At 37.2% G+C, this 562,016-nt stretch overlaps 20 protein-coding genes and 4 long non-coding RNA genes across 37 annotated transcripts; 7 read left to right on the forward strand and 17 right to left on the reverse strand.

Annotated features, from left to right (window-relative positions):
• Window positions 1–31,292: 31,292 nt before the first annotated feature.
• LOC139118293 (uncharacterized) lies at window positions 31,293–35,152 on the forward strand. Its single transcript, XM_070681561.1, has 3 exons — window positions 31,293–31,356; window positions 32,122–32,577; window positions 33,209–35,152. Exons 2-3 carry the CDS (start codon window positions 32,127–32,129, stop codon window positions 35,014–35,016), a joined length of 2,259 nt encoding a protein of 752 aa, XP_070537662.1. The 5' UTR covers window positions 31,293–31,356; window positions 32,122–32,126; the 3' UTR covers window positions 35,017–35,152.
• A 9,319-nt stretch (window positions 35,153–44,471) lies between these two features.
• On the forward strand, window positions 44,472–46,969 carry LOC139118294 (uncharacterized). Its single transcript, XR_011548666.1, has 2 exons — window positions 44,472–44,582; window positions 45,722–46,969. It is a non-coding gene; the product is annotated as an uncharacterized lncRNA (long non-coding RNA).
• Window positions 46,970–50,258: 3,289 nt separating this feature from the next.
• LOC139118166 (uncharacterized) lies at window positions 50,259–50,786 on the forward strand. The gene has a single exon (XM_070681460.1). It carries the CDS (start codon window positions 50,259–50,261, stop codon window positions 50,784–50,786), a length of 528 nt encoding a protein of 175 aa, XP_070537561.1.
• Window positions 50,787–66,488: 15,702 nt separating this feature from the next.
• On the forward strand, window positions 66,489–79,846 carry LOC139119318 (uncharacterized). The gene is made up of 2 exons (XR_011548903.1): window positions 66,489–66,609; window positions 73,364–79,846. It is a non-coding gene; the product is annotated as an uncharacterized lncRNA (long non-coding RNA).
• LOC139119313 (long-chain-fatty-acid--CoA ligase 4-like) lies at window positions 78,714–105,984 on the reverse strand. 2 transcript variants are annotated; one of them, XM_070683065.1, is made up of 14 exons: window positions 105,711–105,984; window positions 91,966–92,358; window positions 89,580–89,757; window positions 88,655–88,761; window positions 88,200–88,341; window positions 87,538–87,682; window positions 86,827–87,022; window positions 86,455–86,594; window positions 85,812–85,984; window positions 83,665–83,739; window positions 82,981–83,172; window positions 81,821–81,987; window positions 81,018–81,132; window positions 78,714–80,442 (listed from the first exon to the last, which is right to left on the reverse strand). In XM_070683065.1, the coding sequence occupies exons 2-14, from the start codon at window positions 92,314–92,316 to the stop codon at window positions 80,291–80,293; spliced, it is 2,133 nt and encodes a 710-aa protein (XP_070539166.1). In that variant the 5' UTR covers window positions 92,317–92,358; window positions 105,711–105,984; the 3' UTR covers window positions 78,714–80,290. The 2 variants fall into 2 exon arrangements, with proteins under 2 accessions (XP_070539166.1, XP_070539167.1); XM_070683066.1 differs by lacking the exon at window positions 105,711–105,984 and adding an exon at window positions 97,134–97,371.
• A 140-nt stretch (window positions 105,985–106,124) lies between these two features.
• LOC139119314 (WD repeat-containing protein 73-like) lies at window positions 106,125–137,107 on the forward strand. Its single transcript, XM_070683067.1, has 7 exons — window positions 106,125–106,473; window positions 131,543–131,610; window positions 132,280–132,460; window positions 133,134–133,363; window positions 134,221–134,747; window positions 135,284–135,320; window positions 136,758–137,107. The coding sequence occupies exons 1-7, from the start codon at window positions 106,376–106,378 to the stop codon at window positions 136,982–136,984; spliced, it is 1,368 nt and encodes a 455-aa protein (XP_070539168.1). The 5' UTR covers window positions 106,125–106,375; the 3' UTR covers window positions 136,985–137,107.
• On the reverse strand, window positions 109,517–116,906 carry LOC139119312 (sodium/potassium-transporting ATPase subunit beta-1-like). Its single transcript, XM_070683064.1, has 5 exons — window positions 114,108–116,906; window positions 112,649–112,756; window positions 111,287–111,465; window positions 110,392–110,493; window positions 109,517–110,006 (listed from the first exon to the last, which is right to left on the reverse strand). Exons 1-5 carry the CDS (start codon window positions 114,613–114,615, stop codon window positions 109,731–109,733), a joined length of 1,173 nt encoding a protein of 390 aa, XP_070539165.1. The 5' UTR covers window positions 114,616–116,906; the 3' UTR covers window positions 109,517–109,730.
• Window positions 116,899–122,285, reverse strand: LOC139119311 (sodium/potassium-transporting ATPase subunit beta-1-like). The gene is made up of 5 exons (XM_070683063.1): window positions 121,600–122,285; window positions 120,844–120,942; window positions 119,368–119,534; window positions 118,556–118,657; window positions 116,899–118,002 (listed from the first exon to the last, which is right to left on the reverse strand). The coding sequence occupies exons 1-5, from the start codon at window positions 122,159–122,161 to the stop codon at window positions 117,748–117,750; spliced, it is 1,185 nt and encodes a 394-aa protein (XP_070539164.1). The 5' UTR covers window positions 122,162–122,285; the 3' UTR covers window positions 116,899–117,747.
• LOC139119315 (sodium/potassium-transporting ATPase subunit beta-1-like) lies at window positions 124,999–130,779 on the reverse strand. The gene is made up of 5 exons (XM_070683068.1): window positions 129,975–130,779; window positions 127,946–128,044; window positions 127,142–127,308; window positions 126,048–126,149; window positions 124,999–125,817 (listed from the first exon to the last, which is right to left on the reverse strand). The coding sequence occupies exons 1-5, from the start codon at window positions 130,549–130,551 to the stop codon at window positions 125,563–125,565; spliced, it is 1,200 nt and encodes a 399-aa protein (XP_070539169.1). The 5' UTR covers window positions 130,552–130,779; the 3' UTR covers window positions 124,999–125,562.
• On the reverse strand, window positions 136,179–145,445 carry LOC139119317 (testis-specific serine/threonine-protein kinase 3-like). 3 transcript variants are annotated; one of them, XM_070683071.1, is made up of 2 exons: window positions 144,985–145,445; window positions 136,179–140,423 (listed from the first exon to the last, which is right to left on the reverse strand). In XM_070683071.1, the coding sequence occupies exon 2, from the start codon at window positions 139,652–139,654 to the stop codon at window positions 138,707–138,709; it is 948 nt and encodes a 315-aa protein (XP_070539172.1). In that variant the 5' UTR covers window positions 139,655–140,423; window positions 144,985–145,445; the 3' UTR covers window positions 136,179–138,706. The 3 variants fall into 3 exon arrangements, with proteins under 3 accessions (XP_070539172.1, XP_070539171.1, XP_070539170.1); XM_070683070.1 differs by lacking the exon at window positions 144,985–145,445 and adding an exon at window positions 140,575–140,837; XM_070683069.1 differs by lacking the exon at window positions 144,985–145,445 and adding an exon at window positions 140,535–140,837.
• A 477-nt stretch (window positions 145,446–145,922) lies between these two features.
• LOC139119319 (protein unc-80 homolog) lies at window positions 145,923–328,129 on the reverse strand. 8 transcript variants are annotated; one of them, XM_070683075.1, is made up of 57 exons: window positions 327,731–328,129; window positions 327,385–327,433; window positions 245,455–248,002; window positions 244,641–244,667; window positions 241,341–241,520; window positions 239,059–239,237; window positions 234,862–235,025; window positions 233,650–233,939; window positions 229,075–229,199; window positions 223,033–223,168; window positions 222,231–222,415; window positions 220,914–221,132; window positions 219,022–219,157; window positions 214,536–214,868; window positions 210,384–210,491; window positions 208,979–209,101; window positions 207,973–208,163; window positions 206,938–207,135; window positions 205,930–206,139; window positions 204,992–205,130; window positions 203,605–203,786; window positions 202,654–202,788; window positions 200,455–200,635; window positions 198,790–198,918; window positions 197,970–198,125; window positions 197,121–197,221; window positions 196,759–196,845; window positions 195,804–195,956; window positions 195,070–195,108; window positions 194,457–194,516; window positions 194,107–194,203; window positions 193,346–193,467; window positions 192,679–192,756; window positions 191,946–192,056; window positions 191,452–191,496; window positions 190,945–191,129; window positions 190,133–190,211; window positions 189,451–189,501; window positions 188,880–188,957; window positions 188,395–188,502; window positions 187,652–187,765; window positions 186,596–186,753; window positions 185,854–186,045; window positions 184,988–185,192; window positions 184,597–184,676; window positions 170,796–170,919; window positions 169,912–170,007; window positions 168,878–169,054; window positions 167,958–167,978; window positions 162,520–162,703; window positions 158,157–158,369; window positions 157,488–157,583; window positions 156,876–156,964; window positions 156,090–156,255; window positions 155,493–155,642; window positions 154,708–155,130; window positions 145,923–153,461 (listed from the first exon to the last, which is right to left on the reverse strand). In XM_070683075.1, exons 1-57 carry the CDS (start codon window positions 327,823–327,825, stop codon window positions 153,136–153,138), a joined length of 10,626 nt encoding a protein of 3,541 aa, XP_070539176.1. In that variant the 5' UTR covers window positions 327,826–328,129; the 3' UTR covers window positions 145,923–153,135. The 8 variants fall into 8 exon arrangements, with proteins under 8 accessions (XP_070539176.1, XP_070539177.1, XP_070539181.1 ...); XM_070683076.1 differs by having other exon boundaries at window positions 210,384–210,482; window positions 229,075–229,208; XM_070683080.1 differs by having other exon boundaries at window positions 162,580–162,703; window positions 229,075–229,208.
• A 27,276-nt stretch (window positions 328,130–355,405) lies between these two features.
• On the reverse strand, window positions 355,406–369,632 carry LOC139119324 (uncharacterized). The gene is made up of 2 exons (XR_011548904.1): window positions 369,183–369,632; window positions 355,406–358,897 (listed from the first exon to the last, which is right to left on the reverse strand). It is a non-coding gene; the product is annotated as an uncharacterized lncRNA (long non-coding RNA).
• Window positions 369,633–380,361: 10,729 nt separating this feature from the next.
• Window positions 380,362–386,870, reverse strand: LOC139119325 (uncharacterized). Its single transcript, XM_070683087.1, has 4 exons — window positions 386,574–386,870; window positions 385,448–385,649; window positions 384,329–384,385; window positions 380,362–382,183 (listed from the first exon to the last, which is right to left on the reverse strand). Exons 1-3 carry the CDS (start codon window positions 386,796–386,798, stop codon window positions 384,369–384,371), a joined length of 444 nt encoding a protein of 147 aa, XP_070539188.1. The 5' UTR covers window positions 386,799–386,870; the 3' UTR covers window positions 380,362–382,183; window positions 384,329–384,368.
• A 5,151-nt stretch (window positions 386,871–392,021) lies between these two features.
• On the reverse strand, window positions 392,022–399,788 carry LOC139119326 (uncharacterized). Its single transcript, XM_070683088.1, has 4 exons — window positions 399,594–399,788; window positions 396,087–396,304; window positions 394,832–395,023; window positions 392,022–394,148 (listed from the first exon to the last, which is right to left on the reverse strand). The coding sequence occupies exons 1-4, from the start codon at window positions 399,607–399,609 to the stop codon at window positions 394,011–394,013; spliced, it is 564 nt and encodes a 187-aa protein (XP_070539189.1). The 5' UTR covers window positions 399,610–399,788; the 3' UTR covers window positions 392,022–394,010.
• Window positions 399,789–405,987: 6,199 nt separating this feature from the next.
• Window positions 405,988–422,912, reverse strand: LOC139119328 (uncharacterized). Of its 2 annotated transcripts, XM_070683090.1 has the most exons (12): window positions 422,826–422,912; window positions 419,609–419,713; window positions 418,638–418,756; window positions 417,090–417,282; window positions 416,371–416,499; window positions 414,773–414,974; window positions 413,892–414,004; window positions 411,631–411,762; window positions 411,076–411,318; window positions 409,251–409,331; window positions 408,632–408,766; window positions 405,988–408,459 (listed from the first exon to the last, which is right to left on the reverse strand). In XM_070683090.1, exons 1-12 carry the CDS (start codon window positions 422,848–422,850, stop codon window positions 408,056–408,058), a joined length of 1,881 nt encoding a protein of 626 aa, XP_070539191.1. In that variant the 5' UTR covers window positions 422,851–422,912; the 3' UTR covers window positions 405,988–408,055. The 2 variants fall into 2 exon arrangements, with proteins under 2 accessions (XP_070539191.1, XP_070539192.1); XM_070683091.1 differs by lacking the exon at window positions 409,251–409,331.
• Window positions 422,913–429,988: 7,076 nt separating this feature from the next.
• On the reverse strand, window positions 429,989–453,470 carry LOC139119327 (uncharacterized). Its single transcript, XM_070683089.1, has 16 exons — window positions 453,390–453,470; window positions 452,957–453,085; window positions 451,616–451,717; window positions 451,165–451,275; window positions 450,826–450,927; window positions 445,110–445,215; window positions 444,030–444,148; window positions 442,566–442,758; window positions 441,832–441,960; window positions 437,323–437,524; window positions 437,112–437,224; window positions 436,530–436,661; window positions 434,622–434,864; window positions 431,486–431,632; window positions 430,966–431,100; window positions 429,989–430,778 (listed from the first exon to the last, which is right to left on the reverse strand). The coding sequence occupies exons 1-16, from the start codon at window positions 453,444–453,446 to the stop codon at window positions 430,375–430,377; spliced, it is 2,424 nt and encodes an 807-aa protein (XP_070539190.1). The 5' UTR covers window positions 453,447–453,470; the 3' UTR covers window positions 429,989–430,374.
• A 13,457-nt stretch (window positions 453,471–466,927) lies between these two features.
• LOC139118295 (uncharacterized) lies at window positions 466,928–469,206 on the reverse strand. Its single transcript, XR_011548667.1, has 3 exons — window positions 469,168–469,206; window positions 468,168–468,535; window positions 466,928–467,269 (listed from the first exon to the last, which is right to left on the reverse strand). It is a non-coding gene; the product is annotated as an uncharacterized lncRNA (long non-coding RNA).
• Window positions 469,207–474,704: 5,498 nt separating this feature from the next.
• On the reverse strand, window positions 474,705–478,821 carry LOC139119329 (toll-like receptor Tollo). The gene is made up of 5 exons (XM_070683092.1): window positions 478,758–478,821; window positions 477,487–477,729; window positions 476,264–476,410; window positions 475,694–475,828; window positions 474,705–475,516 (listed from the first exon to the last, which is right to left on the reverse strand). The coding sequence occupies exons 4-5, from the start codon at window positions 475,806–475,808 to the stop codon at window positions 475,113–475,115; spliced, it is 519 nt and encodes a 172-aa protein (XP_070539193.1). The 5' UTR covers window positions 475,809–475,828; window positions 476,264–476,410; window positions 477,487–477,729; window positions 478,758–478,821; the 3' UTR covers window positions 474,705–475,112.
• A 14,431-nt stretch (window positions 478,822–493,252) lies between these two features.
• Window positions 493,253–498,105, reverse strand: LOC139118167 (uncharacterized). Its single transcript, XM_070681461.1, has 7 exons — window positions 497,968–498,105; window positions 497,141–497,226; window positions 495,732–495,869; window positions 494,476–494,577; window positions 494,032–494,142; window positions 493,675–493,788; window positions 493,253–493,429 (listed from the first exon to the last, which is right to left on the reverse strand). Exons 1-7 carry the CDS (start codon window positions 498,020–498,022, stop codon window positions 493,253–493,255), a joined length of 783 nt encoding a protein of 260 aa, XP_070537562.1. The 5' UTR covers window positions 498,023–498,105.
• A 1,335-nt stretch (window positions 498,106–499,440) lies between these two features.
• Window positions 499,441–521,267, reverse strand: LOC139119330 (Golgi-associated plant pathogenesis-related protein 1-like). Of its 3 annotated transcripts, none has more exons than XM_070683095.1 (6): window positions 521,002–521,267; window positions 503,301–503,485; window positions 502,553–502,696; window positions 501,329–501,556; window positions 500,729–500,806; window positions 499,441–500,242 (listed from the first exon to the last, which is right to left on the reverse strand). In XM_070683095.1, the coding sequence occupies exons 2-6, from the start codon at window positions 503,461–503,463 to the stop codon at window positions 500,085–500,087; spliced, it is 771 nt and encodes a 256-aa protein (XP_070539196.1). In that variant the 5' UTR covers window positions 503,464–503,485; window positions 521,002–521,267; the 3' UTR covers window positions 499,441–500,084. The 3 variants fall into 3 exon arrangements, with proteins under 3 accessions (XP_070539196.1, XP_070539194.1, XP_070539197.1); XM_070683093.1 differs by lacking the exon at window positions 521,002–521,267 and adding an exon at window positions 512,269–512,494; XM_070683096.1 differs by lacking the exon at window positions 521,002–521,267 and adding an exon at window positions 512,141–512,448.
• A 149-nt stretch (window positions 521,268–521,416) lies between these two features.
• On the reverse strand, window positions 521,417–526,470 carry LOC139119331 (single-strand DNA endonuclease ASTE1-like). The gene is made up of 2 exons (XM_070683097.1): window positions 526,289–526,470; window positions 521,417–524,563 (listed from the first exon to the last, which is right to left on the reverse strand). The coding sequence occupies exon 2, from the start codon at window positions 524,517–524,519 to the stop codon at window positions 522,621–522,623; it is 1,899 nt and encodes a 632-aa protein (XP_070539198.1). The 5' UTR covers window positions 524,520–524,563; window positions 526,289–526,470; the 3' UTR covers window positions 521,417–522,620.
• A 5,234-nt stretch (window positions 526,471–531,704) lies between these two features.
• LOC139119332 (peroxynitrite isomerase THAP4-like) lies at window positions 531,705–542,611 on the reverse strand. The gene is made up of 5 exons (XM_070683098.1): window positions 542,455–542,611; window positions 541,888–542,081; window positions 536,432–536,535; window positions 535,310–535,413; window positions 531,705–532,168 (listed from the first exon to the last, which is right to left on the reverse strand). Exons 1-5 carry the CDS (start codon window positions 542,512–542,514, stop codon window positions 531,986–531,988), a joined length of 645 nt encoding a protein of 214 aa, XP_070539199.1. The 5' UTR covers window positions 542,515–542,611; the 3' UTR covers window positions 531,705–531,985.
• Window positions 542,612–546,687: 4,076 nt separating this feature from the next.
• LOC139119333 (DNA-directed RNA polymerase III subunit RPC6-like) lies at window positions 546,688–548,158 on the forward strand. The gene has a single exon (XM_070683099.1). It carries the CDS (start codon window positions 546,898–546,900, stop codon window positions 547,852–547,854), a length of 957 nt encoding a protein of 318 aa, XP_070539200.1. The 5' UTR covers window positions 546,688–546,897; the 3' UTR covers window positions 547,855–548,158.
• A 4,877-nt stretch (window positions 548,159–553,035) lies between these two features.
• Window positions 553,036–557,352, forward strand: LOC139119356 (low affinity immunoglobulin epsilon Fc receptor-like). Its single transcript, XM_070683136.1, has 6 exons — window positions 553,036–553,084; window positions 554,923–555,014; window positions 555,424–555,588; window positions 555,796–555,881; window positions 556,285–556,439; window positions 557,111–557,352. Exons 2-6 carry the CDS (start codon window positions 554,957–554,959, stop codon window positions 557,121–557,123), a joined length of 477 nt encoding a protein of 158 aa, XP_070539237.1. The 5' UTR covers window positions 553,036–553,084; window positions 554,923–554,956; the 3' UTR covers window positions 557,124–557,352.
• Window positions 557,353–562,016: the final 4,664 nt, after the last annotated feature.

A 562,016-nucleotide genomic window follows, 5' to 3' on the forward strand; every position in this document is an offset into this window, starting at 1 on the left:
GGACAGGCAAGTTTTGAAAGTTACCAGTCCTGATGTCTGGCAAATATTTTGGCCAGTTTCCAACACTGCGATCACCACACATTTCCCGGTACGATTGACCCTTCGCTCAGAAAAACGCGCGCAGAATCAATCGCAGAGAAGTTACCCAGAATCTGGTAAAGAGTACGAAAAACGTCCGATAACTCTTTGTCGAACATGGTCTAGGGTAAAGAAACTCAGAAAACTATTCCTGAAGAAATCCTTACAATTTTTAACACTGTAGAACGTCGCAAATTGACTCGACACCTCTGGGTAGCCAGCATTCTCACTCGATCGGTCACAGTGGATCTGTCAGGTCAGATCGCGGTCTCAGCATAATATTTCAAAGTGAACTCACTCAACCTTTAACCGTCATTACATATACAGTATGTGATTGGTTATTTCCTTAACCTCATTACATATACGGTACGCCATTGGCTTTTCCAACTATCCTCTATATGGACATAACCCGGACTGATAAATTGAGCCCCAAGGGTTATCGTGAGTTTCTTGTTCTAATGTTTTGATGTTTTAGCGTCGACAGCGGTCAACTCTCTTCGAAGTGTCAACCATTTATGCGGAGGGTGGGAAAGTAAACTGTCATAGAACACGTGCATACTGAGGTTGTCAACGTCTTCAAATCATCAAGAAACTAATTACTTTAATTGAATAAATGACAAACAATATCAAATTATTGTAAAATATCTTCATATGATAACAAACATTAATTGTTATTTATACCTTAGCGATTGAACCCACCCATTAAAGAAAATGGTTTCTTACATTATTTCACACATGCCAATCACCCTACAATACCCAATCAAATCGCTGGTACAGGCTACACCTCAAAAGCTGGGTTATCGTACATCGTGCAGACTGATCATGAGAACAGTAAACTTTTGCAACAAACATTGGTGTTAGATTGCATACGGCGGACGTTTCTCAGACATTGTCTGGTCTGGTCTACAATAACGACATTCGTTTCAGCATGCCTCTCTCACAACAAGCTTGACACTGCACTACACATCATCAAAGTTAGGAAATACAGCTCCGACGATACACTTGCATTTTTTCGAGTGTCGAATCTATATCTCGAAGAAAGTCCTCAATATCAACCGGACTTGGTCTAGGCGTTTAGTTGAACATTGCTTCTGCAAGGTGAAGAAAATTTTGAAGGTAAAGATCTGATATCGTCTTCTCCTCCATTCTAACTTACTCGTTGCCGTGTATGATGCCGTTCGGGAAGTTACGTGCCATAATACAGTGAATTATTTAATGGCACAAATGTACTGTGTGATTGCCCCTGTATGTGTAAAATCAACACTTTTCTTCTTGTCTATTTTGTAGCTGTGCCATGTATTGAGAGAAGTGTCAATGAAGAAAGTTTCATTTGACTGAGACAAAAGAGAAAACAGGAAAAAGTTTTATGCAGGAATGTTAAGAATTTTCTGGTTGATAACATGATCGTCGTATTATCAAACTCGTTGATAGAGTACACTTCACTTGACATACTACAGATTGCTGAAGGGACTGTTGTCGACGTCGTGATTGCTGACATCGAGAGGAGAAGAATTTATAGCAAGACGGAGTAAGCTTGGACTCTCTGTTGTGCTGCACAACAAAGTAAACGCATTCACTGACGTTTTATCAGACAGAACATCCAAACTAAACGCTATCAAACAATCGCACAAATCAAACAAAAGATTCAATTTGTATCCTTTTTGTAACACATAATACGTGTGCAGAATTTCTCTACAGACGGATGAATATTGTAATTGGAAACACACTGAAAACATTCATCATTCCAGCGAGATATACATGTATACTGCAGACTGTAAAATGAAATGACAGAATAACCACAACCGTCTTGTAGCATTACCTGGTTCGTTCTCAGGAAAAGGACCTATTTCCCGTTTGGCCGTACTTGTTTCTTCATAAAGTTCCCAAATTAAAATAAACGTGCCGCCCAACAAAATAAACGCAGCCACTGACGTTTATTACAGACAAAACACACAGACAATGTAGCAAATATCATGAAATCTTTTTTATTGAAAAAGCGTGCTGGCGTTACCAGGACAGTTTTGAACGTGCTGATTTCATCATGGATGTTAGATAAATATATCTATGTCTAGAACAAAAACTAATGAAAAAAGTTAAATTTCAATATTTCAACGATTTTATGCAACTCAGAAACTGATATGAGGGCTTTCCGTCATTGGGGAAAACATTGACCCTAAGCATGGATAGGGTCTATGGAAACACTAAAATTTTAAAACAAGAACATGCAAGAAAATGTCAACAAGTTCGTAAGCCTGGCAATACTAGTCGTGTTCCTTGCCATTCAAGGTGTTTGTGGATACGATGGTGGAGGTTCTTTGGGAATGGTACGGATACTAGTCGCTGATGTGTTTAGCGGGAGAGGGGTCGAGGAGACAGTCGCTGACGGTGTGCTCGCTGTTGTCGGAATTTCACCTGGACGTTGATAATAGACGTACGGTGATGAAGGTGGCATCGCATAATACGGATAAGGTGTGTAGTACTGGCAATACGAAGGCAGCAATCTAAATTGAGCTGCGTGCTGCGGAGTTTGCTCGGTTGACGCTATCCCACTTTCGCTGAAGCTACCACCACCTCCTCGATCGGGCGTTTGTGTAGATTCGGCGCGCAGGAAACGTGATACCGCGCCGTTCAAGCTCTTCGTGTACAGGATTTACCGTACTTTTGTTTTATTCTCAAACCCATCGTATTTTTCACCATCGATTCAATAATTGAATGCCATCTCTCACTTTCTCTCAGAGGGTCGTTGGGAACTTTCCCGCCGTAATGACGTCGAAGGAGAGCGGTATCAACGTTGACAATGACTTGGCGAACTCTGCCATTCTTAATATATTTTTTCGGGTTACTATTCACCAGATATGAACATATTTTGGTCTCAAATGTATTCATCATGGAATCAGATACTTTCTGTTTAACTTCAAGTGCAGTTTTCAACTTCTTCAATTCGTTTTCCGCCGCCAATTTCATGTTAGCGACCCCCGTCAGTTCTTTTTTGCTATCGGGGTGGAGATTCATTTCACCACAGACAAGTACGCTGTCGCATTCTTCGCCGATACACTTTGCTTTCGTGTGTCCACTTCTCATGTGACATTTTCAACATAGTTTTTAGTCATGTCTTTGTACACCTTAGGATTGAATAAATCATCCATATATACGTATTTCTTCGTCAATACTTGTACTTCTGCTATCTTTCTGGCGACTTCACAACGTTTCTGCTCCAGATCTAGTTCCATGGGGCTCTTGTATAGGAAACGTCCAGTATCAGTATTTTTCGACAAATTTTTCGGCATGATCATCATGGCTCAAAATTCGTTTGGATGCACTTCCTACGTTGTCCGATGCCCGTGTTTTACCTGTGTTCTGTACTGCCGAGAAAAGAACTCTGTCGTAGGAACCTTGAGTAACTCCGCGGAGTCAAATCAACAAACGTTCCTTCAATGTCCCTGTAGGTAACACGAATCACGCTGAGACGTTCGATGTAAGGTATTTCAGTGTACAACATCTCGCAAAATGCTTCATAATCCATGAGACAATAGTCCCTGTAGTTTGACTCAATGACTGAGCAACATTCACGATAGTAAACGTAGTGAACCTTCACGTCGATGAGTTCAGACGGCGACATCTTACCTTGCTTAGACAGCGCCATTTTACACGTGCGGAATTGCCGGTGTTTATTTGTTGCAATGATGAACGGCAAATTCGTCCGCCGAAGTTTACATGTACAAAGTTTCTATTCACTACGCCCTTGCGAAATTGGAAAATATGCGATTTAACCATATTTACACAATACTTTTGAATACAAAGAAGTATTTTTGTCAAATATATCCTTGAAATATGTCCAGAAAATTCATATTCATTATAGAACTAATTTATTACGTGTCCAATGGTACAATCCCGCACTGCATTATGTTACGTGCAGAGGATACGAACAAAGGGTGAACTCAGCAGTTTACGTTAAACAAAATTTATTACAAAAATAAAACTAATTGCTAAGTCAGGGATAAAATACAAGCTTTAAAAGTGTACAGACTACTTATCTCAGCTGGGACGGCCAAAGCTCCAGTCTCAGAGTTGTAACAGTCAGTCGGATGAATGAACAGTCCTTTGGCTTGCAGGCTTGAAGCTGCACAAAGTCCACAGTATAAATCCAGCGTTGACAGTGAAGGTCTTGAAAAGTCTTGAGAATGACTACTGCTGGAGTTTAGTAACACACAAGAGACACGATCCCAAAAGTCTGACTGCAAGCCTGCTGTCCCCAGCATTTATACTCATGTGTTTACATAAGCATATAAGAACAATCTAGAACTTTTATTGACATGCTAATTACTGTTCTAAAATTATCTCCCTTACACAACTAATCAACTTTCCAGAACATTCCAAACATGACTAATTGAATTCAAGGTTGTGAGGTCATCAAGGGCAGTGACCTTGAGAATGTTCTAGACTAATTGAACTCAGGTCATGATGAGTGTGGGGAAATGACCTACATAACACACCCCCTCTTCAAAAAAAAGAAATTTTTCAAAGAAAAATCTTTCTTTGCAAATGTAATCTTGAAAAAGATTCAAGTACTCAATTTTTTTTCTTACTCTAAAGTAAAACTTCTTGAAAGTGAACAACAATAAACTCTAAATACGAGAGAGACAGTCTGCAATTAAATTGTCTCTGCCTTTGATATGTCTAATGTCAAGATTAAACTCCTGTAACATTAAACTCCATCTTAGCAATCTCTGATTTTTGCCTTTAAATTTCTGCAGAAAAACAAGAGGGTTGTGATCAATATAAACCACTATTGGCTGATTTGAAGAAGTAACATAAACTTCAAAATGCTGTAAAGCTAATATCAAAGATAAACACTCTTTTTCAATTGTAGAGTAGTTTCTCTGGGATTTGTTAAATTTGCGTGAAAATAGCAAACAGGATGATCTATACCATGACTATCTTCTTGCAATAAAACAGCACCAGCAGCCGTATCACTAGCATCTACAGCTAATTTGAATGGCAAAGTGAAATCTGGTGCAGACAACACTGGGGCACTTTGCAGTATGGCTTTAAGTAAGCTGTTAAGTGTATCAAATGCCTGTTGGCATTGCTCTGACCAAACAAACTTTACTTTCTTTTTAAGTAAGTTAGTCAAAGGCTCAGTAATTGTGGAGAAATTTGGACAGAATTTTCTGTAGTAACCAGCCATACCGAGAAAGCGCATCAGTTGTCGTTTGCAGTTTGGTATGGGAAAACTTGAAATGGCACTGATTTTAGCATCAACAGTTTTACCTCACCCTGTCCTACAGTATGTCCGAGGTAAGTTACCCTTGCCCAACCAAACTCAGATTTGGCAAGGTGACAGTCAACATTGCTTTGCTCAGTCTCTCAAAGAACTTCCGCATGAGCTTGATGTGTTCCTCCCAGGTGTCACTATACAGGACGACGTCGTCAACGTAGGCTGCACACCCGTCTAGCCCGGATATGACGTCGTTGATCATCCGTTGGAACGTTGCCGGAGAGTTCTTCATTCCGAATGGCATCACCTTGTACTGGAACAATCCGTCTGGTGTAACAAAGGCGGATATTTCACGAGCACGAGCCGTCAGAGGGACTTGCCAAAATCCCTTCAGTAGGTCAAATTTCGTCACATACTTGGCTTTTCCCACTCGGTCGATGCAGTCATCAATCCTCGGGATTGGGAAAGTGTCTGTCTTTGTTAAAGTGTTGACCTTCCTAAAGTCCGTGCACATACGATAACTGTGGTCTGATTTGGGAACAAGTATGCACGGCGAACTCCAGTTACTTTTACTGGGTTCAATAAAGTCATTGTCCAGCAGGTATTTGACTTCTTCCTGGAGATATTTTGCTTTTGTTGGATTCAGTCTGTATGGATGTTGTTTTACAGGCTTACTGTCCCCAACATCAACGTTGTGATAGATGACGTTTGTCCTCGTTGGAACATCTTGAAACAGGTGTTTATATTCGTGGAGCAGTTCTTTCACCTGTTGTTGTTGTTCTGGCTGGAGGTGTGCCAACTTTGTAGACTCCAGCTTCTCCAGGATTTCTGAGTTCTGAAGCTTGACCGAGCCCAGCTTTGAGTTTAGAGTATTTTCACTCAAGTCAGTTTCAGTATCACTATCTTCATAATGGTTTGAACTGACTGCACTGACAGGCTGAGTTATAGTAGGATTATCCCTATCCAAATATGGTTAAGCATATTTATGTGACATAGCTGTTTTTGTTTTCGCCTGTCAGGTGTTATTATGATGTAATTTAAATCACTCAATTTCTTATCAATTAGATATGGCCCAAAGTAACGAGCATGGAGTGGTTTGCCAGGAATCGGAAGTAGAACAAGAACCTTTTGACCCGGTTCAAACTTCCGTTTTGAGGTGCTTTTATCAATTTGGTTTTCATTGACTGCTGAGATGACTCAAGATTTTCTCTGGCTAATTCACATGCTTTAGAGAGTTTTGTACGAAAATCTGAGACATATTGCAAAATATTCAGACAATCATCATCGTCTGATAGGAATTTCTCTTTAACGAGCTTGAGTGGGCCACGGACTGTATGTCCAAATACAAGCTCAAATGGGCTAAAACCAAGAGACTCCTGAATTGACTCTCTAACAGCAAAGAGCAAAAAATGAATTCCTTCATCCCACTGCTTCTCTGTGTCAAAACAGTAGGTCCTAATCATGTTTTTCAAAGTTTGATGAAATCGCTCAAGAGCACCTGACTTTCTGGATGATAGGCGGATGACCTATACTGTTTAATGCCTAGCTGATCCATTACTTGTTGAAAAATTCCAGACATAAAGTTGGAGCCTTGATCGGACTGGACACATTTAGGGAGGCCAAATAAAGTGAAGAATTTGACTAAAGCTTTCACTATAGTCTTTGTCTTTATATTTCTCAGTGGTATGGCTTCTGGGAACCGAGTTGATGTACACATTATTGTCAGCATGTACTCATTTCCTGATCTTGTTTTTGGTAGGGGCCCAACACAGTCTATTAGTATCCTACTAAATGGTTCTTGAAATGCAGGAATTGGCTGTGTAAAGGGGCCTTTGGAATGGTCTGATTTGGCTTTCTACCATTTGACATGTGTGACAGTTTTACAGAAATGTGCTACATCCTGCCTGAGATTAGGCCAATAAAAGTGACTGAGAATTTTATGATAAGTTTTCCTGACTCCTAAGTGACCAGCCCAGGGGTTTCATGGGCCAGGCGCAATATTTCAGCATGGTAGGGCTTTGGAACCACAATTTGATGTTTTATAGCCCAATCGTCATCAACCAAAACATCTGGAGGTCTCCATTTACGCATGAGAATACCAGATTTTGTATAATAGGAAACAGAGCTATCTGAAGTTTTACCTTCATCATCTACCCTGTCAAACAAAGACAAACATCTGGGTCTTTGTGTTGTTCTGCAATGAGATTTGATCTAGAAAATGTCTGACTTTGGTCAGCAGAAGTTTTATTGGAAGTTTCAAATCCACGAGGGATAACGGAATGATCCGTGTCAAACACCTGACTGAGAAAGGTGTCATTTAAGTCAACATCTGTGACATTATTTTTGAGAGTATTTGATTCTCGGAAGTTTTCTTTGACATGGCTCGAGTAATAGCACATGAAGGAAATAAATCGGGTATCTCTTGTTCAATTGGCTCTGGATCCTGATCTAAACTAGGATTATCAGTCACAAGTGGATTAGTAATGACCTTGTCCCCAGCAAGGTCGTTTCCAAGAAGAAGGTGAATCCCTTCAAAAGGCAAAAAAGGCCTAATACCTAAAGTCACAGGTCCAGAAACAAAGTCCGAAGACAAATAGACATTATGGAGAGGAACAGGAATGTAGTCATTACAATCTACCCCCTTAATAAGAACTTTAGAACCTGAAAATGACTTTTCAGAAAACGGCAGGGTATCTGCCAACAAAAGAGACTGGGAAGCCCGGTATCTCTTAAAATTTTGACAGGGGTAGCGGAAGAAAAATCACTAGAAAGTGATATAAAACCATCATGAATAAATGGTTCGAAAATACCCATAATGCTATCTTGAGAAGAATTGACCTTGACCTCATTAATTGGGGATAAGAGGGGTTTAACCTCAGAAAATGTGTTGCACACATTATTAGACTCTAATCGAGTTGATGAAGAAATAAAGCCGGTGGGCTTAGATCCACTTTGACCACTTTGACCTTCACGTTTTCTTTTCAACTTGAAACACTCTGACATTAAATGGCCGTCTTTCTTGCAATAATTACAAGAAAGTGTACCGAACTGTCTGTCAGAAGGAGATTGAGACTTGGGATCTGATGATGTGGGAGTGTTACTTGAATTTTGTGAACTGTTGTCATTTGATTTCCTACTCTCCTTTGAAAATTCTTGGATGAAAAGGAGGAGTAAATTTACTGCATTGTTTCTGTAGGAAAAGGACTGGGATGGTTTGCTGAGAAATGAAGATTGTGAGTCAATGAGTAATCATCGGCCAAACGTGCAGCAACCTCCAATGTATCTGCCTTTTGTTCATTGATAAACGTCTTGATGTCACTCCGGATGCACCTTTTAAATTCCTCAATCAAAACAAGTTGTCGTAATTTGTCATAATTCTGACTGACCTTTTCAGAAGAACACCAACGATCAAACAGTTGTTCTTTTGTTCGAGCAAATTCAACATAAGTTTGATCCTTCACCTTCTCACAATCCCTAAATTTCTGACGGTAAGCTTCAGGCACCAACTCATAGCCCTTGAGAATTAATTCCTTCACAGAATCATAATTTGAAGCCTGCTCTACTGACAATTGAATGTAAATTCTCTGGCTTTACCCACCAAAGCACTCTGCAAAAGCATAGACCAGGACTCCTTAGGCCAATTCAGACTCTGAGCAATTTTCTCAAAATGAAGGAAATATTTATCAACATCCTTTTCTTGGAAAGGGGGGACTAACCTGAAATGCTTAGTGATGTCAAAACCGTGTGAAGGGAAGGATTTTCCTGACTGTCCAAGCTCTAAACGTTTCATTTCTAATCTTTCCTGCCTATCTTTCTCTCTCTGTCTTTCTTCCATTTCTAACTGCATTTGTATTTTTTCTTTTTCTATTTGTAATTCTAGTTTCTTGATCTCCAAATTTGTCTGCATTTCTAATTCTAATTTTCTGAGTTCAGAGGTAGACTCGGGCTCATAATCTTTCAGGGTGGATTCCTCAAATTGGCCTAAATCAACTAGATGTTTGGCAATACGGTACTGTATTTCCCTCTTGCGCATAGATCTTTTGACTTCTACTTTAAGGAAATTGGCCAGTGTTATGAGGTCGTCTTTTCTGAGGGAATCAAATGTGTCCTGATCAAGGTCATCCATTTCCTCTGGTTTAAATTCCGCCATGATTAAATTTCGCTGAGTTCACAGTATACAGTAGTTTTAAAAAGGCTGGCAAAATGTTGTCAAACGGCTCAAAATGTTCGTATCCCGGACAAGCCCCAATTTGTTACGTGCAGAGGATACGAACAAAGGGTGAACTCAGCAGTTTACGTTTAAACAAAATTTATTACAAAAATAAAACTAATTGCTAAGTCAGGGATAAAATACAAGCTTTAAAAGTGTACAGACTACTTATCTCAGCTGGGACGGCAAAGCTCCAGTCTCAGAGTTGTAACAGTCAGTCGGATGAATGAACAGTCCTTTGGCTTGCAGGCTTGAAGCTGCACAAAGTCCACAGTATAAATCCAGCGTTGACAGTGAAGGTCTTGAAAAGTCTTGAGAATGACTACTGCTGGAGTTTAGTAACACACAAGAGACACGATCCCAAAAGTCTGACTGCAAGCCTGCTGTCCCAGCATTTATACTCATGTGTTTACATAAGCATATAAGAACAATCTAGAACTTTTATTGACATGCTAATTACTGTTCTAAAATTATCTCCCTTACACAACTAATCAACTTTCCAGAACATTCCAAACATGACTAATTGAATTCAAGGTTGTGAGGTCATCAAGGGCAGTGACCTTGAGAATGTTCTAGACTAATTGAACTCAGGTCATGATGAGTGTGGGGGAAATGACCTACATAACAATTATGCATGGTGATAAAGTCAGGTCGCTTTTCGAACGTACGTCTGTGAATGTTTACAAACAAATCTTTTATTGTATAGTACAGCAAACTTTGACACTATTCGACTTTTTCTTTCATTCAACGTAGTAATAAAAACTTACAAAATCAGCTCGGTTTTTTACCTTCGCAAGGCTAGATATTTCGATCCCGCGCGACTGGGCGAATAAGCGCGCGCAATGTCGCTTTCTTTTTGTCATGCCAGTATCGGAACACTTTTTTTTGTTCCGATCGCCAGTTTGATTTCGATGTTCAGAATGGAAGGTCGTTCCATGCTGAACAATAAAGGGCGGGAATATGAATGCGGAAAGGCGATGAGTGGGGAATTACGAACGCTAATTGTTCGTGAACTGGAGCAGAATGGTGCAAAGTCGAGAACACAATACCACGGTCCCTCCATTTGGGTTGCTTGCTAGTACGTCAAGAAAATTTAGCATATCGAAAAGTACAGTCACCAATATTTGGCGAAGATTCTGCGACACTGGTAATGTAGCACATAGGAAAAAAGCCACTGGCCCACCTAAAAAACTCAGTGACGACGAAGTCAGGTACATTCAGTTTTTGAAATCAGAGACTCCGTCCATTTCTTACGAGGAAATCCAACAGAAATTGGTTGAGTTCAGTAACATCGACGTCTCAGTCGTAACTGATCAAATGATCAAATGATCAAAATTTACTGGCAAGTGGAAAATCTATTGATGATGTTATTGAAAAAATGAATAATTCAGTTTTGCCAATTTCCAATTGGATAACGGCAAATTCAATGCGCATTAATGTCAACAAAACAAAGTATCTTCTGGTAACGACTTCTCACAAGTTGAATTGTTTAAAAGAGTCAAACCAATCGTTGTCTATTTGTATTAATGAAACTGAAATTTCTCGTAGCAATCACGGAAAAATATTAAGAGTAATGGAACGACCATATAGAATTTCTTTGTAAGACTCTTAGTAAGAGAATAAGTCTTTTGTTAAGATTACGTCCTTTTATTCCGATGAACCATCGTCTTGTTTTGTATAATGGATTAATTCAGAGCACATTGACTATTGTTGTGTTGTATGGGGAAATACCATAGCAAAAATCTTGACAAAATTTTCATATTACAAAAGAGTGCGTTACGTATTCTGTTTGCATTGCCTAATGATTACCCTTCAGTCAGTTTGTTTTTCTTCGTTAAATGTCATGTCTGTTAGACAAAGAATTGTATACTTTATGGCAATGTTAACTTTCGGGTGTATGACTGGCAGAGCTCCACATTATCTGTCGAATTTATTTGTATTTCAGAGTAATGTCCATTATTATCAAACGCGCTCGGTTTCTCGACAGGATTGTTATATTCCGAAATCTGCTTTGAATATTGGACAATGGAGTTTTCATTATCGTGCAACTAAATTATGGAATTCACTGCCAAATGATATTAGATTAGCTTCGACTATTGAAATTTCAAGGTGCTTCCGAAAGAATATATAACAAAGAACATCTTATTCATTTATTTTTGCCAGTTTTGTGACTTGTTATTTGTCGAGCCCCGGTGAAAATTACTCATTTGAGTAACTCGGACGCTCATTAAAAGTGTAAATAAATATAAATAAAAATAAATAAAATAAATAAAACTATGGGTAAAACTGTACGTGGTAGACTACCTCAGCAGTATACCTGGAAGAAAATGATACGACCAGCTGCGGAAAGATTTTCCGAAGGCAATTTAATCTACACAGAAGCTTATCTTGAAGCACTTCGTCACATTGATCCGTACAGAATAAATTTTTTTGACGAATCAGGATTTAGTTATCCGGGAGTTTGTAATAGGCTGTACGGACATTCGGCTATCGGGACTCGCTGTGTTGAAGTACAGCGATACGCTAAACAACTAAACGTAACGCTGAATCTACTTGTCAGCGCCCATGGCATTAGTCATGCAAACGTAGTGGATGGGGCGTCCGACACTGATTCATTTCTAGCATTCTTTAACGTGGCAGCAAATTCGGCAATGGACGATGGTACTCTGTCGCTAATGTTGGCGACGTCGTCATTGTTGACAATTGCCCTAATCATCACACTCGTGGACGTGAACTTTTGGCACAATTCTTAGATCACATGGAATACAGTACATTTTCACGCCACCTCACTCTCCTGATTTCAACGTGGCTGAGTATTTTTTCGGACACTTAAAGACACTATGTAAAAGACCGATATTCAGGCATTTGTTTAAGGACAATAAACAATATGCTGTCCTTCGGGCAGTAATGGAAATTACGCCTGGTGATTGCCTTTGCTTTTATCGGAAAGTTGGCTATTTGATCATAGTTTTTCCTGGGATATAGGTCCTTTTCCTGACAACGAACCAGGTAACGCTAGAAAGACGGTTGTGGTTATTCTGTCATTTCATTTCACAGTCTGCAGTAGATATCTCGCTGGAATGATGAATGTTTTCATTGTGTTTCCAATTAAAATATTAATCCGTCTGTAGAGAAATTCTGCACACGTAATTATTTGTTACGAAAAGGATACAAATTGAATCTTTTGTTTGATTTGTGCGATTGTTTGATAGCGTTTAGTTTGGGTGTTCTGTCTGAAAAAACGTCAGTGAATGCGTTTACTTTGTTGCGCGGCACAACAGAGAGTCCAAGCTGACTCCTTCATGGCTATAAAAAAGCTTGCTCCTGACCCTGTACATTTATTGCCCTGCAACTCCCTGGCTGGTTGTGTTGGGGAGTAGGGCCCACTCCCCCAACACAACCAGCCGAAGAGTGGCAGGGCCATGGAACCGAAGCAATGAATAGCAAGCATGCCACTTGTGTTTGACTCACATGACGTCACTGACCACAGAACTGGAAGTAAAGACGTTTGCGGGCATTTCAAATTGCGTTTCGTGGGCGGGACTGACACCCAACTACATTTTCGAGAAATGCTGTTAATTTTGTTCGCATCGCCGACAATTTTTTTTATCATGAGCATATGTGAGATAGGATGAACAAAATGCTATAGTTTTTGCAAATTTGCAAATTAATCTTTCGTTTCACCTTTAAGAGGAAATTGTTTTGACAGTGCTTCAATTTATCTTGTGCTTTAATTGCGTTCGGTACTCGGTCCCCTCCTTTCCTACAGACTAGATCCAACCGTCCATGACTCCTCCAGTCTAAATGATTATTTCTCCATTGCATGAATCCGAGAGATATTTGAATATTTACAACCCTTTTCAGAATTAGAGCGCGAAGCCACTGCAGTGAACTGCAATAAAACTGCTTACACTAATTAGTTTCAGCTGTAGCCGTGGCCACTTCGGTGTTGAACAAGGCTACTTGATAAAGACCAAAAAGTCTGCGTGTACAAAGGCGAAACTAGCTCTGTCTGAGGCTCGAGTTGTAAATGAGAGTTTACGATTGGCACCCTGTGTTCAAGATTAAGATACAATGTAACATTACCATGCACTGGTCCATGTACAAATCTTTTTTATTTCAACTTCCCCAGACAAACTGTCTGCATGGGACATACAATGTTGTCGACTTTGCCAGCTGGCTACAGCTGAAACTAATTAGTGTGAGCAGTTTTATTGCAGTTCACTGCAGTGGCTTCGCGCTCTAATTCTGAAAAGGGTAGTAACAGGCAATAACACAATATGGGATAGAGGTTGTTATAATCGCACCCCCTTTGCAAATCTTGACCTGTGACCGCATCCAACCCTCCATGACTTGTTGTCGCCAGAAACTGAATCAGTAACGTATTTCCAGTATAAAGCTAAAACATTAAAACTTGGTAGATTTATACCAATCGGTAACAATTGAAATGATATCATGTTTTCTCCCTTGCATTTCTACAACAGGAAAATGGTTAGAATGAAAATCCTACGTCTAATAGTTGGGGTAACATTCATGGTCAGCTGGATAAACAACACAAAACTGACTCTTGCATTTGATCTCACTGAGGAAGACCTGTCTCTGAACAAGTGCCCTTCTGGACATACCGGCTCATGCTTCGACAGTGACGGGACACCAGTGTGCAATTCAGAATCCGTCACCTGGCACTGGGAAGATGAATGGGGTTGTAACTGTGATTCAGAATGTCTAGAATACGGAGACTGTTGCTTTGATTATCTTGAGGCTTGTTACAATCCTTCAGAGATCGACGAGACACTCGAGACAGCGTTTGCGAAGGGCACAGATCCGAGATATAAATGTGTTCCAGTTGACGATTCGCATGATGTCAGCGTATGGATGATCCATCAATGTGCTCCAAACTGGAAAGATGACGTCATCAGAGAGAAATGCGAAACACCAACTCCCCTAGGTTCGACAAACTTAAAAGCATTCATTCTCTTGGTCGTATATGTATGTATGTATGGATGGATGGATGGATGGATGGATGGATGGATGGATGGATGGATGTATGCATGCATGCATGTATGTATGTATCTTTTTGTATATCTTTGTATATAGAGGTTATAGATGTATAGAGGTATGATTCATGCATTTATACATGTTTGTCAGTATATATGGATGTCTGTATAAATATATGTAGAGATATATCATATTGTATTTATTTATTCATTCATGCATGCATGCATGCATTCATTCATTCATACATTCATTTATTCATTCATTAATTTATTCATTCAATCATTCATTTATTAATTAATTAATTTATTTATTTATTTACTTATCCTTTAATTCATTTATTCATACATTTACTTCGTTATTTGATTCGGGTAAAAGATTTTCAATTTTACAAACTTAAATGGGAGAAAATGAAATGAGATTGAAACCTAAAATTGATACAATGTATAAATCATGAACATGAAGCTGAGAAGTATTAACTGTAATTGAAGTCAGACATTTCAATAGTTAATGATTAATTACACTGGAGCTCAAACACAGAAATGAGCAAAACACGAAAATAAACTATCTTTCCAAATTACATTTGGTATGTTCAATAACACTGGAAATTATTCAGGTTGTTCACCATCGTAGAAAGTGAATTCCCAGCTGTCTGTACAAGTAAAAGCTGTACTGTCTGTATAAGAAAAGAAAAGACTCTGGCAAAGTTTTCACATCTGGAACCATCTGAGATTCACTGAGGTAGAGCACTTCACAACATTCAGAAAAGAAAGTTACAACGGGTATACGTACGGTAAAGGCATTTGTACTTTGATATCATCATTTTGTCATTTTGAAGGGACTCATCAATGCGAGAAACTGAAATTCCTGATATACGGAAGGCTGATAGTCAGCATACATATCAAGCAAATAGTTATGCAACGCAAGTAATTTATTTTTGATAAAGGTAGAAAACCCTGATGATCCTAGTAATCCTGGACCATATATACAATCGCTTTTTGAATATTCAATTTTATCAATTGGACGAACTTATTAAAAAGAACGTGATAGAAACAATTTATACCGGAGTAACTCTTTCCTTCTTTCCTCTGGTCAAGGATTCAATGCTCAATAAGATCAAATGCCGTTGACAAATCCAAAACTAGAACACTACCAGAGGCGACAATTGTCAATACTTTCTAACAATTTATTTGGGTGTCGATAGCCTCTTGTGCCAATGTGGTCTATCTATCTATCTATCTATCTATCTATCTATCTATCTATCTATCTATCTATCTATCTATCTATCTATCAGAGATATATATCTATCTTTATGAATTCATACATCCTGCATTGCTGGTTAATTCAATGATTGTTCATAAAACTCGTGTTAAAATGTGTTTTACAAAATGATCTTCGAATAATCATTATCCTGCCTTGATATTAAGAATTTCCTCCCTATTTTAGAGTAGTTGGTACAGATCTCATTCCAATCGACATATTTTCAGGTTGACACTAATATTTGTATTCTCATTTTATAGGATTCGCTGTGGAGAATATTCCTGTCACTGGATCTGGAGGAATAGATACGTATCGGAACTTGTACTGTGCATTGTGCAATGGCATTGACGAATCGTCAGTGGTGAGCTGGCAAGTCAAGGCTACTTTCGCCGATGACATCCCGATCGCCGGCGTTTGGAATCTTTTCGAGAATAGCGATGCACAATCCATCCACGATGCAGTAACCTTGATACGGAATGGTCAACTTACAGCCAACATTTCAGTCCATGATAGTACCAAGAGGCAACCGCGAAACTGTGTTCCTTTTATTGAGACTTGCAACTCTCCATTCGAGGGGACGACGACAGACTCCGAAGAGACGAAGAACGCTTGTCAGTCGTACATTTCAGTGGTATCGGGTTTCTCATTGGGCATGGGACCTACAGACTTATCTGATGACTTCGATTGTGATTTGTGTGATAGTAGTGTTGACAATGAAACACATTTTAAATACTTCAAAAACCCTCACTGTGCTATGTGTAATAGTTACACAGTATGTAACTGCGTCAGAATGCCAGACAACTTGGCATATTTCTCATTTGCACTAAAAATTCTCTTTGATATCACAAGTAGTGGGGTTGCCAAAATGACAGCCATGAATGACAAACTAACTTCTAAGGCAGAAGCTAACTTTGCCTGTTCAAGCGGAGAGGTTTTCGATCTAAACACTCAGTCGTGCCATCCTCTTCATGCTCCATCAGCTGGTTTGAGTGAGAAAGAGACAGGCTCAAACGATACAAATGGTCAGTATGTATCTAGACACCAAAACCTGACCTGTCCTTATCCAGAGTTTATCACTTTGTATAATCCAAGCTATCGCTTAGACGGTGACACACTTTTCTATCAAGTCGGTGCTGATTGGCTGCAAACAAAGGTCTTAAAATTCCAACCAATGGATCAACCATATGTGTTCAGCAATATCTACCTCTGGATTCCTTTGATGCATTTCAGTCTTATCTAAGCATCGTCTGTTCATCTCTATCAGTTCTTTGTCTAATGACCCAGGTCATCATTTACTGCGTGAATCCGCGTATGCATACTTTCCCCGGCAAGCTTCTTCTTAATTTGGTTATTGCAATATTGTTAGCTCAAGTCTTGTACCTGTCGAGTATGGGCCTAAACGAAATACCACTCATTTTGCTTTCCGTTGGCAGTTGCCCTACATTATTCTTGGTTGGCAAATTTCTCTTGGATGGCAGTTGTCAGCTATGATATTTGTCGCACATTTCGATCGGTAAATAAAACGTTGCATGTTCCTCAATCTGTCCGTCGATTGGTGGTGTACTGTTTACTTGGATGGTTGTTACCCGGATGTATCGTTTGTCCTGCCGTCTTTTTACAAATCAACAAAGCAACAGAATTCAATGCTGGTTATGGGGAGAACAGCATTTGTTGGATTCGCAATCCTATTGCCCTTCTAATTTTTTTCATCACTCCCTTGGGGATAATAGTCCTTTTTAACACCGTCTGTTTCATTTTGACATTCCTGAGTCTGCACAGTGCAAGTGCAAAATCAGCCGGAAAAACCGGTTGGAAAGCTCTCTTGATTCCCTGTGTCAAGGCATTTCTCATCATGGGCGTGACATGGAACTTAGCGTTGTTAGAGGCATTCATTGACAATTATGTCCTAAGCGTTATATTCATAACTGTCAATTCACTTCAGGGTACGTTGATATTTTTATGTCTTACGGTGAATATTGGAAGCATCAGAGAGAAATTTAAAAGAAGGAGCCGCCCTGAATGCATAGAAATGTCCTCTTAGCCGGACAACCTTGAAGGGAATGCAGTGTATTCAGATAAGTCGTAAAATGGCACCGACTCACGAAGACACACACATGGACATGCAGATACACACCAACACATACACACACATGTAAAAGGAAGATAGTAACAATACAGCCTTACGATAGTAAGTAATATTTTTGCAATTCCTTGAAAAAAGGCGTATAGCCATTTTTAGACATAAACTTCTCCAGTGAGCGTGTTCATGCACAGTCGCTGAAAGTTTGTTCTGATGTCAAGAAAGACCAATAATGCACTCAAATTGAGTTGTACGCCATGATGAGTGTTTATAGCCAAATTAGTTAACTCATTAACATATTCTCCTAGATTGCAAAACATTTCACCATCACTTTGCTATATGCCTTTTCTTTCCTTAAGAAAGACATGTAGTTTGCCGACTACTATTGCGGAATGCTTCGAGATACCTAACACACTTACTGCACCTTCATACTGTGAACAAATACATGTGACAGATCAAAATGTCAGAGTACATCGGCTTTAAGCCTTAAAAGTGTTCCATGGCCTGTGTAAAAGCTTTTCATAACTTTCTGGGAGGTGGGATTGCAATCAGTACATTGACTATTAATATATATATATTATATATATATATATATATATATATATATATATATATATATATATATATATATAATGTATCGGAAAATATATACGTTTTACAATTGTTGTAATATAATACAATACAAAACAAGACGGCAATGCAGTCAAAATGGACAGCGTTGGAGTCAGAATAAACATCTATAGGTCATCGAGTCTATGGCTTAATCTCCTCGCTTTACAAACATGATCCAGCAAAGATGGCTTAATTAAGAAAGTAGCGAATGTTTTTTACGACTACAATGCTAAATGACAATAATTCACTTAAAATATGTTTAGACAACATGTATTTAAATAAATGTCTTTATGTTCTGGTTTTTACTGCATGTTAAATTCACTCCACATTTTAGCACCTGTATAACGATAAAAATTGCAAAGTAATCTGCAGTTTTTCGCACCTAAGAGAAAGATATAGTTTGATCTTGTTTAAATAGAGTACCTTGGCAGTGAACAATTAAAGAATGGAGCAGATCAGTTACTGAACCACAAAGCTTATAGAAAAATTTTTGTCATTTATCTAGAGCACCAAATATTAAGAATAATGATGATGTAGTGCCTGGGAATTTTGGTTGACATCTGTATGATATAAGTCTACCCTCTCTTCAAATACTCACACCATATCACATATTAGGTTCAATGAAAAGCTTGTAACACGAAACTCGAGTGTGCTGTCTCATCATACATTCTTCAAACACAAACATTCGTTTCATTGATGTTGTATTTTCACACGAGCTGTTCAGCAAAATTACTTCCAGACATGATGTATGTTAAGCTTCATTAACGGGATTATTTCCTGGACATAAACTCATTAGTGTGCACAATAGGCAGATTATTTTGAAAATGACATTTGTGTTGACTGTAATTATAATCACTAGCGTGTCGTGAACAATTTGCATTGTGGTTCAATTGTAATTAAACAGACGTCACCATTTGTGCTATATCTGTTATGGTATACCCTAATTTCGTGATTGGTACCCAAGAAGAGGCGGTTATTTTCGCGACCTTAGGAAGGCACTATCTTCTTCCGAGGGCCGGCAAACTTATGTCGTATTCGCGGAAAATATGTCATACACTATCTACAACGAAGTTATTGTTACGTACTCTAGACAGCAAAAGTTACCTGATAAGTAGGGGAATGTATTCTTCGACTATTTTGTCGCATTTTAAGAGCATTTTAAACGAAAGGAGTATCGTGTACGATAAGTACAGTAGCTTTGTTATGAAATCATGGACGGTGATAAAACAATTCTTCGTTCTTCGACAAATAGAAAATATTTGTATTAAATTCTGTTATTGGAAACAACTTTTTAAAAATATTTTTCTTAATAAATTATCACACACTGTATCAGGTTCTCGCTGACTTAAGTTGACAACTTCATTTAAAGTACTGTAAAATGAATATTGTTGCTCACTTAAAAATGAACACGATTGGTACTAATTTGGGATAATTAGATGGTGAAGTAATGTCGGTTTGATCTGAAATGTAAGTTCATCTGCTTTTCTTTTTAAGTTATACACTTTTTTATTAGTAATTTGTAATATTGCAACATTCAGCTATAGAACATCTAACACTTTTGAGAAATTTGAAAAATGTGAAGACCCAATTATCCAAAATTAGTTCAAATCAAGTCAATGATGGAAATGCCATCTTTGGACATATTGTGGTCAATTTTCCATTCATTGAGAGATAACCTTTATTGTTAATAATATCGAAACCTAAAAATAAATCTACTGATAATAAGAATAAAAAAGAAGCACACTTCAACAAGTCCATGATTTCAACACAAAGCTACTGTACTTATCGAACACGATACTCCTTTTCGTTTAAAGGGAGTATCGTGTACCATGAGTACAGTAGCTTTGTGTTGAAATCATGGACGGTGATAAAACAATTCTTCGTTCTTTCGACAATGGTATTATCAGAATAATAGAACATATTTGTATTAAATTCTGTTATTGGAAGCAAATTTTATAAAATATTTTTTTTCTCAATAAATTATCGCACACTTTATCAGGTTCTCGCTGACTTAAGTTAACAACTTCATTTAAAGTACTGTAAAATGTATATTGTTGCTCACTTAAAATGAACACGATTGGGACTAATTTGGGATAATTTGATGTGAAGTTATGTTGGTTTGATCTGCAAATGTAAGTTCATCTGTTTTTCTTTTCTAAGTAATATACTTTTTATTAGTACTTTGTAATATTGCAACATTCAGCTATAGAGCATCTAACACTTTTGAGAAATTTGAAAAATGTGAAGATCCAATTATCCCAAATTAGTTTCAATCGAGTTAATGATGGAAATTCCATTTTTGGACTTTTTGTGGTCAATTTTCCATTCATTGAGAGATAACCTTTATTGTTAAGAATATTGTTAATAATATCGAAACCTAAAAATAAATCTACTGATAATAAGAATAAAAAGAAGCACATTTCAACAAGTCCATGATTTCAACACAAAGCTACTCACGATACTCCTTCTCGTTTAAAAGGAGTATCGTGTACTATAAGTACAGTAGCTTTGTGTTGAAATCATGGATGGTGATAAAACAATTCTTCGTTCTTTGACAATGGTATTATCAGAATAATAGAATATATTTGTATCAATTCTGTTATTGGAAACAAATTTTATAAAAATATTTTTTCTCAATAAATTATCGCACACTGTATCAGGTTCTGGCTGACTTAAAGCTCCAATAGCTGCTAATTTTATGCATTATTTTCATGATTTTATTTTCAAACCAAAGTTGGTTCATGTAAATGTGCTAACTGAAGGACGTGTATTGAAGGACCACTGCTCGCTGATTTGGGACCATGCCTACACGTTTTTAATAGGCTTCATAATAAACCGGTGCCGCACCCGTAAAATGGTGCCCTCACGGGAAAATACAAAAAACAGTGTTTCCTGCACATACACATCGTGATCATACCAGAAACAAGCATGATGCCATTTACTTGAATGCACAACACAGGATGGCCAACATTTTGTTGTTGTAATCTTTCTTTTCTATGTCACATTATTAGTTTTTGAAAATGGCGGGAAATCTAAAATGATGTTAAAACCTTTTAATTTACATGCCACTTTTGACACTCATGTCAGCGTTATACACTTTTTCAGTCTCTAATGGGTCTTATTCAAAGAAAACTCTTGGAAAAATAAGGATATTTTGAGATCGGTTTATTAAACATTTGCAGCTATTGGGGATTTAAGTTAACAACTTCGTTTAAAGTACTGTAAAATGAATATTCTTGCTCACTTAAACTGAACACGACTGTAACTAATTTGGGATAATTTGATGGTGAAGTAATGTCGGTTTGATCTGCAAATGTAAGTTCATATGCTTTTCTTTTTAAGTAATACACGTGTTTTTATGAGTAATTTGTAATATTGCAACATTCAGTTATAGAGCATCTAACACTTTTGAGAAATTTGAAAAATATGAAGATCCAATTATCCCAAATTAGTTCAATCGTGTTACTGATGGAAATGCCATTTTCGGACATTTTGTGGTCAATTGTCCATTCATTGAGAGATCACCTTTATTGTTAAGAATACCGAAACCTAAAAATAAATCTACTGATAATAAGAATAAAAAGAAGCACACTTCAACAAGTCCATGATTTCAACACAAAGCTACTGTACTTATCGAACACGATACTCCTTTTCGTTTAAAGGGAGTATCGTGTACCATGAGTACAGTAGCTTTGTGTTGAAATCATGGACGGTGATAAAACAATTCTTCGTTCTTCGACAATGGTATTATCAGAATAATAGAAAATATTTGTATTAAATTCTGTTATTGGAAGCAAATTTTATAAAAATATTTTTTTTCTCAATAATTATCGCACACTTTATCAGGTTCTCGCTGACTTAAATTAACAACTTCATTTAAAGTACTGTAAAATGTATATTGTTGCTCACTTAAAATGAACACGATTGGAACTAATTTGGGATAATTTGATGGTGAAGTAATGTCGGTTTGATCTGCAAATGTAAGTTCATCTGCTTTTCTTTTCTAAGTAATACACTTTTTTATTGGTAATTTGTAATATTGCAACATTCAGCTATAGAGCATCTAACACTTTTGAGAAATTTGAAAAATGTGAAGTTCCAATTATCCCAATTAGTTTCAATCGTGTTACTGATGGAAATTCCATTTTTGGACATTTTGTGGTCAATTTTCTATTCATTGAGAGATAACCTTTATTGTTAAGAATACCGAAACCTAAAAATAAATCTACTGATAATAAGAATAAAAAGAAGCACATTTCAACAAGTCTGAGTTTCATTTCCGCTTAAGAAGACAGAAGCTTTTCTCGGGTATTCACCAATGGTACGCTGGCAGAGTGCTAGATGTGTAGGTCCGAAGCATATTATGAAATATTCCTTCCATAGGCATAAGCTGCACCCATTGCCTATAGGGGCGTAAGGTTCAGCCTGTTTGGAATTTTACGTTGTGATCATATATACTGTTTCTTCTTCCTTTAACATCAAATATATTTACTTATTTCTGTGTGGCACTTTTTGACTGGATTCTTGATAGAGGCTCTATAGAACCTGGTTTGAAGGTGCTAGCAGTAAGTCCAACATAAGTTTGCTCCGTCGTATTGTCTACGGTTAAAACAGTGGCCAGGTAGATGAATGATTTGGTCAGGTAGTGACTAGACATGGCAGGTGTTTGACAATTACATTTTGTTCATGTGATTTTGGGAAGCACTGCTTTGTTATGGCTCTGGATTATTTGCGCTGTATTGCACATTGTGCTGTATACGGTTTAATATCTGATAGAGCGCGTCGTTTGGAGGAAATTTTTATGATTATTTTCAAAAATTCTCTTCCGATGTTCAAGGCTACGTTTTACAGTATATAGTGAAGTGCACCAAATTAAATTCCTGTTGCGGTTTCTCTTATTAGCTAGGGGTTGTGTTGCTACAGACAGCAAAACCTTTAGTTGGTTGTTGTAACCACTTTTCTTAAAGACTTCTTGGTATAGCGGACCAGACTTCGTCGTACGAGATTTCTAAGAGGCGTTTGCTGATGTACTCTTGTCTATTTTTGGGAATTCCAGACGGATGATTGGATTTTTCTGTGAATGTATTATGGTATACTGTTGGGTTTAGTGTAGTGCATATATATTTTCCGCTGGTTGAGTTAAGGTGAGTCGAGAAACTCTTTAATTTTCTTGTTGTCGTTAACACGATTGGAACTAATTTGGGATAATTGGATGGTGAAGTAATGTCGATTTAATCTACAAATGTTATCTCATCTGCTTTTCTTTTTATATTATACACTTGTTTTTATGAGTAATTTGCAATATTGAAACATTCAGCTACATGGCATCCAACCCCTTTGAGAAATTCGCCAAATATGAAAATCCAATTATCCCAAATTCGTTCCAATCGCGATCGTAGTGAATTTCGGCCATTTTTGTACGAGATGGCGCAGAGACGACTCTCTATGGATTCAACTTGCCGGGTTGACGCCTGATAACTCCAAGGCCGTCATCCCTGGAAAGGCCAAAGTGTTTTCTGTTTTTCTTGGTGATCTGATGTAGAAGTATGAAAAGTACAGGCCAGCTCACATGACTTAGCACCATCGTAGCTGCCCATTGTGATGTCAAATACATTAGTGGACGTATTTTGCAGTATTTTTCGTCTGAGTTGAAGGATTTTGCAGTATGGTTCGTCAGAGTTAAAGAGACATGAACTTTTGGCGAGTACAATAGTTTCTCTTTCGTCGCTTGTGATGTTATCAAAATTGATACAAAACTGAACGCGGCGTTAAGCAGGTCGATAAAGATAAATGGGTAAATGGGACCTTTTTTCGGTCGCGGATACCACAAAACGCCCTCACACGGCCGAGTACTCAACTGCTTCTGTCAGGGGATAGCATTTTCTGAAGCTAACTCCTCACCTTTTTTGCACGTCACTATGAGTAAAAAGCCTGTTTTCATCACTTAATTTTCACATCTTCATCTAAATTTAAACATGCAGGCTTCATCACAGGTCCAGTAGGCATAATTTGTGATGATTTTTTCCTATTATTATCATAAAAAATAATTATGAATATTAATAAATTATTAATATGAATGTTACAGAGTATTAAAACTTTTTTACACACAATGTCGTCTACTTTGTGTAAATGCCATCTGGAAACTCCATTATTTTGTTAATTATGATTATGAATAAATTATGATTATGATTAATAAAGTCATATTTTACACATTGTAATGTGCTTATGTGAACAACCCTCTGGAAACCCTCATACAGTTTCACAATCTATGCCAAAATATACAAGTGACACCATTGCCAAGGTTCAGTCTACGGCGAGAGTTACCATTGCCCAGGTTCAGTCTACGGCGAGAGTTACTACACAGTGTATATAATGAGAAGGTAGCCAGCTCCACTCGACAGTAAACTGACATACCCATGAATTACCTCCGTTTTCTTCACTTCTGCATGTTGATTCTCAAAATTTCTCCCGGTGTTGGCAAGTCCATAAATCAGCCATCAAATCTACCCAGTTTTGGCCACTTAGACGGAAAATTTGTGAAGTTTGGGGCTGCGAGAAGGTATATATCGCCAATGAAATGATGCTGCCTTAGCGGAATCGACAGCATCCGGGAACTTTTAGGGCCGTTTGCGAAATTTGAATGTAGCCGCCAAGCGGGGCCGAGGGCGGAGCCATGGTTTAACGTTATTAGATATGCTGACATAATTGATCGTACGGCCAATGAACGCTCGTGACCTTTGATTACATGTGTCTGATCAACATCAAAACGTGGAATGAGTTTCATTTCTCTAGTTGGACGATGTATTTTTCGAACTTTATAGCAGTTTTAAGGTTGCTCCAAAGCAGCTTACTGGGTATGCGATCAATGGAGGTGGTAGCTTCAGCGAAACGGGGACAGCATCAACTGAACAAACACCGCGCAGGCAGCTCAATATAGATTGCTGCGATCGTGTTTGCCAGCATTATATACACCATATCCATTTTATTTGATGACACCGTCATCACGTACGTCCAAACGTCCAGATGAACTTCCGACGACAGTGAGCACACTGTCATCAACTGTGACCGACTCCTCTGCCCCTCCTCCGCGAAACGCATCAGCGACTAATCCGTAACAATTAGAAATGTTTCCACTAGCTGTAATATTTGACCGTGGCGGTGACCTTTGATTTGAACGCGTTCGCCGCAGCGATATCACAGCTAGGTTTCCACGGTATCCATCTATTCCCGAAGAACCTCCGCCATGTGCACACCGTACCCACAAATACCTTGGATAGCAAGGAACACGACTAACACTTCCAGGCTTACAAACGTGCTGACATTTTCTTGCCCGTTCTCGTTTCAAAATTTAGTGTTTTTTCCATAGACCCGTGCTGCATCCGTGTGTAGCGTCAATTGTTTTTCCCGAAGACAGAAAGTCCTCGCTTCAGTTTCTGAGTGTGATAAAACTGCAGAGCTTCGGTTAGGATTTCCAAATCTGCGTAAGGCTGTTCGCAAATTGTTTTTGTATTTGCGTAAAATGTACCAAAAATGCGTACAACATGACTACATGTCAGTACCTATATATAACAGCTGTCTACGCGATATCTAAAACCGGTTCAAAAGTCAATGAATAAAGTGTACAATAAACAACATCAGTGACAATGTTTTTTCCTTGATATTAGTTTCACAATTTGTTCTGTTCTATTTTCTGTCGACGATTTTCATTTCTTACTAATTACAGTATTTAGACTACAACTTCCCACTATTGGCTTCGCTGCTTGATCTATCATCGCTGCTCTGAAGTCAAATTCACTTAGTCTCGGGCCTTCCATGGTTATCACCGTCAGATCATTTAGATCAGGCAAAGTCACTTAGACAGTTACTTTTCGATTTTGTAATCCTGTTTTGGGGTACTGAACCCACGCGCTCACACTGGACAGATGAGACTGGAATCACGGCTGCAATTATGGCCAATTTTGCAATAATCTGGAATAAGTTTGCAGACCGGCATAAAACTATTATTTTTAAGTTTGCGTAGCATTAACTTAAACTTGATATTCGACTAGGAGATCTTCAGGGTTTACAAGTATGCATTGGGCGCAGCGGAAAAAAAAAACTTTTTTTTTTGCAATAACGACGAACTCTATTGAACTTGTTACATTTTTATTGGTACGGACTTGAAGGAAAACGTGATTGACAGGATGTAGGACAAAATATTGCTAAATTATGAACATTTTTATCAGCAAACAATTTATTTTTAGTCCTGGATAAACTTCACATTGAAGGGAAACTACGTCTTTGTTACAGAGACTGTGCTTTTTAATGCGTATCGGATTACGCAGACGTCATTTTACTTTGCGTACTTCAAAGTAATAACATGCTTGAAATACGCAGGATTTTGCGTTAACGGAAGCTCTGATAATATTATTAAAATTTTACTTTTTCTCAGTATTTTTTGCAAGACATGGATATTCATAAAAAGTAACAGGTCCTCGTAACGCCAGCACGCATACGCCTTTTCAATAAAAAAGATATCGATTTCAAGGTACATTGTCTGTGCTTTGTCTGTAAAACACGTCCGTGACTGTGTTTTTAATATTTTGCTGAGCAGCAAAATAGACGACAGTCAACGCTGCCTGTATTTTCATTGTAAATCTCTGAAAATCACAAGTTCAATTGGAAGGTGACTGCGTGTTTGTACGTACGTACGCTGTTTTGAGGTCTCCTCGCCAAGTCGCTGAACTTGACATATTTTCACAATGTCAACCGGGTATCTATCATAAACAAACGCATCTGCAACCCGTCATCCGTTTGTAATCACACATACATAGCTTGGACCGTTGACTTGAGGCACCTCCATCCTTGGACAGACCATGAAGTAATCGTACAGTGTAAGTGTAACTTTCATGTGTAAAAAAGGTCACGAGCGTTCATTGGCCGTACGATCAATTATGTCAGCATATCTAATAACGTTAAACCATGGCTCCGCCCTCGGCCCCGCTTGGCGGCTACATTCAAATTTCGCAAACGGCCCTAAAAGTTCCCGGATGCTGTCGATTCCGCTAAGGCAGCATCATTTCATTGGCGATATATACCTTCTCGCAGCCCCAAACTTCACAAATTTTCCGTCTAAGTGGCCAAAACTGGGTAGATTTGATGGCTGATTTATGGACTTGCCAACACCGGGAGAAATTTTGAGAATCAACATGCAGAAGTGAAGAAAACGGAGGTAATTCATGGGTATGTCAGTTTACTGTCGAGTGGAGCTGGCTACCTTCTCATTATATACACTGTGTAGTAACTCTCGCCGTAGACTGAACCTGGGCAATGGTAACTCTCGCCGTAGACTGAACCTTGGCAATGGTGTCACTTGTATATTTTGGCATAGATTGTGAAACTGTATGAGGGTTTCCAGAGGGTTGTTCACATAAGCACATTACAATGTGTAAAATATGACTTTATTAATCATAATCATAATTTATTCATAATCATAATTAACAAAACAATGGAGTTTCCAGATGGCATTTACACTAAGTAGACGACATTGTGTGTAAAAAAGTTTTAATACTCTGTAACATTCATATTAATAATTTATTAATATTCATGATTATTTTTTATGATAATAATAGGAAAATCATCACAAATTATGCCTACTTGACCTGTGCCTCTACTATCTATGTTTAGACATTGCAAAAAAAAACAGGGGAAAAAACTAAACGAATCGCAGCAATCAACTAACAAACAATTGTCTGCACTTGGAATTGACATGGGGTCACTCACAGTCCGCGGAGTGTGGGTCACCTTTGGTCATTGGGACTCTCCGGCGACACTTTTTTGTTTGGTTTGGGGGGAGTGCCCATAGCCAACAAAAGCTTGCATAGACAACAGTTTTTAGCTCATGTGCTCACACACGTGAGCTAATGTCGCAGCGATGTCTGTCTGTCTGTCCGTCTGTGTGTCTGTCAATGGACAGTAGAGGGGGGAACTCTAATGTCTATGATCTGTTCGTCTGTCTGTGGGCCTGATATCTCAAGAACAGCTTATCAGATCAGAATCAAATTTGGTAAATAGATTTCGTTAGGGAATAGCAAGAACTGATTAGTTTTTTTGTAGGTGGGGCTTGCATATTTCATGCTCATTTGCATAATTAATGATTTTAGAAAAAACAGACATACAATGAGAACGGCTGCAATGAATTGGATGAGATTTGCTACATATAATGATCACACAAGTATTTATCCGTTATGAAAGATGTAAAGGAGTGACATGAAAGTCAATTGCTAAGCATATTTGATTAACTTTCGTAATTAGGGATATATATCTGAATTGACTGAATCAAAATTGACGAAACTTAGTGTGCATATTGAAGGTACAATGATTTAACTTTGCTGAAAGTCATTTAGCATTTTTACTTCAACCAACTCATAATTTGCATATTTAAATAACCTTTAAAATTAGAGATTTAAGACAGGAAGGACCCTAAAAAGTGAATGAAACTTACTATGTATATGTATGAGATAATTATCTTGTATAAGTGAAGGATATTTTGCATTTTCATGTCAGTTAATTCATCATTTGCATACCTAGTAACCTGTTATAGTTTGGCATATATACTTTGAAGGACTTGACCAAAGGCAATTACACTTGCTATATATAAAGTGGGAATATAATGACAACAGTGAGAGAAGTTTAGTTTTTTCATTTCAGCTAATTACATATGTATATACTTAATAACCTTGGAATTAATCTATGGTGAATATTGTTCATGATTTTGATCATAACACATTCAATGAAGTTTCAATCATATGGCAAACGTTAAATTCATAGACAACTGCAATTTAATACTGAAAGACGTGAGCATTTTCAGTTCATGTCTGCTTAGTCTCTTAGTTTTCTTTCACGTCATTAGTATATTGAGTGATGTTGACCGAATCCCACTGACCGAGCACATCAGTGTTTAGTCAATTGATCAGTGTCACAATCAGCGTATTTTGTACAGGGAGAGGTGACCGTTGATGGAAACACATGAACGGATTGTGATACAAAATTGAAGATTATCACCTTCCAATATGCGTGTCTCCATAATTATATATGTCTTTATTGAAATCTCTTGCTAATCATCTTACCGAAGTGACATTTTATGTAGGTTATGATTTGGATTGAGATATGAATTTCTGGCACCAGTAGCAGGAGACTTATCATTTCTATACTCACAAATTAGTAATTTTCGTTGAAAGACGCCTGACAAGTCAATTACCCTCAAACAATAGAAATTGTTGATGACAAAGATTTTGTGAGATACTAGTCATTTTCAGGCTTCTTTGAAACAAAAGATCCAATAAAGATGTAAATGTAGTGGTACTCTCAGACAGTCTGGCAAATAATATCACAGCATTTTGGAAATGGAAGGGAATCCTTTCCTTGTCTATAAAAGTATAATTCTCATGCATACGATTTCAAAATTGGGAAAAGATGCCTTGTTGTTTGTGATTTATTAGTACTGCGCAGCTACGTGGTTAATGTCTGTAAAATAGATACAGACTTTGTCTAGATAAAAGGGCAGACAGTCCATGTAGCTGACAATGACATGCTAATAAGATGAAGAATGTAAAGGTTTCAGGCCTCGTTGGTCAACTTTCAGCCCCTGATGAATGATTCATTAGTAATGTCAAGCAACGTAGTTGAGGCGTGCAAAACAGATACAGCCTCTGTCTGGATAAAAGCTAGCTTAAGGTAGAACGCACCTCGGGGACAGACATTCGGACTCTCAAACTTTTACAATTCTGTTCTGATATACCACATGTGGGGGTTCATTTTAAAGCTCTTGGTGAAAGAAACGTTTTACCGTCTTAGTTTTTTGAAATTCGAAAAATTTTATTTTTCGCCATAGAGTTAACACAGGGATAGCGGCCATTTTGAATTTCTAATATCGGTAAATCTTGGATTATTTGTTTCTCTAGTACCAAAATTTGCATTCAATATTCAAAATTCAATATTACCTTAACTGATACGCTCATGATGCCGATGTGCAAGGAAGAACACGGCCTGTATCATTGATTCAGAAAGTGTAAAAAGTCATCAAGAATCAATGTAAAGATGCGAATGGCCGGATAAATCAGCCTATTCGCTCATGAAACGAGAGTGTTAATCAAGAGGATCGTTTCATTTATAATGAGGCCAAAGTCTGAACAGTTAACAAAACGTAGGGCATTCTATTTGTAATATGAGAATAGCACCGAATAGCACCGAATTTTCAAATAAAGAGAAATTTTAATGATTCGACCAAGCCATAAATATTTGACACCCCTGATACAGTTTGGCCGTCTATCTGAAGATTGTGCTGTCGCAACAAATTATATTTTATTTGTTTGTATGCATGTATGTATGTATGTATGTATGTATGTATGTATGTATTTTTGTATGTATTTTTGTATGTATGTTAATTATAGTCCACCTTGTATCTGCGTGTGTACACATGTTTTCAAATGTGATACGAGCGTTGCTTCACCAATTATCATATCTATCTTTGTTTAATATGTTATCGAGTGCCATTACTAGCATAATTGCGTTTCAAGGCCCCTGAACAATGTCACTTAATACTCACAGTTAATGCTCCAACCAATTATATGCAGCAGATGTAAATAACATCAGAATACTATTCTTAACGTCTCTAGGGAGTACAGTTTTGAAATGAATCGTCATTGACAATACGTTCACATTTCCCCTTCTTCACTCGCGGATTTCCGTAATATTTAAAGTCTGTCTTACCGCGGTTGATGTCGCCAACTTACCTGCACCCTACGAGATTCTCATTCAGTGCTTTTTTCGAGAGGTGAGAGGTTATTATTACAAAAATCACGATTTCGGCGGTATATCACTCTGGTGGGCTAATTGAAGTCAGGATAAGCTGCCCATTACAAGGTGAGTTTACCCATAGTTATGATCTCTTTGGGAATACAGTCGTGGTTGGTAATTGAATGCAGCGTTTACTGTTTCTAGAACTACAAATCTGCACAATCACTTTTTCAAAATTAACTTTTGTTTTTTCGGAAATCCGAGAGATGACAGACAATTCTACAGTATTGAAATAGTAGTCATGTCTTTCGGGAAAACCGGTGCGTAAGTCTCGGTTCTACTGCCATAGGAAATGTATGCATATATATGTATCATGGCTTTTACTGCATTTTTCACCTTATCAAGTCTTTTGACAATGGAAATGAAGACACAATGTAGACTACGGACCTCTGTCTTTGACTCCACCACCATATTTACCCCCAAATAAGCTCTTTTGACCTACTATTTTGAAGAAAATATTGACTATTGAAAATCTTCACACTTAACGGAAAAATGTAAAGTTTGTGCTTTGTACCAAGAACTGTCTGTAGGTCAAACAATCCATGATGTGTTCCTAACAATAATAACCTCTTCATAGCGAGAGACCCACAGGTAGTTGATATACTTCAGCAGGCAAAACCGCGATATAGAGTTATAACACACCGGTCGCACACAGAGCCGGACACAGAGCAATTATATGGTGACTGTGTCAAACCTTCTATGACTTATTGTCGCCTACAGAGAATGAATCGATACCTCAGATCCAGTATCTTAAAACACTTAAAAGTTAGACTCAAAGAATGGGTATCATTTAGATTATGTCAGTTTTTTTCTCTGTCACTTGAACAACAGGAAAGATGGTTGGAATAGCATTCTTTTTCCCATTGGTTTGGTTAACATTCATGGCCAGCTCGATGAACAACATAAAACTATCCCATGCATTTGATCTCACCGAGGAAGAACTGTCTCTAAACAATTGCACTTCTCGCAATATCGGTTCATGTTTCGATATCGATGGGAGACCCGTCTGTAATTCCGCATCCGTCACCTGGGGATATGGATTTCGCTGGGGTTGCAACTGTGACTCCGAATGTCGAGAATACGGAGACTGTTGCTTTGATTACTTGGAGGCTTGTCACAATGCTTCAGAGATCGACGAGTCGCTTACAACTATGGACACGAACCCGATATATGGATGCATTCAAGTGGACCAGTCCAGTGATTTCGGCGTTTGGATGATTAATCGATGCGCTCAAAAATGGAATGATGAAGTTATAAGGCGGAAATGCGAAACAACAACTCCCTTAGGTACGACAATAAAATGTATGTATGTATGTATGTATGTATGTATGTATGTATGTATGTATGTATGTATGTATGTATGTATGTATTATGTACGTATTTTAAATCACTGGTTAGAAAAACACGAAATTCTCTCTTGTCTTAGGAAAGACATATACCCAATTTGTAAGAAAAACATACAAATTTGTCGTTATGGTCTTCGCAGAGACGGATCACTATCGCCAGAACACAGGGTGTCAGTTAATGGCCTCTTTTAAGTAAACAGAAGGCAATTAGAGATATGTTTTCCTAAGACCAGAGAGACATTAGTGTTTTTCTAACCAATGATTAAATGAGACGGCAACTTTAATGGAGATCTTACGAACATAATCTGTGTGTGATGAACATGCAATTGTTCACGGTCAGGCTGAAGGAGCTGTAATGCGTTTCTGTACGATTCAACCGTCAACTGCCAGTATCAATTGTTGCAATCATGGATACCTTGTTCCTTTCATTTGAAATGTTGATATTGCATAATGCTGCATAAACATAACAAAACCGATTGAAAGGTAAAGTTAGGTTAATACGAACTCAGTTTATCATCGGCCACACATTCCGTTTAGCACTTATAATTAAATTTTGTATTCCTACCGCATAGGATTCGCTGTGGAGAATATTCCGGTGACTGGATCTGGAAGAACAGAGACCTATCGGAATGTGTACTGTGCATTGTGCAATGGCATTGACGAATCGTCAGTGGTGAGCTGGCAAGTGAGGGCTACTTTTGCCGATGAATATTCGTTCGTTTGGAATCTTTTCGAGCATAGCGATGCACGGTCTATCCACAAAGCAGTAACCTTGATACGGAATGGCAAACTTACAGCCAACATTTCAGTCCATGATATTACCCAGAAGCAACCGCGAAACTGTGTACCTTTTATTGAGACTTGCAACCCCTCATTCGAGGGGACAACTGCAGATTACATAAAAAAGGCTTGTCGGTCGTATATTTCCGTGGTGTCCGGCTTCTCGTTTGCGTCTGTGAACACCTCTGACGACTTTCTTTGCGATTTATGTGAAGGGAGCGTCGACTCAGGGAAACACTATAATTACTTCAAAAACCCTCATTGTGCTATGTGTAATGGTTACACGGTATCAAGCTGCATAAAAGTAGATCTACCTGAAGGAGCCTCATATACTCCATTTCCAATAAGACTGTTGTTTGATATCACACGTAGTGGGGGTGTCACAATGCTGGGCGAGACACTAGCACAAATGTTTGAGTCAGAAACTAATTTTGCATGTTCAAGCGAAGAAATCTTCGATCTAAATACGCTGTCATGCCTTCCTCTGCGCACTCAATTTCAGAGTATGATTCACAAATCAGAGACCAGTAATGAAACAGTCCAAGCTCCGCACAACATGTCAAAGGAGTTTCTACACACTTCCGAACACCAAAACTTGACCTGTTCTTCTCCAACTTTCATCAGTCTGTATGATTCTGCCTATCGCTTAGACAATGACACGCTATTTTATAAAGTCGGTAATGATTGGCTGCAAACGAGGGTCTTTGAAATTTCATCCAATCGGTCTTTGGCAAAAATCTGTGCTCAGCACTATCTACTTTTCAATCCCTTCGATGGATTTCAAGCTTGGCTGAGCATTTTTTGTTCATCTCTGTCGGTTCTCTGTTTAGTAACCCGGATCATCATTTACTGCGTTAATCCGCAGATGCATACCTTCCCCGGCAAGCTTCTTCTTAATTTGGTAATTGCAATATTGTTGGCTCAAGTCCTATACCTGTCGAGTATGGGCCTAAACGAAATACCACTCATTTGTTTTGCGTTGGCAGTTGCCCTACATTATTCTTGGTTGGCAAATTTCTCTTGGATGGCAGTTGTCAGCTTTGATCTTTGTCGCACATTTCGATCGGTAAATAAAACGTTAAATGTTTCTCAATCTGTCCGTCGATTGGCAGTGTATTGTTTACTAGGATGGTTGTTACCCGGATGTCTCGTTTGTACTGCCGTCTTCTTACAAATCAGCAAAACAACAGAATTCAATGCTGGTTATGGGGAGAACAGCATTTGTTGGATTCGCAATCCTCTTGCCCTTCTAATTTTCTTCATCACTCCCGTGGGAATAATAGTCCTTTTTAACACTGTCTGTTTCATTTTGACCTTCATGAGTCTGTACCGTGGAAGTGCAAAAGCTGCCGGAAACGGCGGACAATCTGGTTGGAAAGCTCTCTTGATTCCCTGTGTCAAGGCATTTGTCATCATGGGCGTGACATGGAACTTAGCATTGTTAGAGGCTTTCATTGACAATTATGTCCTAAGCGTTATATTCATAACTGTCAATTCACTTCAGGGTACGTTGATATTTTTGTTTCTAACGGTGAATATTGGAAGCATCAGAGAGAAATTTAAAAGAAGAATCAGCCCTGAACAAAAAGCAGAAATTTAATTGTCATCTTAGCCCTACTATCTTGCACAGAGTGCAGTATATGACGATATAAAAATGGCACTGATATATAAAGAGAGGGCACGCACGCGCGCACAAACAACACATTAATTAACAATACAAGTAGAACTTTGTGATATAAATGACCATCCCTAAGACTCTTTAGCACAAAATTTACGCGTATTCAAAAGTTAAGACATAGGTATTTGTTTGTGCTTATGTTCAGTAGCTAGTAGTTGGGAATGGTGATTTGTTTGTCAAGAAAGACTATGTAGGAGCTAAAATCAAGTAGATATTTGACACACATATTGTGTTATGTATATCTTCACTTTTTTGCGTCCTGGAAACTAAATGTCAACTTGAGTTTGTCAAAGTTAGTCAGCTTCATTAGCATATCCTAGTAGACTTCAAAACACAAGACATTACTCTGCTTTCATACCTGTTCTTCCCATAAGAAAGAACTATGAACTGTTTTGTAGACCACATTGCGGCCTGTTCCGAGATACCTATCATACTAACTACATCTTCTTACTGTGAATAAATAGCATAGGCAAATGTCACAAGACGGCGACCTTCTGTCTTACAGATGTTCCACGGTCTCTGTAGAAGCTTTTCTAACATTTTGAAAAATTGTATACAGAATATTGACAAATAATAAAAATAAACATCGGAAAGTACTGAAGAATATGTTGGTACAATTGATATAATTAGATATTATTCCCTAATATTTTCCTTCTTTCAGCGAAGGAAAATAAGAGTGACGTAATGGCCTTGTCACCACGAGTCAAAGACAAGTGGTGACACGGTCATTACGTCAGGAGTATTTTCCGAGCTGAACGAAGACAAATATTAGGGAGTAATATACTTATCACATGCACGAGCCACGAATTCATTATTTTTTGCAAAATGAAGGCACTTTCCTAAACAATTCCGCGTTTAAACTTCTGAAATGCTTTTGGAATTATATCATTACGCCTTGGACGAGTTGTCAATCATTTCCAGTCGTCGGTCGCGTGATTGAGGAACACGGTGCTTACATTTGTGTACGGACTAAATACCAGATGACCTCACTCAACAGTACCTTCAGTTATACACAATTTTAAAGATAGCATAGGCTTAGGAATTGAACTCAGACAAAGTTACGTTATTTTTCGAGAACAAATATCGACTGAATCTCAACGGCGGGAACACTGTGCAACGTCACGTCCGACCATACCCTAGTTAAATGCTTACGGAACCCATGGTAATGCGAGCAGCCTCGAGTTCTTTGTTTCGGAAAATTATTCACGCAATTCCTTAGGAATATACAAGCGTTACACTTTTATGTTTTCATCGTTCAAATCATTGTTGTCGTTGTCTATGGCAATTTTGATTTCAAAACATGAAATTTTGAAGCTCAGCGTGCAGCATGGATGAGCACTTGACTCCCCTTGTTGCATTACTCTGTGCGTCGAAAGTTCAAGCGGCATTGGGGTCTATACGGATACGAACCCTATATTGGCAACAAAGCAAAAACAGTAGGACTCAAAATTGCTAAATTGATGTATTTTGTCAAAGTCGAAAAATCATAACTGATTTTTACAAATTTTCAGGTCAGACAAATTTTTATCACGGGAGAAATACGCTTTGAGAAAAACAGGCCGCCATGTTGTTTGTTTCATTGACGAGCACATCGGAGATCGACGCAACATAGTTCAGACACACCAAAATTGATGACAAAGACGCGCGTTTTCGTGACGTAGAACGACCAGTATTTTCTGTTAAGAGACAACATACTTGGTTTGTGCATGCGAAAAACAGCTTTAAAAATCGTGTCTGGCTCAATCTCTTCGCCTTACGTAACATGATTCAGACTGCATTAATTTTTGCTGCACTGTAATTAAGAAGCAAATGAAAAATGTATATACATGATAACAATAATTTGTGTTTGCAGTATTTTGCATAATTCATTTCAAAGATATTTACTCAACATTTATATCTTTATGCACTGGCGGTAAATTAATCACCGTTTGTGCAACCATATTATACAAGAAAGTGTAATTATTCGCAGTTTTTGCATGCCCGGGTAAAATCAAGGTTACACTAGACAAAGGCTTGTCTCTACATTCAAACGTTCTTTGGAAGCTGCCATGCGCTCGCTGATAAGTGTGACACGTCTCTGAGACACATAATCACTGTTGCATCAGTGACATTTATCTTGGGACTACTTCCAATGTTGGCTAAGAGACTTATATATGGTGGGCACCACATGTGGGACAGGATGCGCTTATCCTATCGAAACACCTGACATCACCTCTTGGTTGTTTTACTTGAAGTCTATATGTCTTTCTTTCATGAATTTGACTGTGTTATGTGTACCTGTACTTAGTTCGTTTTCTGTGATGTACTGTATTGCGCTGTGTTTTTCTGTGCTGTATTTGTCGTATATAATAAATATGACTTTTGACTTATCATCCGTGGAATAGGCTCAGCAGATGACTTAAAAGAAGACAGGTTTATCGAAAACGCATTCGAGTTGGCAATACTGTGATTTTGCGGTACCCTTCAAAATATGTTCGGTAGAGCTATAGCATCCAAATATTTTTTTTATGTCAAAAGTCTATTTCACATGATTAACATGTCCCTGTAGCAAATAAAACAGATATCATACAAAGCATTGCCTTTTGTATTATGCCAAGGTAAAACATTAGTTGAATTTGAGATTCGCTATCATTTGCATAGCAAACTCTGGGGTATCGGGTAAGTTTTGGTCCTATTTAATAAAACAATATATGGAAGATAATGCATATTACATATGTCATTTTAAAGAGGAATAAATTTCCATTCTTATGATACCCAACAAGTCAGGTTATGTTAAAAAAAGCTTAGCAGATGACTTACAAGTACTACCAGAAAAATGCACGTGAGTATGCGCAAAATATTTATTTTGCAGTACTCTTCAAAACACGACTGGAACAGTTATTGCATCCCTTTAGTTTTTCTGTTAAAATTTTATTTCGCATTCTAGGGATCCCAAGCTTCTATAAATACAGCTTTGTTATCCTAGAGGTGCATGTAGACCCCTCTAGCCTACGGAATAATATTTCTTGACTGCTGACATAGTGTCATCCTTTGATAGGATCTAATACCGTGCAGTTTATGCACAAGAATTGTGTTTTTGTCTGTATTTACCCGTTTAACAAGTCAGGCGATGAAAAGAAGTTGAAAAAAGTTGCAAATCACTCTTCCCATAGTTTCTAATTGAAAATATGCAACCAAAATTACTCAAAATTATTCAAAATTATTCTGCACTTGGCGTTTACTAGGTGAAAAATACCTTGTCTTGCGGCCATTTGAAAAATGGCTGCCATGGCAATGCTTCAACAGATTTTCAGTGGCTCGGTATCTGAATTTGTTTAACATGTATTAAGACACATCTGAGCCAAGTTTGGTGCTTTTATCACAAAATGCACAATGGATTTGCCATGCCGCACCACTTTTACAGATGGGTCTGATTACTATCAATTAGGTCTTATTTTCGCCCAGAAGTATGACAATGTGAAGAATGATGCATGTTTTTATGAGTTAGTCGAACGTAGACTGTACCGAAAGTACTTAATCAATTATGGCACTTAGAATCCAGTGGAAAAAATTTTAAAATGTTAATGAGGCAGTGCCTTGGGATCTAAACACAGTGATGATAAGTACAGGCATTTTGGGGTTTAGTATTGATAACCATGTACTCGCACAAACTTCCAGATTTTTTGTAATGTTCAGTTTAATGTAAAATGAAACTCGAATAGGCTTTCAAAAAAAATTCCTAAGCATCTTGCTTGTGAAACTTTATTTAAGTGATTCATTCCATAATAATAATTTGTACAACAGATGTAAATGGCATTTATATGTCGTCTGGGTTAGTCTTCAACAGCGTTCACGATGTTTAAATGGTGATTAAACATATGTCATCGTTTTCAGTACTGGAACTATGTACTAAACTCTAAACATATGATTTTGTACCAAAGAGAAAGTCATTTGCGCGACATGAGGAGGGTAAACATATTTTTACGAGTGCCCAAAACCTATGTATTTAAGCAAAATAGTGTCATATGGGTTCAGCAATGGCGTTCTCGTTAAATGCTATTTAGTACGACCACAAAAGGTATGTGATGTTAAGAGGAATTGTGAATGCGTTGTCATACCATCTTGTCATTTTTATCATTCTGGGAGGAAAATCATTTACTGTGATGAAAGCAACTTTTGTTCAAAGACAATAAAAGTTATTTACAGGAAGGGTCGTCAGAACTGCGCATGTTCATTCACAAACATATTTCTTGCACGATATCTAGGCGCATCACGTCAATACAGCGGCAACATGTAAATGTTATGAAGAATATTATGACAAACATGATATAACTTTCATCAATCGCCAACGTACCCTGCTGTAGTGTTTGCATCGGTCGCCTGGACCCTAGACGACCTTTGAGCGCAGTTCCGACGACCCTTATTCCCTTTAGCTTATTTCTCGATTCTTGGGCGAATGTGTTATGTGTTATCTAACAAATATAGGAAGGGTTGTTTGAAAACTCTGTGATAGGTTGCCGATTGAATGAAATAAATTTCTGTCGAGAAATTATGATACTGTATGTGCCGTGTTTACTTTCTTGTTTATACTATATATATATATATATATATATATATATATATATATATATATATATATATATATATATATATATATATATATATATATATATATATATATATATATATATATATATATATATATATATATTTAACCGTACTCTCTGTGCCCAAGTTCAGAGATTGCCATAAAGCCATTATGGTGATAACCGGGAGGGCACATTGTATACATTTTGTATATATATATTATATATATATATATATATATATATATATATATATATATATATATATATATATATATATATATATATATATATATATATATATATATATATATGTATGTCACTATCACGTTTTGTCCTGCCTGTCTGTTTGGCTATCTCCAGAAACAATTTCCGTGAAAAGCTGTTCTTTCACGTGATTTTAAAAAACGCATTCTTCTCTGTATCGCGAAACATGTCCGATTGTACCGAGTATAGGTTTACAGTGTAGACTTAATTTCATGATAAATATTTTAGAACAAAGTGGTGGACCATCTTTCAGGAGTGGCGCGGGATTTGAATTGAATTTACTGGCGGCATTCTGTTCATAAATATTAATGTCCGCCACATAACAGGACACGGACACTGCCAATTCAATTGCAATTGTGACTCACCACAAGGGAGCCTCATCCTATAACATTCCACTGATGGCCTCGAACCAAACCTCATTTTAACAAGAGAAAAACAAATATTATAGTAATTATATCAGTGTATCAAAAAGATAGTGCAAGGTTCTGATTGGACAAGAGCTCACGTCGGCTGTGGTACAATAGGAAGGAATACACCGGTGATGAAGTGGGCAGCTCAAACAGTAAAGAAGATTAATGTGGAGACAGAAAACGTCCGGACAGCAGGACAAATCGGCACTGTGACTCATTAAATTATAAATTGGGAGAGTAGTGTAAATGTTTAGATTATCAACCATGTCGACATCTTGGTTGGTCGCCTGATTGTTGTCACTACCATAGCTGAGTACACATCCCCTGTGCATTCCATGGGTGCATTTTTCTTGTCATGACGCTCGGTCAGGGTCGACTCCTATAAATGTTGATGACCAATTCTACAATACCTGCAAATCGTCTCTATCCGATGTCTAGTCTCATAGATGTTATGCAGTATCCCCGTCTGCATGGAGTGAGGAAGAATTGCAGTGCTTTCATTTCGCACATGTAACAATGAGGATGCCTGGTTTGATCTCCGCGACTCCTCCAAAGTCACTTGTCACAGATGTTGCTTATTGTATGGCACCGGGTGTTGTTCTGTCCGTATGACTGCATGACACTTAAAGGTGTGTCCCGTCAATTGTTTAAACTGAAAGAAGTGGGTACAGTATTAAAATAATGTAAGCCTTCGTGTAACAAAACGTAAACACAATCATTGTGCCTTTCTTGTGAATTGGTGATGGGTTAAACCATGTGCGGATATCAAAATATTCGGAAGCGGGATGAAAGCTAAAGCATATTTTCTTCTCGTCGTTGACTTATATTAATATATATTGACCGATAGTAAGATTATTATGAACAGACGCAACTCCCTGTTATTTACTAAGCTTGTTTACACACTCTTCAAACCTTGAAGCATCCATCTATCTTGTGCTGAGTGATGCAATGTTTAAGGTAGTATGCGCCTGGAAAGTGAAGGACTTAAACGCTTGCTCAACCATTATCTTTCAAAATCAAGAATAAAGATCGGGGGTCACAGTGCAAATATCGGTACTAGAGAAATATATAATCCAAGATTTACCGATATTTGAAATTAAAAATGGCCGCCATTCCAGTGTAAATTCTATGGAAAAAAATAAATTTTTCCGAAAATTTCAAAAAACTAAGCCGGTAAAAAGTTTTCTTTCACCAAGAGCTTTAAAATGAATCCTACAAATGGTAGCTCAGAAAAGAACTGTAAAAGTTTGAGAGTCAGAATATATGTCCCCGAGGCGCTTTCTACCTTAACTGATGCTAAAGTTATTAGAAATGACCGGAGGTTGACGCTGACTCCAGCTTGAGGTTAAAAAATATAGTCTCATTCTGTTTTTACAGTATTTCCCGTCACGTACTATCCTACTTGCCAGTATATGATTGAAGCTGTATGCTAAGTCACTCAATCTCCGTAGCTGTTTTGTAATAAAGAACGAAAGTGATTCGGAGTTCTGAGCAAACACATCATTATTTACAACGCAAAGCAACACTAAGATATTGCACCGATTTTATCCACAAGCATGAGAATTAAATGTCCTCTATATGAAGGCTAATATTCCGAAAAGTAAAGTGTGAATATGTTTCATGCTTACATGCATTAGTGCTATCTGATGTTAATTTGTTTACAGGTATGAAACCATGGTAAAGGAAACAAATTAGTATTCCATACAGCATTTTGTTTAATCGAATGAATCGGTAGATTATAAAATAAACGGGGAAGAGTCTATTAAGTCTGCTCCAGAGTTATGATTTGAAAGTTGAATGATTTGAATAGGCCATTAAAGTGCTTTTTGACAGACAGGGGACAGATATTCGGACTCTTTTTTAATTTTTTCAATTAATCTAAATGTAAAATAACAGTTACAGGTCCAATAATATACTCTCATAAACGTAACTAAAGATACAAAGTAAAATCACCAACTTATCTTATCATATCTTCGAAATGCACGGAACCTCTAAATTATACTTCACGAAACATATCCCCTTCTTATCCAATAAATATTAGACAAATTGTCATGAAGTATTGTATTATTCATAGCATCCATAAAATGATGAGCGAATGTTCAGAACTGGTAGGTGGGTGGCTTATAGATAAGCGTTACTTAATCGTGACCATGGAATAGTGTATAGGCATCACTACACTGCCGCAGAAACAACATCTGTGGCAAAAATGCGACGGTCTTACTCAAAAAATCTCAGTCAAAACAAAACAAAACAACAACAGCAAATCATCAACACCGAAAATATCAAACAAGCAACTTCAAAATGAACACCAACAATAAACGCGATAAACCTCAATGTCGCTAATTTACAAAAATATCGAGTCACTTCCTCAAGATCATTGTATCCAAACGGATCATTAGCTCTTGCATAACTAGCCAGCAGAGGAGAGGAACAAACAACGATAACTTCTGAACACGTACCTCCATCATTAAGACGGAAAACACAAGGAAACAAAAACAGTTCAGCCATCAAGGAACTTAATTCAAAGAGTGATGTTTCATTTGTATACAAGTGCAAATCTTTGGAATGGGGAATTTCTGAAGTACCAGAAAATAAATCCACTTAAACAGAAAAGTCATCGATCATCATTTTTCGTTTCTGTCAGATTTTGTGCGTTGCCATTGGCGAACTTATGATTGTTACTGGATTTGTCACCAAGCTTTGCAAACCTGTGACTTTGGCTGATCGTACTTGTCCCAGGCTTACATAATTTTCAAATCTCTTAAGCCATTTCTGCGGGACAAAATCTCTCCTGTCCAGTGTATCTAGTAGGCATGAATTAGAACATTGTCAAACTGTCAACCTAGAGCGCCCATATCGTTCTCGTCTCTCTCGGTCATGCTTGCCCTCCATTGTTGAACCCAATCGTCGATGTGGTGCTGAATGTGGTCATAGAATTAGTCTTGCTGTTGGTTCAGTGGTACTTCTGATGGCTCTGCTATCTCTTGTTCTTGTCTTTATTCAGCCTGATCCGAGACTCATATAGCGTGCTGCTACAGTTTACCCGCATTCTCCAACAAACTGTTATGTTTCTTCCTTTACGGTCTGTGAGTTGAGTTAATGGGCTTGGATCGTAATGCTTTCTGTAACAGAAGCTGACAAACCAAGTTGTCAGTTGTAAGCACCAGTATAGGTCCTTATTACAAAACAGCAACGGTGAAGACTCAGCTTCCAACTCTCTAGCCAACTTTCAGTGCTACTTCTCTCCAGAAACACTTATGATTACTTTAATGGTTGGAGTGCAAACATACTTAGAGTATCACGGAAAGCTACGTATGTTGGCAATTGCTATCAATCAAGTTGATTACTATAGGTTAATCAGTTTTCAAATTCACATATATAATTTTGAACCTTATTTTTTCATTTCATCGACAGATTTCTTTAAAATTTGGTTTGTTATTGCCTTTACTTTATTTTTTGACGCATGTGCACGTGTAAACTTTTAGTTTCATTATCTATATTTTTGGTGTAACAATATTTTCTCCATAAACGTTCGACACATCCACTTTTGAATTTCAGTTTTAGTTTTCTTCGAATGATACAGCTTTAATATAGGTATAGAAATGCCTGTGAAATTTGCATTTGTACAATTTCAGGGATAAATTTCTTTATTTCTCAACAAGAGTTTTCAATGTATGACACTTCTCCTCTGATACCTTTCATATTTTCTAAATCCCCATTTGGAACAAGAGGGAACAAGAGGGCTTCAAATCTGAAATGTATTGTCTGATACATTTCATATGTTGTATGCCAATCTTCATTCGAGTGTGATGATGATGATGTAATACAGACACATTGTTATTGACGCTTGATTCAGCAGAGCCTGGAGTAAGATGGTAATCAGAGCTGAAGCCCGGACTTACCACATCGTGGCTCCAGTGGGATATCTGTTCCTTGCAAACGAAATATAGTATTGATTTTTTTTATTGAAATGATAACGTTGTTTCTAAGTATCAATGACATGATCGTTTTCACATAAGTCATTGTGAATTGCAATTGTATTTGTGCATGAAGCAACTCTCCAGGTCACAGTACATTGCCCTCCATAGTGAAGTCACGTGACAGACCTGGTAGGGGCCATCATTCGCATTGCCAGATGTACGTCACGGGTTCTAACCTATCTTAATTACTTGTTGTAGTGCATCTACATTTAAGTAATTCCAACATAGCTCCTCTCGTACGGTTACTTCAGCGTGTCACAGATTCGGTAAGTGAGTCGCAGAGGTAGTGAAGGAAGGAACACTGATAAATTTATTCACTTACCATAAATCTGGGCCTGTGTGTGGATACAGCGAATAAGTGCCACACTCCACAGTGGCTATGCTGACAGATGGTGGGGGTTTGGATATTTGTAGGAACGGATGTAGTAGTCACAACCTCATTGGTTGTTTGTATATGTTTTTCGATGACAACAAAGTTAGTATAATCTACCGATCATGCTATTCATTGGCAGCAAGCAAAATCAGCAATTAGGTCACACCATCCGTGCAGGTCACTCCACGGTTAATGAATATACTGACCCTTTGTAGCCCCGGGGTTTGAAAGGGGTTTACACAGGTTTGCCAACCCATATTCAGGTGTACCATAGACCATAAAATAGGTTATAGTTGTAGATATGCTGGTCTTATTTTGCGTTAATCTTGCGCACTCACGATGTAGCGGGCCTAGAAGTTTGAGGCCGAAGGCTGAGAATTGAGCAGTTAAAAAGACATTTTAAGGACCTTAACCTAAGCCATGCAGCAACTTGACGGGCGCCAATGGCACTCCTATGTGACTGTGTGACTTTCTAAGGAATCAGACACTGTGCGACCTAAATCAATTCAGATCTCCTTTCATATAGCATAATATGTAATGTGATGCGATTGTTGTTATGCATTACCAAATTGAGTCTCGCATGACCATTAGAAGTGTACAATTTTTGTCCCAAATTACTTATCTGTTTCACACATTCAGAACAGGGACAGGAAGAACATTGCTCGCCATTCAACATTCGCTTGCAACATTTGGGAAAATCTTGACACTTCGAATTAAAAGGACTTTTCCACTCTAAACAATCTGAAAGGAAACTCCTCAGACATACCTAACAAAGAGAAAAGATACTCTGCACCCATGATTAACAATGATTTACATGAAATATGCTGAAATATCCAACATTAACTCAGACTCACCAAGCTGAGACTCTTATACTCAAACGCTACTTTTCAGCCCCTTCTCCTTTTCAGCATTTTGGGAGCACCCTGAATCATTTCATAACCTCAAATAATTTCCGAGTGATTCCATCTCCTTGCCACACATGTTATCTAACTCATGTAGTTAACGACTGCTATCCCAACTTTCATCTTCTAGAAAGTACAATGAATACGTCCAATGGATCGATTGCCAGGGGCATCTTGTGGTCTACATTCAGGTGTGGTACAACAGCATTTGAACGATCAATGCGGACTCTAGAGGATGTCAAGGTGTTTCATGAGCATTTCGCCAACGCAGCATGTCTGGGTGAAGAGCGTTCATTTTTCGTGCGTTACCATGTAGATGACCCTGTTCCAGGATTTAGGTTCAGTGAGGTCAAAAGCTTACTCGAGAGCGACTTTCCAGGATATCGAGGTGTCTTCCTGAAGGACATGGCAATTCATTTAGTTGCGACTGGAAAAATTGATTTTGTCCCAGATGGATTCGTCCATACTTGTCTGATACGTAATCCAATTAAATCTGTCACATCCCTTTATAGAAGTCTCTCCAAACAAAATGTGGACAGATTGTCTGAAATTATACCTGCTGAGGCCGGTTTCCGTGAACTGTGGGAATTGTACCAATATATCAGAGATGTCAAGGGTCGAACACCAATGGTTATCGATGCCGATGACGATCTGTTGCGAGACCCTGCGACAACGATGAAGAAGTTCTGTGATTTTGCAGGGTTTGAATTCAAGGAGAGTATGCTTCAGTGGCCACCAGACCGCCCACAGGAATGGTCTAATTGGCACGATGCCTGGTACAGCACAGTGGTCAATAGCACTGGCTTCGTCAAAAATACTGCAGCGCGAAGTTCTTCCCAGGTTGATGTCTCGTCGTATCCAAATTACGTTCGAGATGCTATACAAGATTCTCAACCTTTTTATGAGAAACTGTACAATTTGAGATCAAATCTTGAGACGTAATATAAACCTTTCCGTCATCTCAATCAATTTTTGCGGTACTAGAACTATAGTAACGAGATTGTTTTATTGGACGGAGGAGATAAACAGTTAAAGTTTCTGGAGGGCAAAATTAATCGCAGAAATTCGCTGACATTTTTAAAATTGAAAATGGAACTCACAATATGAATATAGTTTTTAAAAAAAGAAATAGGTAAATTCCACCAATTTAACGTCATTTGCATACACTTTCTATTATGCTTGCCACGGATGATAAAGTCGTTTACAGATAAATGTTCAATTTCTTTATTGATTTGATGAGCTTTGCCAGGGCGCGTTCAAAAAAGACTGACATTAAATGTTGTTTACATGAACTCTGCTTACTTTGTATTCGTATATCTTTTCGCGTTCAAATATTTGACATATTTTTGCAATAAAAAGAGCATGCATTTATCTTTTATTCTGAATTCTGCACTTTGTTTTGCTTCAAATCATTGGCATATCTTTTACAAAATTACAAATCTGCGTTTTGTAAGGTATTTACAGAAATCTTTCCAACGTTTTACGACCCCTCCTTAGGTGTGAGTATGTATCCCCCAAAAGGCCAAAGAGAAGGACCTTGACTATGGGAAGCCATGACTGACATAAGTGGTCTAATATCATGTTGTGCTGGGTATTCAATATGTTGTGCTGGGCATTTGATATGTTATGCTGGGCATTCAATATGTTGTGCTGGGCATTCAATATATTGTGCTGGGCATTCAATATGTTGCGCTGTGCTGGGCATTCAATATGTTGTGCTGTGCATTCAATATGGTGTGCTGTGCATTCAATATGTTGTGCTGTGCATTCAATATGTTGTGCTGGGCATTCAATATGTTGTGCTGGGCATTCAATATGTTGTGCTGTGCATTCAATATGTTGTGCTGTGCATTCAATATGTTGTGCTGTGCATTCAATATGTTGTGCTGGGCATTCAATATGTTGTGCTGTGCATTCAATATGTTGTGCTGGGCATTTAATATGTTGTGCTGGGCAATTGTGCTGTGCATTAAAAAGCTGTGTAAGATTGTGACATATACTGGCACAGTAGAAGTGAGAAACAGACACTTGGGTTCCACAGATTTTACAATATTCGCTACCCTACAATTTCCTATAGCAACAAGGACAGATAATTGCGGTATTTTCAATATCAAATATCGTAAATTTGAAGTAAATTCTTTCTTTAGTCCAAAATTTACACTTTCATTTATTTCACCAAATAAAATCAAAAACTCATCACGATAAAAGAAACCCCTCAGTAACGCTCTACTACCTAATGGGACTACCAATTTTATTCATAAATCATATTTCAAATAAATAGCAGAACATAAAATGTAGGCTTTGGACTGATTTTCACAATGGAATTAGTATTTGGAAATAGCAGCCAATTGGAATTTCAAGTAGCAGTAAATTTTAGATGGTCCTTTTCGCCCATTTATTCCAAAATATACAAGGTTAGTCAGCTCATACAGCGAAATGAATAACAAATAGGTGTATGAAGTTAGTTCCCAAGTTTCTTATTCGATCGAACGTGAATAAGAAACTGCGAACTTGCTCCTAAGGAACTAGGAGCCAGTTCCTAACTCCTAGGAAGCTAAGAGCCAGTTCCCAGTTCCTTATTCGATCTAACGCGAATAAGGAAGTAGGAGCCAGTTCCTCGTTCCCAGATCCTTATTCGATTGAATGCGAATAAGGAACTCAGTTGCCAGTTCCTTATTCGATCAAACGTGAATAAGGAACTAGGACGTGAAACTGCATTTTCCCAGTTCCTTATTCCATCCAATGTGAATTACAAGTAGGATGTGAAGCAAGTTTCCAGTTCCTAATGGTTTTTACATAAACTTAATTCCATTGATGGGGAAGTAGTTTTTCCCAGCTACCCTAACTATAATTGAATTATTGCAGCACATGTTTTGTGGGACCACAGTAGTTAGTGCCATATCTCTAATGTGTCCCAATGCATACAGACAGAGTTTTCCAGCCATAAACATGACGCTTTCAGGGAAATCATCTGTAGATTTTAATATCCCACAAGGACATTGTGATAAGGAGATAAATAGAAACGATATAAAATTTACTTCCGCAAGACTGTAAAGTACAGTCACGTATTTTTATTTTGTGAAATACACGTCATATGTGTACATAGGAATTACTGCTTTGTGATAGACGTGGCAAGCATACTTAATGGTAATTTGCATAGCTGTCTGTTTAGAAATCAACTTTTTCAGATTCACAGTATCATACCTTATGAATCATGCCACTGATGTTTGTCAAATTTCAATATCATTTACCAGTTTCACGATAATGACCCGAATTATTTGCATACCCAATGAACTGCTGCAATTACTATTATATATTTGGATCAACTCGATCAAGTTTGATGAAACTTATTACGTAAATTAAAAATACAATGATATCACAAAAATGAAAGTCACTTAATGTTTTCAACAAAACCACTTACGAATTTGCATATGAAATACTTTAACTATTTGGGGTATAAAACCGGAAGAACGCGACTTGCTGAGAATTGATGAATTTCCTTTGGGTCAATGATGAAACGTACCCTGTGCGTTGATGCTACAATGATGTAAACTTTGTAATTAGTAAACTATGTCATTTTCTCGTCAAATAATTGATAACTTAGGTAACCTTCTTATTAACATTGTTTCATCGAAAGAACTTGATGGTGATCAAAGTTGGTATGTATTTTGATGATACAATGATATAATAGCAGGGAAATACATTCAACTATTTCCACGTCAGCTGATTGATAGTTTGTATAATAATAAATGAACTCTAACAATAAGGGATATAAAACTTGAAGTACTTGACAGAAGACACTTAACTGGCCACATATTGTAATGATACAAAGATATGAAGGTAGCGAATCAATTTTAGAAGCTTCATTTCAGTTAACTGCTAATTTACAAGTGTTATGATATTTTTATTTGACCCTATGTACCAAAGATTATTGCACCCAATTTGATGAAACAGTATATATTGTTCATAACAACATATGGGTGAACTGAAAGGCATACTACAGTTTACTAATGAAGACCTTGCCTTTATTTCTGAAATGACTTCACGAATTTCGATGAATTTTGCTAGTGACGTCGATCATGAGAAAACAAGAGCATACTGATGAAAGACCTTTTGTAGATTCATATCAGCTTGTAAGGACATTGTAAACTTGTCCAAGGAATGTCAGAGAATGATGTAAATTTCCAGACAACTGTAACACACTGAAACCAGGGAGCATTTCAATTCACATCTGGTTTTAATAATTAACTCACTTCCTATACTTACAATTCTTGAATTCCTGGTCATGTTTAGCATGACAAGATACTTAAATGCAAACAAACAAATTTCAGTATGACAGCTGGGATGTGAACGGGCATTAATTAATATTTTGTGTTTGATTTTTTAGAATACGCAATGAATAATTCCGAATCTTTTTCTCGAGCAATTCTCTATTCAACATGCAGAAGTGGATCAACAGCGTTTGAACGATCGATTCGGGAGCTTGGGGATGTGAAGGTTTTCATGAATTGTCTACCAAAGCCGCTTGCTTCGGCGAAGAACACACTTCTAAACGCTGGCATGTTGGCAAGTCTCTACCGGGCTTCAAGTTTGGTGACGTTAAAAGCATATTAGAGGGCGCCTTTCCTGGGTATCGAGGTGTTTTCATGAAGGAGATATCGGCATTAATGGTTCTCTCTGGGAAGATTGATTTCATACCCGATGGATTCAGTCACGCAATTCTGATACGTAACCCCGTAAAGGTTGTCACTTCGCGTTATAGGAGTCTTGTCGGTGAACAGCTAGGCGGAGACTTGTCGGAAGTTTTGTCCCGAGAAATCGGTTTCCGTGAAATGTTGGAGTTGTATGCATACATCAGGGATGTTAAAGGTCAAACACCAATGGTTCTCGACGCTGATCATGATCTGCTTCGTGACCCGGCGACCACCATGAAGAAGTTTTGTGATTTCGTAGGGTTTGAGTTCAGGGAAAGCATGCTTCGCTGGCAACCCGGACGATTAGAAGACTGGTCCTGGGACGATGCCTGGTACGGCACAGTGATGAATAGCAGCGGATTTATTAAAAGTGAAAAATATCCTGAGGAGATTGTCTCTGAGATAAATGTCTCTTCTTACCCAGAATATGTCCAAGATGTCTTTCGAGATTCCCAACCTTATTATGAGAAACTGTACAGCATGAGAACAAAGCCCGCTTAGAGAAAACATTAAAAAAAACAATCACACGCTGACAATACTGATCTTTTCGTATTATGACCCTGTAGAACTGGCTTAGCCAGTATTGTTTATGGATCTCTGTAGTCTATGTCGAAGCATCTGACAATGTATACATTAAAGCCGTTGTCATATTTTACCTTCACATTCTCTATTCACAGTTGCTAACTTCTCAACAGTTGACGACTATATTAAAAGAGACTAGCGTTGGAAGATTCAGTTTAAGTTTCCTCACAGGAATAGTTTAACTGTAGGACAGGCTACCACTGTTTACTGTATGAGCAAACCATTATAAACTGTCTATGCACTACGTGTGTCAGCAGTTGTCCTACATGTAATCACAGGGCATTGCTAGCATTATTCGTCTAGAAGTTATGAATATGATCAATAAATGTCATGTATTAAAATTATACAAGCCTTACCTGTGCCGAGTGTGTGCCTATTACTTTACCCAAGCTATTTCTGTATAGTATTTCAAAGAAAACAGTCTATATCTGTTAATTGCCCTCCCTAATCCCCTTCATTAATTTGTTCTGCCGATCACCAACGAGGGGGCTTATCGCCCTGACCAAATACCTCGTTAGCAGCTCATAAGATAGTACCTTATGAGCTGCTAACGAGTTATTTGGTCAGGGCGATAAGCCCCCAACGTTGGTGACCGGCAAAAAATGGTAAAGGCAATAGTAAAGTTTGGTGTTTAAATGGGATTTGACCGACTGGGGATTACGTAATCAAAACACTTAGACTGGCCATCAACTTTAAAGGCGCCCTTCTCAATCCCTGGTTCTCGCATTAGCGAATGTGTCAACAGCCCATTAACAGTTTTCCATTGAATATTTTATCAAGGCAATAATATTTATGTTAGATAAATCTGATAATTGAGTGGGGCTTTAACTTATGCCATTTACATCTTGATCAGCATTGTTTTTCCAACGAAAATCAGCCATTTGTGACTATTTTTGAGAATTAATTCACGCCAAACACACTGCTGATGCTAGTTCACCTGTATTCCTAATTTTTCAAATCGTCCGGTCCGCTTGGCTTTGTCACTGGCAAATTCATGACAGGAACATATGTCTCAACAATGCAACGATGCAATTCACCATTTATCTTTGAACGACAATTTGCACTTGACAAACACAGTAGAACAATTATCCAGTCTGAGTACATGTACATTCAATTGTCAATTGCAAGAACATGTCAACGCAAACGTGACTTTGCGATTTAGTTTATGTTTGTGTATGCAATCTGTCTTTCTGTCTTATGTATTTATGAGTCCGTATGGAAATTACTTAAGCGGCCACTGTATAAAAGTGTAAATAAATAATAAATAAATTGAATGCACATTAGATCATCCCAAAAACTTAGAAACCGAATTTTAAATTAATTTTGATGAGAAATTGATGTTTTCACCAAGAAAACTAAATGCATAATTTGAATTAATATGTACGTTTGTCATCAGTTATACACATCTGAGTGAAGCGATTCCTATTAGGCGAGCGGCGAATCCTCAAAAAGGGCCTTATTTTAGGAGTTTAATGTACCAACCTTACATACGGCCACATCATACGTCATTTGAAAGCTTATTATCTCTACTTTAAGAATATTGATGATGTGGAGCTTCTAATTAGGGCCATACCCCCCTAATTTGCATAATTCACATGGGTACCCAATTTGCATAAGTGCGATATAAAATTAGAAAATTCACTGTTAACTACTGTAGACCTACTTTTAAACTATGGAGTGATATATCAAATGAAAGGTATTTGCATGTACAATACAACTTTGATATCAAAAGACATATTTAAATTGATTTCACTGAAATATTTTCATATTTATATTGAAAATAATATTTTAAATATTTTAACATACAGCTAAATCATACATCATTTGAAAGCTTATTATCTCTACTACAAGAAAATTGACAAGTTGAACTGTCAAGTACGACCATAGCCCCTAATTTGCATAATTTACAAGGGTATCCAATTTGCGTAAATGCGATATAAAATTACAAATTCATTGTTCACTACTCTAAACATACTTTTAAACTATCGAGTGATATATCAAATGAAAGTTATTTCCATGTAGAATACGAAATAGATATCGAAAGAGATATTTACATTGGTTGCACTGAAATATTTTCATGTTTATATTGAAAAAATATTTTCCCCTTTTGAATAACAATATCATAAATATTTCATCACATACAGCCACATCATACGTCATTTTAAAGCTTATTATCTCTAATTCAAGAAAATTGACAATGTTGAACTATCAAGTATGGCAGTACCCCAAAATTTGCATAATTTACACAGGTAAATAATTTGCATAAATGCAATAAAAAAGAAGAAAATTCATTAACTATTCTACACATACTTCTACACTATCGAGTGATATATCAAATGAAAAATATTTGCATGTAAAAAACAAATTGACATCAAAAGAGATATACAAAGTGGTTTTACTGAAATATTTTCATATTTGTTGTGAAAAAAGTTATTTTCCCCTTTTGAATAACGGTATTTTAAAAATTTTAACAGCAGTATCAATGCAACCACATGCATTATAATGTGCAAAAAGTGCAAAGAACACAGAGAACAAGCAGCTGAAATGAGGTCTGGAATTGAATATTTTGTTAAATTGTTTAATGTATGTTTCAAAACATATGAATAGCTCTTCTTGTCTGCATTATTATCGGATACCGATGTCTAGATTTTATAGGTCAGAGAGTGTTTCTCCAAACATACCCTTTGCATGGAGTATAATATACCCATTCACAGAATACGAAAACCTTTTCATGTTATTCAAGTATACCAACATTTTTAGTAATGTTGTAACCAAGGCAACAGCACTAAAAATATATATATATATATATATATATATATATATATATATATATATATATATATATATATATATATATATATATATATATATATATATGGTTAATGGTTTGAACGCCGACATTTTTTCGTAAAGATGCGTTTGGAAAATATCACCAATTACTATAAGTCCAAACATAAAGAAATATCCCCATGAACGACACTATTGTAGTTGTTGAAAAGTAACTAGGTAGCCGAAACATTGTGTGAGAGTAAGCTGTAGTCAAAGTTATGGCATGATTCATGATCCAAGTCATTCATAGCGATACAGTGTCATGCATTTCCAGTACATCTAGTAATTCTACAAATTCATCATCCTCTTCTTAAACAGTTTTGTCACGATTAAAAGGGTTGCCACAGTTATAGCTGCCTTGTGCATGGAAGATTAATGTAATAAGAGAAAGCAAACTCATCACATCGTTCATATCTAACGTTGTTTGAATTTTGTGTAAGTGATGTTTGGCTGTTTTGTGTAAAGTTTTGATTTGCCATGGCGAGACGTACCCCTAATCTACGTATCCTGCCCTGAACCCGCACTGGAGTGGAAAGACTACTGTGACACTGCGATCCTTTGATGCTACCTTTCGAGAATAGAGTTGTCTTCATCAGTCGCTTAAAATTCATTTTCGGTTGGTGAAACGTGCGCACTACTTGTCCACGTTGTTTCACTGAAGTTAAGTTTGTTCAAGTAAGGAAGCTAAAATGTCTACCATTTCGGTCTGGTTGTGTTTGTGTATGCTCATGTCAATCGGAGATCGAGCTGTTGTAGGTTTTGTTTGGCATAGGTGTAACGCTTATATTTCTGTTTCATATGTATGTGATAAGGCTACGTTCGCAAATAATGGTGGTGAGGGGCGGAGGAATTCGGGGTGGAATCGAAATTTTGAGGGGTAGTAGAGGAGCACTTGAAAGTTTTGATCTGCCTATAGGGGACCTGAAAATGTTTTGGTTCCCTTTTACTTTTTGCGATTCCGAGGTTTCGAAGGCAATTCAATGAAAATCGAATAACAATTAATGTCATCCGATTGTTCTAAAGTTAGTAATAATCAAACAAGATCTAGAATTACTTTTACTTTTTATTTTTACTTCATTACTTTTATCTCGAAAAAATCTTGTATTTTGTATCGCATTGTTGTGGCATAATGTATCGTTATGTTTCGCCTCTAACAAATCCTTGAATGTTGCCGTTTGATTGCAAGAAGTGGAATCTGGTATCTGTTGGTTTTGTGTGTATGTTCTTAAATCGAGAATGTTAATTTGTTGCATCGATGACCTTTACAGATAACGAGGTCTAAAGATGTGATTTTTTGAGAAGAGTTTATCGAAAATTTCAGAGTAGGATGCATTTTTTAATGTTTGATATGAATTTATAAAGCTCGTGTTGGGTTCCAATGAAAATCATACATTGTCTCTGAATCTTTCTGATTGTCTAAAACTGCAAAGTGATATCAACAATTTAGTATCATGGAGTGAGAAATGGAGCATGCTTTTCAATGCTGAAAAATGCAAGCTCCTTACCATTAGTAGAAAACGCAACCCCATTACCTATACTTATTCAATGCGTGGTGTTTCCCTAGAAAAAGTTGACAGCATCCGTGATCTTGGAGTCGAAGTTTCTTCAAATATGTCTTGGGATAAGCATATCAATATATCTGTTACAAAAGCAAACCGCATGCTGGGACTGATTAAACGTACATGTGGCCACACCTGTTCCACTAAAATGAAACTCCAACTGTATTTATCCCCTGTCCGTAGTATTCTTGATTATTCATCCCAGTCATGGGCTGTCACGACTAAGCAATCAATGCTTCACCTTGAAAGTGTCCTAAGGAGAGCCACAAAATACATTCTTGGATATCCCCAGGAGATGGATACAAAGAGCGTATGATTAAATTGAATTTGCTCCCATTGAGCTACAGGAGAGAATTAAATGACTGTGTCTTTTTAGCTAAATGTTTTACTGGTATGTATGACTTAATTTAAGCCAGTTTGTCACATTAAATCTCCTGATGACACTTCCATGAAGATGCCATTTTTTAAAACTGAATGTTTTCGTTACTCTCGTTTTTTAACAGAGCTTTTTACTCGAGTAGTGTTATGCCCTTTCATGGCAAATCTTCAACAAGTGTTAGGTCATACAAGTCTATTTTATTAAAACATTACACGGGTTTGTTAAACAATAATTTTTATCCTGATAACACTTGTACTTGGGTGGGAAAGTGCCACTGTAAAAATTGCCGTCTCTGTTAATTTCTCTGATTTGTTTTGTTCTGTTTTGAAATTTCTTGGTTTTTTTTATGACTGTTTTATTCTGTGTTTGTCTTTTCTGTTTTTAATTTTGTATGTGTAACTTGTTTCATGTGTGTTTTTGTGGAGGGTTGCTTTTGTATAGGTGTTAGTCACCTGTGCGACTCATCCTGACTTTATGTCAAAGCTGAATAAATAAAATAAATAAATAGAATCTCAGTCAGAGTGATAGTTGTTCTGTGAATTGCTGAATTATTCTTATTTTGTATATATTTTATTCTTATTTTGCATAATGTGGGTATTATTCGTATTTACTGCACAATTTTATGAATATTAAAAATAAGTCAAGATATTCGCGATTTCAATAAAAATATTCAATAATAATATTTTAGATACGTGTTTGAAATTCATAGCTTTATTTTACATGCCAATACCTTTCATTTGATATATCACTCGATAGTTTAAAAGCAAGTGAAGAGTACATAACAATGGATTTTTATAATTTTATATCGGACTCATGCAAATTACGTACCCGTGTGTATTATGCTAATTAAAGAATTTCGGCTCTATTTGGCAGCTGCATATCGTCAATTTTCGTGAAACAGAGGTAATAGGCTTTCAAATGACGTATTATGTGGCTATATGATGTGGCTGTATGTGTTAAAAGTATTAAAATATCGTTATTCAAAAGGAGAAAATATATTTTTCGATATGATTATGAAAAAATTCAATAAAATCATTTTAATATCTCTTTGGGTATCTATTTTGTATTCTACATGCAAATACCTTTCATTTAATATATCACTCGATAGTTTAATGTATGCTTAGAGTAGTTAATAAATTCCTAATTTTATATCACATTTCTGTAATTTGCGTACCCATGTGAATTATGCAAATTAGGAGCAACGGCCGAACTTGACAGCTCAACATTGTAAATTTTCTTGGAGTACAGATAATAAGCTTACAAATGAAGTATGATGTGGCTGTATGTATTGAAATTTTTAAAATATTGTTATTCAAAAGGTGCAAGTATTTTTTCAATATAAATATGAAAATATTTCAGTGAAATCAATTTCAATATCTCTTTAGATATCAAAGTTGTATTCTACATGCAAATACCTTTCATTTGATATATCACTCCATAGTTTAAAAGTATGTTTAGAGTACTTAGTAGTAAATTTCTGATTTTACATCGCATATTGTAAATTGGGTACCCTTGTAAGTTATGCAAATTACGGGCTATGGCCCTACTTGACAACTCAACATTGTCCATTTTCATAAAGTAGGGATAATAAGCTTTCAAATGACGTAAGATGTGGCTGTATGATGTGGCTGCACGTGTTAAAATTTTTAAAATATTTTTATCAAAAGGTGAACATAAGTTTTTCACAATAAATATGGAAATATTTCAGTGAAATCAATTTAAATATCTTTTTGGATATCCATGTTGTATTCTACATGCAAATACCTTTCATTTGATATATCACTCGATAGTTTAAAAGTATTTTTAGAGTAGTTAATAATGAAATTTCTATTTTTATATCGCATTTATGCAAATTGGATACCCGTGTGGATTATGCAAATGAGGGGGTATGGCCCTACTTGGCAGCTCCACATCGTCAATTTTCTTGAAGTAGAGATAATAAGCTTTCAAATGACGTATGATGTGGCTGTATGTAAGGTGGGTACATTAAGTCTGCCGCTCGCCTATATAACCATTTTTTTGGAATAACTACAGTATGTCAAAACAACACCACCCATCAACACACACCGTAGCGGCGTCTGACCTCCTGCTACACAATGTTTCAATTTTAGCAGACGGACTCGATTCCTTTATCACCGCCTAACTGATAATCAGTGATTTGCATATTGAACGAACTTTCCCAATAGGGGATATATATCAGGATTGGCATGATCAAAGTTGACGAAAAAATCTTGCTATGTATATTTGATATACACTGATATAATACTCATGAAAATTGTTTTAGCAGTTTTAGATAAACTTGCTACTAATTTGCATATTTAAATAACTTTTCTAATGAGGGATATGTATCTTACTTGACTCGATCACAGTTGAACCAATTTAAAGGCCAATAAGCTGCAACTCTCCGAAATTTGTCCGACCTAAAGGTACCTCCAATTTCCTCAGAAACTCATTGCAATCTGCAAATTGAAAAATATAGTCATTAATTATGCCTCGACAACATTTGCTTGTGGCAGAATAGGCAAGAAATCGAACAGAGCTTTGTTTGTTTTAAATTTCCCACCATTTTCAAATTCTTGCCATATTAGGTGAAAGACGCAGAATTTTTTGTAAAAATGGAGTGAATCCATTTCCTGTCCTTTCGGTCGGTTGCACCATGTTGTATTTGTAAAGAGTCAAATGTGTACATGCGCCATGTACGCTGCTAATCATGTAGTTGCATGCAGGCTGCCATATTTGGGTGCGGCACCTGTTTATTATTTATCTTATTGAAAACCTCCCCTTGCAGTCCCACTCAGTGGATAATTATACTTGAGTAAACATCTCTGAGTAAGAACATTTCTATGGACTTAATTTAATCTAAATATAAAATCATGAAAATAATGTCAAAAGTTACAGCTCATGTGCCTTCAATAAGGAAAAATTGAGAGAATTTCCTCAACAAGGTGATGCCACAAGTATTCACAAAGGTAACATGTTGGCACTGTGCTCTAATTTACATCGTGGTTCTTGAAAGATCCAGATTTTCGGGAGCATACGTTGACGTTGCTTTCATGTGTCACTCATGTTGGATTATGAATGCCCAGGGAGATAGGGGCTATTTTTAGGCTGCCCCTGCCTTTAAAAACGGTCCAAAATATTCAGTGCACGTACATGTATGCAAAACTTTATTTAATGACTGTTTATGCAGCAGTCAATACGAGTAGGATTTTCCACCACGTCACGACTGTAAACCCGCATCAATAGTCCATACGAACATTTCGTGCTGAATCGAGGGAGATTACAATTACTACGGTAGGAAAGGTATGTCCATTTTCCGTCAACGTTGTTGTTACGTAAATTTCATTGGGACTGATATGTACATCCAGACAGGAAAACAGATTGCATCACACAAAATTAGTAAATCGACGGTGTGTGTTGTGAGGAATTACCTGATAGAGTTCATACCAGTATTTTTCTGACTACTAGGCGACCCCTCAGTTTTGACTATATCTTTCCGTCTAAGGAGTCCCTCCACCTTGAACTTGTTCATTCCTACCCTCCGCTTCGGTTGGTATAGTTCTACTCGCCACATCCAGGTCAGTTTCTTTCCATTTTGTCTTTGTTTCCATTCAGCGGCATCTCTTGTTTCGAAGAGTTTGTTTTTATTTTTTTTCAACGACTTCAGTTTTTGTTAATTAGCTCACAGTGACTGTAGTTCCAGGTTTCATTAGTGTTGAAATTTTCATTTTATTTCAATTTAATCCTCAGTTTATCTTTTACCTTTTTTATTTTGTACGCCATTCATCAACCCGACTTTTACTTTTGTATGTGCTCACTTTTGTTTGTCAGCCTTTATCGTGAAGAAGGCATCTTTTGTGTTGCCGAAACGTCGGTATATTTTAAATAATATTCGTAAAGGTAGACCTTATATACATTGAGTGTCTGTTTCCATACAGTGAAGGTAAAATCATGCGTAATCAGATTGTCTCAAAATACTACCTCAATATTATTTTTTATCATTTTGCGGCTTTATTTAAAATATCTGATCTGTCGATATATGGTAACGTGAGCGACCTTATGATGCGCTACGTAAGAATAGAAAAGTTCAAAGTTCGCATATTTGTCACACACTAAAGTAAACAACAAACCCATATATGGTAATGTAACTGCGAATTTTATGCATTATTTTCATGATTTTATTTTCAAACAAAAGTTGGTTCGTTTAAATGTGCTATTTCTGGACATGCATAGAAGTATCACTGCTCGCTGATTTGGACCATGCGTGTTTTAACAGGTGAAATAATAAACAGGTGCCGCACTCATAAAATGGTGTCCTAATGGAAAAATACAAAAAACAGTATTTCCTGCACATATTCATCGTGGTCATAAAGGAAACAAGTATGACGCCATTTACAGAATGCATGTACTTGAATAACACACAGTGGACAACTGTCACATGATTAGTTTTTGAAAATGGCGGGAAATCTAAAAAGATGTTAAAACGTTTGAATATACGTGCCACTTTCGACACTTATGACAGTGTTATACACTTTTCAGTCTTTAATGGGTCTTATTCAAAGTAAACTCTTGGAAAACTGAGGATATTTTGAGATCAATTGAATACACATTCGCAGCTATTGAAGCTTAAACTGTGTAACAAAAGATAATTTGTGATCATCGCCCGTTGCATTCATCCGAAACTTAAATAAGCGATGAACCAGCAAAACCAACATTACGTAAGACTTCAAAAACAACGTATCTTTGTATCATCTTCGGAGCAAATGTGACACGATTGATGGCGTGATATCAACTATGGCGATATTATGGCAGATTACCCATAAAACTGTGACAGTGGTTGAACAGTCGAACTTGGATTCGAATCAAAATATTTAATCTGTTAACAAAACCAGGCTGTTACGTTACAATTTATATCCTTTCTGGTTTATGATATTCTGAAATAGTGAAATAAAGCGCAATTCGAGCGTAATAGTTTTCAATGTTAGGACAAAAATGCAAATCACTTGGAATCGTTTCTCGCATTTCCTCGACCGAGTCAAAGTTGGGAAACAAGTAAGAGACAGAAATTTCTGACCTACTGACACTTTTGGATACTAGTGGATATATTACACCAGTGGATATATTACAGGAACACACGTATTTTATATTTTTGGTCATACTTTCTTGCATGGGATCTCCACTGTTATTCATGCATTTCTTGTACTTGCTCACTGTAAGCCGTGTGACCACAATATTGTCAGTTGAACTGGGGAATTTCGTCTAAAAAGAAACTATTATATATATATATATATATATATATATATATATATATATATATATATATATATATATATATATATATATATATATATATATATATATATACTTTATTCAGTACTTTAGGCCACCAGCCTTTATGTACAACAAAACATTAACAGAAAGAAACAGTATCAAGTCGCCTTATGTGACGATGAAAGCACATTTTCTTCTCTGTCAACATTCTATTTTGTTACAAGACTTTCACGCTTTTGAAATGAGTAAAAGATATATTTTCCAAGATTCTCCAGTACATTTTGGTTTTTTGATTGCATAAGTAGCAAAAATTTCCATTCACTTACAGGTGTATAATAAAATCTATTAATAAATCTTCTCCTAATAGCTTCATATTTTGGACATACTATTGCAAAATGATATTTGTTCTCTATGCAATTACAACCAAAAGGACATAATCTTGTTTCTCGAGGGATTCCACTCTCTCTACCCTTTTCAATAAGAAGACAATGTGATGATACTCTAAAACGAGAAAGGGCATTTCTATATATTCTATTTGAAATACGAGAAAGATAAAATTCCCTGGTAAAGTTATTTTTGAACTTACTGTATGTCATTAATTTCGAGTTATTACTCATATGTGAACACCATTCTTGTATGGAAATGTCATAACATCTCTGTTTAAATTGGTGAAGAAAAATATTGCTGTTAACACTGTGAGGACTTAACCAAACTTCTGCAAAGCCATTTCTGCACAGCAAATTTTTAATATACAATGCAAAGCAGTTGAAACCCTTTTCAGCGCGGTCATATTGATATTCATAGCAATCTCTAACAATGAGTGGGCAATCAACACTGATACAACGAAACCAAAATCTCAATATTTGCATGTCGATACATATTCTTATAGGGTGTCTCCCTAGCTACCCCTCACGGCAGTGTTTGTGGTGTTCATACCAACTCCCAAAATAAATTTACAAAATTTATGATGAATTTTTTCAACATCAGTACAATTATGAGATCCCCAAATAGCACTTCCATACATGAGAATAAGAAGAAGAATAAAAGTCAAAGATCCTAAATGCAATGTCTGGTTTTAATCCATCTAATTTATAAAGAATATTTTGCAGACTGTACAATGCTTTCCTTGCCTGATCGGCTATGTATTTTTGTGCTTGGAACCAAGTACCAGAACTAGAGAAAACTATACCCAAATAATTATACTTTGAAACAACTTCAATTCTCTGATTTCCCCAAAACCATTTTTCACTTTTCTTCAGCCCCCCTGCTTTACGAAAAAACAATAATTTTTGTTTTGCTAAAATTTACTTTAAGTCTCCATTTTTTACAATAATCAGCAAGTCGGTTAAGCAAACGCTGTAAACCAATTGAAAGGAACTGAATAACAGGAGATCATCGGCATAAAATAAATAAAACAGTTTTAACAAATTACAATATACCACAGTTTCAGTACCCTGCGCAAGTGGCTCCCCAAGATCATTTATGTAGAAACAAAAAAGTATAGGTGAAATAACTGAACCCTGCTGTACACCAACATTAATATGAAAAAAGTCTGTTATACCATGTGATGTTTTAACAGTTGCTTTATCATGACAATACATAGAATACAGTGCAGACAGAAGATTGCCTCTCATACCCGTCTTAATTTATAAAATAATGAGTAATGGTGTATTCTGTCAACGCTTTCTCAAAATCTATGAAAGCGCAATATAAACGACTTTTTAGATGAAATACATATTTTTCAATAAGCGTGCGTAATATGAAAACATTATCTAAAGTGCTTCTGTGTTTTCTAAAACCACTTTGAGGTTCAACCATCTCACTATAAGTGCTGAACCAACCAGATAGTCTATCGGTCAGGATATTTGTGTAAATTTTGCCAATAACATTTAGAAGCATAATACTTCGATAGTTTTCCGGTGAATCCTTGCTTCCCTTTTTGTATACATGGCTAATTAGTCCCACTGCCCATTGTTTGGGGAAGATACCACGAGACAAAATTTCATTATACAGTACATGTAACATATCCAATATCTCCTGGGGAGCACACTTCCAAAATTCTGATGTAATACCATCCCATGCGGGTGCTTTATTATTTTTTAATTTAGCAATACTATTTTTTATTTCAAGCATGGAGATAGCACAGTTTAATTCTGTACAGTCAACGTCTATATTTTCATCATCATCAAGCTCCAAATTATGTAACAAATCCTGAATAGATGAATAAATATTTTCTCTATCCTCCCAGTTTAAAGCTTCTGGATTGAACAGTGTACTGAAATACATTAACTAGTCATCTCTATTTATTTTATCAGATACACCCGAAAAACCAACTTTCAACCTTTGCCAAACAACTTAGAATTCAGTTCTCTAGCAAGCTCTTCGAGTTCTTCACGTTTCTGTTTTTGATACTGTAGTTTCTTACTCCTTAGAAGTTTTTGGTAATCTTTTTTAACTGCAATGTAGTTGTCCAAACTTTTTTGACTTCTAGAGTATCTAAAATAACTTACCAATCTATAAACTTCTTTCTTAGTTCTTGAGCATTCCTGATCAAACCAGGGTTAGATTTGCGTACCTTGTTCTGGTTTGTCTTTACTCTCATGTTACTACAACATTCATATACAATATTGATAATTCCATCCGTTTCCTCCTGTAAGTTATTATTTGCAATATTTTCATAAAATGTACGGCACAATTGTCTAACAGAGTCTGAATTTAAATTCTTGTGATATTGATCTTTTTTTCTCGGAGTTCCATTTCAAGCTTAGTAATGGATCAGAGTTTTGAGATTGTGCGTGTTTGAGGCGATGAGCCCACTCAAATTCTAATTGGTCGTCAATTTGTAGTTTATCATGGATGAATTCCTTTATCAGTTCCTCTGTTTCAGACCAGGTTTCTTCTCCATTTTGTTCTAATTCATAGAAGATCAGATTATTTCGTTTTGATTGCGCTTGTGTTTTGTCTCAAGTTTTTCAGCTCGGATACGCAGCTGTTTATTCTTCTCTGCAAGATTGGCCGTTGCTTCAACGTTTTCGCTGGTTTTATTCTGCAACTCTTCAACCTTGTCGGTTAATTTCTGCACTCTATTTTCCACAGCTTTTATTTGGCCAGTTATATCTTTACATAAACCGCGTATCTCAGACATGAAATCATTCAAGGTGAACACTGTGTGTCGTCATCCGATATGTCTGAAGCAATATGCATGACAATAGTAGCTAATATGCTGGCTGCATCAAAATTATGGTACCTGGCATCATTTGATCACGTACCTAAGGAAATTATTAATGAAGCAAATAGTAAATTATGGAAATTTATTTGGAGAGGTAAACAAGAAGTTATAAAAAGGGGTATTTTCATTCAAAGATATGATGACTGTGGCAAAAAAGTTGTCGACATTGAAGAAAAAGTTAATGCACTCCAATTAAAGTGGCTTATGAAACTATTTGAGAAAAATCCAGATAAGGGGATCCCTAAATGGGCCAGCTTATCAAATATTTCATAGCGAGTTACTTAATAGTGATTATCACTACCTTCATTTCAATTTCAAAGTCGACAACAAACGAACCCCAATGGTGTATGGGGATATGTTAAATACCTGGAAGTCACTTAGACTTACAAGAATGAATCTGCCAACATCAAAACAGAATCTTCTTAGAGAAGTTCTGTGGTATAATGACAATATTAAGAATGAAGGAAGTGTCCTCTTTTATGAAAAATGGTCAAAGAGTGGAATTTTAAGGCTTAGGGACATCTGGAATGATGACAGAAATGACTGGCTTCAACAATGGGAAATAATTGCAAAAATTAGAGGAGGTACAAATAGACATGTGCAAGAGGAAATCAAAACAGAGTATGAAACACTCCTCAATGCTATTCAAGATTCCTGGAAACAAATCATCACTTCAAACATCCAAAATGAAGAAAACTATGATATTTTAGACTTAGAGAATTATGGTCTGACAAAAAGTGAGGTCAAAACCAAGTCACTTTATTGGAAATTAGTTGATAAGAAATGGCATGCAGTCAAAGGTCAGATTGGTCAAAAATGGGCTGAGAATCTAAGTCTCACTGACAGTTACAAAGCTACTCTATTCAGCCGTCTTAATTCAACAGAAATTGTTAGCAATTCAGTAAATGATTTAAATTGGAAGATTTTCCATCGAGGCCTAGTCACGGGAAGCTTGGCCAAAACTTTCAATTAAGTGATGGGAAATGCCATATTTGTGGCCAAGAAGAAACACTGGAACACATCTTATTTGAGTGTAAATATGTTAAAGAAATCTGGCAGAAATGTATTTCTTTCTTTGTCAGAAACCACAACTTTGATAATATAATCAATATCAAAAGATTAGCAATTGCAGGAATCGAAAATGATAATAATGCAACATCTGACATTATTTACTGTATTACTTCCTTTGTAAAATATACAGTTTGGAATATTCGAAATTCGGTTACTCTTGATGGGATTAAAGTTTCCCTTCAATCCTATGTCATGCAATTGAAATGTCATCTCTCTTCATGGATGAATACATTGTATTTCATTTATAAGATGATGAACAAAACTGAGGATTTATCACAAAGTTTTCAAGCCTTGTAAGACTGGAGGAGAAGAATGCATCCTGAATGCATTCATATGATGATCTTTGTAATCAAACAGCTAATTATTTGTTTTTTCACACAAGACGCATGTAATTTAACGCATTCACAGTTATGTAGATTTGTTTTATTTGTGACTATGTTGAAATAAATTTATCTTTTTCAAAAAAATATGCATGGCTGCTATCCTTTCTCTGAGCTTCAGGATTGGTCAACACAACAGGTGTGGTTGCAGCACTTCTAAGATTCATATCGGTAATTTTTCTTGTTTGGCCATCTTTTGATTCTTTCGCTTTTTTCTGCGGTCCAGGATTTTGTTCAATATCACCCGCCATAATCAATATCAAGAACAGACAAAATAGAACATCATTTTGGAGAAGTTGCTACTTGTCTGTGGCAGACTCAGGTGCAGGTGTCTGTTTGTAGACCGCTGTCGCTGCCAGCCATGTTGAACACGAACTTGCTGGCTGTTCATGCCACGTATCATTTTCAGCCCGGATCCGTTTTCTGCCGTTTTTACATGCAGTATTCCCAGGTTTCGCCCGTGCTGTCCAGATAAATTGGAGATTTTGACAGAGCTCGTGTGCTACGAGGCTCACTCTACGAACGCCCTCTGGCGACCAAAAGAAATTATTAGAAAAAATCAACTTCGCAAGCCATGAGTGTTCACTCGGGCAGGACAACACCCCCTCCCCCAATCCCAACTCACAACATACGGCGCTATACTGCGCGAACCCGTCCGTGACCAATCCATTCAGACCGGACAATGTGAAAAATTAGGAATACAGGTAAACAAGCATCAGCAGTGTCCGGCATGGATTAATTCTCAAAAATAGTCACAAATGGCTCACTTTCGTCGGGAAAACAATGCTCCTTAAAATTTAAATGAGATAAGTCAAAGTTGATGGCCAAAAGTTGATGGCCAGTCAAGTGTTTTGATTACGTAATCCCTAGTCGGACAAATCCTATACAAACAGTATTATTTGTCCGAGACTGAACACTAGGGTCTCAAAGGCAAGGCACAGCTTGTGCTAGCTTGTGGTGCAAAGTCATCTTTCGTCCATAGCAATTCGTCGATTGCTGTTATCAGAGCAAGGTGCAACAATACGTATGTACTCAGTTCATTTGATATATAAGCATTTAACGTCTTGATTCGCTGATTCGATGATTTCGTACACCCAGCGGTAAACCTTGTTACTGATCACTTGCAGTAACGCTCGTCATGAACAAGGATATTTTCCCTTAGGGGTCGGTCATTTTTAACCAACTAGGGAGGCGGTGTTTTTGGCGGGACCATCGAGGGAAACTGCAAGTTAATAGGGAGACTTTGATAATGCCATTCAAGACATATATCCCTAATGAGGAAAGTTCGATTAATATACAAATTAATAATTCAGTGATGTGAAAATGCTTATCGACTTCACTTATATGAATATCATAGTATCTTCAATATACATATCAAATAACGTCACCTTGGTCAAGTCAATCAAGACATATATCCCGAATTATCAAAGGTCCTTAAATTTGTGAATTAAGAAATGAAAAACAACATTTACTACTGTTATTTCATTGTAATTATGAAGTTCTGTCAGACTTCAGTGGTCAAGATATTCCAAATACATAATACCCCAAATAAAGGTTCATTAAATATACAAATGAGGAGTTATTGTCATAGAACTTCTACATGTTTTTGAAATCTGCCACATTGTTCATAACAACATATGTGTAAACTGAAAGGCATACTAAATAGATTACTAATGAAGACCTTGCCTTTATTTCTAAAATGACGGCACAAATCTCGATGAATTTTGCAAGTGACGTCGATTATGACGAAACAAGGGCATACTGAAAGAACGTTTGCAGTTTCATGTCATCTTGTAAGGACATTGCAAACTTGTCGAAGGAATGTCAGAGAATGATGTAAAATTTAATTTACAGACAACTATAACACACTGGAATCTGGGAGCATTTCAATTCACATCTGGTTTTTATAATTGACTCCCCTATACTAACAATTTTTCAATTCCTGTTCATGTTTTTGCATGTTCAGATACTTATCTGCAAACAAACAAACTTACACTTTAGTGTTGATCAAGCCTGTCTGGTGCAAGCAGAAATTCTGTCTGCAGAAGGGTGATAAAACGGTTACTTTACCCTGTACTAGTGGTGATAATGATTCTACTATCGGTACCCCATGGACACGCCGATTAGCCTGAAATTACGGAGTGATTATAAAATACACTGTATACAAATGATGTTGACCACAGAATTTGCCCTGTCAGTATTTAGTTTCTGCTAAAACTCATGTGTTTCTAATGCAGTCAGTGTTACAGAACATCACACATTTTGTGCCGATTTCAACATTGCAGTGAATGAATACCAACGATACTATAGCGTGTATCGTAAGTGTCGTGTTCAGAATTTGTTCAGACGCGGGAATTGAGAAAATGCCACTTTGAAAATGTTAGCAATTAAATTACAGACATCGCCCATCTTGACTGCAAAACTTTCGAAATAAACATTCACTTGCACTAAGCCATGTTTCTTTCCTACAAACCGTGAATAAACTTACTCCGATTTCACTTGGTACGGAAAGGTAAGAGTAAAGTACAGTCGGGGTAGCGTTTTACATGTACATGTAACACGATTGGAACTAATTTGGGATAATTCGATTTTCATATTTTTAAAATTTCTCAAAAGTGTTAGGTGCTAGATAGTTGAATGTTGCAATAATAAAATTACTCATAAACACAAGTGTGTAAAGTAAAAAGAAAAGCAGGTGCGCTTACATTTGCAGATTTTAAAGACATTAGTTCACCATCCAATTATCTCAAATTAGTTCCAATCGTGTTATGTATTCACATGTGTGTAACCATGAACGACACTTTTCTCATCCCGGTTGAAGGGAACCTGTCCTGATATATGTATCTCTTCCAAACTTTTTTTGGCTCCCTCCACGCTTAAAACGGTCGCTTGCTTGTCTTTTGTAGCTCCTCGTGGTACAGTGGAATTTGATCGAGTGTCCGGTTTGCCTTGCAGAGCTCGACGAGTCTACATGTTGCTTATCATTAGAAAAGTAAACATTTGCAACAAATTGAGTCTTCGTCTTTGGTTGGTGTTAGATTACAGCGCGCGGCAAACGTTTCCCACACTGTCTCGTCACGATCACTGCAGTCGTTTCGGCACACAGTCCATGTAGCCGACAATGAGATGCAAATGATATGTAGTTAAGGTCTCCTCAACTAACTTTCAGCTGGTTGTTCACTTTCTACTATTGTTATAGTAATTTATACAAAGGCACAGACTTATTCTACCTGCGACTTAAAACTGATAGTGATTTTGTAGCTCATTGTTTACTATTTTTCCTAGTTTTCGGTAGCCGGTAACAGACACTTCGTGTTCGTGTCGGCTACATGGACGATCTGCCGTCGTTTCAGCATGTCACTCACAACAAGCATAACACTGCACTACATGCACATCACCAGTTTTCTTTTAGGTGTTTACTTTTAAATTGGGAACTTTATGAAGAAACAAGTAAATTCTTTTTTAAAAAAAACTTTTCTTCTCCTCTCGATGTCAGCAATCACGACAACAGTTCCTTCAGCATGCAGTCTGTAGCATTGCCAGTGCAGTCTACTCTATCAAGTTTGACACGATACAACACTGAATATTGTCAACCAGAAAATGCTAAACACTCCTGCATGAAACTTTAATCCCGCTTTCTCTTTTGTCTCAGCTAAATGAAACTCTCTCACTTCTCTGAGCTACAAAATAGACTTGAAGAAAAGTGTTGATTTTGCACATGCAAGTGCAATTCAATCAGCACGGTACATTTTGTGCCATTGAATAACACACCCAGTGTTTCTGAAATAATTCACTGTATTTTGGCACTTAATTTCCCGGACGGCATCATACACGGCAACGGGTTAGCATGGAAGGGACGGTGATATCTCTCTGCCTTCAAAATATTCTTTAGGGATGGACCATTAGACCTTGGGAGGGGGGGTGGTCACAATGAAATTGTGAAAAATTTTTTTTTACAATTGTAAATTTCTGAAATTTTTTTTTTCCAATTGAGATTAGCTGTGCAAATTTTTTTTTTCAGAGTAAATTTTCAGATATATAATTTTTTTTAGTTCGTTGCTGTCTGAAGATAAAGAGGGCAAAGATGTGGTGCCAAGCACCAGAAGCGGCAACGCAAGCGGTCACAGGGGGGGGGGAGGTCAGGAGAGGGGTGTCCCCCTGCTGCTGTTGGAGCTTTTGAAAAATAGAGATTACAATGGTGTTATTTGGTGGCACTTGGGGAGTATTTTTGTGGGGGGAGGTCAGGAGGGGGTGTCCCCCTCCTGCCGTTGGAGCTTTTGTTAAATAGAGATTAAAATGGTGTTATTTGGTGGCACTTGGGGAGTATTTTTGCGGGGGGTGGTCAGGAGGGGGTGTCCCCCTCCTGCTGTTGGAGCTTTTGAAAAATAGAGATTACGATGGTGTTATTTGGTGGCACTTGGGGAGTATTTTTGCGGGGGGAGGTCAGGAGGGGTGTCCCCCTCCTGCCGTTGGAGCTTTTGAAAAATAGAGATTAAAATGGTGTTATTTGGTGGCACTTGGGGAGTATTTTTGCGGGGGGTGGTCAGGAGGGGGTGTCCCCCTCCTGCCGTTGGAGCTTTTGAAAAATAGAGATAAAATGGTGTTATTTGGTGGCACTTGGGGAGTATTTTTGCGGGGGGAGGTCAGGAGGGGGTGTCCCCCTCCTGCCGTTGGAGCTTTTGAAAAATAGAGATAAAAATGGTGTTATTTGGTGGCACTTGGGAGTATTTTTGCGGGGGGAGGTCAGGAGGGGGGGTGTCCCCCCTCCTGCTGTTGGAGCTTTTGAAAAATAGAGATAAAAATGGTGTTATTTGGTGGCACTTTGGGAGCATTTTTTTCGGATTACACATCTTCCTCTGAAACATGGTCTTCTTGCTCCTCAGTAGCTCCTATAGCTTTGAAAATTGACTATTTGGTTTCCTAGCTTCCCTTTTACTGCGTGGTGAAATGGCTACATTAACCTTCCCAAACATCATGCATATCTCATGATTTACAATTGATTTTGACAAGCTGAGAAGCTAAAATAAGCTAAATAATATAGTTAAATTTGCATATTTGTGTTTTTAGAGCAATTGTTGCCCTTTTTTGATCAAAACATCTATTTCTCTGTAGCAGCATGTCCAAATTGATTGGATGTGTATAGATGTGTTGAAATTTCAATATTTGTCTTTTTAGGGCAATTTATGCCATTCATGGTCAAAAAATCTGTATTCTCTGAAAGGGCTTGTCCAATTTCTTTGAAATTTGCTACACTAAAACGATTATTCATGCAGATTTATTCAGTATTTGCTATCGAGAAACGTTCAAAGTTCAACCCCTTTGTGTGTTTTTTGTGTTGGGATTTGTTGGATAGATGGCATTCTACGTAGTGTATTGTTGAATGTTAAAACATGTGTTGCTGTTGTTTTTTGAGGCTGTTTTTGAGAAAAAAGAATTGAAAATGCCTTTTTAAAAGCAAAATAATACATAATGACTTGATATGTTGTTTTATCATTATTGACGTGTTTCTACTTGTTCACCCATTCTTGCATTCATCATTGCAATAAAATGCTGTGAAAAAAATGAAACTGATGTGGCCTGCATCTGTTTACCTTGATCTTAAAAGACAAATACAACTTTCTGTCTTGACAACCATACCATAGTTTCAATGTTTTACCTAGTGTACCTGCTTGGTTTGTACGCAGGAAACAAGTAGAAAACAGGTTCTATAATTTCATAATTTTCAAGTGATCAGAATACAAAAGTCCTGAAAAGATAAGATAATCACAACTTCCTGTATAAGGGATACAGTCACTCTAAATGTATAAATTAAAATTAAAAATGTGCCGGGTGGATGTACATGTACTAAAAATACAGAAAGTTGCTTTATGTCGGTAAAATCTAAAAAAAATTCAAAATTTTAAAGACTTTTGCAGATTTTTTTTTACGCCTTTGTCTTCTTATTTATTTTTTTTTTATTTTGCAAACTAGTTTGAAGATTTTTTTTTTCCTAACTTTCTGCTCTGAAAATTTTTTTTTTCTGTTTTTGACCACCCCCCTCCCAAGATCTAATGGTCCGTCCCTTACCTTGCTGAAGAAATACAATGTTCTACTATAATAAACGCCCAGAGTCAGTCCGGTTGATGTTGGGGACTTTCCTCGAGATATAGATCCGACACTCGAAAAATATGCCAGTTAGTTTTGTCCGAGTTGTATTTCCCAAATCAAAGTACACAAATGGCTGAAAGAAAACTTTGATGATGTGCTATAGCTATAGAGCGGTGTCAAGCTTGCTGTGCATGAGTGGCATGCTGAAACGACTGTAATAATTGTAGACTAGACAGTGTATGGGAAACGTTCGCCGCGCGCGCTGTATAATCTAACATCAAAGACTCACTTTGTTGCAAATGTTTACTTTTCTAATGATAAGAAACATGTAGACTTGTCGAGCTCTGCAAGGCAAAACGGACACTCGATCAAATTCCACTGTACCTCGCTTGATGCCAAATTGCCACCACAATGTCTTATATTTTGAACAATCAAGCTGCCCATGTCCTTACTGAAGGATTTTCCCGTATGATATTCGCGACCGTTGTTATTGATGTTCATTGTCGGAGTGCAGACTTACCAGTCCGGGTCAGCTCCAAAATTGGAGACTCATTATGATAATGTATTCCGGCATTCAGCCAATCATCGACCAGATTACATCATTAATAAAGTACAGGTCACGCTGGGTCACAAATTACCCACCAAGTGTGATCGGCAGTTTTGGGCCGCTTATTAAGCCCCTGTCTTGTGAATTTCGACGAATTTCGACAGTCAACATAATCCACGGTGTTCTGCAGAAGGTCATGTCCAACAAGGAGTCCGATTAGTGAACAAATATTCGAAATATTGACGATTCATTTCTACCCCCAGTTTATCGATTTCGCTCACGTACCGAGAATCATTTTGTGGATGTTCGTCATCTCTATTAGAAATACTGTTATAAAGGTTATTTGTGTAGGTACGCGTATAACATTTTGCAAGAAAGAAGAGCAATGTCAGAGCTTTAAAACGATACCTGTTTTGTAGTTGTCAAACGCAGACTAAAAATGGTACGCGATTTTGAATATGTGTTGACAGAGTGGCCACACAACTGTTCCCCATACGGTAGAATTTGTATCGCTGCCATCTCCGATACAAATGGGGTATTCTGAACGATCTGTGTAGGTACACGATTTATATTTCGCAGGACTTCAAGCCAGAGTCTAGGAATCACAGCGATATACGGGGTTTGGTTGTCTTAGCCAGAATAAAACTGGTACGCGATTTTGAAATTGTGTTTTGACAGAGTGGCCACACAACTGTTCGACATTATGACAGAATACGGCGCGGGAGTTCGACACAGTATGGCGTACGTAACGAAGGACGCATGTGGAGGTTGCCAGGAAATACAATTTTTACTGATGGCGCGCGCTGGCCGCTGATTGGCTAATGAGAGGGGGAAAATATTATGGTATAGCGTCTCCAATTTTGGAGCTGACCCGGACTGCTTACAGCGTGTCTACAGTGCAGTGTTGTGATCGATTTGAATTGGGCAGGCGAGACATTTTAGTAGAACGTTATCTCAATCCTAACAGTGGGGTGCCGATAGTGAACCTTGCATTTATTACACCGATCACCACTTTGTTTCGTTTATACAAACAGAATTTCTGCTTGCACCAGACAGGCTTAATCAACACTAAAGTGGCCACGGGTGTACACAAGACAGCTTCGATGTGAACGAGCATTAATTGATATTTTGTGTTTATTTGTAGGAGACGAGATGAATAATTCCGAATCATTTTCTAGGGCCATCCTCTGGTCAACATGCAGAAGTGGATCAACAGCATTTGAACGATCGATTCGGGAGCTTGGGGATGTCAAGGTGTTGCATGAATTGTTTGTCAAAGCCGCTTGCTTTGGCGAAGAACACACTATTAAACGTTGGTATGCTGACAAGCCTGTACCGGGCTTAAAGTTCGGTGACATTAAAAACATGTTAGAGGGCGCCTTTCCTGGGTATCGAGGTGTTTTCATGAAGGAGATACCATCATTTCTGGTTCTGTCGGGGAAGATTGATTTCATACCCGATGGATTCAGTCACGCAATCCTGATACGTAACCCCGTAAAGGTTGTCACTTCGCGTTATAGGAGTCTTGTCGGTGAACATCTAGGCGGAGACTTGTCCGAGGCTTTGCCTCGTGAAATCGGTTTCCGTGAAATGTTGGAGTTGTACCGATACATCAGCGATGTCAAAGGTCAAACACCAATGGTTATCGACGCCGATGATGATCTGCTTCGTGACCCGGCAACCACGATGAGGAAGTTCTGTGATTTTGCAGGGTTCGAGTTCAAAGAAAGTATGCTTCACTGGCAACCTGTTCGTTTAGAAGACTGGGCCTGGGACGATGCCTGGTACGGCACAGTGATGAATAGCAGCGGATTTATTAAAAATGAGGAGAGTGTCTCTGAGATAGATGTCTCTTCATACCCAGAATACGTCCAAGATGTCATTCGAGACTGCCAGCCATATTATGAGAAACTGTACAACTTGAGAACAGAGCCCGTGTAGAGAAAATATGAAACAAGAACATTCATACATTGACAATCAGGGTATTAACCTTTTCGTATAAGTAACTCGTACGACTGAAGTAGCGACTCCATACGATGATCTACGAATTAGTGTAACAAAACGATGAACCATTTTGCCCTTTTTCTTCCAAATATCGATTCAGTCATGTTAGCTACACACTTATGAAAAGAGCTTGATGATTATACATGTTAAGCTTTGGAAAGCATGGTAGGCCTGTATGAGCGCTTTTGCTGTGTCAGCAAGTTTTGTTTACTGATAAATGATCGATCAATACGACATGGCAGACAGACACTGATGATCAACGAAACTCACCAGCGCAGCCGGTAATATTGCCATTTTAGCCCCTTTCACGAACTGAGATCAAACTATAACCACGGTGCCAAATAAAGGCACCGTGCTATATCTATTCCACCATTCGAAGATAATGAGACTGGCCCCTGAGCAGCTGCAGTTCCCCCCGCGGGAAGTAGATACTCTTGATATTTTCATATGGGTGTGTGACGCCCCTGTTGACTACATCTACACATGTACATTCCAAAAATATGACCCATTGTTAGGGATTTGCTTGACAAATTTGTTGAATTTTCACCTTTATTCTGTTGCATGTGAAGGTTTTTGTAAGACATGCGGTATTTGATTTTTTTCGTGAAAACGTGACCCATTCGGGCGGCATATACCCGTCCACCTTTTCTATGGGGGTACCCCCGGGATGGCTGTAGTACAGTGGCAAGTGGCAAAATACCCAGGCAAAATCTCGAGCTAATACACTTCAGCACAGTCACTCGTGAGCTATTCAGCTCTGGGACTATTCGCCCCACAGAAGAGTATACATAAGCGAGGGTTTTTTCTCGCTTATGTACACTCGTCTATGGGGCGAATAGTCCCTCAGCTGAATAGCTCACGAGTGACTGTGAATTCAGTTAGCCCCGGAGGAGACTTGGTTTACGGAAAAAAATAATTCCAATGTTTGATGTGTCAAGAAATCGTATCAAACACATTCGTCCATACTTTTCTGATACGCAATCCAATCAAGGTATCACCTCCCTTTATAAAAGTCTCAAAAATCAAAATGTTGGTAGATTTTCTAAAGTTACACCGCTGAGGCTGGTTTCCTTGAACTATTGCTGCTATTGGAGTTGTACCGATAAATAAAACATGTCAAAGGTCAATCACCGATGGTTATCGATTCCATCGATGATCTGATGAGTGACCTTGTGACCACGATAAAGTTCTGTGACTTCGTTAGGTTTGAGATCACAAAAAGTTTGCACTGGAACTCAGTCCGTCCATTCGCCTGGGAAGAGAACGCAACGATGCTCGGTTCAGTAAAATACTCGATACCACTGGCTTCGTCAAACACACAGAAAAACAAAGTCCTTCCCAGATAGATCTGTTATCAAATCCAACTTATGTTCAACATGTATTGTTACAAACTTCACAATATCTAATCAAGCCCTGAGATTTGACGGTAAACTTTCTGTATTGGCATTCAAAACATGGCAGCTACAGTACAAAATAACCTACCGCAATTACATTATTTCTTTGAACTAGAGGATTAACTTGAAATTTTCGTTGAGTCATATTGATGGTGGAAATTTTCCGAGCTTGCTACACTTTTTTCGTACATCGTCGATAGTTAGACCGAAAGATCCATCGCACGAGGGCGCTCTCTACGCCCCGCTCCCCTCCTCTAGAAGGGGCATTTTCATTCAAAGATATGATGACTGTGGCAAAAAAGTTGTCAAAATTGAAGAAAAAATTAATGCACTCCAATTAAAGTGGCTTATGAAATTATTTGAGAAAAAATCCAGATAAAGAGACCCCTAAATGGGCCAGCTTATCAAAGTATTTCATAGCGAATTTTGACAATAAACTGAATAGTGATTATCACTATCTCCATCTAAATTTCAAAGTCAACAACAACTGAACCCCACTGGTGTATGGGAATATGTTAAATACCTGGAAGTCCCTTAGACTTACAAGAGTGAATTTACCAACATCAAAACAGAATCTTCTCAGTGAAATTCTGTGGTATAATGACAATATTAAGAATGAAGGATGTGTCCTCTTGTATGAGAAATGGTCAAAAAGTAGAATTTTAAGAACACGTTTGGATCTAATTTGGGATAATTGGATGGTTAAGTAATTCCGATTTAATCCACAAATATAATCTCATCTTTTTTTTACAGTGAACACTTGTATTTATGAGTAATTTGCAATATTGCAACATTCAGCTATACGGTACCTAACACTTTTGAGAAATTTGAAAAATATGAAAATCCAATTATCCGAAATTAGTTCCAATCGTTTTTAAGGCTTAAGGACATCTGGAACGATAACAGAAATGACTGACTTGAACAATGGGAAATAATTGCAAAAATTAGAGGATGTACAAATAGACATGTGCAAGCGGAAATGAAGACTGAGTATGAAACATTCCTCAATGCTATTCCGAATTCCTGGAAACAAATCATCACTTCAAACATCCAAAACGAAGAAAACTGTGATATTTTAGACTTAGAGAATTATGGTCTGATAAAAAGTGATGTCAAAACCAAGTCACTTTATTGGAAATTAGTTGATAAGAAATGGCATGCAGTCAAAGGTCAAATTGGTCAAAAATGGGCTGAGAATCTAAATCTCACTGACAGTTACAAAGCTACTTTATTCAGTCCCCTTAATTCAACAGAAATTGTTAGCAATTCAGTAAATGATTTAAATTGGAAGATTTTCCATAGAGGCCTAGTCACAGGAAGCAAGAAACACTGGAACACATCTTATTTGAACGTAAATATGTAAAAGAAATCTGGCAGAAATGTATTTCTTTCTTTGTCAGAAAACACAACTTTGATAACAATATCAATATCAAAAGATTAGCAATACGCAACATCCGACATTATTTATTGTATTACTTCCTTTGTAAAATACACAGTTTGGAATATTTGAAATTCAGTTACTCTTGATGGGATTAAAGTTTCCCTTCAATCCTATGTTATGAAATTAAAATGTTATCTTTATATTTCACTTATAAGATGATAAACAAAATTGAGGATTTTATCACAAAGATTTCAAGCCTTGTAAGACTTGAAGGAGAAGAATGTATCCTGAATGCATTTATATGATGATCTTTATAGTTAAATGACTGATCTTTTTTGTTTTGTTTTTTTTCAGACAAATTGCTTTTTTTAAGGGGGGTGTCCGATTAATTGGGGGAAACTATGTAGCCGATGCACGATGGTTTCATTTCAAAAATGTCCTAAGAATGCAAGAAAGAATGTATATAGTCTTAGTTTTTTGAATGAAGTGAAGGCTTTTCATCCAAAAATTGACCTACTATTAGCTGTATGTTAAAGAAGGTCATTTATATGCTAAAATATGAGAATCTACAATGCAAGTTTATTCATTTGAGGCTGAAGGGGAGAAATAGGAGAATTTGGCGAATTTGGGAACTGTGCACTCCGGCGGAATTTTTTATTGAGGGCCCAAGAATGCCCTCATACGGCCGAGTACTCGACTTAGGTTCTTTGAGAGGTAACTGCTCGACGTGGATAGTCTAAAATATGATATTATCTTCGTAATTATTAAAAACATTAAATCGTAATTATGAAATATTGACATCACTAAAACCAAGTTAGTACTTCATCCGGGTTGAGCTTCCTTTCTGCGGAGCAACACCCGATAAAATTGCTGTACACGTATGAGTTTAAGTTATGTGTGATATAGGGGGCTGACCGAGGCGTCCAATATACTAGAAGAAAATGCACTCCATAAAATCGCTGTACGTCCATGAGTTATGTGTGACATAGACGGCCGGCTGTGGAGTCATATACTAGAAGTCTATACCTATTTTATATACTTCTAGTATATTGGACGCCCTAGCTGGCCGCCTATATCACACATAACTCATATACATACAGTGATTGTATCTTAAGATTTAAGTACAATGCAAGTTTATTCAATTGAGTTTCATGGGAAAAAAACAGGAAAATACAACAAATTTTGAAACGTCGTGCGGCCTGGCGGAATTGTTTTAAAATTTAGGTTACCAAAAACGCCCTCACACGGCCGAGTACTCGCCTCAGCTTCTTTGACAAGGACGACCTTTTCTGGCGCTAAACTCCTCAACTATCCATTGCGGAAAACTCTGAGGCAAGGCGGTCTCTCTATTCAGACTCAGATAATATTGATGCAAGCAGGCCATGGTTTTTCCAACTTGTAAATGTTCCATTTTTGCACAAACACACTAGTTATATACTAGTTATGTCACTACACAAACAGGTCAGCTGTACGTGTCTGACAGAATTACTTATCTTTTGTACTATCTTCCTGAATGCCTATTTCTTTTCAGCATACAGTGGTTATAAATGTGAATAATTAATTAATTATAACATTGTCTTCACACCACCAACAATGTTGATACCTTTGTTTATGGATTCTAAGTAAAATTCCCCTACTATTATAACTTGGAAACTACCCATCTTGTAATTATTGAAACTACATAAATATATGAACTTTAACGCAACAGAGACAGGTTCAGGGAACATTTTCTTTATTTCCACCACAACTTCATAAAATGATTGCAATTGATGTCACAACAAGTGGTACCATAACACATGCAAATATTGAATTACACGCATTAGTACACCCACAAATCAAAAATGTGCACTGGGTAAATGGATCAGATTGGATTTAAAATTAATCAACAGAATAAACACAACACTTTCATAAAGCACTTTTTTCATGTGAACTCTCACATTCAATGAACCATTAAAGTATTCTTAATACTACTGAAATTTAACTGCAAACTGCTGTGAATCACCATGAAAGAAGAAATCACTTTTGTTTTTTCTCTTAAAACTATGCATACACTGTACACTCCTGGCGTTTCTTCAGAATTTACATGCAGTGACAGCCGTCAGAGCTGGAACTCAAACTTTTGCTATTTTTAGAGTTAAGCGGATAGATGGGATGACTTGTTCATGCTTAAAAGTTTTTGAATCCTGACATGACAGGCAGGCTTTTTCAGTTTCTCTAGTCACTAGTGATATTAATAATATTATACTAGTTATTTGTTAAGTACATTTGCAATTTGCATGTTTTGTCGCAATATGCAGTATTGTGGCTTATAAAGATACTAACGCCCTCTATGTCCATACTATACACTACTTTTGTAGCTACCATTTTGAACAACAGCTGAAACAAGCTCATTATGTTCACTTAATGGTACAAGTTTTCATGTTCTTTAACAATCTTTGACCAACAATTAGCATCAGTTGCTGTTTTTTTAAGTTGATACAACAATATATTAAAACTCTGGGTATCAAACTCTTTCCTTGAAAATTCCACAAACATTAAAAGTTTTGCGATTATTACCCAATAGCAACTCATAAGATAAGCTCTTGAAAATGTAAACTCGATCATTTACTGAAATAAAGCTCAGTTTAATTTTTAGAACAGGGAATTTTTACAATTCAGATAAAACTTGCAGGGAAACTTCAAAAAACTTCTCTAAAGGAAGATTGTTCAACAAATATTATACAAATTCACACCTGAAAACTCTCTTAAGATCTAAAAGATACTACCGGTATCCTCTGAAATGTTTTTTTGTTAATGTGATAATTAATGTGTTCTCCATGAATAAAAGGGTATTTTCTGAAAAAAAAAATTACAGGGCAAGTTTTTAGGGATGTATCAAAACAGATTCCAAGAACAAATCAGGATAAATAAGTTTTTTTTTTGCATTCAATATTCACAAAATATACTGGCCAACTGTAAAATACACATGACATACATCAATATAAGGTAGCTAGGTGGAGAAAAAACCAAAACAAGCTACAAGTCAGTCAAATGCCCTACAGAAATATGTAGATCGTATAGATCATATTCACAAGTTCATTTAACAATCTCACAATCATGAACATTGAGCCTCTCATATTAGGAAAACACTTTTGCAAAAATAAATTGACCACTTTGAGCATGAAATTTTGCTATACTAAATAATTTTGAAGACGGACAGAGCTAGCTTACCAAATCTAACACTTAAAAAGATGAAAAAGAGGTGTTCTACTTCTATGTTAAGTGTCTTGGGAGAGAGTTTGATGGTTTTTCCCTAGCCATACAGCCTGTCAATGTCCGCTTGGTAGAATTTCTTCAATTCCTTGCGCTTCAGCTTGAAGGCTTCCGTGACAAGGCCAGCATCTGGAGTCCATACTTCAGGACACAGCATTATCTTGGCTGGAACTTCAAATCTCTCAAGTTTAGCTGTAGAAAAAGTATAGACCATACTAAGCATTTGTGCAAGTGAAAGACATCTATATTTTTGACTCATTTTGTAAAGTACACATTCATCTGACATGCAGTGGGGTCTGACTTTCCAGCTAGATTATCTGTGACATACTTTTGAATCTCATGTATTTTCAAATATTTTTGAATTATGAATAGTCTATTGTTAAACGTTGAAAATGTTTTGAAATTGTTGTGTTCCACTTTTCAACCCAGCCTGGATGTGTGTGATGTCCAGTATCACTAGTGACAAGCTAAATTTCATTCAAGATCAGAAATCAACGGTAAATCACAAACATTGCGCATTGAACACAATGCATTGTCAATGTGTTGTTTGCATAGCTAATAAATATATCTTAACACACTTTCAGAAAAAGTTACTTGTTTTACAAGGTTTTGATGAATGTTTTACAGAACAAATACTGATGAAAATATGAAATACTACAGCTATTGTCTAATTTTAAAACCTAGAGATAGAGCGCCCTCAACTGCCATACAAAAATGCTGTTGTTTTTATAATGCAATCCGAGTTCGGTAAAGATTTCAATGCTCACCTTTTGCAGCCGTCTCCTGTATGCTCTTCATTACTTCTCTCTCCATGTCTTTGTTCTTACAGAGCAATTCCCAGTCAGCGTCCTCACTGAAACCATAGTGCTTACAAGCTAATGCCTATGGGATAAACACACGGAATAGAATGCGTGAGCTGACATGGGCAATCGGGGAAATATATTTCTGAGAGTAGACATGCCCACTCACAATTACAAATAAACATTTACATCCACATGTACATGCACATATGCACATACATGAACAAATTTTTGCATCTGGATATCTGGATAGAGATATAATGCAAACATGACTGTACATGCTCTATCAGCCAATTTGACGCGCAGCTTGACTCAACAAGATTACATTCCACTCACACAAACCATTACACATTGCAGATATTGGTGAATGGCTGACTCAAAAAACTTTAAAAAAAATTTCCAAACTTGCCTCAGAGAATTCAGAAACCTTGGAAGTTAGAAGGTACAAATCATTATGTGCATTCTGTACAGAATATATGTGCACATAGGTGATGTCATGTGTACACTTCAGATTCCTGATGTGATGAGGGTTGACATCAGGTAGAAAGTGGTCAAAATATTTGTGTATCAAATGTAAAATCATTGGTCAACCCTTTCACCGTCACAGTGTGGTACAATCCTGTTGCTTTATATAGGATGGGTGGATCTATATACAGGAAACAGGGGTTGAAAAGGTTCAGCTTCATCAACCAACACACACACTATCCCCTAAATCTAAGCATGCTTCTCCCCTCTGAAGTGACTCTTATCCTAAAAACATTAAAACTTACAGTTAGATGTTTTTTGTTAGGCACAACAAAGGCAATAGCATAGGTCTGGTCACTGTTAGCATATGCACAGACGTTATCAATCATCTGGTTGGTCTTCAGAGCTGCTTCAACTTTACCAAGTGAGACGTACTCGCCAGCTTGTAACTTAACAAGGTCCTTCTTACGATCTACGGAGTAAAAAACACAAATGTAAGTATGAAATTCAAATTTCTTGTTTTCCTACACCAAGTAAACACCAAGGATATGAATTAATCAAACAAACAAAGTTGCTATCTCTTTCTGGCTCTCTAATAATGGAGGAGTATGCTATTCAACTTGCCACATTTCCAAACTTTTTGACTTAATTGAGGAATTTCTCAAACCTATTTTTGAGTCAGTTATACACATAGATGTAAAACATAATTTCTCAAGTCAAAGAGAACTACCTTGAGCCAATGGGTCATGTTTGTCTTATGTTAGAATGTGCCTCAAGGACAGATGTTTGGACTCTCAAATTTTGCAGGGGCCGGGGACTAATTTTGAAGCTCTTTGAGTTAGTAAAGCTTTCACTGTCTTAGTTTTGTGAATATCGAAAATTTAATTTTTCACCATAGAGTTAACACAGGGATGGCAACCATTTTGAATATCAAACATCAAATGTAAGGTAATTGTTTCTGTAGTACAAAAATTTGTAAGGTGACCCCTGATTTTTATTCTTGCTTTGTTACGAGAATGGTTTAACATTTCATTTATGAAAATTTGAGCAAAAGCACAAGTCTTTCAATTTTGAGAGGTAGTACCTTGATGGTCACAATGTGGATGAGAGAGTTGAACTTTATGGTTAGGGAGAGGCACATACAGCATATTCAAACTCACAACACACATGTATCTGGCATTTCATACAGTTTTCTGGTAGTCATCTTTTGTGGAGAGGCACTTTTAAAAAAATGTCTTTTCACAAAATATTTACAATCATGTGATGTTACTTGTATGGGTCCTCTAGCAAAGGATGCGTCTCTCTATGTATTCAATTGGCTCTTGTGTGGTAAAAGTAGAAAGGTGGGTAACATTTCATGATAGAATGAGTCTTTTTAGAAATGTTGTTTTTAAACAATGTTGTACCTTCCTGGTTTTTACATTCAAATACATCTGTGTTCACATTTTAGGAGAATTCCATTTACCGATAATTTGCAATGATCCATCTGCAAGGTACTTTCCAACATCACCGGTGAAGAACCATCGTTTTCCATACTTATCAACAATGTATTCTTCAGCTGTCTTACTAGGATTCTTGTAGTAACCCTTGGTAACATTGCCCCCACCAATAACTATCTCCCCGCGTGGGAATGGTTTGTCCTTAACAGTATAGCCACCTAAGTACAGGAAAAAAATTGATTTATAAATATTCAGTGACAAATAAATAAGAACACAGAGCTCCATTTTCTGCCATCACTTTGCAAGAGGGGCATGTTTCAGCTCGTGTCAAAACATTGAAATTTTTCAAAACTGCTGGTGACAACATAAATTTTTAATTCTGTTTAAAATGACATTTGACATAGTGAATGTTTTCCCTAACCCTTCCATCAGTATGTCCAATAGACAGAACAAGGTACTGCCTTCCTTGCAAAGACATTGATTAAACCATAATGTATAGAAGTAAAGTTTTCTGTACTTGACACGATTTCACTGCAGCTATAAATAAGATGCCATCAACACCCATTTTTCTACTGCCATGAACTGAGTAACACTGAAGCTACAATTCAAACTGTACGCTTTGAAGAGACATCAAATATGGGTAAAGCTTCCACGACTCTATGAGGGAGAAATACTTTGAATATTTTTAAACACGTTATCATGGTCATTACCTTCTGCCCAGTCAACCAGTTTGATGTCATTACACCACAGTGGTGGTCCAACAGTTCCAGTGACTACATCATCAGCTGTAAAATCAAAGACAAACACATTTTCAATCTTTCATCTAGTCATGGCTCAACATAAAAGTCTGTGGTTGTAGAGTCCTTGTAAAAGTGGCTGTGTTTTACTAACTTTTCCGTACTCGTCCGAGTATAAGCCCCCGGTTCGGCAACACTAAACAGCGGTAAACTAGGGGAGGGGCTTATACTCGAGCAACCCCATGTTATCTGGCATGGACGCTTAATTTATGCTAATTTTATGCACAATTTTATTCAACACCACTCGATCTTTCTATCGCTTTCAAAATCGACTTACACATCCAAAGAAATTGATTGTACAATCTCTGAATACAGAAGTGACATTTTGGTGAAATTTCAGCGTCGAAAAAAAACCCAAACTTGAAACAAAGACGTCATGTATGCTGCTGATCAACAGTAATGTGAACAGTCGGGGCCCAGACACTTCGCACCAAAACCACTTCGCCCCACACAACTTCGTTCCAAAACCATTTCGCACCAAAACCACCTCGTCCCAAGTATTACCTCGTCCAATGCCACTTCGCCCCAAGTACCACCTCGTACTGAAATTACTTCACTTAAGTATAGTTCCGTCAACTCGTCCTAAAACATCGATGCCACGATGTATCATAACGATGTTTTTACCTGCAACTTGGCTACCACGAACCATTTATTCTTCCATGAAACCATACGGTATATTAGAAAAAAGAAACACGCAAACTACTAAATGGTACATTTCAGGTGCCGTGCGTGGTATTGCACGATGCGATGTCATTTTCTCGAAATATGTACAATTTCAAGATTTCAGTCCTGGGATGGTAGAAAGGTGTTAGCAGTGGTTGGTTATTTTCAGCTTTTAACGGTTAGCGATAAATTGAGGAGTGAAGTGGCAATGTTTTTGGGGCGCAATGGTTTTGGGCGACGTGATTTTTGGGGCGAAGAGGTTTTGGTACGAGGTTGTTTTGGTGCGAAGTGGTTTTGGTGCGAAATGGTATGGGACGAGATGGTATGGTGCGAAGTGGTTTTGGTGCGAAGTGTCTGGGAACCTGAACAGGCATGCATTGCCCACACGGAAAGGCAACTCAATATTCCAATATCAAACTGTCTACATCTTGTGAAAACAACAACATAGCAGTGAAAATTGTAATAGTCACCAGGAAAAGTCTTCACAAATGAAAGGATAATTGCTTCAAACAAAAGAAACTGCATGTTTCAAGCATGAAAACATCGTGGCCGTGAATGAAAATAAACAATGGCGGACGTGAGTGAGACTATTCTATTTAGGCGACGGGGGTGAGTAGGGTCAAAGAATCAAGATAGTACTGGAAAAACGTGTCATTTTCCTTACGATATTGTCAAGGGAACTCCAGATTCCCATTGTTTTAACATCTTTTAATGGTTTCTTTATTATCTAAAATTAATTTTACCAAGTTAAATGACCAAATACCTTTCTGTATTTGAGTTACACTAGGGTAGGGGCTTATACACGGATGTAATGCATTTTCTAAAATCCTCTAAAATCAGTAGGGGGGCTTATACACGAGCAGGGGCTTATACTCGGACGAGTACGGTAACTTTTTCTTATTCCTTAAAGCATGATTTTTCTTTCATTTCATTGTAATCAGATTGAGATTTGATAAGCACAAAGATGAATTTTGAAGTCCACTGCTACTATGACTTAAAGAGTCCTTTACAACAGACCAATTGGACAACTTCTACGCTGGTATTTGTATACAAGGGCAATCAACATAGTGATTTCCATATTTCACTAGTTGAGCAGAAAATTGCAAATTTTGCCATTAGATGAGATGACCCAAGAATACCTATGTAGTAACACTAATCAGTAACTTCAAAGTTTATAAGGATGAACTTGATTTACAAATCTACAAGTATGAAACTGCAATGTGTACCCACTCAAGATCATGGAAATGAAGATTTTATTCATTTGACATCTGATTCATTACATTATTTTATTTGTCAAAATATCTTATGATAGTGTTTAGCTGAGCAATTATAAAAGTATATCAAAGCAACAGTTTCTTGGCTTCAAAAATCAGTTAAAAAATAGAATGTATATTTACCCTCTACAATGGTGCCTGCTCCACAAGTTTCTGTGAGTCCGTAACCTTGTAACATTGGACAACAGAAACATACATGAAGAAATCTCTGTGTTGCCGGTGACAATGGTGCTCCTCCACACAGCATCATACGAACTCTACCACCTAGGAGACGACGAATCTTGTGAAATACAAGTCTGGAAAATAAATTGACAGTTATCATTAATATTAACTAGGAATAAAATACATATCGGTTTGCATTTTTTGTTGTTTTTGAGAGGAACATACAACAAGGGTCAAAGTATCAAAGTTCAAGTGAATTACTCAGGTTCAAACAAATTTCCTGAAAATCAGCAGAGTTTGGTTTAGTCCCCTTCCTTACCATTTTGTGGTTTGATCAAATTACTGTGACTACTGTGACAACAGTGTGTGAAATGGTGTGTGCTCTAACTGCTGACATTTTAGAACATTTCTGGAATTTTCATTGTCTTAATTCAATATAGTACATTCCGGCATTAGAAAGAACTTTATTGAGTCAGTGGACACATCAATTTAGCCTAGAATGTACACTGATGTGAAATGTGTTCTGCTCTGCATAATAACTCTTTCAACAGAGAGCATCAAACTAATCTAATCATCTACTGAATCATAAACAAGTGGTCTATACCTGTTGATGATTGGAGTGTCAAAGTGCCTCTCAACGTTCTTCAGCTTGTAGTTGTATGCCCAGTGGAAGAGAGCTTTCTGGAATGTGCTGCCTTCATTGACTTTTTCCATCACTCCCTTGTAAACTCTGTCCAGGATTAACTGCAAGATGTCACAATAATGGCTAAATTACAAAAAAGCCTCTATCCAGTTATATAAATTGACTGATAGCAGTTGCAAGACTAAGAATGTTTAAATCAATACTTGCAATTGCACACATGTCTGACAAAAAAACAAGTATCAAAGACTTCAACAAAATCAACATGAAATTGAAGAAATACTTTCAAATTGTGCATGCAGATTGCCATTTGGGAAGGTTGTGTTGTTTGCTCACTGGCACAGTTGTCATCAGAGTTGGTCTGAGTACAGTCACGTCTCCCTTGCAGCCCCGTTTGAGTTTGCTAGAGTTGTCAGTCAGGGTCAAAGGTGAGGAGTAGCCAATAGAAGCGCCGTGCGTCAGAACGGCAATTTCCGCTGCCAACTCAAGTACATGCGCCATTGGAAGGTACCCGATGAAACTATCTTTGGGCCTGAAAAGACAAAATTAAGTAGGAATATTTCACCATATCTTTAAACTGATAAATTCCCATAATCACTTCAAAGCACACACAAAATGTTAAGTAAGCAAAATACAGAATGTAAAAGGCAACAGAGGATGATGGATGATAAAAAATGAATTCTGACATTTTTGCTGATTTTTCAATGTTCTTGAACAGTTTTAACAACATTATCAACACTAAGAAATGATTCTGTATGCCAGAGGAGACGAACCCTAGAAGAGCGCCCTCTATGGCATATTTACACAACTGTAATGGGAACAATCAAACTGCAACATGCTTTGACATACCTTGCCAAGAAATGCAGGAAATGGGTACTTTTTGAACATTTCAAATAAGATGTTTGGAAAAACACCAACAAGAACCTCTTCACTGAAAAAGTATTTTGTTGACTTATTTTCCAGTTTATTCTCCTCTCCAACTACAGTACCAAGAATAAAGACATCACAAAAAACATTTGACAAAGACATTACAGGCAGGCCACATACCCTAAATTTTGAACTTTCTGACACTGTCCTGAGAGGCCAGACATCAAGTTACCATGGCTGATCATAACTCCCTTAGGTGTTCCTGTAGATCCACTTGTATACATAATCACTGCCAGGTCATCTCTGCTAGGTTTACTTTTTGAATCTGAAACGGTACAAAAAAGAGATGTTCTCACTCTGTCAGTTCGTGAAATGTTAACGTTCTAGATACAGCGATAGCCTTTTAAGTATTGAGGCTGAGCAAACAGATCATGCAGTGTTGCAAAGGAAATCTTTATGATACAAGAAGTTTTGATATTGTATCAGTATAGGGCTGAGTGCAACTTTCAGCCACTCTTCATGGAGTAAGAAAGTCCTAAATATTATTTCGTACTGAGCATAGTGAGCTTGATGACTTGAGAACTTCTTTCCTGTTGAGGACATGAGCAAATGAGGAGCACTTCTATGAAGTAACACACGCTCCTATGTGAAGGCTGCTCACTTGACATTCATAATGGATTTCTGGAAAACATCACCCTCAAACCTTCACTTAGCCTTATCACCCCCTTTTAGCCAGCAAATGGTTCAAACCACAGCATTGATAACCATTAGGTTGCACTGACACTTTGTGAATGAAAGGTACAGTTGACATGCTACTGGTGGAGAAACCACAAAAAGCTTACAGTTGCTGTGTTGTCCTATTCTTTCTACTTTGGTGAAGGAGTGAAGCTGTATTGTTGAAGGGAAACCCGATGTGTTAGCTCTTGACAGTTGATCTTCCATGTAGATAATGTGACGGACTTTTGGAATTCTATCAGTAATGTTCTGAAAACAGAATGAGGGGTAGAAAAGAGGGGAAAATCAAGGAATATTATAATTAATGAATAGTAATCTGGAATCCTTGATACACAAATTTAGTAAATTCTGTGCCTGATATTCATCAATTCATGGTCCTCGATAAGAGACAAGTACGTTGTTTCAGTAAACCACACAGAATACAGCTAATGCCATATTGTTGAATTCTTCAGTATTGGCAGAAAAGTAATTAATAGCGAAAGTCTTTTCACAATCACAGTGAAGCAAGCACAGTCTGGTTCTTAAATCACCTCTTGAAACATTTTCATTACCCAACACTCACTTTTAATTTGGATAATTGACTGGCGCTGGTGATGACGTGTGTTACTTCGGTTTCGTTGATACCATGGCAAACACCATCCTCTCCCAGTGTGGCATAGATTGTGACAACTGAAAGGTGAAAGATGAAAAAACAGTTACTTAATCAGCATCACTCCTCTCATTCAATTACAGACTGAAATGGCAACACTGAAGAATACTGAGTCCAGGCCCTGCTGTTATACAATTCAACATTATCCTAGGGGGTACATTTGTATTAATTCACTATGAAAGGCACCTTTAGACTACCACTGATTCCTATCATGAGGTGGCACGGCTCAGCATTCTTCGACTGTGTGCTGAAATTACTGATGAAAGGATGTGAAAGATTACTAATTTTGTTTATGGATACAATAGGTGGGTATAAAGGGGTTGATATACTTAAAGCCCCTGAATATTCCAGGATTTTCTGAAGTATTACACATACAGGTTTCAGTGGACAGACAGGTTGGTTGATGGTTGAGCAGATGAGTTAACTGACAATTATAAAGTGTTGTCAGACACATAAACTGGGGTATGATAGAGATTGAGGACTCTATTAAAAGAATGGCTGTTTAAAGAACTTGTGATACATGTCTGTGTATGGTATCTATGCATCTGTTTACTAGCATATACCTATATGTGATCAAAGACACTTGGTTAACAAATTACAGTATTGCTTTCCTAAAGAAAAGGGCGCACTCTTTTCCCCTATTAGACTTGAGTGACAGAATAATCCACTTTGGCATTGTGCCAAAGTGTAGTCAAACTAATTATCCTGGTATCTAATTACATGAAGTACAAGAAGCAGCCAATTTACCTAGGCAACTGAGTGTGGAAATTGATCCTACACTCGGGTAAACATTTCACTGTAGGCAAACATTTGATATTTCTAGAATTTCTTCAATTACCTGGGAAGTTGTGTCGGAAACATGCCTGCATGGCGATCATGAATTCAGCTCTGGTCTCAGCAAATATGACCACATTGCGTCTAGGTTTAAGCCCTAATGAACTCAAGCCTTGGCCAAAGTTTTCAGCTCGTTTGTCGATTTCTTGAAAAGTTTCCCATTGGTAATCACCAAGAATTAGCTGAAAGGAAAGAAAATAAGGTGATGGAATTATTGTGCCGTACCTTCTGTTTGAATTAATTTTATTTTTCTCTGGTTGGCTACTTGTATGCTTGAAAAATAATTTGACATATATAAATTAAAGCAATTGACATTTTATGATTAAATATAAAAAATGTAAGAATTTGGTTCCTTTTACAATGTCAGGACCCAACCCTCACATGGCTGAAGAAATGAAGCTTCTGATATTTAAAGGTATTTTAAGGAGCCAAAACTGTTTGAACAGGTTTTTTTTGGAAATTAACTGCACTTTCTATTAAATGGAGAAATTTGAACTTCTTTGTATTTTCAGTAAACATTATACTTGATAATATCTTGGCAAAATATTTTGATATGGTTATGGCATGAAAACTATCTGAATTTGCTAATTGTGAATTGCCTTGAAGACTGTAGTCTGGTCTTGGCCTCTCAAATACCGTACTGAGACATTTGACCTTTACATTTTAGCTCCCACTAATTCACTTACAACCTTGACATGCAAGTCATGTGTCAAAATTTCTTTGAGATTAACCGACAAACACAAAACCCCAGACACACAGCAAATAAATCAGGAGACTATGTTCACACAGGTGTGATTATAATCTAGGAGAGATGATTCTTTAATATCTTTAGGGTTGCAAAATGCTTTGCAGAAGGCCAGTCAGGGATTTATTTCATCCTATCCTTTGTCAATAAATAATAGCATTCAAAAGCTGATGTACGGAACATGAATGTAAAAATGCCAGTATTTGGGCAAGCAGGAGAGTATCATACATTGTAGTTATGATATCTGGTTGACAAAATGTAATCACTTACATAGACTATCTAGATTTATAACAGATACATGTACATTTAATGTATTTCTGACAAAATAAAAGAGAAACTGCATCATTCTGTGTTGACTGAGAAGTACATCATAAATTGGAATGCTCTGTATGCTTAAGTGTAAAAGTCTGTGAAGAAATCATTTCGTTCTTTCTCCCCCCCCCCCCCCTCTCTCTCTCATATGTCTTTCACTGAGTTTATCAACTAACCTCTTTCACATTTACCCTTTAATTTAATTTATAACTTTATTTCAGACTTAACAACGTCCACAAGAAAGAAAAACAAATCCTAGATAAAAAGAAAATGACAAACATCATGTTGTACAATACCAGAATACTTAATGTAAAATGTTTGTCCAGTGGGCTTGAAGTCAGTTAAAACGAATGTCACTTTCAACAACGCGATTTATCAAGACATTGTTACTGCTTTGCATGGTATTACAAATTATCTGAAACCTTATCATTACGTCCCCTTCCAATCCCCAAGTACGGTAATACAAATCTATACCGAGAGACCCTTTGCTTCTCATAACCATTCTCACTTACATACCTGTATGTTTTTCAGAGTTATGTGTGCACCTGTACTGCTGAGCAAAAATACACTCACAGTGCTGGGGGGTCTTGGAGCAGTCACACAATCAGAATTTGATATCCTCAGTAGTGTTACGGATGTCTAAGGCACAGAGTATTCATTACAAGTGACCCCAAGACAAAACAAGTGAAATTTACACTTCACTGTAACAATGACACTCAGGTACAAAAACACTGAAGGATGGATAATACCAGTACTGGTAGAGCAAATTGCATTTGATGAGGTTATTCCTAGTACTAAAATAATTTGCCCCTTTACACTGTAAAAGGAAGAGTCCATGTTCTGTGCAAACAATTACAGAAGGTTTTACAAAGTGACAGTGATGAAACAAGTGATGGTTGCTCTATAAGCACATCAGATGATTATAATAATTTACTGGTCAGTTATTTTGAGCAGAGAAAATATTCCTTTATTAGGCTTGTATCTACCGGTAAATGAATTTCCCCCTGTCAACACAATACATGTAACTGATTAGTCTTGGATGATGAATTTTTTATGAACACTTACAATTCATCTTTTCGAGGCCATCAGTTTTTAAATTTTCTAAGTTGACACATTTTCAGGTAGGAAACAAATCACTTGTTACAGTGTTTTTCAAATGCACAGACAATGAAAATCACATTATCCCTTTAAAATTACCTGATCTTTACCTTTTTATGGTACGCAAATATTTTTTGACCTTTCTGAATTCTTTATGAGAGACCTGTTCAATGGATGGAATGATATGATGGTGTCGTAAATTTGCAGTGGTATAATTTATGCGTGCATGCATTACCTTTTTAAAGACTCTGCCATTTGGTTGGACCTCATCCTCTTCGCTTAAAACCTCCCTTGTACCAAGACATCTTTTATTTCCATATTTACCAACAGCCCTGGTGAACATATCATCAAGTGTTGAGCAGTCCTTAAACACGCTGGTTGTCAGTGTTTCCTGATTATCTGACGCTCGATAGGTACATGAATCACGTGTATCAAATTGGATGAATTGGGTCGCTTTGACGCGATTGCCTCGTCGCCGCTTGAAGAACGTTAAAATGTACCATGGTATGTACGTCGCTATAAAGTATGTCCATGCAACTACAGACAGCACAAAGAGAATAATCTTCACATGTATGGGCTCCCCCATCTTGGTGATCCCTCACAGTCACGTTGATGAAAAGATGTTGTCCTATAAGAAGAAAATTATAAAACAAATATTCAGTATCAAAGTCATTCGTATACTTGTTCACACACCTGGGTAACAAAGCTGCAAGTACAAATTTTCATGATACAGTATGATATCTTGTTCTGATTGTTACTATTCCTGGAGCCCACAAGAACAACAGTACACACCGTGATACTGTGCTAGTACAATGTATCACCATACCGGTACATTGACTTACTTATTAGAGTGTGTCTGTATTCCCCAGTTCAGATTTAAATACAAGAGTGTGTCTGTATTCCCCAGTTCTGATTTAAATACATTAATGTGTCTGTATTCCCTAGTTCAGATTTAAATACAAGTGTGCCAGAGATGAATGCTCAGTCTTAGGAATATTTTGCAGACCATCAAAATTTAAACGTCTCTGAAAAAGCCACCAGTTCTTCATTGAATTCCGGGCATTTGCAAGGTCAACGATAACTGCAGCTTTTCAAAGTTGTAAATCAAAGTGCCACTTTATATATAAATAAATGTATCTATTCCTGACAAGAAAGTACTGCAAGAAAGTACCTATCAAATAACAAAAAGTATAAGTTCAATCTTTTCTCTTGGCAACAAATGAGAAAGATTTTCCCTGTTTTTTTGTAATTTTTTAGGACGCAATGGCACAATTCACCCATTGAACATACTACTTCAATAGCAATGCACTTCGAAATTATCCTGCTGGTACATACATGTAAAACAAGCCCATCACAACAAAGCAATGATGCAGATTGTACCTACAGGCACGGAAGCGCATACATATAATGTAGGCAGGGTATCATACTCAATTCTAATGAATCATAGATGAGTTTACAGAATACATGGCTTACCACTGTATGCGAAACAAGTGAAGTAGATTATTTTTGAACATTTTAAGACCCTGGAAATCATGCCACTCACTTCAAGGATATTTTTATGTGTGGTATATATAAATTTTAATATTTGAACATGATACATTTTAGGGGGAACATCAAAAGTTCAACATAATAAATCTAACTTAATTGCTTAAGTTTGGCCTCAGACCCCCCCCCCCCCAACCCCCTTTAACTTAACTGACCTAAAATTGAAAAACATTGCGGACTCATACCCTGTACTAATTCTTTCAAACGACGTACCAATGTACAAATTGAAAACCATTATAAAGTAACAAAAATACGGTGACTGGATCGGTTGTAGCGTACAAAAAACAGCCTTGAAATCGTAAAATTTGCCAAAAGACGTTAAATCGTTTTTGACTGCACAGAAATTAATTTGGCCAAAAACCCCCCCACCCCAAACTTAAGCAATTAAGTTTTTTTTCAAACATCGATCTTTTGACGTTGCTACTTACAGCTTTGTGGTAAAACAGAACTTCCTTATATACACTTTGTAGGAAGTATGCGAATATCAAATTTTCCACAGATTACTGGCCAAATACATATTTTTAGTCTTCTCCTTCTCCTTAAAGGAAAAAATTTGTCAAATTTTCACCTGGCCCAAGATGATGATGCATGTACATGTAGATGGAAAGTGTTGAACACTTTCATAAACTATTTCACTGTAACTGTTCGGAGATGCTATGACTCGCCTGTTAGAAAATGCCTTCCTTATGAGCCAGTAAAACATTTAGTTCTGGCACAAATTTATTATACATAAATTCACAAATTCTTATACAAATCTGAGGAAAGCTGCATTGGAAATTTATTTGGAATTTCTGATTTAAAGTCCAGTCGGTGAGTCCAGTCCCTGGCTGCAGTCTAGGTTTTACAGTACACCACCTCTTCATTTCGCCCACAACAAATCATTTGATCTAGTTTCAGTTTCATTTGTAATTCCAATGTCTGACATGAAATATAAAAATAGACAGTCACATTGTGGACAAGTTTCACAATGTACCAGTATTGCAGTTGTTGTCGGTAACAATACTGTATCAGAACACTGATAAGCCAGAAATCACTGATATGTTCTACCGGTATACTACTGTACTAGTCTGAGTAGTCATGTTTTTACCTCACTTATCAGTCAATTCGACCTTTATAACAACAGAAAGAGACGTGGGATTTCCACAACAGACAACACAAAAAAGTAAAAATAGTTCATTTCCTTCCTCTTTGATAATACCGGACTTTCTAAAAATAAGCGGTTTAATGTGGTTTGCCAACCGGCAAATGTTCAGGTTGGTATGTCTTACATGTACTGGTAGGTTTGGCTAAAGTGTCTGGTTGATGGTTTGCTGACTCCCACTTTGATCGAAATACTAAGGAAAAAACACGGACTGCAGTAACATACTTTGATGACAAAAGGAGTGAAATATGGAGGGATGTCCCAAAACACAGAATCAAAAAAATTTTTTCCATGGTTTAGCAACATACTGTACGTTGTATATACACTTTCAGAAAACCAGCACTATTTCTTCTACCATTAATATAATTGCACAGAACAGGGAATTCTGGAACCATGTTCAAATATACAAATTAAGTTACCCGCCCTTAAAAGAAACACTGATCATTAGTATTTCAACAAACAACATCAGACGTAGCACTTGCAAGAAAACAAACACTCAGATGAAGTTGTTTAATAGAACTACGTAATTCGATTTGTAATTACGGGTACAACACATTCATAGTTCATTAGATTACTCAGCCATAGTTCAAAAATTGCTAGGCATAGTGGAGACTTTCTATGGAACATGAAATAGCAGATATAAAGGGTCTAATTTGACATACAAGTACAAATTGGAATTTTGCCTTCATATGAATGAAAGTGGAAGACAAGTAATTAAGTACAACATTGAACTTTGAGGTAATCAAGGTAGTGCTTACACCTGCATATTCCTAATGCTAATAAGGGTTCAACTAACATTTGGTTAAGGAAGTGGTTAATCCTTGACCCTAAGATATGAATAAGGATATACCAGTAGGTAGGTACACATTGTCACATTGTCATATCTTCTGTTGACATTTGATTTTGACAAAAATAAATTTTTCAATGAACCTTGGTTGAATATTAACATCCCTTTGGCATCTTGACTAACAACAGCAAGATCCCTCCCAGGTTTATACGGGACAAATGGTAAAGTTGACAAAATCATTAAAAATATACAATATCTTCACAGGAATTTTACACAGTGAGGCCCAATTATACTGGCACACACTATACTATACTGTTATCAAATAATTAGTCATCGTTGATGACACAGTCCCCACTTGTTAATGGGTACTTTGATTACAGGTCCTCAGAGAGGATAGAGTACTCTTCATAAGGTCTGTGATAAAAATACTTTTGAATGTCTGAGCTGTAGTTCAGGACATGAAAAAATCATAATAAAATGGCCACATGGCGGCCTTATTGGATCGTATCACAGAACAAATCTATGTGCATATGTATGACAGACATCCAGCTCTATGGGTTTGCTCAGAATTAGATATATGCATAATTAATGAGGTATAGTATGAAGCATCATAAGGTCTCCCATCATACCATACATGAAGGTAGTAGCACTTGTGGTTCCTGAGTTATGGACAAATATGTATATTTGAGGTCAAAGGTCACCGAGGTCACATGACATTTTGTCAAAAAAATTGTATTGCTAAGTTATCCCTATATACCAAAAATCAGACCTCTAGCTCTATTGGCTCGCTCAAAATCAGATATGCGCATAATTGATGAGGTACAATATGTGGTGTCACAAGCTGTCCCATCATACCATATATGAAGGGTGTAGCACTTGTGGTTACTGAGTTATGGACAAATATGTATATTTGAGGTCAAAGGTAATTGAGGTCACATGACATTTTGTCAAAAAAATTTTATTGCTAAGTTATCCCTATATACCAAAAATCAGACCTCTAGCTCTATTGGCTCGCTCAAAATAAGATATGCACATAATTAATGAGGTACAATATGTGGCATCATAAAGTATCCCATCATACCATACATGAAGGTAGTAGCACTTGTGGTTCCTGAGTTATGGACAAATATGTATTTGAGGTCAAAGGTCACCGAGGTCACGTGACATTTTGTCAAAAAAATTTTATTGCTAAGTTATCCCTATATACCAAAAATCAGACCTCTAGCTCTATTGGCTTGCTCAATATTAGATATGCGCATAATTAATGAGGCACAATATATGGCGTCATAAGCTGTCCCATCATACCATATATGAAGGGTGTAGCACTTGTGGTTACCGAGTTATGGACATATATATATATTTGAGGTCACCAAGGTCACCAAGGTCACGTGACATTTTGTCAAAATATCTGAGATATCTGTGTGAAAGGATGGACTCACAGATGGACTCATGGGCGGACACGACCCAATCTATAAGCCCCCTGGACTTCATCTGTTGGGACTAAAAACTGTGTCACTGCATCCTTTTTGCAATATGAATACGATGAGAAACTAAATTTTATTTTTCTCGGCCTTATACATGGGAGTCTATGGACTGCCTTATACATGGGAGTCTATGGACTGCCTTATACATGGGAGTCTATGGAGATGGCCTTATACATGGGAGTCTATGGAGGTGAAAACTAAAAAGTCCTCTAACACGGCCAAATTTGATCGCATTGTGAAACAAATCGACGTGCATCTGTATGGGGTAGGGTACTATCCTTGTGCAAAGTTTGAAAGAAATTGACCTGGGCATCTCTGAGATATCTGCGTGAACGGACGGACGGACGCACACACGGACGCACGCACGCACGCACGGACATGACCAAACCTATAAGTCCCCCCGGACGGTGTCCGTGGGGACTAATAATTACTCAACATTTGCCTACCTTGTAAGTGTTGGCCAACAGTATATAAGTATACTTGAAACAGAACGTTCAACCTCTGCTTACTTGCTGAAAACCAACTTGCTCATAAATAATTTCCTTGTATACACTTCTGCCTTTGATACAGGAAAACCAGGATGTGAGATTGGATTTCCACGAAAAAAAAAGAGAAGACTGACTACTATGGATTGTATCACTGTAAAAGCTGACCCGCCCCCTAAACTACCGGTACTACTTCACTTATGTAAATTACCGGTAATCCACGAGACTGCTTGTAATGATATGACTCAGGGTGGAACTGCAGGTCAAGGTTGAGGTTGGTTCTTCCTCAGAAATACATCATGTACAGGCTGAGATCAGTGCACTCATACTGTATAGTACTACATGTATATGATCCTGATTAAAAAGGACAACCGTCTTCCTACCGTTAACAGTAATGTGAGTAGATCTTCAATGATGATCAGTATTACTTGAAAGATGAACAAGAAAATAATGTATTCCAATTGCAATATGACAGTAGAGCTTACATGTCAAAAGTAACTTAGTAAGGTACAAAAATTTATTGGAATTTTCCTTGCAAGGAGAAATGTTACAAATGCTATATGGCGTGGGAAATAATTGTTCCAATCAGTGCTGAGGTTGAGGTACATAATACGATACATGTACGGTATCTGCTGATTTATTATTGTCTGTGCATACTATACATCCATTTTAATCATTCATATCCATATGGTTGATATAAGTCCAAAACATGAATCACTTGAGTGTATCAGTTTATGTCACATGATCACACCTGCAGTTTTTAAAATTCTAAATTTATCATAAACTTTGACCCGATGACTCCAGGGTATTCATTCAAAAATAATTCTGCTCAAAATTTTAAAATGTTCCAGCATTTCACCAAATTTCTTTAATCAGATATCTATCTTAGAAGCAATAGCAACAGCATTCCAAAATGTTGTACTAAGGGGTTAAAAACATTTCACACATCAGAAATGTGCTGTTAGTGGAAAATCGATATCATTGGTTTTTACATAACTAGTGCAATAGCACTGTGAGTTGTCACATGTTGATACATTGTCACAACTTCAAAACAGTAAATCTTAATGGAGCATTAAACTGAAGGTTTGATATCATTTATTTGTACGTTCAAACAATAGAAACTATCAGTTTTTTATCAGTCAGTGTGAAAGCTGTGCTGGTATAGAATACCATTCACTGGATCATGTCACGAGATGGAGAGGAGGACTTCTTCATTCAAGCCTATCTGAGCATTTCAGCAGTTTTTCTATGTTGTCGTTTCTTGCAATACTTATGCTTTAATCCCTTATTCCCCAAAGAGGATTAAACCTTTTAACATGGAACCTATGAGATAAATTTGTCTTACTAGTAAGTTGGTTGACATACACCCTTTACCTCGCCTCAGATAAAGAACTTTATGATAAACCATAGAACGATTATTTCACTGACTGTCCTATGAGGCTGTAAATAAACATGCACTGACGTATGGTAGCATACTCAAGAAATTCCTTTGATAACCTTATGCTCTGAAGATGCGTCATCATAACTCTGAATTAAATGTCACGTCAAGCAGTCTTCTATGTTTACATTTTATGAGCTCAATATGTACAGGTTTCTTTTCTCATAAAACTTTCTGTTCATATGGTTGTCCTGTGAATTTGAACATTTTCAGCAGCAGTATAAAATGGTAAAAGTCATGCACATTGCATTATGTAAATCTACCATACGGTACATGTAGAGAAATTCTCTACATGTACCGTATGGTAATGATATTCAAAAGTCATACTAAAATTTGAGAACAGCCGAGTCAGCAATATTACTGAAAGTTTTTTTCAAATACTTTTCAACCGTTTCATTGAAATTGAGTATTTCATGAATACATGTATGTCTATGAAAACAAACATCATTTTTATCTTTTCATGTAATTACAAAGAACAAGCAACGGTCTATGGTAAACCCAGGTGTGACAGTTTTTGGCACTTCGCAACAAACATCTTGAACAAGTTAAAATGGATACTGGGCACAGTTTTGAATTCCTGAAGTTGAGCTTTGACAGATGACACCTGAAGTGATACTTCGAACTGAGATGTCTAACAGTTCACGAGGATTTCAAAGCCTTTCAATTTCATGACTGACCTTACACTTATTGACGTCAACGAAATCAAATCCACTTGCAATGAATACACAGCAACTGGGTATTGATTTTATCATAAGGTTGAAGCTTGTTGAAGGCTACTGGAGGACAATACAATGATTTTCTAAGTTTTAATCAATTAATATTAAATGTCAAAATTACAAAAGACCATGAGCATGTTTTACTGCTCACTGTCCACCAAAAGAACTGAAATGCTGGATTATGGATAAAACTATCTGATAAACACCTTGCATATTCCATGTTTCTTTTTTAAGTAGCATCTCAATTTTGACAATATGTTCACCTCCTCTCCCCCCTCCGAAAGAAATAATAACAAAAGACGGTTCAAAGCACGGGTGATAATTTCTTATTTAACTTCATAAAGTTAATCATGTTTATTTGAATATCTCTTCAGAAGAGGATTTTTTATGAAAGTGCCAAAAATTTTTTACTCATATTTTAAATAAGGAGATACTGAATATTTGATTTTTCAAGGTAATAGCAACCTGCATTGTCTCAGTATAAAATTCAAAGAATTGTATTCAATATTTTGAAAGCTACTACATAAAAGACGGCATTTCTTTTCTAATACGTTATCAGCTGTCAGATTGTCAGATCACAAGACACAAACCAGATTATACAAGTATATTGTAGGTCAATGATATTATATTTACACTATTGTAATTGCAATCACTTGTCCCCAGATTGGATTATTATGCAACAGTCTGGTCGGTCAACAAAGGGCTTCAAACACTGACTTATCATCAGCAAAATATTATGGCATAAGAAATTGCACTGGGGAAGATTACAAAATACACTGCTTTATAACATGGTATGACTGCTACTGTTATTACTGGTAATGCTCAGTGCACGTTACAGTAAGCATGTTGAAGTTTATCTATGATTCAGTTATTTTTGTTTATTGTGTTTTATCCTAAACTATGCCAGCACACAGCATTTCAGATTAAAAAGATGCATCCTGACACTGCCAAGTTGACAAGTTTTAATTGATGCTAACTCTCCTTCCACTTTCACTGTTAACCTTTAACTGAAAATTAAAATATAAATACAGAAAGACTTGGATGGGAATTTGACTACATGCATGGCAGTACATAGATAAGAATGCCATGGTATGCAATTTCAAAACACAACCAGGAATTCACCAAATAAATTTAGTATTCTAAAATATCATGAGCTACACACTGCACATCAGACTCCAAAACACTGGGCTGCAATTTTGATGAATATTTATTATTAAATTGCAACCATGACTGCATATTGATTGAATGAAGATAATTAATTCATGACACCACTGCAGAAATATTCTTGGACAAGAAACTACCCATTACAGGCCCTCCCTTATTTGCATTGACCTTTGGCCCTTTCCTTGATTTGTACATTTCAGTGGCGTGTTTGGAGTACATGTATGTTGTATTTCTATCCTCTGAGTAATACAGATGTTTGTTCATTGACATCAAAATAATTTTATTTATCATATGTTCACAACAACTATAAAATTTTAAGTAGTAGGAATATAAATAAATATTGAAAATGACACCATGAGTGGATGTGTTGCAATTGCATATCAAATATTCACGAGTGCCATGTACATATTTCTACATTGTCACATCACCAAGATATCATAATTGTAGCCCAAGCTATCCTGTATCAATCTTGTATTACTCTATAAATTTTATCAATTGTTTTACAGTTTTCTGTATCTGATTTTTGTTTCAATAAATTTATATATGACTTTGGTTGGTTGATTGATATTTCTGACACGCACATTTTAAATCAGATACATTCTGCAATTGAGCAAAACACTATTGATGACTCCATGGATTCTAGCTATCAAACACAAGCATATGGAATTGACAATTTTTAAAATATCTGATATCCATGAAACGTTTACTGTGAGCAAGAACAGTGCACTGTGCAAATGAACAGGTTTAAAACCTGAAGATGAGTCTATTATCAGCTGACTGTAATGGATTGTGCTTAAGGTTGTTTTATAACCTGCATCAAAACACAACCATGCTGAATTAATTTGACTGCGCATGTTCCTGTTGCCTGACCTTTTTTAATATGCGATTTGCATGATAATGTAAATCGTGATACATTTATGGGTCACATGATGGACATCGTACGATTGTGCAGCAGACAGCTTGTAAACATATCCATGTTTTGTTGGCACAAAGCTCTCACATGGTTCTCATGTTTTTTTATTTTTCACATGAAAAAGGATCTTTAGGTTTGCATATTATTATCATTAAATTACAGTAAAGTTGACCATCGTGTATAAGCGAAAGGTTTAGTTTATACTGAAGTACATAAAAAAAATTTCTTAATGTTTCTAAATTCTATTTTTTACACAATTTATATGTTTTAAACTTGGCAATGAATTTGTTGTGGATTAAACTAAAATCTTATATTAATGCTTAAAACCTCTCTATTTCAGTCCTCCAATCTGCTAAGGCTATATTCTCTGGAAAATAATTTTGGTCACTGCTTATAACGGTCACGCACCAAAAAAAGCTGGGTAATTATACAGAATACATGTCACTTGTCAGACAATGCGGTGAGCAAGAACATACACTACATACTCTGTAATGCATGAAAAACTTTTTTGTCACAGAAGAAAGATGAGATCAATATACAAAGTCTACATAAACCCGAAGGTGCTATCATCCATTGCTTGGCAAATATTGTTACCAACACAATATGTACCAATGGTATGTTATTCAATTTATACTGCACAGATACTGCCCATACCTGGTTAAGCCATGCATACCGTACTCATATATAAATAATTGACAGTTTGTAATTATCTTGTCATTGCAATGTGTTAATATGTTTGGAAGAAGTATGTTCAACTGCAGGTGTCACAGGTATTGGGTAGTACAGTCAGCATAGTAACCACTTCAGCATATCATTGATAGATTATTGGAATCTCAATGGCCATCAGTTGACCTTTGTTCACTTTTATGATAGCAACATGTATTGTGTGACTGTATGTATGAGCAATTGTAAGGTTGTACCCACTTTATCAAAGAAGTGTACTGTGATCAACCCAAACAAAACAAAGTGGGTGGCTATTTCTTAGCTTTTTGAACAATGGGTGATCTTTGGCTGCTTATTGTTCCAACTCACTCTGAACAATGCATAATTCCTGCCAAGATTAACAAGGGGGAAATAATTACTGTAAAGAGTACAAGGGGCAAATAATTTATCTACTGTGTTTATTTCAGGCAAAACATTTCAATGTCTAATCAAAGTTGCATTTGTTCCAATTTTTTAGGCAAATAAACAACGCACAATAGGCACATAACACAACTTATACTCAGTGGAATGGATTCGACTCTCCTAATGAATTATGGGAGTACACTGGAGGCTATAGCTTTATTTGAGCAGAGGTGAGATTTTAACTATAATTCAATAAATAAATAATATATAAACGATGGTAAACAAAGAGAATAAGAAAATTGAAGCTAGATCATTAGAAACAAGTGGTGCCATACTATAATTTCTATAAATTGAAAGGTCTAAAATCTAATCAAAAAACGAATCCTGAGCAATGACTTTCATAACCATGTTACCACATGCACATAATGTGTCTGAATACCAGTATACAATAATATACCGGTATTCAGTTAACAATGTCTGCATCATCTAAATATGTGATTTGTCCTTGTGTAAAGGATATTTACATAGTAGGTTACTGACTGGGAGACCTGGCTGAAAAGTATGTAATATGATAATTTTATAAAATGCTTACTCAACAAAACTTGACTTTGAGTATTCCATGATTGATGCCTTTGCACTTGTATGTTCTCTGAAGCCTGCCACACAGAGAATTTTGCTGAGAAAAATTTCATTGGTGGTCTTTTGCATAGCCATTTTACTCTCATATGTAGCTGATTTTTTCCTAATTTTCTTTTCCTTCTGTGCCTTTTAGCAAAATATTCAACAAGTTTGATATTTTTTCCCCGGCGAGGAAATTCCTCACAGTGTGCGCAGGAGAACATCTAAATTTTTCATTTTCATAACACTGAAAACTGAAATTTTCTTCAACTTCAAAATAATCCCCCAGATCCATACAAGCTGTACCCCATTAACGCACCAGAAAAGTTTGAGTTTGTATATCTGTCCATGAGGTGCATTCTAGCATAACATTGAGTAGTAAAAATATTTTGATTATTTTGATTATCTTTATTTTCAAATGAAAATTGTGTCTTGCTCTTGTTTTCACTGAGAGATGTGTTCATTCTATTTATTGCTGTTATTAGTCCTAAATAAATAACTGCAAGGAATGTACAGAAAGCTTGCATTGGTTGAAAAGTTTGGTGAGATTCCACACAAAAGTTTGATGGCCAATACAAAGCTTTACAGAAACTTAGACATCACATACATTGGGAAAAACAAAAAAAGAAAGAAAGAATGACCAATGACTGCAATGCACTAAGGAAAGGTGCAGTAAACACGTTTTATGGCAAATTCATGAAAGTAAAGATCGGACACAGCTTTCATTTTTTTATGGCAAAACTTGGTTTAAACAGCTCAGTAATACTTTAAAGAACGTGGGCTTAAAATTGGATAAAGTTTTGTAAAACAGTATAAAATTTGCTCGTAATAGTTCCTGTGGCTGTTCAGTATAAAGCTTATTGCTTATTAATAATACTGTGCACAGTAGAAACTTGTGAAGTTCAGATGGCAGCATGTGGTTGCTCTTGTAAATAATGAAGAACTTCTTTATTCTAGCATCCTTGTGGCAGCTTTGTTTAGCAAAATGAAAGCAGTGTCCTCACAACAATGCCCTTGAGAAGCTCTTCAACAGCAACCTTTCACTATTGTATTTAAATGCAAATTTAGAACTTCACTTCTCTTTGGCTGATAACTTCTTCAATGCAACTATGTAGCCAATAAGAATCATTCCTTTTGAGCTGTAAAGTTGAAAACAAGTTTGTATATGGCTGTTTTGCATACAATTGCCATCTAAAAAGTCAAGCCATCTCTTCTTATTCAATGTATACAAGAATTTTTTTGTAGATCAAAAGAATATGTGGTGTATTCAAACTCTAGTATCTGTGGGTCAAAATGAAGACATAAACAGGCATTCCGTCATCCAAAACATTCCACTTAAAAAACCTTACCCATCCATGTGCTCAGCACATTTCTGTAAACAGTAATTTGTTGTGTGTGATGCTTTGAAGATTCAATGCCACCTATGGTACTCTTAATCACATGGATTATAGTCACTGATATGTCACTCAAATTCAGCTTGCTAGAGTGGACTTGGTCGCCATCTCTTTCAGTTTCACGACGAAATTAAAATAAAGCAACCAAATGTAAAAATGACAAAGTACGCTTTCCAAAACTGAAACATGGCAAAAACTCGTAAGTCGTGTCAATACTCCCCCATGGTGACGCACGCACGCGCACTTGAGGTTGAGAGTGATCGGAGATAGAAATCAAAAATTCAAATGTTATCTTGATCACAAGGTAGGGTAACTTCAAGTATAGTACATGTATATCAGAAACACATATGTCGGACTCCTCGCAACTGAAAATATGTTTTTTGAGACAAACAAATTCTATGATTCATTCCAGTGTGGTGATTTCTTACTACACACCCTAGTATGACAGGTTTTTGTTACCTTCACAATAAATTAAGAAAAAACGATATCCTGCGGAAAAAAGGATTGCAAATTTCGGTTGATGTAAAAGCAATATACCATAAAATTCATTATCTGAGAACAATCACCCGATCGTTATTTTGCACGTTTTTCGTACGATTCGTTGACAGATATGTCTTGCAGACTATTCACAGGTGCACGTACTGGGGTAATTAACCTTGAAGTTGATCCACTGAAGTGAATCGGGGCTCCGAAAGGGGTCAACACAACTCTTGCTTTAGCAATCAGTAATATACTGCGGAGGGCCATTCCAGTAATTTTTGCCTTTCATATTGGATTATCTCGAAAAAGCCACGTATATATAATGGGGACGTGTCACTTGATGCGAATACTGACGTGGTGCAGTTGTTTTGAATAGAACTGAGGACATGCACGACCAGGTGACGATGACGACAACACGTCCGCCGCGTATGCCAAAAGAAAGTGTACGATGTGATCCAAGGACATGTACTTCAGGCAGAACCATATGCGTCGATAAGTGGACAAAGAAATTTTGAAATTCCGAGAAAAATTGCATGAAATTGACAATTTTCTTGTATCATGAGGCTATTTTATATTGATTATACACTCGCTGGCGGCATAAAGGTTCGCCGGTCATGCCTCTCTGATGTACACGTGTGGCCACTCTGGGCGTGCGATAAGTAAGAGTGGCAGCGAATACAATAATAACATGGATGATCAAAATTTATTAAAATTTTTAAAAAAATTGCAAAAACGGTTTGATAACCTTACCTTGTCCGATTTGGTAGTGCAGTCTTATCGTGTAAATATGTTTACATCTAATTTTACGCTAAATCACCGGTTGTTCAGCTTCGATGTTGGGTGATTCGGTGCAACAGGGTTTTTAAACGATAATGTGATTCACTGACTTTTTCCAAAGAGGGGCGGATTTGAACAGTAATTTAAATATTACTCCGCGCGACAAAAAAAAAGTCCTTCGACTCTCTCCATAACCATTTCTAACAAAGTTTTTCCTACTGCTATCCCCAGAAAATATTTATCGCGTATGATATTTGTTAATTTACACATTTTGCTTTATCTCTTATGAGATACATAGATGTGAGCGGACTAATACATATACGTGATACATACAGATATTCCCGCCAATGACGTCTCTGTGTATGATTCGCCGATAAAGGTTGTTGACCCGATAAGGGCCTCCCTGTGACCTACGTTTACCGCGTCGCCGCGCTGCAGCTGGGCTGACTAGCGATAGATACTGTTTTCACCCACAACAGATAGAGTGAATTGGAATGCGTAACGTTTGCAACGCGTTATGACGCATGTGTTTCTTTGCCTGAATGCAGAAATTTGCATCAACACAGGCAAAGGCGAGATCCCTCTGATTAAACGTAAAACACTTTTCAACTCATATGAGATGAGTGTACAATCAACACATGTCACTCATTGACAAGTTGAAAATGGCGGAACATTTAAAAGTTGGTGTTGATTCTGACGAAGAGTTCGATGATTGGATGATCCAGTCGATAAACAGGTGAGTATAGCAAATATCTGCATTAATATTCACGCTTGGAACCTATTTGCAAGAAATAATGTGGTCAGCGGGAATGCTGTTGCCAATCTTGTAATTTTACGGCTCCCTGCAAAGTTGTCGTGTACAACTTCCGGTTTTTCATCCATTACGAAGCCGTCAATATGGGGTGTCGGACGAATTTCCTCAGACATTCAGAAATGTTTATTATCCTCCCCCAGTTCACATGCCAATTTAATCAAGCAGTTGGAAGAAATGGGGAGGCAAGGACAGGGAGTCTCTCTCCTGATGTTGAATTTGTGAAAATACGTTGAAATACACACATCTAGAACATCAAATCACCTCTTTCTTGCTCGGAGATCCACTAACCCTGTCACTGTTATTGTTTTTGAAAACTGCAATGTCTTTTTCCACTGCAGAAAGCATGTTGGGATACAAAGTGTTGGAGCTTGTCAACTGAGCGTGTGTATAAACTGCATTGTTATTGTTTACAAGTGAATTCTAATCCAGAATTCAAATATAAACAATAACAGAGCATTTCACATATACCCGGTATGTATATATATATATATATATATATATATATATATATATATATATATATATATATATATATATATATATATATATATATATATATATATATATATATATATATATATATATATATATATATATATATAACTAGAAACGTGAAATTGAAATATGACAGGTTCCCAAGTGTTGTGTAGAGTGGAAATTTAAAGTAGAAACCTCAACTGAGCGTGTGTATAAACTGTATTGTTATTGTTGACAAGTGAATTCTAACCAGAATTCAAATATAAACAATAACAGAGCATTTCACATATACCCGGTATGTGTATATATAATATATATATATATATATATATATATATATATATATATATATATATATATATATATATATATATATATATATATATATATATATATATATAACTAGAAACGTGAAATTGAAATATGACAGGTTCCCCAGTGTTGTGTAGCGTGGAAATTTAAAGTAGAAACTAAATTGAAAAACACAACTATATCTGTGTGTCTCTGCACAGCAAATTTTTGGGGCTTGAAAAAATGACCCATGTAGGACTTGAACCCACGTCCCCCATTCGGATGCTCTACCAACTGATCTAACGGATCAGTTCAAGTTGGTTTGACGTGCGCCGTCCTGTTGGCCTTTTTTTCTTTTAACGAGTGTAAATCCGAGGTCTCATTCGGAGAAAAAAGGCCAACAGGATGGCGCACGTCAAACTCACTTGAACTGATCCATGAGCTCAGTTGGTAGAGCATCTGAACTGAATTCGGGGGACGTAGGTTCAAGTCCTGCATGGGTCATTTTTTTCAAGCCCCCAAAATTTGCTGTGCAGAGACCCTCAGATGTAGTTGTGTGTTTTTCAATTTAGTTTCTACTATATAACTATATAACTATATATATATATATATATATATATATATATATATATATATATATATATAATATAGTTATATATATATATATAAAATATACTGTGTTCAGACAGGACAAAATTGGAAACGTTTCTGTGACACTATTTGTGATTTGCAAAGATAGGGGATTGATAGTCTGAGTCCACTTGTGTCCACACACACACTTTGTTTTGATGTTTAAAAGGAACTTCCCCTGTAAATGCCGGATTATGACTGTTTTGTGGTGAACAAAAAAATACTGAGGCTTCTGGCTTTCTTACTGCAGCCATTTTACATCAGATACCCTTACTGTACTGAAAATAACTGCAAATGGAATGATTCTGAGATAGACATTGATACATTGTAGCAGTTTTTGTCTAGCATTCTTGGACCATATTTGGTCAAACTATTTGTTTCTCAAAAGTTACTCATCTGATAGCTTTGATATTTGGTATACAGGTTTCCAGGCTTTATCTTAATGTAACATATCGAAATTTTGATGAATTCTTCAATTTTGTATTTTTGCAGCTAATTTTGTCATTTTTGGTCAGGCCATCCTGAAATGAGCTATCAAGGATATCCACCTTCTTCATCAATGCATGTGTCACAAAAAGTTATTATCTACATAACGCAGCAGAGCTCTGTCAACTGTTGGGTCGCTTGTTTTTTCAAAACTGCTGGTCAGACAGCTTAAATATTTGGTTTACAGGTCTCCAGGATGACCTTAGTGAGATAATTTTTCATACAGTCAGGAAACACTTAATTTTGTATCCATGTCTATAGTAGCTTCAGGGACTTTGGCCCTATGTTTTTATGTATCCAGTTTCTGTGTTTGGCCCACAGACTTTATATTGTCAGTAAATTAGTTTTAAAGAAAATATGAACATTTTGCCAGTCAAAATAAGCAAAAGCTGGATGATTTAGTGATATTGCAAAACTTGCTTATTATTTTCAACATGTACATTCATTCATTGGTCCGATAATTTACCTGTGCCCAGGTAACAATTGTCTGGAACTGCATTGTAGAAATGGTAAAATTGGAAAGTTTGTATGGTTCTGAATGGTAACATGGATATAAATTGTGCAGCATGCACCTATGCATTTCCAGCATCGTATTCCTGGATTTTAAACATAATAGTTGTAGTCTGAAGGTCACTTTAATGCTCATTTTAGCAGGAAATTTGAATTTGAAGGTTTATTAACTCTAAAGTGCCATTGAAATATGAAACAATTTGTTTAAACAGGTTTTGTACTACGAAATGTTTTATATGCTCAAGAAAACGGTAGAAGGCTCTAATATTTAGGATGGAGGGGGAGGGTGGGGAGCCTTTGGCTTTTGTTCTCAAATGTGTGAAAAAAATGTGTACACATTGTGCCAGATCGACTCTTTTTCACAGCCACTCACTGGCCACTCACAGCCTGCACAAGCCAGCTCAGGGCCTTGGAGCAGGCTTCACCAGTTCACTGAGTTAGGCTACGCCGGCCACAGTGTGCAACCTTAGAGGGACTTTGCGAGAGTCTCGCTGTTATATGTGGTATTGTGGCACTTTTTAGTGCCTTGTTTTAGATAAATACCAGAAAGATAATATATTCAGACAGTAGGTGAAAATAATTTCATCTTTATTCAAATTCAATGGTCTTGTGTGCATATACCCCCGGTACAATGCATCTTCATGAAAATGGTAAAAAATAAACATAAAATATGCATTTAGATAGAATAACATGTGGAGCCATTCAATGGGACAATGATTGAGTAACTTGACTAAAACAAATTTTATAAAAATTCCATCCCTGCACAAGACAATGATTCTATGAGTTTACAGATCAGACATGCTCCATTCACCGTCGTGTATGTGCAGCGTAAACTGCACTTTTCCTTCACCCTTCTTGGGATTGATGTTTGCGGCCCACGCCTTGCACATAATCTTGATCGGCACATTCTCACTCAATGTTGGGAACTGCAAGGCTACCAGTGGTGCCTGGAATGGAGTGTCTATGTCCTGTATGTCTTCCGTGTATGGGAAATATTCCACACCGAGGCCTTGGGGAGGGTGATAGACCACTTTGCCCATGTCTATCTCCTCTTCATTTGTCTGCGAGGAACAAAATTGGATTTTTGGACGGGAGGTCTTTTTAACGCAATGGAAATTTGTTATATAACCAGATTGCTCATGTGATTGCAAGGTGTACACAGAGCTTGTATGGCTTCTATAGTATGTAACCGAAAAAAACTGAAAGTAGAGTTTATTATGGCAAGCACATATATTGCGTGAATCACATATCGCCGACAGTCAAATCTCTTTCCTTCTGCTGGATTACCGGTATACGGGGGAGACCCCACTTTTTTGAGGAAAAAAATTCAAAAATGGTAATTTTTGACCAAGACTTGTCAATAAGATAAGATGCTTTGATGAGAAAATTTGACAGGAATTTTACATCTTTGTTGTCTATTTTTGATGTTTGAGTTTTTACACTTACCTTAGCATGGCAGGTTATTGGAACAAAGTTTGGATTATAAATATCCTTGATTTCATCGGGAATATTCTCAGGAGTGAAAGTTTCTGGCTTCCATCCATCAATCTACAGTGAAAGAGTTAACCAGGGAATATTGAACAAAGTTTAGAAATTGTATTCTCAGATAAAACTCAATTCAATCTACAGTAGGAGTTAACCAGGGAAAAGTGAAAAAAGTTCAGAAATTCTGTCCTCAGTGTAAACTCAATCCTCACTAATATAGCAAGACAAAAACCATGATTTTTCTTGACAAATCTTGGTGAAATTGAGAAATTCATTGTAATTATCTTGTTTCCTTTGAGGAGGTAAAAAATCAAATTTTTGTCATTTGCTGTTTTCTTGTTGTATTGCTGTTTTGATCACACTTTTTTCACTGAGCAATATCTTTCACAATGATATACACTTTAAGAGTGTTGCATTTTAGCTAGTCAAAATTTATTTTCAAGTTTTACACAACATTATGAGTTCAACTTCAGTGGGGAGAAATCGACTTGATTTACCACATTATCAATGATGTTTTCTAGACTGCTGTGCCACATGTGAAGGCAATGGCTCAATGTTCAGAATGCTTGCAAAGCAGTGTTTTCTACAGCTTTAAAAGACAAAGGGGAGTCTAATTTACTTAACACTACCTAATTTGTATCTTCTTATATTATGCAAATGAATCTTATTGTGTATTTATTTTCAATGGGTTAGCCAAACACAGGCTGGCCCGCCCTCTAAAATTCCCTATTGGGGGTCTCTGCATGGATATGTGTGCTGAGTGGGGAAAGTGACATAGTGTTTATAGAATTAGATATGCAGATACAAAATTGCTCAAATATGACAAATTTTCAGAGAAGCATTGCACTATCTTTACCTTGTCCAGTGCAACATAGATACATGGCTTGCCTTCTTGGTAACCATAACCAGGTGTTGAGCAATGTTCTCCTAGTTTGTTGATTGGATAGCGACAGAGCCTGCCTTCTTCTTCATCTGGGCACGGACCAGGTGGGCAGATGTCATAGGGAGAGATTTCATTGCCATCCTCCAGGTATGCTGGATTCAAAAAAGTTATATAAAGGGAACGTGTTTAAGGTCGGAATTCACAAAGTATGAGAAATATAATACAGATACAATGTGGTTACTATTTGTTTCTTGTTTCCTCCAACTCCTACCCAAACTGCAGCCCTTCACAATATTCACAATAACGTCTATATCAAAATGACATTGTAGTAGACTTAATAGAAGTGTAAACTTTTCATATTCAGGGATGTAGAAAATGGCTGGCAGCCAGCAAAAACAACCGGCTGTCAGCGAAAATTTGCCAGCTGTGAAAATGTAGTTTTTTTAGTAAAAAATCAGGACATTTCACACAAACTTAATGTGCACAGACACTACTTGTAACCACCTGTACTTTCATTTTTGCCATCTGTAACCAAAATTTTCTACATCTCTATATTTCTTAGGTCAGGGGTATTAATTGTCTCAGTTTTTGACTGTCTTTTTGAGAATTTTCCCTTTCATTCATATAGGAAAACCATAGCACTAAATGCAGTTTCCTGTGTATCTGTTTGAACATCTGTTTAGTAAGTAGAGGCCTGGATAATTTTATAGACTGCAGCAGTTGTTTGTCAAATAATATGAGACACTTTTGAATCATTATTTTGGAATTTTGATCGCTCTATAAATACTGTGACTTGTGCATATAAGGTATTAGCGTTGGCGGTATGAAAGAGAAACTGAAAGAGGAGTGGTTTTTAGTGTGCCACATGGGCGGAGGATGAGTGATTTTATACAGGTGTGATGGTGGCTGCATGCCGCGGTTTCCTCAATGCTTTGGTGTAGAGGTGAAAAATGGGTATTCTCAGTTGCATCAAGGAAACCCATGCACTACAGCACTTGGGCAAGTATCACAGAAAGGAAACGGACATAAAAAATATCTGAAAAGACAATGATAAAGGCTTGTCAAACTTCATGACATTGTGATTAACAGCTTACGGTATACTGGTACAGCATGACCTTATGAGCGTGGGCCTTCATTTTATTATCATCCATTGATCGCCTTCAGAAACAAACACAAGTCCACCCATGCACATCTTGCAAAAGTTTGTTGACTCCTAGCCTTCAAGTCTGCAGTGCAAATCTAGGTCAAATTCTAAGGATGGTGAGTCACGACAACGTGAGCATGCTAATGGTGGTTATATTTGGCTGCATAATTTATTCACTATTCAAGACTTACTGTTGAGGAGGTTGTCAATATGATGAATGTATTCGGTGTGGCTTTCTTCATGCTTCGGATTGAAATGGATATAGCCCTCAGCATTTGGTGTGGGATGGACAGTTAGACCTGCAAAACAAATTACAATCATTGAAAATGATAATAACTATAAACTGTGTAGTTTTACTGTGTGCATGTTTCCCGAGTACATGTTTATCATAGATAGGAATTTTCTAAGCCAGTCTCTAAAAATTATTATGTAAAGAGAATATTAGTTGAGAGGATTCAATCCGACTTGTAAACGCCATAAATGTATTTTGAGTTTGTGAAGATGAAAGAATATGAGATAATCATTTTCAATATCAATCAGAGGTGCGCCCTCTATGGTGATGTCAGGTGCCTCTTGAACACAGCTAAGTCTTTACAGTTTATAATGTAGGAAAGCAATGAAAAGGTTGAAAATTTCTGAAATGCCTCAAAATGTAATGTCTTAATTTCTAAGTTAAAACTCGCTCGAAGTGGGCGCTATGAACAGAAAACTACTGGTAATGAGCTGCAGCTTTCTTTACCAATGACGTGTGTCTTACACTTCCCCCTCTGACAAGTCAAATAGTTTTCCCCTACACCTTCCTTGATATATTGGCATGCAGCCACAAGTTGACAGGAATCCATAACATACACCAAGTGGATCAACAGGTCAAACCATTGAGAAATAAACTGATTTACATTTTGATGTCTTGTTTTCTCACTATTGTGGACAATGCTAGCATGCAAATTAGCTGACACAGCACTGCTGAAAGGCAAAAACAAGTAACTAAGGAAGTATTAATGAAGTTCCAACCTTGTATTAAAGTTTTGAAAAAGTAGTTCGGCAGGGCATTGTTTTTGATAGCTGCTTGTTTTGAACATGTTTGGGTCATAATCATTTTTTCCTTCTCAACCTGTGTTTGTAACAGCCTCTAATTACAACGCAGTCAAAGTTGTGTAGGTCCTTGAGTAGTGTCATACAATGTAAGAGTGTAGCAGATCATGATAGCTTTCTGATAAATACTGTTCTTATTGTGTAGCATGGACAAATTAGCTGTTGTTATCAGTCAAAGAATTCCTAGAAGGAAAGAAAATGAAGAAAGTGAAATTGAAGAAAGACTTTCTGTCTACTGGTCTTATGTGATGTGAAAGCAAGAATTTGTGAACTTTCATTTCTTATTGTTAAGGTAACTTAAAGTACTGCATCCATGGTTGGTCTGACCACAGTCCCTCCTATTACCATGGTCTGACACAGTATTGGAACCATGGGCTGCCATGATAGAACCTGATTTTGGTGTATATGATTTTCAACAGGAATAATATCAGAAATGAGTTCCAATACATCATTTCCAGTTCCTATAGACTTTTTCAGATGGACCATGGAAGTGGCAAAAAGGAAAAGACATCAATCTCTTCTGATGACAGGATTTGATGCATCAATGTATGTACTCACCAATTGGCTGTTTAGGTTCTATTGGCAGGGTGATGTTGAGAACTTTCTTCACTCGCTCAAGTTCGTCCTTTCCCTTTTTGATTTTCTTGGCCTGCCATCTGTGCTTTCTGTGCAACTTCTTGATGTTCTGCAAGGTCTCCTCCCGTCCCCGCCTCATCTGCCGCCTGAAACGCCCGCCACGTGCCTCGAACCTTTCCTCCAGCTCTTCCAATCGCTCCAGGAGTCGGGTGTTGGTGTCCAGAAGTTGCTCGATGCGTTCCTCAAGGACTGCTTGTGAGTCAGACATCACCTGCATGTGTGTTACTGCCTGGCCGATTTCCGGACAAGAGTTCTGTTTGTTAGGGAACAGAAAAGTATAAGCACATTCATTCCTAACGGTGCAGTAGTCTTTAAATTCTTCGCAGACGTCTTCACCTTGTCGCTCTTCCTTCTTCAGCCAGAATTTTTCACTCCCGGAGACCGCCCCAAAGATGACTACGGGCATCAAGAAAACCAAGGCAGACTTCATGGTTTTCAGATCTTTGTGGTGTCACTGCAGCCAACTCCAAACCTCAACTGAGTTGTCCCCAGTTTGTGTATCACCCCTTTTACATCATCCACACACTTGCTCAGGGAAAAAAATCTACATACAATTGTAGCCAGATTTCAAATCTACCAGTTACATAATGCGTCATTGCAAACAACCAATCAGAGACTTTATTTTGAATCAATCACTGTGCTATGGTATAATCAGATACTGACAAAAAGTTAATGCAACTATTTAGAAGTCAGTGTATTGTTGTTACAATTTACACCCCATGATTTGCAAGGTCACTACAATGTAACATTGTTTGTCAGTGTGTGAAAACTGACAAGAAAGGACAGGAAACGCACCAATGCTGCAAGTTGCAACACAATCATTGCAGCAAGGTTGTTTCTGATTTGTTTTTGTGGTGCATGTGTAGACAGGATACTGTATCCCACATTTATATTGTGTAAGCTAGTAGCTACTTTTCCAATGTCTGTATATTTTTGCTGTTCCTTTAGCTACCACAAAGACTGACTTGATCTACATTACCCTACTATTCATTGGAATTTCTTTGGCATACCCAGTGTTTACCAGCATATGCCTACCACTGAGGTGATAGTCTGTGGATGTATAATTTGTGGCTTTGTGATCATCTTACCATAAACACAACAGTGTGCTGAAGTTTATCGTAATCTTCAATTTACTCTGCTATGGAATTAACTAGCCCACAGATTCAGGGCAAGCCCAAACTTGCCAATATTTTCAGTCTCAAAATGCAGACAAATATTTCAACAATAATCTTGTCTGCATGTATGTAATCCCAAGCTGCATAACATTACTGTTTTGAAATATTTTGAGATGGCTGTTTCACGTAAACACTTTGACACTACTGAGGAGGCAATCACAAGGCTGTATACCTTTACACTGTAATATTTCTTCCGCGAAAATAGACATCAACAGCTTGTGTTGTCCTGTCTGTTCCACTTTGCATGAATTTACAAATGCTGTGTATCAAGTAAGTGTAAAGATCTGAAAATTTTGTGCAAACTGAAACAGTGAAATCGGTGCATTTGACTACTTTTATGAATAATTTTTGTGCAAAAAATGATGTTCCAGTAGTATCAGGTAAAATGATAAAGCCGCTTGTACCGGTATGTGACAAACTGGTAGTTGTCTTCCCTGAAATCATAGTCAAACCTTTTTTTTAGAATCAGTGCTGAAATGGATCCAAAATAGTCGCAAAATGCCGAATACAGAATTTTATTAAATCTGTGACTTGGTTACTTAAGCACACCTTGTTTTAGGGAGGAAAATTTAATCAATGTTTTTTTCAAGTAGTTGTTTACAACTCTAGCAAAGAAGCTGCAGGGTATTTGCTTTTCTCTTGTCTAAAGTTCATCGACCTTTATGCCAGCATGTTATGATGTGCAGTGTTGTTGTTGTTATCATTGGTATGACCTCTGACCCAGTGATGCTTGTGAGAAACTAGGAAGATGGCAAGGAATCCTGTTTAGATTCAGTGAGGATAATAACTGAAAAACGTTGATGAATTTATCACCAGAGTTCATAGGAATGTGTCACTGATATTTGCTGCAGTTGCAAAATGTTCACATAATGTACAATGGTTTTGGTGCATTTTGATGGTTCATGGGTAATGTGACTGGATTGCCAATGCCAATATCTAAAAATAAATATCTTATCTGGGGAAGTTACATGATAACGATAATGGCACTTTGTTATCATCAATATTTGATAAAAAAACAGAACAAAGCCTCTGCAGGGAGCAGACTGCAAGCTGCAGTGATGAACAAAGGCTAAAAATAATAATTTTTCAAAAAATTTGTACTTGCAGCAGCAGTTGTTGCATATGCCATTTATACTTTAGTTGTAAAAACCCTAGACTTCTGTCTTCCACTGAAATTGTGATGTTGTGAACAAAATCAAAACCTGTTCACCAGTAGCATGTTTGATATCTCGCTCAATCTTAAGAGCAAATAAAACAAGGTCCAGCCAATGCTTACATCATTGCTGCTCTGTGTATGTGATCATTATCAAATGATGAAAACTAAATCCAAGCTATATACTGCCCTCAGTGGTGGAAGTGACCAACTGATCAATGCTTGTGCATAATAACCTGGGACAACAATCTGAAATGTCATATCATTATCACATCAATTGCTGTGTGATAACCTTTTGGAATGTGAAATCATCAGTTTTGTTTCTTAATGTTTCCAAGGCAATTCTTTCAATCTTGTTAAAAAATAAGAGGATTACAACACTATATGCTTGCAGTAAGATTTTATTAGATTATACAGCATGTCTACATACAAGTTCTAGTAGGTATGGTTTAATAATAAAGGGAGTTGTTATGTTAGCACACTTTGGCGGATGATATTCATTTCAAAGTCAGTGTTCATCTACAGTAACGCTTAAGGTCAAAAAACTCAAGCCTGTGCATTCTGCATAGATTTTCAAAACATGTTGACTTTTCGTTTATTTTCTTTATTTTTCAGCTTTGATCGTGACCACATGTTTCTCTTAATAAATCTAATGGTGAACATAGGATTATTTTGTTTAATATTTAAATGACATAATCATGGACATATTCATGGAATGGCATCAAGCAAGATTTTTACTATTCTTTAATGTTCTCTTTTCAGAATGAAACATTATATCTTTGGAGACAGTGTTCAAGAATGAAAAATCTGCATAGTAGAAATTTATTGTCAAAGAAAAAATTTTAGGCTCATTGCCTTTGAAAAAAAAGTTAACATTTGATGTCATTAAAAATGTCTGGATTTTTGCAAAAAAATTTACTTCAGTGCCTGCTCCTAAAAAGTGAAAAAATTTGCATATTCTCATTGTTACCTCTTGTTCTGAGATATAATTTATTATCCCCCATGAACTTCACAGATTGCTACTGTACAATTACAAGAAGGCTTTCAGTTAGTTTTAAAAAGTAAATTATCAGTGGAGGTTTTAAAGTGTGTAAAAAAAAACATTTTTCCATCATGATACAGTATATTAACAAACAGTCTTACATTAACAGTATATAGATATATTGAGTAAGACAATAACTTGAAAGAGAGTAATATAGGTAATATTCTGTAGTGGTGACCTCTGACCCTTAACCTATGGTTCCTGGCCGGTAACTTTCACAGACAGGTAGAAAACACCTTCTCCATCGTCATGGTTGATATTTCTGGCCCAGGCCTTGCATTCAAACTGGAAGAGAGAGCCTGTCGCAACGTCTCGTAGACGCACTGCGATGATTGGCGATAGGTACGGCACTCCCCGGTTATCGTTTGGTGCAGGAAAGTATTTGATATCGATGTTGTCTTGATGGTAGTATTTTATTGATCCATCATTAGCCCTGCTTTCAGAACCCTACAAAGTGTGACAAACAATATTGATAAAACTGCAATTCAAAAAAATTCATTTTTGAGTACCTATGTGTCTAAAAACAGCCAAATTTATCTATAAGGCCAAAGTAATTAAATTCTTTGTTTTGCGTCCACTCTAAATGGGAAAAGGTACGCGTCTAAGCGGCTGAAAAACACACACAAGAAAATTAACATAATGTAATTTGATTGCAGCAAATAAAAAATTGTAACAAAATTTTAGTTCAGAAAAGCTAAGCGGTCATGTCCTAAAATTTCCTATTCAAATACACTGTGTGTGTTTTTCATGAAAACCTTAAAAACCTAAGCGGGTGGGGACGCAAAACAAAGAATTTAATTACTTTGGCCTAATTTTACATTGCAAGTTGACGTCTGACTACTCCAGGGAAAATTCAATGTATTTGTTTTTCATTCAGTTAAATATTTCCTTCTTTGAAGTCATCTCCTGAATATTTTGACTATTTTTAAGAGTACAAGCTCTATGTGACCTCGGTAAAACACAACAATTTAAAAGGGAAAGAAGATAGAGGACGCCTTACCCTTGGTTTGCATGTTACTGGTACTGATGTTTGAGTGGCGTAGTATTCTATATCTGCTGGTACACTATCAGTACCATACAATTCTGGAGTCCAGCCTGGAACCTGAAAATAATGAGGCATATCCTCATTTTGATAAATTCTTTCAAACCCATGAAGTGCATAATTTTCTTCACACCAAGCACCAGTATTGTACAATCTCATATATTCCTTTAATTCAACCCAGTAAAAGAAATAGCTTGTCAATGTGTTAACATTAATTTGTGACATAATTTGCATATTTTTCATTTCATTCAAAATTTCGTGCTGTTTTCAATACTGGTCATGTTATAAAGAAAACACAGTTCATCATCAAAGTGGATATGACTTTCTGAGTAAATATCACAGTACATTTACATGAATAAAAATTCTAAGTTTGAAAGAAAAGTCATTAAAAATAACATAAAAAGTTGTAGCTTAATGGGCCTTTTGAAGAATAATTGAACCAAATATAGCTGTTTGACCTCAAATTTCAAGTACAACAATATTACTCCTTTGATTCCCAGTTAAAATAACGTGTACTGTCCTTGTGATCTTCTGATGCTCACTTTCACCTGTTCACCCCCATTTCCCAGTAAACAGGTCCACAATCACCACTGATAATAGTGGTTGTGGGCCAAACCATGATGGTGAAAGGGTAAAGCATCTTTTGGGCCATATTGATCATTATATATTCCATACATTAAACATGTCTCAGTTTGCATATACATCTTGTGGCCTACATAACATGATTGAAATGTCATGGCAAGATTTTGAAGTCTGAAGGAAATAATTACCTGGCTTAGACGAAAGTATAAACAGGGCTTGCCAGTATTGTAGCCGTAGTTTCCATTGATACAGAACTCAGTGAGTTCATTTAGGGAGACGTAACACCTCCTCTCATGCGTGCCAGGTATGCCAGATTGGCAGTCCTCATACTGAATGGGATCGGCATCTATGTAACCTGTCATTGAAAATTCACTTTGATGTACTTACATGTGTGTATACCGGTACTTGTGCATTATAAACATGAAGTTCATGTTTGTAATGCATAAGTATACACCTGTGCAATATAAACATAACTAGCTTAACCCTTTGAGAGCTAAAGTCAATTTTTGTCGCCTTTATAAATTATACCAAAGTAATTTTTTTCAAATTTTTGACAAAATTTTGATAAAAAACTGCAGTCAATGAAATTTAATATTATTTTGGTCTAAAATATTATATTATTATAAAAAAATCACAGAAAAATTCATAAAAATTGGTAAAATGTTGCGCTAAAATTTTGGTGGGAAAAATTATAGCACTCAAAGGGTTAAAGTGTAAAGTAACAATGTCTGTAACTTCATTTCCATCCATTACAATAATCTGTAATGATCATGCATTTTGTAATCTATCCTGGCATACTTGTACCAAGAAAACTTGTCAAAACTCTGTATGTGTGTTTGTGTATGTGAGCCTATTTATTCATGCAAGGCCATTTGAAGAAAATCTTTGTTTGTCGTCCTGGGATTTTTGAAAAATCTACCAGCCAGCAAGGGAAAAAAACAAACACACACAAAAGTACATTAACTTAAGCTCAATTTTGTTCTGGTTTCTTTTGGAAAACAAATATTTTTATTTGTAATAGTGTTAACATTGTGTTTGTTTTCTTAATTTTCTCTGAAAACCTACCAGCACGCGGACGGCAAACAAAGAATTTTATTTTAAGCGCCCAAATATGATAACAGATTTCTTTAATTTTGTGTGAAATCTACTGATAGTTATTGATTTTATATACTATATATATATATATATATATATATATATATATATATATATATATATATATATATATATATATATATATATATATATATATTTACCGTATATATATACACATATATATATATATATATTATGATATATATATATATTTATATACTCTATATATATATATATATATATATATATATATATATATATATATATATATATATATATATATATATATATATATATATATATATATATATATATATTTACCGTATAAATACACACACACATATATATATATATATATTATGCTATATATATGTGTGTGTGTGTGTGTGTGTGCAAATATGATAACATAATTTTTATTTAACTTTGTGTGAATACTGGTAGCTATTGATTTTACACACTGTAAGATTATTCTATCCAAAACACTGGCTATACAATGTGTCCTATTGATATTGTCCATGCATAACATTGATTCCTTAAAATTATTTGTTCCTATAAAAGGGACCAAATACCTTGCAAAAACTCATCAATTTCTTGCACATAGGCAGCATAGGAATCTTCATTATCTGGGCTGAATTGGAGGAAATCTGTGTTTGGTACAGCCAACAAATCTACAAGTTGAACAAAGACAAAGTACACATTGATAACAATTTTCAGCATTTCAAAACAGTGTGAATAATGCAAACCTTTTTATTAGAACACACAATAACAGGAAAGATTTTTGAACTACCATCTCGTATTTGAGTCATCAGCTAATCAAGGGGATTGCAATATTCAATTTGCAATTGATGGATTTACAAGAACTGTGTTTTCTACTTTTAAACATTGGAGATGATACCTTTTTTCAATTTTGAGTAAAACCATAGGCTAAGGATTGAAAGAGGTAATATCACTAGAACACAGCCCAGTATTGGTAAAGCATCCTTTACAAAATGCAATACAGGTAGTTCTACACAGAATAATTTTCCTTCAGAAGTAATTGATTTTACTTCAACAGTCGATAATTTTTAAATACAAATGTTTCAATGTTTATCTGGCAAATAAACTGCCTTTTGGTTAGATATGGTAGGCTCTTAAAATTGTTTTTTTTTTCCAACATAACATTGCCCAAAAAGGAGTTTCAACCAATGCCAGCCTATAGAATATACAAAGAACATCATTGAACAAAGGAAGAGTATTATGACCCCGACCTCTGCTTGTGACATACATCTAAGCTGAAAGGGAAGAGCAGATATTCAGAAACTTGTTTGCTGAATATTTGTACGTACCTACTCCCCGAGGTTTTTCTGTTGGGATTTCAGTCGTTGGTTTAGCAGCACAACATTCTTCAAGTGCAGCCTCCAAATCATTGATGCGCCGTCCCTGAAATCTGTGCTTGTTGTACAGGTCTTCAATTTTCTCATCATAGAATTCATGAGCATCCTCAAGCTGGCTTTCAAGACTGTGAAGACGCTCTTCATGCCTGTCAAGATTTTCTTCCAGGAGCACAACTTTTTCCATCAGGCGGGAAGTTACCGACTGCAGTTCATGGATTTCTTCATCCTGTTGTGCGTTTCTGTCAATCAGTTCCTGTACGTCAGCAATGGTCTCACGGATTTCTTGACACTCGTCATCGCTTCCAGTGACTAGGAAAGTGTACGCACAAGTGTCTTCATTTTCACAGTAGCTGTTAAGGTCGCATCTTCCCTCCTCTCTTGATCTTGATCTTGATCTTGACCTAGTGTCTGATCTGGTATCATGTCTACTCTCTGTGCTCCTTCGTTTCTTAGCTAATCCTCCAGTCAGAAGACAGCCAACCAACACAAGCAAAATGAGAAACTTTCCTGTCATTTTGCTGTGTGTTCAAACACACCTACTCAACCACAATTGATGTGAAGCATAAACTTTCTGCTTTCAGGAGTCTTTTCCCAGGGTCCTGATCGTTTTTCAAAGTGTGTGTTTCCCTTGTGGTCAATCATTCTTGAGAATGGAAAAACTGGATGCCAGTACAGGTCAAGGGTCTCTTTCCCAGTGTACAAGGTTGCTCATTTAATCTGGGATAGCCGGCCTGGTGTTTGTTTAATAGCCTGATGTGTGTACTCTTAGTACTACAACATGAGACTTGCACCATAAACCAGTACATGTAGGTTACATTCAAACTGTATGACACAAATAGTGAAAAACCACATGAACAGGATTGACTTTGTGAAAAAATATCTGGATATCAATCAGGTCATCGTGTGAAGCAGTTAAGGTAGAACGCGCCTCTGGGACAGATATTCGGGCTTTCAAATTTTATCAATTCTGTTATGATCCACCACATGTGAGGGCTCATTTTAAAGCTATTGGTGTAAGAAAATTTTTCACATTCTTAGTTTTTCAAAAATCGAAAATTTCATTTTTCTCCATAGAGTTAACACAGTGATGGCAGCTATTTTGAATTTCAAATATCAGTAAATCTTAGGTAATTTGTTTTTCAGGTACCAAACTTTGCATGTTGACCCCACATTTTTATTCTTGATTTGGAAAGAGTATGGTTGAATGATTCGATTCCTTGAGCAAAAATTGAGTAAAAGGTTCATGGCATGGCAGGTTAATGCTGGGTAACTTTCTGTGATCCTTGAAATGATTGCTTGCATGGATACATCCCCTGGAAACCATAGTAACATGACCAGGGAAGCACGATGAAATTTACTGGCTCAGCTTTCCTCATCCAACAAAGAGTGCATTTATTTACCATGGCAGCGCTGGGGGAAGAATCAATGACCCAACTATAAATCTTCTTTGAGAGTATAAAATTGCACCAGTTTGAATTGCCATCAAAACAAAGTAGGGGGCTACAGATAACAACAAACCACCGAACGACACCACATTTGTTATTAAACAGCAGTCAATTGCAAAAGACATACTGTAAATTGCTTGGGTGCCTGGAACATACCGGTGCAGTAATTATAGAAACAAAGTTCAAACTTTATTATTTTAGAAGTTGGTTACACTTTTATTATCATTCTACTTTGCAGGCAACAGGGCCAACAATGTGATACAGTAGACAGTGGCCGAGCAAGACAAATCATCTTTTTCATAACATGCACCATCAGCGCAGTTGACAGGAAAAAGATAGAAATGATAGATTTACCAGTCTGTATGAGAAATATCTGCTTCTGAGTTTTACTGTGATAGCTGTTTCTAGTAGGACACTCTTACGAGGCAGCGAATACTATGCAATGAGGCTGACACAGAGACATACGGCAGCCAATCACAGTGCTGTGAAGTGAACATTACATTGTAATGAGATGGTCCAGCCAATGAGTGTACTGTAAGTGGACCTTATTGAACCACAAACACCAATCACAGTGGCCAGTACATATGTCTTTGACCTTACTTATGAAGCAGAACAACTAAAACACATCACACCATACATTGACACAATTAAAATCAACAGTTACATCTCAAGGGGATTTCATAATATTCTTTTATGGAAATCCCATACAAAAGGAATAGCAATACCATTTACACGGACTGGTATGTGTTCACTATCCAGTGTATCTGGTAATCTAGTTATCGTATTTTAGTTCATGTATTGAATATTCCATTTGCTCGCATGCTCACACTTGCTCACTAATGCATAACTTCCACATGTATAACTTTTGCACTCCACCCTTGTTCAATCAATGGGAAGACAAAAGCTTGTGTGTAATTCGTTTTATAACACTCTCACTTTTTTTCTCTGATAATTGGGTCAGTTTGACACTGACCTGCTTTACATGGACAAATATTTATAAAGATCTTACATGTGTATGTTAGTGTTATTGTGATCTCTGACCTTTCCCATCATGCAGTGCCTTGGTGTCATTACCAATGACAGTTTCCCTCGTTTGTACCGTATATCTTACACTTCTTTTCAAAGAGATATGTCTACAAATCTCAAAACAGAGCTTACATATCTGTGGTGCACCTTTAATATGTCTGAGTATGTATGGTATGTACATGTATATTATATGTATGTATGTAATTATGGTAAATATATCTGTGAATCCATCCACTGAAAAAATGAGAGACCTACTTCATGTATCACCCGAGTGTTTGGGTTAAGCTTCATCCTTCATCAAACTAACCTGGATTTTGTTGAAGTGAACACACAAAGTTAAGAAAATATGGAAATTACTTTAGAAAATGCCAAAATGGTGAAAATTAAACCACTCAAGAACTGCTCTTCTGATCAGTTGATTTTCTTTGTATCTTCCTAGGGATACCCCAACGTAGGTTTTATCAAAATTTACATAGTTTGAATTTTTTATTTTTTTGTTTACATTTTGTCTTTTGAAAATGTAAATGTCTTCTTGTCCTATTCTGCAAGTCCAGTAGCTTAAAACTGTAATTTTTAGCTTCCTGGAGATGACCTTATTCATGTTTGTTCAGTTGATGATGAAATTTACGTATATATGTATACATTTATATATATTACATTTAAATGTTTTCAGCCAAGTCTGTCATAATATGTCAGATCTACGTCAATAGTGACCAAATTGTAACTCAGTGTCATTGATACTGAATGCTATGAAGGAGATACATGTAGTTTGCTGCTTTGGGTAACTGGGGAACAGAATTCCAACTCTTAAACATTTACCTATATTTCTTTGGCCTACCACTTGTTGGGGCTAATTTTGAAGCTTATAGAATAAATGACCTTTTCAGAACCTTTTTTTGTTGAAATCAAAGTTTATTTTTTCCTCGTAGAGTTAACACAGAGATGTCAAAAATAAAGAAAGTCATCTGAGCAAAAGTTGTTGAATTTTTCTCGTTAGTCTTGTGGTGTTTTGCAAAATTTTGTACACATGACTTGAAACTTAAAAAGGATTTAAAATTTGCGAAAACATACATGCATATTTTACCAACTCTGTAATGATATTACAAGTATGTTACAAGTATCTTGGAAGGCAAAAAAATTTGCATACTGTTATTCTCGCCTCATTTTCCAAATGTCAAATGTTTCATTCCTTGTGAACTTTGTGTGACATTCCTTAATATTCAGTGCGGGAAACGTTTTTATCAATTTTAAAGTTGAAATTTTGAATGAAGAAAATTCAAGTATACACAGTAAATTATGCACCCTTCTTATTCACTAATCATTCGTTGAGCAAGTATATTTAGCAATAGTCTAATTTATATTCAGCTTTGTAGGTCTATGCATTAATGTAACATAGTGAGTATCTTTAAGGCGACATGCATGGCAATGACCTCTGACCCTTAACCTATGGTTCCTGGCTGGTAACTCTCACAGACAGGTAGAAAACACCTTCTCCATTGTCATGGTTGATATTTCTGGCCCACGCCTTGCATTCAAACTGGAAGAGAGAGCCTGTCGCAACGTCTCGTAGACGCACTGCGATGAGTGGCGATAGGTACGGCACTTCTTGGTCATTGTTTGGGACAGGAAAGTACTTGATATCGATGTTGTCTTGATGGTAGTATTTTATTAATCCGTCATTAGCCCTGCTTTCACGACCCTAAAAAATGCAAAAAATAATGTTATTACTTAATCAAGATGATGCCAATGTTGAAATGTCAGGATTGTCATTTAATGATCAAAATCCAAATTTGTGTCTCTAGCTTCTTGATATTTTGGGTGCTAAAAAGTATATCATAGCCACTCGAAGTGAAGTCATTCAAAAGTATAGTAAATCAATGCTTGGTAAAACAAAAGATTTAACAAAAGAAGTGATAGAGGGCATCTTACCCTCGGTTTGCATGTCACAGGCACTGATGTTTCAGTGAAAATGTCTTTTATTTCTACAGGTACATCATTTATGGTGTATGGTTCAGGAATCCAACCTGGAACCTGAAAATAACAAAATACACTTGTTTAATGTAATAGTCAGATTATCTATGGAAACATTGCTTATGTTTAGATAAAAATTGAGTGAATATCACATTTTTATATAAATTTTCAATGAATGTTTGCTTTCTAGATTTTTGTACTTTTCACTCTAAATAGTATAATGCTTAGAAATGTTTTCAAATTTGTTCATAAAATATGAAAATATCAGCAAATATGTGTTATTTTAAGTCCAAATAAGTAAACTATAATGGTTCAAATTGTAAATTTTCTTTTGAAAATTACGGTACAGTATTACCTTGTGTGTTACAGTCATTTTACATGATAAATGGGTACCAGTACTCCTGAAGAGCACTTGGTCCATCTTCTTTATTGTATCAGTCAATGCTTGTCTGAGGGTGCCTTAGTGATGAATAAATCAAACATACCCCCTAGGATAGTGTTGAATTATAATGTAGCTCAGCCTGGGCCCAGCGTTTTTAGTCTCACCAGTGAATGAACAGCTTTATATTGTATGCATGATGATGGCAGCGTACAGATGTGTAATCACCAGTGCAATGTACTGAAAGATTCCGCTTGGATTGTTGAAAGGGAATTTTATTAATATGTGTAAGAGTGTCATGGAAATTTATCCATTTACCAATGAGAAGGAAAGTTCATTTTCAAAATGAATCTTTCACCTGTGGTCTTCTAAAGAGGTCAACTTTGGCATTTACAACAAAAGGATTAAATCAAACTGAATCAGTAATTAAGTCACAGAAACGTTTCATTTTTCTCTTCATCATGCAACCATATCATACTGTCCAATTTATCCCTCAAAACATTTAAAATTTGTTCAAACTTCATTAGATAAGTTTACTTTAAAATGGAAAACACCCCTGCTCACAATTTGTTGAAACTTACAAGTCTGCTTGTCCCTGCTTTTGTATCATCTTATAGTATTGGTATGTTAGAAAGAACTAACAATAAGACTTCATACTGGGAAACACTGTTACCTGGCTAAGGTGGAAGTATAGACAAGGTTTTCCAGCACTGTAACCATAGCTTCCACCGGTACAGAACTCCGTGAGTTGATTCAGGGAGAAATAGCAGCTCCTTTCATCTGATCCGGGTGTTCCAGATGCACAGTCATCATAATTGATGGGATCGCTGCTGGAATAACCTGCCATGGAAAATGCAATTATTGTATGGCACAGTAACTTTGGCTGCAGCATGAGGACTTATTAACCATCCCACCATTAGAGAAATACAATTATTCCATACTCTGCCTTGTCTGCAGAGCGCCCTCTATGCACTCTACCAAAATGAAATTTGGGAGTCCAGGTATTCTGTTGTTCCCCTCATATCATCTCATATCACTATGATAAGTTCAATACATTATTATGTATGTTCTTATTCATATACAAAGCCTTTATTCCAAATCCAAGTTGCCATGTACTTTTCAGTCAAATTAATTTCCATAATTATCATTTTACAAACTTCTTCAAAGTTTTGCCACTGTACATTTTTTTTCATAAACATGTATAGGAAATGGCACGAGTTGGAGAGGGTTTACAATGCAAATCTCTCACTTTTGGTCAGAGAATTGTAAACATCATGAGATCATAGACCAAGCAATGGTTACAAGCTTAACAAGACCATTGACCCTTCCCCACCTTTAGGGTGATGATTGATGCCGAGAACAGTTAAACGCGCATCAGTAGATGTACACCACTGTGCATTTTACGTATGATCATATTAGTACTCTTGTAGTGTATTTTTGTTTGGTAAATCTTAATGTAGAGACAATATTTCTATACCTTGCAACAACTCTTCAATTTCCTGCGTGTAAGCAGAGTAAGATTCTTTGTCATCCGAGCTGAATTGGAGGAAATCTGTGTTTGGTACAACTAACAGATCTGTAAATTGAACAATAAAATTACTCATAAATGATAGATTCAGCGTATCGAGTAGGGTGGATTATGTAAAGCAACAATTGGCTTACCAGAATATAATTCATAACCTGTTACCCTGATTATCCAATGCCCTGTAAACAGACCGGTTAACAATCAATGCAATGGAATTTTTGACCTATGATGTCATAGGTCAATAGAGGGTCAGAGTTCGAAGCATAAAAAGCTGAAATTGTTGCTTTCTGAAGAGTTCATTGAATCTCAACTTATGATATTTTCATTCATAACAATACGCAATTCATGATGAAAAAATTGAAGAAAACAAGGGTTATGGAACTAATTAAAGTGCACTTATTAAATTATTAAATACAAAACAATGGTTCAGCAATATATATAAAGATATGATACCTATAACTTTGGTAATATTTTGAATATTTTTGTTCTGTAAAGAATATGAGTTTTTCTCATTGTAAAGTATGGTAAAATACAAACTACATGTATAAGCCTTGTCAAGACAATGCAGTGATAGACTCTCTCACAGCCCCTTCGTTCGCTACACAGTTATGCGCCCTCAACGATATTTCTAACAAGCGCGCTCACTGAGCCAGCCGTGTATAGCGTAGCCTCGCCGGCTCGCTGAGCCGAGCTTTGCTCGGCTCATCTGAGGGCGGTATTATGGTCAGAGGTGAAGCAGGCGAGGGGCTGTGAGAGAGTCTAATGCAGTGAGTACTGTTTGCAGTTTGTTGTTTGGGATGAATGAGTGATAGTCCAAAGTCAAATTAAGTTGTCAATTATATGAGACATTTCACATGTACAGGTTATGTTGACAACTAGCAATATGTGGATGTCATTAACTTACAGATATGCTGACACCGACCAGTGCATTACTTTGATCAATGCCCCTGGTATCCTGACTACTTATCGAACATTGTGTGGTAGGCCAGAGAAAAATTATTGTTCCTCGGAATTTTTTTTGGCAGACCTACATGGTTGATGAGCAAAATTTTGTATATTTTTTGTTATGAACCAGCAAACTATCCCACAAGTTACATTGTTAGTGATGACTTGGAGTCGAGATTTTGCAAACTGTCCACAATGACCGAGGCATTACATGCACAGGCAGTGTTGACAGAACAAAGTCTGAGTACTTCCACATACCCTCAGAAGAAAACAAAAAACTGTAAAAATATACTGAAACAAATGCCCTATATTTATAGCAATTTAAAAAAAAAATTTCAAGTTGGCCAAAGTAAATGCGGCAGTTCCGAGGAACAATTTAATAATTCTTCCTGGCCTTAACATTATTATCAAAGGAATTAAATTAATTACCGGTAGTTGTATTACAAATTCATGATCGTTATGGATTTCTGCAATTTCAGTTTACTAATATATCTAAAGGTTTGCATTCAGCTGTATGTAAAAGTCATTTAACAGATATAAACTGTACAAGTAAAGTGCAGGGATAGGTTTTACGGACACATTCTTATTTCAATACCGGTATACATGTCTTGAATGATTTCATTCACTGTGTGAAAAGGAAAATACTGCTATGTTTGTAATGTACCATACAAGTTATTGATACGACGGACATAATTATGATAAAATTGTGAAGCTGCCATGTGTGGGGGTGTTTTGCTGTTGACAACGCTTGCCTTGATTTGTTAACAAGTATTGTGATGCTCAGTTCATGCATGACAGAGAAGTTGCGCGATTGGAGAAAACCTCTTAACTTTACAATATATGGTTGTTCAGACAAAATTCTCCATTTCAAGATGTTTATATCATTGTTGTTACTATGTATATTTCAAGATACGCAGCAATTTAATGAGGTAAGATGCACCCTCCTTCCTGGCCCAACTCTGACACCCCCCCTAAAAAAGACAGAAAATAGATGTATATGCTGAAACTTTTTGATGTTAAATACATTTGTACGTACCTACTCCCTGAGGTTTTTCTGTTGGGATTTCAGTTGTTGGTTTAGCCGCACAACATTCTTCAAGTGCAGCCTCCAACTTATTGATACGCCGTCCCTGAAAGCGGTGCCTGTTGTACAGGTCTTCAATTTTCTCATTGTAAAATTCGTATGCCTCTTCAAGCTTGCATTCAAGAGTGTAAAGACGCTCTTCATGGCTCTGAAGATTTTCTTCAAGGGGCACAACGGTGTCTGTCAGGCGGGAAGTTATCGACTGCAGTTCATGGATTTCTTCATCCTGTTGTGCGTTTCTGTCAATCAGTTCCTGTACGTCAGCAATGGTCTCGCGTATTTCCTGACACTCGTCATCGCTTCCAGTGACTAGGAGAGTGTACGCACAAGTGTCTTCATTTTCACAGTAGCTGTTGAGGTCGCATCTTCCCTCCTCTTGTGACGTTTTCTCCTTTGATTTTTTGCCATGATCATGGTCATGATCATGCTTGTGATCTCTCTCTTGTTTTGGTTTTTTCTTCTTGCCTGCAGACGCTCCATCAAGGACGATGCAAGCCACCAGGAGCAAGATCAGAAACTTCCCCTTCATTTTGTCCTGTATGGTCTGTGAGACAAATTGCCAGAGACAGCTACAAGTGTCAAATCCTGAAGCGAATGGCACACATAAGCTTTCTGTTTTTCCCAAGTCTTTTCTTCCCAGGGTCCTAATTTCTTGTTACGCAAGGAGTTTGCTTTATGTTGTCAGATTGGAATGTTGAACATAAGTGATATTGTTACACCTCAATTAAAAGGTCTCTTAAAAAGTCCAACTGTGCCAGGCCTTGGCAAACGTAATACTGGTACGATCTGATGTTTGTACCCCATTGGATAACACCAAGCTGTAGTACAGCTTGCATAGAAGATGAATTACTCAACAGGAAGCAAAGGCTCATGGGTACAAGTACAGCAATATGCAGCCAGAGTCATTGGACATCTTTATCTCTGAATATTGACTGAATATATAATATAATCACCTTGTATGTCAATAATAGTTATATCATACCAGTATTTTGACAGTGCAAATACAGCAATCTGATTGGTCCAGACGTAAAAATAACCATGCTGCCGGGGTATATCACTATATAGCAGGGTCAAAACGTGTGAGTTCTCTGCCAGAAATTCATATTTCGATATGCTGATATGATGTAATAGCAATAAACCACCTCAGCAATGGGCAGATCACTTGATTTTGACCAGTTCAGTCACTAGGACACTATTGCTTGCACATATATGCAGTTCGAGACCTGGTAGGTCGCCAGAGTAACAGACTCACTGACACAGGATGGTGAGTTTGAGACTCCAGCACGGTGTTGTGCCCCTGAGCAGTGCTCTTTACTCCTCATGGCTCCATTGGGGTAGTGGGTTATGGGTACCTCATCCTGTAATTAGGTTCGCCTGTTGGATAAGTTGTTAAAAAAAAAAATTTTCTATGTATCTATGTACCGGTATGTGTGTATGCATTTATGTGTGCGTACCGGTATGTGTGTGTACACTATTCTCCTCTGTGGTTCTGACTGCTATTATATCTTTTTTCCCAACAGTTACAAGAATCTTCACATGTTTGAACTGCAGCAAGCAACCAGGGTGATTGAATGGATTTCTGATAAAGGTGAAAAAAGTCTTCAGTTTGAAGGATCACTTGTAAATTCATTCGAGACCTCGTGTACAACAACATTCCACACACTGAAATAAAGATGTTGATCCATTTTATTGTGCAGAGTCCCGTACACTCCTGGAAAGTCCTTGAAAGTCATTGAATTTTAAGTGACTTTGATTGTATTGATCCTGGTTGTGACAAACACCCAACCCACATGAGGAAGGTCTCTATATCACTTTTGTAATTGTTATTGAAGTTCTTTGAGTATCTTTACTTTTGAAATATTTTAAAAAATATTTGTCTCACCAATGGCACACAAGATAAATCTGTTCCAAACTAGATTTTACACACATGTTTAGCTATGTTACATTGTAGTATTGCTGTATTTGGTCTGATGGAATCATGTTCATATTTCACAACAAAAAATTCACTGAATAAATAAAAGAATGCCATGATAATTGACTTCAATCAATCTCTGACCCTTGACCTTTGACCTTTACCTTTCATTCAAATTACTCCATTGGTGTAGGGACTCCATCAGTACATCAGTATGCCATCAGTAGGGATTTGTACCCAAGTAAACTTCAATATTATCTGTATTTTTGCAGAAGTACTAAATCAACAACATTTTTAAAAACTGGCAATGCCTGTAAAAGATGAATAATCTTCTTCCTTTTTCAGCCATATATGTTGCTGGATGTGAAGACGGTGTCAGAAATGAAATCCTGGAGTTGACCGCACCGGAGAAACTCCTGGCGACTTCAGAAAATGAAGGACTGAGCAAAGAAAGAGATTTCAAACTGAGAAGTGGTGGCTTTTCTGACCGTCCCGTTTACAGTTTGAAGTATCTCCCACAAACAAGGTACGGAGTTTTGACATGCTGGCAATGTGATAATGCAGAATGCCTTTGTGGAGTTTGTTTGAATACATATTAAGAGTGAACGGAAAGATTTCTCTGTCAGGGATTAAGGTGATATTTGAAGTCTTCATTTTCCAGTGCCTCTTTTGTTGTTGTTCTGACTTAATTTCCTTGTAACTCTGCACTGTGTTTATGTTCAGAACTTGTACACAATGGAATCAGCACTTGCCATTAGCATGATAGCCTTAATTCAGTCTCAACCCATAAATTTTGCATGAGTGCATGTCAAAAAGATGATGATGATTATCTTAAGTCGGCAAGTTGCACTGGAGTTTTTTCTCAAAGATTAGCAAAGGAAAGCTCAAAACAACGCAAGTAAGTGCTGGGAGTCAAAATCTTATGACATCCAATCATGGCCTTATAATGAAAATGACAATTTTCCCGTTGAAAGATTCTGTAAGCCCAATATTAGAAAATCATATTTACGGTATATTACATTTACTTTTAATGTTCATATTTCATGAATATAATAAAATTTGTATTACATGTAAGATTATAATAGTGTTTATGTCACATGTAAGGTGACATTTAGAATGATAATAATTTAATTATTATATATCACATGTAAGGTATTACATTACTTGCCATGTGATAATGACATGTATATTACATGTAGGTTGATAATCACATCAGGTCCCCCAGACAGCTCTGCTCAGATATGGACTCTCAGCAGAGATGACAGTGATGTCATCAAAGTGATGAAGACTGTTTGCCCTGACAACGGTTCTCCTCACTTCTGTTACCTTGACACCCATCGTGATCTCACGGATACCTTCCTTATGGGTTCCACCTTCCATGATATCCAGGTCGTCGATGTCAGTACCGGCAAACCCAAATTCTGTTCAAGTAGGTCATGATTGATGATATCCACTTCAGGGAAACTTCTATTGTGCAAACATCCAGTAAACACGATGAAAGTTAAAATTTAAATATTGTTATGTTGTAGTCCATCACTGTTATGTGTTAAAAGCTACAATGTATATTACGTTTTGTTCAGTGCATGCATTTCTACAATTCTGTTCATAATATGAATGTGAAGCTACAGATACTGTAAGTTGATAGAATCAGATGTTTTTACATATTGTTCCAAGAATGAGTGGCTGAAAAGTCAACAGCTCAGAAACACACATTGCAGTGACATCTTCCTGACTGAAACACACAGCTTGAAAACTGAAGAAGGAGATTATTTCTTCTGTAATATCTACTGGTAATTATGTTAACATTTCAAGCCAAGGCTCCCAAACAAGCATTGTTTTTGTATATAGCTTCTTTCAAAATATTTGGTTACAAAATGCATGGTTTGAATTTGGTCTTTCAGTAGCTCTGGCTTCGTGCAAACTGTTGTAAGGTTTGTCTTTGCACCAACATGTCAGTTGTATGAGCCTATAACAAAAGAATTATCAAAGGTACATGGTATGCTATCAAACACAAGGTGGGGACATGATTGAGAATACTGGTACAGATAATTTGTGATCCTGTTTGGGGAATGTTCTGTAAGACAAGTTGATAAATTCACTTGGTAAATGTACCTTCTCATATTTCCTTTCATGAAAGTAAACAGGGAACAATATAAATGAAATAGATATTGTCTTATAACAATTCAGCAGCATTTATATTTAGCAGCATTTATAAAGTCGAACATCATTACTTGCTGTCATTTTACACAAAACACATAAGCTTTTTTTTTATTATTTTCTCTCAAGATAATGACTCTAGGGAAAGAATATGTGGACTTAAATTTGTGGATTCCAATGTGTGCATCACATGCTCAGGTGAATCTGAGGAAATTTGCACCATTGACTTCAGAATGTGTCCTAGCAGCCAATCACAAAGCAGCTTTAGCCAAGCTGACCAATCACACGGCAGGAAGGAGTGCCAGTCCGAGGTCAAAGGTGCTGACCAATCACAAAACAGCTGTGAGCATGACAGGAAATCACAAAGCAGTGGGCAGAAATTACTGCATGATTTAACTGAACCACCACATCAAATATTGCCTTCAGATGAAAGGAAAGTAAAATGTCTCAGCTTTGATATATGTAACAAAATGAACTCAAACAGGGAAGAGGACACTGCCAAGAGAATGAAACTAGAAAGTGACAATATGCAGATATACAGACTGACTTCCAACAAAGAGATTCTCATCAATGATCTCAGAAATATCAATGAACCAGTGACAAAAATGAAATTAGAAATTCCTGGACCAACAGATGAAACTAACACCCATCTCAAGGTATATGTACAGAAGTGTACTTTATAGCACCTATTACTTTCAAGCTCTTTTGATGAAATTGTCAAAATTTGGAAGTTTATTCACAGAAGTCTTGCCAAAGTGTTTTTTAATTTTTTTCCAAAATGGTATGGATATTTTGTATGGCAACAAGTCTGCGTTCCCCTCATGTGACTGCCTTGAGACACCAATCATAAAAACCTATTTTTGTATTACGGTAGTGCTCAGCATCAAAGAAAAGTCTGATCGTTTTTCTATTTAGATAGCCTGAAATGAAAACATATCTCACCTCAAGGAGGAATGCTTTGCATCATTGGTGTGTCACACTGGTTCAAAGGGCACATGGAAGCAGTCTTCATTGGTAACTGGCACTGTGATGTTCAATCTTTGACATTATTGAATGGCGCCCTCATAGTTCAATTATTGCACGGATCACCAATGCTCTTGATGGTGACATAGATGTTACATAACTCTAAATCTTAAACTGCTATAAGTGATTTTGTGTCAATAATTTGATTCTTTGTTTTTCCTCATCACAGATCTGTCCTTCACATCCCAACATCATTTCTGTTTCTGGTGAGTTTCATTATCTTAGGCTGATCCAAGCATTCAACAATACGGACTAAATTTACAACTGTCAATGTCAGATGCTTGTTAAGGCAGTGTGATAGTTTGTGGAATTTTTCTGAATTTTAAATTGTTCTAGTCTAGTGCTTTTGTTGGAGTCATTTTGAAATCTGTAGAGAAAATAAGCTTTGCATTTACTTGTTTTTGTGAAAATTGAAAATCACACTTTTTCCTGCAGTGTTGACATGGAGAATATGTCAGCCATTTTGAATTTCAAACGGCTGTAAATTTCAATCCTTAGCTTCCGTAAGAAATGTGCGAGTACCAAGTCCTCTTATTTTATTTTGCAATTTTCGAGATGATGAGAGTGAGTAGTTAAGAAGCTAAAAGGTGAAACTGCAGACATTATTTTGTAACTTATGTCAGTTTGAAAGTGCAAGCTTTTTTACAATGAAATGAGTGAGCTTCCCTTCAGAGCGCAACAGTCTGGCAAGCATTCAACACTGACTAGACAAGGCTGAGATAATTGAACACAATATAAAATCTTTGATCATGGTGTATAAATTTGTCTCAGGAGGGGTCCTATTCCTTCAATGATTATTGGAGTGACTACCGTCTGAAACGGACAAAGCACTATATATAACACAAATGAAATTGATTTTTACATAAAATCTTTGATCATTGTGTATCAATTTGTCTCAGGAGGGGTCATATTTCTTCAACGATTTTGGGCATGACAACAACAGCCTGACATGGACAAAACACTGTACATAACACATACCAATGAAATTGATTTTTACTGAGCTTGTGGGCAAGTTAGTTGCTGTATCGTCTCACAAACATATGACACATTATAGTGCTACAGGATTCAGCTGCAAGCCTTTCATTGATCTTTATGAGTGACAATTCACATTCAAGAGATTAGATTTGTTCTCTTGGGCACGCCGTTGGCTCAGTTAAAAAGAATTTGACAATAACAGTAAATTTATTGATTCTAATAAAATTGCGCACAAGGTTCCGAGTTGATAGTAACATTTAACAAAATTTTTGTTAGATCCATGTAGTAATCAGTTTTCATTTCAACATTCACCATGAACAGTGCTTGCTGTACAACTACAGGCTGTTACCAACAGTCAAAAACATGTATCTTCAGTACGCTGTAGTGTAGTGAATTGAAAAAAAAAGATACCAGTATAGGTGATATGTGACGTAAAAATACTGAAGAAAAGGTAAAAATGTTACTGTCACTGGGACTTGTGAATTATTCACCATGAATTATAACCAACCATTGGCTTTATGTAACCATGTAGTCTTTCTTTACAATGTGAGTTACCGTAGTGGCACAGATTGTGAGTCTGATAGAAGTATCACTTAATTTTGAACTCATGCTAGTTCCAAGCCGATATTTATGTATTCCTTTCATTGCCGTTTTCTGTTTTCTCCCAGGATTTGATAATAAAGTATACATCTATGACATCAAGAAAATACACCAGGAAGCCAGTGATCAAGCCAAATCTTTGCAGCCACTCTTTATCCATGAGGGTCACATGAGTGGTGGTTCGACCAATCAGAACACGGTAGTCCTTGAGCACACCTGGCATCCTTGGAAAGAACATCTGTTGATGTCATCGGGTAGTGACGGCTCACTCCATGCCTGGGAATTTGTCGTGTAGAGAACATTCCGTGACAGAAGATGTCATTTGAAAGATCTCAACAAAGTTTTCAAGTGTCTCGAAGAGCCTGTATTCCTGAGAAAAGTATAATAAATAAAGATCTCATGTACCATCTGTCCAAAATCATGGCTGCAAAACACTTGTATATGCTCCCCCTCCCACCATGACTACAACTTCTGTCATTTCAGAAATATGATTAGTCGATAAACCAAGTTGTCAAGAAAGAATAATACAAAAAGCTGAAATCGGAAGTATTAGATACATTTTTAATCAAATCAATAATGTGATAAGGCTATTTGCTATGGTTTTTGTGCTGTGCACATTTTTTGTTGTCATGGATACAGAAAAAAAACAAACTGGTGGCATCTGTGAATAGCACATGAATTTATAATTTGCACATAAAAATTGCTGTGATACAGTTTGCTTCAATTATGCTTGAGAACCTTGTTGTCAATAAAGATCTCATCTACCATCTCTCCAAAATCATGGATGCAACACTCTTGTAAATGCTCCCCCATCCCCACCATGACCAAAACTTCTTACATTTAAGAAATGTGCATGTGACTAGTTGATAAACCAAGTCATGAAAAAATAATACAAAAAACTACATTGGATGTATTAGATACATTTTTAATCAAATCAATACAGTGATAAGGCTATTTGCTATGGTTTTTGTGCTGTGCACAGTTTTGTTGTCATGGATACAGACAAAAACAAACTGGTGGCATCTGTGGATTGCACACAAATTTATAATTTGCACATAAAAACTTCATGTGATACAGCTTTCTTCAATTATTAAAAAACTTCCAAATTTTTACTTCTGAAGAAACTGTCATGAGTCAAATCTCATTTTATGTCTAATTCAAGCAGAACAAAAGTGTACAAAGAATTTGAATAAGATCTTTGACCACCAGAATTGTAACAATGTGTAACAGAAATCTTCGCTTGATGACCAGAAGAAAGAAATCTTCTGTCGCAAAAAAGACAGGTGTTTAACACTGAAGAGGCAATATTTTATATTTTTTTTGTGCGACTTGGTGCACATGAAATGTTTTAAAATGTGCTTTGTGACACAATGTTAGGCAGTGGGCCCTCAAAGGCAATTTTAAACTCCATTGACCAACAATTTTTCTATATGACCACAAGTAGAATTTTTGTTTTATGTTCTGGTATAGGGGTTGACTCAAGGAATATTCAGGGAACTCATAACGTTGATGGCACATTGGTTCAACGGAAAGTGGAAGCTACATTTTATGCAGTTTGTTTCTGTCTGATGTAAAGGATATGAATCAGTTTATCACTATTCTGTAACCCTGTCACCCATCCCACCCCATAGAAAACGATAGGCTTATACCAAAATATGGGGTGAAAGGGTTCAGGAAAAAGTGATCATCTGCAAAATAATCTCCCTGAGGGTTGCCCCCACGTTGAGAATACAAAAACTTTAGTTTACCGGTACATATTACTCTTGGAGTATGAATATAACCTATGGAAAATATATTGCAGTGAAAAATCCATGACTTTCATCACTCAGGCAGTGTCTAAAATATGCTTATTAGGACTCGTATTACCCATGTACGGTACATTGCGCGTCAGATGATAAGAGCCAGGCATTTGTCAATGCGTCAATAAAGAGACTGGCCCGGGAGACTGGTCCATAACATTTACTTTAGCTACTCTACGGTCACTCAGGAGTTTCTTTTGTTTTTGTACGCTCTTCGGTCACTCTGGAGTTTCTCTTGTTTTTGTACGCTCTTGCTCAACTTTCAGCCAATCACTGTTCCATATGTCTCCCAAACGCGCCCGTTCTTCGGTATTGACGTTCAACATTGATTTTATCAAATCACGGCATTCTTTGGAGACGCGATTTAATGGTCTCGGCCACCTTGGCGTTCTGTCCATCGCACTGCGCATCGCTTCAACACCTTCGCTGACGCTGAACGGGTAAGACCCTGTAACCATGTAGAACAAGACTACACCAAGCGACCAAATGTCAGCCAATCTCGGGTCGTGCGGTCGGCCGTCTAAAATTTCTGGGGCAGCATAACCGAACGTCCCACTGTGACTTGTGTGTAATTTCCCGCCGGATTTTTTAAGCTCGACCGACATTCCGAAATCGGCAAGTTTCACATCGCCGTGTCTACAGAGTAAAATGTTCGAGCAAGAAATATCGCCGTGCGCAATTTTCGCTCGGTTGTGGCAGTACGAGACGGCTTGCAAAATCTGCCGGAACAATTTTCTTGCTTCAGGCTCTTGAAGTTTCATCTTTCTTCTAATGTAGGTGTCAAGGTTCCCGCCCTCAGCCAAATTCAGAATTGTGTAAAATTTATCGTCGTGCTGAAAATGATCGTAAATATCGATCACGTACTCGTGGCTTAGACGCTCGAGAAACATGATCTCTTTACGGACGTTGTTGTCGACAAAGTCGTACGGCGCGAGGAGTTCGTCTGTTATTTTCACCGCAACATCGCAGCAGAATTTCTCCGAGTACGCTCTCTCCACCCGCGAGTAGGCGCCGACTCCGAGCTTTTCTCCCACAAAAAGGTAGCCCTTGAGGACCTTGTTACTCGTATTGTTCCGCCACACACCGGATTTTGCTTGTATTGGCAAGTAGCCCGTTTGTGCTATTCCCGGAGAGGTAGTCATACGACCGGCCGTTTCAAATTGCATTGCAGTGGCCCGCTTCGCGACAACAAGCGTCGTGCCGTGAAACTCGCTCCAGGCGTGTATTGTGAAAAATCAGCTTAGGGTCTGTAACACAATAAATCAAATAATCTTGAATTCAATTGTCTCTCTGAAAGAAAGGAAACGAGTGAGGTGTGAACGACCTGTTGCTCGGAACTGCTCACACAAACTAACGATTTTTCAATAAAACTGTCGGTCGATGACGACGCGGTGTGATGAAGATTACGTCCGTCGGAGAAAATTGAAGAACGAAATTGCTAGTCTTGAGTTGTCTTTGTGTCGCTGATTCGCACTGCACTGATCGTTCTCTCTGTGTTGTCCGAATGAATCCCCTTTCTCACAGTCTCCCTTCGTTACGTTGACGGTATAATCTTCTTTCTTTCCAGCAGGCTTTTGCTTCCAGAAAGTTGAATGACGAGCGTAATCTAAGCTTTTGTACCCTATGACGAAGTGGGTCAGAGTAATCTATTCTGAGCACGAAACAAAAGCCAGCGCTTTCCCCGCGGAGTAGGATTTTCGTGGCAGGACTTTTCGACCCACACCGTCTGATCCGCTTGTGGCTGTGGCAAAGCTGCTTTTCGAGTGAAGGAATTTGGCGTTCGTGTCGTCGTCCTCTCTTTAACTGCTCGGTGGGGCCTGTCTGGTACGATTTACGACTGACGATCTACGTTATATTAGCGCCCATAAACTTGAAGGTAGGTCCAAAACACTGTGCGGTCGTTGCCTCGGACAATCGTGTGAATCACTGCAACCTCTGTCAAAAACAGAAAAAGCCAAATTTGTACATGTAAAAGCCCCAATCAACATACGTAAGAAGTACAAAATAAATTCAAGGCGGTATGGTAAACTTGCGAATAGCTTTTACCTTACATGTATGATCGGTAACAAAGATGTATATATCACACCTTTGAATTCTGTCCCAGTTGGCGAGGTAGGGAAGTCGAAGCTCCACGCTGTGTTCGGAGTAACGGTTAACGTGACAGTGTCCGTGAATCCAAGAAGTTATTGTGCAGGTTGTTTACCACAGATAATTACTAAGCTTAGTACTCTAATCCACCTCACGCCACGCCACCACAATCGTGATTGATTTTCCAAAAGGAATAGACGATTACGATCGAGATGGGTCGAGTGTCTGCATAGGTTAATTTTCCAAACATCTTGAAGGAAGGAAGGAAAGACATCTTTGAAAGACGTACGGGAAGAAAGAATTAGATTTTCATTGCTATGTACTTTCATTTTTTGCGATTTAAACGTATTTAAAGGGATACAGTCGTCGGAACTATATGCTCAGAGGTCGTATGGGACCCATACAACCAATGTAAACACTGCATCCAAGGTACGATGGTGATTGATGAAAGTTAAAACATGTCTGTCATAATCTACATCATATAATTTAAATGTTGCAGCTATGATGATGAGGTGCATATATCCTGAACGACATACATTGTTTGTAAACAAGAAACTAGCGCACAGACGCAGTTCCGACGACTGTTTCCCTTTAAATATTTCCATCAGAAACACCGATGACATAGAAGAGGGTCACGCATTACAGAAGACCAGCACACATGCAATGTTCTGCATGTGCAGCTAGAAAGAAAATTCATGAATTTCGTTGAGAGGAAAATAAATTTGCAATATGTAATGCCAAACCAAACCAAAACTCATTGCCAGTCTAGCCATTACTGGCCTTGAACCGTTGTCACATTCCTCTTGAAAAAACTGACACGCTAAAAAAGGTAAAATTTGACCGATGAGCTCTTGCTCATCAAGAAACTAGTGAACATATCTGCAGGTTGTTAGTTCACTTTTGGATTGGATGTTCAGTGAATAGAGATACGCGAATATAAGGAGAAAAGGTTCTATAGCGAACATTCAAGACATAATAATGTACATTATAAATTTATAATAATGACAAATTTATGGAAATCCCAGGACAGGTGCAGGCATCGGACATTGCGAACGGCACGCTCGCTAGTACGGCCCAGTCATCAAAATCAATGGGCCGTGTATCACTCTTCCTTCCCGTAAGTTGTTGACATCCCCGATCGTAATTAATCCCGTAGGTCGTTCGGAACATCACTGGTTCCCGGATATAGAATGATTCTTAGATAGTTGATAGTGTTCAAATAAATGATTGAGAAAATGTAGACAATCAAACCCGCAACTATTGAATTATCGTGTGGTTTTCGGGAAACAATATTTGGGATATATGATTAAAGCGGCTTAACGGGAAGTTTGCACAATATTCATATATGATACGAAGCATCACAAACATACGTATTTATTGAGTGTTATATTCTATTAAATATATACACAGTGTAATCGAATTCCTTCCCAGAGTCTAGGGCGTATTACACTACACACAGACGCCGACGCCAAATGAATAGAGGATTAAGTGTTCGAGTCATAGGGATTATTCAGGTACCAGACAGCGACCATGGTTGATGCGCATGCAGTGCATTTTAAAGTTTTTGGATGGTGCGGGCAGGGTCAAAATGACATGCCTAATGCTATGTCATATTTCTACCAATTAACATTCGTGTTTTATAGACATTTGTCAAAATGACATGCCTAATGCTATGTCATATTTCTACCAATTAACATTCGTGTTTTATAGACATTTGTCAAAATGACATGCCTAATGCTATGTCATATTTCTACCACTTAAAGCGCAGTGGTCGTCGCGCTGCGCATCCTCCTGAGGGGGTCCCCCTCCGTTGTAAACAAATCCAAGAACGCCGCACATGTTACGGTTGATTGTAATGTTTGCGATATTGCGGCTTGTTAAAATGGCGGCTGATCTGTCACATGTATACCAACTAACCAAATGTAACACGCGATATAAGGTCAATTAATCTCAGTTAAATATCTGCTGAATATTGAACAATAATTGCACGCTGGATTGAGATCACATTTGCTCATGATTTTCTTGAATCAGTTGAATTGGGCTCGGCTACTGTTATCGCTCGAGCCATAGAGCTAGACGTACGCATGTACGCATGTATACGCCAACAGACTATCAACGACCGGGCTCTAGTTTTCGACATCGCTAGCAAGGACGAGAGCTTTCATTTCAAGAGGCCCGACAGGAGTACAAAGACAACAACCCAAACTACAGAAATCTACAGCTCGCAGAGCAATGCCCGCTGCAGCAAGAAGCATCTCTGCATCTGTTCCGTTCCGTGATCTGTATGAACGTCCGTGTCAGACCGGGTTTATGGCGCGCTTCACTCGGCTGTGGAGAATCCAACGCAACTTGGGGTGCAAACGAGAATTCCGAGTACAGGTATCAAGTCAAGCGAAGGACCTTTCATAGGTCTTCTTGTTATGTGGGGGTTATCTCACTTGAAAAAGGATTCAGACCTACCCGGCAATCAGGAGGTACAACAACGACGTGTGCCCATCACCAGTAGGCCTACACCAGCTAGCGGTTGGGTCACTGCCATGACCGTGCTCAGGGCCGGGGCACAGGATCTCTCGATACGTCTATGCACGGTGTAGCCGTGCAATTTTCCTGCCAAATGCCGCGAAAACCCGCTCGTTTTGTCTATTGTTTCCTGTCATTTTACTATTTCTTACCACGTAATACTAGGAGAAGTAAGACATGGTGATTCATGGTTGTGGGCCAATTCGTCGCGGGCCGGTACGTTGTGGGACCGGATTCTCTATATCCGTGTACGTCAACGCGGTGACCGTCTCCCAACAACATCTCTCGTGTCCTGCTCTGGCTTGCCGATCATGGTCTTGAGTGTAATTTTTGTGTTAGGCATTGTGCTTGTTGATGGTCTACATATATAGGCAACGTTGATCATTTTAGTTATGTATTTTCACTGTACTGTACATAGCATTGTGTACAACCAACGTGATCGCGCGCGATCAAACCTTTTTGTTCACTGTGTCTGCGTGCAGTAAACTCAGCGACATGTGCTGAGTGTAGTGTCCCGATGTTCGTAGCTCTAGCCTACACGAGTTTATAGATAGAAATACACCACTGAAGTTCGTTTTCGATCTTAATATTTTACTATTGCATGATGTTTAGTCTTACAAAGGCCTTAACAGAGTGGGGGACTGCTCGCATCTCACTCCTATTGAAGTTGAGAAGACTTATGTTTACAAAAATTTATGTTTATCACAAAAAAATCACGCACGCGCAGCGCGACGACCACTGCGCTTTAACATTAGTGTTTTATAGACATTTGATTATGTTCTTCCAAAATTAGGCCTACCTCTGAACGATCACTGACGACAAAATGTTTAAATAGTCGTTTTCAAATTAGGTTAATGTTATAGCAGCCTTTACTTGAGCAAATAGCACAAAGAGCATTAGCGGACAACACGACACCATAAAATGGTAAAATTTCAACGGTTGAACAGGACCGTGTTGATTTTGTCCCTGTTGGCCTAGCAATGAACCACCGGGAGATGGAAAAATTTAGGCAGGATAATAATGAAAACTTAAATAATTTCATAATTCTTTTTTGGCCGATCTTCATGTGATTTATTTTTAGAAAGCAAGTGCAGCAAAGCAGTCTTTTAGTATATGTCCTCCCAAGTTTGGCCTCTCTCTCAAAATTTAATGGTCCACCCCTGAGTTTGGTTTCACATGTAACAAGGTCGATGTCTCTTTGCTTTGCTTTAGAAATGCAACTCGTCTGTGAAACCCACTGAATCCACAAAGTTGACCCAAAGCAGTTGCCAGGAATAGTGACTTTGAACATGGGCAGGGAACGCGTGGAGTCGGGGTAAATGTGACGCCAGCGCATTGTACGTGTCGGTGAACTTCGTAACTTTTTACAAAATACGTCTTTCAACACGGAGCGAATGCTAAAATTTCAAGGGAATACCACAAGTTCACGAGACAGCGGATCTACTGTACTATTGTTAAAGAAAATAATCTAATGTGAGAAACTATTTTGCAAGTGAGTCTTCAAACGCTCTGCAATGCCATAAATGAATGTGGAAATCAAGGGCGGAAAAATCATGGTTGACAAACAATTATAAATAATCAAAAATTTGTAACCCGGTACCCCTGGATGAAGGATATACATATTTCATTGTCACAGATTTGTACAGTATGGTTAGTATATACCGGCAGTTTGATTTGTACTGCGAACAATACATGGCAAACCTGGGGACAAAGTTCGATGTTTCCAGTAGGAGAAAAGAATTAGAATGAATACCTCCCTGCTGGAGGAATTAATACGGCTGGATTTGCAGTGGTTGTGAGTAATAATCCTATGCAGTGACCCATGGGGAAATTCGAACACAAATAAGGGGGCAACATTATATCGAAAATGAAGGAAAATAGAACTTACCAGGACACGCCTGTATGGCTGCTGAAATGTTTTAACAGTCGTTCGTACATGGGATAAACGTGAACTTGAAGATGAGAATCGTGAACTTGCAAAGATCAGTAACCCAGTTCTTGAGACGAATCCAGCGTGCTTTCGTATGAGCGTCTGAAACAGCTGCTAAATAATGAATTTGCCGACACTCACAACCGTTGATTAAAATCAGTCCGGTATTGGTAATTATGGAAAAATGGTTTCATGTCTCCGAATATTTGGACAATTGTGCACAGGTAAACAAGCCAGGCAAACTGAACGAAGGAATGAAGTGAATATCAAAACTCGCAGGTGTTGAGACCGCTTATAAATGAAACACCTGCGTCGCTAATGACAACCTTCGTCAAGGAACTGTAGGTGGGCTGATTTCAATGTGCTCGAGAATTCTTTGGTTTTGGCGCCTGTTCACAGTTTCTCTCTGCTGTTTGTTGCGATAACGCCAATGCATTGGTGTCTTTTCTGTTAAATTTCTATGGAGAGCCCGAAGGTTACCTTGGGTACATGATGCACAAAATGAATTTAGCTTTTGGCAAATATTTGAACAGCGCGGCTATTGAAGCGCTCATTCAAGCATTGTAACCGAGTACCACGTTCTAACGATGTCAAATATCCGCCGTACTAAGGCCGTGCACAATTCCTATACACGAACCAATTCATTTGATATTAAATGAGCCGAGCTTGCGTTTTAATTACAGAGTTTAAAGTACCGACTGTAAATCTGAAGTAGTTATGCATCGAACTGTCTTGCGTGCGCGACTTTTTGTACGCCGCCGAGTAATAGCAAGGCAGATTGGTCGAGCACCTTTTAATAGAGGGCGCTGCTTTCTTTCAACTGAGTGGCACTTGAACCCAGTCGCACCTCGGACTCGCCAGTTAAGCGGGTACAGAGAGAGATTCTAGACACCATGTACGGTAAATAGGTATTTATTTTGACATCATTTTGATTAAATTACATAAATTATGATCACGAAACCCCGGTTTTCTTCGTAAGGTTGATATCAAAACAATGCATGGTCACCCAGGATATTTTCAAGAGTTGTACTGTAAAATGTTCTGCTTCATTTCAGCGGCAAAGAGATTCACCCAACTTCTGGACGGCAACTTTACCGAATATTTTTTTGCAATTTGGAATATAAATGGTGACGTACTCGTCCCATTTTCAAGGCAATCTCTGAAATTGCTATAGCTTCGCTTTAAATTGGAAATCATGGTCATTTGTATTGAGAAATTTGTGCAGACGATAATTTGTTGAACCACTTTGAAGAAAAATTAAGGAGGTAAAACCATAAGGCGGTTTGACAATTTTTTAATGATTGTCCTTAATATTCTTCCTGAAGGATGTAGATTCTAAGATCACAGCCTATTATCTTGTTATTTCATCAGAAAACATCTTTATTTAAAATTCTGGCACCACAATTTTTTAGTTTTTTCTTGGGGGGGGGGGCTGCCTGATTTTACAAAGATTTCTCTAGCATTAACATGAGAAAATATGATGGGTACACCATTGTATTGCAAGTATGTCATTGTCACCAATATGCATATTGCAACATCTTTCAAAATTGGAGAAAACTGGAGGGGGGTGTTCAATTTTCTTGTAAATTTCTTCTGCCGGTATGAATTTGTAGTTATCTCGATATTTATGTTTGTTCTGATCCAAAATCCATGTCCATAGCACTGAAAAATACACAAAATGTGATAGTTTTTGTTCCCAATTTTGGCGGGAAATTATCGACAGCAGAAGACTTACTGTCAAGACAGACTTACTCAATTAATCAACTCTGACTAATCACAAGAACATATGTAATTTGTTTCTATACGCACATTTGTTCTGATCCTGAAGATATATATTAACAACTTTAGCAAAAATAGTACAACAATTTACTGTAACAGCACTGTATTCTGGCTCTACAAGATATTAAATTTCGTATTTTGACTTTTTTACAATTCCAACTTAGTACCAAAGGAAAATGTGCACCAAAAGTTGTGTGATGTCAATATTTCATCAAATATAAAATTTTCATAGCTCTAGGAAGCCATGTTCTCTTGAACTGTACATTAGGTGAACTACAGTACTTTTGGCAAACTCTAAAAAGTTGCCATCGTCTGCTAAAAATTACTTTCTTCTGTCACTGTGAAATGCTGGATCATGAAGGCATCAAAGTCTACTGCTACCACAACTTTTTACTTTTGAGCAGTTGAACGGTATCACTTACTAGATTTTACTAAATTTCTTGTAATCTACCAAAGCCATCAAAAACAATACAGCTATTCCATGAATCACACAAAGAAGGGTGGTCAAGTGAAAACAAAGATAAATTTGTACAGGGTACACACAATACAAGGCCCTAAAACTCTGAAGAGACACAAATCCCATCATGCTCTGCGACAGGAGACATGATGGTTTTACACACTAGATTTGGCTTTAATCTACCATTGGGTGCTTTATACTTTTCGTCTAACAAAAATGATCTGTCATCCTTTGTTCCTAGTTCTATGAAGAAAGACACATCCTGGGTTTGTCGTGTCATTTCACAGCTACTTTTTGGATAAACAAGGTAATGTCAACTATCACATCACAAAATCTGGAAGACATTTAGTTTCTTTTTGTTTCCATAAAAACTCTCAAAAGTTGGCAATGAAATTGTTCAGAGTATTCCCCCCATTGATAATCTAATTAACATATCACATCAATGTAACACAACTTGTGATTGTGTATGAAGTCACATGACATGAAAACTTACATCTTTCATATGCAAATACAAAGTACAAAATTGGATTTGATCATGGTAGTCTAGAATGAAACACAATAGTGAAGTGCCTGATCTAATCTACCACCTTTCACTACATTTTTACATCTTTTTTCAATTTGTAAATAGATATATTTATGAAATGTGTGTGATGGGGTACAATATCATCTATCGTAATTCTAACCTGATTGAGAACATGATATTGTAGACGAATAAGTGACAAATTAAATTTGAACATTTCATCTCATTCAGCTAAGTCAAGCCTCATTCTACTAATGGCTGCCATGTGCTTATGAAATGGGCACAATGAAAGTTGCAGAATGGGGGCCAGCCTTAGACAAGCTTCATGATTGTTTTGTATAGACTGCCCTCTAGAGGTGGACTACATCTGAGATTCATAGGTCATGTATCAAAAGCTTGGCCTCATTGTCAAATCTTTGTTGACACTAATTTCCAAAACCACAGCGTATCTATAAACAAATACTGGTATCTCTTCTGTTATCATTTCAGTAATACATTTTCGACAGAAGTATTGCGAAGCTAACTTAGCTTAGAGAAAACATGGCAGAAATGTTTCAAACTTCAGCGAAACTTGAAGAAATATAAGATGATGCGAAACTGCGAATTACAATACAAAATGGAAGGATACTAAATATTTGTACAGAAAGTCTGCTTGTAGAAATGTAACAGATTTCCTGAAAAGTGGTGAAAAAGGGCAGGAAAATGACAACTTTGTGAGACATTCGTGGCATTTGCAAAGAGATACACATGGATGGAGTCAATGGCAGCCACAATGAAATGACTTTTTTCCAAAATCTGGATGAATAAATGTAATAAATAGAAGTAAGATACCCAAAAGTTGGCACAAAATATGGTACATCATTTGGCAAACAGACCTTGGAAGAGAGTAGTTACTTCTTTATCAGTCAAAGTTTTTGACTCTGGAAGAATGTATATACAACGTCCAGCCAACTAGTTTTCACCTTCCTATCACATAATAATGGCATGACCCTATTGTAACCTGTGTCAAAGTTGGACTTCCTTACATGAAACAGGGGTGATATCATTGAGGTGTTAAATTGTGATCTCACCTCTGTTGGTTTGATGGCTAAGTGCTTGGTGACTGACTTATTTCACTGAATGCTAGCACCACTATGCAGTATAAAATACCTATATAACTATGATGGTGGAACATTTTAATGTGTTTGCTCTCAAAGGGATGTCAATCATCTGGTTTTAGACACAGTATGTGACAAAGTCCTCGGCCCTTTCTGAAAGTAGGGTGTTTCAAGCCCAGGGTCACAAAAGTTCAGCTAGATACATGTGGAGGACAATGGCATATTAAAGTGGTAGGTCAATAGTACTTGATAAGTAAACCAGCAGAGTACATACCGAGGACAATAGTTTAAGTGGTAGGTCAAAAGTACTTGATAGGTAAACAAGTGAAGTATGGATGACAATAGCATAAGTGGTAGGTCAATAATACTTGATAGGTAAACCAAAACAGTACATATTGAGGACAATAGTATAGCCCAGTGGTAGGTCAATACTACTTGATAGGTAAACAAACAGAGTACATATGGAGGTCAATAGCATGAGTGGCGGGGCAATAGTACTTGATAAGTAAACAAGTGAAGTACTGAAGTTTCTGAATTTCAGTTACAAGGAAATAGTAAATTTTTCAAAAATACTAAATTTTACAAGCAGTTACAAGACAGTATCAAAAGTCAATTACAATTAAGGCAATATTATTGTCAAACTGACAGCAAATAGTACCTATATCAACTTAGAACAGACAATAATACTTGAGTCAACATAACAGTTGGTGGCAGCTAATGCTCTGTACAAAGATTGACCTATCAGGGCAATAGTACCTATATTAACTTTGAACAGACAATAATACTGTAGCCAACATAAAAAGTTTTAGTATTTTTGAATGGTACAGAGTGCAAAAGTCAACTTATCAGGGCAATAATACCTATATAAACTCGAAACAGAAGAGCAATGCTAAAGAGTAAATATACCAAGTCAACAAAAGTGACAAGACAATATTATTTCATTCAGCCTGATTACCAGGACAACATTACCTCGGTCAATCTGAGTGACAAGGATTTCCAGCTCTGCTGTCAGCAATGGGGGCTTATAAGATTGTTTAAAGTTTCTCTTTTCCCCCAAGAATTGTTTTTGAATGGGGTAAACCCAGCCTCTTGATCAAAAAAGCACTTTATAAACAATGTGTATTAAAAGCTTAATTCTTTTAGAAAACATGTCAGAAATATGGCTGTTTCAACAAAGAGATAGGATTGCAAAATGAAAAGAACAGTGAAGTGCCTAAATTTTGAAATGTCTAACTGTATTGATTTTTCAATAATTCACTTGTAAAATTGGTCCCATCCACATTTTCAAAACCTTTTAGTTTCCCTATTATAAATAATGTAATCAACAACTTCTGTTTAGTCAGCTTCTGGGAGTCTCCTGACTTGAGAAGGAGCATGCAGTATTATGGCTTTTGAAACTGACTGTCATAAATGCAATAACTGCCAGGTTTCAAGCCCCAATTTGATTTCAATGTTTGGCTGTCAAAATATTTTCAATTCTTACGTTTACAATATACTGTTTCACAGTCCACAGTATATTTACAGGTTTTTATATCAGCTGAAGAGACAGGATGCAAAAGGGACAAATTTAAAGTCTTCAGAATCTGCAGATAACCTGCAAAGCTAATTAGAAAAGCTCTATTTAGAAGCAAACCATTGGAATTTCTGCCTAGAATGTCTTCAAATGGGCTTGGATGTTTAACAGGGGTGAGGATTTGTGGATAATATTTTTGGGAATGATACGGTTTCACTTGTATGCACAGAATAGATCACAAACAAAGATTTTTTTTTTTTGCAAATGTTCTGTCCCTCTCATCCCCATTTCCCTGTACACAGCTCCACACTCACCATTGAAAATAATGGGGTTGGACTATACCATTATGAAGGAGAGGGTTAAATAGTGACCTGACCACATGCTGAGTGAGATATTGTCAGTGTATGTTGACTACATCGAAAAATCTTGCACTTGTCGGTGACAACTTTGACAATATTCCCTGAACTCAGCAAATTTCTTTTGCAGTTGTTTTCATCAACTTAAAAGTAACTTTCAAAATTTGGCAAAATTGCACTATAATACTGATACTATATTATAATAAGTTTTCCAGGTCCTTCACAAGAAGCCAATATTATGAGGATTTCCCTCCCTGACTGATGAAAGACTCTCTAAAACTGCAAATTTGGGTGATCTGAGATGACCATGTAGCTAGAACAATTAAAGTAGTACTTTGGATAGGAATATATTTGAGCGGTGTCATTTCTATCCGTATGGACATGTTGTAAGCTGCAACTGACAATTTGAAAATCAAGGAATTACAGATCTAAGCCATAGGGTGGATATAATTACTGTAATGTAGATGCACCTCAAAAGGGAATGACATAAACTTTTGCTCAAACTTTCCTCAATGGAACTTTCGACAACTCTCTAACCAAATCAACAATAAAAGTCAGGGGTCACCATGTGAAGTTTGGCACTAGAGAAACATAACATTTACTGATGTTTGAAATTCAAAATGACTGCCATTCCTGTGTTAACTCTATGGGAAGAAAATAAATTATTTCGATTTTCAAAGAACTAAGATGCGCCCCAACAAATGGTAGAACTGAAAAGAATTGTAAAAATTGGAGAGTTTGAATATCTGTCCTAAACGCACATTCTACCTTAATCAAATCTTTTCTAACATGAACATTTCCCGTGGGCGATATTATTCTTTCATTTTAGTTCAGTGCATATATGAAGTCTGGAAATAACCATTAACCTTTTCTGAAGATCTGCATCAATAGTAATTCAAAACTGCTACTGATGATATGTTCAGAGCACGTTTGTTCAACTTCTGCAGTAATGGACTCTAGGGTTACTGACCAGATTGTTTTAGTTAGCTGGCAAACAGACAAAACCATGTGATTCCGAAATTCATGTTTCGACAGACTATCGGTACACTGCACTATTCACAATTTAGGTCACTTTCATGACCTTATGTCCTCGTAGTTTGTGTAGTATGTAGGTACTTTTCAACATTTTATTTTGTAAAAGTACATATTTTTGCTTGAAAATTACTTGCAGTGTCTACTCATTGATTAAGTCACTGACTATAGTTAGCTTAGACAGTTTTCAAACAAGCTGGTCGAGTCATTCTTACGAAAGAAGCCAGGAAGTGAGGTCTTGTAAAGGGTCTTTAATACAGTTTATAGCTAGCGGGACCTTTTTGTTCTTTCGTTTCGGTATCTTCAAAAATTTGTTCCTTAAGATGACGTCATACTTTTGTCAGTCATGAATTCAATATGATAAAATTTTGAAAAGAAAAGGTATTCTAAAAATGTTCAAGTTTTACCGACAACTTGGTGTAATTTTAAAAACCAGTATGTATCGATATTTACAACAGTGTTGCAATCGCCGGGTTTTCTAGCATCTAGCTGAGATGTGCAAGTTTGGGGTCGTAACCCTGGCAATGCCATGGTTGTAGGGTCAAGAAGCTATGGCCATTATACTGGTACACAAGTGCTTAGTCTAAGTCCAAAGAGACTTGGCAAAATATGTTTCATGACTTTAGCAGCAACAAGAAGAAATCTTTGACGTCTTATAGACAACCCATTACATACCTGTTTCACACATTAACGCAGCAAGCCCGCTTTGCTTTATACTATATATCATATACAAAGTTTCATTAGTATAAATAAGTAATTGATCAGCTTTTAGTGTAAAATGTTTTGTAAATTAATCTCAAAATGACTGTATCAACAGAACGTTTGTTAACCATCTCCAATTTTGATGAGAGTATTATACACTGCATCATCTCAGCTCTTCCAACAATAAACATTACCCCTCCATCAACCAAGGAAACCACTTCCTTCAAGATCACCGCCAGTGTGTTAAAAATATCTTCTTAAATTAATTATAAATTAACTTTAAATGCAATTTGTTGTAAATAACTCTATCAATAAATATTTACAATAAATATAGAATGTGTGAAATAAATACTCAATATCTTAATTAATAAACTCATTAATTCTGTCTTCGGTGTAACCACTACTCCTGATTTGATACTTATTCACTCATTAAACAATCTCCTCACTTGACATTTTCTCAATAAAAAAATCTTGGGGATGTTCTCCTCAAGCTTCATCCAAGTCCAGTAAAAAAATATTCACATGTGTTCTGAAGTTCCATTCTCGTCCTGTAAAAATATTCACACCCCTTGACATGACATGGAACAACCCAAAATGGTAGCGGACTTGACTGGGGATATGATGACGTCATGGTGAGGTGAAAACGGTGGATATCAAACGACTGTATCTTTCATTTCATCCCGGAGATCAGACATTCTGATACGCAATGTTCTGGGGTCAACATCACCAGAACCAAGCAGTCGCATGGTCTCTTTGGATTCAAAGAGGTCATCGAGCCCATCAGCATCCCTGCGCGAGGTTCTCTCACGGTCCGTGCTTGGCCCCAGCAACCGACTCTGTTCATTAGCGCCCTCTACAGACTCGTTATCTGACTTGTCAGCGGCATCTTCTGATGGCATCTTAATCTGACTCAGAGCTGCTGCCATTCGACTGCTCTGTAAACTGATAGCGTCACCATCAGCATCATCTCCATCTGCCTCTGTCGGCAAAAATCAGATAATAATCGGATAATAGTCACAAAATTTTTGAATTACAATTTCGGTAAATAGTTATAATTTTTGAAGTACAACTTTGAGAAATAGTTAAACAAACACAAAACAAATTGTAGAACTTGCTCCATATTGAATTTAAAAAAAAGTGAGGCATTACTTTTCTCATGAATATTCACATTGTCCAAGAAGAACAGAGTTGTAAAACCTTATTGTTAAATTTTTAAGCAAGCACAATACTACATATACAAATGAAATGTTCTTTTTTTATAGGTATATTTCAAATTCCAAGACAAATTTTTTTGAAATTGCTCTTATGACTACTGACTATCACTTTAAACTAATAAAATTGTACAGTTTGGATTACAAGACAATTTATAAATATTTTAATGACGCTGACTTTTCAGACGAAATTTGCACAAAATACATACAAGTATACTTTCACTTATTTTGTAGTATTTGAACCTCATTTCGATGAAAATGGCTTCATTTATGATCCTACTGCCATGTTATCACTGACTTTGTAACTCATGATTTTTTACAAAAACGGTAAAATAGTACAGGAAGTTGCCCATGTAATTTGCATCATGGGAAAAAAGCTCCAGGCTTGGAACTTGCAGGGCGATCATGACATGGAAGCTTTACTAGTTTCCTTTGGTTGCCTCATGAAAGATGCTTCTTACTAGTCACATGATGTCTGGGTATCTTGTCGTGCCTTTTTTCTACATGCGTACAACAGTTTGATTGTCGCAATGAAACAGCCCGCGACGGCCATGCCAGCAATGCCCCAAATTGAACAAGCGAGGGAGAAAAATTATTGTCAAAAAGCATAAAAGTTCCAAAGAATATGTTGTGCAGACTGACATACATTCAGGATTAATTGTTTCTATGTTTAAGGTAGTATGCACCTTGAAACTGAAACGCTGTTCAGACCATTCCCTTTTGAAATAAACAAGAATACAAATCAGGGATCACCATGCAAAATTTAGTGCTGGATATACGAATGACCTAATATTTACCGACTCTTGAAATTTAAAATTGGCTGCCATCTGTGTTAACTCTACGAGGAAAACATATTTTAGATTTTCAGTAGAGTAAGCTGGTGAAAACTTAATTTTCTCCAAGCGCTTCAAAATGAGCTCATACAAGTGGTAGGCCAAAAGAGTATTGTCAAAGTTTGCTCAAATATCTTTGCCTAAGGCTCGTTCTACCTTAATTTAATAATTTATTATGTACCTGCAATAGTTTCTTCCACGGCACTTTTCTGACTTGGTTGTCGGCTCAAAGTCAACTTTAGTGCATGACTAGCTTCAGGTGAGTGTGGCGACTGTGGTTGCACAGACTGGTGTTGCTGTTCTGGGCTGTGGTGCTTCTCCTGCGTCTGGCTCTGTTGCTGCTGCTGGTGTTGTTCAGTTTTAGTGACGACTCGCCGGCTCATCCTCTTGGTCACGTTGTGTTTTCTTGTCAACCTCCTTGCCTGGAAGGCTGAGGCCTCTCCATCGGTGGGTTGGTCCGTTCTACGAATGATGCTGCGTCGGCCAAAGCTGTTCACCCGGTGCAAGTCGGCGGTGGGAATGGACTGGGGTGTTGGAACAAGCGGCTGGGGATTCTCATCTCCATCATGGCTGTGGCCAGAACTTCTCCGAGATGTGATGGTTGCTGAAATAACACATAATCAGAGGGGAATCATCATATAATAAAATACTACTGTCCAGTAATGTTACCGTATCGGTAAAATGAAAACAATTACTTTAAGGCTGGCTGTCTCAGAACAGTACATGTACATGTACATCACTGACAAATGATATTCTCAAATCCTTAAATAACAAATGCCATCACCTCTCTAAACCTGTAAATGAATTTTCATTGTATATTATTGAACTTACATATGATAATAGTACCGGTAGATGATGAATTGTGCCAGGGTAACTAAATAATACACTTCTGGCTTGAGCCATCGAAAAAAATTTTGCTCAGTTCAGATAAAGCACTTTTGACATTACATGAATATATATACCCACCTTTTCTAGTAAGTCGACTGACAAATGATCCTGTACGGCTGTGTTTAGGAGACCCCACTATGCCAACATCGGAACTGCCATCACCAGTAAAGTGTGTGGCACGAATTCCGCTTGTTTCGTTGGCAAATCTAACGTGATCTGAAATAAACGCTGAGATATTTGTAGACATCATTTACATGTATAACTTTTTGTTGCTGTTCTAGCTACCATGATGTTTATGTGCAATATGATAACATATTGTTATCAAAGAGATTGTCAATAAAAAAATTTAATTTTTGGTCTTTGGTTGTCACTGACTGTCAATCAGAGAATCACAATATCACAGAATCATAATACCAAGGACATCCATAGCCACACTGGTGAATAAAAATTATCAATGAAGCTGTCATGGTGTTTGAATTTGCTATTAACTATCATACAGTTACCCATTATGAAGTATTAATGTGTACAACATTTTCTCAGACACACAAACACTGGGCCTTAACCTTTATGAAAACAATCGGGCTCCCTTCAGGGGCCCTTCCATAGCTTTGCAAACCAACTGGACCCCCTAGGATTATGTTAATTAGTGACATTTCATTGCAATGACTGGCTTACCTCTTGGCATAAAAGCATTATCTTTGAGGTCCTTGAGTTCATAGCAAAGCTCAGTAAGCAGTGTTCCTTTACACTTAGGCACCGGTCTGAAATGTCCTTGTAGCTTCTCTGCTATGCGGCTCTGAATTATGGCTTCTGCATCAGTTTCACATATCATTCTCAGCATCTATTGGATACATAAAAAGATAAAAAAGAAGTTGCTATTAACATCAAAGAATGGCTTGAGTTCACTTTTGAAAACTATTTGGTGATCAAAAGATTTTGAACATGACTGGTGTATTATACTTATTCACAAGATTTAAAGGGACAAAGTCACTATTTTTTCAAATTATTTTGGTTATTTTTTTCATGTGAAGCATGATGAATATTAAACATCAAAGCCCTACTCACACCTTAACAGGGATAACATGTAAATATGCTGATGACATAATGTCTGGTATGTACCATAAATTACATCTGAAATATGTAGTAAGCATGCCAATATGAGCAGAACAACACAAATACAATGCTGACATGAAATAAAAATTATGGAAATAAATTGAAAAGACAGCAACTTTGTCTTTTTGATATTGCATCAAGGCTATACTGGCCACGATAACTTTCTACAGTGACTTACAGATTGATATACAAACTAGTGTTAAACACAAATTGGGATGTGCTTACGCCATCCTTGGCACCTGACATCACTTATCTGTTTTACACACAAAGTCTGTCTGACCCCAATCATTAGCTTACAGTTCAATAATTAATAACATGGGTAAAATGAATGGGGCATGAAGTATGTACCTTGTTACGTATAAATGGCTCCAGACCAACATAAAGCGGTGGTCTGTAGGTCACTAGGAAATCCATGAAACTCCACAATGCTGGTCCACCTGTTAGGGAAAAAAATTGCATAGGATTCTTTGATTTGTGAGAGTTGGCTTGGAAAATACTCTCATTGACTGTCCTGGGAATTAATGAGAACTCATAAAACCTGGGGTACGCATGTAGGACATGCAAAGAATTTAACTGGCCTGACACTGTGACAGCAAAATGCTGAGATTTCACGATTGTCTAGAGTTTGGTACACATCTGTAATACATCATTTTTCCAAGCGAGGGAACACTTTTATAGCAGTTGAATGATCTTGGGTTATGTTCATTTTGGAGACACTTAATGTCGGTTTTTTTTGTATTAAACTGAGCTCTTTGATAAATACTAAATTACATACAGTTCCAAACTCCTGTTTTATCTTTTTTAACTTTGAGTCAGGAGAATTATTTTGATAGCCACCCGGCAGGCTGGATCTAAGGAAACAGAAGGGGGTGTGAAGGGTGTCCTAACCTATACCCTCCCCAACTTCTCCGTCAGTCCTTAAAAAGATGTACTGTAAGCAGATGGTTTTCATGTTCATACCTAGGAGTCTGGTACCAAGGTCCTTGACAGCGTTGGTAATTCTGAACCAATCATTGATCAATTGTCTTTCAAAGCACACAATCATGATCTTCAAACCTGAGAAAGAGACACATTTTAGTGTAAGCCTTTGTGCCCAAAAATTGAAGGCTTGCAAAATTATGTCATTATCTGAATGAAATGGAAGAACCACCATTCATGGAGATAATCAAGTTGTTCATGCTCAATTGTCTTTTGAAATCAAGGAAAACTATGCTGTTGACTGCCACTTTTTATTTTGAATGAGAGATCCTTCAAAACTTAGAAATATTTACAATTCAAAGTTGATGCAAATGAGTTTTAAATCTAATAAACAATGACCACAATAATTTTTTGAGACTGTGAAAACTTTGTCAGTTTTAAGTGAGGAAATCCATGTTTTCAATGTTACTAATTTGTTTGGTTTTCTCAATCTGTTGCAAGAAATCTAGACACTTCTGCTTGATTATACATGCATAGTTGCCGTAGTTCTCTGATAATGCACAAGCCTTATGCTTGGCTAAGTGGGCATCATTCAACCAAAGTCATAACATTTGCATGCTGTGAGTTGGTACCATACACTTGATCTGACCACTGAGGGCGCATAACCTGTTTAGTGAACATTTGCAGTCGAAGATTTTGAGGCATTCTTACCCAGGAAAGCTGCTTCGTAGAGTGAATCTTGCAGGACAACTGATGTTTCATGATACGACAAACTGGTGTGGCTTGGCAGATCGGTGATAGACGGATACGTATGTTTGGAAGTCACATGAATGGCCTGTCTTGGCGGTGGCTTTGGCGGCAGCAAAGCGTACAGTATAACAGTCAAAGCAAAGGAGATGTCTTGCTGACGGATCTGTGGTACATCTGTAGGTAACATGGAAATCAAAATATCCAGGGAAGAAGTAAAGAGAAAAAGACACATTTCAGTGAAAAAATTTAAGACCAATCCATTGAAAACAATAAGCTAATACCACATTACTCTGTGTGCAGGGGTTAAGTGCTGTAACAAGACTACCAATCTAGTCGTTGCTGACTGAAAATTCTTTTCTCTATGGTCTTTACTCCATCATTTGTTTATATTTGCCAAAAAAACAAGCATGTTGATATCATCATTCGCTTGATGTCACAACAGGTCACATTTCGAAGAAAACTGACCAGTTTGCAAACCATAGTAAAGTTGTGTGCAAGCTATACATGTAGGTACAATGGTTCACCATGACAGTTCCACTGTTTGTGATTGGTTAATTTAAACTCTGAGAGACTTGTGATTGTCTATTTAGACTGTTTGTGATTGGTCAATTTAAACTCTGAAAGACTTGTGAATGTCTATAAAGAAGACTGTTTGTGATTGGTTAATTTAAACTCTGAAAGACTTGTGAATGTCTATAAAGACTGTTTGTGATTGGTTAATTTAAACTCTGAAAGACTTGTGAATGTTTATAAAGACTGTTTGTGATTGGTTAATTTAAACTCTGAAAGACTTGTGAATGTTTATAAAGACTGTTTGTGATTGGTTAATTTAAACTCTGAAAGACTTGTGAATGTTTATAAAGACTGTTTGTGATTGGTTAATTTAAACTCTGAAAGACTTGTGAATGTTTATAAAGACTGTTTGTGATTGGTTAATTTAAACTCTGAAAGACTTGTGAATGTCTATAAAGACTGTTTGTGATTGGTTAATTTAAACTCTGAAAGACTTGTGATTGTCTTTTATGGATGTCTCACTCTGCTATATTTATCAAGCTAGCATCTGACTAGCCTTTCCTTGTAATATTGGTTGTCATATTGTGGACTTCAAAGTGTCAATCATGTCATTATTTTGCAGTCGCAACAGCAACAGAAAATCTAGACTTAAAAATCTATTGACAGAAAAGTGTTCAAAAGACAAAGTACAAAATTGCCTACTGAATTGTCACAATCTTTCCGATATGAATATGAGGTGAAAAATAAATTAACAAGCGCAACACCCGGCCCATTAATTTTTGGCTTCCCTCTCACTCTTCCCACACAATATACCTTAATAGTCAGTGCATCAACCTTTATACAATGGAACATGACAGAAATGGTTATGAATGTGAACGTGAATGGTTAAAAAATTCAGGTGCCTGCTTTCATACAATGTCATAATTTCAAATTCTCAACAGTCAAAACAGTACCATAGTCCATAATAATGGAATTCATTTTGTAGAATGCATGTTTGGGGTACTGTTTATGACTACCTCAACCTAAAGTCTTCACAGGACCACCTTCCTATTTGATGGCAATTTTCATCAACAGATTTTCTGCTGTTTTACCAAAACATCTATGACTATATTAAAGACAATGTTTTTAGAATTTGGGATTTTGGCTGTCATTTTGGGATAAAAGTATAACGCTTTTACTCAATGACAACTCATAAATTTAGCAGGTTCTGGACATGTTTACAAACATAGGGCCAAAGTCCCTGAAGCTACTATAGACATGGATACAAAATTAAGTATTTCCTTACTGTATGAAATTATCTCACTAAGGTCATCCTACGGACAAGTAAACTAAATATTAAAGCTGTCTGACCAGCGGTTTTGAAAGAATAAGCAACTCAACAGTTGACAGAGCTCTGTTGAGTTATGTAGAGAATAACCTTTTGTGACACATGTATTGATGAAGAAGGTGGATATCTTTGATTAACATCGTGAGTTCTGTTTAATAAGTTGAGACTGTACATACTCAGAGAAAGGACACTGAAGAGACAAAGGTTTGAAACTTAAGAAGTTCAAGGTCATCAAAAGCATTATAAGGAATCATGTTACACTTTCATTGCACTGTTTACACAGATTGCATAATTGCTATAAATAGCACATGAGGAATCTTTATACAGCCCAGCTTTACCATAAAAACCCTATCACTTTGACCACTCTTTTAATTGACCACTCTATTTTTTTCCTCAAAAAGTAATTTTATTTTATCCTTACCAAGTCAACCATAAATGGAAATTAGAACTTTCTCTATCTCTATCTCTATCTCTATTGACTATTTTGAGCAATTTCTTTTAGATAACATACAGGGCACAATAAATGACGGTTCAGAATATGTCAAAGTTGGGATTCAGGAAAGTTGCCTTTACATGTTTTAATCCTCCAAGATGGTAAGCATTTCACTATGAACTGTCAAAAAAGTTGAACTTTCTGATAATTCTACACTAAAATTATTTTGGCTTTGATGATTTCCTAATTAATTCAATTATTTAAAATCATATTAATTATTTTTTTCTGGGTGAATTGATAGGGTTTATACAGTACAAGAATTACATACAATGTAAGTCAAATTTTGACCAAAAATGACAAAAAATTCCTTAAAAATACAGATTTGCATATTTCATCACAATTTGAACAAGTCTAAGTTGGGTTACCCCTAGGGACCTGTATACCAAATAACAAAGCTGTCTGACCAGCGGTTATGAAGAAGAAGATTTTTTACCAAAAACACCTTTTTTGGCATTAATTTGCCTATTTTCAACAATATCAAAAAATTAAAAAAACAGTTTCTCAAAATCATATTTTTCATCTACACAACAAATATCAAATCAGTAAGTACTGCGGTTCTCAAGATATTTGAGTAGACGGACGCCTCACAAACGGACATACATACATACATACATACATACAGACTGACGACGGACGCCGGACGGATACCCATCCCAATAGCTTCTATAGACTATAGTCTATAGTAGCTAAAAATGAAATCAAATGGGAGGCTCTTAAATAACTTTTTTCAAAGATACATATTTGGACTTTAAACAGAACACACAGTGTGGCTCAGAAAATGTAGTCTGCGCGAAACATGATGTGATCATGACGAATGTTGCATTTTTCAGAAATGATAAAAAAAATTCATTTATTTTCAATTTTGGTTTTTCAAACTCACTTCTCTCTCCTTACCAGAAGCATCGTCCTTGAAAGATAACAGCAAAGTTTCTTATACTTCTGGTGGTCTAGATGGTGCATTTGCATTTTGTTAACAGGTGTGTGTCTCATATGAAAATTAGTAAATTTGCATGAAGTTTTGCAAGCTGCTAACACTGTGTGAAAATGTCGTGGAATGAAATATTATTGTGTCCTTCTTGACAAGTTTCATTTTCATAGTCATTTGTACAGGCATGAAAATACTTTGTGCATCCGTATGGTATTTATAGTTTCAGAATTCCCCTAAAAGAAGCCGACTGTTTTCATATTATCTGCTTTGTTAACATGTTACCTACTATTGGGAAAGCTGACTCCTTCATTCACATAAATTTAAGAAAAAGGGAATTTATGTAAAGACAACACAAATCCAAACAAAACTGCAATTTCTTTTAAAGATCATGATAATTGAAGAGAATTTTATTTAAGTGATAGTCTTCAAAAAATTTGCTAAAAGATGCTATGAACTCTTGTTTACCAACCACTCGAAATGGTATTGTTTCATCAAGATTGCTCACATTGTTTTATGATCACTTTAAAGTGATAAGAAAGATTGACAATGAAAGTAATATTGTGTGTCAATATGTATGACTGATGGTGATTGATTATACTGAAAGGTAAGTGGAAAATTATTGATTTGTGTACAGAAACAAATGAGGTAAAAGAATGAGGTAAAACATGAAGACGTTATCTCACGAGCTGGGATCTTCAAATCCACAGACTTACACTGGTATGTACACCATTTGGCAATCTGGCAGAAAAAAAGACTACAAAATGAAGTAAAAAAGTACATCAAATACAATGTAAGATCAGGCAAACTAGGCAGACATGCATGTCACAGACACAAGGTTAGGGGGCATGACAAGCATAGTTCTCTGGATCATGATTGGACAATATCCATGCAAGTGCATGCCATTTATGGTAAGAACAGGTTTCCTGTTTTGCATAAAACAGGCCACCTATCTCAGTGGCAATTTGTAAGACACCCTAAACTCACAGTTCAACAGCAAACAGTGGGTTATAAAAAAGACACTGTCAAATTGAAAGGTCAGTTTAGGGTTGATGGTGAACTCTACCTTCCTCTGTGTCCATGTCTGCCATTGAAGGATTATTGGTGTGGTGGAGATCTGACCCACCTGGTCGGCCACATCCAACCCTGATGCACAATGGTAACAAAACGTGCAGCAAGACATTCTCTGTTTTCTCTTGACTGTTGAAGACAGGCATCCCACCAAACACTTGCTCAAGCGTGTACTGGTCCTACAGCCGAACATTAAAAAAAATTGATGTCAAAATTGACAATAGATAATTACTCTCCACTATCTCTGAAAGATGGTTTCTATTACATACTATGGATTTTCCATTCAAATGACTTCACAAAATCATGATACTAGTACCTGATTATAGGCAAAAACTGCAGATCTGTTATAACAAACAGCAGAATGTAGAAGCGGTCAAAATTTGATTAGCTATTGAATGTTTTTGTCAAGCGTGCTTGGTGCAAGAATTTTTAAACAAGATGGTTAGAAGTACTTGTCCAGTAAAATACAAGCTTCATCTTTCTTTCTACTAAAATTTATGACAAAAATTTCTGGACAACTCTGTATCAATATTAATCAGAAACTCTGGCAGTGTTTTTCTATTGATGATTTTTGAGGAATCTTATCTTGAGACCAAGACCGATAAAATTGGATACAAATTCTGGAAGAGATGGCAATCTAATAGATGCAACAAACTCTTGATGACTACAACGGTGAACAATAGTTACACATTACAACATCTACATAATATTTAATATCTTTTCTTTTTTTAAGTATACAGGTATATTGAGTGACTAATTGTTGCATTTAAGGCATACAAACTTTGTGTTCTACACAGTCTGAATGTGCAAGGATTGTTCAAAATTTGAACTGCTTCCCTGACAGACAATGTCTGTTTCACATATTATCAGCTCGCTCCATATGATACATTTCAGATGTACTTTATCAATGAACAGTTGCCATGGAAATTGCCATGGGAACATCAAAATCAACAATTGAAATTTATAATAGCTCAAAATTTGTACCAGTTCTCTGATTAAAATTTGAATAATTTACACCTCAAGGAAAACTTAAAGCTATGATGTCCCCATGCCTGTCAATGGTCCAGTAAGAGAACAACTTTATATAATCCTGTAGGACAATATGTTTCCACTAGTGCAGTCCACCAGAGAGAAAATCTATTGACTGTGGTTTGCAGCAATGAATCCTACCATTACGTTTTGATAAATTGTCTCCCCTGAAGATAACAAATGAATGTGTCAATTGCTCCATGGGTCTGAAATTATTTACAAGACTCTCTGGACATTACACAGATCATCTGAACATCTGGAGACATTACAGCTTTAATTAAGGTTTAAGTACTCTGATTCACAGCAAATTTAGCATAAATTTGATTATAAAATGTGTGAAAACCTTACATAATGCCTTATCAAAGTTGTTCTCACTTTTGTTCACGAATACATGAAAACTTTCAACTATTGCTGTAATGAGGTGAGGATTAAAGGTATACTGTCACCTGCTCTAATTTTGCCACAGTTATCATGGAAAGAGAAATCTAACCAATCACAGATTTTAAGCGGGTGGCCACTTTTTCAAAACAGCGCCCTCACATGGGCATTTTGAATACCAAGGAATGCCTCTTTGACCATATATGGGCATATTAAGATTACAGGTGACTGTATACCTTTAACAACAAATTTAAATACTACATATAAATAGTTGCCATGAATATATGGCGTTTATGAAGACCACCATTGGAGCAGGATATATTGAAGCAAGTTCGGTTGGATTACGAGGCCATGTAAGCCAAGATTGTTCATTAGGTAAGGTGTTTACGTTCCTCATTATCACATTTATGCAGAAATTAGCTGTCATGGAGTTGAACATGGTGCAACCATTGTGACTAATATGACATCATTTGAAAATGTACGATATTGATAAAAAAGGTTCTCAGAGGCATGGACAGGAGTAAAGCAGAAAGAGACTGCAATATAATAATTCAAGTTTGCAGAATTTTCATTGTATAATATATCAATATTAGAAATTTAATTTTTGTTTTCAGGTCTACAAATTTGTGATACCAGTAATCCAAGGGCTATGAGAAATTGCACAATGGCCCGTGTTAAGTGTTTCCATTTAGAAAATCATATATCTAATGACACATTTTTGTAACAAATATTAAAATGTTACAAATATGTGACAGGTTACTTCTGAAAGGCTAGTACTAGAACCTGTGAATTGTGCATCCAATAACACAGTTATATCACCAAGCTGCTCAAGAGCCATGCAATCCTCACTTAGCTACAAGCAAGAATTCTATGCACATGTTTCTGACAGTCTGGGCAATCATCAAAAAATGCATTCTATATTGCATTCTTTATTAAAAGGGACAGTAGTTGTAACCTTTGATGAGATTTTTCACTATAATTGCTTTGCATGTCAGTCCATATCGCATCTTGAAATACCCAACATTCAGCTTATTAAGACAAAGTGTATTTGTCTAAAGTGCCCTGCTGTTCTTCACAATTGAATTGTTGTCCGGACTGAAATTCACTTGTCAACAAACACAATGCAGTTTATGCAATGTACAGACTGAGTTGACACGCTGAATACCGTGTGTATCTCAACATGCTTTGACAAGAACAACAAGTAACTTTTGTTCACATAAAAAATCGTGAAATCGTGAAAAATATCATCAAAAGTTGCAGCCATGTGGCACTGTCAAGAAGAATGAAGTGTGCAGGTCTCTGAGCGCAAAACAGGATTTGTGCACTGGAGAAAGAAGACATGTATTTGTAGTGATGATAGAGTAGGCATAACACTGCTGTATGCAAATAGAATGTACACATCTGCAAAGACTGTGAGTTACTGCAGAAGCTATCCACATTCAAACATGCCTATATGGACAATCATAGCCAGCATACACTGGGCTCTGTGGATACTTAGAACATGTACAGTGACCTAAAGATGATATTGATCACAGGGTCAGGTGACAGATCTGAGCAGGAGTCCTAAGCCATCTATAAAGCCAATGTTTTTGTTTGATTTTTTTACTGGCGTAGCAAAAGCAAATGTGCAGATGGCATAAATTCTAACAATTTAGGATATTTTCCCTCAGATAGACTTACTTTTTTTGACCTGGCTGATTTGCATCTAAATGTTTAAAAATTTGGAAAAGCTAAAAAAAAATCTAGAATGATTGGCCCATGAAAGCTTCCAGGCAAATAGAATTTTCAGCATTGATCACCGTTAACATATTTTCACTTTTGTAAATAATTTCAAAATGCTATTCCCAAGAACATTTCTAAAGATTAATTTGATGAAGGATTGCAAAAGTCAAATTAAACAATTTCTTTATGACATAGTATCGGTCTTCATGTACATATTTTAATTATCCACAATGCCTCACTAAAGAAATGCAAGATTTTCTCTCTCCTCAGATTCAAACATACTTATAAAGAACCTCTGTCTTTCGATGTTGAGGCTGTTCAACCAAACTACAACAGAAAAACCTTGTTCATAGGACATTTGAAATTCTTGGCTAGGGAATCAATTTGAAAATATGACACACTATGTTATAGCTCTGATAAAGCATCACTCTCTTTTCTCATTCAAATGTCTATGGTACTTTGTCAATCTCACGTTATCCTCTCATTAGATTGGACATCACAAGGAAGATCCACCTCAAAGCTTAAATGCACCTTGGGGAAAGATATTCAGATTCTCAAATTTTTACAATAAGTTTAAGTCTACTACTTATGAGGGCTCATTTTAATGCTCATAGAGTAAATAAAGTTTTCATTGTCTTATTTATGTGAATATCGAAATTGTAATTTTCCCCATAGAGGTAACACACAGTTGGCAGCCATTTTGAATTTCAAGTCTTGGTGACTATCAGGTAAGTTCTTTCTCTACTGCCAAATTTTGCTCGTTGCCCCCTGATTTTTTATTCTTGATTTTGAAAGAGAATGGTTAATGGTTTAAAGTTTCCTTACGGTAAGTTTGAGCAAAAGTTTAAGTCTTCCAGTTTTGAGGTGCGTACTACCTTAAATGAGGCAATGTTGAGAGTGACAAAAAATCAATCTCTGCCAAAGTCATTTTCACACCAAAAATTCTTTCTGATATTTCAATAAATGGAACACTAAGACGAAGATAAGTATTTTGGTTGACACAGCTCAATATCGAAGGAGCAATTCCACACAGGTTCACCTCATGTATCCATATAAATGTTATCAAACCGCACTGCAGCAAAAGCATGGATTTTCCACCATCAGCATGGGTAACAAGAAAGCTTATTCAAATGATGGCAAATGAAACCATGGAGATATGAAAATTACACCAATAATAAGATCAACAAAAAAGTAAACATTCTTCAAACATAACGTTTAACAAAAACTAATGTCATTGCTTGCTATGCATTTGTTTTTTTTGAGAAAAAAAGTTATGATGAAATCAAAGACTTGAAGATGCCTTATGTAGATTTTACAGAAAAAGTGGACTAACAGAATGATGTGCTTTTGATATTTACATTTATTTTTTCTTTTTCTTTAGCATTATCAAATAATTTATATGACTGTTAGCAGAAATTACTGGCAAGAAATTTATCGAATGTCTGAGCAGTATGAAAAATAAAACTTGAACGATTGTCTGTTAGTAATATGGTTTAAATGTATGTTAATATATGCAAATATGTAAATTTATGCATAGGATGTTTTATGCTAATGTCAGGATGCAAAAAAGCATCAGTTGATTGGATAAGATGAGAGTGAGATGGTGGTGCTTGTAAAGTTATGGTGAACTGTAGTGGTACGATGTAGTTTGTCAGTGCTGGTTGTCGTTACTTCAAAAGTTTGCCAAACTGATTCAACCAATCATGAACTGATGTGGCTTTTCAATTATGCAAATAGTATGCATAAAATGAGCCAATTGAATGGGTGATTATTTACTTGGTTAAGGGCAATCTGACACTACACTGAATGTGATTGGCTGAGATGAAGACATGGAAAGAAACAGAAGGTACTTCTTTCTCAGATGCAAATCAAAGAATACTAAAACCTATAAAACAAGAAAATGGAATAGACCACTTACATATTCATCAATTTGATTGGTCAAAGTCAAAAGAAACATTGATGCATTGGGGTCAAAGTGCAAATAAAATGACAACATTTGATTGACATGTTGTCCAGCATTTTGGATTTTGGGAATGAAACTCACATATTTTTTTGTTGCGTTCAGGAAAATTTGTGGCGTCTCATTTTGAAGTATCCACAAACCATACAGCATGACAACACGGAGAAAAATGATCAAACTTTTGTCATGGTGGAGTAAGGAAAGGGCAAGGATGTATTATCATTAATAATAATTAAATGTAATAATGAAGAGACAGTCAATTTAAAATGACAAATTTTTGGAGAGTTTGAGATTTGAAAATCTGACATGCAATGTGTTGTGTTTGTACAGACACGGAAACTTGCCTTCGGCCGTATCCAATCTTGCTGCCATAAGTAAAGGGAGTGTTCAGAAATCAGTCATGAAAGGTGGGTTTTTTTTGAAGGGGGAAAAACTGAATGAACGAAATAGGAAAACAACACCTTATAAAAGTCATTGTTAACATGCCAGGTACAGAAAAAAAACTGATGCTTCGGGATAAGAGGGATTGGAAATGAAAAATTAAAAAAGAAGAAGATACGTTTTCAAAAGGAGACTTAGAAGAATATGTTTGTTAGAAAGTGGATAATTTCTTGTTAGTGTGTGTGAGTAAATGCAGGATAGGTTTGTTGTGAGTGTGTAGGCAGATTTTTGTTTCCTTGAAACGACAAACACTAAGATTTTACTTCAGGAGGACATAAAAAGAGGTAAAATTTCTTCTTTAAACAGATATTTTATAACAGCAAAGAAAGAATAAACCTACAAAAAAAAATTGCAAGCATTTGAATCATATCAAAGCAACTTCACTCAAATTTATCAAACAGAAAAACTGAAATAAAAAACTGATGGAAAAATTCTGATAACCCACTGCACGGCATGCAGTTTAGTTTTTATTTTATGAGAAGCAAATAAGCTTTCCAGAGAAAAGAATTCAGAGTTTACTCGCGCTTACGTCTTTTCTGGCATTCACTTTTTCTTTAAAAAGCAAGGTAAAAAAAAAAACAGAAATAAAAACTTGCAAGAGAGTTGTAAATTACCTGAAATATTTACATACACATACATCAGCAACCAAAATATTCATTAGCCAACAGATTATCGGAAAGTATAAAATTTAATGGAATATTATATCTATATAGAAAGAGATATCTTACCCACTTATCACCATGCATTAAGTTTTAATACTTACTGCAAACTAAGAGTAGTTAATTAACTTTTCATTACCAAATGTTACCGGAAAAGCTCATACCTTTAAGCAATGCATCTGCATGGCCATGATCCGGACAACAGTAGAACAGAACACTGGAGGTGGGGTAAATTGGACTCCCCCTGTGGGGGACGACAGATGGATGAGGGGCATGCCGTCACTACCCCCAGGCTGCGATCCATCGGCTAGCACCAACGCTATACACACATTTATTAAACTCTGCCAGGATGTAACAGAGAGAACGAGAAACATGTTTGGAATTTTATTACTGATATAAAATGTCACTTTCTTCAAACCATTTGATACCTGAGTGTGAGAAATAACTTCATTCAATTGGTACTCTACAATCATAATGTAGATTTCTGTGAACAGTGAACGGTAAGAAGTGAAACAACTACTCCAGTCCCACTTACACCTATTGCTAAACAGTGCTGATTAAAAATGTTGTCAGTGGTTTATCATTTGTATGCATCCATAAACTTTGTTCAAACTTTCCACAAGACTGTCAGTAGTTCTGAGGACCAGAATAACAGTGGCACTTGCATTAGAACGGATATTTCATGAAATGAATAGCCTTGTTGCTATCCATTACCTCTGATATATGTACATGTACCTTTTGCAATTTGCACTGTTTTTCATATTTTACTGTAACATAATTCCAAAAGGCCAGTCACTGTAACTTTTGGTGACTTTTTCAACAGTCTTGGTTTGTAGCTCCAGTTCTCCTTCAACAGTCAAAAGCATTTTGAGAAACAAATCATTTAGCTTGTCAACAACTATACTTGTAAAATGCACTGTTGTTGTTTACATTTGAATTCTAGTCTGGACCAGAAATCACTTGTCAACAATAACAATGCAGTCCAAACAGTAAAAGCTGAGTTGACAAGAGTTGAATATTGTGTATCTCACCATAAATTGCAAAGTAGAATAAGAATTTACTGCCGTTGACATTGAAAAGAAAAAATAGTGAAAAAATTATCAAACGTTACAGCTACTGGTACATGAGTGGGCAGAATTAAAGAGCTTGAAGATAAGGCATTTTCCATCAGTAATTGACCGATGGATAAGTACTGTACCTTGAGATGCGGCAGATGTGCTATGATGTTCTGTTTACTCATGGTGAGGTAGACTCCCTTCAAGAAATTGGCAGCAGATTCCCAATCCAGATGGCGCTGTATTCAGAATGCAATATACATCAGAATTAATTCAGTCACTTTCTACAATGTACATGTGCTGAACAGATGTACTTTATTTAACACATAATACGCACAGACAATGCCAGATTGAATATGCTGAGTGAAATATATTATCCTATGTCTATGGTACAGCTGTAAGTTATATATTTGCGTAACTGTTACTGCCTTATTCTTGAGAAGAGTGACCATGTTCATTTGCATATAGGTGAAAGGTTAGCATCCAGACTGAGGATGCTGATTTGCATAATAGTAACAAACTAGTCAGGCAGTATATCATAAATTGATCAATGGTCTTTCAATGATTTCTCATATAAGAAATTCATGAAAGAATATTAAAATATTAAAATTCTGTGCATGTACAATATCCCAATGATGGCATTTCACTCCTACCATGGCCTATATCTTGGCACCTCCATCTACCCTTGAAAGATCAAACTGTTGCTATAACTTTTAATGAGTTTTTTTTTACTATTTTGATTTTGATGCCAACCATATTTTCTTATTCTACTCCCAAAAGAATGCTGAGATACACAGCTTCATGTCAACTCAGCTTGTACATGCATTGTTACTGTTGATAAGTGAATTCTGGTCTGGACTAGAATTCAACTGTAAACAACAACAAGCTAAATAGTAGGAGTTTTAACATGCTTTGGGGAGTAGTACAAGAATTTGCAATTGACGCAAAACAAAAATTGTGAAAAAAGCCATCAAAAGTAACAACTATTAACCCTTTAAAGAATGAAAATGAACCAACAGAACCTTACTCTGAGAATAGGTTTTTTGAAAATCTTGTTGAAGAGTTTATCCAGTCTTTTCAAGATGAGATTCAAAGCTGGTCTCAGCGCTTCATTCGTCCAGTCTATCAGAGGTAGCATCTCTGTCATGTATCTGCAAGATAAAATATTCTTAGATGATCCAATTTGCTCAGTAATAAATGAAATCAATGCACTTTCACCCTATTTGTCTCTATACAGTGGTCAAATCTAGCCCACAGAAGGCCATGAAGGTGTACCACATTTTGTTAGATAAGGTAGTTCACAACTCAAAATTGAAAGATGTTAACTTTTGGCCCAGAAACTTTAAGCCATTCTCATCAGAAATCAAGACAAGCGACCTAGCGGCCGATATAGCTCCGCTGTGTTTATGTACAGAATAACTATTTTTGACACATGTTGATGAAGAAGGTGGAAATCTTTGATAACTCAATGCAGTGGCCAGAAAAAAGTGGCTAAAATAAGCTGCAAAAATACAAAATTGAAGATTTCATCATACTTTGAATATATCACATCCGATCATTCCTAAGAACATGTCAACCAAAGCTATCTGATGAGTAGTTTTTTGAGAATAAAATATTCTGACCAAAAATGGCAACAATTGCCCCCAAAAATAAAAATTGCAGATTTCATCATAATTTCAAAATATCACACTTAGTTCATATATAGAAAACCTATATACCAAATTTCAAAGATGTTAGACCAGTACTTTTTGAGAAACGCATTTTTTGACCAAAAATGGGAAAAATTGCCCCCAAAATTCAAAATTGCAGATGTCATCATTATTTCAATAAATATCATTTAGTTCATCTATGGAAACCTGTATACCAAATTTCAAAGCTATCAGATAAGTAGTTTTGGAAATACACATTTTTTGACCAAAAATGGCAAAAATTGCCCAAAAAATACAAAATTACAGATTTCATCAGAAATTCAATATATATTACTAAGCTTATCTGTAGAAACCTGTAAACCAAATTTCAAAGCTATCAGACCAGTACTTTATGAGAAACACATTTTTTGACCAAAAATGGCAAAAATTGCCCCAAAATTACAAAATTGCAGATTTCATCATTATTTCAATAAATATCATTTAGTTCATCTGTAGAAACCTCTATACCAAATTTCAAAGCTATCAGATGAGTAGTTTTGGAAATACACATTTTTTGACCAAAAATGGCAAAAATTGCCCCAAAAATACAAAATTACAGATTTCATCAGAAATTCAATATATATTACTAAGTCATCTGTAGAAACCAGTATACCAAATTTCAAAACTATCAGACCAGTACTTTTTGAGAAATACATTTTTTGACCAAAAATGGCAAAAATTGCCCCAAAATTACAAAATTGCAGATTTCATCATAATTTCCAAAAATATCATTAAGGTGATCTGTAGGAACCTGTATACCAAATTGCAAAGCTATCAGATGAGTACTTTCGGAAATACAGATTTTTTGACCAAAAATGGGAAAATTGCCCCAAAAATACAAAATTGCAGATTTCATCATAATTTCAATAAATATCATTTAGTTTATCTGTAGGAACCTGTATACCAAGTTTCAAAGTTATCAGATGAGTACTTTTGGAAATACACATTTTTTGACCAAAAATGGCAAAAATTGCCCCAAAAATACAAAAATACAGATTTCATCAGAAATTCAATATAAATTACTTAGTTCCTCTGTAGAAACCTGTATACCAAATTTCAAAACTATCAGACCAGTACTTTTAGAGAAATACATTTTTTGACCAAAAATGGCAAAAATTGCCTTAAAAATGCAAATTTGCATATTTCTGCACAATTTGAAGAAATCTGAAATAGATCATCCCTAGGGACATATGTACCAAATATCAAAGCTATCTGACTTGTAGTTTTGAAGAAGAAGATTTTTAAAGATTTTTTTACCAAAAATGACAAAAATTGCCTTAAAAATACAAATATGCAAATTTCACCACGATTTGAACAAATCTGACTGAAGTCACCCTAAGTAAACTGCATATCAAATTTCAAAGCAATCGGACAAGCGGTTCCAGAGAAGAAGATTTTTTTACCAAAAACACCAAAAAATGCCCCAAAAATACAAATATGCAAATTTCACCACGATTTGAACAAACTTAGGTGAGGTCACCCCAAGTGAGCTGCATATAAAATTTCAAAGCAATTGGACTTGCGGTTTCAGAGGAGAAGGCAATTGTTGACGGACGACGGACGACGACGGACGACGGACGACGGACGACGGACGACGGACGACAACGGAAAATCAACCTATTTGATAAGCTCCGCGTCGCTGACAGCGGAGCTAAAAAAAACCACCATGCCAAATTTGGTATTAGAGACACAAATTACCAGTTTAACAGTGTTGTCCTTATCTTTAAAAGTAGCCGGGTAATTTAAGAAAGTAGACGGGTGGACTGCGAGGGAGCGAAGCGACTGAGCGGCGAGTGAGCGTTGCGTATGAGGGGGGGGGGGGGAGCGAGCGCGAGAGGGGGTTACCCCCCTCTGGAAAGTCGAAAAATGAAATTTTGGAGTGGAAATGGTGTTCTCTGGTGGCATCTGAGGTGACATTTAGCTGAGACTGAAACAGTACTTTTGTTGTGTGTCTTACACATGGCTCACATACAAACAAAGAAACAAACATGATTTTGTTTTGTTTGTATTATTTATGACACACTTATGGTTAATATTTGCAGTGAAGATGTAACATTTAATCTTAAATCACCCGCTGTCTGCTCATTTCATTGCTCATTTCCCATTCTTCATTACCACATAGTAGTTTCCCAGAAACCATCAAGCTCATTCTATTCTAATCAAGACACATTCGCTTTTGTTAAGAAAAAAATCGTTAAGATAATTCACTGTAACAGTGTTCGCATTTACGTAAAACAAGTCATCGTTGATGACACAGTCCCCACTTGTTAATAATGGGTACTTTGATTACAAGTCCTCAGAGAGGACAGAGTCCTCTTCATTAATTAGGTCTGTGATAAAAATACTTTGATACAGATGGCGCTCAATGGCCAAGAATGAGTTCTATGGTGATGAAAACATAAAACCAATGTAGGCCACCATCCTAAAGTTCATAAAATGAGTCAACTAGGAATTAATCAACAGGATGTTGCAAAACATTTTTGCATACAATTCTAACACTTAACAGATTATCACTGGTACCATATTTCATAAAGTTTGATGCAGTATTTACAACACTAGGAGATCAACATCTGTATCAAGTTTCATCACATTTGACGTTGTATTAATTTGTGGCTATATCACCCTAATTAGGAAAGTTCATTACTTATGCAATTACAAATTAATTAAAATGACACTGATAAATGTCTTTTTCAATGTTAAAGCAATGTGAGCTTAACATCGGTTAACATCTGTATAAAGTTTCATGAATTTGATGCAGTACATATTTCTTGACATATCAGCCTACTTACGAAACTTCAATAATTGACATGTTACTGCTACATGACGTGAAACAAATTGACGAGCATATGTATGAAATAGGTCAATGTCAACTTTGGATGATACTGGTGGAAATATGTCTGAGTTATGGCTCTGTACATGAAAACATAGTAATAAAATGGCTGCCTAGCAACCATATTGGATCGTATCACATAAAAAATCGATGTACATATGTATGACATAGGTCAATGTCCTTGTACCAACTTTGAATAAAATCAGTTGAGATATGCCTGAGTTATGCCTCTGTATATGAAAAAATCGTAACAAAATGACCGCACAGCAGCCATATTGGATCGTATCACAAAACAAATTGACATGCGTATCTATGACATTGGTCAATGTCCTTGTACCAATTTGAATAAAATCGGTTGAGATATGCCTGAGTTATGCCTCTGTATATGAAAAAATTGTAATAAAATGGCCGCCTAGCGGCCATATTGGATTGTATCACAAAACAAATCGACGTGCATATCTATGAAATTGGTCAATGTCCTTGTAGCAATGTTGAATAAAATCGGTTGAAACATGTCTGAGTTGTGGCTCTGTACATGAAAAAATCATAATAAAATGGCCCCCTGGCGGCCATATTGGATCGTATCACAAAAAAAATTGACGTGCATATCTGTGACATTGGTCAATGTCTTTGTACCAACTTTGAATAAAATCACTTGAAACATGTCTGAGTTATGGCTCTGTACATGAAAAAATCGTAACAAAATGGCCACCTGGCGGCCATATTGGATCGTATCACAAAGAAAATTGACGTGCATATCTATGACATTAGTCAATGTCCTTGCACCAACTTTGAATAAAATTGGTAGAAACATGTCTGAGTTATGGCTCTGTACATGAAAAAATCGTAATAAAATGGCCGCCTGGCGGCCATATTGGATCGTATCCCAAAACAAATCGACGTGCATCTGTATGACATATGAAGTAATCCTTGTACCAAGTTTGAATGAAATCGCTTCTTGCATCTCTGAGATATCTGCGTGAACGGACGGACGCACGCACGGACGGACGCACGCACGCACGCACGGACGCACGCACGGACATGACCAAACCTATAAGTCCCCCCGGACGGTGTCCGTGGGGACTAAAAATGCGTATATAGAAAACTCATAACAATGAAAAAATGCGTAAAGCGTCGATCCAATGCATAATAATATTACGCATTGGATTGAGTCTCTACGCATTTTTTCATTGTTATGAGTTTTCTATACGCAAACGATAATAGCAAAATGTTTGCGAAAGCACTCTCCGCGACTGAGCTTAGGCAACAACCAGACGAGATGAGTGCCCGCTTAACATTAAATTTGTTGCAACATTTCTGTCAATCACTCATTTTGTGTGGAAAGTTTCGGATTCTCTGAGTGTAGTCTGAAAAATCGGCATCGTCGAGTCAGAGGCACGTTACCATGTCATCTGTGCCTATGAACTTACTACGTTGCTAATTTTCAGGCGAGCGATAGTTTCTGAAACTTATGACACAAAGTGAGTGATTGACAGAAATGTTGCAACAAATTAAATGCAAACCGCGCACGATCATCGCGTCTCGCTGTCCCCAAATTTTATCAAAGCAGATATGCAGCATGGCGTCGGAAGGAAACAACTCTATTTTCTTTCAAATTTGCTCCACGAGTCCGTGAAAAACAAGTCATCGTTGATGACACAGTCCCCACTTGTTAATGGGTACTTTGATTACAAGTCCTCAGAGAGGATAGAGTCCTCTTCATTAGGTCTGTGATAAAAATACTTTTGAATAAATTCGCTTGATACATGTCTGAGCAGTAGTTCAGGACATGAAACATAGGGCCAAAGTCCCTGAAGCTACTATAGACATGGATGCAAAATTAAGTATTTCCTGACTCTATGAAATTATCTCACTAAGGTCATCCTAGGGACATGTAAACCAAACATTAAAGCTGTCTGACCAGCCGTTTTGAAAAAACAAGCGACTCAACAGTTGACAGAGCTCTGCTGTGTTATGTAGAGAATAACCTTTTGTGACACATGTATTGATGAAGAAGGTGGATATCTTTGATAGCTCATTTCAGGATGGCCTTACCAAAAATGGTAAAAAATTCCATAAAAATACAGATTTGCATATTTCATCAGACTATTATAGCAAATAAACGAGAGTTAATTACATTCTAATTAAAGTAAACAAGACTTGCTTAAATCAAGATTTACGTCATAATAACAGCAATTCTGTCAGGTTATAAAGAATCTTCAGCTGGTTATCTATATCTGTATTTTCATCCTATTAACCAAGCACATTTTAACTTTCAAATTAACATTGTAAGTAAGTTCTGTTGAATAAGTTGAGACTGTACCGTGTACGTACTCAGAGAAAGCACACTGAAGAGACAAATGTTTGTAACTTAAGAAGTTCAAGGTCATCAAAAGCATTATAAGGAATCATGTTACACTTTCATTGCACTGTTTACACAGATTGCATAATTGCTATAAATAGCACATGAGGAATCTTACAGCCCAGCTTTACCATAAAAACCCTATCACTTTGACCACTCTTTTAATTGACCACTCTATTTTTCTCCTCAAAAAGTAATCTTATTTTATAAGCGGAAATTAGAACTTTCTCTATCTCTATTTATTTGACCACCCTATCATGACAAACTATTATGAGCAATTTCTTTTAGATAACATAAATGGTGGTTCAGAATATATCAAAGTTGGGATTCAGGAAAGTTGCCTTTACATGTTTTAATCCTCCAAGATGGTAAGCACTTCACTATGAACTGTCAAAAAAAGTTGAACGTTCTGATAATTTCACACTAAAATTATTTTGGCTTTGATGATTTCCTAATTAATTCAATTATTTAAAATCATATTAATTATTTTTTCTGGGTGAATTGATAGGGTTTATACAGTACAAGAATTACATTCAATGTAAGTCAAATTTTGACCAAAAATGACAAAAAATTTCCTTAAAAATACACATTTGCATATTTCATCACAATTTGAACAAATCTAAGTTGGGTTATCCCTAGGGACCTGTATACCAAATAACAAAGCTGTCTGACCAGCGGTTATGAAGAAGAATTTTTACCAAAAACACCTTTTTTGGCATTAATTTGCCTATTTTCAACAATATCAAAAATTAAAAAAACTAGTTTCTCAAAATCATATTTTTCATCTACACAACAAATATCAAATCAGTAAGTACTGCGGTTCTCAAGATATTTGAGTGGACGGACGCCTCACAAACGGACATACATACATACATACATACAGACCGACGACGGACGCCGGACGGATACCCATCCCAATAGCTTCTATAGACTATAGTCTATAGTAGCTAAAAATCGTAATAAAATGGCCACATGCAGGGCTTATTTTTTGAAAATGGCAGGAGAGCTAAAATTCACTCTCCTGAAGCTATCCGGGCGAGTGGTAGGCGAGTGATTTAGCAGCTCCCCTGAAAATAGTCAGGCGAGTGAAAAAAAATGTGTCATCTCTTGTGATTTGAATATGGCACTGCTTAAATTAGGAGAGTGACTGAACAGGTCCCCTGGAAACAGTATGGAGAGTGCATGAATAAAATTTATTTTGAAAACAATATGCACTAGCTGTCATTCTTATTGTTATGTAATAGAGAAGGGAGAAAATATGGCACAGTACAATAAATTACCCACAATCGTGTTTGCTTTGTACCAACGACGTCAATTTTCTTATAACTTTTTCAGTTCTGCATAAAAGCAATAATATGCAGACTCAAGATAATTGATTAATTATATTTATTAAAAGTACGTTGAAATATTGTAGTATAAATTTAAAAGAAACTGTTAAATAACCATAAAAGTCACATTCTGCTGGTACTACAAATGCCACAGTTTTGGGAAGGAAGTTATGACCAACTGAAGGGGTCATTCTCTGAAAAAAGTTAGCATGTAAATTTCTTTTGTCTTTTCTATTTGGAAAAAAATCAATATCCTTTTGTTTCATAAAACTGGTGCAACTAGTCTCCCTACTTTCCATCACTTTATTCTGTATGGCTGAGGACACAATCAGTGGAAAATTTGCAAAAATGCTATCTCCTCTCTCAATCAAGCACAATTTTCTTATTCCTTTGTGTCTTTAAAAGTACTCAGAATTTTTACAACTAGTCCAAGAATTTATCTACACATGGGAGACATGGTAGACTTCACAGGGGAATCTACGTTGGTACAAATCATGATGTATTATGGGCAATCTCATATCTGTAGTACTGTGTATGGGTATGTATTTTGATAGATGGAACAGGATAAGCAGTGTTCTCCCACCCAAATATTCATAGCATATTGGCTAACTTTCAACATTTTTCGAACAATAAATATGTAGAAATGTGGCCTCTGTTGTATTCATGGACAAATAGATGAAGTTATACTTTTTAAAAGTACGTGTAACTTTTTCATGATTTTTTTCATACAAGCCTTTTAAAATACCATATGGTATGCACATTAGATACATTGGCATTAAGACAAAAACCTACCAAAACAACAGTGCTGTCATCAAACATGTTTGGTTTTGAACATGGAGGTATTTTTTATTTGAGCTCCGCCGAGTACGCGAACAGAACTAGATTTTACACTGAATCGTGCTACCAGCAGTCCACAGTCAAGTTATGTTTCATTTGTTTGCGTTTGCGGCCCGCTGAAACATTCTGCATGCTCGTTGGTCTTCAACCAAAGTTAACTTGGCCGATTGTTACCGCGATATATCGAAGTGATCACAAGTTTACATTTCACAAAACAAAACGAATTTATCATAACAGCCACGTCGAGGTACACGATCCGCGGTGTATACACTCGAAGGCTTACAGGGCGAGGACCGAGGGCAAGAGGTACCATTTTACGACAGTCACAGAAAACTCCTATGCTGTACGCCAAAATGTCGCAAAAATTTACGTCTTTTAAAGTTTTACGGTAGAATGAACTCATGATCGTTTCGTGATCTTTTTTTAGAAGTATCGGCATCTCTCCTACTTTTCAGAGTCAATTTAATTATTTTAAGCTTTCAAAGGACCAAGAGACCTAGCAGTCGCTCAGGCTAAACTGTTTAAATAGAGATTATGCATTTGTTTCCGCGAGTTGCGACGTGTAGTCCCAGTCATCATGTCGTAGACATTTTCTCCACGTTCGATCTCGATAGCGTAAGCAATATGATCCTCGTTTGTCACGCATATTTTTCCTATGAAATCTTGCTGCGGCAGGATAACCGTTTGTTTTTGAACACTTCGAAAGAATATGGCAGCCAAGAAAACGGAGTTGGTTTGAGAATGTGAGAATGAAGGGCTGTACTTTGTACATTTGTGTACATGTAAATTCCGAACCGTAGTGGTGCTATATTGAAGTGCTATAGGCCCGCCGCCGATACGCTATCACTAGACGAGTACTATTGTAATACTGTATTACATTGTTGCACCTAAATCGATCCATTCCATTGCTAGAATGTGCTTGCCGAGAACGTAATTCATACTGAAGTGAAGTGAACTGAATATTGAAAGCATAATTTTAATATTCGCTACACTGTGCTTCGCGTGTCGATCGGAGGAGATTAGAGTATGGTACATTTTGGATACAACGTGTGCCTTTGGTCTCCAAAACTTGAGTCCCAGCCGTGGCGCGAGCGGCTAATCGCTCTCGCGGAATTTGATTTGCGCGAGCGGTAGGCGAGCGGAGCGATCGCTCGCCTCAAAAGATAAGGTCTGCACATGGCGGCCTTATTGGATCGTATCACAAAACAAATCAATGTGCATATGTATGACATAGGTCAATGTCCTTGTACCAACTTGAATAAAATCTGTTGAAACATGCCTGAGTAATGGCTCCGTACATGAAAAAATTGTAATAAAATGGCCGCCTAGCAGCCATATTGGATTGTATCACAAAACAAATTGACATGCATATGTATGACATAGGTCAATGTCCTTGTACCAGCTTTGAATAAAATCGGTTGAGATATGCCCGAGTTATGGCTCTGTACATGAAAAAAATTGAAAAAAAAATGGCCACAAGGCAGCCATATTGGATTGCATCACAAACAAATTGGTGTGCATATTTATGTCATCGGTATATGTCCTTGTACCAACTTTGAATAAAATCGGTTGAAACATGCCTGAGTAATGGCTCTATACATGAAAAAATCGTAATAAAATGGCCACACGACAGCCATATTGGATCGTACCACAAACAAATTGACATGCATCTGTATGACATATGAAGTAATCCTTGTGACAAGTTTGAATGAAATCGCTCCAGGCATCTCTGAGATGTCTGCGTGAACAGACGCACGCACGCACGGACATGACCTATAAGTCCCCCCGGATGGTGTCTGTGGGGACTAAAACCATCTGCACAAAGTTTCATCAAATTTGGTACAGTTGTACCAGAAACAGCGCTCTAATCTTGAATTATGCAAATTAGACCTAATTATGCATGCCATACCAATATAAATAGACCTGCATGTGAATGCCATAGTGTAGTATCCTTGTACCAAGTTTAAAAAGAATTGGCACAGGAATATCTCAGATATCTGCATTCATGAGCCCCTATGCATAGACACAGCATTAGTATTAATTTCATCCTGGAACCCCTGTGGATCATACCTGGGACCCCTGTGGATGGATATCAAATACAGGAAAGAAAACGGCCGTCACACAGCCATTTATGATCGAATCATTACAAAAATCGGCGTGCATATATATGTGATAAGGATTAATATAGGTACTAACTTTCAATGCAATCGCGCCCGGCATCTCTGAGAAATTTACGTGAACAAACGTACAGTCGTAAAATATAGGAAACAAAATGGCCGCCACGCAGCCATTTTAGACCAGATCAAACTAAAAATCAATGTGCATATGTATAACATATAGAGTAATCTATGTACCAAGTTTGAATGGAATCGCTCTTAGAATCACTGAGAAATTTGCGTGAACATACGCACCGTCATCAAATACAGGAAACAAAATGGCTGCCAGACGGCCATTTTGAATCGGATCGTAAAACAAATCGACGTGCATATGTATGGCATAGATGATAATCCTTGTACCAAGTTTGAATCAAATCGCTACAGGCGTCTCTGAGATATCTGCGTGAACGGACGGACGGACGGACGCACGCACAGACGCACGCACGCACAGACGCACGCACGGACATGACCAAACCTATAAGTCCCCCGACGGTGTCCATGGGGACTAAAAAATGATTCAGAGGGTCCATCAAAATACACTATCGGGCAACCCAACATAGAGAACATGGAGAGGCGCAGTGAAATTGAACCCATGCCGGAATCCACGACGTATTGTCCTGTTGTCTTAAGCAACAGGGGATCAGCGCCATGGTGAAGCCGTGAGCCGTGACGATGATGCGCCGGTCGGCAACGGTCGGCAACACACATGCCTTTGACCGTGGATTCTAGTACGTAAAAATAATCAATGAAAAAAATACCCATTCAAATAAACAGTTGCTTCTAAAAAAATCAGTTCTTGCTCATTTTTTTTAAATCTAGAAAATGCGTCGGTATTGCTCTGAGAATAACTTGATTTGTTGAGAAGATCATACTCGTAGTGACCGTGATGTTGGCAGCCAGCGCGGCGGCGGAAAGCTAGCTGCAGTCTCATGAACTTCGAATCGTCGATCAAAATCACATCTTTTCGGCGCTTTTTTCTCACAAATTCAGCGAAATTGAAGTTTTTCATACATAAACTAAATATATTTTTGGAATCAAGTATACCTTTCGAATGGAATTTCTTCGGGAAAAATATTCCATCGACAAGGTGCCAGTTGCCGACGCCGCATTTCTTTTTGACACCATCGTTAATAATCATGACCTAAAGATGACCTTCCTACTAATGAAACCAATTACACTGCTCGTAACACAGACAACACCCTGGCGCGTCCATCAGCCAATCACACTATTTAACAAGTCATCGTTGATGACACAGTCCCCACTTGTAAATGGGTAGTACTTGATTACAGGTCCTCAGAGAGGATAGAGTCCTCTTTATTAGGTCTGTGATAAAAATACTTTTGAATAAATTTGCTTGATACATGTCTGAGGTGTAGTTCAAGACATGAAAAAATTGTAATAAAATGGCCACATGGCGGCCTTATTGGATCGTATCACAGAACAAATCTATGTTCATATGTATGACACACATCCAGCTCTACAGGTTTGCTCAGAATTAGATATACGCATAATTAATGAGGTACAGTATGAAGAATCATAAGGTCTCCCATCATACCATATATGAAGGGTGTACCACTTGTGGTTACTGAGTTATGGACAAATATGTATATTTGAGGTCAAAGGTCATGTGACATTTTGTCAAAATAATTGTATTGCTAAGTTATCCCTACATACCAAAAATCAGACCTCTAGCTCTATTGACTCGCTCAAAATTAGATATGCACATAATTAATGAGGTACAATATGTGGCGTCATAAGGTGTCCCATCATACCATATATGAAGGGTGTAACACTTGTGGTTACTGAGTTATGGACAAATATGTATATTTGAGGTCAAAGGTCACCGAGGTCACATGACATTTTGTCAAAAAAATTGTATTGCTAAGTTATCCCTATATACCAAAAATCAGACCTCTAGCTCTATTGGCTCGCTCAAAATTAGATATGCGCATAATTAATGAGGTACAATATGTGGCGTCATAAGCTGTCCCATCATACCATACATGAAGGGTGTAGCACTTGTGGTTACTGAGTTATGGACAAATATGTATATTTGAGGTCAAAGGTCACCGATGTCACGTGACATTTTGAAAAAAAAATAGTATTGCTAAGTTATCCCTGTATACCAAAAATCAGACCTCTAGCTCTATTGGCTCGCTCAAAATTAGATATGCACATAATTAATGAGGTACAATATGTGGCGTCATAAGCTGTCCCATCATACCATATATGAAGGGTGTAGCACTTGTGGTTACCGAGTTATGGACATATATATATATTTGAGGTCAAAGGTCACCAAGGTCACGTGACATTTTGTCAAAATATCTGAGATATCTGCGTGAACGGATGGACTCACGGATGGACTCATGGACGGACATGACCCAATCTATAAGCCCCCTGGACTTCATCCGTGGGGACTAAAAACTGTGTCACTGCATCCTTTTTGCAATATGAATACGATGAGAAACTAAATTTTTATTTTTCTTGGCCTTATACATGGGAGTCTATGGACTGCCTTATACATGGGAGTCTATGGAGACTGTCTTATACATGGGAGTCTATGGACTGCCTTATACATGGGAGTCTATGGACTGCCTTATACATGGGAGTCTATGGACTGCCTTATACATGGGAGTCTATGGACTGCCTTATACATGGGAGTCTATGGACTGCCTTATACATGGGAGTCTATGGACTGCCTTATACATGGGAGTCTATGGAGACTGCCTTATACATGGGAGTCTATGGAGGTGAAAACTAAAAAGTCCTCTAACACGGCCAAATTTGATCGCATTGTGAAACAAATCGACGTGCATCTGTATGGGGTAGGGTACTATCCTTGTGCAAAGTTTGAATGAAATCGCTCCAGGCATCTCTGAGATATCTGCGTGAACGGACGGACGCACGGACGCACGCACGCACGCACGCACGCACGGACATGACCAAACCTATAAGTCCCCCCGGACGGTGTCCGTGGGGACTAACAAACAAAGATCGGGCTCAAAAAGCCACAAACGGGTATTTAGAAACTGTTTTATGTTTGTGCAGTTGCAGTTCCATGCGGGGAATTCTAAGGGGTCGCGAAACTGCTAATATCGTACGTGTGCCGTCTAACAGCTGGCAGTGCAATCCCGAAATTACAGGTCTATAAAAATAATCTAATGACGTTAAAAGTAGCCGGGAAAAAATGCAAAGCAGCCGGGTTATTTACCCGGCACCCAGCTTCTAAGGACAACACTGGTTTAAACGACACCTTAAATTCAAAATGGCCGCCATACTATGGGAAAAATTAAAGTTTTGATATTCACAGAAACAAGCCAATGAAAACTTTATTTACTTCATGAGCTTCACATTGAGCCATCACAAGTGGCATACCAAAACGGTATAATTGTAAAAGTTTGAGAGTAGAAATATCTGTCCCCAAATAACATTCTACCTAAAAAGATTAGTATTACTATGTCTATGTCAGCATATGACCAGTTGCCAACAAATGAACATGACAGTGGCACTAATTTTTAATTCAGTGGCAAAATTTACCTTTCCAGCGAAATCATTAGAAATGCTAAATTTCTCTGACTTTTTCACTAATATTTTGTCAAATTTTTAATCAATGTTGGCTTGTTTTACCTTTGTATTCCTTTGCAACCCATGGTGATGGGGTCATACGGTGCAACTTTCAGTAAACTATGGGCAATGTCTGCCAATTTCTGAAACAAAAAAGAAAGAGTGACATGAATAAAACTTATAAATTTTCAAAAAGACTGGCACCCATAAATGATTTGATGTAGCTAAAGATGTTATTTGTAAATATGTCACAACAGTAGAGCTCTTCTACGCACATTTGGCGATCTTGAAAAAATTGGTGAGGCTGAATGTCCTTCTTGGAAAAGTCAGTTTCTTCTTGAAAACAATTTCAACCAACCTATCAAAATAATTTAGTAAATCACAAAATGTTCCATTTTCCCACTGTTTTTGCCATAACTGACTCCCTGTCCCTGAAAGATGTTTATGATCTCACCAGTTCACATTTATGATCCAACAGATCAGGAATCTGTACGCGAGTTTCAATCATCTTACGGAGCTGCTTGAGTCTGGGCGTGCACCAGCAGAAGAACTCCGCTGCAATGTTCAGGATTGTGTCTCTCGGCTTACGGAATTCTGTTCGCATTTCAACGTCATCTAAGTCTTCCTCATATCTCTTCCTTGTCTTCTCATCCATAAATCTGAAGAAGATGGAGAGAGAGAGAGAGAGAGAGAGAGAGAGAGAGAGAGAGAGAGAGAGAGAGAGAGAGAGAGACATTTGGTGTTAATGTAAAATCCTTGATTTTCACATACAAAGTCACTTTAAAATTTATGATCTCATGATATGATGGCATCATTTTGGCACACTGCATACTAAAGAAGAACTATTTTATATTTATATCTACAGATTTGTAATAGAACTTGGAAAATAAGTTTTGTCAATGTTTTCCTAGCTTTTGAATGCACGGAATATCTCTAACCTTGTATTTTCAATTCAATTGAAAATTCTAAAATTCATTACAAGACCGATTTATTCATTATAGTCAGCATTCTTTCCTGGCCAGCATTTTTACTGAATGAATGAAACATAAAAATCTGAAAGAAAATTAACGCTTTGAGCACTAAAGTCAATTTTTGTCACCTCTTATAATATATACCCAAGTCAATTTTTTTCAGATTTTTGCCAAAACTTTGATAAAAAACTGTAGCCAATGAAAAGTAATATCCTTTTGGTCCAAAATTATCCAAAAATTACAGAAAAATTCATAAACATTATTAAAATGTTGTACCAACATTTTGGAGGGAAAAAATTACAGCACTCAAAGGGTTAAAACTGTAGTATCAAGAGAAAAGGTCACCAACCTTATCTTGAGATCATCACCCCTCATGATATCAACTGTGTAATTATCCTCATCAAGGTGTGGTGATCGAGGCCCGGTGGATCTCTTTGACTGTTTCTTCAATGAACTTGGTCTTGAGCTGGCGTTCAGGGAACTCTTGAAACTGGACGCTGCGTTCACTGTTTCTACCTTACGGATCGGACCACTCATATTTCTGAAACGGTACAATGGTAAATGCATTTTAGTAATGCTGTCATCCCCAGTAACTTTATGTGGTTTCTTCCACACCACTGACAATAATGGAATGGCCCATTCATAAGGTGGTGATGGGGACTCAGGTTGTTAGGTTCCAATTGCTTTAACTTTCTCTACTGTGGCCCTGAAACAGTAAACTGTCTGAAGCTAACAACCAAGTAGTACTCATACTTAAACATGTTTATGTATTCATTAAAACAAAATATAGCTGATATGAGGTATATAAAGAAACAAATTTACTTCAACAGAGGTTATTGGCATCTATATTTGAGGCATTTTGCATCTTTATGAAGATTGACATTCACAATTTTCTTTCAACAACATATATGTGCAATATGGACTTGAGCTGCCATTTTGACAACTAAATTTGATATCAGTAAAAAAAACATTTTTTGTATAGCATAGTTTGAGAAATTGTAGCAAACTACCGCAAAGACATGATGATAATTTGTAAAGATCATTTTGGCGTGAAAAGATCATGGTGTTGGTACACTTTTCTACAATCTCACCTGCTAAATACTTCACAGCTGCTGATGAGAGCTTTCATTGATATGTTAAGATCTGCTATAGTGGATACTTCTGACTTTGCTGCCGACGGATTGTCTCGTTTCTGTGTCTGCTGTTTGATATGTCGGAGATAGTGAGGTAATATGGCTTCCAGGACAGTCTGTAAAAAAGGAGTAAGAGAGAGTTGTTGCAGTGATGTGAAGGAATTGTGTTTCAATCTATCTCTTCAACAGTATTTTTTTCAAAATTTTGGTGTGATATGTGGACAACAGATTCATGTGAATTAGAACTGAAAGCTAATATGTATTTTGGAATAGTCTTCGATCAGTATTAAAGGGACAAGGTGGGTCTTTCTTTGAGCTTTTTCCATGAATTTTGTTTTGATATGAAAAGTACTTTGTCTTGCTTGTTGACTTCTTGAAATGTGCTGAAATACTGATCAAATGTGAACAACCTCAACTCTACTTGTAGCCAGACAAGATTTAACATTCAGTAAGACATTTTAGGTGTACACAACTTTCACCATGGATTGCTGAACAGACACTGTTAAACAAAGGTTTGACCTCAAGCAAACTTTTGTAATGGGATTTTAATTGGCCGTGTCTTTCATATTGATGATGGCAGCTTTCTCTTTGTGGCAATGTTAATTTGTCACAGCAATTAAAGCAAGTTGGAATAGGAAAAACCCATTTTGTCTAGAGATCACAAAGGAAATCATCTGTTTGTATTCAGCCAAGGAGTAATTTTTATCACTTTTGCAGTGATGTACTGTAGTCATTTTGACCTAAAGCAAGTCATCCATGTTTTCTTGAGATCACAATAACAATAAAAAAGAAGCAACTATGTCCATTTAACAAAATCAGTGCATTTTCCACTGTCAAATCATACATTATGGTGTATTCTTTAATTCTGCAAATAAAAATATCAATCCAAACTTATCCTAGTAGAAGAAAATGTGAACTGATTGTTATTTTACTATCAAGCTACTAAATGGATGATAGACGTTACAAATCGCCAACTCAAAAGACTCTTTTGTCTAATCAGATGAGAGAACTCACCATCATCTGTACACTTCTATTGGCCTCTGGAGCATAAGCTACTACTGTCACACACATCCTGATTGCATCAGTCACTGAGAAGGTCACCACTGGGTCGTTGCCATAGCAGAAATCCTGTACGAGAGTCATTTCACACTTATTCTTTTCAGTCAAATATTTGTTCTGAAAATTCAGCTCTTGAAAATTGATTTCAAATGCCAAATAGTAATCATTCATATATTTCAATGCAGAGATAGAATACCTGCTATTGAGATTACAAATAAACGGACAGTCATGGTTTATTCACAGTTGTTTGTTTCTAATGTCAACCACAGTTTCAAGTTCTACTCCTCAAAGGATGTTGAGATAAACAGTATTCAGCTTGTCAACTCAGCCTGTACATGAGTAGATTGCATTGTTACTGTTGATAAGTGAATACTGGTCCAGACTAGAATTCAAATAAACAATAACATTGCTTTTTATACATATAGACGCTTTGTTGACAAGCTACACAGTGGGTGTTCAACGTGCTTTGGGAATAGAACAAGACCTCGCAAACAACATGCAAACAAAATACTGATAAAATCATCAAAAGATATAGCCACTATTCCATTAAATTGGAGATAAAGTGAATCATGAATCTTGCTGTACATGTTCATTAGCACAGGTGTGCACTCCACTGATATTGAATATTCATTCAATTTTGGTCACATTACAGTGCCACAAGTAGTTTACAGGGGGAGTGACACATTGGTCATACTCACCAAAGTTTTGAGGGGCTTTTCACCGATGACAAGGTCAAGTATATCCAGAACATCTTTGCTGTCTTTTTCCAAGGACAGTAGTAAATTGAAAAGTGATCTTGCTGGCACCTGATAATGTATGGACCAAAAAGGGTGAAAATTTAGAAAATTTAAAATTATATGCTTAGTTCTTTATGATTCAACAGTTTGCTAATGGTTCTTAATGGTAAGTGTCAAGCCCAAACACAAAATTTGTGATGCTGCCAACTTTATCAAAAAAGTGATGGCCATTTTCTTTAAGAATCAAATCTCTTTCGCTTCATATTGGGAGTTATTCATGATATCTTTACTCAAAATATTCTACATGTACAACCTTGAGATGCATGCAGTCTTGAGATATTTTAGTGAAGTTTACTTGGAATCAGAAGAATTGGGTATCAATAAACAAAATATTACAAATAAATAAATAAATAAACAAACAAATAATAATATTAATGAAGACTTACTTTTCCTGCAAAGATTGGTACCTCTGCAGGATGATAATCTGCGTCATATTGAAGAAGTGTAGCAATTCCGCCAAACATCTGAACAATAACAAAAACATGTCTTTATTGCAATTTTGTCCATACAAAACCAGTGAGTTACCGGCAAATTATCTTTAATCAGTGATAAATTGTATAGGGTTACACCATTCCATACATGAATATAGTTGAGAATGGGAATGAAAGCCTTCCTCTCATATCTATCGCCATACATACAAAAGCGTGAATTACCTGCTCATAGCTACCTTATTACAAATTGGTATTCCACGCGTGAAAGTACATGAATGTTGATATTAGTATTAATGGTTGAAATTTTGGGAGCTCTTTTGATATTTGCAAGCTTGTCACTCTCATGAATTTACAAGACTTTCTATAAATTAGCGTTTGACTTGGACATCGCATTTTTTCATAGAAATTGTTTGAAAAAGCAGTAAAAATTGATTTTGACAAACTCCATTTTCTGCCACAGTATCTTGATGATTTACAGGAAACTATGGTCTGGTCAGCTGAGTGGAAATAAGTTTGCAATGCATACCTGGAGTATGAATGGTTTTCTGTGTAGGATGTAAAACTGTCGGCAGGCAAACTGCAAAAGAAAACAACATTTTCGTATTCTTAAAATTCTAACAATTGGCTTCATCACTATTAGCAGTAACTTTATTTGACACATTTCTTTTATTCATGTCAACCAATTTAAGCATCATTGACAAGTCAAATCAATGATCTTGACATACTGATGCAGACTATTTATATCACATCACAATTGCTTCTCAAACATGATCACTTGCTCAGGCATCAAAGCCTCATGTATATGGAAAACACTTTATCTGTTAAAACAGTCAAACTGAACAACATTTTATGGTATTTAAGCAAAATATCTTCGTCTAGCACCTTTAATAATAACTAGCTAGTAGTTTGTAAAACCTTTATTGTATTCATATGCAAATTGTAATATTGGTTTTGACCAATCAGACTGCATGTTACATGAATGTAGATGAAGTACATTTGTATGTAAATTGCGTTCAAAACTTTCGACCAATGAGAGTGCGGAGCTTAGTAAACACAAAAAATATGACAAGGTTAGGTTTGAATCGATGTATATGTACAAGGTATCAAAATTCTTCACATTTTAACTCTTACATATCCCTATCAAGACCAAGTCTTGCCAAGGAAAAATGTTGTTGCACTACTATGGTAAACTAAATATATTGTCTTACCTCTATTGTACTGGTGATCAGTGGGTTTGTGTGCTGGCTAGCATAGACTTGAAGCATGTTGGGAATTATGTAAGTATATCTGAAACGATAGTAAAAACCATTTAATCACAGACCTGACAAAAATTCTGGCAAATGTATCATGCAATAAGATATCAGAATTGCACTGATTGTAAACTTCGTTCATACAATGCTTGATTTTGGGTTACTTAACATTCTCCATTTATGATGAGTCTGTATTATTTCATTTGCATATACAGTCAAACCTGTGTATAATAGTCACACAAGAGACCAAGTAAAAGTGATCACTATCCGGTATATGGAGGTGCCCTTTGTATAAAGGGGTGTGTGTGGCATTACTTCCAGTGTAGGTGGTGTGCTGACTGGTGAATTTAGGAACAGATAGTAGCACTAATAAAGTTCAATATCATAGATCTCTCGAAAATCATGATACGTGCATTTAATTTCTGAAACAATTCAGTGATGCACAGATAAAATCAGTCAAAATAGACTCATTTCTTGCTTTCAGTCTAAGTATTTTTTGACAGAGGTCATTCAGAGTCACTTGTACTCTTGACTATTCACAGGTCTAGTAACAACTTGCAGCAATTATGTGTGGCCACTGGCTACATAAGAGAGGTGGCTGTTCTGCAGAGGGACTTTAACATTTAATATGTTACAGGACTGTCACAAAGTGACGACTACTGGGGAGGAGACCACTATATAAAGATGAACACTTTAAGACAGGTTTGATTGTATAGGTCAATGAACACATATATTTAGGAAATCACACATTAGATAAATCTGTTACATACCCCTTTGTAGAAAATATATGTTTGAGATGTCTGGCAATGTTGATGTAGGAAGCTATACAGTATCTCAGTAGATGAGACTCCTCACAGTGTAGTAATAAGGCACCATTGATAACGTTGAGGAACAGTTGGATGTCAACGCCCCATGTGAAATCTGTAGACATCTTACATACCATGTTTGTCATTAGCTGTTGATAAATGATGTATATAACATTGCTGACTCATCGGGTTTTTAGGCATCAAATCATTACTGATGACATAGTCCCCACTGGATAAATTGTTCTGAGGAGCTCTTTATATCTGTTGCTGATAAACTTTCTCCTGGAGACTCTCTCTCAAGTCAACTATAAATATAACTTACAATTCAGTGTTAAACACCAAATGTATATAAACAACAGCAATTGTTAACATATAAAGGCATTTATGTATGATATAAAAAGAATAATTTTCTTGGAGTAGACGGTTTAGATGAGTTGAATCAGTGTCTCTCCTGATCAAATCCACACTTACCTTTGACCAAACATATTTATGCAGTACATCCAAACCATAGAGTTCCTGAAGGACAATGGGAAAAGACATTAATCATATCAATTCAAACCGTAGATCATCTGGCTGTTTGCCGACAGATATCAGTAACACAAGTCTGACTGTTCCAAAATCAGCAAAAATTTAATTCATCTGGCATCTTTCCAAGTGCAAAAGCAATTTGACCAGAAGTGTGTGAAAAGACATCATACTCTCAAAGATAACGGGTGAAAATTGAGGACAACATACAGAAGAAGAATAGACACAGATGAACAACTTGCTATTTGATAAGCTGTACACTATCGACAGCAGAGTTGATACACTCCACAGACTCTATGATAACATGGTAGTAAGGAAAGCTGAAAACAGCATTTAAAAAGTTGAAAAACATGTTTCCTTACATGAGTAAAGACAGCATAAATGTTATAAGTCTGAGACTGTAACTGTTTTAATCAGTCTACAATTCATTGTTATCCTACCTTTCCCATTTTTTCCATGGCATACAGGGAAAACTCAGCATCCAGCGCTTTCCTTGGGAATGACGGAAGCCTCATCATTTCAGAATGAAGGAAGTTCATGTGCGTATTCAACTGGAAGTGAAGAAAGCAAAATATTCTCTTTCACTGAAGAAACTTCCTCTGCACATTGTTTCATGAACTTGTGCACTGTAGTGTTTCACATTTCCACTATTTTACCCTTTTATTGTAACAAATGGTTGAATACCCCTTGTGTTATAAAGGTGGCTGGATAAAATGAAACTGGTGTGATAAGGTTAGTTGCTGCACTGTTACAAACAAAATCCAATTCCATCAAGTCAGGTGTTATCAAGGCAGTAAAACACTGACAGTTTAACATAATCATGTTTTGTCTACTATGGTTGTGAGTGTGGTGTTTGGATGGAGTCTAGAACACATCTGATTCAGTAAATTATGGTTCAAGGGCAGTTAGGGCTGAATTTGAATTTACAATTCATATGGTGAGGATGTCTGATTTGTGTAAAGGAATTCTGCAGCTGAAGTCTGGAAGATAATGTTTTCCACTTTAATTCTATTTAGCTGGTATACATCCTGAATGCTAATTTTGTCATAGTTTTTGGATGCTAAGTTTCAAAAGAGCAATTTTCAGATGCACAGCATACCAGCAGATATTTAATCTGCTTTCAATCACTACTCTCTCATCTCTGGAATTCAAAATTTCTCCTTCAACACTTACATGATTTTGTGGAGTACTCAGCAGTATAAACAAAGTCAGATACACTTTTCCAATCTCTGCTAGTTTGGATGTAAAAGCCTGAAAGAGAGAAACATGTAATGGAGTCTATTAATTTTATGATTAATTTTTCACCTTGACCGTGAAGTTGCAATAATTATACCAATATAGATTTAAATTTGTTATATTTACTTCTGGAATACATGAGTGTCCACAGGATTTTCAAATGGCCCATACTCCATATCACACTCTTACGGTTCAATGTGCCACTGTATTGGGCAGATATTTGGACTCTCGGACTTATTTGGACTAATCATTTTTGAAAATTTTGCACAGTTACCCGATTTTATTCTTGATTTCGAAGGGGAATGGCTGAAACTTTGGATAAACATTGACTAAATAATGTACCAGGGTATACTGAGGGTCCATCACTGTGCATACGGTATATGAACACATGACGGTGATGACCATAATATATACCTCTTTCTCTAAACCAAACCATCATGGCAAAACACGTCTCATGATTTTTTATATTATTCTTTTTCATGTTTTGATATAAAGATAAGCAATCAAGTTCTGACCCCCTTCCTCCTATATGAAGGAACCTAACCTTTGACATGCCTTAGTATTCATGATCAAAAACCCCTTTGAGGTTATGATGCCTTTTTACCTGTTTTTGTAGTTGAGCGTAGCCGGCATCTTTATCCATCTTTTTCAGTATCAACTGAGGACAGTGGGTTCTTCTGTAGGCATATTCATCTCTTACATATGTCTTTAAATCAAGCAGCTGATCTGCAATTCATAATTGTGAAAACGTAAACGTCATTTAAATGATTCATCCCTTTCATGTCAATCCGTGAAGCTTACATTGTATTGTATGGACAATTCTATATTAATTATGTGTCTCAAAATTTGGCAATTTAAATGGCATGTATGAACAAAAGACATGTGTGTCTGACTTAGCTGGAAATATTGCATTACTGTCTACAGTCCAACAGTGGCTACAATACTCACTTCTTGATGCCTTTATTTGCAATTTATGAAGTTATACAGTACTAAATTTTCAGGAACATACACAAGTATGGCAAAAAGCTTGTGCTGAACAAGAGTGATGTCCAATGAAACCAATACTATTAGAACACTAAAAGAAATGACTGTGCCTCTGAAATTGTAATTTGATATTTTCAAAAGGAGAAAACTGACTTGAATCTAGTAGCATGGAAAAACATCGTTGCAAATTGGTAACTTTCAGTCGTGATTTGTAGTTCTCTCACTATTGACAATTCTCACGTCAAATTTATCAACTGACAGTGCTTATGTCATGGCCATGATCTGTGATCTACCGGTATTTGTGATGGCTATGACCCAAAATCTATGATGTCATGGCCATGACCCATGAACTACGTGTCTTGGATATGACCCTTGACCTACTTGTTTTCTTGTCCACCAGGAAGTGTGATGTGTATTCTGTTTCTTCAATGTTGAAGAACTCAAGGCAGTCTTGGTAGATCTGCTCAAACTGCATATCCTACAAAGAGTCATGAATAAGTTCAGGAACATTTTTCACCTTACAACAAATATATGTCACCAATAATAGCATTTCCATTTGAAATTCATTAAAGGCTTTGGATGTCAAGCTATTCACTTCTTCAATTGAGTGTAATGTGGAACTGTTACTAGCAACAGTGATTAAGCGCTTGAACATACCACCAGACTTTGTACCATGATGGTATCCACATGACATTTTTTCTACATTGATATAAAAGAGAACAAAAACTTACATCCATGACAGGCAGCTGGGTTGGAATGTCAGATTCTTCAGGACCATGAACAATCAATTTCTACAGGAGAAGAAAAAGTCAAGACTTTAGCATGAAAGTTCATTTCTGTGTCAGTAACAACATAGTGACAAGTTTTTGAGTCAGTAACAATGTAGTGACAAGTCAAATCTTTTTTATGTTGATACAGACAGATTTAGTTCATGAAATTTTCAGTTGTCATACGGCAGCTCATCAGCAGACTGAATGGATTTCAAGTTCATGACCTTTTGGGCCGCTAGGCATCATCTGTTTGTAGTACTACAACTGAATTAATATTCCAGAAACTGAATCTGCTGTGACTTTGTGTTCTATTGGTGTCAGTAGCATTGGAATACATCAAAGTCTTTGTCTCCATTAAGAATATTCTAATTTTTACGTCAAAAATGTCTCTTCATATGATGAAATTAAGTGCAGCACATAGAGGTTACGAAATGCAATGTTTAGTCACAGGGCACAAAAATCCCACTCGGACACATTCACTAAATAATTTATTTCACATTGTAATCGCAAAGTACGGCAACAAGAACAACAACTACAACAACCATACAACAAATATATATCTTCATTCACTTACTTTGGCACTGGGAACAAAGGCTGTCACCATTATGGAAGCCTAGATAGAGAAAAACAGGACATCTCTCAACTTACATCTGATTTCAAATGTTCTGTGTTGATCATTCTTCCTAAATATTAAACATCCAAGTTTAGTGGCCGTAGTTAATGTAAGTCCTATGTGACTATGTATAGCTATCTAGGATCAAATCGACAATGGAGAGGATCGGAGTGACCAGAAAATAGTATTTCATGTTGTCAACTACAATATTTAAATTCCCTGAGTAAATTTGACTTACTTCAACCTGTTGCTGTCGAATAAATTCAATTTATTTGTATACAAAAATGGTTTAAATGGCAGACTGATAACCACAGCTCCTTAATATATCCTTACCCTACAAGGCTTGTCATTTCTTCCATCTGCCAAGTCAGTAAAAAGCGGTATTGAGCCAAAACCTGTAGAGCGTGTTTCACCCCCTTGCCATATGTTATAGCAAGTTTACTTCATACAAATAATTTTCACTGTATCTATGTTATCAGGGGCCTTCAAAATTCAAGTCTTTGTTAAAATGCAACATATTGGATATGTTCTATCTCATGGTTTTAACTTGACCTGATAAAGGACAGATGAACTTTGCAGGATATGGATTAAACTTGAACCTGTTTTTATATAAGATGAGAATCATTGGCACACTCAAATTACAAAATATCACCAGGATTTCACGACAGGCAAACATCTGAAAACAAAATATTTACATCACATTGTTCTTTCTTGAGTGATTGTTTGAGGTCCTTGAAGAATACGCCCTGCACATAGGGCACCACTCTCCAAATCAAAGTCAAGGTGTTGGCAATAGCTTCACTGGCGCCCTCTTGTGGTGACCTGCAGTAATACATCAGCAGGCCAAGCTGCAACATTTTGGAAGAGCAAGAAGAAAATGAAACATTAGTTATCAAATTTGACAATCAATAGTATTCTGTCATCTGTAGTACAGAAATTTTGGCTTTGATACATTCATGAAAAGAAAAATACTATAGTGTTGAAAAAATGAAAATCCCAGCCGCACATTTTTGTAACTGTTAATGAATTAAACTTGATTATTACATGCCTCGTATATCGAACGTCGCGCGCTCCATAGGATTCAATGGTAACTCGTCGATGACGTCGCGGGCCGCATAGTCATCATTGGACTGAAAGTGAACCGGAACTATTTTCAACTTGACAACTTTTTTATGTAAAAATGTCGAAATTTCATGTTTTGCACAGGAAATCCAGTTTTGGAAAATTTTGCAGAAAAAAAATTGATAAACCGCATAACAGTAGTTTAAATGTATCATTGCGCCATTCGATGATGAAAATCGTTCCATTGTTAACAGATTTTCGTCTAAGATGGAAATAAATCATTGGATTATCATTTGCCAATAAATCTAAAGATTTTGAGTGAAAACTGTGTAAGAGAGGCATGTAATAAAAACATTATAGCCCAAACATGGGACTATGTACCCTCGGACTAGGAGACCATTTGCCCTCCTTACGTCAGGCAAATGGTCACCTGCCCTCGGGCACATAGTCCCATGTTTGGGCTATAATATATAATATTGTATCAGTTAGTAAAATTTATTCCAATAGTGAAAATTTAAATAGGTTATCCCAAAAACTTTTTTAATAATAGAGGGCATTATGATAAAGATTTAAGATGTAATAACTTACCAGATAATTGAAAAGGCTGTGGGCTGTCTGGGGAGGCAAAATGTCAATATGGGAGAGCAACTTTTTCAGCAGCACCAATAATTCTTCCTGAATAAAAAAATGAAAAAAAAATGATAAAAACTATCAAACGGACAAACTTGTATTGAAACTAGATGATTAATATTTTTTCAATGTAATTTTTTCACACAAAAGAATGTTTGCTTTTCAAAATTTAGTTTCTCAATTGCATTTCAAAGTGAAGAATTTTGTGACATGATTATAAACTTCTTAATTATGAAAATTTTGGGACTTCGTGTGTATTGTGTAATTTTGGCTTTTGGCGTATGTTGACATGGACTGTTATATTCAGAAGTATGACTCACCTGTTTGTTTCTCTTGGTCAGTTTCTCAAGAAAATATCTCAAGAACAAGGCCGGTTCCTCAACAAGACAGTTCCAGATGACTTTGTACGCCACCTCACTCACTGCAAATGAACAGAAGTACATTAGATATATCACGTGTACAAAGTTGAAATGGTAGACATTGACTTAGTTAGGTGGGAATCTTGTTTGATTAAAAATAGAAATTGCCTTCAATGGTTGCATGAAGTTCTACCATACATGGAGTCCAAACACTATTGACTTTTCACAGTGTATGCAATATATGATTTGGAACAGCTAGAGGAAATCCTTTATATAGTACTGTTCTCTGCTGACCTGTGTTTTAAAAAGAACAGTAATTGTTCCTTTTGATTTTTTGTACTGTTTTTGTTTGGATGTCAAGTTCTTCTTCTACTCCCCAGAGCATGTTGAAAGACCCACTATTTAGCTTGTCAACACAGGCCTGTATGTGTAAAATGACCCCTGATTGTTATTCTTGATTTGGTAAGAGTATTGTTGAAAGATTTTAAGTTGGAGTTAAAGTTCAAGTCTTTCAATTTTGAGGCATGTACTACCTTATATCAAAGACTGATCTTTAAATCTTAACCTTTTTTCAATTAAACTAAAAAATTGAACTAAAAACCTGTCATTCATTTCATCTGTCATGTAGGATCTAGAAACCTGAAATGATACTTTTTCTTCAGGATTTAAAGCGTTATCACACCAGGTGTGAAAGAGTCAGACTATGAGGAGTTTAAAGAGACAGTTCAAAATGTTTCCGTGTTACGCTTTCAGAATAAGGAATAAATAGACATCAGCTTCACGGCATACAAGTGTTAAGCGAAATCTGACCTGCGACCCCTTCCTCATTGACCTCCCCATCATCCAAGAGTCGTATAAGATGAACGACGGTGGAACAGATGCATGATGGGAAAAACACCTGCGTCATGTGCGAGTGGCCATGAGCTTGTCTCTCTGACCTCTCACTAGATGGATTCTCTTCATCACCTGGACGCAACAACGAACAGAATATAACGTATTAGACGGGAAAAATCTGCGCAAAATAGATGTAGCGAGGAGAAAGCAAGAGACACAGGTGTACAAACAGGCAGAATACGAAGAGTTGGAAGGCATTTGTGACAGAGAGAGAGGTGTAGAAGAGTGCATTGAACTCTGACATGGAGGTTAAAGTTCATAAAATGAAGAACAGGTAATTCTGGGCAGAAAGCAGATTTTACGGGAATTATCCGTAGTTACTCATTTTTTTTAGGAATTTTCCCTCTATTCCATCACCTACTATGAGAAAAAAAAAGAAAAGAAAATCATAAACGAGATAAACATTTGGAAAAAGGAAACTAAAAGAACATGCAAAAATCAAAATATAGATTTAGGTTTTCACCAAAAAGACTATGATTCATACTTGACTGAAATTCTATTACAGAGATCTACATTCTACGGGAATCCATAAAATTAAACATTACACTACACAAGCATCTGTGCATTAAAATTAAAAGAAAAATGTAAGTTTCAATGGAAAATATGTGAAACCTATATTTCAATTGTTGAAAATTCCATTCCAATTTTTACACAACTTTTCGGCTTCGGAAAAAATATGTCCAAAATAGAAATTTTGAATGATTGACAATAAATATTAAAGAGCAATGGTCTCTACCTGGGCTTGTTAGTGCGGAGCCTGACCAGAGGGATGCCCGTCGCAAGGACACATTTCTATTGCGTGACAAATGGCTTGCACTTGGCGGTGGTTGGGCGGTTGAGTGGCGTCGGGTAGGTAAGGGATCATCTAGAAGCACAGCAGATGTGAAGATATTGCAGGGTATACACATGAAAAGGGTACTTTATATTACAGTTTACTTGATTTTTTTTAACTTTGTCAAAAAAAGGGGGAAATTTCCATGCATAGCAAATGACGGCATGTTACAAACATAGAGCATCGCCAGTGAATATTTTTTTACGCTGAAGCGGTGGTAGGAGACAGAATGTGCATACAAAAATGAGAATGCCGCAAACATAATGGGATTATTTAAAAAATGGCTTCTACTTAGCGACAGCCAATCACATGCATTAAAAAGAGTTGTCTCAAAAGCATGTATGGTGACAGTAATAGATTCAAGTGAGAAAGTTGAATGAGCTAGAGTAGTGACTTTTAACGTGCACTTAGGGGGCTCTCCCACTGTGTCTGCCTAGCTTTCTGTATTTCAATTTTTTGCATGCAGGAAGACTTTCTGTTCAGAAAACTGGCCTTGTTTTTCTGCCTTTTTTTTCTGCTGTCAAAACTAAGGGAAAATGTATGGACTAGCAAGAGAGATTTCTAACCAAAAGTAAAATGATCTAAGTCACCGCAACCAGATGGAATGAACACCAGCCCGATTCTAACCCTACACACAGCAGGACGCAGTACACGAGGGGTAGAAACACGCATTTTGGTACCAAAAAAAAGGAGGAAAATGTATTTAAAAAGTAAAAAAAAACTGTCAAATTAGAGCTGAGAGAGAGGGAACACCCTGAAACAAAAGAAGAGCTTATACAGAAGAGTTAATGGAGTAGAAAAACACGCACGATAAAATTCACTGAAAAAAATAACAAAAATTAAAATTGGCAGATAGTATCCAGCACTTGAACATCTGCAAAAACCTAAATAGATTGGACAAACAGACAATACAACATCTAAAAAATTTGTTGGAAACAATGATTCTGTCATCATTTACATTTGCATTTTATGAAAATTTACAGATTTTACATAACTTATCTTTGACGCCACTTTTTTCAGATTTATCATTGTAAAAGTCAATGCAGAGCTTTCAAATGTCTGAGTGTTATAGCACGATTCAAAGTTATTTTGATTGTTGGTACCATTTTTTATTTTACAAGGAAAGTGGTTAAAAAATGAGGCATGAAAGCACACAGAGAAAATATCACAGCCATTTGGAATTCTAAAAACTTCAATTTTCAACTCTATTCACTAATATTGAACATTACTCCATGATTGTGATCGTGCTTGTATCCCAGCATGCAATATGTACTTTCAGACACTAAGACTGGTGTGGTACAACAGTCCGTCCATGCTTTTACTGTAATCTTACTAACAATCTTACTAACAATCTTGATTTCTAATGGCATTCATTAAAGTGCTGATGAAGTGTTTATTTTTGAATGAACAACTTATACCACTTCACTTTTTTAATTTCAATTCAAATTTAAGAATTGCAGACAGAGAATCCACATGTATATAAATCATCACTTTGGAAAACAGAACTTGTATAAATAGCTCCCGAGACAAAAGTAATGATGAATTTTGCATCAACTGTGACGGTGTTACCTTCTTCATCAGACATAACATTATGGGATGGCTCGTGCGAAGCCTGGGTTGTCACGGGAACAGTACTGATATGATAGGCGTCCCTGGCTTTGCGTTTCTTCTCGACTTCGGCCAGCTGCATCTTGTGGATCTGTTCTAGTTTCTGATTGGTCCGTGTCACCGCAGCCGCCGCAAATGACCTCTGCAGAATGGAAGTACAAACTAGGTGATCAAATGCTTTCTCATAGAAGTCAAATTCTCTGTGCTTATAGGTTTTCCACAAAGGATGATACTGGATACAGTGGAACACATAATGTACTAGGATATGACTGATTCAAAAAATGTTCTACTGAAAACCTTTTATCATCAAATCTCGTCTTTTCCCTTTCAACAGTTTTATCGATTTGATATACTGATGTCTGACTTTCCTACACAAAATTTGGAGACTCACAAAATCGACCCTGTTCATCAGATTTCCTCTACAGAAGTAAACTTCACCGTAGAAGTATAATGATTAAACACAATGTTTACTTGCATGATTACGAAACCATTACAGAAACTTTGTTAAGGTGGCTGGAAAGGCTATTTTTGCACCAATTCTTTTCTCAGAGTTAATGTCAAGTTTCAAGTGTTAGAATCAAGATATTTAGTTCAAATTTTCAGGATAACTCTCTTAGTTAATACTTTCTCCAAAGAATATGAAAATTGTATATTTGCAGCCATGATTTTGAAATATGACACCAGTAAATATTAAATTTAGTTTTTCATATTTTTTTTACATATTTGAATTTAATAATAATGGATAGTATTAATATTACAAATAAGTTATAAATATGTTGACACCATTTATGTAAGATTTGTACGGCAGGATTTGTAAATAAAATTTGTTTTATGATTTTACATGGGTTTACATATCAAAAAATTATTAAAAATTTTTCAGATTTCAAAATGTGATTTTTCAAAAAGTGCTTTAAATACAGGAAAATTGTGCCATACAAATCTTATCTGTAACCTTGTTAATAGGCTGTAAAAATTCCATGTCCATATCTCATTTCAAAGTTGGATTAAATTGGTATACAATTATGTAGGAAAACTGTTATTCTGTCAAAAATGTTGAAAACAAGCCATATTTGCACCCCTCTTTTGAAGTCACAGAGCAGGTTTTTGGTTAATCTCACTTTTGACACCTCTTTGACACTCAAAGAATCTAAAATGCATTTACAATAGCAGTCACTCACTCTGAATGCCAGCACCGCCTGTCAAACTTTCCTGAAAAACAGCAAATAATGACTTTCCCTTTTCAAACATTTTATTAAAAGCTAGAGGACCTCTACCATAGTTAATACACTAAGGACTCCCCAACTTCTTCTTATTTGGTCAGTTTTTCAGAAGATTCAACAGGCTATAACTCTGCAATGCCTTTGTGCCCAAATGTCTAGTTTTTTTTATTCCACAGAGAACGTTGACTACTTTTATATTTTAATAGTTTTATTGAAGTTTATAACTAACGCTCTAGCCTTTCCAACCACCTTAAGCGGATGGCTTAAACTGCATGCTTCCCAACTCTATATACCTTATTCTCTTTTTATGAGACTACAAAAGTAAAATTTGCACAAAAATATAAAGGGGTCCAACAATATTGTGTCCTGTTTTCAAAAATCTTCACAAACATTTATATTTTATATGACTGATTTCCATTTATCTACCCTGAATAACGGTCACAAGTATACACATATAGACTGGCCATGAGGGTAACAGCATATGTTTTCTGCCCAAGGGTCTGAGAAATGCATCAAAACAGCCTGTTTGACAAGGCTGGAAGCTGAGGGAAACAAACAGTTTTTGGGTGACTTTCAGGCCCAAGGGAAAACAAATATATTATACATTGCCAGTCAATACATATTTTGTATGTAACACATGTCATCCAATTTCCTCACTGAAAAATCACAATGTTGCACCTGCTATCACTTGTTTTGGCTGACGACACCACAATCTTCTTGATGTGTTCGGAAATATGCACATGTGTAGACACCATTTTCAGAAACCCTATCAACAGCTGTTCAGAAATATGAACCATCCAACAGTGTTGGAATCTGCTAACGCGGTAGCTGGCTATACCGGTATTTGCACATATCAGTGCTAAAATGATTGATACTATGAGACCATAAATTGGACAAGGCGTGTTACAAAATGATCTGTTACATCATTAGAGATTCTTACCCTTTCGTCTTGCGTGCTGACAGTTTCCTCAATAGTCTTGTTGACCACAGGCATCCATGGTGGGTCAACGACCGGCATTCCTGAGATGCCAATGGTAGGTGAGGGAAGGGTGAAGTCAATATTTGGAGGTGGAAGCTGAAATGAAACCAAATCAGGCAGAAATAACTAAAACAACATCAACATTAACAACAGAGATAATTATGTTTTTGCGATAAAAACTTGCTGAAATCATGTCCAAATGGAAGTTTGCTCATCAAGAACAATATCAATCCAGACTTTGGTACTTGCTGCATGATCCTGTGTTAACAATCACACAATGCCTGATGTAGTGTACTCACTACATTAGCTACCTTTGACATCATCCTACCAAAAGATTTAACGATTACAAGCCCTTATTGTTAACTTGTCAGAAATTCAAATCAACATCCTTCCACTTGCAGTTAAACAATATCAAGCTGGAACACTTTAAAAGTTCTTAGGCATGAATGTGTATCTATGTTTGTGGTTGGATACATCAAGATACCAGTAAACAGTATGCTGTACGGTTCAGAAACAAGCTTTCACTGAGTATAATGACCTGCCTTGCTACAGGAGGCAAAGTGGAGAAATAATGGCCCTGACATGTAGGCTAATGAATGTAATAGAATTTGTGAGCGTTAAAGGGACAGTAGCTGAAACTTTTCATGATTTTTTCTTTGTTTTTGCTTTGTCTATCGACTGCAAGTTCTTGTTCTACTCCCCTAAGCATGTTGAAACACCCACTGATCAGCTTGTCAAATGCGCACTGTTATTGTTCAAATTTGAATTCTAGTCCTGACCAGAATTCACTTCTCAACAATAAGAATGCAGTTTACAGGCTGAATACTGAGTATCTCAACATTCCTTAGGAAGTAGAACAAGAAACTGTGGTTCACATAAAAAATAGTTTAGAAAATCATCAAAAGTCTAGACCTTAAAAACAGTGCTAGCAGATTCTTCCATACGACACCAGACTTGATGGCGTGTCTTCCACAGAACGTAGAATCTGAGAACAGCGTCCACTCTCTGCCCAGCTTCTCTATGGTGCATTTCACTGCTGATGATTTCAGTCACCAGCTCTGGCATCTTCACAGCTGTGATTAACACAACTGCCGCTGGAAAAAAAAAACCATGAAAATGCAAAATATTGTATGAATTCTAGTATTTAATCTAAAGTGTTATTATATCTGGTGTATGTGACACATCATCAGAGTAATGGACACATTCTGGTACTTCGCAAGTTGTGGTCACATGAAGATTGGTAGGTTTATGATTATGTGGACACTTGACCTAGATCAATACAGGTAACTGAGGCCTATCAATGCCAGCAGCTCCAAATTTGTTATAAATAAATGCAACATGTAGAAACTCAGAAAGATGCCAGAAATATGATTTATTTGTTTGAGAACATTCACATATATTGCCAAAATCTTGACAAACTATGACATGACAAAGAGCATTTTAATACTGACATTGACTCTGTTTTGTAAATACATAACTAAGCTATGACAGCAGTTGGGAGTTGTAAGATTTTCCCTGACATTTCACTGTAAAATAAGCAGCAGGGTTAAAGCCAAAACAGGTTATGAAAGGATTTCAGACGATTTTCAAAATAGCACTATGGTAAACTAAATTATAATGTCTTAAAGCTGAGCATTGGTAGTTTTCAGTAGTGAGATCACAGCTGTAAACAAATATGGTCCTGCTCAATACAAGCAGCTAATGTTCATAGGGAGTAAGGGGGTTTTGAGGCAAAACCTGAGAAATTAAAGTTTTTATCCTCAAACTTCACAATCTTCATACAACAATGATAGTTAACATGACACCAATAGGGCTGATCGCAAATGACGTCACATTCTCTCTCATTAATATGCATAAAATTAATATTTGACCGCATTTTCAGCATAAACAACGAAAGGATAACCTGCTAGTGTTACAATGGGTACAAAAAGTGAAACTGATTTGTATGACTTTATGGTTTTGACAAGAAGCTACAACAACAGCAGCGCATACTACAACAACATTTGTCCGAAAGTCGCGCGCGTGCAGCTATATTTAGTAACAAACTTGAAATCGCGATCAACGCTATTGATAATATATAGCATAATGATACTCTCCTGCCAAAAAAATGAGCATGTCAATTATTTCACTCATAACCATGGTTTTCAAACAATGATAATTTATAATAAATATCATCTGTATCTAGGTACTAGGAATTTCACACTACATTCAACTTCTATACCTGGAAACAATAACATTTATCAACAATGTCATCTGTATCTTGGTGTTAGGAATTTCACACTACAGTCAACTTCCATACCTGAAGAGGCCGCTAGCTGCTGGCTGGTATCCAATAGCAACTCCCAAGCAACAGGTAAGATATCTGTGAAAATGTCTTCAGTCAACACAGGGGCTGCCTTGGCAATGATGGCAAATGGACAGTGTACAAGGGACATCACCTAGGCAACCAAAATAGACAGCAGAAGAAAGACATTTATCACTGAGACACGGCGTACGTATGGTGATTTGCATTGCACTGTTGGCTATACTGGAGCTAGACACTGTCTAAATTGAGGTATTGCCAAACTTTTTAGGTGCAATTATCGTCCAGGCAATAAGATCAGTCAATAACAAAGAAATCAACTCTGTGAAAGTTGAAACATTGTCAAGGAGGTCATGTGTAGTCATAACAACACCAGATATCCACATGCACGCACTGCTACTGTCCAGAACCCATCATTTGCAAGTGTTTTTTTGTGCTGATCTGATCAGGAGTTGTTTTGACTACATCTGACCGAACAATGGTTTAACTTTTGCAGGGCAATTCTTTGATCCTGGAGATCCAACAACTGGATGCTTAATCAATGTTATACTTTAATTTAAGCTGAGAAAAAGTAGCTCCAAAAAGTACATGTATCTCATCAGAATACTACAACAAGCTAAAATCTTGTCCATGGAACACTGTGGGGTTTCTGCAAGCCAATTGGACATGCATAGATATAGTGCACGATTTCAGGCCAATGACTTTTCTCCACTGATGACTCATCAATGATCACTTGATTTGCATATTCACACAATGCTAATTGAAATTAGGATAAGGTAATACATTCATTAGGAAAATATAGCATTGAATGTACACATGTGAGACTACATTCAGAATCCCTGAAGCATCCCAGAGGAGTCAAATTGGATCCCAGTGGGACTTTGTCCCATAGGATTGCATTGCTTCCCTTAAAGAAGGGCAGAGAAGTCTGTCACCTGTGTCTTCATGTATTTCTGGAGTGGTGTGTCTTCAGGACGGGGTTTGCTGTCTTCAAGTGGCATTGCTGCAATGGCAGCAGCAGCCTCAGCTGCCTTCAGCTGATTGGAACCCCTTACCATGCTGGCCTGCCGCTCAAACGTTGATGAACCACTCTCTCGACGGAATTCACGGAAGCTCTTCATTGGAGAAAATGGCTGTGCTGACTCCTGTGAAAGAGATCAATAGCCAGCTTATCTACTTGTTAAATTTGAGTCACTTTCTCCATAAGTAGAAGTCTGACAAAAATCATACAACAGACTGTTGGCAAAATTACATGAATCCAGGTTCTATAAATCAGGGCGTTAGCCATTTTGACGTGTACGTTTAGTAACGGTATATGAATCTAAAAATTGAATGCCTGTCCCCTTTGAAATCAAAAACAAAAATCAGAGAGCACCGTGCAAGATTTTGGTACTACAGCAGCAACTTACACAATATTTACTGACATTTCAATTCAAAATGGCCATCATCCTTGTTGTTCACTCTATGAGCCAGTAAGTATAACAGTGAAAATTCCAAGAGCTTCAAAATGAGCCCCACAAGTGACAGAACAAAACAGTATAAAAGTTCCAGAGTCACAGTATCCGTCTCCGAGGTGCATTCTACCGGAAGTACTTAATAGTTAACTCTATTCCTAACCCCAGCCTCAACTAGTACATGGGAATCATCCAGGTGAATAAATGTCCTGAAACTCATGTAACAGTCACATGGCCATTAGGGTGCACACAGAGAAGTGATGTTAGGTTGTCTGAAAGGGATGAGTGCAATTTCTTCCATATATCAATCCTTTAGTCATGATCATGGCATTTTTCTCTTTCTTTTGTAGTGATCTGTTATAATGAATTATAAATCACAACTTTCACATGATTTTCTTCTAAGGTACAGATGGCACAAAACCCATCAAACAAAGGTCATACAAGAAACTATGCTAGTCAGTCAGAACAAGACCACAATTCCATTCTTACCTTGCGTTTCAGCTTTGTTTCTGTCTTCTTGGGATCTACTTCCTCAGGGCTCTTCAAGCCAAACTCCTCTCCATAGACCTGACGGACAGATTTCATCAGCCGGAAACAGTTCCTCTTCTGTCGTTCATAACAGTTTGGATGACAGAAGTGTTTGTGGTCACAGATGAAGTTACATTTGCTGGCAATATCCACCACAACCTGTAAGTATAGGCATTTGTCAAAATACTGTGCAATGCTATCATAGTTTATTCCTTTGCTTCCCTTCATTTATCATCAATACTGGGTTTACTGTTTCCTGACATCAGCTTCCTAGATTATTGAAAAGGGCAGTAGCTGTAGATGATTTTTTCACTATTTTTGTGTTTATAAAAGTCAACTGCAGTACTCCAAAAAGCATGTTGAGATACACAGTATTCAGCTTGTCAACTCAGCCTGTAGATGTGTGGAAATCATTGATATTGTTGAAAAGTAAATTTAGTCCAGATTAAAATTAAATGTAAACAATAACAATGCTCTGAACACGATGCATTGACAAGCTGCATGGTGGCAGTTTAAGAAATTTCCTAATGAGGTTTAGAATTTCATGAATAATGTAATTTAATTCAGTCTTAATTGCTACTCATACAAATACATCTTTACACGAAAATTCACGTCCATCTGAAGTGATATGTTAATGCCACACTGTTACAGCAGATTAATCTAGTTGTGTTAAAGAACTTCATCTTTCAAAGACAAATGCAGGTATTTAGCATTCTTTATTAGGGCTAAAAACATCAAACCACAGTAAGAAAAACATTTCTCTATTAAGAAATATCATCTACATACTCCTAAATGGACTAAAAACTGGCCTGTTGCTACCTGTACCAACAATTATAATTTGATACATCAATACATGGGGTCAAGGTGGATTACCCTGGAAGCCAAGTCTACAAAACATTAACTGCATATACTAGTTATATTCCTTGTTGTTTCTTTCACCTGACTGAAATGTCTTTGATTCCGAGGAAAACAAGGTATCCCTCTTATTTTCCTTACTTTAATCCACGGCATCTCCTTTGACAAGTCGGTATCTAACAATCCGTCAGGGGTAGCCAAAGCATCTGGAGTGTCTGGATCCTGAGGACTTGGCATCTCACTGATGACGCTGCTTGTCTCCGCTGTTCCATCGTCTTCTTCCGATGCAAGACTTACTTTTCTACCTTTGTAACTTCCACTTCTGCCGAGACCTTTGACAACAATTGGAAAAATAACCAAGTCATCAGTGAACATTTATGTTTAGTCTGTAAGCTAGCATGGAAATATTTTACCTGGTGGACAGGATGTACAAAAGATTTGATGAATTCAGAATATTGTAAAGAAATCATCCAAAAGAAAAAATCTAAAAGTCTTCTCCTCGTGAAACACAGGCTTTGTCAAGGCAAAATTTCATGCCTTGATAATGGGTTACACACAGAATTCGAACAGACCATGGTACAACAACATGTGCAAATACACATAGAATTATTGTACTTCCATATGTGTTTACAAACATTGACTTGTTTGTACTGCCAGCATGTGATTCACTTGATCTCCTGGGTGTACTGAGTCAGAGGAACACTGTAAGTTTTCATTCTGGAGTAGAACCATTGTACATCCTCACTACTTATCAGGAAATATGCAGCATAATGCAGTTTACTGAACAATAACCTACAGACCTACAGCTGATAATGACATACCAGTAATGGTTGATTCAAACTATCTTTTCCTTATAGAGAAAGTAGTTTCTACCATAATTTATTGATATTACATTGATACTTTATAGATATGCCTTGAAAAAAATTATCACGAAAAACAATAGCACAGTTATTATCCCTCATACACAATCTTCTGTAATAAAGTACGGTACATGTAAGTAGTGAAATCTATGCTCCATCGTTCTTTTTTTACATCTTTTTTTTTATCCATTGAGTTGAAAATTCAAGAATAAACATGAGCATTTCAGAAGCCAAATGTCAAACTTGATCTGCTTGTGTCACCTTGAAATATGAATCTTGAATCATACCTGATAAGTTATCTGGTCGTTTGTTTGATCGGAAACTTCCTTTCAGGTTTGATCCAGCACTGCGGCCTTTACCAGGATGATGGCGTAATATTCGACCGGCACGAACTTGTTTCCCACGGAAACCTTGAACAGAGCAAACAAGTTTTCAGGTTAAATGAGGAGCAGATACTTTAATACAGTTGAAATATTTGTGACATATGGTCAAAGGAAATAAACATACAGGTCTTGCTTTATTTAATTGATAAAAACCTGTAATTTGCTCAATATTTTCTGTAACAGATAACATATTCATGGACACATGCTGAGTTTTGTTTTTGACAACAGAAACCAAGACAATAATCTTAGGATACAAATCTTATGCTGCAGTCTATTCAAGAGTTATATTCTATCTGAGATTCATAGACCAGGTTTCCTCTTTGTGAATTCTATCATTTGGATTCATACTTAGGGACACGTTGTCTAAGAATCCCACTCTCCATATTCTAAATCATGAATCCTAACACAGATTTTTCAGATGCAGTCTCATACCAGCAGTGATGCACAATTTTGAATCTTGGACTGAAAATAATATCACTCAGTTTCCTTCAATTTGAATTCATAGATCAGGAATATGGGTAAGACTAGTTTGGCAGTCTCTCATTAATTTCATTTCTCAAATTAGCCAATATTAGAAGAAGAATGCATGCAGGCACTAGCATACAAAGACATGCACAGATTAATGCAAGAGGGACTAAATTTTACAAAACCACAAAATCAAGTCATGAGGTCATAAAAGTTGTCTGAGCCAACTAAAATTCTTTTATTAATTCAGAGATGGCTCTCTGTGGACACTTTTCCTTGAACATTGAAATTTGTCAGAATTCAAAACATTCAGAGATTGTATTACTTTAGGTAGAATACAACTTGAAGACAGATATTCAGACTTTCAAACTTTTGCAAAACATGTTCGGTCTCAAGTACTGATTTTGTAGCTCAAGGAGTAAAGAAAGTGTTCACCTGCTTATTTTTGTTGAAATAGAAAAATTTTATTTTTCCCCATAAAGTTAACACAGAGATGGCAGCCATTTTTAATTTCAAGCGTCACCAACTATTGGACAATTTGTTTCTCTGGCACAAAATCTTGCTCAGTAACCTTTTTGTTCCTGATTTCAAAAGGGAAGTTTTGGGGAAAAGTTTAAGCTTTTCAATTTGAGGTGCATACTACCAAACACTTTGGTAAAACTTCAATAACATCTAGACTTCTTTGCCCCGACAACTATTGAATATGCATCTGCAATGCTCTATGGCGGCAAAAATAATGACTTCTTTTGAAATTGCATCTGCAACCCCCTCTGTGAACACATGAACAGAAAGTGAAAGCAACCAAGAGTGGATGATACCATTTACTCGTAGGGTATGCAGATACCTTTCTTGTCATCAGGCCCCTCATTGGTTAGTGTTGTGTTACTACTATGTGGTGAATCAGGCTCTTCGCTCACAGCAGCAAAACTGATCTTACGGTCACCTAACAGAGCTGTTGGCGGGTAAGTTGTAGAAAACAAAATCAACATGATTAAAAAAAACAAAATTCGACACAGAACATCCAGCAACCTCCCAAGGCAGTCAAAACTTGTGAAATATGAATGAATGTGTGAGTAGATGTGACGATTTGCATGATGTTGCTGCCAATATTAGGAGTCTGAGATGCAATTGAGGTTAGTGATGTTGCAGAGTACACAAGCTTGGCATGGGTTTATGGCAAGGATAGGCCCAAGCTATGAAGGGATTTCAGCAAGGCAAAGCGCGAATCCCACCTTTGACAGGGTTTCCAGCATATACAGCGATATGTAAGTCAGCACGGCATAGCTTTAGAATAAACATTGCTGTTACACATGTGTCAGACTTTGAATGGATTTACACTGTAGATATGGTTTCAGCCCTGTGAGGCTTATGTTATCATTTTTTTCATGTAAGCATTTCTGAGCAATGAGTGTAAGTCGAGCACCCAGATGCAGTTGCAGCATAGTTATTCGCTCCCTGCTATCTTTTAACATATTTTGGCATGTGATAGATTCATGATATGAAATGTAAATGTTTCGAAAAGCAAACAAAAAGTACCACAATGCTGATGCCGCTGTGTTTTCATCAGCTTTGCAAAGAATTGTTGTGTATTGCAATGTTGTTGTCAAAGCTTGGGTCGAGGGTATATGTCAAGTGCAAGGTCACTAAAAGCTTGTGATGGTCAAGTTAGTACATGTTAATGTTAGTATGGCTTCAGTGAAGATGCTTCAGGACAGTAGGAGATCCTACTCTTTAAAACATCAATTGCAACATTAAAGATCGATTCAATCTACTAGAAGGTGTCTCGTAATGTGTTTGGTTCTAGGTTTTGAATGGGCCTATGGGCTGATAATCATGGCCCGCCAGACAGCTCAGCCAAAAGCCATATGAATATGTTAGTAGTAGGTGTATGCATTGCAGCCAAGCTTGAAAACGAATTGCATTTCCTGATGAAAACTTCCTGTTTAAGCACAGTTATACTATGTGTTATGGGGCAGAAATACATTTTAAGATTTCTGTCTTTCTTTCTCTCAGGCTTTTTTCAAGAAATCATGAGGAAAAATCATCTCCAATATCAGAGTCTATTTTAGGGAAGCATAGCACCTGATGATCTCAAAACAATCATTTTTGATCAATATTCTTTGTCAATGGTGTACCCTTGCAGAATTTTTGTGAACAAAATAACAACAGTTTTTTCTCTTATGTCAAAGAAAGTTATTGGGTCTGCATGTTTGGTTAAACAAATGCAAGACATTGGGTGTTATGTATCCTCTAATGGTTACAAGATATGCTGTTAAATCTTCAGAAGTAATTCAAAGGTAATGACAAGAGTGTGTAAGGCTATCTCACACTAAAACCAGACTTAGCAAATTTTCTTGCATAATTAATACTTTGATGTAGCATTTTGTTCCATAATGCAATTTGCAGACATTGCTATAGTGAGTTTCCAGAATATGTAACACTGAAACATTACAGAATTTTTCTTAATCATCAATGATCGATTTATAATACCTGTGCTGAAGTATTCAGTCAATAAATCAGTTTTTCTGAACTAAGATTTGTCCATGGCCTGGTATAAAGTATAATTTATTTTCAACACAAATTCTGCAAGGGAACTTTTTTAAAATTTTATTTCTTGGAAATTGAGAAAGAAATGTGGTGCACACCATAAAATATATACACTACATAGCAAAGCAATCAGCACAGAAGTTACTGCAATAATCGATATCATCGTCCTGATGGTACAAATTACCCACAACAGTTTCAACTGTGCATGCAGTCTGTGAGATTGTTACATAGCCTAGCTAAGCTCTGCCAAGTGTTACTGAAGCCGCTTTTCAGATGTGAGTGAAGTCTTTCCCAGTGCTGGTAAAACTGCCAGTTAATTTATGCATAATGAAATTCAAAAAAGGCAAATATATTATAAACTTAAATACAGACAAACCTACATGTAGGATTGAATTTGCATAAACATGATGTAAGCTTTGAAATCACAGAGACATTAGAAAATTCTTGAAAAGGAAAGTTTGATAAGCCCCTTAGCTTTATAGTTTTGAAATTTAAGCCATTCAGCATCATTCTAAACTCCAAGCATGCAATAGAATCTGTCTTTCAAGGTGCCCTTTATTCTTATCAACTTATTCACAGATGTTATTTTAAGTCTTTTGTAATCATGAAGTCATCAACATTCTATCGTTAATAAATGCATTATGTATCACATAGCATGCATATACTTTTCAGAGAAATATGGAATTTATTTGCATAATTCTGAAAGATTATTCTACCCTAATATCCAGGGGTTTTATGCTGTAATGATGGTCATGTGATAGTCATGTGATAGCCATGTGAGAGAATTTGAATATGGTAGATCTTGATGAGTTGTAGGGACTGCTTATATTGTAAGGTGATGCTTGATGCGTTTCCGATATACATGTATTTCTTTGCAGTAGAGCTACCAACATATGTGAAACTCAAGTTAATATTCGGTATGTGAAAGTCAGTAATGTGTAACATCATTTGTAACCATAGCAACATGTTTGGTTACTCACCAGCAAATTTCATGCAAATGAACACAATCCAAGGCAAAAGAAACATATCAAATTAGCATGAGATTCACTTATCAAAACAATTTCTCACGAATAAGGGGACGATACCGTATATAATTAACAACAGAAATCTGCCATTATGATCTTACTGGTTTTTTTTAACATAAAATTTCTATGCTTATCACGGGCAACACTTATCGGTACACAACAAAATATTTGTAGGCAAAAATGTAATAATAAGCTGACAGCTTTTGGGACAGACTGCCTTGGACATTTGAGAGAGTAAAGAGCGCCCCCTACAGGGCATTTTACAAAATTCTGCACAGAATGTTGTACACTCATAAGTACATTAACGTTGCTCAGGCTATGAGCCTGGTTCATCTCTCTTGCAATGAAAGTGTATATCTCTTACAACAGGCTGCATGGATGATGTTTGTTTTTATAACTGTCGGTCTTTTTTTATAGTTTATTTCTATTTTACAAGAGAATGCCAAGCCCATCCTGTCCCAAAGGTGTCACATAATCAAAACCATTTTTTTGGTCATTACTTTTGTTTTTCACATTTTCAAAAAGAGAGAGACTTTTCTCTCAAGTCATTGTGAATTTTGTGAGCAAAATATTTTGTTGAGGACCCTCGGCATACACTTTTCCATAATACTGGCTAAAAGAAATTACAAAGGACAAGACTGGTAACAGCTATTTTGGTCCACAATGACGAAGAATAGAACTCTGCAGGGAAACTTTACAGCTGACAATGAAAAGCTTAAAACAACAGCACATAGTGCGAACTGTGATAAAAACCGGCCACAAGATAACAAAAAAAAATCAAGAATAAAAGATGACAAAAAATTTGATGACATATTTTAGCTGATTTCAAGGTGTGCACAAACAATTTAGGTATAAAAAAACGAGTGGTGAACAGGGGTCGATTCAAAAAACCTACAGCTGTGGGGATTCGTATTTACGACCAAAGTTAAAAACTTGACAAATCGGGTTGAGGCTTCCATTTTGTAATTCAAAGGCTGGCAGAAGGTTGAAGGATTTCCAATGCATTATTGCTGAACCTCAAACTGCTCTCTTACAAAGTTATCTGTGATTGGTCAATGTCTTCATTGCCAGAATAATCATGAAGTTTTGGTTAAACAGGTGTGTACATTCTACAACCAATCATATTACTATCTTTTAGTGAGCTGACAGTCATTTTTTTATGTGTATGCACAGGGATTATAATATAGGACTTTTGTAATATTTTTGTGAGGAAAATTTTCAAATCTGATAGAAGAATGGAGAATGAAAAGCACCAATTTGTTAAATTTATTCACTTTGATCGTAAATCCATAAAAATAGTTCCTGTGTTAAAAAGTTTGTGCAACTACAATATAGACAAAAAAACAGGGTTTCTTGGAATTATAATAAACCATAACAAAGTGATATGTGGATCATACCTAATTTGCATGTTAAACATCGCTCACCTGCTGGGATATCCACTAGCAATGTAGCTAGACTATGTCTTGCAGCTGAAGGGCTAGGGGATGATATACTTGTACTTTCTGGGCCAGATTTACCAGATGATGTCACACTGAAGTGCCTGCCCCCAAGTCCAGCAAACCCAACAGCTGCACCCCCTCCCCTTTCCACCCCTGAGGAGCTGCTTTCCACTTTTTCGGAGAAGCCGCGGTCAAAGCGCCGCGGCTTTGGAAGGAATTGATAGGTCTCTCTCATGAAGGTGGTCACTTCAAGAAGCAGCTGGCAAGCGATCATCTTCAAGGAGTGTGGGCAACTGCTGCCACTCTCATTCACAGTGGCTGAAAAAAAGTGAAAAAAGTGTAACCTACTAATACAAATGATAATGTCAATTTTTTCATCAGAAAATAAAGTTTAGTTTCTGAAATACCTAAGTTGCTCATTGTTACTTGTCATATAACTCACTTTCTTGACTCGCATTTTAATATGTCACTATTACAGATCTTCTCACTTAATATTATAAACTAATTAATAGTCGCGCCAGCGGCTTACTGACTACGCATGCGCTTATTCATAATATACTATGCGAGTAACCGGAAGTGTACCCTTCTTTCGTGGCGCCGCCATGTTTATTTTTTGAGTACTCGTAAATAAACAAATACGAAACAAATTACAATTATATAACATGACTTTTATAAAATATACCTCTTTTATTAGCCAGTAAATGTTATTATGCACCTTGTCGCTGATACAAAATATCGTTAATATAGATAAAGGGAGAAAACTGTCGTGCATATGAACGGGGGCATTCACAAAGAATGCTGGGATTGAATTATAGAAGAGCGCCCCTGTGTCAATAATTAGATTCAAAAATTGCCAGTTTTTAGACGGAACACTATAGTTTTAAGCTTGCAAGTGGAAGGTGGGCAGTGCAGTTACCATTGTAATGATAATGATTGCATAATACGTCCCTTGTTTAACGCAATAGGCTGTTATCATTGTAAAAATTGCCAATTTTGTCCAAAATTTCTCACACACTACAGAAAATCTATACCTGCCCTGCTGCAGGGTTTGACGTCGTGTACGTACGTGAACTGCTTTCATCAGAGGGAAACTGGGCATAGTTGACATATAAACGTTTATGAAGTAACAAATACAGTTTATCATGAATCAAATATAAATAACATTGCCAATCTTCACCCCTGGCGCGACACCAAGGGCTGAGCCCTATATAATATTAGTAACTTATTTGGCTAAACAATTTTTTTACGACCAGGGAGAATTGTGTACATCTCGAGGGTCGAGAGGCAAAACAACACTGCCTATTAAGAAGAAGACCATGATTAGGGCACTGTACACTTAATAAATACTTTCACCACACACAAATACCATATGGACCAATACATCCTGGGAGGGGTGGTTAAAAAACAGACGTTAAAAACAACTGCAAAGCAACAGTTGCCAATATAACTTTTTGTAATCACGCTGATAAATGAAATAAATGTAAATTTTTGGGGAAAAAATAATATGCATGTGATGCAAAATCCATAAACATAAATTTATCTAATGTTGGGCAGGAAACAAATGACAATGACAGAATCCTGATCACCCCTGTCAAAAATGTAATAGTCCATCACATGGCATTTAATGCTACCTTAAATTAAAATCATAATTTGGGGGATCACCACTTCATTGCAACTCATCATTTTTCAACCAGAAAAAGACATGATAATGATGGTTTATTGGAACCAGTTAATAGACTGGTTTGATCACATGACCATGGGGGAAATTAATTGCTGGCACCTTAACTAATTAAGGCTTTTAACAGTCCTTAAGCTGTCGTCATCAATAATTTTTCCACTTCAGGTGAAATGGACCTTAGTGATATTTGAGGCGTGTCCTTGTCCAATGGGAAAATCTCCAGACCTAAGGCAGTCTTACTGTTTTTACACAACATTTCAATGCAAATTGATATTGACAGGAAATCTACCAGTATGCCCTGATGTCTCCGAAGCCATTATAGCCTGAAGACCTATGTTCTCAGAAACATGAAGAATTTGATATTGAATGGATTAAAACTCATCCAGGGACTAAATTCTATTAACTCCGAGGAAGGACAGATTGCACAGGAAGAAAAAATAGAAGCTACCTGTATTTGGCCAAAATATATTCAATTACTACACATGTATACATTCTGTGTGAAAATTCCTTACATTGATATTTCATTACGGGCAGATATTTTACAAACAATGCAGAAAAAAATTTGTGAACTTGTTTTAACCCTTAGAGTGCTGTAATTTTTCCCACCCAAATTTTAGTGCAACATTTTAACAATTTTTATGAATTTTTCTGTAATTTTTGTGATTATTTTGGACCAAACGGACATCTCATTTCATTGACTACAGGTTTTCACCAAAATTTTGGCAAAAATCTAAAAAAAATTTGACTTGGGTACATTTTATAGGGGACAAAAGTTGACTTTGGCACTCAAAGGGTTAAGACAATACAGGAGAAAAACAAGCATTTTGTTGGATTAAATCACAAAATTCTAGGATATTCAAGTGAATTGTATCTTTTACATTATGTATGTAGTATTGCATCTCAAGCAGTGGAAATTGTAATTTTTCATCAATTTTGTTTTCTCCATCTCTTAATATTGCAATTTCCTTTGTAACAGCTGTTAGTTTATTAGTTATGACAGCACAGTGAAAAAATATTGAGCTGATATGTGTTTTCATCTTCGCCTGAACATGACATGATTATTGGATTTTAATGTTGTCCGGCATCAACTGACAGCGACACGATGACCCCTTAATGTGTCTGCCAATGCTATTATTTTGTTGGGCCATCTCTTCTACTTGAAAATATTATCATCTGGGAAATTGCATTCAAATCAATTATGAAATTCTGATCAAACACTCTCATAGCAAGTGTCCATCACTGTCAATTTCAACAAGCAAATTCAATTGGGAAATGTACGTAGCTTTCTCTATTAAAGGAACAAGTCACAACCTTTTGCCATTATTTCAGATTACACTCTGCTTCATCTGCAGAATGACTGAGTTTATTTTGGTGACCAACAAATATTTAATCATTTACCAATAAAAGGTTTGGTTCTACCCGACTTTTGGATGTACAGCATCAATGCATTGTACTACCACATGACATGTACATGTAGTCTTGGGTGAGTACAAGCAATTAGCAGCTTGGTAATGGCTCAATAGGTTAACCTGTGTGCGCAAATCGCATAGAAATACATCTATTTCCATACAAGCTTGTACACGCAGGTTTGCTTGTACCGCCATCACATGATCTTTTTGGGTAATGAATCTGTTGAACACAGCTCATCGTTTTTATTTTGGAGACAGAGCGTCACTTTTGGACCAGGACTATTAAGGTAGTATGGGCCTTGAAATTGAAAGACATAATGTTTACTCAAACTTCCTAAAGAAACTTTTAACCATTATTTTTCCTATTCAAGAATAAAAATAACAAATTCATATAAACTTTTTTACTATGGAAACAAATTATCTTAAATTTACCGATATTTGAAATTCAAAATGGTCACAACTATCCCTGTATTAACTCTATTAAGAAAATTTAATTTTCAATTTTCACAAAAATAAAAGACAGTGAAAACTTTTGCTCTAATAGCTTCAAAATGAGCCCCAACATGCAGTAGATCTGGAAAGCATTAAAAAATTTAGTCCGAATTTTATGTCCCTGAGGCACAAATAAATGAACCTTAATTTGAATTTTTCACGTTGCAAAATTAGCTACTACTAATTCCACAAGTTTCAGTGTTGAATGCCATATATGGCAAAATGACAGAACAAAGTATATCTACAGAATGTTATATTTACCTCTTCATATGATTACATAATCTCATTAATTTGAACTTTTAAAAATTTGCGTCACACTGTTGCTCACATGTATCTGAATCTGAATAAATATGTTGAAGACACCAATACTGGTATATGATCAACGGGGAAGAGGCAGGTGCTTAATCGCACTGGACAGCTGCCTTAAAGATGTTTACTGATGCTGATGTTACAACCGAGTCACTTAAATTGTTCCAGTCTATGATTGTTCGTGGAAAGAATGAGTTCCTGTAAATGTCCGTGTTTGATCGTGGTATTTGGAATGGTTTTGAATTATTACATGCATATTTAGTTACTGGGTTGCTGTGATGATAATCTGTGAATTTCCGAGGTTTAACTGCGCGTTTTGGTTTTTGTGGAATGAGGTATGTATCCTGATGAATGGCTAGTATGAGATCTTGAGTGATTTTAAACAGAAATGTCAAGCTTAGTTTACAACACAAGCTTAAAAAATCATTAAAGAGCTGTAATGAAAACCTTGTGTAAAAGAATTGAGAACAATGAAAAACAGGAAATAATGAATGCTCCCCCTCAGTGTAATCCATCCTAAATGTCAGAGAACTGACGATGTTTCCAATGGCTACATCTTGTTGCCTTGACAACGCCACCTCACCTTCATCCAAGAAGTCTTCATCATCATCTTCTTGCCTGAGTTGTTTTCTGACGGAGTGATCACGTATCAGTGAAACCACAGAAACCGCCTCCTTGGCTTCCTGTTTTTCGATTTCTTCGAGTCGGGCTGCGATTGCCTGACGTATGAAGACATCAAACACTGGGGTTAGAGACAGTTATACTGAAGAAAGAATTGTCATTCTGAAAAGGCAAACAACTTTAAACTCCTTGACCGGTCAAACATCAGCTCAGAAAAAGGAACTGCTGCCGGGGTTGTATGATTATCACACAGGTATTGTACTTGTGATAGCAGGTAGAATGCATGGCATTGAACAACTACAGCATAAGTATTGTATCATGTGAAACACAAAGTAGTACATATTCTTCAAGAGAACGATAAACCCTAATAAAGATAGCCATATTCTGAATTATATTCTGTAATGTCAATTCAAAAAAGACGCTTGTGAGTCCTGTAATTCAATCATTGATATACGTTGGTAATTTGTAATTTTGACAGAGTCGACTATGTCTAACTGTGAAAGGCAATTTCTGCTGTTCATTGCGATAATATTACTGATCTGTAATTGATCAGAAAAGACAATGTAAAAGGAGATCTTGTGGACATTGTGATCAAAAAGACTCATCATTAACTGATTTGCATATTTATCAAGTGCCATTTGAAAATGCCAAGGCCATTGCAGAGTGTGGCCAACAGAGAATAACAGGTTTCTTGTTAAATTTGGATATTAAAGCAAAACAGATGTGTGGAAAGCAGACTTGGCGGTTTGACATTTAAGGAGGATGACATTTCCTGGTTCTATCAGAATTCATCCATAATCTAGACAGCCAATACCACCTGAGGCATCACATTTTAACCCTGTGATGTGTGAACATGCATCTATTCAGTGCCTGCTACCAGAGACAGCATTTTACTTGTTGCTAAGAGGATGAAATACGAGCAGCTCGAAGGTACACTGCATTGTGGGTAAGTTGATAGGAGCAAACGTACGTTGAAAATAGAAATCAAACTCACAATTTTCAGATAAAGAGCAAGTATTTTATGCTCAGTACTTGTCTTAATATGTCAACTCAATGCAACATCAATATAGCTATTGCTTCTTATTGATAATTATTAGAGGAAACAAGAATTTTTAGACACGAAAATATTGTCAATTCAAGGCTTCCTGTATAAGTCATAATCTTCAACCCTCAGAAACGTTGAAAGTTTGAAGTTTAAATTTTGAAATCTGGTTTACAAGGTACCCTGGTGGGATCATGGTTTGAACACAGTTAAATATGGTTAAAAAATGGTTAATCATGGTCAATCAACATGGTTAACCATGGTTAATTAGCATGGTTACACAAAGTTCAACTTCAAGACCATGATCAACCCAATTGACCATGCTTTGGAAATAACCCCACAGTTGACTATGGTCAAACATTTTTTACCCTAATGCAATTTGGACCGTGACTGACCATGATTAAAGAAATTACATTCTATACAGTAATCAAAGTATTGACAGTCTCATATTATAGTTTTGATTTCATGCACCCTAAAACACAAACTATAGTATATGATGCCCTCTACATAACATTTACAGTTTCACACAGATAAAAACTAACCAACTACTCAAGCTATTGACTTCAGTGACATTATATGTATGGTGCAGAATAAACATCAACTTTGTTTCCTCATAAACATCTTCCAGAGTTCTTTATGGGATAACATATATAAATGTAAATAAATTTCACTGCTGGTTGGTATATAAAATAAATGGGTTTTTAATTGATCTATGCATGATAACAAAAGCAGCTCTTCAAGACTCTTTGTTTGACAGTTGACGTTATAAAGAGAGAAGGGTGACAATTAATTTGCAAGAAAAAACACTTCACCTCTCCCCAAAGATAGAACATCCTTGCAGCATTTCTTTGAAGAGTGATGTGGCGACGGTGTCCAGAGTATGACCGACTGTGACTTCCCGCCCTCTGTCGGAAATCTACAACTTTGCCACCTGGCATACGCATCCACTCCGGCCAATCACCTTTGTTGCAACGGTGAACAAAGAACGAACATTCAGTGAAGAGTGCTGCCCTGGCAACAACAGGTGCTTCCTGAAAGAGAGACAAGTTCATACAGGTGGAAAAATGTGATCAATTGATAAATATTTGATGGCTTCCCTTTATCATTGCTTTCATCACTACAATGAAGTTTAATCTTATTCTCTATTGAGTACGTACATCTTTACTCTGAAAAGGTGAGAGAGAATAAGCCAGCATGCCATTTGTTCATCATTATAAGCTTCAAATGATTTTCACACGTTACACATAACGTGTTATTTAAACTTATTGGTTGTGAGTTTGTATCATTGTTCCATTAGATGAGCAAGGCTAATTATAACCTGTCTGGGCTCTGCATTCAATAAAACTAGTCAAGCAGCAAAGCAAATACACCATCTCTTCAATGACAGCAATAAATAGTAAACTGTTCATTTATCTGAGATCCGTGTACACATACACTATAGCAATGTAAATATTAATTGTGACGTACATGTATCATAGCGGGCAGGATGGCAACACTATTAGTGTAATGGTCTGATGGTGATGATGAAATTTGAGATTATGATTGTATCCCAATTAGTATCTCTTCATTTATATCTCTTTAATTTGCTGAGTTATATTGATATCATGTACATCTGGAATGCATCCGAGGAACAGATACTAAAACTCTCAGACTTTTACGTTACATTTTTGGTTTACCACTTATGGAGGCTCATTTTGAAGCTCATGGCGTAAATAAAGTATTGCATTGGCTTATTTTTGTAAAAATTGAAGCTTCAATTTTCCCCACAGCGTTAGCACATGTATGGTGGCCATTTTGACTTCCAAGTGTCAGTAAATATTTGGTATTTTGTTTCTCTAGTACCAAACTTGCACGGTGAACCCTGATATTTATTCTTGATTTGAAAGGGCATTGTTTACTCTTGACAAAAGTATGAACAAAATTTACACCTTTCAGTTTTCACGCTTGAACTACATTTGTACCTTAAAATCTTACTGGAATGACACATGATGATGTACTAGTAATGGCATATGTACATGATACCGAGATGTTAAGTTATTATCACATGATATAATGATGCCCTGTGTAACTTTCATTCATGGGTGACAGTATCACAGACTTTTCCATGGTGAGAATATGAAGGAACTCACCAAATCCAGGGCAGCGGCCAGTAATTCCGGGTCTGGAATTGTGCCGGGATTACAACAGTCAAGAAGAAAGGCAAATCTGACCATTCCACTGCAGATTGCTGCCTTGTTGACAAGTTTTTTCTCACGTATTCTGATTGGTTCAGCCATGTCCTGTAGATCATCAATGGAACTTCTACGACTAGAATCTAATTAAACGAACATGTAGTTGAGAATATGTGTCATTTATTTTTATTTTTCAGCTTGTTTAAATCAATTTGTATCAATTATCAATGTTGGTTTACAAAAAACAAATGGAATGAAATGGAATATGCATATTCATCATATCATTTTAGAATTTTTTTTTGTTTTGTCCTTTTTGTCATTTTTTTGGAAATTTTACTGTCATCTCAACCAGGCTTGTAATTCTTTCAGTTCACTTTGCACATGAAAGATGCAATAAATTATTCAAGAAACAAACAATTGGATTGGACCAATTGGGTTCAATTGGCATGTTACATCTTGTGATGGGTAAATAATAATCGGTGTTTTTGTTGAAAGGGCACTACCTCAGTCAATTAAAGTACAGAATTTTTGCATTTTGCAAATAGTTTGTAAGATGTACATTTTTACCTGATTTTCTGGAGACATGGCTATCACACCTGGTTTTCCAAATCACATTATTTTATCACTTAGCATTGTAGTCTACACCCACCATCTTTTTCTTCTGCAGCACTTTTGTGTAATTTTGTCAACAGAAAAGAGCAATTCTCTAGTTTTCATGATCACTTTTTTTAAACACACATGAGAAAGTACAATAACTCACCATCTTTTTCCTCATAGTTGTCTTTTCGACTCCATTTCCTGAACTTCTGAAACAGCGGATGTTCATCCATTCTTTTACTCTTTCTGCCGTGACTAAACGGACCACCCAGTGTGGAGTCAATGGACTGAATCCGTACCTTTGTGTACAAAACAAAAAACAGAAAATATCAAGAAATTAAAAGAGAAAAATTCAAAACCTCAGGGACATCTGATGTTATTGGGCACATCTCATTTACAATGAAAAATACTCCTGAACATCTTCAGATATAAGTATTGTACTGGTACATACACCTGGGTATGTACATGTATGCTGTAAACAAACCGCATAATAATGGCTTGGTATTAAGTATATACTACTAATAAACTGTTTAATATATTGTAAACCAAATATCTTTTCACAAGATATAATTCCCCCCTTCAGAATTGAGTGAATTCAGTGGGTTTCACATTCTCATATCTGGCAGCGAGACAAAAATCTACTCATGACTCTGCATTTCATTGTCAGTAAATTATGTGGATGTAACTTTCATCAGAATCTAGAACTGAAACCATGAAACTAATTTTCTGACCAACTTGCAATGGAAAAAAAAGAATTGCATTGCATGAATCTTTGGTTGAACAGTGATATTTTTCTACGGTGCATCTCTATGACAAAAGAGAATTTTGCATGGTTGGTGATGAAATAAATTTATGCTTCATGTAACCATGACAACCAAACAGTATACAGTCTGTTCAAAGGGGACAAGAAACGATTCTGACACCTGCAAGTAGTGTGAAGACTATGAAGGAGCTGTCACATAAAATACATCACTTTACGATGCAAACAGAGACATGTACTCATTGATGGACCGTTATAGGACGACATATTGAGTCAATATGGGACTTTGCAAGCGTACTTGTCTGTAACATCTGATGGCCATCTTGTTTCTCTTTCTGCTCTAGAAAGTACAGATGGAGTTCAAATTGCTCCCCAAATGGTTGATAGATCAATGCTCGGAGTAAACTGTGCAGTAAAGTTAATACAGCCTTGTCTCAGGGCGATGCCATCCTTCACATCATATACCCTGTACATACTTAGATGGCTGGCACAATATAACATGGTTCATTATTATTTTGTTATTGCTGTTTTATTATGAAATGCAATGCATTTACAACAATTTGCTTTTCCACATAAATGACAAGTCCTGGAGTACTTTAAAAATTTATATTTTTTCAGCTCTAAGGTAGTTCAGTCCTCAAATTAGAAGGAGTTAAACTTTTGCCCAAACTTTCCTCAAGGTAACTTCAGACAAGTCCCTTTTGAAATCAAGAATAGAAATCTATGGTCACCCTAAAAATGTTGCCACTTGAGAAATAAATGAACCATTATTCACTGAAACTTCATTTCCAAAATGGCCGCCATCCCAATCTTAACTCGATGGGAAAATGCAAAATTTTGATTTGCACTAAACTAAAACTGTGAAAATTAAATTCACACCATGAGCTTCAAAATGAGCCGCCACAAATGTTAGACCAATTTACTTTAAAAATAAAATAAAATACCGTCAATGACGCTGTACCTTCTCTAATGTGTGGCCAGGTCAGGTAATTGGTTGTTGGCATGGAGTTGTTGGTAATAGTTGATGATGTAGGGGCATGAGGTGGGATATGGACCCAAAGAACCCAAAAGATGATTAAATACATCAATCAAAAAAATTCTAAGCTACAGTATAAACTGCCTAAAGATAGTTCAATGTGGAAAAAAGTTAAACAATTCAGAAATAAGAATTAACAGTCCAAAATAGTAATGACGCACTTCCCTACTGACCTGAGTGCATGTGAAATACACAACCTGGCATCTGTAAATTAAATGTATACCAAGTGATCATTTCCAGTCACTTTTAACTGTTTTTAATGGATTTTCCAAGAGTCCTGTGGAAATGATGAAAAACGCTTATCTGGTCTTGTGTTTGTATAACCTCATGGCTGATAATTGTCATAGTATTGAAAAAAATTGAAAGTGAAGAAATTACAGTTTTTAATAGGCATATTTTCCTTGAAATACATGACCGGTGTAAAGAATATATGCTAAAAGTGTTTAAGAGTAAATTTCTTTTCAAAAAATAATTTAATTTGTGACCAAAGGATTTTTATTCTTTGAGTTTACAAATTCAAACATTGCAATTTGTTCAATCATCTTGTGCAGTGCAAATTTATAAAATGACTGAAAAAAAAAAAAAATTGGCAGAATTACAGTCTTTGTGATGTAAAATTATGGGGTGACATCACGATAACTGTTAATCTGTTTGAAGTACTAATATACTATAATTTAAAAAAGAAAAATTCATGCAGAAACGTAAAATATATTGTCAGCAATGTAGTGTTAATTTTGACTTGACATCAAAATATACCTTTGCTGGATACCAAATATATATCGAAATATCAGCCATGTTCAGCAAAATCCACACAACAGCATTGATCTTTTCTAATTTGATTTGATTTGCTTATGTTATCCTTGTATGACAGTCAGTACAATATGGAACTTGAACACAACACAGTGAATAAGTATGCTGTAAATGAAATGGTGTGGCTGCATCCACATGCAGCAATAGGAGTGCCTTTGTCTCTCACCCCTCATTTCAACCTGTCCCATCCCTGAAAAATAGTTTGGTCTTATATTATAATGTTAATAATTTCTGTATTTGTTAAAATGTGCGCATCTCAAAAACTTTTGATCATAAACATTTTCATTGTTTTTTATACTGACCAATCAGTTAACCTGTTTATTTTGAATATTTGCGCATTTTTCCTCAGTATTTGACATTTTCTGAATACCTTCTTATTCAGTTTGTCATTTTCTAAAAGTTTAAATGCTCCATTGTGTGGTCAAGCTTTCCACAAGCATCAAATGTGGTACTTCATATGCAGGGTCTGCCTCTAGAGGGCGGGCATCATGAACACTCCTGTGTTTGTTGGTTAATTCCTCCACGTAACTTCTGATTGTACTGTAAACATTGAACATGGCCGACGTCCGATTTTCCTGTCTAAAACTTTCACTCATTTTCGTTCATATGACTCTGAAACTCCAGGAAACGATTGGGAAGAAAGGGTTATCTTGAAATATTGAAGTACTCGCCGATATTTTGCAAATTAAATGAGAAAAAATGCAAGGAAAATGCCGACAGGCTTACACAATGACAGTTTTCAGACTCGGAGGCATATGATCATCTCTGCAGATTATGCAACAGGCCCAGATCACGTGAGGCCATGAGGGGATATCCACGCAACTCAGTACCAAACACTAGCGCTCACAGAGTGAGCAAACACAAAGTGAGTACCCCTAACGTAAGCTCAGTAGTCTGTAATAGATTGTAGTCAACTAAGAAACCTTGGAGAAAGGCTTAACACTGTGGCTATGCCGCTAAGTCCCTTTGATTTTTGTCACAGCTCAAAATCGTTCTCCCACACCTCAACCTGAGCCACGAACACCCCCACCAGTTTATGATATGACCCATCACAATGGCATGAGGTCAACGGATCTTGACAGACGGAAGTCTTGACAGACGGAAGTTCTTGACAGCAGCATATTGGTTTTCAACTCTAATACCTTCTCTGTCTATAAATAGACACGAGAAGGTAATAAAAAATTGGGAGTCCAAATAGTTGTATCCGAGGCGCATTCTACCTTAATGTAATTCAATGTATCTCTTGTCAAAACTGAACATGGAGGTTCAGAGTGCAAAAACGGATTGGACTTTGAGTCGCATAGATAGATTATCTCCCACACTTGCATTACAGTGCTGCGTAATTTGGCAACATCATGCAAACACACAGGTCTACACCCAACATGCAAATTTCTTCCGGTGAAACCCTATTTACCTTTCACAGCACACGCTGAACCTCAATAAAGGGATATATGGGTATGAAAGGGGAATTATGTAAGAATATAGAAGATGCCTTGAATTTTTAATACTCTGAAAAGATTTCCTGACAATGTTTTTTTTAAAAATTGAAAGGGAAAATATCCAATCTGGTTCAAAGTACTTCATGGACTGCAGCTTTGGGAGCCGAGGTATCTCATATGATTTCCCTTGTGTCCTTAAGAGATAAGGTAAGAGAACAGTACATGTTACTTGTGTCATTCTAGACAAACACATTACTGACATGCTGTATTATGCCTTTTTATCTGACGTGTGTTCCAGGTCATTTAGTGTACAAACACAGGCTTCTAAAAAAAGTACTTAAAAGGCCAGAATTAAGCTGTAACTTTTGCTGATTTTTACTTTTTTGTGGTTTACAGTCAGCACTGAATAACCTGAGTCAGAACTTTAACACTGTCATTATATTGGCTCAAAATTAAAATGAAATTTGACATACATGTAATACTGGCTAACATCTTGAAAGATCAGTCTACTCTGACCCATATTTCAACTAGCTTGGTCTATTTTTGTCTGTGTACAATTAGAGTGAGTGTGTCTCTATCTTGATGTATGCACAGAATAAATATTTTGATTACAGAAAAATAGTGTTAATGACACTGTGCTCCCATTTTACTGTAATAGTCAGTACCAGTACACACATAACATTGCATTCCTACAGAATGATTACTAAGAAAATTCCACTGGAAATCAATCTTATACCCCAGAATGAAATGCTTCACCTCACATCCAATTTGAAAGTCATGGTATAAAGAGTTTCTAAGAAGATTTTTTGACCAAAAGTGGCAAAAATTGCCCCAAAAACACAAATATGCAAATTTCACCATCATTTCAATGAATCCTATTTTTATCATCAGTAGGAACCTGTAGACCAAATATTAAAGCAATTACACCATTAGTTTCAGAGATGAAGATTTTTTGACAGAATGGCAATAATACAGAAAAAATTCATTAAAAATAGAAAAAAGCCAATATTAGCATCAAATCAATGCAGCTAAATTAGTGTGGACTTAAAGGTACTTAAAAGCCAAGTTTGACAATGATCAGATGAGTAGTTCCTGAGTTCTTGAATTTTTGACCATTTTCACCTTTTTCTACCTCATTTGCATATTTATGAGACTGACAGGTTCATTTGAACAACAACATATCTACACACCATATGGCATCACTACAACAAAAATCAGCTTAACACGTGCAGTGGTTTGCAAGTTTTTGATCTGGATGGACAGACAGACATACAGACAGACATATATACAGACAGACAGACATATACATAATATAATAATAATTACATACATACATACATAAAAGAAATGACACCTAGCGTCCATCTTTAATAAAGGTTCAACTGTTCCAATGCATGTGGTTGTCAAGATCAAAACCACTACTAGGTCAATTAAATACTAAGGTCAGGTTTGGCAGTATGCTTGGTAACAGATGATGTTTTGAAATCTACCTCATGCTAACTGCCGATCATTTCCTTGGTAACAGATTTAAACTTGAAATTTACTAGTCATAATTTCACTTCACACATTGCTCTAAAGTCTCACAACCATTAAAACATCTTCTATATGTAAATTCCTGCTGTTTGATAAAAACAAAAATATAAGTTTCCACCTAAGAGCATGTACGACATACTCTAAATATAAATGATCCTTAGACTGGAAGTTTTCAGATTTGTGATACATTTTTAGCATTTTTCCTTAGATGTGTTACACTACATTTTATTAAAAACATGCAATATGTCACAAATAAAACTAATTGCATGTAGGAGGAGATTTCCTCTATTTGTTTACCTTGGGCAAATTCATACTAACAATATGCCATGGTTACGTTACATGGAACCTGCACAATGACCTAGTCAGAGTTCATTTCAAAATGTTTGTTGTTAAAAACCTGTCAGATGTTTAAACTTCCTATAACTAATTTTTAAGTAATCTATAATGTTTTGAGGAATTTTTGATCATGCTTTTATCTTCTCAGTTCATACTTTCAAATATTTATTCAGGAAGGGTATGATATTTGCCATAAAACACAGCAATTTCGTGTGCCATACACATTTCTTAATTATACAAGACCCCTAAATTACTTTTATGATTTAATGATAAGTTTTATTGTTGGCATACCTTCCGACTGCAGCCTCGGTGGGAATCTCGGCGATCTCCGGACGGATGTTGATCATCGCTCAGTTCACTACCCTCTCGCAGGGAATCATCATCGGCACGCAGGGCTCTGTGTCTCCATGTCGTGACTGCGTGAGCTTACGAGAAACGCAGAAAAAGCATTGCAGCTCTAGCCATCAATAACATCATGCACATGCTTTGGGGGAAATGAGGAAGGGTGTTACGAATGCATCAATGAATGGGCATTACCTTACCAACTGGAGAGATTAAGGGCAGGGCATACCGGTGTATCCATGGCAACCTATTACCTTGACAACAGATGCAGGAAGATGATACATCCATGATTTAAAAGGATGAAAATATTACATTTACACTAAGAGTGGTGTCCATGGTAACATACATGTAACCATAGCAACTGATGTAGCATGAAATGATATGTCCATGACGACCTTTGTCCATGACAACTTATTTGTACATATGCAGGATGAAATAATCATGGTCATAGCAACATAATATAAACATGAATTGGCATGAAAACTACAGTTATATAGTGTTCATGGCAGCAATGAGATCCTTGCGAATCATGGATCAATGATATTTCTTAGTGACAGTATCCATGGCTACAAGGGACTGAAATGACGCATCCTTGGAAGATGGTGACATGATAGCATGGAATAAGGATGGAAATTACAACGGAAATGGGCGGAAAGACATTATTTGATCCATGCCAACATACAATGATCCGCTATAGAAATTAACAAAGGAAGATTTTTTTCCGTGGTTATGAAAGATGCTATCTTCCTGACGACTATGGAAAATATCCAACATGCATCCCAAGATGCAATGCAATGCACCTGACACCAACTGTAAGTCAATGAATCAGATCATATCACATACATGCATTATTATTATTATAATAACTCTATATTCCAATATCATCTTTGACATTTACTGTCAAAATCATGCATGCTGTCAATGTAATACTGTCAATTAATTCTTAAGATCACAGGCTCGATTTGCAGTTGCAATTGTCCAGATAACAATTTATGTCATGTGATTGTAATTTACACAACCATCGTCAGTTGTACACTGTCACTTTCACTGTCAGTTGGAACTGTCAGTATACCCCTGTCAGATGGTGCTGTCACTGTTTGTGTAGTATAACTAGCCAGTACCAGTATGCAACCTGTCATTATATCGCTGTTGGTTGGCACTACATGGCATTACCACACTCTAGGATTGTGACTAGCACTGTCAGTTGCAACTGACACTAACACTATTGGCACTTTTAGTATCATTGTCAATTGGTACAGTCACTCCTATTGTTTGATAACATAGGCACTGTCAATTTGTGTGATTACACTTCGGCCATGCCAGCTGATGTATATAAAAGTGGATATATGCCATGAAAACAGTCATTTGTCACTGTCAAATGTCATCTTGTCCATAATGTGAAGATGTTACATGTCTAAGGGTGATGAGTTAGCAATCAACAAACCTGTTATCATCAATAATAATTGCGATCATTATGAACAACTATTTTTGTTCCATTTCCACTTTGACATCAGCATGCAACAGACTCTTCACAAACAATGCATGATTTAAGGATGATAAATACCAAATTGTTCATTTTTCTGTCAATTTTCAAAATTCTCTGAGAATACGCCTTAAAGTAAGACCCAGAATTGAGATGTGTCGCCAGTTCAAGATAAGGAATGGTTTCCGTGTAATTCACGATTTTTAAAATCAAAACAAATGCACGTGGCTATCCCGGTTAAATCGGGAGCTTTTGTAAACATTGTGGACACATTTGCATTGCTATTTCCATAATCCATCGTGAGTGACACAACGTTGCGTTGCACTAGCCAATTTACATAATGACGTGCTGTGACTTCTCCAAACACCAGGATTACTTCCGTCTGTAAACAATAAACCGTAATTAAATGTTTGTCGAAGCCTAGTCCAATAAACAAGTATTCGTACAGTTCCAGACATAGTCTACACCAGAGAGCAAGTAATTTTCTTAGTGTGGTCAAGACATCGTGTCAACGACGATTTCTCAGCAGTGCGACGTTTTATCTCTCTTTGCTCAGGGTTGGTCGGAGCCAGCACACGCCGCTTTACGGTGGTTGACGTCTTTTTCGCAATGTTAGATAAACAATTACACAGTGTTCATTCTAGGATTCAAAAACAACGGGCCACTGTTGGCCTCAACTCCTGTCCCAAGGGGGCCATTTTAGAAAATCGGGGGCCATCATCATCACACATGTAAAAACCTTGAATTTTCTGCATAAAAACCTTGAATTTTCTGCAGAAAATACAATAGTCTATCAGGTCAAGAAAGGAGAATACTGGAGATCGGGCGCCCCGTAACCAACCAAGCCTACTGCAAAGTTGTCCCTTGTACGTACGCAACAGGCCCAATAATGGCAACAGCAAACCGTTTGGTTTGATTCAATTGTTTACGTAACTTATGTGATGAATTATTGATATGTCGGACTTGGACAACTGTACAAATTGCTAAGGACTGTGATTTTGACTGTGGAAACGATCATGATCAAAGCTTAGCCCACCGGTAGGATTTCTCCGAGAGTGTGGTAGGATTTCTCCGAGAGTGGCCCTCGATTTGCACGCATCGACAATTAGGCTACTCATACACTGATATAGCACGAGACTGTAACCCGTACGACCTAAATAAAGTGATCGATACATCAACTTTTAAACATAACTCGTATGTATTAGCAAATTTAAGATCATTGGTTCTGGCCAAAGGGTTTTACACAGCGGTGTTGTTCTATGCAAAGACCTGGCTACTCTGGAAAACGAGATGTGTTCGACCTAAAATATGTGTTGCTCTTCAAAACGATCATGGACGTTTTCCTTGCAGTGTTCAACGTTTCGTTTGTATGGACGGTAGACGTTGCAAACGCTTCAATTTAAGGGACTGTCCGATCATCCTGGGTTCATCAACTATACCGGCGTTAAACATCCGAGTGTCGACTAGCTTTCCACCGCCATTGCCGTTGTTTTATATTCAGCGGCCATGCCACATGCGTACGGCTCAAAAACACCGTTGCCCCTACATCAGTCCTTTCTACCCAGCTTCCTATGTACCACCATATATGCTGTAGAGGGTATTTAATTGCAAAGGTTGATAGGTAACTGAATCGTTTTACATGTCACACTATGACTGAGGTAATGACCTTCGATTAGCTACGCGAATGTATGAACTACGTGAACTCTGCCTGATCGACCCATTCATATAATGTTGCGCTCTTAGTGGCGCGTCAAACGTAGAAATGAGGGCCATTCGAGATTTTATTGCGCAATGGCGCGTCCTAGAATTAACTTTGCAATTAGTGCGATAGTACGCTATCAAGTCTACGGTCCTGCAATGTCTATATAGCGTGTGAGGGGAGTGTGATCTGGGGAACGCAAACAAGCTTATCTGCATATGAATTTAGGACACGCCCGCTATCAATAATGACTGCTGACGTCATTGTTTTTTCCCACTGAAGCCATTCGCTGTGGCGATGTGTCGACACGCAAGGCTCCAAAACTTGGTAGTTTTCCGTGATTTATTTAATTTTCCTGGGACTTTTTCTCTGAACAACTGTCATTCCCGGCCGACATCATCACTCGGTAACAAAGTATGTCCGTGTTGAGGCTCGTGCACGTCTAATTATCAAATGCCGTAGCGTAGAAGTTTCAAACATGTTTTTTGCGTTTTCCTCGAATTCAATGTGTGAATGACATACCCTTCTTTGGCACCTCGTCAATTCGCGCTCACAAACACTAGCTGCTTGAAATTCACACCTTCCATTGAAACATAATGAACTCAAAATCCGTGTCTGGGATTTCCTTTATATGCCTTTGTTATTTTTTAATGCGCTCTTAAAGGTGTTGGACGAAGGTGCTTTTCAAGGAATTTTAATTATCACGCCATATAATTTGAATGGAGCCTCCGAGAAAAAATCGCAGACACGGTTTTGAAGGATATTGTCAAGGCTTGTCAATGAAGAAATTCCAACCGGAAATCTTGCAGCGTGTTTGCATAAGGCCGGGAAAACGGTTTTTGGAAGGTTCAGCAAAATGCTTGTCACGTGACTCTTATGCAAATAATGACCGTGCACTGTGCTTGGTCGGATAGCTCTATATCAGGGCTTTCAGAAAATGTATACTTTATTGGGGTTTGGGACATGTTCAATTGAGAAAAAATAAAAATCTGAAAGTGTCTAAAAGGTATTTATCATCCTTAATTGAACAAATGGTCATTGTGCATTACCTATAAATGTACACAAGGCAGGAATAGTCATCACATCCACATGTAGCATGCATAAACACTGTAATGTTAGTATACTAACATTTCAATCATGTACTTTTCTGACTGTCTTAATTTACGCTTTCACCATGATTACAATTGACCATGCATTACACATGAGACAATTTCTGGGATTGTGATTCTTTCCTTTCAGAATGATCTCTGCATTCATTACCGACTTCAGTTGACTTACAGAACATGCGATGGTTGAGGTGATTGAGATTCAAAGGTTGACAAGTGAAACATCCTCCTTTTACCTATTCCAAATACACTGAATTTCCTTTTTCCGGAGTCAGATTTTTCTTCCTCGCTAACGCATCCCAAATCTGACTTGACAGTACGTAGTTTTCCACTGGTCTCGTACGAGTCTTCTGAACTACTGCTGGCAGTATGCTTTCGGATCTTGCGGCGGAAGATACTGCGCCTGGCCCTGGTGTTGGGACTTGCGTCCTCTGTGTTGCTACTGATGGAGGGAGAACGCCGAATTCTGTTGGACTTCTGGGTCTTGTCTTCTTCCCCACTATCACTGCTTGCAGAAACTCTACGACTGAGATAACAGATCATGCATTATTATCACAAGTAGTCACTACTGATGAAACAACGTCTGCAGATACAGCAACTTTAATTGACAGGATACAATCACCACATTTGAGAACAAAATATTCAAGATGACAAATATTCACTTGAGGATATAACCAAGTTTGCTATAAAGTCTCTCAAAGTGTAATAATTCAAACTCTATTTAAAATAAAAAATTATTGCAAATCTAGGTTTGTCTTATTCGGAATAAAATCTTTTATGCTCTAGGATATATTTAAGCAATAAACCACACCCAGTGACAGTATACTACAAGACTGTGACCAGTTCACAACATATGTGCACAAGTGATAACGAGTGCATATACGTGTACATGTATGGAGTGAACTGGTCAAAATCGAGTGGTATACCAATTGCGTAGACGGTTTATATATAATACTTAAATTGAAATTCTGGTATGAAACGTTAAAAAGTGAATTTTTCTCTAGCTGAGAGCTCATGCCTGTTCCAACCATGTTATATTACCAGTATGGCACTGGTATTTTCATGTCTCAACCAATCAGATTGCAGTATTTGCGCCATCAAGATATTACCAACAAACAAACAAAACTCATACATGTATTAGCACTTTAGCTGCATGTACTGGGTATTAATTCTGAAAGTGTGCAGTGATTTGCTGTTGTAAAACAGCAGTTGTAAAACAACAAATCACTGAATGTTTTGTGAAATATGCTGTAAAATGTCCTTGTGGAGAAAGATATCACCTAAGACAACTACCAGTAAATATTAACACTCATGGTTAAAAAAAGACCAAAACAGGTCATAAGACCATTTTCCAGATTCAAGAGCAGTTTTGCCGTTGGTGTGTATATATTTAGAAACACAGTCACACACACTCATTATCAAGACAATTACTGAAATTACTAACACACCTGATGGTTGGTTTCTTAGCTTTCTTCTTCATTTCCTTTTCTTTGACTTCTTTTTCTCCTTTATCAGCAGAGTCTAGCATTCCACTGAGAGCCACTCGTCTGAACACCCCTCCATGCGCCTCCTTTGTATACTGAAGTAACTGTCGAATTTCACCATACAAACTCTGTATGCAAGGAAAACAAAAACAATTTAGTTTAGCCACTTTAGCATGCATAGATGCATATATTTTGCATAATTGATGTAAAATTTGCATAATACATTTTCAATATCAAATAAGGTGACATAACACTGGAATCTAATGTTGAGGTCCCTTCCACAGCTGCACAAACACCAAAAATATCAAGATACATGCCCAGTACACAAAGCTGGAAATAGAATGTATTCAAACTTCAATTTGTGAAGCAAATTCCTGCCTGTCTCAACTGCAATCATGCAATACTGTTATGTTAACACTCTTGTCATATGATTAAGCTTTTGAATTTGTGTGGCTGTTGAATGAAAGACTTGCTGGTGCAAGAACAATATTGTTTGTATATAGAATGCGGCCATTTCTCTCAAATTGTTTCACTTGCCTCAAAGGGAAAAGTAATTATACATAAAGGCACCCCTGGAAGATTCAAACACACCAGAAAATATATATAATAACCAGTTACTCTTGACATTTAAGTGTTGGAATATGAAGGTTAATCAACAGGGCTACAAGCACTTTTCTAGGAAGTAATATGCCTTCCTTATATCTAACAATATATTCATTCCTTCCAGCAGACATTTACTCTATAACATGATTCTTTTGTGTGTTTTGTCTACCTGACAGTACAGAAGGAGTAGATTCAATCCCAGAATGCAAGACAAGTACGTGTTCCATTGGCTGTGTTCTCAGAATTTGTGAGCTGAATATCATGCTTCAACACCATGTAACTCTCCGAGGAATGCTTTCACGCGCACATGTTTACCTGCAGGGTGTTGGTACTTAAAGAAGAGCCGAAGACAGCGAAAACATCGGCTACGCTTACAGAGCATGAAATAAAAGAAAGTACATTACAATGCAAAGCACTGCCTGCCGACTGAAGCAGATCACATTCAAAATAAGCAATGAAGTAGATTGGAATGTTACAGATTTGAAAACCCTATACCCACATGGGGCTACATGTTAACTTTATATATTTTTAGAGGGGGGTGATGCAGTTGAGTGGTTTTGATCGTGGACTTCTTTCTAGGTGAGTATTAACCCTATGAGTGCCTAAGTCGATTTTGTTGCCTTTATACAATATAACACCAACAATTTCTTTCAGATGTAGACTATTTTTTTCTGATTTTTCCCAAAATTTTGGTCAAAAAGTGTATCCTATGAAAATTAATGTCCATTTAGTCCAAAATCATGGAAAAAATTACAGAAAAATTTGTAAAAGTTGGTAAATTGTTGCCCTGATATTTGGGGGAGAAAAATTACATGTGCTCAAAGGGTTAAGGTACTTAAGGTTGTGAGGTCAAATCCAATCAAGAATTGAAATTCACTATCACACTTTGGTCTAGCCCTTATTTTTATTTCAGCAAAGTTAGACCTGTGTGTGAGAAAATGTTGGGTTAAAGGTCGTAGAATGTGACCATATACTAACATCATGGTAGTCCTCATTCTGGAGAATGTGGTGACTTTTCATGAGAAATCAATGCTTATGATTTGCATGATGTGAACAGGACTGTTGTTCTATCACCTAAATCATTTGATGCCACTGCAGCATATACTTTGTCACCTGTGCAGAAACTTGATAAAATTTTATGTTTTAGAAAGTGAAGATGATGTATTGACCCATTGATGTTTCCTGTATGAAAAAAACTTATCACCTGCCTCCTCCGACTGAAACCTTGAGGTGTCATTGGTCTATTGTTCTACATACAGTACATCAAATGCTGTAAAGGTATTGTTTACCTTATCAGTTGCTGTTCTGTAGATCATACCGTTGAAACAAAGATATGGAGTTAATATGCCAAATTGAACTGCTGGGGATTTCTGCTGAGAATCCAGTTTGCAATTTATTGTCAGGTACAATACTACTTGTGTTGAGTTATTGTAGGTTAAATCACAAAGTGATTGAGGGATCACGTTCTGCGTCATTGCTTGTGGATGAGGGGGTCGGGCCAAGTCAGCTAGTCAGGTCATTGGGAATACCAAAAGCTCTTGACAATTAAAATTTAAGCCTCTCAGCCTAAACCTACATGTCTACCTGTAATTGTAGCTTTTTATTGAAAAATAATCGCAATCATACCAATCCATAATCCAATAACACTAGGTCAAAATTTGTAAGACAATAGTTGTAAACATAGACACAAAACAGCACAGAACAGACAGTAAATAGACGGTACAAACAAAGTCAGAAAGTCAGAATTAAGTATCATAAATTTAATGGTTTATTGTTGTTGTAAATTTTTACAATAATTACTAAGTGCCTGATTGGTTCGATTGTGTAATTTTGATCATGATATTTTGTCATGTTCAATGAAGAAAAAAGCTCAAGCTGATGTAAACAGGGGTAATATTAATAATTTTTATCGGAACTGGCCAGTTCACATGATAAAAGTAGATACCCACTCTATCTGGGCAGGAAGAGGTCAGGACTTGTGTCAGGTGGGAATATCATAATTGAAAATTCTTATTCATATTGTTACACATGGCTAGAACTGAATCTTTAAATTTGTCAAATAAATGCAGCAATTGAAAGTCATTTCTTTGAAAACTAGAGAATTGTTTTCAGTTGGATCAGGACAACAGATGACTGAACATTCATTTAATGCATGGGATATGTACATGTAATAGATTGGCCAGTGAAGGAGACAAAGGTATCATGTAGAAATGGGAGGTGACGGTAAGATTTGAAAATAAGTACAGGATAAGAACTGATTTCTTTTGTAAATGGTGAGGAGTCCATTTGGCGTCACTCTCAAAACACAGAATGGATACTCCCTGGATCTAGATCTTATAGAGAAAATTTGACAAACAATGTTAACTATTACGTTACATATGACAGGCATCCTTAGATGGTACCTCGCAGCAATGAACATGAATTGTACACAAAGGAGATAGCCCATCAAAATGAAAAGCAAACTGTACACTCATAAGATACTAATGAAAGAAACATCAAACTGGGATAAAGATATCAAATATTTGGGGATCAAATTACAGTTTTCTAACTGGATTACTAGCAGAGGTAAAGACACAATGTCATGGGACATGATCAAGATATGGAAAGAATCGGATTTTGTAAACTGCAGATACGATACAAACTGACAGGACACAACAGATGATTTACATCTGAACTGAAATCAAACACCTAGACATGATTATACTGGTATGTTTATCAAACCATTTTCTTAAATTCCGACACAAAATTACAGATAATCTGACAGACATGAAAGAGGGTTATGACTCCTGGTAATTACAAGTGCAATGTGATCTGACAAAATATTTGGCCCCCATCTGAGTTTGTTGTAAGTGTGGTCTAATGTTCAGTGCATATCACATGTTGATATCTATGCCACTCATCAGTATACATCATATATTATCAATGTTTATCATGTATTGGTGTGTCGGAAATATTTGTGATACATAAAATATTTCATGTGTGACCTTTAAACCCTTATTGCCATGGTTTGGTCCGAATCAATTGTTATCAATGATGCAGGTGGACAGCTTAAAGAACGAAACTTTTTGCTGTGTTTCCGAGTTTGCAAAATTTACACCTTAAGCTGCAAGAAATGTATCACAAAAGAAGAGTCCAGACCTATTTCCCATTTGTGCTGCAATTTTGCCAACCTAATGAATGCAAAAACAGACCTGGTCAAACCTGTACGTAGTGATCTAAACTGATGTCTTTTCTGACGATGTTCAACTTTGGGAATGACAAGAACTACAAAGAAAGAACAAATTGTTTTCATGTTTCAAAAGACTTTTAACCATTTATGTGGAAGATTAAAAACATTTTTTCCTTTTGTTCTTCTTGTTCAGCAATGTTTTGGAAAATATTATTGATGTTCTTGTAGCTTCCTCTAAAAAACTAATGAAGCTGTATCTTCATTATCTGATGATGTTTAACTTTCTCATTCAAACTTTGATATCAAGTAGGTACATGCCCCAGGTAACAAGACAAGCATGTCAATACCAGAATACAATTAAATTGTGTGAGATATATTGGGCTACATACCAGATTTTCAGGACTGTAAATTTCTTGTCGACTGTCCACAAATCTTGAAACAAGACCTTTGAATATACAGCCAACGATGGTTCCCTCGATCCCCTTCACGCCGGAACCACGTACTCCGCTGCCAAAGTTAGTTGCAAAGTTACCACGGATAATCCCCTCATTTGGTCCTCCTGTTACAGCTGGGATGGAATAAAAATATTGGGAACAGTTATTTTGTAATAAAACATAACATGTTTAATCTCTGAGAACTACCTGCAGAGCACTTGGAAAACAGAAAGTCGCATATAAATAAAATGAAAATATTTTCCTTGAAATATTGATATTTACTCTTTTAAATTTCAGATTTTTGTGTATATGCTTTCTAAGGAATGCTGTTAAAACTTCTGAGGTATAAAATAATGTCTAACTCTTCAAATGCCATATAGGGTATTGACTTTGCAAATATGTTCTGTGCCTGAGAATTATGGCTAGACCATCTTGTATCCTGTTCAGGCAAGATATTTCAAATGCTATGTAAAAATAGCCTAATAAGAATGCATTTTTGATGTATCCCTACAACTCCACGGAAAAAAATCAAAACCATAAACAACATTGAAAAATTTTTATAAGAAAGAATCGCACAATAACTTGCAATATTTTCTTATTTTCATGAAGCATTGGCGATTTGCTTTCTCCCTTATAGTAAAAATCATGCAGATTTATTTCGGCCTTTAAAAATTCGTTGACTTTGTTATGAAATATAAATGTGTATCCTTACACAGCCATCTCTTTCAATTAAAAACAACAGTTCCAGCATCCCAAATAGTGAATGTAAAATCTTACTTCCCTTCCTCTGTCAGATACTTTATTTTTCATACACATAATCTTCCATAATCTATAGAATTTTCACCTTTGACCTAATACTGGTGCATTTTATGCAAATGAAGTGTTATTGGACCAATGAAAAATAAACTTTTTATGTTAGAGGTGAATATTGTGGAAAAAGTGTCTTATTCTGCAATTGGTATTGAGCCAATACATTTCCTGGATTTCCATAATTATTCTGCATGGAAAATAACAATTCTTATCAGTGATAGATATTATTCCAGCATATTTTCAACAAGGCATTAAGAACCATTGCAAAGGCATGTCAAAGCATAAAAATTTTGCATCTTTGGTGACTAGAGAAATGTTTTGATGTGATGTTTCCCTGACAACTCCATGCACGAAATTTAAATATTAATCACATCAATGTGGGGGTCTTCAGATTCCTTGATACAGATCTGTCATATTTGACACTTACGGAGCTGTAATCAAAGCAAGACAGGCAGAAGGCAGAAAGGTTAATGACCCATGCGGGAATCAAATCACTCGAGCATGAAATTGCCTTCCAGTGATTATCCAATCACAGTAAAGTGAAGAACAAAGGCAGAGAATTAACCCATCAATTATTTATGATGTGAGTGTTGTCAGTTTTGCCCTGAGTTACAGTGCTTTATGCTCTCCTGAAGTACAATGGAGTCAGGATAGCTGAGTCTGCTGATAGTGTGGCACCTTAGAGGTTCAACAATATATGTACAGCAATATGCCAAGACGGTACCACTTTCCTACACATGTATCATGTCAGATAGCTAAACGCTGCCACCAACACAGTCAGTGCATGAGATGACAGAACTGTTGCTAGACATGAAGTCTGCAGGGAGTAATGAAGTATATCACTTGTTTTGTCAGTTTATTTGATGTATACCACCTGCCTGTACAACTATGTACATTCAGTGTTCCTATCATTGCTAACATTTGGTTTCAGAATAACCATGTTGTCTTGCTTTTCATTGGTTTGTAAAATCAAGCTTTTCTCAAGTGATTTCTTTCATCTGATTTCTTACCATAGTTCTATAATTAATTAACTTTGCAACAACTTGGTGTACTTGGTGTATTTTGATTATTGATTGAATAGATATTGTTTTAAATGTTACGTTTTGTTTTGTGTAGTTATTTTTGTAGTTTTACTTTGTTGATTTATCTATTGACTTATTTATTTATTTATTTTGTTTATTTATTTATTTATTTATTTATTTGTGCTGAAAGGTTCCGTTTTGTTGAGTATTTAGCATTTCTGTGTTTTACGTCATCCACATATCTCTTTGTTTATGTACTTGGAAAGTTTGTGGTTTAACTTGTCCATTTATTTATTTATTTACTATTTATTTATTTATTTATTTATTTATTTATTTATTTATTTATTTATTTATCTATAAACTTTTTTATTTATTTTAAAATCATCCATTTAGTTATTGTTTTACCTTGTCCATATGGCTGAGGGGACGGATCTTCACAGAAGCCAAGCAAAGCGTGGAGGAAGTCGACCACGTTCTGCAGTGGATGATTTGCAACCACATACCGTAGATACTTGCGGAACTGAGACGGATCGATCTTGAACATCTTGTTCAGACAGTTGTTGCCTTGTTGTCGCAGCCTATCTCCTGAGAAATCGCCCGGAGACGAGAGAAAAATTTTAACCGTGCATGTTAAGACCCATGTAACATTCAGTGACTGAGACACAGAGGTCAACACCCTAAGGAAAACCTTGGCAAAGCGCGTTTCTAAGTTTTTAATGGCATTCAGGTCTCTCTAATGCTTTCTATGCTATAACAGTCACAACTCCACAGAAGCAACCATCACCAAAACGGAGGGTTAATCTACAACTCAGGCGATTTAAAACATACTGAACAGGGAGAAAATTACAAGTCCCTAAATAAGCTACTCCTGTTTAATAGGTGTTGTAGTCTTTCTGGAGCGCCAGACAGCCTATTAGCCAGTTGTAAAAAACATTCACAACCATCCACACACTGACTATGCATGCCCTTTTGATAAGTATAAATGCATGCAATCTATTGCCTACCATACGCGTACTACACGGAGTCTTCAATTCTGAAATCACTGATAGCAAGCTAGACTACCATCTGGCTAAGCAGATTTGGAGAAATTTGATGTGCCTGTATCTACTATTTGTTTTGGAAATTGAGAAGCCTCTAGCTCGCTTTACTCATACAGTACCAGTGGGTAAATATCATCTTTGGCTCTCTCCCATTCAGTAATCGATACCACATCAAAATCAGTCGAGTGAAAAATTCTACTTGTAAGAGCTTTTTTCAATTATTCAAACTACATCCATCAGAGAATGTTTATTTCCATATTTACAGATGTGTTACTGATACTAAATATCAGAACATATGGCACGCACGAGAAATTTTTGCTTTCAACGATATTATTGAAAGAATAGAAAATCTGTGAGTCCGTATCGGACATACGGATAATTGACATATAGTTTTGGAAGCACGTATCTCATTTACATATGGAAAACATGTTGACCAGTCATGTGTTTCAAATGCACATACTAATAATAGGTACGATTCTGTCTGTCTGGTAATCCTTAGCTCTATAGAGAATACAGTGTTGGGTGAGTGAGGTTGAAATGTTTAATGAAATCTTCAGGGAATCGACATTGCAAAGAGTGCATTTTATAAGCTGATGCCTTCCTAATCCTGCCAAATTCCTGACATTTGCTGGACAGCTGATCACCCATGGTTGTCAAATCAAACCTTCAATGTATCTGACATATTTTCCAGAATCAGGCAAAGGGGGACAGATCTGGCTGTGAGTGTAACTTGTTAGCAAATTCCAACAATGACTGATTTTAACAAGGTTTAATGTAGCATTTCTATGACAGAAAAATACCAGTAAGCATGAAAGTAATCCTGGATTCAAAATTATTTGATAAACACAATTTTCAACTTCCAGTATCTCCACATATCTACTGTCATGTATCAAACTTTCACATAATATAGGTATAAACTTTACATTGGTACATAGTACATCTAAAGGGGAACTGAAAATGTTATAAAACTTTTTACAGTAAATAATGCTTTTTGGAAAAGCAAGAAAAGCAGTGTGTATATTTGTTCTATTTCTTTTTTCTTTATTTTCCATTTATTGTTGTTAGATTTTGTTATTCATTTTCCCCTTTCATTTCAAAAAACTTAACAGAGTGAGATTTTAAAAACTAATTGTACCAATCTGTAGTTATTTGGTTGCCTCTGAATACAAAAACTCTACCTTAATATTGACTTCACCTAACCTTCAGATCAGTTCAGCCATTTTGTGCTACCCTTGTTTGTGAGAAACAAAGAAACAAAAAGTTGGCTATTGTTCATTGACATCATGTCCATAAAGTCCAAATTGTTCAATTCATAAAAAGTGGCTAAAAACCTCTTAAGTGGAGAATTTTGGGGATTCTACTGCAGCATGTTCATCTATTAAGAGAGCTTTTGATTGGATTAAACCTTTGAATATCTGATGGCCTGGAATATTTCAATGTTGAATCTTTGATTCCATCCTAAGCAATAAAACTTTCAACAAAAATGGTTTTCCATCGTCACTTTTATCCACCTGCATGCAAATATTACCAGAGGCAGAAAGGCTAACTAAGCAACATCTAAATTGCTTTGACTAAGAACGTAAATTAACAAGCTTCATCCCTCTCACCACAATGGTTTGGCCCAAACCCATTGTTATCAATTGTGATTGTGTACCAGTTAACAAGGAAATTGGGGGTGAACAGGTTAAGTTCTTGGGAAAATAAATTAAAAATCGGTGGTTGTAACAGACAGGAGAAGCATTCAACGGCAGAAGATTCCATTTGGAAACACAGACTGTAAAAGAAATCATTTCACTGCAGTAAGAATTCATACTAAAAAAGCTTCAAGGTTTCTAAATACAACACCTCTATTTTCATGATGCAAGATTTTCTAGTTGACACACAAAGTTCAAATCAATTCACTGAGTTATTGCGGATTACTGAACCACACAAAATCCAACAGGTTACTATTTTCTGGGAGGTTGGTGTTAGTACAGAGTAACGTTACGAGCACACAGAACACAACATACAGGTTTACAACTAATGCTGTGCAACTGGCAACACAGTGTCATTTAGTCATACTAGGAGAATAGCACACTGTACAGGGTGCAGCCCATCAGAAAATCTAGTGCCAATGTATTTCTTGCAATTTCTTTCTAAATTATCAGTCAGAACTTCACTGATGCCAAAGAAGTCAAGTTGTGCAACCAATAGATTTTTTTTTATCAAACCTGATGCAATATAAATGTTTCTTCTAGAAAGAAGCACTCATTTGAATTGAGTATCGTGTTATTGCCAGTTGCTTGATTAAAGTTGTAGCCAAACAGGTTTGATAATTTGCAAGATGAAGACATACACATGACAGGTAGACACACTGAGACAGACACTTGAACCTTAGGACAAGTTCACCTTTTTGTCTTTCATTTTGAAGGCTACTGCATGCATTGGATTTCAACTTAACTAAAATATAACCATTTTCAAAAAAAACCCCGAGGTGTTTTGTTGTTTATGTTTGGAATGAAACAAGGTAAAAAGTATCAATCAAAACTAAGAGCAAAGCCCTGAGGTGAACTACAGTGAAAATTTGGTTCAAAACTACAGGAGTAAGCAAAAGACAAACTATCACACCAATGACACAGCAGTGAAAGGTGAATTTCGACACAGAACAGTACAGAATGGTAAATACCAGTGATGGTTTTATCTTTACGGTTGCCTGGAGACAAAAAGTTATGAGAAACAATGACATGAAAAATATATACAGAATGTTATTCTATGACATGGTTGCTGAAACACACGGTATGATCATATTATGGAGAATGTCCAAAAAAGATTAATTTTTGAAAAATTAAGCTCCAAGATTGATATTAAAGTAATATAGAAACAAAAATAATGTCAATAAACGTCAGAATTCTAAATTTATCATCAAGAGTTTATGAAAATGTGTTTCCATTAAAAAAGGTATTTTTGATGTGATATCATACATTGTATGTCATATTGAGATATGGAATGGAGGTTGAGCATACAGATTGTGAATCTGACTTGCCCATAGCAAAATACAATCAAAATGAAGTGACATACACATATTTGTAACAGTACAAAAGTTAACAATCTGGAAATTCGGAATGCATAAAAAATAAAGCTTTTGGGAGACTTCTTCTATTCAATTAAATGCTTGTACAATATAAAATATTCAATATGAAAACTAATTACCGGATATGGCCAAGGTACGCACACTATTTTGACTCATTAACATTGTGAATATTCATGCGTCATGACTTATCTCAGCTACCTGCTAGTTTTGGGTTTCATGAGATACAATTCTTGACAGAAACTAGCGTGAAACAACAAGGTACCTGTATGTCTCTTCGTAGCACAGAAGATTTTCAAACAAAATTTGAAATTCCATTTTGAGGGATGAATGCACAGCTTCATTTCCTGCTGTTGCATTTCATAGTATGCAAATTATTCTCATAAGTATTCATAAAGGTATTCCTACTCACCTTGGATACCTCTGAGCCCCTCCCCACATCCATGTTGGCAACCAAGAACTTTGAAAATCCTCATTAACGTATCCATCACCAAGTTATGCATGGTCATAGGTTCGTTTTTCATTTCCTCCAACCGTTGCTTGGCTCTCACTGCCTTATCGATGGGTTTTTCCTCCTCTTTCTTCTGTTCTCCATTTCCTTCCTCTTCTTTCTTGTCCTCCTTTTTCTCTTTCTTCACTTCTTTCTTCTCAACAACACTCATATCCAACAAATGTTCGATGATTCCAAGTGCAACATCACATATGCGCCCACTAGGCTCGCGTGATATCACGCAATTAAGCGCCTTGATTAGGACGCCATGATTGATTTGGCCATTGGGATTGATGTAGTGTGCAGCACCAGGGGCTTCTGGGATATCCTCCTCTATGACAGTAGTGTAGTTGACCATTGTATCAGACGCACTCCTTGATATTGGTTGTGGAGGAGGTGGAACAGTAAGAGTTATCATTCCATCATCTTTGCTGGGATCATTCCCACTATCCTCATCACTGGAAGATTCTCGTTTTCTGGAGACTGATTCAGTAGGTGGCGTGGACGGTTCATCTCTTGGAACTGTGATGGTTTCAATTTCGGGGGCAACAGTCACAAACAAAGGTTTGTGTGAGGTCATTTGTTGAGGACGCTGTGCCTCAGCTATATTCAAGGTGGCAGCACTTGCAGTTAATCCAATGCTGGTGGTCTCGGAACTGTGGTCAATTGCCTTCTCAAAGCCTGGCGATTCCCTAAAAGTTTCTTTTGGAATTAGAAATCTGTCATCAACTTCCATCAGAGATGGCAAATTTTTCAACTTCACCACATCAATTGTAAATTTGAAAGGTTCTACTTTTGGAGGACTGAAGTTACTTGCTCCTTCAATCAGTCTGCCGAGGGTTGAGAGAGGACTGCTTGACCTTCGGTTACTCTGCTGTTCTGGCTTCTCTTTCAAGAGTTCTTCAGTGCTGGCACTCATAGATGTTGAGCTTTCCTCTGATTCTTCATTGATTGACTGAGGAACTGCCGCTGCTGTCGCATGTGTCAAGCTGGACTGCCGCCGTACAGGGGGGCGTCTCTTCCCACTTCCTCGTCTCTCAAGACTGCCTCTTCTCTCCAGGCTACCCTTGCGTCTCAGGCACCCTGACGCATCTGAATGGTCTGTCTTTATCTTCTTGGGAGAGTTGCTTCCTTCATCGTGTCCATCACTCAACCTGTCCTTCCCGTTTCCAGGGAACATGCCTGCTGTAGGCGGTGCTGATAACTGCTTTGAAGCTGGAGTTTTGAAGAAGGAGACTTCAATTCTTGGAATTGGAGATGAGTTACTTCGCTGTCGGAAGCGTTCAAGCTTCAGTGCTTCCATAACAATTTGCTTGAGTCTATTTTGAATATAGCTTAATGCCCAATATATACCATCTTCTGACCAGTGAGGATTAAATAAACATCTCAACACAGCAACATCAAAGAAAGTTGCCAGATAAACATCGCTCTTCCTTGAGATAACTTTTTGTGATCGGTCATGCTGAGGCATTGAGGGAGAGGGACTCCTGGATTCATATTCTACTCTGGAATCAGGTGATTGGCTACCCTGAACAGATGGACACCGACTATCATCCATTGAGTTTCTCTGCAATCGGCCACACTGACATGACTTTGTCTCACCTGAGTTGCACGAGACGGTGGTGTTGCAGACCTCGCAAAGAAACTCCACGGTCACCGACGGGGGATCTGATGACACCTCACTGCTAAAATGTTCACAAACATCCGAGAGAGTCACCAGAGGGGCAACTTGGTCACTGCTAAGTTCACTGCTGATCTCCGGCGCCTGGACTTGGCTGCTGCAACGACTGGAGGAGGACTTGGAAGAATGCATGGAATGAACTGAGGTGGCAGCCTGTACTGTGTTGTCAATGCCAAGACTACTGCAGTCCTGTCCAGAAGGTTGTTCCATCTGCTGCTGTAGCTGCTGGGTTTGTTCAATATGCTCCCCATCATCTTGATTTGACCTGTCTGGAACTTCTGTCTTCTTTGGAACGTTGTTAGGCACTGGTCTGACAATGTGGAGTGTCCGATGCTTCGGCTTGACCAGCGCTGAGAAGAAAGCATTGTCCGGACATTTGAAGTCCCACAGAGCCTTCCAGAGTGGTAAGCCATTTTCCAGTCGAAAGGTCAAGTCCGACTCTCGTACACTAAATGCCAGGGGGGCAAACAGGTAAACAAAGAGCTGTATGGTGGTAAGTGGGGCCTCATACCAGGCGTTGTTTAGCTCCCCTTGTGTGGCATTTTGAAGACACTCCTGAGGGGCATTCAATAGTACCCAGTGTAGCGTGTATAGAAGCTTGGTCTCTCCGACTCCCAGTTTGTCTATATGACCCAGGTTGACTCGATTGGAAAGCAGGGCTGCACAGCAGTGCATGAGATGTGGCAGAGCCGTCTGAATGAGCTTGTAGCGGGGAATGCTAGCAACAGCATCACAAAGACTTGGTGACAGGCCGTGCAGTTTATTCTCCACCAAGACTCTCTCGAACGTCTGTAAGAGAAAAATTTAAATTTAATATTTCATTGTAGTCATACAATCTCAAAAATTTCTGAGATAAAATATGTGTCTAGGCACTTCAGCTTTCCCTTACAAGACAACCAATATTGTATCAAGTATTTAACCAGCTTTAACTTGTGTACATGTAGATTTGATCTGCTGCATTTATGTATGGGACACAAATAGACCAAAGAGCTTTACTCTACCGTTTCGAGAGGTTAACACTTTTAATTGCTGGAAAACCAACATCTACAATTAATTTTTAATGAAATGTGGCTCATGGTGATTGCTCAGTTAAATGCTAATGCTATACACCTTTTCCCAGTTATCCCACAATGCATTGTGGTGGCTATATCAAACACCGTATATACGCTCAAAACAACGAAAACATACTGATTTGTGTTGTACAACGGATTGTTATTGCAGAACGGCACAAATTTGCAATGCCAGATAATGCCCCATGTATATTCTATCTATCAATGACGAAAATTTAGGTCAGGGTGTAATCTGCCATAGAGTTCTATGAGCAACATACCCTGCGAGTACCCTACAGCTAAAAAGTTCTATGCATAACGTACGCTAGGCGACTGATGCCGTATGTTGTGGGTTCGAATCCGATTGAAAACTATCCGTATTGTATACCCTGGCGCACACTGCATCATGGAACAGGTAATAGAATTACTATGCTTCATTGTTGTCCAGAGAAATTCAATTACACCCTTGTTCCCATAGGATAGTGTTGATGGAGCAACAACCTTGCATTATTTTACCTTCTGCCCTAAATGCAACCTCCGATATTCTCAGCTAAAAAAAAGGTATTGCTTGCCCGTCAATTTCACAGATCAAAATATTATTTTCCCTGTCAGAGAAGTATCTGTCATCAAATTTATATTTAGAATGATCTGGCTTTTATGATGCTGTACTTCTGATAGGACGACCTAACTGTATGAAATTTGACCTTGACAGAGGAGAAAGTGTCAGATACAATCCCAAATCTAATGAACAGTAACTTTAGCAGGTTACAAGTAAAACTTTTATGATGAATCACAATATTTCATTCTTTTAAGCAATAGTAACGAGTTTTATTGTGTACTGGTTGAAAAAATGTTTGTTATTTTCGTGAATGCTCAGAAACCATTGACTGTAACTTTAACATTACTCAGTGAATGATGAAATGTTCAATAGAGTAATTGACGGTCGGCCATCCGCTATCTCAATGTCAATCACTCAACTTAGCCGATCACGCCCTCTCTTCAACAGATCATATGATTGTGGTTTCATGTTGAAATGAAGGCACACTTCAGCAAAGGACAAGAGACACGACACCTGGATGCTTCTCAGACCAGATGGTCAATTTAGAAAATATGGGAATTGGGGAAACAAAATCCTGTTTAATGCTTTGAGGTAGATATGAAAAATAGCCGTAATGACCTGTGTGGGAATTACTTTATTTTGAAAATATCTTTCAGTGACCTGAACACAAACCTTGTTTCAAAGATTTCAATGGGTTTTTCTCATCTGTAGAATTTAATACATGCATTCAATGCATCTGGAAATTTCACAATAGCATTCAGCATCTGTTCCTTTTGTCTGGGCTTATACAGTGGAACACGGAACATCTGATAACGTGCAATCATCTCGTCTATCGCACAAAGACGTCTACTTTATTTGTCACAGTGAATGAACGGACAAGCTAATTTGTGGACCGCTGGTATGACCGGGCATTCCGGGAACCATTAAGAGATCTGAAACAGTGCTTTTATTTCACCCTATCTGACAACAAAAATCAATAGAACTATTCCAACGTATAGAAGTTAATGGCTCACTATGCCACTTGTGAAACATCACTTTATCAATGTCCAAGACATAATGGGTACATTGCAGTACATGGATGATAAGGATGACATATCAAAAGCCTACAGCTATCAGTAACCTGTTTCCTGAGGTCAGCACATGACAAATGGCATGCCTTATGGATCACTGTGAATGATATTTTGGTTGACAGTTGACTTCAAATGAACATGTATTCAAGATTTACTAGCTTTGCATTGGTGGAAAACTGTTCTCTGTTCACCTGTAAATGCATGATGATTTTTTGAAACAATTAGTTGTTAATATTCATGTCACAGGACATGAATGCGCTTTGAGCCACTCACATCTCTAGGTCGACTTTTTCGGCTAATTGTAAAATTTCACGGTTGATATTTTATATAGCTACAAGATTATATAGTAGAGCAGATAAGTGTGGTATTTTGGCAAAATAATTCATTTTATGATACAAGCATGAAACTTTGCACAACCATCAATGGTGTATCACTTAGACGCTAGCCACAAGAAAATCCAAGATGGCGGCCGTATGGCAGCCATTTTCCAATATGGCTGCCATGCAAATATTTTAATTAAGGTATAAAAAGCAGAATTTATGAACAATTTAAGTGGTTTCTGTGTCAAACTGTATGTTTATGTTCCTGAGGCTGGTTTTGCAGGTCTTAAGGCATATTTTGTAATTATGTCGATCCAAGATGGCGGCCGTAATGGCGGCCATTTTCCAATATGGCGTCCATGCAAATCCATATACTAGTTTTTAAGGCATAAAATGTACAATTTATTATCCGTTTAAATGTGTTTTTCGTAAAATTGCATGTTTCCTTAACAAGCTGGAATAAAAAAAATACCAGCAATCTCTATTTTTATAATATTAGACGTCACGATTGCATCAATGCACACAAACACGCCACCAAAGAACGCCATAAGCGCAGTGATCATGGTGAAGGACTCTAAAATAGCACCACCCAACACAAACGATGTCAAAAACCACAAAAACTACACTAAATCCCTACTCTGCATTATTCTCAAACACAATATATTTGAATTCAATGGAGAATACTATAAACAAATATATGGAGGCAGAACGGCTCCATCTTAAAACCCACACAAAACCGACTGACACATTCCAATATTTGTTGAGAAGTTCCTGCCACCCAAACAACATTTCAAGGGATTGTTAAAGATGAATTCTTTAGATATGCTCACACATGCAGCGTGGACTTCAAAGGGGTCAATTTCTTCACATGATAACTTCAACAATGAGATTACAGAAAAACAGAAATATTTTGTATCAGAAAAGAAGTTAAGAAAACGTCAGCTATACCTCATTGACAAAGATAAGAATAATGTCGTAACAACAAAACTGCACACAACGACCAATAGTCCATTCATCAAAACCATCTAATCAAACAATATTTAATAGGAAACTGAAAATAATTATCGCGATCAAACACTGGCCACAGTTTTTCTGAAAAAAATATCATAGTATAGAAAAAAAGACATTCATTTCCAAGAAAAACAAAACGCGAGCACAATTGAAACGAATGGTCTGAGCAACAAACAACGCAACAGCCAGACCAAAACACAAAGATTCTAGCAAATCGTTTTGATAAACAATGGCTAATGTCAAACTAAACAAGTGGGAATACAAAACCATTCGAGTGACTGATGAAGGGACCCCAATTTGGTCCTACAACACCATTAAAACGAATCACACAAATATAAAACTGTTTTTCTTGGGGTCCAGATCACATGACCAGGGTCAAAGCAATATCGATTCATAGAAACAACATTGATCCACTCACTATATCGTATCATTGATAAAGGTAGCCTTTTAATCATTTGTTCAGCTCTCCCAGGCTGGCTCTGATCCTGTCAATTGAAATGCGACCAACTAACGGATAATAGGGCTGGTTAATTAGCATTTTACATTTGTCCCCATTGCTTGATGTGAGCTAAATACAGTTACAGACATACAGAATGCTGGTATGTCGTAAAAACATCAAAAATAGCAAAAAAGTGGTTGGGAAGTGAAGATCTTTTATTACAAACAATTTTAGTTTTAGTTTTTAATACAATCAATGTATTTTTTGTACTGTTTACTCGTAGAGCAATTTTCTGACTCGAGAGTGGACAATATCATAAAATAAACATCAGAAATAGACTCAACACAGTTGAAAACATGGGTATAGCCACCAAAATTGTTAAATTCAGATGATTATGTCCCAAATCATCAATGATTTCATTTTTCAAGAAGTCGATTTGGCGGCCATCTTGAAAAATGGCCGCCATATTGGATTTTTTCGTGGCTAGTGTTTTTTCTTAAAAGGTGACCTAAAATGTGCCTACATGCCAATTTTCATGCTTGTATCACAATTTGAAATATTTTCTCACTTATCCGCTCTACTTACATTATAGTGATAAAGAGACAAACAAAAGTGTCATATTAAAGTGACCTTGGGGTTGATATCAGACCCTGGCCTAAAAACAACTTGCACACAATTTTTTTATGAAACTTGTGCTAATGATGGTGATAATGAATCCTTGAATGTGATCTACAATAATATCAAATACTACTTTTGAAGGAAATTATTCTTTTAGATAGCATACTTGCAGTTGCTGAAAATAGAGTTAAAATTATAGGAAAAGTGATAGTTGTAATGCTTTTTCAGCTCTTCTCAAATTCTTGTACGAATATTCAAATGCACGTACATGTACTTCACTTTTTATGTTGATCACAATTTTGTTTTTAAAGTCTTGATATTTTTCTAGTTTTGCTCCCTTTTTTAAGTGTGACATTTACTGGTCCATAGAAGAACATAGCAACTATTGTGAAGTTTCATCCATGATTTTTAGTTTAAAAACCTCAGTTTAATTCTACTAAATGAGCCAGAGAGATGAAAATGCATAGGGTATAAACTATCCTCTTTGCTTGATTATACTTGATAAAGAGCAGGATGTGTCCTTAATTATTTTCTAGTATTTCCTGTTCAGCATTGAACCTCTTCAAAGTCATTATCCTTGCTTCCGTTTCAAGAAATTTCATCCAATGTTAACAGTGCACTCAGTTGTGTCTGTCAAGCTTTATACACAGCTCGTTATCTCCTTCCTTTTACTATACATGTACATCGCGTTAAAAGCTGTGATTCATCCAAAGACAAATGGTTATACAACTTCTGTAAATTGTGTCTGTAATCTTTGAAGAGGCTATGAAAGTTAAAGCATCATTAATTTCAATGATTTCAAACACTACAAAACTCAAATAAGCACTTCTAGTGGATTGTTAAAAAAGAATGAAACTATATAGGCTTCTTTCTGAAGCATTTAGAGATACACATTATTCAGCTTGTCAACTCAACCTGTACTTGTATTGCTGTGTTATTGTTGAAGAGTGTTCAGATTAGTATACAAATGTAGACAATAACAGCTAGTGCATTTTACACTTATTGCTATGTTGACAAGCTAAATAATTGGTGTTTAAACATGCTAAGAAGAGTGGAACAAGAGCATTCACTTGACCTACAAAACAAAAATGGTGCAAATAAATCATCAAAATTAAGCTACAGCAACTGGCCCTGTAACCATCAAAGTCAACCTAATATTGTAATAAATGTATTTTCAGTAATTTAGCTTTTCTGCTTGTATGCAAAATTGCTAGACAGCACATATTTCCCTGGCCAACAACAGAAAAATTGTTAGGATGTCAAATCTATTCTGCTATTCATAATCAGTTTTGGAACTTGAAATCTGCATGCTTGTTGTACAAGCAAGGCTATATACTTTAAGACATCTTGCAGGTTTTCAGAATTAGTGAATACATGTATCTGAATTACTGTGAAATTAATTTTAATGCGTACTGCAAACAATCACCAAAGAAAGCTCAAAACGTAACATGACAATTTAATTCTTTAAGGGACGAAGTAGCTTTTCTTTGACCTTCTTGTGATGTCAAGAAAACATGGAATACTTGCTGGTACCAGGTACATACACTATACCGGTACTATAGCACTCTCAAAAAAATCACCCCATTTCTGAATGCAAAACAATGATTTCCTTTTTGATCTCTCGACAAAATTGATTTTTCCTATTCTGATTTGCTTTCCTATGACAAATAAACATTGCTACAAAATAAGGAAAAGATTCTCTCCTTAAGTAGATGAAAGGAACTGCCTATTAAAATTTAATTACAAAAGCTTGCATGAGGTCCAAACTTCATGTAGCCCGGTATGTTCAGCCATGCATGGTGACATTTGTGCACGGAATTTGAGTTTTTGGTACACACCGTAAAATATTTCACTGAATTTCTGAATTTATTTCACAGTAGTACAGCATGTTTAAAGAAGTCAAACAAAACTAACTACTTTTCATTTAAATCAAAATTCATGAAAAAAGTTCAAAAAAGAACCACTTTGCCCCTTTAAAGAGAATATCAATTTCAAATTTAAAACCAAAAGTGATGTCAAGATGTTTCAAAAGGAATGAGAACACCAAGCTACTCATGCAGTTCTTGACATGTATCAAACTTTAAATCACAGTCGGAAGAGGTACCACATATTGTTTAGAAATTATACATATTAGTGATATCTGAAAATTCATATGTCGATGTCCGCGAGTACATTCCACTTGTATTCCATGTACAAACTACAGATACGATATACCTATTATGAAACCCACCCTTCTTCACCGCAGGACTGCTCGTGTGGTGCGTTTTTATCCCTGGCACTTGCATCAAGTATTTTGTAAATTTGCATATTCTTTTGGTGTTCTGTACAGCGCACTGTGACGTATGCGTAGTGCGTTTTTAAAGAAATTTTAATAATAATAAACATTAATAATACAGTCACTTGATTCAAATTGTAAAACGCTTTCACTTTCATCAACAGCCTTCTCACTGAAACAACTTTGTACCGTTAAACAAAAACCTTGAAAGCATCTGTTTTCACAAAAAACTGATGTCGGCCAGCCAATTGATCTGAACAGATGTTTTACACTCACTTTTTTATCAAGAAGAGAAAAGCAACCCGGTTTTCTTGCACTTGAAATAAGTGAACCATATGTTTTTCGCAGACTGTGCGGTTAAGTGGTCTGCGTTAGATCAACGTGTCATGAGTGTATAATTACCAATGGTTTCCTGCTTAACATTAGGCTGGACAGCATCCAAGACACTGAGATATGGCGTCAGCTCTCTGCCCTGTATTGTTAGTACAAAATATTGAGCATTATGACAATATCACTCACTGTGTGTCAGATTACATCAGCCTACGTGTTTTAACAACGTCATGTACACTGCATCTTGTAGTATCACTTCCAACATGCATACCATATGGCTGAGCCATGCGTACTGTACATCTCAGGTCAATCCTAGCTGTCTGTAATTGTGACTTTGAAACTCAATGCATTGAACTATGAATATGTTATTGAAAGATTAATTTACAGCATATTTTCATGATTTTGCAACCAGCAAAATGATCTTCTGACAAAATTACATCAGTTCATCACTTAATCTGATTAAAACAATAGTGCAGTACCCAGACTCAAAAGAAATGAAGACTTACAAAAAAGAAGAGCAAATTGTCACATTATTCTGACTCAACACATTAAATCGAAAGCTATATATATTTACTAAGTGGAAATTCCATTGACATTAAATTTTTTTCCACTGCTTTTGAGTACTATCACGCGTTCAAAAATCTTACATTTCTGAAACAGCACTCACAGAATTGTACTGTTGTCGAAAAGCTGAAAGAATGTACTAAATTCATTTCTGATGAGTATTTGAAAACACGTCTCTCCCATGGAAATCAAGGGATTCACTGTTTATCAGATTCAGAAATCTGTCCTTGCTGGAGGCACTCTCCATAATGAAGCCTTTTCATTCACATGTGAACTTGCAGTCTGAGAAGGTCAAAATCTACACTCATTCATATTGCAGTTTGACGAGGTCACTTATCTAAGGTCATCGCAGAAATGCATGTACATCGACACTTACTCTATTGCTCTCTAGATACCTCATCAGCATTAGCATCTGTTTCTTCAATCAAATCAAATTCCACTCACTCACCTTTGGCATCGTCATGTATGTCAGGCATGATGCTACTGATGCACACAGCTGTACTGTGGCAATTTGTGATATGTTGCTTTTTCTTTAGAAGCAGGGTATTCTCTAAGCCGTGACATGCCAATGACTTGAGAACATGCATCCTCCTTGACATAGAATACATGTACTTTCCTTACTATATATTACAAAACAGCCGACTTAAGAAAATTTCGAGAAATTCTTATCATGATTGAAATCCATATAAAGTACACTTGAACACAGCAGTTTAGTACGTGCATGTTTGTTTTCAGGCCTCGGATCCTCATGCTATCATCATATACAATCATGTATCATCCAGGAAAACACAAAATTTAGTTGAAGACAAGGTAAATGCCTGTCACTGATTGAATCACATTGCTGTTCGGAATTGCAAAAAGCTTTACAAATACTGTATAAACTGTTATATGTATGACAATCTTTTAAAATGTAAAATGATCAGTAAATGGTTGATCATAAAAAATATTCCCATAAAGCTGGAGGGTATTCAATAATTTTTCAAGTAGGTAGCAAATTATCATCTGCATTCACAGTGTCATGAATAAAGGAGTTGTGTTTGCACGCATGTCTACATTCATGTGTAAGAGAATTTTATTAAGAAAAAAATGGTGGCCAAAATAAATGAATGATTAGTCAAATTAAGGGTCTACAATTCAACTAAGAACAACCACACTTCATCACTCTGTAGTTGGTATGCCATATCTAGATTAACATTTCTGACATATACAACTTTCCTAAATATAAACAGTTCGGCTCAATTTTATCAATATAAACATGTAGCTATGAAGTGAATCTTAGATATGCGCCAATGTCAGATTGTATTTTGCTTTTGTCATCCTTCAATAAAGCTACTATTTTCCATTGCAATTGAAAATTTAGTTCTAAACTTCCACTGCTTTATGGCTGTCGGAACTGAAAGTATTTGTTGAATTCAAGATACTTATAAAAAATCTCAGCAGATAATTAAAGATATTCAAAAAATGTATATGTGCCAAAGAAACTAACCCTATCTCTGGCAAACTTTGACTTTGCTTTCCATATGGCAAGCTAATAAATGAGGTGTTGAAAAATATTTTGGTTGTGAATAGCAATGTATAAATTCTGAATCACTGAATTCTCTTGAAAACTATCATTTTTTAGATTTATTTGTCAAATTGTATTTGTAAATATACAGTTCAAAATATATCATGCTTACTGGCTTCACTGCCTATCGGTATCTTGTCAGTAAATTTATGTTAAAACTACATTTATGTATAGATTTCCTTCTTATTATGGATTCTTTAAGATCTCTAACATCATAAGGTCAACGCCCTCTTGGTTGTTGTATCCACTGAGCATGTCATAAAGGTTGTAACCATGGATTTGAAAAAAATATTTTATGATTAGTCTTCGCCCTTGGCTTCTAACTGCCTCAGGTCAGTGCAATGATCGGGCAAATATGCTTAATCTTTTCACTTTTCGAATGTGCCTCTGGGGAACGGATTTTCAGACACTCACATTTTTAAAATGATTTTCCAGTCTGCTTCATTTGTTTTGACAGTCTGGAATTTGGAAAGTGAATAAAAGTCTTCACATCTTGTTTTAGTAAAAATCAAAAACTAAATTATTCCCCATCGTGTTAATTCCACATGGGAAAATGACACGTTCAAGGGGCCACATTCAATTTTCCAATATCAGCAATTCTAGGTTATTAGTTTCATAATCCAACAATTTGAACAGAGACCCTGATTTTGATGGGAAAAATATGATGGCTAAATTTTTGGCTAGCAGAATGTTTGAGCAATATATTTGAAGTGTCATAATTCTCAATATGTCCAAAAAGCATACAGAAATGAACTAACTGTCACCACTCATTAAAAACAAAAATTTCAGCAAAATGTGGAACAATGTTTTATTTTAGACAAAAATCATGACTTGTTTTTAGATCACAGCTCATTTGATGATGTATTTCATGACTGTGAGAAATTCCAAAAATCAACTACTCTCTTTATTGTTAAAAATAAAATACATGTAGTTTTAATAGTATGTACATTTCTATATATAGTATTAAATGTTTTTCAAGTTGTTTAATTCAGCAAAAAGAAGAAAAATAAAAGACACAGCAAGGAAAAATCATAGGACAAGAGCCAAAAACTACAAAATCTTGCATCATTGCTATTGAATTTCTTTTCCCCTCAGAATTTATGAAAATTCACACCATACCAATATGTATGCCACAGCGATATACAAAGTAAAGAAGATATGTGATAATATTTAAAGTCAGCTACAAGTTATTCAGAAAACTATAAATATCATAGAGGAGATCACATGGCAGGGATATCTGAGACTTAAAAGGTAACTCTGCAAATCTTTACTACCTTAGACATTATGGAAGTGACAGGATAAGCTAAATATTTAATTCAACAGGGTTTCCCTGTAGAATCAAGCCAAATTTTAAATACCTGTACCACAGGCCCTGCTGGGATTCAGTGAGTAGATTTGAAATGCAATATCTTTGTCATATCAGTTTCAATGCTTGAATACTAGACTAATAATTAAATTGGCCCAGAATTTTACTTTTCCAATGAATATTTAAATATACACACTTTAATTTTCAATTCCTTTCTATCTAGTACACCCTCCCCTTTCTCATACAAATCTAAATGCCACCTTGATTCTCTCTCATCCCTCTTGCAATCTCGATCTCTCTCTCTCTCTGTCTCTGTCTCTCTCTCTCTCTCTCTCTCTCATACAGACAGATAATAAGACAACTCTCAGTCATTACAGTACACTTGAGTTAAACTGCCCTGATGTATCAACTATGAAACCATTCATCTGAATGAAAGAACAACAATTACTTTAATTGACTTAATTGAGGTAATATTAGACTAGACAAGTATATTGCTTTGAATCTTTCAAGTCACTTCCAGGTCACTTGTAATGATACGTATAATTAGCCTAGATAGGATTATTCATCGAAAATGATTGAAAATAACTTTATTGATTTAGGGACCATCTCAGATGTCGCAGAAGTTCAAAAAGTGAAATTCATTCATTTACGGGGGGGGGGGGGGGGGGGGGAGTTTGACCTCCATATAGTGAACTTCACTTTCGCACTTTTATTTCGTGATTACACATTCTCTTACATTGTGTGTAAAAAGAAACAAAAACTGCACACTCGTACCGACACATTTTGCTGTAAACTATATCCAACTCGTTCGTGTCATGCTGATGGTGATTAGTAGCTAAGCACTACTCAAATTTGATCGATTACTTGATGATGAAATGTGGTCAGGGAAAACATATAGTCTTCAGTTGCTATAGCAAAATGCTACATTGTATTCTCAGGCAGTCATCCACATTTCACACTTTTGAACTTTCGCTTAGGTGACGGGGTAGAGGGTTTTCATCTAAAGGAAGGAATAATTTCTTGAACTTTTGCGACAATCTGAGACGGTCCCTTAATTGAGTTAAAATAGACTTCAGGTTTGCTGTTTTGAAACGTCAAGGTCACTGCATGCATATAGCCCTATTATGGCATATTGTCTTTGAACATTACCCTTTATATATATATATATATATATATATATATATTTGCTACAAAATGAGATTATTAGGCACCTTGCAAACTTTGGTACTAGAGAACCAAGTCATCCAATATTACTACATGTAGGACATTAGATTTTAAATGGCCAACATGAGCAAAAATGCAATTTCTGATTTTCACAACAATAGCTGGAAGAAATTTTATTTACTTCATGAGCTTCGAAAAATGAGCCTCAAAAATAGCGGAGCAAAAACATTTTGAACAAGTGAGAGTCAGAATACCTGTCCCTGAGATGCACTCTAGCTTAAAGTATCGGTCATGATAGAGTGATCAAATTATTGTAATCAATACTATTAATTTAGAAGTATCATTTCCTATTGTTGTTGTTCTTGTTTTTGTTGAATTTGCAGAAAAAATGACAAGAACAATATAAAGCACCATTGATGAAGCAGAACAGATGAATTAATAAATTTAGAAAAGATCTCGACATCTGCTCTTTCAGTATTCTAAAAATTTTAAAACAATCAACTTGAGCAGCAACCAAATGGTAAATTTTTCCAAATACTCTCACGTATAATATACTGGCAGTGGAATCTTAATTTTGGCACTGCTAAAAGTCGATGACAACACAAAACTCCTTAACATGACATTAGAAAATATCAATAGGCAAGCATTCCATTTGCAGATGGAATATTTACATTAGTCTCTACGCTTGAAAATGTTGAGTGTATCTACTTCACTAAAAGGGGCTGGTTTTAATTTACATTGTTAATGATACTCCTGGTTTTAACAAATGGTGTTGATTTTCAAAAACCTCAGGAAATTGCTCCTTCAACAGGCATGAACAAAGGCTCCATTCCATTTCTAAAGAAATTCAGTCATACATATAATCAAAGAAACAGTTGTGGCTGGAAAAGTGTTTTCCAATTTTTCTTCTGTCAATGGAAGCATGTTTTTCAAACCCATGCATTTAAAGTTAGTACCAGAATGCTTCGATATTAAATGTAGCTAAAATTAAAAAAATAAAAATTGATTGAAATTCCGAACAGGAAATAAGTTCATTTTCTCTGAAAATATGCTTCAAGTGGTTTTAAAATCTTGTATTTGATTTTCGATCTCATAACAATTTTTTTTTCCAATCGAAAGCCTGGCTACCTTGTCAACTAACCACCAAAAGGTGCATAATATTAGCCACTTTTTCAGACAATTTTAGACACTGTTTACTCTAACCCTGCAGCAACGTTTTTGAGAATTGCAATTTTATTTTTACTATCTTGATGTCACATAAAATCAGACTCACAAAAATAGCTGTCAAACGTCATGTGTTTAATCAAAATGAATTCATGATTGAATGGTTTGTGAGAGTTCTAAGTACACCTATAGAAAACTAAAATGTGTTTATATGAATCCTAGTAATGCCATTTACTAGGCTCTGATGTACTGAAATTTTACTGCTATTTAATAATAACATGTTACTTCATGTCCTGGAAAAACCTGTTTCTCCATGCACTGCATGAAATGTTCAAAAAGGGAGAAATTTTCAATTCAGAATCAGTTATTCAAAACAAATTATTTTCAAAATGGTGATACATAGCAAACATGTTCACAACTTCAACTTTGAAGTTACAATGCTACCCTGCAAATCCTGGAAATAGGAAAATTACTATTAATTAAACTACAATTCCTAATTGGTTGAATTTCTAAAACAACTTGAAAAAAACAAATAAAAATGTAGATTACAATGAAATGCAAATTTAAAAAATAAACAAATTTTTTAAAATGAAAATCGGCATCTTCTATAACCTTGAGTGCAAAGACGAGGATTAAACCCTTATCATGCCAAGTTCATCTGCCACAATCAGGTCAAGTTGGTTAAAACCGGTGAGGCATAACACCTTTTAAGGACTTGAACATTTGCAGACCTTGATGAAGATACTATAAACATAATTTTTTACGACTTAATCCATCGTAATGTATCATGCCAAGTAGGTGAAAATACATGTACGGTACTGTACGTTTGGTTCAATACAGTGCATTTTATAGACTTGGCAGATGGGGAAGTGACAGGTTTGGCAGAAAAAAAGGTTTCATGTCCGATGATGTTATATACTGGTACAAATTCTTCCTCTAAAAATCTTTTACTTGCAGCACTTTTGTTTCCCCTAAATAAGCATCTTTGCAGCAATTTTGAAAAAAAATTTGAAAAGAAATTGAGTCGTATTCTTTGTACCCAGCTAAATTGAAGAAATCACTTTTTGTTAAATGTTTTAATATAAAGATCGACAGTCTTTACAGTTTTGTAATGTTACTATCAAAAATATTTTTATGGCAATTTCTTTCAGCTATGGGCTGAACAATGACTGCATTACTTCACATTATATTTTCCTTTTCTAGTAGCTATATTTAACAAGATGCATCAAGTTTGACTTGTCACACATTTATATATCACTATTATTTTAATGTTTAGGATGACAAAATGACTGTCCATCATTTCAAAAAATTAATTGAGGTACTTGTAAGCCAGCATTGACTCAGTACTCAACTCACTCAGTACTAGTTTAATGACAAAAATAATCCTATAATTGATAACCTTTCACACAAAAAGTGAGTTCACAATTTCCTTCAAAACTAATAACTACATCGAAGGAATATTATTATAGTTGGTTCATATAGTTAAAGCTTGAAAAATAACGAGATTTAAAGATGCATGATTGCCATACAAACAGGCCTTCTCACAAAAAGTAGTTTCAAAATAAGAAAGTATTTTATATTGCCCAATAAGTATTGAACAAGCCAATCAAAATCCTTGTTTCATATTTCCTTCAAGTCTACATATTTGCATATTCTCTTTGTAGATCAGATGTAAGAGCTAATGTGTATGTAAATTGGTGCGCTTGGGTCATACACGTCTTCTCCATTTTAGGTCATTAAAATTTTATAGGGCCCTGAAGTTCTTTTATGAGGTAAACAAATCAATATAAAATTTTAATTAAACTCAGTGAAACGTGTTCAAGTACAAACTTGTAGTGGTTGCTATTTTGCTGTCGGCGGCAGGAAGAAAAATCATCGTATCGTAACAGGTTATTGCACGTCTGAAATATGATGCGGCACTAGGTTATCCTGACTACATCTTTCTCAGCTGTCAAATGCAGCTGTTTGGCTGTAGACGGAGAGATTATGCATTGCTTACTTGCAGTTATACAGAGACATTCCTGCTGGCGCAATCACTTGCTTACAAATATGGACGTTAACACCGACTAAATAGCTTTGCTTTTGAGTGGTTGTAATACTTGAAGTCTGTAAATTTATGCCGCAGTTATCATTTCTCAACCTGAATGTAAAAAAGTTACATCAGCAGTGCTCTAACATAAATGACATTGAAGTTGAACAATACCAGTAATTTTCTGAACATGTAGTGCTGCATATTGTGAAAAGAAAGTAATTTCCCACACACTTTAGGCCTCAGAGGTATTCATATCATTTAAAAATTTATATGTGCACCATTTCTTATTCACTGAGATGCAATTCATGGTTGCTTTCAGCAAAACTGTTCACACAAGCCTTTTTGAATATTTTCTATAGGCTCCTTGTATCAATTGATTCAGATATCTTGCATGTTTTGCCTATAAATACAATATATTTTTACTGAAACCTGGAATCTCGTTAGAGAGGGGATTTGAAAAAAATATATGATATAATACTTCAAATCTACAGATTTGACTGCAGTTATATTTTGAAGCTTAAATGTGTTGAAAAGCATTAAAATTTGAAGCGATGAAGATTTCTAGATGAATTCTTAATTTATCATTGTCTAGAACCTACCTATCTTGTTTGAAGTTAAGGTGTTACTTTGGGGTTCAGAAATCTTGCAAAATATCGCTCAGTTCTGTACGCTCATTAAGGGTTTCTTTTTTATCTTTCTACCTTTATATCTCACTCTCCACAGAAATATCCTTTTTAATTTTAGTATATTTTGGGAATAATATTATAGTTTATCATACTTGGGGAATGATATTTAAATGTCTACATCAATGACTGGATAGGAATTTCACAATGTAAAGAATGTGATTTTCCATCGTCGTAAACCACGCGCCTCTTTACGGCAACAGCTTAGCGCTACCTGTTAGGTCAGCGGAGCGGAAATTATTGCTATGGCTCGCGAGAATGGTGATTTTCACATTTTCACCAAGTTAGACAGAATAGGCTACACAAATGAATCACTGGATTAAATTCAGTGTGACATTTACTCATACTGAAATTCCCATATTAATGAGAACTATACATTCAACAGATTATGGCCAGATATGCAGCTGAGAAATTATGGTAAGCTTATAGGTAGAGTGCTAAATGAGATTACAGAAATCTGCAAAATAAATCTATGGAATTGACTGGTTCGTGTGCCTGTCAAGTAGCTTTTGGGATAACTCGATAAATGTTTGGTTCGTAGGTGTAATTTGCTTTTGGGGTTAGTTTGTTTGTTTTGTTTTATTTACTTGGTTGTCTGTTCATCAGACATTGACAAATATTTATCATGATTATGTTTTGTTATTCCTATAAATTTTGCTGGCGCCAGACTTTGAAAACAATGAGAACGGTATACCTGTACAAGTGCCTCAATACATTGAAATACATCTTTGAAGCTAGCATCCTTTTTTAGCAAATTTAGCTAAGTCTGCCTATTCGTAATTTAAGATGTGTCGGCCACAAACTTAAACTTTTCCCTGATATTTACCATTTAGGATGTCATTTTACAACTGTAGCTTAAGCCGGCTTTGAAGTGCTGTAATTTTCCCCATCAAAATTTTACTGCCACATTTTGCCAATTTTTGTGAGTTTTTCTGAAATTTTTTGATAATTTTGGACCAAATGGACATCACATTACATTGGCTATAGTTTGTTATCAAAATTTTGACAAAAATCTGAAAAAAAAATTGACTGGAGTATATTTTCTAAAGGTGACAAAAATTGACCGTGGCGCTTAAAGCAGGGGTTTCATTAAGAGCTGGCAGCCAGCGAAATTGACCGGTTACTCTCACGATTTCGCCGGCTACTTTTCGGAAAATTTGAACTCTTTCATAGCTAAAATATGTGTTACCTTCTGAAATGATACGGAAAAGTTTCACAAGCTGTGTAATCAAACTTTTCAACGGCTTTTGTGTGAAACAAAATTTAGAAGACGAGCGACTATTACGATCGCCTTGTACTACGATGCAGCACGGTGTTGAGTATACTGCCTCAATACAAATCTGAATTGCAACGGACGATTCTATTGGCTTCCTGAATTGCTGATTCCTATGTGGTGACCTTTTTACACGGCAATGAAAACGTGCATATACATATTACACCTGTCGGCTGTCGTTAGCTCAACTCAAAATGGTCGATAAACAAATGAAGACGGAAGCGATCGCAAGGTCAAGCTTCGCTATACGATCTTTGATTTTGAAGTGGACCAAGAAACAAAAGAAGGATAATTACGTGGATTTAAACTGTTTTCGAAGGCAATGACCTGATTTTTTTCTCAAGAAAAAACTTCCCGATTACAGTTCGAATTTTAGTAAGCCGACGTGCGTTGCACTGCGGTAGGCGTAAATGTGAAGGTATATAACCAGCTGGACGTACGATATGTACTGCTTTTCGGTCTATCGACGCCAATAAGAATGTCGCCCGTAGTGGTTTAAAATACGATCAGACCTCTAAATTCACTTCAAAAACGGTCGTCAGGTTAAATCCAAATGTGAGCTTCTGAACGTACAAATTTTCATATCCTATATCAAGGTTCTTACTTTGCATACCCATATAGTCAGATAACTTTGAGGGTCTTTGATTCTATTTGCGAAATATGGTAATGATTGTCATTTTTTATCATTATTGTGATACAAATTATCCTTTTTACCTCCCCACTAGTGGTATAAAAGTCCTTCATCTACAGATTTCAATACCAAACATCAGGGTTCTTAATTTTAAGCATAACATATTATACATTAATGAAAAGTTTCTCATTTACTGTGATTAAAATATGAGTGTTTCATCCAGGATGGCATCAACAAGGGGGATTTTCCCCTTTACCAGAAATTTCGGGGACATTTCATCAGTTCATGTGTTCTACTTGTACCTCTAAGGTGTGACTGGCACCATTTCATTGGGGGCGGAGTGGTCACCCTCAAGTGACAAATTTGGGGGTGCCAACATTTCAACAGAGGGGGAATGCCCTACCCCCCTGTCTAGATGTAACACTGAATAATATCATCTACATATCATATCAAATTCATATCATTAATAATAGTGAATTATTATAGTTTACCTCCTAAAAGCATAGAGGCTCTAAAGATTTCAGTTTTCTTTGTTCAAAATATCGTCAACATTACCACATTTTATCATTTTTAATTATTTAGGCCTAATCTCCCAGAAAAATGGCTGTTATGATATGAACACATATTGCCCTTGACAATTCTCTAAAAATACTAGAAATTCAAGTGACTGTGAGCTGTAAAAAGTGAATTTTAGCTCATTTATCAGGGTTTCCGGCCTTCGGCCGGGAGGGGGAATACCCCCTCCCGGACCCTCCCCCGACGACGACCGCTTTGTGGTCATGGCAGCTGCAAGCCGCCTACTTTTCCATTCTGGCCCCCTACTTCAAAACTTAATGAAACCCCTGTTAAAGGGTTAAATCAAAATCCTGCTGATTGCAATGAAAATTCCACAACAATAAAAAGAGAGCACACTATGGGCAAAAAGGGCCCTAAATTGTTCAGTACAGCGCCCCCGCGGGACAACGCTTTTGGCTGGTTGCTAGTGACGACAGCGAACATTGTATCAATTTCATTTCAATAAAATATCGATCGAAATCTGCTCGCCTGTCGCTCGTATTTTCAGGTTACGTCATGAATTTTTCCATGGCAGCCCGTATATATTGACTTATGTACCACAAAATCAACGTATCTGTTGTTTTCTTCAACTCACATTGAATCGAAGACAATTTGTGTAGTTTTGGTGATACTTTTATGTCTCAGCATATTTTGGCGCTCTTTGGACAAGTTTGGCGCCATGCGATCCGCGGGTATGCAACACAACATTGTATCAATTCGCAACAAAAGAATATCGATCGATAACGTTCACTACACGTTCACAGTGGAGACTCTACACCAGCTCGCTTCCGTTTCGCGTTATTTTTACCAATTTAATGTGATGTTCATGGTTCATATTCACCCAAATTTTGTATAAAAGACAACAACTGACAGGTATTTGATCTGTACAATTTAGGAGACACTTGCTGATTGATTTACGTCAATTTCAGACCCTTGTTCTGCACATGTAAACGCCGTCAGATCGCCATATTGTTGACGGCAACAGTATATTTTAGTGATCAGAATGAATAGAATGGCAATAAAACAAATTTTACGAAGAAATTCAAAAATCTAAAACGATACGATTTTTGCTTATAAGTCAAAGGATCACCGTGCCAATTTTCATTATCATTGGTTCAGAATTGAAAAATTTGAACCGGCGAGAAGTTTGCAATGTGTTCGGTCGATCGGAACGCGCATAAACGACATTGTTTTCTATGGGAATCGAAATTATTCGGCACATCGTAAAATGAAAAAAGACATCTGAAAAAACCCGCCGGACCAAATTTTTCATTTCGCTGTTATTTCTCACAATATTTGAGATTAAGCATCTCATGAAGGTTAACTAAAACTCTATGGTTTTAGTTTTTTAAATTTCCCTCTTGTTTTTATGAAATGACGAGTTTACGATCGTTTGTGCTGTTGGCCGTGTTTTCGCCTATTTTTGCATAGAGTATTTTCGCTTCGGTATTTTAAGAATTCCTTCATGAAATTACTGCCGAAATATCATAATGGACAGAGGAACATATGAGGAAATGGAATCTGCATCTCTTTCCTGAATATTTAGCTGTGCGGCTAGGAAATTCGGCGAAGTTTTCAACATCACACGGAAGCTTGATTTGGCTCTCTTTACGCTCATTCAGCGTATGTGCGGCAAAAAATTGTCACACTTTGAGTGAACAATATAGAGGCCATTTTGCCCACAGTGGCAGCTTACAATTCAAAGTGTTTTTACAATACACATGAATTCTTTTATCTGCATTCCCATAACAGACAAGACATGTACTTTTCAATCAGCATTTTATTGAAACAATGCTGTTGTGATATTCACGGATTGAAACAACTCTGAATTTTATTTGTTCTACGCAGGCGAAAAAATTTATCAAAACTATGAAATATTGACAAAGTAGGTATTATAGCAATAAGGTTATTAGTTGCTAACATTTACGAATTTTGAATCATTGACAGATAAGCCTAAATCAGAATGACACACATTGATAAGACAGGTGTATAAATCCTTACAAATGTGACTGCAATTCAGGATTAAGGGGTTAAGGAAAGGACAGATGGAATTGAAACTTTGACGGAATTTCCAGATTTCCAGATTTTGATTTGTGAACATTCCTCAGATTTGGAATTTTCGAAATTAGAAAATTAGTAACAAAACATAGTTTGAGATGACTAACATTACATAGCTGTTCATTATAATCAATTTGTTCTTGAATTATACAGATTATTTATCTGTGTTCTAGACTTATCAGCTGTTCTACAATTATCAATCTGTTTGTACAATTTTCTATCTGTTCCTTTTATCAATATCCTTGAGAAATACCCATCTGTGCTGCAATTATCATTCTGTTCTAGAATATTGATCTATTTTAGATTTAAATTATCCATCCTTCTACAATTATCAATCTCTTCAAGAGTTATCGATCTGTTCTCAGAGCAATGTGTTGTACAATTATCAATCAGCAAATCTGTTGTAAAATTATCAATCTCTATGACTTAACGATACACCATAGATTGATGGAAAAGATAAAGAGCTTTATTTATGAGCACAGAGCTGGCATTGCAATATAGAGTACATTGTCAAAACCACTGTAATGATTTTGTCAAGACAAACTTGAATACATTTTTGACAAAATTTAACAAAACAGAAATGCTTGTAGCATATGCCTTTAAAGAAGGCCAATTACCGGTAGTTGTATCTACGTCAATGGAAGTATTTTTAGACTTTCGGAAACTAGTAAATTTGGTAACCTTCTGTGCATAGCCATTTTCAATTAAAGTGAAATGAGTGGCCATCAACTTTGCAACTAATCGCCAGACACTCACGATTCTGGATCATTGATGCCTAATAAGTTATTTTTAAATCTAAATGGTCAGTGTCTTACATTAGCCTGACATTAAAACCACAGAAATTTGTAGCTGCCAGCAAATATGTGGTCATCCTTACAATACTGAGCCTGTTTTTTCCCATCTACAATGCTGAGTTGCCAAAATTATGTGGTATAATGCCCCTATACACCTCTTCAATGTCACTTGAAGAAGTCTACAAGACCTTGATGTGGAAAGCTAAACAAACACTCATTTATCAACAGATGATTACAATTTAGAAACAAACCATCTGGCAGTCTGGATCATGAGGACATTGACCTTTGACCCTCTTGTCCTGGTGAGTTTATCTTGTTCCATATGTGTTCATGTACAACTCCACAGCAAATCAAACTCAGTCGGTCAGTTTTATATACTCTGGCATACTAGCCTAAAGTGTATTACTGTTACATTCTCATTACTTTTGCACTACTTTTCAATAAAAAAATTAAAAAAACTGATGGTGACAATTGGAATCAGTACAATAATTTAACAACTGTGGTGTTTATGTCTAGAATCAATCGAAACATTGTTGAGGTTTTACTTCAAAATGTTGGAAGTAAATTTTCATGCCTAGTGCTGTTTCCAATAGGCCATATTTTGCTATGATGTGTATAGTGTAACCATAACATGATTCAGAAATGCTAAAGGCTAATACTTGGATTGCAAATCCTAAGCACTGTGGTGTTGAATTATCTTGCAGAAAGATCATGGTTTTTCGCCGCCTTTTCCATCTTATTGTACATTCTCAAACTGCGTTTGTAAAAATAGCAGAAAGTACTATCTGCATGTGAACAGAAGATGTCAGTTTTCCATTGGAAAGTCAAAAGCGTCCTTCCATAAATTTTGGTGGCAGAATGATAGAGAGTATTCATAACTGACAAACAAACATGCATTTATGGATATTTGCTATTTCCTTTGTTTTTGCAATGACATTGAAGAGCACTGTATCAGTATAATATTAGTTTCAAAAGTAATTGTTCTGTCTTCAGAAAAACAAATAACTCCTCTGTCTTCAGAAAAACTGTACTGTCGTTTAATGATATGTACACTTTCTCATTTTTTGGAAAATATTTTTTCTGTTTCCGTGTCAATCACTTCCAAGTTCAAGAATTTTTTGAGCAAAAGTCGATTGATGCACCTGAGAGATATCAGCTTGTTGGGTGGAAACCCATGAACTAGGGTTGACTTCCAATGTAGACTTAAAACCCATTTGATTTCCAGGGGTGGAGGAAACAGGTATGGCAGCAATTTTTTTTTCTGTCACTATGACAGTAATTTTTTCTTCTGTCAGTCCTGGCATCAAAGTATTTTTCTGTATGCTGAACCGATGCAAATCTGCTGGAACAATTTTTTCTTACGTGACTACAGGTTTATATTACTTTTTTTGTCTTCACCTGCCAACAATTTCTTTTTCACGAAATGAAATAGTTCTCCCTTTGTGTGTATCAAACCAGACTTTGGTATAAATCAATTGCTTTCAGTGATGTGGGTGAACCTATCAACCCGGAAATGGGGTTGAAAAGGGCAAAACGTCATTTATCCCAAAAAGCAAACAACAACCTAAGTCCTACCAGCATATGCAACAGAAAACCTGATGCGAATATTGAGGATTTTTACAACTTATCTCAGAATAAGTCAATCAAAACAAACAATCATTAATTCATATATATATACTGTCAGTTCTCATTGATACTGCAAACATTTAAGCAGCTTCACCTTTGTTCTGAATAACTTTTAAACACAAAGGTAAGCCAGCGGTCAGATAAAGTTTGCTTAACCACAACTGTATCAGGAATGTACTCTTGCGTGACAGTTATGTAACCATAATCAGGCAAGTGGCAATTCAACCATTATTAACAGCAGCATATTACGTACATATACTCTTCTAACAGGCAAGCAATCTGATGTAAAATTGCCATCATGCACGCACCAATTCACTATGTGGGGGGGTGTGGGGTGTGTGGGGTGTGCAATATATGACTTTTTCTATCCAATAGAATCATACCCCATTCAAATGCCAATAGTGTACAAACAGTGTACAAAAGCATCTGAATTTTAATGTGGAGCATTTTATGGAGACAGAAGGGATTTGATGACTTAAATTTGTAAGCTTATTTGACTCCTTTCTGTCTTTTCAGATTATACATACCGTACACAGTACAGATGTTTCTTTCATACACTTGATTATCTGATACAGTAGTAAAAGAATACTTGCAAAGATAGCATAAGCTATGTTGAAACATGTCACTATACTGGGATAATTTCTATCTACTGTAATTAAAGATCCATTTAGCTAAAATTTTACTTTTCTTTTCTCTTTTTAGTGTTTGTAGGAGAAAATTCTTCTCCTACTTCTAGATCACGTATGTTCAACTGTTCGAATTACCGGTATTAATGTGCAACTTCAGATGGAAACTCTAAATTTAGCCCTGACAGGGTTACATTCATCAATAATAGTATTGCATCATATACAGAATTTTTGCTGAACTAACTGTACTTATGGCAAGGCTGATAATTTGTATTGATCAAGATACTTTTCGAATAATTATATGAAAACATACTCCTTGGAAGAAACAAAAATTAACAACTCTTTTTTTTTCAAATATTGCTCTTGTAAAATGACAAGACACATTTAACCCTTCATGCATATTATGGTTTTTGCAAATATAATTTAATCCATGATTTTGCATACAAGGTTTAAATTATCACAATGATGAATTCTACGACTCACAGCTGACAATTCAGAGCATAAATTTTCATCAATCCAAGGGGACTGCCAAATTATTTTTGTTCCGGGGCAATTTTTATCCTCCCTGGGTGGTCCACAATATTTATTTCCAATACATGTAAGACTTGCAACCAGCTTCCGGCAAGACGTTCTTCACACACTAAAGGAAAACACTATCACTGATCTCTCACGACACTTCATTAATCATTCCATCAGCATTAACTCTTGACATAGAATATGGATTTCTTTGCGATTCACTCGGAAAAAAGAAAGTCTCCACAATTACCATGGAGAATACACCATATGGCAAACTAACTCTATTAATAGGTTGGCTGCAGGCTGACGTATCACGAACTGCTATTAACACACAGATTTACGGTCAGTAATGAGTTCTTGCAAAAATTGTGTATGCCCTAGGTTATCATATGACCTATATTTCATGAATCCCTAATGGGACATTTCAGTGAATTAGCATATGCTGGTGAAGGTCTAGTGGTTTTGTCCCCGTAATCAGAATCCCTATTATGGTAACCTTAACCCTTTGAGTGCCAAAGTCAATTTTTGTCGCCCTTATAAAATATACCTCACTAAATTTTTGTCAGATTTTTGCCAAAATTTTGATAAAAAACTGTGGCCAATGAAATACTGTGTTCATTTGGTCTAAAATTATCAGAAAAACTACAGAAAAGTTCATAAAAATTGGTAAAATGTTGCACTAAAATTTTGGTGGGAAAAAATACACCACTCAAAGGGTTAATATTCTGTCATCATGTTTTACGTTGAGGTAGTATCAGCCTTGAAATTGAAAGACTTCAACTTTTTCTTTAATGTTCCTCAAGGAAACTTCTAACCAATGCATTCTGCCTTCAAAATCTTGAATTGCAATGAGGGGTCACTATGCAAATTTGGTACTATGGAAACAAATTACCATAAATTTACTGATATTTAAAATTAAAAATGGCCACAATCCCTGTGTTAATCTATGGGCAAAAAATTAAATTTTGGATTTTCACAAAAGTACATTGATGACAAACTTATTCCCAGAGCTTCAGAATGAGCCCAAATAGGCAGTGAAACCAGAACAGCACTGTGAAAAATTTTTATTGTGAGTATCTGTCCCCGGAAATGTTATACCTGAACGTACAGACTTAACAAATGTAAATGACATTATTTTGATAATTGAAGGTAAAATCACTGGAGTTATGGAAGATTTTTAATCTTCTACATAATTTCTACCTCTGAAACATGAATAAGGTTTAATTGTTTTGACCTGGTTTATTAACTTATCTTGAATTATATTTAAAATGTGTTATGAATCACCAATCCTAAGTCTCATACAGTTCTTTGTCCAACTTGAAAAGAATCGGAATATATTTTAACCCTTTCACCACCATGGTTTGGCCCAAAGCCATTGTTATCAATGGTGATTGTGGACATGTTTACAGGGAATTGGGTGTGAACTGGTTAAACATGGGCGAAAGTTTGCATTTATGCAGATAGCATACTTCCTACAGCACTTTCATTCCCCGATAGAGCCATGTTTTACGCTAAAAAAGGAAGAGAATTGCATTTTGCTTTTGAGCAAAGGTCAGAGATCAAAATATGTAGTTCACAGGCTTACCCCTTTCACCACCATGGTTTCACCCAAAGCCATTGTTATCAATGATTACTGTGGACCTGTTTACAGGGAATTGGGAGTGAACAGGTTAAAATGCTCCTGCTACCAAAAAATCTGATTGATACCGGTATTTTAGGACAGGTGTCCTTTCCCTGTAGTTCACACAGCTATGCTGTGATATTTGAGTAACAGTTGATCTGACTCATCATTGTGTTTGAAAATTTGTAGGCAATACTAAAACACTGATGAGCCAAATTTCTAAATCATCTCTGCAGCTTAGCTATTTCATAACACAGCACCACCGACAGGGTGTATTAGTTCAAAAAGCAATGAACATGTTGAAAACAAAGAGTTTGATGATTTGTAATGAAATACACTTATGTAGCATTTAAGTCGTAAATATTTGTCATTCAAGTTTGCCAAAGTCAAATATTTTTACACTTTCACAGTTACACTGCAAAATAGCAGACGCAAAAGCTGCATCCAATGAAATGCTAGAATCAGTGAACACTAATTTAAATAATCTGCACAAAACACTGAAAGTTTACTCTCCGTCAAGGCAATCATTTATTTTTTTATTGCGTAGAAATCTTCAATATAATTTATGAAAATAACAATAACAAAAATCTATGAAATTACTGACTGAATAAAAAATAGTGCCAGGGAATTAATTTGGGAATACTACATTTCACAGGGGAATTAATGGTCAAAATAACCAAATCTGAATATTATGAAAGTCTGTGCGAGAGAACATGGAGGAAGCGACCTTCAAAATGTCACCATGAACTTTTGTATCTTTCACCATCATCTGCTTTTCACAGGCGATCACTCATCAGAGCAAAAAGTCTTATCAAATATCAAACCTCTTGAGGTAAGAGCAATCTTTTAACATGATGGTTGTATTTATACAAAAAATTCCTGCAGTTCAAGAGCCACACTGAGAATTACATTCCACATGCATGTCAGCATCCATTTGATGGTTTTCTGTGAAAGAAAATTTAGACTAATGGTGTCTTTCCTGGGTTTCTTTCATGCTTGATAGATTGGCTTTGAAATCTCCAGCTCATCTTTTTTAAGGTAGTATGCACCTCAAGAGTGAGAGACTTAAACTTTTGCTCAAACTTTCCATAATGAAACTTGCATCCATTCTCTTACTAAATTAAAAATAAAAATCGAGGGTCACCGTGCAAATTTTGGTACTAGAGAAACAAATAACCCAAGATTTTCAGATATTTAAAATTCAAAATGGCTGCCATACCTGTGATAACTCCATGGAGAAAAAATAGAATTTTCGATTTTAAAAAAACTACACCAGTGAAAATTTTTGTTACATCAAGAGCTTTAAAATGAACCCCCTCCCACAAGTGGTATATTAGAAAAGAATTGTAAAAGTTTGAGAGTCCGAATATCTGTCCCTGAGGCACATTCTACCTTAAGGGACAGTACTGAGTAGAGATAACTTCTGATGATTATTTCACTATTTTTGTTTTTCAATATGCAGTTATTGTAGTTTCTTGTTATACTTCCTGTAGCATGTTGAGATAAATAGTATTGAGCTTATCAACTCAACCTGTCCATGTGTAGACATCCTTGATATTGTTGACAAGTTCTGTTCATGACTAGAATTGCAATTAATGTACCAGTACACAATAACAGTGCATTTTATATGAGTTTAGCAAGCTAAATAGTTAGTGTTACAACATGTTTGCGGTAGTAAAATAAGAACTTGGGATTGACACACAAAATAAACCAGAGAAAAAATCGTTCAAGGTTATAGCTACTGGCCCTTTGATTGAAAACCTTGTTCTTTTGTCTTTTTACAAGGAATCGTATATGGACACTGATAATGAAAACAACCAAGCGAAGCAGGCTAAGTCGTTTACATATAAACCACCATGCTATCTCTAGGTTGAGGGTAGGAAGTTTGACCTTTTCATGATTTATGCTTGGTTTTGATGGTGTTTGTTTTGATATGTGCCACAGATCCAAACAAAGCCTAACATTTGTCGAATGGAAAGATTGGATCCAAGCTACAAAATACCAAATATCAAAATACCCAAAAACCCAAAAAAAGAACTGGTCACATCAACCTGAATTTAAAATGGTTAACAGTTTCTTCCCCGCAGTACATAGTATGCTGGTTAGAAAGCATAGAGAACACAATGCACAGAGTCTCATATAAATACTTAATTGTTGAAGTATACATTGAGAAATCTTTAATAGGCAGTACCAGTCAGGAGAGATTAAGACACATCTCATATGAGAGACGTCACAAAATTACACTAGTTTTTGTCCATTTCCACCTTTTCAAATTACCATCAGAAGTTGCCTAGCTGAAATATTGATGAACATATTTATTTATCTATTTGTTTGTTTGTTTGTTATTTATAACATAAGAATGTTGAATATCATTTGCATATATTTTATCCAAGAAGCAGGCCTGCACTTTGCAGACCTGAGGGAAAAAATGATGCAACATTTTAAAACATCTCGATTAGGAGCTAAATACATGATAAAGCAAATTTATTTCCTACATCTGAGTCATTTAAAAATGTAAGAGTATAAACATTCAAAATGTGAAATTCAAAGTGAAACTTACTCGAGTCACACCATACAGTACTAGCATAACCGTGTTAAAAACACCAAGGCATTTTTATTGTACCAATCCAGTGACAACACAGCACTCCATTGCACACACAGCATATGAATAGAATGATTCAACAGATGCAGTTGTCAAGTCCTTGATTGATGAGGCTAAATTTATCCGGTGTAGCCTCCTCTAAATCATTCCCGGGCCAGTCAAAGAGAGGGTGTTGGCAGTAAGCGATCTTTGAGTCAATGTGCTGCGCCCCTCTAAAAATAACACATTAATAAAGATACCAAACGTTTAGGAACAAGTACTTCATTTTGGACATGCTCACTGAAATTTCTATCTGAAATACAATCTGAGTAGCTGCCAACAATGGAAAACATATTATTCATAGCCAATTAAAAAGTAGAGTTTTAGTATTTGTCGCATTGCTTGATCACATCATGCACCATTTATCAACTCGACCTTGTCAATATACAGTTCTCATGGGAAAATTACAGTCACATGTTCACGTCCCCTCTGCCCTTTCCTCATATATTTACTGCATGCTGTGTGAGCAGCTCATCGAGGCCATCTATTCAGATGTGAATTCCATGACCATCAAATCTGCCATCTCATGTAGTCACCCACTTGTCAATTCTTCTCTCAAGTATTACATATACACAGAGCCTACATCTTGTCGAAGCCATCTAATATAATGTGACTTCCATTTAAGCAAATGTTATGGAGTCATGTTTTTCAGAATACACCGTGTACAGAACTCATCAGATCCGTCTAATAGAATGACTTTCATTAGTGTTTAGCTTTCACATTTAATTCTTCTCTTTTTACGTGCTCTATTCCTGCTCCCCAAATCATCAGGATTTACTAGTGTGCATTAAAAAGCAAACAGACAGCATGAACAAATTGGAAGTGAGTGGGCAAATGTCACTTTTTTACCTCTCACCTCACCATGCTATCGAGAAACAGCATATCAATAACCACTGTTCATCACCAGCTAAAATTGAAAATAGAGTACAGGGAGGTCATCTATTCCTGATAGAACCCTTCTGACACTTTGAATCAGTAAATGTCAGTAAATGGATCAGAGTCTGAACTGAACCTTAGAAATTGCAATTACTCTGATTTATGGCTTTCACTAGTTAGTTTTTCACCTTCATTATTATGTTCTTTTAGTCTGTGGCTCACATTTCCAGTAACCCTTTCAAACACAGCTTTTCATAGAGAGTATACTCAAATCATACACAATTGCATAACACAAGATTCGTGTTGTATATGCTTCAAACACAAATTAATTTAACGAGGTCTCTGGATCGTGGTGTGATGGTTTGGGTCACATAAAGCTGGGTGTTGAGTAATTGCTGTGAATTAGCCTGGGCCTCGGAATGCTCGTTCCAACACGTGTGTATCAGTGCTGGTGATGCAACCACAAATATGCAAATCACTGCTATTTAAGAATTGAAATACAAATACTGACTCTCCTGTATCATTGAAAAACAAAACACCAATTGAAAATACCGGTATTTCGCCCTACAACCATGTCAACCAATAATGAGTTGGTAGGAATAGTGCAGTTTATCAAATCAGGCAAAGGTCATGAAAATAAGATATTTGCGTCAGTCTGAAATTCACAAATGTTTGCCAATTTGAACAATTCAAGCAGTGCAACCTCTGGTATGTTCCACTGAATAAGCGCCATCTTTCTTGTTCCTGATGGCTTCCTGAGCAACCGCCATCGCATGATGTATTCAGGTCATTAGTGTAACATATAAATTCTGTCGAAGATTTGGCAACTTAAAATAAATCCTTTTTCATCAGTTTGGGCAGGCTCTGATTGTTTCTGCAGCATTAAGTAAATTTGCAGCATCCAAATGTCAATACAACATGTAAATCGTGCAATTATTCACAAACAGCCGTATTGTTTAACCAGCATTGGGTGACCGCCGACATCGTGTAGTTAATGATCCAGATCAGACCGTTTCCCTCAATCTCTGGTTATCTGAATTAATGATGCGACGTATGTATTTCTCGTTAATGATGCTCAGGAAGCTCACGAAGTGACCATCTCATGTTTGTGCGACGTCGCTCTGAAAAATCGTTCTTTCAGATATCTGATAGCGTCCATATCTCGCCGCAGTGATATTCCCTCTTTGTTTCAATGCATGGAGATATTAATCAAGCTTTATTGACTTGGCTTCCTGGCAGATCTGCGTCATCGCCCACGTTTGCTACAAGCAGTGCATTTACTTTGTAGTATGCATTAGCCATCTTTAGCTCTGATGCATTTCATCTCTTCCTCCTTTTCCTCAGCCAAGCTGATGCACCTTAGATGTCATTAAACCTGTCAATGTTAATGCTCACAGTAATTCCGTATGCTCGTTTTGAAAAGTCTTCAAGGCCATTCCAGGGAAGAAAAATTCTCACACTCAGAGCACAACACAATTTTTTTATCAGGGATTTTCTGTTGCAGCTCATGTTGAAATGTGAAATATTTTTACTTTGTGATAAAATTGACATTCTACAGCAAAAGCAATATTAATATTTTCAGTTACAAATGTCAAGTTGATAAATTTTACGTGTGTAGCCTATTCATTTTTAGCCCGATAACAGACAAAGCAACCAGCTATATTTTGCCCGGGCTATTTTACCTTCAACTCATTTCCTTGTCCATTTAGGAAGATACAACTTCTGTAAACTCCTCTCATTCTCTGGCCACCAATCACTGACGATGTACTCTCTATTTGAAAAATTTGAACAACCTGTTCATGGAAACTGTACCTCGACCCTAACGCTCCCAGAAGTATGCCTGGTTTGTCGCTTTCATTTTCGAAAACGAAGTTATTCACATGCTAACAGAATAATCTATTTCCAGCTGGGGGCATTCAGTTCTCTGTTGCCATGGAAACCAGCTATACTAACTGCATCCACTGCTCTCTGTTGCAACTGTATTGAATGGTTGATAATTTCTTGCAGACCATTACCGTTTGAAAGGACTGCATACTCCAAAATGAAAGCACCTCTTGAGGCATTCATGCCACATCTTCAGTGTATTTAGAATACTCAGCATTACAAGTTTCAAAGGAAATTTTACTCATCTGGCCATCTTGATTGCTTTCCTTTCCTGAGTTATCATCTTCAACTGTTCCTTATAGCTTATTTTAGTGAATCCATACATTTTCTGCTATGGCACATTGACTAAAAACCTCTAACCTTTAAAAAAAAATATTCAGTTCTGATCGTGTACAGCTTGTAATGATGTTTATTTGATCAAAAATGACAAACATGCAAGAAACTGCACTGTAAACATAATAACTGACCAATCGCAGATTATTTTACAAGATGGCTATTACTTCCCTAAAATATCTGTTGTAACATCTGTGGAATATGGCCTTCACATTATCAACATAAAATCTGTTCTATTAAATTCACTAATCAATTCCTCGCATAATATTATTCTGACAATAAACAACATATGGTTGTAGATGTCAGTAGTGGCTAAAATTCACCCTTCAGTCCTGAAATTTGAGAGTAAAACTGAATGTCAACCATGAACAGAGTTGGGCAGGAGTAACTTATATTATGACACTCTTTAAAATTGTCCCAGCTCAAGAATATGAATTTCATTTTAATGATAGTATTTATATTCATAAGAAAAGGTGTTTTTCATCAGTCTCTATGAAATTACCCAACACCATGCAGGGCCTGTTCTAATGATGTATTTATCTCCCCTAATAAATTTGGATCCCTGTCTTGCTTTATATTGCAGCGTCCCATTGTACAAATTTATTTGTGAGTCTCTGCATTGCATTGGCCAGTGTGTACCAAAGTAAAAATGAAGTGATAAAATAACAATTACATTAGTTAAGCTGTCAGTGCAGAGGTAACAATGAACATCACTGGAATAGTAAAATATCAGAACTTTGACTGAAGGTGGTTTTACCTGTTCACCCCCAATTACCTGTGAACATGTTCACATTCACCATTGATAACAACAGGTTTTGACCAAACCATGCTGGTCAAAGGGTTGAACTCTTAAAGTGTCTAACAGAGTGCTTTCAAGGAATTTCGAATACTAAGGTTAACAAACACCTTTTTCAACTTCTTTTTTATCTAATTTCAGAAGAACAAAAATCCAAAATTGCTGTTAAGTATCCCCTTACAGATTAGACATAATCTGCACAAACACTAAAACACATGCATCCAGTTTTTTCTTCACCATGCACAAATGTGCAATTCCCCCCCCCCTTAACCTACCGGTAGTCCCCCTTAAAAATAATCCTTAATGCATGCCATATCAACCATATGAGATATTGATATACACAGAGTATTGATAACGGAATTCCACACACTGATGAATGCCTATGATGTAACATCACAGAGTCTGTCTATGGTTTAACATCACCAAGTTTGACACAAGATTAAAAAACTGCATGAACTTACAGGAATGTTGTGTGAATGACTAGTGTATTAGCTTCAAATATATTAAACCTGTCCCAAACACAGCAAGAGCAAGAAAGAGGAGACTGTTTTAAATATGACATTTGACCCACACTTTAACCATACTTTGCTAATACCTTGAAAAATCCCTAATTTGCATAACTTAAATTTGCATACGATCAGAACTAAATACCCCTGAATTTTCCAGCAGAAGGGGGACGTTCCACCTTTTGAGGGAAACCTGGAGGAAACACTGCACACAGCATGCACACAGACAGCACCATTCTCCAAACATCAATTTCTCCTTCATTTGCACGGTAACAATAACACAGTCGCTCATGCGGAGGAACACTTTTCAATAATTCATGCAAGCATACAATGTGAAAGTGATACTCACACACCCTGGGGTAATTTAACAGATTTTTTCTGCCTTCACACTTGTAGCCAATTTCTTTCGTTTCTGAGATGACACACCCACGCAGAATAAACCATTTGAAATGTTACATGATGTTGACAATTCTAAATATCAAACACTTCTTTTCTTTGATAGTCACGTCACGTGTTCTTCCTCATATTTCTGAAATACAGCTATATATCTGTCTTTGAAACAGTTTTGGAGTTTTTAAGTCTACCAGTAGTATTATAATAATCAGTGCAAAGTTGGATTTCAGTCTAGTTTTTAGACAGTGTTACTGGCAAAAGCAAATACAAATTCCACATTAACGGCGAATATATGACTTTCATAAGGTTCAAACTTAATATCAAACAATTTAACTTTGCTAAAAGTAAAAGCAGTACACTGCAAATTTTGATCCAAAATTTCATTACTATTTCAAACTACATGCAGCAATACACATCACAAAGTTTTCTTTTTTAATATTTTCTATGTCCTTGAAGGGGCAGGTTTTTATCAGCTGGCAAGTTGACTTTAATACTGTACACAAAATACAATACCACAGTTGAATGAATTTGCACATACCTTATCAAGAGAATCTGTACAAAAGATACAACATCCCAAACATGACTACAAGAACAATCATTATTTGAAATATGAATGTAGGATTTTTCTCATATCGTGTTTCCTTGTCTTATACATCTGTATATATAATATGTGAATGGGAGGCCTCAAATGTAATTTGCACGTCTTACAATTGCTTGCAAATATAACGATAGATGCAAATCAACAATAGCAATGAAAATAAAGTGTTTTTGTTGAAACGAGAGAGCTATCTTCTGAGAGATGTTGTCATACTTGAAATAATTCAATTTGACTCAACAAATGATTTAACTGTTCATTTAAAATGCGCAAGAGCAACTTTACGCATACATTATTGATTGGGCTGTCTGTCTGGAAAAGGACAACCTCTCCTCTCGGCAATGTGTGCGAAAAACTCAAAAATAAATTACATTAGATACATGATACGATACACAAAGCACAAGGGCATAAAAAATGTCAACTGTGAATTTGATTCAGCACAGTGCCAACTGCATGCATATGAAAATTGAAACATTGTTACAAGTCCAGGAGGCTTTGTCGCTGGATTGGATACAACCAATTTGCATTCTGAATGACAGATATTCAAAGCGTCTGACGTCAACCTACTTCAGTTCTTCCTTTCAGATTTGTCTCTTTGCTGATTTGATACTGCTCACTTCATGTGATAACATCCCCTTTGGCAAATAGGCTCTTGATGCCTTTTTTTTTTGGCTTTTATGACTGCAACATGACAGATAACACACTGCTTGGTTTTTTGCCATCAGGAAGCAGTCTGTTTCACAAGACTGATCGTGTGGTGGACGTGTGCAACACTAAGGAGTGTGCAATATCCTTCATCTTCATTTCGTTCTGACATTGATCAAAATCCTTGTCGTGAAATATTCTATACTTAATACTTCACTGCCAAAGCAACCCTATTATTTTTCCCTCCTGCCCAATTCACAGCACTGTAATCGCTCCATCAATCAAATGCATGTTTAATTTAATGTAAGCATTCGTATCTTTTTTTACAAAAAGCAGTTCAATTTAATTCATTCAATTATATACACAAATTTACCAAAACAAATTCCAGGTGTTTAAGAAAACAAACATCTCTAAATCATACTTCAGTTGCCAAATAATTCAATATTTTTACTATGTTGAAAATGATTTAACCCTTTGAGTGCTGTTATTTTCCCCATCAAAATTTTAGTGCAAAATTTTACCAATTTTTATGAATTTTTCTGTAATTTTTTTGATAATTTTGGACCAAGTGGATATCACATTTCATTGGCTACAGTTTTTTATCAAAATTTTGGCAAAAATCTGAAAAAAATTGACTTGGGAATATTTAATAAAGGTGACAATAATTGACTTGGCTCTCAAAGGGTTAATGATTCCTTCTTCAATTTTCTTTCTTAGAATTTTAATATAGCTGCTACAATCTATCTTAGAAGCACAATATTGGCATTGCAAACAACCATACTGTAGCTGAGTATAGAAGAAATGGGTCAAACATGCTTTCCTAGTTCAAGTCACAAGTGATAGCTCCTGTCAGTTTAGCCTAAGAGATCGTCAAAGAAGAAAGCACAGAAAAGACACCTAGGTTTGAAACACCCATAATTATTGAAATGTTGACCTTGTGAAAATATTAGAATCCCGGCAATGACATTGTCAAACGAAATATGTATCCAAATTGGTGATATAAACAGAATGTCTAGCTCTCTGATTAATTAACCTGACACTGTGCATTCAATGTTCATCCCGATTCTCTGTAAACATGTCTGCCTGCTCACAAATTATTTCAATAGGTTGGGAGTCAAAACATGGCGGTGAAAGAGTTAACTAAATAATCCTCATATACTACAACAGTTGGAATTTTCAAAATATTCATGATTGAAAATATATCATATTAGGTTTATTTTCAGCTCAAATTAGCACCGGCCTTAATTTTTTTCAGACTAATACAAGATAAAATATGGATTTCAAGGTTTAAAATTATAGAGTTTGAATGATGCAGACATAAAGTCAGCTTTTCAGAATTATTCGTATATACACATTTCACTATTATTTAATTTTTCAATCAAGATATCGATACACCGCTAAGTATATTACATTGTGTAATGAAATCACAGGTTTATTACAACCCATACTTTGAAAGGAAAATAGAATTACTTATGAAAGTATTATTAACAGTGATCTAATTATGCCAGAGTAGTGAATATGGAACATTGAAAAGTAATAAACACACACCACTTCAAAAGGGGATTATTCAGCCTTATGCTGTATTTTAATTTCTAATGCCTACTCTTACCTTGATTTTATACACTGGAATTTAAGAACGCATGGAAATGAATAAGTTAAAACGTTTTCTTTGATGAAGCAAAGACAATCATTTTTAACTTCTTTCCTGAAAGACCATCATCGTAAATGTTCAGAAATACATGTACGAGCTTTGCATGTCTTGGTAAATATACATGCTGTCTTTCAGCAATGATCCAAGGAAAGGTCACACGCATTTGAACACCACTGGAATGTGTTCTTTTACCTATTAGGCATTATCAATACACCATATATACACGCGCCCTGACCCGAGGCAAGTATGAATGCCTCTGAACAATATCCTATACACCCAGCAAACACACTTCTCAGGATACCCCAAGTGTATCAAAGCCCGGGGGCAACATTGTACAAGAAATAATAGCACTTGAAAAAATACTTTAGCACTTGACTATGCTTTTCCATTTGCTCCAACACAGAAAGTTCATCTTTTGAATACTCAAAACAGCTCATCATAGCAATAGTCAGTATATCGATATATGAGGTAATAGTAACATAAGTTTTTTCATCATCCTGCCCAGATGGTGCTATGTGTTAACAGAAGAAGAGATAGTGCATCTTTCAATTGCACCTTTTATCAAAGTTGTAAAACAATTCAATCAGAGAAAATTGAACACATTCCAAATAGGGAAGATGATGTATTACAGAATAAATGTTAGTACAAATAGTTGCATGTAAAGTAGCTTATACACGGCAACTGCATGCTATCAGTTGGATTATATCCAACTGATGGCTGTCTTTCTTAAACCGATACATTTCCACGTTTCAAGAAGCTTCCTGTGGAAGATATTCTGATGAGTTCAACACATGGTACATTACTCCACAGTAACCTATCTATTTGTAGAGTACGGTCTCAGGTTGTCACCAACAATTTATCGACTAGCCACACCACTGCATTCCAGTCATGTCTGGAAATGTTCTGACACATACACCAAATCTACACGCATGCCTGTTGTATCAAAGCAGACGCAGACATTATGAAAGAATGTCCAACACAAACTCATATGGGACAGGAAAAAATTCTTCATGGCAAAACAGACAAGTATAAATTTGATTTTATCGAGATTATGTTTTGTGCTGTCACAACTTAGACAAACAATAGATTGAATACTATTTCTGAAATATATGAGATGGAATATTATGACTGGTGTCTGTGGATTACCTGTTTGATACTGTGCATATTATTTTAAACAAAATGCCTGTGCTTGTAAAATTCCTGGCTGATAACGGCACATTGAGATTCACAAGCATAGGTGTCATGGGATTACATACAAACAAGAAATTCTTTTCATTCCGTTGTCTTTGATGGTATCTTACGGCAGATGAGTACCGGAGGTCACAAAAGGCTCTCTTGATAGTTGTTTGTCAAAAGATTTGATAATTGGTTTTACTGTCTGCTGCTGTATTATCAAATATACCTGGTAAATACTGTTTGCAATGACTTGAACTTCAAAAGCATGCGAGGTTTACCTTTGGATTTCCTTGATACTAAAACTTGAATCCAAGGGTTTCACTGAGAAATGATTGTTAATTCCTTCCAACTATTTATAATCCTGCAACATCATCTCTTTCCAAAACATTAAACATGAGAAGTAAAAGAATGCAATTGTGATGGTAGAACTATGGTAAACTTCTTGTGAAACATCTTACATTACACAATCTGTGTACATTACAATTTGTGAGGCAGTTGAGTTACAAAAGAAAAAGCCAGCCAGCGTGGTAACCATAACTTTTTTCAGCTTTTATGAAGATTGTCTGAAGATGATATTGCAAAGACTATTGGCTCGAAGATTTCTCAATGCAATCAAATTTTTATTGCACAAGTTGGGGCAGATATTGAAATGAATTGTGCTCATATCTAACATAACAGATGCACCTTTCATCACTTTTTCCATTTTCTACTGTCCGGTTTCACTTCTTTTTTTCCTTTTGGTTAACACCATACTGTTGGTCCACTTGAAGCAGTCCATTCATCCAACACATGCAGTTACTTATGTATTGGTAACATTTAATTATTGATTTCATATCAACATGAACAAATCTGAGTGATCTAAAAACATCCCTGAGTACCTATTAACACAAACAACCAAAGGAACTGGGACAATCAGATAATCAGAAGTTGAGTCTTGACAAATGACAGATGACCTGCAAGTATTTGATGAGCTCTGGGTCACGAACAAGTCTTGACACAAAATCTTGTAACATAATACTTATATCGCTTCAGATGAAAATCTTTAGACCTCTTCCATTTAAGGTGGTGGTGTACTTAACCATAGACTCTCCCGTTTTTCTCGAAGGTCGGTGTACTTAACCAATACAATAATTTTCAAAGGAATGTTTCTCACCAAAGATAACAAGGAAACCCCCTCATACTATATAGTTTTATCGAAAGTTTAGTAGGGTAGCAATAGTTTACTCCAAGGATGAAGGGGTATACACTTGAGGTAGAAAATGCCAATTTTAGTATTAATGATAAAATTAATTTAAGTCAAAAACTTGAAACTATTTTCTGAATTTAATGTTTCACTTTAAACAGGAATATATGTAGAAAAAAAACGCCTAGTAAATTTCGCATTATCTATCCTCATTCTAAAATGGCAGGGGTTGAAAGACTGACACTCAAAAAGTGATTAAAATCATGATAAGCAAAATTAAAATGCCTCTTACTCAAAATGTAAGAATTTTATTGCTAAACAAAAGAAGTTGTTATGTTAAATAGTATTTAAAGAACATAATGTAAAAATTTCAAAAAAATTGACCCAGCCAGATTGGAGTTAAAACTGTTCAAAATCTTGACATTGGGAGAAAAGAGAAGCCAGGAAATAGGGTGATTTGCATAAATTTGCATACATTTACACTTCTTTCTCACCCAACTTATGAATGCTTGACAAGCTTAAAGGTGAACCAAATCAATATTTGAAATATCTTAAAATTTAATGAATCTTTGCAAGAACAGGTGATTTTGAGCAAAATATGCTGTGTTACATGCAACACCACTGTAAATAAGCTTCTCCCCTTTCATTTGTATCTTCTCTGCTGGTGGAACAAAGCATATGATGGAAAGGTCGGATTAAGAAGAACACATCTATGACAGAAACAGATAAATCCTCTATGCCTTGCATCTTCAAATGACATCATTCAATTCTCATGTGGAATTGTGACATGCTTTGTAACAGTACATTCTAAGTGTATGTCTGACTGATCTTATCGCACACAGATACATGTATATTAAGTTGGAATGAACCTATACATGTTTACATGAATGCATAGTTTGTCACTTTGATGACACCTATCATGTTTGATACTATTCAAGGATGGAATCCTATAAAATGGACAAATTGCCACTCTATCAAAACATATACAATTTCCAAAACATTTTACATTTAATGATGTCAACAAATAATATACTTGTTTTAAAGAAGCCACTCTGTACACCTCACATAACACATGATCAGAACATAAACATAACAGGCTTCGACTATAAATTGACACAGTTAAATTAGCTCGTGTACGACAAGTGGAATGTTCGTCCAATCCATGATTTGATGTCAGTCTTAACAGGCAATTTATGAAGTGGAAAAACATTGGCCAAGTGATTTCAATTCCATGTCACGTTAATTGACTTTGACACTCAGAATACCAGCACAAGATATGCAAAGTGTGGCCTTATTTTGCATTGGCATGACCAAGACTTTTTGTAAATTGAAAATTAATTCACAAAATACAGAGCTTTACATTCAAACGAAGATGATATTTTCTAAAGCAGCCTAGTTGTTTGACCACTGGCCTTTTAATTTACAGCCCATGGTTGGCGCAGCAGTCGGCGGCATTCCTGAAATTCCTCTGGTGGAAACTTTGACTGAGCTGTACGTATATAGACGGTTTCCATTTCAGAATATTTCCGGTACACACACGCCATAAGATTACGCTATTAGTTGGATAATAAATGTGCGGTATGTTGGCTGAATCCATGCCAGGAGATTATACCACTCTAGATAATCAATGTGTGGTATGTCTGATTCTGGCAGTGCACAAAATTATTGGCCATTGCCGCTGAAGGCTGAAGATCTGCTCTATTAATGAGTGCCAAGTCTTGATAATATTATGAAAATACATTTATACACGTACAGTATGTTATCTGCTAGTCAGCATTCTGACAATTGGCAGTCTTAAATGGTCTCAATTATTCCCCCCCCCCCCAAATAAAGCATACTGCGAATTATTTACTGGTGTCTGTCACTACTACACTGCTCTTTCTAGATTATGACAATTTTCAGATTATTCACTTAACTAAGCCCTGACGTTTGCGTATTATTGAGTTTCCATTTCATTCAAGAGTTAAAATTTCTTTGATCTGGGAAAAGATTGTTGACATAAGGCTGAATGTGTGTTGACAATATGACTTGGTAACTGCCATGAACAATTAAAATGTTTATTTTTAACCGTTCTTGAATTTTTATTTCCAGTTTTTTACTTCCAGTTATACCAGTACACTGTAATTGTTTCTAGTCTCCATGAATGCTGTCCCTTTGAAGTAAATTAGACTGAAAACTAATTTGAGATCTCATTTACTAATAACAATTACATAAACCTACATCATCAATCTTACATTCAAGGAAATTATCGTTTTGAATGTTTCCTACAGTGTATTAAATTCATGGTTTCATCAGTTAGGCCAATGTCAAACTTATGCATGTTCCTATAAGGCTCAAAAAGAGGCACCTTTATGAAAAAAAAGTTGATTGAAAACATGTCACTTTGTGTTTTTGGTTAGGACTGTAGACAAGTATACCACATGTACAGTGTTTGTATATTAACATACCAGTATATACTCATGGACGTCAAACAATTTCATGGATTTTCCAATTGCCATGAAGCAATAACTATAGCCCATTATAACATTAATATAGCCATGTTAAACTAAAAGGGAATATCATTATTTCTGTAACTCTTCTTATCTGCGTAATTGTTCATTGACATCACTGTATTGAGTTCTAAAACATTGAAACGGATGAAAGAGACTGATAAAATAATAAATGAGAAACCCCATCAAAGTCTGCTGATGACACATATAGATAAAAAGTTACAGCTAGTTTGTATAGGATTCCTCACAGCATTTTTCCATCGTAAATGTAATCATGAAATATCTCTTCATATATTTTATACACTATAATATATCTGTCTGTCTCTCTTTGCATATATATATATATATATATATATATATATATATATATATATATATATATATATATATATATATATATATATATATATTTTAACAGTTGACAGCAATTATCTTTTGAAAACACGAAACGAATATCCTAGCTCTTTCAGCCAATTTCAACCGCAACAAGGGCATCACTTTTTTATTTTTTCAAAACTACTCTAGAACAGCTGTTATTGAGTCAGTAAAATATTCCTTACATGGCCATTGACAAGCCGTGTATTTTTTTAACTGCGTTCAATAGCCTATGACTTCCCATGGTGACTGATGCATGTTTTATGTTCTGTACACATATAACAGTATGTGTCTGTACTCTGTGCTTCAAATTGTACTGCCGTTCGCGTGTGTTGACAGTAATTGGAGCAAGTTAACTTTACTTTAATGCAGTCCAATTAGAAGGGAAAGCTACAGCTGTTTACTTTGTGTCCTGACACAAGGATACAAGGTTCATAGTCTTACGGAAAACATATGCCTGCGGTCACTTTACAAGTGGTGTTAATGGACTTTTGACTGTCCTGTCCACACAAATTTTCATCATACGAGCATCTCAAATGGCAGGAAATATTTTTAGTTGGGAAGTACTCCTATTTAAAATAACAACAGGAGTATTAAAGCTCTTTGTTTTGAAAGCGTATCTGCTGGAAGTGCTACATATGGTGGACGGATGCATAGCAGTTGCTGAAAACATGCTAACATTATGCATGTATCACAACTGTTTCGGTTTTCTTTGAAGTTGCATTTTACAGTCAATGGATAATCTAGCCTACAATTGCCTTCAGTTCATATAATACTGGGCTTTTTTCAATTATCTTAAAAAAAATCGATGTAATGTATATCAAAGTAAATAGCACTTTTTTACAACCAATACAAGCTGTTGCACAAAATAAGGGAATCCATTTTGTTCCTGAATATCACATTTAAATTTTTGCACGTCAATTCCTGTGGATTTTTTTGAATTTCTGAATGGTAATAAAGTGTATTATTATTAAATGCACATAGTTAGGCAAATACAACTGAGATTCGCGGAAATGGTTGAATCAAATTTTTCTGTGGATAAGTCAACAATTTCTTGACTGTTCGCTCTTTGACTGTCTAAATATTGTCCACAAAATTTCTGACATTGTCTGATAAACCCACAAAGATAACAATTTTGACAAAATATGTGTAACTGAAATATGTAGATTGTTTTGATTATCAACTAAATGAAATAAAACTTGGCAGACTGGCAGTTATTTTAATTAACACTGAAATAAGAGCATGATATAGAAAATATTGACAAAATGTATCTTATGCTGGCCAATTCTTCATCAAGTGACAGAACTCTGTTTTTAGGGTCAGTCAAAGCCATGAAGTCTGACAATTTGTGTTATTACGACACTGTTACCAAACAGGCCGAAAGGCAAATTATTACACTCACCATTAGATAATCTTTGACCCCTAGCTGAGCCATTGCTGTATCTCATTTCCTCGACACTTTTACACCAACTGAGATCACGACACTTCAAAACTGAACTTCACCTTCTGATATCACTCAATGCTGGGAAATTAATGTGCATATCTGATGATTTCTAGTCACAATGATCTACATTTTATTCACACCAATGTCATTGGTTAATGAATAGCCATTACTAAACCAACATCATCATTGGAATATTAAAAAACTATTTCATGCAGAAAATGTAAGGAAAATGCTCTGAATCATGCAAAACATTACTTTTCCTCAAATATTTGATGTTAAAGACGATATACATTGTTTATATGAGCATACTAATCCCTACATTTAGCTTAAAAATTGTGAACAAAAATACTGAGCAAAGCACTTGTTTACAAATATAAACTATTCTTTCCATTTTACGAAATGTTTGACGTGTTGTAATATAATTGACTTTCAAGTGAGTTGTCAGTTGAATTCTGTATTTGCTGATGGAACACAACTGCAACATATGAATATTAATTCAGTACTTGGCGTACATTAAAAACGGCATCTAGATTTCACTTTTCATATTGGGGCATTATATTTTTGAATATCAAAGAGCAATGATATCGATATTGTGCCAAACATGACTGAATTTTACGACTTACCAGCATCATGAAATTCCCAGGTATCATTCTTGACATGCTATATTCGACAATAAAAAAGGCCAATATGCCACGCATATCAATCTGATTTGGTAGCTCTTTCTGTTTGAATGATCTGTGCATTTAACCCTTTCAACAAGCTGAAAATGACCAACATTTTACAAATATTTTTGATTTGAAGGGTTACAGTGCATTTTTCAGCTTTTAATTTTTTTTTATTCCACCGTTCGTACGTATGTTTGTTCAGAGAACCATACCGTGCAACACTTTATAAAAAATTTCCTTTCCAAAATTATGACAACATGTTTAATATTTGGATCACAGCTTCAAACTTTCATTGTTCTTGGCTGATAATGGTTAGACTGAATTTTATTTTCCTACAAAAAATACTAAATAATGCAAATGTCACCGTACAGCCTTAATATAATAATACACATCATTAATTTTTTAATAATAAAGTATACTCATGCAATTCAATTGTACCAGCATAAACACAGTTCTACTCATATAACTAATACAAAATATCAAAGTTGAAGGGAAGCGATCATCAAAACTGCGCTCAAAAGTCACTAGGGACCCCTACCACCAATGTAAACACTGTATTCAAGGTACGATGGCGATTGATGAAAGTTAAAACATGTTTGTCATAATGTTACATTGTAAAATTTAAATGTTGCAGCTATGTTGACATGATGCGATATAGTGCATGAAATACAAGCTATGTCAACAAGAAAGTTGCACATGCACAGTTCCTATGACCGCTTCCCTTTAAAACCAAAACAGTATGCCATATTCTAACCATTGCAGCATTATAGTCCTCAAATATGAAAAAGAAATTCAAGTGTTTTTGCAACAATTAAGTTGATAACTACAGTACACATGGTACATATTAGAGTTGTACCTATTGACAGTACATCGTAGAAAAAATCCTGAATTATTAAACACCTTATCAACAATACAGAGACATGATAAGATTAGTAACTGACTAGAAAATGATGAAATGTTGAAAACTGATAAAAAGCCCTGTGGCTAACACAGCTCAAGAAAGGTTAATATGGACACCAGATGAAATATGACTAAATATTCATGAAAAGTTAATTTCAATCAGCAAATTTTTCATCTTGCTTTCTCTCCCCATGGCTGTAATTTCAATTTGTTTCCCGCCTTATCCATATGCAAAGCTACAGTAACTGTGATCCATGTGACATTATGTGTTAATAAAGCCGCTAATGTCCTGTCTGTCTTCTAATGATAATTTGATTAACTTTGCATGATCTTCCTGTACTGTTTATTCCTTGATGAGGTGGGTCTGACGATCTAAATGCTGCAACTCGCAAGCGCTTGTGCAATTTCAACTACAAATGCGATAAAATGATCTTTCGAAAAGATGTCGATGCATGTTGTGAGGGTACGAAATATCGCGTGTTCATTTAACGCCATGTCACGTGACTAACAGTACAGCCATCTATTGAGTACCTAGAGAAATTTACCGAATATGACGTGACTTTTCTAGACGCCCAAAATTTATTAGATTATCTTGAATCTTATTACCAGCTCACAGCACATAACTGACGTTTACTTCATTTACTTCTTTCTAAACCCTCACAGAGTGTATTGAATCACGCGGCATGAATGCTAAGATCAGTAATAACATTGGTTCTCCATCATTGATTTTTAGCTCATGGCTGCAAAAAATGCAACGTTCAGCATGCCAGCGCTGCAAGCTATCTTCTTTAAGTGTCATCTCTCTCCAGCATCGCTGTATCAAGTACTATCAATGCTTACATCGATCTTTCTTTGAATATGTGCAAAAGTTACAGACAACAGCTGATGTTTTTCCAACATGACGTATTTCACATTTGCTATAACAGTCACTACTTTTTTACAAAAATGTATAGCTGTCTTTCTTGCTTTTATAAATAATAAACTGACAAGTGTAGCTTTATATAGTGTAATATTATGCCTTAATACACAAGACAAACTAATAATCTTAAAAGTACAAAGTCGCAGTGTACGGTATATGTATATCGAATACTAGGAAGTAAGCTGCAGTTTTTTAGTATAATTTTGTTTTGGTATTAAGTTTGAAAAACAAAGCTTTATCAGGCTTTTCAGATATCAGCTAACAAAAACTAAAATTACCACTAAAATATTTATGTGAAGTTGGTTTCAGTTAATTATTTTTCAAAGTTTATAAGAAAATGAAAAAAACATCTATAAAAGACAAACATTTTTCACTTTATGTATATATTTCACCAGAATTTTTTTTTAAACTTTTAAACAGTACTCTAAAGAATAGTATACTCATTATTTCAAAAACACTTTCAGAGAAATATTTCAAATATTTCAATATTTTCAAATTTTTGGATTTATGTATTTATAAGTTCTACAGCCACGATATCGAAAACATCGTACTCTTAAAATACATAATATAACCTGCCTTTGTAATGGATACCTTTGGGAACTGGATATGCCAGTCAAGGCTGTTAGATTTTGGGGCTAATGTACAGCATCTCAAAAGCTTATAGCCAATTGGTTGGCTGAAAGACATTGTTCCTATTGATCTACTTCCAAACACTACAAACAGCCAATCAGAATCAGGTACACAAAAGCGCCCTGTAGTTTGAGACTCAATAATTTTGCTGCAAATAAAGCTATCATTCATACATGTACATGTAAAACCTTCAAAACCACTACACACTGTCAAGGATTTTGTCCGAACAAGTCATCGTTGATGACACAGTCCCCACTTGTTAATGGGTATTTTGATTACAGGTCCTCAAAGAGGATAGAGTCCTCTTCATTAGGTCTGTGATAAAAATACTTTTGAATGAATTCGCTTGATACATGTCTGAGTTATGGTTCAGGACATGAAAAAAATCGTAACAAAATGGTCGCACAGTGGCCATATTGGATCGCATCACAAAACAAATTGATGTGCATAGCTATGACATTGGTCGATGTCCTTGTACCAACTTTGAATAAAATTGGTTGAAACATGCGGATATGCCTGAGAAATGGCTCTGTACATGAAAAAATCGTAATAAAATGGCCGCCTGGCGGCCATATTGGACCGTATCACAAAACAGATTGACGTGCATATGTATGACATAGGTCAATGTCCTTGTACCAACTTTGAATAAAATCGGTTGAGATATGCCTGAGTTATGGCTCTGTATATGAAAAAATCGTAATAAAATGGCCGCACAGCGGCCATATTGGATCGTATCACAAAACAAATTGTCGTGCACAGCTATGACATTTGTCAATAAGCTTGTACCAACTTTGAATAAAATTGGTTGAAACGTGCCTGAGTTATGGCTCTGTACATGAAAAAATCGTAATAAAATGGCCGCCTGGCGGCCATATTGGATCGTATCATGAAACAAATTGACGTGCATATCTATGACATTGGTCAATGTCCTTGTACCAACTCTGAATAAAATCGGTCGAAACATGCCTGAGTAATGGCTCTGTACATGAAAAAATCGTAATAAAATGGCCGCCTGGCGGCCATATTGGATCGTATCACAAAACAAATTGATGTGCATATCAATGACATTGGTCAATAACCTTGTACCAACTTTGAATAAAATCGGTTGAAACGTGCCTGAGTTATGGCTCTGTACATGAAAAAATCGTAATAAAATGGCCGCCTGGCGGCCATATTGGATCGTATCATGAAACAAATTGACGTGCATATCTATGACATTGGTCAATGTCCTTGTACCAACTCTGAATAAAATCGGTCGAAACATGCCTGAGTAATGGCTCTGTACGTGAAAAAATCGTAATAAAATGGCCGCCTGGCGGCCATATTGGATCGTATCATGAAACAAATTGACGTGCATTTCTATGACATTGGTCAATGTCCTTGTACCAACTCTGAATAAAATCGGTCGAAACATGCCTGAGTAATGGCTCTGTACATGAAAAAATCGTAATAAAATGGCCGCCTGGCAGCCATATTGGATCGTATCATAAAACAAATTGATGTGCATATCAATGACATTGGTCAATAACCTTGTACCAACTCTGAATAAAATCGGTCGAAACATGCCTGAGTAATGGCTCTGTACGTGAAAAATCGTAATAAAATGGCCGCCTGGCAGCCATATTGGATCGTATCACAAAACAAATTGACGTGCATCTGTATGACATTGGTCAATGTCCTTGTACCAACTTTGAATAAAATCAGTTGGAACATGCCTGAGTTATGGCTCTGTACATGAAAAAATCGTAATAAAATGGCCGCCTGGCGGCCATATTGGATCGTATCACAAAACAAATCGACGTGCATCTGTATGACATAAGGAGTAATCCTTGTACCAAGTTTGAATGAAATCGCGCCAGGCATCTCTGAGATATCTGCGTGAACGGACGGACGCACGCACGGACGGACGGACGCACGCACGCACGGACGGACATGACCAAACCTATAAGTCCCCCCGGACGGTGTCCGTGGGGACTAACAATCACCTGAAATCTACACAGCGAATGCTTCATTAATATGCAATTATGCAAATATTTAACCTGAATCAACACCTTGACATGGTGGACCTCCTCCAACAAGCTTGCTGTCTTGCCCTAAAGAAAATCCCCAAACAACAGTTATCAAGGATTGTAAAGTTCATTTTTGTTTACACCATAGCCCAGATTGAACAAAATCAGGCAGTATGGCTTCCCTCAGGGGAGAGGACTGCATTGATTACGAAGGGATCCATCATGTCAAAGGTCACTATATGCAGCTCATCATGCCTGAACATGTCACAAGCAAGTAATCTGAAATACCGAGTACTGAGGCAGCTGTATATAGACAAAATTGATTATACAGAATAAGTACAAGTCTGTATTTTCTGGTAATTTGATTTAAAATAATCATGTCTTCTGAACTGACAGCTGCAGTCTCTTGGCAGAAAATCTGACGTGTTACTTAGCACCTAGCCATAGTGATAGTCTTGCATTAGGAAATCACCAAAAGAGAGTTTCTGTGAAAGATTAGCAACAGACAAAATTCTGTATTTGTTCAATTTTGGACTCAATTCATTTCAAGCAAGTTCATCACAATGGTTTCATGATTTCCTATAAAATATACCAAAATTAATCAATTTCTGCAATACAACAACAACAATCATTATTAAATGAACAAGTCACAAAGTCTTTTAGTCTATCAGTTAAATTAAGAAACATGTACATGAAGTGTTTAACATATACACACACACTGCACATATATATATGTAATGTGTGTGTCTGTGTCTATCTCTCTCTCTCTCTCTCTCTCTCTCTCTCTCTCTCTCTATATATATATATATATATTAACAAAGGCAATATATTTGCAGGAAAGTTTTATCAACATAGAACTGTATATACAATAGGGTATGATTTGAGGTACATATATATGAAGCGTTTTGAAGGATTTATTGTCATCTGATTTGCATATTTAAAAATAATCTTTTCGTAGTGACATACTGCATCACAAAGGATTGGTAACAGGTTCATGGAAAGGGATTCCATTTCTCATCATTTTATCTTAAAATCATTAATTGTCTTCAGATTCAATATAACCTCTTTAAAAATATGACCTATGACCTAATAATAAATTTTCCTTGTTATTAATTTTTGACACATATGTTCATAAAAAATCCATTCAAAAAATTTCATAAATTAAGAACTACAGGTAAATGATACAGACAGGTCATTTAGTTTTCAATATTACTTTTTAAAAAATAGATACTTCATAATTAGTAAATTTGATAAATGTGACACAACCAATATAATTTATTGATATTATGGAGTCACATCATAATAAAGCTTTATTCTTCCAGCCATGAGATATAGTGATGGATATTTCACAGCGTTCACATTTCACTTGCAGGTTACACTTTAACAAAGCAATGATGGTCTAAAAACACCACCACAGATGTAAATGAAATTGAAATGGGAGCATATGTAACACATCCTCACACGGACGTCATCTCTTATTGATTGAAAGATCACCTTACACATCTCAGCCAAGATGTAGCGACTTGTTTAATAATTATATTTGCTTTTGACTACATTTGGTTTCCATTGCAACAGGATAATCATATCATACAGTGTATATTACAAAGGAACAAAATAGCAAACACTTCTATATTTGCAGTTTGATATTTTTTCCCTGTTTTTTTGTTTGTTTGTTTGTTTTTGTATTCCTCTGTTACTGGTATCAAATATATCCGTACTTTCTTTCCTGGTCTAAATGACTCTGGGTGGAACAATGTATTTTATGACATTTACCGAGGTTTCTCAACCATGGGGCTGCAAAATTATTTTCTGCAAACTACCTACATCATTAAACCTAATGGTTGTACATAATAGAACCTACTTCAGGTGAAATTTACATGGTATACATATTTGTAGGTAAAGTTAAGGGCAGTTTTACAAAAATTGATATTCATGCTTAAATTCTAAATTTTGTGATATGGAACTACATGATAACAATTTGTACATGTAATGTTATTGATGACACAAGTAACAGAACTGTGCTATGCTTTGCATATGAGCTCATTTATTTATTTATTTATTTATTTATTTATTTATTTATTTTATTATTTATTTATTAATTATTTCTGGTACCACTGGGATACAGTTGACATCTTATTTATTTATTTATTTATTTATTTATTTATTTTATTATTTATTTATTAATTATTTCTGGTACCACTGGGATACAGTTGACATCTTATTACCAGTGAGCAAAGACAATATATCACAGGTTTAATGCAACTTTACGGAAAATACTACTTACTGTACATATATATAATGATGACATGACAAAATGAACTGGGCCTTGTGTATTCACTATGACTGACATAATGAAAGCTGCTATACTTTCGACAATATACATGTAAGCTACGATCTAACAACACACAGAAAGGAGAGGAAATTAGAACGGACTGGTCATCAAATCATGAATTCCATGCTTTACACTTAAACTTCAGAACACAAAGACACTCTTTTACTTGATGATGTCAATAATATAGTCCTACACACTACATACAGCATATCCACTTAAAAAATGACTTCTCATCTCTCCTTTGAGTAAAATAGTCTGTAATAACACTGAACATGCCCACCTATGGTAAATAGCATCACATAGAAAGACATGCCGGTATAGCATATGTCATGCATTTTCTTCAACACAACCCTAGAAGAAGAATTCCTATAAAGTTCAGCAAAATGGAGATAATTAGGATCACAAGGTGGTTACTTAGCAACCACTCTGGTTGCCAGGCTACCAAATATGAGATTGAGCCAGTAATGATTGCAGCTGATGGCAGTGAGGTCATCTATGAATAGGGTGGCTGAGGTTTGTATACATGACAAGGTCTGGTTATTAACTCTCACACTCTGCCAGTGACCTTAATCTCAGCGTACTCATTATGATGTGACCATAACTTGACCTTGTCAATTCTAATTTATGAGTACACAGCAAAATTGTATAAATCTAAAACATGTGCCGACACAGAAATATTAAATTATACTGCTTTAAGTATGAATACAGATCAGTACTGTCAACGCAAGATTATCAATGAGACTTAATGATTCTAGATTTCTGATAATGTAACCTGTTTTTTTCCTTCAGTTTATATTGTAACAGTGCCCTCTCCAAAGTCATGCCCAAAAATATCACATATTTTCCCAAATATCATATGACATAGACGAGACATTTGATGAAGCTAATAAAATGTATTTACTTCCTGAAAAGCGGAGGCAACCTTTATGGATATGAAGAATTAGCTCATTAAATTGTCGCGGCAAATACAAGGATTCATTTCAGTGAATGCTTAATCAAATCAGTGATACTTTGAAACTTGCATCCAATGACAAATTATGAGAGATTACAAGCATACTTATTTTCTTAACCTTTGACCCATCAAAGAAACTCAACACTCGATAACCACCGTTGATTTATTATGCACACACTGATTGTGTCCATGAATACAACAAACTTGTCTTTTATTTAAACCTTTTCACCACCATGGTTGGGCCCAAACCTGCTTGCTGTCAATGCAAAGAAATTGGTATTTATACAGGTTAAACATTACGAGAGTGACTTGTGCAGTAATGATACCAATATACTTTACAGGATTTTATGAGCAACGTACCAGTTAGTTTCATAGTGTTGGTATATATATATATATATATATATACCTGTATATATATATATATATATATATATATATATATGCACAGAGAGACAGACAAATCTATTACGAGTTGACAATAAATATTAAATGTGAGCAAAACCCTAGGGTCGAACCACTGCCATACAAAACTTTTTTCTGACAGACTGTGATAGCAAACATTTTGAAAATGTGAAATACGTATATCTGTCAAGATGAATGTAATGTTCTTGATTTTAATTGGATCTATTAAGTGATTGAAGTAAAGAATATTGTGTCAACATGATGACACTAAATTATTGTCATCTACTCATTTTACTCTTATCAGCTTTTGATTATTGTCTGTATCATCATAGAGACATTCAGAGGTGCTCGACTGCAGTACTTTGAGAACATGATGCTCATCCACAATTCAAGTAGGATGATTTTATCATCCAGTGCATCATTTCTGCATCCAAGGAAGTGTGACAAAACAATGAAAGCCTGAGTGACAGCGAAGGATAATTATCAACGGATTGGGGAGAAAAAACGGAGAATCCCTTGCTGAAATGTGAACTGCATGATATGGCTGATTGTTATCTTTGCGCCTGCCAGATAACTTGTAATATGTTGGGTAACAGTGGCCGCTCTTATCAGTGAAGCTATACACTATATCTGTTAGAGCACCAGGCATTCAGGTGTAAGAGACTGGTTCTGAATAGGAGAGATAGCTAGCTATGCCTCTTGGGAGTTCGTCTGCTGAGAAACACTCACGGAACAGCTGTTGTTTAGAATATAGATGAAATTTAAGACACACACCTGGGAAACATATATATTTATAAATTTCATGGGAAAGATATATGCAATATATGGAAATAAATCATATTGATTGTTACTATGAATAAGGTGGACATGTAAACTTATAAATAAAACATAAACTCATACATCATAGAAGTTTATGTTTGGCGAGTGAATTGTCCATGTATATAACATAAATACACAGATACCCACACTAAGATAGTATTCACACAATAATGTATATAATTGACAAGGTTACGATTGAAAAATAAAAGGATACTATTCGATAGTAATTTGAAATGTACTGATTTAATTGTGAATTTGTAAGTATTTTAGACACATTTTAAAAACATATTTTGATACAACAGTAAGAATTTGACCTTGCAAGCTAACACAACTTACAAAGGGTGGAAGTATAAGAAAACAAAAGTTGTTTTTCTGTGCAACTCTGGAAATCCAATGCTTCATTTCCACTTATGAATATAGGCACACTCCAAACGTTAAATTTTTCGTGCTCTTGATCAACACCATTCTAAAGGAGTCCGTGAGAATTACAGGTACTGTAACTTTGCTGTTCCGGCCTTATCATTACTAGTTTGGAAACAAAAGAACTCCACTAATACTCAGAAGTTTCGGTGGAAAATCATTAAATTTTCAAGGTTTAAGACGATGAAAGACGATGAAACTTGTTTCTAGAAGCAAGTTTTAAAAAGGAGTCTATACACAAGTTATAAACCAAATGCAAGATATTTGCAGTTTGTAATTTTGTCCCTGAGGCACGTTCAATTGCCAGTTTTCATCTCTGTTGCATAGCTGAGATATTGTGGAGCATTGCATCTCATTTCCAAATGCTATCCAAGTATAGAAATGACTGTAGACAAAAGCACAAGCCCCATCCTAGGCAATACACCTGATTGACAATGAAATTACTCTTCAGCTTTTTCACAATTGGTGATGTTAATTTAGTGAAAAGATAAACAAGTTTATAATGGATCTGTTGATACAAGTTATCAACAAATGGTGCAGCTGACATATGTAGATAGAGTAGTTGGATTTGATGAATTTGGGACCGGCAGGTATGTGGATCTTGATAAAAAGCGGCAATTATTGTAGAGGGCAAGGAAGTTTACAGCTGTTATGTAGCAGCATTATATAGAAATCTTTGTAATCAAGGCAAATAAGGATACAATCCAGGGTCTTTGATATGATTTGACCCCTCTGTACACCCCCTCAAAAAATGGTACACACTCACCAGGTTTCCCATCAATATGCAAATTTGTATAATGAACCTGAGAAGCGCAGCCTTCGCTATCATGGCTGCAATTTGATGTTTTGTGAAAATGCTGAAATGTCACTGATCATATATTTCCATCCAAATGATATACGGATGTCATTACAGCAGAAATTATTTGTTGAAACAACCTAGGAATAAATAAATTGTAATTGCCTGGCTGATGAAACCTGCCTGAGTAATTAAAACTGCTGAAGATGGTGATTTCCATCATAAATTTTAGTGTGCAGTTTAATTTTTACTGCAGTTTTCTTAGTTCACAATTTATCAATCAACAAAACTGCAACACATATTTTGATCACACTTTATGAACAGGAAGTACAATTATATCATGTATGATACATTCTACAGACAGGGAAAGATGAAACACGTCAGTTTTAATTTCAATAAATGTTTTTTGGTGAAATCTGAATATTCCTCATCCAGAGAATCTATTTTTCAATTTTCATGATCATTCAAAATCAACTAAAATTTGACAAAAATTAAAGAATGTTGGTGTTCCTCTTACATTAAAAATCAACATTTTGGATTGTTCGCTAGAAATGAAACTTGACCTTTGCCAAAGGTCATCTGGGGTCAACGAACTCCACTATCGATGTTCAGAGTAGGTCCTGTCAGGCTTGAATACAGGCTGTCACTTCAGTTTGATTCAATGGATTTGAAAATGAACGACAGTGTAGAATGGCAGATGAGTGAATTGAATGAATTCATCCTGATGTGGGGTCAAAGGTCAACATCACAGTACATTATTTACCGGTATATGAGTCAAATCCAGATACTTGGTTGTACGGAACCACACAAACACACTTGAAATTAAAGTTAGCCCTACAAATGCATGCATTGATCCCTACAGTTGTTTGACTCTTAAAAAGACCTGTCTCTAACAATTTATGTTGTAACAAACTGAGCTACTCCATTTTCAAGTGTACCGGTACAAGCTATTCAGATTCTGATACCGGCATGTGTACATGTCACCTAGACTTGTTGCTTAAAGGTGTCCCAGTGAATAAGGTCAACATCCTTTAAAAGGAAATATGTATGTATGTAATCTTGCATATTTCTTTGTACAGGTCGTATAGAGATTGCCCTATTAATCCCCATTTGTGACAGAACTATCCAGTGAAATTACTCTCCGAGGGACTTGGGCTTCTAATAAACCTCTTCCGCATTAGATGGTGTAGTTTGTGTTGCTATGACAAACATATGTGAACACCATCACACTGCATCAATGCTTTTCTATTAAACTGTTCACCCCAATTAACTGTAAACAGGTCCACAATCACCATTGATAACAATGGGTTTGGGCCAAACCATGGTGGTGAAAGGGTTAAAGCAAGGTAGGAAATGACAACAAGGAAATGCTGTCTTATAATTTTCAAAAAGTGTTACATTCAGGGTTGATGAAGCATAATATGAGTGTGAAAGATTATTTTAAGACTGCATATTATAAATTAAACAAAAATGACAACTGAAAACACAACATTGAACGCTATCATCGATTGTACGGTACTTTGGCTTTTGAGAGATTTCTTGAAAAACCACATATCAGCCTAATATGTAGATCATCTGCATTCTTATGAAAATTGAAATATTATGCAAAATTTCAATATGTACTGTCACCGTTTGTTTTTCTATCTTCCTTGTCATACTTTCTCTCAAGTGTTTGCATAGATGATACAATAGTGTGATAAAGTAAACTCATTCTTACTATTTTAAAGTTTGCTGTGTAAATTTACCTAGATAATACAATAAGCTTGATGCATTATCTATACCACAATATGCTAATCAATGACAATATTGCCCAAACAATACTTTTTTAATCCATACCATGAAATATCCTGAAATAGATCTGACTGTCACATGACATAATTATAAAAAACAACAATCAACCATATGGTATCATAATCTTATGAAGAATTAATCACCGCTACTGTAAGTTGTCTTGGTAACGAATATTTGTCAGAAAATTCATCTCTGATATCATTGCACTCATGTTTTGGATATAGCAACCAGTATCAGAACATCAAATAGGCCAATATTGCCCAACAATCACCATTTTTTTGTAATACATAATGTTCGAGGTAATCGTAATGTGTCTATTATATGCAAACACGGCTATACAATGACAGAACAGAAATTACAATGAACGACATTTTATTTCAAAACTGGCAGAGAAACAAACATATAGATGCACATACATACATGAATGTTTAGTTGTTCACACGCTATGGTACCGTACAACGCATGCATAAAAACAAATACACGTCCACACTCAGCCTATTCACAGTTACAGGGACGTCGACATTATAACAGTTGAGCATTCATAATTGCAGCGTTACGTAATACGATCATAATGAATATAGATGGACATGCAGACAGACAGACAGATGACATTAATTGCTCTAAATGATCAAAAGAAACTCAGTCGATGTCTTTCCTTACACTTCAAATCATTTACGCTCAAACCATCATGATATATCTAGTGCAGATTTGGGAAATTAGAAATTCAATATATAATGCCATACAGTACTGTACGTACCACACTTCACCATGCATACTATGACATATGTACAGTGAACTTTACATTTTTTGACAAACATTCAATCATACTTAACCTAGTTGGTAATCTCCATATTACTTTCTGTGATTACATTTAGCTTTAACAGTCATAAAAATTTCAATACAGCCAAGGATGTACTTTTTGATGCCAATTAACTAGGCCTTTTCAGGCAAAGCTGACCAAGCGACAGCCGTAATATTTTATGCTTTTCGAGTCTTTGGATGCCAGGTTATTCAATGAGTAACCACTTTGTTTTGTCAGCCTGTCGTAAACGAGTTTACTTATTGCTTGATTTCAAGCTGAGAGCACTCTACTAACACAGATATATATTGCATACTAAGCTTCCTCTATCCTCAAAACAGTTCGCAAATTCGACCCTTTCTTCCTCATTATTGCCACTGCCAAAATTCAACCTCACGCCCGAAACCTGAATTCTTTTATTACATGCATCATATGTTCATAATTATGCCCCCAACATAATACTGCCTAATAATAGGTCAGGTACACAGCTTGCAGGGGACACTATGACAGGTTTCAGCTGAGTCGAAAAGATATCAAACAGCAAGGATGATGAATCGCTATGGAGATCATGGAAGTGATGGCTATTTTATAATCTGGTCAGGGCAAGTACACAATGGAGCGGCCTTGTGGTGTATCCAATCTAAAATGAAATACAAAACCAAAGGCTTCCCAAATGAGATACAGGGCGCTGTACAATGTGATGTACTGCTAACACCATGGATTTTAAGAGATACACGGCTGTTCCCAGCTGCTGACAGTGCTCAAGGTCAAAGAACCATTGGTCTAAAGCACTGCCCTATACACATAAATTGGTGTTAATTTATCTCTGTTCGGATACAATAATGTGAAACATCTTCATTTCCTTGTAATATCCCACGATGGGAAAAGGAAAATTTTGTTGCAATCAATGCCAATTTAACAAAACACAGAACTAGAAAAATAGACCTGAATGTGGACATAAAATTGTTAAGAGACAGTGACAATTGATATTTATGGAGAGATCACATGTATATGTACAATTTACTACTGAAAATAAAATCCATGATACTGATGATACAGCTGTCAGTGCATGCTCCAACGACACAAAGGTCTGCTTATTTTATCATGGTTTTCAAAGAGATGAATTTATATTTTCTCATATTTTTTTTTATGAAAACATTTTAAAAAGTGTCGGTATTTTAAAGGTTAAATGAGATTTTTATTCATGGTATTGGTGCACTTTGAAAATCTGCATTTAACCCTTTGAGTGCCGAAATTTTTTCTGAGCCAAAATTTTAGTTCAACATTTTACCAGTTTTTAGAATTTTTCTGTATTTTTTTGGATACTTTTGGACCAAATGGACATCATATTTCATTTTCTACAGTTCTTTATCAAAATTTTTGCCAAAATCTGAAAAAAATTGAGAGCATATTCTACAAACTAAAGGTGACAAAAAATTGACTTTGGCGCTCAAAGAGTTAAAGACAATTAATGTACAAGTTTATTGGGAAACATCAAATATCAACTTTCATTTGAGAAAGATCTCTTGTAAATTTATGGATGTACTTTATTGTGCAGGTCACATATTGGCAGGAAATGATTATAGCAGCTATATCTTACAGTAAAATGTTTTGAAGACATATCCTTCTGTTTGGCCGGTGGCGATTGTGGTTACAAATTGTCCACGGCAGAGTCTGCAGCTATGGTTTGCTTCATGTGTGCCAACACGAACAGAATCCTTGAAAAGTCAAAGATGACAGAATGGCTAAATAATGAGGCCTCAGAGAATTGTGTGCTTGGTTATTTAATGACAGGAGCTGATCATAATTGACGGGGTAAGGCACAAACTTATTATTTCTGCATGGCTGATAGACTCAAGTCTTGCAAATTTCAATCAGTTGATTAATGAAGGGAGGATGACTGCTTAGGGTGCAGAGAATTATTAATCAATACATTTTTCATCCATCAGACATCTGCCCCAAAACATAATATTTAATTTGAACCACACACTTACCAGAAAATCCATTAACCGTATTTGAACAAACAATTATAAATTCTTTCCAAATTTCATTTTCATTTCTAGCGATAATTAGAATTTTACAAAATCTAATTTGCATAATGAATGTTCAGAAGTGATTATTTGTCCTGACAAAGTAAATTTGCAGATGAATGAATATTTTCTTTTGCATCAGCAAGACGCCCCTCCACTTAAGTTTGAGTCAGACAAGACATGTAAGCTTGAGTGATCACCAATTATGAATTCTAGGATTCAACTCACTTCTCAATTTGAGAGATATACATGCAGCGACATTTTAGAGCTCTTGCTGTTGATGTTTTGTCTACTTTTATGCAGGTCTTTTTTGTTTCCCAGATTCTTGAATGGAACCCTTTCTTGTTCACTAGCAGGGGACCTCCCAAATGTATTCTAGCTCTCGATCATTAGAAACTAGAGTTGGAATAAATTTTGCATTAGTTAACCCTTTGAGTGCTGTAATTTTTCCCGCAAAAATTTTAGTGCAACATTTTTCCACTAAAATTTTAGTGCAACATCTTACTAATTTTTATGAAATTTTCTGTAATTTTTAAAATAATTTTACCAAATGGTCATAATATTTCATTGGCTACACTTTTTTTATAAAAATTTTAGCAAAAATCCGAAAAAAATTGACTGGGGTATATTTTATGTAGGCAACAAAAATTGTTGCTGCGGTTCCATAGCCCTGCCACTCCTAATGGCTGGTGGTTGTATGGGGAGTGGGCCTCATGCAACCAACCAGCCAGGGAGTGGTAGGGCTACAGAACTGCCACTCCCTATACAATAACCACCAGCCAGGCATAGCAGTGGTAGGGCTACGGGCAACAAAAAGTGACTTTGGTGCTCAAAGGGTCAATTCAGGGTCTCGCCATTAGCAATTGCTTTTTAAATGCATTTCCTGCTTTGTTGAATGTTTTGTTTATGTTTTGTGATCGGGTCTGCACTGTGAGTGTAAAATAACTACACTTTGGTACATCATATATAATTATCCCATAACCGTAAATCTTTTTTGACCTGACTATACAGGGCAATTGGAAAAGTCAGGATGACCACAGCTGCACTTGGGTCGACCCAAACCACAGACGCTATATCACACTCTAAATACTGTACACGGTTATCGACACCGTTGACAAGTGAATTTAAATTTGGAATTTTATTTACCCCAGCTGTAAACAGTACATCCTGAAACTTGCAGATATGTATGGGCAATGTTTGACAATGTATTCAACAACTGTCTTAATTCACAGTCAACACGGTGACCTTGTAATAACACTGGCCCCCGGCATATACATGTACATGCTTCAAAAATCCAAAGAAAAATTGTAGCTCAGTGTTTGACACTGACTGTCATAGTGCTGATCAAAATCAGAGGTTTAATTTCTACCACTTACAGCATCTTGTGTGTGACATTCTCTGCTTCCAAAAGAAAGCTGGTGAACAAATATTTCGTTTGGTTTTCAACTTTTGTATTTTAGATCATATGGCCAGAGACTTTGACATTGTTTTCATCAGAACACTGGCATTAATAAATTCAAGTGCCATTTTCATTGTTCTTGTGAGCATGCATTCTTTACAAATAAGCCTTGTCAAAAATTTCAGATATGAATTTTGTATATTACAGCTAGTTATTGAACTATTACATCAGTAGGAATAGCTAGGCCATTAAAGAGCTAGTAGCCGTCACTTTTGACTTTTTTAAACTTTAGTTGTTTTTTTTATGTCAACTGAATGGTCTTGTTCTGCTCCCCAAGGGATGTTGACTCACCTGCAATTTAGCCTGTCAATGAAGCTTCAATTTGTGAAAATTGCACTGTGAGCTTGTTTAAATCTAAATTCTAGTCCAGACGAAAACTCACTTGTCAACAATAACATCACCACTAGACCAGCCGAATACTATATATACATGTATCTCAACATGCTTCCGGGAGTGAAACAAGAATTAATTGTCATTAACACTGAAAAAAATCATAAAAAATTAGTTACTAGCCCTTTCAGTGGGATCATACAACTATTAATTTTCATATTTATTTTTAACAAATTCTCTCGGAAAAAAATTGATTTTCACATTAATCGACAGCATGCGCAGAAGTGTCACAAAATCACTGCAGTCATTTGCTGTGTCATATGATTGGTTACACGGTATATGGCGCATTTACTATAATTGAAAATTCATCACATGACATCTGCAGCACAGACCAACACTGCAGTGAGCTTTTTAGAACAAGGTGTGTGTACTCTATAGTTTTGTGAGGATCATATTGAACAGATTCCAAGTATGACCGATGGAGGCCTGGTGGAAAAAAGCAATCAGTTCATGAACGGACAGTACCCGATATGACGCAATCTGTTTGTTTGCGGATTAATGATGACAAATTTGCCTTTGCATCAGAACATATGGATCTGATGCAATATATGCTATAAATCACAACTTATGTCATCTTTCATTGAGAGCTTCCCTGCCACTCTGTACAGCAGATACAGTACACTAGGTCATGAGATGCTCAATGAGAAGTTAAAATTTATAAACTATTAGCTATTTGCATGCTTTCTTTATAAAATGACACTTAACGGGATATCTTTATTGTTTTCCTTTTGTGAAACAAATATGTTTTCTTACTGATAATTATATATGTATGTTGAAATACCAATTAGCCTTCCCAACAAAATACATACACAATAAAAATTTTACACTATGAAATGTATTTTTATCTTGTCCGGACTAAAATTTGGTTGTCCACAACAATGCTGACACAGTTGATATTAAAAACATACAGTTGGTATTGAAAAGTTGAACACGAGACATATTGACATTATGATTACATATATTCAGTAGAACAAGACTTGTTGTTTACTTACACCAATAAAAGTACCAGAAAGTACATCAATAGTTACATCTCACGTTATAAGCTGTATACCGGTAGGAAGAGAATTTTATTGACCCATTTTAATGACAAATTTGGTCGAGCTCTTACAATTTTCTGCAGTAAACTTGAACACATATATACATGTTTATTGGAATATTAAAGATTACAAAGCAACACAACGGAACCCAATAAAATTCTTCGGAGGTACTTACACTAAGTGTAAATTGGTCTGTGTCATGTGACTACTTGAAACCAATCAGCACTGCCCTACAGATGTATGCCTCTTTAAGAGTAAACTTGTCTTAGTAATTGCACAAACACAAATATGTGAGTTTATCAGCCATCAGTGAAGGAGTAAAAAACTCAGGCAGGAATGGGGGAAAAAAACACATGCCAGACCTCTAGTACCTGTAGCAGTCCAACACACCATTGTGAGACACAATACGCCTGGCTTCCATCAGAAGTGCATAAATATTTAATGATCATGACAAGCTGTTGGGTTTCAAAGGTACAAATCTAGACTCCAACAAAGGAAACTATAACCATTCTCTGTGGTTATGACTACATATGCAACAATTGCTGCATATTTAATATGTTATAGGTGGTTGGATATTCCAGCTAAAGCAATAACAGAAAAAAAAAAACTACAAAGAAAAAAAATTTTCAATAATTTTCATATAAAAATGTTTTGTTATCAAATGACAAAAACCAATGAAAGGTCTTCTCATGCAGCAACAGATAATATTTCCAAAAATTAACTTTGTTGAAAAGCTGATAATTTTTTTTTTTAATTCTTTTACATCGCTACAGAACCTATAAACTGATCCAAAAGTAATGGTTTTCACAATGTATGGTTTGATCAATATGATGCAAACAGTATAGTGTATATAATATTTGAAGCTTTCGTCACAGCTTGTAATGAATTGGGAATTTGCAATATTTTCAGATTTATGAAACTATCAGAGATAATTACAGCTCATGCTGGGAGAATTTCTGAAACTCATGACTGGTTTCAGATTGGAAGCTAGTCTAGCTGTTTCAACTAACAATTATGAAAAGTAACAGGAGTACAGACTACATTATCATCACTCATAAAATAATGATGCTCACATATCATTTATTGATTTGCTTATATATTTATTTGTGTTTGTTATTTATTTGTTTATTTATTTATTTATTTATTTATTGTTTATTATTATTAGGTTGTATATATATTTATTTTTTTGAGTAGTTTTTTTTTCACTTACCTACACATGCAAAATCATCTAATAAATTCTTTTGAATTCTTTCACAATGCTATAGAGCCTTTAAACTGATCCAACGCAATGGTTTTCACAAAGTATGGTTTGATCAATATGATACAAACAGTACAGCGAGCATATAATATTTGCAGCTTTCATCACAGCGTGTAACAAAATTGGTAATTTGCAATATTTTCAGATTTATAAAACTATCTGAGATAAATACAGCCCACATGCTGGGAGAATTTCAGAAACTTGACTGTAAAGCTAGTCTAGCTGTTTCAACTGACAATTATGAAAAGTAACTGGAACACAGACTATACTACCATCACTCATGAAATAATGACGTTCCTTTATCATTTATTTATTAATTTGGTTATACGTTTATTTGTGTTTGTAATTTGTTTATTTACTTATTATTTATTTATTATTATTAGGTTGTATAAATATTTGTTTATTTTTTTTAGTTGTATTTGTTCACTCACCTACACATGTAAATTATCATCTACTCCAAAAAGTATGTACATATATGCAATGATCCTCGTACACTTGGCTGCATTGTTGGATAGTGGCTCTGGAAAAATCACTGATGACTAATATAGTTACAAACTGTCTAATTGACCTGCATGTGCTTTACATTGGAATACATGTACAACTACATTGTATACCCTCCATGATACGACACAACAGGGAATTCATTGTTCACGTTTGCGACAGTTTCCAGAACATGGGAAACAATTTGGATACAAGGAAAGCCATCACGACATATCAGCCAGCATAATTACACGCCATTTATTTTGAATTTCATCGTATGAAGGTTGCACCTTGCTACCTTGTACTTTTTTGATGAGTTGTCATTAAGGACAGACAAAATACGCCTCATTTTCTGTAAGTTTTGTCGTATTCTTTTCTGACATTTCCTAACCAATCAGCACGTGCATGCAGATAATAACGACCGTTCTAAAAGTGATACACATGTCAAGAGACTGCCATTCCACGACGAATACCTCTGATACACGAAAGATACCATCACCGTGGAGACATCTGACATCACGAGACAGCGTTTGCAACTGCAGTGAAAGAACGCCAAACGATGCTCTTCCTCGCATCATTGCGTAATTACTCAGTCATCCAAAGCTAAGCTCTGCTTACCTCCATCAAACAAATCACTGCATTTGAAATTTCCTCATGAACAGGCTCTCCTGGTCTCCTAGCAACCGGCTCTGATGAAGACAAACAGACTTTCTGATTGATGATAGTCTAAAACCCTGGCTATTCTGGTGTTTACATGGAGACCAAATCCCTAGATTTCTGTCATAATTCCTTTATTCCACCCACAAAAGCCCCCAGACTGATAGCGTTTTTGTTCAAGTCAATTCAATTAATATGAAAATTTTGCTCAGATTACTAATAGAAGCATGAGACACACGTGTAAGCTTGTTGTTCCATTGTGGAATACAAGCAATTGACATGGGCATATTTGCATGCTTTACACTGAATCACCAAACTCCCTCAAAAACATTCAAGCGCGTATTTTACATCGAAATCACAATTTGTCCATAAAAAAGAGAATTTTGTTTTGAATATATTTTTTTAGAATTGGCAAATTTGATACTATAATAATGACTTTCGATCACATCTTGACTATGTCCTACATGACACGTTTACTGTACCATGTGATAATAATTCCTGTCAGATAGTTGCCATTTGAACTGAGAGACATTTTTCAGCATCATCGCACACAGCATTGAAAAGGAACTGATTTTCATTTTCTGAAGGGATCAGAAAAATATGACAGCTATGAGGCAGCTGCGTTATTTTGTAAAAGATTAGAATCAATTTTTTTTGAAATTTTTTCCGAAAAGGATGAAATTCAGCATGGTTCGTTTAGCTGTCTGAAACAGATAATGAGATATAATCATGATGTCATGATAAAGTTACTTTATAATTCAATTTTTGAAAAAAATCTTAAAAACTAAAAGATAAAGCTCTGATTCACAAAAGATTGACACCTTGCGATGACCTCATGTTTTCAAACTAAATGAAAAAAATCCTTTCACTGGTTGTGGTGGCTTTAAGCAGTGTGTTCATGTAGGATGTAACATATAGCTGGAATAATGTAATGTGGGTCTGTTCAGTTGAACGTTGTGAATTAACGCCATGACAGACGCTGGAATGACGCACCTGAACCCCGTATATACATGCGTAATTGCGCAACGCTTTGAATTCAGCTTTTATCATCCATCTTCCTTTCGGCTCATTTGTGAATATCTCCAGTTGTTTCAACAACTGTGCTGCGGAGACAACTTTGAAATAAGTCACACTCACACTGTCCTCTACCATTGGGGCATTAAATATGAACACAACTGGATTAGGACAGATTTGAATAATTCTTGCCGCAGAGGATGGAGATTAAGATGCTGACATTTTATTGATAATTGATTATGAATATTAATTTTCATGTGAAATATATCAACCGAGTTTGCACTACATTGGAGAAGAATTCAAACAAACAAACGAATCACATTGAAAATCCTGACAACCACTGTATATGGCTAATTACTCCAATACGTAACAGTGACTTATTTATTCCTTGCAAACATACCAATGGTGTACATTCATAACGTTTAAGTCAAGTGCCAAACCTTCATGCCGAGCACATTCCTAATTAAGGTAACATTACACAACACAATCGTCAAACAGCAAGCACAATGTGTGTAAACTAGATTATCACACTCCGTGACAATCATCAGAGGTGAAAGCCACCATATTCCCAGTTTTCTTTTTTAATAAGCCTTCATTTGATTATCAGCTGACTAACGAACTGTATGAATTTCACTGGGTAATGCATTCCCTAAGGTACCTTAGGTATGAGACAGAGCAAAGCGCACATAAACAGAAGCTATATCACTTAGGTTGTAGAAATTTTGACATCAGTGGTCCTACCATGCTCTGAGACCTTGGCCTGGTGTTGCTGTACTTGGCAAATTACTGATCAATAGATTTCGACTCCAGCAATGGAAATGTCAATACCATCTGTACTTTTCCTAATTTTGACCCAGATTTTATTTAGCTTCACCATGTATGGCAGGAATATTGATATTTACAGCAGCAGCTTCCATAAATTTTGACCTGCATTGATTTGGAAAAATAGGCTAAACTTGAGAATGATATGATTATCAAAGAAAATTACCCAAAATTAATACTACATGAACGACCTTCAGTTAAAAAAAACAAAAGATGGTGTGATTGAGATTTCTGCTTGTACACTTAACCTATTTTCTGGTGATATAACTGATATTTATATACACAGCTACTGAGCAGCAGACCCCAGTGTGAAATGGCCAAGCTGAACTCTTCGATACTGGGACTCTATCAGGCTCAGCTTCTGTGCAAACCTACTTTACGATAATGATGCCGCATTTTACAAGGTACATAAAGGATTTGCACATGGGTTAATCTCATGCAAATAGCAGCCAGCAATCATGGAACAGTTTGGTTTCAAGATTCGGCTTTGGCCTTGGCTGCTCTTTAATAGTAGACAATAATTATTCTACACTTGTAAATACTGAGACAATTAGACAAGTTCACATTAATGAGCTCAGTCAATCGCTATTGATCGGTTAATTGGCTATTAGCGCATAAATATCCCCAAATAACTCCTATTTCGTCTAGGGTATCTGATAACTGTCCTCGTTATAATAATGAACACACTAAAAGGTCTATTATAATGGTGCTGCAGCGTTTCATTTGATATTACGGTATGAATATTTCACGCTCGGCAAATATTGCTCTGTTGACTCTGGGATATTAATATGTTTGCTTTAACCTTTTGTCATAATTGAACCTCTGTAGGGCCTTATTGCTCTATTCACCGCTGGGAAATGCTTTCCTGGCACCATGTTATGTACTATGGAATTAACACTAGATATGAAACGTCAAATCTCTACGAAGAATATTGACAAAAATTCTCCACATCAATTGTGTTTAGCAAAAATGTACAGCTAGTATATCAGACCCCGGTTCATTTGAATATTTTCCATTTCTGTTTTACACTTTGAAAAGATGAAGGTTTTGTGAATGGCTTGATTTGAAAAGGAAACACACTTATCATATGTATCATTACTCATGAAGAAATACTGCAATGGTAAATCAGAATCAAATTTTTTTTTTTGTGCATGGATCCATTACAAGTCATTTTTTGTTATCCTTTCATCCCATATTGCCTGTATAGAGGTCCAACTTTACCAAAGAAAACTATAGGATTGGGTCAAACCATGGTGGTGAAAGGGATTAAATGGCAGCCGTACTGACTTCAACACACAAATTTTGTGCAATAAATTATGAAAAGTCGAGTTTTGTGAATCAAAAAAGTCAAACATTACAACTTGCTAATCCAGTTTCATCCAGGAGGGGGTTTAGAGTTCATAATCAGAGTTCATCATCATCAGATGGAATTAAAGGTGAAATGTCCTCAATTTTTGTGAACTGGTAAATCAAAACTTTTTCTAAAGTTCAATTTGATTTGGTTTGACAAATCATCTATTCATTGCCTATCATAAGTTTGATATCTATTTCTGAAAGTAGAAAGTGCCTCAGGGACAGATATTTGGACTCTCAATTTTCACAATTCTTTTCTAATCTGGCACTTGTGGGGATTCATTTTAAAGCACTCAGAGCAAAAACAAATTTTCTCATGATCAAAGTTTTTTTTCGGAAATTAAAAATTTTCTTCTCCATAGAGATAGCACAGTGATGGTGGCCATTTTGAATTTCATAGATCAGTAAATGTTGGGTTATTTGTTTCTCTTTTACCAAACTTTGCACAGTGACTCCTGATTTTTATTCTTGATTTGGTAAGAGAATGGTTGAAGTCTCAAACAAAGAAGTTTGAGCAAAAGTTTAAGTCATCACTGTTGAGGCGCATACTGCCTTAAATATCAAAATTACAGGAACTATTGCCACCGTACTGTATATGGTCATTTTCAACTTAAATTTCTCAAATTTTTGGAAATATCACTAGCTAAAAAAGATACTTTTTCAATACTTTTTCAACAAATTTAACTTTAAAAGCAGAAATATTTCTCTGACTAAAATAATTAAATTTTTCTTTAAAATTTATAAATATTCTCTCTAACATTTGAGTCAAAGAGGATATATTATGTTGGCTGCTGATAAAAAATATCCAGGAATATTATGAATGTTATGTACAGGTGTGTATTACTAGATGAAGAACAATTTTCGACACATATGTATAATTTCAAAATTTTTTGTGGAAATTTTCAGACAAATATTTAATTGTTCTGCATCTGTGACATCGCTTGGAATCTGATTCAGATTGCTATCAGATTTCAGTAAATTTATGAATTCATAGTAGACAACAAATAAATGTAATTTTTTCTCTTTTAAGGACAAATTAAGGCAGTATATATGTGTATGCTCCTCAAAACTGCAAAATTTATACTTGTGCTCGACCATTCTCAAAATCTAGTATACAAAATCTGGGATCAAATTTTGGTACCAAAAAAACGACTATAATTTAACAATACTTGAAATTCAAAATAGCTGCAACCCTTATGTTACTTTTAAAGTCTATGAAAAAAATGTTTGCTTTGTACAAAAACAAGATGATGAAACGTTCATTTTCTCCCCTTGTTTCAAAATGAAAGCAAAGTATTATAAAAAAAATTGAGAGTCTGAATATCTGTAGATGTCTGTGAATATCTGAGGTACTACACTCTAAAGGTTGTGTTGTAGGTACAACATAAAAAACACTCTCCAGTATCAAAAGAGGGATGTAAGCAGTAAACTATGGGTTGATGACGATAATGTAGTTGTCATATAAACGCTATGGAGTTTCTATAATCGCTGACTTTGAAAGGCTTTAACATGTTGACAATCAGTGAACTCTGTAACTTTTCTATATTGTGCAACATTATTTACAGGTTTAAAGCAAGCACTATATATACATACAGCCCTCCCCCTCCCACAACAATTTTCACGCAGTGGGGACATACCCATATTGTTAGAGAAAACTACAGAAAACATTGCACAAATTATTTCAATGAGATTGAGAAACCCAGAAATGAATGCCAAAGTTATTGAATGTACACCTTTGAAATTTTGCAAAAATTCAGTTCTGCAGTTAAGATGCAAGTAGACGTGCCTACCCATCCTCCATTCAAGACATAGTGCAATGCAGACCATCATGGTCCAAGCAAACTGCATGTACATGCCAGGCATGTACATTATTCCATTACTGCCACAACTGTAGTTGTATAGTTTTGCTAAAACAGGGTTAAACTGAAACATACCATACGTACAAAAACACCTTTAAATATAGAACCTCTACATGTACGGAATGTGCCGAGAGGTAAGGGTAAGTTACTGCATTTTTTGTACTGACAATATATTTCCAAGGGCCCCTGTAACAGTAATTTAAACTACTATATGACCAGACACACTACCACTATTTGGAGATTTATTGAAAATCCAATCTACCACCCAATCTAAATTAAATACTTTGAACCAACCAAATGAAAATCGTATTTCCATGCAACATACATTGTGACCTTTTTTCTTGAATTCTATCTATTATTAGAATGATTCATCAGTTTTGAAGCTGCTTCATAAAATTGTTATACGACTCTCATATGACGCCAGGTTTGAAATATGGTGCTGATATTTTATCACCATCCTCATAAAAAATTCTGTTTTCATGGAAAAAATGGGTGAATAACAGAAATCCAATCTCAATCAAAAAGGCACACAAAGATACAAAGAACAACACATTGGATAAATGTTGGAGGCTTTGAATCTGACGAAAACAAGAAATTTTTGCCTGATATCATCTATGATTAAAGATAACATCCTGTGTTTCATTTCTGAAAGAAATCATAAAATTTCAGAATTTGATTGCGTGATTCAAATGCATTTCAGGAGCAAACATCACACTGAAAGTTCACTTTTATGATAATCTATTAAAGTTCTGGCATCAACACAGCATCCAGAATGATACTGTACAAGTTACAAAACGACAGCTGTAGGTTATAAAACCGACACTTTCGGTGCAAATCACTGCATAAGCCTGAAGTGTAATAAAACTAATATTTAATCAATGTTAAACTATGGTGTCATCTGCCTCTTTGCAAGATCTGTAAAAGTTGAGTGACTGAAAATAAAACACAACAGATGATAGTGACAGCGAGTTGACTATACACATACCTCACTGCTAAAAATACCACAGACCTGTGATGAAGTTGAGATACATGTATATCACTGGCATTTCAAAGGCTGGAATTGTCATCAGCGTACAGATGATATCAAGTGGGAGAGAACAAAATTGACCTAGCAGCCAATATAGCTCGACTGTGATCGTAAAAGACAAATGACTGAATCTGAATCAGGTTGGCCATCTGAAATTAAGAATAGCTTGAAATTAAGTGTCAAAGGAACAGCAGCTGTGCATACAGAATGGAAAGCAACATCCTGAAAATATATAATTAAATAACAATTTAACGACAATTTGAACAAATCTGAATCAGGTCATGCTAAGTTTGCAATTGTTGCATCAGATTTTGACAAATCTTAACGATCCTACATAGGACGTTTCAACAAGCAAAAAAAGATGAGAAACAGTCAATAAATGATAACAGATGACATGAGAACAACAAGAGACACATAGGTATTTGATGCAGCTACTTCTCTGTTACAGAATTTTGAGACAGGAGACGTCTGGACATGTTCTGAGTCATGTCTCTAATTTTCACATACACAAGCTGCAATTAAGGATTCATTAGCACTTTGCCGTCTACAAGCGAGATTTACACATTTACAATGCCATCAGTATGACATTCACAAACTGCAAGCCTTTACTCTGAATTGCCCTCCAGTATCATTAACAAATGACTTCAAACAGGTACTAGCTCTGCACTGTAGAAAACGATAAAATCAAGCTTTTTTCCATTTGAGGAGAGTCGAACGAGAGAACTCCAATAAATATACAAATTGATGGATAAATATTTAAAATTCTTGAGGCAGTGAGCAGAGTATGAAGAAAGCAAAATTTTAACAGGGAGGACATATGTCTGGTTAAAATACCCAGAGGGATCCTTATCAGAATACTGCCTTCTCGAGATTTTTGCTTTTGAATATTTTCTCTCCAAAGCACAGCTTGAAGACAGGGTCATTCTGCACACTGTAGACAACTGGTCATAAAATGACTTTAAAGCTGTAAATATTTGGCATGTTTTTTGTGATGAATTTGACAAAGATAAGGCATGAAATATTGTTACTCTGATAGCTGTGATGTAAAGATAAATAACTAACACAGGAGCAGAGTTCACAGTCGGGAAGAATATCAATTTGTATCAGTGTAGTGTGTTGCTAAAACATTTTTAAGGTAGTAGATGCCTTAAAAGTGAAAGATTTACACTTTTTGCTCAAATTTTCCAAAATCAAACTTTCAAACATTCTCTTACCAAATCAAGAATAAAAACCAGGGTTGCTGTCCAAAAAGTTTGGTATCATAGAAACAAATTACCTGACATTTACCGAAATTTGAAATTCAAAATGGCCGCCATCCCTGTATTAACTCTATGGGGAAAAATAAAATTTTTCAATCTTTGAAAAAGTAAGACAGCAAAAATCTTTCTTAATGAGCCCTTGCAAGTGGTATAAGGATTGCAAAAATTTTTTTGAGTCCAAATATTTTCCCGAGGCGAATTCTACATTAACCCAGACACATTTTTCACCAACAATCATGTATCCATGCCTCCTCGACTTGGAGATTAATTAGTGCTATAGACAAGTAATACAAATTTCAAATTACAATTTACAAAGTCCAGAAATTTAGCAATATTGCCCAGTGATGGGCTTAGGGGATGTGTTATCAGGATCATCTATTTAACTATTAACTGACGAGGATTATGGCACTTATAGACATATGCTAAATGTAAATTGATAATACAATGAAACATTACATCAGTCGTCTTTAACCCAATAGTTAGGTTACAGTTTTTTATTGTCACGTAAATATGATAAATTATACCGCTAATTTTTCATCAAACTGTAGACTAAGCTGCTTCACATAACTTTCAATGAGTTTCATTTGATTTCGTAAGTTCAGTGCCCATCAACAGTTTGAGTGTTATTTGTGAGATACAAAATTGAACTTATCAGCTAGTTTTGAAGTTGTTCAGAATTACATTTTGAAGATGAGATGTTTAAAACCATTCCACTGGGCAAAAAAAGAAAATTTGATTTGATAACATTCAGCAGGCAAAATCTAAAGTGATGTGTTGGATCTCCAAAGAGCCTGTATTGAAATGCACTGGACAAACATCCTTGACACAGACTAAAGCTACAATCTCGTCCTCATAAAATTTACACACACCATGTTTACCAGAACACAGGATCAAGATCTAAGAAAAAAACGCCGCATTTCTGAGAACGTAATTGCTTCTACACTCTCAACCAAGACTCTATATCTACAGGGAGTGCCATAAGGCTATTTCCTTGACTTCAATTTTAATACGCTTGGACACACACACAATGTACGCACATCAAAACGCTTCATCAGTCGTGACAATATGAAACGAGTTGACAGCAAAGTCAATAGCCGACCTCCTTCACTGGGAAAATCTTAATAACTCGAAGGTTGTTTGACAAATAACGTTCTGCAAAAAGCATTTGATATGAAAACAGAGGATGAGAAGGTTAGCAAAGCCCAAATTGATCTTTCAAAATCTTCTGAATAATTTCATTACATCTTTTGATCCCATAAATCACAAAATTTATGTCTGGAACACATTTGTACATTTCATTACTGCACTAGGAAAATTCACACAAGGTAAGTGCCGATTCAATTTTTTTTTTCTTTTGCCCAATTAATCATAATTTGATACTTCCTAGGTCATAAAATGCTATTATGATGGCATAATTGTCATTCCTATACAGCTGCCTTCGCTTCTTTCTCATTTCTTATGGATTTTTATTGATTGTTTAATTAGTTTTATTAATTGTTGTTCACCGTTATTCACAATACTAAATGCAATGATTATTTTAATTGATATCCTTCTTGAACCAGTGTCCACGGGCCATCTCTATTAAATATTGCTTTTTGCTGACTTGGCAGATGGGGAAGTGATAACTGTTTAAGGTAGAACACGACTTGGGGACAGATACTCGGCCTCTCAAACTTTTACAATTCTTTTCTGATATACCACTTGTGGGGGTTCATTTTAAAGCTCTTGGTATAAGAAAACTTTTCACTGGCTTCGTTTTTCAAAATTCGAAAATTTTATTTTTCTCCATAGAGTTAACATAGGGATGGTGGCCATTTAGAATTCTAAATATTGGTAAATCCCTGGTTATTTGTTGCTCTAGTACCAAAACTTGCGCGGCGACCCCCGATTTTAATTCTTGATTTGGAAAGAGAATGCTTGATAGCTTCATTAAGGAAAGTTCCAGCAAAAGCTTATGTCTTTCAAGGCGCATACTACCTTAAAGTGACGAATGCAAATCTGTTTTTCTGTAATATGTTGGGATGGATCACTTTCAAAACATCTGTGGCATGAATAATTTCAATGTCGATACTGCAATAAACATAGTTTCATATTGCACATGTTAATGATCATTTTCATCTCAGCAAAACTTTACAAGACTGTCTGGTTCATACTCTGAATGACAAAATGTCATCAATGTTACACTACTATGTGTTTTCACTAAGGTTTGAGAAGATATATTTACAAGGAATATGATCCCCATTTCTGTTCTCCCATAAATAATATTCTGAGTGGTTTTGACTATGATGTCTTCGCTAGCTGGTGACTCCAATTGAGAATTCACTGAATTGTTGTACATGTATTGCAAGAGGAAGCCCAGTAAATATATACCAGGGTACCAGCCTAAACAAAATCGGTGGGACAAAAATCCACATCTTCTCTTTCTCTATGGTACGCATTCAACAATAGGCAATTTAGATAGCATTATACATCGATGAGTAAAGGGCGTTTGTCAGCACATGGGGTTAGCCCAGGTTTTGGTTATTCAGTTTACAGTTTGATGGAACACATATGGCCTAGATGTGTCACGTCTGTTTCATTTAAATTGTTAAACATGACATTATAAAACACAATTAATCCTGCTATATTCACGTCTAATATATTTATGATATACATTGTTAATAAAACACTTTTAAAGTTTAAATTTGGTTTGATAATGTCTCTTGGAAAATACAATTTAAAATCAAGTGTGACTTGATGATAGTGATGATTTTCCAAGAATCATGCTCCACAGAGAGATCTATTTTGCTCATAGATGTAAATATCACGTAATCAGTCTGGGAGTATGCCTGGAGATCTCCAAACAGTCTAATTTTAGCTCAAGGACACGCTGAAATGTATACATCAAATCTTATTTTAGCAAATCTGTGACTACTCTTACAAAACAATGAACCGTGATCCACTACTCCAGCAGCACTGAATGGGCAGAAACCTACAATACACCAAAACATGTAAAAGTTACCATGAAGAACTGATCTTCCTACTTTGCAGAAAGTCACGATGGTACTCACATGTTGTACATGCAACTAGAAAACTACTGGAAATCATAAAATTATTCTAAATAGACAGCGACTAGTATCATCTAAAATCAAATTGACTAACTGGAATATTATTTTACAGTTACACTCAATGCTATTTTGATACTGGAATGTGGTCATAAACACCCAATGTACCAAAGTGTGTACAATATTGCCACAGTACAGAATCAAATATTGCTTCCTCCGGTACAGTAATATTAAATTCAACGAAGTCATCTAGAAGTACATCTTTACATCAACAAAGTTTTGTTAAATCAGGGGTTGATCAGAGTGTGTGAATTTATTGAATGACTAAATCCTGTTTGTTAAAAATTCCTACAAAGGTATTTCAATAATTAAAAACAACTCAAACATTCTTGCAATAAGAAAAACACTATAAAATATTATGTACAACATATGGTATAATCACGTCTTGTAATATAATCACATTTTTAAAACATTATTTGGAAGAGCATCCTCATAGTGTTAGTTGCAAAAACTGAACTTCCCTATACCCAGTTGAATTTGACCTTGAAAGTAATCAGCAAAAATTGGGAAACCTTGTGACCAGTCACAGCAGGGGACAATTTGAAATTCAGGCAATATCTGTGAAATTACCCCTGAGTATTAAAACAGTATGTAGAGCGATAATTGAAAAGTCCTCAAAAAATCGTGATTTCAGCCAAAAAACGATTTTGATTTACACAATTATCACTTTCTGCATATCCTTGAAAAAATCATGTATTTATACACGATTCAAAACACAAATATCTTGTTTATGGGGTAAATGATCAATCATACAGCTTAATGCTGTTGCAATTTCTGAACAAGATTTAGGTTCAGATTATTTGAAGGATCCTACTTGTGAATAGTGAAATTTAAAGAAATCAAACTGGTTCAGAGAAGAACAGTATTTTTTCACTGAGGAAACTATTTCCAAGTTGAATGCTGCACATACATGTATCATAAACAATATGGAATAATTTTTATCATTTTTATTTAATAAGAAGACAGACCTACAGCATATATATGTACAGGACTTCGAAAAAAATTGATTTTTACATGGAAACATGTACAAGTCCATTTTGGCATTCCTATTTCAAAATAGTGTAAATAACCACTGTCTCTATGATAAATTCACAGAATTTTCAAATAACACAAATATCAGGGAGAAGCTTTGAGTCTGTGTTAAAAATGAAAGTATTTCTGGAGTATAATAATCAGAATTACGACTCAAACTTCACTTATCTCTGCACAAAAAACAGAACACCAAGGATTTACAAACCTAAATGCCCTGGGTATACCTGCATGCAGTAATCCAGCTTATCCCTTACAAATGCATACAGACTGCCAGTCTCCAAAGGTTAATACCAGGGTTTGCAATTTTCTGATTTCTTAAGAAAATCACTCGGTTATCTGCAGTCACTCAAAAAAAGCGCTTTTGAAGTTTACATTTAATTACGTTTCAGTTCTCCTGATAATGCGTCTGTTTAAGGATTTGGGTCGCTACATGTACATGTAAGCTACATATTGGCGCGGTCACAACATCATGGTACACTATTACGTTGTTTTAGTGAGCTACTTTAGGCTCCACTCAGCGTTTTAAATCCACGCCAATGTCATATGTATGCAAATTACAGGCGTATACAATTTGCCCTTTGCATCTTTGTGTAATCCCCGATAGGCAAATTCACAATCCAATCCTAGTACACTGCTTTCATGCATGGAATGCGTACTTGCTCCTAGAAATGGTTTGTCATCTTAATGAGGCAGCCTTCCAATTGGAATTTTTTTTGTACAGACTACGGGCCACATCTGATGCGTTTGCCACATAGTTAACACTGTACAGGTCAAAATCGAAATATTGTATCTCATACATTTTTCAAATTCTTTGAATTTGAAAAATTTATTAATATTAGAAATGTGAAACATTTTCCGATTAAATTATAACAAAGACACAGTTTACTTTGTTTTGAAAAAGTATCAATGCATAAATAAAATGTCACTACTCAATTGTTGGAAAATCTGATTCAATATATCAAAAAAGTTTACTGATCACTGCATTAATTAAGTAAGAAGAGTTTTTTTAGGAGTTGAAAATACTGATCGAAGGCAATGGAGTCAATATTCAGCAAGTGTACATTTCTTGGCAGGTATATATTACACACAGGAGGGAGATGCCCTTCTGGATAGATGTCGGAGTACATGGGTAGAGTTGAACAAGATGTCCCATGATGAGAACTGTCAGGTTTGCAGAATGTCACTTTGAATAACTTCACAGCTCTAGGGTGATTGACCTTGTAGTATGATTTGCTGGGGATTGGTAACAATGTACTGACTTATTGGCTAATGTGTTGCAAGTCTTTAACTTCAATCTGGAGACGATGTGGAAATAGCTACTGTGTTGCAATTTTGATGTGCTAAAGATTGACCTTTTGTTTGATTTGCTGAAGATTGGAAACAATGTAGAAATTAGCTAATATCGCAATTTTTTAAATTCAGCCTAGCCTCAAAACCATGTGGAGATGGCTACTATATTGCAATTTTTTAAGTTAAGTCCATTGGAAACAATTGGGAGACTGCTAAAATAATGCAATTTTTTTGAGTTAATAGCCTTTATTCCAAAGATGTCTACAAAAATGCTAACTAAAAGGTGTTGCAATCTTCTGAGTGCTCTTTGCTTTGCAAAATGTATGACATAAATGCTGACACTGAAAATTATGGTACAAAAATAAAGTTCTGTCTGATTTATAGAATATCAAAAACGCATGTCAAGACAAGCTTTACCAATTTAACACAGTGGGAAGGTTTTGTATGGTGTGTTTTAGAGCATTGTAAATCAACTTTTAAGCAATATGAGCAACGGTTTAACCTTTACATACCGTATTGAATTTATCATTATAAAATTTAAATATCGGTTAATACATACAAAGCCAATCAATCATATTTTTCACAGACAAACAGAAAAACGACATAAGGTTGCCCACTCAATTGAAATCCTGAAAGACTTAACCATCATATGGGTCAGTCTGTCTGTTTAAGATATTATAAGTAATGCACTAGCGAGTGTCCGTTCAACTCTACGGCATTATTCAGTATGATTTTTGAGACGCTGTAAATCAAGTTTTAAGTACGCCACTGTGTCTGTGAACTGGCCTCATTTTCCTAGACTTTGACATTTAGCGGCATTGGCTTAATGTAATGTACTCTCTGACATGAGGCAATATGAGAGACAAATCGTAAACTTGCTGATAAATTACAAATATTCAATACCAAGTCAAGATCTACCTTACTGATTTTCAGGCAAGCAGGAAGATTTAGCATTTAAAGATGGGAATGGAAGAAAGTATTAAAAGACAATAGGTGAATTACCAATGGCATTAACAGCTTATAGAATAAACATCTAATTATGTTTAATTATACATATATTCAATATTTACACTTATTTTACTTTTTTGCATCAAGCTCAGTGATGGATGTTATCATACTGGAAAAGACTAAAAATTGGTACAAGCTTGGCTATCGTTTAAATGGTACCTTCGAATCACCAAAGAGGAAAATGATGGTGAATGGGTTTAGGGTGAAAGACTTTAAGACACTTGTTGTGTCTTAGAATTTTCTCTTCTATTGTAACTCGTATTTGAACAGTCAGGTAACAATAGCCTGCCAAATTGGTTCATACTTTGAGTGGCAGAATGAATGTAATTCATACCAAAGTGTTACATTGAGTATGGAATATTACTACCTATCCCATTAAGGTTGTATGCACCTCGAAACTGAAAAACTTAAAGTTTTCACAAACTTTCAAATTTACTTATGTAACTTTGAACTATTCTCTTTAATACAAATCTAGAATAAAAATTAGGGTCATCTTGCAAATTTTGTTACAAGAATGACAAATTACCCAACATTTACCAATACTTAAAATTCAAAATAGCCATCCCTATGTAAACTCTATGGGGAAAGATTAATTTTCTATTTTCATAAATATAGGACAGTGCCACAGGCAGTAGGCCAGAAAAGTATTAAAATTTGAGAATCCAAATATCTGTCCCCGAGGCACATTCTAAGCGGACGAGGTCATCATCACTTAATTACAGAAGCCTGATATACATGTGTAGTCTACTAATTTGTAGACAATCTAAATCCCAGACATGTTGCCCGCCCATGCATTTATTTGCTCCCATTGTCTGAAACTAATAAATGTATAAAAGTAATTCGCTGTTTATCTCATTCACAAAGCTCCGGACTAACAACATTTTGAATTTTCTCCAGGTCACCAGGAGTCAAACATTCACTGGAGTGCCATCATATTTGTACAGAAAACCATGTTTTATGCCTGTGTTGTCCCCATTTATGGTAGCATGCATCTCAAAAGTGAAAGACAAACTTTTGCTCAAACTTTCCTCAATGAAGTTTTAAGCCATAGTCTTACCTAATAAATTAGGGGTCACCGTGCAAAGTTTAGTACCTGACATTTACTGATATTTAAAATTCAAAATGGCCGCCATCCCTGTGTTAACTCCATGGGAAAAAAAAATTTAATTTTCGAAAAACTAAGATAGTGAAAATTTTTTTCACCCCACGTGTTTTAAAATGAGCCCCCACAAGTGGTAGATCTGAAAAGAATTGTAAAAGTTTGGGAGTCTGAATATCTGTCCCAGAGGCGATACTGCCTCAAGTTATTTTGAGCTTGATTAATGCCCTTTGGGAAATGCATGGATCTACAAACCCTGTCAGCATTGAGCTTTTCAGAGTTGCTATCTAAGGGGTCTACCATCACACCTTGCAAAGGGATGATCAAACAAGAAAATAAAAAATCATGCAAAATAAGAATTGCTTCATTTGACGGGGTGGGGCCGAAAAAGATTGTTAAATGCAAGCAGGAATAAGTATGCCCCTCTCAAGATACATTTGTCAAATCTTGAAATGCAAAATAACTCGAATTGCAGGTCTTCATTCTGAGCATCCCCTTCAAAGATTCCATTAATGAGTAAAATTGTTTCCATTTATGCAGTGTGACTTTACAGAAGAACACTAATGGAGGATATACTATATTGCCAATTGGCGACTTTAATCAAGTTTGTTCATATTTTTCATGTTTAGCACTAGCATAACTCACAAACTGTACAAAATATCATCGAGCTTTTGAATGATATTCCATTGACTGAATTAATATTTTTTCATCAAATTCCTCCAACGACTTCATATTTTATCCACCATCAATTACGCTACCTCATTCATATATATCCCGAAAACGGAGATACCCCGAGGTTTAGAAACATATGACAGATACCATGCGGTCTTTCAAACTAAAATTACTTCCATTCCTAGTAGTATGTTTATTTTTTTATGAATGGTGAAATCCTCAGGTTATTCGTCCCAGCTTTACAAAAGCAATTACTTAATACCGTCGTAATCCGACTAAATTAATGGTACTTGACAATACGTTCCATCGCTAAGTAATAACTGCAAATTGAAATGTGAAAATGTTTGTCGAGCAAATTTGTTGCATCACAAAAATAAAATGTTTTGCCGATGAAAGGACGCCACGCAACTGTGTGGATGAACATTTGTGCGAATTTGAAAGCAATATGAAAGGCGGTAACGTCGGCGTGTAACGAGCATTTCCCTTCAGGGTAATTCTATTGATTTTCATATTTGATTATCATATTTATACCGCCGTTATATCAACAGATACAAATGCGCCCCGTTATTGGGAATAAATGACATTGGGAGATTCCTGGCGAGAGAAAGCTCCATCGTTATTTGGAGACAAACAAAAAACTCCACCCTCGCCCTCTCATATCACGGATATAGCCATCCATAACGAGCCCCATCCGCCGACTTGACTTTTCCGCGGCCTTCAAATATTTGCGTTGAAAATTATTTCCCGCGTGCGTGCCTGCAACCATAATGTTGCGGACTGCAGTGTTTGGGAAAACACTGTTTCATTACTAAAACGCGGGAAGTAAAATTTTATTTACTTGTATATGAACAACATATTTCTCGATGTCTTCTATGTCTTTGTCTTTCTAGCTTGAAGTTTTCTCACAGAGATAGCGTTGTGTGGCGCTTCAGTGAACATTACAGGGCTTTACACAAGTGTAAATGTTCGCAATCAGAACTACGCCGATAAGGCCGAACGGACAAGATGCTATGTGAACAGTAATTGCAAAAGATTGCGGAATTTCCACTTACCACACAGCTAGCCTCGTACTGTTTTCCCAGCTTTGGGCGAATGAACGGGCTGCCGGTGAAAGACAGAGAGAGACAACGTGATATTTCACGAAAATATTCAGCTGATTCATTCATTCATCGGGAGAAAATAAACAAATCGGGTTTACACTGCAATCCGCGTTCGCTTTCGGCGTGCGGCGCGGTGTGTCTATTTCATGATGAAAGACGGCAGCTCGAAATCTTCATTCTCAATGAGTATCTAGCTATCGTTCAAGCATGAACCTCAATGTAGGGGCTCGTCAAATTCCACAGACAGTCAACAAAAGCTCTAGTGACAGTACACTAAAAACACACAAACACGACGTACCTCGTCTGCCTCCACAGGAAAGTCTGTATTGGGAGCGGTATCTGCTTAGCGGCATCCCTCGATGTCTCCGAGGTCGACTTCTTTCTCTTCACCATCGTTCTTCGCGGCGAATCGGCACGTTAAGCAATGTCCTCTTGGGTAGAACCATGCCCAGACAGAGCGATAAGACGACGACTCCGATATTTCACGCGGCGGCGATGGCCGTGGAGATGAGCATTACATCCGAACACGGTATATTCTACTATCCCCGCCACTGTGGATGTTGCCGGCGAGTGTGGCACACACACGTCCTACCAGCTGCCGATTCCACTAGTCCAACCTAATTAGCATAATAAAATTAATCTCGCCTGAGAAGCCTATGGGCAGTAGAGCTAGAGAGAGTGTGTGCGATGTAGCTTATCTAGTATACACAAGCCTTACCACCCTCAGAGAAAGTTGTAATTCTGCAAGCCGTGCGCCGATCTACTAAAATATGTAAGACTAAGCCGATGGTGAAAGTAAAAATCGCTGTGTCGTGTGTTGGCCGTCACATAACAATCTTTAGTTACGTTTTTACAACTTTACATATTATTCAAAAAAAAATCGAGCGATGGTGTTGTAGCATTATTACAATTATCTGTCCACAACTATTTCGGCATTTCTTTTTATTTACTGTCCAGATCACATATTATTCGGTTTAACACTTATTTGATAATTACTATAATTTAAGTCAGAATTGAACTCATCATCCGTGGATAAGTTTATTGACTGGAGTCGTCGTTGTGTACGTCCTAAGCTGGCTATTTCTCTTTCATCACATTATTAATCTGAGCTGTTTTGTTTTATTTTCATTTTATATATATATATATATATATATATATATATATATATATATATATATATATATATATATATATATATATATATATATATATATATATTATATATATATATATATATATATATATATATTATATATATATATATATATATTACCGTGCTATCGCATGTATACAATTATGTACAGAACATGTATGTATTATATACGTATGTTTTCACTGTCCCTTATGTTAAAAGGTCCAAATAAAAAATATCTTTCCGGCAGTCCAATTTATCCTATTTCAAACCCTCCCACCCTAAAGTTTAAATAAAAGTTCTCGGCCGACCTTCCGTAATGATAACGGTAACAAACTATCTATTTTGTTTAGATAACTGTCTGTCACATATAATCTTGTTACGTCATCGATAAATGCTACTTTCCCCATAATTTAACCTTGATAGGGTTCCTGCTTTAATTAATATTGGCGCTCTCTCTCTCTCTCTCTCTTCTCTCTCTCTCTCTCTCTCTCTCTCTCTCTCTAATATCTTCAGCAATGGACATATATCTGATGAAATAACAATGGCTGTAACTATGATTAATCATAAGTAATAAAAAGATTAGTGGAACCGCTCATACACTGCATGCATTCTGTTTTTTGTTATATTTTGACGATGATTATGCAAAGGGCGTATAAAGGGGTGCCAACTCGACGGCATAACGTACTGAAAAAATCTCTACTCTAAAGTACACTCTCTTGACATATTAGTCTTTAAGAAGGAAAAACATTCACAAACACCGGCGTTAACTCCGTCGCCTGGTAATTGGAACGACCCTCTCCTCAGTAACCAAGCAATTCCACGACGGCCGCCTCTTTTCATCACGCGCCACTATATCTGTATATGTAATAAAATACCATACGTGTTGCACATGTTGCGCGTTGATGAGGTGCACAGGCCAGCCGTTTCTAGGGTGACAGCGATCATAGCAACGTGACGCGCAATTACTGTGAAGCGATCCGTAAATAATTATTTCGTTCTATTCCACTGATTGCGATGATCCTACGCCAATCGCAAAGCACGAAGATTCACGACAACATAGCGATTTAGCATTTAGTAGCTGGTTACCATGTCAACGTCGACAGAAAGGTGATAAATTCCGAAACCGTAGCTTCCGATAGAGTCATCGCTTTTTCTTATGTGAATTCCTTCGGAAATCTCTCTCTCTCTCTCTCTCTCTCTCTCTCTCTCTCTCTCTCTCTCTCTCTTGGCCCTAGAGACTGATCCGAGCCGGGTTCAAAGGGTTAAAGGGTACAATTTTTTGCATTATTTGCACGAAAATTTTACTTACAAACTGAAATAAATGTTATGTAAATGTACTTGTTGTAAAATACGTTCCCAAGTATATCAAACGCGGGACTGGAAATTTCTGCGTGAGTATGACCAAGAAAAATAATAAAATTGTGCTATCAAAAGACAAATATGGCCGCCTTCGTGTGAATCCGCAACTTGATGAAAAACTGTACATATACTCATTGGAATCCTCAGAGACACGCGTTAGCGTCCAAGGGAACAAATGACATTCAATAATTTCTGTGTGAATGTTGGAAATCTCGGTTTAAATATAGTGCGACCAGTTTTTGAAAATGGAGGGAAATTTTAAGTACAGTGAAAACTTAAAATTACTTTCCATTTGTGTCAAAAAATGAATGGTCCTGTACAACGTAAAAAGGACTACATCATTTAGTTGGAAGAATTCAAAGAATATCTGAGAAATTCTTCATTTAATCGGGAGAATTCAAAGAATATCTGAGAAAGTTGCAAGATATTTCGGTCACGGGTTGCAGGTACTATGGGCCTTCAAAGTGTGCGCATGAGCAGTTGGCAGTCTTAAAAATTCATCATTATTCTACTATCTCTGCCATCTTAGCAGTGGGAGTATTGTGCAGTGCGCGCTGCATTCAACGTGTTCAATGAATACAGGTATGGCAAGATCTGCGAATGCCAATATGCAATTATATTGAAGCGTTAGAATGAATCACCTAAAATATATGTTGGCCGGACAGAGACGAAAAGTCTAGCAATAATGCATTCATTCGCTTTCCAGAAAACAAATTGATTATCTCGCTGAAAATTGACATAATATTAAAGACAACAACTTCTGTAAATCTGTTTAGCACAAATTCGAGCAGAAATATTCACCAAATCGTCAAATTTTTGCATTTTTTCCCTGAAGCCTGTAAGCGTGTGTACGCCGTGTCCATTTATTCGATGCGGATAGTTGTTCGTGCATGGCTACATACGGGTCCTCGCGACTCTGTATACTTCCATAACATAACTCAGATTAAATTTAATTAAACTATATAAATAATGAACGTACAGTGTGTATAGCCATGGTTGTAAGCGGATACACAATTCAACCGGGGAAAACAATTTTCAATGTGTCAAATTTATATACGACACACTGACTACGCCACTAATGGCCTATAAATATGATTAAGGTCCATCGTATAGAAGTGCCGCACCCCTGACGGCTATATATCTGCCCTGTATACCTCGCGGCGTTCTCTGGCGTGAACATGTCCAGGCTAACTGATATATTCGTGCGCACGTTAAGTAGAAAGTGAGTTTGTTACCTTGATAACGTTGTAATTCTGTTCACGAACTGTGTTGAATTTACGTCATCCGTACCTGCAACTTGATTGAAACAATAATGCAATCACAAGAACTCCGGAAAAACGTCTTTGTCTTCCGAGAAGATTACGAGAAAATTGCGTTTACTAAAGAGGAATTAGCATTTCGGAGATATAGCTTTTTCTATCAAAAATCTATCCGTCCGTTTATAATCTTCTGTTTGTTCACCCGTGTTCCTAGCTATCACCTTGTCCCCGATGTACTATTCAAAATTAAGCTTAACCATGAAAAATCCGTCTATTTGTCTGTGTCTGTTTATCTGCCTCTCTCTTTCTGTCAACATAAATCTCTCTCTCTCTCTCTCTCTCTCTCTCTCTCTCTCTCTCTCTCTCTCTCTCTCTCTCTCTCTCTCTCATATCTCTACCTGTCAATATAAATGGCTCTCCCCAATCGTCGTTTCTCTCTTTCCATTGATGTTCAGGAGTCTCAGTACCCGTAATTTTAAATTCAACGAAGTTCCATAAATCGAGTTGAAGTTAGCCATCAATAAATTGGAAAAGGAAAAAAGATGTTAGTTTATTTCCATCCACATAATGTATATATCCATTGGCCTGAACTCGTAAAATGGTAATCGACAGGAACTGCAATTACTTTGTGGAGCGCCCTGCGTGACTTATGGCCATAATTTCGAAAACCTGAAAGAGGCAGCTACTCAATAATGCCATGGTATGGAGGCCAATTCATCTTTTTGGTCATTTTTCTCTATAATGTTTTTATGAATAATACACAACACGAACCCTTGCTCATTTCTCAAGTCAAATTGACACGCCACATTGAGCCGTATATTTGCATGGTACGGGCTGGTTCCTCGTCGAGTATTGATCGATTTCAATGACTGGCTGGCAAGCCGACCTTCCCAGGTGTCTACGTGCCCAGGGTCTTCAAAGGTCGGGGACTCCTTAATTCCTCAAAGGAAGACGGGCCCTGCATATGTATTTACAGGCTTAGGGCGATCTCGTCGATATATGCGTCTGTATTATAAAGCATACATGGCTCTATGTGAGCGCGGGGCTGAATATGGGAAGTGTTGAGGACATTAACATCGTGCCAACACAATCATTCAAAGTAGTATTCGCCTCGACTGCGAAAAACTTACAAGTTTTGTCTAATCTTTCTTTCATGAAAATGTCAACCTTTCTCTTACCAAATGGAGAATAACAATCAGAAATTAGCTTGCCAAGTTCAGTACTAGAGAAACATATTATTCAGCATTTACCGATATTTGAAGTTCAATGTGGCTGCCACCCTTGTGAGAAAAAGAAATGTTTTCGATTTTCGTATATACAAGCACATTAATTTCTTTATTCCATGAACTTCAAAATAAGCTCCCTATGAATGGTTGACCAGAAAAGTGTTGCAAAACTGAAAACCCGAATGTCTCCCCCGAGGCGCTAATATATGTTTTCAAGTCTCGATTGCTAACGAGATGTCAGACAACCTATTGGAGACTGACCCGGAAGATTTCGTCAGCAGCATACCGTGTACTGTGGCGGTGCAAGTGTTCTTCCATGAGCCCAAACAGATGCTATTATGTCCTAAAAAGTTCAAGGCACCGGTCGAGTAATTGCTATCGTAACCCTGTTGTGTTTTGGACTCACAGCCAGGACACTCCGCTAAACTATAAACACACCAGACCTTGCAAGGGTTGGATTCAGAGAGAGACAGAGACAGAGACAGAGAGACAGAGAGACAGAGAGAGACAGAGAGACAGAGGGATTCGAAGAGGGACAAAAAAGACAAACACGGACACAGACAGATGCCCTATCTCTCGTTCGATGCAGTGTCTTTCTGGGATTAACCAATTTACTGTGTTGCAAATGTCGACCGAATAATATCCTAGGCTCGCTTCTTTCCAATTGCACGACATTCAGGCAAAAGGTGATTTAAGAATCAACCAGAATGCAGTCGAAGATGATCTGCAATCCATCGGACAACATATTTCTGCAGTGGTTTCCTGTTTGCTTAAGATGCACACTGTAGCGATATCTGATGCAATGGCAATTGAACTCGATACTGATTGCTGGTGCTGATGGTTGTGGTGGCGGTGATGATGATGATGATGATGATGATGATGATAATCATGATGATGATGATGTCAATATATCCTTCCCGAGAAAATATCAGAGACCAGTCTCGATACAGCTACAGAAGCTGTTTCGTAGCGAAAACATGATGGTAGTGATAAAGGGTGATTTTGCAAACAAAATGTAGAGTTTGCCCGGTGTTTACCACAATTAGCCTCATTGACATTGAAGAAGAAACGCCTCAGGACATATTTCGAACCCATGAACTTTTACAATACGTTTCTGGTCTGCTGCCTTTGTCAACTTATTTTGGAGCCTGTGACCATTTCGAGCTCCAAATCGGTAAATTTTGGTGAATTACCGAAAATTGCACGTTGACCCCTGACATTTACACTTGATTGTGAAAGAAATTGATCCAAAGTTTCCTTGGGGAAATTTTCTAAACAATTTAAACTTCGCGCATTATCCCTTACTGCATCTGATTGGTCCAACTGTATTCGTTCCTCTGACAAAGGATGGTCTTTCATAGAAAGATTTTCAAGCTCCATTGGTTAGTTATCATATCCAATTTTGAGGCTGTTTTCGTAGATTAGCCCACTAGTCGCTCGGTTTCTCTGGTGTACTCGATATTATGGCTCGCCGAGCGTGGGATTCACCATCACTCAACAATCAACGCGACAATTATTCTTCAGTTAACTCTGTTCTGATATTAACCTCTTGAGCGGCAAAGTCCATTTTTCTTGAGTTATAAAAATATAAAGCAGTCAATCTTTTCTAATCTTTGCAAAATGTTTTATTAACAATAGGGCCGTTCACACTTCACGTCACTGTTCTCTCATTAATATGCAAAAATAAATATTTGTCCGCATTTTTAGATTTTGCTTTTGAAAATTACCATGCAAGACCGACGAAAATACATCTCAGTCGGCGACTGCTCGTGTAACAATGAATACTAAAATACATATTCACGACTCAGAGTACAAACTGCAAAAACAGCCACGCATACAACATTGATAAAATTTGTCCGCATTTCAAGCTGCGTGTTCGATGTCGCGCGCGTACAGCTATATTTAGAAACAAACTGTAACCGTGAACAGCGCTATTGTATCCAATGAAATGTGATATCCATCTGGGCCAAAATTATCATTGAAAAAATTACAGAAAAATTCATAAAAAGTAGTAAAATACTGCACTAAAATTTTGGCGGGAAGATTTACAGCACCCAAAAGGTTAGTAAGCTCACAGACTTGCGGCAAATCTAATGTTATAGGTGAAAACTGAGTTTAGGTCCGGACCAGAATGCAATGCTCAACGATAACTTAGATGCTGTACACTATACATTGTTTTTTGCAGTGTTTATATTACATGTATACAGAGTTTAGAAAAGAACACGACTGTTTACGTTTTTTAGAACAGAAAAATGATGAAAATATATTAAAAGCTACGACTATCGTCCCTTTGATCGATTCGACGGTTCACTTTGATCTCTTGATGTGAGACCGTGACACACGTGACGAGGTACAAGCAAGTGTCCTGTCAATAGCCGGCAGTGAACTTTAAAATGCCACGACGCCCGTTCTTATACAGCGTCATATTCACTGTAAACCTACCTATACTGCTGCCTGGCTCAGACAAAAATTCGATCAGGTCTCTAGGAGAGCGTTAACATCGATGCTCACATGCACACCACGGTCACCCTACCAGTTTATCAACTTTTACCGGGCTATATCAATAAATAAATCATGTTATTTGATCGCTTTTAACATCTCTGATTCGCTTTACACTTGTTCGTACTGGATACATGTCATGGGGATTGCGGGGGGATTGGTCCTCCACATGTATCACTGTATGTGTCTGTGCGTCTTATCACTAGCATAATCGATAAAGACGATGAATGAGATGTGATATAATGTTTCTCCAATATATAGTTGTACCACAGTCCCTCCACAGATAACTTCAATAAAGTCATCGATAATTCGGGACATATTTTGTCCCCGCACTACTGAGACACGGACTTCGCCGCCGCCCAGAACACAGCGTGTGAGGGAACTGTACTAGCGAGCAATGATGCTCCGCTACATGGATACAGTTTCTATGGTTACATGTAAGCGTTGCCGGGGTCAAAAGTAGAGCTGTTTCCGTCATTGGAGGATCTACCTTGAGAACGCCTTGTTTGCTTCAATAGTCGGATTACCATCCTCAAATTGATATTAATTTTAAACGGCGATGCCGAGGTGAAAAAGTCAACAGCCAAAGACATGGAATTCGTCAGTGACATATAGCACACGGTGTTGACAAAAGGCAATTACCAAGACTCATCTCGCTGATCCGTTCTGACAATAATATCGTAAACGATGACGTATTTGACGCTGATCCTGTAACCGATGACGTCTTTGATGTTGATATCTTTACGAATTAGTCGTCCGGTAGACAAATCTGATTTGCGTCAACAATTAAGCGCAATATATTAGAAGAACTAGCGTGAATCGTGTTGTGCAGCTGAGAACTTTGCAAAAGGGTATCTATAAAAAGACACATCGGAAACCTTTCATATGTTTTTATATCAATTTTTCTTCACACATTTACCATTATTTATTTGAACATTTTTGCTCATCTTCCACTTGGTTGTCATCCCTGTCTTTTGCTTCTGATGCAGAATGCAAAATGTTGCACAAAGTATTTCAGCGCTAATTATCGTTTATTTGTTCGTTTTTCAGAGAGTTGAAATCCGGAAAAAAGCAACATTTTACATCAAATGAGAGATTTTATTGAAAAAATCCATTGAATCCAAACATTGATTTTTCATGCCAAAACTTTCGTAGGGCTGAGAATCCCCTTTAGCGAAAGTTTGGGGATAACGTTTATTTTTCACTCCTTTGTAAGAGGGCGCACTTCGGGGATCTTGAAAAGCCGTTTGCGTAGCACCGAAATGAATGAACATTGTGATATATAGACTGTCAAGAGTCCGATGTGCCGTTTCTTTGCTATTATTGATGTAGTCGCTCGCACATGCAGGGGTGGGGAATGTCGCAAGCATAACCGCGAGACGCGGCTTGCGATTCCCCCACCGTCGTACGTGCGAGAGATCTACAGCAATATAAGAGACGGAAAATGCACAAGGGACTGTCAACAGTATATGATATATTGCGATACTGAAAACGCAAATAGCTAGATCCCTCTTATATATAAATTTTAGTTAATGTAGGATGTATGCTGCTCATTAACTTCGGTACCATGAAGTAATTCACAGGTTTAAGTAAAGTCTCGTCGGCAGGCTTCAATTTGTGTGACGTCACTGTGTATCGTCGTTGCTCGTATTAAATGTAGAAAATTGCTTGTCGAAGTATCGTGGAACGATAGCGGTACAACATCGAAACAATTTGTACCTGCCTGTCCATTTCTGTACATTAGCTCGGTTTATGCTGTTTGCTTCGTACATAGTATTTCGGATGTTGCAAAAATTTGAATATTGAATGCCCGTATCTTTGCCCCCCCCCCCCCCCCAGTAGGAATGTCCGCTCAAGCCAATGTGTCGAGTCCGAAAGCAGACGTCAAAGAACGAGAAAGCGGGAATACAATCCTCCTAACTATTGGACACTCACTGCAGTTTAGTCTTTCTCTCGTCCCTGCACTTTTGCATTTATTCTATTGCAAGACTTTTATTTAATATTCTTAATAAAATATACCAGGTCATGTGGGGCCGATATATAAAATGACACTTTTCCATTCCCAAACATTTCTAGAGTAGACGTTTGGTAAATTACACACAAATCCCCGGGGATATCTATCGATTTACAGGTGATTTCCAACCTTTCTAGTTTAACATGTTTTTAGGGTTTATGAGGTTAGTTAAAGCGGAGTTTTACCTCTCTCAAATCGAAAATAAGGCCAAAAAAAATAAATAGTTTGTTTCTCATCCCCGCGCGCTTCAATGTAGACCCGCCGCGCCAACCTTTTTTTTTGCATCTCAAGAGGGAACGTATGGAAGACCGGTCACGACATGCGACATGCAAGTTTTTAAAACTGCGATCTGCGGTTAGGGTTAGGGTTAGGGGTTAGGGTTATGGGGTTAGAGGTTAGGTTTTCTCTGGTAAAAAGCCTTACTTCGCTCTCAACCCTGGAGGTTAGGCCGAGGGAGGGAAAAATTGTAACGGCTTAACTTAGGGTTAGTTAGCGTTAGGGGTTAGGGTTAGGGTAGGGTTAGGGTTAGGGTTAGGTCGCAGATCACAGTTTAAAGACTCAGGTCGTATGTCGCAGGTCGTGACCGGTCTTCCATACATGTCTGAGTCCTAACGTTACCGCTATTTCTCCCACGGTGTATTCATTGTAGAAGTATGCAGAAATAAGCTCGTCTCTACCTCTGTATATCCATCGTTAGGAGGAGAACGAAATGACATGTATGCAAACGCCATATTAGTTTTGCAACTCGCATGTCGCAGTTTAAGAACTCGCATGTCGCATTATAAGAACTCCCAGGTCGCAGTTTAAAAAAACTCGCATGTCGCATGTCGTGACCGGTCTTCCATAGGAACGAAAAAAAAAAAGAAAAAAAAAACTAACGCAAAAATACGCGACGATAGTGCGCCACACACGGCTGCGTATGTAAACTTAACTAGGCATGCGCAGTGTACAGTATACACATATTGACTGGCCATGAGGGCAACAGCATACGTCTGTACCCCGAGGGACTGTGAGTCACCCCCAAAAACAGACTGTTTCCCGAGGCCGTACGAGGGAACAGTCTGTTTTTTGGGGGTGACTCACAGGCCCGAGGGGTTAAAGACGTATGCTGTTGACATTACGGGAGCGTTCAGTTTTTACGGCCGGGGGGGGGGGGGGGGGCCGGCAAAATCTTGTCGCCGGTGTTCAAAAAAATATAGACCCCCCTGCATTTTTCGTGAAAAAAAAGATGACCCCCCCTTTGTCAGACGAAAAAAATGGTTCCCCCCCCCCCCCCCCCCGCTTAAAAATAACTAAAACCCATATGTCAAATTTACCCGCATGGTTTGGATTTGAACTCCGGTACGCGGCGCACTTTATTCGTGTAGCAGAGATGCCAGTGCACAAACTTCTCAGCCACATCCATTGAAACGTCTGTTAATTAGGACGACTGTAAGGCAATTTTTAACTTCATTTCCATAGACAACTCATGTCCATGGACATTGTATAAAGTGAACTTTATTGGAGTGGTTCGCCAAAGGCAGCCCTCCGGTTAAGAGGGTCATGGCCGGGCCATTACGTAAAGTCAACTTTATTCTAGTGGGCACCAAAGGTGGCCCGCCGATAAAGAGGGTCGATCATGGCTATTGCATAAAGTAGACTTTACTGGACAGGGCCGCTGAAGGCGCACGGCCATTAAGATTGCCGTGGGGTATTACATATCGTCAATGTATTGGAGTGGGCCGCCGCAGGCGGCCCGCCGGTAAAGAGGGTCGATCATGGCCATTGCATGAAGTAAACCTAATTGGAGTGGGCCGCCAAAGGCGTCTGCCCGTTAAGAGGGTCATGGGTAATACATTATGTATATTTATTGTAGTGGGCCGCGGAAGGCGGCCGCCGGTAAAGAGGGTCGATCATGGCCATGGCATAAAGTGAACTTTATTGTTGGTATTATGTTTTTGAAAATGTGGTGACCCCCCTTTCCTACCAGTGAAAAAGCGATGACCCCCCCTTTGCGGATTCCAAAATTTTGATGACCCCCCCCCCCTGGATTTTGCCGCCCCCCCCCCCGGCCGTAAAAACTGAACGGTACCTAATGGCCAGTCAATATGTGTTTTGTAACACACCTCATCCGTAGTCACTGACACAGGCGTACGGAATGTTTCCTAGATCGTCGTCGGATGGGAAGTGACGGACACTGCATGCACCGTGAGGCCGAAGGCCGAACCTCGGTACTGTATAACAATACCGGTATTGTTATACAGTACCGAGGTTCGGCCTTCGGCCTCACGGTGCATGCAGTGTCCGTCACTTCCCATCCGACGACGATCTAGGAAACATTCCGTACGCCTGTGGTCACTGATACATAAGAACGTACCATACACAAAAGTTGTCGCATGTAAGCTATATGATATGTTGGAGTGGTTCAGCAAGAAAAAGTTTTTGCCGACAGGGTCGCAATACTTCTGCAAAACGTTCAATGCACCTTTGATTATCGTCTTCGTTCGTTTCGAGTCCTTGTTTGAAACCATAGCATTCAGTTCTTCTTCAGAAAGTAGGATAAACCGAGGAATTTCTCGACTATCGTTTCGCTCGTCCGCAGACGGCATCTTTGTTTACATTCCAGTTCGCGCATGCGCCAATGTTTTTTTGACGTCAGCGGGCCTGGCAGGCAACAGTTCCGACAAATGATGCCTGATGACGTCGTTTACGTGGATCAGCCCAAAAAGAACGCATCCCACGTGACTGTCAATTGGCGAATTAGAACACAGACTGCGGATGAGGTGTGTTACAATTGCATTTATCTGTGCATGCATTCCTATGTTCTCATGTTGTAAGCGCGTTGTTGTTGATGGTTGAATAAAACGAAAAGTAGCAGCAAAAAAAAACAAAACGCGTCACCGCATCATTTTTGCAAGATGCCTAGGATGAGAAACAAACTATTTTTTTTTTTTGGCCTAATCGAATAAACTACGACTTGAAAGCGCAGGTAAGTCTAGAGCAGAACGCCCTCTAACGCTCAAGCTCTTTTTCAGACACGGGTGCGATTTTGATGGAAACTAAATATTTCTGCATTCGAAGATGACGAGGGAAATTATGTCTTGTTGTCACATTATCGCTGATATTCAATTTACGAACGAATGAGGAATCGCAAAGTTTCCGAATGATCTGTAGAATTTAAAATTTATCTGTCGCTATATATTTTTCGGTTTTTTTTTTTTTTGAAAAAGCGGTCGTCGGAACTTTGCTCAAAGGTCCTACGTCCGATGTAAATACTGTATCTAGGGTACGTTTGTGATTGATGAAAGTTGAAACAAGTTTGTTAATAATGAATATCGTAAAATTCAAATGTCGCAGCCATGTTGACTTGATGCATCTAGATGTCATGCATGGAATACATTGTTTGTAAACAAGAAAGTCCGGCTAACGCGCAGTTCCGATGACCGCCTCCTTTTAACAGAGATGGTCAAAATTGATGAAGTTCACGGGACAAAGTCGCTTTCATTTCAGCGTTAGCAACTATTTATGTTGTTCAGCTCAATGTAAGATGTTTAATAGTCAGTCACCAGATCTATGTACTCCCTGCTCATGCTTCGATTACACAATTAATGACTTACACCGTAAATTAGAAAAACACAAATACTTCTCACGAGAAGAACAACTATCGAAATAATTTTAAAGTGACTTTGTTCCCCTAGGCCATTTTATGCAATTCATGGCTGATGACAGAAATCCATGTTCACAGTGAACGTAATTTCTAACATGTCCTAAAGAGATATTTACGTGATAATATAGAAACGCAAGGAAAACAAAGAACGAACATAATACAGACCCAACAGTTGATGTCGTTCGTGATAAACTTGAGTCTGCTATTTAACAAGACCAGAGTTACAAAAGTATGCGCCTCGAAATTGAAAAACTTCAACGTTTGCTTAAACTTTCCTCAAGGTAACTTGAAGCCATTCGCCTTGGAAATCAAGAATTAAAATTGGGGAGAGGGCTGAAAGCAAAAGTTTGTCACCCAGAGATGTTTCTCGACACACGAATTTCAAAATCATGGCCGACCATCCTTATGCTGAATTCGAAACACGAAGGTTTTGATTTTAACAAAAGCTTTAGAAATTTAATTTAATCCATGAAATTCAAGATTAGTCCCCTACATGCGGTAGACCGAAAATGTATCGTAAAAGTTTGAGGGTTCGAATATCAGGTCCAGATCGAGGCGCGTTCTATCCTAACCACCATCTCTCCATACAGTTTGATTAAATTTGCTTTTTCACCTTAGCGAAGAATAATACAATGGATCTCTCTGTGATATGTTGAAACTGACTCGGTGCTCGTTTCAAATTTGTCATGGCAAAACTTGTACATGTCTTCTTAATTGCTACTTGGTAGTTCAGGTCTTCGGAATAAACGCTGCTGCTTCAGTTGCTCCTGTAAAAGTAAGCATTGCCATCGTAGAATGTGAGCCTTGCTTCCGCTCCCGCCATGGTAACGAGGAAATACGGTATCATCATCATCATCATCATCATCATCATCATCATCATCATCATCATCATCATCATCATCATCATCGTCATCATGAACATCACCGACAGACGCATGGGCTTGTATACGAGATGTTCCACGTCGGGAAATTAACGATCAGAAAAAATAAGGGTTGGCAGTATCGCTGTCGTTAGGACGATGACAGCGACTTTCTCAGACACATCAACAAGTTCACTGACAGAATTTATCACTGGCGGTATAAATGGAAGAATATTTATCAGGACACACAGTGCACAGAGCAGAAAAGTGTACGGTTCCATCGTTGGAAGCGGAAAAAGAGTTGCATGCACCTCACCAGCAGAAAACTGCTTCGATCAGCAAAGACGAACGAAATGTGCATGGAAGGCGCGTCGCCTAGACAACTGCAGAACCGGGATAGAACTGTTTCATGATGACGTCAGAGTTCCATTATTAATACTCAGAATTAAAGATCTGCCAAAAGTTAGGACAAGACTTTGGATAGACTCGCGTTCCTTGCCCTATGTGTAGCGCCCCCATAGAGCAAGGAACGAGTCTATTAGACATGGTCTCGTAGGAATCGTGAGATGGTACGGTACCGATGTTCTAAATGAAAATACAAAAATTGTATGCCAAAGTTTACGACTGAAAAAACTGCGGTATTAATGCCCTACACGGCGGGCACTAAAACGATACAGGTTCGAATAGTAGAACGTTTCGCGCACCTGTTGCTTTATTTAGTAACAAAATAAGTCTTATAATTTGCGATCAGCGTGATGTTGTTGCAACGATGAGCTTTAGAATATTCTCGATATTGGCAGAAAGTGGGTCGGTTTTTTCACATTCGTACAATTGATGCCCTTAATTTGAAATCACTGTTAAGCAGTATAAAACGCATAAAAAATGCCCTAAAAGTTTCTTGTCCAGGTTCAAGTTCACCTATTTCTCTCTGGAATGATTGTTCTGCGTGGGTGAATAGGTCAGTTGAACAGAAGAAGATGTTTTAGGGTACTTTTTATTCTATCCATATGTCTTACTATTGAGTTCAAAAATGAGTTTTTTATGGCCGTGCGCTTGGCCGGGCGCTCGCAAAGTTTACCTTGCCATATTGAAATGGCGGTTGTGCGTAGAGTGTAAAAAACAGCCCCACGTACCACCGAAGATGTAGGTGTGCGTTTTAGTTACGTTAGAGCATTTACGAGAGCATGTAAAGACTTAATTATTTCTCTATATATTTACGGTGCGCGCAATCCATCTACACGAAGTCATTTTTGAATTCTTTATTATTGTTTCGTCAACAGATCCTTTTCATCGTCTTGTTTTGAAAAAAAAGTTGACAACTTATTTAGCCGTACTTGTTTTCTCATTAAGACAAAACAGCAAGGCGGGTAAACTGAATATCAAATATATTGTCTTGATGAAGCGAACTGTTTTAGATTAATATAAAACAAACAATAAACAAAAAACAAAGACAAAAGACCCCAAAACCCAAAACAAAACAAAAACCCTAGAGCTCTAGTTTCGATCAATGCTTTCTTCCGCACTTCGTTGTGGAACTATATACAGTTACGTTCCATCCAATGCCAAATTCAATGGGTCAGTACTTTTACCTTTGGTGATATTCCCCGCTATTCCTATTTCATATGACAATCACAAGTTCTTGTCCTACTCCCACAGTATGTTCGAACACAGTTTTGTCAACAAATCGTCTACACTAAGTCTTGTAAAATACTCTGTTGTTGTTAAAATTTGAATTCTAGTCTGGACCTGAATTCACTTGTCAATGGTGCCAATGCATTCTTCTCATGTACATAGAGAGTTGACGAGCTGAAAACTGTGTGCGTCAAAATGCTTTGGGGAGTAGAACAAGAAACTGTAGTTGGCATTTAACACAAAAATAGTGAAACAATCAAAACTTACAGCTATTGGCCTTTTAATGAGTTGAGGTGAAATCTCGTCGTTACGCTCGGTTGCACGCTGTTTCCAGTGCGTAATGAAACATATCAACAGCTGCAACGGTTAGTAATGGCACGGTGGCTGGCATCACGGAACTACCGTACACGCTGAATTTTGTGTATCAAAATACGGTAGAATGATATAAGCAAGAATGAAACAATTTATAACTGTGTGAGCTTGCGTTTCTGCCCTACTTCGCTCAGTTTTTGATAGTTTTCATTATCAAACAAGAACGACGTTGTCACTTTTAATCGTTATTTTCAATTTTTTGTACAGTAATTAGCGACAATTTTAAACAAAACGCACCATTCCGAAGAAACTATACGTCTTTGAGCATGTGCACTTTCCCTGGAAATCCAAAGTAAGGGTAGAACGCCCTCTATGGCAAGAACGGTTTTGAATTTCTAAGCCTCGGACAGCCTAGCATGAAGCAAATAGCCGTGAATTTAAAGGTAACATTTGAAACCAAATACTAAATTATTATATTGCCGTACTTCGATTTGATATAAAAAGAGGTGCTTGTGAACATTTTGACAATCAACTGTCTTTGGACACCGTTACCGTCAATTTGGAAAAGAGACGTTGTTTCATTCAGTTCTTAGTGGAAATTTAGACCATTACAAAAACGCAAACTGTGAAATCCACCTGGTCTATTGCGGCCGCTTTGTTGCTTTTCGGGCAGGTACGTACTATTTACAAATTCCGTCTTAGCTATAAATGAAATACTCTCTTTCAAAATCGGCAACGAGCAAAAGTTCATCGTTCCTATTGTCGGAGGTAAGAAGCAGATTTCGTCAAATTTCCCTGTGCTTAAAGTAAGTAAGTTTATAAGGTAGTATACTTTATTTCATGAGGGCGGAAATCTTAGCTAACGCTTATCTTCCCACTGGTCAGTCAGATTTGATTTATCTGTCAAAGTTGTCGTGAAAACTCAAATTACTTTACAGGAGGGACGATGGGTTCGTATAAGCCTTAGACCAAACGAAAAGTTTCAAATTCGTTGGAGTCAGAAAACTGTCTTTCGGATGTATTTTACCTTTACATAAATCGTCAAAAATGGATGATGCCTCACGGCTTTGTGAATAAAAATTAAATGAAGAAGGAAATATGTTAGTTCGGTATGTTTCGAGAAAATAATACAGTCAAAAACAGCGACGGTTAAGACAGCAAGAAAACAACAGTAACAGAAGTGACAACAACTCAATACGTTATTGTAATTACATATTTTTATTCAGAAAGTTTGATTAACTATAGAAAAGAAAATTGAAGCCATACTGCGTTGATTGTGGCATAGTCTGTGGTTGTGAAAATCAGAGTGACCGATGTAGAGAGGAAAAGTGGAGAAACGTTCCAAGACAACTGAAAATTTGTCTCATAAAACAATTCAAATAGGAAATCAGTCCCGTCTTTAAAGAACACAAGAGAACATCATGATTTGAATCAGGCTAAGGATGCGGAAGTCACCAATGGACGTGGATCAATGACGATGCAGTCGATTTGTCGCTGAGATTGGCCAGGTCTCACCTCCCTTTCGGCTCTATAAGTTACTAATTGAAAGAGTCACTCGGTAAAAAATTGTCTAAGTGACCACTTTGTTAACGTCTAAAGGCTCGACTTTGTTCTCCTGAACTTGGTTTTCTTTCGTCTTTTCGTCTGGCTAGATTACTTGCTGTTTCAGTCCAAAGGCGTTACTTGTGTTTCTGCTTACGTCACAGGCAAGGCTAAGTATTGTCTTGAAGCGATGGATCGACAATATATATGGAAACGCCAACAGAAATTCTACATTTCCACTGAAAGTCTTGATCTATGCAAGCTAGACGTGAGTATAGTAGTTGCTCGTGGTACAAGGGTTTGTGTGCTCTTCAACTGATGAAGCGCCGTCTCTTCAAACACTGTCATTCGTTGGAAGTTACTCAGCGCAGTAGACACATGACCAACTCCATGATCTGTTGAAACACTGACTCGGAGCTCATTTCACATTTGTCGCTGCTGTGCATGGCTACTTCAGCGCTTCTTCGTGGTCCGGGTCGTTGGACTTCACGCTCTTCTAATGCATCGCTGCTTTTATAGCAGGCATTGCTATTGCAGTACAATAGTCTTGTTTTGGCTTTCACGATGGTGAGGAAGAGGTATGGTATTGCCATCATCATGAACATCACTGAAAGACACATAAGCTTGTAAGCTATGCTCCATATCGGGATGTTAACGATCAGAAAGGTGCAGACGTCGACGATAACTGTCGCTGACGCTACGATGGAGAGAACGACTTTCTCGCAGGTGTCCTGAAGTTCACCGACGGATTCAATCCGTGGCGGTATAAAGTACAGGGTGCCCACCAGGAGAAACGCAGAAACGGCCAGGAATTTCTCCAGATCCATGGTCGAAAATATTTTAGGCGCAAAAAGCGATTGAAGAGCAAGAGAAAATGCCACTGGCAACTGCTCCGGTCAGCGACGATGAACGAATGATGCACATCAACAGACGCGTTGCCAATATAAACAGAAGAGTTGGATTCGTTGCGCTGTTGCTATGACCGGCGTTCGAATTTGCCACCATTCCAGAGCTTTGGGCGCAGTGAAACGCACTCACGGTATAAGGAACTGATTATCAGTATTGGCTGGTAGAAATGCGACAATATGTCATATTTAAGGTAGTACGTGCCTCGAAAGTAAAAGACTGAAACACTTTTGCTCAAACTTTCCTCAATGAAACTTTCGGCCATTCTTATACCAATTCAACAATATAAATCAGGGGTCACCGTACACAATTTTGTACTAGAGAGACAAATTACCTATTGGAAATTCAAAATGGCCGCCACCCCTGTTATTAACTCTATGGAAAAAATAATTACTATTTTCGAAAAACTAAGGTGGAGAAAAGTTTTCTGACACCAAGAGCTTTAAATTGAACCCCCACCAGCGCATGGTAGATCAGAAGAGAATTGTAAAAGTTTGAGAGTCCGAATATTTGTCCCCGAGACGCGTTCTACCTTAATGTGGTCATTTTGAAATTTTCAGGAAAGACTCGGTACCGGACCCCCTTTTGAAAAAAAAATGCGTTCAAAAGTGGTTTCACCATGCAACTTTTCTAGAGAAGATTTCAATTTTTTTTCTCACAAAAGAATCTGCAAAAAAATACTGACTCAGCTTTATTTCTTTTCTTTCTGGCCTGGCTTGACACCCACCTTATTCCTCCTACAATCTGAAAGTCATTTGTAATGGAAGATTTTTGAAAACTATAATCGTCCAGTCATATTCTTTGTTGCTCTGTTTCCCCACCAATTCCGATTATTTTTTGAAGTTATTTCTTTATGTATTTAGTATCAGAGTATGCACCTATTTTGTTCTACATGTATAATATTTTTGCAACTCTAAATACCTTCATTATATAAAATTATTTATTTCATATATTTTGTTGGGGCCATGAAGGAAGATTAGTTCTGCTGAACTATATTTCATGGTCCCCACCAATTGTACATACAGTCATATTCATGAAATGTTAAACATTTCTTATGGTGAAATAAATTATTATTATTATAATCAACTGCCAACATCTTTGAGGGATGAGATAATAACTAGTTTTAGTCTAACCTTATTCTTTTAATTAATAAAGTAGTCAGCAAATCCTTCGGACCCTGATCAATAGGATCACTGTCGATAAACTGTTCGAATTTATCAGTTTGTAGCTTGTTACGTTTATCGTCAAACAGCTGTCTATTGTTGAGTAGTAACGCTGAGAATCTGTTTTTGTCTATCGTCCGAACCGTACAGCTATACGTTGGGTGGCCATTGCTTTTGGGGAGGTTACAGAGAGAGTCCCAGCCAGAATAAACACCCTTCGTCAGCGAAGTTGGTGATTAACACGTTTACTGAATCGCGTGACATCGGGTGAGTTGACTAACGCCATCAACGTCAGCTTAGGTTTTGCTTGTGGTCAAGAAACCGTTTTACTGTTGTTGCAATTGCGGGGAAGGTCTAGATCATATGACATCATTTTTATAACTGAGCTTTTTACTATTTTTTTATCTTTTATTAACCTTCCTCATCAATTCGCGAAAATAACATGCTCATTCAAGGATTCAGTTTGTCAGGTTTGAAAAACCTGACCTTTTCGAAGAACTCGATGCCATAATAACAATTTTTAGACCACACAGAATTATAAACAAACCGTCGGTTCAGGTGAAAAGGATTTATTTTGTCGTAGTTAACAGAATATGTATTGTATCATCGATACGTACATCCGTTATATTTGTATGTGAATGTGAAATGTCACCGTCAATAGTCGTTCTTTGAACTTGTCTTGTGAACTTCGTCCATGAAGTGGTGAGTTTTAAGTGTTGCCTAAAATCCGTGGCACAATTCGGCCAACCAATAAACAATTTGCATTTTCAAAAAAGAAAATCGAAATGGCGCTAATTTTCAATTTTCAAATGGTTTTGTCATCTTGATTATTAACTTTTAGGCCTATTTCTAAATCTAAAATCTTTGGGCTGAGATTGAAATATAGGAAACAGGTGTATACTGCTGTGAGGATGGCACTTTACGGCCATTCAAATTTCCCTCTGACAAACTCTATTTCCCACAATTCGTATTTCCGTTTTTTCAATTTCCAATATACCAAATGTCCGATTTTCCCATTTCATTTGGGGCGTGGCAGCTGATAGTATCTATCTTTGGCCTAGGAATGCATCAAATTGTGACAGTTATTTGCGCGGGTAACTCGTTCAATGGATCGAGTAACGAACATACAAGGAACAATAGCGTTGCGGCCGCCGGAAAGGAAAGTCCGATATAATCAGTTTGACCTGACCTGCTGAAGTTTTGCGCGCTTCTCGTCAACGTCGCAAACTGGAACATTGTGTAAAATTGTGACAGTCATCAGCCCAATCAGAGCGCGGCATCCACATTTAATTTTATCTGATCAATTTATTCAGCTGTCAATCTTTGTACGCAATGATGTTCTCCTCATATCATAGTTTTAATCCGTATGCCGGCTCACTTTATAAATTGCAACCGTTCCAACCCGATCCAAATCTTGACCTTAAAGGCGTTTGATATCATGTTTGAGACATCATCGTCTAACAGTTCGTTCAGAGATACCACTTGCCCTAGGCAAAACATTTTGGAGATGAACACCTATTTCGCGGTGACTTCTTCCTTTATCACCCATTTCTTGAATTTCCTGCGGATGAACGCGCACCCGCACTCTACCAACCAAAGAACAGCTTTTTTTTCTTGTCTTCAAGTATGTGAGACGATGTTAGGGATTGGCCAGTTTGTTCAGCCTCGCGCGCTCTGTACGTACGTGTGTAGTACTAGTACACGCACTCCAGAGTTTGCAGAAGCCGTCTGAGATAGCGTTCTACATTTGCATTTGGAGGAAAAAATGTTGACATTGCACTAAAGCGGTCACTACTATGACAATTTGTAGCTTTGGAAACGAAGCTATTGTTGGCGGGGTACAGCGTGCGCCGCTATGCGGGTCCTCAAAAGGCGGGGTTGACCTTTGATAACCTTTGGATGACCTGCATAGCCACGCACCCTACCCCGCCAACAGATAGCTGCACAGTTAGGGATGGACCATTAGACCTTGGGAGGGGGGGGTGGTCACAATGAAATTGTGAATTTTTTTTTTTTACTATTGTAAATTTCTGAAATTTTTTTTTTCCAATTGAGATTAGCTGTGCAAATATTTTTTTTCAGAGTAAATTTTCAGATTTATAATTTTTTTTAGTTCGTCGCTGTCTGAAGATAAAGAGGGCAAAGATGTGGTGCCAAGCACCACAAGCGGCCACGCAAGCGGTCACGGGGGGCGGGGGGAGGTCAGGAGAGGGGTGTCCCACTGCTGCTGTTGGAGCTTTTGAAAAATAGAGATTACAATGGTGTTATTTGGTGGCACTTGGGGAGTATTTTTGCGGGGGGAGGTCAGGAGGGGGTGTCCCCCTCCTGCCGTTGGAGGTTTTGAAAAATAGAGATTAAAATGGTGTTATTTGGTGGCACTTGGGGAGTATTTTTGCGGGGGGTGGTCAGGAGGGGTGTCCCCCTTCTGCCGTTGGAGCTTTTGAAAATAGAGATTAAAATGGTGTTATTTGGTGGCACTTGGGGAGTATTATTGCGGGGGGGGGGTGGTGGTCAGGAGGGGGTGTCCCCCCTCCTGCTGTTGGAGCTTTTGAAAAATAGAGATAAAAATGGTGTTATTTGGTGGCACTTTGGGAGCATTTTTTCGGATTACACATCTTCCTCTGAAACATGGTCTTCTTGCTCCTCAGTAGCTTCCTATAGTTTTGAAAATTGACTACTTTGGTTTCCTGGCTTCCCTTTCTACTGCGTGGTGAAATGGCTACATTCACCCCACCAAACATCATGCACATCTCATGATTTACAATTGATTTTGACAAGCTGAGAAGCTAAAATAAGCTAAATAATATAGTTAAATTTGCATATTTGTGTTTTTAGAGCAATTGTTGCCCTTTTTTGATCAAAAACATCTATTTCTCTGTAGCAGCATGTCCAAATTGATTGGATGTGTATAGATGTGTTGAAATTTCAATATTTGTCTTTTTAGGGCAATTTATGCCATTCATGGTCAAAAAATCTGTATTCTCTGAAAGGGCTTGTCCAATTTCTTTGAAATTTGCTACACAAAAACGATTATTCATGCAGATTTATTCAGTATTTGCTATCGAGAAACTTTCAAAGTTCAACCCCTTTTGTGTGTTTTTGTGTTGGGATTTGTTGGATAGATGGCATTCTACGTAGTGTATTGTTGAATGTTAAAACATGTGTTGCTGTTGTTTTTTGAGGCTGTTTTTTGAGAAAAAAGAATTGAAAATGCCTTTTTAAAAGCAAAATAATACATAATGACTTGATATGTTGTTTCATCATTATTGACGTGTTTCTACTTGTTTACCCATTCTTGCATTCATCATTGCAATAAAATGCTGTGAAAAAAATGAAACTGATGTGGCCTGCATCTGTTTACCTTGATCTTAAAAGGCAAATACAACTTTCTGTCTTGACAACCATACCATAGTTTCAATGTTTTACCTAGTGTACCTGCTTGGTTTGTACGCAGGAAACAAGTAGAAAACAGGCTCTATAATTTCATAATTTTCAAGTGATCAGAATACAAAAGTCCTGAAAAGATAAGATAATCACAACTTCCAGTATAAGGGATACAGTCACTCTAAATGTATAAATTAAAATTAAAAATGTGCCGGGAGGATGTACTAAAAAATACAGAAAGTTGCTTTCTGTCGGTAAAATCTAAAAAAAATTCAAAATTTTAAAGACTTTGCAGATTTTTTTTTACGCCTTTGTCTTTATTTATTTTTTTTTTATTTTGCAAACTAGTTTGAAGATTTTTTTTTCCCTAACTTTCTGCTCTGAAAATTTTTTTTTTCTGTTTTCGACCACCCCCCTCCCAAGATCTAATGGTCCGTCCCTTAGACAATTTGATGTCCCAGTGAAGAATGTAGATGTATAAGAATAAGAGTATCAAGAAAATACCGCAAAGGATGCACTTTGACATCGGCGCCGTGCATCACCCTCCGCTTCGCGTCGAGCGATACGCTGCGCCAATGTCCTCGTGAATCCTTTGCGATATTTTCGTAATAAGGTCATATTAGTAAAGTTACGCGCCCGAAAGGCGCGCCGAAAAATGAAACTGAATGATGAAATCCATGACTAGCACGATGCATACTGGCAAGTATGAGCCCGTGTCGAAATTTATGAAACACACTGACCCCAATTGGGCATTTCAAAATAGGTGACCCCATCACCAAAGTGAAAAACAGGGTGACCCCCATGAATCACCGGCCTCCAAGCCGACGAAACTGACCAGTCCCTCATTCCCGCTAATTTTAAAAAGTATCTTGTGCCAATCATCGTAACCAAGCCCGCCCTAGTACATTTGGTCACACTGAGATAAATGTTACACCTTAATTCCAATTCGATACAGTTATTTCCGCCATAGTATGAAAAGATACTTGGCCACGGCCCCAAATGAAATGGAAAATCGGACATTTGGTATATTGGAAATTGAAAAAACGGAAATACGAATTGTGGGAAATAGAGGTTGTCAGAGGGAAATTTGAATGGCCGTAAAGTGGCCATCGTCACAGCAGTATACACCTGTTTCCTATATTTCAATCTCAGCCCAAAGATTTTAAATTTAGAAATAGGCCTAAAAGTAATAATCAAGATGATTAAAACCATTTGAAAATTGGAAATTAGCTCCATTTCGATTTTTCTTTTTGAAAAATGTAAATTGGTTTATTGGTTGGCCGAATTGTGCCACGGATTCCTAAACTTGCGGACCCTTACATGCCGATGTTCCGAGTGTGAGATAGCTCTGACGTACATACCGGCGATTATCAACTTGGCTATAAATTAATTGTTCACAGTACAAATAGAATGAACTTGAACGACTGTGACGATACATATCAGTGTACCAGCCAGTATCCGCAATGCATGCTCGAAGTTTGGCGATGTTCAGCGAAATTTCGAGTTCCACGGTATGAGATACAAATATGTACTTCAGTTATTCGACGATAATCGATCCGTATTGTCGGACTAGTTCGTGCGTTTTCGGTCGGCATGCAGTTTCCACCACGCTAAGGGTTAAACCTTCAGAAACAAACACTGAATCCTGATCACCAGAGCACGCATGGCCACACACAGATAAATGAGGTACTAGGTTAATTTATAACATCGGATACTCACTAACGACAACAACGCCGCCCTCATCATTTGACCTGTAAACCCTCCAGTAAAAGGCCAGTGACTCTAACTTTTGGTGATTTTCTTTTTCATTATTTTGTATTTCAGTCGCAAGTTCTTGGTGTAGTCCGCAAAAGCATGGTAAACACCCATCGTTTAGCTTGTCAACACAGCGTCCATACCAATTAAATGCGCTGTTATTGTTTACAATTGAATTCAAGTCCGGGCCAGATTTTACACGTCAATGCAATCTGTACATGTACAGACTGAGATCACAAGCTCAACTATGTATCTCAACATACTTTGAGGAGTAGAACAATAAATTATGGTCGACACTAAAGATAAAAATAGTGGGGCGGGAAAAATCATTAAAAGTTAGAGGTACTATTATGGCCCTTTAATTCGCACAGCATATGAAGCGCGATGATCTATGGGCTCTCTGATACAAAAGTCTTGGTGCCTGCACTTCGAATTCTTGTCAAGCTTGATGTATGATGACACTGCGTGAACTCGTCTTGCTAATGCCTACAATGGCGACTATTTTTATCCATTGATGATATTTGTCGAGATGAGTAACACGTCCTCTTTAAGAACATAAAAATATTTTCTTGCAATACTAGAAGACATCATATTCTAAGATTGCTTCTAGATTATTTGCAATACGCGTTTCTATTCGGAGTGGACATCGCAAGCTTGTCTTGACACAACATAGTTCCATTCTCACATAATTTTTATATTTATCAAGCAACATGAAACAACGGGCTGGAGAATTCGTCCAGTGCCTGTTTCATAACAAATGAATAATTTCTCCCTCCTTAAAATGTTCTTCATTCACATGTGTCACTGCCAATTTCCAATTCTGTTTTGTCAGGCGTTTCAAACAGTGTAGCGCCGCACTGGATACTAACTGGAACTGTTGGTGTGCATTCAGATTCCTGCATTCCTGAAATAACAGGGAGTGTCGTAGGAGGATTGCCAATGATAAATGGACTGTTAACCCTTGAGGGCCAATGTCAATTTTTTTATATTTATAAAATATAACCAAAACATTTTTTGCAGATTTTTCCCCCAAAAATGATTAAAAAATGTAGGCTATGTATAGTATTGTCCATTTGGTCAAAAATTTTCGAAAGAATTACAGAAAAATTCATAAAAATTAGTAAATAAAAATTGGTAAAATGTTGCACTAACATTTTGGTGGGAAAAATTACCGTACTCAAGGTTCAATGTTCTGGTAATGAAGACCGGTAAACTCACAATAAAATTGACAGACGTCGACAGGGACGCTCAGCTGGCAGCCTATACGTAAACCTGAGAGTCCGGCCCTGCAGTTTACAGTTGAATAAACTTCTAGCTTAAAATCAGTTGTTTAAACACTACAGTAAATAATGAATAGGGTAATAACATAGACAAAAAAATTGGATTCTGGGCATCATAGCTAGAGTATTGACAATGCAAGTTTTATCTTTCCTAAAGGGGTAAATACCAGCCATCTTGTCTTTCTCATCTGTACAGAGCTCCTCTTACGAAATGCTAAGCCCTATATTCTTGAGTCAGTCATACTAGTAGGCGCCACAGTCTGCTAACCCTACAGCAAAATTTTTAATATACGCCGTTTATCATGATTTTTATCGTGTTGTACAAATTTATATATTAATAAATTTTGTAAACGCTAGAGCAATTGATGCATGGTACAAAAGATACACAAATAATAAATGATGAAAAAAATAGGCAAAATTTTTTATTCAATATCGTAGCTGAATTGCATGCGATATTTTGTTATTCCTAAAGCAATGAAATTCATCGAAATAAAAGCTAGGTTGCTTTTTTCCACTGGAGGAAGGTAAACATGTCTGGTGTCGTTTGGTTGACGCCAATTGGTCGAGGTAACATTTCATACTGTCACGCATTAATTACCAACCCTGCAAAGATGAGCAGCAATATTAATAACTGTGTCAATATTTATGATGTACTCGAAATGCTGGTTGTTATTGATACTATAATCGTTCCTCCTTTCCAATATTTATGATGCACTCGAAAATGAGGAGCATGATAGTTTTAGAATGACCAGCATTCGAAAATATTATATATTATTGCCTGAATACATGGGTTATGTGCCCGAGAGCAGGGATAATTTGCCCGACGCCAGGAGGGCAAATTGTCTCCTGCTGCGAGGGCACATAAACCCATGTATTCAGGCAATAATATTTTTATTACATGCCTCTTCACACTTAATGCTATATAACATGTAGTTACATGCAGGGCATTTTCAAACAATTTTCCCATTATCGACCTGCATCAAGCAGATATTAACGAAAATCAAAAGAGCAGTGCGCGCATGGATATTTTATATCTAGCGTCTACTTTGACGTCGAAAACGTCGAAGGGCTTCACTGGACCGGGTAACCACGGAAACTGGTCAGTACATCGTTCACCGGCCCGCTAACTTCTGGATGTTCCTATTCAAATCAGTACGCTGATTTGCACTCACATCGAGGCATGTAATAACATACATAATTGACTCAGTGACTGTCGTGAATAATCGGCATAATTTACTATTCAGAGTAAGACATTAAAGCATTGCATCTTGCAATTGATTGAATACTCAAGCTTACCATGACCTTTGGCTCAAATAGTGGTAAAAGCGCCACATAACCTCTTCAAGCCTTGTGTGTGGAAATAATCGCGATTCATATAAAACACTTATATGTTTGTTTTATAGTTCTATTGCAAAATTGCTGAAAGTAAAAGTATTCCAGAACTAAATAGACTGCATTCAAAACAGAATAATTGAATCCGAGAGAGCAAAGTACATACCGGCCCATGAGTAAAAGCGACTTAAGGAAGAGTTCCCTTTCTGGAAATACTCCCAAGTAATAATATTTTTTTCCCCAGTGAGCTGCCGTGTTTATATAAAGGTATCAAAAGAAAATTTATTATAATTTTGAAATCAGATGACTTAATAGAATAAATTACACGGACTGCTATGTACACTGCATCACTAGAGTAGCTCGTTGGTGTGGCCCAGAAAAAAGTTCCCGGGTGGTATGAATGACCGCAGGATACAACTGCTGATCGACAGGGTGACCTACGCATGCGTTGAACTTATTTAATAATATTGGCGCATGAGCAGAAGATTTCTTAACCAGATTGATATTCTGTTGTTCTATCAGTCCACTGAGCAAACTGTAAATGAGACCTTACCGAGGCAGAACTGGGGTTCAGGGCGATTGTTTCTGACAGTACACAAGGTGAAGTAGGGACACGTGTATCCAGTATGGCAAGGCGTTTCTGTAATAACGAGAACAGCGAGACATCTATTGCATTGAAAAAATTTATTGCCCAGTCCCATTTGTCCATTATAAAATCGCACAGTTATCCAACTGTCCAAATGCTTAAACTTACAATGTAGCACCATCTTTCACTTCTGGCTCTTCAGAAATAATCTTACTTGAATTAATTGTAGCATACTTAAAATGATGGAAAATATCGGTGTACAGATATTCTAGTTGCTAATTAAAGCGACAAAGTCGGCCATTTTTCATGAATTTCGTTTGATGCAAGATACTACTTACATCATCGTTTGACATGTTGAAAGATACTGAATGATTGGGTAACGAAAATAAATTAATGGTCATGACCATTAATTCATTTTCGCCATAGTTTCATGTATCGTGTCTAAAATCGGGGTCGAATATATGCATGGTTACCCAATCATTCAGTATCTTTCAACATGTCAAACAATATAAGTAGTATCTTGCATCAAACGAAATTCGTGAAAAATGGCCGACTTTGTCCCTTTAATATATCTATAAAGTGGAAAGTGTACATGCCCTTAATGGCGTAATATTATAATGTTAACGGTTTTCGAGATACCGTCAACCTTTATGAATTTAAATGTTTATTCGTAGACACTCCAAAATTTATCTCATTACAAGATAGCACCATCTTTCCTCTCTGACATTTGCTAGAAATCATCTAACTTGTATTTTTACATTACTTAAATACTTATGAAGTAAATATTAATTTCATGTGATATTTTGGAAATTTGACCTAGACAATTGAGGAATCAAACATAAGGCATATCTCTGAATCTGATGTTAATCGGTGACAAACTAAATTTTATCCGAATTCAAAATCACTGAGCTTTCTTTTGTCCAGGCTTTAACTGAGGTATATTGGATGTAATGTTTGTAAAAACAGGATAAACATGTTGAACGATAGCAAAAACTTATCTCCTGTTCGTTCCGCAGCCTCTGCAATCAGGTGTTTCAAAAAAGACAAAATTGACGATTCAATTGAGGTACACTGTTTTGGTTTACACTAAATGGTTATTCCCTGGCATTGCAGTGATGTCGAAGCTCGGTTTTATCATCAAAGTTTTCAGCCTGTCGGAATATGTTGTCCTGTTTAAATGTCTGATGTGAGATAAAGGTATTTGAGATTGGTGAAAATTGATTAACCCTTTGAGTGCTGTAATTGTTCCAACCAAAATTTTAGTGCAACATTTTTACCAATTTCTATGAATTTTTCTGTAACTTTTGATAATTTTGGACCAAATGAATATCACATTTCCTTCGGTATAGTTTGTTATCAAAAGTTTGACAAAAATCTGAAAAAATTGACTCGGGTATTATCCTAAAGATGACAAAAATTGACTTTGGCGCTCAAAGGGTTAACAGCTCATGCAGTTGCTGACCATCCCTTCTCAGTAGAGGAGTGAATATTATAAGATTTGTTGTTATGGTGACCCTTTACTTGATTAAAAAAGTAACAAATCTCTTGTTTGCATCACAATAAAACAAGAATATTTCAAAAGGTTTGTGTTTTTGAGGCTATATTTCAAACGGCTCATACTTCGCTAACGCGCCACTGAGCGCGTCAAGCCACAACACGGACTGGCCAAGATATGTCACAGAGAAGGCGCCCTCTACGATGGTCTGCGCGTTGTGGACATAAACCGTTGTACCAGGTTTGATCATTTGTGACGCCCAATATATTGGCTTCATACTGCCAGACTTTGCGGGGAAAGTTCTCGTTGCCGCTGATCCTATTATAATGATTATATCCCAGACAGTTCCTTTCAAATCGTTCGGAAATTCCTCCGCAAGCGCAGTTACATTGTTGAGATAGTATTTCCATTTTGCTTGGTCTGTCAAGCAGTGCGCTAGAATTGTTGTAACATTTGGTAATGACTTGAACTGGTCGGCCAAGCTTCCATCCGTGACGAGAGTTGTTTGTCCATTTCCATTGGCCCTTTGCCACAATATGATATCTTCACTCGCACCGAACACGAGTAGTTTCGTACCAATAGGTCGGAACAGAATGTCGTTCACGATGGCGGAAGATTGACCTAGCGTAAATATCATGTCTTCATGAAAAAATCTCTGTAACATTTGGAAATTTTCGTCCGTTCCCATATCGTCCAATATGACGCTCAAAGTTTCTAAAATGTTATCGGACGGGACCGTCGCTACATTGTGTTTGTCACGGTTGACGACTGACGGCAATATCCAGTGATTCAACCCGAAAGATTTTGATAACCCGACATAACATTTGGCGGGAAAACGTCTACAGTTGAAATTTGGAGGGACTATTTCGACTACATGGGTCCCAGGTTGACAGAATACGACATTTGACAAAGAGGAACTGTGTGGGGCGATGACAATGAAAGCCTGTGAGAAAAATTCCTTGTTCTTCTGCCATTCCTTTTGTGAAGCCGTCACGGTGGTGAGTGTAAATGGTTCGGGAAGGGCCGCGCGTATAGCACCAAGAATTTCGTTTTCGTTTGCGATAGTCAGCAAAGCCCCGTCGACTTCTCGAAGATACAGTATGATATCCGTGCTGATGACGGTCGTCCTGCCTGGCAACTGTTCGAGAGAATTAGGTGGTATGAATCCTTGGGTGTAAGGTACGTAACTCGGCAAGAAGCTCGCATGGTATACATTTTTGGCGCGGAAAATCACGTCCGCACCGGGCTGAACGATTTTTCGGTCACCAAGGTCGCAGAAATACATCAACAGTTCCGAAGATAGCTGCGATTTTATCAAAACTCTCAACGAAGCCGTGGACGTTATGAAGTCACACGATACGTTTAAAAGTGGTAGAATTCCAAATACGAAATCTTCAAATGTTTCCTGTTTAATGTCCAAAAGGGACAAAATCTCCGAAAAACTTTGATTCACATCAGGTTTTATCCTGTTGTCTAAAGACCTTCTAATACCTTGTTTGAAGTCATGTATCGTTTCATTGTCATAAATTGAACCTGAACTTGTAATAAAGCCATCAGATAGTCTTCGGATGACCCCTCTTGTGGGCACTTTCCACATGTGTCCAAAAACTTGTAAGAAATTCTCCTTATAAACGACATTTTTAACTTCCTCGATAGCTGTGAGTCCTTGTGTAGTGTGAAAAGCGTCATTTTTCACAAAATCATCGGTTTCATTCGGCTTGTAACCCTCCAGCTTTCTCGCCTGCAAGACCTGGTGCGTCAGGCCCGGTGAAATTTTCCATTTTGCCTCCTCGTCGACTGGCGGCGCTGTCTGTGTGAAAATCGGATCCAACAAAGTCATGTTGCTGATGAACACAAACATGGCCACTGACATCACAATGGCCAGAAATCTGCACCCCCGGGAGACTTTCTTTCTACGGAATATGTGCCCCATCATTCAGTTTGAGGTGGCGAGACTGTTTCCAATTTCAGCGTGTTCGACGAGATCGTCCCATCGTCGCAACAGGCGTCGAAATGCTCTGTTCTGACGTCAGCAGACAGGGCTTCTACCAACAGCACCGATGCGAAAGAGCGCTGACCTCTGTAATTAAAACAGAAAAAAAAAAACTGATGAAAAATTACAATCTGGGCATGTACATGCCATACACAGTAATAGGGCAATTAATTACCTACAAGGGTCCAATCTACAAAGCGACAGAATAACCCTGATATGAAGAAACTGATCTCCAGTTGACGTGTCTATTATTTTTATACCAGTAACTTGAAACCTTGCTGGCATGATGTAGCTGAAAGTTATCCACTCATAATCTGTCGTACATGATATAAATTTAAACGTGCCGAAGAGTTGATGTCAATATGACCGATACACTAATTTTTTTATCATCGTGCCAGCAAGTTGTCTCATATTGAATGTAGCTTGAGTTCCTCATCGATTCTGGCCACGCGTGCACGTTGACATCTTGACATATATTTTTACCACTAGCAAAACTGACTTTCAGTCGTGGTAACACTGTCGACTTTCAAGAATATAAATGGAAAATTGAGCAGCGTTTCTTGCTCGAGTTTCGATTTGGTCCGAGTCACGCTAACAGTATACGCGTTCTACTACAGGCACGAGTCATACGAGATGCTACAGCTTTGGCGCGGAATAATTGGACCCTAGGCTTGCTCCAGGTCCCTAAATTGTGAGAAAATGCGCTCGATTTCAGAACCTTCTCTTGTTTCATTTTCCATTTGAAAATGTTGTCATTTGATGGTTTGAAGTACAGCGCAGCTGCATTGTTTCTGACTCCATACTTTTTCAATACAACGAACGCAAACACACGATTTTTTTCTTATGACCGTAAACCACATGCTTGAACCACGTTTAGGTGTACCGCTGGAAGTCTACGCATCGGACAAGCTAAACGGGCGAATGAGTCGCCATTTTAGTGTATTCACAGCTTTCCAAATCCAAACACAGTCTCATCATCTTAAATTCTAAAGCCGAACTTATGCCGATTCGTGATATGGTGGGAAGGAAATTTAAACTTCAAATCGTCTCCCTTCCAAGTTGTTCTGACGATACTAGAATTTGTTTTGTCAACTATCCTTTCATTGTGTTGATGTTTGAATATGCCGAATGATGTGACTGGCGCACTAAATAATTTAAAAGTCCAAAGACACAGACTCTGCCCTAGAAACGTGCGATTGTGCAGCCAGTAACCATTTGACTGTGCCTGACGTTATGATTGATATAAGTAATGCATGTGGAGATGTGCCTCGATTTGCAGGTTGACCTCGAAGTTTCACCTCGAGCCACAAACGAGAGGAAATATTTGTTAACTTTAATCTCTATAGATGAGAGAGAGAGAGAGAGAGAGAGAGAGAGAGAGAGAGGAGAGAGAGAGAGAGAGCATGCACAGTGACAGATTTAGAAAAAGAAAAAGAGAAGGTTCCGATGAGGACACAGACAACACACATGATTACTGTCGTCGCTCCTTCGTCTGCACTATTCTAAAAATTTCATTCTAACTCCAGTTTCAGTTTGTTTCGAAGTGCAATCTGTACTCCTATGCCATGGTAAGTTCATGCAATTGAAGATGTGTTACGTCAATATGGTTTCAGCTGCATCATGTGAGGGCGCGAAGGTCAGGCTTTGCTTGTTGACTGTTTATCGATTTTCTCTTCCGAGTAAGCTGAAGTAATATGACGTGCTTGAAATCCCTGAAAACAATACCTGTACGTAAGATTGAAATGGATGCGGTACGGTGGGCAAAGGTCACGCAGAACCATTGAAACTGATTTCTATCAGACATCGAAGAATTCGTGTCCTTAAGGAGATGTTATCTTTCCGTCAGGGTGAATCATGAACGAAACAATTTGAAATGTACATTGCACATGTAGATAGGGGTGTTGCCAATATTAGACTTATCAGTATGCGACACCGTATAAAATCATTACAAGACTGTTATTCAGTACAGGATTTAGTGAATATTTTAAACGAAGACGTAAGAAGCACTGCTTGCAATGATTGATGACTTCTCCGAGAACGCGTACTTCCTGCAAGAAGCGACTCTTTCTTAGGACTGTACGCGTGTCATACGATCGTTTCGAAGCAGCTGGTCGTACGATATATTTTAAGCAGAATTCAAATATGGTAACATAGTTCAAATAAAGATACAACCTGTCTGTCATATCCTTTTCGAAAACTCGAAGGTTACGCCTTTAAATAGCACCATCCAATTGCAACGTATAGCTGTTTCAGTGATGCAGCTTTTATTAACAATAGCCCGGGGTTGTGGCGATCTATAGACCTGACACGTCTGTCTGAATATAATTTCAAAATATTTGTCATAACTTTGTCGAACAACATTGTTTTCTTTATCAGTCTTTCCAACCCCACATATACAGTATGGTAATTTTACTGACCATACCTCTAGGCTCTCAATATTGCACTGTGTATGGTTCAGATAGCAAGATACTGTTTATTAAAATCTTAATTGGGCTAATGTACAAACTTGTTGAAGAAAGCCATGCTTGAAATTACACTGTAATTCACGGCGGGGTTATTCTTAGGTCTGCTCCCGCCATTCTTGAACGGATACAGTTTAATCATGTTGAGGTTACCCAGCGTCTCCAGGACGGCTCAGAGTGTATTAGTCAGAGTGTCTAATTGGTTGATTTGATTCGATAACCCCAGGCAACGACGCGACGTGAACGCGATATGAGATATCCGGTCCCAATATGCATTGCGAACAACATATAAGATTGGGCAGCAACAGAATAATGTATCACTTTATACGTTAAAGAGACTATAATGGATAATTTTATCCAATTTGTTAATGACAAACTTTTGAAAGGACCAGTAGCTCTAACTTTTGATGTTTTTTAAAAACTTTTTGTATGTTAATTGCAATTTCTTGATATACCCTCTTAAGCGTGTTGAAATACTCATGGCTTCTTTAGTGCAAAAATCACTGTGCTTGTTTACATTTGAATTAGAGTTTGGATCAGAATTCTCATGTCAACAATAACAATGCAGTCTACACATGTACAGGCTGAGTTGACGAGCTGAATACTGTTTTCCTCAACAGGCTTTGTGGAGTAGACCAGGAAACTGTCGTTGACATTGAGAAAATTACAGTGAAAATGACATCAAAAAGTAACAGGCACCGGCCCGTTGAGAGAGGAGATGGGAAAGGCTGACGGATATACTGAGGCCTTTGCCGTTATGATACTGTCGCCCTTTCTTCATATTTCCAAAACAAAGCAATTATTAACATATCCCGCCGCTGTGGTCACATTACCGTCCTCGCATCAAATGTTAAAACAGCTCCATCAGAGATCCAGGGATACGCTGTGAATCAGCTGCAGAATAGGTCGAGTACATTAACAATATTTGTAATTCAAATTTGATGTGTTCTTGTTAACACGATTTGAACTATTCCGGGATGAGAGCTACTTTGAGGTGAAAGGGGAATACTTTGAGGTGAAAGGGGAAAGAAATTATTCAACGCTTCTAAAAACATTCACGTGATAAAATTACAGTTGCCACTGAATTATTATTTTCGTATAAAAATTTGAAAGAGCTGGTAAAGAAAGAGGGATAGATTTTTAAACTTTTACCACAAAGTTGGCGATTTATCCCCTGGCAGAAATAGTACAAACCGCATTGCTGTTCTTCAGTTTATCGGTCGAGAACAGCTTGCATACACTGCGACTTCCGTTTCTCAGCGGTTCGAGGTTTAATGGCTTGCCTAAGGACTGATATGTATTTTGATCGAGACAATTTTGCCAGACTTAACATTATGGGACAAGTCCTTGTGACCATCCTTCCCGACAGGCATGTGTCAACACATGTATACACGATCAGACGCCACTCTACGTTGAGTTTCTGTCCAATACGATAAAAAGATGACAAGCGAACGACAAATCCGTGGATCCTGGACGTTTTGAACTTTGCAATTACGTCCTTTGAATCCCTAAAACGCGTTGTACATACTGTTCCCATGGCTTTTGACATACTGAACTGCTTTTTAGCTGACAAGAAAGTTGGTTGCCCTTTCCTAACGCGATGACCGTTGTAGATCCTTCCATTCTAAAACAAACACGTTTGGTTCTGGCAAACAACAGCGCCGTTTTCGTTGAATCTATACCTTTCATGTATCTTAAATTCATCATTTTATTTTTTAACTAGGCAGGTTATGTAGAAGCAAATTAATTTCCGCGTACTTTCTTCTGTTTGGTTCTATAATTCTCGCGAGAGAACTTAAAGGGTCCGAAGAAGACCGAGAGAAAAATAGTTGAATACAAGCACTCCTGTGTGTGCTCAGATATGAATAACGCAAGAATCTTGGGAGGTCATTATTTCATGGGGATGTTCCTATTAATTGACCCAGATGACGGTTAAAATAATACTTGTTCCAAGTGTCCTCTGAAGGAATGTAACACGCTTTACTGCATACAGATGTTCATATCTCGTCCTGCAGTGACCGACGGAATTCATTTACCGCTGGCGGGAAAATGTCGGCGGGAAATATTGACTGACGTCACTGCACATATCGTGTATATTGACACATTTACAGTCAAAACGCGTCTCAGCACGTAATGGCAAAATTCATCTATCGGGGAGCGAGACGCTGAAATGAGATTAATGGCTTAGGATATTAGGAAAGATTCTCACAACTTTATCAATAGAGAGAATCAAGGACTTAAAAGCCATATTGTGCCGGTGGTACATCAAAAATGTGTCAACATCAATATTGGTGTCGACTCATTCCGAAGCTCTGTTTCAGCGAAGCGTAAATAGGCGATGAGTAAATCCGTGTAATGCGTTTCCAGCGACTGCCCACGTCTGTAATCATTGTTAATGTTGCGGTTATATCGATCGCGATATTTCCGTATCTTATCTGACTATCCGATATGTTCTTCAAAAAGTGTTTTATCTCCGCTTTTCTCATATCTTTATCCCATTTCTGTCCCACTGGCCACACCCAACGAACTCACGAAACCACTTAAAAATACTCGAGGTTTTGCCTCATGTATGACCCGTCGTGTTTTATTCATTTACGAGAGGCGTCCGATTTCAGTTATCATGACCAGTATGTCTCCCTGTCATAGCATATCAAAGTTCAGACGACCTCTTCAACTTTCGTTTCTCTTTTGTTCAGTAAGTGAACATTACTTTTTGTTGGTGTCATCCATGAATACAAAACCTGGCTTGACTTGTGTAAAATAAGTTCCAACCTCCGGATATAATAAACAATAGTTGACTAAAGACGGCAGATGATATCGAAGTGCAAAGTCCGCTAATGTCATGAACTTTAAGATCTCGCGTAATGTCAATGACCTAAACAACCCTTTCTTGCCTGCATGGGAAATATATCATAGCACAGAAATACCATGCCGAGTTGAATACACATACAGTAATACTAGCTTGTTCCTTTTTGCTAAGTAACTTTAAAACACGAATTTCACAGAAATACCTTAACGAAACCAACGCATAACAGAATGAAAAGAGGACAGTTAATAATTAATGTCGAAACCTGAAGGGTCTTTACATCGACACGATAACTCTAAAGCAATGATAACAAGCAGTTTCGGACCTATTTAAAGTAACATGTCCTTTTGTGAAGGAAAAGCTGTACGTGAAGAATTAAGAAATGTCAACACCATCAATTGTCAAGTTCACAAGGAAAAAGTTATCAGAAATAGAATTGTGTGTAATAAATACTGTAAAACTTACGCTCCTGGCGAGGAAGTCCGTCACCGTATCGCGAATTCACACTAATCATCTGTGTCAATGCAACACTGTGGAGGAGACGCCGCTATTAAGCGGGAACTTGTCGTGGTCATGGAAACGCGCAAGCGCGGATTTTTTAGCCGCACAGTCAGTCGCACAGGCATGATATCATTCATGACGGATAGAGTTCTTAACCTGTGTGTTCAGTGCGATAACCTGACAACGAACTGTTCAAGGTCGCCCAGACCAGGGTGAGGGGGGATATTAATTGCGCCTCCTATCGTCTTGTTTCAATTTTAATCTGCGGACGAAAGCATTTGAGCCAGGAAGCCAGCAGTAGTTTCGATCAATCACGCTTCTTTTGTGCGGAAAAGTGCGGGACGCGCCCGTCCAGTTAACGAGAATTTATGGCTTCTCATTGAAAATCTCATCTCCGGTGGGCGTTTTTAACTTCGTGCACCCTTATGGACAACGTCAGATGAAATAGAAACTCGGTCGGTATCTAACTTTGGTAACGGTGAGCCTGGGTCAGCAAATAACGATTTTGATTTGACGGATAGATCGCCCTTCGCGCCAACGATTCTACATGTAACGTCCCAGTAACTCGTCTAATCATCAATATGCGTTCAAAGAATTCAAATTTATTTTTAAAATATTAAAGGAAGCCTGTGGTATGTGATTCATTTTTCGGATGCATCATCAAATTTTGAGAATGAACACCATTGCTATGAGAGCGCCAAGGGCACCATTTTATACATATCTGTTATTCCAATCATTTTTTGTCTGGGTCGGAAAGTGATCTCGGCCAGTCGTCTCCCCGGGGAACATTTTACCCTGTCGGTCGTTCGGTCACACTGTTTTCTCTTTTTGCGTCACACATTTCAGTGAACCTGACATGGATACCACGCAGACATGCAAATTAGTTATAATATAATACAAATTTCTAACAATATAGTCGTCGACTAAACTCCACCAATTGTGAGTCACATTGCCACCATCGAGACCCGTAGTGAAGAGCTTCCTTGCAGAATTTTGCGATCCTCGATTTTATCATTTTTTTCCCCATCATTTAGTGAAGAATCAAAATGATTGAAGGATCAAAGCAAAGGAATTTCTTGCTTTCTAACTATATAACCGTCGCAGAAATGTAATGTAACCCCACATATATATATCAAAAAACGCGTGTTCTCAATTAATTATCATTCCAAACCCACTTTGCCATTGTACTCTGTAATCAGTGACATCTGTGCGATCATATTTTGGCGCAGACGACATATAAGCCGAGAATATTGTGTGCATTCAGCAGTGAACAATGCAAGCACACATCGCATCACGCCATGTTTTATATACATATGTAATGAAGTAGTCATTTACTCCTACTTTATATCATATAACTATATATCTATCCGTTCAAAAAATTTCAAAGCTGAGCTAGGAACACATTCAGTATGATCACTGACAGTCGCGGTTTTAATATGAGCGGGAACGTGATGCTGCATTTTGAAGGTCACTGCTGTCGGCTTCAATACAATAAAAATGCATTTTCCTTGAACACGTGGATAATAGGCTGAATCAGACCGACCTTCCCGTGTGAAAAAAACGTGAGAATGTTCAGAATCACTACCGCTCGTTCACATCGTCAAAATGACCGAAGAAACGTTTTCCCGCCAAATTTGTTTACCGCGATTCCAAGGATCTTTAATATCTCATCGATTTTTGTTTTATTTTGGCGGAAAATGGGCTAAAATATTCAGATGATATTACTTTGAACAAAACCAGGGAATCTAGATAATCACAGCTCTAAATGTTATCAGCGGAATCCACAACCTAACTGTTTACCGGAAACGGAAGTGATTGAAAGAGGTGCTTGAACGATACCAAGGATAGTGTGATCAAGGAGGCGGTAATGTGTTCACTCAGACATACACCTCCGATCAGTGTTGCGGTAAAATTGACCGCAATGAAGTCCAAACAGATAGCAAACAGACCGCGAAACGATATGATCGTATTATTTGCGTTCAAGGTTGGGTTGTGCTGTACAATTAGCCAGTCTGGGAAAATTTTTAGTTTCGCTTAAAAGCCCATTCAGTTTCTAGGCCGTACACCACAACGACGGTCTTTAACTCTGATTGCAAATGGAATCCTTTTTTTCTGTATATACTGTAAAGGTGTTATAAAATTCAGTAACTAATCAATTAGCAAAAAATAGACAAAAACAGACAGGGAATAAATAAACAAATAAATAAATAAATAAACTCCTAAATGAGTAAAGAAATGGAGAAAAACACAATCGCAAAAACTGTTTCTGGTGTGAGAATAAAATGTATAAGTTTTACAATGTCGTCACTAAAACAGAGTTTGAGTTGCGGGACAGACGATTATTAACATTGGAAAAACATTGAAAGATTGAAAAAATTAGTTAATATTAAGCGTTTTCTTATCTATTGTTGGAAAATTTGATCGACTGGTTTTCGTCCTGTTAAAATAGGACGAAAACTTAAGTAGCACCTTTTTAATGTTCTGGGTCGTAGTCGGTCAGCCATAATGTCCATTTAATTTGTGTTGCTTGAAAGAAGTTTAGGTAGACGACTGTACACCAGGGCCAGGTAGCGGTGTACATGTGAGGCAGACTTTTTTCAGCGATCTAACTGTCAGTACTTATGCGACAGGCCGAATATGATTTTAAGGAGACTTGCTGTGTAGAAATGAGACTTTGGATATTCGCGGAAAGGGGGACGTGACCCCACTGTGCATGCGCTCATTGATGTCTATAGCAAATTCCATAAATTGATTTCGTCTGCTAGAACGCTCTAGGGGATGTGAAACATTGTGGAAATTTCACAGTTCCGACCAATGATCAAATTATTGTCTGAAACTTTGAGGAAAGAATGGAGGGAATTCGAGATGGCCCTCCTAGTGAATGTCATCTGGACTAAGTGCATAGCGTCTGAGAATCACGGGGTAGTTTGACGATAGCCTGCGGTTTCTCCGTTGGGATTGTAAACGTTTCATTCGTATCGTATTCTGGTCACCGAAAGATCCCCGAGCTGGCCATACCGGACGAACTATTTCTAAATGGAAATACATGTAAAAGCAACCACTTTCTGATATGATAAGCAAACTGACCACACCAACTTCCGTCTCCGCCCAAACTTGTCTTAATACAATACTGACACCTTTAAAAACCACGAATAGAGTCATGGGCACACCCCAGCTACGTCACGTGATGGTGTCTCCTTCTGGCACACTTCTATGGCTTCTCATTCATAGCAGTGTTGATGCAATTTAATATAGACTTTGTTTAGGTTTGAAAACAACCGGAACTCAGTTGACCAGTGAAATAAAAGCCCTCGAATCTAGTCAATTAAAGTTGATTCGATGCTCAGCGAAAGACTTTCGATTCTATTCTCGCAGGCTGAACATTCAACCTTTTTGTGAACGGATGCAGTTCCATGCGGGGCCTTTGTCGAGAGTCACCCCTGGTAACATGGACATTCCGCACGGTCATCTGCCCTCTTGCCGGGGTTGTAGACCGCCTCTGTTGTGAGGGTTGAACTTTCTGCAGCCGCGTTTGATTTGGCATTCCCAAGGAACAAAAATGTATATGCTCATTGACATAAATTTGTAAGACACTCATTGACCTCAATTTCCACACAGCCTCAACATTTCTGGAGAGTGGCTGGCACTCCCAGTCATATATCGGTAACCTTGAGATCGTGGGAACATAGCCCCCCTCCCGTGTCGTGAAACCAGAGGGTCGCGGCGTATACCTGTTGTATTTCAAAATTCTATTTGCACTTAGAGCTTTTTGCAGTTTAATTGTTAAACATCGAGAAATCACAGAGATCAGAGGTAAGAAAAGGCCAAACCAAACCAAATAAACACAAACTAAAAAGAGGTCATAAACGTTTGCACTGATCAGGTCGACGAAAATATGTCATTCGTACGGGAAGATCGTGAGAATTTTGGCCGTCGGAATCATCGAGTTTGCAATATGACTCGTCAGCCTGTGGCAGAAACTTTGTAACAGGCATGCGCTGCTGGATCTGCAACTATATACCTTTTCTGAGCGAATGTAAGTTAGCATATGCAGGCGGGTAAACTGCCTCACCATATTGTTAATGGGGCCTTTGTTTGGTCATGCTCGACAAGACAAAAATAGCCGTGTGTGATACATGCATTGTCCGTAAAACCAAGGTCTGTTTACGAAAAACGAGTGCGAATAGCGATTTGACAAAATGGCCGGGGAAAAAACAGCTTCTGCAAAAGGTGTGCATATGTGGTTAAGCGTCCGTGACCACATTCATATAAACTATAAATGAAATATCCTCGACGTATTAATCATCATCTTGGCGTCCTTCGACAAATCCAATCATCCGTGCCTCTTCCTCAGCTGTTAACATCGTGTAGCGCTGGCAAATGTGGTGTTACACTACGCTAGAACCGTGCCAGTTCAACAACGCTTACACCAAACAGTTAATTTTACTTTTCCCATTCACGGTCCTTCCATTGTGAGCTACCGGTCTTACGTCATCACCCTCGCTCTTCAAGTGGACAACAAAATCTATAGGTGAAAGTGTCGTTCTTAAAGTAAGGCAATCAGAGCGTGCGACTGAACGTAAAGAGAACGTAGAGTACCCACCTGTCCTGTCTCACCGGCAACGGATTGCACAAGTGAATAGATAAAACTTCGACGTTAATGCTCCGTCAGCGGGGAGCAGTTACCGCCGCGCCGATCAGATCTGACTTTGTCCGCTCTCAAGTTCTACTGTGCCCGAGTTTGTGGTTGAAAAGGCAATTATTCAAAATCTTGTTTGTGCGCTTCTAGGCCCGTAGCTTTTTGGTGAATGACTGCCACTGCATTAATATGTAAATATTCGGTCCATTGACAGAGTCAGGAATATCTTAGGTGTGAAAACAGGGCCAGTGTTCAGCACTGACAAAATGTATGCTGCACGCTGGGGCACTGTGCGTTCATGCTACTCTAACAGGTCAAACCACGTGCTATTAAAATGAAGGTTTTGTTTTGAAATCAACATATTGGGGGCAAAGGTACTCACACTCATGCAGGATAACCAGTGACCTTGACAACACTATGCGCGTGATGAACAGGGGCATTGTGTAGGAGTGAGTTGGCGGATGACGTACCCCAAGGAACGCAACTTTATTACACTCTAGTCCAGCGGCGAAACTTAACAAAGCAACGTCTCGCATTCCTGTACTTATTTTTGTCAACAAGACGAAATACCTGTTACACGTACATTATTTATATCTGAAACAGTAAACGAGACAAAACAGTTTACAACGAGCATGCGCACAAGGACGAGCTCGACGGTGAGGAAGAGTAACCGTGGTGAAACCAGTAAAACTTTCGTAGACATTTCCCTTTGTTAGGACATGGAGGTAGGAAAACTCCGAGAACAAGAGTCGCAATACGGGTCAGATCACAGGGTCCTCGAGCTCCGATGATGATGGTGATTAAACATTTAAAAATGAAGAAAAATAAAAATATATTTGGACTCAGTAAAGTTGTTGTTGTTGTTGTTGTTGTTATTGTTGTTGTAGTTGATAGTATTTGCAGAACAGGACAAATTATGCGCTGCAAAATTCAATACAGCCTCACTGTACACATGGAGGTAAGCTACCTCCATGCTATACACAAGCGCTGCAAAATTCAATACAGCGATATTGATGATGATGATGATTAAATATTTAAAAAGGAGAAAAATAAAATTTATTGGACTCTGTAAAGTTGTTGTTGTTGTTGTTTTATTATTGTTGTTGTTGTTGTTGTTGATAGTATTTGCAGAAAAGAACAAATTATGCGCTGCGAAATTCAATACAGCCTTACTATACTATGCGCTGCAAAATTCAATACAGCCTAACTATACATGTGCGTTGCAGCCTAACTATACTATGCGTTGCAAATTCAATACAGCCTAACTATCATGTGCGTTGCCGCCTAACTATACTATGCGTTGCAAATTCAATACAGCCTAACATTACCCAAGGGTTGTCACTTCATTGCCACACACTTTTTTTCAATCGCCAAAAATGCACCTAGCAAGCATCGAAATCGTAAAATTCGACGTAGGGTCAAAGCACATTGGTCCTTCTCAATCATACTCAAACATGTTTACCTCTTACCGATGAAAAGTCGAGAAATCAGCAGGTTTTTCGGCGCATCTGGTCGTCTCTCACATTATAGATTTAAAAGACCGCGCGGTACATTAAGTCACATGGGCGCATTTCAAATCGAACCAATAGCTGAGCCCGTACTGAATGGATGGGCCCGCGTGAAAACCTGGCAGTACGTAAGTTTCTTACGTCTTTTGAAGACTATGGGTGACACTGTCTGCGTATGAAATTCTGGTAACTTTAACAGTTGCACTTCACCCATAGCAAGAGAAAGTTCTTTCCAAAGACGTGAGAAACTTACGTTACTGCCGGGTTTCACGTCGGGCCCATTCATTCAGTACGGGCTCAGCTATTGGTTCGATTTGAAATGCGCCCATGTGACTTAATGTACCGCGCGGTCTTTTAAATCTATAATGTGAGAGACGACCAGATGCGCCGAAAAACCTGCTGATTTCTCGACTTTTCATCGGTAAGAGGTAAACATTTTTGAGTATGATTGAGAAGGACCAATGTGCTTTGACCCTACGTCGAATTTTACCGATTTCGATGCTTGCTAGGTGCATTTTTGGCGATTGAAAAAAAGTGTGTGGCAATGAAGTGACAACCCTTGGGTAATGTAGGCTGTATTGAATTTGCAACGCATAGTATAGTTAGGCGGCAACGCACATGTATAGTTAGGCTGTATTGAATTTGCAACGCATAGTATAGTTAGGCTGCAACGCACATGTATAGTTAGGCTGTATTGAATTTTGCAGCGCATAGTATAGTAAGGCTGTATTGAATTTCGCAGCGCATAATTTGTTCTTTTCTGCAAATACTATCAACAACAACAACAACAATAATAAAACAACAACAAACAACTTTACAGAGTCCAATAAATTTTTATTTTTCTCCCTTTTTAAATATTTAATCATCATCATCATCAATATCGCTGTATTGAATTTTGCAGCGCTTGTGTATAGCATGGAGGTAGCTTACCTCCATGTGTACAGTGAGGCTGTATTGAATTTGCAGCGCATAATTTGTCCTGTTCTGCAAATACTATCAACTACAACAACAATAACAACAACAACAACAACAACAACTTTACTGAGTCCAAATATATTTTTATTTTTCTTCATTTTAAATGTTTAATCACCATCATCATCGGAGCTCGAGGACCCTGTGGTCGCTAAGCTGTTCAAGGTGAAGTGCCTACAGGTCGTCTGTACAGCAGGACGCTAGCTTTGTCACTATGAGGTCCACAATCAGTAAGGGATGTGAATGATACTGAGTACAAACTCAGAATGTGGAGTGGAGCTGTCGGTCCACGCCGCAATTAAACTTTCGCAATAGAAGTTCTTGTAATGAAAGAGGCTGGGCGAGGGAGGGGGTTGCTTAGGAATTCTTTCAGCTTGCCAAAACACAGGGTAACTTCACTCCCAATTTGTTGTCACTGTTGTCGTTTTATGCCTTATTTTCGCAGTCTGTTGTCGTCAATAAATCTTGCTATATCTCTACCACAGTCCGTGAGAAGCTGCCCAGATATGGTATGTCAGCTTTTTGCCAGGTTGTTTTGCTGAATGTTAACGGTGCAAATGTTTTCGTTGATTCAAAAAGTTCAATATGTTCAATAAAGCAGGTAGAATTATATGTATGTATGTATGTATGAATGTATGGAGGTAGGTATGCATACAGGCATATTACGTACGTACGTCTACACATGTACATACTGTACATGCTTCTACTCCCACGATACATAGATAAATAGATACATGCATACATAGATACATAGATACATAGATAGATAGATACATAGATACATAGATACATAGATACATAGATACATACATACATACATACATACATACATACATACATACATACATACATACATACATACATACATACATACATACATACATACATACATACATACATACATACATACATACATACATACATACATACATACATACATACATACATACATACATACATACATACATACATACATATACATACATACATACAATTCTACCTAATGGACATATTGAACTTTATTGAATATAATGAAAGTTTATAGTTTATTATATGTGTGTGTGTGTGTGTGAGAGAGAGAGAGAGAGAGAGAGAGAGAGAGAGAGAGAGAGAGAGAGAGAGAGAGAGAGAGAGAGAGAGAGAGGGGGGGGAACTTTCTGCACGTTTCATTTATACCTTACCTCACAGTCCTTGCTTACTTTGCTCGTTATGTAGGTAAACTGACTTTACTTATTGGTTTAAAAAGTTCACAGTCGCTGTTTTCGGCAAAACCTTGGTGCAGTTATGCGGATAAGTCATACAGGTTTAAGAATGAGAACTGATAGTTTGGCATTCATCGAAGTGTCCACTGGTTTTGAGTTCTTAAACTCTTCTCCGGCGTAAACAAAGTCCGAAAGGCTGAAAAACCGTCTGCACCTGCGGCATACATTGTGAAAGAACCCCCAGGCAAATTAAGGTTACGCCTCCATATTATTTAGTCAATGCTGCTTTGTACGTCTATGATAATCACAAGAACGATGCCCGGAACTGTCTTTACAGAACGCCTGACAAAAACAAAACAAAACACTTTTATACCGTCGTTATCTTTCAGAAATGTTGTTATGAGTACTACGTTTTGGAAGAAGAATTTACTTAGGAAATAGACAGGGCAACAGCGTAGGAGTGTGCGAGAACTCTTCAAAAGCTTTGGTTGTAAAATTTAAACGTAACGGTTGTCGTTTAAATCCATAAAATGGAATTTAATTAGTGAACGATTGACCAGAGTGGAGACATACTTAAGGTACTTCAGCGACCGAGTAGCCATGCGTGAAAGTGAAATATTATAAAAGGAGCAGGTTTTCGCTTGAGTTAGTGGGAATTTTCTCTTATAGACTTACTATGCGAAATATCCGATGACTGCAAACGGATTCCGAATAACGGTTCAGCAATGGTGAGCGAGCATACACAGTTTAGCTGGACTCAAGATATGAAAATATTTCAGGGGTGTTATGTGCAGGGATGAGAGAGTTTCGAAGTGGCTGGACTTTTCAACCTTCATCAGATTTAAAAACTAGGTAAAAAATAGTAAATCGATGTAACGAATGTGGATACAATTATATAATCTTTGGTGCATTTTGTAACGTCATTTTGTCAGGTATTGGTCATATAGCGAAGCAAACTGACGTGCTGACGGATGATATGGGTAATAATGTACGTTGTTTACATAAAATGAATTCCGGTGACTAATGGATTGAGTGACAAGCATTTCTTTCTACGCGTCTGTCACTTCTAATGCATTACGCCCACCCACTCAGTAATGTTTGCACATACTTGGGACATCTGACAATCACGGATATATATTCACGGATATATATATATATATATATATATATATATATATATATATATATATATATATATATTACACACTGTCACATTGAAATTTAAACGTGACTGCCTGTTATGTATTGAACGAGCTATGAACATGATCAAATTTTCGGATGTAATTTAAGTATAACTCCCGATACATTTGATGAAGTTCTTTATAGTAAACCCGTCTCGCTATGCAAATGTAGATAACTGTCATGTTAGCAAACCTTTGTCCTAACTAAATGACCATACGAAGTCAGCCCGTCATGTTTCAATTGTAACCAAAATTATTTCCTCTGTTGTTAAGCAATGTACATTCGTCACACACGCTAGGTACGATGGGGTTAATTCTTGGTCGCAACATCTATGATGTTTCTTGAGATTGGTGAAAGCCAATCTACAGTGAATTTGCATTTGAAAATATCTCCGTCTCTCAGTCCTTTCCAATATTCTTTTTACAGAAAGTATTTATGTTAATGCATACTCGCAAAAAGTATAAGTAGTTTGTTTGGTTGTCGAGTGTTTCCTCAAGGCCCGTCTATTAGTATTTTATGTAAATTTTTGGGATGACAGGATTTAAAATGTTTGTAGAGCGCCATTTAAAGTTTAGCAAAAGCAGACAGAGTTGTTTTTGTCGAGTTACGACTGAACGTGTTTCATTGGGCAATATATTGGCTCATGAATCCTCATATTAAACGAAAATTAACATAAAATCGAGAGATGTCTATTTTGCTACCTTTAACTTAAATGTTCTGAAAAATTGTGTTCTACAATTCACTGTTACGACAATTTCAAAAAGAGCTGTCACAGCAGAAAGTGGCTCTCAATTCAACACTTGTCATGCGGCAAATTTAATTTCAAGCTGCATTCATATCCGGACTGTTTTCACAGAAACGAACACGCATGAATTGATGATGTATTAACTTTTGATGTCTTACACATTCACTCACACATTCACAGAAGGCAATTTTGAAATAGCGTGACCACGGTGCTATTCACCATCAATGCTTGTCACTCTACTGCATTAATTAATCTTGATGACTTCCGGCAAATTTCCTAAAATAATAAAGGGCATAAAATGAAGCAGTAAATACCGTTCCATCATTTTGCACACAATTAAGAGTTTTCACACCTGCCCCTGAACGCCTCTTTATCGTATCCATATTATTCAGCAGCCTGAAAATGAATATTTTGTGTGTACCCACAACACCGTATATATTTTATTTATATTTTATCAAGATACACATAATCTGATCCAAAAACGCGTCTCATGTGTTTACTTATGTACCGTCTTGAATATGCACAGAATGATTAATAAAAGTGCTAGGTTTTTGAAATTCAGTAATTTTCCTATTCTAGACTATCCGGACTTGCATTTAGTCGGCCAGATGGCCGTAAGTGCCAAAATTGGTAGTTGGAAATTTCTGTGACATCGATGAAACAGAGTATGATCTCGACTTTACTGAATGTTTCCTTAGTAATTGTCACCAAAATGTGAAAATTGCAGCGCTGTCAGTAACTCGTACAAGAAGGCAGCATTAAATTTTGAAAATTAGTAACCCGAATAACCCATAAGGAAGGCGGATTTGTGCAAATGTTTTACATTAACAGTCCCGGACCGGACCAGTGATAATCTAATTAAATCTGTGTTGGATGCCTTGCAACCTCCCAAATCGAAGTAGATGAAATCGGAGTACACCGAAACATCGTCCAGCCAAGGTATTAATGTAACTGCTGAACTCAGAAAGACGTACGATCCAGCACTGCCACTATTAGTAAAGCACCAGACTCAAACGATGAACAATCTGTCATCAAGACTGACACTAAATCAGCCGACTCGTTTGTCACAATGAATATCGTGAAAGGGGATGTGAAATTTGAAGTAAAATTTTTAAATATTGTAAAATTTTGTAGTTTGAAAATACTTTTGTCACATGTGTTTCTGTATGTGCATTTTTCATATGAAAGTGAACTCATCTGTTACCATAATGAATATGTAATTTTTTTTCAATTGTATTAGTTAACCGTTTGCGGACTTTTCTTTTGTATTGGTTTACCAGCAGAGTACAGTTTCTTTGTCTAAAAGAGTACCCGTTTACCAGTTATTTGTACACTGCTTTTGTTTAAAACAGTACCCATTAACTGGAGAGCATAATTAATTAGTATGCTTCTTTGATAAACTGTCCGCTATGGAAACTAAAAAGTCGAGTTGAAACAATGGGCACGAGACGAAGAGTAGTATAAATAAAATATATATATATATATATATATATATATATATATAAAATATATATATATATATATATATATATGTCTGTCTGTCTGTGTTTGTGTGTGTACATGTTCATTCTTATATACGTATAGCATCTCCACCAATTAAATGAAATCTATTACGCTGAAATTCCTTAACCTCTGTTAAGTAAGGGCAATTCAATTCCCATGCCTTAACTGACTAGTGTATAAAATCGATAGCTTTGGTGGTTAAATATACGATTGATATGAAATTTTTACAATAGAAAATATTTATTTGTGTTGTGAGTTGCTGACGTTGATGAAGGCAATCGGTTGGTAAACAATGATCTCCGCTGTGCGATACGTGTTCTTTTATTCCCTTTGAATCACCAACCTCTAAACGCTGTATCTCATCTTCACATCTGAAAAGTATAAACCCCGTAGTTTTCCTACTTCACTAAAGCGTTATTTACAACATGAAAAAGACAGCATGATACGACATGTCCGATTTCATCGAACTAATCAATTTTTCTGCGATGATACAAAATGATAATATTTAACTGTGTGTCATAAATGATTTTTTTATTTCTTTCTAATTCCGAATTAAATGCTACAAGCCCTGTTTATCGGATTGACGTGGTTTGCATGAAGATTAGAATGCTTGTGATTCAATACTAAACAGCTGACAAAGCGCTTTGAAATTCTCATAGATATTTATTGGGGACTTCTTTTCCATTCCTAAGGGGGCGTTGTACAAATATCTGAAAAGTGTCTCTCATCAGAGGATTTGAAATGTAGTTTTCCCATGAATGGAAATCATTCTTGCGTTATGCTGCTAACATGATTCGATGCTGATTCATCGCTAGTCACCAGTCTCAGTAAATGAAGCAGGTTCGGACGTGTTTCGTTTTTAGAAGAGAGAGAAAGTAATCCGCACAGAACCCAGACTTTTATCAGCCTTCAATGGCTGTTACCTCAAGCGTCCTTCTAATCGGTTTTTTGACCCTGATAGCGCGGACGCCGTGACATGTCTGACTTGCTGGCTCCACAGTCGCTAGACGTCTTAAGTCTGTATCGCCTGACAGAGTATGTATGACTATTGTGGCCGTGCGACCCATTAGGAACATTGATGGCTTGTACAGAGTCTATTCCCCTGACAGACAGTCAACAATTCACAAGCAAGGACACACTACAATCTGTAAAATTAGGATATCCATCATTATTAAGCGTACCTGCACAGAACGTTCGCATCGCTTTTATATCAAGTTAGTATGAGGACAGATCTGAACGTGACTCTCATCGCCCGTTCATCTTTGGAGTGACGCCCTCAACATCTCGAATGGGGCAGTCTTGACTATTTTCTTGATCCAAGTATTGAGAGAGGATAGATATTGCCAATAAACAGCTGTACTTTATAGGACTAAAATTTTACACCATTCTTATAAGATTTGGCACATTGAACAATACTGCATGCATGTATGTAATCATGTACGTTTGTATTCTATTGGCTTATTTTTTTATTTTATTCAATCAATCATCCAATAGGCGAACGCTTTGGTACCTACTTCCCATAACCCAATGGAACAATAACGAGGAGGGGACCCTTCAATAACTTCAGAGGGGTTGGACTGGAAAATTAGGGGGCGGGTTACTTTTTGGAAAACTCGAAGGGGAGGGTCCCTTTTTTATAAATCTATCTTGGGGGAGGGTCACTTTTAACAGAAGCTGACAGCCTAACCTTCGATTGTCCATGTGATATTTCCTGCAGAGGAAATCACCCACGAAATACACCGATTCTTTTAAATACATACATGTTATCGACAAGCTTCCAGTTAAAACTGATGAAAGGCAAGAGAAAAAACATGGGACAGGCGGCAAAGTGTATATCAATTATCAAACGTCTATAAATGCACAGATATTGTTAGTTTTATATTGGAAAAACATTGTTTATAGTTTTCTCATATACTACAATGTATAGTGAAATTCCATAATCAAATTTCTTGCACGCACATGGACTTGTAACCACCCTAGTCTAATCAAGTACACTTATATGAATTACAAAAACGTCTATAAATGCACGTATATTGGTAGTGTTGTTTTGGAAAAAACTGTTCATAATGATCTCATAGATTACCATGTATACATAGTGAATCAAAATTTTCGATGAAATCCAAAAATGAAATTTCTTGTACACGCATGCACGTTTTACTTCCAACTTCAAGCAAAGTACATTTGCATATATTATCAAATATATATAAATGTACAGATATAGCTTGTTGTGTGTGTGTGTGGGGAGAATTAGCAATATTTTGCCTTATAGATTCCCATGTATTATGATTTGATATTTTTGGTGAAAGGCTGTTCAGCCACATCATTCCTTGTTATACCCGGAACCTGTAGTTGCGCAAAATGTGCTGACCCTCCCACAAATGCATGAAATATCATGTCCCTTCAAAAATGCTTGCGTGATAAATTGTGAGCCTCCCTCCCAAAACGCCAGCCCTCTCCCCTGTAACTTCTGTCCCTCACTTAGTCGATATTGCTTCATAAATTCCTTGCGAGAATACTGAAGTAGTTTGGGGATGGACAAGTTTCAGAATGTCGAACAGGACGAGGGTCCCACTTTAGACACGAGGATATGGGGAGGGTCACATTGTACAGTACAGGTGTGCACTAGATTCCCCCAGCCCACCCCCTGTAATTACTGAGGGCTTCCTGCCGTGCGCAAGAGCAAAACACAGTGCTATTCTCGAACTCTCCATCCTCCTATAGTCAATAATAGTGAGTCCGGTATCCTAACCACTGCCCTATGTATGTATGTATGTATGTATGTATGTATGTATGTATGTATGTATGTATGTATGTATGTATGTACGTATGTATGTATGTATGTATGTATGTATGTATGTATGTATGTATGTATGTATGTATGTATGTATGTATGTATGTATATGTATGTACGTGACGTAAGTAAACGCACGCAAACTGGAAGTATGTATGATGTATTTGTGTACTAGTCTGGTTCCCTGACCCATTTCCCCGGTAGAGGGCGTGGGGAAATATGGGGTCAGGTACCGGGTAGCCATCTTGAACAGAATTTTGTTCAAGATGGCGGAGGTTAGTCACCTGACAGAACGATCAACAACAAATATGGCTGCTACCATGAAAACGCCGGTCAAAATTCGACTGAATCAGAATTATGTTCGAACACTGGTATCCGAACTAAAAACATTGGCACACGAGACGGGAAACATAAACTGAAAGGATTAATCCAGAAGTACGGGGAAATAGAGGTGATTGAAGGCTGGCTGTGATATCGCAGCAGTGCTTGTGGCGTGTATTGAACGCGCTAGGGTCATTGAGGTCATCTCCGACTGTGTGCGTGACCCCAATGACCCGAGCACGTTCGATACACGCCACAAGTACTGCTGCGATATCACAGCTAATTGAAAGCAAACTTTGTTGGAACTGTGAACGACGATTGATTTCGATGGATAGAATGGTGTCCGAATTTCGTGAAAAATGCCAGGCATCATGTCGACGTTCTAAAAGTATCAAGAGGTGTGCTAAATCACAGTGGCTAAATCATGGACTTTCGACCTCCACGGCTTTGTGCTACAAACAAGAAGTTGGTGTCAAGTGAGCCTGAAAGTGCGAAACCCAAGAAACATGAGAAAAAGTTACAAGTGTTACTTTCATCCAATCACAGCTTGTTTTATTTTAACCCAATAGCGTCCATGTTTACATTTGCCGGTACCTGACCCTATATTTCCCCACGCCCTCTACCGGGGAAATGGGTCAGGGAACCAGACTATTTGTGTACATTATCCATAATATTATGACTAACCTGTATAACAGGGCATGGCAATAGGTTAAACCCGGAATTTGAACGGACCATGGTATAAACCAACCCATATACGCATAGACATACGAGTATTTCCACACGAGCTGGTACACATGGATTTGTTTGTACCGCCATCACGTGATCTTTTGAGCGTAGTGAATGTGTAGAACACATCACGTCCTTTTTATTCCCGAGTAGAATATTATAACTATCGCTGATAAAAAGTCAAAGCCAACAGTTTGATGAAAATTTGTTGTAATTTATTGTCCTAAATACTGTTTTCAATGAAACGGACAACAATATTAATAATATAAATACATATTAATATCATCTCATAAATATTATTTGTCAATGTTACAAACTGTTTAAACTGATAATTGAATAAAACGTATGTTAAGACTGATAAGGAAAGAGTCAAGAAAACATAGCTTTGCATTTTCTATGATATCGTTCATTCGTCTAGTAAAGGCGTAAAATTAGCCATGTACATGTATACGGGGTATTATGGCTTGCAATTGTAACGATTGAGACTTTTCCAAAGGTATAGCTTTTGTTATATGTTCCTGTGCGAGTTTCTCACAAGAATGGAAAAGTGCAGGAAACAAAGGGGTGATATGAAAATGTTTTTTCAGTGATGACACTTCGAAATCTGTCATGCGCGATGACCTTTTGTGATGTAATTTTTGCAAGACTGGGAAATCAAACAGTTAAGGAGACCGAAAATTGCAAACATTGTTTCGCCTTTTCCAAAATTGTGCCTGGGGGACACTTTTCCCCAAAACTTAAGATTTTATGATGCTTTTTCTGGTCTGCTGTGGTGTTACTGAAATTTTCACGATCGCGTTTTTTTGTTAAATAGAAAATTTAATTCTCCCCATAGATTTACTACCGGCCATTTCGGATACGAAATGTCATGAAAAATAAGGTAATTTTTATTTTAATCACGCAGTTTCTTCACCGTGAAAGAGAAGGGTTTAAAAATTAATTGAGAAAAGTTTCAGCAAAGTTTAAAACTTTCTATTTCAAGTATCACATTGGACAAGACCATTCCTAGAAGTGTGTCAAATACAAGTATGATGCAAGTACAAGTGCAACACTGCGAGTATAAGGTTGCTGTCTTTGAAGGTTTATATTTTTCCATCTTTTATCTATGCATAGGTCAGTTATATTAATTATTCGGCATCTTGAACGTCGTTGAGAAAGGGTAGTCCACAGGCTGTATCTTTAGCCAGACCGATGTTGAAGGTTACACTGGCACGAGTCATGGGATACTGAACTTAGACACTACGTAGAAGCTGTTCTCAGTGACTGCCTTCTCTCATTGGTTACTGTTACTGACATTGGTTATTGGATGGTGAACTTGGCACACTCGAATTTCCTCTTGAGTCTTGGTATCTTCGTTCTCACATGAAGTTACTGGGACAAGGCTGGTCGGTCATTGCGCAATGATCTCCGCCGGGTCAATTAACTTCGTATATTGGTTATTGAATGCTGGATATCGGTTCACAAAACAATATTTCAATATTGTACATACGATGACTGTGTGACAGTTGATATTGATGACAGCAAGTTGATAGCAAGTTGGTACTATTTTAACCTTCGTTGAATTTTTGTCTCAGACCACGCTATTGGACGCTGAAGTTCCGAGCTGGTGCAAGCAATAAATATCAAACCAACCACACATCAGTGGTAACCCGATTGTTGAAGTGAAGTTAATGTCAGCAGAAATGTAATATCAATGAAATCAAAGTTGTGATGCCTGAATTGAATGAGTGGCACATAACATCAGGCGCTCATAGTCAAGATTAAGACATATGTACCGAAACATTACCGTTGGTAGGACAACACTTGCACAAGATCATTGTGTTTAAGGATAGTAGTATCTTAATCTTGACTACAGGGTGCCGTCTGTAATTCGTCATGTTGGTATATTACAGGCGAACAAAATTCATGCTCGTAGCAAATGAGACAAATGAGCAGTGCATTAATCTCGGGTGTAACTCAGTGATACCGGGACATTTCCAAACGCAGTGGTCATTCAGTCAGTCTTCCTAGTTCACCTGCAGGTAGAAAATAATGACGATTACTAGATGAAATTTTTTAACGGAAGACTTTTATTGTCATTTATCGTCTGCGACTTGATTTCCATGTTTGAGTCAACATGAATATGAAAAAGACCACTTCAAGTTGTGATAGAATAGTTATTTGAACATCTAAACGTTGAGGGCGCCATATTGTCCGAATAGGTTGTTTCTGAACAACCGGCCGTGCGACAGAAAACCCCTCCTCAGTGCAGATACATTCCATGACAGTGTCGAGACGTCAACATTGTATCGTCAACATGGCTTCGACGAAAAGATTATTTCTCTGAATGTTGACATTAGATTCTTATTGCAATAAACGATTTATATCCATTTATAAGCTTACTCCAGCTATTTTACCACAAAATCGCGCTATACGCGATCGGTTTAAAGCGACGACATAAACTTTAACTTATACATATTGCATGTACAAACAAAGTTGCAGTGCCACAGACCTATAGCCTTATAATCCAAAAGGAAGAATTTACTGCCTCGCGTAATGATATTGTTCAAGCAATACACCAACCCGAAAAGATCGCCCACAACACGAAGCAACGAAACTTGGTGACGAACGAAACCGAGAAGCTACAGTTCTGTGCATGAATAACAATAACGAATGACTCATTACGCATTGACATAATTGAATGTGCAGGTCAAATTCAACGATAGACACGGTAACAATGGGTTTGTGTTTCAATGACTTGAACCTATCCCAACCCCTAAACAAAATTGTCATCATACTTTTGGTGTCAGCTGCAAATAAACCTATCAAGCAATCAACAAAAAAGGAATGTTATCGCTCGCTTTAACATTGAAGAAATGGCGGTCTTATGTCTTTGAATGAGCGGCACATAATTAATCGTACTCCTAAATTAATCATACTCCCAAATTGGAATCCAGTATTTTCAAATATGCATCTTAAACTCTGTGTTGTTATGATAATTACTATGGAACACGATTGGAACTAATTTGGGAGAATTGGATCTTCATATTTTTCAAATTTCTCAAAAGTGTTAGGTTCCCTATAGCTGAATGTTGCAATATTACAAGTCAATCATAAAAACAAGCGTATAAGTTAAAAAGAAAACCAGACAAGCTTACATTTGCAGATGAAACCGACATTACTTCATAATCCGATTATCCCAAATTATTTCCAATCGTGTTATGGGCATTTCCTAATAACCTGTTAAATAGACCTAGCGTGGACAGAGAAAGTGTGTGGAGGGTAAAACTCAAGGGTATCACTAATTGTGTTTATGTTTGACGAGTCAGAAGTTCACATATTATGTAGACTAACTTAGCAGCCGATATTTCAATCATGTGACCATCTGACATTTTCCACGGCAGTCTACACAATACTTCTAAAGAATTTATGATTTTGTGAAGATGGTCACTGATAGCCTGCTAAATACAGTAATAGTAGTCGAATGCTTATCTAATCTAATCTAATCTAAAATAATCTAATCTAATCTAATCTAATCTAATCTAATCTAATCTAATCTAATCTAATCTAATGAAGGTACTAAACTCCTTTTATGATTTGTTCAGAATCAAATATTCTTGTCGGTAGAAGAGGTTCACTCTCGGCGGACTTGAAACGGAGCTGTTCTTGACACTTGATCAACGAACATGGTACATGTAGTGTTTTGCATGATATTATGCAGGCGAAGGAAAACGGTATGATGTTTGAACGACACATTTTCAGCAAGAGCACCGCAATGTGTGACGAAGGGTAAAAATATTGCCTGCGAAAAACCTGGCAATTTTCAAGAGCAGCGACGCGCGCGTTATCTCTCATTATGTTATACACCAAGTAGAATGTGTATAAAGTGGATTTCCTGGTCGTCGAGAACGGGAAGCAGGAAACGCGTTTACGCCAAAGAAATTGTGTCTAGATCAAAAAAGATCTGAAATCACTTTGAGATAATTCGGCCTATATACTTGCGAAAGACTAAACGTGACGTGTATTTTTAAGCACCGTTTTCATACAAGTTTGAAAATTTGGGATTAATCGGAATATAAAATTGGAATATAAATAAGGTATAAATCAAAAGAAAAAGGTATAAAGTTAGCTCCTTTGCACCAAGTATTTATCTTACAATAGTTCAAATCTTGTTAACTTACCCTGTCTCGTATAGATCTCCCCTCCTTGATATTCGATATACTAATCTGTCCAGTGCACTGTTTGTGTTGAAATAAAAGAAAATCGAACGGAAGATTGTCGTAGTTAATAAAAATTACTATATGAAATGTGCATACCATAAATGTAAATGCCATACCCTGCGTTTTCATGATGAACTAGGCATCATGGGAAACATTTGAAGGTTTCGTACACTGAGAATTGCTGTCATAGCCTCCAAGGAAAGTTAGAGGGCGTTGTACTCGGTAGCAGTCTCCCAAAATATCTCGTGTCACCGTCTTATCTTTTCTTGATTATGAACATATTTACGATCAGAGTTTCATTTCATGAATAAAGTGTTTTAACTTGTCAGGAAACTTACGATAATAACATGGCCTTCTTGGAACTAATTTCAAACGAAATAGAGAAACAGTAAAGAGAAATACCGCTAGTTACACTAAATATAAGATCCTTGTTTTAGAGGTGATCGGCTGAAGATGAATTTATTTATTTATTTATTTATTCACATTAAAGGATACCCATTACAGATACCAATTGCGTGAAAGTTTCCCATTTGGCCGTGATCTCCCATGGGATCCTACAAAATGCAAAAAAGAGCTGTACAGATCAGTTAAATAATAAAAACCCTAAAAAGTATGGGGAAAATCATGACTTCAAATAATGAGCAGCAACAAAATAAAAATCGTTAAAAATCAGCTATTTGTCTTTAATAATATATTTAACTTCGCTTTTAAATCTTGCAAGATTTGGGCAACATCGAAGATTCTCTGGCAGTGAATTAGAAATCCTGGAAGCACGCATAACAAAAGATCTCTGACCAGACCAGTTTTAAACTGTGGAATTTGCAGTTTGCGAGTGGAAGAGGCACGTGTAGGATAAGCATGGACAAGCATATCAACAATATACGTTGGAATACACACTTGGATGAAGGGAAGAATAGCCCACAACCAATCTAAATCGCGGAAATGAAATTACGTTTATTTGTGAATATGTACGAAAATGATGTTCTTGCGGGTTGAAACAACACCGCTCCAGGTGCTGAAGTTGTACAAAATGGTGTGACCTACATGCACTAATGTACACCAATCGAGAAGGTAACTCACCTGCCAACCCAATGGCCACAGCTACTATCAGTAAGCAGATGAGAAAGACGATGACAACGGTAAGTCTGTCGACGACGGACATTCCACTCTTGCCGTGGTCTTTCGGCTTTGGTTCTCGAGCAGTTATGATGCTCACGTACTCAATGTCCTTGTTTTGGTCTACCCCGGATCCATTCTCGGTGTCGGGGACGTCATATATTGCCTGTAAACACGTAAGGGTAAGTTAATGCCGAGAAAAGCGATTTCAGCTGGTTTGACGTGAATTGGAAGACGGCCGCTTTGATAACCCCTACGCGACCTCACATCCTGGTACTTTTGGTGATATAAGTGTAAATATTTTAGCATTTTACGTTCGTTTTTTGAAAATGCAAAAGTTAGGCAATGTACTCCATAATTCAGTAAATACTAATCGCTGCGATAGAATATATTCGTGATGCATGGATGAATGGATTCGCATAAAGACAATGCTAGGGTCAGTAGAAGGTTATGGGTTCATAGCACGTGTATCCTTGGCTTAGCATATACCGGGTACCACATCCATGGAGGTTAAAGAGAGACCCCTATGCACAGATACATCCAGTCTAAGAGTAAATAGCGAATGTTAAGTTGAACACAAGACAGATATTCAATGTGACATGCGCATTTTGGGAAACTGACGGAGCAATGCGTTTAACGAACAGGAAAGAGCATGATGCAAGGTTTTACTGTGTTCAAACAAGGAGACCAAAATGTTCACTGATGGCTGTAATTATCTTATACAAAATAAAGAATGCAGGAAGGAGAACTTTCTACAGAAGATATTCAAAGCACTGGCCAGTTTTAACAATCTCAATCATCAAATATTTAAAAGCCTTGAAACTATGCAAATCAATATTCCTAAGCTGCTTGCTGAACTTGGTGATGACATTCTAGCACATAGGTTACATCAGCGTTAAACGACGAATCTATATGAAAACCCTGACGAGTAAGATGTATTGACGTCAGAATTTTCGAAGATTGCCATTACGTCATTATTTTGTAACTAGGATGTAATTTTAAGTGTTCTTCAAGCCTCGTCAACTTAGAAAAGTTGACAGTAAATGTAATATGGCCTGCAGCGCCATCGTTTAAACAAACTTGCACTCACTTCATGATCTTCTTCCTGTAGTTCGTTTGCATTGAGATCATTTTTCTGTTTTCCCTCCCGATTCACTTGAGTATATCCATCAATCCTGTCAATATTTTGATCACTGTGGTTCTGAAGTACCTCTACTTCTACTTCCTGGCCCACATTCGGACTTTCTTTTTCTTCAACCTGTTTTTCTTGGCCGATATCGACGTTGACATTCTCATTTATCCTGATATCCGCCATATTGGAAATGGCGTGTAGCTCCCGCGCTCAAAGGACGACAACTGGGTCAGGCCAGGCCGGCACAATGACTACGGTTACGTTGTGTTCAGGAAATCGTAAGGTTATGTAACTGTGATGATCTTGTTTGGTATTGTATTGAAGCTGCAAGTTTCACTTCTGATCGACAATTGTTGGAAATAATATTTCGTGTTGACACTTGCAAAAACGTGTCATCATGATCATAACAAGAATCCAATATATTCCAAATATGTTAAGTTCAGCTAATTGTTGTGCTGATATACCAAACAAAACGCCTTAGATAATTATCTTTTATGAAAAAGAATCCATTCGAATGCAAAACTTCTTCCATAAACCCATGTGTCACAATTTATTTTAAGGTAGAATGCTCCTTGAGGACAGATATTCGGACTCTTAAAAATTTTACAATATTTTTTTGGCATACCACTTGTCGGGGAAGTGGCTATTTCGGCAAGACCATGGAGTACATAGTGCTTCCTTCAGCTTTTTTTGTGAAAGTATAAAATTTATTTTCTCTAAAATTAACACTGGGATGGCAGCCATTTTGAATTTCACGTGTCATTAAATATAGGATATTTTACAACTCTAGTACCAGATTTTGCACGACGACTCCTGCTTTTGTTCTTGAATTTGAAAATGAATGGTTTAAAGTTTCTTTACCGACAAAAGTTTTAAGACATTTAGTTTCGAGGCTCGTACAACCTTAATATATTTAGCTGTATTTCTATGAATTCACTAGACTGGCCCCCAGTCGCCTGGCTTTTCTCGGCAGCTGAGTAAGGCCTAGGCTTTCAGCCCACGATCAGCGCAACAGCCTATCATTAGCGCATCGGTCTGCTGATGTTTAGTCCTTCAATTTATTATATGTTTTGATATTTATATGCCCACAGACTTGGAGCCAGTCCATGACTTCACCAGCATCAAGATGAGCAAGAAGAGCCTTAATGAATCTTTTGACAGTTTCTGTATTTTCATTTAATATTAGCGATTTTAAGAGGATCTTCAAACGTAGTCTGCGTGAAATGGTACACTAGTCTACAATTATTTGTTGTGGTTTGGTTACACCTAGACACTGGTAGCGACACGCTAATCGCTATGATGCAAAAGAATTAGAGCAGTTGGACCGAACCATCAATACGGATGCAACATAGCTTGCCCTTATGCTTGGGAATTGAGCGATTATTTCGCCATAACATCTTTACATTAGGAAAAAGTTGTTGTTTACGATATTTATATCAAGTGTAAGCTTGAGCCATTGCTCAATGCCCTATTATCACAGGGCTGGTAATCTTTCAGTATCAGTCTGTTGTGCATTTCCTCTGTCGATATGCCCTGGTTTAATATTGAAGATCAATGACATATACGATAACATGAAAGACATAAATACAGTGAACGGACGCGCTGTTGTTGGTAGATCCCCAATTGCAACGTATCACAGAGACCAGAAGATCCGCTTCGTACTGAAAGATGAGCGCCCTCAACAGTGTGTGTTTTTGAACATAGCTGTCCTTGGGCCCTAATGAGCCAATAAGAACGATTAAAAATCAAACAAACTTATGATTGACGTGATAATTCTCCAGATATCATTTTACATGTGTTCCCAGACTACTTTGATACGACAATCTGCAGTGTCAGTACAACATGGGAAAATAAATACACGAAGATAATGAGGGTACTACAGTGGTGGCGTCACGTGACAGGAATAAGCCCTGGACCTCTCCTGGGTTACGATATAACTACCCTCTCCGTAACCGAGAGGAGATCCTGGACTGGACAAGAAAGACACCGACATAACAGTAAAGTTATCGTTATGATTGCGCATTGTAAATCCTCAAAATGTCAATTTTGTTACGTAAAAATGCGTAAAAATGTAAGCGAATCATTGGCCACATTTTCTGTCACCTATCCGACCTCGCCTGTTTGTTTCCATATATTGAGTTAGATCACCTTAGCTACATTTATTTACAACATGAGCAGCTGTTATTACCTCCGACGATGAAGGGTTTCACTAGAATTGTTGTCAAATCAAATATTTCGGAAAACGGCAGAGTTGATGTCAGAGTTGACGACAGATATTTTGTTTTTTCATGAAAAATGTACGAATGAGCGGCTCACATGAAGAATGCAATGCCACCATAACTCTAAATATATATATGTGTGTGTGTGTATACACACACACACACACACACACACACACACACACACACACACACACACATATATATATATATATATATATATATATATATATATATATATATACTCTCTCTCTCTCTCTCTCTCTCTCTCTCTCTCTCTCTCTCTCTCTCCAAGGCTTCGACGGCGTGTTAAACAGCCAGACTATATATTTGGATCATTTCAGGCAGATACCAGAGGCAACTATATGAACACTGGAGGCGTATATACAGTCAGAGTGTAGTTTTCAACTGTATACTTATATACGGAACACGATAACTCATGCAGAAACGACTAAACAAATAACAATTTTAATAGAAACACACATATAATGAGCATGCAAAGACAACAATTTGTTGGAACTCGTCAAGGCTTCGTGGTTTGCCTCTGAATGTTCAAAGTATAGTTAGTAAAACAGCTGAACTACATACTATACTCTGTATGATGAACCGGACTTTATATTTGTGACAGAGACGCATTTATCCGGTGCAGTTAACAACTAACGAAATAATCCCAAGAAATGACGTTTTCCGGCCCGACAAGATGGTGGCGTTCTCCTTGGAGAACGCCACTCCAATTTAGCCGTCATCCGTCGACTGGACTTAGAAACAAACTGTGAAATCACTTGGTGTGAACTTATAGGAAATAAATAAAAAACTAGAAAACACATTTTTTGGAACTTTCTATCGCCCGCCTTATTCTAGCACAGACATTTTAGAACAATTTAATCTATCATTGCGGAAAGCATTGGGATTGAATGGGCGTAAAGTCCATCCAGTCTTGCCTGCCGGTGATTTCAATATTCCAGATTTACAATGGGCACACTGTAAAAATAGCGGACGCTAGACGCGTCTTTACGCGTTCAAAATGTACATGTCGGTGTTCAAATTTGAACGGCTAGTGTTCATATTGTTAACACTAGTGTTCATAATATTAACAATGATGTTCTAAACCTGAACACTATGTGTTAACAACGATCTCCTTCAAGTGTTCAAAAACTCAGCATCACAGAAATTTTTACAATACTGTGAAACAATTAACAGTCTTTTGTGTTTTTTTCTTTACAATGGCTATATAAATTTACTATTGCTTCACTGTCCGGCAAAAGTACACTGATTTTGGTGTAATGAATTTCCCACTCAGTGAAAAATATTTCCGGCCACAATTGCTGAAAGCATGTTTTTTCTAAAAAAGGAAGTATACAAATAATTTTACACGTTTATTACGGGTTGAAAGTTTAAAAATTAGAAAAGAAAATCAGAAAACCACCATGAACGTTTTGATTTAACATCGGCGTGCAAGGGGCGTTCTACATCTTAACACTTAGTGTTCAAGTTTGGTGTCTTTTCCTAACCCATGATGCATCAAAACGGAAGTTGCGACATTTTTCTTGTAAGCGCACCCTGAAGTCGTGATCGTGCGGAAGCAAGACTAGAAAGGGTAAGTTTCCTCTCCAAAATAGTAAAAGGTATTCGATTTTTGAAGCATCTATATTATCGTCCTTTGAAATTAATTGTATTGTACCTTGAAATAGCTTAACTACGTGAAAAAACCTTTTTTCTTTCAGTGGCTGCTATACCAACAACTAGCTGTGACTACGCAGTGGTACTTTTGGCCATGGCGGTATCGATCGATCTCACTCGGGTCAAGGGTCATCACAATACAACTGTAGTGATAACCCTTGACCTGAGCGCGATCGATACGCCTTGCATAGTACCGCTGCGTAATCACAACTAACATATGTCTTTTAGTAAACACAATCGCATGTAAAACATCAGTTAAACATCGTAGAGTATACAATGTATTGTTTCAGCATATGAGAGTTTGGCTTTTTAATTTTAATCAATTGATCACAAGAAGCAGCAAATATTTTGTAACAGTTTTGAAGAGAGGCACTGTATATGAAAGTCTCCACTTTTCCTTATAATAATCAGCCCCTTGTCTTTCATTTAAAGTTTCATCTCGCCATATTACCTATTGTTGCATTTTTTCAGGATGTAAAAAGTTGGATTTAACTGAAAATCGAAGAGTTGTTATAGAAGCTGGTGGTACAGATAACGAAGAAGATGAGTGTACAGGTAGCTGTCTGGAAACAAGCTTGAGAAACTCAGCTCATCTCTAATGTAGATTTAAACTTCCAAGGGTCAGTAACTGAATTTTGATATATTTTTGTATTTTTTTTCTGAATTAATCTAAGCTTTGGTAGCATGCTATGATCAACTAAATGTTGCTGGGGAATAAGCGTTTCACAGACGTGTAGTCTCCCTTATTTAAATTAAAGCTGATATTTATTGTTAGCTCTTTCAAAATGTGTACATGAAAATCCATACATGCATTTATGAAAGTCATCTGTACACTCAGTCTCATCCATTTGAACACCATCTGACATCTTTGTATTTGCAGGCAGCTTTCAAGACAATATGACAAAATGTTTTTACATAAAAAATTCAGCCTTGAATGGATGTGAAAGCGACAGACCATTCAGAGTAAAAATGTCAACTCTGAATTACTGATTTTTCTGAAATTTTCACTCTGAATTTTCTGTCACTTTCTGCTTCATTTTTCATCCCCCCCCTTGCATCAGATGAAGGAGACTTCACGTACTTTGAAAGCTTATGCCCTTGTAACATTTAGTTGATCATAGCCTGCTACCAAACCGTAAATTATTTTGTATTGTAGCTCAACACGTGTCTTGTACTTAGCAACTAGTTTTTAGCTTTGCTGTCAGCTAAATAGGTGGATGTGTAGCATTGTCCTCAAATTTGTACTTCCGAAGGTTTTTCTTCAAACAGCCTGTACGAATCCTTTAATATTGGATTACTCTAATCAGATATGTTCAAATTATGATGAAATATGCAAATTTATATTTTTGAGGCTAATTTTGCTATTTTTTGGAAAAAATCTTCTTCTCTTTTACTGACGTCTTCAATATTTTGTAAACATGTCCCTAAAAATGACCATCGTCAAATTTGTGCTAGTTGTGATGAAATATTCAAATTTTTATATTTCATGGCAATTTTTGTCATTTTTGGTCAAACAATCTTTAAAAAATCTTTTTCAAAACTGCTAATCGAACAGCTTTGATATTTAGGACATAGATCTCTCTACTGGTAGTCTTTTTCAGATTGTTAAAATTATGCAGAAATTTGCAACTTTTTTTTTTTTTGGCATTAAAGACATTTCAGACATTTTTAAGACATTGGGAATTACCAAATGTGATATATTCAAGTTATGATGAAATGTTCATTTTTTTCATTTTAAGGGTGATTTTTACCATTTTTTAGTAAAACAAAATTGTATAAAATTAATAGCAGGGTACACCAGAATTTGAAAGGTTTTTACGAATATGTTTTAAATTTCTGAGAGGTATATTTTTGAAATGTCACCCATTTATTCAGGGTTTATTTAAAGATATTACAAACAAACTAACCTTTTTTTATGAAGGACTTTGTTGGACAAGGAAATAGGTTTTACCCTGCCAAGGACCCACTTCCCCCACTTTCTGCATGTTGTGTCTTACTGTGACACTTTGACAACTTGACATGTTGTGTTTACTGAGTGTGGACAACTATATGCCATGTGCACCAGAGAAGCCTTGACTAACTTCTTTTTTCTTCAAAATTTACTATTGTCCATATAGGAGGAAAATGTCTTTAAGAAACAATCTTACAAAAATGGAGTATGCATTTCATACATATACGTCTTTTCAAGACAAGAAGTGTGCCAAATTTTGAGCTTTTTCAGATGATTTTTGTACGTTTTAAACAAGTATGAACATAAAACGTAATCCACAATATGGTGATTTTTATTGCTTATTTTTTTGATAGTAAGGTGTTAACACTGTTGGTTTTTTCCTCTGACAAACTTTACATACAAAGTTGCAATGTTTATTGACCCATTTTACAGTAAATTATTGTATTTTACTCTAGAAATGTTTCGTGTATTTTTAGAATAAAATAATTTTACAGGAAATCAATGGTCTGTAATGTTATTTCAAGGCTTGAACATACCGTGAACGCCCAAAATTAAAGGTGTTCAACAAGCGCGCATCATGTGTTCTAGCCTTTAACACACTTATCGTTGAACGGCGTCCATGCGTTCAAAAGTGTTACAGCCCTTTGAACGCGTAAAAGCGTTCAATTTTTTGAACACATTTCCTGTGCAACGTGTGTTCAGATATGGAACACCATGGTGTTCAATATAATGTCTTATGAACACGTAGCGTTCAAAATCTGCACACGTGTGTTCAAAAATTGAACGTTGGTTGAACACGTAGTGTTAAATTTCTGAACGTCTGGAGGCGTTCAAAAAGTGTTACAAAAGGCGTTTAATTGGTGTCTATCCTTGAACACTTAACTTTACAGTGCAGATGGTATTGCATCGTCCAGTAGTACAACTTCAAGCCCCCTTACTACAAATTTTTTGACATTGTGAAAGACGAATACATGCAGCAACACGTAACTAAGCCTACAAGATTCAACAAATCTGTTAGTCGCGTCAACATTTTTGACCGCATCTTGACCTCTTATGCAAATATGACATCGGGCAGTCACGTAAGTACTGGGACTGGCGACCACGAACTGGTTACTTTCAGGCTATATAGTCGGCCATCATTAGCCAAATCATCAAAACGAAAAATATATCAAATTGAATACAAACGCAGAGACAAAAGGTCTGATATTTCACATATGCCGTTGGATATTGCTATAATTGAAGACCATGTTGACGACATGGATGGAAATCTGCCCATGACCCTTGACTTTTGTCATAAATAAATAAAAAAATAAACGTTGTTTTTGAGAAACGAATACACACGTCTATACACTTGCGAGACGTGAGTCACCATTAAGTTTGCAAATGGGATGTTTATGTTCACAGCAGATGTAGTGAACACCGATGCACTCAAGCAGACTGTTACGAATTTGTGTCACAAGGTTACTGTAACACTAAAGAGTCGACACGAAAATCTTGGCGCGTAAGTATAGTCATTGTTGTTCACGCGCCAGTTCATCTCTGTCGTCATGAACAAAGCCACGCCAATACTATGGCAACTGCAGTGATGACGCCACACATAAATGAAGCAAGTACCAGTCTCTGCACGCAGTTTGATGTGTGTTCGGCTTTCCTTCTGTCGCCACTTTTGTTGAACTTCTGGACCTGAGGAAGAGAGTAAAACCTACCGTGAGGGAAGTGAAACTGACGCCGTTGGGCTTCCTCATCACAGAAAAGAAGAAGTGTAATAAAACTCGAGTTTCGAGATAAAATTTTGTGAAAATACTTGAGGCAGGAAACCGTCAAATGCTCATTTTGACAGCCATAGATTGAGCGAAGACAAACAGCTGCTGTACAGGATAACTAAGACACCCGACAAACGAAATCCATCGCGTTTGACTCAAAACCATCACCCGCTCCCCAACACAAAACTTTGGAATCTGCGAAAATCAGACGACGGAGCTATGATTCTAACTTCCGCAAAACAAGATATAATAGATATCTATTTATAGGCTGTGGGAAGTTGACCCACTTACACTTTTATGAACAAAAATAGCCGTCAATTCAAAACAAGTCTGCACGGTGACTGGAGTGAGTATCCGTATGCACAAGGTTTCTATGGTATAACTGTTCCATATTATCAAGGTTATTTAGCAAACGATTATCGAATAAGTGTAAAACGCTTAGAACAATCGCAATGATTTTCGCCTGTCACTTTTACCCACAGCTCTTCGGCGTATTTAGATGCTGTATTATGACCGCCAATATGAACAGTTCTGAAGACTCTCAACTCGTTTCTCAGCGAATATTCAATATTGTATAATGACTATATACTGCACTGAATTTACCTTTAGAGACATGTACACAGCCGCCATGCCAACAGGTAGACATCCAAATACGACTGATAGAATAGAGAGAACAAGGCACGATTCGGTGGTCGGGTCAGAGTCGCTGTAAGTGCCCATTAATGGCAAATTCGTTGTCGTTTGATTCGCGGTACCAGTGTCGTCATATCCGGTGTATGTCTCCGAGGATAAGGCCTTAAGAGCAAGACAAAATGAATGTAATGTTCTTCATTACTATAATAAATGTGAGTGCGTTGCATGTGAGTTCTCAGTGTCTTTTTCTGTATTTCTTGCCTATCTGTGTATGACTGTATGCGGCCCAGTCAAATATTTCTACATCGGGTCAACATCATTTTTGTTAGCCAAAGATGTATGAAAAAGACCGGTAAATTATTGTTATCATGCAAACAGCATCATACTTATAAAGTTTTTGTTGTTGTTGTTGTTGATGATGATGATGATGATGATGATTTTGATGACGGTGGTGGTAGTACTAGTAGGGGTGATGTGGTTGTGGTGAATGATGATTATGATTACCATCAACACAACCACCGCCACTACCATCATCATTATCGCCATCATCATCATCATCATCATCATCATCATCATCATCATCATCATGAGAGTCAGCGTTGGAACAAATATTGATGTTGTGTGGTGTGGGAAAGGCTAGTTTGTACGCTGTTGGCACCGAACATTCAGTGATAGTAAACGAAAATTTAAATCACAGTGTAAGCGACCAGGGCGGATACTAAAACTTCGAACCGTCTCGCCTAATCCCTGGATGGTAAATCACATCTTTGGAGAGACGAAGTCAGGTGTGTGCAAACGTAAAAAACAAACGGATGCATACTATTAGCTACCTATTGAACATAAAAGTCGATCACCTGACAGAGTTGAAAAAAGTTGGACCACTGCCAAAAATACAAAAAATGCATATTATCAGTCAAAGATTCGCGTTTGCACCTTATGACTATGCCTGTACGCCTCTAACAATTTCTAAATAATTACACCATTGTTCCCCAGGGAATGTAATTTCAATGTTTTTGACTATCTTCAAAAACAATTGATTCAAGCAAACTTTGTTCACCCTTTTATATGTGATCATGTATCCAGATGTTTTTGTTTGACTATTTGTTTGTTCTAGAGTCAAATAACATACAAAAACCAAAACTCGATGTTACGGTTGGCTGTCTTTACAATTTTAAAGCACATTCACAGGATATTTCTGCCCCATTCAGTCCAATCATGTCCTTACTTGTGCGTATGTAGGTAGCTCTGACGTCGTATACGCTGGTGGCGGTTCGGTCGGATAGCTAGTCTGCGCTGACTCTTGGCTGAACTGTACGCAAGTGATATCCATGCAGTCAGCATGGTTCTCTCGGTTGGAGGGTGACTCATCAATCACTGTGGGAATAGACTCTCCATTTTCTTCATATGCCGGGGGCTCAGTTAAAAGCCAGGGCAGTTGTTGACCTGAAAGTCAAAATGGCGACACTTCTATATGTTGTTTGTTTCCGGAAAGAGGCTCTAAAAATTAGGGAGCGTTCAGTTTTTACGGCCTGGGGGGGGGGGCGGCAAAATCTTGTCGCCGGTGTTCAAAAAAATGTAGACCCCCCCTGCATTTTTTGTGAGAAACAGATGACCGCCCCCCTTTGTCAGACGAAAAAAATTGATGACCCCCCCCCTGAAAAATAACCAAAACCCATATGTCAAATTTACCCGCATGGTTTGGATTTGAACTCCGGTACGTGGCGCACTTTATTCGATGCCAGTGCACAAACTTCTCAGCCACATCCATTGAAACGTCTGTTAATTAGAACGACTGTAAGGCAATTTTTAACTTCATTTCCATAGACAACTCATGTCCATGGACATTGTATAAAGTAAACTTTATTGGAGTGGTTCGCCAAAGGCAGCCCTCCGGTTAAGAGGGTCATGGGCCATTACGTAAAGTCAACTTTATTCTAGTGGGCCACCAAAGGTGGCACGCCGGTAAAGAGGGTCGATCATGGTTATTGCATAAAGTAGACTTTACTGGACAGGGCCGCTGAAGGCGCGCGGCCATTACCATTATTCAGTGCGTGATCCCAGGGGTCCCTCAAAAATGTTTCTAATACAAGCCGCGGCTTCAATTGGGAATTTTACGGTAAGATTGCCGTGGGGTATTACATAAAGTCAATTTATTGTAGTGGGCCGCCGCAGGCGGCCCGCCGGTAAAGAGGGTCAATCATGGCCATTGCATGAAGTAAACCTAATTGGAGTGGGCCGCCAAAGGCGTCTGCCCGTTAAGAGGGTCATGGGTAATACATAATGTATATTTATTGTAGTGGGCCGCCGAAGGCGGCCCGCCGGTAAAGAGGGTCGATCATGGCCATGGCATAAAGTGAACTTTATTGTTAGTATTATGTTTTTGAAAATGTGGTGACCCCTCCTTTCCTACCAGTGAAAAAGCGATGACCCCCCCTTTGAGGATTCCAAAATTATGATGACCCCCCCTGGATTTTGCCGCCCCCCCCGGCCGTAAAAACTGAACGGTACCTATGACAGCAATGACGCAATCATTAGAAATACATGCCCTGGGATCGTTGTGGAGACGACTTTTCCAGATTATTATTCGAACATGTGACAGTGATAACGATAAAAATATACAAAATATTCATTCAAAAAGTTTAACTTAGCCTTTTCTTCCTTCATACTTGATCGTTTATATTGTGTCATTCAGAGAGAGGTGTCATATGTTATTTCCGTGTTTCGCACGGCGGAAGAAACCGAATAAAGATCTGACAGAGAAGAGCCATCACGCCCTCCTGGGCTTAATGGTAGCAAATCTGTAAAAGGCCCTAATGTCGCATCGAATCCGATCATTACATTTGGCTTGTTGCCAGGACAAGCTAGACAAGCGAATTTTATCGAGGAATATTTACATGTACTGTCAGCCTGTCTGAATAGTTTCAACGTAACACTATGTCGATGTCAGCGCCCTGTGGCATTTTATGGTGCAGGGAGTGGCAGTTTGAAAAGAGCAGTACATCGTCATTGCAGACTGCAGCTGGGACACTGTAGATTCAGTGTTCATTCAGTACTAAACACATGTTATATGAACATGTAAGAGAGCCTTCAGTAATTACAAGGGGTGGGCAGGGGGGGATTCCGGGCGCACCTGTACTGACAAATGTGACCCTCCTCCTATCCTTGTGTCTATAATGTGACTCTGCCCCTTGTTCGGCATTCTAAAACTTGACCCTCCCCGAAATCACTGCAGTATTCTTCCCAGGAATAACTTAAACAGTACAGCTAATTTACATAACAATTAGTTTAATAGTTATGTTTCAACCAAAAATATCAAATCATAATACATGGGAGTCTATCAGGCAAACTATCGACAATTTTCCCCAACACAACAAGCTATATCTATACATTTACATATGTTTGATAATATATGTAAATGTACTCTGCTTGAAGTGGGAAGTAAAACATGCATGTGTGTACAAGAAATTGGATTTTTGGATTTCACTGAAAAGGTTGACTTACTATACATGGTAGTCTACAAGGAAACTATGAATGATTTTTTCCAATACAAAAAAAGTAAATCTGTGTATTTATGTATGCTTGATTATTGATATTAATGCACTTGATTAGACTAGGGTGTTAAAAAATGCATGTGTGTGTGCAAGAAAGTGGATTCTGGAATATCACCGAATATGTTGATTCACTGTACATTGTAGTCTATGAGAAAACTATGAATAATTTTTTCCGATACTTGATTAGTCATATTAATGTACTTGATTAGACTAGAGAGGTTACAAATGGATGTTTGTGCAAGAAAATGGATTTTGGAATTTCAGCGAAATGTTGATGGGCTATACATGGTAGTCTATGAGTGAACTGTGATCAATTTTTGCCGATATAAAAAATAAAACTAACAATATCTGTGCATTTATAGACATTTGATAATTGATATACACTTGCCATCTGTCCCATATGTCATTATCTCTTATCTTTCATCAGTTTTAACTGTTCGAGGTGTTTAATGTCAAGGTTTTTGTAAATTTGTATATTATTTTGTGTGTTCTGTACAGCACACTGTGACGTATGTGTAGTGCGTTTCTGAAGACATTTTCATAATAATAATAATAATAATAATAATAATAACAATAATAATAATAATCTTCTTTGCTTCTTGTGAAGCTTGTCGATAATGTGTATGTATTTAAAAGAATCAATGTATTTCGTCGGCAATTTCCTATTCAGGAAATATCAAACGGACATTCAAAGGTTTGCCGTAATATCATCTTCTGTTAAAAGTGACCCTCCCCAAGATAGGTTTATGAAAATGGACCCTCCCCCTTGGACAGTTTTCTAAAAAGTGACCTCGCCAATTGCCCCCGGCCCACCCTCCTGTAATTACTGACGGCTCCCCCGGCCCACCCTCTGTAATTACTGACGGCTCCCTATAAGGATCCGTTGAATAAAGCGGGTGTTTCCTGTTCTCTATTTAACACGATCAGCCTAACTGTGGTTTCATTACGACGAAATTAGAACAAGTCGCATCTGGAGTTGTGATGTTTCTTGCGTTACCCGGCACCAAATCTACAGCGACCTGACCTAGTTGTAAGAGTTATGCCGAGAGGCCGGGTGAGCGCCTGCGATGTACCTCAATCTTTAGAGAACAAAGAGAAATTGAAAGCTTTATATTCCGATAGGGATTACTCACACTAAATTTCTTGAAATGGCACGATCACCCATTAAAAGACAGACTTACCGTGGTCTTCTGTCATTGCCAGTGTGTATACCAATCGGTCCAAGCGTAGAACTTCCCTTTGGAAATGGAAGACATGATATGTCTGGTATGATGTAGCCCCTATACCATGACGATAATTCAATAGCGGAAGTTGCGATAGAGGTCGTATCCAAGGTAACTTAGAGGAAGGGTCAATACTGTCGGGGCATGACCCTCGTATTGCAGGACCGCGTCATGTTGTGCACAAACCTTTCGTCCTATTCCAAGTTGGTTAGTCGAACGTACCTATTTGGATGTATTTACGTGTCAAGCAGACCGTCCTACCGGACCTCAGTGAGGCTACCCATAATTCCCCTTGATTTGTGCCCTCAGACATTATTTGCTACTTCTTCAATTTTATCAATTTCTGAATAATTTGAAACTTAGAATTTAGTTTCAGGATCATTTGTTAAAAATATGATCCAAAATAATTGATTATGTGTAAAATTCAAGAGTAAATTGAATAAGAAGACGATGTTTGAAGGTGCTAAAAATTACACACTTGCCAAGGTAAAGTTATAAGCAACTAAGATGGTCTCATCATACCATCTGTCAGACATGCAAATTTCCTTTGTCATGAACATTAAAAAAATCAATACCTTTTCTTTTTCCAACAGAGATGCAACTTATTCCAGTAGTTTTCCTGAAAATATTGTGTATGGCTGTCAAAAAGTCTACTTTGACAAAATTACAAAATTGCTATCTCCTCCGCGGATAAGGGTTGATCTTCTCGCTATTCACAGTGTGAAATCAGAAATTTATGATTACCAAAAAAGAAGTGTTGTCGGAAGTTTTAAATATGGACCGAGCTATTCAATGAGTAAACTCCGTGTTCACTGATCATGGAGAATTGTGGGTATCCTCACTTACTCTGTCTCTTGTCTCAAAAACCGGTTCACCCATTTTGATTATACATCGCTTTCAATAGGGAGCTGTTGCGATATGGCTCCCTTCCGCACTTTTATGATAGTAAGCGCTTCGAAAGTGAAAAGCTTACACATTTTCTCGAAACTTTCCCTGAGAAATATTTTAACCGTACTCTTACCAAATCAAGAATAAATATGAAGGTCATCGTAAAAATGTTGGTACTAGAAAAACGAATGAATAGGCCTAATATTTATCCACATTTGAAATTAAAAAATTAAAAAATTCAAAATTATTTACATAAAGCTAAGACAGCGAAAACTCTACTAACACCAAGAGCTTCAAATTGCGCCCGAAAGCGGTAGACCAGAAAAGTATTGTAAAAATTAATAAGTATCACCGAGCCGAAGGCGCATTTTACCCCCATTTCTCTATATCAGCCTGTCTGTTGTGTTTTCTCTGTCCTATTTGTCTGTCGGTATCCGTTGTCTGTCTGTCTTTGTATCTTACTCACTACGTCTTTGTCTCTGCATGTGTCCTTGTCTTTCTGTCTGTCTGTCTTTCTTTCTGTCTGCCTGTGTCTGTCCGTCTGTCGGTCTGTATCACCCTCGTTTCTGTCCTGTTTGTTTGCTGGTAGGTCTCCGTCGTTTAACTGACGGGTTTTTGTCTCTCACTGTCTACGTGTCTCTGAATGTCTCTCTCTGTCTTTGTCTTTCGTCTGTCTCTTACAGGGAAGTGAAAAAGTCGTGTCGATTTTCGACTACTTCACTTCCTAGTCTTCACGAGTAGACCATAAAAGGAGTTGAAATATTTGCGTTCATGGATATAAAAAAACCGGGTAAATAAATCTTTTTAAAATTCAAAAGAATAAATCATTTCTGGTGAACTTCAGCACTGCAAGCAAAATAATCCGATGAAAAGTTGTGAAATGGAGATTATCAACCCGCTATTCTTGCTTGCGAATACATTGAAATCAAGTGCACGTACTGTAAACACAAGAGTTTATTTGCCTGTACACGCATTCTGTGGTAAGAAATTGGCAATATCAACGACAAAACTAGATGGCTCTCAGTCATTTAATAATTACGACTTGGTTTTCCGAAATAAATACCTCAAATAATACAGAAGATATTCAGTGCAATCGATCCTTTTAATAGCTGATGACAATATATATTCGAGTTCAGCTGGAAGAAATCCCATTCTTTCTGGTCGAAGCAAATTACTTAAAATTCTTCACATCTGAATTTTACAACTGCACTCTACATGAATATTACAAAGTAAATTTTCTCATTCATTTAGTCGCCGCATATTCAATCCGAAATTACTGTGATCATTGTAGAGGGCCGATTATATATTAATCACGTACGGCGGTCAGTGCGGAAATAGAAACAATAAGGTCAGTTTGGCAGCACTGCTGTAGACTTGGTTTAAGTCTGTGGCGTCGGTCATCTACATAAATCTTTCTATGTGTTTATGTTTGTTTTATTTAAATCTAGGCTTGCTTGAGAGCGATACGCCAGAATTCAGTCGACTGCGCAGACTCCGGAATACGGAACAAAGATAACATAATAAGAAGCTACTTTTAAAGTGTTTTTCTTAATTTTCAAGCAGCATCGAGTCTATCACTACCTTACTCAATCGATGCAGGTAAAAAAGGAAGATAAAAGCGGACAGATCACTCTTCCTTCGTTCTTCATGCTGTGCTGATGTGACCGTCAACTCAGATTTGTAATTCATGAAACCATTCCTGACAAAACCACGCACGGGACGAGTTCTGATTGAGTTTGGAAAATACACTGTTATCTAAAGGCGCTGACGATCGAGTACACCAATAAGTACACCATGCCGCCACAAATTATCGTCATAAAAATGTATGTTTTCGTCTTTGATGAAAGTTGTTTTGCCTTTACGAGGTCTTGCATCTTTATGCGTTTTCTGACCTGCGTGATGGGAAAAAAGGAGAACCGTTACTGATGACGCATTTCATTTACCTTCCAAAGTTTTACATTTAAACTTGATATGTAATCTCCAAACATGACTTTTTACCTTGTGACCCTACCATTTATATTTGCGTACTTGCACTCTTACGTGTTGCGCATGCGTATTTGTGAGTGGTTAAAAATACCCTACCCTGGTCGGTTTACTTTCAAAAGGTTTTACGGTCAGTTTTTGAGGTCATATTATATCCTGTTACAGCTGCTGTTACTCTAAACCAAGCACATAATGACTTTTTAGTTGGTAATTTGCAGAATATTAATCTTAATCGGATCCCCGCTAATTCGGAGTGAATCCAACGTTGATATGATCCCACATAACAATCAGATTGAGACCTTTTAAGCTCGCATTGATATCTGACCAAGCATGTTCACTGGCCGACAGACCATGCCGTTTTAACAGTAAAAAATGGGCCACAAGTTTAATACTTCAACAGATAATTGTGAAGATATGGCACCGCAATCTGTTGTCATTTAGCATTTCATGGTTTAATTTCGCTGATTCAATCTATCAGCGAAAAAAAAATTAAAAATTTAATTAAGACAATTAATTAAAGCCCGGTGAAAAATTAGTACTTTTAGCTTACCTGGAGAGAGTGAACAATAGAAACGACTCCAAGCGGCCAGAAGCAAATGATGCAAGTCAAAACTGACATGCACAGATAATCCTTCGGCCATTCACCCTCATCGTTATCTTCGCCATTGATTTTGATACTGAAGTCATTTTGAATGCTTGGTTGTACTGTCGATACCTGTTAGGATGGAGACTGAGCAATAGTTAGGAACTTAGAGCGCTTCACGCCTGCCACTAAGATCTGAAGGCGAGGGGGTGGGGGCAAAAATTAATTGGCGAGGCTCAGGCGAGCGCATTAATTTGCTGTTTATCTACTCGTCTTGTTTGTCGAGGTGTATTGCTTGGAAATGTTCAACACATTTTATGCAGTCAACATTTCTTTATGACATGTACAGATTTCGAATTTCAAAGAAGTTTCTTTTCAGTGGAAGTCCATAGGATTGCTGATACCGTGCGGCCGATAGGTTGTTCTCTGCTGGAGAGACGCAAGCACAATTTTATACGTCGGTTGACAATAATATTTTATGACGTCAAAGAAGACGAAAGTATGTACAAGCTCAACTTTATAAAATTTCAAATCAATCCCACCTATGAACTTAAGTAAAAATAGACAAGAAAAATCAATTATTTTCTTGTCTTACAACTTATTGAGAGTATTCTCCAAGTTACTGTTGAACATTAGTCTTTTATTGTTGTGTCCCAAATCCCTCGCTCAATGAAAGGATGTCTGATGATTGCAGGATGCATGAAACTTAAGTAACAGATATTATTACTTTGTACTTGAAGTAATTTATTATATATATATATATATATATATATATATATATATATATATATATATTATATATATATATATATATATATATATATATATATATATATATATATATATTTTATCAATAGGACGTGAGCAGTTGATCCCCAGTGGAGAGTGGAGTGGAATAATATAGGAAACTTGGTTGATACACACTACCACACCCAGTTGTTTGGTCCGAACGTATTTTAATGAACTTGTGACACAACGTTTCGCTCCAGTTTTTGGAGCGAAACGTTGTGTCACAAGTTCATCAAAATACGTTCGGACCGAACAACTGGGTGTGGTAGTGTGTATCAATCAAGTTTCATATATATATATATATATATATATATATATATATAGAGAGAGAGAGAGAGAGAGAGAGAGAGAGAGAGAGAGAGAGAGAGAGAGAGAGAGAGAGAGAGAGAGAGAGAGAGAGAGAGGGAGAGAGAGAGACTCGCACACACACGACGAAGTCACTTAGTGAAAGTGTTTTTCTGTCCTCACCTCACAGTGAACAGAAGTTCGAGGTTGTTGATAATGATAGCCATCTTGTTCGAGGTCCATGTAATCGTTGACTGCATCTTCGATAAGCAGTTTCTCTGAAGTGTAAATGTGAGAGCAAGTGAAAAAGCACGCCCTCACTGTATATTTTCGCATACACCTTTTGTTTGTTTCCGGTGATTGTGCATGGGTATTACTATACTATACGTGTATCAATGTGTGCAAGGATTGGAAGATTGCACTATAATCAACCTGTACCTGTTATAATTTGGAATTTCGTCAGTGCGACCTTGGCATTGATGTAAAATTAATCAGAGGGAGCTTTGAAGAGCTAGTGTTTAGGATTACTGCAACACTTACATGTAAATAGGAAACGATTGGTACATTTCTTTTTATTTTGCAGCGGAAATATACAGTCGGCCTAATCTTTTCCAGAAGTACAAAAAAAGTTCAGTATCTTATGTACAACACAATAACACGCGAATAGACAGGTCAGTACGGATAAGTTTGTAGGTCCTCCGCATTGTTTGACCATCTAGACCTTTGTAACGGCCGCTTGCAGCTGGAAGATCCAGCCTATGGTTACAAGGTCAAGGGCGTATATGGAGCTGCGGAACGAGCCTACAGTAGACGACAAACTGGCGTTTGACTATAGCGATGTAACACGAGATTGTCACGTTTCTAAACAGTGCGTAATACAAAGTCATCGGCCGATAGTCATAGCAAAATAACTAGTTTAGGAATCAATCAGTTGGTATCAAGTCACATGGAGTTTACCTATTTGAATAATCGTTTGTGAAGGTCAAGAAATTTCCTGGCTGCTCACCTTGATCGCTATTATCCATGTCAAGTTCTACCACCAGCTCAGACGATTTTCAAAATCTCACTCAGCCTTTCGACCCTTCCTTATATGTGCATCTGTTGATGATAAACGATGTCCATACAGCAATGGTACAGTTTGCCGTGTGCTTGCATAGACTTTGGAGTTTGACATCGTTATAAATGCCTGGCTAAAGGATCGTCATGAAAGGTCAATAAACCTCCTGGCCAGTACTCGAAGCTCAGCGCATGCTCACATCGGCTATATTGTTCACAAAGCGCAAGATTGGGGCAGGCTACTCCCCATTTCAGTCTTTCGTCGCGCTAGTAATTTGTCGACAGCTTGAAGTTAAAAAAGTTTTCAAATGAAAATTTAAAGTTTAGAGCTATTTTAGTCATGCAATCTCGATGGATATTTTTAGTTGACCGTGACCTTGTCATAGCACGCACAGAATATGTAAAGAATGGAAAGGCAAGATACACATTAACTTGATAGAGGAGACTGTTAATTGTGTAAAGATTTAACTATGTTCCGTTGGTAAAATACATGAATACCTGTTACAACATTTTTATCTACGCTCTGCAGAGAGTTAAACGCGTGGGTGAAAATAACGAAAGTTTGCAATGGTATACTATGGTCCTAATCCAATTATTATAAATACACTAGAAAACCAGATGAAAGTAAGTTCTGGATGATATCTGTGACCTCTCACATAGCAAACTTTCATCTGGCATTAAGGTAAATTCTTATTGAATGTGTCTCTGTACTTTGTAGATAACTACATTAAAAACTACCGAAGAGTACCATTATGTAGATAACTACATTAAAAACTACCGAAGAGTACCATTATGCGTGCTCTGTATAACATTTCAAAATACTTTCATTAAATTTCAGTTTATTTCTTTGCTTTCATGCAAAGGCTATGAAATGATAATGAACATAGTATCTCATGTTTACTGTTCAGTAACAATCAGCTACCTACATCTTTGAGGGCTGAAATTTGTCATGAAGTAGTGAAGCATTTTGAACTGCATTAAACCAAATAATATCATGTATTTCTGAACGATGTATCTCAAACGTAAGATTGTTACACTACTTTACCTCTCGATATAACTAGTGTAATCCCTGTCACCTACAAAATATTCAACTATAAAGAAATTGGCAATATTGCGTATTCACCCAACTTAATACATCGACGTCATTACATGTCTGTTTTGCTTTGTACAGAAAAAAAACACCATTAAGCATTTAATACCTGTTGTAAAATCTAGTACATAGTGCAAATGTAAAAGTTAGTAAGTCAAATATTAAAATGCCTTGGTTTATAGATGTAGGTACAACTTAAGGATAGCATACACATTTTGTTTATTGTGTTCACTATGCTAGTTCATCCCACTCAAAACGTTAATATTGTCCTCTTTCATCGTGAGTTTATCCAGTTAGTACATAGTAACACCTGTTTACGTGCAAATAACATTTGACAGAAATCAAGTTAATCCGGTTTTGAGAAGGATTTATGGCACAAGTGAAATGAGAAAAATCACAATTATAACAAAGCAATTACAGATATCACCATAAAATAATTACATGTAAATAATATATACCCAACTTACAAGACTAGCTATTCAGTGATCATTATTGGTTGGATTGTCCCGTTCCACGCTCATTTACATATTTTGGGATTTACATGTTTATTGGAAAAATACCAAAATGCCCACATGTGCTTTTCTAGCAAATACTAAGTCAAGCAGGCAGTGGCTCTCATGTATTTCTCAACGGATAGTCTGATGTTCACAGATACTGCGTACCTTAACCCTTTGAGTGCCAAAGTCAATTTTTTTCACATTTGTAAAATATAACACAGACAACTTTTTTCATGTCTTGACATTTTTTTCAGAATTTCACAAAAATTTTGATCAAAATCTGTAGCCAATGGAAAGTTATGTCCATTTGATCCAAAATTATCTAAAAATTTACAGAAAAATTCATACCATTGGGAATCTGATGCACAAAAATTTGGTGGGAAAAATACAGCACTCAAAGGGTTAACGCGATATACCAAGGTCTGATATGAGAAATGGAAAGTCTCTTAAATCTTTACAACCTTGACCCGGCATGGTATGACTAAATTATGGGAAATGACGGAACATGTGCGAGTCACTCTCACTTTGTTTTCTCAAGTAAAATTAAACCAAAATTAGACACCGTAAACACTTTCAGAGAAGGTGCTTTTTTTAATCACCATGTCATTTACTCTAAGTTCGTGAGGACAAAAATATTACCATTATATGAGAAAATGTGATACAATATTCAATGTCGCTTATTTTGACTATCAAACTGCATACCAGATTTCGAAGCAGTAAGGCAAGCTGTTTCCGGAAGTGTTTTAGGAAAAATGGCAAAATAGTACACAAATAATAATTTTGGTTATTACATTTGATTCTAATATCTGCATGGACCTGGAACCGAAATTTCAAACATAACCAGTGATCACTGTCTGAGAAAATTTAAATCGTTTTTGTTTATTTTTCACCAAATACAGTTATTTGAAAGAACATTCCGCATCTGGTGAATTGGCTTTCAAAATGACCGGTGCAAGGGAAGTGTCGCCACTTGAATTTGGGACGATTGTTCGCCACTAGCAACGCACGAGTCTGCTAGTCTACCAGTTGAAGCGTGAAAGATAGGCCAGTGGATTCTCCTACTCTTCAACCAGTATTGTATTCAGATATGAAAAACAATCCCATGCTTTTAGTGGGAGGCTTAATTATGCTGTAATTAAAAGAAAATAAATTAGCACATTGTATATTGGCGTAGAATATGGGTCCATGGATGTTGAAAACTACAAGTGAATCATTTCGCTTTGATTATCAATAATCAACGAAATTGCTGTCACACTACTTGGTTGTTTAACCTCGTGTAGCTTACAGCCCCATTTTGTCCGAAAAGCCGAACTATTGTTTTTCGTACAGACGACACTAGCGAAGATTTCCTGTTCGGTTTCGTTAATGCACGTTGAAGTTTATTCCAGAATTTATCTTCATCTTGTTCAGTTTGAACTCGATGCCATTCGAAGTAGGTTATGGAACTCATAATGTCGTCAATAACTGCTGGAATCTTTTTCCGTTCGATGCTTTCTTTGAAAATTGGGATTAGTTTCCGTCGCTTGGTAATCCAGCTATCCAGCGCAATTTCGGCTTCATGCATACAATAACCACTTTCAAGAAAGGCTTGCGATAGGATCAAAATTGAAGCACGGCTTTTTTCAAAAGCTTCAATGATGTTTTCCAAGATACCTTCAAACAATTAAAGAAATGCAGGGTTAACGAATAGGATCGCACACGCCATGTATATACAACTAATACAGCAATGTCAGCGCGCGGGTTTTAATTAAAACTGATTTTGGAAATCTTTGTCGAAGAGATTGATGTTGTCTCGAAAGTATTAGACAATTCAAAGTCATATTACCCCCTCCAACGGGAAAGTCTCGCTCGTGAAGCAACAATTTCAGACTTTTATTTTCCTCGAGACGGGCTGCAATATCTTCGGCAAAATCTTCATCTTTGCTGCTGTACAATACCATTGCATCAAATTCCTTACTTTCTGCAATAAAGAAGGCGCGAATTATGTGTTGTAGTAGGTAAAATTAAGTAAGTCCGGTACTTGTACCGAAGTGCACATAGTGCTCAGGTGCAAGTAAACAGTGGTACATATGTAATAGTAGCTAGTTGCAGACGATAATCGCCCCATTGATTGAATCTCTATTGATACTTCAATAATGGCTGTTTGTGAACTAGAAAATGCGATGGCTTTACAAGCAATACCTAAAACGTTATCATGATCGGCAAGTATTATTGTATGCAGTTAAAGGTATACTGTTATCTGTTCCAATTATGCGACAGTCACCATGGAAAAAGAAAATCTAACAATCACAGATTTAAAACGGATGGCCGCTTTTTAAAAACAGCGCCCTCACATGGCCATTTTGAATACCAAGGAACGCCCCTTTGACCATATATGGGCATATTTAGATTACAGGTTGCTGTATACCTTTTAAGACTGATTACTGTATATTATGAAATATTACCGTCCCACTCGTAATCATCCGGTTCTTGTCGAAATAACTTGACCAGTTTGTGTCGGTACCGATATCCAAGATAAACACAGACTGGGATGGCAAAGAGAAGTACGCATGCTGATGATATTCCAATAGTAAGTCCCAGTGTCGACTTGGCTTAAAAAGTTAGAAAACTAATTTTGAAAGGAATATTGTAATAATAAAAGAACAAAGTCATGTACACGCATGTTTGCATACCATATCAGCCACAGCCAGAATCTTCATTGAAGATATATGCAGTTTTGGTTGGCGTGGTGAAACAAATATGTGACCAGGTGACAAGGTGTCTGAATAATTCAATTTAATGACCAGGTTGGAATCTTTTACAAAAATCTTCTTGTTATTAATTTGTACGATTTACATCTCCTATACTTATTCAGGCATTGTGAGGACACCTGCAGTACATATATTGGACAATACGTGTAACGGTATAATGTGTAAATATGCAATCCAATCAACCAGTGTTCAATCTGTAAGAATCGCGAAGTATTAATAACAGCAAACGCCTCGAGACCTGAATTTTACGCATGCGCAGTAAGTAATGAATGACGTGCGATATTTCTGTTCTGTGAAAATAATCATTATTTGACCTATATCCTTTGAGCTTTTTTCAGTCTCCTTGAAAATACTGGTCATCTTTTGGTTATTTTGTGTCTGATTTTGTAATTCTTTGTAATTTTGTAATTAATGCATGTACACACATAATATATATATATATATATATATATATATATATATATATATATATATATATATATATATATCTACTATCTATCTATCTATCTATCTATCTATCTATCTATCTATCTATCTATCTATCTATCTATCTATCTATCTATCTATCTATCTATCTATCTATCTATATATATATATATATATATATATATATATATATATATATATATATATATATATATATATATATATATATATACAATCTGATGACTTATACAACTGGGTAGTTCAAAGTCCGTCTTGCTTCCAATCCCGAGTAGCAATAAAATAGCGACGTTTCGGTGCGACTAGCGTACCTTCATATATATATATATATATATATATATATATATATATATATATATATATATATATATATATATATATATATATATATATATATATATATATATATATATATATATATATATATATAAAGAGTTACAGTTGCATGGAGAATATGGCCTGTATAATCAAATCGCACAATCACCGGGGAATAGTTTTAAGGTCGATCAGCTGTTTGTCATTGTCGAGTGAAGTCGGCATGCCCGTCACAAGGTGACTGCCAGGCGTAATTTACAAGGCCAAAGTCACAACGAGAGTCAATAAGGAGAAGGTTTTCATCGGCTCCACTGATAACACCTTCAAGACAAGCTTCGCTAATCACATGTTATCGTTCCGTAACAAAAGGCATGAGAAAAGTACTATACTATAAAAGTTTGTTTCGTTTCTCAAGATCAAGGACCAGGTCTTTAACATATCATGGTCAATTATTGATAGAGCATCGAGCTACTCCAACATAAGCAAGCGATGTAACCGTTGTATATCAGAAAAGCTACATATAAATTATCATTGCTGATAAATCTAACGTGTTAAACAAGTTGGTTTAAAATGTCTCTTCGAAACAAACATTATTAATCAAATTTCAACACCATCTACAACACACTACAATGGCACGTCCAAACAATATAAATGAGAATATAGCACTGAGGATAATTTATTTGTATCTGTCTGAAGATTTAAAGATAGCAGGATGCAAGAAAAACAAATTTCAAATCTTATTTAGCTTTGATATACTTACTTATTACATGGATTTTAAACCGACAGTGGTGGGTGTTGTTTGAAGAGTCGGTGGCTGTGTATCGCACTAACGTTGTCCCTTCCTGGAATACATCGCCAGGGTTATGGTTACTGAACAGTATGACGTCATCAGAGTTGTCCTCCACAGCTGGTACCAACCACGTTACGTTAGTGTACGCCTTTCCACTTTCTGTATATTGTGTTATGTCTTTTGGGCATCGAAGTATAACTGGCGGTATCAAATCTGTCGAGTGAAACAAACTGCCGCGTACAGAATCTCTCATTTTTTTCGAAAGGCAAACATATATAACTCAAAAAATAAAAAGAAAAGACAATTTAACAACAATTAAGCCATAAATGGTAGAGAAGAACACCTGGCAATATGTAACATCCATGTCTAAAAAATAAATTGTGTCATTTTTGAAGACTTTCAGTGGTTACCCAGATTCTCCACAATATATTACTGCTCACCAACTGCCTTTGGGGAATACCTAGTGAGGGTAAGGAAAACTATTTCGTTACGGAATCTTCACAGAAATGTGTATGATTTACATACCATGTTGGCAACGTGTTCCATTCCAGCCCTGCTTACATATACAGCCGTCATACCGATCACACGACGTAGAAGAATAGGTTAAACAATCACATGATTCGTTGCAGTATCGTCCGAACCGGTTTACAGGGCATTCTGGTAAAATGTAGGTACATGCATATGCAATGTAAGCGATTCGCAGTTTGTTCAGAATATCAATATTGTAAGCATATTAATACTTAATTATACACAGAGTCAACAAAACTGTCATTTTATCAAATTTAAGTAAGTTACATTCCACACAGGTAGTGAAAAGGCATAACTGACACTGGCGAGTTGGTTGTTATCGGTGTCCTTGTCAAAGCCACTGCACTGTCCCCACACTATGACGTTAGTATCACTTTGACTTGACAAAGAAGTGTGATAAGGGAGCCTTCAGTAATTACAGGGGGTGGGCCGGGGGAATTTCGCGCACAACTGTACCGTAAAATGTGACCCTCCCCCTATCCTCCTTTCTAAAATGTGACCCTCCCCCTTGTCCGACATTCTTGACCCCCTAACCACTGCGGTATTCTCCTCAGGAATAACTGAAACAGTATAAGCTAATTTACATAACAATTGGTTCAATTGTTATGTTAGGGACAAATTACAGAGGGGAGAGCTAGTGTTTTTGGAGGGACAGTCGCAATTTATCACGCAAGAATTTTTGAAGAGATGTGGTATTTCATACATTTGAGGGAGGGTCACCATATTTTGTGCAACTATAAGAAGGCAAGATGTGGCTGATTTAGTGCGTCATCCACAAATATCAAATCATAATACATGGAGTCTATCAGGCAAATTATTGACAATTTTCCCCAACAAAACATGCTATATCTGTATATTATATATGTTTGATAATGTATTTAAATGTACTTTGCTTGAATTGGGAAGTAAAATATGCATTTGTGTACAAGAAATTGATTTCTGAATTTCATCTAAAAAGTTGGTTCACTATCCATGGTGTCTATGATGAAACTATGAATAGTTTTTTCCAATACAAAAACAGGTAAATCTTTGCATTTGTGTACTCTTGATTATTGATATTAATGTTCTTGATTAGACTAGAGTGTTTACAAGTCTATGGTTGTGTAAGAAATTTGATTTTGGAATTTCACTGAAATGTCGATTCACTATGCATGGCGGTCTATGATGAAACTGTGAATAATTTTTTTTTCATTAAAAATTAAATAAATCTTTGCATTTATGTATACTTGATTATTTAGATTATTGTTCTTGATTAGACTAGAGTGGTTACAAGTCCATGGTTGTGCAAGAAATTTGATTTTGGAATTTCACCGAAATGTCGATTCACTATGCATGGCGGTCTATGATGAAACTGTGAATAATTTTTTTCTAATACAAAATTAGGTAAATCTGTGCATGTATGTGCGCTTGATTATTTATTCTTATGTTTTTGATTAAACTAGAGTGCTTATAAGTCCATGGTTGTGCAAGAAATTTGATTTTGGAATTTCACCGAAATGTTGATTCACTATGCATGGCAGTCTATGATGAAACTATGAATAATTGTTTTCCAATACAAAACTAGGTAAATCTGTGCATGTATGTGAGCTTGATTATTTATTTTAATGTTTTTGATTAAACTAGAGTGTTTATAAGTCTATGATTGTGCAAGAAATTTGATTTTGGAATTTCAATCAAAAGTTGATTTACTGTACATGGTAGTCTATGAGAGAACTATGCACAATTATTTCAAATATAAAACTGACAATATCTTTGCATTTATGTACATACACTTTTCCACCTGTTGCATATGTTTTTGTCTCTTGTCTTTTATCAGTTTTAACTGTTCAAGGTGTCTAATGTAGGATATCACTGCATCTTCTTTGCTTGTGAAACTTGCGGATAATGTGTATGTATTTTGTTGGTGATTTCCCATTCAGGAAATACCACACGGACAATCAAAGTTTTGGCCATAAAATCAGCTTCTGTCAAAAGTGACCCTCCCCCAAGATAGGTTTATAAAAAGTGACCCTCCCCCTTGAACTGTTTTCTAAAAAGTGACCCTCCCCCCAATTCCCCCGGCCCACCACCCCCCTGTAATTTCTGAAGGCTCCCCAAAGGAATCTGACATTAATACATCCAGATATCTACATGGATGTATATCTAAATAGATTAACACGTGCATGTAAATGTATGTATAGAATGATGTAGTTTTGGTTAAATACAGCAAGTTTAAATTTCCCACAATAATCTCTCAGCAAATACACATGAAAACGTACTTGCGATGACCGTAGCTGTAGCTATGTACTTTTTGTTGTACTTGTCCATTATATGGCATTCGTAGGCGCCCTCTGTCATTTCTGTCACCCATTTGATTTGCAGGTGTGATATCCTGTAAAATTAAACCCATAAGAGTAATCGCAATCATACCAGTCCATAATCCAATAACACTAGGTCAGAATTCGTAAGACAATAGTTGTAAACATAGACACAAAACAGCACAGAACAGACAGTAAATAGACGGTACACAAACAAAGTCAAATTCATGAAAGAAAGATATATGGATTACTGGCCAAAAGACCAAGAAGTGATGTCAGGTGTTTCGAAAATAGTAAGCGCATCCTGCCCCACATGTGGCACCCGCCATATATCAATCTGTAAGTCAGATAGGTAGTGGTCACTAACTAAGGCCCAATGTCACCGATGCCATCAGCGATCATTTGTCGAAGAGAGATATTGTATTTATCTACCAGCTTACGATACCTGCCAAAAAGCGTTTCAATGTAGAAGCAAATCTTGCTCTGGTGTAACCTTGATTTAACAGTTTGTAAGAGAGATGGCAATGTCTCTCTACAAAATCACCATATGAACTGCATGCTCTTGCATATCGAATAAGCTTGGAAATGTATACCCCATAAGCTGGTGAGAGTGGAATATTACTGATGAGGTGTGGAAAATTGATTATACTAAAGTTGAAATCATCTCTCTTGTCATATAGCCTAGTAGAAAGGTGACCATTAGAGTCAAATTCAAGTAAAATGTCCAGATATGAAGCAGAAGAGGTCGTTTCTGTAGTTTCTGTAGAATTCATGAAGGTAATGTTTTAGCCTTAGTTACATGTTTATAAAACCCTAAAGCTTACAGATGAAAATGCACATACCCTGGGAATTCTTGATGAATGTAAATTGCATGCGTCTTGTTCTTAAGATGAAGATATTTCTCATCATGGTACCACGTTATGCTTTTCTTCCATTCGTCCTTTGTTTTCGGCAAGTCTATGTTTTCGCTGCTACATGTCAAGATCATGAAATATCCATACTGACTTTCACTTCTTTGAGGGACCATCATTATCGATGCTTTGGCTGCAAACGTTCACAGTATATAAAGGAAGAACTTATAAAATTGCTTTGAAAGATAAACAACTGTAAAGAAGGACAAAGCAATAATGGATGCTAAAAGATGTCAAAATTCCAGCTGTACGTCATAAACCATGGTATAGTGCAAATATTTTTATATCACAGTACTATACTCGGATAATACAAGAGTAATGTTTTCAAGAGAAATTAGAAATTCAAATAATCGGTCAATTTACAATGTACTGATTGTTCTTCCAATCATCGTCAATTTCATAGAGATATGGTCCAATTTTGACTAATAACGACGAATGCCCACTGTAAGATATGTAAAGCGTTGCATATATGTAAAACTACAAATAGACCTTCAGCTGCTAGGGATTATAGATTGCACTATGATTTCGACCGACGACGTATGAGGGAAATTTAACCGTCTTCTTCCCTAGCATTGGGTATTGTTCGAATTGTTTTGAAATTGTTATGAGCTTTATCTGTTTTATAACCAAGGTAGTAACAATACGGGTACTAGCATGCCAAAAAATTACATCGTGCTGCCTGCGTTAGCTCAAGGCGACATAGAATCTCAGTGACTTCTGCAGCAGTCAATGTAATCCCCGAGGGACCCCATCTCGGGCGATACGGGACAAATGTGGGGGATTAGACCGTGATTGCCATGAAACTATGCCCGAGGTTACGCTTATATGAACGTATACGGTTAACTGAAGCAGCAGCTGGGTACCGACTGAAAATGAAAAAAAACAACAACAACTTTTCACAGTCCGTTTCTTAACATCGTAAATAATACACCGTTTTTCATGTTTGGCAAAACAATATACAGCGAAAACAACCACTTCTGGTAAAGTCTGGTGTTAACGCGTGAAGTGGTCTATACAATGTTGTCCCTCAAAAGAGTGGAAACCTCATTTATCACTATGTCACGCGTATAGGCTGGTAGACCATATTGATAACACTAACTATTTTCCTTTGTCTTGAGTTAATTAGTATAGAATGCCAAAAAACGACATCATTATTTGTCAAAATCTTATTGCCGTTTTCTGCATGATTATTTATGTTTTAGGTAGAAGAGGCTTGACAAAAACATGATAGAAAAACACCCCGACACTGTGATCTTACGTTTACGACATGGCATTGTTAACAAAGTCCTTTGTGAAACTTTGAAGAACGTGATAACAGAGGTATGGTCTTACACCTGAACATGAAAGTTTATTATGTACTGACCAGACACTGAACTTTACAATAGTAGTTTATCACCTTAAAGTTTGAGGCGATTTATTGTAGACGCAAAAATCTATGGCGACTCCCGGTAAGATAGACATTGTACTTCCCTGTATTTGGATCAGTCAACCGATTTTACACTTTAAGAAATTTAGATAAACCAACTTACGAATATCACATGCAGGTCCGTGCCATCCAGATGTACATTTGCAAGCACCATTAAAAACGCTGCATTTAGCTTCATTCTTACAGATGCATGGTTTATGGCATTTAAACCCGTATTTTCCTGTTGGACAACCTACCAAAATGTGAAAATATGCATATCTAAACCAAGATTGCAGGTTGATATTTTCGTTTCACTTTGTTGCAATGTTTTTGCTTTAGAATACCAAATTTACTGGAACCAACTGTGGCTCATCAATGACGATTAAAGATAGAATGCGCCTCGGATACAGATATTCGGACTCCAAAACTTTCGTGATGATATTTTTAGTCTACCTATACCATGTGTGGGGCTCGTTCTGAAGCTCATGGAGTAGCTTTCCACCCGTCTAGTTTACGAAAATCGAAAATTTGATTTTCCCCTCAGAGAACTTTGAGTTTCAAGAATCAGTAAATATTGGTAATTTGTTTCTCTAGTACCAAAGTTTACATGGTGACCCCTGAATTATCATTTAATTTTCAAAACGGAAAAGTTTGACCAAAAGTTTAAGTCTTTCAATTTCGAGGCGCGTACTACTCTAAAGGTAACGATTTAGATGACTGTGTCCCGTCCTACCCATGATCTGATTAAAGCAGTGTTGGTTTGAAAAGCAAACTTAGCTCTGTACAGATGGTTTAAATCTCCGACTACAAAAAAGTACAGGGGATAACCATAGAAGTTCTTACCTATGTAATCTATCCAAAACATTTCAGAGAATGTAGGTCTGTCTTCGATGTCCACGCTGCAGTGTACTTGCAGCGGTGATAGTGTCGTGTTGATGTTTTCAAACGTCACTTGTACAAGTGAATAACGTGTCTTTCCAGAAGGGTTGTCATCAAACCAATTTTTGTTGATAATCGCGTCAGGGGGAAAGTCCTCCTGGGTACAGGAAGACAGTGATCACATCAAATCAGCAAGTGACTTTTCACATTCCGGTTCTTAGTCCACCAGATGATACCTAAACTTTTTAGCCAATTTGCTTGCTAAAAACTTAATGTTTTCATTGAATAATTTCCAAACAGCCGATCAGCTTCTCGATAACCCTACTTTCAGAGCCGTGTAAATAATGACAATCTACCAATTGGATTTATCCTTCTAAAGCGATGCATACGGCAGGAAACCAGGACATGAAGATTATGATATTCTCAAAAGTTTCATAGGATAACGGCCATGTGGTGAATAATATAGATTTGTGCAAGTGAATATACCAGATACTTGATGAATAAAAACGTCGTCCACGACGATAAACACATCATGGTCATTAATAGACAAGTCAATAACATGCTGTGTTTTTCACTTGTTTTGAAAAATGTATTAAAAAATTCAATAGAATAATTGGGCCTGAAATCCAAGGAATGCCTAAAAACTAAAAGAAGAGTTTTTAACCTGTAAAACATGACAAACAAACGTATGGTTAAACAACAAATTAGGATACAGTGATCACGTCAAATCAGCATGTGACTTTTCACATTCTGGTTCTTAATCCACCAGATGATACCTAAACTTATTTTTTATACCAAATCATTGATTGTATAATTAATAATTTCAGATCCCTGGGTAGAAACACGGCAATATGCTGCATCTCAAAAGCTTTATAGCCAATTTATTATTTATAACGCCGCCAGCGTGAACACTGTCTATTATCATTGCAAACATGTATGGGATCACTTTAAAGTTAAATTTAAGGTAGTACGCGCCTCGTATTGGAACGATTTTAACTTTTGCTCGAATTTCCCCCAACAAAACTTCTAACCATTCCCTTTACAAATCAAGAACAACGAGGTCACCTTGCAAATTTTGGTACCAGAAACATTCCCTAATAGTTTCCAGTATTTGAAATTGAAAGTGGCAGAAATCTTGTGTTAACTCTATGGAAAAAAGTATTATTTTCAATTTTCACACAATTGAGACGGTCAAACTTTTACTGACGTCAAGAGCTCCAAAATGACCCCACAAAAGCGGTAAACAAGAAAAAATTGTAAAAATGTGAGTCTGAATATTTGTTCCCCAAGCGCATTCTACCTTAAGGTCCGTTTCTCTTTTACAAAAGAAAATCATCACAATCATCATCATCATCATCATCATCATCATCATCATCATCATCAACATCATCAATAATCATCATCATCATCATCATCATCATCATCATCATCATCATCATCATCAACAACAACAACAACAACAAAAACGACAGCAACAACAAGTTATTCAACATATAGGGATGGCAAAGTTACCTCGTAAGGATATAACGTATAGTGTATACCATTGTGGAAGCACTTAGCATGAAGGTTAACATTTGTATAGTCATGGTGGTCTGTTCGCGTTTTATATCTCCAAAATAATGTCGTCATACCTGTGTAAAATATGAATATTCTCATTTTGAAGATGGAGGGAACTATGAAAGAACAGAAGTTTCCAAACAGAGTATCTGTACTGAGCCGCTTCCTACACACGCTACAAGGCTTACATACATAAAAGTTAATTTGTTTTGTAATTTTATCCAATGCGGTCGCTAAGAAGACACTGTGCCATGTAAATAAATTAGTTCGTTTAGATCAGTACTCCCTCCCTAAAAATGAATGTTAAAAACTATGAAGTGTTGACTTCAGACTGGGAGTTCAGAGCAGTGTACCAGTTTTGCTAGAGTTTTGAATATTGTTGACATGCAATCACGCGATGTCGGACGCGTCCAAGTTAACTAAATAACAGACAAAATTTCGATACAATCAAAACATTTACCACAAAGCAAGGTTTACGTCAAAACATTCCTTATAAAAGTTTTCTTCCACTCTGCTCTGCTCTATACTGGAGCCAATGTAATTCGCATACATTAAAATACCAACTATGGGGAACGTCTATAAAGCACAGACAACGGGAGACCCGCTTCTTGTGCAGCCTGACTGACAACAGCTATCAACATTCTCGCAGGAGTACGGAGAAAAGGCACACGTTCTTTAAATGTTATACTAAACAATAAAATTCATATTATCTATAAAAAACAAGACACCGGTACCAGCACATGTTTCGAATACATTTAAACCCGATCTTCTCCAAACTTCAAAAGGGAAATTTTTACTGATGTGATACTTGAGTCTTCAAGTTATTTCGGGTTACGTCAAAAGAGTTGATGACGCCTTTTTATAGCTCATAATCAATCTTCCAAGTCAGGCTAGACACTGATACGGTCATACATATATGTACTTACATTTTCCATTATTCATATCTCCCTCAACAAGGTCATGGAGTGACGTTCCAATAATGTGTTCCAACGGTACTTTCAATGTCCCGAAAAAAATGCGAATGGTAAATTCTGCCGAGAAATAAACAACTTTCTATTGACTTGTATTAAGTTTCAGACAATGGAACACTATAGTGGGCTGGCATCATCCACTTTCACAAAACAGGCTGGCTTTCAGTAGTTATGTGACATCAATTTAATACAAGGTAGCGAGGGCAAGATCACGATTTGTTGCCAGGTAAAATCCATGTTACTCACGACGGTTAAGACGTCCGTGCTGAATGTATCATATAGGGTAGATACATACCTTAAAGACACTTTCAGATTTTTATTTTTTTCTCAATTATTGAAGTCCCAAACCCCAATAAAGTATATATTTTCTGAAAGCTTTGACATTGGGAAATCCGACCGTGTACAGTGCAAGTCATTATTTGCTTAATAGTCACGTCTCCATTCATTTATAATATATGGCGCGATAATTACAACTGCTAGAAAATCACTTTAGTCTAACACCTTTAATAGTCTAGTACATAACAAACAAACAAAAAAAATAAAAACAAACAAAGGCATATAAAGGAAATCCCAGACAAAGATTTGAAGGGTATTACCAAGGCTTGTCAAAGCACAAAGTTCAACCGGAAATCGTGCAGCGTGTTCGCTTAAGGGAGTAAAACCTACTTTTTGGAAGGTTCAGCAAAATGCTTTTCACGTCATTATTATGCAAATAATGACTATTTACTGTGCACGGTCAGATTTCCCAACATCAGGGCTTTCAGAAAATATACTTTATTGGGGGTTGGGACTTCTATAACTAAGAAAAAATATCTGAAAGTGTTTATAAGGTATGTATCAACCACAAATGAGAAATACTATCCATGTTGTTTATCTACAACTAATTACACCGAACAAAAACTCATGTGTCCAAACCTCTGCATATGAACTCTTGAGAGCGTAGAACGGATAAGTCACATGCAGAGTATTTCCGTGGTCAGCGGCTCCGTTATCTGATCGTTATACAAAGTATTGCTTTGCTAGTAGTGCCAAATTACAGGGTCGGAAGCCAACTCACGACAATTTGTCATGAAAAGACGAAAGCCAGAGCACGCTCAGTTCAAATACTTCAGTAGAAGGTTATGTCGTCGCAGTGGGCGGGTAAAGTCCCATAACCATGTTATATCACTTTGTCTGCTTGAAATTTAAATAAGTCCCTTCTGTTTTGGTATAATATACATACCTCACACTCGATTTTATGTTCAATAGGAGTTCAGATACGAGGGTTTTATTTAACAGAACATCCCATTAAAACTTAAGGCTTTCGTGCTTTACTGTTGTCTGTCAAAGCCGCTAACCGATTGCCATCAAAATTACAATATTACATACTAGTAGTATACTAATATTACATATCTCGAGGATAGTAAAAGATCAGTTTTGATTCGACCAACACTTTGTGACGCTATTACCATTCTAATTTTGCTTGGTTGTGAGGTGGTATCCTTTAAATGAGAATTTGAACGATTCGGGCGGTTGAGGGCCTTGAGGGTTGAGGGTTGAGGGTTAAGGGTTGATGCCCTTCGCGGGCATTGATGTGATTTCGAACCCCAATGACAACCAGATATGAACTGAAAATGCTCCCGCTTTCAAGTATATATTGCGCTTGTCTGTCAATTGAATCTATTACCACAAGTTTGCAACTTCATTGAAACTGTTATGACGATGAATAATATTCACCGCAGATTAATTCCAAAGGTCATTAAAATTCATTAAATATGCAAATTAGCAATGGACTTACATGTCATTCATAAGTATCGTTTACCGCTGATACATCCTTGTGTGGTCAACATTTCTAGCAATTCTCATCCATTTGCAAACTCAAGTTTTGTACTAGATTTGATTGTGATCCGATGAGCCGTTTTTGAGATATCACATCAACAGACAGACACAGACAGACATGCATCGTTACATACATATATCGCTGCGACAGGAGCTCACATGTGTAAACGACTGAGCTAAAAGAGCAAGTTACGGATATAGCACTACTAATGGCAGAGGGGACCGCCTTGAAAATTTAAGAGCACCAAGAGGGGCCTCCATCTTTTCAATGCAAATCATATCGATAAATCACTCTAGATGTGAACGGGATAGAAACAAATCTTTCATATCTTTTCACCCAATGTAATTCATATCGATAAATCACTTTATATCTGAACGGAACAGAAAACGACTGAGCTAAAAGAGCAAGTTAGGGATATAGCACTACTAACGGCAGAGGGGACCACCAGGAGAGAAAGGGGACGGAGCAAAAACAAAAACAAAAACAAAAAAAACCAAACAACCAAAAAACCCAAAAAGAACGGCGGGGGTGCCCTTGAAAATTCAAGAGCACCAAGAGGGCTCCCATCTTTTCAATGTATATCATTCGATAAATCACTTTATATCTGAACGGGACAGAATACAAAGTTTTCATATACAAGCTTCTGAGGTTATCAAATGGAAGAGATGTTCCAGTAACTAACGATCATAAACAGCTTTTGATTTTGAGAACTATAATGTTGTCTTTCAAAGTGTGGTGATGAGAAATGACAGCAACAGTTGACTGTCATAGGGGTACTAAATAAACAGAAAATGAGTTTCAGTCAAATAAATGAATTAAAAGATTTAACCAGTTTTAAATTGATTTTTTTGTACTTTGTACAGGAGACTGACATGTATAATACATTGATATCTTTTGATTAAATTTGAATATCTTATTCTAGTGGATTAAATTTACGTCAGTTATCAAACATATAAACAAATACATTAAAGGAAACAGACACGTTGTTCAGCCAAGGTTGAGGGCTTGCTATCGATGGATGGTGATCTTATAGGATGCGAAGATGGTGCTTTATCCTTGAGCAAGGCACTTCATACCTAGTTGCTCCATCGAGTAGCGGGTGATGGGTATCTAATCCTACAAATGGATTTTTCGCCCATAGGATAATGAGCTTCATAAAAGCTTTGGAAAAATCAGATTTTTCCTTCAAGTTTGAGAGAGATTTAGAATGAGAGTGTACGTCTAATTTTCACAGTGCAAGCATCGACGAAACCACTGTGGCAAGGTAGAGTCATGTTAATGCATGACTCCCTTCAGATAATTTACTCGTCTCTACCTATGGAACGTAAAGAGTTACGAAACTAAAAGACGTACCGATCCTCTTGTTGGCATTTCGCATGTTTCGTTGTAGTATGGCGGCCAATCAATGACGCCATCAACCACTATTGTAATTGAACATGTTGACTGCAATGTTTTCTACTTGTAAAAACAAGACAATTGTAAAGTTATCAACACTATCGAATGAAACAAAGTTTGAACCACGAATTTATATACATTGGGAGTTGAGTAGACTTAGGAATTTTACATAAAATCTATGAAAATGTTTCATGCGCTCAATATTTTTAATGTGATTGTGAGGGTTACATGTGCTTTTAAATTTGTAAAATTGTTGTCAAATTTTTAAAGAGATAAAATAAGTAAAGTATCTTACCAGACCATTTGGCAAGGTAATCCCTAATGTGTATTCAGAGTCTATATCGTAATCTAGATAACCATTTACTAAAATATCACCGTTCACTGCGTTCATTTTGAATCGATCATTCTGAAGACAACAAAGCAACAAAAACAGTATTAGAATCATTTCCCTATTTTGAGTATGAACACTGTGGTCGAGTGTGGGTGTCTTCCAGATATCAGTGGAATAAGGTCAGTCGAGACTGCTTACCTTTTACTTTTTTTCTGACAGTTGCCAGTTAAAGCGATGTATTCGTTGCTTCGCTTCGATAAAGTTTGTATGTGAGATGTGTGACAGTGAGCGTGCAGTGCTTCACGAACTCTACAAGGTGTGGAGCAGTCTCAGTCAGAAAAATGTAACAACTTAGCCGGCTATTGAACCACTCTTTTTCGGGAGTGGAGATTTAGCCGGGCGGTTCTCTCTGTGGCCTCTCCGCTAGGCGACTGATGCAGTATGTTGTGGGTTCGAACCCGATTGAAAACTAGCCGTATCTTAGACTAGTTATTTTGAAATACACAATGCGTGTTGTTTCTTGCCAATCAAGTAATACATTAGTAAGTATAGTGGCAAGTAATTGGCATACACACGAAAAATGAACTATTAGCATTAGAAAACAATCGTCACTTGTATACTTTATGGTAAGTGAAATGAGAGTAGCCTTTGACATCTAACCTTGTTGCCGTCAATTATCCTTACGCCCTCATAGCCAGATTGTGAAGAAATCGTTCCCATCATTTCGGTCATAGAGGAGGAAGCGTTACTAGATTTGTAGTCCTGTGTAAATATAGACAATCATACAATAAAGAATTATAATTTTAAGTGAGAACGCTCCCCGAAAGGGAAAGACTTAAATGTTTGCTCAAACTTTCCTTAATTAAACTTTTCAACCATAGTTTTACTAAAATCAAGAAGAAACCCAGGGGTCACTGTGCAAATTTTGGTACTAGTGAGGCAAATTACCTAAAAATTATCGATATTTTAAATATGGGGGAAATGAAATTTCAATTTTCAAAAAACTAAGACGGTGAAAGTTTTTCTTACCCCAATAGCTTAAATGAGCCTCAACAAGTAATGGATAAGAATAGTATTGTAAAAATTTGAGAGTCCGAATATCTGTCCTTGAGCTGCGCTCCACCTTGATGTAGCAGGCTAACAGTTTGTCTATGTATATTATTAATTTAAAGACCTTTTTCAGGGTTCATCAGAAATTGTTTTTAAAAAATTATATCTCAGATCAGATGTCTCCATTACAAGGCCTGTTTAAGTTACAATTAAAATTTCATATTGTAAAGTGGGCTATTTAACAATAGGCATGTACATAAGCAGGAGACCTAATGAAAAAGCGATGCAGTCTACCGGGCTAAGCTGTTTTTGTGTCATGTACAACAAATTACATCTACCTGAAGCTAGTTTGTCAGGTCATGGTCTCAGCGATACAGTGACAAAAAACGTCACTTGGATTACCTTGGCAACAGCTCACATTTATAAAGCGTGAGAAACTCTAGCCGTTTGCGCTTAAGGTAGTATGCACCCAGATTTGAAATTTTACCTAAATTTTCCTCGAGCATCGAGGAAACGTGAACCATTCCCTTTCGAAATTAAGAATAAAAATCAAGGGCCGCCGTGCAAAATTTGTTCTGGAGAAATGAATCACTGGATGTTTACCGACACTTGAAATTCAAATCTCTCTGAGGAAGTAAAATTTTCCAATTTTCAGAAAACTAAGACACTGAAAACTTTACTTAATCAAGGGGTAAACTAAAATGCATTGTTAAATGTCCGGATATCAGTTCCCGAGGGACACTTGACCTTAAACACGATTGGAACTAATTTTGGATAATTGGATGGTGAAATAATATCTGTTTAATCTGCAAATGAAGTTCATCTGTTTTTCTTTACAGTTGTACACTTGTTTCTATGAGTAATGTGTAATATTGCGATATTCAGCTACACGGGACCTAACATTTTTGAGAAATTTGAAAAATATCAAGATCCAATTATCCAAAATTAGTTCCAATCGTCTCCTTAGATCACGATGATCAACATTCATGAAATTTTTTTCACCACAACACGTGTCCGAAAATCAATTGCTTTGCATACTAGGTGGCGAAAGCGCATGCGTGTAAGAATCAGGATTATTTGTAAACATCTATCTACTCGACCTTTAATATGGCAGAACAGAAGTGATCAGATAAGCCATGAATCTTACCCAGCTTGTAGTATTTACAGACTCGTCATCGGCCAGTAGATGATGATGACCAGTTATTGGCATAGACCCTTTGGTGATGGTTGTGTTGCCGTTTCGTAAAGTGAAAATGACTTTCCCGATTGGCGTGTCCTGGAATCATATTGAAGATATACTGCCATATGCATGCATGCGTCCATACACTCAAAACCGTCGCTTTCATTGAAATAACAGCTGATTTTGTAGGGAAATTCGGGAAGCTTGTAGCTGAAAACAGGTAGCCTTACTCTATACACAGGTGTTTTGCACTCATGATTTCAACATTGTGCCACTTTATATATTAAGACGTGTAAAAAAATTATATTTTTTGCGATTGATTGTCCCTTTAGTCGGTCTATCAAGTGCTAATGTGCAAACATGTATACCATAGACATCCCATGCTTTCATTTCTCACCTCTTGAACGTGAACTTGGAATTCGCATGGCAAAATTGCGTCATCTTCCAAACCCACCAATTCTGCTCGTGAGACGCACGTGATCACTGAGGAGAGGGATAATAAACAAATATATTATGTTGGTGTTGAAAAACAATGTGATACATGAAGAGGAAGTAAGTCTTGTGACGTTAAGTTTCGACGCTGCGTGATAAGAAACAGTTCTTTCATTTTGTTAGCTGTAAACTGTTAAACTGTCCTTCACATTTAACATTACAATGTCGTCGTGATCGCATTTTTATTACACTTTTTTCCCATAAAATATGAACTAGACCTTTTTGCAGCAACTGCCTAAATAGGCGTCGTCTCGTTACTCGCTTATTTATGATGATCCCGGAGCACAAGACAAGGCTAGGAAAGTTTAGAGAATATGTCTCTAAACTTAAACGAAACTTTGCTTTGGATGTTTTCATGGCAGTATATAGTTGACCGTTTCTTTAAGATTTACTCTAGCTTCCACCAAGTCCCTGAACAAGGTCGAGTTGCCATGCCCTATTATAATTGAGGACCTCAAAACTGCACGAATATGTCCCAAGGGGATACATGCAAACACCTGGGTAACGACGCAACCAAACGAGAGTACGAAAAATTTAAGAAGCATAAACTGATGTGACAAAATCTTAGCCCGTCATCGCATGTTGGCTAATACAATACCGATAGCCTTTTCAAGAGAAACTTACCCGGTAGTACAACAAGTACCAATCTGAGAGTGTGTATTTCTCTCCACATTTTGGATGACAAGTAGCAGCGGTGGCATTAATGCAGCAGAAATATCAGTCTGAAATCGGATTCGGATCACTTCAGATTGAATATTCCTTACATCATGTAGTGCTGCGGGAATACCAAAGGCTATTTATAGTAGATTTACCTGACCTACTCAGACTCGTTTGCATATGAAACTGCGTTGACAGCCAGTGTAGGGTTCCTGCTACATGTGTCACGACAGTCTTTCTGTGACTTATAGTTGTCGTCAGAATATTTACTTCCTCAATGTCAAACAGTTCAGAGGTACTACGGGGAGTCGTAATACTTTCATGTAACTGGAGCGCACGCCAAGACGTCAGTTGTACTCACCACTTCAGATCTTTATTTCTAAGGCAGAGCGGCACTAAGTCCGTACTCAGGTTACAATGAATGATCTCTCCTCAAGAACCTTCGTAAGAATCGTCTCAAGAATTGTCCCAGAATAGTCTCTAGAATCTTAAAATCATTGTCTTTTATACATTCCTGTTCTAAAATTATAACACTGCTATTCAACTTATATTTGGTTTTCACATAATCTAGCTAACTGAGATGTGTTGGTTTCACGTGACGTACGTTCCTTCCACATGAAGTCCCTCGTGTACTTTAAACGTGAAAAAGTTATAAATCATTGATGTGGGTAAAAGGTTAAAATATCATAAATTTAAGGCGTTACACATGTACTTAGTTAACGTGGGAGAACGTGGAGTACTTAGTTAACGTGGGAGAACGTGGAGGTATTGAACTGGGTAAACAGTCATGTGTGTTGACCAGTGTTTTCTGCTGTGGTGTCATACATGTAAGTCATTAATATGATATATTTTGTCGATTTTCTCAAACTTATCAATTCCAGTATATTTTTGGACATTGAAGTCCCTTTTCACTTTAATTCAAGTATTTTTCCAAAATTACCTGCTCCCCCGTCCTCGCAAATATCTCTGCAGCGTAGCCCCACACTGTTCTTTTCTTGCATACTCGAATGTCATATCTAGGAAACCTCTACACCTATGACGTATTTTCGTTTTCAGTTCGTATCAAAGTAGTACATGTTCCATATTGGAACCTAGAGTAAACGCACTCTGACGAAACATATGACCATTATCAACACGATTTCGTTATTATGGCATCATATATGAATGGACTAAATATTGACCAAATTCCCTGACACGATTTCTACGGCCTTTAAAAACGTATCATAGCACTTGCAACTGGTGTTTGTTTCAATGACGATTGAGTCTTCATTATGTGAACATCATTGCCACGGTCAGCAGTGGTTGCTTCATTTAGTCGATCGCCTTCATCTTCGCAGTAAAACTTTAGCAGATAAGTCGATGTATCCCGGTTAACCGAGTCGTTGTAGTCACGGCTCAATGTCAAAATTCGTTCACATTTTTTTATAAATGACAAGGTTATGAACATTAACAGAAAACAAGGTCGTTGTATACGCCGACAAATTTATTCTTAATGCCTGTACCACATGTTAAACAGACTTGGAATCAATCGATGTCGATTATGACTGTATCTCTCGAACACCCAATTGTCATTGAAATTTATGCACACTTTTGAGGTATAATAACGGTATATTATGATACGCACTGAGAATAATTTTTATTTTCAGTGGGTACCAACTACTGCTTTGTCCATAAGCATATTCATACCATGTAAGATATGTGAAATGGAGTAAAAAACTTCTAGCAAACAAATATTGATGAAAGTCGTAAAAATTAGAAACTAAAAATGGCTGAATTGTCTTCATGAATTGGTTCATAGATGATCTTGTTTGTATATCTAATTCTAGGCTAACCGATAGGGTATCAGGTCCAGTGGTTTTTTAGTTCAGAACAGTATGGTACCAATATCATTCCGAAAATGACAATCACCTTTTACCTATTCATCCTCGATACTTATATGCATATCTACTTGTAGGCTAACAAACAGGATTAGAGCTCTCATTTTTGCTTAACTGAAAGGAATTCAGTCAAATTTTTTGACCAAAGTCGGGATGATCTTTGATCTACTTTGGTTTATCTCGTCTCCTACAACAAACAGAGATTTTTTGTGTGACCGGGGTATTGGAAGTGCCATTGATTTCAAAACTGCATAGCAGTATTTGGACCTGAATCAATTTGCGCATATCTTGTGTGGAATTGTTTGTGAAGCAACAATTTTGAGTTTAAGTGATGGGGAGCTCAGAATGAGCCATGTTTATATTGTTGGCTTCACAATTTTGTCATACTGCCGTAATGTGCACTTTACGAAGCAGGCTAAAGCTAGTCATCGCATGGCGAGCGTTGATATTTTTGATGATTAGAATTTAATTTAAAGGTTGTTTAAATCCTCCCATGCAATCTGAGGTAACTACTGGACTGATTGCATTTTTCTATAACCCATTTACTGATTTCTAAACAAAGTGAATGAGGTTTCACATTCATGAGTGTCTTTTCAGCGACGCTGTTGAATATTCCAAAGTATTGGAAACTATTAAAGGACACTATTAAGCTACGGAGAGTTGTTGCAGTACAGATATTCAACTGAAAGGTTGATAGTTATGCAACCAAATGTGGCGTCAAAGGTAATAACGATACAAGGTACTGCAAGTGAGTCGACCCATGCCAACCCATGTCTGCATTTCATGTACAGAGTAGAGTAAGAGGAGTAGACTGGGACTTTGTGAATCACGACACCGTCCTTGATGTTTAAGGCGTAAGAACGAGAAGTTTAATTTTTTGTGTCCATGCAAATGGTATACACATCCCAAACATTGTAGTTGCACAATGGGTAACATGAGTTTTGAAACAAAATGCTTAACTATGTCGGGCAGAATATGTTAGCCTAAAATTGCGATAAATTAAAAAAATACAGAATTCAAGGTATTGCCTGGACAGTTCTGTAGCAACAGTCATCGAGATATCTAGGGTTCAAAGACGATTACGTTGCAACGACATTGAAATGCGTGCGCATACTCAATTAGTATAGTTAATCGCACGAGTAAGCGTGCTGGTTACAGTTGTTCACACCACACTTATGGTCAGGAACTTGTAAAGATAAGTGTGGTGTTTACAACTGTAACAGCACACCTACTCGTGCGATTAACGACTTATACCACGAAAAACAGGTCAATCGTCTCTAAAATTTGAAAACTACTGTCAATACATCGTCGACTTTTAATTTGGAACTAGAAAGGCATGAGGTAAAAGCTCAGGCGAGAAAACCACTTAATCGATTATTTATAAAGTTTTTCTTTGGTTTCAGTTCGGTAAAGCTTCCATGACTTCTAGTTTTCTTTAGTGTTGTAAATATCCTGCCGTTACGCTACTCTTGGACTAATACAACCGCATACAATACGCAGTTACAGTTGCAGAACATTTTTAAAGACCGCACAGTATTTTGAAGATAACCTTTATTTCAGAAACTTAAGATTCATAGCAAATCACAATCCCAGAAAACGTAACATGTGTCACTGCATGGGATTAGAAACTAGATTGTAATACGCTTTCCGGAAAAGAAACACACCAGATTGTAGATCCGATTATATAGGGTCTCTTTCAAGTTGTTGAGGGCGTCTCTATCTGCCGGAATTATAATCCGGCATAAAGCGCTTTTTAAAATTTTGTAGAGGTTCGGCTTAGCATTTGACACCCAGTTGTTTGAAAGGTGCGTCGGTACCTGAGTTCGTATCCGACATTTATGGTATTTTGAGACAGTCAGTTGAACTACAGCTCCCTTCGATAATTAATGAAATGCACTTTTTAAGACAGCATTGCGCTTGTCACACGACTCGGTTGTTTAACCTCGTATATTGTACACCACGGTGTCGGCCGAAAAGCCGAGCAGTTGCTTTTCTCACAGTAGACAGCAACGAAGATTTCCTCTGAGGTTTTGTTAGTGCAAGTTCAAGTTTATTCCAGAATTTATCTTCATCCTGTTCAGTTTGAACTCGATGCCATTCGAAGTAGGTTATGGAACTCATAATGTTGTCAATAACTGCTGGAATCTTTTTCTGTTTGATGTTTTCTTTGAAAATTGGGATTAGTTTCTGTCGCTTAGTGATCCAGCTATCCAATGCAATTTCGGCTTCATGCATACAGTAACCACTTTCAAGAAAGGCTTCTGATAGGATCAAAATCGATGTACGACTGTTCTCGAAGGCGTCGTTTATGTTTTTTAAAATACCTTGAAAATGGAAAAAAAATCAAGAGTTAAAAAGGGTCGCACAATTCATGAGTGTGCAACTAATACATTGTTATTGGTTTTAATAAAAAATGTTTTAAAATGAAACTTGATGAAAAGAACACTAGAATAAAAGTTAATATGCTGCTATGTTGTTCTGAATACATTAGAAGATTCAGAGTCATATTACCCTCTCCTATAGGAAAGTCTCGCTCGTGTAGCAACAATTTTCGGGTTTTGTCTTTCTCGAGATGGTTTGCTATATAATCGGCAAAATCTTCATCTTTGCTGCTATATAATACCATTGCATCGAAGTCCTTAGTTTCTATAAAGAAGAAGGCAAGACTTATGTGCTGAAAAGGGTAAAAAAAGTGTATGTGTACGAAAAATACATGTCAAAGGACACTTGACAAATTACAGAGCTGCAAAACTCAACAAAAAGCGCGGCAGGTTGCCAGATGGTACTTTGAACCAACATCAATATTTTATAATTTCGTGACAGGGACGAAGAAATAACGAGCCTATCAGAAATCAAATTATGCCTTTTATATACGAAATCTGGTGTAAAGCGCTACGCTTGTATTCGCTTCAACAGTAGTGGGAAAAGTCGGTATGAAAGAAAAAACGGGGGATATTTGTCTGTTGTTAGTCTTGCGCTCGTCGGACTGAGACCGTTCGAGCATGAAAGGTGTATGCTATGTTTTGCTCACCGTCCCAGTCATATTCATCCGCGTCTTGATGAAAGAACTTGTCCAGTCTATGCCGATACCTATAACCAAGATATGCACAGAATGGGAGGGCAAGGACCAGTAGGCAAGTTGAAGATATCCCTAACGTAAGCCCTAGCATCGACTTGGCTGTAAACGATAGAACTATTGTTGTGAAAGGATACTTTGGAAAAAGCTTTTGTATTAGGTATGCTAACAGATAAAGTCGTGTGGGGCACCAAATTGACTGCTACCGAACCATTTAATGTTTGGTTTGTCTTTATAAGAATGCAATTTAAGTGGCATACCTGTTGTGGAATGGGAGTGATAGCACACCGGCAGTTTTGAACCAGTGAGCTGAATATCGTTACTACAAAGTGTTCCCTTCTGTGATTCATGGTTTGAGAGAAATCAGATAAATGAAAGCCTTTCCGTTACTGAGTTACGCGTTAAGTATTCTTCGCTCTGTGCCTTGGTTTTTACACAGTCCCCTTAAACTTGGAGGAACTGTGGTTTTATATTATTATCCCGTGATAAAATGATTACATCGTAAAGTATCATATTTCTTCAAAGAATGACACTGAGAGCTGGAAGCAAGCAAGAAAAATACATGTTTTACTTCATGTATCTAGAAGTACTATCTGTTGCTTTAGTTTCGAGCACCTTGCATTCGTTGACGTCCGACAGATTGGCTGAGTCTAAGGTTAGCTGAACTATAGTGACATAAATGTTTGTATCGTTCCGGGACAGTCCTGGGTAATTTAGAAGTTAAAGATATCGTATTCTTTCTTTCGTGGATTTACAAGATCGTTACCTCGTTCCCGGTGACTATTATCTCACTATGCAATTTAAGGTGGCTGGAAAGGCTGTTTTTGCACCAATTCTTTTCTAAGAGTTAATGTCAAGTTTCAAGTGTTAGAATCAAGATATTTAGTTCAAATTTTCAGGATAACTCCCTTACTTAATACTTTCTCCAAAAAATATAAAAGTTGTATATTTGCAGCCATGATTTTGAAATATGACACCAGTAAATATTTAAATTTATTTTTTCATATTATTGTTACATATTTGAATTTAATAATAATTGGATAGTACTAAATATAACCAAATTAGTTATAAATATGTTGACACTATTAATTGTAAGATGTGTACGGCAGGATTTGTAAATAGAATTGTTTTTATGATTGTTCATTGGTTTACATATCAAAAAATTATTAAAACATTCTTAAAATTTTCAAAATGTGATTTCCATAGTCATCTTGTCTGCACTGGATGACCACAAATTTATTGAAACTGAACTCCGATAAGACGGAAGTACTGCTCTTCGGTTCTCGTCAGAATCTCTCAAAACTGGACCATGAATCAAAGTCATTAGAAATAGACAACTGTACCATCATACCAACTGCTTCTGCAAGAAATCTAGGGGCTAAATTTGATAACTCAATGAGTATGGATGGCCATGTCAATGCTGTGTGCAAATCTGCATTTTTCATATCAGGAACATCAGTTACATTCGCAAGTATCTGACAATGGACATAACTAAACACCTAGTCCACGCTTTTGTTACATCGAGACTAGATCATTGTAATAGTCTCCTCTATGGAATCTCTCAAAACAGTATGAATAAGCTACAACTTGTTCAGAATACCGCTGCCCGCCTCATCACCAAAACCAGGAAGTTCAATCATATCACTCCTGTCCTTCGCGAGCTCCACTGGTTGCCGGTCAACAAGCGCATTGAATTCAAGATTTTGTTGCATACATTTCGCATAATTCACAATAGTGCACCACCTTACATGTGTGATCTTCTTTCCAAATACCGACCGGTTCGTTGTCTCCGCTCTGAGAATAGTTGCATGTTGAAGTTACCGAGAGTTTCAACCAAGTCATTTGGTAACCGTGCATTTAGCTACGCTGCACCGAAATTATGGAATGACCTGCCGATTTCCATCAAACAGTGCACTTCCCTGGATAATTTTAAACGATTGCTTAAGACTCATCTTTTTAAACACGTCTATGGATTTTAATCTAGCCATTGTTTGACGCTTTTTATTGTTTTGTCCACGTTTTATTTTGCTCTACGTGTTTCTTTTTTATCGGAGTTTAAAAAAAAAATTGTGAGTTTTTTACTTATGTCAAAGCGCCTTTGAGCACTTCATTAGTGGATATATGGCGCTATAAAAATGCTTAATAATAATAATAACCTTGTTAATAGGCTGTAAAAATTCCATGTCCATATTCTATTTCATAGGTTAGATTCAATTGGCATAAAAGTATGTAGGAAAACTGTTATTCTGTCAAAAATGTTGAAAACAAGCCTTATTTGCACCCCTCTTTTGAGGTCACAGAGCAGTCTTTTTGGTTAATCTCAATCTTGACACCTCTTTGACACTCAAAGAATCTAAAAATGCATTGACAATAGCAGTCACTCATTCTGAATGCAAGCACTGCCTTGTCAAACTTTGCTGAAAAACGGCAAATAACGACTTTCCCTTTTCAAAAATTTATTAAAAGTTAGGGGAACTCTATGATAGTTAATACACTAAGGACTCCCCAACTTATTCATATTTGGTCAGTGTTTCAGAAGTTTCAACAGGCTATAACTCTGCGATGCCTTTGACCCCAAATGTCTAGTTTTTTTTATTTCCACGGAGAATGTTGACTACGTTTATTCATGAGATTCTAACCAAAAGTGTGATGTTCCCATCGTAAACCCATTGCAATCCGTTGTATTTCCTACACTTGTACAGAATTCAATTAGATTTGAAAGTCGTTTTTTGTTCCGAATGAAAAAGATTTCCATACATGTGATAAATGTGCAATCTCCCCATATACCCCATCCGTGTTACGTCATCGAAGACTCTTGATTCCACCGCATGGCGATATTCACTTCTCGACAACAAGATCGGAAGTGTACTGCCGCTGGACAATTAGGAGACAATTATTTTCTAATGACATTAAATGAATGATGAATACTGGAAAATGTACATAAACACGAAGGGAAGTTTTTCTCGATGGCAGTATTTTTTCAGTGTAATTATTATTTTCGGAGTCAGCATGCCACTTACACTTTTGCATTCTTCTCTGATAACACAATCCATAGAAACATGCAAAACATGGAACAGTGAGATAAACTTACTCATAACATGGATTTTAAACTGACAATGATGGGTATTGTTTGAAGAGTCGATGGCCGTGTATTGCACCAACGTCGTCCCTTCCTGGAATAGATCGCTAGGGTTATGGTTACTGAACAGTATGACGTCATCAGAATTGTCCTCCACAGTTGGTATCAACCACGTTACGTTAGTGTACGCCTTTCCACTTCCTGTATATTGTGTTATGTCTTGTGGGCATCGAAGTATAACTGGCGGTATCAAATCTGTAGAGTGAAAGAAATTGCCGCGTTCAGAATATGTTATTTTTGTCGAAAGAAAAAACATACATAAAAGAATAAAGAAAAGCCAATTTTAAAAACACCTGTAATTATGTAACATCCATGTATAAAAAATAGATGTATTATCTTGGAAGACCTTCAGTAACTACCTAGATTCTCCACCATATATTACGGCTCACCGTCTGCCTTCAGAGAATAACTATATAACAACAACGACAACAACAACGACGACAACAACAACAACAACAACAACAACAACAACAACAACATTAATAATAATAATAATAATAATAATAATAATAATAATAATATTGGGTTCTCATATTGCGCACACTTCCGCTATTAATTGTGCTAAAAGCGGTTATCAATTATTATTACCCCTTGACCTAATTTGATACGACTCAACTCCCTCGGGAACAAACAACAGCTCACATGGGCAGCCCACAAGTGTTCTGTTGAGTGGGTAGTTTGTAAAATTGTAGTTTATGCTATGTTCTGGCGTTCCCTTCCGTAGCCTTATCACCGAGGTGTGAAACAGAATTATCCGGCCAGCAAAGAACACTGTCCGTTGTAGTCGAAAAATAAACACGAATCCTACAGTCACTTACCTCGTTCGACGCGGAAGGCTCTCTACTATCCAAAAAACACTCTCATGTCACAATAAAATGAAAACCTTAGGAGAAATCTGCCGTGTTTTGACAAACTAGGCATTTCTGGCGTCCACGGTTGTAATAACGCAACTCATTATCATAATGGGACGCCGTCCGCACCGCTGATTGGTCCGTGAGCAACGCCATCAACGGTATCAGACTGAGATTCACCGTTTTCGATGTGCGGACACTACAATTATGATAATGAGTTGCGTTATTACAATGGTGGCCACCAGAAATGCCGATGTTGTCAAAACGCGGCAGATTTCTTCTAAAGTTTTCATTTTATCGTGACATGAGTGTGTTTTTTGGACAGCAGAGATCCTTCCGCATTTAACGAGGTAACTCAATGTAGGATTTGTGTTTATATTTCGACTTGAACGGGCAGTTTTCTTTGCAGGCCAGATAATTCTGTTTCACACCCTGGTGATAAGGCTACGGACGTGAACGTCGAAACGTACCATAAACTACACTTTTACAAACTACCCACTCAGCAGAACGCCGGTAGGGCAGCCAATCAGCGCTGCAGAGCTAAACGCACACTTTACAGCCACTGTTTTACCAGGTACCCATCACTCCTGCTTGGGGTGAAGCAATGAGGAAGAAAGTGCATTGCTCAAGGGCACAACACCATAGCCGTGCCGGGAACTCACTATTCTGTGATCGTGCGTCCACTGCTCTAGCCACTGACCCATGGCGTCTCCTACCATCATGCCTACATGTGAACATCATTCGTAGTCAGACCCTCTCAGGGTGGTAAGGAGATATAACTATCATTTTATGTTTTAGGTACGGGGTCTTGACTTTTTGGTGACTTGGTGAAAGGTAACAAGTGTAGCATTATGTAATAATGGCAGAGTTGACGTTAAAGCGATTGACCTCTAAAACACCTCTTTGAAGTTCAATTTGCTCTCGTGCAAGGAACAGGGGTAGCTATACAGAAAATACAATGAAGAAAACGATTGGCTTTATTTCACAGGAACGTTTATGATTTACATACCATGTTGGCAATGTGTTCCATTCCATCCCTGCTTACATTTACAACCATCATACCGATCACAAGACGTAGTGGAACTGGGTAGACAGTTACATGACTTGTTGCAGTATTGTCCGAACTGGTTTACAGGGCATTCTGGTAAAATGTAAGTACATTCATATGCAATGTGAGCGATTCGCAGTTTGTTTAGAATATCAATATGGCAGCATATGAAGACTTAAACATACAAAGAGTCAACAAAACTGTCATTTTGTCCAATTTAAGTAAGTTACATTCCACAGAGGGGGTGAACAGGCATAACTGACACTGGCGAGTTGGTTGTTATCGGTGTCCTTGTCAAAGCCGGCGTCACTTCACTGTTTCCACACTATGTCGTAGTATCATGTTGGCTTGACGCCGAAGTGTGATAAAGGGATCTGACTTAAATACATCCAGATATCTACATGGATGTATATCTACATTGATTAACATGTGCATGTAAATGTATGTATATGTATGTATTGGTTAAATACAGCAAGTTTAAATTTCCCACCAAGAAAGAGGAATCCATCAATGATCTACCAGCAAATACACATGAAAACATACTTGCGATGACTGTAGCTGTAGCTATATACGTTTTGTTGTAATTGTCCATTACATGGCATTCGTAGGTGCCCTCTGTCATTTCTGTCACCCATTTGATTTGCAAGCTTGATGTCCTGGAAAATTAAACCCATACGAGTATTCGTGAAGGTAATGTTTTGGCCTTAATTACAAGTTTATAAACCCTAAAGCTTACAGATGAAAATGCACATACCCTGGGAATTCTGGAATAATGTGAATTGCTTGTGTCTGGTTTATAAATGGAATATATTTCTCATTATGGTACCACGTTGTGCTCTTCTCCCATTCGGCATTTATGGTCGGCAAGTCCATGTTTTCGATGCTACATGTCAAGACCTTGAAATGTCCATACTGAGTTTCACTCTTTTGAGGGGTCACCATTACCGAAGCTTTGGCTGCAAAGGTTCAAAGGATATGAGGGAAGAATTTATAAAATTACTTTAAAAAGATAAACAACTGGAAAGAAGGACAGGGCAATAATTGATGCTAAAAGATGTCAAAATTCAAGCTGTACGTCATAAACCATGGTATAGTGCAAAAGAGTAATGTTTTCAAGAGAAATTCAAATAATTGGTCAATTTACAATGTACTGATTGGTTTTTTCATCTTCGTCATGTCATAGAGATATGGTCCTATTTTGACTAAAAATCAACGGATGCCCACTGTAAGATGTGTACCGCGTTGCATACATCTAAAACTACAGATAGACTTTCATTTTCTAGGGAATAAAGATTGCACTATGATTTCGACCGCCGACCTATGACGGAAATTTAACCCGTGTTCTTCCCAAGAAATGGATATTATTCGAATCGTTTTGAAATGGTTAAGAGCTTTATCTATTTTATAAGCAAGGTAGTAACAATACGGGTACTAGCATGCCAGAAAATTAATTGATGCTGCGTACGTTCGCTCAAGGCAATATAATGTCAGTGACTTATGCAGCAGTCAATGTAATCCCCAAGGGTCCCCACCTCGGGCGATACGGGACAAATGTGGGGGATTAGACCGTGATTGCTATGAAACTGTGCCTGAGGTGGCGGGCAATTGCCTCATGATTGATCCCCCAAGTCACTATCATGGACAAGCTCAGAATTTATGAATGCCCCTCTCATTGGGGTGAGGGAAATGTGGAGGATTTACTTCTTTAAGGTGGTGATTTACTTGTATAGGTGGAGATTTTCCAGATTATCTTTCCCAGGCGATGGGGCATTTGACAAATTAAATAAGACTAACGTCCAAATTCCCACTATGCCCCGAGGTAGGGTTGACATTGACTGCCGCATTAGATGGTTACACTCGTACGAACGTATACATTTAACTGAAGCAGCTGGGTACCCTATGAAAATGAAAAAAAAACTATTTGCAGTGCGTTTCTTAACATCGTAAATAATGCACTGTTTGTCATGTTTAGCAAAACAATATACAGCAAAAAGCAATAACACAAAACGTCTGGTAAAGGCTACGGTTACGCTTAATATATGAAAGTATACGTTTAACTGAAGTACCTGGGATACCCACTGAAAATGAAAAAAAAAACTATTCGCAGTGCGTTTCTGAACGTTTCTTTGCTTGAATAATATGAAGATCCTTCGGGAGACAAATATGCAACACAAATTAATAGTGAATTAATTATACAGTCACCTTTAAAACATGTTTTCGCCCACAAGAGATCGTCTGTTCTACTTGCCAGTTGTTTTTCTTTCACAAATGGAATGCTTTACAGCAGAGATACCACCTGAGTATCTCCCAAATTGCATACGCTTTTTCCTTTCCAGTTACTACATAATAATTCGTCAGATCAAAATCAACAGTAGTACATACAAGCCCACGTTTCAGTTAAACAAATAACATCAACTTGATTTACATTAGAAGGAAAATCCACATCGGAAAGTTAAGACACAAGTCCATTTATGTTTCAACAAATAAATACTATGTTCTGCCCCATAATTTGAGGGAAAGTCACTGTCAAGAGTACAACTTTGGCTTCGGCCTTGACCCTATCTGTTACTGAGCAATCGCGGCGCAGATATCGTTTAATGCGTCATCAAAAATGTATGCCGTACCATCAATTTTGAGCTTGTCATAGTTGATGAATGCACATATTCCTTCCTTACGAGCTTTCTTCTTATACGGGCGGAATTTCCGTCGTTTTTCGCAAACGGTTGGTGAAAAGTCTTCGCCGACTTTGTATGGAGTGTTCTTCAAGTCATCTCTTTCACGCTGTAGCAGCTGTTCTTTTTGCTTGTAACGCGAGAGTTTCGCGACAATTGGTTGTGGATCCTTTGTGCCGTTTTATTTAAGCGAATGATTTATTTTTAAGATATTCTCGATTGCAAAAAAATCGCGAAGTTTTGACGTCGCAGATATAACATGCTCACCGCTCCACTGTACCACAGTCCCTGAAATGAAAATGATCACGATACCGCCGGAATCACGCACGCCGGTGACGTAGGCCTTGACACGCTCATCGAGGTCACCGAGTAGAATGGGCCTCCATGCTTACAATGAGGCAGACAGGTAACGGGCTCCGATCTCGACGACTTTTTTCTTTGAGATAGGAAAACTTTGAACGATCGCACCGTACTCTCGTTGATTTTTCGACCAAGTTTTACTGCAAAGTGACGCACTGCTTTCATGTTGCCATTTTCGGCAGCAAACTTCCCTACCTCAGCTCGGAGCTCGGCGTTATGATGTGAATACTGACCCCGCTTTCGTTTCAACCCATTCGTATTCAGCTAACACGTTCTCGACTTCTTCGTTAGCTCTCTGGGTCTCTTCATAATTACATGAGAGTTCAAGATCTGGGAGACCAGGCTTTGGATCAGGAAAACTTTGCCTCGTAGCTGATTTCTGGCTGACAGTAACGTAGCGCCACATCAAGTACACGTTTGAAGTGAGTAACCGAGTGAATGTTTTTAACTTGTAGACGGAGCAATGTTATCACCTCGGGAATACAGTGGAAAGTGAAATATTCCTGTCAAAAAATCGGCTTAAGTGCAAATTTTTTGTTTGATCTCCCGAAATTTACATCGAGAACAAAAGATTTACATTTAGAACAAAATAGTTCTGAAAGTGTGAAACGACCATGTTTTACAGAAACTATGTGGGTCCTCCCCTCAAAGTGCCCATGATAAGGATACCAAATTTTCAATAGATGTAAATAAAAGGGAAACGTTAACAGTTCATTTTTGAAAAGCTATTATTTTTATGACGATGACAAGGCTGATCGGTGATCGCCAGGTATCCATGACAAGTCTATTTCTTCATGTTCGTGATCGCTATAATAACACCTGGGCCTGAACAATGGCATCCAATTCACGTTGTTCGTTTCCTGTTAGTGTTACCGCAATCTGTGAGACCAGTAAACGCAAACTTAAAACGCCGCAGATAACTACCCTGTTACAAAATCTCAAAAAATTCACAAAAAAACATGGTATACAGTATGACTTTGCATTTTTAGCTGATGAATTCTATCAAACTCGACGTTGTTTCCATCCAGGTTAAGTTTTTCAGATATAAGTGATTTAACTTTGTTTTCAGACTCTTCCCAGGCTCTGTTCTGGCATGGTCTATGCCATAGAGTAAAAGATTATCACGTTTCATCTGACCTTTAACATTATCAAGTTCACGTAATAATGTTCCCATGCCGTCTTTCACATGATGTTTTCTTCCGCTAGCCTCGTAGTTTCTTCTTGAATTTGGTGAATTTCATTGCGTAGGCTTGTGACTTCATCTTGTAGCTCACCAACTTTCACGTACACGTCCTTGATAGATGGATCAATTTGACTTTTCAGGTCCGTTTTTAATTGACGTATTTCACGAATAATGTAGGACAAATTGACATCATCCGAGTGACCAGACGGTTCGCTTACATTTGCAATGGACCTAAGTTCCCGTTGTCCCATGTATAGTCTGTTAGTTTAGTCGGGCGTGGTTGCGGAGGGCCAGGATTGAGCTCAACATCGCTAGAGATTACCATGCTACCTCCATGAGATTACTAACAAAAGTGGAATGAACACTGGTGCATTACCTTGAATTCTCTATGCTATTGTTTCCGAACGTCAGTCAAATTCATCAGAGTTAGCACTGTTAGTGAACGAAGTCGAAAAGTTGTAAACCGCTGAGTTCATTAGTGGAAATGACTCGGAAAAAGCAATAACACAAAACGTCTGGTGAAGCCTGGTGTTAACGCGTGAAGTGGTCAATTTGATGCTGTCCCTTAAAAGAGTTGAAACTACATGTCAGGAAAAATAACTATTTTCCTAGTCTTGACTTAATTAGTATAGAATGCCATAATGCGACATCATTTTTCATCAAGCTGCATGCGCAAAATGTTATTGCCGTTGTCTAAATAATTATATATGTTTTAGGTAGAAGATGCTTGACTAGAAACATGATAGAAAAATACCCCGACACTGTAATCTTACGTTTACGAGATGGCATCGTTAACAAAGTCATTTGTGAACGTTTCAAGAACGTGATAACAGAGGTATGGTCTTACATCTTAACATGAAAGGTCATTATGTACTGACCAGACACTGAACTTTACAATAGTAGTTTATCACCTTAAAGTTTGTGGTGCTTTATTGCAGACGCAAAAATCGTTTGCGACTCACCGGTAAGGTAGACATTGTACTTCGCTGTATTTGGGTCAGTCACGCGATTTTACACTTTTATAAGAAATTTAGGTAAACCAACTTACGAATATCACATGCAGGTCCTTGCCATCCAGATGTACATTTGCAGGCACCATTAAAAACGCTGCATTTAGCTTCATTCTTACAGATGCATGGTTTATGGCATTTAAACCCGTATTTTCCTGTTGGACAACCTACCAAATGTGAAAATAGTCACATCTAAACCAAGATTGCAGGTTGATATTTTCGTTTTACTTTATTGCAATGTTTTGTTTAGAATAGCAAAATTTACTTGAACCCACTGTGGCTTATCAATGACGAATAAATGTAGAATGCGCCTCGGATACAGATAGCCGGGCACCAAAACCTTCGTGATGATATTTATAGTCTACCTGTACCACGTGTGGGTCTCACTTTGAAGCTCATGGAGTAGCTTTTCACCGGTCTAGTTTACGAAAATCGAAAATTTGATTTTCCCCTTTGAGTCAATGCAAAAATTGCAGCCATTTTGAGTTTCAAGAGTCGGTAAATATCTAGTAGTTAATCTCTGGTTCCAAAGTTTGCACGGTGACCCTTGATTTATCATCTTGATTTCAAAACGGAATCGCTGAAAGTTTGAACAAAAGTTTGAAGTCTTTCAACTTCAAGGCGCGTACTACTTTAAAGGTAACGATTTAGATGACTGTGTCCCGTCCTACCCATGATCTGATTAAAGCGGTGTTGGTTTGAAAAGCAAACTTACCTATGTACAGAATCTCTGACTACACAAAAATACAGAGCTAACCATAGAAGTTCTTACCTATGTAATCTATCCAAAACATGTCTGAGAAAGTAAGTTTGTCTTCGATGTCCACGCTGCAGTTTACTTGCTGCGGTGATAGTGTCGTGTTGATGTTTTCAAACGTCAAATGTAAAAGTGAATAACGTGTCTTTCCAGTATTGTTGTCATCAAACCAGTTTTTGTTGATAATCGCGTCAGGGGGAAAGTCCTCCTGGGTACAGGAAGACAGTGATCACGTCAAATCAGCATGTGACTTTTCACATTCTGGTTCTTAGTCCACCAGATGATACCTAAACTTATTTTTGATACCAAATCATTGATTGTATAATTAATAATTTTAGATCTCTCGGTATAAACATGGCAATATGCTGCGTCTTAGAAGCTTTTTAGCCAATTTGCTTGCCGAAACTTATAGTTTTCATTGAATAATTTCCAAACAGCCGATCAGCTTCTCGATAACCTTACTTTCAGAACCGTGTAAACAATGACAATCTACCAATTGGATTTATCCTTCTAAAGCTCTGCATACGGCGGGGAAGTTTACGATATTCTCAAAAGTTTCATAGAGGTTAACCGCCATGTGGTAAATAATACAGATTTGTGCGAGTGAATATACCAGATACTTAATGAATAAAACGTCGTCGACGACGATAAACACATTTATGGTCATTAATAGACAAGTCAATAGCATGCTGTGTTCTTCACTTGATGTGAAAAATGAACTAAATATTAAATAGACTAATTGGGCCTGAAATCCAAGGAATGCCTAAAATCTAAACGAAGAGTTTTTAACCTGTAAAACATACAAAACGTATGGTTGAACAAAAAAATTTGGATACAAAGTATATCATTTGTATTCAAAATGGCTCTTCAAACAAATTTTGACACAGTCTAAATACAACTTAGTAAGCCAAGGCTTGCTATAGGTTCCGTCATTTGGGCATTATCATTGCAAGCATGTATGGGATAATTTTAAAGTTAAATTTCAGGTTGTACGCGCCTCGTAATTGAAAGATTCTCGTATTTCCCCAACAAAACTTCCAACCATTCCCTTTACAAATCAAGAACAAAGAGGCTACCTCGCAAAGTTTGGTACCAGACAAATAACCAAATAGTTCCAGTATTTGATATTCAAAATGGCAGATATCATGTATTAACTCTATGGGGAAAAATACATTTTCACACAACTGAGACGGTCAAACCTTTACTTATGCCAAACCCCTAAAAAAGGTAAAAAACCAGAAAAAATTGTAAAAATTTGATAGTCTGTATATTTGAATTCGAGGCGCATTCTACCTTCATCATCATCATCATCATCATCATCATCGTCATCATCATCATCATCATCATCATCATCGTCATCATCATCATCATTATCATCATTATCAATCACAACAACAACAACCCAAAAGCACCACCACCACCACCACCAACACCAACAACAACAATAACTTATTCAACATATAGGGATGTCAAAGTTACCTTGTGAGGATATAATGTAAAGTGTATACCACTGTAGGAGCACTTAATATGAATGTTAGCATCTATATAGTCATGGTGGTCTGTTGCCGTTTTAAATAACCAAGATATTGTCGTCATACCTGTGTAAAATATGAAGTCTCATATTGAAGATGGAGGGAACTATGAACTATCTGTACTGAGCCGCTTCGTACACATGCCACAAGGCTTACATAAACGTAAATTTGTTTTGTTATCATATCCAATGCGGTCGAAGAAGACACTGTGCTATGATTTTACAGATCCAGAGAAAGACATATTCAAATATATCCGGATATGAGAGTCATTAGGAGAACACGCCTCAGTCTATATATGCAAGGTGCCCAAATCAATGTTTTACTGCATAGTGGACCCTTGACCGTAGTATCAACGAAAGGCCCGTTTACGTTGAGTTTGCTAGTCGTCCGTCCAAGATCGGTTGACGTATAAACCCATGTAAATAAATTAGTTCGTTTAGATCAGTACTCCCTCCCTCAAAACGAATGTTCAGAATATGAAAGTGTTGACTTCAGACAGGAGTTCAGTGCAGTGTACGTACTCATTTTGATAGAGTTTCGAATATTTTTGACATGTAATCACGCGATGTCGCCTAAATTAATAAATAATAGACAAAATTTCGTTACAAAGAAAATATTTACCCGAAAGCAAAGTTTACGTCAAAATATTCTTTGTAAAAGTTTTCTTCCACTCTGCTCTGCTCTGTACTGGAGCCAACGTAATTCGTATATATTAAAATACCAAGTGTGAGGAACGTTCATAAAGCACAGACAAAGGGAGACCCGCTCCTTGTGCAGCCTGACTAACAACGGGCTATCGACATTCTCGCAGGAGTACGGAGAAAAGGCACAATTTCTTTAAATGATACATCAAACAATAAACTTCATATTATCTGTTAAAAAACAAGACACCGGTACCAGCACATGTTCCGAATACATTTAAACCCGATCTTTTCCAAACTTCAAAAGAAGGGATTTTTACTGTTGTGATACTTGAATCTACAAATCATTTCAGGTTACATCCAAAGAGTTGATGACGCGTACTTACATTTTCCATTATTCATATCTCCCTCAAAAAGGTCACGGCGTGGCGTTCCAATGATGTGTACCAACGCTCCTTCCACTATCCCGCCAAAAACTGCGAATGGTAAATTCTGCCGAGAAAAAGCAACTTTATCTTGATTTGTAATTAAGTTTCAGACAATGGAACACTATAGTTGGCTAACATCATCCATTTTCACAAAACAGGCTGGCTTTCAGTAGTTATGTGACATCAATACAAGGTAGCGAGGGCAAGATCACGATTTGTTGCCAGGTAAAATCCATGTTACTCACGACGGTTAAGACGTCCGTGCTAAATGTATCATATAGGGTAGATACATACCTTATAGTTCAGATTTTTAGTTTTTTTCTCAATTATCGAAATCCCAAAAAAGTATATATTTCCTGAAAGCCCTGATATTGGGAAATCCGACAGTGCACAGTACACAGTCATTATTTGCATAATAGTCACGTAACAAGCGGTTTTCTAAAATGGGGTTTTCCTCCCTTTATCTGTCGCGATAATAGTGACGTCACAAGCAGTTTGCTGTCCCAAAATAGGGTTTTACTCCCTTAAGCGAACACGATGCATGATTTCCGTTTTAAATTTATGCAGTGACAAGCCTTTCACGAAAGGGACATTAGCTGTATCTTTTGACTAATTTTTCACTACTCTGTTTCAATGTATCAACCACAGAATTTTACTATAATCCGATCATCATGATCAATGCCCGGTGTCCTGCTTGCCAACGCAGCCTGTATACGTGAAATGACCATTGGTATTGTTGATAAATGTATTCTAGTCCGGACCTGAATACAAAATTTGAACTATAACAATGCAGATTATACTCATATAGGGTATATTTATAAGCTAAATATTAGGAAGTTCTCCATGGTTCAGGGATTTAAACAAGAAACGGCATTGTAACAGCAAAATGCTTGTGACGTCACTATTTTCGCGACAAATAATGATTTTGTACTGTGCACGGTCAGATTTTCCAATATCAGGGCTGAAAGTGTCCATAAGATATGTATCACTTATTGACCTTGGTGATAGGGGGTCACCATGTTTTTGAAATGCGAAATAGGGGGGTCAGTTTGTTTTTTAATTTCGACATGGCTCATACTTGCGAAAAATGCATTACACCTGTATGTTTAAAATTGTTCGGCGCGCCCTTTGTATGCATTTCTCTAAAATATCAAACAATATTTTTCAGCATGCCCTTCAGCTGCATGACTTTTATATATCAGATATGTATATATATCAGAGATATCTGGATGTTTAATATTTTTCGTGCGCCCTTCGAGCGCAGTAAATTAATATATATGAGATATATGTCAGATATATCTTGATGTCTGTAAATTGAAATTCTTTTTTTGCAAAGTGTACTAATCATTATGAAATCTGCAGTTCATATGAAAAGTATGATAAGATCCTGATACTTTTCTGTTTTCTCTATGAGAATTTAGTATCAGAAAGCAACATGCACCAATATTTCACGATCCATTTTTCTTACAATAGTTCTGGATATCTGCCTAATGCATAAAAAGAGTGAAGTACATTCACACAACTCATTCAAAATACTGTATTCAAACTTTGAGACTTTTAAGTTCCTATCCTACAACTGACACGACAACAATTAAAACACAGAATGACTGAATGTTTAAATTTATACCCCAAAAATTATATATATATATATATATTATATATATATATATATATATATATATATATATATATATAAGCTTATATATAAGCTTATATATATATATATATATATATAAGCTTATATATATATATATATATATATATATATATATATATATATATATATATATATATATATATATATATATATATATATATATATATACACTGAATTATTCAATTTATATTCTACCTTTTTGACGTTGGCAAAAAATAATCCACCCCCAGGCCGAAGAAACTGACCAGTCCCTAATGTCGCAATGGGCGTGTAAATTCTCATTAACCATATCATATCACTTTGTCTGCTTGAAATTTAAATAAGCCCTCTGGTTTGATATAATATACATACCTCTCACTCGATTTTATGTTCAATGAAGTCCAGATATGAGGATTTTATTTAACCGATTTGACATATCACCCGAAACCTTATTATTTCGTGTTGGCTTCGAATACGTTCACAAAAACCTTTGTCGATTTAACATATTCGAGACGTGATTAAAATTTTCGTCGCATACGATGTTTCAAATACAACGGAACATCCCATCCATGCTTTTCTGTTGTCTGTCATATCCGCTAACCGATTCCCATCAAAATTATAATATTACGTACTAGATATCTCGAGGATACAAAATGATCAGTTTTGATTTGACCAACACTTTGAGACGCTGTTACATTCTACTTTTGATTAGTTGTGAGGTGGTATCCTTTAAATGAGAATTTGAACGATTTGAGCGGTTGAGGGCGTCCGTTGATGCCCTTCGCGGGCATTGATGTGGTTTCGAACCCCCATGACAGCCAGATATGAACTGAAAATGCTTATGCTGTTGAGTATATATTACTGCAGATTAATTCCAAAGGTCATTAGAATTCATTCAATATGCAAATTAGCAATGGACTTACATGTCATTCATAAGTATCATTTACCGCTGAAACATTCGTGTGTGGTTAACATTTCTAGCAAATCTCATCCAATTGTGTCCAGCTGTTGTCAATGTATATCCGTTTTTAGCTCACGTGTGTAAACACGTGGGCTAATGTCATAGCGATGTCTGTCTGTCTGTCCGTGTGTGTGTGTGTGTGTGTGTGTGTGTGTGTGTGTGTGTCTGTCTGTCTGTCTGTCTGTTTACACGATAACTCAAAAACGCCTGAACGGATTCAAGTCAAATTTGGTACAAAGGTACCATATGCTACTTGCAAGAACTGATTAGATTTTGGTTAGTGTGGCTTGCATATTAATGAAGTTATGCAATATCGTTTTTTTCGTACAATGGTTTCCCTATGGAGACGGTAATGACAGTGTAGACATATATCAAGAAATACTGCACAAAATTTCATGGAACTTTTCACAGATGACAATCTAAGAACATTATGATGATACTGTGAGTGTCATGTCAATTATCTTCTCATTTGCATATTTAATGAACTTTTGTTATTAGCGTCATAACTCTGAAATTCCTGCACCAAACTTGATGATATTTGAAACAAATATTGATCTGATATATATCTAATTATACTTAGAAGCATTGGGCAGTGTCAAGCTAATCTATAGCTCATTTGCATATTTTATGAAGGTTTGTAATTAGTCATATAACTCCGATATGACTTCACCAAATGTGATGAAATCTGCTGCAGATACTGATCCGACTGATATCTAACTGTAGTGTAAAGCATTTAGTAGTGTGAAATTAATTAAGGGTGCATTTGCATATTTAATGAACTTTGTAATTAGGTATATAACTCTGAAATTACGGCACCCAAGTCAGTGAAATTGGGTACAGATATTGTTTTGATAAATATCTCATTGTACTGAGAAGCATTTGGCAGTGTCAAGTTAACAAATAGGTCATTTGCATATTTTATGAAGTTTAGTAATTAGTGATATAACTCCAAAATAACTGCACCAAATGTGATGAAATCTGCTGCAGATACTGATCCGACAGATATCTAATTGTGGTGTAGAGCATTTAGTTGTGTGAATTTAATTAAGGGTTCATTTGCATATTTAATGAACTTTGTAATTAGTGATATTACTCCAAAATTACAGCGTTAAATTTGATGAAACTTGCTACAGATGTTGATTTGATAAATATCCAATTGTACTGAGAAGCATTGAGCAGTGTCAAGTTAATAATTAGCTCATTTGCATATTTCATGAAGTCTTATAATTAGTCATATAACTCCGAAATAACTGCATCAAATGTGATGAAAACCGCTGCACATACTGATACGACAGATATCTAACTGTGTTGTAAAGCATTTAGTAGTGTAAAGTTAATTAAGGGTTCATTTGCATATTTAATAAACTTTGCAATTAGGTATATAACTCTGAAATTTTGGCACCAAAATTTTGTGAAACGTGCTACAGATATTGATTTGATAAATATTTAATTGTGCTATGAATCATTGAACAGTGTCAAGTTAATTTAAGGTTTATTTGCATATTTAATGAACTTTGTAATTAGTGACATTACTCTAAAACTACAGCATTAAATTAAATAAAACCTGCTACAAATGTTGATCTGATTGATATCTAATTGTTCCATAAACGTTGAGCAGTGTCAAGTTAATTAACAGCTCATTTGCATATTAAATAAAGTTTTGTAATTAGTGATTAAACTCTGAGAGTACTGTGTGAAGTTTAAAAAACCTGCTACATATAGTGATACATATATCTCATTGTTCTGTAGAGCGTACTACTATTAATGAGACTGGTGTAAAACACGTGAGCATATTCAGTTTATATCTTTTTCTACAATCATTTATCATGCAAATACTAGTAGGCATAAAATATGCAAGACACATCCTCCGAAAATTAATCAATTCTTGCCATTTGCAAACTCAAGTTATGTACTAGATGTGATTGTGATCCGATGAGCCGTTTTGAGATATCACATCAACAAAGAGACACAGATAGGCATACATCCATATATACATACATACATACATACATACAGACATAGCTGCGACATGAGCTCACACGTGTAAACAACTGAGCTAAAAGAGTAAGTTAGGGATATAACTACTAACGGCAGAGGAGACTACCGGAAGAGAAAGGGGACAGAGCAAGAAAAACCACATGGGTGCCCTTGAAAATTCAAGAGCACCAAGAGAGGCCTCTATCTTTTCAATGTAAATCATATCGATAAATCACTCTAGATGTGAACGGGGTAGAAACGAATCTTTCGTATCCTTTCACCCAATGTAAATCATATCAATAAATCACTTTATATCTGAACGGGATAGAGTACACATTTTTCATAAACCAGCCTCTGAGGTTATCAAATGGAACAGCTGTCCCAATGACTGACGATCATAAACAGGTTTTGCATGTTAGACCTATAATGCTGTCTTTCAAAACGTGGTGATGAGCAATGACAGCAACAGTTGACTGTTATAGGGGTACTAAATAAGCAGAAAATGAGTTTAAGTCAAATTAATGAATTAAAATATTTAACCAGTTTCTTTTAAATAGATTTTTTGTAGTTTGTACGGGAGACTCATATGTATAATACATTGATATCTTTTGTTTAAATTTGAATATCATATTTGTTACACATGTCTTAGCATCACCTTATTCTAGTAGATTAAATTAATATCAGTTATCAAACATATGAACAAATGCATTGAGGGAAACAAACACGTTGTTCAGCCAGGGTTGAGGTCTCGCCATCGATGGATGGTGATCTTATAGGATGCAAAGATGGTGCTTTATCCTTGAGCAAGGTATTTCGCACCTAGTTGCTCCATCGAGCAGTGGGTAATAGGTATCTCATCCTGCAAATGGACTTTTAGCCTATAGGATAATGACTTAATAAAATAAAAGCCTTGGAAAAATCAGATTTTCCCTTCAAGTTAGAGAGAGATTTAGAATGAGTGTGTACGTCTAATTTTTACTGTGCAAACATCGACGACACCACAGTTGCAAAGTAGAGTCATGTTCATGCATAGTTGCCATCAGATAATTTACTCGTCTCTGCGTATGGAAAGTAAAGAGTTACGAAACTAAAAGACGTACCGATCCTCTTGTTGGCATTTCGCATGTTTCGTTGTAGTATGGCGGCCAGTCAATGACGTCATCAACCACTATTTTAATGGAACATGTTGACTGCAATGTTTTCTACTTGTAAAAACAAGACAATTGTAAAGTTGTCAACATTACAGAATGAAACAAAGTTTGAATCACGAATTTATATACATTGAGAGTTGAGTAGACTTAGGAATTTTACATAAAATCTATGAAAATGTTTCATGCGCTAAATATTTTAAATGTGATTGTGAGAGTTACATGTGCTTTGAAATTTGTAAAATTGTCGTCGAATTTTTAAAAGAGATAAAAATAAGTAAATTATCGTACCTGACCATTTGGCAAGGCAATCACTAATGTGTACTCAGAATCTATATCGTAATCTAAATAACCATTAACTAAAATATTACCGTTCACTGCGTTCATTTTGAATCGATCATTCTGAAGAAAACAAAGCAACAAAAACAGTATTAGAATCACTTCCATATTTTGAGTATAAACACTGTAGTCGAGTGTGGGTGTCTTCCAGATATCAGCGGAATAAGGTCAGTCGAGACTATTTACCTTTTACGTTTTTCTGACAGTTGCAAGAGAATAATTCTTAGACTAGTTATTTTGAAATACACAATGCGTGTTGTTTCTTGCCAATCAAGTAATACATTCGTAAGTATAGTGACAAGGAATTTCTTTACACACGAAAAATGAACTATTAGCATTAGAAAACAATAGCCACTTGTATAGTTTATGGTAAGTGAAATAAGAGTATCCTTTGACATCTAACCTTGTTGCCGTCAATTATTCTTACGCCCTCATAGCCAGATTGTGAAGAAATCGTTCCAATCGTTTCGGTCAAAGAGTAGGAAGCGTTGCTAGATTTGTCGTCCTGCGTAAATATAGTCAATCATAGAATAAAGAATTTTAATATTAAGTGAGAACGCTCCTCGAAAGGGAAAGACTTAAATGTTTGCTCAAACTTTCCTTAATTAAACTTTTCAACCATAGTTTTACTAAAATAAAAAAAAAAGACCAGGGGTCACCGTGCAAATTTTGGTACTAGTGGAACAAATTACCTAAAAATTATCGATATTTGAAATATTGGGGAAATGAATTTTCAATTTTCAATAAGACGGTGAAAGTTTTTCTTACCCCAATAGCTTAAATGAGCCTCAACAAGTAATGGATAGGATTGTAAAAATTTGAGAGTCCTAATATCTGTCCTTGAGCTGCGCTCCACCTTGATGTAGCAGGCTAACAGTTTGTCTATGTATATTATTAATTTAAAGAATTTTTTCAGGGTTCATCACAAATTGTTTTAAAAAAAATTATATCTCAGATCAGATGTCTGCGTTACAAGGCGTGTTCAGGTAAAATTAAAATTTCATCTTGTAAAGTGGGCTATTTAACAAACGCCGTGTACACAAGCAGGAGATCTAATGAGAAAACGATGCAGTCAACCGGTCTAAGCTATTTTTGTGTTATGTACAACAAATTACATATACATGAAGCTCGTTTGTCAGGTCATGGTCTCAGCGACACAGTGACAAAAAATCGTCACTTGGATTACTTGGCAACAGCTCACATTTATAAAGCGTGAGAAACTCAAGCAGTTTGCACTTATCCACCCAGATTAGGAATTTTACCTAAACTTTCCTCGAGCATCGAGGAAACGTTAAACAATTCCTTTCGAAATTAAGAATAAAAATCTAGGGCCACCATGTAAAATTTGTTCTGGAGAAATGAATCACTGGATGTTTACCGACACTTGAAATTCAAATCTCTCAGAGGAAGTAAAATTTTTCAATTTTCAGAAAACTAAGACGATGAAAATTTTATTTAATCAAGAGCTTCAAATGAGCCTCTCAAGGGGTAAACTAAAATGCATTGTTAAATGTCCGGATATCAGTCCCCGAAGGGACATTTCACCTTTGGTGTATCGATCACGATGATCAACATTCATGAAACTTTCTTAACCCCACAACACGTGTCCGAAAATCAATAGCTTTGCATACTAGGTGGCGAAGTGAAGTGCGTGCGTGTGAAGAATCAGGAGTATTCATAACATCTATCCACTCGACCTTTAATAAAGCAGAACAGAAGTGATCAGATAAGCCATGAATCTTACCCAGCTTGTAGTATTTACAGACTCGTCATCGGCCAGTAGATGATGATGACCAGGTATTGGCATGGACCCATTGGTGATGGTTGTGTTGCCGTTTCGTAAAGTGAAAATGACTTTCCCGATTGGCGTGTCCTGGAATCATATTGAAGATATACTGCCATATGTATGCATTCGTCCATACACTCACAACCGTAGCGTTCATTGAAATAACAGCTGATTTCGTAGGAAAATACGGGAAGCTTGTAGCTGAAACAGGTATCCTTACTCTATACACAGGTGATTTGCACTCATGATTTCAACATTGTGCCACTTCATATATTAAGACATTCTTAAAATAATTCTATTTTTTTTGCGATTGATTGTCCCTTGAGTCGGTCTATCAAGTGTTAATGTGCAAACGTGTATACTATTGACGTCCCATGCTTTCATTTCTCACCTCATGAACGTGAACTTGGAATTCGCATGGCAAAATTGCGTCATCTTCTAAACCCATCCATTCTCCTCGCGAGACGCACGTGATCACTGAGCAGAGGCGTAATAAACAAATATATTATGTTGGTGTTGAAAAAAATGTGATACATGAAGAGGAAGTAAGTCAAGTGACGTTAAGTTTCGACGCTGCGTGATAAGGACAGATCTTTCATTTTGTTTGCTGTACACATGTTAAAGGGACATTAGCTGTAACTGTTAACTAATTTTTCACTTCTCTGTTTCAATGTATCAACTACAGAATTTTACTATAATTCGATCATCATGACCAATGTCTGTTGTCTTGCTTGCCAACACAGCCTGTATACGTAAAATGACCATTGGTATTGTTGATAAATGTATTCTAGTCCGGACCTGAATACATAATTTAAACAAAAACAATGCAGATTAAACTCATGTAGGGTATATTTATGAGCTAAATATTAGGAATTTCTCCATGGTTCAGGGATTCAAATCAGAAACTGCAGATGATACACGGAAACAAACAAAATAAAAAGTTGACCAAAGTTACAGCTAATGGAACTTTAAACTGTCCTTCACATTTAACATTAAAATATCGTCGTGATCGCATTTTTTATTTAGAGAATATGTCCCTAAACTTAAACGAAACTTTGCTTCGGATGTTTTCATGGCAGTAAATAGTTGACCTTTTCTTTAAGATTAAACAAGGTCCTACTACAAGTGAGGACCTGAAAGCTGCACGAATATGTCCCAAAGGGATACATGGAAACGCCTGGGTCCTATGAACGACGCAACCAAAAGAGAATCTGCAATTTAAGAAGCATGAACTGATGTGACAAAATCTTAGCCCGTCATCGCATGTCGGCTAATACAATACCGATAGCTTTTTCGAGAGCCACTTACCCGGTAGTACACCAAGTACCAATCTGAGTGTGTGTTTTTCTCTCCACATTTTGGAGCAGCAGCGGTGGCATTAATGCAGACGAATATATCAGTCTGACGTCGGATCATGCAGTGCTGTGGGAATACCAAAGTCTATTTATAGATTGTACCTGACCTACTCAGACTCGGGTCAGGTACGGGAAAGCTCCATTAACTTAGGAATACCCTACTTCCCTACTTAGTCATCAGAGGATTAATTTCACAGACCTGCCTTTCCTACAATGGCACCAGCTGGATAAGATAAACGTAACAATGGAACATTCACACCTTGGGCGATTAAAAGTCTTCTGTTTGTCACCCGAGTTGGTCAGGCAAGGACCCGGGTTTCAGGTACCATGCAAGTTAATGCAGTCTTTCCCTAATCTGTTTCCATATGAAACTGCGATGACAGCCAGTGTGGGGTTAGTGCTACATTTACTTAGTTAACGTAGGAGAACGTGGAGGTATTGGACAATGGGCATCCTGTTGTTCTAAATTGATAGTCTGAATAAACTAAGCTTATATATAAATACATACTTTGATGTTAATCTTTACGGCCCTAATACGGCTTTTGCGGCCCGAATTCGTACGGCGGAAGGGCCCGAGCGTGCGAGGGCCCGTACGCCGTACGACCAAGGGCAGCAAAAGCCGTATCAGGGCCGTAAAGGTTTTATCATATAGGCCTACCTTATGGAATGATATATATGTAGTGTACATATTATTCAACATTGTTTAGGAGATAAAAATGCGTGCGATATCAAAAATCCATCGCCATTTGTGTCACTTTTTCATAAATACGATGGCCGCTTCCCGTCGCGGATTGACATACATAATGACGCCATTTGTCAATCTCCAGGCAGAGTCATCTTATCGCGTATTACCCACAATTCCTGATGTGTTCGATTCAGCGATTCATGAAATAACCGTGACCGACTTAATAAATAAAGGAATGTTAGTTATTTAAAAATATTTTGACACTATTTCATGAACAAGTTCATGAAACAAAATGAAAGTTACTCAGGAATTACTTCTTTACAGAGTATTTATCCATGAATAAACAAGTTTCAACCTTTGACCTGACCTTTGACCATAAACTTATGATTGCCTGAATCATGCTGTCTCGTATTCTCTCTGCATGCTTGCTAGAATCGCCATTATTTTGGTATTAACCACACTGTATGTGCCAAGATTTAATCGTAAGTACAATAAATAGTAATTTAAATGATATTTTTTGTGATTTGTTGTGGATTTTTGCGATTTGTGCGCGTGCAGTGCAGTGTCTGGGAGCTCGAGATCTCAGCTCGTCACAAAATCTGAAACTCTCATACACAGAAATGTATGTATGTGAACACTTCTGGACGTTGCTTTGATACTTCTGGTGTAAATAAGTAAGTAGGACCACCATGGACGATAATTATTTTGACCCAGAGAGTATTGGTAAATGTCTATGCTTATCATGTTTGAAGTCGAACTCTTGGAGATTTTATGAGATAAATAGCAAGAAATGGAAGAGTCTCAACCTGGCCAGGAAAATTTATGACTTAGCTGGGCTTCACCCAGAGAAAAATCAGCGTCAGAATATCGGTGTGTGTGACAGCCGCGCTGTTAAAGTAGATACTTGCTGGCAGTTAATGCAATCACTTAAGAAAAACATTGAGGTAGTTGACAATATGACTTTGCCAGCGAAACGAGGAACCAGCCTAGTAGATGATAGCGATCCAAATGATACAAAGCGAAGTAGAACAGGTCAAAGTGTTGCCAGAAAATTATTCAATCCATCTAACTCAACTTCAACTGACTATTTGCCACCATCACATACCCCTGGTAAACGTACTCCCATTGCTGATGTTCAAAGGACAATACACCCTTCTATTGAAGATCATAACTACCAGAAACAGGAATGCCTGCAGAAAAAAATAGCCAAAGGGTCTTCAAATCCTTCAAAGTTACCTTTTCTCAGGGAAATGGGATCCTTTGATGTTGCATATGACAAACTTGGGATAATTAATCCAAGTGAGGTCACTATGCTGAAAACTGCTGTTGAGAGTAGTGAAGTGGAAAATATCATCAATATGTGCATGCTTATCCCCAAAATATCTACTGGTGTGAAAAGAAAACTGCTTGAAGAAATCCACAATGCCTGCAGCGGGATAGCTTCACTAAAGAATCCATCAATACTGCGATCTATAGACTTGCGACAGAATGCAATCTTCCATATAGTTGCATTGAGGAAAGAATGAGAGGTATTTTGTAGTTTCATTACATATAATTGACCTGTCCTCAGCTGCATTAATTTAAAGATTATTACTCTAATAACTTGACTGTGATTTTTGTCTATATTGACCTGTTATCCCCAGCTGCATTTAAATTACAGAAAGATTATTACTCTAATAACTTGACTGTGATTTCTTGTCTATATTATTGGGTTCCCATCCACACATTTGAAAGAATTCGTAAACATATCTGTTCTGATACTTACTTAAAAAATCATGTTGTATGGTCTTTAGTGGTCCTGAAATGGCTTAAATTTGGGACAGTATTGCTGGTACAGCCTGAGATGGTTTATGGATAAACTCCCATACTAAAAAATGTCGTGGATAGAATTGAGATGTCTTCAGACTGACATGGAAATTTATGCATGCCATTGGGGTAGTAGTTCTGTGTATCCAACTCTTAGCTAAAATCAGTAAATTGTCTCATTTGCTGTATATTAAAACCACAATAAAGGCGACAACATCATTGTTTATATTGTACATGCAGTTGAAAAAAAAAATAGAGACAGGCCTCAATGACATGCTTGAGTTCCACTATGTTATGTATTTTTTTTAACATGACCATGCATATGCATAACAGTTTTTTAGCTCCGCTGTTAGCAATGCAGAGCTTATCAAATAGTTGGACTGTCTTAAGTATAGTGTGCAGGTTCTTACGGATTGTATTAGTAAAATATAATCAAATTATCCTGATCTAAAACATGTAAAGTCCTCCAGGCATCTAAATGCTTGACACACATGTCAGTTAGGTCCAAATATTCAGTTTGTCATCACAACCTGCATATACATTCCTGTTAATTGGTTACCTCACCATTTCTGCAACTTGGCCACTATGTCGCTTGTTGCTTGATTTTAGTTCATATATAAATTTGATTGTATAGATACTTAGTTTTAGTTGAAATAATGTCTGTCTGTTCACGCATGTCTGTTTGTCCATGTATATCAATTGGTGAAAGAGTTGTGTTTTGTTGTGCAAAGTCAATGTGAGATCAAATATCACAAAAATTCCATTCCTATCCAGTGAAATTGAACATCTACAGGTCATAGTTGCTGGCATGTTTCATCATATTAACACCTTCATGTATAAAAAATCAAAAAATCTCTCTCTACCTCTATTCTCACTCTATCTGTCTGCCCCTTCTCCCCCTCTCTCATCTCTTTCACCTTTCTTCTCTCTCTCCCTCTTTCTCCCAGATGTCAATTCCTTTTAGATGTATTTCTTGCTGCTGCTATTCCCCAATTTGAAAGGGTAACAGAACGTCACATTGGTCCCATTTCTCTGGTGTATGCTATTCTGATGCATTTAAGGAACCAGCAACTTTCAGCATATCAGCGTGTTCTTACTCTTGTAATGACAAAGGGGTCAATAAATGAACATGTAAGTGATGGTCTTGTGCACCTATCTTTCTTGCATAATCAGCTGCCTTATAAGGATGTACGAGCGGCAGATTTGAAAGTGTTGTCATTTCTTTAACTTGCCGATGTTTGGATTCTTCTTTGTAAGTGTAATGAAAGTGTGTAATAAAATATATGGGTCACTGTGCTCGTTTGTGAGATGCAAGACCATGAATTTTAGTATATATGGCAAAAAATGCTGAGTCAGCATTTTTTCAACCCATGCATTTTCTATGGGTGAAACAATCAATGCCATTTATCAAAAATCTAGCAAGGTGACCATGTAATTTTATTTGAATTCAAATGTTATAACCATGCACAGAGTGAGAGTTAAGGTGAAACAACTGGTGATTAAGCATATTTCAGTAAGCAGAACAACAATTATATTTCAAAAGAAACTAAAATAACTTAAATAATGTCAAAAATGAGCAACTTTGCCCATTTAAATGATGCATATTTTTTTAATAATTGAAAAAAGGTCAAGATTTATGGCGATATGTGCATATTCAGTCTATTCATCAAACATGTGGATTTGTACTTTATATCTCAAATTTGTATTGTTTTATCTTTCCTAGTGCTTAATGACCTGCAACAAGCTTGCTCTAACTCTGTCACCAACATCAAAGATAAATCTGTTGGATGAATGTAGCAAACAGACAACTTCAAAAGCTGTGCAGTTATTCAAGTCATGCTGTCTCTGCAGTCTTGTTGGTGACAACTGCGATATTCAGATCAAGCCACACGTCCAGACAAGTGACCACAGGGTACAAGATTGTCACTATTTTGCCATTCTATTGGTGTTTGCTCGTATGTCAACTCAGATCCAACAGATGAGTGCTATACCTCCTGTTCTGCTGTCTGAGAATATTGACATCAAACATTTCACCATTTGTACGACTGAGAGAACACGTTTGTTGGAGTCATACAAGGTATAGACATTTTCAAATACATGTAGAGCAGTGTATGCCTGTAGATTCATAATTATTTCTTATAATATTACCAAATATATGTGTACTGGTCAGGCAATGATTCATTGTAATTTGATCAAGTGTAAATGGTAACAACTTTAAAGTCCCATTAGCTACATCTTTGCTGCACAATATTGCTTACCAAAATATATCATCCGATTTTCAAAGATACTTTTACATTCCTTGTCATTAGTTACCTTAAATTGTTATGTTGTCAGTTGTCAGTCATTGGCACTAGATTGGGTCTATTGAATTCAAGCCCACATGTGTTCTCATTGGTGGCATTCATATTTGGCTTGTAAGCCAAACATTATTTTATTGTTAAAAATCTAAATCCTATTGTTCTTCATCAACATTTTAAAACTTCAAGGCCACACTTTGGGAAGACCTTTGGCTTGAGTCACCTTTGATTTGAAATAACGATTTTAATAATTTGAAAAGATCCAGCTAATGTGCCCACAGGGTATTCATGAATCATTAATGTAAATAACGAAATACGAAACAAATATGAAAATTATTGTAATTAATAAAGAAATATGCAAAATATGTAAATTATTATTAAAAGTAATACAGAAATATGAGAAATATGAAAATTTGTAATCATCATCTTCATGATGAAGCACCATAAATCCAGACCCATTATAATCTACTACATGTTTGCACTCATCTCTGCTGGAAAAGCGTACGAGAAATGCAACATCAGCATTACTATCTTGCACTTATATTTGGAAAATAATGTGTTTGCTATGTTTTTTATATTATTTTTCTTACTGTAATGTGTAGGTCATGTAGGCTAGGACGCATGATGGTCCGAAATTTACCAGCATTTAAATGGCTAGATACTATTTTGCCAAAGCATATTCTACACCAATTCTCTGATACTGCACAGAAGAAGTCAACTGTCAAACCACTTCAGATGATACTAAAGAATGAAGCTAAATACGAAGACTGTGTGTCAATACTAGATGAGTCCGTTGAAATAATTGAATCTGTCCATGGTGCTGCAGGTCAGTAAACTAGAAGATTTGGTGTTTCAGAGAACAACTTTTTCATTTGTCTGGGGCACTAACTAAAATTCTGTTCAATTTTGGCACAAGGTAAATGTATTGTGGCGCACACACACACACACACACACACACACACACACACACAGAGATTGATATGATATTGGAAATTGACTGTCAGCAAACTTTCCAAGTGTAGCACAGTTTATTATTACATAAACCATAAAAACTAAGTACAGGGAAACCTGTCTAAACCGGACCATGTCTAATCTGCAAACCTGTCTAGACTTGACAACTTTTCAAGTCCCTTTCACATAGAACACTATGATCAAGGAACCTATATAAACCTGGGATACCTTTGTAAACCGAACAGTGTTCTCAGTGTCTTTGGTGTTCAGTTTAGACAGGTCTTTGCATTGAAAATTCATTTCCTTTTGAAAGTGTTACAATTTTGTCTCATGTTTATCATCTTTTATCCATTAGTTATTGTTCAAAGATTCATCTGTGACCCAGTATGAACTATGATACTTGCTTATAACCATGTTATGGATATTTCTGTATTTGCAGGATTTGGTAATGAAATAAACTCAGTGCCTTATTATGGAGATCAGCTGACACGTGTGAGACTACAAGGTGCTAAAATGTTGCGTTCATTGTCTCCAACACGACGAGCTCGCTTTGATGCTGTTGGACCATTTCTGTGCACTCTTTGGCATATGAAGCAAGATTTTGTGCATGTGAGTTCATTTGTATTGCAATCATTCCTATCTCCCATATTGTATGATTTTACATGTATTTGTTTCAGTTGCAGCTAGGATAGAAATTGACATCAAAGAAGCTAGTATGCCTTTTAGGATGTACTGTTACCAAAATTTGTGTTCTGAAAGCACTTGTTGAATGTGGAACTTTAACTCTATTCAGTTCAGGGTGTCTGGAAAGCACATGTTGAATATGGGACTTTAACTATACTGCCACCCAGTTTCCAGAAAGCATCATGTGAATGTGGAACTTCAACACTATACACTATTCATCGTGTTAGGAAAGTGTCTTGAAAACTGGACTTTAATTCTTATACTTTATTTTGTGTCTGCCTTTATTGATATTTGGTATATGTCTCTTTGTTTGATTTTCTCAAAATTTAGAAAGCTTACAAACACCTATGGAAAGCAGGGGCAACAAGAGACCAAGGTACACTAAACTTCTTCAAGACCATTCTCCGGCTCTCAGATGTAAATGGAAATGTGAAGGCCAACTATGAGGCGCATGCACATCTACTACTCATGGTTGGAGAGTTTTATATGATGGAACAAGTCATAACGTACCTGAACATGGATGGTTTTGACTCCTGGCCTTCCTGTGTACCTCAAAAACATCATACATCTTGGCAAGTCAGTAAAGGTTTCATTGGCAAATAGCATTATTCTGGTATACTTGAGCATTATAAATATGCAGAGCTTCTTTGTGATGTAACTGGGGTCATCAATGATCAACAAGCTGTTCAAGCAGATGAGGTGATGAATCATGCTTCACATTTATGTGCATGGGCTATGCATTTATTGCACATGAATGATATGGCTAAAGAAGGAGATATTGACCGAGCAATCCTATCATGCAAATTTAATGTGCCATATTTCTTTACACACTCAAAGTATAGTAAATATTATGTTGAGTGTGTTGATTTTCTTCTTAAAACACAGCACATCTGCTCACCGCAAATGCGCCTCCATCTGCTTGATACATGCTTTGTCAATAGTCATGGTGGTCCCGGTAACAATGTTGAAATAGATCTTGTGATGGAGCATTCCATCAGAAATAAGAAAGATGTAGTTAAAACCCTTGGGGCAAATAAGACAGAGAGTGCTGTCAAACGGGTTACTATGGCTGCAGATACCGTTGCAACTATAACTCACAAATTTGGCAATGCAATTGGTGTACTGAAAAAGGTCTGGTAAGCATTCAAAAATCATTCAAGAAGTAGACAGGGTCAAAATCAGGGATAGTTTGAGGCAGTTAAGACCATTTGAATTCTGTGCTGGCCGAAAGTATAGGTCGGTGTCCAAGCTTCCGTCATCACCGATTGCACAAATTAATCATGAGGAGTTGAATGTATCGCTCAGGCGGGTTATTACCAGGCTTGTAGAGGCCAGACTGTCCATGTACATGAAGAAAATGATCTTGTTGAGCAGGAATGCCAACCAGAATTAGTGCAATAATGACAACGAATGCAAAACATCTCTTCAAATATTTGATTACATAATTTAGCAAGCAAAGTGCAGAAAATGTACAGCCAGTTTGGTTAAATTAAACTTTGCACAGAGCTAATGATCATGACATGCATGTTCTCATAAATTTTTGTTGTGATACAGTAGTGAATGACCGCCAAGCCTTCAATTTATGTCAAAAATAATGATATCAAAGTTCCAAAGATTTAAATAACATTGAACTGGCAGAAACAGTGTCATCGACTGATGACTTTTTTTACTCAAACTGTTCACAAATTTACAAGTTTGCATTCTTGGGCAATTTTTTACCTGTGATCTTAAATGACCCATAGTATATGAACAAAGAATGTGTTTTAAGACAGTGCTGAAGATCTTGGTCATAATGTAGTTGCATTTCCTATTAGTTGGTTGATGTAGAAAACACGCGAGGTTAATATTTTTGACATGGCATACAATTTTCAGTGAATATTTCTGATATGGGAAACACTGAAACTGTTACCTCCAAAAAAAGACTCTTGCACCTGGTATCTAATGCTATTTTGTGTACCTTTCTAGACCATTCACGTCTATAGTAGCTTCAGTGACATATGTTAGTCAAACTGTTAGCAAACTTACAAGTGTGTATTTGAGGCATTTTTTTCCCTACGACCTTAAATGACTTATATGAACAAAGAATGTGTTTTAAGGGACTGGTCAGTTTCTTCGGGCGGGGGGGGGGCGGTGAATTTTAGGGGGGGGGGTCACCCTGTTCTTTACTTTGGTGATAAGGGGGGGGGGGTCACCATGTTTTTGAAATGCCCAATATGGGGGTCAGTGTGTTTTTGAATTTCAACAAAGGCTCATTGCCTAAAATGCATCGTGTCAGCCACAAATTTCATCATTCAGTTGCATTTTTCGGCGTGCTTCGGTCGCGTAACTTTAATAATCAGACATGTTTCTCAGCACACCGGACTTTAACATATCAGGCATACATATATCAGAGATATCTGTATGTTCAATATTTTTCAGTGTGCTCTTCAAAGACATTATTTTAATATATCAGCCATTTTTCAGCACGCCCTTCCGGTGCATGACTTTAATATACAAGACATATATATCAGAGATATCAGGATGTTTCATATTTTTCGGCGCGGCCTTTGGGCGCCATACTTTAATAAATAAGAGATATATGTCAGAGATATCTTGATGTTCGCTAAGTAAAAGTGTACCATTATGAAATCTGCATTTCATATGAAAAGCATGACAAATTCCTGATACTTTATTGTACCCTCTATGAGAATTCATTATGAGAAAGCAACATGCACAAATATTTCACAATATATATTTGATACAGTGACTTATTTTAGAGATAGAAAAATGACAAAATATCTTTCCTTCTCATTGATGCAACCATTTTCCTTTTTGTCTAAGGTTTTCTGTAGAAAGATGCTTTGTATGACCAAAATAACAGTTAAAAAAGGCAGTTTTCCTCATTATTAGCTGTGTTTTTATAGTTTCAATATTACAAGAAAAGGTCCCATATATATGAGTTCGCGTCGGGCGATACGCTGCGCCAATGTCCTCGTGCATTCTTTGCGGTATTTTTGTGATAACCTTAATATTATACATCTTACATTCGTGACTGAGGCATCAAATTGTCAGAGTAGTGACCATTTTCGTGCAATGTCGACAATTTCAATTTTTTTCCAATTTTATTGCGCCAGTTTGGAACACTATCTCAGACGCGCGTCTGCAAGTTTTGGAGTGTGTGTACTACACACATACTATGTGCAGAGCACGCGTGAGACATGTTCTGGCACTCATTCAATAGGTCCATTGAAACCGTTCAACAGTGAATGCACAGATACACCCACAGGGATTGGGCGTCTGGAAACTGTTCGTGTTACAGGAACGCGCATTCCGTACGGCTTTTTTTAGCGCACGCAAAATTCTATTGTTCTCAATGGTAGATGTATAATAAATATACATACATATACATATACATATATATATATATATATATATATATATATTATATATATATATATATATATATATATATATATATTTATGTCCACTATTTTTTTTACCCTTGTCACGCGGGGGGGGGGGGGTAATGGGTCATACCTGTTTTCAAAATTTGGAATAAGGGGGGATCAGCGACTTTTTGGCGTCGGCAAAAAATAATCCATTACCCAAGGCAGAAGAAACTGACCAATCCCTAAGGCAGTATTGAAGATCTTAACCTCAATGTAGTTGTATTTCCTAACAGTTTATAATGAAATTAGTTAAACATTTGAGGTTATTTTTGACATGACAGACCATTTCCAGCCAATATTTCTAATATGAACCACACTGAAACAGTTATGCTGCCATAGGAAAAGACCTCTACTAGACCATTCACGTCATTCAATTGTCACTATTTTTTGTATTTGATCGCCACAATCAAAAATCTAATCTGTAGCTTGACATTTAGGGTAAGCCTCAATGCCTTTGAAAATATTACTGTTCGAATCCTTGGTGATAGAGTAGGTCAATTCAATTCATGCATATTTTTACTAAGACTTCATCCTGTCTTGAGTTCCTAGTATTTTAACTCTTAATTTTTTTGAAATTTATATACATTTCAACATTGCAGATATACAAATAGTTCTATAAATCAAATAAGCTGTTAAGGATGTACGAGCTGTAAAATCAAAAGTATTGTCATTTCTATAAATTGTCAATTCTGGGATTCTTCTTTGTAAGTTTTATCAAAATGTGTCATAGAATATGGGGGTTACCACACTCATTTGTGAGATACAACACCATGAATTTTAACATATTAAAATGCTGAGTCAGCATTTTTTCACCAATGCATTTTGTATGCGAGAAATATTCAATGCCTCTTATCTACAGAATTTAGCATGGTAACCATATTTTTCTTTTGACTGAGCTTTATGCAAATTTTCATGAAAATGACATAAGTAGAAGTTGCTTTTCCAGCAATATTCTCATGTAATCCTATGGGAAGAGACAAATTCATGGGCACATATTATGATCGTACATCCTTAAGCAATCAAAATATTTATGTAGTAAATAATATTTCTTGCAACACCAAGTACTTTTATGTGTAATTCCTGACCAAAGAAAAGGTTGACATATAAGTTTTTTTTTTTCATATGATTAATACAGATCTCAGTCTGGTTTGAATTCATCATATGTGTGTATTTGTCTCATTTGTTTCCCACCCTCTACTTCTACTATTCGTATTTGGATAACAGAATTTTTTGGTGTCACTGGGTATTGGCAGTACTTTCAGTACTATTGTTTCAACTTACTTTGATGACAATTATATCCAGCTTTTACAGTTCACCTCAGATTTACCACTTGTAGGGGTTCATTTTAAAGCTCTTTTAATAAGAAAACTTTTCACCAGCTCAGTTTTTGAAAATTAGGTTTTTTTTTTATAATTTTGTTATTCCACATAGAGTTAACATAAGGATGACGGCCATGATGAATTTCAAATATCAGTAAATGTTGGGTGGTTTGTTTCTCTTGTACCAAAATTGATATGGTGACTCTTAAATTCTATTCTTGAATTGGTGAGACAATGGTTGAAAGTTTACTTGAGGAAAGTTTGAACAAAAGATTAAATCCTTCACTTTCAAGGTGTATACTACCTTGAAGCCAGAAAGAAAAACAATAATTCATCAAATTTTGTTTGGTCAAGCTTCAGAAGCAGCGAGCAAATATTTTATTTTATTTCAAACCAGCAAAATAAACCACTAGTTTCACTGGTACTGACAACCCTGTCACAATTTTACAACTATTGTCAATAACAGAGTGAATTTTATACAGGGGTGAAACAGGATAAGCTTAAACATGTGTTCAACACAAAAATGGCAAATACAAACAATTACTGTACTTACACAGATCCACCTGATGGCGGGCATCTAGCAAAGCAATATTCAAAAAAACAACTAAACCAAATCTGCAAAAGTAGACACAATTCTTATGAACGATTTATTTTGTCTTCTTGACTCAAGGAATTTTTTTTCTGTAAAAATTGCCTCACTACATAGTAGCTATCTTTATGCAAAGTACAAGGCACATATTTCTGAATGTCCATGTAAAACCTTTAGAATAGTTATGTTAATTTTCACAAATATTCAACATTTCCTTTTCAAATTGGGAATATCTCAAATTTCAAACTATAGAAAAGCAGCAACAGATTCCTTACCGAGTGTATCAGGAACCTTAAGTTGACACTAAAACGGTAGAGGCAAATGTCATAGTTACTACACATTTGAATTTGTTTTTGATAAACATAATAAACAATTACATCTAACAGAACAATTACAGCAACACTGACAAGGCACAATATCCTCTAAAGGCTTCCCAAACCCAAACACTTTCAACAAGGTCTGTCGCAAGCAATTTGTGGTTATACAGTATTCAACCATTTCATCTGTCATGCCATCAATATTTTTTGCAATATCACTATTGTTAAAATGGAGTATTGCTTCAGATTTTTGGCCATTCCGCCCGCCCCTTCCAATTTGCTGAACATAATCAATAAGATTGCGAGGTGGCTTTGCATGTATTATTCTCGTAATTGATGGAGAATCAAACCCATTCCTACACATGAAGTACAAAATACAAGCCTTATCTTAGGCTCTTCCCTTTTAAGTTCATTTGTTATATAATTGATCACATACATATCTTGTGTAGAAAAAATACAACCAAAGAAACTATTTTCCAGTGTCGGATTAGCAAAAGATCCATTGCATATGTTTGTGCTTCTGCCATCCAAGAAATTGGCATGTATATTAGGGTGACAGGATAGCTTCTCTTAGCATGGAACAGATGATTTAATTCTGGTTCAAATACCGAACCTGCACATGCATAAACATCAATATTGGACTGTTTCCTGCGTCGATCAAGGAACATATTCGGTTTGTCTGGATTCTCCTTGATAATGTATGGGTCGACCATCCCTAGGAGCTTTGGTATCAAACCAAAGGCATTCACTGTTATTGTTGCACTGAGGGCAATCACTGGACAGCGAAAGAAGGTGGGTAAAGTATGAAGTAGGGCAAAAGCCCGCCGGAAGTCTTTGGCCCTGAAAAAAATTGAATACTAACTTCATTATCATGCCAGTATATGTACCGGTTATAGCATTTCTTTCCTCTCATATTACAATGAAATCAGTCTGTATGAGACCTTTTGCAGCCATTTCGCTATATCAATAAATGCTTGCTGAAGTGTAAATTTTCCTACACTATGAGGCCAAACTCAAAGTAATTAATTCTTTATTTTGCGTCCACTCAAAATGGAGAAAGTTATGAAGTTAAACAGCTAAAAAAAAGAAAATTGAACATGTGTAATTTTTGATTTTTTCAAATAAAAATATTATGAAATTTTGAACTTGGAAAAGCTTTGCGCATATGTTCTAAAATTCCACATTTCAATACACTCTGTGTGTTTTTACTAAAAACTCAAGTGGACGGGGATACAAAACAAAGAATTTAATTACTTTGGCATAACCGACAGCACTACAAAAACTACTCTGTATCTACTTGTTATAAAATTATCAACGATATTCTTTTAAGAAATGTCTTGCCAACATATTTAGTTTCAAAAGAAACATCCTGATGAATTAGAATGTAAGGGAATTTACATGAAGGCCAATGTTAAGGTTAAATGGCTTTAATAATATTTTGACATGTTCCTTTTTTTTTGTAGTGTGATCCCAGGTAGACAAATATAAATTCCTGGCAAATGTCTGACATGCACTCACTCAAACCACACAATCATGTAACATGGTGACTGTCATGCTGAAATTTTCATTCAATGAGAAATATGTGACATAAAAATAAAATAAACATTTCAATACAATTGAATTATAGTTTATGTTTATATGTCAAGCCCAGTCAAAATTTTGTCTGACAATCTGGGCAATATTTGCCAAAAAAAGAGGCAAGAGATTTGCAGGTAATGAGCCCTTGAAACTTACTTACCATAGTTCCACAGTATGGCACTCATCAATTACAACAGCCTGAACGTTCTGTTGGAACTGAACATTATCCAATAAGGAATGTCCTCTCTTTGTATTCAGGATTGCTTCCGGGTGACAAAATACTATATCAAAATTTCCTTTTATGATGTCATCAAGTTCCACATCAGTTGTCAATTGAAATTGGTAGTCATCGTCTTCACTAGTCAGTACTCCAGCAGCCATGTTGCATCCAATATCCAATTTACAAGCCTTAATATGAAGCTGTGCAAGTCTTTTTATTTGATCTATATGGATTACATTCAAAGGGCTCACAACAAGCACAGAAGCAGTGCTTTTGTTGAATTTTCGTCTCAATATTTCAGGGAGTACCTAAAGACAAAATGAGGAAAAACAACTCTACAGCAAAATATGAAATATGAAACACTGAAATGAACTATTTATAACAGTCTATTGATAAATATTTGATGTGATTTAGTACATATCAAACCCTGATAAGATACAGTTGTCAATATCATGGTGCACATTATTATTATTATTATTATTCTTATTATTATTATTGGTATTGCTGGTGTCAGCCAGTTTACATCAATGGTTAGGCCTAAATATAGGATATATATATATTTATAGGACTATATAGTATGGATTTAGGAATAAGACATGATTATAACTCCATGGTAAAAGTAACAAACACGAAATAAAAAATATAGCCTGCATGTTTTTGCATTTGTAACTGCAATAAAGTATCGACTATAACCTTGTCACAACTAAAACAACTGTATGAAAACAGCAGCACTGCACATAGACAGTTACCAAGCCTCGTCAGTCATACAGAAACCATGGAGTCATCATTGATACGATTTGTTCGACAGGCCTAGATTCTGTCAAATTATTGATTAATAATTTAGTGTATTTACAACCGAGTCTTCGCCTCCCACCACACAGCTTATGCAGACAATGATCCAAGAGCATATCGAGGATATATCATACGGATCTATACCTACTTGGTATATGAGACTTTTTCCATATCCTGTCGGCAAAACTGCCACCAGATCGATATATCGTGTTACAATGTGTTCCAGGCATTCCCTCTGTTTGTCTTTGAGCTTAATTCCTGGGAACAACTCACCAACAACCTCATCAATATCAACCATCGTCAACACGTTTCCTGATACAGAGCATGAACTTCACAGCAAATGACTAACTCGTTCAATGAAAGATGACTTTGACGCAAGACCACTGATACATAGACAGAAATACTGACGGCAATACTCAAAATTTCTCTCGCATTGTTTTATTTTAATAACGATAACCAACTTGATAGGTATAGATGGTTTTCATACCAAAATTTCGAATTCTAAGACAGAACTTTACCCAATATCATGAAAAATGCTGGTTGTAGACGATACAAAGTTTGGAACGGCAGTCACTTCCGTAAACATCACCATGGTACCCAGAGCGCCCTCGTTCGAAAGTAGTGCGAATGACCTCGGGGTCACATGAATATTAATCTGCCTGTGCAGAGATACTTATTAGCGTACGCGCGATAAGAACTCTGGTTCCGAGAGTGGCCATTTGTTTACCTGCAGAATTCTAGAAAACGCAAAGCAACATCCATACTATTGCGTGACCAACAGAGATCAAGGCTGAAATCGAGGTTTTACAAGGACAAAAAGCGTGATGTCAGTTTCTTGTAATTTATACTGAACAGGCATGCATTTAGTATACATACGATTTCACGAGAATTTAGAAATAAAAGCCGATGTCACCGGCGCGGCTCCACTGTCGCCACGCGCAGCTACGATCTTAGCGGAGACGTTTTTTCAATGTCGCGCTGGCTTAGTGTACGAATTGAACGTTTGCGGATAGCAACGAGCGTAATAACGAGAATTGAGATAGTTCAGAAATGCACGCGATTGCCCATATTTGGGCATCGGGCTGGGGCGTGATACGTAAAAAAAATGCACGGCTCTGAGGGCGCTTTCTCCAATAGCTTTACACAGGCACGTGAATGTAGGTATATGATAATAACAGATAACCGTGTAAGAAATTTATAACAGATTGCCGTTCAGATTGAAATCAGAGGCGCTCGCGTGCATGGCTGTCGTCACATGCACGTTCCATTCCAGCCACCGCGCTCATGTACACGGTAGTCGTAGCAACGTACCATCGTCATTCTCCGCCACACTTCGAATAATACGCGCTGGTAAGAGCTCTGCTGTGCCGCATAGAATGACTGGGTGTGAGAGAAAGAATAATCGATTGGGTGAACCAGCAGAATGTGACTGTTTCTATTCCCTTTTGTATTAATGATACCTAATTTCTGTTGAGGCCATTACTTAAAAATCACGATGTAAGTTCTCCTGCGGCAACAGAAACTAAAATGCGAAATCATATTTATATGCTTATACACTATCATTTAATAACAACAGAATGCCCGTGATTGCACAGGGTAAGCAGTCATATGCGTTGACCATGTGTTTTCTGCTGTGGTATCATAAATTTTAGCCATTTACATGATATATCTTGTCGATTTTCTCACCCATCAAATTCCAGTATAAGTTTGGACATTGAAGTCCCTTTTCACTTCAATGCAAGTATTTTTCCAAAATTACTTGCTCCCCCGTCCTCGCAAATATCTCTGCAGCGTAGCCCCACGCTGTCAGAAATGCATATGCATATCGGGGAAACCCCTACACCTATGACGTATTTTCGTTTTCAGTTCGTACCAAAGTAGTACATGTTCCATATTGGAACCTATGATAAACGCACTCTGACATACATATAACTATTATAAACACGATTTCGTTATTATGATATCATGGACTAAATATTGACCAAATTCCCTGACACGATTTCTACGGCCCGTTGAAAAACGTATCATAGCACTTGCAACTGGTGTTTGTTTCAATGACGATTGGGTATTAATTACGTGAACACCATTGCCACGGTCAGCAGTGGTTGTGAAAGCCTGCTTCATTTAGTCGATCGTCTTCATATTCGCAGTAAAAAATCAGCAGATAAGTCGCTTGTATCCCGGGTAACCGATTCGTTCAAGGGCTCACTGCCAAAATTCGTTCACATTTTTTATAAATGATAAGTTTATGAACATTAACAGAAAACAAGGTCCTTGTAAACGACGACAAATTTATTCTTAATGCCTGTACCACACGTTAAACAAACTTGGAATCAATCGATGCCGATTATGACTGTATCTCTCGAACACCCAATTGTCATTGAAATTTATGCACACATTTGAGGTACAATAACGGTATATGAAGTTACGCACTGTGAATAACTTTTATTTTCAGTGGGTACCCACTGCTGCTTTGTCCATAAGCACATGTGACATACCATGTAAGATATGTGAAAAAGAGTAAACAAACTTGTAGAAAACAAAGTTTGGTGAAAGTCGTAAAAATTAGAAAACTATCCGCTCCCTTAAAATGGCTGAATTTTCTCCATTAATTGGTTCATAGATGATCTTTTTTGCATCTAATTGTAGGCTAACCGATAGGGCATCAAGTCTAGCGTTTCTTTAATTCAGAACAGTATGGCACCAATATTTTTCCAAAACTGACAATCACCTTTTACCTTCTCAACCTCAATTCTTATATATATATCTACTGGTAGACTAACAAATAGGATTAGAGCTCTCATTTATGCTTAAATTCAAAGTAATTCAGCTAAAATTCGGGATGACCTTTGATCTACTTTGGCTTATCTCGCCTCCTACAACATACAGAGATTTTTTGGTGTAATGGGGTATTGTAAGGTGCCATTGATTTTAAAGCTGCATAGCAGTATTTGGACCTGATTAAATTTGCGCACATCTTGTGTGGAATTGTTTGTGAAGCAGGCACTTTGAGTCCAAGTGATGGGAGCTCCGAATGAGCCAAATTTATATGGTTGGCTTCACAATTTGGTCACACTGCCGTAATATGCACGTTACAAATTTAAAGCGGGTTATGATAGGTAGTCATCGCATGGCAAGCGTTGATTTTTTTGATGATGAGCATTCCATTGAAATATTGTTTAAATCCTGTCGTGCAATCTGAGGAAAATGTGCGACAATGAAGTAAAACACCTATCAATGGATTGATTGCATTTTTCTATAGCCCTTTTATTAATTTCTAAACAAGGTGAATCAGTTTTCAGATTCACGAGTGTCTTTTCAGCGACGCTGTTGAATATTCCAAAGTATTGGAAACTATTAATGGACACCATTAAGCTACGGAGAGTTGTTGCACTACAGATATTCAACTGAAAGGTTGATAGTTATACAACCAAATGTGGTGTCAAATGTAATAACGATACAAGGTACTGCAAGTGAATCGACCCATGCCAACCCATGTCTGCATTTCATGTACAGAGTAGAGTAGGAGGAGTAGACTGGGACTTTGCTAATCACGACACCGTCCTTGATGTTTAAGGCATAAGAACGAGAAGTTTAGTTTTTTGTGTCCATGCAAATGGTATACACATCCCAAACATTGTAGTTGCACAATAGGTAACATGAGTTTTGAAACAAAATACTTCACTATGTCGGGCAGAATATGTTAGACTACAATTGCGATAAATTAAACATAGGGCCAAAGTCCCTGAAGCTACTATAGACATGGATACAAAATTAAGTATTTCCTGACTGTATGAAATTATCTCACTAAGGTCATCCTAGGGACATGTAAACCAAATATTAAATTTGTCTGACCAGCGGTTTTGAAAAAACAAGCGACTCAACAGTTGACAGAGCTCTGCTGTGTTATGTAGAGAATAACCTTTTGTGACACATGTACTGATGAAGAAGGTGGATATCTTTGATAGCTCATTTCAGGATGGCCTGACCAAAAATGGAAAAAAATTCCGTAAAAATACAGATTTGCATATTTCATCAGACTATATTGGTCTATAATAGCAAATAAACGAGAGTTAATTACATTCTAATTAAAGTAAACAAGATTTGCTTAAATCAAGATTTACGTCATAAAAAAACAGCATATCTGTCAGGTTATAAAGAATCATGAGCTGGTTATCTTTTTATCAGTATTTTCATCCTATTAACCAAGCACATTTTAACTTTCAAATTAACATTGTAAGTAAGTTCTGTTGAATGAGTTGAGACTGTACGTACTCAGAGAAAGCACACTGAAGAGACAAATGTTTGAAACTTAAGAAGTTCAAGGTCATCAAAAGCATTATAAGGAATCATGTTACACTTTCATTGCACTGTTTACACAGATTGCATAATTGCTATAAATAGCACATGAGGAATCTTACAGCCCAGCTTTACCATAAAAACCCTATCACTTTGACCACTCTTTTAATTGACCACTCTATTTTTTTCCCCAAAAAGTAATCTTATTTTATCCTTACCAAGTCAACCATAAATGGAAATTAGAACTTTCTCTATCTTTATTCATTTGACCACCCTATCATGACAAACTATTATGAGCAATTTCTTTTAGATAACATAAATGGTGGTTCAGAATATATCAAAGTTGGGATTCAGGAAAGTTGCCTTTACATGTTTTAATCCTCAATTCACTATGAACTGTCAAAAAAAGTTGAACTTTCTGATAATTCCACACTAAAATTATTTTGGCTTTGATGATTTCCTAATTAATTCAATTATTTAAAATCATATTAATTATTTTTTTCTGGGTGAATTGACAGGGTTTATACAGTACAAGAATTACATACAATGTAAGTCAAACTTTGACCAAAAATGACAAAAAAATTCCTTAAAAATACACATTTGCATATTTCATTACAATTTGAACAAACCTAAGTTGGGTCATCCCTAGGGACCTGTATATCAAATAACAAAGCTGTCTGACCAGCGGTTATGAAGAAGAAGATTTTTTACCAAAAACACCTTTTTTGGCATTAATTTGCCTATTTTCAACAATATCAAAAATTAAAAAAAAACAGTTTCTCAAAATCATACTTTTCATCTACACAACAAATATCAAATCAGTAAGTACTGCGGTTCTCAAGATATTTGAGTGGACGGACGCCTCACAAACGGACATACATACATACATACATACAGACTGACGCCGGACGCCGGACGGATACCCATCCCAATAGCTTCTATAGACTATAGTCTATAGTAGCTAAAAAAATACAGAATTGAAGGACAATTCTATAGCAACAGTCATCGAGATACCCAGTGTTCAAACACAATTACGTTGCAACGACATTGAAATGCGTGCGCATACTCAATTATATGGCGCTCCGGAAGTTGTGACGCTCGAAATTTTGAATCTCGGGGAAAATTTTGCCGCTAGAAAGGCATGAGGTAAAAGTTCAGACGAGAGAGGCCAGTTAATCGATTATTTGTGAATTCAACCTAGTTCCCGACCAGTTTTGATCGCCTGCCATCGAAAAGTTTTTCTTTGGTTTCAGTCCGGTAAAGCTTCCATGACTTTTAGTTTTCTTCAGCGTTGTAAATATCTTGTTGTTACGCCACTCTATATGACTAATACAACCGCATACAATACGCAGTTACAACTACAGAACATTTTGAAAGACCGCTCAGTATGTTGAAGATAACCTTTATTTCAGAAACTTAAGATTCATAGCAGATCACAATCCCAGAAAACGTAACATGTGTCACTGCATGGGATTAGAAACTAGATTGTAATACGCTTTCCGAAAAAGAAACACACCAGATTGTAGATCAGATTATATAGGGTCTCTTTCAAGTTGTTGACGGCGTCTATATCTACGGGAATTACAATCCGGCATTAAGCGCTTTTTAAAATTTTTGTAGAGGTTGGGCTTAGCAGAGTAACATTTGACACCCAGTTCTTTGAAAGGTGCATCGGTACCTAAGTTCGTATCCGACTCTTATGGTATCTTGAGACTGTCAGTTGAACTACAGCTCCCTTCGATAATTAATGAAGAAGGAACGACCACCTTTCAAGAGAACACTGCGCAATTTCTGTCACACGACTCGGTTGTTTAACCTCGTATATTGTACACCTCGGTGTCGGCCGAAAAGCCGAGCAGTTGCTTTTCTCACAGAGGACACCAACGAAGATTTTCTCTTAGGTTTTGTTAGTGCACGTTCAAGTTTATTCCAGAATTTATCTTCATCCCGTTCAGTTTGAACTCGATGCCATTCGAAGTAGGTTATGGAACTCATAATGTTGTCAATAACTGCTGGAATCTTTTTCTGTTCGATGTTTTCTTTGAAAATTGGGATTAGTTTCTGTCGCTTAGTGATCCAGCTTTCCATTGCCATTTCGGCTTCATGCATACAATAACTGCTTTCAAGAAAGGCTTCTGATAGGATCAAAATCGATGCACGACTGCTCTCAAAGGCGTCGTTTATGTTTTCCAAAATACCTTCAAAATGAAAAAAAAATCAAGAGCTAAGAAAGAGGGTCGCATAGTTCATGGGTGTGCAACAAATACATTGTTATTTGTTTTAATAAAAATGTTTTGAAAATGAGACTTGATGAAGAGACCACTTGATTGCGCTTTTATGTTCTGAATACATTAGAAAATTCAGAGTCATATTACCCCCTCCTATGGGAAAGTCTCGCTCGTGTAGCAACAATTTTCGGGTTTCATCTTTCTCGAGACGGTCCGCTATATAATCGGCAAAATCTTCATCCTTGCTGCTATATAATACCATTGCATCAAATTCCTTAGTTTCTATAATGAAGAAGGCAAGACTTATGTGCTGAAAAGTGTAAAATGACAGACTGGGCCAAGTGGTGATTCAATGTAAATCTGTGTGTATATGTACGAGAAATACATGCCATGGTAAACTTGACAAATTACAGAGCTGTAAAACTCAACAAAAAGCGCGGCAGGTTGCCAGATGGTACTTGTTATACCTTAAACAAACATCGATATTTTATTATTTCGCAACAGGAACAGGATGAAGAATAGCGAGCCTATCAGAAATCAAATTATGCTTTTTTACACGAAAGCTGGTGTAAAGAGTAACGCTTGTATTTGCACCAACAGTAGTGGGAAAATTCGGTGTGAAAGACCAAAACGGGGGATATTTATCTATTGGTAGTCTTACGCTCGTCGGATTGAAAACCGTTCGAGCATGAAAAGTGTATGCTATGTTTTGCTCACCGTCCCAGTCGTATTCATCCGCGTCTTGACGAAAGAACTTGTCCAGTTTATGCCGATACCGATAACCAAGATATGCACAGACTGGGATGGCAAGGACCAGTAGGCAAGCTGAAGATATCCCTAAAGTAAGCCCTAGCGTCGATTTGGCTGTAAACCATAGAAATGTTGTTGTGAAAGGATAATTTAGAAAATGGAAAAAAGATTTTGCATTACGTATGCAAGCAGATACAATCGTGTGGGTCACCCAATCGACTGCTACCCGAACTATTGAAGGTGTCGTTAGTTCTTATAAAGAGTGCTAGCATTTACATTGCATCCCTGTTGCGTAATGGGAGTGATAGCACACTAGCAGTTTCAAACCTTTAACCTGAATATCTGTGCTATAAAGAGTTCCCTCAGTGCTTCATAGTTTGAGATAAATCAGATGAATGACAAGATTTCCTTCACAGAGTTATATGTTGAGTGTGCTTCGCCCTGTGTCTAGATTTTATCACAATCCCTCCACACACGGAGGGACTGTGGTTTTATATTGCTATCCGCTGATAAAATGTTTACATCGTAAGGTATCTTATTACTTCAAAGAATGAAACTGTGAGCTCGATGCCAAGCAAGAAACATACATGTTTTACTTCATGTATACAGAAGTACTATCTGTTGCTATAGTTTCATGCATGTTGCATTCGCCGACGTCAGACAGATTAGCTTAACCATAGTGACATAAATGTTTGGATCGTTCCATGACGGTCCTGGGTAATTTAGAAGTTCGAGATATCACATTTTTGCTTTCGTGGATTTACAAGCATTAATTATTTTGCACTTTTTCTCGTAGATGCTAACATGACTCTGTTAGATCGTTACCTCGTTCCCGATGACTATTAGATTTCTATGTATGTGATAAAGTGTAATCTTCTCACATTCCTCACTCGTGTTACGTCATCAACGACTCTTGATTCCACCGCTTAGCGATATCCCCTTCTCGACAACAAGATCGGAGGTATACTGCCGCTATATAGTTAGGGGACAATCATCTTCGAATGACATTAAATGACTGACGAATACGGGAGACTGTACATAAACATGCTGGGGAGTTTTCGCGATGGCAGCGGTTTTTTTCAGTGTCACTATTATTGTCGGAGTCAGCATGCACCTTACACTTTTACATTCTTCTCTGATAAAACAATCAATAGAAACATGCAAAACATGGAACAATGAGATTAACTTACTGATAACATGGATTTTAAACCGACATTGATGGGTATTGTTTGAAGAGTCGATGGCTTTGTATTGCACCAACGTTGTCCCTTCCTGGAATAGATCGCTAGGGTTATGGTTACTGAACAGTTTGACGTCATCAGAATTGTCCTCCACAGCTGGTACCAACCACGTTACGTTAGTGTACGCCTTTCCACTGTCTGTATATTGTGTTACGTCTTGTGGGCATCGAAGTATAACTGGCGGTATCAAATCTGTACAGTGAAACAAATTGCCGCGTACAGAATGTCTTATTTTTTGTTGAAAGGCAAAAAATATATCTGAAAGACTATAGAAAAGAAATTTTAACAACAATGAAGTGATACATGGTAGAGAAAAACACCTGGCAATATATAACATCCATGTCTATAAAGTGAATTGTGTCATTTTTGAAGGCTTTCAGTGGTTAACCAGATTCTCTACAATATATTACTGCTCACCATCTGCCTTCGGGGAATACCTAGTGAGGATACGGAAAAGAATTTCGTCTTCACAACCTACATCATTTATTTCTGATACACTGATGCTACATATTGCACGATGTTGTCACAAAGCTCTTGTGGTTATTTGAGTGCAATAAAACAATAAACACAGTGGTTATTTAAGTGCAATAAAACTATAAACACAGTGGTTATTTGAGTGCAATAAAACAATAAACACAGTGGTTATTTGAGTGCAATAAAACTATAAACACAGTGGTTATTTGAGTGCAATAAAACAATAAACACAGTGGTTATTTGAGTGCAATAAAACAATAAACACAGTGGTTATTTGAGTGCAATAAAACTATAAACACAGTGGTTATTTGAGTGCAATAAAACTATAAACACAGTGGTTATTTGAGTGCAATAAAACAATAAACACAGTGGTTATTTGAGTGCAATAAAACTATAAATACAGTGGTTATTTGAGTGCAATAAAACTATAAACTCATCGTATCATTCCCGTTCTTGTGAACATCATTTAAAATTGGACCCTATCAGAGTACTAAGTCAATATAATTATCATTTTACGTTTTCTGTATGAGGTCTTGACTAATTGGTCACTTGGAGAAAGGTAACTAGTGTAGCATATGGTAAGCGTAACGTCATAATAGGCAATTTGACGTTTAGGTGAATGACCTCTGTAAAACCCCTGTAAAGTTCGATTTGCTCTCGGTGTCAGGAACAGGGGCAGCCATGCAGATAATACAATGCAGAAAATGATTGACCTTATTTCAGAGAAATGTGTATGATTTACATACCATGTTGGCAACGTGTTCCATTCCAGCCCTGCTTACATATACAGCCGTCATACCGATCACACGACGTAGAAGAATACTTTGGTTAAACAATCACATGATTTGTTGCAGTATCGTCCGAACCGGTTTACAGGGCATTCTGGTAAAATGTAGGTACATGCATATGCAATGTAAGCGATTCGCAGTTTGTTCAGAATATCAATATTGTAAGCATATTAATACTTAATTATACACAGAGTCAACAAAACTGTCATTTTATCAAATGTAAGTAAGTTACATTCCACACAGGTAGTGAAAAGGCATAACTGACACTGGCGAGTTAGTTGTTATCTGTGTCCTTGTCAAGTTAAGCAGGTGCCACTGCACTGTCGCCCCCACTATGACGTTAGTATCACGTTGACTTGACGAAGAAGTGTGATAGAGGAATCTGACATTGATACATCCATTATCTCTATGGATGTATATCTAAATAGATTAACATGTGCATGTAAATGTATGTATATGTATGTATTGATTAAATACAGCAAGTTTAAATTTCCCACCAAGAAAGAGGAATCCATCAATAATCTCCCAGCAAATACACATGAAAACGTACTTGCGATGACCGCAGCTGTGGCTATGTACTTTTTGTTGTACTTGTCCACTATATGGCATTCATAGGCGCCCTCTGTCATTTCTGTCACCCACTTGATTTGCAGTTTTGATATCCTGTAAAATTAAACCAATAAGAGTATTCATGAAGGTAATGTTTTAGCCTTGGTTACATGTTTATAAACCCTAAAGCTTACAGATGAAAATGCACATACCCTGGGAATTCTTTATGAATGTAAATTGCATGCGTCTTGTTCTTAAGCTGGAGATATTTCTCATTATGGTACCACCTTATGCTTTTCTTCCATTCGGCCTTTGCTTTCGGCAAGTCGATGTTTTCGCTGCTACATGTCAACATCGTGAAATATCCATACTGAGTTTCACTTCTTTTAGGAGCCACCATTATCGAAGGTTTTGCTGCAAACGTTGGCAGGATATGAGGGAAGAATTTTTGAAAGTGCTTTAAAAGGTAACTGGAAAGAAGGATAGGGCAAAAATTGATGCTAAAAGATGTCAATATTCCAGCTATACGTCAAACAGCATGGCATAGTGAAAATATTGTTATACCCCAGGATTATACTCGGATAATACAAGAGTAATGTTTTTAGAAGAAATTCAAATAATCGGTCAATTTACAGTTTAGTAATTGGTCTTCAATTCTCTGTCCGTTTCATAGAGATATGGTCCAATTTTGACTAAAAACCAACGGACGCCCAATGTAAGATGTGTACCGCGTTGCATACATCTTAAACTACAAGTATACCTTCATTTGCTAGGGAATATAGATTGCACTATGATTTCGACCGATGCATCAGGGAAATTTAACCCGTCTTCTTCCATAGCATTGGATATTATTCGAATTGTTTTGAAATGGTTAACATCTTTATCTGTTTTATAACCAAGGTAGTAACAATACGGGTACTAGCATGCAAAAAATATTAATTCGTGCTGCCTGCGTTAGCTCAAGGCGACATAGAATCTCAGTGACTTATGCAGCAGTCAATGTAATACCCGAGGGACCCCAGTTCGGGCGATATGGGACAAATGTGGGGGATTAGACCGTGATTGCCATGAAATTATGCCCGAGGGGCAATTGCCTTATGATTGATCCTCCTAGTCACTTTCGGTCACTTTCACGGACAAGCGAAGAATATGAATGCTCCACTCATTGGGGTTGGGGAAATGTGGGGGGATTTACTTGTTTTAGGTGGGATTTTCAAGATTATCTTGCCTCAGGGGGATGGCGGGCGTTTGACAAATAACATAAGACTAATGTCCACATCCCCCGCTATGCCCCGAGTGGGGGGCTGGGGATTGGGTTGACATTGATTGCCGCATTAGACGGTTACGCTCATATGAACGTATACGTTTCACTGAAGCAGCAGCTGGGTACCGACTGAAAATGAAAAAAAAACAACAACTATTCGCAGTGCGTTTCTAACATCGTAAATAATACACCGTTTGCCATGTGTGGGAAAACAATATACAACAAAAAAGCACTAACACAAAACGTCTGGTAAAGCCTGGTGTAAACGCGTGAAGTGGTCTATACAATGCTGTCCCTTAAAAGAGTGGAAACTTCATGTATCACTATGTCACGCGTATAGGCTGGTAGACCATACAGATAACACTGGTTTCAGGAAAAATAACTATTTTCCTTAGTCTTGAGTTAATTAGTATAGAATGCCAAAAATACGACATCCTTATTTTTCATTTTGCTGCATACACAAAATCTTATTGCCATTTTCTGCATAATTCTGTATGTTTTAGGTAGAAGAGGCTTGACAAAAAACATGGTAAAAAAATATCCCGACACTGTGAACTTTCGTTTACGATATGCCATCGTTAACAAGTCATTTGTGAAATTTTGAAGAACACGATAACAGAGGTATCATCTTACACCTTAACATGAAAGTGTATTATGTACTGACCAGACACTGAACTTTACAATAGTAGTTTCTCACCTTAAAGTTTAAGGCAATTATTGTAGACGCAAAAATCTTTGGCTACTCCCGGTAAGGTAGACAATGTACTTCGCTGTATTTGGGTCAGTCAACCGATTGGACACTTTAAGAAATTTAGGTAAACCAACTTACGAATATCACATGCAGGTCCGTGCCATCCAGATGTACATTTGCAGGCACCATTAAAAACGCTGCATTTAGCTTCATTCTTACAGATGCATGGTTTATGGCATTTAAACCCGTATGTTCCTGTTGGGCAACCTACCAAAATGGGAAAATATGAATGCGGATTGATATTTCCGTTTTACTTTATTGCAATGTTTTTGTTTAGAATAGCTAAATTTACTGGAACCAACTGTGGCTTATCAATGACGATGAAAGGTAGAATGCTCCTCGGGTACAGACAGTCGGACTCCAAAACTTTCTTGATGATATTTTAGTCTACGTACCACGGATGGGGCTCATTTGAAGCTAATGGAGTAGGTCTAGTTCACGAAAATCGAAAATTTAGTTTTCCTTGTGAATCAACACAAGAATTGCAGCCATTTTGAGTTTCAAGAGTCGGTAAATATTGGGTAATTTGTTTCTCTAGTACCAAAGTTTGCACTGTGATCCCTGAATTGTCATTTGGATTTCAAAACAGAATTGCTGAAAGTTTGAACAAAATTCTAAGTCTTTCAATTTCGAGGCGCGTACTACTTTAACCTGCTCACCCCCAATTCCCTGTAAACAGGTCCACATTTACCATTGATAACAATGGGTTTGGGCCACCATGGTGGTGAAAGGGTTAAAGGTAATGACTTAGATGACTCTGTCCCGTCCTACCCATGATCTAATTAAAGCAGTGTTGGTTTGAAAAGCAAACTTAGCTCTGTGCAGATGGTTTAAATCTCCGACTACACAAAAGTACAGAGCTAACCAAAGAAGTTCTTACCTATGAAATCTATCCAAAATGTTTCTGAGAAAGTAAGTTTGCCTTCGATGTCCACGCTGCAGTTTACTTGCTGCGGGCCGGTGATAGTGTCGTGTTGATGTTTTCAAACGTCAATTGTACAAGTGAATAACGTGTCTTTCAGAAGGGTTGTCATCAAACCAGGTTTTGTTGATAATCGCGTCAGGGGGAAAGTCCTCCTGGGTACAGGAAGACAGTGATCACGTCAAATCAGCATGTGACTTTTCACATTCTGGTTCTTAGTCCACCAGATGATACCTAAACTTATTTCGATACCAAATCATCGATTGTATAATTATAATTTCAGATCCCTCGGTATAAACATGACAAAGTGCTGCGTCCCAGAAGCTTTTTAGCCAATTTGCTTGCTAAAACTTATTATTTTCATTGAATAATTTCCAAACAGCTGATCAGCTTCTCGATAACCCTACTTTCAGAGCCGTGTAAATAATGACAATCTACCAATTGGATTTATCGTTCTAAAGGGATGCATACGGCAGGAAACCAGGACATGAAGATTACGATATTCTCAAAAGTTTCATAGGATAACGGCCATGTCGTGAATAATACAGATTTGTGCAAGTGAATATACCAGATACTTAATGAATAAAACGTCGTCGACGACGATATACACATTTATGGTCATTAACAGACAAGTCAATAACATGCTGTGTATTTCACTTGTTGTGAAAAATGTACTAAATATTCAATAGATTAATTGGGCCTGAAATCCAAGGAATGCCTACAGAGTAAAAGAAGAGTTTTTAACTGTAAAACATGACAAACAAACGTATGGTTAAACAACACAATAGAATACATTATATCATTTTTATTCAAAATTGCTGTCCAATAAATTTTTATACAGTCGAAATACAACTAGTAAGCCAAGGCTTGAAAGCTATATGTTCCGTCATTTGGACTATTATATATAACGTCGCCAGCGTGAACACTGTCTATTATCATTGCAAGAATGTATGGGATAATTTTAAAGTTAAATTTAAGGTTGTACGCGCCTCGTATTGGAACGATTCTAACTTTGCTCGAATTTTTCCCGACAAAACTTCCAACCATTCCCTTTACAAATCAATAACAAAGAGGTCACTATGAAAATTTTGGTACCAGATAAATAGCAAAACAGTTCCTGTATTTGAAATTCAAAATGGCAGATATCTTGTGTTAACTCTATGGCAAAAAATGGTTTTTTAATTTTCACACAACTGAAACGGTCCAAACCTTTACTTATGCCAAACCGCTAAAAAAGGGTAAAACCAGAAAAAATTGTAAAAATTTGATAGTCTGTGTATTTGCTCCCGAGGAGCATTCTACCTTAAGGTCCATTTCTCTTTTACATTGGAAAATCATCATCATCATCATCATCATCATCATCATCATCATCATCATCATCATCATCATCATCATCAATATCAACAACAACAACAACAACAACAACAACAAAAACAATAATAATAATAATAACAACAACAGGATAAAAACAACAACAACCAAAATAATAAGAAGAACAACAACAGCAACAACAACTTATTCAACATATATGGATGTCAAAGTTACCTTGTGAGGATATATGGTAAAGTGTATACCACTGTAGGAGCACTTAGTATGAAAGTTAGCATCTGTATAGTCGTGGTGGTCTGTTCGCGTTTTAAATGTCGAAAATGCTGTCGTCATACCTGTGTAAAATATGAATAGTCTCATTTGAAGATGGAGGGAACTATGAAGGACAGAAGTTTCCAAATAGAGTATCTGTACTGAGCCGCTTCCTACACATGCCACAAGGCTTATATACATAAAAGTAAATTTGTTTTGTAATTCTATCCAATGGGGTCGCTAAGAAGACACTGTGCTATGATTTTACAGATCCAGAGAAAGAAATATTCAAATATACCCGGATATGAGAGTCACTAGGAGAACACGCCCCAGTCTATATAGGCAAAGGTGCGCAAATCAATGATTTACTGCATAACGGACCCCTGACCAGGCGTAGTATCAACGAAAGGCCAGTAAGATCGATTGTCGCATAAACGCATGTAATGAAATTAGTTCGTTTCGATCATCACTCCCTCGCTCAAAACGTGTTGACTTCAGACAGGGAGTTCAGAACAACATACCAATTTGGATAGAGTTTTGAATATTGTTGACATGTAATCACAGATGCCACCAAAGTTAACTAATTAATGGACGAAATTTCATGATAAACAATATTTACCACAAAGCAAAGTTTACGTCAAAACATTCTTTATAAGTGTTTTCTTCCACTCTGCTCTGCTCTGTACAGGAGCCAATATAATCCGCATACATTAAAGTACAAAGTGTGAGGAATGTCTATAAAGCACAGACAACGGGAGATCCGCTCCTTGTGCAGCCTGACTGACAACAGCTATCGACATTCTCGCAGGAGTACAGAGAAAAGGCACACTTTCTTTAAATGTTATATTAAACAATAAACTTCATATTATCTGTAAAAAAAAGACACCGCTACCAGCACATGTTCCAAATACATTTAAACCCGATCTTCTCCAAACTTCAAAAAAGGGGATTTTTACTGTTGTGATACTTAAGTCTTAAAAGTTATTTCGGGTTACGTCAAAAGAGATGGTGACGCTTTTATCATAGCTCATAAGTAATCTTTTTAAGTCTGGGCAGACACTGATACGGCCATGGGCATATGACAAAAGTTATATATATATATATATATATATATATATATATATATATATATATATATATATATATATATATATATAATATATATATATATATATATATATATATATATATATATATATATATATATATATATATATACGTACTTACATTTTCCATTATCCATATCTCCCTCAACAAGGTCACGGCGTGACGTTCCAATAATGTGTTTCAACGGTACTTTCAATGTCCCGACAAAAACTGCGAGTGGTAAATTCTGCCGAGAAAAAATAACTTTATCTTGATTTGTAATATCATATAGGGCTCAGCCCTTGGTGTCGCGCCAGGCGTTGAGATTAAATGTTATTTGTATCGATTCATGATTAGTAATGATAATGGATAAAATAGAATTGATTGTTACTTTCTATATACGTTTGTACAAGTATGACCGGTTTACCCTCTGATGACAGTTCACGTACACGATGTCAGACCCTGTAGGTATTCTTGACCGCGGAGTGATGTCACTTTCACCTCACGCACGTGAGTGAGCTGAATTGGGATTTGATTATACAGGACAGTGAACAATGCAGAAATTATGTGACAAAGAACAGAACTTAGTGTTTATCATTGACATAATGTTGAAACTTTGATATTGAAACTTTCAATATCAGCAATATACTTCACAACAAAAAGGTTACATCAACTATACCTGTATACTTTAAGAACCAGTCTGTACCTATTCTTTCATATCAATACACCAAGACAATCTTCAATAAATATTCAATTACAATAAGGCATTGCGGCACTTAAAAATTGATGAGTTCCTTCAAACACCAGCATCCTGTGACTGCTCTACATCTCCCTTCAAATATACTCCAGTTGCCATGTCATCACTGGTGATCTGAACTTGGTTGAACATCACCACCTTCGTAAGATATTATCTTGTGGACCCAAGTTCAGAGAACCTCGCAGGATCAACTGGAACCATAATTTTAAGATCATTATGGACTCTGTTGAAGAATATGCCAGGAAATTGGCTAAAAGGGAGGATGTAGAGCTGGACACACTGTCAGAATGGGTCAAATCTGTGAGGAAAATAGTGCGTGGCCGTATTGGTCGACTAAGATCACATGTTTGCAGAAGACCCTATTCTGTATTTAAAGATCCTGATGCTGTTAAGTGTTTGAATGATATCCATGACAAATATGTTGTCGTCCCTGCTGATAAAGCTGCCAATAACATTGTATTTGTCTGTAAGAAGTATTATTTTGAATGTCTTATAGACGAACTTGGTGTAACTGAGACCTCCACCAACTCCACTTACAGACAATCAACGTTCAACAAATCTGAAATTTTGGCAAACCATAAGTCATTCATGGATAATTTTAATATTACAACAAAGGATGACCATAATAAGTTGCCTAGCTTATACTGGATACCAAAGCTCCACAAAACACCTTACAAAGCTAGGTTTATCGCAGGATCTTCAAAATGTTCAACAACAGAGTTATCGAAGATACTGACTTCTGTTCTTTGTACTGTTAAACGGGGACTTCAAGACTACTGTGATGTTGTCTTTTTCTCAGAGTGGTATATAAATCAAATGTGGATATTAAAAAATTCGAAGGAACTCTTGGAAAATTGAAATCAAGATCTGTTTCGAAAATAACATCTATTAAAACTTTCGATTTTTCCACATTGTATACCACAATACCACATGATAAATTGAAAGAACGCTTGAAAAACATCATCAACCAAGCATTTTTCTACAAAAACGGTTCACGCCGTTACAAATATGTGGTATTAGGGTATAATTCTACATATTTTGTTAAAAATATTACTAACGCTAAAGTTTTTTATACCGAGAAAGACATTATCAGTATGCTTGATTTCCTCATTGACAACATATTTGTTGAATTTGGAGGACACATTTTCCAACAGTGTATAGGAATTCCAATGGGCACTAACTGTGCTCCCTTACTTGCCGACTTATTTCTGTACTCTTACGAGGCAGAATTTATCCAGAACCTTATCAAGCAGAAAAAGGTCTCTGTAGCTAGTACTTTCAACCTTACATTTAGATACATAGACGATGTTATTTCATTGAATAACTCTGAATTCAGTGACTATCTCGCTATGATTTATCCTCCAGAATTGGAGATTAAAGAAACTACAGAAACGGCTCTTCTGCTTCATATCTGGACATTTTACTTGAATTTGACTCTAATGGTCACCTTTCTACTAGGCTATATGACAAGAGAGATGATTTCAACTTTAGTATAATCAATTTGAATATTCCACTCTCACCTGCTTATGGGGTATACATTTCCCAGCTTATTCGATATGCAAGAGCATGCAGTTCATATGGTGATTTTGTAGAGAGACATGGCCATCTCTCTTACAAACTGTTAAATCAAGGTTACACCAGAGCAAGACTTGTTTCTACATTCAAACGCTTTTTGGCTGGTATTGCAAGCTGGTAGATAAATACAATATCTCTCTTCGACAAATGATCACTGATGGCATCGGTGACATTGGGCCTTAGTTAGTGACCACTACCTATCTGACTTACAGATTGATATATGGCGGGTTCCACATGTGGGCAGGATGCGCTTACTATTTTCGAAACACCTGACATCACTTCTTGGTCTTTTGGCCAGAGGTCCATATATCTTTCTTTCATGAATTTGACTTTGTTTGTGTACCGTCTATTACTGTCTGTTCTGTTCTGTTCCATATATCTTTCTTTCATGAATTTGACTTTGTTTGTGTACCGTCTATTACTGTCTGTTCTGTGCTGTTTTGTGTCTATGTTTACAATTATTGTCTTACAAATTTTGACCTAGTTTATTGGATCATGGATTGGTATGATTGCGAGTATTTGAATACTGGTGTAAAGGTTGAAAAATCCACACTTCAATATTTTGTTCTCACGACAGTGTGACGCAAAAATTACGTCAAAAACCGAAAGTTTCCGGATTTCCACGGTCAAGAATAGATTTTCTGTTATGTGTAAAAATGTTTGACTTAAATTTGCAATTTTTACCATGATTACTATCTATTGTTTTTAACAAGGGACGTATTGTGCCGTCATTAACTTTGCATTAGTAACTGTACCGCCCAACTTCCGATATTGTAAGCTGAAAACCAGCGTTACTTCTAAAAACGGGTAAATTTTGCACATAGTTATTGACACAGAGGGCGCCTTTCTAAGATTCAATCCCAGCATTCTTTGCGAATGTTCTCGTTCATATGCACGACAGTTTTCTCTCTTCTTTTAATTTTTAGGCGTGATAAGAAATTTTGTATCAGCAACAGGGTGGATAATAATAATTACTCGCTAATAAAAAAAGATATATTTTATTAATGGCATGTTATAAAATAATAGAGAGCACGTTTCGAATTTGTTTATTTACGAGCACTCAAAAAAACATGGCGGCGCCCACGAAAGAAGGTTACACTTTTGGTAAATCGCATAGTATATTATGGATACGCGCATGCGTAGTCAGTAAGCCGCTGGCGCGACTATTAAGTCTCAGACAGTGGCTAGCATCATCCACTTTCACAAAACAGGCTGGCTTTCAGTAGTTATGTGACATCAATACAAGGTAGCGAGGGCAAGATCACGAATTGTTGCCAGGTAAAATCCATGTTAAACGACAATTAAGACGTCCGTGCTGACTGTAGGCCTATTTAATGAGAAATACTATCCATGTTGTTTATCTACAACTAATTACATCGAACAAAAACTTATGTGTCCGAACCTCTGCATATGAACTCTTGAGAGCGTAGAACGGATAAGTCACATGCAGAGTGTTTCCGTGGTCAGCGGCTTCGTTATCTGATCGTTATACAAAGCATTGCTTTGCTAGTAGTGCCGATTTACAGGGTCAGAAACCAACGCACCACAATTTATTATTATTATTAGTTTATTTCGGACAACATTCGTCCATATAAATTACTCAAAGGAAATACAGATACTGTGATACAAAAAAATGGTGTTGGATATACTATCCATATATAAATTCATTCACTAACCATGAAAGATCGACTTTCTCCACAGGTTACGCAAGTCAGAACTGTAAAACAGTACATCATTAACCATTCTTACAATTGTACTTTCAATTTAAGATATTCTTTTCATCAGACTATACATTCCTTTCGTAAAAGAGCATCAAAACTATCATTCCTATTAGAAACAAACATAGAGCTTGCACTACTGCGTCTCTCATAGCCAAGAAAAATGCTAGCTCATTATTGTAACCAACTTTCACTTTTTCAAGACACCAGCAGTATAATTAACCAACAGATTACCACCATATAATTTGTAACAATATGCTTTGAAAAGATTATGACAGAACCCCATGGCCGGTGAGTGCAAGCGCGCCCTACTAGCGGTATTTGCACGAGTGCTGCGGTGTATTCGGCGGCAGTCCTTTCACGAGCGAAGCGAGTGAAAGGACACCCAATACACCGCAGCACGAGTGCAAATAGCGCAGGTACGGCGCGCTTGCACTCACAGGGCATGGGGTTCTGTTATTATTTATTACATAGTTCTATCTTTTATTTGAATCATTTATCGAGAGAATCGACGATTAGTCGTGCGTACTACTTGTCTGTCAAAGCTTCGGGCGACCCTGCGGAGTTATATGACATTGAGATCACTCTAATTAGGCATCGAATCAGCTTTCACTTTTCATTGGTCAACGCCGCCACACCCTCTATTTTGATTGGCTAAACTATTGTTTACTTGTTTATCAAGGATGACGTAAGAGGAACGTCGGAGGGCTCGAACTCTGCTTGCGATCGCTCACACATACGTAGCAACATGCCATAGATAGCCAAACGAAGAGAACTTTGAACATGGAACGCTTTTGATTTTTTCACATTTTGAGCTTGAAATTCTTCTAAATGATCGATACAAATAACAGTTTGAAGATTTTTACGGGAAATTTAAGAGTAAGATACGGCAAACGTAACTTGTCGAACGATCAAATTTCAGTGTTCACCGTGGCACACAACGCGCTCACTGTTATCAATAGCATGCAGGACACACAAGCACAAAGTAAACTGCATGCAAAAGTGATTTCTATTGTAAACAGGGAATGTCCGGCGAGAAAACTTCAGGCAAAAACGTCTCTAAAAATGTTAACTGTTTAAATGGCTCCACTGCGCCCGCAGTTACGTGTGTTTCGATGTATGATGGCCGCCGTCGTACGGTGGCCACCGTATGTCCATGGAGCTACGGACGTCGCCCGTTGTCAATGCTTTTGCTTCGCTGACAAACTAACTGCTCTTCCGGATAATAAAAATCATCCTCACACTATGATAAGTACATGCAATTTTCTTTGTCGTAGTTTGTAATCGGTAATGCCATGCATTTTACAACAACGAGCATCGAACCAAAGTGAAATGAAATCTTGTAGACGACATTTTTTGTGTTTACAAACAAAAATAGTTCCGGGTCAAAATTGGTAAATACTCATTAACATAAAGAAATGGCATAATGTTTTTGGTATTGCACTGCAGTGCAAATACCGGTAGTACGCGCGCGCTTCGATGCAAGTAAACTGTGGTACATATGTAATAATACACTTTACATTCAAAGAACATAATGAAAATTTTCTCAAGAGCATATTTGCAGATACATATAATGCTCTCTTTTTACGCTCAATGTCTTCATTATCACTAAACTGGTCCGTCACCAAATACCCAAGATGCTTTTTCTTTGCTAAAATATAATTTTCATACCATTAAGATAAACAGATGGAGTGTATACAATCTGAGTGCGTTTTGAAATGACACACATGCATTGTGTTTTCTTCGTATTAAAAGTTTCTAATGTCATGCAGGTCGCCATAGTGGCTACATATGTCAACCAGCTTTTGAGTTCCCTTGACAGAAGGGCTGATCAAACAGATATCATCAGCGTACATTAAGTGATTTATGAAAACACCACCTATGTTACATCCCACTTTTGAATTAACTAGTCTTGTACTCAGATGATCAACATAGACATTGAAAAGCTTCGGAGATAAAACTCCTCCCTGCTTAACACCATTGACTACTGTAAAACTGTCAGATAGGCAATTGGCCCAAAGAATGAAAATATTCTGAGTTCTGTACCAGATAAGGAGAAACCTTAAGAAAAGAATTGGTACATTTCTAGAGATCAGCTTTTTAAAGAGTGTCCAGTGATTAACTCGAACATTGTCATGAAAAGACGAAAGCCAGAGCACACTCAGTTCAAATACTTCAGTACAAGGTAATGTCGTTGCAGTGGCGGGTAAATTCTAATCAACCATGTTATACCACTTTGTCTGCATGAAATTTAAATAACTCCCTTCTGTTTTGATATAATATACATACCTCATACTCGGCTTTATGTTCAATGAGAGTCCAGATATGAGAGTTTTAATTAACTGACTTAAAATATCACCCGAAACTTAATTATTTCGTGTTGGCTTCCAATACGTTCACGGAAACCTTTGTCGATTTTACATTTTCGAGACGTACCGGTAATTAAAATTTTCGTCGCATGCAAAGGCTTCAAATACAATGGAACATTCCATTAAAGCTTAAGGCTTTCATACTTTACTCATGTGTGTCAAGCCGCTAACCTGCTCCCATCAATATTATAATATTGCATACTAGATATCTCGACGATACAAATGATCAGTTTTGATTGGACCAACATTTTTGACGCTGTTAGTATTCTAAGTTTGATTGGTTGTGAGATGGTATCCATAAATAAGAATTTGAACGATTCGAGCGGTTGAGGGCGTCCGTTGATACCCTTCGCGGGCATTGATGTGGTTTCAAACCCCCATGACAACCAGATATGAACTGAAAATGCTCCCGTTTTTATGTATATATTGCGGTTGTCTGTCCATTGAATCTATTGCCACAAGTTTGCAACTTCATTGAAACTGACGATGAATAATATTCACCGCAGATTAATTCAAAAGGTCATGAAGTATACAAATATGTAATTAGCTGAAATAAAAATCTAAATTTCTTGACTTCTGTCATTGTATCACCACTTTACATAACAAGTGTAATTGCCTTTGGTCAAGTCCTTCAAGCTATATACGCCAAACTGTGAAAGCTCATTAGATATGCAAATTATAAACTAGCTGACATGACAATGCAAAATGTCTTTCACAAATACAATCTAATTGTCTCATCTATATACATAGTAAGTTTCATAAACTTTTGTTCAGTCCTTCCGTTCTATGTCCCTAATTTGGAAAGTTGTTAGTTTAATATGGAAATTAGTAAATAGCGAGTGTTAAAATGCTGAACGATTTTCATTAATATTATATCACAGTATTTCCAATGTATATAGCATGTTTTGTCAACTTTGATCAAGCCTATTCAGATATATCCCTAATTATGAAAGTTAATCAAATATACAAATGATTTATTAGTTTATCAAAAATTGCAAACACAACTTTAATACATGAACATTATCTCACAGTATCTCACATGTACATAACAAGTTTCGAAACAAATCTTTCATATCTTTTCACCCAATGTAAATCATATCGATAAATCACTTTATATCTAAACGGGACAGAAGACAAATTTTTCATAAACAAGCTTCTATAAAATGGAAGAGCTGTTCCAATAACTGACGATCATAAACAGGTTTTGCTTTTGAGAACTATAATGCTGTCTTTCAAAGTGAGGTGATTAGAAATGACAGCAACAGTTGACTGTCATAGGGGTACTAAATAAACAGAAAATGAGTTTCAGACCAATTACAACCATTTGCAGTAATAGAGCGCGAAGCCACTGCAGTGAACTGGAATAAAACTGCTTGTACTAATTAGTTTCAGCTGTAGCCGTGGCCACTTTGGTGTTTAACAAGGCAACTTGATAAAGACCAAAAAGTCTGCTTGTACAAAGGCAAAACTAGCTCTGTCTGAGGCTCGAGTTGTAAATGACAGTTTACGATTGGCACCCTGTGTTCAAGATTAAGATACAATGTAACATTACCATGCACTGGTCCATGTACAAATCTTTTTTATTTCAACTTCCCCAGACAAACTGTCTGCATGGGACATACAATGTTGTCGACTTTGCCAGCTGGCTACAGCTGAAACTAATTAGTGTGAGCAGTTTTATTGCAGTTCACTGCAGTGGCTTCGCGCTCTATTACTGAAAAGGGTAGTAATGCATTAAAAGATTTAACCGTTTTAAATTGACTTTTTGTAGTTTGTACGGGAGATTCATATGCATAATACATTGATATCTTTTGATTACATTTGAATATCATATTTGTTACACATCTGAGAATCACCTTATTCTAATGGATTTAATTTATGTCAGTTACCAAACATATCAACAAATGCATTAAGGGAAACAAACACGTTGTTCAGCCACTGTTGAGGGCTCGCTATCGATATGGTAACCTTATAGGAGCCGAAGATGGTCCAGTACCTTTGAGCAAGGCATTTTACACCTAGTTGCTCCATCAAGTAGCGGTTGATGGGTATCTCATCCTGCAAATTGATTTTTCGCCTATAGGATAATGACCTTCATAAAATAAAAGCTTCTGGAAAAATCAGATTTTCCCTTCAAGTTTGAGAGACAGATTTCTAATGAGAATGTACATTTAATTGTTACAGTGCATGCATTGACGATATCACTATGGCAAGGTAGGGGCATGTTAAGGTATAGCGCCCATCAAATACTTTACCCGTCTCAACCTATGGAACGTAAAGAGTTACGAAACTAAAAGACGTACCAATCCATACTGTTGCCCTCTAGTTGGCATTTCACACGTGTCGTTGTAAAATGGAGGCCAATCAATGACGTCATCAACCGCTATTTTAATGGAACACGTTGACTGCAATGTTTTCTACGTATAAAAACAAGACAATTGTACTAAAGTTGTCAACACTACTGAATGAAACAAAGTTTGAACCACGAATTTATACACATTGAGAGTTGAGTAGAGTTCAAGATTTTTACATTAAATCTATGAAAATGTTTTATGCACTGAATATTTTTAATGTGATTGTGAAAGTTACATGTACTTTTAAATTTGTAATATTAAGCCTTGTCTAATTTTTTAAAGATGAAAATAAGTAAAGTATCTTACCAGGTCATTTGGTAAGGTAATTCCTAAAGTGTATTCGGGGTCTATATCGTAATCTAGATAACCATTGACTGAAATATCACCGGTAATTGCATCCACTTTGAATCGATCATTCTGACGACAACAAAGCGACAAAAACAACAGCAGAATCATTCCCATATTTTGAATATGAACACTGTGGTCGAGTGTGGGTGTCTTCTAAATAACCGCGGAATATGGTCAGTCGGGACTCTTTGCATTTTATTCCGCACAGTTGCAAGGGAATAACTCTAGTTATTTTGAAATACGTATTATGTTTTTTTTCTTGCCAGTCAGGTGTACATTCATAAACATAGTGGCAAGAAATTTGCATATACACCATCAGAGATATGAACTATCAGCAATGGAAAAAATAGTCACTTGTATACTTCAACGTAAGAGAAACTAGAGTATCCTTTGACATCTAACCTTGTTGCCGCCAATTATTCTTACGCCCTCATAGCCAGATTGTGAAGAAATCGTTCCCATCGTTTCGGTCATAGAGGAGGAAGCGTTACTAGATGTGTCATCCTATTTAAATATAGTCAATAATAGAATAAAGAATTAACATATTTAGGTAGAACACGCCGTGAAAGTCAAAGACCTAAACTTTTGCTCAAACTTTCCTTGTTGAAACATTCAACCACTAAATTAATAAAAACCAGGGGTTACCATGAAAAATTTGGTACTGGAGAAACAAATTCCCAAAAAATTACCGATATTTGAAATATTGGGAAAAAACTAAGACGCTGAAAGTTTTTCTTATCCCAATTGGTTAAAATGAGCCCTAAGACGTAATGGTTAGAATAGAATTATAAAAATTTGAGAGTCCGAATATCTGTCCCGAGGTATGCAGGCTAACAGTTTGTCAATGCATATAAACTACAGACCATTTTTCAGAGATCATCAGAAATTGTTTTTTTAGAAACATTTCTCAGATCAGATATCTCCATTTCCAAGCCTGTTTGAGTAAGAAATATCATTTCATCTTGTAAAGTGGGCTATTTAACAAACGTACATAAGTGGGATACCTAATGGGAAACTGGTCTGAGATGTTTTTGTGTCATGTACAACAAATTGCATCTACATTCAGCTAGTTTGTCAGGTCATGGTCTCAGCGATATGAAAGCAATTCATCACGTGGATTACTTAGGCAACACCTCCAATTTATAGAGCATGAGTTACATATGCCGTTTGCGCTTAAGATAGTATGCGCCTCGAAATTAAGGACTTCAGCTTGCCTAAACTTTCCTCGAGCTTCGAGGAAACTCGAAACCATTCCCTTTCGAAATCAAAAATATAAATCAAGGTGCCACCTTGAAAATATGTACCAGAGAAATAAATTACTGGGGATAGTTACAGGCGATTAAAATTCAGTCTCTTTGGGGAAATAGAATTTTTCCATTTTCAGAAAATTATGATTAAGCCTATGAAAACTTTATTTACTCTGAGACCTTCAAATGAGCTCCACAAGGGGTAAACCGACGCACATTCTACCTTAGGTGCATCAATCACCATGATCATCAGTGAAATGTTCTGCACCACTACACTTTGTACAACGCGAGTCCCAAAATCGATAGCTTTGCATACTAGGTGGCGACAGCGTATGCGTGTTGAGAATCGCGAGTTCCAATCGACAATTAACGTGGTAGTACTGAAGTGATCAGATAAGCCATGAATCTTACCCAGTTTGTAGTATTTGCAGCTTTGTCATTAACCAGTAGCTGATGATGACGACCAGTCGTTGATGTAGACCCGTTGGCAATGATTGTCTCGCCGTTTCGCTGTCGCAAGGTGAAAATGACTTTCCCGATTGGAGTGTCCTGGAATCATATTGAATATTAAGTATACTGCAATATGCACTCATGCGTCCTCAGGGTATTGCGGGCATTATTCGTCTAAAAGTTATGAATACAATCAATAAATGTCATGTATTAATCTTTTTTCCATCATACAAGCCTTTTCTATGTCGCGTAATTACTTTACCCTTGCTATCTCTGTATATTATTTCAACGAAAACAGTTTATATCTCTTAAAGATACACGGTCACCGTAAATTTGCATATTCCATATATGGTAAAGGGATGGGGCTTAGCGTTATACCCCGTAACACCTGTAGCAGTCAGTCCTCCATATTTGATACGTCAAAGAGCATTCTAGTGATCTACGGGGCTAAGTATGCCATGGCTCGTCGTGTGGAGGCGCCCTTTTTTAAAAAGCGGCCACTCCCGTAAAATCTGTAATTGGCTATGAAAAAACAGGTGACCGAATACCTTTCATTACCCTCCCTGATCCCCTTCATTAATTTGTTCTGCCAAGCACCAACGTGGGGGTTTATCGCCCTGATCAAACAACTCGTTAGCAGCTCGTAGCGGAAAAGATGGATTTAATAAAAGTTTAATACATGACATTTATTGATCATATTCATAACTTTTAGACGAATAATGCCTGCAGTACCCTGTGGTGCGTCCATAGACTCACAACCGTTGCAACATGTCTCATATAAATAACAGATAAATTCTTAGGAAAATACGGGTAATTTAGCTGAAAACAGATCGCCTTACTCTATACATAGTTGTTTTGCACTTATGATTCCAACGTTCTGCCACTACATATACTCAGGCTTATCAAGTTTATCGCATTTACAGGCCTTCAGCCCAAATACAAATCAGAAAACAGGATGTACAAAGAATAAAAATCATGCAAAAGATACAAATCTGAAAACACACTTAAGGAACTGCTTTCCTCCTACACAAGAACTGCTTTCCTCCTACACAAAGCTTTGCACACAAATTTGCAAGTTTCAGTAAAAGATAAGACTGTTTTGTTTGTACAAGTCTTGTAAATTTAAGGAAATTTGCGTCTTTCTGAAATTCTTCCGGTAAGTATTCCCTCTGAGATCTCCGTACAGTGGACAGACAGGAACAAAATGATATTCGTCTTCTATTTCACTGGTTGTAACTAAAAGTACTACATATACTCAAGACAGGTAAAATAATTCAGCATTTTTGGCTATTGATTATCCAGGAGTGGATCTGTCACTTACTAATGTGAAAGAGTGTATGCTTTTGACGTCATTTGCTTTCTCTACTCACCTCACGAACGTGAACTTGGAATTCGTGCTGCAAAATTGCGTCATCTTCCAAACACATCCATTCTCCTCTCGTGACGCACGTGATCACTGAAGAGAGGAGTAATAAACAAATATGTTTAGTTGATGTTGAATAATAACATGACACGTAACAGGGAAGCAGGTCATATGACTGTTACATGTCGTATTTATGAAAAAGAACGAGGAAGCATATTTGGCTACATGTTTGACTTTGTGATAGTGGGTTTCGACAGTGCGTGGGAAGATAATGCTCTTTCATTATGTTTGATCCAGACATGTAAAATCGTCCTTCATTTTTTAACATTAGTAAGTCGTGATCGCATTTTTATTGCACTGCTGTCCCATAAAAGCGGTCTGGTCATATACTATGACACAAAAATCTCCGTCGTCGAGCAACAAGAGACATTTTTGCAGCACCTGTCCGATCTCCGTTACTCGCTTAGTGAGGCTGATCCGGAAGCCCAAGACAAGGCTAGGAAAGTTTAGAGATATTTCTCCGAACTTAAAACCCATGATTAAACATAACTTTTCTTCGGATGTTTTCATGGCAGGACACAAAGCTTTGCAAACAAATTTGCAAGTTTCAGTTGGAGATAAGACTGTTTTACCATGCCCTATTACAAATCAGGGTCTCAAAATTGAATGGGTATTTCCCAAAGGGACACATGCAAAAACCCGAGTTCTATGAACGACGCATGCAACAGAGAGTCCAAAAATATTAAGAAACATAAAACTGATGTGACAAAATCTTAGCCCTTCATCGCACGTTGTCTAGTGCAATGTCGGTAGCGTTTTTCGTGTGTCACTTACCTAGGTGAAGTAGTACAACAAGCACAAATCTGAGTGTGTGTTTTTCTCTCAACATTTTGGATGACAATCAGCAGCGGTGACACTAATGCAGCAGAATATATCAGTCTGACATCGGGTTCGGATTACTTTCAGATTGAATATTCCTTACATCATGCAGAGCTGTGGGGAATACCACAGGCTATTTATAGATTGTACCTGACCTACTCAGTCTAATCGGATCTGCATATGAGATTGCGATGAGAGCCAGTGCAGTATCAGAGCTAGTTATAACTAACGTGGGAAAACAAGTAGGTACAGAAATGAGTAAACAGTCATACGCTGGCATGTGCTTACCATTCTTTTCTGCTGTGGCGTCATACATGTATATTTGCTCGACTTTCTCACACTAATCAATGCCAGTTTATGTTCCTATATTGAAGTACTTTTCCAATTTATTTGAAGTATCTCTCTATAATGGCCTGCTCTCCCAATCCTCACAGATGTCTCTGCAGCGCAGCATGGTCCCTTCTGGACTGAAAGATCCGTCGCTCTAGCGCCCTCGAGCGACGGATCACGTTTATCGTTATTATAACAGTGAATCGATCTAAATATTGAGCAAAGTCCCCGACAGGATTTCTCCGACCTGTTAAAAATTGCATCATAGATTTGCAATAAGAAATATAGGTTTTCTTTCCTACCCCTCGCATCTTACAAAAATATAAGGTGACGGCCTGGAGGTCCTTTTCGGGGGTTTTTTGTTAGCCCAGACGATCTAACCATTTTTGCGGTTATTTTGTTAGCTTCTCCATAGAGTTAAAACAGGGATGGCGGCCATTTCGACTATTAAATATCAATAAGTCTTGAGTTATTTCTTTCTCTATGTACCAATATTTGCACGGTGGCCCCCGATATTTATTCTTGATTTTAGAAAGTGAGTGGTTGAAATATTTCTTGAGGAAAGTTTGAGCAAAAGTTTAAGTCTTTCACTTTCGAGGCGCATACTACCTTAAGAGGCCTTCAACATCGTAGTACTGAACAATTACAGGAAATAAGTTACTTGCATTCAGATTAAATCACGAAACTGAGTCTTTGAGTTGCGGTTCAATGCCAACCTTGTCCGTCCATGACCGAAGAAACCGTTAAGTTGTAGACTGAATATCAATGACCGGAGTGCCAACGAAAACCATAAGACAACCCTGACTGATATTCGATTGACAAACACCTGTCGTCGCCACGCAAGATTCTGCTACCAAATCCCTCAAGTACCAATAGTGGTCGTCCAGATCCCTGAAGTGATCAAACAAGCGGTGGCCCTGATTTTTATTCCTGACACCCGGGCACAAGTTTAAGATTTTCAGTTTCGTGGCGCGAACTACCTTATTATGAACTTCTTGTTTCATACACCTCCAAAATGTCCCAACACAAACTATTTTGTATGAACTTGAGAGGTGTAAGTTTAGAAAAATTCTTTACCAAATCATGAAAAGACATGTATTTGTCCTAGAACTATTTCAACTTTTATTGGTCTACAGGAGCTATGAATAAGTTGACATCGAAAGAAATATAAGACAAATAGAGATAAAAAATACATGATCCTAGCTATTATGATTAAGAGATGTTATGAAAGGTAAAAGCGTTGGTGCACTCTGTTTGGCATTTACATATAATCTTTTCTCCGATTGGTCACATAGCTACTTAAGTCCTGTCGGCAATTTGTTCAAAGACAGAATCGTCAACGAACTTAACAAAGTGCTTGTGATGTATTCCTCATGTGATATGCCGCCATCAACGGTCTACCGCGGCGCACATACCAGAAGGCGCCCGTGATTGGAGTCTCGGTGAGCGCGCCAAAAGCATTTACGCCAGCGTTTCGAACTTGTGCATATTATAAGAGGTCGGAATTTCTTGCTTGAAAGTACTGTATTAAGACTAGCAACATTAAGCTAATTTTAAAATAAACAATAATGCATGACTTAATGGGTACTGAACAAGTTCTATATGTCATGAATGCTTTGTGAGATATCCTCAAAATATCGTGTAAATAATGCAGTTTGTCCAAGTTTCAAGCTTAAGAGTCCAAGGCTGTTTCGGAAACAGCATCAACTAAAGATTGCTGTCGTGTTCCCGGTGACCGGACTTTATTTCGCTGGTTTCACGTTTTGTTCATACTGTCCCTGTACGTTGCCGGCGGGGCTGTAGTTACCAACCACGTACCAAGTATTGGCTTTATTTTTACTCGGTGCGAATCCCACGCCGAGGGTTTTCGAGTTTTTCCACACAACCTGAGTAAAATGTCCTGAAATTTAAAAATACAAGGATTAAATTAATGCGAACCTATAGAGTTCTATTGCGTGTAATCACGACCTGCGGATTCACATAAACGACTCTTCGGCGCCGTTATCAGAGGATACAGCAAAAAAATAAACACTTTTAATGCGACCATTTCGTGAAGTAACTGCGAGCCATATCTCCTCAGCCTGTATCTGCCTGATACATTCTTTATGAACATAGGACACAAACATTCCCTTTCCGATGTGAAATTTGATCAATCGTGTACTAGTAAGGAGACTTAAAACCAGCGGCAAAGTATATGCTTTTCGAATGAGTCCCAGTGACCTATGAACTGACACATTGCATCGGCGCCCTCTCGTGCTGTGAAAAATCGTACCCTTACTGACTGGTAGTTTACTTTCTATTCGCATAACCAGCCGCCATGAAAATCTAATAATAAATTCCTATTACACATACATAAAGAATGATAAGATTATAATTCGACATTTACCTGTTCCTGAGCTGAAGCCCCCTCGGCTAAAATTATACTTTTTGACCTCGTCGTACCAAGATTGGACCACACCTTCGCCTGCAAGTTCAACACATTTTTCAACATGTCTTAAAATATGATAAAATTGATACAATGCCAAAATCGTTAGCTCGAGTAAGATAGACAAAGCCATTTGTAACATCCAGACCAACAATTATGCATTTTTAGTGATTATTTCCTCTATGGTGGCAGCACCTTGGCTGAAATCATGCGTTTTAGCTCTATCAATGAGCTATCATCATTGACAAACACCCTCTTGTGTTTGAAATCAGCGATGTTGTATACAAGTTTTCCGGTGAAAAACTACACCATACACATATCTTGCGCACGAACGAAATATAGTGACAGTTTCAAGAAGCGGCTGCTTTATTGAAGATGAAACATGAGGCAGCAACATTGACTGTGACCATACCTTTTACATGTCGATCGTACTCAGTAAGGTTCCATATTATTCAAAGATCGGACATTCTGTCACAGGAATAACAATTACTAAAGGTTGAAGACGGGCAGTGATTCAATGTGGATAGAGGGACTGTGTGTCAATGTACAAATTCAACGCACCTGTAACTGTACCAAGACCTCTTGAATTCATGGCGTAATATATGTTTTCACCATTCTGGTTGTTTGGTCGGTGCCCAAACCTGTCTGATTTGGCCATTTGCTCGGCCCAATCTTGGGCCACCTTGTTCAGACTGTTGTCCAGTTTCAGGGCGGGAGATCCGTGTTTGCTGCGCAACTTGTTGTGGTGCTTCAACATGTCCTGTCGCAGGTTTTTCAAAAATGTCGAATCTGCGGTGCATTGTAGAGAAGGTGTTGAGTTAAAAGAGGGACATACGGGGGTAAAATCTTACGAACATGGCGAATTTTCCGAAAGTCTTGATGGTAAAGTAACCCTTTAAACCAAGCTCGGATAAAAATGTCTGCATGAGGTCCAGGAAGCCTCTTTAATTATCGATCGAACAAAAAGGTGACGATATTGAAGAAAGGGGAAGTTTCAGATCGAGTCTTAGACTAGCGACTCGGACTGTGACATAATGAAAAAGATATATTTATTCTAACATAAATGGCACATAAATTAAATCTACATAACCGTGAATGTGTCAAACAAACGAACAAAAATTACAACACTTTTTTTTCAGACCATAGTTCTCTATGTCTAGAATATCATAGCTTTCTTCATTTGGATGTTTGAACTGGTTGTTTCCAGTAATCTGAATGGAATTGAATTGAGGGGTGTTTTGTATTCTGTCTTAACTTCCTCTGGCATATAGCTATTTGTATCCCTAATTATTTACTATTGTTCAAGCCAGTATGATTTCTGTTATCATCACAGCCTTAAGATCTTGCTCCTTGATCATTTTTCATAGAAAAAGAACATTTCAATCTTTTTGTTATCGTTGTACCAGAGAAATTCACTAAGAAGATTGCGTTTTGATGTTGGTAAATTCCCTTTTGATAGTCTCAGTGACTTCCTGTTATTAAACATATCCCCATGCACCATTGGGATTCGGTTGCTGTGGACTTCGAAATGAAAATGCAGACAGCGATAATCACTATTCAGCTTGTCAAAATTCGTGATTGAATACTTTAGTAAGCTGGTCCATTTAGAGGGGGGGGCTCCTTATCTGCAATTTTTCTCAAATAATTTCGTCAGTCACTTCAATTGGAGTGCATTAATCTTTTCATCAATATCGACTCCAACTCATATCGCTATTAAGACAACTACTGCCCTCGATCGACTCAACGGAAATCTTTTGTTTTTCATGTATTACGGGTATTGCTGACCTGGTTTAACATCCTTAACGATGGTAGCGCCTCCCCTTTCTTTTGGCTCCTTGCGTTTCTTTTCTCGTTTCACTTTTGGGCCTTTATCGGATTTCTTTTTAGAGAAAAATTTCCGACCGCCCTTCTTGGGTTTCCCGGAGCCACCTGCAGTAGGATAACAGAAGATTAAAATATTAGTTGTGTATTTTGACAGCAATCTGTTATACGATAGCGAAATACTGGAATGTTGTGTTTAACAAGCAATGCTGTGATGCGCATGACCTATTATTCCGTGGTTTATTGTATATCTAATTTATAGACACTCAACGAAACGCCCGACATGTTTATGAATATATTACCTCACACGCTTGTCGAGACATGCCTGCAAAGTGTGCAGTGATCGAATTTTGATTGTTTACCGTAACTTGGTCACCAAAGGTTAGCCCAGTTGTACTGGCGGTACCTTCCAGCAAAAAATATTGCACTGATAAATATTTCAGAGAGGTCAGTCTCTTCGGAAAAACATAAAGGCTTGACCGGGTGTGCACAGCGAACATATTCAAAAACTGACAATATTTTGATTCCCTGTCTGCGAACTGTCAGCTGTAGGCCATACATTGAAAAAAGACACACACCACATCATGGGAAAATGTTCAGTCCTACTAGGTTTCCCATAATATCCTAATAATAGGGCCCTTTCGCGTTTAATGCCAGATGTTACAACGCCTAAATCAGACATAATTCGACATTCCTATGCCAACAACTATACCTTCATCGTAGCTGCTTTCGGTCACGACCCTCGTTGATGTCGAGCCGTCTGCATTCGTGACGGTTGTTGTTCTTGTTGTCTTGGTAACCACTCTCCTCTCGGAGTAGGTTGTAACTTCGCCTTCACTGGAGCGGCTTTTGCTCTTGGACTGTGATTTACCCATATTTAGGCCAATTCAGTGAGTTCTGAAAGGGTAATATGTTAACGGCGCTCGGTAAATGCTATCGGTACTCTCGTAAAGGGGGCAACGTGGCGCTTAAAACCCCATAATTCAATTATATTCAAAGCCTTTGTGTATTTTTAACAGTGACGTAATATTATACTCACTACGTAACACACATATATATAAATAAACGTGTACATAAACAATTTCTATTATGTTTTGAAAATATTTTCATTTCTTTTGTTCCATAAGCAATTTATATTTTTTGTTTGTCTCCCTAGGGCATGTTAGAATACGATGTCTGGGCCTGGCAAACACGTTGTGAACAACATGCAACGGTATTGTTGAACATCAATTCAAGTCAGGACTAACAACCATAACATATGTTATTTTATATTATACTTTGTTCAAAAATTCAGCGCTAGCTGGGCATTTCGTCACGATTTTTAGAGCTGAACGGGAAACACTTACAAACAAACAAAATATGCAGAACAATGCGTAACAAGTAACGGCTAATGGAGCTTTCGAAACAGAGAAATGTACACGTAAATGCACTTGGTCAATTTCAAAGCTACAATAACTGTAATAAAACACTTGTATTGGGAAATAACTTAATTTTCTCATTCTTTCTTCTCGCAAATCAGTTGCAAACGCCATATATTGTTAAAAATATGGAATACCCAATATTATCACTCTTCAAAATGTTCATGAACTAGTCCGAACTAAAAAATAGAAGTAAACAAACAGATGTAAACAACATTATCAGACATTTTGACACATCACATATCATGATTGCAAGTGAGACAATACCTTCTTCCACGTTTTGGAGTACGATAAAAACTGTATTTCACAAAATAAAGAACACAAATACTGGCAAATGCACCAAACGTTACCGCTAAAGGAGTTACAAAGTACGGAAAATAAATGCTACGTATATCTGTCGAAATCTCCTCCCGAGACTGTGACGTTAGAAAAGGTCGATGCAGTTCATTGACTGACTCATTGGGTCAAATGTGATAAACCCCAAATGCTTAAATGCTTTTCGTATGTGATGTATAGATACTCGGTCACGTTTCAAAATAGTATAGCCATATTGCGGACAAATACATTACTAAAAACATTTTCCATCACATTTTTCAAGATCTGACATGATATCAACCTCACTGTGGGTGAAGTATATCTGGCGCTTTCGTTTCCGGACATCACATTTCTGATCAACTGTCTAAGGTTTCAGGAAGAGATGGTGAAAACTGGGAAATATGACCATGTTTCATGAGAGTCGAGAGTGAATAGCACTTCCGTGTACAAGTCAGAAGAAACTACGATGAGAGATGGAAATTCTTTTTTCGGATAAAAAACTGCGCCATGTTTAAGTTTGTCATCGTATTTTATGTTCTATAGGTCGAGCTGATTTTGATCAGGTGCTGATTGGTGGAAAATTTGCTGTCTCACAAGATTGCTATTTCAAGTTCCAAAACGGACTTCAAGGATGCAACAAGCAGACAATGAAAGAGAAAACAAGTTGAAACTGCGATAAAGTTGTTATTGTGGAAGTGCCGTGACCTTTCTTCACGGTATGGTGCCAGCATTCACATAAATCGAATGTCCATAGGCAGGCTTTGCCGCTGACTTCACAAGACCAGTACTTCGCTCCATGAAACCGTGGGCTGATCCACAGTTTAGGGAGTCTTCAGTAATTACAGGGGGGGTGGGCCGGGGGAATTTCGCGAACACCTGTACCGTAAAATGTGACCCTCCCCCCAATCCTCCTGTCTAAAATGTGACCCTCCCCCTTGTCCGACATTCTAAAACTTGACCCCCCCCCCAACCACTGCGGTATTCTCCCCAGGAATAACTTACACAGTATCAGCTAATTTACATAACAAGTGGTTCAATTGTTATGTTAGGGACAGATTACAGAGGGAGGGCTGGTGTTTTTGGAGGGACAGTCGCAATGTATCACGCAAGAATTTTTGAAGAGATATGGTATTTCATACAGTTTAGAGAGGGTCACCATTTGTGCAACTATAGGAAGGCAAGATGTAGCCGATTTAGTGCTTCATCCAAAAATATCAAATCATAATACATGGGAGTCTATCAGGCAAATTATTGACAATTTACCCCCACAAAACATGCTGTATCTGTATTTTATATATGTTTGATAATGTATTTAAATGTACTTTGCTTGAATAGGGAAGAAAAATGAACATTTGTGTACAAGTAATTGATTTCTGAATTTCATCTAAAAAGTTGGTTCACTATATATCCATGGTGTTTATGATGAAATTATGAATAGTTTTTTCCAATACAAAAATAGGTAAATCTTTGCATTTGTGTACTCTTGATTATTGATATTAATTTTCTTGATTAGACTACAGTGGTTACAAGTCCATGGTTGTGTAAGAAAATTGATTTTGGAATTTCTCCAAATGTCATTCAATACACTATGCATTGGGGTCTATGATGAAACTATGAATAATTTTTTTTCAGTACAAAATTAGATAAATCTGTGCATTTATGCATGCTTGATTATTTAGATTATTGTTCTTGATTAGACTACAGTGGTTACAAGTCTATGGTTGTGCAAGAAATATGATTTCGGAATTTCACCAAAATGTCCATACACTATGCATTGGGGTCTATGATGAAACTATGAATAATTTTTTTTTCAGTACAAAATTAGATAAATCTGTGCATTTATGTATGCTTGATTATTCACATTATTGTTCTTGATAAGACTAGAATGGTTACAAGTCTATGGTTGTGCAAGAAATTTGATTTTGGAATTTCACCAAAATGTTGATTCACTATGCATTGGGGTCTATGATGAAACTATGAATAATTTTTTTTCAGTACAAAATTAGATAAATCTGTGCATTTATGTATGCTTGATTATTAAGATTATTGTTCTTGATTAGAGTAGAGTGGTTACAAGTCTATGGTTATGTAAGAAATTTGATTTTGGAATCTCACCAAATGTCAATTCACTATGCATGGCGGTCTATAAGTGTGTGCGTATTTTGTTGGTGATTTCCTATTCAGGAAATATCACACGGACAATCAAAGTTTTGGCCATAATATCAGCTTCTGTCAAAAGTGACCCTCCCCCCAAGATAGGTTTATAAAAAGTGACCCTCCCACTTGAACTGTTTTCTAAAAAGTGACCCTCCCCCCAATTCCCCCGGCCCACCCCCCCTTGTAATTACTGAAGGCTCCCTTACTAGTCAGGATCCGTGCGTTACAGATACACGTGACAGGGCGGTGTCTCATACGGTTTGCAGTTTTGCGACATGACGTCACGTTACTATCACAGGGCACCGCATTGTCACGTGATTACCCTTTAAATTACAACAACTACCACCAGTGTACTATGAGCCATGGCAGATTGATCTATTGAAAACAAGCTTACATGTCTGGCATTATGTATACTATGGCACGATGCACATTTTGAAATAGATGTCTGTTTGTTGTCTATTGAGCAACAAATGTCTCAGAATCTATAAATTATCAATTACCGTATAAGAAATACTGTGATATATCCGGTAGCATTGGCATTAACCTTTATACCAGAGTTCAATATAGTGACACTGACATTTTAAATGGTTGTACTTTGTTAGGGTCTCTTTGGAAGTCGTTACAGTGGGAAGAATTCAGTATTCAATAATGCAACACGGTCAAAGGCCTTAGCCTGACACCCCGAGTTCAGTTCAGTAACAGCTTGTTCAGTCCGACGCATGCCTAGCGTGGGAATTGCTGTAAATATATTATGGAAGCTTTGAATAGGAAGCCCTGGCCTACTGCTCACTTATACGTGATAATCTATCGACTGCCTGCTCTAATGGCGTTTGTTAAGGTTATCATAATTCATTAAATGTTGGTCAATAGATGGGTCTCTACCTGCAGAATGTTGCAAGTTACAGGAACTAATCAAACCCCACTACGAAATGTATGATTTTGCCCTTGAAAATTAACAAATAACCAATCGAAACATTTCCAGTTTGGCGCCGACTTTACGCAGCACGAATTGGATGAGGCAATGCGTACATCATATTTGCTGTCGGTTAAGATGCATTCGAGTATTAATGTGAAAATGTTTATGTATGTCGCCGTGACATATCATAATAAAGCATTGTTGACGACTGGGATAGGCGGTATTCAATGTGACGACACGGTCGATTTACATGTAAGCTCTTCAGTACATTATCTTTGAATGATATTTGGGCTAAAAGAATTCCGAGAGCGACATCCGAAGTTCGTAGCAAATGAGCTGAAGAGAATTCCGTTGACAAGACAAGCTCAGAATGTGCACCATCGCAGTGAGCTTGCACTGAACAACTTTGAATTGCCTTAGTGGACAATAATGGACACACAAGCAGATTTAGTATTGTGTGATTTCTCCCTTCTCTTATTTCCATGATGCCAAATTGCATTCTAAACAGGCAAAGCCAGGTTTTCAAACCCAAACATTCCGCAGCAAGCGATTATTGGTCAGTGTCTTCCAGTTTCTTTAAAATGGAGCAACCAAATTAATCGTGATTGCACGCATATTTGGGTTCAGGGTGTTGAATTCGTGTCATAATTGTGAGGTGTTGCAGGTATGTAGCCAATAAAAGGCCTGGAAAGGTAAATTTTTGAAGCGCTCCCTGCAATAGTTTATGTTGTGCATTCGATGAAGGTTCCTTCTTGTCCTCTCTCAGGCGTGAATGAATGCCATCGTCATATCTTGTGTTTGGTACATACATATATGCTTACGACTAATTGGAAAACATCTTTTCAATATTCATTCGAAAATATTAAGGTATGGCTGTGCGATCAACAAAGCGTTTGTAGCTGGCACATGATATTACCACTATGCGGCACAGAAATGGACAGAGTGCATACCGCAAACCTAACCGCAAAGTTTACTTCTGGCTGCCAATATAACTGAGAAAGAGCAAGTGTTTTCCCGTTGCGTGAAGCGTACTGCGCAGACTCCACTTTTGCAGAATTTCTCATCCAAATAGAACATGCTTTATGCGAAATGGACATGATCAGTCGTTTCAAATGACTTTATCTTTGCGAACTCAGCAATTATGCCAATAGTATATGTTCTTTGGTTTGAAATACTACGTGTAGGCCCGTTATTCGATCGTGGGACAGCAGATATACACAGGATAATTTGTATCAGGTAATGCATTCCACAGGTAATTTGAATTGGCCATATTGTCAATTATCGGAAATTACAAATACGGTGAGCGGCATATTTACACTGCAACTTATTATTCTGGAAAACGTTTAAACATACAAGTATTAGCTAAAATTACTTTTACAATTGATGCACTGCTTCTTAGTATTGTTTGTGGATGTTGTCGACACATCTGTAGAATTAAACGATCACATAAAAACTTCGCAACTAGAATTATAGAACATGTAAATAAAATCACATGGACCAAGTTAACCCGTGGCATTTTTCGTAGATTGACTGATATGATACACACACTTGCATTGAACGACTGGTATGCGATTAGATATGCGAACCTGGCAAAGTATTTCCAGCCTGGTATTTCTTTCATGCTTCACAAGGTCACAGGTCACATTATAGAGGGGAGCATTGGTCAAAGAAGTTAATTGCAGCATAGACAGTAGTTTCTCTACTGTCTATGATTTCGGCGACCGCTTTTCACTGTATAATTATTGTTATTGAATTTCCTAAGTAATACTCGATTACCCTGTTCAAGAAGAGCGTATCTCATATGCTATAATATGTAGGATACGCCCCTCTTGCACTGGTCCATCGTACTATACTTGAAGTTATCTGTTTCAGCCATGACACTCACCGAATTCTACAATGACATCACGAGGGACAAAATGTCCTTGTAGTGTGTCAGCAGCGGACGGAATTTTTCACCTGGCAGGATACTCAGGGCAATAAACCTGGGCGAGGTCTTGCATAGAAACGCACAAGTAATTGCAGCTCATTGAACAGTGGGTCTCGACCGAACCCAAATCTACGTCAAGGTATTTTATTGGGACCCTTTTATAGCCTTTATAGCCGATCCTTTTCAAATTTGTAGAGCCCTTTTCTTCATTGCAGTGGCCTGCATATTTGCATACTAAGGTCAAGTGCTAAGGTAAAGAAAATTGTAATTTCAAAGTAATATGCAGGAAAACTCTGCTCCACTGTAGATATGGATCACACTGTAGGAGCCTGTCCTGTGTGCAAGGGTCGAGATCAAAACGTTGTATTAAGTGGCCTCACATCCATAAGTTCCTCAACCAGGGAGCAGTGCAAATTTTAGAACTCCGACACGTAGCCGGCAGAAGCATATGTATCAATAAATCTGGCACATTCAACAAGAATGCAGTTCTGAATGTGTGAAATGTTTGAAATTTTGGCTTGAGCCGCCGCCCGCTCTCATTTGCAGTTTAAAAATATGCAGCCGGTCTTTACAATAGTGTGACGTGACCGCGACAGAGCGGACGTTGAACTTGTTGATTAGTCGTACGGTAATGAATACCTTTTACTGGGGTCACCCCGTGATGCCAGCTTTACGAGTATTGCATTGTATTCAATCAGACGGATGCGTTTGATAAGCTTAGAAATGTATTTCAAGTCTCGACGGATAAATACTGTCAAAATTCGCCGATTAAAAATAGCGGAACTGCAAATTGTGACAAATATGGCGACTGATGACATTTTACACCTTCAAATACACTGAAAGCTAATCAACGCAAATATGATCAGAATCCAATTACCAACAAGCTGAGAGAAACCCTGAACATATTTCCATGATTAATCTACAACGTAATGTGATGTTATGTTGCTTGATTGGAAAGGAGTCGCGTAAAAGATCACTGAAACAGGGAACGCTGTCAGGGATAGCCTTTTTAATAGCGTTTGCGTGAACTTGAGGCCTCCAACGTAATATTCTGCTGGCCTTGCCCTTAGTTATGGCAGTTGTTCATGTCGATGGTATATAGCATGCACACATTGCATAGATACATTCTCAACATGTGTGTATGTTCATGTTGGTGGTATAAAGAATGCATCGTTGCATAGATACATACTCACATGTGCGTATGGGCAGTAAAATAAATTGTTCAATTTATTCAGATATTTTTGTCGTTTAAATGAATTCTCTTTACTGTTCACATTTTAAAATTTGTGTTATTGCATGATGAAAATGTGAACATTTCATTCACAACATGAACTTGAAATGATTGGCTTGTTATATGGATTTTCAGGGATTTTAGTGAAAACGGTGATTTTTCATCCAGCATAGTGACCCAATCTTTTTCCTGTGAAATTTTCAGGGCTGGAGGATGATGGTCATCAGAATTTCTGATAACACCGCCAAGAACACATGCATGACACGAAAGTGTTATCCAAACTCAAGTAGACGTGCCACACACGCTGAGTCCTTGGCACTCAGAAACCATCTTACTTCAAAAACAAGCTTCCGTTCAGCGCAAATGTTACTTGGAAAATGGGAGTGACTTTGAAAAGATTGAATGCTCTTCTCAACTCAATCGATGGACACATGGATGATACACAAAGCTGGGCCAGCGTTCCTTTGTTAAATGCAGCGAGCTGTCAATTTAATGAACGGCCTTTGGTGAAAGCGCCAAAACCAATTTAATGAACGGCCTTTGGTGAAAGCGCCAAAACCAATGTGAACAAGCTTGCCTATATACTGAACCAAATCTCTTTCAGCGTCACTAATACAGAACCACTGGTTGGAATACAGGAGTTGACCTAAATGCATCAAGTGCTGGCCGGGTGTGTGTGCATCACACAATCGAACCGATGCGATTCCATACCAGTGACAGAATTTCCCTTTTGTTTACAGACACATTCTCCACTTCTGACGTACAATACCAGCCGCCCTTTCCGTCATCATGTGGGCGAAAATGAAGTCAGCGTGTTCTTAGCTGCAGGCGAGTGGGGGTCAAGAGTCGACTAGGTGCGGTTGGCCCACACCGGATATGAACGAAACATGCCCTATATCAATTGAAAAACAAGTTGGTAGGGCGTCTAACCTGGTGGCCTTGTTGCGGGGCCATATGACGGAATTAAAGTCGCGATAAAATAATATGAGCTTCTCCGCCATTGTTCATGGTCAGCTCTCATGAAAATAGCGCATGAAAATAGTTCTCTTCGGACACACGGTCAGTGCACGTAGGGTGATGAGTCAAATATGTGATTTCATTGCGTCCATAGCACATGATACTACATCACAAAAAGATATAATTTACATCGTGGCTATCGCGGCTTTTGACCGCACTAGAGGAAACATGTAGAGTGATGCATAAACCAAATTAGATTATTCGATGAAGAATGTCTCACGAGCCACCTTCCCTGATATAGATTGTGAGTTGCTTGTTTATTGAGTGAATGAGAGTGTAGACAAAAAGAATTAACAATGTCGAGCAAGGCACACTTTTTTTATTACGGTAAAAGTGACGTCACCGCCTTTTGAGCAGAATCCTCCAGGGATCCTATATTGACAACACACTTTCCATCAGACTCAAGGACACGTCGTTACATAACATAACTTGAAAGACAGAGAGTAGGATCTCTGAGCTAATCGATGATATAAACTGTTGATACATTTTGTTACAAATTGAGGGTTGCTGTACAGAGCGGTTGCTCATAAAGAACACATTGTACTCACTACTAAGGTACTCTAGAACTAACCGTGTGTGGGGCTGTGAAAGTTAATTGTTGTTCACAAGCAGATTGTCAAGCAGCAGCCTCGATGAGCGACAGGGAGTCGTCGAAAAACACGAAGTCGACCATTTGATCTGGCCAACGCTGTTACCTACCTCCCGTTGAACGTGGAATTTTCGTTGAGCGACAGCTTCTGTATGGACGAGATGTTGACGCTCTATCGAACTTTGGTTTCTCCTACTCCGGAACGGCAGTGATCAAAGGCTGACTAGTAGTATAAGGCTAGCAAGCGAGGCGAGGCGCGCTCATTGACTTCGACTGAACCTATACCGTGTACAGCACCCCGGGCTTTGCCCGAGCTAGCTGTTATTTATAAACGTTGACGCACAGTGGGCGTCTTTGTTATGCAAATATTCAGGTGAAAGGTCAGATTTCCTACGCTTTCACTGAGCCGGGGAAGTTGCACTCTCTTTCGAAGAAAAAAAAAACGTATTGGTCAGACTTTAATGCGTGGGCAAAGGCAAAATTCTTAAATCGTTCACACATCTTATACCTACTGCCACAAGCGAATGTCTGGTTCGACGCCCGTCTATTGTAGGGCTTTTTACTGCGCTGTAATATGATTTAGGTCAAAATGTGGTCGCTATATTTATAGACAGATTATTTTAACCCATGAGACAGCAGAAGTAAACACACCTGCTTATTACCTGCTCTTTTTGAGAGTGGTGCAATGAAACCTATTTTTGGTGTGCGCTAGTTTTCTTGCAATGTGATTCAGCTCTTTAATCGCCAGACCGAAGTAAGGTCCCATTTATTTCAATATGTTACTGGAACCTATATAAATGGCTTGAAAGGGTTACAAACCAAAAATGATTTTATAGTGAATGGATCCTCGACTACGTCGTAGTGTTTGCCCTGTGCATGAGACTAGCAGGTACTTTCATCATCATCATCATCATTATCATCATCATCATCATCATCATCATCATCATCATCAATCAGTACCATAAATCATTATCATCATCATCATAATCATCATCATCACCATCTAGATCATCTTCGTAATCAGCTTCTGCGGGAGTGTTTGTAGAAATTGGAAATTTCGTAAAGTTTGATTCGCCGAAGCTGTTCGCTTTTACTGCTGATAAGTTTTAAAAATACATTGAAGCCTTTGGCCCCTACCTGACTCCCTAGATTCTCGTGCAAATCGAGAGACCCTGGATTTACGATGACACAAGCAAGTCACTGAATTTAAAATAATTGGGCTATGTGATAATTACATTGTGTAATGGCAAATAAAAGGGGTACACAAGCTGGTCAAATAAATTCTCTTTGACGTATTTAAGTGACACAGGTGCAAGTATCTCTTTTTGAGGACACCAAGATATAACGTTTAAGCATCGATATTGTCACGTGCTAACTACATGTATATGTCAGTGAGACTACTTGTTCTCACATTCCTGGCCGCTGGGAGTGCGGGATCGACAGTGTGGGATAAATCGATCCCACACTCTCAGAAACCATCCCACACACTGCAGTAAATATTACAAGAGCTCTGATTGGATGATAAACAGTCTCTTTTGTTCCACGCGCAAAATGTTATCCAATGGCACGACGAGTAACAGACGGACCAAAACTACAAAGTAAGCAGGTCAAAGTACAGTGGCAGACGACAGAGTTGTCACGAGTTTTGATAATATTGTACGTATACAATATGAATTTAACGCATTTTGTGGTCATGTGAGAAAAAGAATCTCACACACCAAGGACCTGGGATCAGATTTCTCACACTCGTTGGGGATATTTTGTCTCACACTCGCCTGCGGCTCGTGTGAGACAAAATATCCCCAACTCGTGTGAGAAATCTGATCCCAGGTCCTTAGGGTGTGAGATTCTACTTGATGCCTTCTCGGTATAAGGCGAAGAAAAATGTACCGTCAAATTAAGTAAAATTCAATATCGTGACCGATCTCTTTATCAGTACTCTCTTTTTTATCATTTAACATCTTCATACGGAAAATATATGTAAGTGAGAAAATTTGGTAAGCGTTCAATCGTGGTCAGTCAGATTAGCAGTAAGAATTAGCATGCAAGTGCGTTATGTCTGCCGCCAATAGCAGGAAACTTTGCCCACTCATAAAATCAGCAAAGCGTCTGTATTTCAAATTATTGGTAACTTAGGCAAGATATCAACACATTTATATGTGTCTACTCGAAGTACATTTGACACATTTGATTACACATACATACATACATACATACATACATACATACATACATACATACATACATACATACATACATACATACATACATATGCGCATGTGTTTTCCTAACCTGCTCATAGGATGACTCGTCACAGCAGTATAATTATGCTAACATCAATTCATGTATATCTATGACGATTCGACCACTCTGCTTACGTGTAGAGTTGAAACAAAAAGGGGTCTGCATCTCCGTATAATGTACATGCAACACAACTTGACGGGGTTAGGTGTACATTGACATTTTATGACATCTGACTGTTCATGTAAAATGTTTTGGAAACGTTTCAGAGCGCAGACACCCTCGTTCGATCATACGTTTCACAACGCAATATCTCTTCTCTTTCTCTTTTAGCTGTTGATATCTTTCCGGCTCTAAATTACTTGAATCACAGAAAAGGGGCGCTCCACGATGAAGAAAGGGTCTCAAATTGGAACTCTGAAAGTTTCTGAAAATCAAGGATTTTTTAATGTATTTTTCAATCATTTGATATTATATCTGCAGTCATCTAGTCCTTCAATTCCTAGAGCTTTTCGCTAACATTTCCAAGGTCTTGCGGAAAAAAACACAGTGTGCGAGGTCTAAGTTTTGAAATCTGTCCTTGAATGCCGTAATACCAGTTGGTGTATCGATTTCAGAACGGTCGTATGTCCGAAACAAATGCAGGTACAATCACTCATTCCAACATAATACTCTTGCATGTAAATACAACAAACAGATAGATATCGATATAGGGTAGTTACAAACTGTCACTTGCCCATTCCGTGTCACGATTCGCCAGGCTGAGGACAAATCACGTGTCAAGAAAAAATACATGTCGATTCCCCACTTAATTGAAAAAAAGTGACGTTTGAGGGTATTTTTTGGAAAAAAATGTCCAGTCACGTGACTTTATGCTTTATTTCGTCTGCGACTTCGAAACAATACGTAGCGGCCCAGCAGGTGGTTGGACTAGAGCGTGATGAGCAATGGTTGCAGTGCATTTACATCAGAGCACATTAAAACCAACCTTAAAGATGGACCAGCATGAGCATGTGGCGTGCTATAAAACACATATGACCTGGCCTTTATCTAGGCTATATCACCTGTTTATTACCCTTCGTGGCCGCATATGAGGTGTACGACACGGTTTTGCCCTCTGGACAGCGAACCCCTATGTTACGACGTTTGCGATTGAATGGCGGGCAACGTCGATATCTTAATACCTCTGGTGTTTAATTCCGGAGTTCGTAACGTGGAAACCAGGATTCAGTCAAACTTTTGGTTAATTTTTTTTGACGCTAGTTTTGGCGACTATTGCGTACAGACGTACGCAAGAGAGCAGTGGACTATGGGTTTTGGGCCAAAAATGGAACAAAATCACGATTAGCGTGTGTCAAGCTTGGACACTAAACGTCAAAGGTATCGATGGTGGTCATTTGACAGTATGCACTGATATACATCGAATTTTACTGCCCTTACGGTCCCGGGGCCACAACCGTGTCATACTTTCCGCTTGCTTTCGGACGGTTATTACTGTACATTCAAAGCGCCTACGCGTGGCCGTGCGTTAGCACTCGGTGGACCATACCCATGATACCGCTCGGCCTAAGACCTCGCGGAATAGCGATGCATTTCTGCTAATGCACGGTCCCCAGCGGATCAGGGTAACAAACGGGCGTTGTAGCCACATGATAGGGTGGTAGATGTTCACCACAGCTTCACCTTGAAACAGTCGTGTACGACAGATTTTTCATCTGTTCTACACAGGGAGAATGCAAACAACCATGCATTTCGATTTTCGTTCCAGGTCTGTCTCCGTTCAAAAGGTCGGATAATACAATCTTGGTTGAATGTAATCGAGAGGCAGAAATTTGACTCCACTTCATGGGCTGCTGTTTGTGAAAACCGTGCTGAATGCGCAATTCAAGACCTAGCCTCGACAGTGAAAGTATGAACATGTTAGCCGTCATGATTAGCTTTACTAGAAATGTGATATTGTTGAAATTAAACCATATAAGTCAACGAACTAAGAAAGTCTGCAGAATCCGTTCAATAACAGTGACAGCTGTCTCGAAACTACAGTCGCATGAGCAAATATAAGTAATGAAATATCAATAACAAAAAATAAATGAAGTCTTTGTTTAGGATGAGGAAGTGATTTTTCCCAGCGATACACGATTCTTCTTTAGCCAGTTTTTGAGACAGCTAGACAACATCTCCAAAGTATGCGAAAAAAGGATGTTTCGGCGTCACTTTTTGCAATGCGAGCAAAGCTATGGAAAAAAACCGCGATCGCGATATAAAATTCAATGACTGTGTCTGGTGTCGCAAAAACAGTACATCAAGCCTTTCCGCTGTGAAATTGATGGAGATCGTCACCGAGAGGGCTCAACTGAGAAATACAATGTATTTGGCGGCGATGCCTATCCACCACACTCATCAAAACCACGACGGAGAAATAGACAAAAGAGTCAAGGCATAGTGAACGTTCATTTTGTAACAGTCGGTATGTCGCTGAGGTAATTTGGTTTTCCTTATAGCACAAGAAAGGATATAATAATCTATTTAAACTTGCAAACATATCAATTACTTAAGCCGTCCATAGTTCTTCCTGCTCGTCGCTTGAATTCCCGATTGCGATAGCACATCCCGAGTTCATAAAGCAAGATCTACCATATTTGAATGGCTTAATAGTACTATTGCTATAGGTATATTTGCAAGGTAGGAGGCCCGTAGATATTCATAAGAGCTGAAAATGTTTGATTGTATAATGCCAGTAGTCGTCAGAACAGAAGATGTCATCGTACTGTTGCGCCCATACAAAAAAGCACTCACCACCCGGTGTCGCGCATGCGTGTGTGCACCAGACGCGGAAACTTCGGGAGCGGCTGAAATAGACATGATGCTGTTCTCGTGTATCATTGCTAAGAATACCAGACTACAGACTTTCGTTCATCTATGTTCATGACTCACTTTTCATCCCTATTAAAGAAGGGTCATGACCCTTCACATGTCGATGTCTGAATGCGATGTCTGTCTGGCACATTTGTTTGCGGGACATACTAGTACTCGATGCAAGATTGAGTCAGTAAGATAATTTCGTCAAATTTGGCATTTGTAAAATTTGACTCCCGAACCATTGATTGCAAAATTTGACCCACCCAAAAATACTTTTGTAAATGTCAACCCCCTGTCTTGCACGTTTGTTTACGTGTTATACTAGTACCTGATGCAAGATTGAGTAATGTCAGTAAGATAATTTCATCAAATTTCCCTGAGTTACTTGTCACGCCTTTGAGAAGTCTACCGTTAATGTGTTCTTGTTTATCGATAACGCCACGTAATATTCTGATATTTTCATTTCCGCGGGAAGAGAAAGGTCACGTGGAGGTCAGTAGTCTTCAGTAAACGAGGCGTGGTAAACTTATGATTCGAAAACCGAATGTATATCATGAGACACTCATGTGTTCAGGAAAAAGCACATCTTGGTCAGTCGAATATTGGCTTATTATAGAACTCCTTCGTATGTTATGCCAAAGTACCAGAAGAAGGTTTAGATGTCACGGGGTCAATGTTAAGACCTTACACGTGACCTGATGAACTGATAATAGGAGGTCATATTCGTCAGGGTTATAAGGTCATATACGATTTGATGGGACTCTAAACGAGAGATACTGACCCGCAATGGATGGTTGTTGACTGTTAGTGTTAGTTGTCATAGCTATACTGATGATCTCTGTCCTGCCGAACGTCCACGATGGCGTCCTAAAAGTAAAAGCATTCGTCGACGTGTACCGTCGGGTTTATCTTAAAATAAATTTGTGGTCGATATGAATGAGACACTTTCGAGATTCTTGTGATATTGTGGAACAGATAAAATACGTTCTGTCATACGATTGTGGATGTCAATATGGAAAATTGAGACTGAGATATCACAGACAGACGACTTCAAACAAGCACCAGCCAAAGTCTTTGACTACAAGTAGGACACTGCTACAACAACGACTACAGCAGTATACAGTAAGGGAGCAATAGTTTTTTCAATGTGACGGGGAGGGGGACTGTGACGGGGAGGGGAGGGGGATCGGTGCAGTGGAAATCAAGAGGATTGACTTTTACAAAAGTTTTTTTAGGGGGAGGGGAGTCAGATTTTGCAATCAATGGTAGATGATTAAATTTTACAAAACATTGTATTGAATAATAGCAAAAACAAACATAACAAAAACAACATACTTGACGAAAAAGTATAGAAAACACAATACGATCTTGGCTTTATTCTGTTCGAACAGAACTAAACTAAAACTTTAATTAATTAATTAATTAATTAATTAATGAATTAAAAATTAATTACAAAAGTAAAATTTTCAAGTTGACAAGGAGAAATAAGTGTCATGCCATGTTTATGATGTAACTTTTATAACACTTTGAATACTGGGGAAAGGCTCCATTGTAAAAGTGTGAGTCGAATGGAGTGTTTGCAACGATTTTTGGACTTTGTAATTGCATATATATTTGAACAAACAAGATTAACAAATATAAATAAGAACGCCAATGGGAACTTAACTGCAACCTTAAAACCGCGTTACAGAGCATTTATACGAGTTGTACATAAAAATATTTTTTACGACCTAAAGCAGAGAAAACAGCCCAAAAATTTCAGTGACACCATATTTCGTAACCAAATCTGATTAAGAACATCATTAGACTCCCGTACACAAAATTCAAGGTAATTAGGCAGGCGGTTTTGACCTGTTCACCCCCAATTCCCAGTAAACAGGCCCACAATCACCATTGTAAACAATGGGTTTTGGTCAAACCATGGAGGCGAAAGGGATAAAGATTACCCCCAAATTACGATATTGAGATTTCAATTCTCCATTATCTGTAACAAGTGTCTATTTTTTCAGGATTATATCAAATCCAGTTTCTTGTTCAAATCCCTGAAGCATGGTGAAATACAAAGTGTTTGCCTTATCAATACAGCCAATGTCTATAAGTAAGAGTTGTAATTGCTGAGACATTTGAATTTAATTCTGAACCAGAATTCATTTGTCAGCAATAACAATGGTCATTACAAATGCACAGGCTTTGTTGACATATCTGACAGGTGACCGGCAAATTACAAAGTTTAATCAATCCAATGAGATGAATAATGAGGGTTGTCACATTTTACAATTGATAAATAGGGGCACATTGTAGAAAAAATAATGTTGAGGCAGGGGGCGCTCTTTTTGCAACTCATTTCCGACGCCCCCGATTAAAAACGAATGCTCCCTAAACCAGCGGTAGCAATGGACGAATCAATCTGCTCTAGATCTGTTATTTAAGAAAAGTATATGATGAAGAAATTATCGAGCAAATTCATGCAAAATTTTAAGACGCAAATTTTCAAGACCTCAACTTATTTAGTTTTATCGATGTGATAAAAACATTTTTAGCCAATCACGCACTATGTACTGTTGCGTCCATACAAAAAGGGACCAATCACGAACACCACATGCGAAACTAACACGGGTAAATAGATATCTCTTTTTGGTTTGGCTTTCGTTCGCTCAAAACGGCAATTTTAACAGATGTGTGAATCGACTTCACGCAATGCAAGAGTAACAGACACCGTTTATTTTACCGTTCTGACATTTCACGATTTTCCGCGAACTACAGCATACTGTGACCATGAACGACCATTGTGGAACAATCCTGACGTAACCCTTGGCAGATCACGGCCAACCGGTTTACCTGAAATTTATTTTAATACTGGCCCGACGTAAATTGAAAACAATTAAAGGTCATTCTCCAATTCAATTTTTCTGACATGTACAGTGGCATGCAACTCTGCAAACCAGTACACATTAGAATTTATTAAAGTTACCATCGCGCGGATGGACAAGCATTAGTTTCCACAGAGAGCAAGTCCCGTGGAGACGTGTGCTAAAAACGTAGAACGTCCAAATGTTCCAATTCGTTACGATTAAAAATGTATCCGGTTCCCGTTCATGGCCGAGCAAAATTTAAAATTCTGTATAGGCATGCACGCAAGGGAAGAAATATAATTTCGTCAAATAAAAATGTTGACACTCTTTACGACCGGCTTCAGGGTAGTTGCCCTGATAACGGGTGTGTGCTTGGTTTAAAACATTGTACAGGGCAGCAACTGTGTTTTCCCGGTGATTCATATGGTTTATGCATCTCTCTCTCTCTCTCTCTCTCTCTCTCTCTCTCTCTCTCTTGCCAAGGTGAAAGAGTATGCTGTTAATAATTATATTATTCTCGACATTTCCTTCCGGAGAATAAACACTTCCTCGTTCCATTTTGAATGTTATATAGCGAGAAGCTGTACCCTTATTGTAAACTTTGCACTGTGACGCCCGCTTTTAAATCTCGATTATGAAAGAGAATGGTTATTATATTTATATATATATGTTAAAACTTTCAGTTTCGATGTTGAGTGCTACATGCAATGTTGCTTAACTGCAATGTCTTTACACCAAGAGGGTAAGTTTTTTCTCGTGGTGACGTAAATTTATAGCCCTCACCATGAACTAAACCACGATATCTCGTAGTGAATTATGCGTGCTCATGGAAAGTATTGAAGGTACGCAGTCGTTTTGCAGGTCCTAGTTTGTGATGTACTACCAACCTACCTGTAATGTGTAAAACGTTTCTTCTTTTATACGCAGGGACCACTCATGAAGTTCAGTGTCCGTATGCCCTATAATACAAGCAGTAAGTCAACCAGCTTGGATTTGTTGACTCTTGTAAGATGATATAGTACAGTATACCGGATGCTTGCCTTGCAGCGGTACTTCGACTTTGTGGCACTAACAGTTGAGGGCTCTTGGCAGGCGGAAGATCAGTACATTGGGGTGTGGGTGGTAGATGAATAAGAAGTATTGTAGCTGAACTGTTTGAGGGCGCCCTCTAAATACTTTAACTTGCTACCATTGTTTTTCTTTATACCTATGAATGTAGCCTGAGGACACAAGCCAAGAAATGTCCGTGATAAACTTTCACCATACATATACACATCTGATAAACCGGTAGATAAAACACAAATCAGATGTCAGAGGCTATTGACCCATTGTTTAATGCCATTCATTCAAATTGAATCTCCATCGCTAATGTCGACCCAGTTAAGCAAAAAAACTTGAAATACTTATCAACTATCATGATTGAATGCGACGAAAATTAGTTTCAGTACACTTATTCTCACATTTTCTCGTGGAAATTAGTCATTTTGTTTTCAAAGTTACTCGAAAGGACAAAGATGCAGTTTATACAAAAATCCATCTGTGTTGCCTGAACTTGACCCCTAATTGCCGACAAATACCGGCCCCGGAAAAAAACTTGAATCAATAACTCCTCGAAAAAATTACAGTTTGGTTTTACGTCAGTTCATATACAGCAACACCAATGCAAACAGGTTTAGCTAAATCGTAAAATATGTGTGTTACTTTAGATTACAAATAAAATAATGAAAACTCATTATTTTTTCAGTTTTCATGATGGATTTAGCATGTATTACAATAAAATATGATACGATTTCGAGAACACTCCATTTTTCTTGTGTCTCGATTCACACACATAACTGACTATTTCTTGAAACCAGTATATGCACACGCTGACATGTTCCAGCTTACTGTATGTGAATATGTATGACTGAAGCATACCAGACCCGTGTAAAATTGAAACTTCACACACTGATTAATTGCATTTTTTATGTGAAAACTGTTGCCATCTTGGAGGGTCTGGCTTCAATTCTCAGAAAGCTTGTATTATGTTTCGAAGTTTGCCTGTATATTTGACATCTTTCAGCAACTGAAATCTTAAATTACATTAGTACTTAATTGGCATTCATCCAAGATAAAAACAATGAAAATGTTACGATATACAACAACAACAACAACAACAACAACAAAACTTACTACGAAAGCTACAATAATCAAAATTCAAATAAACTTACGTTTATCCCTTAATACCTACATTCCTCCGTATCCCATTGAAATTACTCAATATTCGAAGAATAAAGTAAAACCAAGTTTATCGCTTCGTATACAGTAGTGAATGGCTTTTCCCTTTCCCTTTCCTTTCACTGAGATCAAACGTGACAATTAACAACACTGTAGTTATATGAGAGCCTTGAAATGGTTTATACACTGAAAGGCAAATGCTACATAATGCTACAGAAGTCACATGCTGACGTCATTGGTTATTGCTGGAGGCATGGATGATTCCGCATCGAGCAATAATGACAGAATGGCACTTAGTCGTCCAGCGACAAAGTGCTCAGAATAGCAAGTTTATTATTTTGATGGCGTTCAGCTACCGCAGGTGACACTTTTATTTCATCTAAAGCCCCGGGGTTGGTAGCTTCCACTGTGGTCTTGTAGAGAAGTTTGTAGGTTTTATATGCCCTTTTTATGGGTTTCATCCAATTTTTCATCCAAGAATCTTCCCAATTCTCATCCATAGCCTGTGTAATCAAACGATTCATTTTGTGAACTACCGTATTGTTGTACCAGGTGGTGATATTGCAAGGCTCGTATGGCTGAAGCAGAACGGAGTTCAAGATCAGCGCATATTTCATACAGCTCTGCCATTTTGCAAATGCCTGGAGAGAGGACACGTCCAAGTGATTGTCGCCTTTAATCTTCCGAGAAGACAGTAGTTGAAGTATGCTTGGTGTTGCATTTTCATCGCAGAGGTAACCATTGACTAACCCGAGTAACAGCGCCATCAATTGGATATTGGTCACTTTTGGCTTCACCTTGTTGACCCAGAATACAGTGACAGCAATGGGTAGATGGAACTTCAAGTCTTGGATTTTTCTAAGACTTTCTTCAGAGATTCCTAGTACTTCCATGAACAGCTGCATTTTCTCTTCTGTCGAGAGACTTCGGATCCCATTCAATCCAGGGAGGTCGCCGAACCGTCTAAGAGTTGAGAGGGGTGAAACAGAAATCTCTGCCAATTCTTTCTTCTCTCTAGTCAATTCTTTGACTGGCCCCTCATATGGAATACCATCTTCCCTCAAAAGTATACCATATACAGCTTTTCTGATGTGGCGGGAGCAATAGTGGCAGCTATCTTTTGTTACGTCTTCTAACATTGTGAAAGTGAAATGTCGTTTTTGATAAATCACGTTTATGCAGGAAGAATGCAGTTGTCCCTCTCTGATTAGTTTGACGTGTTCCTCCGTCAGAGACGGGCAATGTGCTAGCCGCCCTTGGCCTTCAGCGCTGTCTTTTAAATGATCCATGACCTGTGTAATGTCATGGTCGTCAGTGTTGTACATGTCAATGGAAAGTAATATGTTCCGTCGCATATCATCCCTGTCCTCTACTGCGAAGTATTTATCAATCACTTTATCCACCAGCGATTTAACTTTTTCCGTTTGCTCTTGGGCTGACAACCATTTTATGACGCCTTGAACTTCATCGTTGGTTCTGTTAGCTCTGCGGAATTCTTGGAAAGTCTCGCAAGGAATATAATCATTACCAAGTAGACATGCCATCAACGACATAAACCTTTGATCGATATTGAATTGGGAACAAAAGTTTTCACGAGTGTAAACCTTAACCTCATTTAGTGGCGCCCGGTCATCCTTCATCGCATGATGAAGATGTTTAAATGAAATATAACCTTTCTCGATATCAAAGATGTAGAAGTCGCTGTCTTGTCCAATTACACGACATCCCCATTGGTTGGCAAGGGTTGCTATATCACGGTCTCCTTCAAAATCACAATAGACAAAGTGTACTTTCATATCTTTGAGGACTTTCTCTAGCACTTCAAATGCAAACAGCGGTAAAATCTTCTCGCCATAAGGTCTACCATCCTTCACCGCATCAAGTATTTTCCGGGCTACGTCTATTTTTTCTCTCTTCCTTCGCTTGTGCTCCTGAAATTTCATGTCTTCAAGGTCATCAGCACCGTCGAACACGACAAAAGGCTGAATTTCACTATCAAGGAGTTTTCTGAAGAAGTTCACACAACCTTCTCTGTATTTTTCGTAATTTTCCTCTGGGAGTTCATTCCTGTTGAATAGCCAGTAGACCAGGCCGTGTCCATCCACTACCACGCGACAGCCGTTAAGCGTGTAGGAATCGTAAACGTCAGCTTGGCGCCCTTCAATAAATGTTGTTAGATACTTCACCCCCATTTTAAGGAATAAATCTCTCAGATATGCAATGAAGACAGCGTTAACTGTGAAGAAAGAAATTCAACACTGCATTTCCTTAAGAGAGCACGGATCATACATCTTGACTGTAAAAATGGGATGATCAAACGTACCGGGTAGTCTGGTTCCCTGACCCATTTCTACCGCTGGCTGCGCTGCTAACGAAAATGGGGTCAGGTGTGGGCTTGGTCAGGGAACCAAACTAACGTTCCGGGTTAGACGGTTCCCCTCCCTATAAAGTCATTGTATGACCTAAAATGTGAGTACTTATATCCATATATTATGTTAAACGGAGGTATATGTTTGCGGCGTTGGTTTTCGAAGTTGCATCAACACCCGAATGGAAATCGATTATTGGTACCACAGATACAGGTCACAGAAATCCCTTTTTATACAATATCCTACCATATCGTTCTGTATCTTTCTGCTACCACAAAAGAGGTTTTGAGCATAGGTAGTCGTTTCTCGACTGTCTATGTTTTGAGCGACATGAATTGTACCATGAACGACGGGAAACCGAAGATAAACAATAAAAAATTCACGTATTGCAGTGATGCATTTAACCGAGTAAAAACACAGGCGCTTGGCACATTGCTGGGATTATAATCTTATTTAATATGTAGAATGTCTATATACTTGTGTATTCAATAATAAAATCACCGTACATGAAATTAGCCTAACCGAGCGGTTGCTGTTGTAGCTGCAGGGCTTTGTCCAGGCTTGGGCCCGTTGTCCACTGCTGCACAGACATGTGCAGCAGTGGACAGCGGCTTATGATGAACAACGAAATAGATGCTTTGCGAAATCGCGAAATAACGAAATGACAACATTTCCACAACCCCCAATTTTTTTCTTCAATAAAATCTAGTATTTAAATAATGTCCGTGACCGCAGCAGTTGGTTTACCGGGTTTAATGAACGGATTAGGTATGTAATGGAATATTTTGAAGTGACTTCAATCACGGTGATCCACGGATTAGCATAATTAGTTGTGTTGACTAATTAATTACAGCATGTGTGTATGAGAGATATACGTCCTTGTTATGGAGTGTAAATTTAAAAGAGTCACAGAGGCTAGGTTAGGTTATATAAACCATTTGTTTTATTTATTCCGATCATTCAGAGCATGAAGAAAGAAGAGAAAATGATAGAGAAAACAGTGTGAAAAACTCAGTAATACTTATTGGGTCGCCTGTGCCCTGCCATGCACGCAGAGCTTTGCGGATCAAAGGTCAACCCTGCCACCGCATAGCTACGCACGCTATCCGCCAACAGATAGCTGCGTTCGACAGCTAGTGTTTGAAGATTAAATACCTCAATTCCAAAATGTTATGGCTTTATTTCGAGAGAGATTTGTGAAGCTTCACAACTCCCCTGACTAAACAGGTACTGTAGTGACTGTGGGAGTACGTGTTCATACTGATATTTTCATGGCGGCCCGTTATTTCGCCATGTATCACTTTGTAGTTCGACCGTGATTGAAGTCACTTCAAAATATTCCATTACATACCTAATCCGTTCATTAAACCCAGTAAACCAACTGCTGCGGTCACGGACATTCTACACGATTTATTATCCCAGCAATGTGCCAAGTGCCTGTGAGTAAAAGTAGGACTGAATAGATGGTGACAGCTATACGGCATGAGAAGATCCTTGTAGGTATGGACACGGTCACTCCTTTTGTGGAGGAACCGTGTACGCGGGCTTCAATTTGCGAGTTTAAAGGTTATGAGTGCACTGTCGCTACTTACCTATTGATTCACTTTGTCCAGAGGAGAATGTAAAACAACTGCGTCTCAGTTCGTTTTTCACCCAAGCAGAAACGTCCCTTAGCTCTGTTTCATCAGATCGACCAGCCAGGAGTACTCATACTCATCGGTGCAGTCGTTTGTTCGTTAATTGTGGGTATTTCCACCAACTCAGTTCTCGGTATTATGGAGCTGGCCGTTTCAGAGAATAGCAGTTCGGCAGCGGCGCGGCGGCGACACTTCGGTTGTAACTCCGCCACAATCTCTCCATATTTAACTAGGGACTCATTTTAACAGCAAAACAGAAAATGTCTGCGTCTGCTTATTTATTGCAGGAAAGAGATCTCTTGATGTAATATCGACTACAGTTAAGCATTTAGGAAGGGTTATGCTGTGTGATATCTAATCTAGTTTATAATAAGTCCCAAAAATAGATATCAAAAGCCGAACCACTGAGTGATATGTCACTATGCATGTAATGAATATTCATGAGATTGGATATATACCCATAGGTAATCAGTCCGGGTTATAATATTTTATAGCGGTTCGCAGTAAAGCGTTAAAATATTGTTTTGTCGGCAGCGGCAGATGTAGCCGTTTTCGGGCCTGTGGCGGCCAGTGTATGATTGTTTGCTACAAAGTAAGTAAACTGGAGGCGGGAATTTACTGACTAGCGATTGGTCAGAAGTTCCGGAGGAAACACTTGTAGGTGTATGATTGGCTACTGTCGTGAAGGTGGCTAATGACTTTCGGATGGAGCACGAGGTCGTGTCACTCCAGGCTGCAAGCTTGAACCAGACAGCACGTCGCAAGAGGCCAAGTTCTCCCCCCCACCCCACCCTTAGTGGCAAATTGCAACATTTAATTATCTGAGATTCACATCGAGCAAATTGACCTCTTTCGTAGTATAGTTACATAAAGTTTACACTTTTTGTACTGTGCATCTGTTAGGTCTCACACCCTAAGTCACCCACGCTTTTCCAGAGAACTTTTCCCTAACAAAAAGGAATAGGGTTTTTATCTCTGGTTTTTAGTGCGGGGTGCTAGCCACTGTACCATTTCTCTTTTCGCTAAGACTTTGGATTGTTTCCTGGGATTCAAGACCACATCAGCTCCAGAATAAAGCTTGCGAGCCACCTTCCATAAAGCTTGCGAGCCACCTTCCCTGATATAGATTGTGAGTTGCTTGTTTATTGAGTGAATGAGAGTGTAGACAAAACTGTCCATATGGAGGATAGTTGAGAAAAGCCGATGGCGTACCGTATATGTAATGAGGTTAAGGCAAGAACCAATCACATACTGTATATGTAATGACGGTTAAAGGTTAAGTGGGTTCACTTTAAAATGTTATGCTGAGATCGCGATCTGACCTGACAGATCCACCGTGACCGATCGAGTGAGAATGTTGGCTACCTGGAGGTGTCGAGTCTATTTGCGACGTTCTACCGTGTTAAAAATTGTAAGGATTTCTTCAGGAATAGTTTTCTGAGTTTCTTTACCCTGGACCATGTTCGACAAAGAGTTATTGGACGTTTTTCGTACTCTTTACCAGCTTCTGGTTAACTTCGCCCACTCAGCGATTGATTCTGCGCGCAATTTTCTGAGCGAAGGGTCAATCGTACCGGGAAATGCATGGTGATCGAAAAAATCGTGCTCCATCGTGCTCCGATCATTGACAAGAACAGTTGACCCATCGTTGCAAAGCTTGAAACATTCTCCATGCTACAGATGGAAAGGTTAAATTAAATTTGACCAAAAATAGGCGATATTTGGCGACAAATAACTTGCTGTAAATTTACAAGGGTCAAATCTTTATTTCTAGGAGCGGTACCTGGCCAGGAAAATCATCCAAAAAAGTAATATTCGATGTAATTACCACCAGTGTCAGTCGCAATCTCGACCGTACTGAACATTGTGCATAACGTCTACATCTAAAAACTACCTAGTGCTAAAAATAAAGGGTGAAATCTGGCCGAAAGTTCCGAACTCATTACAATCTGTGAGCCAAGGATTGCATGGTTAATTATTCATGACGTTGGCGGCGACAGGTTCGCTGATTGGTCAATCGTAATATCCTCTCTCTATAACCAGGACTGGTAATAGTTCTCTGTCTCACTCGATAACGTCGGAGTGAAAAGAACACTAGTGTGAACTTTTGAAGGTCAAAGATAAGACGTCAAAGGGGTATGGCCAAGTTTGAGCTGACATTCCCACCCACCCGGTGACATTCTTCGCTGTAACATTAGCCGCAAAACGATATCTCGCACACCAATGCTTGTATCGACAGGCTATGTTATTTAGCGAAGTTGTGAAGCTTTAAATATTATAAATCGTAAGTGAAACAGCAGACATCAAAGAACTTTACGACAGGGTCAAAGTAGAGATTTGTAACATATGTGGATATGTTTCTTCCGTATAGGCCGGTAAAACTCACTTACGGCGTTGCATTATTTGTATTGGGATATCTGCAGCTCGGAACGATCTAAATTGCGAACTGCTTTAAATACAGTGAACAGAACAGAAGAGATTGTAGTCTTGAAATTTTGTACAGCAGAAGCTTACAAGACTGCTTTGACGTTGCATCATAGAGCAGCAAGGAGCAGAGATGGACAAATACGTATATAAGTCGTTCGACGTGTTACTAGAATATCTCCCGTATTGAGGGTTCAAGCACAGTCCCTCTGTGTCAAGGTAGAGTTCTTAACGCATTTATGTAGAGGCGTCCCGAGCTCCACACACTAACCAAACTGTTCTTTACGCTTGCGCACTGAAGCATGCTTCATTTACATACTTCTACGTACTTCTACGTACAATTTTACTTTCATATTCATTCAATAGTTGCTATGGCCCTCCTTTATTTTTCATAATTGTGATAAACTTTCAGATTTTATAGTTCTAATATTCATTTTCGTCGTAGTTTACGAACCAATTTCCTTTCAAATTACACTGCACTTGCTGGCAAATTATTTAGGTTCATGAACGGTCATTTTGATTTTAACGTCAAGTCCCATTTAGAGAAGCAGTCCTCAATCTCTGTTCTTGCATTATTGCTTGTTGACATTGACTATCAATGGGATTCCAATCTTTTGTTCTCCTGTGGACGTTGTGTCCATACCTGTCGGTTTGTTCAGAGAAAATTGATAGAAAAGCCCGCTTGACTGAAGTCAAGCAGTATTCTCCCTAAAGCCCTGAACTTTGACCCAATGTAACAATCAACGTTGTACATATTCTCACCCAAGTTTTACCCGGCATAGACAAACCACACATTTACAGTTGACACAGAAAGCAGCGTAAATCTTGAATGCCTGCCAATGACGGTGCCGCCCTCAACGCTTTCATCGTACACGTGCACATCCACAGAAAGGCTGCAGACACTATATTTAGTTAAAACCTGTCAACCGTGACTTAAAACACGGTCTGAAAAGAGCTCGGTACACATAGCCAACCCGAACAAGCTCTGGGTTAACGTTGCTGGGACGTTTTCGCTTTTTTTTATTTTGCGTGTATTAAGACTTATATTTAAATAAGCTAGAAGGTAGTGCAACTTGCATAGCACTCTACATTTCGATAAACCTAATCCTTTCGTAACTGTAGTGGTTCATATGACTGCCATACTTATGGAATCGTTTTGCCAACTCTTCCGCTCATATGGAACTCTTGAAATTAGGGACCGTTCAGTTTTTACGGCCAGGGGGGGGGCGGCAAAATCCGGGGGGGGGGCATTGTAATTTTGGAATCCGCAAAGGGGGGGGGGTCATCGCTTTTTCACTGGTAGGAAGGGGGGGGGGTTCACCGAATTTTCAAAAACATAATACCTACAATAAAGTTCACTTTATGCCATGGCCATGATCAACCCTCTTTACCGGCGGGCCACCTTTGGCGGCCCACTACAATAATTTGACTTTATGTAATAGCCCATGACCCTCTTAACGGGCGGACGCCTTTGGCGGCCCACTCCAATTAGGTTTACTTCATGCAATGGCCATGATCGACCCTCTTTTCCAACGACAATAAATAGGTTCACTTCATGCAATGGCCATGATCGACGTGTTGCCCATGACCCTCTTTACCGGCAGGCCCGGACTTTGCCATCCAACTACAATAAGCAGCGGGCTGCCTTCGGCGGCCAACTCATATTACAGTAGTATCTGGTTAAGTGCCTATCTCATCTTTGAAAGACCATTTACATGCTCGCGACCCTGAATGGTAGCACTGAGACAAAAAGGGGAATTTGCATAACAGTGTGATGGACATAAGTTGTCTATGGAAATGAAGTTAAAAATTGCCTTACAGTTGTCCTAATTAACAGACGTTTGCATGGATGTGGCTGAGAAGTTTGTGCACTGGCATCTCTGCTACACGGATAAAGTGCACCGCGTACCGGAGTTCAAATCCAAACCGTGCGGGTAAATTTGACATATGGGTTTTGGTTATTTTTCAGCTGGGGGGGGGGGGGTCATCAAATTTTTTCGTCTGACAAAGGGGGGGGTCATCTTTTTTCACGAAAAATGCAGGGGGTCTATATTTTTTGAACACCGGCGACAAGATTTTGCAGCTGTGGGGGGGGGGGGTCATCAATTTTTTTCATCTGACAAAGGGGGGGGGTGTCATCTTTTTTCACGAAAAATGCAGGGGGTCTATATTTTTTGAACACCGGCGACAAGATTTTGCAGCTGGGGGGGGGGGTCATCAATTTTTTTTCGTCTGACAAAGGGGGGGGGGTGTCATCTTTTTTACACGAAAAATGCAGGGGGTCTTTATTTTTTTGAACACCGGCGACAAGATTTTGCCGCCCCACCCAGGCCGTAAAAACTGAACGGTCCCTTAATCCACATGCGCATGCATGCACTGTCGGGTTTGCCTGTTCCCTCCTCGATCAGGATACAATGGCCACAGTCGGAGCCAATGCAATAGCCCGCTGCACTTGCTACAAATATTCATGCCTACTCTATTTTACGGAATACCAAGAGGGGTCAAGAGAGGTTAAAGGTTACGACGGACGATATGTCAGGACAGTCGACCACGGCTAAAATAACGTTCGACTTGTAGAACTTAATCATTTTGCAATAGTTGGTCTACATCAGTCAAGTAGCAAGGAGATTTGTGCAATTACAAAATTGATATTACTCTGTGAAATATCACCTGTAGAATGACAAACAGACTGTCGGTTCAGATATGGTGGAATTACTCAAAAATAGAAAATATATCATACCAGTATATTGATGGTGCAAATACAGCGATACATAAATATGCATCGCTCGTGCATATATGTCGTGAACTGGTCAAAATCTCGTGGTATACCATCGCTGGGTGAGCTTTGATTTACCGCAAAACTTTTGACATTAAAGTCTACCACCAATGTGATATAACCGAGGTTAACTAGACGAATAGCCTAGGAAAAAAGAGGAGACGACAAGTGTTTATTCTTATAGGCATATCTCATTTATCTACGAGCAAATTTACAGTCTGAGCTTCAGTCTTATTGCAAAACAAATGATAGACGAACCTCGGCAATCCACTTCAAGCTTAAACATGGACAGACGAAAGAGTACTGCCATTGCCTACGTGATGGAACAAAACGTGCCTTTAACGATAATTTTGCCCATTAGGGGAAGGACTGCCCGAGAGAGCAAGCGGGTGTTATTTGTTGTAGGTATTTGTTGTGAGCGGTAACGCAGTGTTGTGAAACTTCCACGTGGTTTATTTTGGTGGAAGATCAAACACGGGCATGGGTGGTATTTCCCCGGCACTTCTCAGCTCTTCTTGGGTCTTCGTTTTCGTGTACTTCATCTGCAGATGAAGGTCTAAGGGTGTGTTTTCAGTTTCCATGTACGTCTTCAACTCCATGGTGTCTTCTCCGGTTCGTACGAAATCTCGGATGATCTGTGAATGTTATCAAAACAGAGACGATTTACTAAAGTCTTAGCTCACACGCACAGGACATGAGCACATATGAAGAAACTTGGCGGCTTCTTTGCGTGATAGAAATAGGTGCTCGTCTTGGGGTGCCAGTATTTTTTTGTTGACTCCACCATCCAACGGGCGAGAAATCCATTTTCAGAATGTGGTACCTATCACCCAGGCAAATGACGCAATGGGGATTAAAGTGCCTTGCCCAAGAGCACAACACCGTGCCTGAGTCTCGAGCTCACTATATATTCTCTGATAGTGAGCCCGCTTCATACAAACACCCCATACTTTACTGTATGAAATGAAATATATTCTTCCAGAACTCCTGTCTTGCTAGGAAAACGTTTGCTGTTGTAATAGCAGTGACGAAACGCGGGTTCACAATTTATTTTACGTGGAAAAAATTCTCTGACATCTTCTGGGACGAGGTCTATGATTTCCACTAAGGCCAGAAAGAAAAAAATAAAAAAAATAAATTGTTCATCGGAATCGCCTCTTCTACTTTGCCCTATTTGGAATTTATTTTGATTTCGACAAATTCATACTTCTGCGTTGCAAATACTTCAGTACCGCCGCTGGCGGCGCCCTACACTTCGTCGGGTTTTCGCGGGAATGTGGGATTCTGAATGTGACTTCCGACGTGTCTTCACTGAGCTCTGTCTACACGTTGTTGCGACGTCTGTATTTTGCAAATCACGATACAAACTGGGTCAATTTTTGGCTGAAACTTCTCCGTTTTGTCAAGGTTAGTACACCATGACTAATAATTTGATCGCCAGCGAAAAAAAAATTAAAATATTTTTCGCTCTTGCCATAGTCCAAAAAATCCGATGAACAAGATTTTTTTCTCTGGCCTATGTGCTTCTTATTCTTGCTGTGAGACCCAGCCTTTTGATGTTTTTTTTCTTGAGACACTAATTGCTCCAATTCTTTAGAAACATGCCATACTTATAACAAGATAATTTAACTCTGCAACGAAAATACGTGATAGGAAAATATCTTTAGCCTTGTACAACTACCGCCTAGAATATAAAATTGCTGTAGAGCAGGATAAACGAGAAACAAATTGTTGTAAATTGATTGAAATAATACACTTTATACGAAATACCCAAAAGGCATATCACAAATGACCATCGACATGTAGGCTGGGTTAAGTGATTAGTGTTTTCAAGAAGTACTGATGTCTCGATTTAAAAGAAATAATGTAATTAGTCAAACCTCTCCTATTTTCAATTCTCCTGAAACACCCTAACTGACGTTACTCCATCCATAAGTAGCAACTCAATTAAAACAAATCATCATTTGGCATTTAAAGGGATATACTCGTCGGAACTGCGCCTGTGCGAGTTTCTTGTTTACAAACAACGTATTTTGTGCACGATATCAAGATGCACCTCATCATCATAGCTGCAATATTTAAATTATACGATGTAGATTATGACAGACATGTTTTAACTGTCATCAATCACCATTGTGCCTTGGATACATTGTTGCCATGGGTCGTATGGGTCCCATACGACCTTTGAGCGCAGTTCCGACGACTATATCCCTTTAATAGTCTCATGCAGGACAGAAAATATTGATCATTGTTTTGTAATTTTAACTATCGCTGGACTCCTGGCCCTTTTGTCGTGGTGGGGATGCGACGTTGCAACTAAATATTGAGTCGCACCAGTTTCATATAAGGGTGTGAGGGGAAACTGCTTATTTTACATGTTGCAGTTAAGTACCCTTGCCTTGAAGACCTATGCTCCTTTTAAACTTACTAACATCAATCTGGTTTAATTGTTGATAAATCTAATGTAGTAATATAATATTTCCCCTGATGTAGGCTGATGAGATGAGATATGTAAGACACTGTTTGCAGCCTATAGTCATGTGTCTGTGCTCGAACGTCGGCAGTAAAGCCAGTGACACCTCTGCAATATTACATTTTTCCATTTTTATATGAGAACACGGTCTTGTTCACCGACAAATTTATGTAAAGAATGACACATCTCTGCTACGCTGGCCCTGTTGTAATGGAAAATCCAACGGTCGCTCGAGGGCGCCCTCTCAGTCTATGGTGGGAGCGACCTCAGGCGACCATGACGAGTTTTCCAGTCCGGCATGGATGCTAGGGTTGAGTGACGAAGAGCAAGTAATACCATTAAATAGGTGGGGAAGACAGACGGTTTAGTCTTTGGTTTCGTATAGAAACTACACTAACTGTGAGTCATATGTAACTTTACTACAGACGCAAACTGTAAGTTGTCTGACTCTGAGCAGTCCAATTAACATGTAAACCTGAAAATTACTTTACAGCAAACTTTAAAGAAACATTGTGGCGATAACCATGAAAAAGTGTTTCGCAGCGAAAATGTATTCAGTGAGAGAAATCTGAATTCTAGTTTACAGAGGCGCTGACAAAATCCTTCACAAAAGAAGAAAATATATAGTAATCGCCATTACCTTGTTCACTGCACAACAATGATCTTTTAAAATGATCTGACTTAACATTGTGAATACAATGATGCTAATGGATGCATACAAATAGCACTCTCGTATGTATTCAGATAACAGTACTTACACTCAATGAATATGCCAAAGAAAGGATGATTTTCATATCCAATGTGCAACCAGCTGACAGCTTCATAAAAAAATCTGACAACAAGTTTTATCCTGTCATCACACGTACGGGTCATTAAATTTTAAATTGCATACTTATAAGATCAAGGAAAACCCAACACTATTCAAGCACAAGGTTGCCTACGCTTTGAAGTCTACCTCCATGCTTTAACATTTCACATGCGCGCTAATTTTCAATGCCGAGTACAAGTCCGTAGAAATATACCTGTATGTAATTTTCAATGCCCTGACAACTTATAACATCTATTAGTAATATATTAAGGGCACTTGCCTATCAGATGGCTTTTCAGTGAACAACCCCTTTCAAGATATACATTCACTTTTCTAGCTCAGATAGCCTGCACACTCTTTTTACGTACGCAGACCCTGGGTTACTCTCAGTGACTAGAAAATGGTAGCCGCCTAGAGTCGTCTCCCCTGAAACGCAATTTCTATTGGCTAGGAAGCGATTCAAACTTGACGTTGCATGCAAAACGAGTTACGAACCTTCTGAGTGTGTACGAAAGATGTAAAGGTGATGACACCAATTGTCTGACTTTCCAGATGAACGCTCGTCTCATTGAACTCTCCCTCTGCCCATTCCGCTAAACCTGTACAATCAAATGTCAAACAAAAGACAAATTATGTTCCGGAGTTGGTATTTCCCTAAAAATAATATGTACATCTTCATATATCTATAATTGTATCTCTCCAGTACGTTGATGGCGCTATATCTCTGATATTGCACTTGGGGAACACGCGTGAGCTCTTAGTTAGAGAAAAATCCCCTTTAAAAATTTAACGCCATAATTTCAATCTGCTGGTCTAATAATGGAAATAAACCACCTCAGCAATGGGCAAAACACTCGGTTTTTGCCAAGTTCACTCCATTGATATGCCCTCGCCATCATTCGTGCAGATATGTCGAGCGAACTGCTGTTCAAAATCTGGTGTTATAACCGTCGCTGGGTACAGTATATTATAGAAATAACGGGCAACGCGCTGACTATTAACGTTTATTTATGGGCAAGGCGAGAGGAAAGCCAAATATTAACGGGCGAGGCTTGCCGAGCCCATTTATTTGGCTTTCCTTGAGCCCGCGCCCATAAATAAACGTTAATGGTCAGAGCGGAGTCTATTATTTCCATTATATTATCAGCGAACCCAAGAAAACTGTCAAAATTTCCGAAAATTTCAGGAGCGAACGACAACTGGGCCCCAGAAACTGAGCAATACGCGACGCACTGTCACGCGCGCTGTAAAAAATTGGCAAATCCGGAGATGTTTTCAGAAAAAAAGTATCTCAACTTGACCTACAAGTGCTCCATTTTATTTTGTGATTGATTATGATTTGCGTTTGAGCTGTAAAGTTACGATACTTTGAGTTGTTAACCTTATTATTCATATTCAGGGGCATGTAAACAAACCATTACTGTGTATTTGTGGTCAGTCACGTGGTTCAGCTCGACCAATGAAAATGCGACAGGCAGGGCATGGTAATATGCTTCATAAAAAGCCATTCTTCTATTTTTTGTTTTACTCATGAGTTTTGTAGAGTCTATTTTCGCTAAAGAGAAAAGTAAAATAATGTTTTAAACGAATATATATATATATATGTTCTGCACCTACCAAGGTTATGAGCCGCAATGTACGCAATATGATTTGTGAATGGTTTAAAACGAATAAAACCATTTTCTCTGTGTCTTGGAATACCAAACATATCCGATGCAAATCTACAAAAGACAATATGAATGACGCTGCGTCAGTAACCTAGTGACCATGTATTTCCAAGACACCATCAAAAGTTCTTTGTCGTATAAAAGCGCTTAAATCCTTGAAACTTGGCATTCATCATTGATTCTGCACGATTTATCGAAGTATCATGGTGAAAAATCTAAAGTGGAATCGGTTTCGGCTAGGTTGGAAATATTTTTCCATCTACAACCCCTTTTCACCGAGACTCGAAATTTTGATTGTCTTATCATAATAGACTCTTTTTATCTTCTCTCCTAAGAAAAAAATACATAAAAAAGTATTTTACAATTAATTAACACAGCATCAACAGTAATCCAAGCAACACCGAAGACACAGACAGCAACTGTTTACAATAACAACATGATAATGATAGCGACGATAGTGAAGATGAAGATGATAAAATGAAGATGACAACTAGATCAACAGCGACAAGAAAAGAAAAAAGAACATCAACAACAACAACAACAACAATAATAATCATAATCATAAACACAAAAACAACGTCAAGAACATTAATAATGATGACAACAACAACAACATAAGCAGCTACACATGAGTTGCTTTTAAAACCTGTTAGACCATGAACACAACCAATTGTATGAATAATCTTATTTGTAATATTTGCAGCTGAAATTATCGTGAAAGCTGAGGAAAACTTAGTACGGGAGTTCACATGTATGTTGAGATACTGGACAGTGAAGGTTCTGTATTTTTACTAGTTTTCATGGCAAATTTGCGTTATTTGACCTCTTATTTATGGAGAGTTGTTATGATTACAACATATTTATATTATATATACAAAGACGGGAAAACATGATACGAACTACGAACACACAATTTACATCTATTGCCGATGTTTTATGCAATCTTCACCTTTCAAGGCATGACGGGATATAAATCCTCAAACTTAAGTTAAGTACGACACTTTTGCAAAACACTGTAACAACCTTGGAATTCTGAAAATATTTCAAACATCGTGGATGTAACCCTATGTCGTCTAATTAAAGGCGCGGATTTTGGGTGTGGTATATATTCCAAGTGTTAGCAAGCTACCACATAGGGACCTAAAACGCAAAGTAAATTTCTGTAGTCACCCTGATTGCATATCGTTTATTTCTTATTCTGTAATTCCCACTTTTTGAAGTTTTATGACATACTCTACGCGTCAATCTTTCATGCATCATAGTAGAAAATGCAACAGAAAGATGACTCTTTTTGAACCAGAAGCTTTGTTGCGTTCATAAAAATGTGACTTCGATCGCTGACACCCCCCCCCCCCCTTTTTTTCAGGCTGGCCTAGCCATGTTGCCGTAGAGCATTCCACTCTGGTTTCGTGTCTGCACGCTGCTATTACTGCACTTCTTTCTGTGTCCTTAGCGTGACATCATGTCACGAAAGGGACGGCGACCGAGTTATTAATCTTTCATAACTTGTATTACACAGAAAAACTAAGCTTACGTCTCACAGTCCCTCCATTCTTAAATCTCATTTTCGTTATTTTATAGACCGTTGACATGGCGTATTTCTCTTGCGATACAAATATTGACCCAAGGAAGCCATATGACGAAATATCACACAAAACATTGTAGCTCTCTGCGTCTTTGACAAATTTCAATTTGGTGTTGACATATATATGAAACGCGAACATGTCTTCCTATTTTATGAGAATGAGAATTCCTTCACACTTTGACATATATCTATTTTATGCATGATATTCGTTTCGATTATAGAGGCGTAAGTATTTTTACATGATAAGGTTTATTTTATACACGTTATTGCCATAGACTATCTAAGGGTCTGTGTTATTGCCGAACAAACACATTTCTAAGGTTTATTTTATACACGTTATTGCCATAGACTATCTAAGGGTCTGTGTTATTGCCGAACAAACACATTTCTAAGGTTTATTTTATACACGTTATTGCCATAGACTATCTAAGGGTCTGTGTTATTGCCGAACAAACACATTTCTAAATAACACAATTTCCCTGAATTATTCTGCCAGCCATCCCTGTCCCATTAGCCTCGCGGCTACATTAATTTGGTCAATTTCAATGTTCACCAATCATTCGATATTAGCTTGAGCTCTTGAGGAAGATTGTGGCGTTCACTATTGGCGTCTATATGAGACAGTCATCATTTGAAATGTGCTTTAAGAAATTTCCCAGAGTAGTGACGAAATCTGCCGATGTGATTTGTGTCACTGGTATTGGTGGACGTATTTCAAAAATAACTGTTTCCCATTGCATGAACTGATGGAAAGCTATCTATGATCCCGTCAATTCATGACGTGTCTGCCACGTGACAAGGGGTGACGAGACTTCATCACTTGACACCATTTATTAAAAGACAATATGGTTTTCGTTAGACGGATATCCGGCAATATTGGCATCTCTGCGGACACAAACGTTAGCGCCTCTTTTAATACAGCAAGTGCTAAACATGTTACACACACAAAAATTGCCAATGGACCATCTGTTATCCCTGACTGTTCATCTGTGAGACTGGGCACTTGCATCTTTGAATGCTTGAGCAGTGGAAGTAAAATCTCGAAGTCGAGGCGTAGGTACAAAACTTAGACTGGAAGATTCGTCGCTCGAGGGCGCTCTCTACGCTCCCTCCTCTTAGGAGAGCCTAGGAAGCGTCCTCAAGCGACGGATCTTTCAGTCTGGTGCAAAACCGAAGGTTTTTCAAACTAATATATGAACTACTTTATGACAATAATGCGATTGAACAAGAAAGAAGAAAAAAGCGTGAAATAACACATAAATCAGTTCTGTCGAGAAAATCAACGTCATTAGCCTTTCTGCACAGTGTGTTGTCGTTTTGTAAGTTTACTTCAGTAAGATATTTCAGTATTCTTTCAATGCATTTAGTCACCGAACAGTACAGTTTTTTCTCTATGCCTTAATTTAGCCGAATGTCGATATTTTCACTTCAATTTAAATACTCGTTTCCATAAGAATTCACCGATCCATATGGCTGCAAAGTGACTCCCAGGTATATCGCGGCTAGTTGGCCAACAAACTTGACGTAAATTATAGTGTTCTTGACTGTAGCTTATATTCTCTGCTGTTAATTGTAATGCTCTTGAAATATATTTAAAACAGGGTAATTGCTCCTATTACATGAAAAGAAGAACGGCCGTAGTATGAATGCACGATTAGAAAGGAACTGGGTGTAGACTGTTTTGATATGCAAATGTCGCAGGAACACAGTAGAATCTCAATTATTGCCTGAAAGTTTGAAGACTAGGCTAAGAACACAAATTTTTCACATTACTTGCAACATGCATAAAACAAGTATAACATTTTTCCTGAAACTCGCAAACACATGCTTCGAAGGCCATCTGCTACGTTGCTAAAACAGATGCCGAATGGCCGTATGGTCATGACGTCACCAAATGCAAATGCGAACTCTGCAGTGAGCCAGTCTGGCGATATTGTGCTTTCGTAATGTTACCCTCACTCCAATGTAATTATTGAAACTACGAAGGTGAATTTATAGGGCAAATTTAACAAATCAGGAATTGTGATACTGCAACACAATTACCAAGGAAACGCACAATATTAACAATCCTCATTGAGAGGCCTTCATAGAATAGTACGGAGAAAACTTAATATTTATGTCCAGATTCCTGTGTGGAATAATGATTTTGAAGATATATAAATGTCGTAAAAATTCGTCCCGACCTTTACCTTTGGACCAGTCCACGTAGCGACCCGCATTTTAGTTTAACATCTGTCAGGGGTACCAATTTGTCAAACTGTCGAATACAAACGTCTATTTTTGACATAGGCAAAGCCGAGATGGACATGTCAATATTTCAAGCTTTCTATTCCCTATCTTGAAAACAAACACCACAGACTTGTTCAGTCTGAGGTCATATCCACGTATACGCCACCAACTCCCATGTATGATGTACATGACCATCTTGTTTAGACTAAAAATTACCATGAAAGCGACCAGTTTTTCAGGTGATATTTAGGAACTTCCGTTCTTTCCGGTTGGCCATTTCTCTAGTGACGAGTCGGTCAACAAACGGTCTGCGCGACTTGCAGAAACAGGTGTTACTGTCCCACTTCAAGGTAGATTGCACCTCGGGGACAGATATTCAGACTCTAAAACGTTTACAATATCTTTTTGACCTAGCTCTTGTTGGGCCCATTTTGAAACTTCCAGAGTAAACAAATTTTCATCGGCTCATTTTTGGGAAATCAGGAATTTTATTTCTCCCCATGAAGATACGAAAGGAATGACGGCCATTTTGAATTTCAAATGACGGTAATGATTGGGTAATTTGTTCTCTAGTACTAGAATTTGCTCGGTTAGCCCCAACTTTTATTCTTGATTTTTAAAGAGAATAGTTGAAAGTTTGCTCAAGAAAAGTTTGAGCGAAAAGTTAAGTTTCATTTTCAAGGCGCGAACAACCTTAACAGATTCGATTGATAATGAAGTTGTTTGAGTAGCGCTTTTCCTATTGTTTTTATCAATTAAGAAGCGTGTTTTAGCGGCCAGAACATTGAAACGTGTTGAAAGAGTGCTCTACAAAGCTTTCCTTCGACAACGAGGCTTCAAGCCAGGGGAAATAATGTATATTTGGCACTCTTTTTATCTCTTGGAAATAAGTGGTAATTGGCTGCTAAACGAACGGCAACCCTCAGCAGACGGTGCAGCGCGGTTTGTAATTCATACCCCTATTAATTTTGTATGGTCAACACTTTTAAGTCCTTGTGTCATTGAAATAAGGCATTTCTTTTTATAGAAAATACCAAAATCAGTCGTTGTACAAGACGTTACGATACACGAAGCATTCTCCATTTCGAGACGAAGTGTTGATTAGGATAGAATGAGCCTCGGGGAATATCCCTTATGGTGTCTCATTTTGAAGCTCTTGGTGTAAGCATAGACCCTCGAGAAAAACGTTTTTCTCAAGGGTCTATGCTGTAAGAAAGACTTTCACCGGCTGTTTTTTTTCGAAAGTCTAATACTTTATTTTTCCCTGTGGAGTTAACACAGGGATGGCGGCCATTTTGGATTTCTAATATCGGTGTAATTATGGTAATTAGTCTCTCTGCTACAAACATTTGCTCGGTGACTCCCGATTTTTATTCATAATTTGGTGAGAAAATGGTTGAAAGTTTCATCGAGGAAAGTTTGAGCAAAAGTTGAAGTCTTTCACTTTCCATGACAACAAATGTCAGAAATGACGTCCGCGATAGAAGTCCGCTTTTCAGTCATGTCGGTCATCCAGAACACATCGCTATTCCACTCCCTAGAACAACAACAACAACAACAACAGATAAACAAACAACAAAACGGTAACTTACGAGACATGAAACACGGGTTGTCCAATTTCGTAGAAAATCAGCTTATCATTGAAAGGAAATGGTCTGGGGATTGTAGGATAGCCTCCCCTAGCGTCAGTTGTCTCCCATTGACCCAGCATCCATAACAGTGGTTCCATAATGGCGTATGGGTCCATTTGTCGTATATCCGGTTCGTCATCATCCGATGCGGCATTCTAGGGTAAAACGATCGCGAGTCAAATCATGTATCGCAGCTGAATAAAGTACAGTCCTTCAACGTATCATTGTGCTGACTACTTTTAGTTTGAATATATGTGGGACTCCCTTGAACGTTTCCAAGTCAAATTAAATGTATATGCATATATCAATGGGTTTTCAATGTTTACCACACGTCATTCAGAATTGTGCATTCCAGTGACAGACACCACATAATTTACTAGTAGGTACAAAGACAAATCCTTCGGCGTCGACGCGAACACTATACTCTGATTTGACCCAGAAAAGGCCCTTGCGACTCGAAAAGTTAGAAAGTATCTGGTGGAAAGAATGTAATCAAAATTACGACTGGTGATAATATAGCGACCTTACCAGATATTGGACACTGAAAACAGCAAGGGCGAGAAGGACTTTCGGCCAGGGCGACATCATGCAACGTTTTCCTCCGGCAGTCGTCCAGAAGTTCTGGTCAGCAATATTTTTAATAAGTGGCTTTGTGCAAGCATAAGGTATGCAAATTTTGAGTACTTTACACATTCTATATATATTGGAACAACTGGCTATCTATTTTTGCCTCTGATCTGACTGTGTGAACGTATGGTCTGCATAAAATACAGCAGTTCCAAAAGTCGAAGACTTCTCTGATCATAATTAACATGCAGATGATATGCATATTCAACAATATTGAAATGTTTAAAAGCAGCCGATTAAAACTCTTTCATAACTTTAGCTCACTCAGTGTCCTTATCCATTCACACAAAAGAGTATCGTTGGGGGCGTAGTTCGAGCGGCAGTCTGGAACCTCCCACAAACCTGTCCGAACAAAGTTTTAGCTGTCGGAACAAATTTACCCAATATTTATACTGCTATTCTAAATGGCCGCTATCCCTGCGAGTTTGAAGACATGAATTTTTTACCATCTTAATCTTTTATAAAATGATGCATTTTTATGTTCACCATGTATTTATTTTTTATTTAATTAGATCCGTCTGATATTATTTACTCAATTAAGCAACCATTGTAGTGGTTAAGGAAATCGACTGGCATGACAAGCACTATGCTGCTTTTCCGTTTTCTTTTACCTCGTAACTTCTGTATACAGTATGTCCATGGACCAATGTCCTGTCATGTACATATATTTGAAATAAGGGAAAGAAACTTTGTCTATCTATATATTTAATTCAAAAGTAAACACAAGCAGAATGCCAGCAGTTATTGTAAAATTCCAGAGTTCGAATAGCTGTTACCAATACAAGGCCCCTTTTACCTCAACGTTTCACGATCGCACTGGCTAGATGATTGCTGTAGCGATATTTTCAATTTTTTTCTGTAAACATGTAAAGACGTAGCCCATCGACCAGTCAACATCTTTTCCTTTACACTCTGTGAAACTTCAAAAATAACGCTTGTCAATCTCACCATGGCACCGAGCCCCTGCCTCTGAGCGATGTTCTGGAAGAGGGATCAGATAAATAGCGCTCGCTTTAAAAATATGGGGTAATAGAAATGATCAGAGAACTCAATTTGCACATTTGATTCTTGCTAATACACATTTTCGTTTACGAAGAGAGAGAAGAACATTTATAAACTGAATCTATCGCAGGATATATCGGTTACACTTGGCAGGCGCAATCACCGGTGGCTAAAACTAAATTCCTAAAATTCAAAGTTTCCGCACTTGTACAACTTTTAGAACAAAATGTTTTAACTATCTTTCCAATTTGTTAAACGCCTGTAGAATTGCAAAATTATTGACAAGAAATCGTTTCGGGGTAAAACAGCCATTGATTACATGGTAGAGGTCGCTGTAACTTGAAAGTTGGCATGGAATCCTGCAAAGTCCATTTTTTTCCCTCGAAGATTGAATTCTTCTTGGCTAGCGCGGATGCAGTCATTGGATTCAACCTCCATGACAACTGTAACGTGGCATTTTAAAAAGTAAATCGGAAATTCGTTATGTTAAATTGTGAACTTAAATTTTGAAGAATAAAATGGAAAGTGATAATGTTGAACTGTGAAATACAATGTTGAATTGTGAAAGTGTGAAATGACGAAATTGCAGCTCGAGTAGTAGAATGTAAAAGAGAATGCAAAAGTTGAGTTGTAAAATTTAATATAGAATAGTAATACAAGATGTCGAGAGAAATGTTGAGTTGTAAGATTGAATTCAGAATAGAATGTTGAGTTGTAAAATTGAATTCAGAATAGAATGTTGAGTTATGAAATAGAATTCAGAATAGAATGTTGATTTGTAAAATTAAATACCGAATAGTAAAATAGAAAGTTGTAATTTTGACCTGGATTGGGCAACATAGAATATCCAATTCTATTACCGACACATGTTTTGACTTGATATTGGTAAAAAGCGTGAAGATCAAAATGAGGAAACAATGACAGCGAACGCATCAATTGTCGTCTGATGGAGTGTATCTTGTATTCTCCCTATTAAGTGTTGTTGATTTTTCCCCCCGATATATTTGTTTTTACGTCAACCTGTGTCTCTTGTTCCATTCCAAAAACATGTTGAGTTCCACAGTATTCAGCTTGTCAACTTTGTATGTACACTCTGTTTATTGTTAAGTAAGGTCGGACCATAATTCAAATATAAACTATGAAAGTTCATTTTACGTCGTTCGGTATTGATGCTGAGTTGAGAAGCTGGATAGTAGGTACTGGGTGTGTGTCAACAAGAACTTGCAAGTTTTATATAAACCCAAAATAGTGAAAAATCAATGAAAAGTTACTGCTACCATTCCTTTTGGGTTTTTTTTTCTTTTATTTTGTCGTTAATGTCATATTGCAACGAACAAAGCAATTGAATTTGACAACATGGTATCATTATAAAGATTAATAACAATCCTTGTGGATTCATTTATTGCAGTGACAGCAGACACAAGGTAGGAAGAAACAGTTTAGCATTTCCCTAATTCTGCTGACATTCAGAACAAATTCTATTCGTTTGCGATGTCGTGAAACGGAACTGGTATGGCACTGAATGCCAAATGCTTCATTAAAGTTAACATAGATTATCTCTCTATAGAATTTTCTCTAAATGATGTGAATGTTACTTGAAAGGCAGGACAATGTAAAAACACGAAAACTATAGGTAAGAAAGGTGATAAAGTAGTTTGCAGAATTCAAGCTATGAACTTTGTCTACCATGAAAGTACTTCATTTTAAGCTTTATGGCTCATGGCAACAGCGCTGATCGCAAATGACGTCACTGTTCTCCCTCATTGATATGCATAAATAAATATTTGTCTGTATTTTCCGCGTCATAATAAAAACTAAACCTGATATTGTTACAGTGGCTACTAAAAAGTCACACTTATTCGTATGAATTTGTGGCTCAGACTACAAGCTGCAACAACAGCCGGGCAAAAAACAAAACAATTTGTCCGAAGTCGCGCAGGTGCAGCTATATTTAGTAACAAACTTAAAATCGCGATCAACTAAGCTCCTTGACAACCAGATACCCATACCAACGGAGGAAGTATGGAAACAAGCACATTACATATATATATATATATATATATATATATATATATATATATATATATATATATATATATATATATATATATATAAGCACGTATTCGCTATATATATATATACATATATATATAGCGAATACGTGCTTTTATATATATATATATATATATATATATATATATATATATATATATATATATATATATATATATATATATATAAGCACTTATTCGATCTCAGTTTTGTCTTCATATGAGATCGTGACAAATGATGCACAACACATTATTAATTATTAATGAATTAATAGTACCTTGAGTCCTCTAGAAAAAAATGAAAGTCAAACATAGCTCTGACCCTATAGCTTGTTACGCTTATTGAATCAACAAAATGAGAAATGTTCAGCGCTGAAGGATTGCGAGGTCGTTGTAACCATTCAGTGGTTTGAATCAATTTAATAAGTTAATCGCAATTGACAAAGTATCATCATGTGAACCAGTCAGCGTTTAACGTTGTTCGCAGTTTATTCGCGTAGATGTCAATAACGTCAGTTTTATGCAGCTATACGTGTATGTCTAAAGACAACCCCTAGTGACAAGGTGTGGATATAGCCTAGGGGTTGTCAAATTATTGCAAAGTCAACTTTACGGCGCTCAAGATTGATGTCGTAACCCAAACTTTCTTGTATATAGCACTCTTCCCACAGTCGGGCTGCAAGGAAAGTAAACCGAATATCATACCATTGCCAGATCGTAATGTAAAGAATAGGCGCACTGACTTCTCCACCGTTTTATGGTCTACATGCTTGGTCAACTGTTCTTGGCGTTTCCGTAGAGTTCCACTATTAGAAGTTGAAAAATTCAGTATAAACAGTATGAAAAATCAGGTTTCAAAGGCAAGAAAGACCGATGGAAAAGGCAAATACAAAAGTGAAATTGTTAATCAGTAAATTAAATAATAGAATTCAAGGAAATTCTATCATAATTCATTCAAACAAAACCGTATGAGTGATAGTATACCGGCCACTTTGAAGTGAAGGGACGGCAGGGACGAAGTTTGTCATTGCCTATCGTAGAGGGCGCAATCATACAGACGTGACCTTGGGTCAGAGTTCAATGTACACGCCGAACGCCTGGCGACACGACGTAGTGCAGTTGGGTGTTTGCCGTTTCTCGTCCAGTGCTGTTAGATGTTTGCCGTTTCTCGTCCCGACCAATTCTCGTCACCTCGACCTGAGAAGCTGAAGTACGATTGCAAGTTTTGTTGCAAGATTTCAACGGTGTCAGCGCAAGAGTGGTGAGCGAGACACTTCAGTGGAACTGCAAGATGGCGGCAGCTCCGGATCCAGTCCTGAAGCAAGAACCAACAACGGATGCCGTGGACTTAGAAAACAGGATTCTAGAACTCTGTCAACAGAATCCGAAAGGTATTGGAGATGGCGTTATACAAGCCGACATGCCACATATCGATATAAGGCAGCGAGTGTCGGCTGTGAACAGGCTTTTGTCCACCGGCCGAATCGATCTACTGAAAACAGCAACGGGTTTGCTGTATAGGCTGAAGGACCCCCAGGCCGGTGTTAAAATCAAAAGCAGCGACAACCAAGAAAAACTCATTTATCAAATAATCGAAGAATCCGGAAACAAAGGGATCTGGATTCGAGACATACGGTACAAGAGCAACTTACTGCTGACACAGGTTAGTAAAATTCTCAAAAATCTGGAGAGCAAGAAATTAATCAAGGCGATCAAGTCCGTGGGAGCATCCAAAAGGAAAGTGTACATGCTGGACAATGTTGAGCCAGATAGATCGGTCACTGGCGGCGCCTGGTACAGCGATCAGGATTTTGAGTCGGAATTTGTCGAGGTGTTGAATCAACAGTGTTACAAGTTCCTACAGCAAAGGGCAGACAACGCGAGGGCCACAAAACAGGACCCGTTAGCCGTGAGGAACGCCTGCTACGCGTCATTGCTCGATGTCCGCAAGTACATCATGGAGCTGGGAATCAGCAAAGTGGATCTGTCCGTAGATGACATCGAGACGATACTGAACACTCTGATCTATGACAACAAAGTGGAGATGACCATCGTGGCAAGCCAGAGCAGCGCCAGCATTGACGGACAGATGAAATTGTACAGGGCGATAGAACCGCTTATAAAACCAACAGGACTGACGAGGATGCCCTGCGGTGTCTGTCCAGTGTTTGATCAGTGTTACATAGGAGGTGTAGTTTCACCGTCAAACTGTGTATACATCAAGCAGTGGTTGGAGTTGGACTTCTGACCAAGAAAACCTCGTTTACTGTGTCACAGCTAGGTCTACAGACTGATCAACAAAAGCTCCATCAACAATTTTCAGTCACGTGTTTGATACCGTGTGTTATCTTTCATCTGAGTAGAACATCAGACTAAACTACCTGACCCAGTAGTTTGACATTGGTTTTACGACACCATGTGGTGAACGAAAGTATTTCAAGGTTTGTCCAATGTACCCAGATTGGCAAGTAATGTACTAGGCTACATTGCATTACCATAAAAGTTTGCTTCAGGTCTTAAATCATTAAAGAGCTGGGCTCACAATAATTCAATTGTGTTTTCTCTGTTTATTGTATGGTAAAGAATTTATATTAATGTTTTCCCCGTGTCTTTAATGTTACAGTGTGTAAAATATACTTTTCAAATTTCATCACCAGTCACGACATACACTTTAAACACATGACGAGGCCTAGAAGCAATATTGGTACTCCTCATAAATTTATCAAACACATTATATGGACCTGACTTTGAACTTTTAGTCAGAGGTGAAGTAGAGTCTTCCTCGTGCTCTGCTTTGCCACTGCCAGTTAATTTGGCATAGAACATGCTATCTTTCATGAGCTACTGATCCCGCAATCTTCAGACAGATTTAATAATAAATAATGTTTGTTTTGGTGGCGACATAAAGAAACATTGTTAAACTCGGAGCGTTTGTTTGCATAAATTTATCAGCATTGATTATGTGTAATTCATTGCAAAGCTATGAATACTTTTAGTTTCGTCTGAAGATTGCGGGATGCATGAAACTTAAGTAACAGATATTACTTTGTACTGGAAGTAATTTCTGTTATTATATACACACACATATATATGTATACACACACACACACACACACACACACACACACACACACACACACACACACATATATATATATATATATATATATATATATATATATATATATATACGAGCGTTAAGAAGCACACTGACACTGGTTATTTCGTCTTAACTTTGAGGTAATTTTTGCGTACTACATGTTTTGCTCTGTAGCTAGAGCTTCTTTATGCACATCTAAAGAGTGATGAAATGTACAGATCTCAGTATACTCAGTAAGTTGCAAGTGAAATTTGCTGGATCTAGTGTTTACAGAAGCAAGATGATATATATATCTGTAGATATATCATCTATATATATATATATATATATATATATATATACCACCAGTACATACATCAGAATGTTTACGTTCACAAATACAACAATGATGTTAGACAGATATTTTTTACAAAGTTTGAATAAATAAAACTATGTGGATGTCAACATTGAGAACTGGTGAAAGGAAGATGATCTAGTATCGTCAGATGCAGCATTTTGTCTAAAGGCAAAATTGTTATAATTAACCATCAAACCCTGCTACGAAATCTGTCGTTATCTTCCCCCGGGGGCTACTCCCAATATTTGCATATGGGGACATGGCGTCCAAGTTGAAAACACCTATCCATGACCCAGCCCTTTGGGATTTCTAGCTAAAATCAAAGCATAGTTAAGAGCATGCCTTATTGAATCAAAACTCATGAAAAGGGTTAATTACCCGGGGTCATTCTGGTGACCCTGGCGTACTCTGGCGCCAGAGTTGAATGACGTCATGCAACAGCCGTTTGCAGGCTGCAGAGAGACGCTAGATGAATTTCTCTGCCAGTGAGAAAAACAGACACCGTGTGTTACAATATATATTGACCGGCGGCTGGCTGCATGTTCGGGTAGCAGCATACGTTTGTCTCCCTCATTCCCAGGCCCGATGAGAGTCACCCCATAAAGTCTGTTTCCCTCTGGGTACAGCCTCGTGAAACATACTGTTTTGAGGCAACTCTCAGGCCTCCGGGAGCGACAAACGTACGCTGTTAACCGAATATGATAGTGAATATGTATATGCTGTTTCTGATATTCCAAGAGAACGTATGATTGCTAGAAGATGCTAGATTGCTAGGAAAGGTGACTGACGCAAGTCGGTACTAACATTTATTAATGGCCAAGTCACACCTTGACGATTTAGCCAGTGTATGCCAACGCGGGCCATAAGTTGTGGATAGGTTAAGCGCTGGTTGACACACGTTCACACACATTACTTGAAAGTTACTCATAACTCGAAATGCGTCGAAATAATTGTCTAGCGTACCGTAAAACGTATTTTAACCTATGAGTACGTTATGATTATGCTATTCAGGAAGCTAAATCGTCAAGGTGTGACAGAGCCATAACTGACTGTGTAATAAATTAAACACCTCCACTAACTGCACGCTGGGACCAGTGTTTGATTTGCTGGTTTTAGGTGCGGTCTTCGAAGCGGAAATAATCACCATATGGTGAAACCTTAGGGTCCATGGTGAAACGGACACAGTAATTGACATATATTACAACCACGGTTATTAATAATAATTACAAATGAATAATTAAGGGACATAGCCCCCTTGGCCTGGACACTCTGGTGTCGGGACATGCCAAATTTACCCGTCGTTGTTGGCGAAATGGTAATACTATGTAAATCCTTGAAATCGGAAGAAATGCGCCAACCCAAAATATATGAATTACAACAGATTAAGTTTTACAATAATTAACAAACAACATTATACAAAGTGGATTTAGAGAAATTTTGATACGTCGGCATACGCTGGTTAAATCGTCAAGGTGTGACAGGGCCCTGAGCACAATTCCTTCGAAGCAGTGGCCATGTAACAGGACATTTGGTAGTACCAATGCTTCACTATGTTTTGCAATTCTTTCAATGATATGAAAAACAATTGACATGGATCCTTCCTTTTTGCTTTGCTTGATATGGTACAAATAGTTTACAATGTTCGCATAACAGGTTTTTTTGTTTTGTTTTTGTTTTTGTCTATCTTCACTCCAGTGACAAGAAATGACTTGAGTGTACAATGGATATGAGTGTACAATGGATATTGTCAGAATCAGATAGCTGTTATCAATAGAACCCAAAAAGTTCAATCCCGGGTTCACTCAACGTCATCTATAGATTGACTGCTGTACCTGATGGACAGTCTCATTGTCGTGGGCCAATCTCGAGTCTTGAGAACGTTGAAAGTAGGAAAACTAGGTTTGATAGTAAAATATAAACTTTTTTAAAGAAACATTTATTTCCTTTCAATAGAAATGACATTTGTAGGAACCATTTCAAGAATGAAATTGACATGAAGCTCATGTGACGTGAACGATTTTTTTCTCACATATCTTTATTCTGCTTTCGAAGAGTTGAACGATTATTACGCGAATAGGTGGCGGAAAAAGGTTCTACTGCTCACAACGAAAGCTTAAATCATTCAACATGTCAACATTTCGCGCCGAACTCGCTTAATTTAAAGGGGCAGTTCTCAATCCCTGGTTTTCGGATTAGTTCTTGTTGACATTGAGTACTTATATGTTGTTCGCCCTCTTTCCATTGAACTTTATCAAGTTAGTCAATTTGCTTTAAGATAATGCCGATAAATGACCTAACCCTTAAGTCAATACACGGGCATACAACACATTGTTTGCTAAGTAATGTTATTCGATGCATCTTGGACTTTTTGAATAGTATTTTATAGCAGTTGTGCTGACAGTTGGCGACAAATGCTTTGGCCTATATCCCTTTGAGGTAAACCTGTCTTTTGCACATTCATGTAGAAGTCAGATTTACATTAAGGAAATGCTGTGACCAAAGTACATCAGATTATTGTTACGTAGTTTAGGGAAACACTACCACAAAAAATCTGTATAAACTTCCCATTCTTTAAAGAGAGCTTTGTGTATTCTTTTCCATCTTTGCATTCAATTTAATGTCATGCTATAAGGAAAAAATGTACACTAAATGTAACCACACTTTAGGAAAACTTTCGCATGAGTGGTGCCCCCCGCCTCAATTTGTCAAGCAAATCCTTCACAATGGGTTATATTTTTGTCTCCGGCCTAGAAAGGTGTAGCAGCACCTGTCTAATATTTTAACTTTCCGAAGTATAATTCTTCACTTCAAAACACTTTGTATAGAGAATGTGGACTGAAATATGCTCACCTTATTTACAGGCCAGAGAAGCTTTAGGTATAGTTTCACAAAGATTTGGAATTCACTGCCCTGTGATTTGAAGTATAACCGAATTGTATTAAATTTCAAAGTATATTTGTAAGCATTTGTGAGAGAAAAAGTCCTTTGTAGAGGTTTCCCACCGTTGTCTTCACTATACTGCGATTTCTTCTGTAGTTGTTCCTGTACATATGAGTACGACGCATATTACTCTTACGAGTAACTAGGATGCTCATCAGAAGTGTGCAAAACAAATATCAACTTAGTCGCAGTCCATCCGGCATGCTGTTCGGTAAAATAAACAATTTCCTCATAATTCTACGCGGCTTTCCAAATTGTAGACCACTCATGTAGTGTCTGCTCATGCAGGTGATTTGCATGTCGAAAAAAAATATTCACGAGAATCCACTGTTACGGGAATCCATATTGAAATATATTTGAAGAGTGGTTTCGCTATACTGGAGTTTAATATCAAACAGCCGAAGGCATGTTGATATACACAGTGTTCAGCTTGTCAACTCAGCCCATATGTGTGTAAACTGCATTGTTATTTTTGAAACGTGACTTATAACGATGCATTTTACACTCAGAGACGCTAAGTTAGAAAACTAAATAGTGGGTGTTTCAATCTACAAAATAAAAATGATGAAAAAAATAACCAAAAGTTAAAGTTTGATACAAATGTCATGTTGCATCTTAAATACTTTATGATTGATCTACTTTCGTCGTCACATCTTTGAAAGAAGATGAAAGTTGTGGAAATCTGCGACTATAAGATACGAAAATATTCGATCTAGTGTCACTTCCTTATTCATATATTCATATTCGTCGAATTTTTATGATCTAGTTAAATTGGGAACACGGATATCCTTCTCGTCATTTTCCACGTCGATAGTTTATCTCAATTTAGGCAGAATAGCACCGAGCAAATATGCATTGGCTGATTTATCTGACACACGAATTTAGTGTTTATTCATCCGAGTTGTGTTATGGGTCATTTCACACTAAATATCCGCGGCACAATTTATATCCCACGGGGAAGAAAGTCCCCTCCCTCCATAACACATCACGTGAATTTTAGAAACCGGCGTTTTAATAAATTCGACAATGCTCGAGCCTGCCAGTTATTCTGGTGGAACTGCAGTGATCGGTAGGAATTTGATTTCCGTACGTACGGTACAGGTAAGTGATAAAAAATACTTGTAGAATTCGTACTTCGATGAAAAGATTAAAGTGCGGTAGACATCTTTTGGAGGTTGATGGCCGTTTGATTGGCATACATGTGAATAAGGGAAAGATGGAGTGATTAATACAAATCGTTTGGTTATTTTTAAGGGTGGCATAAGAGACCGATAAATATCAAATAAAAGTTGACATTTTTCGTTTTGCAGCTCAGAATGGTAATTTAAAGCATAGTAGTCATCATCAAACTCGGTATCAGCTCCCTTAATTACCTCACATCATCACCTTCACGACCATTATCAAAGTCACTCGTATATTTTTTCGTGCGGCATGTCTATCCAGAAAATAAAGGCTTCCAATAAAATGTTAAGATATTTATTTATTTATTTTATTTATTTATTTACACTTTTACTGAGCGGCCGAGTTACTGAAATAGTAATTTTCATCGGGGCTCATACAATTTTCGAAAAATTAAAGGAAAAAAATACATCTGTCAATACAAGAAAGCAAAAGTATACTAAAGGGGAACATTTCTTTTAACATATTCTTTCAGTTTACATTTGAATGTGTACAGACTAGTCAAATTTTTCACTTCACTCGGTAATGAATTCCAAACTTTCGTGGCACGGAAATGAAAACTACGTTGTCCAGTGCCTAAAACACATCTTGGTACATGACAATTCTCACGTGCAGTAGAGCGTGTAAAATAATCATGAACATTACTTTGTGGAGTAAATAAATTAGATAAATATTGTGGAGCATAACCATTCATACATTTGAAACTTAAAGTGCCCTGAAATAAAAAATTCTCTGTCTAATCGACATAACATTGAATGTAGAAAATAAAGCATCTGAGGGAAAATCAATTGACAACTCAAAAAGTGTGCGTAACGCCCGTTTTTGAAGAGTATAAACTTTGTCAAGATTAGTTGCCGTTGCATTACCCCAAACAACACAACAATAATCTAAAGTACTCTGTATGAGACCATGATATAAGATAATACGACTATCAAAGGGATATATCGACGTAATATCAGTCTTGTCGTCTATTTTAACGAAAACATGATATACTTTTATACTTAGAATGTGTTATTCGCGGGTATTATGCCATGTGCTAGATAATCATTTTAAAATTTGCTATTGGAGCAGTGTTGATTTTTTAAAAAAATCTCATCGTCATTTAGGCTTTAAATTTGCGAAAAGAGAGTAAATCAACTACAAATACTGACTCATTGTCCCTCAACGATGTCGTTACGTAGGAAAAGAAGGGCAACTGACATATTTTCGTGCCTACTCATGGTACAAGCCTTGAATTGAAAGTGGGATCTTAAACTGTTACCTTTTGAAATGAAGTATAATAATCAGGGAGTCACCGTGGAAAATTTGGTTCTGGTAAAACAAAATACCCAATATTTCGGTACACTTAACTTTAAGATGACCGCATTCCCTATACGGTGAATTCTATTGGGAAAAATGAACATTTCGATTTTCAAACACAAGCCAGGAAAAACCTGATTCACTCCATTGGAGTCAAAATGAGCCCCCCCCCCCAGGCCCTGGGGGTGTGTCCTTGAGGCGCATTCTACTTTAGCAAACGAAACCTGTCATTTTACCAGCTGTGTAACTATTCGATTACTTTGAAATGAATCTTTGTGACGATGAGTATCTGTATAATGGTTGTGGTAGCTTACAGAAACTCGCGCCATGTGGAAGTCACTACAGAAGTGTTTCAAATTGTGTTATACTCAATATTACCGTCATCTGTGGAGAAATAAGCTCATGTGTATTGTCAACCTCTTTCGAACGCTGCCTTCTCCATCGACATTTCCGTCTTTTAGGTGCAGTACATTGGCGTATCAAAGTTGCAAAACGATGAAGATAGTCATTATACTTCTCTCATGTGCATTATACAGCACCGCCAATGGAGCATGTGAGTAGGCAATCTATAATATTTGCACTCATCGAATATACTGTGATATTGCTTTCAACGTGGATGAGAAGTCTGTAGTAAGCCAGTTTACTTCCCTTTACAGGTTTCGAACCTCACGTCGCCGGAGAGGCCAGTGTAAACTATTATTTGCGTCACTTTTACGAACTCTTTTTTTAATATTTTTTATTTCCATATAAACAACACAATAAGAAAACAAACAAAATCAGAAAATCCTATTTTGTGGCGATTTATATCTCATTCAGGGGCAATCATTCGAATGCACACGTTTTACATAGGGGAAGGGGTTATGTGCCTTCGCTTACGAGCGGAAGTCTAGTTTTGAGCAACTGGAAGAAAACGTGCGATTCTGGACGTTGAATGATTTTTTATTATTTTGGAAAATTCATAGATTTACCTGCAACTTGTCAGACCGGATGGATAAAATTTAAGGAAAGCTGCTACTACGGATATGTGTATCCTATGTACACATACAGAGAAGCAGAAGAAGTGTGTACAGGGATGCACAGTACCTTGGTCATCATCAACGATGCAGAGGAGAATCTGTTTTTGAAAGGTAAGCTGAAAGTTGCAATACAACGATTGTTTGAGTCAACCGGTATAGCTGGAAGAAGGAAGTTACAGAATGCAGAATTGGTATTAATTTGGAAGCATTTATTTTTTCATTCAAACGCCTGAGTAAGATAAGATAAAGAGATTCCCTTGCGAACATGTTATTAGCAAAGAAATAATAAAATTGAACCATGTGACTTTCTGTCGTCAGCATACACACGTAACCAATACCATATTTGGATCGGATTAAACGACATCAAAGTTGAAGGAAAATTTGTGTGGGCGGATGGATCCCCGGTGAGTAGCAGTTTTTTCATTAAAAGCTATTTGTTCACGGCTATTTCAAACTTATTTTGCGAATCGTGTAATGCAAAAAAAAATGTTATGTCAGCCATAGGCTTCAAAGCTAGACCACCGCGAACATGTTTACCTTGTCTATATTAGTGAGGGAAATGGTGTTTTCTCTAATGTTATCGGCAAATTTTATACTTGTGTCTCAATAGGGCCGGCGCGTATGCCTTTCTACCAAATGGGCCAGTGTTACAGGCTTCGAACTGTGTGCCTCGTGTGCGCCCTCATAGGAGATTTTGGTCAGTGTCAATGCGCATAATTGTTCATTAATTGCACATTATTTCGTGTCCATAAAACGTTTAATCGATTTTAGGAATATAATTAATTTTCTCTCTTGTCTTTCACACAGTTGAAATACAGAAATTGGAACGTGGGTCAACCCGATAATGGAAGCAATAGGGAAGACTGTGCACATCTTGTGTTCACTGCGCAAGGGCGATGGAATGATTGGCCGTGTTCACACCGTGCGGGCTTTGTCTGCGAACAGAAACCACGTTGGCAAAAGTCAGTTTTGTCTCTTTTGAAAGCGTTTTAAGGGATAGAAATAGACAAGGCGCTTTGAGTGCTGTTTTGTAATATTTTCTCCGTAACTATTTGTGGTGTGAACTCACCCGGATGGTAGATTTAGCCCTTACAAGTGTTAACACAAAACACCGACTCTTTGCCTATATTCCCCTGTCTCGTTGCCTCTCTGTCAGTTTGTCCCTGACATTCTCCGTCTCTGTCTACCCCTATCCACCTGTCTCTCCAGTTCTCTCTGTATCTCTTTCTCTATACGTTTGCATCTCTGTCTGTTGTACAGTCGGTTGGTAGGTCTGTCTGCCTGTCTGTTTATTTTTCTGTCGATCTGTCTCGATCTGTGTCCCTCTGTCCTCAGTCTATCTGTTCACTCGGAAACTCGTCCTTCCTGACTGTTTCTCTCACACACATTTCTTCGCACAATATCAAATCTACAACTTGCAGGATCTACAGCACAAAAATCACACGCTTTGCAGATGTGATGGCTCCATACACTGGTCTTTTTAAATGGAAATATAAATTATACTTCTCCGAAATCCGAAACTATTTGCACATAATGTTTACCTCTGCATAATGAAGAATTTTACCTACCTACACTCAACTTTAATCTGAAAGTAGTCTTATTTTCGTGTGTGCCCGTCTGCTTTTCTTCGCAGGAATACGCTTTAATTGGATGCTCTGGTCACAATTCAGATAATGAAGCAAGCAAAACGGTTATAACCACGAAAATGACATATACCCATCACAACCATGTTTGATATCATAGTGATACAAATAAGGCCACTTAGAGGATCACATTCGAACATATTATTGATTCTTTTAGATACCAAGTCGACTATCTGTAACAACAACAATAATTGATCACTTCAATAAATGCCTTCAAAGTGCACAATACCTACACAAAAATATATATTTACAGTAAATATGTATGTATGTATGTATGTATGTATGTGTGTATGTATGTATGTATGTATGTATGTGTGTATGTATATATGTATGTATCTATGTATCGATGTATCGATGTATGTATCTATTTATGTATCTATGTATGTAAACGTTTACAGTAAAATGGCGTTGAGTCTTATTTGAGATTACGTTTCGTTTTTGTGTACAGGCATTGAAAGAACAGAGGCGAGTAGAGATCAGTAAATGTGTAATTGGCTCCGGTTTTATCTTTTCATTAGTAAAGTGCTCGTCAGATGTACTTTGTCTTTTTATTAGAATAGCGAATTAAAATAGCGTCAGAATGTAAGAGTTCTTTCTGCACGTAGCGGTTTAATTTTTTAAATTTTTTTACATATCTGAATAGCACGTGTCATCATTTGACCGAATTATCAGTAGTACATTTGTGACGACGTGGAAGAGGTTAAGGAAATGTACATGTGTAAACCGAAAGACTTGAATTTTTGCCCAAAATTTGCTCAGTTTATCTTGCAATTTTTCCTCATCAACTTTGCAGCTGGTGAGGATAGTACTTTTTCCGTCAAGCAGTTAGGATTTTTAGATTCTGGGCGAGTTGTGACATCGCTGATTTAAGCTCTCGTTGGCAGATGTTTGCAGTAACTGAAGGCAGCAGTCAGCTGGCCGGAGACGGTTTCAGTGTTCCTGTGGCTGGTATTTCAGAATCCCGGCAGCTTTCCAGCACAGCAGAAGTCCAGAAAGGGACTTCCTGCCGTTCCAGCTGCCGTGCACCAGAAGATAAAGGCTGTCAGTGATGCAGCTATGTATACATAGCGAAGACTTATAGACTGCCCCTTCGACGCTGTTGGAGTGTAGAGTTCCAATACTTCATGTGAGAGGCACTGGGCGATTTAAACACACATGACAAACGAAACTCAAGCCTAAACTCTATTTGGACTTCCCTGGTTTCGCACTATAAACTATATGCCATATGGTTACGCCCTTTGAAACGGTGTATATGCGTGATACTTGATCGTCGTTCAGATTTTCTTTTCAAATGTTTGTTTTTAAAAGCCTGTCATCAATTTCAGTGTCTAACAAGCTATTTTAGCAGTTCATCGTGTTCGGTAAAGTTCAACTTATGATTTCGTTGACGGAAAACCGCTCAACTCACGAACTTTCATGGGGAAGGGTAAGGTCAAACTCGACCAATTTCGTTCAAAAGTACCCAGTCGCTCCCGGACTAGCCTTATCGACGATCCACATTCCCAGACTTTCTGGTATAACAGCGAACTAACTTCCGATTGATTATCGACTGAGCCGAGGACTAAGCCACATATTTCAGCCATGAAAAGAATTATACTACAGCAGTTAGCTGTATGCTGTGTTATCATTACTATACAAAAGAGCATTGAATAAATGAAAGTGAATGGCAATAGACCCCTCCTGGTGTTTCGTCGTCCATGCTCTGCGCCTCAATTTAGTAAAATTTAATTTGCCATTTACATGTTTGTAGGCATTTCAGTATAGCTCTAAAATATGCACCTCAAAATTGCTCCTTTAAGCTGAAGAGTCGACTAAGCTCGGCCCAAACTTCAAACGATGTGGCTGCTTTTCAAGACAAGCCCCCCCCCCCCCCTCTGTAATAGTATGACAGTTGACTGTTGCTGAGACTGAGCAGGAATAGAACGACTTTTAACATCGGGAATAGAATGGGAACATGGCGCGATGGATTCCATTCCGAAATGTGAACCTTGGAACGTGGATGCGGCACTACCATGGGAAGGGTAATAGTATCACATGTACTGCTGTTTTGGCTCTTTTTTTCGCTTTATGTTTTCACTCTGGGACGACTTTGCTCAATTAGGCTTCCAAGGTTGATGATAAAAACGTGACACTACAAACACACAGCAAACACATGACCAAACTAAATAAATCTCGATGTGAGAAATGACGGTGGTGATTTTGATATAGGGAAAAGCAGTAAAAACTCTATTTAAGGTAGTACGTGCATCGAAAGTAAAATATTTAAACTAATGCTCACACTTTCAACAATGAAACTTTAAACCATTCTCTCACCAAAATCAAGAATAAAAATCAGGGGTCACCCTACAAACTTTGGTACCAGGAAAAAAATAGCTTAAATTTACCGTCTTCTGAAATTCAAAATGGCCGCCATTCCTGAGTTAACTCTATGGGGAAAATAACATTTTCAATTTTCGAAAAACTGAGAAGAGACCTTTATAGTGAGCTCCCACAAGTGGTAGAAAAGCGTCCAAATATCTGTTCCCGAGGTGCAGTCGATCTAAAGAAGACCAGCTCACATATTTGCACGATGCTTTTTTTTTAATTTTACATATAACACGATTAGAACTAATTTGGTACAATTGGATGGTGAAGTAATGTCGATTTCATCTACAAATGTGACCTCATCAATTTTTCTTTTTAGGATACACACTTGTTTTTATGAGTAATAATTTGTAATATTGCAACATTCAGCAACAGGGCACCTAACACTTTTGAGGAATTTGTAAAAACATGAAGATCAAATTATCCCAAATCAGTTCCAATCGTGTTATATATGTTTATTGGCCGACCCACATGATCAGAACGGCAACATATACTCTTTTCGCACTTTTTCTCAGCATTTTTTTCCAATTTGACAGTCTCCCCGGAGATTTAATGGTCCACCCAAATCGCATGGCTCTTCCCGTTGCAACAGTCGGCATCTCTTTGAACATGTGGGCGAGGGAAAGCATGACCTGCCTTTTGCATGTCCATCGGTACTACAAAATATACCCGTATAATATTTTTTACTTCTATTTTCACTTTCTTTATTCTTGCAAAAGCACAATATCGCCTTACCAACGTTTGCCAAAAGTAAATATCAAAAAACTAAAAAAATGATTCAAATAACCATATGGTTGGGATCGTAACTGTGCTGTTCAGCAGGTTGAAAACACTGATCATAAACTGACCATGTCACTGTAAAGCTACAATATTGCAGCTATAGATACATACACGAAGAACAGTATGCTCGTGTTTCAGTAATCATGTAGGGTATGCGATAGTCATTGCAAATGTAATTTGGTTGACAGGGCTGTAAACGATGTTGATCTGTTCATGTGTCATGTATGTTCAAAATAGGAAATATATTACCCCATCATACCATAGAAAAAACTCCTTTTGCAGCTATTCATTTCTTTGATTGTAAAACGTTTCATGACATTTTTAATGTCAACATTCACAAAATTCTCTCAAGTGGAAAATGTAACTTTGAATACAGGAAAAAAATTCTTGTGTACAAATATTAATTTTATAAATCTTTTATGATGAAAATTGACACATTTAAGGTATTTTCAATTTCTACACGTTTGTTACATTAATGATACATAATGAATTATCCAATTTTCAGTCACATATGTCGACAATGTCTTAGTGCAGTACTTCTTGAAGACATGAAAGGAAAGAGGGTGTGAGCTCTACATATATATTGGACCTCCTGACAGGGGGAAACAATACATAAAACGTACAAGTAGTTGTTGAATAAAATAAAATTGTAAACTTTTCAAAACTTAAACCTTGTAATACAGGGAAATAGAGAAGCTAATGAACCGGTTGCTACGTTTTACTAAAACTCTGTGGGACAGTTTAGCGCACTGTACACTGCAAGTGCATCAGGAAAGTTCATATCATAAAGGGCATTCATATTTATCGGATAAAATCCTTCATTATTATCAAATTTACCAGCAAGCAAGGTCATAAAGGCCGGATTGCAATTTCAATAGGATGCTCAATTCTAAAACAAATGTACTACCTGTCACTACAACTTTTCGCCTTGTTCAGAAATGACATTTATATGTGATAAGATCAGGTTTAAGAAGGATAGAAATAAAACACAATACATATGCCCATTTTCCGACTTCCGACTTGAATGGGGTACAGAAAAAAAGTTTAAAAAATTATTTCCATTTCTGAAGGACACGATACCCTAGTAACTGTGACGGAAACTAACAGAAAATACAAAATTTCAAGTATAAAGCAAGCACAACACACATTACGACAAAAGAACAAGTAGAACACCCTCAGCCTTCGAGTTTTGAGTACAGGCAAATTATCATTATTGGCCGCATTATATACCTGATTTAATTTAAGCTGGTCTACTCTCTGTTCAACAGGCAGCTAGACTTTTTGAAATGCTTAATTGATATTTGTATTCTCAATCTTCGTACAGAGATTCTAGCGCGGCTTGGATAATTATAATCTAGCTAGGGAGTCTCAGCGGCAGCCACACTAATCTCTGCCACAGGCGACATTTTACACCCATTTTTGGGTATTTTCGGAAATATACCTTTTCTTTTTTATATATAATACTTCGAACCAAAACATTTAGACAAATGCAGAATATCGATCCATGATTCCGTGAACACTTGCAAAACATAGACCTTGCTCTAGGTTAAATGGATGTGAATCGATGATTCAAATGTATGCCTCAACGGCTATCAGCTTTGCAGACGCGATTGTCAAAGTTTTAGCAGATTATGTATTATTTTACTAGCGTGCGGAATTCATATACTTATGAAGAGAGTGTACATTTGGAGAGAGTTACATAGGGTCAAATAATGATAGCGTCCCTATAATCATTATGTTTCTTAGGACATC

Source organism: Ptychodera flava, chromosome 19, assembly GCF_041260155.1.
Source record: "Ptychodera flava strain L36383 chromosome 19, AS_Pfla_20210202, whole genome shotgun sequence".
Lineage (NCBI taxonomy): Eukaryota > Metazoa > Hemichordata > Enteropneusta > Ptychoderidae > Ptychodera > Ptychodera flava.

Excerpts from the sequence above, each read along its gene's own strand:
- LOC139119314 (XM_070683067.1), top strand. The coding sequence starts at position 106,376 with ATGTCACTCATTGACAAGTTGAAAATGGCGGAACATTTAAAAGTTGGT. Across the intron at positions 131,611-132,279 it reads TGAATGGATTTCTGATAAAG|CCATATATGTTGCTGGATGT; the intron begins GTGAAAAAAGTC and ends TTCCTTTTTCAG. Across the intron at positions 134,748-135,283 it reads AAACTAACACCCATCTCAAG|ATCTGTCCTTCACATCCCAA; the intron begins GTATATGTACAG and ends TCCTCATCACAG.
- LOC139119327 (XM_070683089.1), bottom strand. The coding sequence starts at position 453,446 with ATGGGTTTAGAAGATGACGCAATTTTGCCATGCGAATTCCAAGTTCAC. Across the intron at positions 451,276-451,615 it reads GAATAATTGACGGCAACAAG|AATGATCGATTCAAAATGAA; the intron begins GTTAGATGTCAA and ends TGTTTTCTTCAG. Across the intron at positions 431,101-431,485 it reads GGATGAATATGACTGGGACG|AAACTAAGGACTTCGATGCA; the intron begins GTGAGCAAAACA and ends TCTTCTTTATAG.
- LOC139119325 (XM_070683087.1), bottom strand. The coding sequence starts at position 386,798 with ATGGCGGATATCAGGATAAATGAGAATGTCAACGTCGATATCGGCCAA. Across the intron at positions 385,650-386,573 it reads TACAGGAAGAAGATCATGAA|GCAATATATGACGTCCCCGA; the intron begins GTGAGTGCAAGT and ends ACGTGTTTACAG.
- LOC139119312 (XM_070683064.1), bottom strand. The coding sequence starts at position 114,615 with ATGAAGTCTGCCTTGGTTTTCTTGATGCCCGTAGTCATCTTTGGGGCG. Across the intron at positions 112,757-114,107 it reads AGAACCTAAACAGCCAATTG|GTCTAACTGTCCATCCCACA; the intron begins GTGAGTACATAC and ends TTTGTTTTGCAG. Across the intron at positions 111,466-112,648 it reads TATTGACAACCTCCTCAACA|CATACCTGGAGGATGGCAAT; the intron begins GTAAGTCTTGAA and ends TTTTGAATCCAG.
- LOC139119313 (XM_070683065.1), bottom strand. The coding sequence starts at position 92,316 with ATGGGGGAGCCCATACATGTGAAGATTATTCTCTTTGTGCTGTCTGTA. Across the intron at positions 89,758-91,965 it reads ATGGCAGAGTCTTTAAAAAG|CTAATTCTTGGTGATTACCA; the intron begins GTAATGCATGCA and ends CTTTCCTTTCAG. Across the intron at positions 87,683-88,199 it reads AATAGGACAACACAGCAACT|ATTCAAAAAGTAAACCTAGC; the intron begins GTAAGCTTTTTG and ends GTACCGTTTCAG.
- LOC139119311 (XM_070683063.1), bottom strand. The coding sequence starts at position 122,161 with ATGACAGGAAAGTTTCTCATTTTGCTTGTGTTGGTTGGCTGTCTTCTG. Across the intron at positions 118,658-119,367 it reads TATACTTTCGTCTAAGCCAG|GTTCCAGGCTGGACTCCAGA; the intron begins GTAATTATTTCC and ends CATTATTTTCAG. Across the intron at positions 118,003-118,555 it reads CAGTAACATGCAAACCAAGG|GGTTCTGAAAGCAGGGCTAA; the intron begins GTAAGGCGTCCT and ends CACACTTTGTAG.
- LOC139119333 (XM_070683099.1), top strand. The coding sequence starts at position 546,898 with ATGGCGGCAGCTCCGGATCCAGTCCTGAAGCAAGAACCAACAACGGAT.
- LOC139118167 (XM_070681461.1), bottom strand. The coding sequence starts at position 498,022 with ATGTTGAGAGAAAAACACACACTCAGATTTGTGCTTGTTGTACTACTT. Across the intron at positions 495,870-497,140 it reads TCCAAGTTCACGTTCGTGAG|GACACTCCAATCGGGAAAGT; the intron begins GTGAGTAGAGAA and ends ATATGATTCCAG. Across the intron at positions 493,430-493,674 it reads GAGGGCAACAGTATGGATTG|GATGAGATACCCATCAACCG; the intron begins GTACGTCTTTTA and ends ATCAATTTGCAG.
- LOC139119356 (XM_070683136.1), top strand. The coding sequence starts at position 554,957 with ATGAAGATAGTCATTATACTTCTCTCATGTGCATTATACAGCACCGCC. Across the intron at positions 555,015-555,423 it reads CAGCACCGCCAATGGAGCAT|ATTTACCTGCAACTTGTCAG; the intron begins GTGAGTAGGCAA and ends GAAAATTCATAG. Across the intron at positions 555,589-555,795 it reads GGAGAATCTGTTTTTGAAAG|CATACACACGTAACCAATAC; the intron begins GTAAGCTGAAAG and ends TTCTGTCGTCAG.
- LOC139119317 (XM_070683071.1), bottom strand. The coding sequence starts at position 139,654 with ATGCAATTTGAAACGGCCGGTCGTATGACTACCTCTCCGGGAATAGCA.
- LOC139119315 (XM_070683068.1), bottom strand. The coding sequence starts at position 130,551 with ATGAAGGGGAAGTTTCTGATCTTGCTCCTGGTGGCTTGCATCGTCCTT. Across the intron at positions 128,045-129,974 it reads AGAAAAACCTCAGGGAGTAG|ATCTGTTAGTTGTACCAAAC; the intron begins GTACGTACAAAT and ends TTCAATTTACAG. Across the intron at positions 127,309-127,945 it reads AATTGAAGAGTTGTTGCAAG|GTTATTCCAGCAGCGATCCC; the intron begins GTATAGAAATAT and ends TTTCCATGGCAG.
- LOC139118166 (XM_070681460.1), top strand. The coding sequence starts at position 50,259 with ATGGTTCTCTCTGGGAAGATTGATTTCATACCCGATGGATTCAGTCAC.
- LOC139119326 (XM_070683088.1), bottom strand. Across the intron at positions 395,024-396,086 it reads AGCTACCTACATACGCACAA|GCCTTATCCTCGGAGACATA; the intron begins GTAAGGACATGA and ends CTTGCTCTTAAG. Across the intron at positions 394,149-394,831 it reads CTGTGTACATGTCTCTAAAG|GTCCAGAAGTTCAACAAAAG; the intron begins GTAAATTCAGTG and ends TCTCTTCCTCAG.
- LOC139119330 (XM_070683095.1), bottom strand. The coding sequence starts at position 503,463 with ATGGGTAAATCACAGTCCAAGAGCAAAAGCCGCTCCAGTGAAGGCGAA. Across the intron at positions 502,697-503,300 it reads CGAAAGCAGCTACGATGAAG|GTGGCTCCGGGAAACCCAAG; the intron begins GTATAGTTGTTG and ends ATCCTACTGCAG. Across the intron at positions 500,807-501,328 it reads AGGTCTTGGTACAGTTACAG|GCGAAGGTGTGGTCCAATCT; the intron begins GTGCGTTGAATT and ends TTGAACTTGCAG.
- LOC139119319 (XM_070683074.1), bottom strand. The coding sequence starts at position 327,825 with ATGGTGAAGAGAAAGAAGTCGACCTCGGAGACATCGAGGGATGCCGCT. Across the intron at positions 156,256-156,875 it reads AGCCATTTATACGTAACAAG|ATGCTGAGAATGATATGTGA; the intron begins GTACATACTTCA and ends TGTATCCAATAG. Across the intron at positions 155,131-155,492 it reads CAGTCGACTTACTAGAAAAG|CAACCATCACATCTCGGAGA; the intron begins GTGGGTATATAT and ends GTGTTATTTCAG.
- LOC139119332 (XM_070683098.1), bottom strand. The coding sequence starts at position 542,514 with ATGATGTCGCCCTGGCCGAAAGTCCTTCTCGCCCTTGCTGTTTTCAGT. Across the intron at positions 535,414-536,431 it reads CATTGCGGCTCATAACCTTG|GTTTAGCGGAATGGGCAGAG; the intron begins GTAGGTGCAGAA and ends TTGATTGTACAG. Across the intron at positions 532,169-535,309 it reads CTTTCGTACACACTCAGAAG|ATCATCCGAGATTTCGTACG; the intron begins GTTCGTAACTCG and ends TAACATTCACAG.
- LOC139119331 (XM_070683097.1), bottom strand. The coding sequence starts at position 524,519 with ATGGGGGTGAAGTATCTAACAACATTTATTGAAGGGCGCCAAGCTGAC.
- LOC139119328 (XM_070683090.1), bottom strand. The coding sequence starts at position 422,850 with ATGCGAAATGCCAACAAGAGGATCG. Across the intron at positions 411,763-413,891 it reads TACAGCTACGGTCATCGCAA|AATGCCCTGTAAACCGGTTC; the intron begins GTACGTTTTCAT and ends ACATTTTACCAG. Across the intron at positions 408,767-409,250 it reads GGATGATTACGAGTGGGACG|AAAGTAAGGAATTTGATGCA; the intron begins GTAATATTTCAT and ends TCTTTATTGCAG.
- LOC139118293 (XM_070681561.1), top strand. The coding sequence starts at position 32,127 with ATGGTTGGAATAGCATTCTTTTTCCCATTGGTTTGGTTAACATTCATG. Across the intron at positions 32,578-33,208 it reads CGAAACAACAACTCCCTTAG|GATTCGCTGTGGAGAATATT; the intron begins GTACGACAATAA and ends CCTACCGCATAG.
- LOC139119329 (XM_070683092.1), bottom strand. The coding sequence starts at position 475,808 with ATGGTATTATATAGCAGCAAGGATGAAGATTTTGCCGATTATATAGCG. Across the intron at positions 475,517-475,693 it reads AGACTTTCCCATAGGAGGGG|GTATTTTGGAAAACATAAAC; the intron begins GTAATATGACTC and ends TTCATTTTGAAG.